We start from the raw sequence: 464106 nt of genomic DNA, 5'->3' as shown, positions 1-464106 counted from the left end.
GTGAATCAGTAGTGAGGCGGGTGTAGACAAATAGGCTGCAGACAGCTTCACAGGTCTCAGACAGCAGAGCATTCCTGATCTCTGAGAAGGTTTGGGCTGGAGGGTGAGAGGACCTGAAGGGACATCACGGTGGGAATGAAGAGGATGCAGAGTTCATGGACCATTCAGTTGGAAATCTTGGTGAATATACAGATTTCATGTCATTTTCTTCTGCTTGCCTTATTACTATCATCTTTAATAACCAAGGACCAGGTGCTCTCCCCCTGCTGCAATGACTCTGCATATGCCCAAGAACAAAGATACAGCCCCCAGGGAAAAGTGAGGGGTCCCAGAAGCTTGAAATGACTAAGATCCTGAAAAAAATGATCCTGAAAAAAAGATATTGAAAAAAATAATTTCATTCAACATGTATTTTTGAGTTTCTACAAAGGGGCAGAGATAGTTCCAAGGATTGAGGAAACAGTGATCACCACAGGAGATAACCATTTTGCTTTTAGGCATTCTCAAGGGGTAGCCTAGACAATAAAAAGATAAACAAAATGCATAGCATGTTTGACCATGTGCTATGGAAAAGATTAAATCAGGGAGATGGAATAAGTAGTGTTGAGTAGGAAGGTGATGGGCAGTGATTACGAGGGGAGATTGTAATTTTAAATAAGGTTGCCAAGAAAGTCCTCACTAAGAGAATAACATTTGAGTAAAGACCTGAAGGGGTGAAGAAATGAGCCATGTGGATAAGTGGGGAAAAAGCATTTCAGGCAGAATAAAGAGTAAGTTTACCTAAGGCTGGGGCATGCCTGATGGGCTGATAAATAGCATAGAAGCCAGTGTAGCCAGCACAGAGTGAATGGGGGAGATGGCTAGGAGAAGGACTCAGAGAGTAACAGTGGGAGAGTGTGTGTGTGTGTGTGTGTGTGTGTGTCTGTGTGTGTGTGTGTGTGTGTGTGTGTGTGTGTGTGTGTGTGTGTGTGTACTGAGATGGGACACATATAAAGAGTTTGGAGGAGAAGATACAGACCTTCCTTACAAGAGAATTCTGTTTTGTATATATTGATATTCTCCTCTTCAGGAGGTAGACCCTCTCTGCCTTGAAGGTGGGCTAGACTTAGTGACTTAATTCTAAAAAGAGACTATAGGAAGGGAGAAATGGTAATTTTCCAGTAGAGAAACCTGGAAAGTTGTTCCAGGAAATACCGGGAAACTGTCATAGACTAGAGGAGACTATAATGAGTAAATGAAGTGTGTCACCCTTAGATCCTGGAACAGAAAGAGGATATTATTAGAAAAACTGATGACATCCAAATATTTATTAATATTTAATAATCCAAATTATTATTAACTAGGAGACTAGTTAATAATAATGTATCAAGGTTTTTGTTCTGTTTTGGTTTAGCTTTGACAAATGTTTTATGGTAGTATAAGATATTAGTGATGGGTGAGAGGTATACTGAAACTCTCTGTATCTAGGAGAATGCAAGCATCTCCTCTTACTTAGAAAAAGATGTCCCAAGATTGTCTACATTACCTGGAGCCCTGAAGTTATCAAAGAGATTCATTATGGCTATGAAAATAACCCTGGACAGCACAACAATATGGAATAGGTAACCAGAGCCAATATCGGTTGCCTTGGTTACAGGAGACTTGCTGCTTACAAAGAGAAAAAGTCAAGTAGATTCAAAACCTTGCTACCTGTGAACTACAAAAAGGAAAACACCAGTCCTTCCCAGGGAATAGTACAGCATAGACCTACTGAGCCTGGGAGGCTAGGAGGGGAAGATCCACGTGGCTGGCTAAGGCTACTTACCAATTTCCGCATGTCTGGCTTGATTATGTGTTTTCCTTGATGTGGACCCATTTTTTTAGAGCTAGAATTTGAGTAATTTAAGTACTTTTTAAAGCATTTATTTTATATCTTGTACATGTGCTACCAAGATTGTTGTAGTAGTTTATACTCATTAGCTTCTCATTTATTTTACATATAAAATGTTTCCATTCGTTAAAACAACAGTTAAAAACAACAACAAAAAGACTGAACACAGTATGGAAACTTAGGGACTTATTACTAACAGGGCATAGAAACATGTTAGTGAATTCAATTTCTAACTTCAGCATTGACCATCTACATGATTGTGAATTTATTTCTTCAAAGAAGTCTTTATTCTCAGATTATTTTTGTTTTCATTATAAATGATAACTTTAGGGTATGTCATGTTCCCAGTGTATTTGCTAAATTTTATTATTAAGCACATTTTTTTAAACCTTGCTTAGATATATAAGGCACATATTCCATTCTAATCTATAATCCCCAAGGGCATGTATATGTTGGGAAAATGTATTATCTCTTGAGATAGCGATATTTCATTCTTTTAGAATTACATAAACATACTTTCATATAATTCCATTAAAAAGTATACAGTGTCTGTTGACAGTAAGGTGAAAGGCAATTATGTCACCACCGACTTTAGAATGTCTCCTTAGGCTTAGATTATCTTTGACATTTCCAGTTTGGGACTTTTCTCTTCATCTAATAAAAATCTTTTTTTTCTTTTTTTTTTTTTAACCCTTTTATGGATCACCTGTGAAGCTGGATGGACAACCAAAACCTTTTAAGTTAGCATTTTGCTAGCATCTTTCATGCCCTAGGCAAAAAAACATTGTTAATTTCCAGTCCTTTCACATTTCAATCTGTATGAATACGCACCTGATATAGGAAACTCTAGGAGTATGAGAGAGGAGCAAATATGTTGAAATTATCCCCACTTATCAATTCCCTAAAGTGAAAGCGTGACCTTAGTGACTTTGTATCTGAGTTCTAGTAAGGAATTTTGTTTTTAAAATGATACAAATCCCTCAAGATATAAATTTCTAGTGACTTTAAGGAGGTCTAAAGCGGGGGAAAATGGTCAGCTGGAATACAGACATGATTCAATGGCCAAAGGACATTTTTGAACCTTTCACTCAACGAGTTTCTAGATTTTAGGACCTGGGAATTTTAGCTCCCTCTTTCTCCTAGGCATACACATACATTTAATTCAAATGCTAAAACAAACAAACAAAAAACCAAAACACCAGAATCATTGTCCTTTCATCATATTTTTAGGAACAATTAGACAGTTTGTTTTTTATAGCAGAATGGAGATGCAGAGGTTTCCCCAGACTTCAGGGGCTGGTTTCTCAGTCATAAAGGATCTCTGCCCTTTGAAGGCTGCAGTTTGTCATGTCAGAGCATGGGGTTGGTGCCTCCAAAACCCCCCATTCTGGTCACTCACTTGTATCAAACTAGTAACACTTCTTTTTAGTATACATTCAGCCAAAGTAGGAGAATATGAAATCATTTGAATGTGGCAAGAACACTATTAGGAAATACTGCTTTGGGCAGCTTAAGATGTCTAAATTTTCTTGAGACCTCTGTTCTGTATTAGGATATATTCATTTATTTTAAAAGGTGAGTGTTTACTAACAACCTTGAGAGAGCTGAATAAGAATATCAGATTCCATTTTAAAAGATTTTTATTCAGTCATTTTGAATGGTATATTTGGAGGATTTTAATAAAATATATATTTTGAATTGTCCAGGTTGGGTAGTAAGTATTAAGCCTCCTCTTAGGATTTAAGATAATTATGAGATAATATGGAGCTAAAACTTTAAATATAACTAAGAAGGTGTATTTTTGATATTACAACTGTTCTTAAAGTTTTCAGAATTTTGACCGTCCATTTTGGTTATCCTATTTGTCTGACAGTTTTCTCCGTCTCCCTAAATGTAAAAGCGCCATGTTGTATGCACATGTATTTTAAACTAACATAGATTTGAATTAACTTTAAATTGTGTAAAGACTTTTGTTCAGAATAACTTAGGGATTACAGAATCAAGGCAGGAATTAGCAACCAATTTTGAACACTCATTGAGATTCATCTTGGAATACCAAATCCTTGGTTTTAAGTGAATAATTTTGGTAGGAGAAGAATCAGTATTCCACAAATTCATGATGAAAGACTGTTATTGCTCAAGCATAATTATCATGACTGACATAAGTACTTGAGAGTAAGTAACAAAACTCACTCTCAACGCTACCAGCCCATCCTGTATTCGAAATTCAATTTGTAGATAAGGAGAATTAAAAAGAAGATGAGTGCCTTCTAATCTGCCATCAAGGTTATTCACTAGTCAAAATCCCTTGTGTTTTTGGTATCAGCATATACTCTTATCTTTTGAAAACCTGATTATTTCACCAATATGGCCTTATTTTCTAAAATGAAAGTGTTTGTCAAGGAGGCAGTTTTCTCTCTGGAAAAACAATTAGAAAAAGCGATGGCCAAGTTATGAAAGATGAAATGATGTGACTAGCCAATTTAAATGGCGCTATGTCTAAGCTTTCATCATTTTGTTTTTTGCGGTTGAATTAACCTATTTCTTTTGCTGTGCATCCTACTGGAGAAAGTTACTAATGGTCAGAATGTCCTCACGGTCCTTAGACATGAGCTCCTTGCTATAAGGCCTGTTTTCTGGCACAGCAGCATGACTTGAGGGTTAGAGATCATGGTTATAGAGAGACCAACCACAGAAGCTGGAATTTCTACAGCTGTTATAGCCCCATGTGTTTTTCTGCTTTAAGTTTCTCTATGAGCTAAGTTTGAGAGTCACAGGGTGACCTTGGGCAAATTGCTTAACCTTTCTGGACATCATTTTACTCTAAGACTCTTCACCACGGTGCTTCCCATTTCTGAAATACAGTTGAAATTCTTTGAATACAGAGAATTTTATCAGTCAGACTGAAATATGGGATTCATTCAATCATTAATTAATAAATTATATTCTTTTTTAGAAGAGATATAATTATATTCAAGCAAAATACTCTGTACTAAGATAGGCTGTGGTCTGAAGGGATCCTTTTAGCGTTTGAACCAGGAGGGGTTCTCAAAACAGACCATATACACTTTCTAATGGAGTAGAATAGAGTATTTCTCCAAAGGCAGCTTTTCAAGAGAAGGCTCTCCTATGTCAGTTCTGTTAAAAAAAATTATTAAAAATTTGGAAATAAAGCAAAGGGATGGCTGTGTGTCTTTTCAGCACCATAATATAACATTGTCTAACAGGCCCACCCAAGAATTACTTAATTCTTTAGGAGAACTATCCTTTTGTTTGACATATTATTTTGTATTGATTAGGGCCTGTATTCTGTAATATTACATGTAAATGTATAAAGTTTTATCCGGTAGAGGTGCAAATGATTTCCATTTATAGAAAATATAACCTTGAGATGATGCTTTTACTGCTTTGTAGAATATCAACCAGTTTTGTATCTAACCCAGCAATCTATTCCAACATTCTTCCTTCAGTTTCTATAACTACTCAGTTCTCCATATCCTCTTGGAGCCAGATTTATCATCCTGCTGGTTCCCTCATGAATGAGTTATGTAAATTTTGACATACTTAATATTTATGAGTCACAATTGTAACATTAAAACATGTTTACTTTGACAGTTCATTGTTGCTTCTGCTGCCTTCCTCCTGCCACCACCTGGAGGAGCAGAGGGTTGCCCAAAGCAGAAAAATTTCTAACTCTACATAGTCCTAACTTTGGATTCCTGTCTCTTTTTCATCTGTGTGCTATCCCCTACTTTAAGGTGTTTGTTGTAATGATTCAATCCAATGACAGTACATCATTGGCACTTGAGTTTTAAAAATTTGTGCTTTTGACTATTTTCAAGCAACTTAACATGTAGCGATTTGCAGTTTTGCTGAGGAGTGAATTTTGGTTGTAAGCTTTGCAATACTGATGTGCTAGAATGACTCACAGAAATAGGGAGGCATCCACCACAGCCTCTGAATTTCAACTTGGCTGTGTTCTTTCTCATTAGCATGCACACAAACTCTCCTAAAGTGATAAAACCTTAGTTTCTTTGTGTAAAATGGGCTATAAAAGAAAATAGCGTTGGTGACGGTAGTAAAGAGAAAGAATAGAGGTCTAAGAAAGCAATCATTCTTGGCCACAAAACAGAAGTTTTGGAACTGCAAAATATACCATCAATTCAGTTAATTCAGCAAAAAACATGAAAAATATTTGCCCTAATAATCAAATGCTTAATTAAAGTAATATATTTTACTCTCATTAAGTTGTCAAAATTTAACAAATAATATTGGTATTTCAAGGGTTTGAGAAAGGCTTGTTCTTGTCTGGGATGTAGAGCAAGAGAGTGGAAAGGTCACTGAACTTGTAACAATAATGTCTGAGTTCAAGTTTTAGCTCTTCTACTAATTAGCTGTAGAAACTATACCTAAAATCTCTTGGTGGTAAATTCTAGGAGGACATTGTTTATTGATTTATTGAATAGGTTATGTGAAGTTCTAGGTTTAGGATAGATCAGTGACTATTATAAAGATCTCTGCCCTCAAAGAGGTTTCATTTTGCATTGTAGGAGGAAGAGGAAGGAAGAAGGGAAAGATAGTGAATAAAAATAAATAAATAAATAAATTACTAAATACCATAGAATATGACAAATGACAGAAATTTAAAAATTAATTTATTTATTTTTGGCTGTGTTGGGTCTTTGTGGCTGTGCGCAGGCTTCCTCTAGTTGCAGCGAACGGGGGCTACTCTTTGTTGCAGTTCGCGGGCTTCTCATTGCAGTGGCTTCTCTTGTTGCAGAACACGGGCTCTAGGCGTGCAGGCTTCAGTAGTTGTGACACGTGGGCTCCGTAGTTGTGACTCACAGGCTCTGGAGAGCAGGCTCAGTAGTTGTGGCACATGGGCTTAGTTGCTGCGAGGCATGTGGGATCTCCCCGGACCAGGGCTCAAACCCCTGTCCCCTGCACTGGCAGGTGGATTCTTAACCACTGCACCACCAGGGAAGTCCCCAGACAATTTTTAAAAAATAAGACAGGGTGAGTGGGCACTGGCAGTGTGTGTGTGTGTGTGTGTGTGTGTGTGTGCGCGCGCGCACGCGTGCACGTGCGCAGTTGTGTCATTGCAGTAATAAATGAGGTGGTAATAAATGAGGTGGTAAAGGTAAGCCTCCATGATATGGTGACATTTGAGCAAAGACATGAAAAAGTTATGGATTTAACCAAGCTGGGAATAACATCCACACAGAAGGAACAACTAAAGTGTAGCTGCTAAGGTGGGAGCTTGTCTGGCCCATGTTCTAGGAAGAAGAAGGGACTGATGCGACTGGAGCGGAGTGATCAAGGGGAAGAGCAGTTGGAGATGAGGTCAGAGAGGTAAGCAAGATGGTGTTTTCAGTCCTGTAAGGTCTAGTAAGCCATTGTCTTTTACTCTGTGCCAGGAGGAGGACAATTGGGGATTAGGAACAGAAGATGGATACAAGAGTGTTTTAAAAGAGTCACTCTAGCCGCCATGTTGAGAGTCTTATAAAGGGGCAAGGGTGGAAGTGGAAGAACTGTTAAGAGGCTACTGCCAGGTGAGAGATGATGGCATACAGCAGGTAGCAGCAGAGAAGGTGGGGAAAAGCATTCAGATTCCGAATATATTTTGAAAGTACAGCAAATAAGATTTGTGGTTGGAATGGATGTGAGCTGTGAGAGAAAGAAGTCAAAGAGGGCTCCAGCATTTTTCATTTGCTGAATAGGAAGGTGGGGTTGTTATTAACTAAGAGAAAGCTGAGGGTAGAGCAGGTTTTGGCAGTAAGATCAGTTCAAATTCGGGCATGTTGTGTTTAAGATGTTTATTTTACATCCCAGGACATACAAATCTGGAGCCTGTGAATGTGTTCTGAGTTGGAGATATACATTTGGAGGTCAGCAGCATATCACTGGTATTTAAAGCCATAATACTGCTGTTTTCACCAAGGGAATCAGTATAGTCAGAGAAAACTGAGCCCTGGGGCATCTCAACATTCAAGGGTCTGAGCAAAAGAGGAAGAACTAACCAAGGAGATTAAAAAGGCGTAGCCAGTGAGATAGGAGAAAAACCAGAGAATGTTGTGTCCTGCAAGCCAAGTGAAAAAGTGTATCAGAAAGGAGGGAGTGATCAACTGTGCCAAATCCTGCTGATAGGCAAGAGAAGGTAGGACCGGGCTGCTGGATTTGGCAACATCATGGATATTGTTCACATTTAGAGTGAACAGTTAAGAGCAGTTTCGTTGGAGGCGAAAATCTGACTAAATTGGTTTTAATGGAGAATGGCAAGAAATAAAATGCAGACAGCAGGTATAGGTGTTCTTGGAGGTGTTTTTCTTCAAAAGACAGGGAAGAAATGAGCCAATAGCCAGTGGGTTAAGTGGAATCCAAAGAAGTTATTGTTTTTTGATTTTTGGTTTTTTTTTTGCGGTACGCGGGCCTCTCACTGTTGTGGCCTCTCCCGTTGCGGAGCACAGGCTCCGGACGTGCAGGCTCAGCGGCCATGGCTCACGGGCCCAGCCGCTCCGCGGCATGTGGGATCTTCCCAGACCGGGGCCCGAACCCGTGTCCCCTGCATAGACAGGTGGACTCTCAACCACTGCGCCACCAGGGAAGCCCAGAAGTTATTGTTTTATTTTATTTTTTTTTAATGTTTTTAAAAGATAAGAATGACATCAGTATCTTACTTGCATTTAAATGAAAATGATCCAGCAGAGAGTGCTGGAGTGATGTCTTTGAGTAGGCTGTAGGGAATGCCATTTAGTGCCTAAGAAAAGGTGTTGGCTTTAGGTAGGATCATGGATAGTAACAGGCAGGGAGACAGAGATGTGATATGTGTACTGGTAGGTGTGTAAATATGGTGGTGGAAGTCTTTGGAAGTTGTCTTCTGATTGCTTTAATTTTCTCAGTGATGAAGGGTAGTGAAGATAGGAAGGAAGTTTGGGTATTTGAGAAGAGTGAAAGTGTGAAAAGGTTATCTAGCAGAGTGGGAAACGGAATGATCTTGGGAAATTAAGTTGTGATATTCCTGTTGTTGTGATATGTGTAAGTAGTATTAAGAGCATATCTGAGGATCCAGCATGAGTTTAAAGTGAGACCATTCAGCAGAACTGTATGTTTTTCTCCAGTCACAGTTAGTTGTAGGGTGGAGGTTTGGCACAGGCAGAGAGTTAGATTGTAACCAAGACTTTGGTCTTCCAAGTAAGTATGATAAATCTGAGGAAAGGCAGAAGAGTCAAGGGTATACGTAAGGGAGCAGTTATAAAACTTGATCATGGAATTTAAGCTTGGCAAGTAGGGGGATGATAACATTAAAGGGTGAGGGACAATGGAATATTGGTAGATCAATGGAGGTCCCAGTGAATTTGGAAGATGATTGAGGATGGGATAGTACAGGGAGTGATTTGGAAAGATTGGAGGTGGTGGTCAGAGGGTAGAAGGCATGAATTTAACATTAAGAAGGGTTGCATTTATTGCTAATAACATGGTCTTAGGGCTATGACCATAGGATTAGCGGCTGTTGACATGATCAATGGAGAAGAGAAAAGTTCAAGGAATTGAGAGGCCAGGGTGCAGGCATGATGATCTACTTGTGTGTCCATAGGTTCAAGAATGAAGGCAGGAGTAGCACAGGATAGTACAACTATCAGCCAGGAGCTAGAAGCTAGAGAGATGAGGGGATAGCAGAGTCATCAATCAACGTGTGATATATGATGATGTGAGATTCAAGTTGGCGTTTTTAGGGAAGAGGGAGGGAGAAGTGTCTGAAAAACATGAGGAGCAAGGATGACACCTACTCATCTCCAGGCTTGAAGATCTGAAGCCTACAAAAGGAAAAGCAGTCTCCAATTGGAAGGCTGATAGGGTATTCTCAGGGGAAAGCCAGGTTTTGATGAGAGCAAGAAGGTGAAGGTAGTGTTCAAAGAATGTTTGTGAAAATAGAGGTATGGCAGCCAGCCACCAAGATGATACCCAGTGATCCTCACCCCCTGGTATGTAAGCCATTTTTTAGTCCCCTCCCTTACTGGATCAGCTGACCTGTGTGACCAATAGAATACTGCAGAAGTGATGATGTGTAATTTCTGAGGCAAGGTCATACTGCAGCTTCTGCTTTGCTCTCTTAGATTACTGGTTCTTGGTGAATCCAGCCACCAGGCCATGAGGACACTCAAGCAGCCCTGTCAAGAGGTCCTTGTGGAGAGGAAAAGAGGCTTCCCCCCCAGTAACTACCACCAACTTGCCAGTATGTGTGAACTACATTGAAAGTAGATCCTTCCTCCCCAAACTTTCAGATGACTGCACCCTTGTGAGAGACTCCAAGCTAAAAGTGTCTAACCAAGTCATTACCTGATTTCCAATCTGAAAAAACTATGCTATATAGTAAATGATTGTTTTTATTTTAAGTCACTAATTTTTGGAGTTATTTGGTATGCAGCAAATCTATTGATAATTAATACAAGGTTATTTTGCAAACAATGGACATGAATTTCAGAAAGCACCATGGATGGGTTTTCAGGAATGGTAGAAGGGAGAGAGAAGATGAAAGAATAGGATATGTAAAGAGTTTTTAAAGGATTAGAGTGTGGGAGATAAGAGGGATTCTAGGAGGGTTTGTGGTAGCTGACATAAATTAGGATAAATGAATAAATGAGATAGTTGTCAAGATAGATAATGGTGGTGAGAACACGTGTTTGGTGGTGAAGAAGGAGGGAGTTTCTGAAAATCTGTTTTCACCTTTGATTATGGAGGTGGAAGGGCTAGGGAGGGTGGTCTTGGCCCCTGGGCGAGTTCACTCTTGGTCACTGGTCTTACATGTGTGTTCTGTGTGGATCTCTGTTAATAGTATGTGTTTATTTCTCATTTGATTTTCATATTATTATCCTTACTTCACAAGTGAGAATGTTGAGACCTAGGGAAGTTAAGTATCTGGTCTGAGGGCACATAGCCAAGTAAGACAGAGACAGAATTTGAATTTGGGTCTCCTGACTTTAAATTCTGCCCCAATTCCGTATTTTACCTGGAGACAGAAACATTTTAAAACCAAAGTACTTTAATTTTCTAAGGGTAGGATGGAAGTTAGTCATCTCAGACATGGATTTATGGAGTGTGATTGTAAATTCTCTTTAAAAAGCCCACATGATACCTCTGCATAATGACATAGAAAAGAATCCAATATGAGAGCCATTTACAGTTGATCAGAGTAATATCAAGTACCTGGAAGATGCCAGCAAATAAAAGAGATAAGAACCAGAAGTACAAAATGGATGTTAAATTCATTGTTTTATTGCCCTTCTCCCCAGTTAGAATGTAAATTCTATGAGGGCAGAACTTTGCCTTGTGCCTGGCACTCAGTAGGTGCTCAATAAATATTTTAGTGTGTGTTAAAAGAATGAAGACATGGGGTTCAGCCAAACGAAAAGTCTTTTGGATGAAAACATTCTAAGTAACATGTTCAAGATAAGGGAGTGGGTCAGGACAAGTCGAGGGCAGAGTTATGAGGTTGAAGAAATTTGTCATCAGGACTTGTTCCTTGTCTATCCTGCCTGCCTATCCAGACTCCACGGCAGGTTCACGTTCAGAGACATTTCATCACATCATTCCTGTTGCCGCTGTTCTCCTTTGGGTCCTTAGGAACACTGAGAAACCAATAGTTCTTACCTGGCAACATATTAGATCATCTGGAAACTTAACAAAATAAAAAAATGCAACAAAAAACAGTTTCTGGTTCTCCTCCCCTACATGGTCTCATTTAACTGGCTTGGGGTTGGACCCAGACATTGGCAGTTTTTTAAAAATGTCCTCTAGGTGATTTTACTGTGTAGCTAGGATTGAGAAGCAAGCAACAACTCAGTAGTATTATCTTTCTCAGAGAAATCTGAACGTTGAGAGATGTGAGGTTGATAAGAAAGGAATGCAGTTCTGACTAGCACAATTTCAGACATGAATGGGTGGGTGGAGGGGCATCCCCAGAAATCACACCACCTACATCTAGCATGGCACTTAGACAGGAGGTACTAAAATATCTGCTGAAGGGATGGATGAATTCATACCAGCTCCTTGCTCTTGCATAAAGGCTGATCTCTCTACCTGAAGAGAAGATTGAACTATGGAGACTGCTCTGACAGTGGAACAATCTGGGAAACAAAAATTCTAGATCAGTTGTGGGAGGGATGCATGGGTGGGAGGATGACTGTAAAGTCATGTGTAGATGAAACATAAATATGTCTTGCATACACATACTACTTTTTTCAAAAGTGTATTCAGAATACCATGGTGAATAAAACAACGTTTTCTTTTTAAACCTATTATTTAATTCACTGAAGCCTTTTTTATTTTGTATTTTCTTGTTCAGTAGATAACAATTACAATTAATTACAATTATTGTTTTTGAATCTAGACTTTTTTTTAACATTGAAAAGAAGTCTTTATATTTAAAAAGAATGATACCGTCTCATCTAGTCTGGAGGAAAGATGTTTTGGAGGAGTTTAGGACATGCACGAAAGTGAGAGGAACTGGTGGAGGACTATTCTGTGTATACTCAATATATTCCATTTTATTTTGCGCTGAAAGAAGCTGGAGTTAATACGAGCTCTGAGCACACAAGTTTGATGTAAAACAAAGCATTTGCATCCTGCCCTTCTCAAAGGGTGACCCAACATCATTCTTAACTGTTTTAAACAAACATAAAAGAAGACAGTCCCAGAGACCTGTTTGGGGCTTCTGGGGTGGAGAGTTTATCCATGTTCCCTCCAACATAACCATAGCTCTGATTACTGTAAAAAGCAATAACATATCCCTCTTTCATGATGACTAGCATTCAAAAGAGTCATCCATTACTTTATCAGCTCCAAAGAAGAAGGGGTAAATGATAAAGTAGCATCCTTGCCTAAAATGAATGAATATAATGGCTACATGCTTATTTTTGTAGTGACTCACTGCTTCAAGCTGACTTCTGAATCAAGTATACGCAGGCCACTTGTACATTCTCCATCAAATCATTAAGAAGGGAAATGACAATGACAAACCACTGTCTCTAACATTTATTATATATGAAAAGCATTTAGGAGATGTAAGGACCAGGCAGTTATGAAACAACTATAAAGATGTAAGACCGAAAGCATCAACAGTGACATTCAGCTGCTCAGTAATGCCAGAAAATGGTTAGCGCCCTTTCGTTTGTGACTTTAATTCTCATGTAGGCTCAAGACAGGAAAAGGCCACCAGCATATAACGGCTGAATTAACATTTGATTTGGAGTCATATGTCCTTGTTCTGAGTCACTGCTCTGACAAAACTTGTTGAAACAATTACCCGAGCAAGTCGCGTAATCTCCCAGAGTCTTAATTTCCCCATCCTAAATAGGAAATAAGAATTTCTGCTGCACTACTTTAGTAATGGAGGTTTAGTTGACATACTGAGTATTGTAGAAGTATTTTATAAAATAAAAAACATCATGCAGATATTTGCTATTATTATTGCATTAATCATCAATGACCTTATTCAGTCCAAAATAGTGCTGCCCAGATCATGGCTTCATAGTCTGCAAGTTCTGGGTTTAGAGCATCCCATATCCTCATCAGTAGTAAATATTTATTCTAGGGCCCAATAGTAGTCATGTGACTTTAGCTTAAAGGTAATTGTAAATACATTTCTGTGGATATCCATAAACTAGTAGTGGAGAGGAAAATTGTCAAAACTTATCTGGGGAGAGTCAAGTCTACTATTACTTTTTTGGGGGGTATTTTATTTTATTTTTTATTGGAGTATAATTGCTTTACAATGTTGTGTTAGTTTCTGCTGTACAATGAAGTGAATCAGCTATATGTGTACCTATATCCCCTCCCTCTTGGACCTCCCTCCCACCTCACTCCCCCCATCCCACCCATCTAGGTCATCAACAGAGCACTGCACTGAGCTTCCTGTGCTTTATAGCATGTTCCCACTAGCTATCTATTTTACACATGGTAGTGTATATATGTCATTAATGTGAAAATATTGACTTTTTGGTAAGGTCCATAACAAAGGGTTTTAAAAAGTTCTGGAACGAGGCAGGAGAGTGGGGGGGAGGGAGAGTTGGATGAAGGTAATCAAAAGGTACAAACTTCCAGTGATAAGTACTAGAGATGTAATGTACAACATGACTAATATACTTAACACTGCTGTATGTTATATACGAAAGTTAAGACAGTAAATCCTGAGTTCTCATCACAAGAAAAAAATTTTTTTTCCTTTTATTTTGTATCTATTTGAAATGATGGATGTTCACAAAACTTACTGTGGTAACCATTTCATGAAGTACGTCAGTCAAATCATTATACCTTAAACTAATGTAGTGTCGTATGTTAATTATATCGCAATAAAACTGGAAGAAAAAAAATAAGTAATTTGAATAATGTAAAAAAAGATTAAGGAAAAATGGAGATATTGGAACCTTCAGGAAGTTTGCCACTAGGAGGGGAGAACTGTTCAAACAATAGGTAAACGAGGACCTGCAGGGGCACATTGTGAGTGCCAACAGGAGCTGCCAGGTGCTGCACGTTGCCAACTGTGTGTGTGGAAGTTTTCAATGGTGTGCATGGAGGTTCCCCTTGCTTTCTAGTAGATCATGGCAGAGATGATCAAAAATCCCATGTAAGGTAGGGGAAAATTATTAGTATCTCAGAACTGAGGCTTTACCATATTAGCATCTTTAATTGCTTCCAGAATGCTCATACTAGAGGCTACTGGCACCATATAGAATTGAGGACTCACATTTCTTCTACCTGCTGTGCTCTGCTCAATACAGGAGGTCTTTGTAGTTCCATATTTATTAATATTCGCATTGAGGTTTCTGGTACTTAGATCACAGCCCCAGACAGTGAGTGCTGCCTTTGCCTGATGGCTTCCTGAGTTACAATTAAGAGCATGAAGTTTCATATCCCAGTATCAGTTCTGGCCTCCCAGACCCACAGCAGTTTCCACCAGTGGCTACTACCACACACCCTGTGCACCTGGGAAGGGAGATTATACAGAGATATTTATGGTGAGTCAACAATAAATAAATAATTATCAGCTTCTGGACAACCAAGCAAGAAGGAAACAACGGGTTATATCACATTCATCTGGCTTCAGAGCATTGTATGGTCTCTGTGGACCCAAACTTGTTCAGCTTTGAATTCCTTTTCATCTCTAACCACCTCCTCTAGCACCCTAATATACCTTGTCTAGGATTGTTTATTTAGCTAGGCCTACATTTGGCCTTTTCTTTTTTTTTTTTTTGCACAGTACGTGGGCCTCTCACTGTTGCGGCCTCTCCCGTTGCGGAGCACAGGCTCCAGACGCGCAGGCTCAGCGGCCATGGCTCACGGGCCCAGCCGCTCCGTGGCATGTGGGATCTTCCCGGACCGGGGCACAAACCCGTGTCCCCTGCCTTGGCAGGCGGACTCTCAACCACTGCGCCACCAGGGGAACTTGTTTCTAGTATTGACTCCAATCTTTTACCCAATACAATTGCTTTCCTGATGAAGGATCCTGGAAAGTGAGTGGCTGAATAGGTAAAACCTGGAGGAAGCTCTCACTTTTGTCTTTTCAAGGCTAAACAGGACACATGAAAATAAAATAAATAATACAATCATGATTTTTTCCACCTGTACTAAGTAGAATGAAAATAGGCTTACCTCATCAAATATTTTTTTCCGGTAAAGAAACACATGGCCTGACCATATTTCTCCATTTCCTAGGATTAGTAGAGGATTCAAAATTATAGTGAAAGATTGAAGGAGATGACTGTGGGAAGAATCAAAGCCCTAAAGGAGAGGTCGTTCAGCAGACATCTTCATAACGATTCAGAAGACCTTCAGCTTCCAGAAGAATAAAGCTTTACAGTGAACAGAGGGTATTATGCAGACATATCCTGCAGAAGAACTGCTGGACAGATTGGTGTCCATATGAATTCTTTTGGCAAGAGATACTGAAAGTTCTGGATTTGTGAAGTTAAAATCTGGTAACAGATGAGCTTAATGAATCAGAGAAAGGCAAAGTTCAGCTGCACGTGTATAGGTTGTGTCCTATTAACATTGGGTATTACTATTGAGTGATGATACAGCATAAGCACAGCTGAGTCAAACTCTGGTTCCTCTGATCAGGGTAAAATTAGGGTCAAGTAGAACAAAATTCTCTAGTGAGTAAAATGAGCCAAAGGATTCATGGTACCTATTTAAAAAATTATTTCTCTCTCAGTCTCTGTTTCTCTCTTGGGTTTATTTGCATTTCCATAATCCCAGAATGAATTTATTTTTTTGTAGTATGATAACATTTTTAATATAAAACATTAATTTTTAGAATTGTGGCTTATTAAAAGTTTTTTTTTCCCCCAAACAGATGATACAGAGTAGTATGTTAAACGTGATTATGTAGGAGTGTACTTAGGACAGAATGAGTGATTCACACCAGTGAAACAGAATTTCTGCTGCCCCTTTAGTTCCTAACTCCACTGAAATTAAAGAAAACAATAGAATGTGTGCTAATATTTACTCAGTCATTTAATATTTTATAATGAACATCGATAACTTTTAAAGGATGTAGGTACAGCAGCATTTCTGTTTGTTTCGTCATGGGTCTGGGATTTTTGTGCAGAATTTTCACGGTTTTCTGGTTTTTAAATAGATTAGTATGACACTGTAGAACATTTCTTGTTAGTGGGGAAAAATTGGCAGCAATAAATGTCTAGCAAATGTAGGGGTATGTGTCCCAAATAGAGTATTCTTAAAGCTCTGGAGACTCAAGGACCATATTCTGTTGGGTCTTACCTTTCTCCTTTGCCCACTCTCACTCCTCAGACCCCTCACTAACCCTGACATCGCACATGTACCAAAACCTGAATTAGACCTAGGTCTTTCTGTCAAATCTAAAAGAAACCCAAGTAAATTATAAAGTTCCTGTACGCTTTTCCTGAAGCACTTTGAAGAGACAGCAAACTGGAATTACGTTGCATGGCAAACATTCCCATTATCCACAGGCTACAGCGCTCCCCCGGCCCCAACTCTCTTCGCTCTCCTAAATGGTCAGAACCCCACCTCCTCCTAGCTTTGCCAGCTCCTCTGCCCTTCCCCTACTGCCTCCTTCAGCTTCCAGGTGGATGCCTTTCCTTGGTCTGCAGCTGTCTGCCCTCTTGGTTTTTTCTCTTCAACAAATGCCCCGTATCAGCAATAAAGAAGGCCGTGGAAGTGAAGAGCAACCAAGCCATCTCCCGGAACTGGCAGAGGAAGAAACGTGGTGAACACACTATATTTAGCTCGGTCAAACACACTCAGACACATTCTAGTATGAACTTAGAACTGAGACCCTGCTTGGGAAATACTGGTTGTTACCAACCGCTCTTCCTTCCTCATGCTTTTTCCTCCACATCTCCTCTTTTGCATGCTTTGCCACATGCAATTGCCGTGGGGAAAAATGAGAAGCGCTAGAGGCTATTTAGGAGGTAGGGTCCCGACTGACTCTTCAAAGGGAGGAGGCTTAGCTTGACTCTGGGATATGGGGCATGGGCCCAGAAGGACACTGTTGATTGCAGCTCAGTGCAGATGCCTACACTTGGGAGGGCAGCTCCAAGCCCTGTTGCAAAGGGATAAAACGGCCCGGAGGCCGGCGATACTCCGCCTGCGCCTGCGCCGAGTGGGGTGGAGCGCAGCTGCCGTCGATAATTGCCTCTTCCCGCCTCCAGGCAGCCGGTCGACTAGGCCTTTGGCCTTCAGGCCGAGCGTCGTCCCGTATTGAGTTCTGGGGAGCGCCTGGCCGACGTGAGGGCTGTAGAGACGGACTTCGAGGGCAGAGTGAGTACAAAGCCGCGGGAGACGTCTCGGGCGGCGGCCGGTTGCCGGGGTTTCCCGGGAGGAGCGCGGTCTGGAGGGCGGGGAGGCGTCGAGTCCTGCGGGGCCTGCGGGGAGCAGCCTCCGGAGCGCCCTCGCGGTGGCGTCCTCACATCCCAAGGTAGCTTCTGGGTTCCACTCTTGCCCCAAACACCACGGATGACCCCTTCTCTCCGACTCCTGGGGCCGAGCATCGCAGAGGGTCGCGCGGGGCTGTGGTCCGGGCGGGAGAAGCTGGCGTGGGGCGAGCTGAGGCCGGTGTTTCCCGGGCTCTGGTGCAGCGAGCGGCCGCGTCTCTGTGGGAGCCGGGGTTGTGTCTGTGAAGGCGGAAGCCTAGACTTTGAAGGTGAGACGAGCCTAATGAAGTGCTTACTCGACTGCGGCACCGACCCTTCAGCGGTCGGGAGAGGAGAGCCTTGTGGAGGGCCTGGGGGTGGGCTAAGCTAGGAGCCCTTTTACCTGAACTTCCCTTCTACTTTTTTTCACTTCAAAATGAAGGTGGAAATGCTATAAGGCCTTATTTTTCTAATTCCTTGATTTTTTTTTTCTTTCCTTCTCTTTATATCTCACCTTCTCATGCTTTTCTTCCTCCGACCTTTCATCTAAAAACTGACCACCCCTTTAGAGGTTTTTACGGGAAAAAAAAACAAAAAAGAGAATCTTCTCTTTTAATCTTACATAACTGAACAAGTTGCGGGGCTCAGTATTTTCACAATAGTCAGTTTATACTATTCTCTTAACTCAAAACGTTACCTGAAAATAACAGGCCCTCTCCTATTTCTCTTCTCAGCCCCTCCCCCAGCAAACAAGTCTCAAAGTTTTTCATTATTTTGGGTCGATGAATATAAACATCATGAAGATACGTTATGATCAGCTTAAATGTACTAGAACGTTTAGCAATGATTGAGTTATATTTCTGAAGTTACCCTCGTCGTAGAGGAAATTGGTGGGAGTGAGTGTAAAACCCTACAAAGAAAACAATCCCCAGGCAGTATGTTCCGGTTCTTGTGTCGGTATTCTAGTCACTAGGGGTAAAATAAAAGAGAAAAAGACAATGCATATTTATTTTGAGAAAGCTTAGACAGAAATTTCTTGAAAAAAATTTCAAGAGGGGAGAAAGCGGAACAAAACTAGAGAGGGTGTCACAATTGAGGTCAGGAGCTCGCAGAGACTGAAGGTGTAAAAGAAGAGACAGTGAAGGTATCCAGGGCGGAAGGGGTGGGCAGTGGAATCAAACACATAGGAAGAAGGTGTTAAAGTTTCCTAACACCACGGTTTTATTCTCTTTAAGGAACTTATCCTGTATTGTTTTTCTGGTTGTTGTTTGTGAACATGGCTTCTCTTTTCTTCTAAACTCCTTGAGGCTGGGATCCAGGTTTGTTTGCCCATGCTGTGGAAAAGATGGTAAACCTTGGGCACTCCCAGATGTCCAGCACACATCCAGAGGGTACTGGGTGGTCTCAAATGTTTGCGAGGAGGTGAAGGAGCCTAGGTGCTGAGTGAGCAGAGGGGGAAAGACTTAATCAGGATCTTGGAAATTCTGATGACAAATCTAACTCCAGTTTTGTGGTCTTGATATTTTGTTTATTTAAGAATTTATTTAAATACAATGAATACAATTTAATTTATTTAAATACAATTAAGTGATAATCTTGACTACCTTCTTTATCTCTTATCTCACCAGATACATATCTCACTAATATATACCATGAATAAATACGTTTAAATTACAATAGTGAGCCATGTTCATTGTGGAAACAAGCATGAAGCAACTATAATTCTTTTCAGACATATCAACAGCTGTAGCTATAGGTGTAGATTTATATGTTTTGGCACCATGTAGTATTTGATAAATTGCTATTTTATTTAATAATATAACATGAGTAACTTTCCACATCATTAGATTTCAGTGAGATGTCAACAGATGTTTGAGAGCAAGTTATGTTGGAATAAATCCATACTGTGAATCATTTATTCTGTAACTTGGAAATCAGATGTTTGGAACCAAATGGTATCATTAGTCAGGAAAAGACCAAATTCTTCCTAGGAACTTGAGTAATCATGAAATATACAGCTCTTCACTGTAGAGCCCAGTATAGGAAAAGCCATTTGGAAGACAGGACAAAGGTATGGCTTCTTTTAATAGCATTTTTGCTGTAATCTACAAAGGAATTTAGTAGTGATTAATGAATTAATATTTGTAAAGCATTTCACAATACATTTAATTTTAAAACCATACAAAACATTATCCATAAATATCAATTTAGGGCATGGTTTTGCCCTTTATTTTTTCTACAAAGAAGAAAAAATGTCATTCAGGACAGAAAAATATCTAATGTATTTTCTATTTCTTAGTTTTGAGCTCATATTCTACTGAAAAACAGATATTCTAGGAAATGATTTAATGTCAGAATTACAATACCTGATTTATTATTCACAGCACAATTTTTTATTAAATACATTTTCAATCCCATTATCATTTTTTAAACTACTTAGCTCCAGTCAAAATGAAAATGCCCATTTCTTCATCTTTATTCATGCCTTTCACATTCCAGTGCCCTAGAAAGAGGTTTTCTGCATTGGCAAATGAAAAATTCTGAGTTACTCAGTATATCTGAAAGATAGAAAGTTGTAGTGGAAATGAATGATGCAAAAGCTCTACAGCAGCAACCGTTTGCTTCATTGTGTGTTTGCTGCCCTAGGATAGTATCTGTTATTTTTGTCATCAGCAAAACCATTTGGTTCCCTTGCCAGTGTCATTTATTCTCCCTGCCTTTTTCTGGGAGTCTAGATGGCTTAGTCAGCTGAGACTTGAGAACATGCTTTTTCCCCTTATGCGTCATAATTGGGGAAAGTTTTTCTCCAAAAGTAGCACTAGGGTGAAAATAAAGTTCTTTAAAAGGCTATAGTAAGAAAACAGAAAAGATGCTTTCTTTCTAATGGATGGAAATGGAAATGTAGTATATGCAATGGGCTCTAAGAAGTCCTAGCTGATTTGTGACATGAAAATATATTTCCTCCAAAAACCATGCTTCTTGGAACTTTACTCTCAAATGACAGACGCCTTAGAGGGAAACATGAAAGGCCTACTACTATTTAAAAAGTCTGGGTTATTAAAAAAATATATATGCATTCCAGATAAGACATAAATTTCAGAAGGACTATCTTCTAACACAGATTTTGTTTTATTTTTTTACTTGGCATAACAGAATTCAACACCCTATTTCATAGATGCCATCTGTTTTTGGTTGACCTTAATTTTCTGGATGACTGCTTTTCTTCAAATATTTCCAGTTACGACTAAATTTCATTTAATAAGAAATGTTTAGGTTCGTTTGTGATCAAGAAATCAGATGTTCTAAATCCAAACATTTTAACAAACTGATTTGTAACTGTGTTAATGCCAGGACAAAGTCCTTTTTTATTTGGTTCTTTATTTAATTTATTTATTTATTTTTGCGGTACGCGGGCCTCTCACCGCTATGGCCTCTCCCGTTGTGGAGCACAGGCTCCAGACGCACAGGCCCAGCGGCCATGGCCCACAGGCCCAGCTGCTCCGCGGCATGTGGGATCCTCCCGGACCAGGGCACGAACCCCTGTCCCCTGCATCAGCAGGCGGACTCTCAACCGCTGCGCCACCAGGGAAGCCCCTATTTGGCTTTTTAAAGGCCAACAACATATAGGGCCATATTTATTTTAATTCCACTTCATTCTGACATTTCCTTAAACAGTGGTATAATATTTATTATAAAGGCAAATTCTGGCTCATTAATAATGAAAAGCTGATTACAAATTTTTAAACTTTAACTTAAAAATTAGAATTTATGATGGATTGATTCACATTTCAATTGACAAGTTTTATTTTATTTTTGACAAAAAATCAGCATTTCCCAAATTGGTCCTGTTATAAACATTACCGGAATGCTTGTTAAAATACAGACTCCCAGCCCTCTTATTCTGATATAGTCGGTCTGGGGCCTAGGTTTAATCATATCCCCATGTGATTCTTAGGACCCAGCAGAGGCAGGAAACACTGGAACAAAGCTGGTTCTCAACCCTTGCGACATACTCAGTTTTCTGGGGGAGTTTTCAAATAACGTCAATGCTCAGGCTTTCCCCCAACACCTATTAAAACAGACTCTCTGGGCACTGGAATATTAAAGTAAAAATTCCACCTCACTAGACATAGGATTCTGTACTATACACTGATGGGAAGTCGATGAAACAATTATGTGAAAGTTTCTCTGCATATGATAACTAGAATTCTGAGATAGCTAGAATGTCAGCTCCATGATCGCAGGAACCATCTGTGTCTTGTCATCTGTTCCTTTATCCTGAGCACAGTGACTTTCACATATATCATGGATGCACAATAACTATTTATTGATTAAATAGTTTATTTTGGCTAAAATTGTAACCGTCTTCAAATGTTGAGGTCTTGCTACAAATGAACTTGAACAATTGGACACGAAATACAGTTCAACAATGGTTAACATTATGGTAGATAGCTGGTGATGTGAGGGGAAGACTGATTGCAAGGTATCCGAGGTGAGCCAGAGAGGGCTTTCCCCAAGAAGCCCGGAGTGGGTACCTATCTCAGCAGCCATTACTGTCTGTTGATTGGCAGCATATGTAGTAATCACATTTGTGAACCTCTATCTCCACTCCTAGGAATGGTACAGAGTAGCAGGCAGGCTTTGGGGACTAGGAGGGCAGAATCTCCTACCTCTGCCTCCTAGCCATCCATTCTGCACCTGGTCCTTGTCAAAGCACACACTTCTATGAGTTAATTTTGGCCCAACTCCTCCTGCACACATCTCCTTCCCCTCCTGTTATCGGCCATTGCCAGTGTGAGTTTGGCACTCTGAGACTGTCATTTTGTTGTGTGACCACAGTAGCACCTAGCATGGTGCCAACCACACAGTTGTGGCCAATTCTAATACTTAGAGATGATGAATGTAATAGACAAGAGAGGATGACCAGGAATATACCACCCTGAGATAGACAGGAAAGGAAAAGGTAATGATAAAGGACAGTGAAATGGCAGGAGATTTTAATGTAGTTTTCATTTTTGCCTTTTATATAAATATGAATACTTGGCTAGAACGAGTCTCAGCTGTGAGAGGAGATTGGCCGGCCACCTAGGACTGGGAAAGAAGTAATTAAAGAGTACCTGGAATGCCTGGGTACAGTGGAACTAGCAGGACCAGATGATTGGCAGTGTAATGCAGTGGAAGGAGAATTGGATAAATATTCAGAACGCCCAGAATCTAGTCTCAGTTTAACTGCTTACTTACTGAGTGACCTTGGGAAAAGAAGGCCTCTGAATCTTGCTCTCCATACCTGTAAAATGGAGATAATATTACCTACCTCATAGAATTGTTGTACAGAGTAAGTGAAAAAAATCATGAAGTGCTATTTGAACCTAGGACACGCTTAACACTTGCAGATGTCACTGTACAGCTGTCAGCATTTGCTTTTGAGAAATCATGAAGGACAGTTTTCTGCAAGATAGCAAGCATAAATTGTATCAGTTTGCATTGATACATGGGAAATGAGTGGAAAAAAGTCATCAGGCAACTGATTCTCAACAATGTAAAAGAACCAAGAGGTTGGGAAGCAACCCATATGGCTTTAGGAAGATCAAATAGTGCCTTACCAAGTTTGGTATTTACCCTCTATAATTGAGGAAAAGCCCTCAAATATAAGGAAATGACAGTGGAATCCTGCATGACTGTCAAGATATCATTGTAAGCTGAGCTCAAAACTTTTTGATATATGTGTGATTATCATTAATTAACTTGTATTGTGTCCTATATTAAAAGATAATAAGGTAAGGAATCAGCTCAAGGATTTCACATAAAATTGAGTCAGTTTACCAGGATTTCATGAGTTGGTTTGAATATAACATAGACTCTGAAACAGGTGGTATTTCCTAAGATTATCAAGAGTAAGGGAATTCAATCTATTTGTAATCCATTTCCTAGGAGTGGTAGAACTGGAATGTCTGTGTCATTGTCTTACAAAATGCTCGAGTGTGGTAGAAAGTGAAAAAATCTTCCGTGTCTAGCGATTATCCGTTGATCCCGGTGCCCTGAGAGCAGTACTTCTCCAAAGGGTTGCCTACTAATCACCAATAGCAGAATCATCTGAAGAACTTGTTAAAAATGCAAATCTCTAAGTCCCTTGGCAGATTTACTGAATGTGAACTCTGGGTGGAGCTTAGAATGTGAATTTTATCAAACACCCTCCAGATTCTTATGCTCACTGAAGTTTTTAATCTGCAGAGAAGGGTGATATTATTCAACATCCTGTTAAACATTCTTACTATGAGTATGGCTCAGAGAATTGAGAATATCATTGAACATTCAGATGAGTCTAAATATGAAGGGATAGTTACTATTCTGGAAAATTGAAATACAAATCAGTGATTTTGAAAAATTTGGAAGCAAGTCATTCAAGCACCGAATGAATTATTTCAATGATGAAAGCAAGGAGATATAACTGGAAACCAAATCTCTATGTTGTAATAATAGCCATCCTCTTGGATTGGTACTTTTCAGGTCACCTCCTCAGAGAATCTTCACTCCTTTCTAGACTTTTTTTTTTCCCCCCTCCAGGTAGAGAATGCCGTTATCAGGTTAATGAACCAAATAGCTGTACTCCCTGGGGCTCAGTAGTTCCGATCCTAGATTACATTTTAGAATAGCCCGGAACAATTTAAAACACTACCAATTCCCAGGCCCTATTCTCAGTTTAATCAGAATTTTTATAGGTGGGGCCCAGGCACTGGTGTTTTTTAAATGCTTCCAAATGATTCTAGGTTGGAGGAGCAGGATTGAGAACCACTGTGTACATAAATGGAGGTGGGGTATAGGAGATAGGAGGAGAGAAAGATGAACACGCTTTCTAACTCAATTTTGCTTGTGTACAAAAACAGAATTTTTAAGTGTTTAAGCCAGTATATCTGAATTAGCAATGTTACTAGCCACGTTCAGTGATCACGTCAGTTTTCCCTTTGAAATCTTCTAACATCTGACTCCTTCTTTAGCTTCATTGTCCTTGCCAAATTTAAGGTTTTCATCTTGCCTGGGTACAATTTCAGAAGTCCTGAAGCTGGCCTTCCTGTTTGTTTTGATTATTTGGTCTGCCTGAAACCTAAGATGTGAGGATGTTTCCCTGGGGGTCAATTCATTCTCTGGTGACAGGCTTTGTGGATCTGTCAGGAGAGTTCTATGCATACGTACAACAGATTAGTTACCAATTTTGTCTTTTCCATTCTTTTTTTTTTTTTTTTTTTTTTTTGCGATACGCGGGCCTCTTACTGTTGTGGCCTCTCCCGTTGCGGAGCACAGGCTCCGGACGCCCAGGCTCAGAGGCCATTGCTCACGGGCCCAGGCGCTCCGCGGCATGTGGGATATTCCCGGACCGGAGCACAAACCCGTGTCCCCTGCATCGGCAGGCAGACTCTCAACCACTGTGCCACCAGGGAAGCCCGCCTTTTCCATTCTTGAGGTTGAGATCAGATGCCTGAATAAGTAGTTGGCATATTGGAAAGGTTTGTTATCCCTAGTTTGGTCATAACTGTGACTGCAGCAAAGTTAGCCTGGTTTCCTCATGATTGATTGATTGATTGTTCATTCACTAAACTTATATTAAACACCTGAAATATTCCAGGCATTTTACTGGGCACTGAGTACAGTCTATCAAGATAATATACTTAATCGTTGTCTGATAAGCAGCTCATTGTTACCTCTTTCTCTCCTGCTTTCTACCCTTCTTCCTCCCACCTCTTTCTTTCCCTCTCCTGCATAGGAGAACCTACTTCTAACATTCATGGAGCCTGGGGCAAGAGTACAAATGAAGTCTATCTACTATATGTCTTAAGTATTTAAAAATTGTGAAACAAACTTACAAGCTGTTAAAATATTTTCTGTCCTCCTACGTTGACAAATATACCCTTGTAATGAGGGAGAAGTGTTCGAATTTAGAATTCTCAGACTCTTCAGAATTTTGAGTTAGAATATGGTAGTTCTGGGAGAGTGCACTCCTGGCACCCTGCACCCAGCTGCCGTTTTTTCTTTTCCCATCTCTTGCTTCTCCAGCTCTTGGAGGGGCCTCCCATACATGCATGTTATAGAGCTTGCAGGTCCAGTCTCTGTCCAAGGCCACTCCCCCACTCCCGCCAGTCAGCTGCCCCTTGGCCACCCTGGAAGTGTGCACACCAGTTTGGTTGGCCCTTGGGAGGGCAGGCCCTGGGGGGAGGCCTAGGCAGGAACTGACTCAGGGTTATTTAGGCAGGGAATTTTAAGGTCTTCCACTCCCAGAGCATGGTCGGTGTGGGGGGTGGGTACAGACTCCCAGTAGGCATGTCCTCTTGACCCCAAGGGGAGAGATGCAGCTAAAGGACAGCCTGAGTGGGATCCCTGTTGAGTGTGGCATCCTTTAAAGTTGGGGTTCCTCTTACCTGGGCCTAAGAGTGGTTCTGCTTTTACCTGCCTGCTTATTTTGCTAATTTGACATTTATCGAACACCTCCATTAAGTGCAAGGCATAGTAGGTACTATATGTGTTGGTGCAGGAAGGGAGGAATGAGGGAAGGATGGGAAAGACTTGTTTTTCCCTCTTGGTCTCACTTGGTTTCTCTGTTGGTCTCCTTGAACACTGCACATCTCTGGGACCACCACGCCCCCCCCACCACGAGGTGTCCATGTCCTGTCTTTGTCATGAATACAGTGGAGGAAAGGAGGGACAATTACATGTCCTGTCTTGGACTCTATTGACCAAGGTCTGCTCATGTTAGGCCAGGAGCAGAAAAGGCTGAGTGAGATTTAAACTGGCACATGGCACCTACCTGTAAACAGGAGTTAGGCTTTGTACTCAAGATATGATTCCTAATTCTGGGAATCTTTGCATCCATTTCAGATTATGTTTTAATAAACACAAATAAATTCATCTGGGTAAAAATCAAATTGTATTTTACTCTTTCCTTGCTGATGACTAAAGAGAGTTCAGAGGCCGTTACAACAGTTTACTTCTGAGCCCAATAATAAATATGCAAATGCATGTTAAAGTAGAAATCCAGTTTGAAATAATTCAAGTGAAATTACATAGAGGAGGTTAGCTTAAACAGGGACTTTCTACCTGTCTCTTTCTATCTGGTGCTGTGTAGAGAGTGTTGAATCAAAGCCAAAGATTGGAACTCAGATTATACTGAGCACACACAGGCACTTTCCGAACACCTTGGGCTTTTTCGAGACTGTTGGGGCAGCTGTTAGGATTATGTTGTGCTTGTCTAGGAAGAAGGATACCTGGTAGTAAACCCCTCTAGGTAAACCTGAAATTGGGAAAGATAATTGAGGAAAAATACTAGTAAGTACTCCACGAAGAAGTGTACTTTAAGAATGAGGAAAGGCAGTTGGCAGTGAAAATCCTTGAAAAATTTGCTGTGGGCTTTTGAGAGAGAAAAAGTATGAAAGGAAGCAGAATTTCTGAAACCAAATCTTAGTGTAAATTGGGTAGGAGATCTCTGGGACTGTGTGCCCTGATTGCTTAACCTTGGTAATTATGCAGAGGGAAAACTTTCCAGGTATTTGTTGTTGAATAATTTAGTTTATCCTGCTGATTGAAAAATATCTAAACCAACACCAAATTGGCTTTAAATTGTTTCCATATTAAGACCAATGAGAAAAAATTTTAAGTTCATTGTGGTTTCCTTTAAATACATTTTAGCTCTTTCCATAAAAATAACTTATGTGGCAATTGAATTAAGTGACTTGATTAAAATGAGTAACATTCAAATAATCAATATAGTAAAAAAAAAAACAACACAACACTTCATGAGAGTCATAAAAAGCCTACTTGTACACTCCAGTCCTTGGAAATCATTAGCTAATGTTTTGATGGTCAAATAATAAATATATAAGTGGATTAAAGAAACATAAATGCAAACTCATCTAAATTTAATTTACTTTAGATAAAATCCACATATATGTTTGAATATTGAATTTTAAAGATGTAAATAGTTTAGGGAGAAGGGAGAAAGCAGGAGTTTGAGAGTAAATACAATAAATTAATTAAAGTTTTTAAGAAGTTATCCCCAGGTACCCTTTACTCTCTCTTTTTTTTTTTTTGGTGGTACGCAGGCCTCTCACCGTCGTGGCCTCTCCCGTTGCGGAGCACAGGCTCCGGACGCGCAGGCCCAGCGGCCATGGCCCATAGGCCCAGCCGCTCCGTGGCATGCGGGATCCTCCCAGACTGGGGCACGAACCCGCATCCCCTGCATCGGCAGGCGGACTCCCAACCACTGCGCCACCAGAGAAGCCCTACCCTTTATTCTTTACTCTTGGCTTTTGGTGGAGTTTGTTGCATAAAAAATAACATTGTAAATCTCTCTCTTGTTTTCTTTATACATTTTTTTCTCTGAGCGGGTAAAACCACGTTAGAAGGTGCACTTCTGCCTGTACGAATCCTCTTCTCCTGGGGCTTGTGAATGGAAGAGTTTTGATGAGTGGCCATGGATGGTTTGTGAAGAAGATACTGTCCATGTTCCCTTTTATTGTCTACCTCAAAGATTCAACTTTTCTATTTATATTTTAATTTATAATTTATATATACCTAGTGCTAAGTACAATTTAAGATTACAGTAGAGGGCACATTTACTGGAAGACCATGAACACAGAAGTAGAAAATTAGTGTATGAAGGAGAGAAAAAGCCTACTAAAACTTGGGTTAATACCATCGCAGTATTCACACTGAAGCATGGAATCTAGCCATTCTTTTTCCAGTTTGGTGAATTTGTGGATGTAGGGCTGGCTCTACATTGGGTTAACAAAATAAACATTTTAGTTAAAGTTTTTTGGGGGATGAGTAAATGAAATGTTTTGTGTTTATTTGATTTGCACTGCTTGTACTCACATAAGATCGTATTGTATCTGGAGAACAATTTATGTGCTTATTGAAAGGGATATGCTTGGCCTGGGAGTAGAAAGTCATCTTCACAGGGCACTTTCTCTCTGGTGGTAATACACACTTAAAACTTCAGTTGACTTAAGAAGTTGCTTGATGTTGAATGAAACCAGTAAGAATCTGGTAATGATCATGCAATAGTTCCCAAACTCACCTAATAGCTAGAATAGTTAAGGAAAGTGAATACCACCTCCTGCCCTCCAACTCTGATCCCAGTATCATGCAGTAGGTCTAGAAGGAGAGGCCAAATGAGCTTACAGAATTACATATATATCATTAAAATTCACTCAAAATTTATGTTCTATCTCATAATATAACTGCATTTCTTTTATGTTAATAATATGTTTTAATTTTACATCTAGTAATATTTTAGAAACACACCATGGTTTACCCTGGGGCTCCTCATATCTCCAGAATCACCCTCAATTCCCCTGAGGATATTCATGCAATGATTGGAAAATCATTGTCCTGAAGAGTAGTTCCATCAAGCTGTGATGATTTTGTAAAATGCCCTTCTTAACCCCAGGGATGGTTCTATCCTGGGAAATAATTTTCTAGAAGTACTTGGTGATGTTGGAGACACAAGGAGCCATTTATCTACAGGATCATCTTTTTCAACACTTGTCACTGCAGTTCTTCTGATTACATCATTTTTCTGCTCTTGTCTCAAAAAATTTTACAGTTACTCAACTACAAGTTTATGACTGCTTCAGGGAGAGAGAACTACAGAAACTGACCTTACTTTATACTGTCTTAATCATTTTTTCCCCCTTCAACAACAATAACAATTATTGAGTTTCTTCTATTTCTAGGGCACCCTCCTAGGGAAACAAAGAAGTACAGGCATGATTCCTCTTCTTAACCTACATAATACAGTGGAGAAGACAGATCATTTACATGGAAAGATAAATAATTATAAAAGATAGCAGAACATAAATGATATATTATTTAATTAACTGTTTAAGGCAGTGAATACATACTAAGTGCCTAGTCTTGATCAGGCATCGGGCAAAGCTGTGGGAGAGATCCAAAGGAGAGTAAAGTGTTCTCACATGTGAACATAAGCTAGTACGACATAATTAATATGGCGATTGATGTACGTGGAACTTGCTATGGAAGCACGAGAGGGAGGGACTCGCTCTTAGGCAGATCTTGTGAAGCAAGAAGGTTTTCTCCATTTTACCGAGTGCATCTTTTCTATTTTGCTCATCACTTCTTTTATTTTCCAACTCCACAGTCCATCACAGGAATTGTTGTCTCACCAGTTTCTTGGGATTTTGTCCTCTCTTTGGATCAGCTCACCTTTTTTCCTTCTTAGCTCTTAGGACTGGACTATGGAGTGCCCATGTAGATACATGAACTTCAGACTTTGTTCTCCAATCTCTTCAGTACTGCCAGAAGTCCTTTTACACATCCCATGTAAGTTCCCTCTTCTATTCTCAGTAGCAGCTAATACAAACTTTTACTATTCTTCTCAACCCAGCCTCAGCTCCTCTGTCAGTGGATAACTTTCTTTGCTTCACAAAGAAAATTTAGAAACCATTAGTATGCAACACCATCAACTTCTGGTCTTCTTTCTAAATACTAGGCATGTTCCTACCTCAGAGCCTTTAAACCAGCTGATTTCTTTCCCCGAATCACTCTTCTCCCAGATGTTTTCACGGCAAACCCACTTTTCTTTTCTATGTCTTTGCTTAGTTGTCACCTTCTCAATAAGGCTCACCCTCTTTATCCTTGAATCCCATTCCACTCCCTCTGCAGACATACTCTACTCCCCTTACATGTACATGCTCAATAAATATTTGTTGAATGAATGTTGAATTCCTATACATTTTAACATCCCTGTCTCCTACCTAATAAAAAAGAGGTCCCTCTGCCTGCTATGGATAGTTCCTCTTACTGCTGTTTCACTTCCTGTTCCCTCCAGATCTTTAGGAATCTAGAATCGGTAATTATCCAATCTCTTCTTCATCTCTCTAACTGTTCCATCAGCACTTACATATTTTTCAGTCTCTCGTAAAAAAAAAAAAAATCATCCTTTCCATTATAGATTTTTCCCTCTAGCCATCCAACATGTAAACTTCTTGAAAGAAGAGCCTTCACTTACTGTGTCTACTTCATCATTTCCTGTTCACCCCTTAATTTCAATCTGACTTCTGACCATCTGTCTGATAGAAGAAATTGTTTCCATAAAAATGAGCCATGGACCCTGTTAGATGAGGCCCTTCTCAGGGCTCTTGTATCATACTCGGCTCCCCTCCATCATACATTCTATTGCATGATAAAGGGCTTTGTTGTTACCTTGCCCACTGGACTTTTTATTTCACATATCCATTTTTTGGGTCACTTATTCCACAAATATCTATTGAACGTTAACATGTACAGACAGTGTTATAGGTCCTGAAGATTTACTGGTAAACTGGCACGAAGTTTATGCTCAATGTGGCTTATAGCCTTATGGAAGAAGCAGGCATTAAACAAAGAAGCAAATACACAATTGTAAAATTAAAACTGCCAGATGGTTTTGAAGACTTACATGGTGCTGTAAGAGTACTTAAGAAGAGAACTGGACCTTTCCAAAGGCTTGAAGAAGGTACTCCTAAGAGAAGAATGTGAGGGCTGAGAAGTAGAGCAGAGCAGGAGTCATACAGTCAAAGATGAATGCATGACAGTAGGAAATGGCGTGTGTAACGTCCTGCAGTTGGAGGGAGTGTAGAGAGTTTGAGAATATGAGAGAAAGCTGATGTGGCTGGAGCCCATGGATGTAAGGGAGGAGTGACAGATGGTGATGCTAGTGAGAGTCAGAGGCTGCATGACACGGTGATATTAAAAGAGGTTAAGGATTTGGGTTTTTTATACTAAGAATATGTGGGTGTCTTTAAAATGGAGGTTGTGTCTTCTTCATATCTTAACCCCTAGCCATTAGTTCAGAGCAGGCATCCTCATCGAAGCTCATTAAATGTTTACTGAATGAAGGAAGAAATGGAAATTTGAACTAGTCTCAAAGCAGTATGATTGGGCAGGAAGAAGGGGTGAAGGACATTTCTTTGCTAAGGAATCAGTGTTTAAAGAAACGTGGAGGTATGAAAAAGACACATTTTGCTTTGGATAGGGCAAAGGCTTCAATGTAATTGAATGGGGAGTGGGATGGGGAAAGAAAGAGGTTAGAGAGATGAGGGGACACAGGGGAAGGAGAGCAGGGTGGTGGGCTGCTGAAAGAAACGATTCAAGACTTCAAAGGAAGGTGAGAACACCAAGGGTCAGAACGGTCAGGAAAATCATCTCAGAATTGTAGCATTTTGGAGGTTGGATGAGGATCTATATTATGTTTGGAAGGACAGTTAGACAGGCAGAGAGATATGGGAAAGCATTCTCAACAAGGGAAATGAAATCCATTATGGCTTGGAGGCCAGAATATACTGGAATTCTTCCTTTTCTAGTAAAAGCTGTGTCCCTCTTTAACCTCTATGTATGTTTCATCAATTTTTTTTCCTGGTCCATTTCCCATAATGAATTGTGTGAAAAAAAAATCTTTACCAAAAATTTGCCTAAATCTTAAGAAAACATATTTTAAAGAGAGTATTTTACTTTTCCTAGGTGATTTGTTTGACTGAAAGTAACTTACAAAAAATGGGGAAAGTGATCATTGTTTTGTTCATAAATGTAGATTAGCTAATACATTTTGGGCTGCATGGTATTTTGTTTATTAAGCTCACTGTCAGCCTCTTTTGTTGCCAGCTGAAGTACAGTAATATGATTTTGTTCCAAATTTTACACTTTGCCAAAGGTCTGTTTCTCAGCTGCATTTTGGGAACAGCTGTCAGCCCCAAGCAATCTGATTGCTTTTCATGAATGATAAATCACTTCCCTGTACACTGATTTGTTTAGGTACAATAGGAAGAGACATCTTTCTGCCGAGTATGTTAGCAGAGGAACTGGTAGGCTAGGATGGTGGGAGAGAAGTGTGAAAGTTCTAGTGGGCATTTCCTTAGTGCCTAATGTTTAATTAATGATAATTTCATTTTGAGTGGATACAGGAAAGAAATTCTCTTTATTAGTGAGTCTAAAGGCAGTGGGAAAAAGCAATGGTTCTTTCTCTATTAGGAGCCATTATCAATTTACTACTGGGTCATCTGTTTGAAAATAAAAAGAAAAGATTCTTCAGGATCAAACATTCATTTGTTTAAAAAATTGCCCAAAGTTGTAAGGGTTAAATGGGTGTTAGAAGTTAGGAGGAGGGAGCTAAAGTTTCATTAAAGTATTCAATTACTGAGACTCAGCAGTCCATGAAAATATTTATCATATTCCCAGCCCAGCTGAGACCTTATCTGTTCCAATTTTCCTTGCACATAATCATAGAAACCTACATTTGCTGCTTCACATCCAGGGAAACAGGAGAAAGGCTGAAGGGGGTGGGGGCATCTCATCCTTAATATATTATATTTACTGCTTGAATTTTAGTTTTGGAAAAAAAAGTTTTGAGGTGAGAGGTCCTCGAGGGAATTCAAGTCTTTCTATTTCCTTGATGTTTGTTCATGATGGTGTTGTCCCTGTGTCTCTGGTGGGCTACAGTCAGCATCTTTCTCTGAGAGATCCCACCATTCTCTCTGCCTAGCTTCTCTTCTTGAATGTAAAAAAAGGGAATCCTAAATCACAGATTTTCACTAAGAACAGTAAGTGGCCTGCGATGGCATATTCAGTTTTTGGCCCCCAATTTGTAAAAGTGTCACCCTTAACTGTAAGCATAGATAGCCTCGCTATGTACCCCATGCCCTCATCCTGTGCCCTTTCTTTGTGCTCCAGCCTCTGTAGGGACTGTTTGGGGGCTGGCGGCTCCAGCCAAGCTGACTCATACAATCAAAGCTGAAAACCTATTGGCATCATTCCTCAGCTGGATGTCAGCAGGCAAGGCACTTACTGCAGGGATGCTCTTTTATTTTAATAAATAATTTATTTAATGAGCCAACAATGGCAAAATGTCAAATACAGAGACTTCAAGGATGAACAACATAATTACAAGGGGCAAGAAGTCTATTGGGGGCTTCCCTGGTGGCGCAGTGGTTGAGAATCTGCCTGCTAATGCAGGGGACACGGGTTCGAGCCCTGGTCTGGGAGGATCCCACATGCCGCGGAGCAACTAGGCCCGTGAGCCACAACTACTGAGCCTGCGCGTCTGGAGCCTGTGCTCCGCAACAAGAGAGGCTGCGATAGTGAGAGGCCCGTGCAACGCGATGAAGAGTGGCCCCCGCTTGCCACAACTAGAGAAAGCCCTCGCACAGAAATGAAGACCCAACATAGCAAAAATAAATAAATAAATTACTAAACTCCTACCCCCAACATCTTCTTAAAAAAAAAAAAGAAGTCTATTGGGCTTGCGGTATTCAGCATCCTGAGAAATGATGTTCCTTGAACTGATTTCAAAATCACTTGGCAACTGACTTGAAAAAGGATCTCTGCCATTAGTCTTGAGAGAAGTAATGTCACCCATATTAAGGTTTAGAGTTACTAATATGAAAATGGCAAGTCCTGGGTGTAGACAGTGTGGGGTAATATGGTGGGTGGTCATATTTTGTGAGAAGCTTTATAGCTGGCCCGATGGAACATGCCTCCACCTGCCAAGCCAACCGTGTGGCAGCATCTGATGCTTGCACTCAGTGTGGGAACGGGAGAGGAAAGAGCCCTCCACTGTGGTTCTGCTGTCAATTCGAGGTGCGTCCTTGGATGATTCACGTTAGACTTTGAGATTCTGATCTTCCCTTAAAGTAACATTCCCTCCAGTGTACAAGATGTGTTCGTTAATTCCCCAAACCTGGCTCTGGTTGGTTGTGAGTTCAAATCCTATAATATAAAAGTGAAAAACCAGTTAACCTAAATGGAGAATATAAAGATTTATAGTAATTCTCTTGATCCAACCTTAATTTAATGATTATCTGTTGAGTACCTACTAGAAGTCAGGTACTGTTTTAGGGACCGGACATATGGCAATGGACAAAACATCCTTGCCGCCATAAAGCTAACTTTCTATTAGTTTGCTGACAAAGTTATCATCAGGTACCCCTAACTCACTTTGAAATGAGTATTCCTTCTAGGAGCTTGTATCAAAATTAATTTTTTTTTGGTCAAGTGAAAACATGTTGCACTGTGAACTGTTTGATGTGTTTATCTAGCATATTCTTCAGCCATTCCAATTAGTTTCTTCTTCCTATGTTAGAGTTTAATTAAAGCTCATGTTGCTTGAGTCTTCCCTTCTCAGTCTGGAGGGCTCTGCAATGGGCCCAGAATCCCTTATAGGCCCAAAGGCAGGGATGAAAATCTGATTTTCCTCAGCGTCTGGGGCTCTGTGCTGCTCCTCTGTTGGCGAGGGTGCATGACTGTGAGATACTGATTTGCCCATTTTGCTGGCTGACTCTGCTTCTGAAAGGAATAATGTGCATGGCTAGTCTCCGGTTGATGTGTGAGAGCTGCCATTTGGGAGCATGTAACACTTTATTTTCCATCCTACTTAGAATTCTAAGGCTCAGTGTCCAACATCTGTTGTCCCTCACTTTGGAACCTTTAAATTACCTTTTTAAATGATTATAACAGTAAAGTATAATAAAGAAAATAAAAATAACTCATCATCCATTGACTCTGAGTTAACCATTATAAGCCTTCTCTTTGCATATATGTCAAAGTATATGCAGTTGTGTATTCTGTTTATTTTTTGTCAGCAGTATATTGTGAGAATATTTTTAATAGTGAGAATACTATTAAAACTCTTTGGAGATCTAAATTTAATGGCTGCATTAATAGTCAGTCATATAGCTTGATCACAATTTATTTAACCAATGCCTTAATATTGGACATAGTTTCTAATTTATTACTCTTTAAAAATTCTGTGGGTAATAGCCTTGTTATGTATTTCAAATATCTACCTAAGTAATTCATTCCTTAAGAAAAATTTCAAGAAATGAAATTATTGGACTAAATGACATGAAGGCTCCAGCCACACATCACCTAACTTTTGTCTAGAATGGTTCAGAAACTATACTCTTGCTAGAATCATGTATTACATTTTAGAAAAATTGATGTCAATTTGTTAGGCAAAAAAAGTATTTCACTATTGTTTTATTTACTAGTTGTTAGAATACTAGTGAGATTGAATATGTGTTTCACATGTATATTGGACATTTTTTTTCTTTAGAAATTTCATGTAATGTCTGAAACATTTATATTAATATATTTCCATACAAATAAACCAAGGAAAGTTTAGTATTAGTTGCTTTTTTGGTTTGTTTGTTTTTTTATACTGCAGGTTCTTATTAGTCATCAATTTTATACACATCAGTGTATACAGGTCAATCCCAATTGCCCAATTCAGCACACCACCAAGCCCACCCCACCGCAGTTTTCCCCCCTTGGTGTCCATACATTTGTTCTCTACATCTGTGTCTCAACTTCTGCCCTGCAAACGGGTTCATCTGTACCATTTTTCTAGGTTCCACATACATGTGTTAATATACAATATTTGTTTTTCTCTTCCTGACTTACTTCACTCTGTATGACAGCCTCTAGATCCATCCACGTCTCAACAGATGACTCAATTTCGTTCATTTTTATGGCTGAGTAATATTCCATTGTATATATGTACCACTTCTTCTTTATCCATCCGTCGATGGGCATTTAGGTTGCTTCCATGACCTGGCTATTGTAAATAGTGCTGCAGTGAACATTGGGGTGCATGTGTCTTTTTGAATTATGGTTTTCTCTGGGTATATGCCCAGTAGTGGGATTGCTGGATCATAGGGTAATTCTATTTTTAGTTTTTTAAGAAACCTCCACACTGTTCTCCATAGTGGCTCTATCAATTTACATTCCCACCAACAGTGCAAAAGGGTTCCCTTTTCTCCACACCCTCTCCAGCATTTGTTGTTTGTAGATCTTCTGATGATGCCCATTCTAACTGGTGTGAGGTGATACCTCATTGTAGTTTTGATTTGCATTTCTCTAGTAACTAGTGATGTTGAGCAGCTTTTCATGTGCTTCTTGGCCATCTGTATGTCTTCTTTGGAGAAATGTCTATTTAGGTCTTCTGCCCATTTTTGGATTGGGTTGTTTGTTTCTTTAATATTGAGCTGCATGAGCTGTTTATATATTTTGGAGATTAATCCTTTGTCCATCGATTCATTTGCAAATATTTTCTCTCATTTTGAGGGTTGTCTTTTCGTCTTGTTTATGGTTTCCTTTGCTGTGCAAAAGCTTTGAAGTTTCATTAGGTCCCATTTGTTTATTTTTGTTTTTATTTCCATTACTCTAGGAGGTGGATCAAAAAAGATCTTGCTGTGATTTATGTCAAAGAGTGTTCTTCCTATGTTTTCCTCTAAGAGTTGTATACTGTCCAGTGTTGCATTTAGGTCTCTAATCCATTTTGAGTTTATTTTTGTGAATGGGGTTAGGGAGTGTTCTAATTTCATTCTTTTACATGTAGCTGTCCAGTTTTCCCAGCACCACTTATTGAAGAGACTGTCTTTTCTCCATTGTATATCTTTGCCCCCTTTGTCATAGATTAGTTGACCATAGGTGCGTGGGTTTATCTCTGGGCTTTCTATCTTGTTCCATTGATCTATGTTTCTGTTTTTGTGCCGGTACCATATTGTCTTCATTACTGTAGCGCTGTAGTAGAGTCTGAAGTCAGGGAGTCTGATTCCTCCAGCTCCGTTTTTTCCCTCAAGATTGCTTTGGCTATTCGGGGTCTTTTGTGTCTCCATTCAAATTTTAAGATGATTTGTTCTAGTTCTGTAAAAAAATGCCATTGGTAATTTGATAGGGATTGCATTGAATCTGTAGATTGCTTTGGGTAGTATAGTCATTTTCACAATATTGATTCTTCCAATCCAAGAACATGGTGTATCTCTCCATCTGTTGGTATCATCTTTAATTTCTTTCATCAGTGTCTTATAGTTTTCTACATACAGGTCTTTTGTCTCCCTAGGTAGGTTTATTCCTAGGTATTTTATTCTTTTTGTTGCAATGGTAAATGGGAGTGTTTCTATAATTTCTCTTTCAGATTTTTCATCATTAGTGTATAGGAATGCAAGAGATTTCTGTGCATTAATTTTGTATCCTGCAACTTTACCAAATTCATTGATTAGCTCTAGTAGTTTTCTGGTGGCATTTTTAGGATTCTCTATGTATAGTATCATGTCATCTGCAAACAGTGACAGTTTTACTTCTTATTTTGTAATTTGAATTCCTTTTTTTTTCTTTTTCTTCTCTAATTGCCATGGCGAGGACTTCCAAAACTATGTTGAATAATAGTGGTGAGAGTGGGCATCCTTGTTTTGCTCCTGATCTTAGAGGAAATGCTTTCAGTTTTTCAACATTGAGAATGATGTTTGCTGTGGGTTTGTCATATATGGCCTTTATTATGTTGAGGTCGGTTCCCTCTATGCCCACTTTCTGGAGAGTTTTTATCATAAATGGGTATTGAATTTTGTTAAAGCTTTTTCTGCATCTGTTGAGATGATCATATGGTTTTTCTTCTTCAATTTGTTAATATGGTGCATCACATTGATTGATTTTCATATATTGAATAATCCTTGCATCCCTGGGATAAATCCCACTTGATCGTGGTGTATGATCCTTTTAATGTGTTGTTGGATTCTGCTTGCTATATTTTGTTGAGGATTTTTGCATGTATATTCATCAGTGATATTGGTCTGTAATTTTCTTTTTTTGTAGTATCTTTGTCTGGTTTTGGTATCAGGGTGATGGTGGCCTCATATAATGCGTTTGGGAGTGTTCCTTCCTCTGCAATTTTTTGGAAGAGTTTGAGAAGGATGGGTGTTAGCTCTCCTCTAAATGTTTGATGGAATTCACCTGTGAAGCCATCTGATCCTGGACTTTTGTTTGTTGGAAGATTTTTAATCACAGTTTCAATTTCATTACTTGTGATTCATCTGTTCATATTTTCTGTTTCTTCCTGGTTCAGTCGTGGAAGGTTATATCTTTCTAAGAATTTGTCCATTTCTTCCAGGTTGTCCTTTTTATTGGCACAGAGTTGCTTGTAGTAGTCTCTTAGGATGCTGTGTATTTCTGCGGTGTCTGTTGTAACTTCTCCTTTTTCATTTCTAATTTTATTGATTTGAGTCATCTCCCTCTTTTTCTTGATGAGTCTGGCTAATGGTTTATCAATTTTGTTTACCTTCTTAAATAACCAGCTTTTAGTTTATTGATCTTTGCTGTTGTTTTGTTTGTTTCTATTTCATTTATTTCTGCTCTGATCTTTATGATTTCTTTCCTTCTGCTAATTTTGGATTTTGTTTGTTCTTCTTTCTCTAGTTCCTTTAGGTGTAAGGTTAGATTGTTTATTTGAGATTTTTCTTGTTTCTTGAGATAGGCTTGTATAGCTATAAACTTTCTTCTTAGAACTGCTTTTGCTGCATTCCATAGGTTTTGGATTGTTGTGTTTTCATTGTCATTTGTCTCTAGGTATTTTTTGATTTCCTCTTTGATTTCTTCAGTGACCTCTTGGTTATTTAGTAATGTATTGTTTAGCCTCCATGTGTTTGTGTTTTTTATGTTTTTTTCCCTGTAATTCATTTCTAATCTCATAGCGTTGTGGTCAGAAAAGATGCTTGATATGATTTCACTTTTTTTAACTTCACTGAGGCTTGATTTGTGACCCAAGATGTGATCTATCCTGGAGAGTGTTCTGTGCGCACTTGAGAAGAAAGTGTAATCTGCTGTTCTGGGATGGAATGTCCTATAAATATCAATTAAATCTATCTGGTCTATTGTGTCATTTAAAGCTTCTGTTTCCTAATTTATTTTCATTTTGGTTGATTTGTCCATTGGTGTAAGTGAGGTGTTAAAATCTCCCACTATTATTGTGTTGCTGTAGATTTCCTCTTTTATAGCTGTTTGCAGTTGCCTTATGTATTGAGGTGCTCCTGTGTTGGGTGTCTATATATTTATAATTGTTATATCTTCTTCTTGGATTGATCCCTTGATCATTATGTAGTGTCCTTCCTTGTCTCTTGTAACATTCTTTATTATAAAGTCTATTTTATCTGATATGAGTATCGCTACTCCAGCTTTCTTTTGATTTCCATTTGCGTAGAATATCTTTTCCATCCCCTCACTTTCTGTCCCTAGGTCTGAAGTGGGTCTCTTGTAGACAGCATATATATGGGTCTTGTTTTTGTATCTATTCAGCACGCCTGTGTCTTTTGGTTGGAGCATTTAATCCATTCACGTTTAAGGTAATTATCGATATGTATGTTCCTATGACCATTTTCTTAATTGTTTTGGGTTTGTTTTTGTAGGTCCTTTTCTTCTCTTGTGTTTCCCACTTAGAGAAGTTCCTTTAGCATTTGTTGTAGAGCTGGTTTGGTGGTGCTGAATTCTCTTAGCTTTTGCTTGTCTGTAAAGCTTTTGATTTCTCCTTTGAATCTGAATGAGATCCTTGCTGAGTAGAGTAATCTTGGTTGTAGGTTCTTCCCTTTCATCACTTTAAGTATATCATGCCACTCCCTTCTGGCTTGTAGAGTTTCTGAGAAATCAGCTGTTAGCTTTATGGGAGTTCCCTTGTATGTTATTTGTCATTTTTCCCTTGCTGCTTTCAATAATTTTTCTTTGTTTTTAATTTTTACCAATTTCATTACTATGTGTCTCAGTGTGTTTATCCTGTATGGGACTCACTGCACTTCCTGGACTTGGGTGGCTATTTCCTTTCCCATGTTAGGGAAGTTTTCAACTATAATCTCTTCAAATATTTTCTCTGGTCCTTTCTCTCTCTCTTCTCTTTCTGTGACTCCTATAATGCGAATGTTTTGCGTTTTGCGTTTTGTGTTTAATGTTGTCCCAGAGGTCTCTTAGGCTGTCTTCATTTCTTTTCATTCTTTTTTCTTTATTCTGTTCTGCAGCAGTGAATTCCACTATTCTGTCTTCTAGGTCACTTATCCGTCCTTCTGCCTCAGTTATTCTGCTATTGATTCCTTCTAGTGTAGTTTTCATGTCAGTTATTGTATTGTTCCTCTCTGTTTGTCTGTTCTTTAATTCTTCTAGTTCTTCGTTAAACATTTCTTGCATCTTCTCGATCTTTGCCTCCATTCTTTTTCCGAGGTCCTGGATCATCTTCACTATCATTATTCTGAATTCTTTTTCTGGAAGGTTGCCTATCTCTGCTTCATTTAGTTGTTTTTCTGGGGTTTTATCTTGTTCCTTCATCTGGTATATAACCCTTTGCCTTTTCATCTTGTCTGTCTTTTTTGGAATGTGTTTTTTATTCCACAGGCTGCAGGATTGTAGTTCTTCTTGCTTCTGCTGTCTGCCCTCTGGTGGATGAGGCTATCTAAGAGGCTTGATGGGAGGGACTGGTGGTGGGTAGGGCTGACTGTTGCTCTGGTGGGCAGAGGTCAGTAAAACTTTAATCCACTTGACTGTTGATGGGTGGGGCTTGGTTCCCTCCCTGTTGGTTGTTTGGCCTGAGGCAACCCAACACTGGAGCCTACCTGGGCTCTTTGGTGGGGTTAATGACAGACTCTGGAAGGGCTCACGCCAAGGTGTACTTCCCAGAACTGCTGCCAGTGTCCTTGTCCACACGGTGAGCCACAGCCACCCCACCCCCACAGGAGACCTTCTAACACTAGCAAGTAGGTCTAGTTCAGTCTCTCCTGGGGTCACTGCTTCTTCCCCTGGGTCCCAGTGCACTCACTACTTTGTGTGTGCCCTCCAAGAGTGGAGTCTCTGTTTCCTCCAGTCCTGTGGAAGTCCTACAATCAATTCCCACTAGGCTTCAAAGTCTGATCTTCTAGGAATTCCTCCTCTCGTTGCCAGATCCCCAGGTTGGGAAGCTTGACGTGGGGCTCAGAATCTTCACTCCAGTGGGTGGACTTCTGTGGTATAAGTGTTTGCCAGTCTGTGAGTCACCCACCCACCAGTTATGGGATTTGATTTTACTGTGATTGTGCCCCTGCTACCATCTCATTGTGGCTTCTCCTTTGTCTTTGGATGTGGGGTATCTTTTTTGGTGAGTTCCAGTGTCTTCCTGTCCATGATTGTCCAGTAGCTAGTTGTGATTCTGGTGTTCTCGCAACAGGGAGTGAAAGCACGTCCTTCTACTCCGCCATCTTGGGTCTTTATTGGGCATTTATTTGTTTTTTATTCTGTATATTGTCTCTTGCTTCTTCATCTGTTTTTCAGATGTGGGGTGTACTGAATAATGGTCTCCCAATGATGTCCATAACCTAATTTCCAAAACATGTGAATATGTTGCCCTACATGGCAGAGGGATTTTGCAGATATTTTAAATTAAGGACCTTGTGTTGGGGAGATTATTTTGGGTTATACAGGTGAGGTCATTACAGGAGGAAGACTGAAGGGTTGGAGTGAAAGCAAACATGATGGTGGAAGCAGAGGTCAGAGAAGAGAGAGACCTGAAGATATTACTGTGCAGGCATTGAAAATGGAGGAAAGGGCCACGAGGCAAGGAATGCAGGTGGCCTCTTGAAGCTGGAAGAGGCAGGGAAAGGGGTTATATTCTAGGGCCCCTCGAAAGAACCAGTACTTAGGGCATCTTGACTTCAACCCAGTGAAACTGACTTGGACTTCTGACCTCCAGATATGTAAGGAAATAAATTTGGATTGTTTTAAGCTGCTAAATTTGTGGTAATCTGTTATGGCAGCAGGAAATGAATACACAGTGTGTTCTTATTTTTCTTAGTGATATGTACATTTTCTTCTGTCCAATAAGGTTATTAACTTATATATGTTACGAATATTTTTCTCAGGTTGCAGTTTGTTTTTAAACTGCAAATATTTTTATAGTGTTTTCTGATAAAGAGTTTCATTTTTAACTTTTAAAATATTATTGATATTACATTAGATAAATTTTATGTCAGTGGTATACAAATGTAAAAAATTATGCAGTCAAATCTATGTATCTTTTCCTTGGTGATATATTGGTTTTAAATCAGTTTTATATTCACCAACGTTACTTCCAGCATTTTTATGGTATGTGATTTTTTCATTTATCATTCTTCATTAAGTTTTTATATATTTCTAGTCCTATTTCAGGGCTATCTTGTCTGCCCCATGAATCTTGTCAAGTCCTGTGCTATTACCACACCATCTAAATTATTGTAGTTTCATAAAAGTTTTTATATCTAGTTAGCCAAGTCCTCATTCATTACTTGTTGTTAACATTTTTTTAAAGCTGATCTCAACATTTTATTTTTCTAGATGAATCTTAGAATAATTTAGACAAGTCAAAAAATTTCATGGGTATTTAAATTAGGAATTTGCAATAAATCTGTAAGTTAAATTGGAAAGAATGGCATCTTTTTAATATCCGCTCTTATCAGAGAAGCGCATAGTATGTTTTTCCATTTATAAAAATTAAAAAATGTATTTTATAAAGTTTTGTAGATTTATTGATGTAATCTCAGATGTTATTAAATAAGATTAGTTTTAGGCATTTTGTATGTCTTGTTACTATGGGAATTGGAATGTTTTTCCATGGTATTTACTAACTGATTTGAGCTGATGTACTGGAAAGCTCTCTATTTTTGTATATGTATCTTCTGCTTTACTGAACTTTACTAATTATGAGTTTTTCAGTTGATTCTTTTTTCATTTTTAGGTGTATAATTATATCATATGCAAATCCTGGTGATTTTATCTCCAATATCCTAAAAGTTTACCTTTTTTCATGTCTAATTTTTAAATTATTGACCAGTCCTTCTAGAACCATGTTGTATGTTAACATGATGTGTCTTCATCTTATTCATACTTTAAGTGATAATGTCTCAAGTAGTTCACATTCAGTGTGGCTCTGACTATTAGTTTAAAAACAGCCTGATTTTTCATGTTAAAGAAGTATTCTCATCCTAGGCTAAAGCATGGATTGAAAATATTTGTTATCACTTTTCTAACTGAATCGTTTTCTGAATAATAAACTCAATTTGTGTTTCTAGGATACACTCTATTTTGCTTACTGGACATTCCTTGCAATGTACTGTAGAAGTTAGTTGACTAGATTGTTTATTAGGATTATCAAATCTATATTTACAAATAAGACAAGGCTGTAGTTTTAATATTTTCCTCTATCCGAGTTGGCATTGGGGTGGCATAGAGTTTCCTAAAATATTTTTGGTGCTGTAAGTTTTTTTCTATTTCCTGAAGTATATATTGCATGGAGATTCGAAAGAACTCACCCATAAATCTAACTGCTTTGGATCATATTGGAGGTCATTTTAAAAGTGTTATTCAATTTCTTTTATGATTTCTTCTAATCAATTTCTTCTACTTAAGTCATTTTCAGTAATTTATATTTTTTCACAAAGTTTTCCTTTTATTGAAATCTCAATGATTTAGGCTTCCAAAGAATTATTTGGGTGACTATGTTTTCAGTTTTTCCAAAATGGTACATAATTACTACCATTCCATGTTTACAGGAGAGAAGTTAATTCATTATATGCAATTGATGTCTTAGGGCTTAATTCTCTCCTGGAACTGGTTGAAAGGGCTGGAATAGAGTTATATATAATATTTTAAAATAATACTTTAAAATAAAATACTTTTAAAATAAAAATTTCCTTATCTGTTTTTATATTCTCTCTCTTCGTATATTTACTTAACGTAGGGATTAAATTTCTTTTAGGTTTATATTTTTTTCCCAAAGAAGCAGCTCTTGAATCTCATTTACAATTTTAATGATTCTGTTTACTAATTTGGTTATATTTGGTTTTGTTTTTATTTTTTCCTACCTTTAGATTCTAGTAGGTTTCTTTTGTTGAGCTATTTCTAATGGTTTGATTTGAGTAGCTAATAGGAACACTCTGAGTAGAGCTAAATTGCTAAGGTAGGGAGGGGAGAGTGCAGGGGCTGGGATAGATAGAGAGCTTGGAAGGCTGGTATAGGTAGAATCAAGGAGGGCATTGAAATGCAAAAACGGATTTTATACTGAATGGCAGAATTGGGTGGTAGTGGTTGTAGAGCTGGGAAAAAGTTATTTACTCTGTGGACAGTTTTACTCAAGTGGCTGCTCAGAGCACACTCTCTTGTAAAGACAGTCTGTGCTGATTAACCCATTTCTTGGTTACAAGGTATTTTTGGAGGGTCTACCATGAGTCCTACATATGGAGCACTGTCTTAGGGGCAACACAGACTATGCAAGAGGAGTGTGACATTTTTGAGCATTTTGTTGCAAAAGCAAACTAAGTTTTTGGTACCCATTCAAAGAAGGAAGATCATAATCAGGATCTGGAATAAACAGAGAAGACTTTCTGAAAAGGCAGAATTTGAGCCGGATCTGAAAGAAGGAAACAGTGAAGGGTTCAGCAATAAACCTCACTAGTTTGGAGTGCAGTGTGGAGAGAGCCTAATGGAGATGAGAGTGTGGAGAGTGGATGAGTAGAGAATGGGTTGCTAATAGCCAGAACATACTAGGTTTATGGAGAACCCTCACAAGCCAACAGAGTTGGTGTCTTAGTGCAGTAAATGGTTGGGAGCCATTGAAGGTTCTTGAATAGGGAGTGACCCTATGAAAAGTGTCCTTTTCTTATGATTAGGTTGGCAATATTATTTAGGCTGGATCGGAGGGGAGAGACCTGACTGACAATCATGGAGGAAGTTACAGGGGTTCATGTACACAAAGTTAAGGGTGTGAATTTAGTGTCTGCTGGAATACAAATGAAAGAATGATTTTGAGTGGTGACAAATGGACACTCAGAGAAAGGCAAGGAAAGATTAATGACATCTCTCATTTTGGTTCTTAAGTATTTGAAAGTGGATGGTTGTAAAGGGATTATATTTGAGAAGGAATGTAAGGTATTGCATTTTGGACTTGTTGAGTTTGAGGTCATGGCTGGACATCCACTTGGAGGGTGGCTATAGTTGGAAATATGAAACTAGTGTGCAAAGGACAAGGGGATTAGTCCATTGATGAGTCCATCAAAAGGTTAAATGCAAACAGAGAAAAGCAGAGTACAGAGTCCTGTGGAGCTACAACATAGTTTTGGATATTGCTGGAGAATAAATTCAAGATGTGTAAGCTACAAAGGGTGTGGGAGGTATTATATGGAAATTGAAGCCAGTAGGTATAAAAATAACATGTTAGATTGGTTGGCAGCGAAAAGAGAAACATATGCTACTTGAAGGAAGGGAAACAAGGCCAAGTGAACAGTAACATTAATGATAAAAATAATAATGCTAGGAAAGATTTTATATAGTGTAAACATCAGATTATGCTTGAAGGTATGCAGGGAAATGCAGAAAGAAGTTATACAGAAAAAGAGGATTAAGTATAGGAGCAAATTTTAGTCTTTCTCTGAAATATATTAGCTACAGTGACCCAAATACATTAATCAAACTGTATAAAATATAGGTACCTTATTAGAAGTTCAGATAAACTAAACTGGATGTAGTCTAGTCTCAGAAAAGTATGTTCAAGTCAGTGATAAAGAATAAAATACTATTCAGTATTAGTTCGCATATAATATCCAAGAGCAAAGGAATTGACAATTGACAAATATGAACTAAGTTCATGCTAAGAAGTTGTAGGAGAGTTAAAATCAAGGATTAATCTATTAAAGAATAACTGGATGGTTTTATCAGTACTGCTGACTGTTTGGACCTTCAATAAATGGAATCTGTGTGTCTTTGAAGTTTATAAATCAAAGTGACTTTGATATGAGCTTCTTTGGAATAATTGGAAAAAATACTGTTTTTTTTTTTCATTTTTCTTTTCTCTTGAGTTGTTAACTTAGAATTTGCACACTTCTCTCAGAGTAATAAAATTTAATCTAAAGTTCAAGGCAGCTATTTATATTTTATTAAACTCTTAAGTTTAAGATAATATTTCTTGGAATAGTGATTTACATATGGCTAAAAACTTTACAGGGGAAGAATCAGTTATGTAGTTTTTTTTTTTTTGTGAGAGAGAAAGGTAGAAAGCCCTGAGAGTAACAAGTAGAAAATTATTTTTGTTTCTGGATAGGGAAAAGAAGATAAAAATGTATATTTCAAGACATGATTCAAAAGACCTTTCTCTTGCTTATGCTGAAGAGGAAAGAGGGAAGAATCGAGGAGCTGGAGGATTGAAGTTAGAAACAAGGAGAGGATACTTGGAAATGGGGTCACCCAGCAGGAGGCCAGTGCAAAGATCAGAGAGTGCTGGGAGGCCTAGATGAAAAGAGAGAAGGGCTGGCAAGGAAGAAAGAGATGGGTCGTAGGGAAAGTCTGCAGGAGCCCCCTGAACTGGTCTGATAGTGTTCTTTTTTGCAGAACTGCCTCTGAAGTCCTAAGGCCTTGTCCTTACCGCCAGCCCTCTATAGAGTTAATAAAGACCCACTGTGTTTAAGTTAGCATCTCTCTCTAGTTGCCAAAGAAACATTTTTTCTTCCAGTAGAAATGTTTCTCTTAAACACAGTATAATTTCTTTTCCTCTGAAAAGCTTTCTAATTAGGCTTAATTTTGCTCTCCACTCTGGAAAAAGTCTGTGCAGACAAGAATGATTTCCCAGAGAAAACTATAATTCAAAAAGATACATGCACTCCAATGTTCATAACAGCACTATTTACAATAGCCAAGACATGGAAACAACCTAAATGTCCATCGAAAGATGAATGGATAAAGAAGATGTGGTACATACATACAAGGGAATATTACTCAGCCAAAAACAGAATGAAATAATGCCATTTGCAGCAACATGGATGGATCTGGAGATTATTATACTAAGCAAAGTAAGTCAGAAAGACAAATACAAACAAACACATGAAAGGATGCTCAGCATCACTAATCATTAGAGAAACGCAAATCAAAACTACAGTGAGGTATCCCCTCTCACCAGTCAGAATGGCCATCGTCAAAGTCTAGAAACAATAAATGCTGGAGAGGGTGTGGAGAAAAGGGAACCCTCTTGTACTGTTGGTGGGAATGTAAATTGTTACAGCCACTATGGAGAACATTATGGAGGTTCCTTAAAAAGCTAAAAGTAGAATTACCATATGATCCAGCAATCCTGCTACTGGGCATATACCCTGAGAAAACCATAATTCAAAAAGAGTCATGTACCACAATGTTCATTGCAGCACTATTTACAATAGCCAGGACATGGAAGCAACCTAGGTGTCCATTGACAGATGAATGGACAAAGAAGATGTGGCACGTATATACAATGGATTATTACTCAGCCATAAAAAGAAACAAAATTGAGTTATTTTTAGTGAGGTGGGTGGACTTAGATAGAGTCCGTCATACAGAGTGAAGTAAGTCAGAAAGAGAAAAACAAATACCATATGCTAACACATATATATGGAATCTAAAAAAAAAAAAGGGTTCTGAAGAACCTAGGGGCAGGACAGGAATAAAGGCGCAGACATAGAGAATGGACTTGAGGACACGGAGAGGGGGAAGGGTAAGCTGAGACAAAGTGAGAGAGTGGCATGGACATATATACACTACCAAATGTAAAACAGATAGCTAGTGGGAAGCAGCCGCATAGTACAGGGAGATCAACTGGGAGCTTTGTGACTACCTAGAGGGGTGGGATAGGGAGGGTGGGAGGGAGACGCAAGAGGGAGGAGATATGGGGATATATGTATGCATATAGCTGATTTACTTCGTTTTGCAGCAGAAACTAACACACCATTGTAAAGCAATTATACTCCAATAAAGATGCTTAAAAAAACGACAAACACCATATGATATCACTTAAATGTGGAATCCAACATAGGACACAAATAAACCTACCTGCGAGTCAGAAACAGACTCACAGACATAGAAAGCGGACTTGTGGTTGTCAAGGAGGAAGGAGGATGGGAGAGGGAGGATTGGGAGTTTGGGATTAGCAGATGCAAACTATTATATATAGGATGGGTAAACAACAAGGTCCTGTAGTGTAGCACAGGGAATTATATTCAATACCTTGTGATAAACCATAATGGAAAAGAATATGAAAAAGAATACATATATGTATAACTGAATCACTTTGCTGTACAGCAGTAATTAACACAACATTGTAAATCAACTATACTTCAGTAAAATAAAAAAAAAATAGAATGATTTCATTGATCTCCATATATATCTAGACAGACTCTTCCTATTCTGCTGGGAAGATGGCCAGGGTAAGACTGTGCCAGAAACCTGGGACATATGTGCTCCTCCTCTGGTTCTGGGATATTCTCAAGTAAATCAGGGATCTAAGGTTCGCTGCCCTGTGTAGTTCCAATAGGGTCATGAATCAGTAGGGAAAGACATTTTCTACCGCCTGTGGAAATCTACAGAGAACTTCCTTCCATGGATTTAGCCAATCCATTATCCTGACTATGAAAAGAGTTTGGCTTGCTTTAGATGAATAGGATATTTTGGAAAAATTAAAGAACCAACTGGAGAGGAAGGGACAGTGGAATGGTTATAGGCATGGACTCTGGAGCCAGAATGATTGGATTTATATCCCAGAGCTACCACCAACCAGCTGCGTGCCCTTGGGCAAGGGCTGGGTCTTCCTGTGCCTCATTTCCTCATGCATTAAATGGAAATGATGGTAATGTGATAGTATCTATCTCATAAAGTGATATATGATGATAAACAATAATAATACCTATAGGTTGTACTGATTAAATGAGTCGGTATATGTAAAGGATTTATAACTGCACCTGGCACATATGAAGTGCTTTGTGATTTAGTTGTTATTATTTTTAAAAAATTTTTATTGGAGTATAGTTGATTTACAATATTGTGTTAGTTTCTGCTGTACAGCAAAGTGAATCAGTTATACATATACATATATCCACTCTTTTTTAGATCCTTTTCCCATATAGGTCATTACAGAGTATTGAGAAGAGTTCCCTGTGCTATACAGTAGGTCCTTATTAGTTATCTGTTTTATATATAGTAGTGTGTATGTCATTCCCAATCTCCCAATTTATACTGTTATAATTAAACAATGAATTCAGTGTCAGAGACTGATGCTATGTTTTCTATAATATGTAGGTTATGCTTTGAGGTAAAAATTGTCTTATAAAGTATCCTTTCTCCCTAATATTTCATATGTTTTTTTAGAAACCAAATCATACTTTTCCCACTGGAAAATGACAATACTGTTGTTTACTTACCAACTGGGTATTGTGTCCCATATTTTTGTTCTAGTGCCAAATTAAATGAAGATCTTTGACTATTTCAATATAGGTCAATTGACTTAGTTCAGTGAGTTGCTGTTGGCTGCAAGTTTTTCTTTTAATATTGTGATGTTTTAATGAGTCGCTATTTTTTTTTGAAAAAGAATTTCTGTATTAGAACTAGAACACAAAACTTGTTGTCTGATAAGGAACTCAAAATTATAAATAACATCAATGATAGAAAAATCTGAAAGGAATTGTTTATGTTCTGTCTTCCAAGAATATACCAAGGATTGCCCATTTTTCTAAAAAGGACCTTGAAGTTTGGATTTCTTTTTCATTTGTCAGAGTATATTTCTAGAGGTAGAAATTCACAGATGTGTTACTCATTCATTTAATTTATTTATTATAAAACTTGAGTGTCTACTTCATGTAAGGCAAACCACTGTCCTAGGTGCTAGAAGTACAAAGATAAATGAGACACAATTCTAGTTCTTTAGCCATTTTGTGGTGGGGATAAGATGATACATGGATAACCAAAATATATGATATAATTTCCTAAATGGCATATCAAAAAGATAAGGGGAATGCCATAAAGATTTAAGTAGCAAAGTTAATTTGAAGGGTTAGCAAAAGTTTCATGAATTAAATGATATTTGAGCTAGATATTGAAGAACAGGTAGAATCTGACCATAAGAGAAATTGGCAAAGGGAAATTTTGGCTAAGGGAATAGCATGAGTAAATGTGGAGAGATGGGAAAGGGTGGCAGACATTTTTGAGAGAAAACATATTATCCAGTTTGGTAATAAAGAAATAAGATAATCTAATAGTGAAAGATGCTATAAAATAAAAATAAAGTAATGAAGTGACAAGGCTGGGAGGAGAAGTTACTTTAGAGTGGGTGTGGCAGGGAAGACTTCTCTGAAGAGGTAAAATTTGATGTGAGACCAGAATAATGAGAAGGATCCAGGCTTTTGAAGGCCTAGGGAGGGGAACTGCCAAGGTTAGTGATAAAACAAGCTTGTCTGATGAACAAAAAGGCCAGTGTGGCTGGAGAGTCATGACCAGTGGGAAGAATGATACGAGATGAGGTCAGAGAGACAGGCAAGAGCTCAAAGGATTTTAAAGATTATGGCGACTATTTTGAGTTTTATTCCAAATACAATGGGACATTGCACCATTGGAGGATTTCATGCAGAGGAGTGATGTTGTCTAAATTACATTTTAGGAAGAACACTGAAGTTGCTGTGTAAAGAGTGGACTGTGGAATATGGAGGGACAATGTGGAAATTAGGGAGATCTCTTGGAGTTTATTGCAGTAAACAGGCAGCAGATGATGCTGCCTTACACTAGGGTGGTAGCAGGGAGATGAGAGCTCATTCTGGAAAGATAGAGTCATAGGGTGAAGCCTTTTGCATTCCCCCAGTCTGAAGGTTTGGAATTGATTCTGGAGGTAGAAAGGGGAGTAAAATTATTTACAGATTTAGATTTTTTGAGTATCTACACTTTCATTTATTTTTTCCTGTGAAAGATGCATATTTTTTAAAAACACTCATTAGTAATTGATTAGTACATCATATAATAATTCTATGATACCTTAGTGATTTGACAAATAAGTCTTAAAAAGTTGTCCACTTTATAACTTTTGTAGAATCAGATTTCCTTTTCCTTTGGGAACATTTTCAGGAAGACAGAATAGAGACACAGATTTGTTTTCGTTTTTGTTTTTAAGCGTAATGAGTCCCTATTATACTGTGAAAAGTGGTCAATAGTAACAAAGGTTTGCTGATCTCATTGATGCTGTAGTCTGAGGAGTCCGGAAGTTCTAAGGCAGCAATGCCCAACTCAGATGTTTAAAAGACCAGACAGGAAATGTGAATGATCTAAGTGGGGAGCTGTGTGGAATGGGGAAGACTAAAAAGCTTGTCTTCATCTAAAAGTGAGCAGTGATTCCTCAATTGTGGTGATGTGGATATTCTAATTTTTAAGGGAAGAATTTGGAAAGTCCCTCATCTTTAAAAGATAACAACTAATGGAAAGAAATTAATACACTGTGCAGGCCAAAGGAAAATGTGTTTGTGGACTTGTTTCAGCCTGGGGGGTCACGACTTTGCAAGCTCTGAAATGAAATCTTCTCCAACCACCGAGGAAGGCTCTGTTTCTGCTAATCTATAATACAGCCAGAAACAAAGCTCAGTGCCTTGAAAACCTGGGACCCAGTGGGGAGGGAATATAGGCAGAAAAGCCTGTGAGAGTTGTGGGAGAGGCTGAGCAGGAAGAGGAGGCAGAAGAATGAAATAAGAATGTTCAGCAAGGTGGATGGTGTGGTCTGATGAAGACAGGATAGAGGAAGCAAAGAAGCATTCTGCATGTGATCATCCAGACCCCATGAGTGTTTGTGATCATCTGACAATAGGAGTGTTTTCTTTCTGGTAACAGGCTGTACCTTCATGTCCTTCCAGACACTGCAGATAAATCTAAGGGATTATATAATCTTGAAGTGATATTGGCCCTTAGAATCTGTGGCTTCATTTTGGGGAATTATAGATACAAGCTTATTTTCAACTTATTTTTTAAAAAGCTTATTTTTAAAAAAATTAGTTTCCCAATTAAAATCTCTTTGGTGAAACTGGGATTCCCACTGGCCTTCTTGCCCATGTGGCTGAGTCACTCCAATTCTTAGGGATCTTCCCATCAGCAGAGTATACAGCCCTGATTACAGATAATATTTAGAAATCAGTCAGTCAGGTACTCATCTATAGCCTCTTTGCATTATTATATATTTGACAACAACAAGTTAACTTTTTTCCATATATTTATCTTCCCAGATACTGAGTAATTTTGAAGGCTGAAGATCTTAGCTTATTCTTTTAGTGTTCACCAGAGGGTTCAATATCATGCCTTTATACCCTGTAGGTACCCTCCCCCTAAAAATGTCTCCTGTTTCTAAGATAACAAAATACTGAGTTGAAGAGCAGAAAGTAAAAGTTAGCCAACTGCATTTCCATGTGAGATTAAAAAAAAAAAAAACTTTGATTCTTTTTTCCCCACTGTATTGAGACTGATTTTTTAAAAACTTAATTGACAGCTATTTTGTCATTGCACAGGCATAGCTTCTGTGTTATGGAGCCCAAGAATACCTCTATACAAAGCGGAAGATGGTAAGAGTTCATAAACCTGGAATTTACCCAAGTCATTTAATTAGCAAGCATTTACCGAGCATTTTTTTTTTTTCTTTGGCCAACCAATCTTTAGAAGTGTGGGTGCTTTGTGGCCCAGTGTCTACCATGGTTACAGTATCGCCATTTGGATCAAGGATCATCAGAGAAAGACATAGCCAAGGAAATCTGCAGTTGCAGAGCACATTAGAGAAAACGGATATTTTCTTTCTTTCCCCACACTATGGGGAAAGTGGCTGAAGGAATTTCCTTGCAGTCTGGTTAGAGAAGCTATAAAAAACTTCAGTGAGTATTTGAAACTAAATATTCATATGATATGGAAAACAATACCAGAAAATTTTAAAAAAACAGGAAATACATGAAATACCACTTTGTCAAGGTTTTTTTCTAAAGCATTTACTGCAGATTATCAAATATTCCTTGGGAGGGAGTGGAGGGAGAAAGCTTCCAGAAGAAGAAGACCAGATGAGCAATGGTGCAGAGGTAGCAGAGGGCTGGGAACCTGTAAGGATTGTGGACTGTCTTGAATGGCTGGAGGAGAGGAATTCTGCCAGGAGTGTGTTGGGGACAAAAAGTGGAATGTTTGTGGGAATTAAAAGTGGAATAGAACTAGCTGCTTCTTCAGGATTTACTTATGTGTCTGCCTCCCAGGTAGATGAGAACTTCTTCTAAGGAGAGCCATATTTGATTTTTTCCTCTCAAGACCAATACATGCTTAATATTCTTGCTACTTTTCGTAACCTCATCATTTACATAAGTGCCTAGAAAATGAAGCCCTTTATGAATGCTCAATCTGATAAGCGTGGGACTCAGCTATGTATGGTTTTGAGGAAGTTCAGATTTGGTTCTGTGCGCAATGAGGAGTCTTTGAAACTTTTTGAGAAAGGAAATCATACAGTCAAAGCCGTGCTTTCTGAAGATAACACAAGCAGTGGTATGACGGAGAACAATTAGAGAGAGAAAAAACCCAAGGCAAGGAGACCCGTCAGCAGTTGTCAGAAAAATCTAAGTAAGGGGGCCAGAGCCCGAACTGAGGGGTAGAGGCTGTGAGAGTAGAACAGAGAAATGAACTCAGATTTGGCCACATTTTGATGTAGAGAATGCAGAAAATGGAAGCAAGGGCCTGGAATTACAGTTACCTGTCAAACTCAGGTTACTTAAAAACCTTTCAAGTACATGATTCCGTAGGCTGCCTCAGTTCTCTTATTTCGCTCTTGTTGGTGAAGTCTAGCATGAAATGTTGGCCTTCAGAAACAAAAGCTGGACTAAGCCAACAGCTTGATATTATCCCCAAATTATTGTGGCTGATGAAAACTTTGAAGAGCCTTGAACGCAAGAGCCATTTATATAAAAGATGAGGGGCTCCAAAGAAAGGATTAGGGGTTAGTGAACACAGTTGCTGCTGTCAAATTTGTCAGATAAGGGATAAAAGTGTCAGTTTTGCCTCAGAGATTTTGCTTAATGATTTGGAGGTGTCTTCAATATGACAAGTTCATGCAGCTAGATTCAGTTGTTTCTTTAATGCATTTTCCTAGTTGAAGATTGTGGTGATGATGAGGAATATGCTGTCTGTCTGCTTTTGGAACATCCCGTTTTTGTTTTTTTTATTTGAAAAGTTTGTGTGAAATCAATAAAATGTTCTTCACAATAAATTTTTTTTCTAGTGAAGAAATATTTTGGCTGCTTTCTTCAGCATCTTGATATGAACTGAAAGAAAACATTCATAGCAAATGTATGCCATAGCTTGACAAATTGAGACTGGCTTCCAAAGCAATAAATATATAGAAACCCGTGACTTTACCAAGGCTTTCATGTTTGTTCATGAAATGATAAAATTTCAAGAAGGTACCTTCTGACAGGCTTTGAAGGCTGTGTGGAATTATTCAGTACCCACAGGTGAGCTACTAGTTAAAGGAATTGCCACACATGTCAACAGCCAAGGCATCAAAACAATACCAATTACCTATGGAGTGTCAGAATCCAGTGATGTCAGAACAAAGGAAGTATGCAATTTACCACTTACAAGGTGGTTTTAAAAAAAAGGATGGATGTATGAGAAGCAACATGGAGGACTTCTAAAATGAAATATACTATAGCAAAGTAGCAGGCATTATCTAGTAGATAGAGAACAGTATCTATTTCTGAGTTCTTGGTGTTTGCAACCCAAAACAAGGATGAGACCACTCTTGGACTGAATATTGAGTAGACCGTGGAGGAGGAATTGGCATAAAACTGGTGAGAATCAGTATTCATTAGATAAAAGATGTTTTATTATCAGATAAGCAACAAGAATTAATTCATTTCAAATTACGTTTATTGAACATTTGCTTTGTAAAGTATTAAAAGAATACAAAAATTTAAAAGAACGAATGAACTTACCAAGAGTCACCAGTAATAACTAAATCGTTATTGATTAGAATCGGGCCTATCCTTTGGCAAAATTGGGGTGGAATGGCTTTTAATGTCCTTTGTTTCCTGCTTTGTTCCTCTGCTTCTTTCTCCTCTTTTAGTTCCTTCCTTTTCTTGTCCTGCAGCTGCTCCTGTCTGCTTTCCCAGACCTTTCCTGTTCTAGAGGAATGTAAGGGAGAAAGCTAATTCACCCTATGGCAGTGTTCTCAACTCCTGCCCATGTGAGTAGCACAGGGGTGGGTGGGACAGTGCTCCCAGAGATTCTGACTTCATTTTTCCTAGAAGAGGTCTGGGCATTTATGGCTTTGATTCAGCATTTTTAAGTTGACATCTAAAATGTTTCAACATAAGTTTAGCTTCAATAATGTACTTTTCTACATATTACAAATGTTGTTATTTTAAAATAAAGCAAGTAAATAATTACATGCGTCCAATGAAACCAAAGACTAGGGGATCTGATACCAATCTGCCATTATCCATTTAAGAAATAGATGAATAAGCCCTCTTTTAGCCCTTGGACATTTTATATTATTCCTTTTCCTCCTTGAACTCCTACTTCCATTTGAGTTCTCTCACGGAATTTTAGGTTCTTTGATTATTTCATCACATTTCTCTGCAACAAGAACATGTTTACCGGTTGAAATTTAACATTAAAAATTTTTCCATAAAGCTCCAAGTTAAAATTACTCTCTTCCTCAGCTGCATTATCGTTAAAAGTACTGTTAGCATGGACTTGACATATATATATGACAAATTTTGATAACCAGTAAACTTAATAGGTATAATTTTATTGGAGATGAAATTTTTAGTGAGATATATAGGGCTTTAAAAAATAAGTTAATTTAGTGTTCTTTAACATATTTACCTGGTGGTAAAATAAAACATGGTTCAGCATCAGTAACACCCCATTTTTCATTTTTGTAGGTGCAAATGCTGACAGACTTCATTCACGTAAATAGATTGGCATTGGGAAGAACACTGTTACCACAATGTCACTCCGTTCTTTAAAAACTTCTTCTGAATTGTGTGCCAAAAAAATTACTTAGTGATTTCTCCTTAAAAGCATTTAAAAATATCAGTGGAAACCTGGATTTGTTTCTTCCTTCTGTTTTGTTGGAAGCAAAAAAAACTACCTGAGTAACTTGCAAAAGAATTTATCTGTTCATCAAACCACTCACTTTCTCAACACCAACACCAGATGTATCCACTATTAGATATTCCCCCAGCGCCACCCCAGGAAGTGTACCACTGTAATATTTGTATGCTTTTAATTAATTCATTCATTAAAAAAAGATGTGAGAACCCAGAACCGGGTTAACATCTCGACTGCACTTGATCTTGAGCAAATGAATTGTTTTTTAGGAAAGGGAAGAAATGGAAATTGGAGATCTTGGAAAATCTTTTCCCATTCCCAGGTTTTGTATATTTAATATGTTAGTCCTCTCATGAGTATATTTACATAATAAGTTAAGATACTTAAGGAAGATGTGGTTAATTTGAAGACATGAATTCTTGGAGGTAATGAGCTTATGCATGGGAATGTTTTCCCACCAGAGTCTCTCAAATCCTATGTCACCTGCAACCACAAATTCTACCTATTTCTTTTAGACTTGCTTGGTTGGTATTTTTAAAAGTTTTTATGAGTTTAAATGAAGTAGATTTACCACATCAAAGAGTAAACCATCAGTGCTATTTAATAGAAATATAATGAAAACCACATATGTAATTTTAAATGTTCTAGTAGCTGCACATAAAAGGAAAAAGAAAAATTAATTTTAATAATATTTTATTTAACTCAGTATATCACAGTGCTGTCATTTCAACATGTTATCAATATGAAATTTGTTAATGATATATTTTACATTCTTATTTTTGTACTAAGTCTTTGAAATCCAGTGTGTATTTCATATTTACAGCACATCTCAATTAGCACTAGTCATATGTCATGTACTCAATAGCTACATGTTCCTAGTGGCTACCATATGGGCAGCATGGTTATAGATAGTTGGAAAGTAAACTCTGTGCATTCTCTAATACTGTTTTGCAGATGTACAAAGCAGGAAGAAATGTAAACCCACTAATTAGCATTTTTCTAAGTGACATTCTTTTCCCCACATCATACTCCCTATGATATCTGACACTTTACTGAAGTTCTAATTAACTACTGTTTTTTGCTGTGTGTATCACTTCATGGCAAATGTGCATGGTATAGTACTTATCACACTCTAAATCACATTTGAAGTGGAATAATCAAGTCTATTTTTCATTAGAAAACTGATTTACTCCAGTTTTTTATTAGTTGTATTTGTTCCCTCTAAACTGCAAAAATCAATAATTTTAGATGCTTCTCAAGCACTAGGCTCAGTCTGAGTTGAGATCTACTTCTATGGGGATTGGGGCCCCTTCGCTTCTATTTTTCCTCCTCTTTTTCTCCCATTTCCACTCCTCACCTCTGCTCTCCTCTCTTCCCTTTCTGCCATCAGAAGCTCAATTTTAATACAGGCCCCCGCGTGCCCAGTTCCAATGGATGAATAATGATTGGTAAATGATCTAGTTTTCCTTTGCCAGTGATTGGGGCAGTGGATCTTAAACCTTAGCATGAATCAGAATCACCTGGAAAACTTGTTATAACCCAGAATTCTGGGCCCTAACCCTGGAGTTTCTGATTCAGTAGGCCTGGGATGGAGCCTGAGAATTTGTATTTTTCACAAGATCCCAGGTGATGCTGCTGCTGCTGCTGGTCTGAGGACCACACTTTAAGAAGCACTGGTGTACGGTATAGACGTGTGATTCATGTTGGTCAGTAAGCCGTAAGGACAACTGCGAAAGTTTGTCCTTGCTAATGAGAAACGATCCAGGCAAAAAAGCGTTATTTTTTTCTCCCCCCCCCCCCACCCGCCATCTCCTTGCTTCCTTCTTTGGATGCTGTCATGTAAGGTCAAATTTGTTGGAGCTGCTACAGCTATCCTGTAACAATGAAAGGGAACCAAGAGAATTTAGAGATGCCCTCTACATTCTGACATTAGGAAGCTCCTGAAAGACCTACTTCCATGGTCTTGTGTATAAAATAATTTTAAAAGTCTGTATCTTCAAGCCACAATCTGTCTTGTTTTCTGTCGTTTGCAGCCCAAAGCATTCACCACAGATACAGTGACTACTTATCTCAAACCACCGTGCCATCAACTGCATGGTAATGGAATGGTACTGCATGGAATAGGAACGTAGACTCAAAACGATGTCATCATAGAATTGTGGCACTAAAACCATAATGCCTTAAAATAACACCAAGTCTTTTTTTTTGATAAACATGCCACTTGTGTGTGTAGTATCTCAGGGCTAGAGTTAGAGGAAGCTATGTAGACTGTCTCTGTGTGTAGGTTGGATCCCAACAAGCTGAAATACAGTATCCAGAGTATTGTTTCATGGATAAAGTATGGGAGATATCCTAATCAAATTAGCTAGGAAGACTAGAGAAAGTGTGTGATGTCCAGGACTTTCTGGAGGGGAAGATGACTGCCTCTCATTTGATCATGATTCTTGGTTTAATGATGATATAACACCCCCACAACCTCCCGCCCCAGTAATCATGTCTATCTTGTTAACCTTTGTATGACGCCATAAATGGTAAGCTCTTCAGAAGGACAGTGACAATGCTTCTTTGTTTCCTGTTGAATTCCAGTACCTTCTAAGACAATCATAATTGGCATTCGGTGCATTTTTATTGAATAAATGGACACATGTATGTTCATTATAAATGTTCGTTGTAAATGAAATAACATCTCTTAAGTACAATCTAAATGTGATCCAGGTATACTGGAGGAAGAGGGAACTTTTCCTAACAAGTGGTATTTTGAAAATTTCAAATGTCTAAAATGATTAAAGCTAAAGGGGATTTCAAGGCTGGTATCAGGCAGTTCAATTTGAAGCAAAGCTGCTTCAAACCTTCTCCACTCCCAGCCGTAGGAAGAGGCGGACAGTTATGAAAGCTTGCAGGCTGGAAGGAAATTCTAATTCCTTGGAATGCCCTGAAGAAGGCTGTAGACTCTGACTATTTTACTGTAAGACCTGATAACCCTGGAAAAAAAAATAGAAAAAACACATAAAAGAGGCCACGAGCCCGATTAGAGGGCCAACTTGGAGCTGTGTTATCACAGGTCCTCAAGAAATCAGCAGGGCCAGAAATAAGGCAGGCTGCAGGCAATTACAGATTGTCATTAAAGTTAAAAATATGACCCACAGCACTGTTGCTGTATTGCTTTAGACTACTAAACCTCCACGCTGTCAGTTGTGACAAGAAGCATGGGAAAGGACAGTCAAAATTCTATGCTATTTCTGCATTTTATTACAAAAGTAAAAATCTGTACATTTTTATACAATTCAAATAGGTAAGCATAGACTGATTTTTATGACATAAAGGCAGAGTAGAAAGGTGGAGAAGAGATGTTCAATATACTTAAAGAAGAGCATTCAAATGGCTGCTTCCTAATTGCTTAGGTTTACGTGGTAATATAATCAGCAACAAGGATGACTGTCCCACTGGTCTTCTTCAACAGTTTTCAAAGTCAAGAATTGCAGACAGTAGACAATATAGGTATTGTGTCTGATGAATTTAAAAAAATGCATGAGGATTATGGCCAAGTAAATAACATTTCAAGTAAGTGTTTAATGTGCTGAAAAAATTCACAACAGTGAAAAGACTTAGATGAAAGAAGATTCAATTCTGAGTAAGGGCACAAGGATTAAGTGAATGTCAAGATGAACTTCCCAGTATGGATCCATTCTTTGTATAACAATTGAACCCCTACTTCACAGCGTGGTAGAGTGTAATTTAACTCAAGAGGGCTAAATGTGCTAAATAGGAATGATTTGGTAAAGAAGGAAGGATTTTTAATGTCAAGGACAAAGCAATTTGTGATTTGGTTTTTAATCTGCAGACAGTAGGTAGTATCAAGTCATCACACAGTCCAAAGAATAGGCCACTAATTGAAACAGAACATGGAAACATTAATGAAATTGATTAGAAGTCACAAAGCAGCTGGATTTGTCAGCATTTCAGCAGATGGAGTAGATCTGATTGATGAAATGACAAGGCTCTGAAACAAAACTGGAAATTAAATGTACAGCCAGATAGTCCTGGCACCAAAAACGTACAATTGCATAAAATTTGAGGAACAGGCCAGGAAAGGATCTTGAGAAATGCTCCTGAATGGCGTTAGAGAATACAATTGTTTGTCATTTGGCTCCAACCTGCCACTTCTGATGACTGCTAGGAGTCTGAGAGTTGGTATAGTGAAATACTCCATGCTATGGCTTGGGTTTAGGTGGCGATATCACAGGGAACAGGATCACTTTAGAATATCTTCTTTTCACTCTTATTTTATAACTACTGCTCCATGGGCTTTGTCACATTACACAAATGCAACGTTTTCCCAGCTATGTACCTTGAAGCACTAGGGACCCAATGAGATGCTCATAGACGTTCAGTGAAAAGATTGCTTGGTCAAATAAGTCTGAAAAAGTCTGTATGATATGATTCATTCTAGAGAGTCCCAACACATATTAGCATAGCAAAGGCAAAGTCCTATAGAAAGTGAGAGTTTGCTAAGCTTTCATGACGCTGAAATGAATTTTTAAGAAACACCTATACTCTCTCAGAGGGACTATTGCTTTGGAGCAAAGTTTGGAATGTTACCCTGGTGTCCCCAAAGCATTCATAGACCTGGGCCCTTCTAAGTACCTGTTGTCTGGGAAAATGAGGTAACTCCTGAAAAGAGTCTAGCTCACCATGAAATGTTTGCTTAACAGTTAACATCCCATATGTATTTGATTGTATTTGGAAAGATGCTTAATTTTTTGTGCTTACATTTATGTGGGTTATAGACTCAGTTCCTATAGATGATCATAGACAGGCTTCAATTCTGTTATGCTGAGAGTATTTGTCTAGTGCATCATCTTGTTTTAAGGTGTCAGTCCTGGGTAAGGAAAGCAAACCTAGTCGTCAGTGATACCAAGTTCTGTGGTACACAAGAGCATCTCTTTAGGTTTTACTTAAAATAAATCAACATCTGATTAGATCAAACATTTCTTCTTTCATTGCCTTATTTATTCTTTTAAAAAGTTTAGGCAGTTGTCTAAAGACTCCTTTGAATATTTCCTAGTTCATAGAATATACCCAATTTCAAATTATCTTAATTTAAAAATTAACAATGTATGTGCCACAATGTGTAAAAATGTATGACTTTTTTTAACATCAAAAAAACATATTAATAGACTAAAGGACAAAAACCACATGGAAAGAGGAATGATCAGGAATTGAGGAAGAAGACCAGTTGTTTTCACCAATTCTGTGCCCCAAAGAGGGGGAAAAACCCCATACAAACGGAGAATAACATTTCTCACCAGAATTGAACAAAATGAATCAGGCACACATAGTATAAATTGAAGTTATTTATATCTCCTCACATTTCTATGACCTATTTACACAGGGGAACCCTGAGAGTCATGTTTTTGTGGAATATTTAGCTAAGGGTACAACGTTTACAACTCTTGGGCATTTTAACCATGACTGTTTACAGATGTGTGGCTATAGTTCCACAGAAGATAGTTGCACCGTGTGAGTCCGTGGGGATTTCTGTGTTCTGTCTGCTTCAGTCTGATTGCAGCATATCTTCTCCTCTTTCTTAGCAAACTCACTCACTGCTCTAGTTTTAGGCATTTCAGCTACAAGTGAACATTATGTTTTTGAAGTGATTCTTTCTCCTAAGGCTTAAATCTCAACAATTAAAATTGAGATTGAAATAGAAGCAATCAGAAGTATACTCTCGAGAAAGAATATCTCCTGAATTGGATTCAGTTAGTGAAATATATTCTTTGGTTTCAATTTTCTTACAAGAAGGAGAGCGTACTTCCTAAAATTCCTATAATTAGCATGGATTCTGTTTTTTTCATACATGACTGGATATAACGTATAGAATGTCAGCAGTATTCTCACTGGTGGCTTTATGTATTGAAGACACTTACTGACAGAACCAGGAAACATATCTCATCTTAAAGAGGGCTCAGATGGACTACTTCCTGGATAGCCATTTAGAGAGGATAACAGCACTGAAATTTTGGATATTGGTACTGCCGATTTGTTTAAATTTGTGCTCATTTAAACTCTGCCTTTTGGACAGGAAAGGAACAAGCATGGTTTGATCTGTTCCTTAGTTCGTTTCCTATTTCTTCTCTCAGAAAAGAGCAAGAAAAAAAGGGAGAGGGGGGTAGGAAAATGCAGATATTTTGCTATTTAAAAAACTCATTTACATGCATTTCCAACAGGTAAATTTATAAAGCTGAGGTGTGATTTACATGTAAATCAGAGTTCAAAACATTTCTTGGCTTCAGGATGTGAAGACTGCCATTGGCTAAAATGGGAAGAGAAATGGGCTCAAGTTAGAATATAATCTGGGATGGGTGATGCTCTGGTGGGCAAGTCCTCACCAGATTTTCCCATGGGCCTAGAACGGCAGTGAATCATTGATTACTGCTTTCAGGTGCCGTGGCATGCTCCGCAGGACCCGATAATTATAGCATGACTTTGGGGAGTGCTTCCAAGGACTGGGAGATGCCCACCACAGTGTTGGTAATTGACTCTCGGGAGATGGTCAGTTGTTTTCATTTGTCTTGAGAAACCACACTTTCTGGATGTCTTCCATAAATAAGAAGATAATACAAAGATCTCCGTAGACTGTATCTCTATAAATACAGTTTTCTGAAACCCAGAACTGAGTAACTTTAAAGTTGTAGGGCATGTCAGGACAGATTCAGTATTTGATGTCCTGAGACTGCCTAAGCAGAGTCATTTCTCTTGGAAAGTGACAAGCTGTCACTAGAAAGTGAACCGCTCTCCTTTATTGGTTTCTAAGAGTTTGGCCTTTCAGAGAGTTTCTATATCTAACTGAACTTGTGGTGACATATTTTATTCTCCCACCAACTCTTCACAGGATGAAATATTAACTAGGTTAGGTGGCCCTTCCATGAGCTAACTCTTACCTTCTGAATACTTTTACCTTAGGGAATGACTGGAATCCAGGAACGTGATTCTGGACTGCTACAGAATGATGAAGAATCCTTGTGTATGCCACAGTCACTATGGGGTTAGTAAAAATAGTGGTTGTGTCCCAAGTGAAAGTTTGAGGCAAGGTGGAGTAGAATAGCATTTTGGAGCTACTTTGGAAGGACTTCGTTTCACTCCATTTCTCTACAAGTCCTCCTCACTTTCTTTAACCATAAAAACTATGTATTTTAAGATTTGGAAGATTCTTACATCAGCTTACCTGATGAACACTCATTGCCTCTTGGAAAATCCCCTCCTTCTTGCCTGATGACTGAGTCAAGAACTGTTAATAAGGAGGACAATCAAGGAATCCTCGCCCTGTTTTTTTCTCTCTTTCCTTCTTTCATTACTCCTTTGCCTGTGCAAGTCACATTAAATTCTTTTTAGAATTCAGTTCTTTAAAGAATTAGAGTTCTTTTTGGGACCATGACTATGAGAGTAGAAAACATTGTTGCTTGGTATACTTTTATCAAGAGGAATTGACAACAGTGAAGACAGATTGTAGAGAAAGGTGAAGGAAGTAGAAGAATCACAGGCATCTAGCCTCAACCTAGAAGAAAGGCAGGGTCACAGGCCATGTAGTATAGTTTGGGAGATGAGCCATCGTGGGGGAGAAGATGCTGAGTTTAGTTTTGGCCATGTTGTATTGGGGCAAACTGACGTGGAGATGCAAACAGCCTGAAGTTAAAGCCTCAGGTTCATGAAACAAATTTGAGAGGAGTATTAATTTCCTGTAACTGCTGTAAAAAATGATTCCAGAGGCTTGAAACAACACAAATTTATTGTCTTATAGCTCTTGAGATCAGAAGTCTGAGATGGATCTCACTGGTCTCCAGGTCTGCATTCCTTCTGGAGCCATTAGGGGAATAATCTGTTTCCTTGCCTTTTCCAGGTTCTAGAAGCCACCTGCATCCCTTTGTTTGTGCATCTTTCCTCCATATTCAAAGCTAGAAATGTAGCACTTCACTTATCGGGACTCTTGCGATTTCGTTGGGTCCATCCAGAAAATCCACATACCTGAAAAGTCTCTTTGGCCATGTAAAGTAATCAGGTTCCAATGATTAGGGCATGGGCCTCTTTAACAGGGGCATTATTCTGCCTATCACAGGAGGCATTTGTCTGGAGGTATAATTGGATTTACCCTTTTATGTACGAAAGGGAGTATGGGTAGAGAGAGAAGCTGAGAGAAGTGAAGAATAAGACTTTCTCCTCTTAGTTTTCTGTCATCTTCTTTTCCTATACCCTTCGCCTTTCTCTTCTCACTATCAGGAGTAATTCTCTTCCCCTACTTTGTTTTCCTCCCCACACTTTTAACTAGTCTCAGGGGTCTTCTCAAACAAGGCTTTAACTGTGTTGGCATTTCTCAGGGAAAATAGAGTGACTTTATTTCCTTGTTTATTCTCACCTGTAGCCTTGCAAAGTACTGGAATTTTTTCAAAAGCAAAAGGAGAGCTTATTTTCATTCGTTTAGTCTTAGTAGTCTTTAGTCAATATCTACTTAGAATGAATTTTATAAAATAGCATTATAGCTGTACTACTGCTAAGTGAACCACATGCAGTTCATTCTTTCCCTCCATTTAAATAATGAGGAAATAATTGTGTTTTCAATACTAGGACTAAACTGCTATGCTATTGACAAAGTCTTAATTGATTTGAAATATGAGAAAGCTCATGCCCTTTTCTGATATAATTGGTTTAAACCCTTGGGTACTCTACCGGGATTTAACTACTGAGAATGCTTACTGAATGCTGCCTTCCTGTTGGGCCCTGTGTTCGGTGCTGCCACACTGAGAGGCTGTGTGCTGCAGGCTGAGAAACCACTTAACCTACAGCAGCAGGGTGTGTGGGCTTTGGTGTCTGCATCCATTCATTTAATCACTGATTTAAAAATATATATTTTATTTATTCATTTGGCTGTGCCGGGTCTTCGTTGCAGCATGTGTGCTCTTAGTTGCGGCATGCAGGATCTAGTTCCCAGACCAGGGATCGAACCCAGGCGCCCTGCATTGGGAGCATGGAGTCGTAACCACTGGACCACCAGTGAAGTCCCAATAATTGATTTGTTAATTCTGCATTAAACACTGGAGTGCCTCTAGTGTGCAGGCACTGTGTAGACCCTGGAGATAAGTTCTGAATAAACCATAGTCCCTAGCAATTAAGATACTTACAGTCACTGGTTGGGGATGGGAGGAGAAGTCCTACAAGAAAATAGGCAACTATATTATACCATGAAAAGTGCTGTGAGCGTGGTGGGCCTACAGTCCTATGGGAACGCATACGTGTAAGAGGTATTCTAATCCAGACGTGGGGCTTCAGGGAAGGCTGCCTATAGAAACTAGTATCTATGTTGAGTCCTGAAAGACCAGTAAGAATTATCCAGGCAAATATAGAGATGGGAGGAGGGCATTATGAGCTTTCCTGGGAGAAGTGCTAGCAGGTGCAGAAGATGAGGCAGGAGAGAGCAGGATTGAAGTCCTTACTCAATTCCTTCTCTCTGAGTATCTTTGGGAAATACTTAAACTGTCGGAGTCCCTTCATCTGTAATAATGTGTCAAGGCATTGTCAAGGAAATGAAATGGAAGAGTTGAGAGATAATATGTTTCTTGTTTTTTGTTGTTGTCTTTTGTTTTTCATTAGTTACATGGTAATTAATCAGTGATCCTCCCCACTCCACAAAATAACTAGAAAACAAAATAAAATCCCAACCTGAATATGCTCTAGATTTCTTAGCCTGACAGTATCAATGTACTTTAGACATTGATTATTCTTATTCTAACAGTATCAATGTACTTTAGACTATTAAATGTATCAATGTACTTCAGACTATTAAATGATTAATAATGATTTTAATTTGTCAATCACAGTTGAAGTAGTACTCATCTCCAGCTGTCACATATATATATATACATACATACATACACACACATATATATATTTTAAACTAAAGCCTTATCCTTTACTTTTCAAAACACTTTGACAAATCAGATGAATGCATGTCCACATTGCTTAAAATAGACCAATCATGAGCCTAAATATAGCATGTGTTTTCCTTGATTTCTGTAATGCATTTTCATAGGAAGTTTTCTTCCAAGGAAACCCTGAGTTTGTTAAGCTGGAGGTGCTCTTTCAGATGTTGGCAATAGTTGGGGACAGTGGGCATGATTAAGAGGGAGTGAAAGCATTATTTTAAGTGAGGACAGTTTAATCATGCTGACTGATGAACGCATCCTGCAATTTGGAACAATTTGTCCTTTCTATGCAAGTCTACATTATCATCATTTGTCATCACTCTTGTTATAAATATATTAAGCACATAGGGATTCTGGGCAATACTTATTTTTTCAGGGCAGGATTTATAAAATTTATTTATTGATCAGTAAATAGGCATCCCAAATTCATAGAAAATTGAGAGACGACATGGCATAGTGAGTCATGGAGTATCAGTGAAGAGGTTAAGTCCAGAGGCTTTTGAATGTCAGAAAGACCTTGGTTTAAATTCAGCCCTCACTTTAAAAAAAAAAAAAATTCAGGCCTTACTACATGACCCTGAAAAACTATCATTGTCTCTATGCCTCAGTTTTCTCATCTGTAAAATGGTGGTATGAACAGTACTTTCCTCAAAGTATACTAAAAAGAATTAAATGGAATGCTCTATTAGAATTAATTATATTTCATACATATCTCTTCATGAGAGGTAAACGTTATTAAGTATCATTATTAGAGTTGTGATTTTTTTTCAAGTTTAGCTCATGTTGCAGTTGCTGAACTGAGGAGTCAAGGGATAGGAGGGAGTCGGTAACCCTGAAAACCCTTTCCAATGAGAGAATCAAAGGAAGGCAGTGAGATGTGGGCCAAGATCTCAAGTGCCAGTTTTTACAGGTTGGCGTATCATCATGCATGCATGATAGGTCCTGCATCCACTGTCTGGATGATGATACAAGTAATGCGATGTCAGTGAATCAAGTCAAGGAAGGTCCAGGATGGAGTGATACGATTGTGAAAGTTGGCCCCCAAGGATTTTGCAAGCTGTTGCCTTTCGAATATAATTTTATCCTAATAAGCTAATGAAATCTAAAAGTGTGAAAGTGAGTCTGAGCATGGACTTACCGTTGACTCTTGCCTTATTTTTTAAATAAGCACAGTACTTTCTATTCCTCTCTCTTGAGATGTATTTCCCAGCTAGAACACTTCAGAATAGATTGCTCGGCCACCTCCATTAACACTGCACCTCTTCCCACTGCAGGTGTGGGCCTGATCTCTCCAGGCCTGGATTAATGGGGCCTCACTCGCAGACACACAGGCAACTTGCTAAGTGGCCTTCATCTCTCCTTCTGCTCTGCAGAGGGCACTGCTCAATGCTTGTGAGTAGGCATGCTTAATTAAGTGGGGGGCCCTTACTTTTAATAACATTCTATTTTTAATTCTGAGATGTTCTTAATTTTAATGACAATTCCACTCTTAAAATGACCTGGACAGCAAGCCAGAAATGCTCTTTGGTGAATTTCTTAGACGTTATTTAGGCTGATAACAATCTGTTTTGTAAATCAGGAGAAATTGAACAATTACCCAGATGTCCCCTGAGCAAGGATCACATTGGATTTGAACAGATTGCTGCCCCCCTTTTCTTTTTCCCTTCAGTACTTCATATTACCTTTCTTGCCTTTAAGAGTTTGCTTGACGGTGAAAGAGGGAATATAAACATGAATCTATGTGACAATATGCTACATGACCCACATGTAACACACTCTGGCTTTCCTTGAATAAAGGCTTCATGACAAGCCATTGCAGGAAATACTTCAGGGCTTCATAAGCCTAATTAGAATTTCATTAACTGAATCATAAATTACCTCTGGCTCATGTCTGCTTGTTACCTTTTCCCTCTCAGTTTGGATTTTGACCCATGGGTTTTCCTGTTTAATGTGGCAGCTGCTTAGATCCTATGTGAAGGGTAGCCTTGAAATGCATGCAGTCAAGGGGCTATCCTCAGTCTGTTTGAAGTGCACTTGGAAATTGTAGGCTTAGCAGGAAGAGGAGCTCGAATGCTGACAGACACTGCAGCTTGAAGTGTTAAATGGGCGGCACTCTAAGGGAACGTGGAGACATGATGTCTCTGCACCAAGTGTGCTTTGGTCTTAAAAAATCCAGATCTCATTTGAAAAGACTTCATGTGGTTTCCTCCCTCGATTTGAGTTTCAAGATTCACTTAGAATTAAAATCAGGCAGTAGTAAAATATCAAAAGTTTAAAATGTCACACACAAACTCATCAGCTTATGGAAATGGAAAAATACTGAGGAAGGTACATCTGGAATGTAGTCCAGTAGCTCTGAGAGTTATGTGCTGCTTAAAGGTGTCAATCCTGTATCGCCTAAGACAATCTGCTGGCTGCTCTAAGTCTGGCAGTTCATAGCACATTGTTAATTCACCTGAATCTGATTTATGTACATGCAAACACTGTAACGAGAAGAATTACTATGACTGTTAGTGGTAGATGCTATCTGAATGGACGCCAAGGTGTTGGCTGATTGTTGGTGCAATGCCAAGTTTCTGGGTTGTTTTCCTCTGTTATGTGTGTGTATGTGTTTTAATGTGGGTAGATCATTCTGCACTTTAAATTGTTCAGGGTTTTAATTGGCAAGATGTGTGGCATCTTGTTTGGTTTGATCTGGTTTTCTGTGCATCCAGTGGTACTGGAGTTGACTCTCTGATACCAGTACAAGATTGCCTTGATATTTCTCTGTCTATACACCTTAAAAAAATTACAATAGTTATTTTTTTTAAAGTTACTGTAACTGAGACAGGCTGGGACCTGGGACCCTCTGCTGCAGTGCTGCAATGCTTGTATCTGGACACACCTCTCCTCCAGCAACAAAATACAAAGAAACTGTACGGGACTAAAAATAACTGTGTGCGTGGGGCAGTTGGGGCAAATTCTGGACCCAAAAGATACAAAGAGACCAAAAATTCCAACTCCCACTTCTGAAGAGCCTGGAGCAAAAACAGGGTGTTGGGAGCAAAAGCAGGGTACTGTGCATGCCCCCTGCACACAGCACCACCTAAGACGTGGGCAAAACACCTAAGCCACCCCTCTGGCCCGACCCCTGGACACACCCCTATCCTCACCCCATATAAGAAACAAGGGAACCTGTTGTTTGTTCTCGCTCCCCCCTGCTGCAGCAGGGGCCCCAGTAAAACCTTGCCTGAATTTCTTGTCTGGCCTCTGGTCAATATCTGTTGATTGGGGAAGGCCAAGAACCCTGGTTGGTAACATAACTAGACTCTTTTATAGATTTAAAATTTTTCCTTTAGTGTTCAAATTTTGATGACTTTAATTGGATAATTTCTGCCTCTTTACCCATCTGAAAAATAAAATATCAGGGCCTTAGACCAAGAGTCCTTAAACTATTTAATTTCTGTAGCTCCTGAAGTAAAGGTCCATCTACTTTTACAGTTCTCTGCTGAGGTTATGGGAATGGATTCTTTGAAAATGAAGATTTTTCCAGAAGAGCTTTAAACTTTTTGAAAAACATACAGCTTGTTTGAACATTGGGCGGCCTGAGGGAAATCTCGCTGAAATCTAGATGCATAACCCAGGCGAAAATGCTGGCAGTTACTTGGCTATCTCCAGACCATTTTCTTTTTTAGGGCCATAAAATTTCCCACTCAAGACAGGGGAGAGTGTCTACCATTTCTAGTCTTATGAGGCCTGAGATTGCTTCCTGTCATAATTGTACTTAACTAGCATTATACTTTAATATCAGATACTCTCTCTCTTCAATATCACCTTAGCAAGTCCCGCTACACCCAAATGTCAGAAACGTTCCTCTTCTTATAATTTAAGCATACCTAGGAAAGAAGGGCAAAGAACTAGGGATTTCATGTTAGTGGAAGAGAGTCTGGAGACCCCTCCTCCCATGGGCCTCAGTTCTCGGTAAGGATGCAAAGAAGAATCTGAGGTATTACTGGTTGCAAGAGAGTTTATTGTAGATAAGGAGAGAACAGAGAGACCACCTCAAGAGAGAGGTGGGCCAGGCCAGGTAAGGCAATGGCCCCGGAGGGGTGGGGTGTAGAGTTTTTAAGACAAGGTCGTTGATTGACAGTCTTGATTGACATATGCAGGTTATATAACAAGAGGTTCTGACGCGCATGTCCTTCCCATAATTCAGTCTGTTATAATCAGATGTATGTATCATTGAATATTTATGAACCTTTAATGAGGCTAATGGCTGCCAAAGGTTATCTTTGGACACGATAGCGTGAGGTGTGCGCATATGCCAGAGTGGGGTAAGTCCCTCCAGTCGGCCAGTGGGGGATTTTTCCGGATCCCTGACCATTTTGGAGTACTGATGGGGGCGTGTTTGGGGCAGGGTTGGCAAATAGCTTGGAGGGATTAGGCGGGTATTGGACTTTCAGCCAACGGGGCTGCCTCTCATTGCTCATGGCTAACTTCCTGCCTAACACTTAAGACAAAGAAAAAGAATAATAGGGGAACTGGCATTCTAAATGCAATTAGTACAATAAGGCCAGACCCCATCTTTCAATCAAACATTCAAACCTCAAATTTATACTGAGTGCTTACTACATACATGGTACTATGTGAGGTATTATATTGTCAGGAAAAATTGTGAAATACTGGTATGCCCCCCCCCCCCAAAAAAAAAGAATCTGAAGCGTCCTATCTAGCATGACCGACCCTCTGGGTTATCTCTGATTTTCACTGTCTTTTAGCTATTTTATAACTCTCTAAGTTGTAGAGAACCAAGAATAATGCAAATGATTCTAGTCCCTAGAAATGTAAATTAATTGTGTCTGGTGGAATTAAATTGATTATAGCCCTGTGAATAGACCTGTTTGGCATTTAGTTGTAAATTTATTTCAGAATTCCTCATCTGATTATATATGCATGGTATTTTAAATTCTCCTCTGAATAGGTTGTAACATCTTACTGGTCCCCTCTTTAATTATTGAGTTAAATAAAGTCTTGGCATGTTCATTTTATATTTGTTTAAGGGTCATGATTATGCTGTCTTTTAAACACTAATAATTTGGCAGCAAAAAATACGACTCATACTTGCTCTTAAATTGTTTGCTTTTTAATTGGGGAGATAAGACAAATAGCTACAAGTTGACATGCAATTCTGAGCTCTCTTAGTCAGTAGGGTTGGTGTTACTGTATATTTTTAGGGCAGATTTTACTAATCAATAACTCTGTACTTATTATTCTTTCAGTTCTTTTAACTAGTTGATTACTTACAAGTGAGAAAATTCATGTAAGAAAATAAAAGTTATCTTTTATAGGCTGCTGTAGCCACAGGGATTAAAAAAAGTCTTTTTTGGATGACATTTTTTCATTATCAAAATAAGAATTTTATTAATATCTAGAACATAATAAATCATGGAAAATAAGAAAACTTGGATATCATGGAAAATCAAGGAGAATAAAAACAATAACCTACAGCTCTACTAAGTAATGCAAACATTTTGGTATGTTTTCATCTCGATTTTCTAGGCCAAGTTTTGTTGTTGTTTTTGTCTTTAGTTTTGTTTGGTTGTTTGGTTTGTTTCTTTTGCATAGTATATGTAGCCTGAATAATGGTCCCCCCAAAGAGCCACATCTAATCCATGGAACCCATGAATATGTGAGGTTACATGGTAAAGGGGAAGTAGAGCTGCAGATGGAACTATGGTTGCTAATCAGCTGACCTTAAAATAGGTAGGTAATCCTGGATTATTTAGGTGGGCCCATATAACTACAGTGGTCCTTAAAAGTGGAAAAGGGAGGCAGAAAAGGGAAAGCCCGAAAGATGTCAGCTTGCTGGAGAAGAGGGCCACATGCCAAGGAATGCAGGTGGCCTCTAGAATCTGGGAAAAGCAAGGAGATGGATCTTCTCCTAAAGCATCCAGGAGCAATGCAGTCCTGCCGACACCGTGATTTTAGTCCACTGAGATGCATTTCAGACTTCTGACCTCTAGAACTATGGAATAATACATTTATATTGTTTAAGCTACTAAGTTTGTGGTAATTTTTTTACAGCAGCAATACGAAATGAATACAGTGCACGTACATAGATTTTTAAAACATATAATATATCATATGCACTTACAAGTAATTTTAAATATTTGCAAACATAATTTGTAATGGACACTTCATAGTTTACTTAATCACTCTTATTATCATCCATTTAGAATGTTTCTATTTTTCTATTAAAATATGTTTCTATTAATATAATTTGGGCATAAAGCTTTTGTATATTTTACATTGTTTCCCTAGGATAGATTCACAAAAGTAGAATTATTGCATCAAAAGGTAGAAGCATTTTTAGGGCAAAAAGCTGTGAGGAAAGGCAGAGGAAGATCATAGAATTCATATTTCTGACCAACAGGAGGGTGTATTTTCAGCTCTTAGCAAACCCACTCCAAAGAACTGAGTAAATAATTCCCCTTGCCTCCTTTTCCACCTTCCCTAGTTGCACAGAGCGACACAACCCAAAAAGAAGAACAAGGCAAATTTGAAATATCTGGGTGATAGTCTTACAGACTCAGATACAGAAAGCAGCAGAGTGACATCATTAACCCTGAAATAAGTAACTGGTGAAAGGTACAGAATTTAGCAGAGCTTCTTGAAGAAAAACAATCTCCTTCAAGTACGTTTAGAGTGACAATTCTTTGTGCAGTTAGGACTTGTATAAGATGATGATCCTTTTGGGATGGGGCCTCAGAGGGTGATCACAGTTTTCAGAGTACAAGAAGGTATTTTGAGAATGGACAAGAGATGCTTCCTTTGGTACTATGGTTCAGGTGTTTGCTAATTCCTAGTAAGGGGGAAATTAATGTTGGAACCAACTATATTATTTTAACATGTTAGTTATAATCAGCTGCGTGGTAACCCACCTGTAATTCTTACTCTATATAGCAGACTCAGTGATTTCCAATAAATCCTATAATTATTTTCCTAAATAATAACATATCTCTCCAGGTGTTCTCATAGCTAGGTATCTTGGCAAAGTTGACAAACTTGACAACTGTAGTCAGAATTCCTGTATCTTGAGTGTGCAGACCAGGTAAATAATGCCTTCTTCCTCACTCTTCCCCCAGGCTTATATGGAGCATTGCCTTTGTCTGGGTATGCTGTACAGCACACTGTCACATCCAGACTTTATACTTTCAAAGGCTATCCTTGAAGTAGATAAAATGATGCAACCAGTTGGAAAAAAGAATAATGTGGAATCTTTCAGTTAGCTATTTCTTGGATTCCCTAGGTAACTAGCAAAAGAGAGGTTTTAAGCTCTTAAGCCTATCTTAGTGAAATAAAGATTTCATGCCTAGATATGCAGGAAAAAGTGAAACTGGGGAAGAGAAATGAACTGAAAGGTCCAAGCATAATGTTAATTATTATATTTTAATTTTTCTGTTTATTAAAAATTCCTCTGCCACCGCTCTATCATCTCTGACTTATTTTACATATAATTTCATTTAACATGCCATGAGAAGGTGAATCAGGATAGGTTGTAGTGTTTATTAGGGGTGTTTGAGGGCTGGGGAGGTGACTTCCTGGGACATATCCCTGTAGGAATGATGCTCAGATTAAACAGCAAGAAGACAGCTGAGTGGAAAATGTGTCATTCCAGGATGGAGTTGGACCTTGACTCTGGTATAAACTGGTATAAAATTAGAAAAGGAGGGCATTAAGTGTTGGCCTAGAACCACAGAAGAAAGGTTATAATTTCACTAGAATAATGTTTCTTTGAACGAGGTAAGTTTTACATGGGACTGCAAGGAGGATGGGGACTACTACAGATATTTAATTAAACATTTGGGAGAACAGTCTGCCCTCCATATCAACAGCTTCTGCATCCACGGATTTGACTAACCATGGATTGAAAATATTTAGAATAAAAAAATTCCAGAAAGTTCCAAAAAGCAAAACTTGAACATACATAGAATTTACATTGTATTTACAATCATTTACATAGCATTTACATTGTATTAGGTATCATAAGTAATCTAGAGATGATTTAAAGTATATGGGAGGATGTGCATAGGTTATACGCAAATACTATGCCATTTTATATAAAGGACTTGAGCATCTGTGCATTTTGATATCTGTGCGTGGGTCCTGGAACCAGTCCCCCACGGATACAGAGGGACAACTGTAATAAGGAAAAACGCTGAAAAAAATGGCAACAGTTGCTCAGGAGCCAGCTAGCAGTTCCTCTGTTTTATTTTTCCAGGGTAGAGACATTTGCTTAGAATGTAATGGATTTCGAAATAATCACTTTCATCCTAAAAGAGTCTACCCAGGAAGAAAAAGCTATTAAGCCATCAGTGCAGTCGCCTCCCTGTTCCTTACCTAGGTTTTAAAACAAAATGCTTGCAAACCAAGGATCTCATTTTCAAGAGAGGCCTGTAAGTTGACAACATTGCTTATGGAATCTCAATTTGCAAACGTATTCCAAATATTTACCTAAGAACTTAAGTTCCTAAAATATCAATTCTTTGGAGATTAGATATTGAGGACCTATGACGCCATGTAAAGATGTATATTATAAGGCCACTTTGGAGAAGTGTATTTGCAAAAAATATTATCTGAATCTGTAGTTGTTTCAACATTCAATTGTGTGAATTAAGTATTCTGATTCCTAATTCTTGCTTTGCATATGTAAATATGGTATTTTGTACTTGTGGAATTGTTTAGATAATTAGAGAGTTGGATTCTGAGCTCAAAAATCAAATCTTTCAAAGGCACATTTGGCTGAGAAGAGTGGAGCAGTGTTTTTCATCTTTGCTCTTTTGGGTTATGAGAAAAAGAAAGTTCTCATGGTCAACTTAAGTTATGTTGCTGCCAACCTCTCAGAGTGAAATGGCAGTTTGTGGAAATCAGTGAGTCAGGAGAAAAAAAAAATGGTGAGTTTAAAAAAAGAGAGTGAGATTAATGTGGGAAGATTGCAAACGGTGCATAGGTACCAAACGCTTATGCTCCTGGGCAGTTGCAGGGGACTTTGTGTTCACATATCTATTGAGCATCCAATAGGTGGTAGGCAGTCTGTTAGGTGCTGGTGATTCAGGAGTGAACAGGCAGAAAAAACCCAGGCCCAATTGGAAAGGACCCAGAGAAAGGATCATGGAAGAGTCTTAAGGCCAGGAGAGTGCCGTTGTAGTGCTGACCATGAGGGAATCACATTTCTCAGTTTCTGCCTCATTGGCTCCCTATTAACCAGGCAAGTGTCTGAAAAAGCCTTTGCAAAATTACCTCACAGGTTCCCTAGACCTTGCAAGGCAAGGGTTGGGGCTTGAGTCCACACTCAGGGAGTTGTCCTTCTGAGTATACTTTGATGATCCAGGTCTGGGTTTTTTCAAGCAGGGTTAAACTATTCATACACATAGTGAACAGATAGTTATTTAGCTTCTCCTATGTTCCAGACACCATAAAGATACAATGGTGACAAAACATTCACAGACTCTGCCTCGTATAGTTTTGAGGCTGGTGAGAGAGACAGACATTAATCAAATAATTTTAAAAAAACAAAAATATGATTGCAAACTGAGATCAGAAGTTCAGGGCTCTGCAAGAATGCAGAATGGGGACCCCCTCAACTGTGCTGGGATTCGAAGGGTGAGTAGAGTTTAGCAGGGGAGTGGGAGTGAGAGGCTTGTTCCAGAAAGGGGCCAGCTTATTAGAATTCCTGGGGTTGGGAAGGAAAAAGGTCATTATGGCTGGACCACAGAGTGCTGGCAAAAGGGAGGTGAGACTTTTGGCAGAGTATGCAAGGAAGGTAGGTACAGAGAGAGCGAGAGAGAGAGAATCCTCCTGACGCTAGTTGGGCTGCTGGTGGTTTCTAATCAGTACAGAGAGAAGCTCTCTGCTTCTAGTCTAGAAGTTGGGGGGATGGGTGGGAGTTGGGGGTGGTTTGGGGAAGGCATTAGATACATTTTTTTCAAAGTTGGGCTAACATTAGACAGATTCACGAACTGGGGATAGTTTTTGTTATAACATTCTAGGATCAAATGGAGTAAGATACTATTATGAAATACCAATGTACCATTGGTTTATCCATATCTAGTCACTTTCTCTATTTCATAGGCATTAAGGAGTGGTTTGATAACATACTTCCTACAATCTAGACCAGTGCCTGCCTGGAATATGCACTAAAAAAATTTGCTGTTAGATTAAGTTCCGTTTAATCACAAAAATCAGTACCCTGTAGACTACAAGCTAATGAAGGCCTTAGGTATATGATGGAAATCCAAGCCACAGGAGTTGGGGGAAGAAAAATGGGGATCATAACTAAATAATTTACATATTCATCCCCCAAACTGAATAGCCCAAGTTCTGGAGAATAGATTATTTTGTTAATCGCTAGAATTTGGGGATAATTCAGAGGCATTTTCTTATGTAAAAGAATGAGACTTTATGATTGTGAGAATTTTGTCTGCATGATTTACCTTCAGAAGGTGCATCATATCGGAAAAAACTTCAACATAATTTAAAGAAGTGATCCTACATATTCTCAGGAGTATTTTGTACTATCAGCTCTGGTATCAAGGCTAGTATTCTGACAATAAATCCGTTTCTATTTTTAGTTGGATAAAAACTTGTTTATCTTGTTCGGGTTTAAAGCAGCAGTTTTCAAACAAGGATCTCCATACAAACCTGGAAGTCCACAGATTTTGCAGGAGCTACAAAGTCATGGATACCTTTAAGGGAATCAATTTCCAGATCCACAGATTCTACTTAGACTCTTTCCTAAAACTAATCTCCCAGAGAGAATGGCTGGGGAGAATCCTTCCCCACTGCCCTTTCACAGTCGCTCTCCTTTATTCTTTATATATAAGATAACCATGCATCTCACCCATCTCTAATCTCATTGTAGTGTCTAACCATAGTATTTGAGACTGTATGGCTCCTGAGGGAGAATCCTGTAAGAGCAAAGCAGAGAAAACTTTGGTAAGAATTACTGATGCATGATGCACCTTATTTCTATATCATTCCAGCAACATACTCATGTCTTTCTGTTCCAGTCCATCTCACAATGAATTTGAATTTATAGGTAATAATAAATTAAAATTTTTAGTTCCAAAGTTTTGACAAATACATGTTTGAAGCATGTATCAATGTAAAGTATGTTGGTAAATACATCCTCTGCAATAATTTATACTTACAGGAAAAGTTATAGAGGTTAACCTAAAAATATGAAAGGGGATACATAGTTTTTCAAAAGCACATGGATTTAAAATACTAGCAGTTGGGAATAAGAGAATGTGTGGCAGCCCAGTGAATGAAAAGTAGCTCTCAAACTTCTCACTAGGAAAATGATTTACCACCAATTAAATAATTTAAACTTTAAGTATACAGGTTTCCTGGGGAATGATTATATACGTGTATATGTGTATGTATATATTTCTCACAACTGTTCAGGGGGCAGATGGTGGATTTGTTGAGTTTTTCATTGACACTCTTGCTCTTATTCTAGAGGAGCATAGACTGTCTTATTCAGCAGCAAAGTTGTCTTCCAGGAGTTGAGAAACAAATGTCATTTCAATTTTTAAACACTCTGGAGCCGGGACCAAGAGAAGAGTGTTTTAACCCCAGATTTAATACTCAGAGGTCTATCTTCTCACTGTGAAAGTAGTGTTTGTTGTAAAAAAATTTGAAAATACCAAAAAGTATATTAAAAAACCCAGCAGTGCATTGCCATTTAGTTGTGTATGTATCTTCTACTCATTTTTCTATGTATAGAAATTACTTTCTTTTTAAACATCGGAATCTTACTGCTACAGTTTGCAAGTGTTTTTAAATTTTACAAATAAGTCTTGATCATTTCCCCATTTCATTAAATGTTATTCTACAATGTCATTTCTAATGATTGAATAATATTCCGTTGGAAAGAGGTACCACAATTAATTAACTCTACATTTCTCAGGCTTGAGCAAATACATGAATCCTTTTCAATGGAAAAATAAATTCTCATGCTCCCTCCTGAGTTGACTTATGTTATTTTTATTGTGTAGTTACTCTCTATGTAGAAATATAAAATTAGTATTAACTATTCATGATCTTAACCTGTCTACAACTATAAAACCAATACAAATTTAAATTTAGATATAAAATCAATATAATTAAAACGGCACCAGTCATTTAAGGTGATAGTTTATGTTTAAAAGTAGGATGATAAATCCTACTCTTTATATTTTCTTTCTTGGCATGGTTCATTTGATTTTGAGCCTGGTGGACCATCATCTGAATTATCTTGAATATCATCGTCATTATTTTTCCTTCTAATAATAAACTCATTTTAAACCTGTGATCTATTATTTTCATGGGTCAGTCAATTTAATGGTGCACTTCAAAGTACATCAACAGAAGTTTAAACAAAAATTCTTTACTACTAAACCTATATTTTGTTAGATACAAAGACAGCTACTCACTGTGAATGTGACTTTGACAGCTACTTACCAGTGGTAACTCAGTCCTCCCACAGCTCTTCTTTGAACTGCCATGTCAGCTATGTTCTTAGAGTACTCTGGGGAGTTAGCCTTCGCTTGGCACTACTAACGTGACTATAAACACAAACACAAACTTGGGCATTGAAATCATAGCATAGCTGTTAGTTATAAATTGGTCTACCAGATGGTCCAGAATATCTTTACATGAACATTTTTAAGATTATCGTTAAAATAAAAACACTGGATTAAAAAAAAACAACCTCTTTCATAACTCAGACCCTCAAGTATAAGGCTTTTGGAGCCCTAAATTGACCAAATTCCCTACTACTTGATATCTGGTATATTAGTTTTTCATTGCTGCCATAACAAATGACCACAATTTAGTGTCTTAAAACAACACAATCTGTTTAGTCTTACAGTTCTAGAAGTCAGAAATCCTAAAATTGTGGTGTTAGCGTGGCTTCATTTCTTTTGTAAGATCTAGGGGAATGTCTGTTTCCTTGCCTTATCCTACTTCTAGAGACCGCCGTGTTCTTGCCTCATGGCCCCATCCTCCATCTTCAAAGACCTCATTCTAGTTCCTGCACCATTGTCCCTTCAGCTTCTATGCCATTAACCCATTTGCCTTCCTCTTATAAGAAATTTTGTGATTACATTGAGCCCATCCAGATAAGTCTTGGGATAATCTCAAGATCCTTAACTTAATCATACCTGCAAAATCCTTTTGATCATGTAAGGTAATATATTCATGTAAGGAAATATATTCTGTAAGGTAATGTGGACATCTTTGGGGAGGCCATTATTCAGCCTACCATATCTGAATACTAAAAACTTCCCTTATTATAAACGAGGCTGTGATGTTATATGTAAGTTACAAACAAGGCTGTGACTTCATGTTGTTGTATTCATCAGCCATGATTATTCTTTTGGGATAAATTTCTAGTGCTGGAATGTATAAATCACAGGTTTGTACACTTTTTAAAAAGGATTTTTAAATAAACAATGCCAGATTACCTCCTGGAAGGGTTGTACCAAATTATACTCCTGACAGTTGTGCATAGAGTACCTTTTCCTGTTTCTTGACCACAATGGGTATTATTAGTTGTTAAAAATTCTTTGCTATTTGATAAGAAAATATATTCACTATTATTTTATTTTAGGGTAATTTTATATTAATTGTTTTGATGACATCGAACATTTAAAAATGTATTCACTGGTCATTTATACAAAATGATAATTTAAATGAAAATTTTAGTCAAGGCTACATTGCTTATAGGGGTTTGCTTTGTTATACAGAAATCACCTAACCTATAAGTGGTATCTTTCTGAAATTGCAGTATCAGGAAGAAAACGTAAAATGCCTTTGAACTAAAGTTCACATCAGAATGTTTAGGAGAGTGAGCTAATTGTTTAGATGGATGCAAGGATGATACTGTTCAGGAGGAAATTAATTCAGCCCAGTGTGGTCTGTGTATAGGGGCATTATGCCCTTCTAACTGGGATAGCCTGATCATACACAGAGGCGTGTCAGAGCTGGAGAGTGTCATTTGTTGCTGCTGCACTAGGCTGTGGTCTTCTCTCCAGGGAAAACATCTTGTGATGTATTTACATCATTGCTCAGTAAGAGCTAGATATTTTGTCTGGGACCCATCATTACCTCATTATGATTGTAAAAATATGAGCAACAGAAAAACTTTCTAAATAGATGACCATTTGAAGGAGTTTTAGAAATTGTTTTATAATACAGTTATTACATGCTCAGTGAATAAACATTTTAAATTCAGGTAAGCACAAGAAAAAAAGAAGTTTCGGTGAAGAAGGAATATTTCCTAAAGCCTTCTCTTATCCTCAGGATGATTGAGAAGTCAGAGGCCTGCGATGTGAGTCACAAGAGAGTCTACAATGGTAAGACTGAATAGGTGGCTAAATTTTATTTGTATAAAGACTCTAGCTTTTCTCCTTCCAAAGAATTCCTAACTTGTTGCCAAATTAGGAAAAACAGGCACAACACAAGGCATTTAACCCTGTGGAAGCCTTTCTAAAATATTGCTGTGGGAGTTTTGGGAGCCAAGGATATCCTCCTTTTCCTTGTTGAATCACACCAGGGCTTTGCTTTCCTTGAAGAAGACAAATGTCAGTGGTTTTCTTCCTTTAAGATCTCCAGGAGGAGGCTGTTTTTAGCCAAGAACTGCTGCTTTGCCTATCACTGCAGTGCTGTGTAGGATGCCTGGTAGAGAAGGCAGCTGGAGAGGAGGACGTCTGAAACTGAGCCCGTGTAAGGAGGGAGCTGGGCAATCAAAAGAGAATGTGCTGGGGCTTAAGCACCCAGCAAGTGCATCTTTTAGGCAGAGCAGGCCAGGGAGCCTTTGGCAGTGTCTAGCCTTCCCGGCTCTTTCATTTGCTTGGTGTTCTAGGAAGATCTGATTTATTTGTAACATTTCAATGATATTGTGAGGTTAAAAATGTTTCCTTGTGCATAGTAATTAACAACAGGCTCTGCAGAATGGAATATTCCAGGACTTGGAGGATGCTCGGTATTTTATCAGCTGCAGCCAGCAGATGGTGGTAGCGTACCGTAAAAAAGCAAATAAATTGCACTTGGTGAAGCTGGGAGGTTCAGTTTTGTTTTGCTTTGTTATTTAAGCTTGACAGTGCCCGTCTATATATTCTGTGGGCGCAGAATGTTTGAGCCCAGTCTGATCTTAAACTTGTTTTACGATGATATCATTATTTTTTACTGCTACAAATTAACTGTCGGTTTCAATCTGCCCCATGTTTCAGCTGCCTTCCGGGATCATCTTGTCATTTATGCAGCTTTCCAATTTTATGGCTGAGATCAAGAATGATTCCTTAAAGGCACATGGGAAACACAATGTGCCTTTAGAATGAAAAGTGGGCAAGTGGATGTGAACTTTGCTACATCGCATACTGTAGGTAGGCAGGAAAGATAGATAAGGGCAAATCACTAAGGCCCCTTTCAGTTTGAAATTTGAGTGTCTTGACATTTACTCAGGTGCAATCATTCATGTAAGTATCCATAGTGACCTACTATCAATGGAGTGAAATGGAGCTAGGTGAGTGCCAATGTTATCTTACAGAATCATATTCAAACATATGAAAATGTAAAGAGGAACTTGCAGGCAACACCAGTGCTTCCAGATCTGTAGGAGAGTCTTTCACTAGGATGTAAAATATCACTTGAAGTCATTCATTCATTCTTCCTTACGTCTAATGCTGATTGAGTGCCTACTAGGTGCCCGCTCTTGTTCCAAGTGCTGGAGAGCCCTTGCAAACTTATTAGGCAGAAACTTGATTGCTGCCTGATCTTTTCTGGAAGTGTAAGGGCAAAAAGAGATTAAGATCCCCTTTACAGAGATGGCATAGCACCATTGATTGATGATAAACTTGAAGGAGAAAGGGGTCACATCCCAGCTTGCCCCAGTCAAAGATTTCCATCCGCAACACACTGTCATAAATCTATCACTGAATTCTGCTGCCAGCTAGCACGCTGTCTGAGGATGTACTGAGAGACAGGGAGAAGTTCCTGCCAAATGATCCGCCGTCTACAGAATGTTTGTTACTCTAGCTTCCTAAGTAATGTGATACCTGCTCCTAGAACTTGCTGGTTTTTATCAGTATTGAATAAAAGTGGCTATTCTATAGCATGCTCAATATGGGCCAGGCGCTTTTCAGGTGTTGTTTCAGTCTTTATAACACTTATTCTAGGTAGGCATTATTATACTCTTTTTAGATATAAGATAACTGAGGCTTAAAGAGATCGATTAACTTGCTTGGTAAACAGCCAAGCCAGGAATTTCACAAAGGGTCTGTCCATGCCCCTCCCTCTATGCCATACTCCCTCCCTTTTGAAGCATTGTTTGCTACAGCACTGTTCCATTGGCTAGAACAGGTATGGAAGAGAGGTAAAGGCAGCCATCCCAAGATTTGTGCCGAGAGGATGACAGATGTAATGGAGTCAGGCAGAATGGGCCCTGAGTCAGCCCCTCATCTGGTCTGCAGAGCTTTGGAATGTCGGGAAGCAAAATCAGCAGACATGGCCTGGAGGTTTAGCCAGCGGAAACGGGGTGGCCTGTTCTGAGCAAAGTCTTCAGGGCAGCAGACCAACTGTGGAGCTAAAGGCAGAGAAACAAAGCACAGTTACAGCTGTCACACCAGGAAAATCTTTACTTGAATGCAGGTTATAGAGAGGATGGATAGCGATGCTTTGGTCTTTTCAGCTCCACTCTCAGGCAAGGCTAACAACGCGGCTGACAGAAGCATTTTGAAACTCAGACAGCCACCGATATTTACCTATAGAGAGAAAGTGTGCAGGGTGGGATAAATGCACAGAAACACTTTGAACACTAAGCGTCGTGCAAATGGGTCCACTATTGATTCTTAGCGGAAATGTTCACATCAGCCTCAGGAACAAATATTACTCCTGAGACCACCTTTAACAAAATATTTAGTCTGACCTCTCCAGACTGCATTTACAAGCTCATTTCTCTCTTTACGTTTAGGGCTTTCCACTGAGATGGAATTAGGCTCTGTACAGCAGTCCTAGAAGACTTGCACAAGAAGAATTTCAGATGACAGAAAATAATCCTAAGCTATAGTGCAGTGGGTTTCCATTGAAAGGTATCATGTCAATGCCGTAGAAAAAGAATGAGAATTATAGGAAGTTAATATAAAGAGATGTAAAGGCACATTCGGGTATAGCATCAACTGGTGTGGCAGACCTTGGAATGCCAGGAACCAAAATTGTCATTCATTGCCTTTTAGGTTTTCACCCCCAACTTGACTCCTTTTCCATATGCACATGATTGAATCCATTGTGACTGTGGACATAGCCAAGTTTGGAGAAGTACTTAGGGTAGTTTAAGAATCCATTAGAATCATTAGCTCTCCTGTGAGCTAGCCAGAATAATCAAATTTTGTCCAAGCGGAACTAGTGTAGTTGTCGATCTTACTTACTTTTCAAAAGAATTGAAAAGAAAATCTTACGCAAGATTCACTCACAAATGCCTTCTAATGGTGCTTTAAAAACATTCTACTCATCTCCAGTAAAAATGGCTTCAAATTTATGTTACTGAAGGTCATTTTTCAAAATGTATTGAGACTTCATTTTAATAGTCTCTGAACTCAGGTTACCTGGAGGATGGTTTGGAATTGAGCAGTCTGTGACTATAACGTAAGTGATGTTTTAAAAAAAAAAAAATTAAGCTGCATATTTATTTGATTGCTCGAAGTTCTCAGTGCATTATCTGGATAGCCTGTCCATTTTTGTCTGGGTTAGTGTCAGAAATTTTCAGTTTCCAGTCCCTCCTGCGCAGGACTGATGTCATCTCCATCACTTTGAGAGACCCGGGATCCTCATCCAATAAGCATTTCCTGAGTGCCCATTATAAGACAGGGATTCTTGACTGGAACACAGTGCTCCTCCGTCTAGAGATGCAGCAAAGGCATTTTCCTCCTTGCATAAATAAATGTGTGGTTAATCAAAGCTTCCCCCCCCCCCTTCTGGAAGCTTCTCTTTCCCCTCTCCTGATCCTGTAGAGGGAAGGAAGGCGTGTAATTTTTTGAATTTTGAGTGTTCAATTGAAAGCTAAGGCTGATGTAAGTACGATTTGCTCCAAGCTATGGTGCTTGATGTTGTGTGCAGATATTTGGTTGTGTTTGGTCTTTCTGTCTCATTCTCTCTCTCTGTCTCTTTCTGCTTCTGCTGTAATCTCCTCAGAGTCAGGAAATAAATACACTGCATTGTGTCAACTACCGCACCCCCTGCAGCCACTGCTCCTCTTTTATGCCTCAGGGCCTGCCACCAATAGCTTGGAGACACTTTTGGTCGTTGAGCTGTCTTGATCCTGTAAACCACGTGATGTTTGCAGCTGATGTAGGAGAACAGGAACCCAAAGATACCCATCAATAGTTTTAGATAGATCCCAAAGATCTATCCATTTTAGGAACCTCACATGTTCAGAACTCTGTCTCAGTGGAAACATTTTTGGTATGGCTATATAGACATCTGGAGTATTTGCCTTTTGATATAAATCATTTATATTTGTAGAAACTATTGTAGTTTTAGATCCTTTAATCACCTATTCTGGACAGTGTTGCCAAAGGTAGGGAATGAAGTATAGTGAAAAGCCCAGGGCATGAAGCCTATGACGCCACTCTAAAACTTTCAGATTGGAGCAAGTTACTCTTTGCAGGTCCCACTATTTCCATCAGTAAAGTGCTAGCAGTAATGCCTTCCCTGGCCTTACTTAATATAAGAAAATACAAGTCTTTTAAAATTCCAAAGTGCTTTACAAGTATATGGTTGGAAGGAAAAATAACATTTATTCAGCCTCCTCTCTGTATGACAAGCCATGTTAAGGTAATGAGCCACGCTTATACTATTGTATAAGGAGAGAGCCTTGTCGAGAATAGTCCTTACTCTCAATTCTTGTACATAAACAGAGCATCATGGCACAAGCAACAAGGCAGTGTTAGTTTCAGGGCTAAAAATTGGATTTTGGAGCCTTGCATTTTGGAACCAGGCAAATATGGATTCAAATTCTAACTTTGCCGTTTTCTGACCTTGTCATTTAACCTATTTTCTCATCCATAAAATAAAGTTAATAATTTCTATTTCACGGAGTTTTAGCAGAGATTAAATGAGATACCGTGTGATAAAATATGTGGCATGGTGTGAGTATGAAGCACGTTTGTTAGTTAGGAACTTGTGTACTTTTCCACCTGAAAAGGTAATTTCTATTTGCTTTAGGTGAAATATTGTGCCCTCACTAAAGTTATTAATTCATAAGAGTTTTACTTCATAAGCATGCTTGAATGTCACATGAGACAAATCTAGTTTTAGCCAACAGTTTTTCCTGCATTGACCTCTCCCATTGAGGAATTAACAAACGTAGCATCATCAGCTTTTGTAGTGATTAGTCACTACACTATTCTGTTCTTAAATTCATGGTCTGCCACAAGCTCTCGGCCAAAAAGAGCCCATCATCATCGTATTGCTGTACTGCTCCTGCTATGTCAGAAAGGGCTGAGTTCAAATTATACTGGATCCCAGGGAATGTGCTTCGTCAGGGAGGCGTTAAGGTTTAGCACATGGACTTTAGAGATAGGTCACCTGAATTAAATCCTGGCTTTGTTCATTATTCACTGTATGACCTTGAGAAAGTTACTGAACCTTTTAGATCTCCACATTTTCATCTTTAGTGAGTGGATAATAGTAACAGATGAGAATTATTTAAGCTCTTTCCATGTGCCAGATTCTATGCTCAGTGTTTTACATGTACTAACTCATTTAACCTCACCACAACTTTACTTTGGAAGTAAAGTGAGGATTACTTCCAACACTCATTTTGAAAACAAACAAACATAGAGAAAGAAACCCAGAAATAAATTTTCTGGAGATACACAACTAGTAAATGTTCCAGTTGGGCTTCAATCCCACCTACTAGCTTGTGTTCTGGAAATGATAACACTTCATACTAGGACTGAACTCTTAACGTTGTCTGGCGCCTGTAAACACGAAAAAAATGTCAGTTAATGATGCTATTAGCAAGAAGGCTGCTCCTCTGGTTTTAGTGCTTTTGTCCACCTAGGTTGTGCTGTCCTTGGTTGAATTTCTGAAGAGGTAAAATTCTCAGTTATGAGACTGAACTCAAGCTTATTAAAGAGATAAATTTGTGTCAGTGTTAATTCAGAAAACCAGTCTAATCTTAGATTTCTGTAAACTCCACAAAATTTTAACAAGTTTTTACTTCATCCTTTCTTCTTCTCCATGTTCCTTTCCTTGCTTTATCAATACATTTTATAAATATTCATTGATCCCCCAACTAAATGCAAATATTAGAAATAAAGTTTTACTCTCGCACCAATAATAAAACCAGAAGCTGCCATTTACACTCACAAATCAGGATTCTAATCCCCAGAGATGGTATATCAACTTGATCTGAGTATGAACAAAACTGTGCTGACCCTCAGTACTCCCTCTGGAGAAGGTCAGAACACAATTGTGGCCACAAAGAATAGCCCCTAAGCTCGGATATAAATAGCAGTGAATTGGTCATGCTGACTGCCAGCTTTTGTTGCCCCTAGGCTAAAAGATGTTTGGAGAAGGGTCAATGAAAGCTAATTATAACTTGAGGGTCTTGCCTTGATTGTATGAGGCCAGGGTTAGAAGCCCTTGCAAAGCTGGAATTTTGCTCTGCTTTTGAGAAACGATTTCTTTACAGATGTGGATGGAGCTGAGGAATAAGGGAGGATGCCAGAGTGAGCCTTGTAATAGCTTACAGCTATCCTTTAACCGGAAGTCAGTCTGCCATTTTCCTCTTATTCTCTGGTTCTTGGTTTGTAGTTTTTTTCTCTGCAGCAAGTATTCTGCCCTCTTCCCTGTCACAGAAAATGTGGCTTTCCTTATCTGTAAGGTGTCTTTAATTTAGTGGAAAATAGAATTGAGTCCACTGCCCACTCCCTGTTCCAGGAATGTTTTTCTCAAAATAGGAAATATATAATGTGTAGGCTGGGTGGCTAGAATTAGGTTGGATCAGTATGAAACAGGGAGATTTGTTTGCTTCAGAAAAAAATCTCCCACTGCCTTGGCTGCTGCAGAATCCAGGACAAATATCTGGACTCAGAGGTATAGAAACCAACTATCCTGAGTGGATTAGTATAATGATGACTCTCCCCATGGATTCCCACATGCCCTTTTAACAAAGGCTTTTGTGGCCAAACTGGCATTTCTAGTTAAGATTTTGAAACCATTATTTTTAATGCCTTCTCATATTGATTAGGTCAAAAGAGAAAGAAATGGACTTTCCTATGGAGATAGGCAATTTTTTTCCTTCTTTCTCTGTTTTTATAATGAACTCAAATATAAAGCTGGTCTGTTCTCTAGATATCCAGATGAAATTAATCACCTCAAAATGGAGAGGAGGAAAGTTCCAAGTGCAAAATGTTACGTCTGAGTTTTTTGGTGGGTTCAAAGCACCCATCTGGTTAAAGACTACCGATTTATTGCTGTCTAGCCTTTGGATTCTTATTTCCTATCTACCTGTTGGATAATAAAGGCTTACATTTGTTTTGACTGTTTCAGTACATCACAGAGCAACAATGAAAATGAGAATCACTCCATCTCCAGCACAAAGTCTGGGAGGAAAGATGGGGAAATGACTCACGGCATGTTTGGAATTTGTAGTGCCCATAATTGAGAGATGCGGAGGGTCACAAACCACAGGAGAAGTGTACATTTCTTACTGGGTGAAGGATTTCCATGTAACATGACTCACGGAATGCAAATAAAACTTGTAACTTAGGAAAGGAAACTTCTTTTTACTCCCCCAGTTCTCTCAATCGAAAACTTCACTCCTCCATTAAAAAAGAATTGTGCTTTGTGATTTATAAAGGCTATTGCTTTTTCTTTAAGTTGAATGTTAACGTTCTGCCTTGTGCCCTTAACTTAATGGGTATTCTCAAAACTGGCAGCTTTTCTTTCATGCGGGAAGAAGGAATAATTCTGAATTAAGAGCACCAAAATAGGTTAAGGATACATTATGCCAGAGGCTGTAGATTGTTAACAAGCAAAGAAAGCACAGGTCATAGGGGATAATACAATTAAAGGCAACTGGGTAAGATTGCCAGCCATTCCATCCCAATGACTTCACCTGTTGATGCCAGGGTGACCCTTTCCAGTCTGTCTGAAATTTGACAGAGTCCTAGGTGTTTTTCTAATTTCTGAGTGAATGGCAAATAGCATAGTAGATGCTTCAGGTGCCCTGCTTGAACCCCTTTACATTCCTTCTCCAGATGCTGTGAGCATTAGTTGCGAAAGACCCGCAGCGGCATGCCCCACCTCCCTCCTTTTTCTCCCTCCTCTTCCAGAAAACTGCTGATGGCAGCTGCATCTCCCACGAGCTTATGATCTCCCAACTAGGGGCAGCCAATGATTGATGGATATGGGGCTGCAAATGGTTGGCCCCTTTGCATCAAAGGAGAGGGTCCTAATTAATTCTGTGGTGTGATCCCATGGGTCAGGTCAAGACTAGTCTGTATACGGGACCACATCCTTGCTCAGCCCTTTCCTCTTCCCTCACCTGCTTATCATACCCTCCCCTGAAGAGCTTTTCCCTAAGAGCACTCCTTCAATAAACTTCATGCTCCTAAAATACTGTCTCAGGCTTTGATCCTCCAGACATACAGCAGTAAGTCTTCCCATATATTTTAACTTATTTTGTCGCGATGAATTAAACAATACAATGTCGTTGTTAAGCAGAATTCTACTGGCAGACAATAAACTATTCTCTCTGAATTGTTGAAGTCTGTTCTGTTGACCCTTAATAAGCCTTTGTAACAGAAGAAGAAAAGTTTCTTCAGTTCAGTAGTGTTCTCTGTGGAGCCTTTATCCATCAGCTTACAGAGAAGAAGCATGGTTGGCAAAGGATCAAAGCCACAAAGGTTGGAAATTTGAACTCAGTGCCTGATTTCTACTCCCTTCCAACTGTGGTAGTTTGTCTAATATTAACTCTATTTATAGTACTCCTTGTAAAAGCTTGGCTTTTCAAGTTAGAATGATGTCCTGCCACAATAGGAACAATTATTGTGGCCTTAGTATATGGTGGTCATCTGGGTGACATGATAAAACATTTTCACTTGGAATCAAACAGTCCCTCCAAGTCTGAAATGGTATGTATTTCTGAGGTCTTCTGTAATTAGAAATGTGATTGTGTAAATGTCTGAAAATCTGTACTGGTTTAAAAGATATTGGCTTAGAGCCCATTCTAATCCAGCTAAAATTTGCAGAGTTTGAAGGTCTCCTTGTACTGCTACCAGCTAGTGGTACGAGGGTGGGCTGATTCAGCAATTGGAAGAACGGTGATTCTAGCTGACAGGCACAGTACTCAAGGAAATGTCAGGTTGACCCTGCTGCTTAGAAAAACAGAGCATACATAGAATTGATTAAAAAAAGACATAGGGAACAGAAATATTTTAAAGGCAATATTTCTGTTGGGTAGGGCAAGGATTCATGATTCCACAGTGGAAGTTTGAACCCTTCATGGAACATCAAAACTGGGCTTTGAACGAAACATAATGTCCAAATATGCTGACTGATGCGCCAAATTAGATATTACTGATTCTCAATACAATATTTTGGTCTAAAGAAATTAGTTCTTTGTTTCTACCATGTTATGGCTTATTTATAATCAATATCTTCTAATTCATTCTAAAACAGTTTTTGTAAAGCAAGCAGGTGCTTGCTGTTTTCTTTTCAGCCATCTGATGTTCATTTTGGTTCAATTTTGGTCATGTTTGTAAGTGATTTTTGCTGGATTTGGAGGATGTACAGTTGTAAGCATTGAATCTTTGAATGAGATTTATCCATCTGAAAGCCAGTACTGAAAAGTCAGGTAATTGTTTTTAATATTATATAATTTATGGTTTATTTGTGAAAATCACAGAATTTTACATTCTAAGACTATTTCCCAGGGATTCTGTTTCAAAAAGGTCACTGCTTTTTTTTTTTTGAAATAGAACAGCTGTATTTATGCATGATACCAAACCATATACATGATATACAACAAAAAGTTGTCCTGATACATTTCTAAAAAGACTCTATTGCTATAATTACTGTTTACAGAACAGTAGTATATAATCATTATAAGAAGTTTCAGAATGGTAACATTTAAGCATCACAACCCTGATCTCAAGGCTCTACTTTTGTGTAGTTTAATACCTACACAAGCTGTTAGAATTACAACTCCTCTTCAATATAAACCATTAGCCTTGAGAGTTCTAGGTCATGCCACAGCATGACAAGGTCACTGCTTTTTAAGGAAATACAAACACATTTTGTTGCTGTTCTTGAATTTCCAAACAAAAAAGCTTAGAACTTGCCTTTTTTTTTTTTTTTTTTTTGCGGTACGTGGGCCTCTCACTTCTGTGGCCTCTCCCGTTGTGGAACACAGGCTCCGGACGTGCAGGCTCAGTGGCCATGGCTCACGGGCCCAGCCGCTCTGCGGCATGTGGGATCTTCCCGGACCGGGGCACGAACCCGTGTCCCCTGCATCAGCAGGCGGACTCTCAACCATTGCGCCACCAGGGAAGCCCCAGAGCTTGCCCTTTTTTACTAAGAAAGTAGAGGTAGTTATTATAGCCACTAATACTCATATTTGAAATCCTTTTCCCACTTGCCATATGATTATCATGCCACTTGAAAGGGTTAGGTAACATAAGAATCGCTGAAAGTTAGGTAATTCCTATTCTGTTTGATAGAAAACAAGACTTGGTGAGTCAAAAGACAACGGCTTCTTTCAGAAAACCTGAATTATTCCTTACTACTTTCCCTGTGGCCCTCATGCATTTTATAACCATGCCTATCTAAATGAAAAATCTGTTAAATTTTTGAAAACAAGAATTGTTTTCTGAATTTTGTTTCACTGACAAAATGTTTGTGTTTAAGTTGTATCAGACAAAAATTGGGAATATAAAAGTGAACTTCAAATTTAACATTTTAATGTACTTGTTATTAGAATGTTATATTCTCTATTATGTTTGTAAGATTTATTGAAAGGAAATTCAATGGAATTTGAAATGTTAAAATCCCATGAGAGTAAAATGTTGACTTTGATTAGCCCAAGTATCTCTAGTAGCATTTTTCTAAGTCACAACTTGGTAGGGAAAAAAATTAGTGGGTAAGAGGAAGGAGACATGCTATACAGTGATTATATCATCTCTGAGTTGGTTTAAAATATTGGTTTAATATTTAATTTAAAAATGTTCAAATTCCCTGGGGGGGAACCTTCAAGATGGTGGAGGAGTAAGACATGGAGATCACCTTCCTCCCCACAAGTACATCAAAAATACATCTATGTGTGGAACAACTCCTACAGAACACCTATTGAACACTGGCAGAAGACCTCAGACTTCCCAAAAGACAAGAAACTCCCCGCATACCTGGTCGTGTGGCTGACAGGGTCTTGGTGCTCCAGCCAGGTGTCAGGCCTGAGCCTCTGAGGTGGGAGAGCCGAGTTCAGGACATTCGTCCACCAGAGACCTCCTGGCCCCTCGTAATATCAACCAGCGAGAGCTCTCCCAGAGATCTCCAACTCAACGCTAAGACCCAGCTCCACTCATTGACCAGCAAGCTCCAGTGCTGGACACCCCATGCCAAATAACTAACAACAGAGGAACACAACCCCACCCATTAGCAGAGAGGCTGCCTAAAATCATAATAAGTTCACAGACACACAAAAACACACCACCGGACACGGTTCTACCCACCAGAAAGACAAGATCCAGCCTCATCCATCAGAACACAGGCACCAGTCCCCTCCAACAGGAAGCCTACACAACCCACTGAACCAACCTTACCCACAGGGGGCAGACACCAAAAACAATTTGAACTACGAACCTGCACCGTGTGAAAAGGAGACCTCAAACACAGTAAGTTAAGCAAAATGAGAAGACAGAGAAATGCAGCAGATGAAGGAGGAAGGAAAAAACCCACCAGACCAAACAAATGAAGAGGAAATAGGCAGTCTACATGAAAAAGAATTCAGTCATGATAGTAAAGATGATCCAAAATCTTGGAAATAGAATGGAGAAAATACAAGAAACATTTAACAAGGACCTAGAAGAACTAAAGAGCAAACAAACAATGAACAGCACAGTAAATGAAATTAAAAAGTCTCTAGAAGGAATCAATAGCAGAATAACTGAGGCAGAAGAATGGATAAGTGACCTGGAAGATAAAATAGTGGGAATAATTACCACAGAGCAGAATAAAGAAAAAAGAATGAAAAGAATTTAGGACAGTCTCAGAGACCTCTGGGACAACACTAAATGCACCAGCATTTGAATTATAGGGGTCCCAGAATAAGAAGAGAAAAAGAAAGGGTCTGAGAAAATATTTGAAGAGATTATAGTTGAAAACTTCCCAAACATGGGAAAAGAAAGAGTCAATCAAGTCCAGAAAAGCACAGAGAGTCCCATACAGGATAAATCCAGGGAGAAACATGCCAAGACATATTAATCAAACTATCAAAAATTAAATACAAAGAAAAAATATTAAAAGCAGCAAGGGAAAAGCAACAAATAACATACAAGGGAATCCCCATAAGGTTAACAGCTGATCTTTCAGCAGAAACTCTGCAAGCCAGAAGGGTGTGGCAGGACATACTTAAAGTGATGAAAGGAAAAAACCTACAACCAAGATTACTCTACCCAGCAAGCATCTCATTCAGTTTTGACGGAGAAATTAAAGTGTTTACAGACAAGGAAAAGCTAAGAGAATTCACACCACCAAACCAGCTTTACAACAATTGCTAAAGAAACTTCTCTAGGCAGGAAACACAAGAGAAGGAAAAGACCTACAATAAAAACCCCAAAGCAATTAAGAAAATGGTAATAGGAACATACATATCGATAATTACCTTAAATGTAAATGGATTTAAATGCTCCAACCAAAAGACATAGACTGGCTGAATGGATACAAGAACAAGACCGGTATATATGCTGTCCACAAGAGACCCACTTCAGACCTAGGGACACGTACAGACTGACAGTGAGGAGATGGGAAAAGATATTCCATGCAAATGGAAATGAAAAGCACGCTGGAGTAGCAACTCTCATATCAGACAGAATACACTTTAAAATAAAGACTATTACAAGAGACAAAGAAGGACACTACATAATGATCAAGGGATCAATCCAAGAAGAAAATATAACAGTTGTAAATATTTATGCACCCAGCATAGGAGTGCCATAGTACATAAGGCAAATGCTAACAGCCATAAAAGGGGAAATCGACAGTAACACAATCATAGTTGGGGACTTTTCACACCCCACTTTCACCAATGGACAGATCGTCCAAAATGAAAATAAATAAGGAAACAGAAGCTTTAAGTGACACATTAAACAACATGGACTTAATTGATATTTATAGGACATTGCATTCAAAAACAACAGAATATGCTTTCTTCTCAAGTGCTCATGGAACATTCTCCAGGATAGATCATATCTTGGGTAAAAAAATCAAGCCTTGGTAAATTTAAGAAAATTGAAATCGTGTCATGTTTCTTTTCTGACCACAACGTTATAAGACTACATATCAATTACAGGAAAATAAATGTAAAAAATACAAATACATGGAGGCCACACAATACACTACTAAATAACCAAGAGATCACTGAAGAAATCAAAGAGGAAATCAAAAAATACCTAGAAACAAATGACAATGAAAACACGATGACCCAAAACCTATGGGATGTAGCAAAAGCAGTTCTAAGAGGGAAGTTTATAGCAATACAATCCTACCTCAAGAAACAAGAAACATCTCAAATAAACAACCTAACCTTACACCTAAATCAATTAGAGAAAGAAGACCAAAAAAACCCCCAAAGTTAGCAGAAGGAAGGAAATCATAAAGATCAGATTAGAAATAATTGAAAAAGAAGTGAAGGAAACAATAGCAAAGATCAATAAAACTAAAAGATGGTTCTTTGAGAAGATAAACAAAATTGATCAACCATTAGCCAGACTCATCAAAAAAGAAAGGGAAAAGACCAAAATCAATAGAAAAAGAAATGAAAAAGAAGAAACAACTGACACTGCAGAAATACAGAGGATCATGAGAGATTACTACAAGCAACTATATGCCAATAAAATGGACAACCTGGAAGAGACGGACAAATTCTTAGAAAAGCACAGCCTTCCAAGACTGAACCAGGAAGAAATAGAAAATATAAACAGACCAATCACAAGCACTGAAATTAAAAGTGTGATCAAAAATCTTCCAACAAACAGAAGTCCAGGACCAGATGGCTTCACAGGCGAATTCTGTCAAACATTTAGAGAAGAGCTAACACCTATCCTTCTCAAACTCTTCCAAAATATAGCAGAGGGAGGAACACTCCCAAACTCATTCTATGAGGCCACCATCACCCTGATACCAAAACCAGACAAAGATGTCACAGAAAAAGAAAACTACATGCCAATATCACTGATGAACATAGATGCAAAAAAATACTAGCAAACAGAATACCACTGCACATTGAAAGGATCATACACCATGATCAAGTGGGGTTTATCCCAGGAATGCAATGATTCTTCAATATACACAAATCAATCAATGTGATACACCATATTAACAAACTGAAGAATAAAAACCATATGATCATCTCAATAGATGCAGGAAAAGCTTTTGACAAAATTCAGCATCCATTTCTGATAAAACCCCTCCAGCAAGTAGGCACAGAGGGAACTTATGTAAACATAATAAAGGCCATCTATGGCAAACCCACAGCCAACATCGTTCTCAATGGTGAAAAACGGAAACCATTTTCACTAAGATCAGGAACAAGACAAGGTTGTTCACTCTCACCACTATACAACATAGTTTTGGAAGTTTTAGCCACAGCAATCAGAGAAGAAAAGGAAATAAAAGGAATCCAAATCAGGAGAGAAGAGCTAAAACTGTCACTGTTAGCAGATGACATGATAGTATACATAGAGAATCCTAAAGATGCTACCAGAAAACTACTAGAGCTAATCAATAAATTTGGCAAAGTAGCAGAATACAAAATTAATGCACAGGAATCTCTTGCATTCCTATACACTAATGATAAAAAATCTGAAAGAGAAATTAAGGAAACAGTTCCATTTACCATTGCAACAAAAAGAATAAAATACTTAGGAATAAACCTACCTAAGGAGACAAAAGACCTGCAGAAAACTGTAAGACACTGATGAAAGAAATTAAAGATGATACAAGCAGATGGAGAGAGATACCATGTTCTTGCATTGGAAGAATCAACATTGTGAAAATGACTCTATTACCCAAAGCAATCTACAGATTCAGTGCAATCCCTATCAAATTACCAATGGCATTTTTCACAGAACTAGAACAAAAAATGTCACAATTTGTATGGAAACACAAAAGACCCCAAATAGCCAAAGCAGTCTTGAGAAAGAAAAATGGAGCTGGAGGAATCAGGCTCCCTGACTTCAGACTATACTACAGAGCTACAGTAATCAAGGCAGTAAGGGTACTACTGACATATAGATCAATGGAACAGGAGAGAAAGCCCAGAGATAAACCCACGCACATATGGTTACCTTATCTTTGATAAAGGAGGCAAGAATATACAGTGGAGAAAAGGCAGTCTCTTCAATAAGTGGTGCTGGGAAAACTGGACAGCTACTTGTAAAAGAATGAAAGTAGAACACTCCCTAACACCATACACAAAAATAAACTCAAAATGGATTAAAGACCTAAAGGTAAGGCCAGGTAGTATAAAACTCTTAGAGGAAAACATAGACAGAACACTCTTATGACATAAATCACAGCAAGATCCTTTTTGACCCACCTCCTAGAGAAAGAGAAATAAAAACATGGGTCCTAATGAAACTTAAATCTTTTGCACAGCAAAGGAAACCGTAAACTAGATGAAAAAGACAAACCTCAGAATGGGAGAAAATATTTGCAAACGAAGCAACTGACAAAGGATTAATCTCCAAAATATACAAGGAGCTCATGCAGCTCAATATCAAAGAAACAAACAACCCAATCGAAAAGTGGGCAGAAGACCTAAATAGACATTTCTCCAAAGAAGATATACAGACTGCCAACAAACACATGAAAGGATGATTGACATCACTAATCATTAGAGAAATGCAAATCAAAACTACAGTGAGGTATTATCTCACACCAGTCAGAATGGCCATCATCAAAAAGTCTACAAACAATAAATGATGGAGAGGGTATAGAGAAAAGGGAACCCTCTTGCACCGTTGGTGGGAATGTAGATTGATACAGCCACTATGGAGAACAGTATGGAGGTTCCTTAAAAAACTAAAAATAGAACTCCCATATGACCTGGCACTCCCACTACTGGGCATATACCCTGAGAAAACTGTAATTCAAAAGGAGTCATGTACCACAATGTTCGTTGCAGCTCTATTTACAATAGCTAGGACATGGAAGCAACCTAAGTGTCCATCCACAGATGAATGGATAAAGAAGACGTGGCACATATATACAATGGAATATTATTCAGCCATAAAAATAAATGAAATTGAGTTATTTGTAGTGATGTGGATGGACCTAGAGTCAGTCATACAGCGTGAAGTAAGTCAGACAGAGAAAAACAAATGCCGTATGCCAACACATATATATGGAATCTAAAAAAAAAAAAAAAATGTTCTGAAGAACCTAAGGGCAGGACAGGAATAAAGACACAGATGTAGAGAATGGACTTGAGGACACGGGGACGGGGAATGGTAAGCTGGGACGAAGTGAGAGAGTGGCATGGACATATATACACTACCAAATGTAAAAAAAGATAGCTAGTGGGAAGCAGCCACATAGCACAGGTAGATCACCTGGGTGCTTTGTGACCACCTAGAGGGATAGGAGGGTGGGAGGGAGGTGCAAGAGGGAGGGAATATGGGCATATATGTATACGTATAGCTGATTCCCTTTGTTATAAAGCAGAAAGTAACACACCATTGCAAAGCAATTATACTCCAAAAAAGATGTTAAAAAAATTTTTTTTTCCTAATTCTTTCTTTCCCATTTTTGGCAATAAGCCATGATTTCTTGAACTGGAACTAGAACTTCACTATCAACCTCTTTTGATAGTTTGGTCAAGTAATTGTTTGAATAAACTAGTGGTTTTTAAGTCATTAAGGCAGGTTAATCACCTATGAATAAGTAATTATTTTTATGGACACAAATATGGTAGCACATGGAAAACCAGATCATTGTTATAATGGAAGCCTTAAAATAGTTAAGCCTCAACTATATATGTTCATAAAAATGGCAAAGATAATCCAAGAGATAAATACTTCAGAAGTCATCTGATATGTTTACATGCATTTATTTGATTGTTAGAGCAGATTTTCTTCCATAATTAAAATGTTTAACATCAAATTAATTTGCATTCTCTGAGTTTCTACCGACTGATGACACAGTGAGGTCATCTAGAAATACTCACTGTTGGAGGTCAGACAGTCCAGAAATAAAACATTTATTTTATGCAGTTAACTTACTAAGTGAATAAACCACATTTGGTTAATTGAGAACTATCTTCAAGCAGGAAAAAAAATACAAAAGCATGGAAGCTGCACGCACAAAATGCATAAATACCCAAGCCTTTGCAACACATCGTGATAATTATTTCATTGTGTATATAAAATATTTGCTAAGTTAAGTTGTTCAGATTCTCAAACCATATAATGTGAAATCTACTGTAGCTGTACTGAGAAATGATGGAATTGTATGTTGACAAGTTACCTGCTCCCCTTCCTTAGGAGTTTTCCACAGGGCCATCCCTAGGATGTAGTGGGCCTCAGGCAAAATTTCTTTTGTAGAGTCTCTGTCTATAAAAAAATTTTGACTTAAAAAAGTGTTATAAAATTCATGGACCTATATGTATGGTAATTTTCAATCAAGCTTCAGAGTAATGGATAAAGTAGAGCTATTTACACATTTGTTTATTGTCCAGTCGTTGCCTGTAAAGAATCTTCACAGGGTCTAGTACCTAGGTGCTGTTTCTTCTTGTTCTTTATTGTCAAATGCATGGTTCCTGGCTAATTTCATATCTCCCACTATGTGAGGAAAAAGGTAGCAATACTGTTATTGTTCACAATGCATAGACCTTCTTGCCTCTGTGGTTTCTAATACCATTTATTTAAGACTGGTTACATCATTACTCATGAGTCTACATCATCCATCATGCCATGATCACTGGTTTCCCAGGACTGTCTCAAAAGTTTTGCTGTGCTTTTCTGATGATGATCACAAATGCGAGTCTTATCTATTATATGCAGGAAATGTGAATGATAAGTTGTTTTCTGGTCATGTCAAATTTAGTGTTCAGAATTTTATAGCATAAACATAGAATGACACATCCTTCAATTATGCCTTCTCTTGAACTCTTTAGGTGGTGACCACGGCATTCCTAGAACATGATCTCTTTCAATGTTGGCTATACCCCTGCCTTCTACCACTTTCACCAGTGGGAAGATAGGGACAAGAAAAGTGGTCCCATTTGTATAAGAAATGTCCATCCCTTGTCCAGCATGGCTTAAGACCAGCTTAGTGGGGAATAACATCAACACATGCTGTAAGGCAAGAGACGACATGGACTGGAAGACTCTCTGGTCGTAGGGGAACAAAGGGCTCGAAAACTCTTTGTGGTGTTTGGGGAGGGTAAGGCAACCCTGGGGAAGTAGCCTGACGCATGATGTGGAACCTGAGGAGGAAGTGGCGTGATGGCCCTGGGTGAAGGACCCCTGCTGCCACCTTGCTCCCTTGGTGCTGTAGATTGGAGGTGGCACTCTATCCTAAAAGCTTTTGTACCAGCCCACATGCCTGGCTGCAGCCCAGGGGTTGGCAGTATACCATCAGTATCCCAGAGCACTGGACTTGTCTTGTGTCCCTCAGAAATGTGGGTTTCCCCAAATCAGCATGTCAGCACTACTCCAGGGGCCCAATCTCATTCATACTCTCACGGCTTCATTAAAGAAACACTCTGCTAGCTAGGAGTGTTTTCCTCCTGAAGGCTCTTTGGGGCATCTGGTTTACCCCTTGCATGGGGGAGCGGTTTAGACAGCACTTGAAGGGGAGAAATGGAGACTGGGGCCCACAAGCGTCCTTATCTGACCTGAGTCTTCCTGTCTTATCACACCAGAGGGGAGCTTAGAATATTTCTTGGAATGTTCTTTAAGCCGTAGGACTCCCTGAGGAGCAGGCACAGGACAGGGTCTCTGCTTGTCTGGGTTTAAGGGCAGTATGGGATTTCCTCAGAGCTTCTCTGTTGAATTTCTCTCTCTAGCAGTTGCCTCATACAAGGGTTTGTTCTTAAATTGCTGGTAAGTTACTACTAAAGTGCCCTCTTCCATGTCCCAGTAGTTAACCTGTAAAGATGTGTTTTTAGGACATCTCTTTACAGTGGAGATGAAGAACTCTAAGCTTTTAAGAGCACATGACACATTCTTCAAAAGTGAATGAAAATTCTTAAGCATTCACATAAGGTTTAATAGTCCATCTACATTTCAGAGCAGTGGACCAAGCTCTGAGGAGAAACTTTTGGCTCGTAGATGCCTCACACAGAGAAAACACTCATGGAAATTGGGGCCATTATTATTGCTTACTCTGTTTTCATTTAACCTGATGAAAGCAGAACAGCTTGTCACTTCAGTAGGAAAAAAAATGGAATGTATGAATTTTGTGGATGCTTCAAGAGTTGCAAGTTAAGGATAGTAATGTAAATCTATTTTTTAATGTCTGGTCCCATTCAAAGAACAATGAAAGGTAGTGGAAGTCTCTTCGTCTTTTTGTACTTAGAAGAAACAGATATGAAAAATTGCTATTCTAAAGCCATAGATCGAACACTGTAGTTTAAGAACTTTAGAATGACAATAATTAGAAAGAAATGCATGTTTTATGGAAAAAAGAAATAAAGTGCTTTTTATTTCTTTGGTGTTGCTATGGAGAAAAGATGTGGTAATGCTCACAGGGTGGAACTTTATTCTTGTTCTGAAGCATAGAAAAATTCCTGACTTCAATTTAGTTTTAACTGATTTATTCTGCTTTTCTATTTTCTTCCTTCTGTTCCCCCTCCCCCCTTCCTCTTCTCCTTCTTCCTCCTCCTCCTCCTTTTCTTTCTTCTTCTTTTTTGGTACCCTTCCTTCACATTTGTGGACATTCTGTCAAAACACTTTTGTATCTAAATAGATCACCTCCTCCAGAAGTTATTATTTAAATTTACTTTGGAGAAAAATTACTTGATTCTCTTCCAAAATAGGGACTCCTGGGGAAACCATCTGCTCTAAGAGAAGTAGGTGTTTCAGGTAGAACAATGGGTCTGATGCAGACTCTGTCCACCATTTGAAAATCCTTGAGATAATAAATAATCTGTCTTGGTTTTAGGGACGATTCATTGTTGATCGCTTTGCTTATTCTTATGACTATTAAAAAAATAAAAAGCTACTCCTATGTAGCTGAGATAAAGAATAATGTAGATCCATATTTGCAACTAAGGAAAGAGCACCAGAGAGATTAAATGAGAAAAGTTAGGTGCAACAAGACCCTGATTATTTAAATATAAAGAGAAAATATACATATATATCTTTTATATTTTTTCCTGGAAGAATACATAAGAAAACTTTGACCATGGTTATCATCAGAGTAGTGTTTGGAGAAGTGGGAAAAGGCTAACTTCTTTAATTTCCATTTAAAACCTTTTTGCATCATTTGAATTCCCTTACTATGCTCCATTATGATAGGCAAAATTCTAACGTGGACCCAAGATTTACCACCTCCCTGGAGGACACACCATGCATAATCCCCAGATCTGTGAATATGATAGATTTTACTCTTGCGATTTTATTATGTTACATGGTGTAATTTACTTTAAGAGAGGTTATCTAGGTGGTCCTGACCTAATCACAGGAGGACCTATAAAGCCTGAGAGGCTTTTTTTGCTGCACGAAGAAGAAGCAGCAGTCAGAGATTCAAAGCACACTAAAGAATTGGATGTGCCATTGCTGGCTTGAAGTTGGAGGGGACTCCATGGTAAGGAATGTGAGTAGCCTCTAGGAGCTGAGAGCAGTCCCGGGTTGACAGTCAGCAAGGAAGTGGGGACTTCCATGCTACAACTGAATGCAGGGAACTGAATTCTGCTAAAAGGAATGTGCTTGGAAGCAGATTTTCCCCAGAGCCTCCAGATGAGATATCTTGATTTCAGCCTTGTGATACAGTACGTTGAACCCAGCCATGTACAGCAGGGATTATCTGGGCATTAGGATTATGGACCATTTCCCCTGACCTAATAATTGTTTAATTAAATAAAAAATCTTAGGAAGTATTATTTTAAAAAACCAACTCTTAGTGTAAGGAGACCATGTACTCGTTCAAAGTTGGATGTAAAGTTACTTTACCTAAAGTAAGTCAAATTTTCTCATTGATTTCTATTGTGTATTTTTAATTATTCATTCCTGTCTCATCCTAGCAAAGATACGATATAACAGAAAGTAGTGATGTGGTTCCATGAGAGAAAAATTCCCTAAAATTCAACAAACAAACCAAAGTCCCCAAACAAAATGAATTTGAAAACTTTTGGCAAGAGTGTGACTAAACAAGCAGTTTATTCCAGGGCATATTGGAATTGCAGGAGGGAAGGGCATGTCTTTTTGGTTTGCAGTGAACCAGTGAACCCAGTACCTTCACAAGTCTTGGTATACAGTATGTGCTTAATACTTACTTGCGAATTAAAACAAATGAATGTGCTTGCTGTCAGTGTTGCGTTTTTAAAGACTATAGGTTTTCTTCCACTCAGAGTCTCCCTTCCACCATTTTGTTTCACACTTTAGAACAGAGAAATCTCCACTCTTGTGTATTCTTTACACCCACACAACTGTACCTTGTACTGTTTAGATTCCTTCTATCTCCATTCTGGAAATTTATGGTATGTTACACAGCAGAGCTACAGGAACTCCATTAACTATCTTGTGTGACTGTTTCTCAAATAACAGTTTCCTTAAGGCTGAAGATTTATTTTTCTTGCAGATTATTTGTTCCCTCTTGCTTTGTTTCTGTAAATTCTAATTCGTTATGTAGGGGGCTCCCAGCACTTTCCCCTTGCTCAATAGATAGAAAGTTCCCAGATGGCAAAGACTCTTCTCTTGTCAGTCTTATCCACAGACCCAGCACAGGGCCTGGCACATATAGATGCCCAATAAATGTTAATAAAATGGATACCTTTATTGGGGAAATGTTTCTAGCAGATAAAAACACCCTGCAGTTATTGGTTAATTCAGGCCTAACTACTTCTGTTTAATCTCTGAAAAGTCTAGCTATAAGGTAGTTGGAAAATATCTTTTGGTCTCTGACAATAAAAAGAGTGATAGTAGAAAGAAAAAAGAGAACTAAAGAGATAATGGAAGTACACCCAAGGTACATCAGTCTTCCTTTCTCTGGTTAATTTTTGGGGCACTCCCATAAGCTAAGATATTCCTTTTCTCCATCCATACTGAGAGGGAAGGGGTGGGCTTCCTTTTATTATGTAGGAATTGAAAATTATTGATTTAAAGTTCCTAGGACATTTGATTTTTCAAATAAGGGCACATTCCTCAGAATACACTGCCTTTCTCTGCATGTCATTGGGGTTCTGGATACGATTAACCTGCACTGGACCTTGGAGAACACAGCTAATCCATGTGCTTCCATAGAGCTTAAAGTGGTTGCAAGCATCAAGTTTCTCCTTAACAAAGGACATCTTGCCCCTTGTGCTAAATCGGTATCAGTTTTTTTTTTCCCGAACTCTGAGCTCTGAAGTCTCCATTTAGCATCCAGAAAATTGAGCTGTGTTCTTTTCCTTTAGTACCTCATTACTAACAATAAAGAGTTGAAGAATGCGAGTGTCGGCTGGCCATTTTGCTATGAAATACGGCAGAGCAGGGTGCAGACTTGCTTTTTGTCATCTGTAGGACCTCCAGGTTATTGATAGGAGTAGGTATTTTTCTACTGGAACATAGAAATGGAATAGTCACATTATATGCTCAGTTTACCCCAACAAAATACCAATCCCGGTGGCACCCAGGGGCTCTACAGGTAACCCACAGGTAGGTAGTGCTGCTAATAACAGGAAGTGGTGCTATCCCATTAGAGAACATATAACCACCTTTCAGTGTGATTGGTGACTGTCTCCTCAGTGCATTGACTATGCAGCATTAACAGGAATCTTCACAAATGCACTAGGTGGCAAGAGAAAATTTCTTACAAGTTCCAGCAAGGGTATTTTTGCATTTTCTATTTCCCTAAGAAAAATTTTGTGCTTTTGCTCAAGGCAAATCCAATCCTGTTAGTGGCTTTCTATTCTCATGCCTGTGCCTCCAGGTGGGGAAGGAAAACCCAAGAGTGTTCACTTACAGACCAGGGGTCAGAAACTGATGGCCTGTGCCGAGGCTACATGCCAGCAGACAGTTCCACTTGGCTCAAACAGTGATTAAAATGATTTGAGCTAGTTGCCAGAAATTAAAAGCCAGGAGATTTTCATGTAAAAAAGAAATCTGAATTTTGGCTCTTCTTAAAAGAAGTTGAAGCTTTGGCAACACCGGGCCTGACTTCTCACATGGCAAATGGAGTTGGGTGGTAGATGGCAGTTTACCACAATTCAGGGTGGCTCCTAGAATGTACCGTCGCTTTCTGGGAATTAGCAAATGCGCCACCTTCAGACTGGTGAAGGACGAAGGTGTCCCCTAAGAGAGGTCACGGCCCACTTGTAACTGCCCTGCCACAGTTGCTGCCACCACCTCGAACCATGTCACTTCTATGTGAGCCCTTCAGGCATTTGAGTCTGTGACCACTGCCTAAGCCCTTGGAAGAAGCCACTGACTGCAGCATACATCCTGATGAACGAGGGCTGGCCTGGAGGGTTTTCTTTGATTGCTTGCCCACGGAAATGGAGGCACCAGCATTTGCTTGATGTACCTCCTCTTTCACCTTGAGAAGACAGCTGGACGATTTTGCAGGAATCATCTTCAAAGGCCAGGTCTCCACATCGTCACGGTTCACCTTACTTCCCAAACACCCACACGTCTCCCACCCCATGCTGATTTGCCATTTGCTCGTATTTTCAGCCTATGAGAGGATGTGTCCAGGCAGGATAAAGCAGCTTCTCCAGCATGACACAGGAATCTGACTCCTTTAACTTGGAGAGTTTGAGGCAGACTTCTTGTGCCATCTTTGAATTAGCTGATTCTAGTATCTATCTCTGTTGACAGCTAGCGCTTATTAAACTGTGCCCCACAGTGAACCCTGCAGCCACTGACAATAGACAGTGCCAAGGATCTGAGAAGCCCCTCTGTGGCCTCAGCAGACCCGAATAATAGTCTCTCTGTGGCTCCCCAAGAATCGTGAGCTGTTTTTTCTTAGCATTAGTATGACGATCATTAAAATCATTTACAAAGTGCAGCCCTATGTGATGCTGTATACGGCGCGATAAAACGAAGTTAATACCATGCCATCAGAGAGCTTATAAAGTGATTTATCGTGAAGCACAGTTGGGTGATACAATTAGGAGTCCTGCTTTGGCAGTAGCATGGATTTCAGAGTGGGGTTGAGCACTGACTCTGGCACTCAATAGTTACATGAACTTGGACAAGTCTTTTAACTCTGTGACCTTCAAGGGAAAAATAGTTAAATTGTAACATGATGAGTGAGAACTTAGAGTGGCTAAGAACTCAGGAGTTCCCTCGCTCCCCTCATCAAAACTCTCAGGTATAAAAACAATACCTTTCTAATAGGATTCATTTGATTAAACGAGATAATGTTTGTGTCTAGCATTTGGTAGGTACACAGTACTCCTGACCATTGGCGTGCCCAGCCTGGCATAAAGTAAGATATCAGAAATGTTGTTCTCTCTCCCCCATGCTTGTGTCTTCCTGCTTTGGGCGCTACGAATTTCCAGGTGGGAAGGACAGATGGTTGTACTGCTCAATAAATATTTACTGAATTGGTTTTACAGTGGAAAGTCTTTAAGAGTACGAATATCAAGCTGTCTTGCTAAAGGTGTAGCTTCGTAATTGGGGCAGTTTGTGTGGAGAGTTAAAGATAATTTTAGAGTTGCAAATACTACAGGATAGTGCAATGGTTAAAACAAAAATAAGAAGAATGTATCTTTAATAATGTGAGTTACTGCCTGTTCCCTTTAGGAATGAGGTCCTGGCTGCAGAAGTCTCTATTTCAACACCCAGATCAAGCAGAATACAAAGGTTCAGTGCCAGTTTCATCTGAAACTTGTTTTGCAGTGTCACAGTCTTGCAGTCTTAGGAAAAGATTTGTGGTTGCTATGGAACTGTTAATAATGATTGCCACCCTTACCTCAATTCCTCATACTCCTAATCTCTAACATAAAATCACTTAGACTTGGGCTGTAGGGCAGTAAACAAACTTTTGAGCAAGAATTAACTGGGTTTGGGCATTAGTGTCTTAATGTAGGAAATGACTTTCATTATAACCTTTACTTACACTAGTGGCTTGGCTATGTCAAAGGAGCTTCTAGTTTCCTGATAGTGAACTGAAACGCAGGAGGTTGAAACCTTGTTCTTCTGCATGAGCATTGCTAAAAGCAGAAACATTTTGGGCTTTCATCTTACAATAAATGTAAGAAAAAAATATTTATTTTGTGCAGAACTGGCCTTAGTGTGGGTCTTTTATTTTCACGTATAAAAAGAAATTCAACCACGTACTAGATTCGTAAATGGAAGGAGAAAGAAGAAAATATTCCTGTTGAAATATATATGTCTATATATTTTAAAAATAAAATCTCATGGAAAAATGACATCGTTGCTCTATTTCTGTGAGATCTGTGACCTGTGTAATAGACACTTCTTGTTCCTGAATTATATTTCTAAGATAACGATCTCAGTGCTTATTAATGTATAATCTTTGGGGGAAAACTAATCCAGTTCTGGAGCTCCAGGCACATAAAGTTAGGAATGGGTTATTGGGTGGGTATGAAGAAGACTGGGGACTTTGTAGCCTCACCAGTATGCAAATATTTCAACAATAAACAGAATAACTAATTTTCATTTCCACAACTGCTGCTCTCTCTAATCCCTACAGTATGTGTTTTCCAACAATTAGCTGGCTTAATTCTCTGTTCCATTGGTTAGGATTTTAATGTTTCAAATGAGGAACAGAGAATAAATGTCTGTCAGTCAAATCTAAAAAGATGCCTTTTTAGATAGTTTCTAGGAACAAATAACATAAGCATTTTTGAAAAGGAAATGTAAACCTTGCATTAGCTCTGGATGGCCCAACTCCTTGGCTGCAAAAAAGTAACAGCAACTTTGGAAAGGTTAAACAGGCATGTTCAGGGCCCTGAGTGAAATTTAGTCTTCTACCAACTGGATGGCACTGCAGAAGACAAAGGTGTATCTGTGTGAATAAACTGAACATACGGTTCAATACATTCATGTTTGCAGGGCTATTTAAGGTATTTTAAGGTCTGGTACAAAATAATAAAAATGTAGATGGAACTATCAGATTCGTCAAGCTGCTACAGTAAATTCAGATGCTCTCCAGAGCTGGTAAGGTGATGTCAAGAAAGTTAAACTTGAAGAATGAGACTTGGATTTCTAAATGAGATTGGGGAAAAAAGAAAGCAGAGTTAATAGGGGAAATCAAGAATAAAAAATCAACATTATGGCTACATTTGGAGGAGAGTTTAATAATCAGTTCTTTCTGTTGTTTTTAAAGTTTTCTGCCGAGAAACTGACATTATTATGTACTTTTTAGTTTTTGGTTTATTTATTCTTCTTTAACACAGCCATTGTTAGTTCAACAATCTAATATTTGGGGTACATTATTGCAAAATAAGGACACAGCTGTATCAGTTATGCCATCAATACATTTGTTAATCCTATCCCTTTTGTAAGGCAAAGCATAGTTTGTTAATACTGTTTTAGATTAGCTGTATTTGTAAGGTTAGTTCTAATGAGTGGTACACACTAAAGGTAGGGAATTTGCTCTCTGGTACAACTGTCTTTAAACTGTAATAGTTTTCTCAAAACATTACCATTCTGTAATTAAAAATAAAGCAATATTTTAGTATAATGTTAGGCAGTAGTAAAAATTACCCTGTCTGAGTAAATGTACACATACACATAAACACTAGCATGCTTTAAGAAACATATTAATATTCTGTGAAATTAATATATAAATAAAATATGACCTAGAATGAAATTACCGTTATGTACAAAAAAGGAAAACTTGACTCTTTCCCTTCCCAAACCTGTTGATTCTAACATGTTACAAACATACATTACATCCTTTGAAGTGTAAGGATTATTTCAAATTTGGAAAACATTAAAGAATAGTACGATCCAACTTCCTACAAAAGGCAGTATGTATTAATTAATTTTGAAGATTTATGTTCATTCCAATGTTAAAGAGACATCTTTTTGAACTTCCTTAGGGAAATATTTGTAATGTCTTTCATTAAGGAAAAAAATGCAGCTTTAACACAGTAAAATGTTTTTTGAGATTATTTGAAAATATTAGAAAATAAAAATATTGTGAAGATATAGCATATGATTCTAGGATAAATGAATTTCTTCAGCTTTGTTATATGAGTAAATACTTGAACTAATATCGTAAATATTTTACTTTTGAACACATGCTTTTTTCTCTTTGTCTTCATTCTCTTTGCCATTCTTTGTTTCCTGTTTCTTTTATTTTCCAACTTCTCCTTAGTTTTCTTTTTCTAATAGTCCCAACTTTTCTACATATCTTACTTCATTAGCTGAACATTATAGTCTTTCAATTTCTCCTTCATTTTCAATAAACAATGTTTTCTACTAAGTCAATAGCCAACTTTCTCTTCTACCTTTTAAGAAAAGTATTTTCTTCTTGAAATATAAAGTAGTTATCTCTTTAGCTTAAATACATATGTATATTATATATCACACACTTAAAGAATAAAGATTCACAGAATTCTATGGAAAATCAATATATTAGTGGTACGCTTATTCAGCAAGCTTATGGAATGACAAAAAATGAATCAGATTTCATGATTAGTATCTTACGTAGCCTCTGATGTTTCTGGCTTAGCCAAATTGATCAGTGATTTTTGACTGCTGCATTTCTTCTTCTGGGCAGTCTTGGAGAACTACAGAAATGGAACCTAAGAGTAAATTAGAAGTGTAGACCCTGACAGGTTGCCTTCATAGTAAATCTTGGGCACGTGTGTGCGCCTACTGTGTAGTAAATGATGACTACCTGGACAGTAACACGGTGTGAGTGGGGAGTGCTGGAGATGTACAGGAGTTTGTTTCTAGGCTCTGGTTACCCACTTAACTGAAAGCACAGGCTGGGCACAGAGCGCTGTGCCTTTAGGCGGTCTGGTCCACCTGGAGCACAGCTGGCTGCACCGGCTCCTTATCTGAGCGCTCTGCCTCGTGGGAGGTTAGCACGTAGCCTCCATCATAGCACACCTGCTGTGCCTGTTCCAAGGCCACCGACTCTTCTTCTTCATCTTCCACAATAGTCAAGTCGATGTTGCTGTCCATGGCCGAGTCACTCCCTCTTGAGGCCGCCCTCCCAGCATCCCCCTCCATGCTCTTCCCTTCTACCAGTACACTGGTGAGGGATGCTTCTGAAAGACGCTCCGCAAATGAGCTCTCCTCGTGGTCATTCGGCACCTCACTGCTAGGCATGTCTTCTGACTTGGTCTCATTTTCTGCAGGGCTTTCTCCCTCTCGGACTTTCTTTCGACCGAAAGTGAGGGGAGAGACCTTGAAGGGGGAGCTTTTCCCTGAGGATGTTTTCTGGTGATTGGAAGTGAGAGATTTCTTAATCTTCTCTCTCCTCTCTGCAGATACGATCTTTGTCCCCAGCTTGTTCATCTTTTTCTCGATGTTCTGGCGAGAAAATGCTTTCTTGAGGCTATCCACTTTCCGGAGACTGGATCTTTTTATTTTCTCTGCCCGGCTTTCTTCCATCTTTTCCTCTGCACTGTCTTCCAGGGCCTCCTCGTCATGGGGCAATTCATCATCGGACGAGAGGTCCACTGTGTGCAGAGTTTCCTCCAGGGACTTGTTCTCATCAGCATGCTCCTCTTCCTTCCCCTCTGCTAGGCTGGAAGCTGGCTCTTTCACAAACACACTGGCAGGGATCTCATTTTCTTCCTGAAAAGATGGACAATGTAAATTTCATGTTAATAACACATTTCACAAATAGTCCTGAACTGCTGTAATTTCTGGGTATCTGTTTTTGGCATGACAGAAACCAAAGGTCTGTGGCTTTAGTTTTCTAGAATATGAAAAGTTAATTCTAAACTGATCAAGTCATTCTGCTTAGGCTGGATAAGGCCAACGGCTGCCTGTTGGGAATATTATGAGGGCATCTGGCAAGGGCTCTATCAGTGACAGGCAGGGAGGGAAGTGGGTTGTGGGTCAGACAAGACAAGGAAGCTGCCTAGATAAAGGAGCTAAAGTAAGTTACTGTGAACCCAGAGGGCCTCTCTCTCGTAACCTCAGGCTCTATTCCTGCCAAAATCCCACTGCAAAAGGGCCTGGAGGTCAAGTTAGAAGATAAAAGATGAAGACTTCCCAGTTCTCTCCCCTGCCCCATCTTTTCCTTAAGTGTCAGGCACCAGGTAAAACCTCTATCAGGTTCCCTCCCCAAGTAGAAGTCAAAAGTAAAGGCATGGTCAACCTTGGTATCTGTTTAAAAATGCATACTAATTTTTCTAATGACCTAATTTTGGAGTAAGAGAAGCAAGGGCTAGCCTTACTGGGGACCCACTCACGAAGCCTTGTGTTTAGAATGTCCTTTGTGGGCATTATAAGGAGAGATGGTATACTACGGCCATTTCTGGAGTAGTAAGGGGGAATCTTGCTGCCAGGCGTAGCTTATCAAGCCTCTCTGTTAAATAGGGCTTCCTTGGGCAGGAGTACTTCAGCCTCCACCTAGGGTAAAGAGTGAAGAGGGAAACTCAGGAATCTGTGCCCCCTCCCCTTATTCCCAGCACACTCTTTCTCCAGCTTCTGGGTGTACAATGATCTGCCTCTCCCTCTGCCTCAGGGAGCAGAGCCTGAAAACTTGCCTCCAGAGAGTGCAAAGGGGATGGTTCTCCAGAGTAGCGAAGCAGGGAGATTTGAACTCAGACAGACTTGGGTGACACAGCATAGGAATCCCTTTGATTTTTATATTTTTCTTTAAATACAGGAAAATGAGAGCCAGCTAGCAAAGTGCCTTCACATTTTCATTGGAAGAAATGGCACAGTGGAAAGAACGTGTGACAGGAGGCCTGAGGCTCAGTTCTTTCTGTACTGCTCAATGGCTCTGAGGCCTTCAGCAAATAACTTAATCTCCTTGTGTCTCAGTGTCTTCCAAATGTGAACAAGAGGATTTGACCCAGATTAGCAGCTTTCAAACTGCACTCCCAAGGGTATTAGGAGTTCTGCAAGAATGCCAAGGTGGGCCAGGCTCCAGAGCCCACTGCCAGCCGGGCTTCAAGCAGAGCCTCAATGTTACCTGATTATATTGTGGACTGCCCAGTAAACTTTCAGTTTGAAAAATAACTGGATTTAGTGAATTTAAAAGTCTGTGTGTTAAAAAGGGCTTCCCTGGTGGTGCAGTGGTTGAGAGTCTGCCTGCCGATGCAGGGGATACGGGTTCGTGCCCCGGTCTGGGAAGATCCCACATGCCGTGGAGCGGCTAGGCCTGTGAGCCATGGCCGCTGAGCCTGCGCGGCCGGAGCCTGTGCTCCGCAACAGGAAAGGTCACGACAGTGAGAGGCCTGCGTACCGCAAAAAAAAAACAAAAGTCTATGTGTTAAAAAAAATAATAATAAATTAAATAAATAAAAGCTCAAAACAAACAAACAAAAAGTCTATTTGGGAGCTAAACTTCATGCAAAGTTTATGTTAATGGTAAGAACTTCCCCTATTGTTTTGCAATTTTGATTGACTGAAAAGTCAATAAAATTGGGGTAGTGATCAAAAATATGTTCTAAGTGTATACCTGTATACTTTCAACTTCTCACTACAAAGACTAAGTGAACAATGTTTTAATATAGAGAAACTTAAAAATCCCTCTCCTTATTAATCACCAAATAGTATAATTACAATACTCTCTGAAAAGATACAGCCCCATGTCCCCCGCTTACACACACATACTCATAACAGAGTATGAGTTCCATAAATTGGTTAGAAACAAAGTCTTGGGTAGAGTAAAAAGCAGCACGTCTGGTTAAATAGAATCCTTGGTAGAGTTAAGAAATCCCAAATTCTGTTTCCCAAAGCTTACTCCCATTTTGAATATCACAGAATGTCAGAAACACAGTATAAAAGATAAAGTAAAAACTTGAAATTTGCACGGGATTCCCACGAATAACTTATGACACGGACCTTTACAGAGAGCAACTCTGCCACGCTTCACGTCTTGACTTGCCTCTTTTTCGTTGGCATGTATTCCCTGTGAGGGTGGGAACTTGTGTCTCTTGTTCACTGTTAAGCCCCGTGACTAGAGTAGTTCCCGACAGCTCAGCAGTTATTTGTTGAATGAGTGCATGTTGAGGAGGCTTTCTAAGACAGCCCTGAGGGTGGCTAGAGTGGAGACTGCCCCTGTGTCGGGCACTGCAAAAGAATGGACTTAGCTCTGTGTCTAGAAGGACATTTGCTGACTGCTGCTGCCACTGGGAAAAGAGGAGAACCAGGCCTAAGGGGCTCAGCAGTTTCCATTTTTAAGGAAGGATTTTATTCTCAGTGGATGAGCATTACTAAAAGAGGGGCAGACTGCAGAAATAGCTAGGGCTCTGATGCTTAGTCCAGAAGCAAAATTACTTCTGGGGTTTGACAAGAGGGTTGGGAAGGTTTGACAGGAGTTGCTTGCAGGAAAGGAAGAAACCAAGAGCTCAGTAAAACGTTATTAAAAGTCCTCAGTAAAGGGCTTCCCTGGTGGTGCCGTGGTTGAGAGTCCGCCTGCCGATGCAGGGGACACGGGTTCGTGCCCTGGTCCGGGAAGATCCCACATGCCGCAGAGCGGCTGGGCCCATGAGCCATGGCCGCTGAGCCTGGATGTCCGGAGCCTGTGCTCTGCAATGGGAGAGGCCACAACAGTGAGAGGCCTGCGTACCGCAAAAAAAAAAAAAAAAAAAAAAAATCCTCAGTAAAGAAGGCAGAAAGTCAGGTGGAAAATTAAAAATAAGCCTTGGTTACTAGAGGAGAGGTACATTTTGTGTAGTATAATCTCAGGTTAATCAAAGGTTTACCTTTGATTACTGTTGATTACCCTGATAACTTCCCTTTCTTCAACCTCAACAAAAAATGTCCGTATTAACTGTACTTCTAAAAGAATTAAACCAATAATATTGCATTTTTAATGCAGTGTAAATTTTATTGTTAAAAAAGCACAGTTACTGTTGAGTCTTAGACTCTTGTCTCTCTCACTATGTGTCCTTTGAGGACAGGTTTGGGAAAAGTGCATTATCAGGTGATTCAGAAGTGATCTGTTGGTAGATCACACCGCATACATGAGGGCAGTCGAGAGATGGCGGGAAACCCAATTGAGCTCTTTCAGACAATGTCGGGGAAATTTATATAAGAACTCTTTGATGCCAACTATGAAAATAAACCCAGCAGGAACACACATAATCCAGAATGAGTTGGATGTGTCTTAATACAACTGGAAACAAGTGCGATATGCCTTTTTGGCCAACTGCTATGCTTCTGCTGTCATTTTTGTTAATCAAGCAGTATTTTGGGTTATGTCTACTGGACAGTGTTTATTTTGTGACTTCTTATAGTTCTACTCTGAGGGTAAGCAAGCCCTTTCCCTTCACATAGAAATTTGTGAATGTCCGAGTACATGTGGGACTTACATTTCCAAAATGTTTGTTTAGAAGCAGAAAAACGCTGACACTCTTCAAAATCTCTATTCTTTAGTAAAATGTAGACATGGCATTTGACTATAAAGGAACGATTATAGTGGTGGAAATTCAACTTGAACTTCAGACAGTGGCTCCTCTGTAACTGCAGTATCCCCCAGGTGTCCAGTCTTACTTGCTCATGTGTCCTCCTTCAGTCCAATTACACATACCTTATGGAAACACTTGATATTTCACCTGCATACAGGTGAGGTGATACTTCTGCCTTCAGCCTCCTGTTGTAATGTTTTTGATCTGCTTTCTCTTACAGATTCTAAGACTGATGGCTCTTTCAAGGGGGAGGATCAAATATACATCCTCAATTCCGTCACCACTTAACTATGCTAGTTACCCATGTATCCACTTGCGGTTTGTAACTCCTTAACATGGCATTAAGAATCCCTTGTGAGTTGCATTGCTTCCTTGGATAGTTGTACCCAGGAGAGGCCCCCAGCTGCAGCTGACTATTTGCCCTGTAGAGGTTTTTTTTAAGTTTTTTTAACATCTTTATTGGAGTATAATTGCTTTACAATGGTGTGTCAGTTTCTGCTTTGTAACAAAGTGAATCAGCTATACATATACATATATCCCCATATCTCTTCCCTCTTGCGTCTCCCTCCCTCCCACCCTCCCTATCCCACCCCTCTAGGTGGTCACAAAGCACCAAGCTGATCTCCCTGTGCTATGCGGCTCCTTCCCACTAGCTATCTATTTTACGTTTGGTAGTGTATATGTGTCCATGCCTCTTTCTCCAGATTTATTTTCAAAAAGGTACGTAGCCCCACTGATGCAGCTGCTCCTGGTTCTGACCTTTCACAAGGACCCTTAGGGGTTTTTAAAAGGAAGGGAGGGCTTCCCTGGTGGTGCAGTGGTTGAGAGTCCGCCTGCCGATGCAGGGGACGCGGGTTTGTGCCCCGGTCCGGGAAGATCCCACATGCCGCGGAGCGGCTGGGCCTGTGAGCCATGGCCACTGAGCCTGCGCGTCTGGAGCCTGTGCTCCGCAACGGGAGAGGCCACAACAGTGAGAGGCCCACGTACCGCAAAAAAAAAAAAAAAAAAAAAAGGAGGGGAGAATTAATCAGTACACTTCTAACATATATGAATGATATGCTTGCACCATAAAAGAGAAAAGGAATGGAAAGAACTCTTGAGAAAGTGGCATTTTTTCCTTGCACTTTCGCTTGTTTGCCGTTTATACTGATTCTTGTGACTAACAGTCTCAAGTCTTGCGTGCAGATATCAACACAGAGAAACTGGCCAACATGCTGGGTACTTCTTGGGTTGATGCTCATGGAAGCAAATCTTCTTTGCACATAGATAGATACACACACTTTAAAAGAGAAGGAGACTCTATGACTCGCATTAGAAAAGGAAGCTACAGTAAGTCATTTAAAAGCTTGAACAGGCAGTTTGCTCTCCTGTCACTAACTTATCATCCCCGTTGTTAGAAGAAAATAACAAAGGCTGTTACATTCCCACAGGGATGTGGTGGCATCGTAGAGGGATATGAGGACCATAAATTTGTGTTCATGGACTGTTTTATCCAATAATCTCTAAATACTAGTGATGAAAATGGAACTGTGCTCACCTGACATTCTGATTTATAGGTCTCTTTTACACATTGATGGTTTTCTCCAGTTTGTGTTTCTGAGGTATAGATTGCCAAGTGGATAAAGCCATTGATTAGAAATGTACCCCTAAGGCAGCTGTTGGTGGAATCAGCAAGTCATAAGAATAAAATGCATTAGTTATAATCCCTGAGCAGTCTTTCACATTCCCGAGGATTTAAAAGTTTCATTATTTTCCAGTGTTATAGAGGGTTCAGTTCTTTTTTAAGATCACACTGCTTAGGTGTTCTTTGTTGCATACACACAAAAAACACAAAACAAAACAAAAAACAAACCACACTGAATTTATTTAAAAGCTATTGTAGAAAACCCAGTAAATATGAACTTTGCCATAGTGGGATTATAGTGTTTGTTTTCACTCATTTCATCATTCAACTGTATAATTTCTATTATTAATAAAATGAAACCTTGCTAGTCACTTTGTTTCTCAGGGCCTCTGCTCCTTTGATATAAAATGAGGTTAACCTAAATGATTGTTGAGGTGCTTTCCAGCTCTAAAATACTTGATTCTGTGATATTAACCTAAATCCCATGAAAACTAGTCTAACAGATTGCAAAAGTGATCTCACAGTGTACAAACGCCAAACATGCTTTGTTTCATGCAAGAATCAAAACTATAGGACCTGAGTTGCATTGGCGAACACTTTTCATTTGTTCAATTCAAACAGATATGGATTACAAGACAACAGAAGGGGCAACATTTACCTGGAAGGGCTGCATCTGAGATAGAGTCTCGTTTTGTAATATGTGAGAGAAGTAATGATTCTTTTGAAGAAATACCGACAATAATCAGTTATTCATTTAAAGTGCCTGAGGCAGTGCTGACATTCAATAAGTGTAAATAGTAACAATAAGAACTAGTATTTTGTTTATCTCATAAACTAAAGGGCACCGGATAAGTAGCACATCAAAACCAGTATCCCATTATGGGAATATTAATCAATGTGATACAAACATCGCGAGCTGTCATGTAAAGGTGACTGTGGTTATCTATATGCCCATTTCTTCTAAGTCTGTACTAATTTAGCAATTTTCAGAGCAGTGGCTTTGGATAAATACAGTCTTTAAAAAAATTAATTTAAAAATAGTCTGAAGATGTTATACTTTTAGCACCTTTCTAAAATTCTGTTCTCATCAAAGGAACCCAAATGATGAATATTTGAACACATTTATAGGCTTGATTCTCCATGAATGTAGCCACAGCAAACATCTAACTTCTACTCTTTTCACCCAGTTTCACAATTTCATGTGGATGAAAGTGTAAACTGTCCATGAGTACTCTCATTTTGTTCCCTGGATTTGAAATCATTCTGAAACTGCTTTGTCAAGTAATCATTACTAGAACTTTAAGAGGCCTTAAGTGGGCACCACACCCTCAGTGCCAGTTACCTGTGAAATTCTAGTCTCTTCAATCAACAGAGAAAACTTCCTCTTAACTGTAAATTCACTGATTTTTGTACAAATTTTATTTTTAGTAAAAGATGCATATGCACTTACAGGCAAAGAATTAGTCTTACTGGTCTTTAGCATTTTCTTTTTGATCAGCAACCTCTCTGAGACTTATTTCATTTATACTGGCTCCTGTTACAGTATTTTGAATTCAAACATTGATCTTAAGCCATTATTTAAAAAAAATATTAAAAGGGAAGCTGCTAAGTTTAACAAGGATTTTACAATTTATTTTATTGCTCAAAAGGAGATGAATTTTCTCCAGTTTTAGATTCTACTGGTTATAATTTGAAGTAATTGCTAAGACACGAGAGGCTTAACAGCTACAACAATGTTGTAAGTTTAGCACAGACTTAAATAAATAAATGACATATTTTAAACAGGACAAATTTCAGAATTAAAAAAAATGCTAATGTGTATCTAGTGTTATTAGCATCTAGTAGATCAACCAGCCAACCAACCAACCAACCAACCAACCAAAAAGCACCTGCAGATTTTGGAAAACACAACAGGACTTTACAAACTGGAAACATAATCTTCTAAACACTATAGGAGTGAATATGATCCAGTCAGGTGACAGATTTTCGTTCTTCAATCTCCTATTTTTACATTAATTCTTTTTGTCTTAAACTAGAAAACCAGTGGATTTAGTAAGGGAAAGTCTAGCATAGGGGTCCAAGTGGACTGAAAGTGACAAACAACTTAGAGACCTGAAGTGGCACCTGGTACATTATCCGCCCTCCTCACTCTGCAGGTCTAGAAAACATCTACCCTGTGCCCCACTGTGAAGACTGTGCTGCTACTAGAAGGGTCTATTTAGAGTAGGCCCTTTGGGCAGAGTCCTGTGCTTTTAAAGGGCTTTGCTTTCCTTTGCTCTGGGAGTGATGTAATATTGATTTCAACTCGGTAGTTGTCATACAATGTATGGCAGGGAGTGGGAGTGTATGTGTGTGTGTGTGTGTGTGTGTGTGTTTAGTTTTTAATAAATCCCAACTAAAAAAGCAAAAGCATAGCTGTTTGAAGATCCTGGGCAGGGTGAGATCAGTTTTTACTAAAAAGCCATATTTCTAACCAAGCACAGGTATAGCCTCCTCTCCATGCAAATGCATTGCAGATCCACCCAGGAAGAGCTTCAGTTCTTTGAGCTTACACCACGACAGTCGCTAACCATTTAAAATATGTTATTCCATTTATTCCTCACCCTATGAGAGAGATATGAGGGAAGAAGCATTAATGTTTAAGAGCGCACACTTTGGAGTCAATTAAATATGAGTTGAAATCCCAGCTTCACCACTGCCTACTAAATAGTTTCAGACGAGATATAAGTATCTCTGAATCTCAGCATCCTCATCTGTAAATTGGTGCAGTTGAGATAAACTACAGAAAGATACTTAACAGAGTATGCAGGGCTTATTAAGAGCTCAAAATACTTTTACTCTTTCAAATATTAATAAGGTGTACAGCTGAGGAAACAAAAGCTTGGAAAAGCTACACAATGTGCACCAGATCACATAACTGGCAAGTGGTGAAACTAGGATTTGAACCAGTGTCTGTATGACAAAATTTATCTTTTCTCAACCCCTATACTGGACCACTCACTAACACAAGTTATTATTATATCCATTGGCATAATGGATATAATATAATAATTATAATGGATATAATAATTTACTACCCTAGAAACCCCTACTTTAAGAAGGATCAAGAGAAAGAGCAACTTTTCCACTGAGGGACTTCATTTGTATTTGTTTTTTCAGAATAGTCATCTTGCAACGTCTTGAGAGTTGATATTTCTGATATCCTTTAGGCTAATAAAAGATCTTACATTACATGACTTAAGAAAGGTCCAATTCCTTGCCCCTCTAATTCTCTGTCTCCTAAACTGCTCTTTCAAAAAAGTCCTTGGGGGCTGCTTGCTAAGAGGCCCTGAATGGAGCCTGAACACATTGCTTTGGATTCTTTTAGCTTCTACCTTGGTCTTGAGCCCCTGTTTCACCTTGTCCTCACTATATGGAGAATTCCTACCGTTTCTGGCTGTAATTTCACACCTGTCAATCCAATGTGACAAAACAGGAGACCATGGCAGGGCTTCAGCAGCAGCCCGTGGCTTTAAGTTCCCAACAGTTGTTTTTTTAAATGTCAGATTTACAGTTCTCTTGAAAGTTTTAGTCACGTATCTTCTCCATCCCTCTCCCCAACACCTACAGAACATCCTCCGTGGCAAAACAAAACAAAACCTGATCCCAACATACTGTGATTTTCCTCTACTACATAAATAATTTTTTGTTTTTCCTCCTTAACTGAGGGACAGGACAAGAGAGAATCTCTCTGATTCATACTGGAAGGAGGGAAATTTCCTTTGATGACTCAGATTTAAACAGGTCTGTATATATTTGGTTTTGTTTGGAGATCAGTGTTTAATTTATAAATGCCTTGAGAGTTGAGATTTATAATATCTTTTAGGCTAATAAAGTTAGGATCTTATATGGCTTAAGAAAGGCGCAGTTACCATATCTCTTTTCAGTTCGTCTGGTTCATGAAAAGCTATTCCATTTGCATTAAAAGCTAAAAAATTTCCGGTCTGCAACAGACTGCAATGTATAGAAGGACATCAGCTGCCTGAAGCTTTACAACATCAAGTGCAATGTGGGGGGACAAAAAAGCAGTGAGATGAGTCTTTCCTTTTATGGAGGAAGGAGGCTTAAGTTCTAAATTGGCAGAACAGATTCATTTAGAAAAAGAAGGCTCCCTCCGTTTAAGTTCCAATTTCTAAATCTCTTTGGGGAGATGAAGGCTCTTCTTGTGTGCCTTTCACAATCAAACATTTGGTTATAGCCTCTCCCCTCCGTGGCTCTGAAATCCACTCCTATTCACGTGGTCACAATGAGACAGCCCTGGGGCAGGGATGGCAATTGCTTCCTGGGCTCTGTGCTGGCTGGGCTCCACTGGGCGGAAGGGCTTCCAGCGTTAGGCAGGGCTGCCCTTGGATTCACAAACGCCCACCACGTGGCGGAACAACAGTCCCACGCAATCTCCCTGTCCCCAAAGAGCCTCTTGCTACATTAATTGCATCATTGATGCATTATAAAAATTAAGTGGGCTTTTCATTCCAAGGCAACCATTTGAAGGAGAAAATATCCTAGGCTAGCCTTTGTAACTGTAACTGATAACACTGCTTTTGTTTTACTTTACAGTTGTGGTCTCTCTGAGCAAGGAGAAGCATATCTAGTGTGTTTGTAGAGTAATGCTCTATAGTTTCAGTGCATTTGCTAGAAAAAAAGCTCAACAAGATTGCTTTAGCCAAAAGACTCTCAAAAGTAGAAGGCTAGTTCATCTCTAATGGAATCAATCTTCAATACTTGGTTAGTCCCCAAAACACTGGTGACCTTTGGACAAAGGGAGGCTTTAAAAAGTTACGAATTTGACTTGATTAAAAAACAAAACAGAAAACTCACATGATCACCTCATTTCCACAAAGAGTTAATAAACAGCCAGTGAATTAATTTGCCTGTCCAGCTAACAGCTGCAGTCAGAGCCCCACGTTCACAATGCAAAGAGACAAGTGAATCTGACTAGTGTGCCTGCACCTGCTCACCTTCCCAACCTGTATGGAGGTGCTCCTGACAAATGACCCCGACCTGCTAACTCCTGAGGCCCCTGCCTTGGGTTTAGGCTGCAGTGACCTGGGGAATTCCCAGCCCTGTGTGTAGATTTCACATGCACCTGCTGAAGGCGGCGGGGACAGTGCCTCGTGTGTGTGTGCGTGTGTGCACCTGGTGAAGGCGGCGGGGACAGTTCCTCGTGTGTGTGTGTGTGTGTGTGTGAGAGAGAGATCCCTGACAGGCAGGACAGATGTACAAATGGCTGTGAGAGCCAGGCGACTGAGATCATGGATGCGGAGTCCCAGCTGGGTGGGCGGAGAGTAGGGGCACTGACCTGGAATATGAGCACCTTGAAATGGTTGCGCCTGAGGAGCTGGGCGTGGTTGTTCTCTAGCCGCTTCACTTGCGCGCACTGCCTCTCCAAGCGCTCCCTGACGGCGCGCGTGTGGGCGCTGACCTTGCGGGACTTCTCCAGCAGCTTGCTCACCGTGTTGCTGGTGGAGGCCTGGTACTTGGAGAGCTTGGTGAGGTCATTCTGGATGCCCTTCACGGAGCCCTCCAGGCTTATCTGCCGCTGCTCCATCTTGTGCTGGTTCTCCTGCACGGCGTCCAGCATGTTCACCAGCTTGTCCAGGAGCGTGAGTACTGTGACGGCGTTCACCTGTGAGTTGTCCCGGATGGCCTCCTCCGTGCTCCCCGGGTTCAGGCTGGGGCTCGGCGTGGAGGAGGGCACCGGGCTGGAGCTGCCCGGCTTCTCCTGCCGCATGTCAGGACCCGGGTGTTGGAACTTTTCGGCTTGCGCAGCGTCCTCCCCCATAGCTGGACAGGTGGGAACGTTCTTCTGGCTCCGGCGAGAAAGACGGTGGACAGGGGTGCAGAGCGTGGCCCTCTGGTTTGAGCTCAGAGCACCGCTCTCTGGGACTGGCAGAGGTTCAGACAGGCAACAACTGGCTACACTGATGAGGGAAACTGCATTCCAGCTGCTCTTAAAAGACCTACTCCACCCAGTGGGAGGCGAAGGATACAGAACTGAGAACCACTCAGGGTTTAGAGGCATGCACACACTTCCTAACCGCGTACTCCTCGGCACAGGTCACTTTCCTGCAGTTTAGCTTTTCTTTCCTGTGCCTCTTCCCTTTTAAAAATAAGTTCAATGTCATATTTCACTCATGACTTCATCTAGAGGCGGAGAAGAACACGCTAATTTGGCCCAGCTCCACGGTCTCCAATTGGCTAAAGCTAGTAAACTTTTCTCTGGCTGCTATGCTGCGTATGCTACAGAGTGCCTGTTTGTTTGGTTTTTTTTTTTCCTGGATACAAGTTATTCTAACGGAAAGTATTGTTTGCCTTTGCCCTAGAACAGACTGATGGGCTGCAGAACGCCTGGTGTCCTAATGGAAGGGGCCAAGTTTAAAGGGTACTTGCAGTCAAGTTTGTAGTGTTACTTTTTAATTTCCAAAGGGATAGAAGTAACATAATGACAAGGAAAAAAACCCAGTTCTTACTCTTGCAATTGGTGATGCAAGATAAGATGAAAGAGATTGAAATTCAGGGATGTTAAGACATGCGATGCTGTTACAGTTATCACGTAATAGATGGAAATTTTTTGAATGACGACTTTAAAAATAGAGTTTCTTTTGAGAAGTAAAATTGACATAGGAAAAGCAAAAAAAAAGAAAATTATGGTTTCTTTAAGAACTTACCATGCTGATTTGTTTTAACTAATTTTGAATCAGGGCTGAGAGATTTTCTCAGATGCCCATCTCTGCAAGGCATTTATTGACACGTGCCCAGAAGTGTGACTCTTGGGCAGGTTGAGCTGGAGTTTCTGAAGTGCTTCTAATGTTTGACATTTCCAAATTCCTGCTCAGTGAAGTGGCACACCTGTTCTAAAATGTGGCCCTCCTCAGCTAAGCCCTTGGGACTTATTTCCTAAAACGACTTTACATGCTTGAATTGGTTTTAAACGTATCCAGCCTTTGAAAGTGCTTTCAGCAGGAAGTTTGTAATAGGCCTTCAACGTACAATTTTAAGAAGAACAAATACCAGCTCATTTGGGGTCAGGGTTGATAACGGAAAAAGTGCCATTCTTCAACGGCAAAATGTACTTGTGAGCCAATCAATCAGGAGGTCATTTGTTGTCACATCTATTGAATTTGTGAGTCCCCACTCTCTGTTCGGTTCTATATTTGATGAGCTATCTAGAGGATACTAATAAAGTGTGATCTAAGACCCTGCCCTCAGTGCATATGCCTGCTAGTTAGGGAGATGAATCAAAGATTTTACAGAGGCCCCCAATTTTCTTTAGATAATTGGTACCCCCCAAACCCACTTAAAGTGAATCTTTTCAAAACAGGGAGAAAAAAAGTAAAAACATTTGGTTGAGAAAATATCTTTTAAAAATGTAAGAAAATTGTTAAAATGGATTTACCTTACATTTAATAAAATTTAGTTGGTCGGTGATGTGTTAAGCATTAGAACAAAGGATGAATCAAGTGTTAATTCTGAGAAGCATAATTTTCTAACAAAATTATATGGTATCATGACACAATATCCATTTTACATTTGACTTCTATGGGCAAATAGGAGTCATTATTACAAAAATATTTGAGGGCTTCATCAGTTTTCCAAGAGCCTCTCTTAAATTTTGACATTCCAATCATTCCCTTTTGAGGCACTTATTGTGCCATCATCTGTGTGGATATTTTCTTCTTCAAATGTTAAGTATTCCAGCTGCAGATTCTCATTTCCCAGAAGAGTTGCCCACGATTCAAGGGCTTCTCTAACATTACCTTCATCAACTTCATGATTTCTTAACATATTTTGAAAGATTTGCAATTTCACACTATAATCACTTTGCCCTGATTTTGCATTGATTTGCACTGATTTTGCATTGCATTGTTGGGTATTGTATAATCAGTTAGATGAATAGAGACATTAAAGACACGGGATGAGGTGGGAAAAGGAGAGAGGCTAGTTGTTAAACAGGAAGAAAGGTTTGCATGTGGCTTATTTATTTTTTAAAATTAATTGTGAATAACACAAGTAACTTAACAGTTGCCTATTGCTGTGTAACAAACCAGTCTGAAATTCAGTGGCTGAAAACAACAGTCATGAATTTTATCTACTCATGATTCTGGGATTGGCTAGGCAGGGCTTAGGTGGAATGGGTCATCTCTGCTAGGAATGTTCATATAGGAATCTGAGATGGTCTCAATCACACGTCTGGCTCCTTAGCTGGGATGACTAGAATCCTGGGATTTCTCTGTCCTCCATCTTTAAGCCTCCAGGGACTCTCACTCTGATCTCTCTAGTAGGGGAGTCACACTTCTTTACCTGGTACCTCAGGGTTCCCAAGAAGTGGAAGCAAAAGCTGCAGGATCTCTTAAGGTTAGGCTCTGGGACTCTGTCCCCTTGTCACTTTCATCACATTCTGTTGGGCTAAGCAGGTCAGTCGGTTTCAAAGGGACAAGAAATAGACTTCACGTCTTTAGGGGAGGAGCAGCAAAGTCCCATGGTAAAGGGTGAGCAGCATGGCAGAGATTGCTGTAGCCATCTTCGGAGAAAATCTACCTCAGCATGAATATATTTTTCTTTCAAAAGACAGGGCTTCCCTGGTGGCACAGTGGTTGAGAGTCCGCCTGCCCATGCAGGGGACACGGGTTCGTGCCCCGGCCCGGGAAGATCCCACATGCCGCGGAGCGGCTGGGCCCGTGAGCCGTGGCCGCTGAGCCTGCGCATCCGGAGCCTGTGCTCCGCAACGGGAGAGGCCACAACAGTGAGAGGCCCGCGTACGGCAAAAAAAAAAAAAAAAAGACTATTACAGATAAAGCTGAAGACCCTATCAATCACCATTTTCATTCCATTCCCTTTCACCTTTTGTCAGAAGTAATCATTTTTATGGATTTGGAATACATCTTTGGAAATTATATTTATAAGCGATCAATTCATTAGTGAATAGTTTCATGTTGTGTTGTAATTTGCTTTGTTGCACACCCTTATGGGATCCGTGAGGAGCTGTATAATGGTAACCTGTCCTGTACAAGATGGCATGTAACTAAGTAATAGAGTGTGACATAAATTCTAAGGGCATTGAGAATTTATGCAAGAGAAAAGCAAAGGTAATAAAAGAAAGCACTGTTGACGAGTTAGAATTTGAGGAAACCCTGAGCAGCTACACTCACCATCTAGCTGACCTTAAGTCCTATTTCTGTCTGAAAGAGATTAGTGAAACTCAGCAATCAACTCTTACAAGAAATTTTTGAAAAATTATATCTACTTATTACATACTATGATGTTCCTTAGAAATTAGGTAATGGAGTTTAGACTTGATACAGTGGCAGATAGGAGGCTCCTAGAGGTTTTTGAACATGTAAAAGTTTGTGTTTAAGAAGGATTAGTACAGAAATAAAAGGTAGCAAGGGTCTCTTGGTTGGTAATGTTTGTTGAATGGGAAATAAGTGCTGGGCATTGGGGCTGCAAAGGTGAGTGACATATATCTGTAGCCCTTTAAAAGCTCCCGCTTTACTGGGAGAACTACGCAGGTAGACAAATACTGGGTATAGATATACAGGTGTGGTGCTGAAATGGGGTAACATGAGGGCTTTAGTCATGGCAGGGGATAGCTAGGGGTCTGAATTCTCTAACTGACCACCAGCTGCCTACTGTTACCTCAGGTCTCTAAGTCATATAAGCACAGAAGTCACTTCAAGAAAATGCTTTATTACTGGCTAGGGCATTCATCCCAATCTCCATGTGGTTTCCCATTCTGTAAGCCCCAGGTCTTGGTTAACCCTTCAGTATAATTTCTAAACCAGAGGCAGAGGCAGCTCATTGGCCGCCTTGGCTCGCCTTTTCCAGTTAAACCCATAATCCTGGGAATCCTGATATTCTTGTTCTTCCTACTGTGGCAGGGATAGGAGACCTGGAATGATGAGCCCACAGAAAAGAAAGTTTTTTTCCTCAATGGCTAAGGAAGCAGAGAAGACTAAGCTGGCCACTCCATGCATCTTTTCCTTTGAACCCTATATTGGTATTCAAAAGCCTTTCAAATGTTGGGTTCCTTCTTGAGTAGGAGGTCATATGAGTATATAAACCACCTGAAAGAGGAACAACATAACACAGTTGTTTTTTTTTTTTTTAAGAGAAAGAAAGAGAAATAGAGAAAACAAAAGGAAGGTGTCTTCCAGGAAGAAGAGAAATCTTTCCACCTTTTTTACTCTTAATGAAATATCTTTCCACCACCTACCATATAAATGTGAGGTCTCCTTTATGTCCCTAACTTCTGGCTGTTGAGAGGCAATTCTCCATGGATCTTTCATATTTCTGAATGTCTTTTGAGCGGATACACTGACAATCTTTTGTTCTGGACTGTCTTTTCAGAAATGTTTGTATAGTGAACAACTTTGGAAAATAGAGATAGTAGTAGAGGATATATAGAGGGAGCAGATGGTAGGGTTATTTGATGTCCAGTATGATAAAGATGATGTTTTCCTCTGGGGCAAAGGTTAGGCAACTTGTTTGCCACCTCTTATAAAAGCTTGAGGTTTCCTAAACTTGAGGTTCCTCAGATGTGATGCAAATCCATGACATGTGCAGGATCCACCTATACCCACCTCTGTGTCACCCCCATGTGACTTGGAGGGGAGGCAAAGGGAACTGATGTGAACGTGAAGCTTATGTTCCTGCTGTGTCATGAGCAATAAAGTCTTTGTCTCTAAGCCAGGAGTCTCTGACCTTCTGCCATGAAAACTCTAGCAGGTTTAACTTGTTTGTCTGCAAGTAGGGTAAAATGTCTGACCATTCGCAGTTCTTGACACTGGTCAGTTTTTCGGTTAACCATAATAGGTTGTATGAATGAAGTTAAGAGAATGAGGCTGAGAATATGGAAATTTGTTTAAAGGCACTGGAACCAGAAGGCTGGTTAACTCAGGAGCCTCGAATGGCATTTGCGTCTGCATTTTTTGTGGGCCGAGTATTGCCTGGAGAGATGTGTCAGGAGATGATTTCTAATCTTGTCTTGGCACAGTAGGGGTTTCTGATACCAGGGCATGCTCACAGCTCAGTGCCTTTGCATCAGGAGAGAGTGGCCCCTACACGCTAGGAAGGTCTCCAGTAGGTATAATGGAATCTTGGTGGTTACAGGTTTTATTTTAGAGGCTGGGGAAGATTCCTATCAAAAGAAGCAGAGCTTCTGTGTACATATTCTTGCTTGGTGGTTTTGGTTTTAGTGAGTGGCATGGATATTTGCTACCCAGATTTATTTATCAAGCTGCTAAGAATGCATTAATTCATATATCCATTGAATAAATATTTATTGATCACCAATCATTTGCAAGGAATTTTACCCATTTCTGAATGCATATTATTGCATAAAATACATTTGTCCTTATTCTTACAGAATTTAACTTCCTTAAATTAAGGAAGGGAGATATATAGAGTCTGTGTTTTATATTGAGGTTATGTTCCAAGAAAATGCAATATGGTAGATTAAAATTACTTGCTACTCCTCCCACTGAGAGGTGGAGTCTAATTCCCATTTCCTCATATAGTATCTGGAATAGCCTTAGAGTGTGCCAGAAGTAACATTCTGGTACTTCTGAAGCTAAGACATGTGAAGGTTTGTAATTTAATCCTGGATTTCTTGGGACACTAGCTTCATGTAAAAAGAAAATCTGACTATACTGAGCCTTCCATGCTGTGAGGGAGCCCAAGCTAGCTACATGGAGAGGATATGAGAAGAAAAAAATGCCTGACTGGCCCCGGTTGTCTCAGCTATCTTTAGCCACTTGAGTACTTCCTTTCCCCTTCCCTGCCCAGATGATGCCACAGTCATTGCAGAGCAGAGATGAGCTATGCCCTGTCCAGATTTCTAGCCTACAAAATTGTATGCCTAATAATTTTTGTTTTATGTCATTAAGTTTTGCAGTGATTATGCAATAATAGATAACTGTACACATGTAGTTTGCAATGAAAATGCAGTTCATTAAGAATGATTATTAACAGTGTAAGTTTGTTCACAGAACTCCTGTATCAAATATTTTTATGTGTCCTACTGTTCCCAGAACTTAACTCCTGAAATAATACTGTATGACAAAATAAAAGATTTTGTGTAATTATTCTTACCTTAAGAAAAACTTAACTCTGAGCTTCATACCAAAGGTGGTGGGATAAAAGCATATTACTGATAAAAGGAATTAGGCAGAAGGGAAGGAGCTGAAGGATCATTTGACCATATCCCCTTCACTCTACACTGCATCCTGAAGTAGGTACAGATGAAAGTGAGGGTGCAGTTTGGAGAAGGCCTGAAGGTCCTGCCTTTTCCTTATCCTTTTGCTGAGACAACGGAGAGGAATTGAGTGTTCACTTTCACTAGAAAGATTAATGGTGAAAAAGCACATGATCACATGACCCTAATCTTTCCCAATCAAGTCGCCATATAACCCATCAATGATGTCAGTGTGAAAAAGAGCAACATACAAGGAAATCCTATATAAATGAGTGATGGAGCATAAATAATGTATAGCGTTGCCGTAAGAGGCAGACTGTACTTCACTTCCCATGTGCTGTCATTTAGGAAATATCACATTTTTGGAAAGTCTAGAGGCGCTTACATTCTTAAGGCCTCCTCTGCCTCTTGGACTCCCATTTCCCTGCATGCCATTTCCATGCTTCTCCATTCCTGCCCCGTTGTGAACTCCAACCCCTGCTTTAAGCGTGTCAGAATCCACTCACACAAAGCACTCACAAGTGTAGTGAGTGTTAATGAAACTTCAGGGTCATAGTCAGGAAGATTTCTGACATCTTACTGGTTCCTGTCTTCCCAGTTTCATGTTTTCTGTTTTCTCCTTACTTCCACTTCCTATTTCATGAAGGGAAATTTTACTCAAATACTGGCTTTGGGTTTTATCCTCTATCTCAAGGGGATATGTTATTATCATGAAAGACAGTTTTCTCCTTTCCTAAGAATTCTGGTGCCAGTTAAGATAACTAAACCAAGGGGGGAAAGTGGTGGGTGGTGGTGGTGGTGGTGGGTTGAATTGGGAGATTGGGATTGACATGTGTACACTGATATGTATAAAATGGATAACTAATAAGAACCTGCTGTATAAAAATAAATTAAAAAAATAAAATTCAAATATTCCAAAAAAAAGATAACTAAACTCTTTCCCATCTTGTTTTATTGTCAAGATCAAAGGCAGGGAGACAAGTTAGAATATTGCTTATTCATCATTCATTCCTTCATTCCACAAATATTACTGAGCAACAAGTAGGTGCTGGGAACATAGCAGTGATCACGAGACAAAGTCCCTGTTCCTATGGAGCTTATGCTCTGAGGGGTGGTGGTGGGGACAGATGATAAAAAGTAAAATGTAATGTCAGACTGCGATGAGTACTATGAATAAAAATAAAGCAGAATAAGGGGCCGGAGAGTGACATGGGTGCTGTGTTAGATAAGGTGGTCAAGGAAGTCCTCCTTGAAACAGGGCCATTTAAGCAGAGAGATGTTGCAGGAATCCAGGTGAGAGGACAGGGCCTTCTTCTGTCATAACATAGTGTTTTTAACACAGTGATGGAGTTTTAGGAGGGCACATGTCCACCCAGCTAAAACTACACTTCCCAGCCTCTCTTTGAGCAAGGTGTGGACGTGTTACTAAGTTCTGTTCAGTGGATATAAGCAGAAGTGGTCAGGGTCACTTCCACAGGCTGCCCTTCAAAGGATTTGGTGTGTGCTCCACAGATCCCTACCCCTCTTTCCTCCATATTCTTTTCCTAGGAGATGGTAAAAGCTGACTTGGATGCAGAAATGGAAACCATTGAATTGCAGATTGAAAATGGCAGCTCTTCCTTCTCTTTCATTCTTGCTCCCTCATAACTCTCCCTCCCCCGCCCCCCTTCCCCTTTCTCTCTCTTTGTCCCTGCCCAGGTGAGTCAGCTCACAAATAATAAGAGCTGAGAGCCTGGACTCTCAAGCCAGACATCCCAGGTTCAAATACCAGCAAGATTGTATGACTTTGGAGAAATTGCTTTTCCTGTCTAAGCTCCAGATTCTTATAAAATGAGGATAATAATAGTTCTTACTGTCTTTGTTATGAGGATTAAATGAGTTAATATTTTTGAAATGCTTGGACCAGTACCTGTAACATGGTAAGCAGCATATGTATGTGTTAAATACATAAATTAAATAAATAAAAACCCTTAGTATAACTGTCTAGTTTAGCTTCTTGGCTTTGAAGATGTGATTTGATTTTTTTCAAAAATATGTTCATGTCTTGTGTTGCAGATGCCATATTCAAAATTAACACTTCTGCTGTTTGCTTCTGCCTTTGCTCATTCACAGGGCACTCCATGGCACACCCAGAGGTAATATATGGGGGTGCCTCAGCCTTCCCTACCAATAAATTAATCAACTACTTTGAGCTGCTACATGCTCAGCATAAACTGAGACTCTTAGATAACACGAAAAAAATGTAAATCAAGGTCTTCATCCTGGAGAAGTTCAGAGTCTTTGGGGAAAAGTAAGTTTTACGCACGAGAAGCAATTAGAAGACAATACAAGGCAATGCCTAATGAAGCGCTGAAGTTGTCCCTTTTCAGTCGCAGGAAACCCCTTAACCTTCTGGTAACCTTAGCTTTGCTTCTCTCATTTCAGAGCCCTAAAACAAACAGGAACTGAGGCAAAGAGATTTAAATGAGAAGAGTAACTTAGTGCTAATGCTTTTCTTAGACTACAGTGCTTTTCATGTATGTTGTCTCAAGACACTGTAAGACCTTGTAAAACAATATTTGAAGGAAGTGGGCAGGAATTCCACTGTTTTTTCATGGCGGTACTGATACTTGGGAAGGCCTAGGGCTCTGGGCAGACTGAGATGAGCAGATTAATTTGTCACTCCCTTCCTCAGTTAGATAGGCCTTCTCCAGCCTTTTCTCTCCATTTCCCCTCTCCCTTCCCCAGCACCCTGCCACTGTCATTGAATCTTAAATCTCCCTTATGAAGGACATTCTAGAGATTCCCTTGGTCACCTGTTTCAGAGTTTAATAAGCCTTACTTTTAAATAGTTAATTTTGAGGCCTATCTTGTGAATTTGTTCCTTGAAGTATCACGGTGAAGGGATATTAAGAAGTCATACAATTTTATCCTCTATTTCATACACACAAAAAAACAAAAATCAAGGACAACAAAAACTTCTTACCCTGTCTTAAAAGGAAGTTATATTAGTTTGAAACCTTTAAAGAAGGAAATTCCAAAACCATTTTGGTAACCAAGTCTGGTATTTGTCAGGAAGTCCTTCTTCACAGATAATTTAAATCCTTGTAGCAGTAAAACCATTTCCTCTCATTCTGTCCTGTTTTTTTAGAGTCAATGAACATCTACATAATGGATTTCTATAAATTACCTATTAATCATATTTCTGTAATTTCTACACATTCATGTTAAAAGCCAGGATCCCTGATTAAATGGAGGCTGTATCTATGTAGAACCCACTTATATAAATATTTTTTATCAAAACTATTTTGGCAGTGCAGCATGTCTTAGCAATAAAATATTTTTGTAGGCAAATAATGGTGATAGCAAGAAGCACTTGCCTGGTGGTTTACACTTAGAAAGCACTTGAACTATCTTGAATTATCTCTGAATGCTAAAAATGTGCGATTCCAAATTCCTCTCCCTCTGGGCTCACATTTGTTGGCCTCAAAGAACTGTTATCTTAGTTGAAGCTATGGTTCTGTTCCAACTGAAAACATAAATAAATACTGAGTGAGCCACAAATCCAGGTAACAAGCATAGTGACAAGAGCAGAGGCAGGAAGTGTGTGGCTGCTTGTCCACATGTGCAGGACTGCTTTATTAGAACATATTTGAGTCTCTCTTTCTAAAACAATTTTAGGCTCTTGCATAGACATAGCCATAATACCCGGCCTGATTAATGGCAAACATGATGGAATGTACTATAATGCAAAAGGAACTTAGTGTCTTTAGGCCTTACTTTCCTCATTTGTAAAACTTGTCTACTTGATTTCTAAGGCCTTTTTCTAGTGATAACATTTTAAAATTTAATGAACGCTTTAACATATTTTTTGCAGAGTAATTTTGTTAGTATTGTCTCAGATTCTCAACTTTAAAAATAATTCTGACAAACATACAAACTCGTGGGTCAGGGACTTCTACGAGGGGGGGCCCAGTCACTCTGCCCCACAGTCCTACACCTCCAACAATGGACTCTACTGCCCCTTCCTCTTTCTGGTGTGGGATGGGGCCTAGGCTGGGCCTGGGGTCTGACCCTGTGGCTCGGAGCCCAGGTCCTGGCCCCCCCCACTCCATCCCTTAGCCCTTGGGATGAGCTGCAATTGGAGTCCAGAAGGCTCCCTCCCTGCCCATGAGTCTTTCAGGTCCTGACCTCTCACCTCTCCCAGCACTTCCACCTGCCCTCCCCACCCAGCTTACACCTCAAGCCCAGCTCACAATGTACCTTGAACAGAGGGAGGGGAGGGCTCATGGCTCCCCCTCACAGCCTGAGGAACCATAGAGCCTCCTCTTCTGCTCTCTGTATTTAATAAGAACTAAAAACAATCAGAAACAGAAACAACCAGGAAAATAAAATATGAATAGAAATCTGAAACAGACAGACAACACAGCATCCTTTGGTTACTGGATCTCACCTCTGATCACAGCCCAGGTAGTTTGACAAAGTGTGGCATTTGAATGGATTGGGATGTCAAAAGACCTGAACTTGATTTTCAGCTCTGATACTAACTGGATGACATTGAGCATTCAACCTTGAGGGACTGGGTTTCCTTATGTGTAAGACGAAAGGTTTGACTGGATGATCTAATTCAATAAGGTAAACCTTTATTAATAGCTTCCTACATTTAAGACTCTTAAATGGGACACAAGGGTGGAGTTGGGGGAAAATACAAAGATAAAGCTGTGGAGAAGCTCTCATTGAAATACAAATCCAATGGGAAGAAAGACAGGGTTAAGGATTGTAATAGAAAAAATAAATCACGAAGTTCTAGAAGCACAAAGGGGCATGATGCAGTTTTGAGTTCTCAAGTATTATGAAAGCTGATGCTCACCTATAGCTAAAGAGGCTTTCAAGGAAAGGTGTATTTGGTCTGCATTTTAGACACTGTCACTAGTGCATACAGTTCATTGCAGCAGCTGCTTAGAACCACAAGCTACTATGGTGATTAGGCATGTCCATCTCTCCCTGCTAATTGCACTCCTCTGCAGGGTGTAAGAAATGAAAACATGGGAAGATGGAGTTTTTCCAGTTCAGGGATTGACCTTTAAAAGAATCAGGGCAGAGAGAGGGTAATGAAGCCAGTAGAGGAAACTGGTGTAAATATCCCTGACATAAGATTGAACTAATTTAGTTTAAATGGGAGGAAGTCCAAACTAAATTGGAGAAAAATATTATCTGAATTATGGGATTTTTTTTTAAAGAAATGCGGTTATATTATTTTCAAGTATGTGTGGTAAGATGAACTGATTTCTAGAAAAGCAGTTGTAAGTTTAAGTGCTATTGGAATCTTTTAATGAATAGACAAGTTCTGATTCATTAGGACTATCTTTTGAATGCCTATAATTCATGTAGTAACCTGTTTAAAATAAAATGACTAATCAAGCTCTTTAAATTTTGTTCATGCTGCTCCTTTGTTTAATGACTCCACCCTCCCCTTTTACGCAAACAGTTCAGAGATAAACTGGAGTCCAACGTACTTCTAGTTTTCAAAACTTTACAAATTAGTGGGGTCTGAGCAAATGCTGTCTCATTGGTTCTTGTCTAACGTTGCAATTTTATTACAATCAAATCTGAAACTTGTATCTCTAAAAAGCTGTCCATAAAAGAGATCTCACAGAGGGTGACCAGCTGGCTGCGTCAGGCTGTCATATGCCATGACATAGTGAAGGGAGACATGACGGGAGAGCTTCTGGAAGCGCTTCTTGAACACAGAAATATTGGCAGCCATTGGGAAGATGGAAATAAAACAAAGAAGTAAGGAGAGTTCCTCACAGAGTCTGCTCAAGCTTGGCTAGTAGTTAGGAAAGAAAGAGGTCACATTTAGACAAGAGTTAAGGAGAAGCTGAGAAGACAAAGTTAAAAAGCATCCTGAAAGGCGAAGCGGTCTGGACGCAGGAGCCGCCAGGAGCAAGAAGCTGCCGGGTGGTTTTGTTGAAGAGTATTTGAATACGTGGGCAACGCTGTGTGAACTTCTGGGGTCAGCTTTGGAAGCTATGAGAGTGCTATTAAAAAGGCAGGAATTGTCATGTACTGACCTTCCACTCTGTCCAGTTTTCTAGTTTGTAGTTCCAGAAATTTAATCTTATCTGCTCACTCTTAGATGCTAAGGTTTGGGGGAAATTGACTCATACTATTCAGACTCACAAGAGAATGATTTAAAAAGCATGTGTGTTAATTAATAGAGAGCTACCCGGCATAACAATCCACAGTGGTCATTTCCTCTGTTCTGGCTCACAGTCCTGGAGGTTGTCCCTCCTCAGGTACAAAATTACATATCAGAAGGTAGCTCAGTAAGTGGTGAAATAAGGCAGAGGAAGACAAGTATTCCTAAAAAATAATTTACTGAGGTGAGAGTGACTGTAGGTACTGCTCTTTCAGGTTTAGGGCATATTTCTATTTGTTCTCCAATTCGTAGCCATGGGGGTGTTTTCACAAATCTATAGTAAAATTTTTTAAAAAAGGGAAATACAATGGTCTTACCATAAAACCAAATATAATTAACTTAATGTGCTTTATTCTGTGATTATGTCATTGTTATTTTTGGTGTTAAAAACCTTGATTTTAGGGAATTATAGTACTATCTTTGTAAACATTTTTTTTTAACTTGGCAGAATGAAAATACTGGCAACCCTATGACAGTCTCAATTTTTCCTTTTCTTGGAGGATGATTTATATTTCCATGATATCCCAAAGTCTGAGAACCATTGGGTTAGAAAACTGAAATAATATCTGTACTATACCAGTGGCTTTTAAACTTCTGATCAAGACCCACAGAGAGAAATGCATTATCACATCAAAAAGTACATGCAACCCACACATATATAAATATGGATATACAAATATTTACAGTAGAAAGTAGTTTCACAAAACAATACTTTACCTCATGCAATGTACCCTGGTCTAGTCTATCTTACTTGTTAAAAATGTCAGTTACTAAACAACAATTTGATTTCATGACCCACTAATGGGTTACAGCCCATAATTTGAAAAACACTGCTTTAGACTCAGAGCCCTCTCATGGCAGGACACAGCTGAATAAACACTGACAGGTGTTTCCTTTTTGGATATCCTTTTCTGGATTCCATTCAAATCACATCCCTCCTGCTGCACATTTTTTTTTGCCCTAGAAAGGTTACAATACAATTGATTAAATAAGAACTGTCTTTATGCTAGTTGTATCCCTGTCCTTAGGATATTCTCTTGCCGCCTTGCTTAGACTGAGAAATATTCTCTACCTCTGTTGGTTTTAGAGATCACGTTGGTTCTTTTTACAACACAAGGAAGTCCCCTGGACTCATTAGCCCCACATTTACAAAATACATCTTACAGTAGGTCATTCTGCAGACTAGCAATTCACATCTGTTTTAATTGATTCTATTCACTTCAGTTGCAAAGCATGACATTTTAGTTACTGCTCAAATTCAAGATTTGGGGAGGGACAGAAGGGACATCTTATTCCAGCCCTCCAACACTGACGAAGCATGCAAGATAGAGTCCAGAGGAGAGAAGGCAACTCAATTAAACAAAAAGAATGGTTAAGAATAAGTTAAAATGTCCAGATATAATTAGTTTGGCTTTGTAAGCCTGCCACCAGAGTAATGAAGAACGGAAAATACTCCAGGCATGTTTTGTAGTCACTATCATTTTCTTTTGGACCCTAGGGTTGAAGCCAGTGCAGCAGTGTTATGTGATGGTTCAGAGCATGCCTGTGGTGACAAACTGTCTGCGATCAAACCCCTCCTCTGCCTTTTACCCTCATAAGTAGGTACTGTTTATGTCCCATTTTCAAATGAGGGGACTGAGCCCACCCCAGAGAGATTAAGTGACCTTGGACAAGTTTCTTAACCTCGCTAAGAGCTAGCTATAAAACGAGAAACGCTAAGAGTACCTACTTCATAGGGTGGCTGTGAGGATTCAGTGAGTTTATATATGTAATGTACTTAGCCCGGCCACATGGTAAGCATTTAATAAATTTTAGTTATTATTGTAATTATCAGCTAGTTGTTTACAGGCTGGGTTTTAGAGTCAAGTCACCTGGATTCAAGTCCTAGCTTCTACTTACTAGCGGTATAATATTGAGAAAAGTACTTAATTTTTCTAAGCCTCAATTTCTTCATTAAAAAAAATTGTGCTACTACTACCTACTATAGTGTTGTTCCACATTTCACAGATTTAATAATACCACACAGTGCCTATTACATAGAACATACACAAATACCAGCCAGCTAGCCAAAATGACCAACGTGCCCTCATTTTGCATTTATTTATTAACTACAGTCTTTCTAATATATTAATTGAGATCTTGACTTATACCTCAGAATCTTGGCCAAAGCACAGTTTAATAGCTCTTCATCTCTTTGTTTTGCTACAAGAGAACAGCATTCCTTCCCCCAAAGAATCAGATGAACATGAAACTTTAAATGAAACTGAAGAATTCACTCCAGTTCAATAACTGTCCTTTCGAATTTCCATTGTGTGCTAAGCACAATATCCTATAAGGCAAATTTATGCCTGGCAAAGGTTGAAGAAAAGCCAAGTTGAAAAGACTGCTATAATTAGAACTTTTGCTAATGGCACTTGAACTGATTAATGTCCGATAGTACCTACTCTACCGAAGCATCATTTTTAGGCAGTTATACATTTATATTAAATTAAACATTCGTTGAATAGATGAGCTTATGTAGTAGTGTTTCCATATAGCTCTTGGAGTTAATTCTGTAATGACACGGCCAGTGTAGCTGAGGGCCTTCTCCCTTACTGTTTTCTGTGCCTGGAACGTTCTTGCCATTTCTTCTCACGTGGCTGGCTTTTTTCTCATCATTCCGAGTGGTCTTCCCTGGCCATTCTACCTAATGTGGGTCTTATTCTCAGCTTCTCTCCACCACCACCACCACACTGCGTATTTTTCGTGGTACATATCACTAGTTGAAATAGTCCTGTTTATTTGTGAGCTTGTTGTTGTCTCTTCTGCTAGATCTAAACCTCCGTGAGAGCAAGGACTTGTCTATACTATTCACTATCTGTATTATTTTTTCTGTTTAAATTTAGCAGCTTAAAACAACACACATTTAACATCTTAACAGTTTCTGTGGGTCCAGAGTCCATGCCTGGATTAGCTGGGTCCTCTGCTCAGGGTTTCGCGAGGAAGAAATCAAGGTGTTGGCTAGGCTGCAGTCTCATCTGAGACTCTTCTGAGCTCATTCAGGTTGCTGGCAGAATGTCATTTCTTGTAGTTTTAGGACCTAGGTCTCCTTTTCCTTACGGGCTATCAGTTGGTGTGATATTTTCAGCTTCTAGAGGCTACCCAGGGTTCTAGCCATGAGACTTTCCCACAGCGTGGCAGTTTATTTCTTCAAGGTCAGCAGGAGAGTCTCTGACATCTAGATCTTTTTTTAAGAGATCACCCGATTAGATCAGGCCCAGCTAGGATGATTTCCTTTTGACTAAGTCAGAGTCACCTGATCTAGGGACCTTGTTTACACCCTGCAAAATCTTCTCACTTTTGCCACATAAAGTAACTTAATCAGGGAAATGATAGCTCATCATATTCACAGGTGCCCCTGCACTCAAGGGGAGGGGATTATATAGGCAGGTACACGAGGGGTGGATCTCCTGGAAGCCAGCTTATAATTCTGCCTATCACACTGTTGTGGCCCTGAGACCTAGAAGAGCATCTGACACTGAGTAGATATTTAGTACATACTTGTGAATAAATGAAAGAATAAATGCCAGTGAAACAAGAACCAAGCAATCAGTGAGAAATGAAAATAAACTGTCGGCTCTGTATTCAGATATATGTTTAGCATCCTATGTTGATTTCAAAACAGTCATGTGATTTGATTGTCCATTTAATTTACTTTCCTTCCTGAGGGGGTTTATGACTATCACATGATATAAAGGGAAATCCATCAGTATTTGTTGTATTATATGAGCAAAGTTTCTGTAGTATAATCTGGATGAATTATTCTGCCCAGCAACCCTTTGCAGATGAAATCATCAAACCTAAGGATGCTAGAAAGGCTTGCACATGGAAGCCCAGCACATCATTAGCAAATCAGGAATAACTGAGGTTAGAACTTGGACTTTTGCTGTCTGTTGTTCAACATTTAATACTGCACTGCTTCCCCAGATCAGAGAAGAAGGAGGCATTTTCATTTCTAGGAGAAATGATTTAAAATCAAGTTCAGAAAGACGTTGTCAGGGCTATATCTAAGATACAATGTTGTGAAATGACCCTCTTAAGGAAAAGTCGGCAGTCTCATTATTTGAGACCTAAACTGCAGGGATGAGGCAAGCATAGGATAGTGTATTAATCTGCTTGGGCAGCCACAACAAAATAGCACAGACTGGGTGGCTTAAACAACACACATTTATTTTCTCACAGTTCCGGTGGCTAGAAGCCCTTGATCAAGGTACCAGCAAATTCCATCTCTGGTGTGAGCTTTCTTCCTGACTTGCAGACCACCATCTTCTTGCTGTGTCTTCATATGGTTCTTCTTCCGTGCCTGCCCTCGGGGAGTGAGAGAAAGCTCTGCTCTCTCTTCCTCTTCTTATAAGGACACCAATCCTATCGAATGAGGGCCCCGCCCTTATGACCTCATTTAACCTAATCACCTCCTTAATTAAACACCCTATCTCCAAATACAAGTCACACTGGGAATTAGGGCTTCAACATGTGGATTTGGGATGCACAGTTCATGACAGACAGCCAAGGAAGTTACAGGGGAACACAGGGAGCCAGGTAAGCAGAGCAAGTAAGAGCTCAGGTTTTGAATTTGAATTCCAGCTCTCCCTCTTGCTTGCATCAGTGGCAAATCCAATTGTTGTGGGCCCTGGAAAATTTTGTATTCCCTGTCTTAAAGAGGGCTTTAAGACAGGGAATACAGAATTAAGTATGGAGTCTTGGAAGCGGCTTATGAAAACACTGGGCTCTGAAGCTTAAACGTCACTAATTTGGCAGCAAGTCTGCCTCTACTTGCTGTACAGCTAAGCAAGTTACTAAACTCTCTGAGTCTCGATTTCCTCAGATGTAAAATTATTATATTTAAATCCTAGAGGTGTTGAGAGGATTAAATTGCAACTTATAAACTCTCCTCATTAGCTATTATTATTGTTACCTTTATTATTATTGTCACTCTCATCATCATTATTCAGCTTCTTCATTTTACAGATGAAGAAATAGACAAAAAACTGTTATATCATTGTCCTACACCACACAACCAGTTAGCTAGGAGACTGGGCCAGAGTAATTCCTCCTGACTCGTGGTCTGTCTCTTTCTATGGCTCTGTAGAGATGGCCTTTTGTACTTTCTTTCCCCGGTATTCATACCTGTAAAGAAGATGTTGGTGTAATCACAGTCTTCACCCCCTTACATCTACTCTATGGCTGTTATAGAATGAAAGAAATCTAAACAGCAGCTATTACTTTGGTTGGATTTAAGCTTTATTTTCATTTTTATCTACATCTAATGGGATTGAGGTCTATGAAATAAAAAGCTATATACATTCAATCTAAATTTTTTATCATTTCTAATTGGAAGGCTAAGTTTCCATCTGCATTTGGGATGAAATGATGACTTGAAAACAAAGAAGTTCTCATCTGGGAGTGATTCCCAAGTTCCCACATGCACAGATTTTGCCAGGGACCTTAGAAGATTTTCCTGGGAAAGTTCCGAGGAGTCAGTCCCAAGGGCTCTAATGCGCCCCTTGGAAATACGTACTGGATGACAGAACTTGGCTCTTCTCCATTCCCCTCACAGCCCCACATATGTGAGAATCGTTCCATGTTATCTTGACTCCGGCAGAACTCTGTGCCTTAAGCTAGTTTTAACACTTTTCAAGTACAGATAATGTTGATTCCAATGTACCGGAACTTTTTTTTTTTACAGTGACCCACCACATATATTCTGGCTTGCTCATCAGGGCTGGGCAGTTTCAGTCTGATTGATATTGGACCCGAAGATGTTCGTCCTTAAAATTAGTACAGTGTGGAGGATAAGCAACATTTGACTCAGGGCTCTAAATCTTTGGCCTCTGCGTCTGAATGAAAAAAAAAAAAAATACAACCGAGTAGTAAATATCTTTCTCATTTCTCTCATTTCCAAATGCACAATTATAGAATCGTGAAACTATCAAAACAAACTATGTAGCAATTTAGAATCTATAAATGTATAGGACATGGTTCAGCCTGGGTTTTCCTGCTCTGCTATTGGCTGTAATAAACATAGGTAAGTTATAATAAACATAGGTAAGTTATTTAACCTGTAGTTCTTATTTATGTATAAATAATAAAATGAGGTTCTTAAAGCTCCTCGAGGAAAAAATGTCACTTATCTACAAGGAGGCTATGAATATTATTTTATTATCATTATTAATATATCTATCAGAGATAATGTTGCTAATGTTGTATGACTAGAAAACCAGTGCTGATTTTTGCTTTAGGATCTTTATGAGGACACTCCGGGTTTGTCTACTAGACCTGCTGTTCGTTAAACAGCCATGAGCATATAGTAAAACCGGACAGTTAGGAGAAGTGTAGTGACAGCCAAGCACATCTGTCAGGGGACCTCTCTCTTTCTCTTCTCCATCCTTTTAGAATTGTAGTGGAGAAGCTGGTGGACTCTTCCTCTGGGCTGTGCACCTTTCCTAACCTCCTGCCTTCAGGTTCTCTGCTCCGCTGGTTTTGGGCAACTGCACCATCATCCTTTAACTTCAGCCTTGCATCCCTGTTTACACTTCCTCCACAGCATCACAGTTCCTTCTTTCTAGTCTAAGTCTCTCTTTTTGGCCCCATCCTATTCAGTAGAGATTCTTAAAGGTAACAGGGCCTAATTTATCTGCCCTATGTTTTTGTTTTAACACCTTGTTATATCTTAAGTAGTTATTAAGGTGTTACATTCCTACAGACACAAGAGAAGTAAACACTTGATCATGAGGACTACCAGTCTTTTCTTTGTAAACTCTTTTTGTATAATATAGGAAGATGCAAAGAATGATTTCTTGGTCAGTTACACATCGAAACAATAAAAAAGAAGTCTACATGGATCCAGATACTATCTCCTACCAAGACTCCTCTTCTGCTGCCCATCAGAAGTAGTCTGTATGCTGATAGACTATATGCTGATTAGTCTATACGCTGATAGACTATATGCTGATTAGTCTATATGCTGATATTCGGCAGCATGGGACTGTTTACTTCTTAATATTTATGAGCAGAGTATTACATCCAGGAACAATATCTTCTCGCACTTGAACTTAGAATAGTCATTCTCAATCATCATTTATTCAACAAGTATGTGCCAGGCACTGTTCTAGGTGCTTGGGATAAATCAGTCAACAAAACAGAACCCCCCCCCAAAAAAAAAAAATCTCTGCCCTCATGGGGCCTGTTTTAAATTTAAAATGTTTATGTAAAAACACAGGTGAGTTTCTATACCTGCTTGCATCCTCCAGATATTCCTGCATTTTGCCGTTGGGTGCAGTAGTTTGTCTTGTATAGGAAATAGCGTTCCTCCCAGCACAGTGAAAGTTATGTCACAGGCTGACTTTTCAAACAGGATGAGATTGGCAGGCTTCTCTTGAAGCCTGTGAGAGACTTTTGCATGCTTCTCCAGAGTACCAGTGTGAAAACACTTTTCAACTGGAGTAGGGTTGTGCCACCGGTTATGAAATGCTGTAATCCCAGCTCAGGTTTGCACAAGCAATGTGTGCTCAGTGTTACCCACAACCACTATGCAGAGTTTTCATTTATTTTTTTGACAAGACAGAGTTCAAAAACAGTTAAATAAAACAAAGTTCACTGCAACATTTCCAAAAGTAGTAACTACTATTTGGCCATTTTCAGTGGTAAGAATAAAAAGTTTAAGAGTAGGCTTTAGATAAAGCATGGAGAATTGTCACTGTTTAGGAGATTTGGAAAGTAAATAATTATGCTTGGATTAAAAGAAGACTAATTCATTTTGCTGCGCAGTAGAAGCTAACAACATTGTAGAGCAACTATACTCCAATAAAAATTAAAAAAAATAGAAGACGACTATTAACACACACAGGACGTGGATCAAAATGGATTGTGTGTGTGTGTGTGTGTGTGTGTGTGTGTGTGTGTGTGTGTATCTCAGGGAATAGAAGAAATGTGATTTGTGAGTTGGGGAAATGTAAGGTACCCCCTGGCTTCAGAACCGGTAATCTCTCAAATGCTTCGTAAATGCACAAGATGCTCCCTGGGCTGGATTTGAAAACCTCTGAATTCGCTGAAACAGCTGTACAATCACTTGGAGACAGTTTACAGTTGACTGCAAATCAAAGGAGGCTCCTATATGTCATTTGTTCTAGCAGGCACGGGGAATGTATTGAACTTGTGAAATGTGCCTTTGATAACCCGTTAACAAAATCTGCCTGGATTACAACCTCCAACCTTCCAAACTCCCATTTTCCCTTTTTACCCCCATATTAGGGGGTAAAAGTTAAAATCCTCAGCCCTGGGAGCATGGAGGAGGCTGTTTTCAACACAGGCTGTGGTAATTTGTTGAGTGCACCCGGGCTGTGTTGCTTGCTAGATCCTCCACATACCCAGTCTGGACATAGAACTGATTTCTGTCAGCTCTGATGTGCCTGAAAAATTTCTTTCAAGGCAGTTTCCTCTTCCAACATATCCCAGGGGAATTTCCCCTAGGGGGTGTGAGGCAACATTAGATTGTGACTGTGATAAGATATTCCCATGTTGGAAGAGTTTTGTATGACAAGCAGCACGTTACATCTGTTGTTTTCCTTATACAGGGTGTATTTCACACGGAATGATATTGGAACACAACCCAGGACTCTGTCTTAACTCCCCTGCAGTCTTGTACTTCCCCCTCCTCAGTGATGGCAGACCCCGAAACACTTAGTGATGTATGGTACCCTATCTGTGAAGTGTGCTGAATGCAGTGCATTTACTTTCCGACTCTGGAGTATTGTGTTTCATTTTGGGCATCATATTTTTTAAAGGGATGTTGACAAACTGGAACTCAGCCACCAGAAAACTTTTTTGGAACAAGGTTGGAGAAAAAATAATTACATTCCTGTTTGCCTAACTGGTACCTGAGCAATAGAGGACTCCAAGGATGTTGAAGCGTCAGCAAAGTGCAGTGAGAAACCGTTTTAAAAGAACCGGAGGTGTTCAGCCTAGAGGGATCCATTATTTATTTATTTTTTGCAGTGGGTGGTGGCCGTGAGCCAAATGTTTGAAAGGCTGTCATGTGAAAAAGCAAATTATTTTTTCTTTCTCCATGTAGTTCCAGTCAGCAGAACTAGACTCAGTATGTGGGATTCATGGGTAAAAAGATTTTTATTCTATGTAAGGAAGATCCTTCTGCTTATTAGAGTCGTGCAGTTATGGAATGTGTCTGTGCAAATAAAAGATATAAGATCTTGTAAAGAGAATCCCTATACTGAATAAGTAGTCAGGTCAGATTTGTGAAGATTTCTTCCAATTCAGATATTCTATAATTTTCTGAATTAGGAGTTTCTTGTTCAATTTTCATTTGGACAGAGGATTGATAAAGGCTTGAAAGGCTTTTTTTTCCCCCTTCCTATGTCCCCTAATAGCATAAGACAATTGAGCCAACCAAGCTATTCCGTGGCTTTAACAAAATTGGTCTTACATCTGTTTGTTTTTGTTTTTTGAGTTATTTTCCCTTTTGAAGCATATAATCCTGTATTAAGGGAAACTTACAACATCAACTAAGTATCCATGGATCCTCATTGTAGCCTGGACAACCTCCTAAGATTTTTTTTTTTTTTTTTTTTTTTTTTTTGTGGTACGCAGGCCTCTCACTGTTGTGGCCTCTCCCATTGCGGAACACAGGCTCCGGACGCTCAGGCCCAGCGGCCATGGCTCACGGGCCCAGCTGCTCCGCGGCATGTGGGAGTCTTCCTGGACCGGGGCACAAACCCGTGTCCCCTGCATCGGCAGGCGGACTCTCAACCACTGCGCCACCAGGGAAGCCCTCTCCTAAGATTTTAAGTGAACTTTGGTATCTTGTTGCTTCCTTGCCTGTAGAGCTAACCTGTGGGTTTTGCCCACCCAGTATCCGTTCCCATTGCCTCTCGTTTTCCACGCCCCCACTGCATGCAGTCCTGGTATTTCCCTCAATCAAAGCTCCCTGCCTTTTCTAGGCCGAGGCACGGGGGACTGACTCACACTTAGCCAATCAGACTCCCTTGGGAATTTGAGTGATGAGTACTGTGACACAAGGGCTGAGAGTGGTTGGTCTCACTGCAGCTCACTGTGAAGGTCAGGTCTTTTAGTTCTGGTTTCCTGGATCTATATGCAGATGGCAGCTTGATCTCACAGTTGTTTGTTAGGTAGCCACATTGCTTGATTGTTAAACGAGGAATTGATATCAAGATTCGGAGTGTTTCCTGGTTTCCAGTGAGAAGGGAAAATGATATATACGCAGTGTGTACAATTAAGCATCTTTCGGGGAGAGGCTTGTTTAACCAGAGGCTTTAGGGTGTGAGAATTCCTGCTTCCTGAAGTGCTGGAAAGTTAAGGTCAAATGCTGGATGTGTTTCAAGTTCTGAGACAATACCAGCCAATTTCAAAGCTGGTGTTTGTGTGTGCGTGCGGATGTATGTGTACAGAACCGGAGAGGAAAAGCAGCCTCTAAAACTTTGCTTTGAAAGATGCCAAAACACTGGGAAAGATCTGTGTTTGGATGAAACCTGTCTCTTGTAAATACAAGGCTCAGGGAAGCCTGGCTCCTTTTGCCCTGCTTTTGAACTTTTGTTCACATTAAGCAATTTCCCTCACCTTGGCTGTTGAACTTCCCTTTGTAGTCAAATTCACGAGTACAGTGACCTGGCAAGAAAATGATAGAAAGAAAGGGTGTGTTGGACTAGATTGCATTTTTCCTGAACACTGAAATATCAGGATGTATGGAACATGAGTCATCACTTTCTGCTGGAAACTTTTATGACCTTTACAGAGTAGGTCAAATTCCTCCCAAGCTGTGCTTCTTCACACCCCAGTGCATGACAGTAAAAGGGCAAATCATAGGGAGGCAGAAGCATATTCATATTTTTTTCTTGCAATCTGTTACACATTATTTTTTTTTGACACACTTTGCTTCACATGATGGTACTAATGGTGGGAACTAAGGTCAAGTGTGATGGGGGATTTGCCTGGTCTGTCTTTTGTGAGTGTTCTAACTCAGGTGGGGTAACCTGGAGCCCTGCTGGACTTAGGATGGTGGTAAAGGGGAGGACGGTCTCTTTGAGGACCTGGGAAAATCATTATAGGGGAGGCCCCTGAGGGAAAAGCCACATTCCATACTGCGAATCCCAGCCTCTCAGCACACTAGAACTTGATCTGATAAACAGGAACAAACAGGCAAAAGTACTGCTACAGTGTTCTGGTTAAGGGCCATTTTGAAGAGGGCCACTTAGTTCTGCTTCTCTCTCAGCTCTGAGGGCATCACAGTTTGACCAATGACATCAATAGAGAAGAATCTGAACTCTCAACAAGAGTTTATGTTGCATATACTATACTTTTAAGAATCTGGTAATTGGGGTGTGGTGTAAGGGAGCAGGCTGGGAAAATGCCCTGAAAATTTAAGTTTGAGTAGAAGAACTTGGTCATGGAAGAGCCCCCAACTATGTCAGCCCCCATTTTTTTATTCTACAGGAATACTTCATCTTTCTAAAATCATTTAGAAATGCAGAAATCTACACAGTCGATTTTTCTTATCTAAAACATACCTTTAAGGCTTCTGACCACTTTTTACTTTAATCTTTTTAAAATGAATTACACACTTCTTTGCTTTCTTAAAAGATTTAGTTAAGATAGTATAACATTTCCATTTTTCTGTTTACTGTCAGATGCTTGGCTGTCACTTCTTATGGCTGCCATTCCTGCCTCTAATGGACTTTCTCCCCATGACTAATTTGCTGCTTTTAAATGGCAATGGCTAAAAATTCAACATGGATAAGCTTAGAAATGTTGATGATATATGTCTTTGAATGGGAGAGAAGAAACTCTCAAGTCAAGAGTATGAACTTTAACGAAATGAATTTGGTGACATGCATTGTCTCATCTTGGAGACCTTTGCAGACCTCTCCCAGAGGACCTTTTTTGTCCATCTTTGGTTCTCAGTGGTGTCTTAGACGTTTGCAGTTACCAGATAAGTCACCCTCAGATAAGTAGGGACTTTTCTTCAAAGGTTAGAAAAAGAATCAAAGATACCTATCGCCCAGTTGGGAGCTGGGGTCAGCTGCAGAGTATGTGGCAAAGTCATTTAAATTCAACAGCTTGATCGCTGTTCCCATGCTTTCTCTGAGTGAATGCAAAGGAGTCTTCCACAGTGAAGATGCTGTGCCAGCATGAGGAGAAGCAGCGGACAGCTCCTAAAGATGCTACATATTGGGGACAGGCTGGAAGGGCAGTGTTTGGAAGTAACAGACAAAATGAGGAGGCGCCTTCTGCAGAGGGTGGCTGCAGACTCTGTGACCATGACCGAGGGTAGCAGTCTGGGTTTTTAATTGAGCCATCTGTAAAGCTGAGTGACCTGTTCTTTGGGGCTGTATTTATCAAGAACTCAAATGCCCTGTCTTAGAGCATCTAGGAGCTTGGAAAAAGCACCCCCCCACACCACCAATACTTTTATTGTAGACTGAGCAACCTAAGCGGATGAGAACAAGTCTGTGCCCTAGGATGAGCTGGCCAAGAGCCCAGAGTCTGTGACTCCAGAGCCATTGATATTTTTTCTTATACCATAATGCTTTTACATGTAAAATGTGAATGCACCAAAGATCTTCCATGAGAAGCAAGCCTATTACTAGTCTCTGGATATAAAAATCCTGACGCTGAGGTTAGGTGATTTTTCACACGTAAGCAAAAGATGGCACTTGATCCTCTGTGGTAAATGGTCAAATGATTTAGAAAAGTTGTTTTTATATTTTTTATCTATCAGTAGATGGCAGGAGATACCATCAAATTAAGATTTAAAAAGGAAAGAAAATGATAGAATTCAGCCTTTGTTCCTTGTATTACCTGGAAAAACTGGTATCTAGGGTAGTCAGTGTGCTGTTATGCAGTACCTAGGGAGACAGTATTTCTGAATATGGATTTGAGTTCAGTTATTAGTTTCCTGATTAATCGGGCAAGATTACAGTTGCTTTAAAACAATAGTCAAATGCTGGAACTAAATTGACTCTCTTTTGAAGAGACACCAGGAGAAATGATTCATCACTCATGTCGCTAAGATTAATTGGGCATTATAATTGTGTTAAGTGGATTCACACACCATGTAAAAATCTAGGAGCTTTTCCTATTTTCTTTCTTCCTTTCTTCCTCTCTCCTTTCTTTCTTTCTTTTCTTTCTCTCTCTCTTTCTTTCTTTCTTTCCTTTCTTTCTTTCTTTCTTTCCTTCCTTCCTTTCTTTCTCTTTCCTTCCTTCCTTTCTTTCCTTCTCTCTTTTCTTCCTTCCTTGCAGCAGAGAAGAGAGAAAATAGAGCTAGTTACCTTCAATGTGAGTTAGGGAAATCCAGCATCCTAACTGGCTTTATCTAAGATTATGGGGATAGAGCACCAGAGTTAAAACAATAGTAACTAAGCATAAGGATGTTTTCCACATGCCTTAATGGACTCTGGTCCCTTGAGCTGATGATTTTCATGGTCATTTTCATCAAGATTAAATTTGATTTTACTTATTAGTTTTTCTGAAGTTCAGACTTCTCTTAGAAGTACTGGACCCATTTTTCCCTTATTTGGAAATTACAGAAAGTTAAAGTACTGTGGAATTTCCAAGAATTGAAATTGTCAGTCTTCACGTTGTTCCTTTTTTATCTACTTGCCACCACTTAACAATGATATGATTCTTCTCTATGATACAAGCATTTGAACCAGCTACTTTATTATTTTTCCACTCTTTCCCCATTTGAATTTCTCAGAGAATTTTTAGAAAAATCCTCAATCATTTATTGACTTTTTTTCTTTCTTTGACAAGAACTTAAAACCATCTATAGGTTAGGAAAGCCAAGTGTAAGAGCATTCATGTGGGGATCACGTCCATCACCAGTCTTTGTTAATGCGGAGCTAGAAGTCATCATGGGCGTGGCCCAACTGGCTCCCCAGGTTGGGAGCATTCAATTCTTGAAGACAGAAATGGAACTGGATTTGCTTTCAAGAGAGCCCTACTACTTTTCCTTATAAATATCTCTACTAGGAAAAATCTTTTAATCAAAGATACATTATGTCCTCCTTTAAAAAAAAAATCCAAACTGTGACCAGTACCAGAATATCTTGTCAAGGACTATAACAAATGATCTGCCCAGTCTCTGTGGTTTGTCACCTGAAATTCCCACACTTGTCAATCATTGTTACCAAGCTCAGTACTGTGCTGTTGCACTGTTGGGTCAGGGTATGGTACCTCTAGGTGGGGCATGGAGTAGCCTGAAGACCCTTTTTACAGAGATTTTTAAATTTATTATATGCTGTAAATTTGATATTCTATTCTATTTTTCAGGAACACTTCTACTCTCTAAAGTGATGATAAATTACATGTCCACACTATTTACTGGTTGCCTGCTTCTCCTCACTTCCCTTTCTGATGACTCTACCTTCCTGTTTTGTGTGTACCATTATCTCTGAGCTCAGCTGCTAAGGATGCATGTTATATATCATCATATTCTCCCCTGTATAAACTTCTTTACAACAAAGGATCTTATAACTTATTTCACGTAATAAGTTACAAATGACTAATAAACATCATATAAAGTACTAGCTCTCTTAAATGTATGCTGATTTTAATAGGAAAAAAAACCCTTTAAAGCCAAAAAAAATACACCTCTAATCAGGTAATTGTGAGGCACTGTGGAGACTCTGCGACTTTACCCTACTTGTACGCAATCAAGTTCGCCTGTCATAGTTTCATGGATGCTGGCAGAAGATATAAGACTCCTGGGTCAGAATTAAAGGACAATTTATTACTCTCAGTGATATTAGTAACCAGATATTGGCCTAATTCTCATAGGGTGGTGCGAAAAGGGCTAGGTAATGGTAGCACATGCAGTGATTTGTATTACAGGAAGGGAATCCATAAGTTAGGGAACCTGAATCTTTTATAATGGGCAGTAAGCCTGTCTGGCCTTTGCTGTGGAGGGAGATACTATCTATTCCAAGGCTTTTCACTACACAGACACACTGGAGAAGATAGTCAAGAATACAGAAATGCAGAGACATGAGAGACCCATGGAGATTTGTCTCCCAACAGTAGTTGCAGATCAGTAAAAGGACTGGGAGAAGTCATTGAGGGAATCTGTTTTTGGCAAATTTTAAGTCTTACTAGAGGCAAACATGTACCTTGCTTATGCATGGGTCTGACTTCAGTTTTCTAAATTATCCCAGAAAGCTGGTCTTCCTACTTTAAGTACAAGTATACCTCGGAGATATTGCAGGTTCAGTTCCGGACAACCACAATAAAGCGAGTCACACAAATTTTTTGTTTTCCCAGTACATATTAAAGAATTATTATTGGGCTAAAGTGTCTAATTTTTTTTTTACGTTTCTTGATTGCTTTTGCCAGATTGCTTTCAAGAAAGATTACATCAGTGTATACATACACATGACAGTCTTCGAGATTGCTTTTCTCCCTACATAGTCATCACAGTTGAGTGTTTTACTTTAAAGAATATTTTAATGAAATAGTTGAAAAAATATATTTTTCTTTTCGGTATGCGGGCCTCTCACTGTTGTGGCCTCTCCCGTTGCGGAGCACAGGCTCCAGACGCGCAGGCTCAGCGGCCATGGCTCACGGGCCTAGCTGCTCTGCGGCATGTGGGATCTTCCCGGACCGGGGCACGAACCCGCGTCTCCTGCATCGGCAGGCGGACTCTCAACCACTGTGCCACCAGGGAAGCCCGAAAAATATATTTTTTACTTAGTATGTCTGATTGTTAGTGAGGAGGAAATATTTTATTTTATGTTAATTGGTTACTTAAATTTGTTTTTATGAATCATTTATTTGTGTTCTTTGCTCATTAATTCTGTAATATTTTAGTATTTTTCTTACTAAGGAAGAAACCTTCCATGTAACATTTTGTGTACTAGAATTTTGTCAGATATTTCCCCGATATATTATTTTTTAATGTGCTAAAATTATTTTTAGACATTTGGAAATTAAAACTAATCTAATAAAATAATTAACCATTATCCATATGATTTTTTCTATTGCTTAGATATACTTATCCACTCAGGATCTTAAATATTTACTATGTTTTTTTTCAGGTATTTTATGTTTTACTTGTACATTTTATTTTTTAAATCAATACTTCTGAGTACATTTTGATATATGATATTGGCAAGGACATTTCCTTCCCTGAAATTTAAGCCAATTTCCCCAACAGTGAGTGAGCTATATTTCTTACTCAATTATTTGTGGTGCTTTCTTGACTGTGTACTAAATGTAAAATTGTAGGGTGTCTATAAAATTTAGTGCTGGAAGTATATTCTTCTCTCCCCTCACAAATGTGTTGTTGAATGACAGTCTGTTTTGGATACAGGCTACATCTTATTGTTGCTTGTCTCGTGAGGACTGGCATAGATATATTAGAAATATTTTATTTCATGTATTCATAAGAACAATTAAAATGACCTAAGACTCATTATAACTCCAATATATGCTCTAAGTTCAACAAAAATATTTTCCAAAATTTAAGAAAATATTTAAATGGTAAAATATATCATAAGTTTTTCATCAGTTTTGCATTTTGAGTTTTTTGAATTTTTGAGAAGTGAAAACAAATCGTATTCTTCTAGTATGAAGTAACCTGCTTTAAAACTCAGTTGCTTCATGACCTTTTTTTTTTTTCTTAGATTCCATATATATGTGTTAGCATGCAGTATTTGTTTTTCTCTTTCTGACTTACTTCACTCTGTATGACAGGCTCTAGGTCCATCCACCTCACTACAAATAACTCAATTTCGTTTCTTTTTATGGCTGAGTAATATTCCATTGTATATATATGAAGAAACTAGGGGTAAGACGGGAATAAAGACACAGACCTACTAGAGAATGGACTTGAGGATATGGGGAAGGGAAGGGTAAGCTGTGACAAAGTGAGAGAGTGGCATGGACATATATACACTACCAAAAGTAAGGTAGATAGCTAGTGGGAAGCAGCCGCATAGCACAGGGAGATCAGCTCTGTGCTTTGTGACCACCTAGAGGGGTGGGATAAGGAGGGTGTGGGGGAGGGAGACGCAAGAGGGAAGAGATATGGTAACATATGTATATGTATAACTGATTCACTTTGTTATAAAGCAGAAACTAACACACCATTGTAAAGCAATTATACTCCAATAAAGATGTTAAAAAACAAAACAAAGCTCAGTTGCTACCCATTTAGAGAAGAAAATTGCTCCTCAGGTGGTACAAGATTTTTTTTTTGTTTGTTTTTTCTGCTGTGGTGGAGGTCGGGAGGATTCCTTGAGAAATAGATTACATTCTTTGGTGAGGAGAAATAAAAAAGTATGAAAGATTGAACATTTTCCTTTTTTATTCTTTAGAGCCACGTAATAATAGGCAAAGCCAGGTTTTATGGAAAATCAATGGAAGTGAGTTATTCTGACAGAAACTTTTCATCCTTCACTGATTATGTGATGCTCCAGATAATAAATATTTTAAGTCAGTACATGTTGGTAACTTATTAGGCAGTATGAAATAATGAAAACAATACAGAAGTCTGGAGATGAAAATACTTAGACTGTTGAAACAGCAAGTCTATATAACTATTAGGTACTATCTAGAGTTTTAATATTATAGGTTAGTGGACCAGAAGAACATGGTTAGTAAAAGAACTGGGTATTTTCCATTTCTTTTAAAATTGCCTCCCTCTATATTTTTCTACAAGGGTTATCCTTTTGCCCAAAAAGAAAAAAAAACTCAGAAAAACATCTTTTGTTACAAGTCTGGGGATGTAGTTTTCTTTCTATTTTATTTCTGTTTTCCTCCAAATCAGACAATGCATTCACATCTCTAAGTTCAGATGTTGTTCATAAGGATCAATGTAAAAATTACGTTCTTCACAGAATATAGAAATACTAGGGTCCGTGAAACTTACTTTCAATAAATTCAAGTTATTATTTGTTTCACGCTAGTGCGTCACCAGCTATTGAAATCCATGTTGGAGAAACACAACTGCTTCAGAGATGCTTGCGGTAGAAGAGTAGTGTGTGCTCTGACCTTGTAAGAGCTTAAGGGGGCCCCAGGCAAATCAACACACATCTCAGAGAGAAGAGAGTCCAGGTAGAGTGGAGTCAAGCATGGACTCTAGACCCAGTTGCCAGTCCCATCCTGGCTCTGCTACTCAGCTTAAAACTTTGTGTAAGCCACTTAACTTCTCTCTTTTAGTTTCCACATTTGTAAGATGGATATTTTTATGAGGGTTAGATGAGCTAGTCTATGTAATGCACTTCGAACAGGGACTGGCACAGACTAAGAATTTGATGTAAATGTTTGTTAAATAAACAAAATAAACTTCTTGGGTAGGACATGAAGGCAGGAGAGAGAGAACCAGGCATATGGAGTTTCCATGAGCTTGTTTGTCTGTAATGGAGGATTCTGGGCTGGGGAAAGGGGAGAAAATGGGTCTTGAGAAGATTCTGCAGTCCACAATCAAAGTTTACATTCACTTCACAGAGTGGGCTGAAGGCTGTTATCCAAGTGAAGCGCCCATTTCTGTGTGCAGAATGTGGGTGAGAAGGAAGACGGAAAGCTGAGGGACAGCAAGAGAGAGACCATGCAAGACTTTCTCCTTTGTTTTTCCGTTTACACCTGTGACTGCTTATGTGTTTCTGTCACTTCAGATTCCTTTTGAAAATAGGTGAGCTATAAATTTACTTATTTAATAAGGTAAAAAGGAAGTACAAGTAATAAATAATTAAAAATAAGTAAGTCCTGGCAAGGAGATCATCGTCGGGCTGAAGAAGTGGATTTAGGGCTCTTGGGGTGACACTAATACGTAGGTCGTATACTGACTAAGTGGAGAAGAGGCAACATACACATTATGTTGAGTACCTGGACTCAAGGAAAGGTAGTTATGACTAATCTACAGTAATAAGTGTGAAGATTTTGATTTTACTTTTAAGTAGAGAGGTCCTCAAAATAGTGGGCAATGTGGAATTGTATTAAGCAGAGAGAAAAGGAGAGGAGAGAACACGGAGAGCTATTTTAACATTGGGGCGGCTTTGCCCTTTGCCACAGACATCCAGAGATGCGGTGACTACAGTCTGTTACCTAAAAGGAACCATTGATGGAAATACTGTCTTCAGTGATAACTCTTGGTAGCAGTGAAAGTATGGTTTTAAATTAAATTTGAAAATTTCCTCAAAGCTGCTTCTTCAAAGACAAATGACCCTCTTATGATATGTCTAGTTAAATAAAATAATGGGTGGGAACGGCTTTGGAAAACATTAACATGCTATATAAATGTAAGGTGTTATCATCACGTACCCTGTGTTAGAAAACATGCCGTAAAAAGAGATTATTTTTGTGGACTAAACAGGCAAATATGGGCTGCATGACAGCACTGTGAAGTAGAGTCATAATTGATAAACAGCTATGTCCAGAGAGGGTTGATTAATGTGTGGTTGCTAACCTTGAAGAACACTGCCGGTGTAACACTACAGGGTTTTTTTGTTTTGTTTTCCTTCTCTGGCCCTTTCTTGTATAAACTATTTTTCAGTGAGTTAAAGACGTACTTATCAAACTTAACGATAAGTCTGCTATGTGGAAGGTAGCTCATATACATCAACCATAGGAAGTATACCGCTGGATGAATAAGCCAAGCTTCAGATAGCTAATAGCTTGCCCAAGACCACTCATATAATGGTAGATAGTATTATATTATAACTTTGAGCTAGAATAATGACTTGCCAAGTAGAGTAGTAGAACTGAGATTTGAAACTAGGCAATATGGAGCCAGAGAATGTACACCTAAGCCACATTGCTTCATTATTCATTCACTTATTTAACAAAGTGTTTATACTTACACCAGGGATGGATCTGAGCCTCATACAAATGTTACTCACTTAATCCTCATAACAATCTTATGAAGTAGATTATTTTCATTTTATAGCTTAGAAACTGAGGCACAAGCAAGTTAAGTAACCTGCCCAAGGGCGCACAGCTAAGTGAGTGGATCCAAACACAGGCAACTTGGTTGAGGAATCCATGCCTCTGACCCCAGGACATGCTACCCCTGCTCTATGCTAAACTGCTTTCAACACTGTGCCCGACTTCACACAGCCAGGTCTGAGGTGAGCATGCCCGCTCCTTAAACCTGGGAACCAGAAATTCTTGGAGGTTTACAACGGAAGCGGTGAGCATTTATGATCCAGCGGATTCTCTTTTGACCTACCTTGGAGCATCCATGCCTGAAGGCATCTTTTGTGATGCCACCAATGCAATCCTAGACTCTTGAATCCTTGTCTGTGGTTTTCAGTGCCAGACAGCATTTCCTCCTGCATAAAATACATCCTTATTCTCATTACATCTCCCCATAAAACTTTCATCAATTTGAAAATTGTAAAATGCATTCCTTTTTATGCAGACATTTAATCTATGGTAAAATGACAATTGAGCAGTATATCCTCCTGCATAGTCAAATACCATCCCAACTCTGCAGTTTGAAAATAAATTGACAATCTTAAAATTGGCATGGGTTTTAAGGAAATGAAATACTCTCAACTACAGACTTTTGAGAATGTTTATCTGCAAAATGAACTACAGGACACACTTTGGCTTGATCAACAGATTCTACTTAAGAGAGGTTTCAGATAGAACTACCAGGCTAGCAAATCTGATATGAACATATCACATATCTGTGGGCCAAATGCTGAGTTTCCTTCTTATGTGCATGGATGAAGCCAGAACTTTCAACCTCTCAACCTCTCACTTTCAGAAAGAGTGAAGTTTAAAATATAAAGGTGTTGTTTTTGCTTCACACCCAAATGTCAGAGCAAGGTATTCTGATTTCTCTTGATTGGCTCCAGGTGATGTTAAGTGGCATGCAGGAAATTATTGAAATCAATCTATCTTCAAAGGCTTTCTTTGGAATTACAGGATCTGAATCAAAATTTAAAATAAAATTATTTTTATTTTAAGTTCCCTTCCATCATTTTTCATAGCTCTTACTCTACCAAGGAGCAAGTAAAATAGCATATTTTTTTTTTTTGCCCTCTAGAAAGGTTATTGTTAGAGCTTTAATATTTTCCAAAGAAATACAGTGTTTCTTAAACAATTTGACTCTTGCTTACTGGGTTTCTAAAGGGTTTAATTACTAGCTTTCTCAAGGGTTAAGAAAGAAAAAATTCCCCACATCAGCTCATCAGCATAGTGACTTACATATTAACAATAAAATGCAGAGCATGAATCATAAAGAATCCAGCTGACACTGGGAACAGTAATACATGACCAACCGTAATTGTTAAAAAGTCTAGATATTCAAATACTGTCATCAGAGAACTTCTAAGCACCCTGAAAGAGCAAGGGTCCTGATCAAAATCCAGATCTAATAGAAAGTGGCATATTCTAGAAAGCAAAATGAAATACAAAGTAATTAAAAATATAATTTTGAAAGTACTCTTTTTTTAAAAATAAATTTATTTATTTATTTAATTTTTGTCTGCGTTGGGTCTTCATTGCGGTGCGCAGGCTTCTCACTGCAGTGGCTTCCCTTGCTGTGGAGTATGGGCTCCAGGCGCGTGGGCTTCAGTAGTTGCGGCATGTGGGCTCAGTAGTTGTGGCGCACAGGCTTTGTTGCTCTGCGGCATGTGGCATCTTCCCAGACCAGGGCTCGAACCTGTGTTCCCTGCATTGGCAGGCAGATTCTTAACCACTGCACCACCAGGGAAGTCCTGGAAATACTCTTGAATGTCTTGTTACGTGTTATGTGATTGGCCGACTGACAGTATTAACTTTTACCTACAAGTTTGTTAGAAATGAAGAAGCTTAGGCCACACCCCAGATCCTCTGAACCAGAATCTCCAGGTGATTCATATGTACAGTAAAGCTTGGAAAATCATTTAACGTGTTTCTGAGGATGGAATTATATGTATAATTACTGTTTTTAAAAAACAGCATTACAGGGCTTCCCTGGTGGTGCAGTGGTTGAGAGTCCACCTGCCGATGCAGGGGACACGGGTCCGTGCCCTGGTCTGGGAGGATCCCACATGCCGCGGAGCGGCTGGGCCAGTGAGCCATGGCCTGTGCTCCGCAACGGGAGAGGCCACAACAGTGAGAGGCCCGCGTATCGCAAAAAAAAAAAAAAAAAAAAAGAAAAAGAAAAAGAGAAAAATACCCAACATAACATACGAAGAGATAATGGTCACCCTTATTTTACAGGGGGGCCACCATTTCATAATGGGAAAAATCCTCGTATTCTATTGCTCTGGAAAGATAATGACTGATACAAAATTATTTTTCCTGGAGGAGCAAAAGCAGTTCTAGGGGAAGGAATATCACTCACCACTTTCAGTAACGACAAATGCCAGCTTGACCTGCATTGTCATTTCTGACGCATCACCTTGCATTTCTCATCACATTATGCTGGTGGATTCTTTTCCTTCCTTTTTTATTTTTGGCTCAGGGAAGGAAACTGAGCTAGAGGTTGCCACAGGCGTTTGGAAACATGGTCCTCCTCGTCTATTCCGTTCGATCTGAGGTATCTGCTGCAGCAGCTTTTTCCTGGGTGATTGTAAGAGCTGATCAATCATGAGACTGTGGAGATACCTGAGCCGTCAATCCAGCACCTGTCCCATGACATGAAAACTTGTGTTAATAAGAAACTAAAGCTAGTTTATTATGATAGGAGATGTGGGAAAAATACAAATCAGAGTGGTGCCCTGAAGGGGGCAGGGAGCAAGTGAGGGAAATGGGACTAAGTGAGGAGAGCTGTATCCCTAAATCACGTGCGAGGATGAAGAGCAAACAGATCTTCCCGCAGCACTGGTTATGGGGAGCAGATAGCCACCAGTCACTCCCTGCTCCTTCTTGGCTGCCTGACAGCAGGGGTGGCACCTGCTACCACACATTTCTTGATCTATGGTCTTGGAGAAGGTTTATGCGGAATTTACTAGGAAAGGAGATGTGGCTGTGAGACACAAAGACCACATTATTACTTCTAATAGTTTACATTAGCTGGGGGATTAAAGGGGTGCTGGTGGCTTTTTAACCTAGGAACCATTTAGGCTGTGAATAGAGAGAACCGCAGTCCCAAGGCCCTGGGTGAGAAAGTCCACCGCGACAGTGTCATGGACTCGCTCACACTGCAGGCTCACTCCTCCTCCGCTTGGAGAGGTTGATGTTATAACTAGGACTTCTGAGTAATTCCAGCTAACTTTGCTATTTGTATGTTTTGAATGATATGATTTTCTGTCAGGGTCAAAATAAACTTGCAACTGTATAGCTAAACTTTTGTAAATGAGGAGGGAAAATTTTAATCTAGTTAGACTAGGAATAAGCACCTTACTAATGCTATTTTCCACTTTTTCTTGCCCTGCCAATATTCACATTCACAGGGTGCTCTTCTTGCATGTCACTGTCATGTCTTGTCTCACTGTTGCTCTGGTCTTCTAATTGGTCTCTTGGATTCCATCCTTACCACCCCTGTCTGTCCTCCCCGTAGCAGCCATTGTACTCACCCCAAAATGTAAGGTGGGTCATATGCCAGCCCTCTGTTGTAAGCCCTCCAGCGTCTTCTCATCCCACCCAGAGGAAAACCCGAAGTCCTAACTCTGGTAGCCAAGCCCTGAGGACGTGGCCGGCCACCACCCACACTCTGTGCCATCTCTCTGACATCACCTCCTGCCTCCTTCTCCATCGCCCAGCTACCCTGGCCTTTTCTGTCCTCAACAACACACTACACTGGGCATGTCTCACCTCAGGCTCTCTGCCTGGATTATAATTCCCCAAAATAGGTACTTAAACTTATCCTTCACTTTAGGTTTCTGCTCAAGAGTTACTTTATCTGAGAAATTCCCCTCAACAACTTACATAATCCCTATTTTCCAATACCTGTATACTTTAAAAACATCTGTTGCATTATATGGCTACCTTTTTCAATATATCTCTTCCCCAATTAGAAGATAACTCTGTGCAAGCAGAGATTTTGTTTTCTTCACTGTTGTCTCCCCAGTGCCCTGAAGAGTGCCATAAAAATAGTAAATATATGCTCAGTTAGTATTTGTGAATGAATGACTTTCAATGCTTGTTTGCATGTCTGGTACTTTGCTCATTTTCTCACTCTACTTGGTTCAGAAGCACTTTTCTACCTTCATGCTTTTGTGTTTCCCTGTTTCTTCCAGTCTGGGGTGTCCTCTACTCCCCTGTGTCAGCATGTTCGAGTCTTCCTTTTCTTCAAGTACCCTTTCCTCCAGGAAACCTTCCCTCAGTCTGTTGTCAGAGGTGGCAGTGTCTCTCCTCTGATCCACCAGCACTGTCTGCTTCCTTCACTGCACAACTTAGTCCTCTCTGGCCTATATTAGTATGATTCATCTTCTGGAAGCTTTGAAGAGGGGCGATGTCTGGTTTATCCTTACCCCTCTTTCCCCCCAAACTCTACTTGCTGCTTTGTACATAGAAGGCGCTAATGCACATTTGGTCAATCAGTATCACTGAATAGATTTACTTTCCTGTAGCAGTGTTGATTTAATGGTGATGCTGTGGTATCTGGATAAGAAATGGTAGCAGAGTGATCTCGTAATCCTGTGGTTTCTCTTTTTCCATAATCTGCCCTTAATGACTGGTTGGTTTGGTGTTTTGTGTGTGAGAAGGGTAGAAAGAATTTTGCTCTTGGGTCTGGTTGTTTTGCTTTATTTTAATAAGTGCTTGAAAGAGAAACATTCATACAAGAGACAAAATACTTGATAATCAGAAAATCATTTGTTTTGCTCAGCTGACTCACTCCCACGTTAGATTAGTAACTGGGGAAAAGGTTTCTATTACAGGGAACTCTGTTACCGTCTTTCACTGCCTGAAAAATCCTTTTCTCTGCCTTTCTGATGAAAGCCTTCCCTATATCTTAGTGCAGGACTAAGGGAAACTCAAGAGCAGGAAATAGCTATGCTTAGAAAGTTACCTGTTTAAAAATCTGATTTTTCTTAGCACGTATTTTTCAACTCTAAACTGTCAAGATTCTGCATTAGAAGTCCACAGTGTACTTTTTTGTGAACAACTGCTCTAATTGGGCAAGTTTTGCTGTGGCGACATTAGGGCTCATTAGGCTTCTCTTATCAGAGGTGGAAGCTGTGAGATTTCAACCAAGCAGAGGATTTAGATTCTAAATGAGAAATATAGATTAGCATTTCACATAATGAAATAATGGACTTCAGTGTTACCTTTCTAGTGACTAAAGCAGGAACTTAAATCCATTGTAGGTTTCCTTGTTTAATCAATAAATAAACAGGAGACACAGAAGATTTATTTCTTCTGTGGCAACAAACAGCATCATTTTTCTTAATTATCATTAGGTTTGCCTCTCCTGCTTTCAGATTCTTTGCAAGTAAAAAGCTTCTCTACATTAAGGAAAAGGATACGAGATATCTTTTGTGTTTCCTCTCTCATACACCCAGAGCATTTTGCCTTTTCTGTGGCAATCCCTGTATTTCTTAATTAAAATCTAATAAAGTCAAAGGTTTCGCGAGGTTGTCCAGGCTACCTTAAAGGCCAGAGGTTTCAGTGGAGGTGGACAAAAATCTAGGCAGCTGTAGGAGAGAAAACAAATAGTTCGAACTTTGGATCCACAGATGGTTATGCCTGCCAACTGTTATGAGCCAATGAATATCTGGCCTGTCATTTGTCATATTTATTGCAGTACATAATGCTGTAATTTCTCATGGCATGGTTATTTATCTTGCTGTGCTCTCTGAGCAGCTAAAATTGCAGCCATGTTGGAACGTATGTATACTTTGTGGGCTGCTCTTTGAAAAGCAGCCATGCAGACTGGCACACGCCTCCCCGTCCAAGGACTGGAGAATGTTGCAAACGCAACTGACTGGCAGATTATGGGAAATTCTGACAACAATTGAAACTATGCTTCCAGACTTGTTCCTGGGTGTTTAGCCACAGAGCCTGAAGGGAGCAGAAGCTCTCCATTTCCTTTACTCCTTCTCAGTGGTGCCCGGCTGGTTTCCTGAAGCGGTGGAGCAGTGAATACTGCCATATCTGGAAGCTTCTCTGGAGTGTGCACAGAGCCCTCTAGTTTTACAGTAGGAAAGTGGGCTCTGGGAAGGAGAAGGTCGAGGGTGGGAGAAAGAAGGCACGAGGGACTCAGTCATTGATTTCTGACAGCCGTCTGCGGGCACCATGATGTCAAAAGGAGCAGCAGGGACACCTGTCGCTACTGGCACCTCCACTGTTGGCAGTGGTGAGTCGGTGAATAGAAGCCACATGCTGCCTAGTGACAGAAGGTATGACTCACAGGTGGGCAGAGAGAGTCTTCAGGGTACCATTGCTCACCTGCCACATCTCAGCATCCATGATGAATCATTGGGTCCAAACGGGGCCTTTAGTTGCGGCAAATTTTAGCGCACATTGGAGCCTCCATGAATGGCAGATGTGAAAATGTAGGTGCCTCTCATCTGTACAGGATTAGTTGTATTCACTCCCTGAGGTGTGAAACTCACAATTTGTTATAGGTCACTCTGCAGTTTGTGATAAAGGGGCTATTGGCCACTCAGACCCTGCAGCATATCAGACCTCACTTTAGTCATTGGTTTTCCTTACAATTGTTTCAATCAGAAATGTAAACAGTAATTATTCCTAAGAGTCCGAGACCTCTCTCTTCCTTTCCCTTCAAAGCAGTGACATGGCCTTTAGGTCTTCAGCAGAAGAAAGGAGAGGCAATGATGTCATTATTATTACTATTAGGGTAAATGTTAAAAGGCCGAAGATTAAGATGCCAAAATCCTTAACCCCTGCCTAAACCCTAATAGTCTCATCTCTCACCCCCTTTCAGTTGTGGAATATGTGGCATTCCCTTCCGCCTCAGTTCTCTGCACAGCCAAGACTCTAATAGGCAAGGTAACTCAGAAGAGAAAGGAGGCTCTGAAAATCGAATTCTGAAAGATTACTTCTGAAAGATACCTTTCTTCATGAAGAAATAAAAAGAGAGGTAACTGTGGAAGCTCTAAGGCTAACTGAGGACCAACCACTTGGGTTATCTCAGGTCTAAAAGGCTGTGCTCAACAAAAGGAAGAATGAGTGAATGACCTAGTACCACCATGAGAAACACACAGGAACCCTCATGAAGAGTCAGAAACAACAGAGCCTTTTGAAAAATGCCAAAGAGGACAAGAAGCTTTTAAGGCATCATCAGCACTTAGTGTTTGGAGCGGTGGTGCACGGTCAATGAACGACTTAAAAATCTGTTCATTCACGTCCTTATTTGCCTCTGTCTCACTGGTTAGGCAGAATGCTTTTCTGAATAGGAGGATGGGAGAGGAGCTGGTAGGCCAAAATATGGGAAAATCATCAGAGAGCACGGTTTAGATGATCAGGTCTAGACACCTCTATTTCCTGTGAAGACGTGAATCACTGTCACAGCGCTTGAGGGAGCAGAGCCAATGGGGGAAGTGCTAGCAGCCCTAAACAGGGTAAATGTCTCCGTTTTCAAGAAGGAAGAGTATATTATTAAACAACCGTTCGGGTACATATAAAAAGGGAAGCACAGTTGGGAATGAGTGCCACAGTCACAGAGCTAAGAGAATCTAGAAGAGCAGCAGAGACAACACTGAATTTAGTTAAATGTGTTAATGAGAGCAACGTGGATGGTACTATGCAAAAACTTCAGGATGGGCAATCTGTGCACAAAGAACAAAAATCCTTACTGCAAAGCAACGATAGTTGTTTCAGGCCTTGGTGATAGATGGGAGGAGAGACTGTGTTTCTCCTGAAATCCCTCCATGCTGGTCTCTCCTACCGCCTGAAATACAGCCGGCTTTTAGAAGTTTTTTTTCTAGCGTATGATTCTACTCTTTGTGCTTCCTCCTTTTCATCATTTCTCACACAGTCACTTGAACTCATACATTTGGTATAAGGGTTATTTGTATTGGGAAGGCAATTGAATTGTGAAAGATCTGGTTAGCAACTATTTGTTGACAGGTAGCTGACAGAAGCTTTGGTAAATGTTTGCTTCCTGGTCACCGTGGGCAAGCTAATGGCTCTGATCCTCGGTTTTCTCATCTTGGAAATGGGAACAATAGCTGGGTGGCAGTCAGTGCTTTCTCCTCTCCAGATCCCTGCCCTCTCCTGTGTTTTCTTTGGTCTTTTCGTTGGCTTTCCATTCATCTAATTTTTGGCTCGTTACACAGCACATTTTATCAGATTCCCAGGATTTTGTTTCTTGACCATTCTAAGTTAATAACAAACTCTCTTAAATCACTCAAATGTGACAAGAAATGAAAATAAAGCAGAAATTCAATCAGAGCATGTTAGGTCTAATTGCTTTCTATGCCACTGTAAATAATCTCAAGGTGCCCTCCAGCTTGCTGCATTTCCTCTTTGCAGCTTACACCCTGCATGGCGTAATGGAAAGACACTGACTGAAAGGGGATGCAGGTTCTAGCAGGAGCTTTGCCACTAATTAGCAATGTGACTTTGGACAAATCTTTTTACATCCTGCCTCTGTTTCATCAGCACAGTAAATGGGTTGACCTATATTATCTCCCAGGTCCTTTCCAACTCCAGAATTTAAAAGGTCCATGATTTCAAGCCAAAAACTATATTATGGAATGAGGTGACAGCATGTATAAGTGCAAGTTGATTAGGGAAATGGCATAGGATTTCTCTTTTAAATTGGCTTTCACAATAATAAATTACTGAGTAAAGATACAGAAAAGAGAGATACCTTTTATGTAAGTGTTCAAGGAAGCATAGCTTATTTCAAACAATGGTTTCTGAAAATAACCTTTCCTTCTTTGCCCTTTTATTTTTCCTAATGGATGGCATAAAATGGATGCTCAGCCTGAATAGTGGCTTTCATTCAATTTTAAGTCACCCTGTCATGTTGTGTACTGCTGATTTCCACGTTAGCTGACATCGCAGGATGGAGCACAATGCAGAGTGAAGAGTTAGAAATGTGACACGGCGTGTCAGAAACAATGCATGCCTTTTGCAGATCAGTTATCATTTAAAGGCTGGTATTTAGAACCATCTTTAGATAATTCAATAGCTCTGAGTCTCTTGTAGGGAAGATGTCAACCTGAGTTAATTTTTTTGCTTATCAGATATGATGGGACAAGATGGCACTAAAACGGTTGAAAGAAACTATCCAGAATGCATTTTTTTTCTTTTTCTTTTTTTTTTTTTTTTTTGCGGTAAGCGAGCCTGGCACTGTTGTGGCCTCTCCCGTTGTGGAGCACAGGCTCTGCACGCGCAGGTTCAGCGGCCGTAGCTCATGGGCCCAGCCGCTCCGTGACACGTGGAATCTTCCCGGACCGGGGCCCGAACCCCTGTCCCCTGCATTGGCAGGCGGACTCTCAACCACTGCGCCACCAGGGAAGCCCCAGAATGCATATTAAAAACAAAATCAATTGCAGTTCTATTTACAATAGCCAGGATATGGAAGCAACCTAAGTGTCCATCATCAGATGAATGGATAAAGAAGATGTGGCACATATATACAATGGAATATTACTCAGCCATAAAAAGAAACGAAATTGAGTTATTTGTAGTGAGGTGGATGGACCTAGAGTCTGTCATACAGAGTGAAGTAAGTCAGAAAGAGAAAAACAAATACCGTATGCTAACACATATATATGGAATCTAAAAAAAAAAAAAGGTCATGAAGTACCTAGGGGCAAGATGGGACTAAAGACACAGACCTACTAGAGAATGGACTTGAGGATATGGGGAGGGGGAAGGGTAAGCTGTGACAAAGTGAGAGAGTGGCATGGACATATATACACTACCAGATGTAAAACAGATAGCTAGTGGGAAGCAGCTGCATAGCACAGGGAGATCAGCTAGGTGGTTTGTGACCACCTAGAGGGGTGGGATAGGGAGGGTGGGAGGGAGGGAGACACAAGAGGGAAGAGATATGAGAACATATGTATATGTATAACTGATTCACTTTGTTATAAAGCAGAAATTAACACACCATTGTAAAGCAATTATACTCCAATAAAGATGTTAAAAAACAAATCAAGCAAATCTTAAGGAGCTTAGGAGTTGCTTGGATTGGTACTGCAACATGGGATTCAAAGAGAAGATGATAAGGGCTTCCCTGGTGGCGCAGTGGTTGAGAGTCCGCCTGCCGATGCAGGGGACACGGGTTCGTGCCCCGGTCTGGGAAGATCCCACATACCGTGGAGCGGCTAGGCCCGTGAGCCATGGCCGCTGAGCCTGCACGTCTGGAGCCTGTGCTCCGCAACGGGAGAGGCCACAACAGTGAGAGGCCCGCGTACCGCAAAAAAATAAAAAAAAAAGAAAAGATGATAATAGAGACCATTGTCCAGTATAAACCTAGATATTTCCCACTGTTATCCTTTGTCCTGATATATCACAGTCTTCTGTGACATCACAAGACCTATTAATTTTGATTGAAGTCAAGTAATGTGAAGGGAAAAGTGTTTTAAAGTGACTAGGGTTTATTCGTTTATTTGTTCTCTGAATTGACTCAAGCTCACTAACCTGTAGGTACAATGCCATCACATTATCAATAAAGTCCCAAATTTGAGGGACTCTCACTATCACCTGATCAATACCCGTGTGGTGCTCCCTGAAACGGTAATTCCAGGGATTCCCACACATGCCTGAGAGATGCCCAGCCATCACAGGCTGCTCTGCTCTCCCTTAGGCACTGCAGCCCTGCTGAGCACACCAGGTACAGGACAGAGACCGCTCAGCACCCAGACTGAAGGACAGTCTGTGGCAAAATGAGGGATGAGACCCCTCTCCCACTTTGTGTTGGGATCTGTTGGAGTGGACGAACTTGGCAATGCTGGTGCCTCTGTCCTCTATCCGCATGAAGTTATATAAAATAGGGGGTTGGGGTTTTACCTGGAGCCTCTTCTTCTCCCGGGTGTCGGACTGGGAATGGAAAGAGGTGAGTGCCAGTGCCTGGGTCGTCTCTTCAGCCAGTCAAATCATTGATTGTTTTGGGGTCATGTTTATTCTCTTACGATGACTTTCTCTGGAAAGTTCATTCCCTGAAGGAAATAAACTTCTGTCAGGTCCTTTTCACTGGCTTGCCTGAGATATCTGGATAGAGTTTTCTGAACTGCAGTAGCGACGTTGGCTTAAGTTAGGGCCCCTGACACTGTTCATTTAACTAGCATTTCCCGAAAGTATTTTATGTGTGAAAGATTTTCTTTCTTCTTATTCATCTCCTCTCTAAAAAGTTTTTTTTTTTTTACTTTAGAAGATTGGCTTGAATTGAAGAATTGACATTCAGGACTCCTCTTAACTCCTTTTCGTGAGACCACGAAGCCATTTCCAAATAAAAGACAATTCGTAGAGAAGGGATGTACTTTTGGAATTTAGGTTTCTCCAGCCAGCGCCTTTATATATACAGAAGGCTATTATTAAACAACTTCAATTTAACCGACTGATCAGACATCTTTGTAGAGGAACAGAAATAATTAGAAAAGTGCAAAGTTTCCAAACTTTCCAGAACAAGCTAAGGATGGATAATGTATAATCTAACTTTCTCCTTAGTGTTTGAGTAGATCTATGTCTGTACAAGCAAAGTATGTTTTGGTTGTTTTAGAATTGTCCAGAATTTTAATCGATATTTATCTTAGAATCTGAACATTATTTCAGTGACTTATTTTTTATATACATTCTGGTACAAAATTATTTTAGTGCATTGTGTATAATCAAATTTGCATCAGCGGAGTGTGAAACAATATTTACTCCTGCATGTATGTTGCTATTAAAGTTACCTGCATTAAAAAAGAACTTTGTACTCACAACTTTTCATAAATTGCATGTTAACATTAATGGACTACAATGCTGATTTAGAAATGGCTAGGCACTGACATATTTTATATAACTGCTTATATAACATTCTCAGTTTCAATAAAGGATGCCTCTTGTCTGTGATCCTACTTTATATGGTAGTCCTTCATATTAATGGCAAAATATTTCTGCCCTTCATGTTCAGAAATGGTAATACTGACAAAGATATGTAGGAATGTATCTACTAGATCAATATATGATCAATAGTTCACTGCACACAGAGGCACGCAGAGTGGGAAATACTGTAACCACGACTGGCAGAGTCTCACATTGTAACTTTGTCTTAAATTGGGGGTTCCATATACAAATCAGCATATGGACTCCAGTAATCAATCAAGAATTAGTCTGATATATGTGTATGTGCAACACCTTGGTCTTTCATCTTCTCAGGCCTTTGTTCAAAAGGATGTGCTGGGCTTCCCTGGTGGCGCAGTGGTTGAGAGTCCGCCTGCCGATGCAGGGGATGCGGGTTCGTGCCCCGGTCCGGGAGGATCCCACATGCCGCGGAGCGGCTGGGCCTGTGAGCCATGGCCGCTGAGCCTGTGCGTCCGGAGCCTGTGCTCCGCAACGGGAGAGGCCACGACAATGAGAGGCCCGCGTACCAAAAAAAAAAAAAAAAAAAAAGGATGTGCTGCCTCTGACTTCTATGGAGTTATGTGGTCGACCCAAAGTGTACTTCTCTTTCTTTTCTTCTATTTATTTTGTTTCTCTTTGGTTCTTTATGGAGCTTGGGTTCATCTGTTGTCTCCCAGCACGTCTGACGTAGTCAAGTTGTGTTGGATGGCATTGCCTTTCTACATCGCAGGTCCATGCTTTTGGCAAGACCTATGGTGGCCAGTGTTAACATCCACTATGCACGTTTCACAGCCGGGCACTAAGCTGTGTTCTGTGGATACTGAAACGAGTGAGCCTCTTGCAGTTCAGTGAAGGAGGTCGGAGAAGACCTCTGCTGATTTTCCTGCCCAACATATATTCTCCAATTTTCTTCTTTTTTTGGTCCTAATTTTTTATTTCAGGGAAATAATCCTCCTCACAGATATAGCAATGCTAAGCTTGTCAGTAATGACCAAGGGAGGGGACCCAGCCCAAGTTATACCACTGAGACTTCCAGGGGAAAAGAATCTTGAGCAGAGGGACTGAAAGCTGAGAATAGTTGCAGGCCAACTATTATTATCCTTTGTCCTGGTGGTGGTGCCCTGACAAAGATATATAGGAATGTATCTACCAGATCAATATGTGATCAATAGTTCACTGCACACAGAGGCACACAGAGTGGGAACGAGTTATCACCCATTTGTTCCTGCCACCACGACATCTGATGCCACTCAGGTCTCTGCTGTTTGTCAAGCTCTGTTGTTCAGCTTTTTCTTCCACCCTATAAGCTATCCTATTCCTTCCAATGATTTCCTTTCTAGATTAAGTAAGCAACAGTTGGTTCCTGCTGTATTGCCACCAAAGAACTACAACCAAGGTAGAAATGGGTGAAATGCCATAAGGGGTCAGGTCTGCCGGTCTTTACACTAGAAGAGTTTTTGTTCTTGTTTTTGATAATAACCATCCCAATGGGTGTGTTTTTGTTCTCTTCTAATCAATTAGTTTCTCCTTCATCTCTCTGTCTCTATCTCTGTCTTCCTCTCTCTTTTTTAAAGAGACACGATGGTTCTATTTTTCCATCATCCGGGTTTTTCTGATTGCATGCCTATACTGCCATTGTAATGTAAGACTTGTAAAGACCCATTAGTCCTGAATTTGGAGCATCCTTTTTCCAAATTATGTATTTCCTAACTTTGCTCCCTGTAAAGCTTAGAACAGTGACCAACCCAAGCAGCAAATGAGCACCACCAGCTCACATTTCCCCCCTATATATAAACCATAACTTCTTGGAGAAGAGGCTGATTTCAGGTCTGGGGTAGGAAATGCACAAGATGAGCATGGAAATCTCGTCATATCTGAAGTCAAAGCCACTATCAAAGACTACTGAGATTGTTTCAAAAGGACTCTGGCTAAAGGTGGCCTAATTTGTGCATGCATAAAGATAATAGCTGCAATGGATTAAGACACATCAAACCTATTTAAAGAAATAAGTTCAGAATGACATTAAAATAAAAAGAAAGCTTCATTAGTCACCTTTGGAGGATCCTCTGGATCCAATTCATTATTTTGAAAGCTGGTAAGTAAATTGATACAGATTTTATTCTGCCTTTTCGACACTAACTATACCTACGATAATCAAATTACTGATGAGATGGTTTCTCTTTATAAAGTATTGCAGTTCATAAATGAAGAAAAAATAATATTGTAGTAACATTTTGCAACTCCTACTGGCTGGATGGAGCTGGGCATTGAGCACCAGTGTCTGCTACCATCACAAAATGGACGACGACCAGACACATGCCTTCCAGTGGAAGTTCACAGCATCATCTCTATTTTTTTTTTTTTTGCGGTACGCGGGCCCCACACTGTTGTGGCCTCTCCCGTTGCGGAGCGCAGGCTCCGGACGCGCAGGCTCAGCGGCCATGGCTCACGGGACCAGCCGCTCCGCGGCATGCGGGAACCTCCTGGACCAGGGCACGAACCTGCGTCCCCCGCATCGGCAGGCAGACTCCCAACCACTGCGTCACCAGGGAAGCCCCTAGCATTCAGTTTTTAGCAAGAATAAACTGGAAGAGAATGTTGGAAGCTTAAAGCCCTATTTCTTAAATGGCTTTGCTCTGGGGTATTCTATTTTCTCCTCAAGGAAGATCAGTCATCCAGATGTCAGATTTCTGCTGCTTGCTCTTCTATCCTTTTGCTCTGACTTTTTCATTTCTTTTTTTCTTTACCTTTTCTTTCTGAAAGAACATGTCAAATTTCTCTCCACATCCCAGCTTTAATACACTGCAAGGTCACTTTAGTTCTTTACAGCTGTGAGTGATATTTTAAATACTGTCATGACATTATTAGCGAACCTTACATGCTTTACTTTTTTTCCCTTATGTCGTCAGTCCCTTTCAAAAATACCTTCCTATATCTTATCTTTCACTTTAAATAGTATAAAAACAATGTTCTAAAATGTTTGAATGTTTGTGTCTTGGAACATATCTTTGTAAAAATATACTGTTCCAGCTTTATCATGTGTTTTTTATTTTCTTGCCAAAACTTTTCAAAGGACTTAACACTGTTTATCTTGTGTGTACTTATCTTTGATAGAAGGCAGGTCTATTCTGATCTGTTATTTGAGCAAAAATTAAGATGGTACATTCTCTTTGGGTCTGCTCACTGCTTAGCTTGATGTTTTTTACTCGCCCTTTTATATCTTATGATGAAAGAGATAATACAGATTCATATTAATAGTTTGATTATTAGGCAGATGGTTAGAAATGGAGAGGAAAATGGGGCATGGGAAGTCCCAGAAGGGAATAGCACTTTATATGCCTGTTGAAACCACCAGTCAGGTTTTGTTGTTTTTGTTTTTTTAAAATTAATTAAGTTTTGCTTGTATTGGGTCTTCGTTGTGGCGTGCGGGCTTTCTCTAGTTGCAGCGAGCAGGGGCTACTCTTCGTTGTGGTTCAGAGGCTTCTCATTGTGGTGGCTTCTCTTGTTGTGGAGCACAGGCTCTAGGCACGCGGGCTTCAGTAGTTGTGGCTCACAGGTTCAGTAGTTGTGGCTCGTGGGCTCTAGAGCGCAGGCTCAGTAGTTGCACTGCACAGGCTTAGTTGCTCCACGGCATGTGGGATCTTCCCGGACCAGGGCTCGAACCCGTCTCCCCTGCATTGGCAGGTGGATTCTTAACCACTGTGCCACCAGGGAAGCCCCAGCAGTCAGGTTTTCATATCTGATTTTCCTTTTAACCTAGTGATTGCTTTTAGGTACATGACGTCATTTGTTATCTGCCTGCCAATCTGGGTAAATGTCCTTTTGTTTCAGGAAAATGCCTCAGAGTTAGGATGAATTTGTCAGTTGGTGAGAAGCTGCCTGTCTGTGCTTTCTTTAGCGTGGCCTCATATATTTTCTCAACCCCATGCTTTTGCCTTGGAGTGTTTTCATGAAGTGCTGAAACTGACTCTAAGGCAGGAAGTTCCTGTTTTTCCTAAATTTCCTCTGTCCTTTCCCTCCCTCCCCCCCCTCCCGACCTCCCCCCACGCCCTGCTTTTTAGGAAAAGTTCCCCTTTAATTTAGAAAAGTATTCCGTCGCATTGGGGAAGGGGAAATACATAACAGGAAACTGGGGTCAGCAGAATCCCTAATTCTCCCTGCTTGACGTGGTTTGCTCCATGACACTAAGGCAGTGGTGCAAGGGGATCCAAGTGAATTTGTTCCTCTCTGTGCCTTGCCGCACTTTCTCACAACTCTGAATGGTTGGGTGAGGGCATTTGGCTGTGCAGGGGCTGAAATTCATATTCTTGCTGACCGAGCTGTGTGCCCTGGAGTAAGACTGCTTCCATCCAGAGGAAGAGGAATTATCTAAAGTTGATCATAAGTACATTGTTTACTTGCCCAGGCTGGGGGAACTGAGTCCTGCCTGGGGTGAGGGTGCTTGTTTCTAATTTGCACAGTTTAGCATGGGCTGTTAGTGGCCCTTGCAACACTAGGTGAGTTTGTGGGCTGTGCTTTCTTGGAAGGGAGATTCTTTCAGTTAGCTCTTGATAACTCACTTCAGTCTTGTTCATCTGGACCAATTCTAGAAGAAATTCCTTGACATACTTTACTCATTTTTCAGCTGATCCGGAAGAGGAATTTTGACCTACTTTTCTGTTGTCATCTTTCTGAGAAGTTACTACTTTATTTTTTTTTAATTTATTAATTTGTTGAAAAACTTGAATGAATGAATGACTATATAGTGAAATGTCTTTCTCCTAACCCTCTCCCCAATTTACTGAGTTCTCACTCCACTTCCATAGATAACCATTATTAATACTTTGTTGTGTTCCCTTCTGTAATTTGTTCATACATACACAAATACAAATATAAAATTTTATTTCCCCATTAGTCTTTAAAATAGAAAGACTACAAATATGGCCTACATTTGAATTTTCGTTTTCTCTGTTATATGAGTTGTAAATTTTATTTTATTTTTTTTATTACTGGTTTATTTTTTTGTCTTTATTTTATTTTATTTTATTTTGCTAGGTAGAAATATTTTAAAATATAACCAAATTTATCTTTTCTTTTATGGCTTCTGGATTTTGAATAATATTTTGAAATATTTTGAAAGAAATCCTTAAAACTAGGTTTATAAAGACATTCTCTCATATTTTCTTCTTTGATTTAATTATTTATATGTAAATATTTGATTTGGAATTTATTCTTGCATAATGTATAAGTTATAAATTATGGATATAATTTTTTTTCCTAGATGGGTACCCACTGTAAACAGGAATAGATATCAATTCCCACTCCTACCATTTTTATTTGCCCTTGTACAGGAGGCAATAATTCATGCAATTAACCAAAGAAGGACAATAGAATTACAAAAATTTTAAAGAAGGTTAAAAAAATTACTATTTCTAGGTGATATGATTTTATAGCTGGAAAACCCAAGAGAATGAACAGAAAAAGAAATATTAAAACAATAAAAGATTAAATAAGGTAGTGTAGTAAAAATTTTATACATATGAATCAATAGCTTTCATATGCAAATAACAAGTTTTAAGATCTAATGTAATTTAAAAAAATCGTTTATACAGTAGCAGCATAAAAATAAAATAGGTAGGAATCCACCTAATAAAGTATATGCATGGTCTATATAAAGAGAAGTTTAGAACACTGTTGGAAGGCGCCAAAAAACTGCTGAACAAATGAAAAGATATGTCTTGTTTCGGGTAGCCATAGTCAATAAAGATATTCTTACTATGTTAATTTATGCATTGGGATGCCAATTAAAAGATCAATAGTATATTTTAAAAGTATACACATTGATGCAAAAGAATATGTGGAAAAATAAATATGAATAGCTAGGAAAATTCTGAAAAAGAATATTGAAGAGAGACGAGTATTACCAGATATTAAACCTATTACAGAGCCTCAGAATTTAATGCCGTATGCTACCCGTGCATAGATAACCAGACCAGAGAAATAAATAGGAAGTTCAGAAAGAGACTCCCCAAAATAATGAAAATTTTGTACATGATAAGGGCACAATCTTCACGTAGTGGGGAAAAGATGATGTTGGAACAACGCATATATTTTAAACGGCAAGTTGTGAATCATCCTATAAACATAGTGAAAATTCTAAAATGCACTAGAACAGCCCCGCATCCTGGAAAAGCTAATGAGACTGAAGATGCACTCTGGGTTCTTAGTAAACCTACAACTTCAGCAGAGAAATAACTTGTTCCTATGCCAAAATGAAGCAAGTTGCCATATTCCATCTGTAGAGGTCAGAACAGAATTCGTATGTATCCTTTGTCCACTCCCCAGTGGATAGGTATATAGAAGGGGAGGGGAACTAGGCTTTTTGCAAAAGCAAAGCAGAATACTTATAACTTCTAGAAATCATTTGTAAAAATTGCTTTTAAACAATCTACTGCTTATTGGGGAAACAAGGTGGTATTCTTGAACGGTTTTAAAAATACCTGTTTCACTCAGCATAAAGGAAACCTTATAGGATGGTAGGATAGCTACTCTTTATTGTCTTACAAGTAATTTTTGCTTGATTTTAATGCTGTCATGGAGAAGACATGTAGGCCATTGAGAGTCCACCAGCAGGCAGGATACAGGAAGGTGGGGGGGGAGGCAAGCTGTGTACAGTGTTTATTGCTTTCATTAGCGCTCAGGAATTCTTAGGGAAGTAGTTTGGCTTAGAGACTCAGTTCCAGGTTTTTCATCATCAGGTGTTCTTATTCTAGGCTTCTTGCTTTATTGCTTTGCTTGCCTAATTTCACTTTCACCCATTTTCTAGGTTGAATTTGAATAAAATTTCTTCAGATCTTTCTGAGCTATTGGGCGAGGTAGCAGTGTTGTATAGATTAACTAATTCAGGGTCTTAAAGTCATTTGATTCAGGGTGCAGTATAAATGCAAAGCAGGATGCACCGTAAAGCAAAATGCTAATTATTGCAGGCAATGCAGATGCTACTTTTAAAGGTACCAGATGTGTATCGCCTCTCAATATCATGGGCTGGCTCCTGGAAAAGAACATGAGGCATATGAATGGTATAAACTGAGTAAAACAAATCACTCAGAAGAATAAAAACCACCGAGCAAGCAGAGCTACAATTATCCTCAGAAAAATTAGAATGCCACTTTCTGGAAGAGAGCCAGGTGAAATGGGCAACAAAATATCTGATAAAATACTGGATCCAAAATTTTTTAAAAACACTGATGAATTATACTTTTGTTTGTTTTCCTTGTACATTGTTGTGTGGTTTAATAAGAGGTTGGAATGCCACTTAGTAGATATGGACACAATAGAATCTAAGTTATGAGAAGTTTCCAACATAATTTTTTTTCTAGTGTAGCCTCAGGATGTTAGAGCAAGACTAAGTATTTGGTTTATAACAGATTTATTATGTGCTGTGAAGACCAGGTAAGCAGTGTTCATGGAGAAATTGAATTGCTTTCCACTATCCACAAGATTAAGTTGGTCCTTTAATTAATTTATTTGTATCACCTATCCCAAAAGGTTTCTCCAGTAGGGACACATCAGTTCAGGCCACAGACTAGAGGAACTAGAAAAGGAGGAACATGTTAACTCTGAGGGTAATAGAGTTGCTCCAATTAGACGTAAGAATTCCCCTCTAGCTGTGTCAAAGGAAGAGACCTAGTAAATTGCATAATTTTTGTTATCAGGAAGGAGGGAGCATATCAGTTCTTCAAAAGAGATAGTTTTACTGTTTGATTCTGAATGAAATTTAATACATAGGATCTAATAAAGGGATAGCTAAGCAACATAATGTACTGTGTTTTTGATGAAAGTTTTATAAAAAAAGAATTTGAAATATAAATTTGATTCAATTTTGAAAATTGTAATATCCTATTATAGAATATGGGAGATTAGAAGATGCTGCAACTTCACAAATATTTTGAGCCGGGCCTTTTTGTCTTATGGCAGAATTCTCTTTATAGATATTGCAGAGACCCCAAGGTCCAATATGAATATAGAAATAGACAAAAACAATGATGCTGGATGGTCCTAAAATCCATCCTATATAGAAATATTTCATCATCGCAGCTGAAAAGGAGCTTTATAATAGGATAATTTCTTGAATTTTTTTTTTCTTGACAGGCTACATTATCTCCTTCTGTAACTCCTTTCTGTCTAGCGTAATTTCATTCATGATATTTAATATTTAAACTATCCCTTCCAAAATAATAAAGCAGGATGTACGTGAAGAGCTCCTGTTAGTGACTTGGCAATTTCAGGGACAGAATTTATCTGCCCACGCAAATGGTCAGTGAAGGCGGCAAAGAAGAAGAACAATCTCTTCGGACCTTGCCCTTATTTATCCCCTCTCTCACTCTCGGCCGATAACCTTGACCCCTCTTTCAGGGGAAATAGAAGCTACTATTCAGAAATGGCCTCCGCTTCTTGCTCTGCCCCTACCAAGTGCCTGCCTTCCATCCTTGTTCCTTCTGTCCGTTAAAGATAAACTGAGGCATATTAAAAATAATAAGAGTTTATTTGAGCAAAAATCGATTTGAATCAGGCAGTGCCAAACGGGAAGTAGTTAGGAGGGCTCCACTGACAGGAGCTGGGGAGAGACTTTTATGAGGAAAAGGCAGAATTAAAGCAAGGAAATTATTGATTGGCTATAACTTAAAGACTATTGGCTATAACTTAAAGGCTGTTTTGTGATTGGTTGTCCGTAGGTTTCAATTTTGTAAGCTTGAGGCATTACAGGCTTAGATTTTTGTTTGCTTCCGTAGGCATTAGAGCCAACTCAACTGAACGTCCTCTTTGTTGAATTAATCCTTAACACCTCCTTTCATCTGGGCCAAAGGATCCCTCTCTACCTGGAATCTCAATCCTGCTTCTCTGGGATCTCTCTTCATAAACACTCTTTATTCTCTGCTCCTTTCCGTCAGTGTTTGTGTTCACATCTTCTGCTTGCTTCTCACTGCCTCTTTCTGAGCCAAATCCTATCCCTCATTTAGGTCTCAAGTTACATGAAAGTTCTTCTCAAAGGCTGTTCTTGACCTGGGATCTGAGCTGGCCCCCTGCTCACTGTCATTGCATACTGTATCCCCATAACTTGGCACCTCCCATTCTGTATCAGAACTTCGCCTTTACTGTTGTATAAATGTCTCCCATTGTAATGGTACCGCCATGAAGGCAGAGACTATGTCTACCTTGTCCACATTATTATCCCCTGCGCCAGGCATTGTATGTGCTCAGTAAATCAGTGAATAACTGAGTGTCAGGAACTTCTTTTCTTTAGGCAACATCTCACTAGAACAGAAATAATTCTGTGTAAGAGTAAATTCATCTATTTTAAAAATACAGTTTTGTTCATTTTCTTTTTTTCTTCTGACATTAAGGTGGCTCTGCCTTAAATACCACTCATAACCCAAAGAATTACTAGCTTGGTCTTTGCTGTTTTCCAATTCAAATAACAAAAAAGAGGTAACGCGTCTTCTAAGAGTGTGTGTTTGAAAACCTTTTCAAAATGTGAAGGGGTTTTCTCTGTGCTGGATGTGAGAACTGGTATGAAGGCATTGCTCTTGAATCTGTTGTCTTTTTTTAAAAATTGAGGTATAATTGACATAATATTATTGAATAGGTTGTCTTGAGTCTATCCCAAGATCCCTGATGGTGGGAATCTCAATCTTGGGCAGAATGATAGGGAAGAAACTTCTGGCTAGGAGCCTCTGAAACGAGGGTCGCGGGGCAATTACTCGTTCATGTGTACACAGAGCAGTTCCTGTGTTTCAGACTTGAAGGCCCCTGGGAAGCCCTTGATTCTCTGCTTGGTAGTTAGGTGCCGGGATTTCATCTCACTATTATAAATTATTCATCACCATTCATAAGTCCTTCCTAGGAGGTTTGTAGTAGTGCCTGTAGAGGCATGATGCGGTACGCAAAGATAAAGACACGGTCCTGCCCTGCAGAAGTACAATCCAGGTGTCACCTGCTGCTCGTAAGAATCGCTACCCGACACCTTAAGGGAAATACCAATACCTGTCCCAGGAGTTTTACATGTGTCCGGGGAGTTGGCTTCATCTCGGGCTCTGATTTCTTCGTGATGGTGGATTTTCATTATTTACTTTGTGTTTTGTGAATGTTCCTTTATCTCTGCCCTGGCATCAACCCAGACACAGGACGCTTTTCTTCTACTTCATTCTTTCCCTCACGTTCCTAAAATATCACATCTGCGAAGCAGCCGTGTGTGGTGGCATTTCACTGAAGAAATGGGTAACAGCGAGGGAAGTTATGTGGCATTCCATAGTCAGATAATCTAAAATTGAACATTGGGTTCTTTAAAAAGTCCCTCCGCCAGTCTCCCAACCTAAGTTCCGGATGCCTGCTATGTTTTTTGGCTCTCTCTCTCTCTCTTTCCTTTCTGTGCTGCCTTCCAGCCACTCCAAAAAGAAAAATAATATTTTCTCATACTTGTTTATGCTGAGCAATCCAGCTGTCTCCATTTCCTACCCATAAACCTGCTTGGGCTTCCCCTGCATGGCTGTTACTCACCAATGCACTTTGCTAAGCAAGGCACTAACTACTCCACGTCCCCCCATCTCCTTTCTCCCTGACTAGGTGACTTACGTCACTGCCACCACCTGCACCTCTCCTCAACTACACGTGCATATAGCCACATTTGGTTTAAATGTCATTTTCTCCCATTTCCCCTACAGAAGTTTGAGACCTAGGAAAAACTTGGAAGAAAAAGAGTTTGTTGATTGAATGCTTTACCTCAGCTCTTGAAGGACAAGGACCAAGCCTTGTTCACCATTGGATTCCCATCTCCCGTACACAAAGCAGGCACTCTCCACGTAGTTATCACATGAATGAGTTTACAAGCCCGGGAGAGCTACATTGGGGTTAAATGTGTTCCTCGTTGTTTTCTTTTCTGTTTTCTATTTTTTATTGACTTTGAGCATTAGTGGTGTGTTCCTCTTTTCTTTACGTAGCTCAGCACCACCTAATGTTCCTATATCTAATCTATACTGTATTCTAGTATATTCAAGGTGCTGTTCATTTGAAAACAGGTATAGTCATCTGGCTTGCATTCTTTTCCCAGAGCTCTTACTGATGTCTAAGGCCAACAGTGAGGATCTGGCAAACGTTTTGACTTTGCTGAGTGTGGCGATGTTCTCTTCAGGGGCCCTGGCTGCCGGTATCCCTGAGATGGAATTAACTTTTGACTCTGGGCACAGCACAGTGCCTCAAGCTGTTCCCTGCAGGGGGGAGGAGCGTGGATGGGGTTTAGGACTTTGGTGGCTTTTGCTAATGTTGTAAGGCAGCTTCACCTGTGTTTGCATCAACAAGAAGGTCTGTGCCTGAGAAGCATGCATGCCAGCCCAAGATCAAGGCTTGTTTTGAATATGTCATCCAGGATTCCTGGGATGCCAGCTATTGGAACCAATGTCTGACAATTATGTTTTTCTTTAAATAAACCCCAGCAGCTATGCCACCAGCAGCTGTCTCCTGTGTGTTTTTAAAGCATCCATCGTGTCCTTGAAAGGAGTTTCATCTCTTACATATCCTGTTTATTTTCCCAGGTGAAATGATCTCACGAAACCATTTTAACCTAATGAAATTACTAGCCTGGGCAGAAAAATTCTACATTTGAATAGGGCATTTCTTTACTTCCAAAGTAGCTTTTCAATGAGAAAACTGACGGTGATATAGCCGCTGACCTTAAAGATGAAATATTTGCCCTTCCGTGCCGTGTACTTTCTCAGGAGAAAGTTATGTTATTTTCCTGGTCCTTCGGTGAAATAGTCTGGTCCTTCACAGAGGCAGAATGCTGTGGGTTTTAGATCAACAATGTCACAGTTTTCTTTACTTTCATCACCCACTGCCTGCATTTTGTTTGGAAGCCTCCACAGCAGAGCTGCTGGTGCCGTGTGAGCAGATTTCTGTGTTGTGTTCTCTTCTCATTTTGAAAACCATAAGAATTGCTACTCAATAAAAAAATAGCATTTGAGCTTCATTTTAGCATTGGTGTTGTGACTCTGGCAGTGAGCACTGTGGCACGCTTTGGAAGAAGCTTTTAGGGGACCCCATAAGTTCTTCCTGACCCCAGCTGGCGATCAGTTGATGTCCTGAAGCTTGCGGATGAATAGCCCTTGTAATTCCCATCCTAGTGTGGTGCCTTCTTTCCCCTCTCTGAAAAGAAAATCTGAAAGTGACTGGCAGTGTTTTGAAATGTTACTCCTCGTTAAGCAGGTGGAGAAACACCTTCGATTAATAGCCTCTTATTTGCTAAAAAGAGAAAGCATTTTTTGTGTCTGATTAGAATGCTGTTCAATGACTGTAACCCGTTAGGGTATTTATGGTCCATTTATGGTTTTGTTCTCTTTCCTTTCCTTTAACATATTATTTTCATTCATTCAGTAACTTGATCATTCAATAATTCTTGTATTCTTTATTCATGTATTCTTTTATTCAACACACATCTATTAAGCATCTTTTACTTACAAGATACTGTATAGGATAATGGACTTGTCCTCCTAAAAAACCCAAAAAAAACAAAAATAGGTTGCTGACATCCATGGGTTTACAAGCTGATAGGACAGATAATAATTGAATGTGTACAATGTAGGGTGGTTGAAAATACCTTTACATACCATGCTTTTAAAATGTTTTATTTTTTTACAATTGCCAAATTACTTCCCACCAGGTTGCCTGGTGTTCACACCATTTGCAGAGTTGGGATTAGAATCCACATCTTCTAATTCTCTTTCCTCTTATGATTTTGACTTTACCATCCTCGTGCCAACTGTTATCTTGCTTAGCATTAAAACCACACTTAGAGGATGCATTTCCTTTTCTGAAGATTTTTGCCAAGGAATGCGTCAGGACATTTTCTTTCATCATCATAATTCTCCGTGTCATCGAAGTTGTTAATTACGGTGTTTCTTTGCATGCCTGTTTATTTCACTCATCCTGAGACCATTTGGAAAAGGGGGCATATTGTAATTAGAATGTTCGCTGAGAAGAGTGGATGCCAGACCGCATTTCTGGCAGGGACGGCAGCAAGAGACAAACAACACCTTCTAAAAGGTACCAGTAACTACCGCTTAAAGTATGTGCAAAGAGAAAAGAATTCCCTTCTTTAGAAGATATAGTTAATTTGCTTTTAAGAGGGGACACAGCAATCTGGAGCAGATTGTACTGGTCGTTTAACCCACGAAGGGGAAAAATAAAATTATATCTCCCAAATAAACTTTACTCTCAATTATAACCTCTATGGTCTCTCTCTTCTAGCTCTAAAATTCTATGATTCTAATTATGTTCTCTGTGATTGTGTATCTCAACTTCTCTGTCATAAACAACAACAACAAAAAAGACCATGAGGCTTGGGGTAAAGTGGAGATATGAAAATAACCAGTTAACATGACAGCTATAGAAAGCGAGTGAAGGCAGATAATTCTTTTATTTTCTTTTTTTCCTGGCTTATGTGACTTTGTGTTGTGTTAAGTCCAATCTGAAAGGAGATCCATATCGATGAGTCTATGTTGGCAGAGTCCAAATAAATTATCAACAACAAATTATTCCACACTGGGTGGATAGATATTTAGGTTACCTAAAACTGTCACAGAATTTGGGGGTTTTTTTTGTAATAAAATATCTTTGTATTTGTTATCATAACAACCCTGTGATATAGGTAATGTGATAATCAGCATAACCTAAATCAGAGGTTCTAAAAAAATCTTTTTTTTCTTTCTCAGGGTACCCGAGTGACACAATACTCTTGAGTCAATACTAGTGCTCGTGATAGCAGTGGTTCTCAACAGGAGGGCTTTTCCATCCTCTCCAGGATGCATATTGGAAATCTGAGGAAGGGGGTGGGTCTGCTCCACAGTGAATTTGATTTACACCTCACTATCAACCAAAAAAAAAAAAAAAAAAAAAAAAAACAACACTCCTCCCAGCATCTTTCAGCTGTAAATTTTTATTTCTAGCTGAATGACCCTCTCTGATTATCTAGGAGTCCTATAAGTGTCAGTTGATGGACATCAAGGGAGTCATCAGGATTTCTTTACAACCAGAATGGAGAGGTCAGGAGACAGGAACACTGGGGGAGTGTCACTTATCCAGCTAATCTCTGCCTCAAGGTGGTTTGGGTGGACACAGAACCATGTGATGGTACTATGGAGGGAACCCTTTTGGAGAACACTGAGGTTAATCAGCTGGGCAAATCATATCTCCCAATTATTTGAACTTGTTTGCTAACCTAATTATGTGGATACCTTTCATTTATGGCATAGGGAAGAAGAGTAACTACATGCCTATCTGTGTGTGGTATGTTTCATACATGATCTTAGACACGACCCCTCCTATCTTTCTTTCAAAGAAAGACAGTACTGGCAAAACGTATGTGTGTTAACTCATTTATTTATCAGGGTGGTTGAGTTAGCAGTTAGTTTACATGGGGGTTGGGGGAGGGAGGGGAAGAAAACTGGTAATACCTCCTGAAAGATATAGGATTTGAACAATCTGGAGGGTGGGTAGGATGTGACAAGAAGAAATTTATAGTTGGGATATTAGTGCGTTCTAAGCAAAATGAAGTGACTGTTTTGAAAGGTACATACTGTAATTTGTTCAGCAAAAGAAAGCGAAATGGAGTGACTAGGATATTAGAGTAAGTGTGGAAGGAGGGAAAATTGGAGTAACAGGCTCCTGCCACGTTACAGAGGGTCTTTAATGCCAGATTAACCATTCTTGAGATAGAAGCATTATAGAAAGTTTTTGAGTATGGGTATGTCATTATTAGATTGATGTTTTAAAAAGCTAATCTTATGGCAATGTACGCAACTAAGATCAGTTAAGAGGTTCTTGCTATGCTCCAGGTGGAAGTTTTGAGGGCAGAACTTAGGATACCAGCAGGACCTTATCTGGAGGTAACAAATATAAGAGAAATGGAGATAGAGTAACAAGATTTAAAACTGACTGGATATAAATTTGGGGTATTGTAAACAGAGTCAAGAATGAGTTGATGTTGGTTGGCTGGCAGGCATATAGACTATATTTTCGCTGAAATAATATTATAGTGGTTATATTCTCAGTTTTATCCATGAAACACTATTTAATTCATAATGTGGCTCCTAAATTAGAAAAACATGGTGGGAATGGCATTCAGGGATCAATACGAGAGACGTGACAGAGTTAATCAACAAAGTTTGCATCAAATTGGGTGTGGGAGACAAGCAAAAGAGAAGATGACTCCAAGGTTTTGAACTGGGCGAATAAAAAGATAGTGATGTTATTCACGGAAACAGCAACGTAGGAGTTTTGGACCTGTGGAATTTGAGTTGGTGGCTGTGTGTCAGAAGATATTGCTCTCCAGCTCTGTGTACATCATTAGTGCCGTCCAAAAGGCCAATGAAGATTTGGGCCTGGAGTTTATAGATAACTGGGTTTTAGAGAGAGGTTGATAATCATTTCTGTAGAGGTGATAACTGAAATTGCAAGAATGAATGAGATGCTACTGTTCAAGAATACATATAAAAAGAAGAGAGGATGGGCCAGGAGAGATATTTGGAGAAAATATGAGAGGTATAGTGGATAAACATTGGGTAGGTTTTGTTATATGCAGAAATCAAAAACTGAAAGTACACCACTGGAACATACAGCTTCCCTGGGATCAAAACATTGCGTGTGTGTGTGTGTTCAAATATTATATCTTGGTTCCCACTTTTAAGCCAAGCAGGGGAAAGGTGACAAGATTCGTACATGTTCTCAGTTGTCAATCCTGAGGTAGTGTTTACTTTCAGCTGGGGAATGTTTTCTCTGGTAAAGTTCAAAAAAAGCTAAAGCTCTAGGTCTGTGCACACAAAGTAACTCTCCTGGTTTGTAACACGCACGCTTCCCAGTTTGTTTAGCCAGTGACCTCCAATTTGATTCAGAAGGAGTAGTATTCACTGCAGAATGAGAAATGATTCATTTCTGGTTCAACTTTAGCCTTAGGCCTGTTCCTACATAAAGAATTGCCGGGCAAGCCTGATTATATGCAGTGGGTTAGAGGCTTGAACTTCCAGAAAGTGCTCTCTTAATCATTTCACTCAGGTCCTCAACCCGACAGGGCCAAGAGCCCCAAAGGGAAAATGCCAAAGGCTTATCTGTTTTCGACCGGCATCTTAAGGGGTTTTACTGCTCTTGGGGCTTCTGTGGCCTGTTGTGTCCTTTGCCTCGTCCCCTTTCCTTTCTCCCCAGAGTGGGTTGAATGTAAAGACTAATTGATTAAAGGCACGTCCGTTACCATCCTTCCTAACAGAGATTCTGAAACACCTCACTTAATCCTCGCTCCCTTGCTTGGCTCTGACAACCTCTCTATCTTGTTTCTATCTTTTTTTTCAGTTTTATTTCCTCTCCCAGACCCCTTCCCACTCTCCCCTCCCTTCTGACAGCCTGTTCAGTACCCTGCGCTCCTGAGCGGAGAGAGAGTTGCTCGGCAGAGTGTCACGCTGTAATGGAAACTGGGTCCCACGGGTGCCCACTGCCTGTCCCTGAAAGCTTTTTCATCTTGTCCCTTGTTACCCCAGAGAATAATTACCTCAAAGACCAGTCCCAGTGCCTGGCATTTCAGTTTATCTCATTACCTCCGTTTTTGGCCAAGCCCGCCAGTGGTGCCAGAAATCAAATCAGGGTTGCTGGCAGGATTGCCTGCCTCGCATGTTCAGCCTCTCCATTGCCCGACACTCTAATGTTCCTTGATTGCAAACCCTGTCATCATCTTCTTTGAATTAGCTGCGCCTCCTGAAATGGCATAATGGCTGCACAGTGCTGGAGTGCTGATGTAGAGTCCTGTTTTAACTGTCTGTCAAAGCCCAGGCTAATGAATTCTATTAGCATATTAGCTTGCCAGCTTCGGGAGCCCAGAAGGAGTTGGGCAGCCAAACGCGGTTGGCAGAGAATAACCGCAGTGCTTCAGAGAGCTCCTTAGCAATTGTGACACCGGAGACTCCAGTAATGTAAATGTACAGACATGGGAATGTATGCAAAATTAGAAAGGTTATTTGTTATAATGTACTTGAGCAGGAGAAAATGGGATGAGAGATGACATTTTTTGACTGTGGGGACTACCTCAGGCATTTTAGAGAATAGGATAGGCTTGAGAGCACCCCAAGGCACTCATAATCTAATCTTACATTTTTGGAAATTAGAATGTATGGAAGCAAGGTATTCTTTCCATGTGGCTTACAAAAAAAAAAAAAAAAAAAAGATGGCTTGAGTTACTCATCCAACATTAATTTCATTTTAACTGTGATGACCAGTGATTGGCATCATTGCTTTAGTAATTAGTCACCATTCTTAGGACTGCTCGTTGAGAGTGAGTGATCACTTAATGACCAAGACACCCCCTTCTCCACCTGTACATTGAAATTCAGCTCCCCAGGGTAGCAAAAAACAGAATCATTAATAACAGAAAAAGTGCATTTTTCTAGCAAACAGAGACTTGAAGCGGATATATAGTCATCTCTAATTTTACATTAGTGTTTAGGATAGACTTACTGTAAGTGCTGATACCAGGGTTGCTAGGTATCCAGTGGTGATCGTTATGCCCAATATTCAACTCTTAAAGGTATGCTTAATGGGTGTATTCTTCGATTTAGTTTGAGATTAATTTAAAAATGTATAACTTGAAATACATCCTGTTAATAAACTTTTAAATATTGCAACATGGTATTAACGTTAAATGTATGACAGGCACTGAATTCCAGAAAGGTTTCTTAAAACTGTATTAACTTGTGGTTACAGCTAAATTATTCCGCCCACCAAAATAACTTCTGAAAAAATTAAGAAATTAATTAGGATTATCCTCAAAGACTTGGTGAAAACCTGCATATGTCTGGGTAAAGGATGGCAGACATAGCAAATGTAATTATAAAGGCTCTAGCTGGAAGTTCAGCCTTGGGTTGTTTTTCTTTAAGTCTCTTGTCTCTTGTATTAAATATGATCACTTTTTAATCTTTACTGTCTACAGAAGAAATACATGAAGGAGCTTTGACTTACTGCATCAATGGCAGCACTGAAATTTTAGTATTTATTTTGGAAAGATAACCCATGATAGTCGAACGTAATGTTTTTTCACTCAAAGATCATAGCGCTTAAACTTCTTTATGATCTTATTTTAGTTTTCATTCATTTGCTTACTTTTTTGTTGAAGGATGATTTTTGCTTACTTTTTTGTTGAAGGATTATTCTGTTTCTTCTTTCTTAAAAGTAAATACAGTTGGGCCTCTTTTTGTGGAAAATACAGTTTACCTGTTGCTTATTTGACACTTTGGAAGTTGAGCGAGTGCAATGAAATGAAGTTAAATAGGTCATTGTCTGTAGTGAACACTACTTGTTGCTTACTTAATAGCAAATCCTGCCTGTGTCTCCCCACCCTCTTAAGTTTTTCTTCAGAACGCTGATTTTGTTCATGTTCCTGGGGGAAGATGGAACCCTCTCCAGCCCCTCAGCAAGGTGGACCTTGATTAGTCCATGGCCGAGCCAGTCACTGTAATTCCAAACCCCTTGACTGCCCTTGGTTTAGGATTGGACACATGATGCAATTCTGGCCAAAGAGATATGACGAAAATGTGAGAAAGAGATGTGCCCTCATTTCTCAGTCTGCCATTTGGATATTATGTGATCGTGTAATAGTCAAAACTACTGCACAAATTATAACTGTGAAAGAGGCAAACAGGAGTAAAAACCTAAAGATGGCAGATAAAAAAGATGTCACTGTTGAGCCACTGAATTAATCAACCCTGGAAACTTGGACTTCTTATATGAGATAATACATTTTCCTCGTTGTTGAGGCAATAAACCTTCCATTTCTTGTAGCCAAGACATCATGACTGATATTCCCTTCCATTTTATTTTTAAGTAGGATTTATACAAAGATAAGTGTATATGATTTCTCATATGTCTTATTCTCTTAGATCATTAACATTGCAGACAATGTACAATATTTTTCTTTGCTTCAGTTGACCGGCTCTATATGGCATATGCTTCCACACTTGCCTTCAATGCACCAATCAGATGAACTGAGTGATTGATTGTTCTGTTCATCAATCATTTGTAGGTAAGCCTCTCTGCCAGCCACCTAGGAACAGCTATAAATACAACACAATCCCTATAATTAAAGTGTATTCAAAAAGACAAAACTGTATTTTTGGGTATATGCTAAGAATATATCTTTGACTAGAGAGTGGAGGAGGAAGATGCATAAGGATAAGGATGGAGAAAAAGACTTAATTTGTATTTTCAGCAATAAAGCCCTATTAGTAATTACATTTCCATAAAAATGCATCAGCTCTCTCAGGGTCAATTTTCCTTTTAAGTGTTTGCAACCAAGTGGAGCAGAGGTCACAGTGGAGCACAACTAGCAGTTCAGTCATGCAACATGGTTGCTCATGACCAGAAATGGCAGCATCAGATGAATATGGAGTGATAATCAGAGCTTCAGTTTGAACTAAAACTACACAAGTAGGGGAGCCCAAACAGATTCATTTCATCTCAGTAGATAGCCCCCCAATCAGAGGAGCGATGGGTGGTTGATGTATAAGACTCAGAGGACAGAGGCTTTTATTATTGTTCACTTTTCATTCCAATCACACCAAATTATTTACAGTTGCCAAAATACTAGGCTGTTCCACACTCTGTACCTTTGCACACTCAATGACCTTTACGTGAATTGCCCTCTGTTCCTTGTTTGTTGGCTAAATTTCAATTGTTCTTCAAAGACATCTCGCCACCAAAACTCAGATAATCACCTCCTCTGAGCCCTTTCTGGATCCCTACCCCTAAAAGCATTAATAACCCTGTTTTGCTGCTTGTGTCTTATACAGTATGATGCCTTTCACACTTCGTGGCAATGATTGGTTTCTATGTCCTTCTTCCCCATCACCCCTGGAGCTTCTTTGGGAAGGGACCCATGATTTGTTCCTCGTGGTGTTTTCAGTGCCTAACTCAGTGCCCGGCACATAGTGGGCAGCCTTTACACGCTGCCATCCTGGTGTTAAGTCAGAAAGCTTTGGTGCAACGATATCATGGAGAATGAAAGAAATTAAGCTTTATTGTTATATAAATACACACACTCCCCTTTCACCCAGCGTTGGACTACATTTGCCAGTCTAGGCCTCATACCAACAAATATGTTGAACTGACTCACTTCAGTGCATATTATTGAATTGATAATTATCTGTACCTTTTGTTTCTCTCCTTTACTAAGTGCTATCTGGGACTTTTAGGCATTGATAGTGCTTTGTAGTGGAACAAAGAGGAAAGGTGAGACTCAAAAAAGTTATTGTTAGTATGTGAGGGAAAAAAATGAAGTTAAACTTAAGAGCTAATGTGAGAGGTTTTGATTGCCTGTCGGGTTTCATTTTTTCTTTCTCTTTGGCGCTACTAATTGAGGTAATAGGCAAGTGAGGTCTGGACCAATATTGGTGGATATGATTGGTTGGGTCCCAAGGAGCTTCACTTTATTTTGTTATTAGGAGTTCACAGAAGGTAACTCAGCTTAACTACTGCCTTCATTCCCATTATTCTTGGGATGACCCCAGTGGAGTCTGTCTTTAGCAGTCTGTTTGCATCTTTGATAAACAGAGCGGTTAAGACAGAAAGAGCTGTGAAATGAATAAGAGAATATTGATGCCCACTATTTAATTGCCTTTTAAATCTATGGTAAATTTTTCAGTGATTTTAAACTCTGAAAGAATAGCAGACTCATTGATTTCTATAATTCATTTATTGAGGGAATTCTATTATCAACTGAATTTGATTGATGGCTTCATGACAAATAGCTGTGTGCTCAGCATATACCAGCCCTCTGTAAGCTCACTCAGCCATAAACAATGTGTGGTATAATTCTTGGGTCCTTTTGCTGAGTCCATACTTTGCTCTTTGGGGAACAACTGATTGAGATTCCTTAAGTGAATGAGGTGAAGTGAAACTCTCACTTAGTTCACTTAGTTCATATGGACCCTGAGAATCCTCAAAGTCCTGTTTTGAGATCCTGTGGCATTTTATTCCAAAATGTCAAACTCCCTCTTGTGATCCAGAACACAGCAGAGTCACTTGGACAAAGAAATAGTGGCATCCTCTGTGTGCTGTGGTAGTTGAGTGTGTCTCCAAGACTGTTTTGCTCAGTTATAAGGGAAGGAAATTAAAATTATCAATAGAACCAGTAACCAGAGATCATCATGATTAATATTTTAGCTAATTAGCTGTTGTTACTGAATAATGTTCTTCTTGAATAGCAAGGAGGCAAAGGTTATTAGGCAAGGGTTAATATCGGTTATAACGATTTTTGCTATTTACCTGACATCTACCAAATAGCATAGAGATTGAGTCTGGAAGTTGAGTCAGGGACATTGTGGCAAGTTGGACAAGTGTGTGGCTGCACCAGATACCAGACATCCTTTCCCTCTTGTGAGGTAGCAAATGAAACCATCATCACTGTCACTTTCAGGAGAGGAACAGGAAGTTTCCCTTTAACCTTACGTTTGGCTTTATAATTTATAAATTCACAAATACAGTTTTTAGCTATCTAAAATAAGATGAACCGATGAATAAACAGAACTGAGAGATTACGAAATTATGCTATCTTCTTAGATATGAAGCTTGAAAATATTTGCTCCTGGATTGTGATTATTAGTTGATTTTTTTTAGTACAGATTATGATACGATTGGAGAGTATTGCAATGATTTTAGAGAAAGACCAAATAAACAAATATCTTGATGGACAGCATTCCTATTGTCATTTTATTTCTATTTTACACTAACTTCCCTGAGTGTAAAATAACAATTCCTGATTATCAGATGACATGAGTTAACCATTTCACACTCAGCTTCTTACTCAATAAACATGGATCATACAATATCACTCAAGCTTCTGTGATTCTATGCCAACAAGTTTTAACTGTCTGAATCTAATATGATACAATCTGCTCAGCTCTCTTACTGATTCTAGATGTTCTCCAGACTTCATTCAGTTTAGTTGTACTGTCACTGAGATGTGGTGACCAGAAAAAGCAGACAGTTTGCTGCCTTAGGCATAGCTAGTCTTGAAAATGTTTTATTTCTAAAACATTCTTTCCCGCGATTCTTTAGCATTGTATTTTCTCTTTAGCCATAGAAGTAAAATAAGCTGATTTTAGGAGGAATGTTCATAGTTCTTCCCGAACATTTTTCTAGAATTGTAGTGATTGATAAGATCTCACATCTTATACATATATTTCTATATTACTATTTTCTAAAATTAATCTTTTAATACTGGTACACATTAAAGACCATCTATCATTTTTCTTTCGACTTAGGCAGACTTGGAAGGTATTTTTCAGCATTTTTTTTTCTCCCTATAAGCTTGGACAGTTCACTACAAATAATGAGTTTCATACTACCTACAAACTTGATTTTTCCGTTTGGCCTTTTTTTTTTTTTTTCTCGTATGAGTCTATATAAAACTGGCTCATCAGGAATACCACTATTAGCACTTCATTATCCAACAAAATTCCCATTTATCTTTCCCCTTTGCCTTTGTCTCTAGGGTGATTCCCTCTCTGTGAGAAAAGGTTTCACTATAAGTGATAAACCCACTTTGTGTGTGTGTGTGTGGTGTGTGTGTGTGTGTGTGTGTGTGTGTGTGTATAAAATGTAAGTGTGAAACTTTGTCAAAGTGTTCTTGAAAGTCTAAATAAATAGTACTCCTTGGTTTCTTTTTGGATATGTGTTTATATATTCCTATGTCCTCTCCTTGACTGACTTAACTTTATTAAGGAGATTTTCAAACACAAAAGGAGAAAGAAAAGGATAATAAACCACTTTGTACCCACTTATCAATAGTCTGCTTGCTTTCTTCTTACATCGTTTTTTCTTAACTTTTTTCTTCTTGGGTGTTTTAAAGCAGACCCCCAATATTATATAATTTCATTCATAAATAGTCTGATTTCTAACAGATAAGCACTCAAAAAGAAAACTCAACAAAATTCTGAGAATTTCTTAGTATCTAGTTCAAGTATCCTAAATCATCTTTAAAAATGCCCCTTGTAGATTATTAGAGAAGACTCTTCCTCAGATAAACCATAAATCCCCCAGGTATGGCATTCTCAGTGTTTATGTAGATGCCATCACCTTATCAAATTTAGAAATCAGGCTGAGAGACTTTTGTTTCCAGAATCTCCTCTGGAGTCCTTCTTATGAACATGAGTCATGCCGGCAACCTGCCATTATTCTTCCACAGTGGCATTAATAAGAACAGGTTATACATTTTGGCCAGCACATACATATTTCACTCTTGAGTTGCTTTGGAAGTCTTGGGTGGATGTCGTCTGGTCCTGGTGATTTATTTACATTTAGTTTGTCACTTAGGTGTAGGAAAGTCCTTTATTTTCCACTGTTTGTTTTAATACCTCTGACTTGTCTGCTTTAAAGGAAAATGGAGGTGAGACTCTTTCTACGGCCTTCTCCAGTCAAGAATGAGGCAAATAATTCAATGATTCTCCCTGCCATCCCTTTGTCATCCCTGAGTGACCTTGGCGTTTTCCAGCTGGCTTCCAGACTTTGTTATACTTAAGGGGGTTTGCATTTTTCTTTGAAGTCCCTTGTGAGGTGCTCTGCTGATTTCTTCATGGACCATTTGTTTTTCGTTTGCCTCTGACCTGCTCTATATTTTTCTTCAAGAGTAGCAAGTTCTACATTGAAAAATATGTGTATGGCCCTTTTATGTTACCAGCTTGGCATGAGTCTTTTTGTTTACATGCTGTCTGTTTTGATTGGTGCTCACATTTTTCCTGGCCTTCCAACAAGGTGTTTTAACTCAGTCTTCAGGGGTACTTGTTTATTTTGAAAACTTTTCCAAATGTGTACCTTTTCTCTTTCCTTCCTTTGCAAGAATTGCAAAACCACAAGATGAAATTTCAAGCGTTCCCTCTCCAGCTTGAACATCTGGGTCATAGATGTTCTGTGTGATTGCTGTTAAAGCAGTGGTTCTCCCACAAGATACTTCTGGCTTCATTTCACAATCGACTGCTGAGAATCACATGACCTGTGTCTGGCTCTGGAAGGTACTTCCTTCTGCAGCCACAGACCTGTCTGGTAGCATCTCTCTTAGGCTGCTATTAAGACTGGCTTTTCCATTCTTTCATTTAACTGACTGGACAGTGGGGAAAGATAATTGGGAATTTATTCAGAATTTAGAGGGAGCCAATTTGAGATTTATCATTTATGTTTATTATTTAACAACGTGGATAATATCTTACAGATAATTAGGATTTGATCTTACATATTGTTTAGATGATAGAGAGCAACAGTGTTCAGTAGAAATGTGCATTACATATGGAACTTAAAGGTTTTTGGAAACCATATGTAAAAAGGTAAAAAGCAACAGGAGAAATTAATATTAATCCTATATTTTTTTAGACCAAATAGCTGAAACATAATTATTTCAACATGTAATCAATATGCACATTATTGAGATATTTTATAGATTTTATACTAAATTTTTGAGATCTAGTGTGTACGTTATAGCACATTTCAGCTTGAGCTAGCCATCTTTCAAGAGCTCAATAGCCACATGTGACCGTGGCTACCATATTGAATGCTCCTTAGAAAACTCATTTAATGCTCTACAAACCATTCAGAATTTATCCACATATATATTTAGTGTTTTTTCTTTTACTGACACCTGTGGCAGCACATCATTATAACTCCAAAGGAGCCATTTTACCTGACAAGAAGAAAGTTGATGAATATATATTTAACTGTATTAGTCTAATGTACTTGGTATAGCTCTTCTAATTAAAATAAGATTATCTTCCAACTTATGAAATGAAGATCTGGCATAATAGACTCAGAATGTGATGAAAATGTTTTCATTAAGTGCTAAGATACCCTGCAAGGCATGGCATTTTATCTCAAGTCTCTAATAACATTAATATACCCTTTTAATCTCTGAAGCATTTAAGACTTAATAGGAACTCCTTAAAGAATAACAGAATTGTAAGACTTGCAAGGTTACTTTAACTTGAAAGTACTCATAGTCTTCCATGAATTTGAGTAAGTGTGAATTTTTTCATTGGTGGAAAGTACACGTAGAGTTGTGTTTACTCTGGGACAAGACTCAAAAGCCACACAGGTGGGTTTGGTGCAGAAGGGAGGAAACTAGGGGTTAATGGTGTTTTCCAGTAATTGTCCTTGGCTTCAGTTCTAGCAGTGTGACTTGGCTGCCATTCCTACTTGGGAAGTATAATGGCTGTGTGTACACAAGTTGGGAACTCAGTACAAGTGATTTGGGGATGTTATTATCACTTTACCAAACAATTTGTGGGAAAACCACAGTTATGAATTCTCTCCCTTCTTTCACATTGTTTATTGTACATGTGTGTATTTATTTGTTGCTTTCCTTTAGTTGATGAGCTATGTACAGATAGTAAATATTAATTGTGTTTTCTATATTGCTGCAGGTCTCATTTTCCATCCAAATTACAGAAAGCAATATTGGTGGGGGTGTTCCACTGAGTGTTTTATGTAATGTCTCACACTTGATGTTGAAGAGATACAGAAATCATCTACTGAGGATGAGGAGAACTGGACTCTGTTCCTTCCTTTACTAGTGGTTAATATCCACTTTGGATGACTCTGTGTTTACTTTCTCTTGTCTTATTTTTACAGCTATACTAATGGAACAGCTTAGAGCTCATTAGGGGAAAGTTGCTACATTAGTCCAAGAGACCAGTATAGTAATGCCTTGCTACTTTGGTAAGAAAATGATATATTCTGCAAATGTGTCTTTCTAGACATTATGACACCATTGGCCTGTACTGTTTTGGTCCTGTAACTTTTGTTATGCAAGAAACAGTTACTGGGGCTTCCCTGGTGGCGCAGTGGTTGAGAGTCTGCCTGCTGATGCAGGGGACACGTGTTCGTGCTCTGGTCCGGGAAGATCCCACATGCCGCAGAGCGGCTGGGTCCGTGAGCCATGGCCGCGGAGCCTGCGCGTCCAGAGCCTGTGCTCCGCCACGGGAGAGGCCACAACAGTGAGAGGCCCGCGTACCGGGAAAAAAAAAAAAGAAACAGTTACTGAACAGTCTACATCCCCATGAGAACCTTCACTCTGCTAGATTCAATACAGCTTTTCACAGGAACCGGATGAGAGTCCTGTGATAAAGACACTGACATCTAATTGTATTGAATAAGATAGAAGGGGTGGAGGAGGGGGGTAGAATGAAGCGTGTTGCGTGAGCCACTTACTTGGTGGGTCTCTATGAACATAGAGCCAGCTGCGGGAGTTCAGCCACACCCTTAGAGAGGCAATTAGTACACCTTGGTAGAGTCACCTGACTCTGCATTTTTTTTTTTTTGCGGTACGCGGGCCTCTCACTGTTGTGGCCTCTCCCATTGCGGAGCACAGGCTCCGGACGCACAGGCTCAGCGGCCGTGGCTTACGGGCGCAGCCGCTCCGCGGTATGTGGGATCTTCCCGGACCAGGGCACGAACCCGTGTCCCCTGCATCGGCAGGCGGACTCTCAACCACCGTGCCACCAGGGAAGCCCTGACTCTGTATTTTTAACCAGTGCTCCGGATGAAGTCAGTAACACAGAGACCTCACTTTGGAAAACATTGCCATGTTCAGCAGAAAGACCCCGAGGCACTCTTCTCCTGACTCCTTGGGTCTAGCAGCTGAGTAGTGTGGAGGGTATTATTTTTTGTCATGCTACCTTTTAACTCCTCTGGTAATTGACCTTGGCTTTCTGAACTATATAGCTACTTGTTCATTTTTTGTCTCTAGTGGAACAAGAATTCACACTTCTTCCAAAGGCCTGTTTACTCAGTATGGAGCCCTTGGCCTCTGACCCTGCTCCTGGCCACATCTCTGTCTCACCTTCACCCCGGACCTGAATCCCTGAGTTTCCCTTAACCCTTGGCCATAAACGCTGGTCAGTTGAACCCGCATCTGTCATTCAATTTTACCAGCTCCACTTTAGCATTCTTTGCCAGTCCATCATCCTTGAAACCTGCACAGCCTTTGAAAGCCCGTCACCCTCAGGGTGAGCTTGGGTAAAACAGATAGGTCAGTTGTGCTAACTGCAGGCTTTTTAAAAAAGCACTTGGCATTTGAGGCTGGGGAAGAACAAAAAGAGGAAGCAATGCATGGAGATTACAGTGTCTTACATAAACACCTCTGCTGAGAACATAATGAAGGTTAAATTGTGCCTGACACACAGCAAAGGCAACAGGGCTGCAGGTCTTCAGGGAAGTTGTTTGATAACATCTTTCTAAAAGCAACCAAATCTATGGAGTTGGTACCAATAAAAGGATGCTATTAAGGGCTCATTTTCCAAACATGCTAAGCAGAAACCGTTTCTTAAAACAGAATGGTCCTTTTTTCTCATCTGCCCAGCATTTAGAACACTTTTCCTCAGCTATCGCTGAGCTTCACAAGCCGTATTATCAAGATGCTCAGAAACCCAGGCTGAGGGGTTCTCATGCTCATTCTGACCTTTTCTACTTCCTAGAGTTTTCTTTGCTTGTTTGACTTTGTGGCTGGCTGATCTTTTCACTCAGTACAAGCCTCCATGTCAGAAGTCATTCCTTTTGGACTGCGGTATGGCTTGGTGATGTGATTGGGTTCACAAGAATTAGAAGGTTTTTTTGTTTTGTTTTGGTATTTATTCAGCCAAGAACTGACTGGTTTAAATTCTGGGTTTACTTCAATTTTTATGATTATTTCAAGGCGTGGACTGGCAGATGTCCTTCCTCAGAATCACCTGGGGGCACTTACTAAGGATTTAAATTCCCAGGTCTATCCTGGGTCAGCTCAATCTGAATTTATGGGTCTGGAGGTAGCACTTTTATCAAAACAACTTCTTTAGATGATTCTCATGCACACAAAAATTGAGATCCATTACTCTTATTGCCAGATCTCCTCATTTTTATAATTTAAATACCTATAGATATTAAAAAATACCCCACACAGCGAAGGACCATACCATTTAGTGAGCATTCTTTTAGCACAAGTTCACAAGCATATTGTACACATTTAAGCAAATGTACAGTGTTCCCATTTGTGTACGTAATAACCCCTGTTAAACAAAAGCCATTCAGTGCCTGCAGAGATACGTTTAAGACTTTCTCACTACTACAACTGCTCTTGCCATTATTTGGCAAGAACATATTAGAGTCTTACAGCTTCTTTCTTATCAGGCAATCATTCACTGGCTGAACAAACATTACTGATAGTGAAAAGATGGGAATCTAATTTAAAAAGAAAATGATACTTCTCTATTTATAATGTCAGAAAGCGTCCCCAGGAAGCCTTTCTCCTTGTGGTACCCTGACCAAAGTGTGGTGACAGAGAGTATTACTGAATAAAAAGGAGACAACTGTATAACAGATTTTAAAGCTTAACTCAAGTTTGAAGTCCATAAGTAATTATAAGAAAAGGCCAATTGGGAACTGTTACGAATTATGTACACATGTAGTTTTACGGGGTTTCAAAGTGGCCTGTGCACATTAGGTGTGGATTACAGACCATTTTGATGAATTATCTGAACTTCAGATGGTAGTTTTAGACCCTGCTGAGATAAACCCTGAGTACTTGGTAGGAAGTACTTGGTAGGAGGTATCTTACCCCAGTGGGTAAGATAAGTCAGAGGAGGAAGACTGGGGGCAGAGAGACCTTTGGAAAGACATAGTGGTCTGTGGGGTACTGCCCTTGCCCTTCTCTTCTATGTGCTTTTTTAATCATGTAATACTCCCAACCCCCAGCTTATTGGTCAAGGGGAGGATAGCTGACCCACACCAGATCAATTCAATTATCTTTCAAGAGTATGAAGTCTTGGGCTGGGAGACCTGAGAAGGGAAGCTGGTAGCCCAGAGTTGGGTTTAGGGTGGAGCTGGAGAAAGAAGTTCAACAAACTCTTGCTGCTGACTATGCTGGCTCCTGACTTTCTTAGGCTTTTTGTGAAAATTTTGTTTTTGTTGTATTTGTGAAAGTCATGGTATTTGACCTTACACAACTGCAGGATCTGGTTAAGCAGTCTCCATAAGGCTGTGAACTGAGCACCCACACCTGGCCCGGGATTCAGAGAAGCTGAAGGGGAAGCTCCAGGCGAAGATGGAGCAGTGGAAGATCTGGCCACCGCCTCATGTCGATGGGCGATGGGGGAGCCAGCAGATCAGCAGTGGTGTGTGTGCTACACAGTGGCGCTGCTTCATTGCCACAGTTCAGCTTGCCCACAGGATTCACGGTTCAGATAACTTAGCCTTGAGATTCTGTTCCTTTGGAACCACTCTTGGATTCAAAATCTAAGTTATTTAGTGTTGTGTCATATAGTATCATAATACATAATACAATACAAAACTTGGTAGCTGAAAATAAGAAACATTTATATACTCATAGTTTATGTGGGTCAAGAATCGGGGAGCCACTTAACTGAGAGGTTCTGGTTCAGGGTCTCTCACAAACCTACAGTCAAGTATTGGCTGGAGCTGCAGTCATCTGAAGGGTCAGCTGGGGAGGATCCACTTCTGAGTCACTCTTGTGGCTATTGGAAGGCCTCCGTTCCTTGTTATGTGGGGCTTTCCACAGGGTAGCTGGCCTTTCCCAGAGACAGTGATCCAAGAATAGATGAGAGAGAGCAAATACCTAAGATAGACGCCACTAAAAAAAATAACGTAATCTTGTGCCATCCCATCACTTCTGCCATAGTCTGTTTATTAGAAGTTAATAAATCTAGTCGACACTCAAGGGGAGGGGATTATACAAGGGCATAAATACCAGGAGGTGGAGACCATGGGGGCTGTTCAAGGCTTCCCACCACAACTTAAATTTATTTTCTTTTTTTCTTATGCTAACTTGAATTGTTTTCTGTTCGGTAAAACCAAGTAAATATTCCCTAATGTCATATGGTTGTAAGAGTTTGTGATAGTCTAAGCAAGAATTGGGGGTTTTGCAATGATAAGTGTAAGAGACAGACTAATACAAATAAATAATATTTTATACAATAAGAAAATATTATGAAGTTGGAATCGATCATATTGCCAATACTGGGTACTGGTTTAGAGTTAGAAAACTGGGTTTGCCTTTTGGTCATTGTGTTCACCAGATACATGACCTGGAGCAAGTTCTAAAGCAATTTAAGTCATAGTTTCCCCACCTATACAAGAAAACCTACCTCTTGGGATTGTTAAGAGGATTCTATGTGTGTGCTTCAGAGGGTCCCAGCAGGGAATAGCTGGCCCACCCAAGTCAAGTGATTAAGAAGAATTTAATAATGGGAATGTTTACAAAGGTATAGGCAGGGTTAAGGAAAGGAACAAGGGATGGTGAAACAGGGCAGTCACCACCAACAGGCCTGAAGGGGCAAGGGAGGAATCTGTAGCTATAGGAGATGGTTACTGGTTAAGGTTTTCCATGGAGGAACACAGCCAATCTGCTGTGACAAGGCAGACAGGGAATAATACCCTGATCTCATTTTTCTCCCTGCCACCGATCTGCTGCCAGTGACTTGTACATGTAAGCTCAACCCGTCCAGAAGTCAAAAGGCAAGGGAGTCTAAAGATGAAGTCCAGAGTGGTCAGCCTCCCAGGGCACAGAGAAGGGCACAGAAAAGGGTGAGGACACATACAGAGTGGCTCTGAGGGGCAAACAGAAATTATTCAGCAATAAGTGCTTAACACCAATTATGTCAAAAACTAAGTGCCCAATTAATGTTAACTATAATTATCATTATTATTGCCTGCTAATGGGATACATGAATGGAGACCAGCTGGGTAGAAAGTGTGTGGGGGGAGGGTAGAGAGACTTCAAAGAAACCTCATTTTTCTACCCATGAAGATGAGGTCTGGCTATCCCAGCATCAGGAATTCAGGCACAGTGGAGTTTATTGAATTGTTTAGCATCATTGACTTAGGTCGAGCTAGGAGAAAAATCTCATTCATTACAATACTCTATCCACTGGCCCATTAAGAGGAGTTCTCCTCTTCATTTTCTAATCATTTTGGAATAACCGAAGCTTCCTACATGACATCTTCTAGCGACTCCTGAGCTAAACTCCCACCTTTGGGAGTCAGCCTTGCTAGGCGCATGGCCCCAGCAAAGCTCTGCTTGCCAGCTTTCCTCCCACCCAGCTGCCTGCCTCACTCAGTTCAAATAGCTGTGAAAGGGGCCACTCCCACGTAATTCAGCGCAGAGTATTCTGGGGTTTCCTAAGCAGCAGGTTGGCAACCAGCAACAGATGGAGAAGCTGTGTAATACTGGCTGCAAGGAGAGGTAGGCAATGAGGCAAGGAGCCAAGTGGGCAGCCTGGGAGATGGAGGGCCAAAAAGCAGAGAGAGCTCTTGTTGCCAAAACGGAATGATTCCTATGAAGTTGCAGACTTCACAGTCCCACACTCCTCTTCTTCTTCTCTGCCCCACAGCCCATCTCCAAAAGTCAGCAAACCTCACTGACCAATTTTTCTTGGGTAGTAATGTGCCATCTCTGCCCCCCACCCAAGTCTGATTTTCCCTCTAAGGCTGTATTCAACAACTCTATTGTGACTTTAAGGAAGAAATCAACATGGTGCAGATGGTAGTTCAAACATATTTGTTTCTGTGTCATCTGCTCTGAATATAAATATCAATTCAGTAACTTCACTGTTGTAAGTGATAAGTTGAAACATCATCAGTTGTTTTTTACTTAAACGACAGTAACAAAATGAAAATCACCATTAAAAAGGCTATATTTGCATATTTTTATGCTGTCAAAGAACATGGCACTAATGTAGCATGAGGAGAATTCTTAAACAGAAACATTACAGTTTTCAAAATCTAAGGAGGATCAAAAAATAAATGCTGAAACTTCATTTATAAAAAGAAACAGGGAACAGTTATTCCACTTTCAGAATAACAAAAGCACTTTCTAGTGACATTTTTAATAGTATATTAATTCAAAATTGTAATTTTGAGAAGGAGTGATCCTATCTACATAAACACTAAATGCATTTTAAATGCTTGGTATTATCATAATGACTAGAAATTAAATTAATAATGCTAGGATAGTTAAAATCTGACGTAACCTTCTTGAATCTTTTCTATTTACATGAATTATTTCTCATTCTTATTGAACTTTCGTCCTGAACTTCATTTATTGTTTTAATTTTTCAGAGATCTAAACGATTCTTCAATTTTGGGAATGTTTCACTTTTGAAAATTACCTTCAGAAGGAATTTATAGTAATTTTGAACCCACCAAGCATTTTAATAGCTGAAGGCCCTGATTGTCAAACACATATTCCATGCACGCATATAATCATGATGTTGCTGGTAATTGTCTTGCTACGCTGCTGTATTTTCCTGTATTTTCTAACCAAGATGGCTGAACTAAATAGATACCATTTCAATGCTGAATGAAGAGAGAGGGAAGGCTGTGTTTTCAATCTAAGTTATAACATCTGACCAATGTTTCATACAATTAAGACATCCATAAGTCAGGGGAAAGGTTTCTAATCCCATCCTGAAGAAGACTTTAAAAGTACTACACAAGGTTTTGGTAAAGAGATTCCTTAGGGAGAGTTCTTCGTTTCTTTTCTTCCCTTTCAAGTATTCATCAGGATGGTCAGCAAATCTAATCCTGCTGATTGTAGTGCCTTTAATGAGACATAGGGCAGCGGGCAGTCTTGGTTTCAACAGGTATGTACTATCTAGGGCTTCACAGACTCAAAGTCAAACTTCGAGTTTGGTTGTCTGATGTATGAGTATCTAGGGTAATTCACAGAGAGTGGATATTTTCCCCAGGAAGTGTAAACACGACGCAGAACCTTAAGCGGTATGCCTTGCCCTGCCCCTTCACCGTTTGGTAAGCTTTTGTTTTTATTGAACAAATTCTCAGATCTCTTTGTTTCCTAGACTATATTTTACACACCTTAAAAAGTGATTAGCACATGCGACTGATTCTGCAACAGCGTAAGACCAGGCAGATTGTGCTTCGCCCAGGATTCACCTTCCCTGCCAAAGCGTCCTGCTGCCAAAATGCCACTGTGATGTAGTCTTTGGCCACAATAGCTGAGGCCCTCACAGCACCCAGACAAGACTTTTCAAAGACTGTGCAAGATAACCACCTTCTCAAAGCTGGTATTTGTGCTCTCAGACTTGGGTTCTCATCACCCTTTCCCCCAGATCTCCCCAAACCCAAGTCTCAAGAATGGTACCAAGAATGGAAAAAACGTGGCAATGCTAAACTGTAAATTTCCACAATTAATTAGAAATCATATATTCCGAGTGTTTCATTGTTTTTCAACTGGAAAACTATAGTGATGTTTGTTTACCAAAAAAGGAACCAGTGTGCATTATTCATAGGTAGCTTGGCTTCATGGATCTCCTTGCAATTTGTTTTTAGAGCAAGTCTCTACTTAGAGATTAAAAGTACATTGCTAACATTTTGCCTTGGTTTCCATGTACTCAGTGCTGAGGTCCTCGCAGTTGGTAAATCCCTTTATAGTTCGCTAAGGCTGTCCTTGCACTGAATTTGTAGCTCCTAATATAGTTCTGTCCCCATGGTCTCTTCTTGGAATAGTTTGTTGGACCTAGGACAGATCTGAATGGACCCAGTTCAGGTAACAAATACAACACAATTAAATCTCCTTGGACCTCCAGTTTACTTTTCTTATACCAAGGAGGGAAAGAGTAATCAAATTTTAATAATAAATGTACAAACACATAATAATGATGTATGCAATTAAGAAGAGTTTAATCTCCAATAGTATCTTATAGATTTTTCTCTCTGGCACATGTTGGGTCTGATAGATTCAGTACCTTCTGCCTACTAATCATTTTTATTAACCATTAACTAAGCAGGTTCTTTTCATTTGAAATGTTAAAACAGGCAGGGATTACAATATAGATCCTTAGAATTAGGTCATTTCAAATGGTTTTTCCTCTCCTCACTCTCAGCTTTTCCATATGACAAAACTTGGCAGGTGAAATCCAAAGGTACTCGCTTTCCTCACCAGGAAGGGCTCTCTATTTGCCTTTGCTGGTGGTAATTTATTCAGAATACATCTCTTTCATTTATAGCTGACCTCATGGAAAGCAGGGTTCATTTTACAGTTTCTACCTCGGTAGCTTTGGAAGTACTGTTCTTAGGTAGCTAACATTTTTCTTTTTTAATTGCGTACCTTCACATGAATGGCTAATGATAGAATCGGGACCTGTGTCTTGAACAAATGAAATGAGACGAGGTGCCCCTTGTTCCTTTATCCCTGCCTAGATTTGTGTTTGAGTTTTATCTTATATATCAGTTCACCTTTTGACCATTTTGATCTCAGCCATGCAGAGCCACTTAAAAACTTTACCTCCTTGGAAAAAAGGTCATAAATAAGTGATATGAATAAGAAATAAGCAAGGACATGGTTCCGTGCTGACTATCCAAAGGGTATATATATGCCACCTCAAGATTCCAATTATTAGCATTTACTTATTTTCCTAAGTGAGCTTTATTATGCACCTTAATTTTGCAGTCATTGTGGCCGCAGTGTTGTCCCCCTCATGCTGCTTTGTACTAGGTATTGAGAGGACAGAATGAGAGACAGGGAAAGAGAACAGCTTTACAAATGAATCTTAGAGTGCAAGTGTCTTTCAGAAGCAACAAATCATTTTTAATCCGACAGCTCCTAATTAAATTGATTGTGAGATAAAATGCACCCAGTAAGTGTCAGACTCACATGAGTTAAAAAGCTTGGTGGGTTGTGAAAGGCATTTAATGCTCCTAAACCTTCCTGAAAATGGATGCCCTTGAAAGCTCTCCTAGCAATGAGTTAAAGATCTCAGCTGGGGGGCTGCTGACGTGTTGTAATGACTATAATTTATAGCACACCAGCTCCATTCTACCCTTTGCCCCACCAGGGTGCTGCCTGGAAGCTGATATGGCTTATGGAGGGTTAGAAGGGATAAAGGGAAAAGGAAAAAAAGATTCCAAGGCCCTTTCAGCAGCCTCTGTACCATCAACTTAGACTTTTGGGGCCTCTTTCAGAGCCTAGTAACTTTCAAACTGAACATGTCTTATGAATGCCATAGCAGCATAGTTATGTTTCTGACTTACACAGCCAGTTATTCCAGGTAGGTTGGCCGAAGCTCAGAGAAGCCTTTAATTTCATTCATTTGTTCAACAAGTATTAATTGAGCATCTACAATGTTCTAAGAACTGCACTAAGCACTGGGGTCATACGAACAAGACAGGCTTCTTGATCTCATGAAGCTCAACATTCCTTGGGGTTAGAGGGGCCAGAGATTTAAAAGAGATAGAAAACCAAGTAAACATATACATGAACACGATAATATCTGATACAATATCATTTATAAAAATATGAAATTATCTTGTTTAATTCTTTCCTGTGGCCCCTGTAACTCCAAGCAGAAAGAGCTATGTGGCTAGCTGAGGTCCCTGAATTTGGAAGAGAGAAGAGGAGAGGAGAAAGGAGAGAAAGGTAGGAACCCAAAGACAGCATCCTTATATTGCAACAGGTGTTCTGGTGTGGTTTCTAAGTTGTCTCTGAGTATAATTTTGATAGCAAAAAATCAGAATAATTGGAACAATGGCAACATTATTGAAACAGCGTTTGGCCAGCAGGTAAATTTGAATGATGCAAGACTTCTGACACGATAGTACCATAAAACAAAAAGTAATGGAAACAGCATGCTGTCACGGAGCAGAATGGATTTTGGTTTTATCTGGGTTCAAATTGTGACTGTGGCTCTTCCTGGCTCTGTGACCTTGGCCAAGATATTAACAACTTTGCAGTTGTTACTTTACAGTTACTTTGTCATAAAAATGGTGCAGTAATATTATGTTTCAGAGGCTCATTGTAATACATAAGTAAAATAGTATTCTTAAAGTGCCCAAAACAATTCCTCTCCTATAAAGTATGAGTAACACGTCAATAAAGCAGGTTTTGTTTCTATATTTAGTCATACATTGTAATTTTATGTGTGTCATACATTATCACAATCAATAAATCATAGTACCAATTCTTAAAAGGCCTCAGACATAGCTAGAAAAAAAAGTCCTTTAAGGACAGTTTCATTCCATGACTATCAGGTCAAGCAAAGGGTTTTGTCTGAACTGGAGTTTTGATTTTGTGTATTGAGGATCAAATCTGGCATAGTGTTCCTTTGAGTATGGCCACTGTTCAAGTCATAGCTTTTGAGGCTTTTTCATTCTGTGAAACAACAACTCAATGAAGGATCAGAGGATGCAGAATTCAAGGTTGATTCATGCATTTTAAAGTGAGAATGTCTTATAGCATCAGGCACAATGTGAAGTAGCCAGTGCCAGGGAGATGGTAACTCAAGAGAACAGACAGACCTTCATTTCAAAGAAGGAAGAAAAAAAAATCAACAACTTAATCTCTCTAAAGCCTCAGATCCTGACAGAAAAATTTGCACTGATGAAAAGAAGGAAACAAAACACAGATGACTGGACCAATTTTTCCCCCGAAATTACCAGTGGCTGTATACTCTCTCTAGCCTCTCCAAGGATGTCTTTGAAAATCTCCCCCACAGAAGCCCTTCTGGATTCCAGGGCTTGAAGAAGTTCTCACTGCTTTATATTTTGTTGCAGAATAAACAAGGAAGGATTATGAAGTAAAATAATTTTGTACAGTGTACCATGAGATCTCACATATTAAATGTAATTTTTGGTTAATGAGCCTCTTATACAAGTCCTTGGCATGCTACAAGGTATCTGATTTATTATGCATAGCGTTTAAAGGTATTGCTAAAGAAATTAACTCAGGCCCTGAATTAGGAATGGGTTTCTCTGTTTTTCAGTTTTCTGAAAATAAGAACCCATTTGCCTAATTTCAATTTACAGTCCTTTCCTGGCAAATGCCATCTGCTCTGACTATAAGGTCTTGCTCTTCCATGCATTTTCTTAGGAGCTCGCAGGTTATCTTGTCTCTCTTTTTCACTTCAGATCCCTTTCTTATGGTATCCGGTCCTTTGTGTACCAGGTGAAAAGAGGGTTGACAAGGTAGCAAAAGGAAATTGCCATCTTTTGTGGTCAGGCAGCGCGGTGAGCATTTGGCCTCTTGAGGTATTTTTGTGCAGCTTTTCAGAGAAGCATTGCCTGTCTTCACTGAACTGATAACGATGAAACTTCAATCCCTGTTGCCTTCAATCATTTTCTTACTGTGCCAGCTCAATGACTTGTCTTCTATTCCAGTTTTCTGGTACCGGGTCTGGCAGAGACTGGGAAAAAAAATGCTTTTGGTGTGGGTTGCACTGAACTTCACTTTTAATTCCCCGTTAATGTGCAATCTGAAGTCTTATTCAGAGAAAAATTGTGTTCATGTTTGTGGCAAAAAGGAGTGCAGGAAAGTGACAGATGTAAGATGAGAGAAGAGGCAGCCTTTAATCATTTTGTTGTCAAAGCAGCTTTGGATCGCCCTTTGAAGAAAACGTTTTCCTCGCCGCTTCTGGAAAACTAGAGACTCGTTCTCTTGCCCTTTGCAGATTCCTTACCCAGACGGTTTAAATTCCGCACTGGATACACAACTTCCAAACCCTAGCTCCTTGCTTCAGAGCACTCCAGTTTATAGGTTCACATTGTGGAAGAATTGGACCTCTGCTCTAACTGGATCGAGACTCTGGTGACTCAGTTTACACATAATCCTCGCAGACAGGAAGACAACATCTGGTAAACCCCGGTGACGGAGGGACTTGTCTTCATTTGCGATTGGGCCAGTGGTATTTCACGGAGAGGCTAAGAGTTAAAGCATCCAATGTTTACAAAGTAAAAGCCTTTTCTTCCTAATCCCTGCATGACTATAATTAAGCAGGAGAGTTAATTTTATGTAAATCATGCATTACTGTAATTGGGCACAAGTGAACATTCGTGTACATCTTATTTAAAAGAGAAATATAATGTTATTATGCGGATGCTGGTGCAGTGATGTCTCAGCCCTCTGGGGGGATGTCGACAACCTCACCGGCTGTTCACCAGACTTTGGTCTGTGAGCTTAATTACAAGTCGCCAGCTCTGCTCGTGCTGTCCAGTAAAGAACGGATCCACATGCCTTCAGAAGAGCTGAGAGGTGGGGCTTCCCTTCCAGTTTCTTCCCTAACCTCCACTTCTAGAGCAGTCATTTTTCTCTTTCTGCTCATCTTTTCACACCTAAACAATACTCTCCAATGGTTTGCTCCGCTTGGCAGTTCTGGCCCATATTTTCCCAGGCAGGCCACAGATGGATTTGTCTTCTGTAAGCAGGGGCTGGGCTGCTTCCCTTTTCAGCATGTCTTTTCTAAGGGTGCTCAGGGCTGCTTTATGACCCCAGGATTTTCTTTTGCAAGTGTAGCCAGATCAGATAGTAGCCAGCAGCCTGCCTGTGTGATGGCCACACCGCCTCCACAGCCCGACAGGGAGGGTTAGCCACTGCGTGAGCTGTTCCTTTGTTCTCTATCTAGAGAGCAGATCCAGTGCTTTGGGACAAGGTTGTCCAGCAGAATATAAAGAATCTGATCTGCATATCTTTTTTTTTGTTTTTGTTTTTTTTTTGTTTTGCGGTACGCGGGCCTCTCACTGTTGTGGCTTCTCCCGTTGCGGAGCACAGGCTCCGGACGCGCAGGCTCAGCGGCCATGGCTCACGGGCCCAGCTGCTCCGCGGCATGTGGGATCTTCCCGGACCGCGGCACAAACCCATGTCCCCTGCATCGGCAGGCGGACTCTCAACCACTGCGCCACGAGGGAAGCCCTGATCTGCATATCTTGAGGTCAAGAATTGTGAGGAAGAGAATATGCACATGACAAAACTTTTATTTTAAGCACATTGTCCTCCTCACCCGGAGGCCTGAGCAATCATCTCTGGAGCAGTGCCTTGGCCTCATCCTGCCCAGATTGCCAAGCCAGCTCCTTGCCTCCCAACCCCGTACACGCAGCAGGTTGGTCTTTTGAGACTTCAGGGCTAGAGGCCTTCCCAGGAGCACCACCTTCCTGCCCCCTGCTTACTTGCTGCCATCCCATATGCCTGCAATCCTGCTTAAATGCTTTAGAAGTGCTTCTTTCTGAAGGACTATTTGAACGAACCATCTCTTAAATTCCTCTTCCCATAATTGCCCCCCTTCTCCCAATCCAGTTGTTGGTTGTCTCCCTCCTTCTCACCTTCCCCCAGCCTTTGATTCCTCTCTCAGCTCTTTCTCGCTCCTTTTCTTCTTCCCCTTCCCCCGTATGGTTAGTTCTCACTCTGAGGGTGTCTTACTTGAAATGCCATTGGTCCAGAGGTTATGGATGTGAACAGAGGAAGTAACTTCCAGCTAAGAATTTTTTTTCAAGTAATTAGTTAGGAGGTAAGTGTGTTCCCTAGTGGCCACAGCATTTTCTCTTTGTTTTTGTTCTTGTGAAGAGACCCCTTGACATAACACATAGTAGAGCCTGTTAGAAGAATAGACTGCCTTTACTGGACTAGTTCATCCAGTAAAATTCAGTGCTCTTTTATAGTAGCTAACTTCAGCTCACTTGATGGGTGGCACCAATCTGTGCATTCCTTTCAGTGATATAATATTCTTATATTATTTTTAATTATTCACTTTTATCTTGTGCTCAAGTTTGGAAGTTGGTTCAAGTACCTTTCAGTATAATCAGGGTATCTATCTATCTATTTATTTATTTCTTTTTGCGGTACGCGGGCCTCTCACTGTTGTGGCCTCTCCCGTTGCGGAGCACAGGCTCTGGATGCGCAGGCTCGGCGGCCATGGCTCATGGGCCCAGCCGCTCCGCGGCATGTGGGATCTTCCCGGACCGGGGCACGAACCCACGTCCCCTGCATCGGCAGGTGGACTCTCAACCACTGCGCCACCAGGGAAGCCCCCAGGGTATCTATTTTTTGATAAATAAAAGTAATAATAAGTACATATCTTAATTATTGTTATTTAATGTTATACTACTTATACTAACTGCTGGTTCTGAACCAAATGTATTGCCTCAATTAATGCCAGGGAGCAGCGTTTTACTCACAACATACAAGGCAGGGAAGAACAGCCCCGTTTGGGAAACAGCTCAGCTCAGAGGTTAGCACCCTCATGAGCTGAGTTTAACTGAAATGTGAACTGTTGTAGGAATGGCAGCTTTGGCATGGGCACCTTGAAGCTAAATGAGGGTGAAATGGTCAAACCCTTCTCTGGACTAGGAATCAGAGAGAGGCTTCCACAGAGTGAAAAGAGAATCAAAACCTCCTCATGGTGAGTGGAGGGTAAAGCTTCTCTAGCCTCTCTAGATCTAAGTAGATCCAAGTTAGGCACAGGGACAATTAAGGAGAAGCTGTGTCGATGAGGCTTTATGGGTAAACTTTGGACAGTTGCAGACTACGAGACTGAGAATGGCTTGCCAGTAGTATGAGAGCACTGAGACTGGAAGGGTAAGTAGTTTGGGAGATGGTGGGAAATTAGTGTTCTGGGGGGAAAGAAAGATAAATGTGTGAACGGATGGCTTAGAGATCCTCATCTAAACTTTTCAAAGGCCTCACTGATTCTCAACTGAGAGGGGTTGAAACTTACTTAAGAACCATACCATATATATGTGTAGTTTGATAAATCGTGCTTAAATGCCTGTGAAACTCTGTAGCTTATTCTTCAGTGAGCATTCAGTTTATTAAAAAATATTTTATCCTCTTATAAAAACCTCAACCTATACTCACAGAAATTATCTGAAATGACATACATAAACACCATGGTGTTTATCTTTTGTTGGTGGGATTAATTTATGTGTTTGACTTACCTATATTTTCTAATTTTGCTAGTTAACCAAGTGTCATTCATGTTATATATTTATTAATCATTTGTTGTACTGTGGTGACAATTTGGGTCATTACTCTCTGCTTTGTTTTCATAGCCTGGCTCATAAAAAGGCCTTTGTTTTCAAGGACTAAGTCCATGGGTTGTGGCAGAGGAGGGCTTTAACAGAGGATGGAGTCTTCAAAGGGGAGGAAGCCCGACAAGCGGAGACACCCACAGGGAGGGAGGGCACAGACCCCTCTGCAAGTGTGCCCTGCAGAATGGGTTGACTGCTTGACAGGATGGGTCCTGAGAGCCGCTGCCTCCAGAGGCCACTACGGCTAAGCCTTGTATAGAGGGTGTGCCTCTGTTGGATCAGGAAGACTGGCAGGTACAGCAATGGCAATGGGACCACTAGGGATAGAGGACCAGGAATGCTCCTGTCCTCTCTCCCCCTCTCTCCCATAATCCCTGATTTTGGACTCTCATTAACTCTGAATGAGGTTCTTGTGCTGGATTGAATTTGGTTACATTCCCAAAGTAAGGGGACTAGTAAAGTCGATTTTTGTCCGGAGGGGGGCAGGAAGGAGGCCTGACTCTGACCAGGTGAGCTGCACATCATCCCTGCCTTCCTGATGTTGATTTTAAAGGGCCTTACTCACGTGCATATTCAGGCATTAGTTATAAAAACCAATACCATTACCTTATAGAATCCTTCATCCTTCATGTAATATGGATGCTCATATAAAGGTATCAGTTAATTCAATGAAAAGGTTTTTGTGATTGATATCCAGATGATCAATTATGTAAGTGAAATGTCTGCTGTAACTGAGGAACAGAGAGCTGGTGCAGGTGCTGCGTGACTTTGGAAAAGGGAAGTAGCATCTGAAGATAAACATTAGTAGAGTCTAACGTGACTTTGAGATAATCTCTGTCATATTTCAATAGGCTGTACTGACTTTTCCTCAAGGATTCATGAAAGTAAAGCGTTTGGCCTTGCAAAGTCACTGCAATATTGACTCACTCATCTCGTGCCTGGAAACACACGAGAGGTTTAACGCTGTGTGCTTTATCGGGATACACCTCTTTTAAGATGAAAGAATGATCACTCTCCTTGTTCAGACACGATGCCAGTGGACCCATTTGAAAAAAGAAATAATAGGAGCGGTATTTTTTCTTAACTTATATTGTCTTATTTTCCCGGAAACAGCTCTCTTGTCCCCGAAGAGACAGGAAACGCTCCTTCGAGTGAGCATGACTGCTTGATTCCTTCTAACTCTTACCATATGACTCCCGTTATGCTTTATTTAACTGATGACATATCGTTTCTTCTTCTTAATTACTTTTACAGTGAATATTTATTGTATTCCTAAAAAATAATTTCCACATATGAAAAGTTCACTCTGTGCGTGTCCTTGTTCTAAGCAGAACATGGATTGTCTTGCTTCTCTCTCGTAACAGTCAGATTGAGTGTGGGAAGCATTTTTCTCTTGATTTTTAAATACGAGGCATAAAGAAATTAGGCAGTTTGCCCAAGGTTAAGTAGTTTAGTCAAGTGGAGCTTAGACTGGGACCCATTTCTGTCTGGCTTCAGAGGCCAAGTTTTAAGTACTACACTCTCCTTGGAGGGACCCAGTCCCCACCAAACCCAGTCACCCTGAATCACCTCATTCTATTTTTAATTTTTTGAATAGAGCTTAAAACTTTCTAGTTTTTGTTGTTATTGTCTATTGTTTGGTTAATCCTCACCTCCACTTCTTTTGCTAGGATGTGAGCCTGAGAGTAGAGATCTCTCCACTTCATTGCTACATAACAGCACCGAGAATTGTGTCTGGTATGGCCTAGGCACCCAGTAATTGTTTATTGAATACATGGAATCAGTTAGCAAGGCACTGATTTTCTGCTTTCTTGCTCCCAGACTAAGGGAAAGACAGACTTGCATGGACAATTAAGGAATAACATGCAAAGTACCATAACAGGATTAGGAAGACAGCCAAGGGGGTCAAGGAGGCCTCACTGATAAGCTATTACTTGCTCTGTGTATTATGGAGAGAAGAAGGGCATGAAGAGAGTAGGAGAAGTAGATAAAATCTCAGAAGCAAGAGGTCAGGGTTTGTGTGGACAATGATGAAGTCATCCTGTGTGTCTCACATCCTATGAAGAAGCACGTTACTCAGCCCGGAGATTCCTCCTGGAGGGTCCCCAAGCACTCTGAACCGAACGTTACCGCAGCCTTTGTTACATTCTTTATAATTTACTATTTACTTCCCAGTCTTGCCAATGGGGCTGTGAGATTTTGATGCAAGGAACCAGGATGATCTCATCCCTTTCAGGCAGGGACTCTGCCTTATTTATCCTTGTCTTCTCATAGCTTAGTATGGTGCTGGTAGTTGGTGGCCCTCAGTACATGTATAATGTATAATAAATGGATAATGAATGAATGAGTGATGAATGAATGAATGAGTGAATGACATGACTTAATAGCAGTTTATTTAAAAAGACTTTTGAATTTAAGTTGAGCAGCAAAAATAGCTAATGTGGTCTTAGGTAGTAATAATAAAAGTATAGTGCCTGATTTCTGAATATCTAGAATCTTGGAATTACAGAGATTAGAAGTGATGAGGAAATTGAGACCTGAGATATGAGATGACTTGCTCATGGTTCCACGCCAAATTTGTGGTCAAAGTAGGACTTGAATTTAGAGATCATGGCTGTCAGTTAAATTTGCTTTCTACAAGTTCTACGATATTCTGTGCTTGTCAGACCACAACTGTAGCAGATGGTGCAATTATGAGCTCTACACTTAAAGATATATAGTGACAAAGTAGAGTCTGTCCAAGGAAGGATGATGCAGATGTTAGGGGAAAGTGGAAACCATATCACATGAATATCAGATGAAGACATTAAGGATATTTCACCTGGAGAAGAAAATACTTGCAAAGGGTGAGAAAATGCTTGCACAAGTGAGTGGGAGAACATAGTATCTGTCCTAATATTTTTAGACACGTAAGTCATTATTCCTTTGCTCCAGAGAGGAAAAATAGAAGCCATGGGTAGAAACCATAGAGAAGTAAATTTCAACTCAATATGAAAAAAAAAATGTTCTCAAAATTAGAATTGACGAAGAATAAAATTCCAAATGATAGATATATGCAAGTAGAGGGTGGATGATTATGTTAGGACAAGATTGTGAGTTCCTTTAGAGTAGAGGTCATGTTTTAGTTGTGTTTCCCTAGGACCTTGAATAGTGGCTGGCACATAGTATCTACTCACTTAGATTTGTTATGCATCTTTTTAAAAAAAATTTTTATTGGACTATAGTTGCTTTACAATGTTGTGTTAGTTTCTACTGTACAGCAAAGATTTGTTATGCATCTTTTAAAAGGGATTCTTTCATGGGTTGGGTGAGCATAGAGGTGAATAGGAACATACTGTATTATTAACTCCAAGGACTTTTCCAACACTTAGGTTTATGATCCTTTGACAAAAATTCACACAGCGTACTGTATCAATATTTAATGAAGCAAGTCATTTCCTACTCTTACAAGTAAAAGTCAGTGGAATTGTTGCTTGCTTTCTAACTCTACTAAGCCCTGCCATGTTGTATTTTTGTTCTTCCTTTAGGAGAAGGCAAGGTTTGTTTGCCACGACTCCTGTCTTACACAGAGGAGATCAGGGCTAGTTACATCTCTGCACCTGGTAACCAAACTAAAGTTCCATGTGGAAGTTTAAATAGAGTTTGTTTGTACAAGTAGCCTACGACCAATTTATGGAAACACTTGAGTGACGGTTATGCTTATAGATTCACACTTTTCAAAGTGATGACTAACCTAGGAAACCAGATTTTTCACAGAGCCCTAAATACTATTTAGATTGTCACCTTTTAAAAAGTGTCTTAACAAATATCTTAAACATCACTTCAGTAAACTTATTTTTCACTGAATATTTTATATTCAGAAAGTGTTGGTTTGACATTTGTCCTTTTTTCTTTTTGTGGACACAGAAGTGTCATTCCTTTCAGTACGTGCAGAGGACATTTGAAGGAGACAAAGAAACTTTTATTTAGATTTACTCTGTTAGCCACAGAAAGCTATGAAGGACTAAATGATAATAAGGCAATTATTTGATTTGTTACTTTCATCTTATTCTTTGAGAATTTTTACAGTTTATTTTTTTCCAAAGTGTTCATGCATATTTGTGTGTTCAGAAATCTATATCGATTTCCCACCAAGGTCTTTCATATGCTATGTGATTCATTTTCGTTCTTATCATATATATAAAGCACATTTCATGAAATATTATCACCTTGGTTCCATTTCAAATAATGGTGCTGCATTAGCCATGAAGTTATTCATGAGGTATTTGTTTGTGATTCTAATTTCTTTTTAAAGAACCATATACTGTAAATATAGCAAGGTGCTTCTGAGAATTCATGATTTGGTGTTACCCATTTAATGATGCTATTAGAATTTCTTCCTAGTTGTTAATTCCACTCACCTAAATGGAATAGATTTTGTGCTCTGTGTATTCCTAATATGTAGCTTGTTCAGGACCTTTCAGATATATGCACTTAACTGGGAGATTCTAAGATGTTTCCCAAATAAAATCCAATATCTTCTTTCCCTCTCCTTTATGAGTTATAAAGCACTTTCCCTCCCCTTCTTCTTTGATTTAATTTATATGCCAGAGATTTTTCTGCTCTGGGGATGAAAATGGAAGACCAGGGAAGAAAGCTGATAAAATAGAGATGATTCAAAGATCTGAAATATTTTTTCCTCACTCGATATAAACTATTTTTTCTCTTTTCCAATAACCATCGTTTCCCTTGATCTTGGAATCACTCAAAACCTAGCCACTGAGTCCTGTATAAACTAGTGCTCTGTCTCAGGATGTGGAGAAAGATAAAATACTGGTACTTGTACAGATTGTACTAGCTTGATTATATTTACAGTTAGGAATACCGCAAATTTAAGAACGCCAATTTTTTTCTCATCACTGAGTATTTATTATATATAACAAATACATGGGAAAGAAAAAACTATATTGTGTGATATAAATAGTTTATTTACATTACAGAAAAAACATCAAGACAATGTATACTATTTCAAATATATCCATACATAATCAAATATAGCTGTAGTACATGTTTTCATTGGTGTAGATTACCACAAATGCAAGGCAACATGTGTAGATCTCATCTTATTCTTTTGTCTATAATACTGTATTGTGTAGTCCAAGCTCTCGGTAGTCCGGCCACTGTGCAACATGCTCCCTTTAGATTAACCTCGTGGACGCTCTTGTTGTGTTGTCTGAACTGTAGTGCCCTGTATTTTGCTTCTGTCTGTGAATTCTGTTGCTTCTGGGGCATTTCCTAGAAGGTTGGAAAGTTTACAGATCTTAGTCCAGTGCTATTACCTAAAATCTGGTCCCACAATCACAGAGTGAAGTTATGGATTAAGCAAATTATTAAAATATTTCAGATGAAAGAATTTATTATTAGCAGAAGCTGGAATTATGTTGGAAGAGGTTTTGTTTTTGCTTCTGTTTGCGGTTGTCTTTAAGCATCTGTTGAGGAGAACTGAAGAACAGAGGTGGAAGTTGAAGAGGAATACATTTACCTAGTCCTCAACAGCTTACTCGTCAGGGCTCAAACAGTGACTCAGCACAATGCAATAGAGCAAGTGTGAGCTCATCTAATCTCATGTTAAAGGTCTTCAACAACTTGATACTTTAAATGTCCCAAGGATGAATGTTATATTGACATTTCAGGGCTACAAGTTTAAATCCTATCAAACCAGAGAGTGAGCCAACTGTTAATATGGGATATGTAATGAAAAGGGATATTGTTTTGGTTCAGCCTAATATCATTTTGTATATTAATGTTATAAGCTAGAGACATAAATTGGTACCAATTATTTAGCGTCTATAGAAAGCTAAGACTCAGTCAAATTATCTGGAAAGCTCTGATCTAGTAGCTTTTCTCTTATAATAAAATAATGCTTTGACAATACAAATAAAATTAACAATATAAAGTTCATATAAAATCCTATTATAATAAGCTGGGGGGTGTCGGAAAATATATATTCATATATATGTTCATATGTGAGTAAATGTATATAGTATATACATATATGGGTTTTTTGGGGGTAGATCTGTCAAAATGAACATGGAGCTGGAAGTCATATTCCCAGCAAGTGAGAGCTGGAGATGGAAGACTGAAAATACATCTTCTCAGCAGGGCAACTCTTTTCATTTCAGAACATGTCTCTAGATGTCTGTATTCTTTATGACACATGTTTATTTAGGAGAAGGACAGATATTTGACTAAAGTAGTAAAAACAAGGGGAAAGAACTAGGAAAAGAAAGTGGGGAGAGGAGAAGAGAAAGAAAAGAGGTAGAAAAGAGGAGAGACCAGGTGACAATGAGATTAAAAGAAAATTGAAGAGAATTGAGGGGATCTCTGTTTCATGTAATTTTGTAAATCTTTTAGCAACTAGATGTTTTGGAACAAGTCTTGATGGACGAGTGTGGCCAGGTCACCAGGAAGAGAGGGTTTGGGCAGGAAGGGTTAGAGGGGAGGATGGCCTAGCTGCAAAGTCTGGTTTTTGAGCAGAATGTTTTCAAGTGAATGAAATGAATCCATACTGAGAATAGTGTAGTTTATTGACTAGTATGACTCTTGGATTTTGGAAAGCTTGGATTGCCTAGGAGAGTTTTATAAAATGCATTACAATAATGCCAGTTTAGTTCATGTGCTATTTCTCCTCCTCAAAAGTAAATAGAAGATAGGTTTTGTTTTGTTTTTACATGGAAAATGAAAACAGCCGTATGTCTTAAAAAAATGGCTTGCCTAATTTGGAGCTCAGTTAGGTTGTCTTGAGCATCAGAAAATAGACATCTTGACCAGCCAAGGGGCAGTATGACTGGTGGTTAAGTGTACAGGCTCTGATACTAGGCAGCCTAGATTCCATTTTTGCCCTTATTGCTCAGCTGTGTATACTCAGCAATTTGCTGACTTCTCGTACCTCAGAGTCCCTATCTTGAAAATGGGGATAATTGTTCCTTCATAATGTTACCAAATGTATATATATATGTATTGGTGTGTGTCTGTACAGATATACATACATACATACACACACACACACACACACACACACACAGACACAATTCCTGGGGAGATAAGGACCCTATGTATTCCAGTTGTTTTTATTACATATGGGAATGAAGTTGATTAATAAGACTTCTAAACATCTGCTGAAGTATTTAAAGTTCTGCATTTTTGTCAGTACATGAAGTAGCAAATCAAATTGTTATGATTTTATATCTATTAAATATGAATTTCATTTTTCACATGCTGATATTACTTAGATATTAGTAGGCTCAAGACCCCTGGAGTAATGGGGCATAGCTTCCTGTGTTTTAGATTCTTTTTTATCTTTTCTTTTATACTTAATATTTTTGGTTTCTTGAGTTATTTTTATGCTCCCCAGAATCAATTTTAATGTAATCCACTGACTCACTTGGCATCTAAACATAAGAGTAGAGTTGATGAACTCAACTTGGTTTCGAGTAGCACAGAGCTCCCGTCGATGATGTTCCCTTAAGCCGTTAGGCCAGGGAAGGATCTATGAACCATATTTTGTCTTTTTCAAGAGCAAATGCCACACTTGTCCTCAAAGAAGATAGAACAATACAGATATAGCGATGTATTATGGCCTTTATTTTCTAAAGATATGATACTTTTATTTTCTTGTCTTAAAATAATTTTGGGGGAAACATTCTGATTTACTGTAGAGCTGCACAAATGATTGAAAGTCCAAATGCCTTGTGAATTTGACAAAAACCTTGAAAAACTTCCTGGGAACTTTTATCTCAAGCGGAGTGAAATCAGAACAAAGAATCTTCAGTAACATTTCTGGTTAGACAGGACATAAATAATATGCATTCGGTTTGCAATCTAATTCTTGGTTACCATGAATTTACACGCTAATGAAAGTAAGCCATACCTGGCCTCCCTCCTTTACTCCAAGCCCGATGCCAGACATTACTAATTATTCATGGTTTTCTTTCCTGTTGAAACTGGATGAGATCTCTGTATTTCTCTCAACCTAACTCTCCAGGAAACAATTACTGTCTGATTGTTTGGGGGTTTGATATGAAAGCTTGTTGTGAAATTTGCTGCGTGTTTCCATATATCAAAGGTTTTCATGTACTACAACATAATCATTCTCATTATAACTATTTTCTTTGAATTTTGTGATTAAAAATTATTTTGTTAACTTAAGATAAAAATGTATTTGTGGTTTATATCAAATATGTTAAAAATGATTATACCTGAGAGTTATACTTGGAAATATAAGTGCCCTAAATGAGAGCTATAATTTAATACTTTTCTAGGCCTTGTATAAAATCTATTCTATGATCTCATTTGGCATAGTAATCCGAGTAAGTCAGGAAACACTGCTCATTTAAATAGTCTGTTAGTAGTCTGAATGAAGACTGACTTTTTATAGCTAAAAGAGAAAAGCATATTTAAACAAAGATTGGTATTACACATTAGAAGGGGAAAAAAGACCTTTCCTTAGAAAATAAATAATCCTCATCATAATGCAAAATAAGGAAAAAAATTTGTACCACTCCAGCACGAAAGTCAATGTCTTTCCATTTGGCCATTCCAATGTTGTTATGATGAGGAAGTAGGACTCCAGAGAATGGATGGCTGCAGAGTCCATGAAGGGACTTGTAATTAGAGAGCTCTAAGACAAGGAGGAATGACATATCCCTTCATGTAGGTGGCCACTGAGTACAGTTACTGACCTGGTGATGCAGAGGACCACCACACAGATGACGGCAATCTGAATCGTTCCAATCACAGCTGCGATTAAGACGTACTGAAATCGGACAGGGCCGGGAACAACGTATAGTACACTGTAGTCCTTTTTTTCACAGTGTTGTCCAGTATAACCAGCATCACACCTGGAAGAAATAGTGTCCAGTTACCTGTAGTTGCTGGACTCATTTTTATAGTTGGCCTATAGCTATTTATCTTCACTGTGGAATTAGGACCTTTCGTTTCCCTTTCCTGCTCTTAAAAAAAATAGTACTTTGTAGATGTGTCTTTCAAATACTTGTTTTCAATAAGATCTCTTTGTGTTTTTTATTTCAAAGATAATGCAGTTTCTTTTTATACTTTATGATATGAGTTTGAAGATAGGAGAGTTGGTAGATAATTTGTGGTGATAATATAGAGAGACGAGAGAAGCCCAGGAATAATTATTCTTTCTATATATATTTTTTCAGGTGAGCTTTACATTTTATTTAACTTGCTCTTTAATTAACCTAAGTCAACATAACTGCTTGAGAAAAGGCTTGTTTCTGATGACATGAGTATAAAAAATAGTACTACTTATCTATTTTTGGATAAAGCATTCTCTATGCTACTGTTAGAATAAGTGTTAAAAAGTGTTAGGGCCAGAGGTACAACAAGAGTGATTTCTTTAATTTACTGGTCATAAAGTTGTCTGCTTATGTTAGAGAATTAAATTTCAGTAGGAAAAAAGTAATTATGATGTAGGCAATATGGTTGGTTCAGCAAAACAAGCCCATGCGCTATTCATCTGAGAATGAAGGCTGCCTCGCCCTCACTCAGCCCTCATCAGAAAGCTCAGGTAGACGATCTGCATGAAACGAGGAAACAGCTCACATGAAAACAATACTAGTGGGGATCAACTTGTCGTTGACTTTGTGGAACTATTTTAGTACTTCACTTTGAATTTCTCATAGTTACATCCTGGGATCTTTCCTCTCTGCATCAGAGGGCTTTAATAATGACGACCCTGCTGGGGATGACAGGGCAGCAGGTGCAACTTCTCACTGTGCCTGGCTGCTCTACTGGAAGGCAAGTGCTAGTGTATTCAATGAAGGAAAACATGAAAGGAAGGCAGCTCTTGAGAAACAGAGAAAGGGAAAGGAGGAAAGAAGAAGGAGAAGATGAAGAAAAAAGAAGAGGGGGAGAGGAAAGGAGAGGGGAGGGGAGAAGGGAGGGGAGAGAAGGAAGAGAACAAGAGAGAGAAACTCCTTTCACTGTATAGCAGCAATGTGCAACCTATTTCATCATTTGCCACTTGTATATTCCTTTAATAAAAAATACGTTGGTCTTTTTCACTTTGGCTTTATCGTCTCTGAAATAATTATGTTCTATCCATGCGTATTCAGCAGATATTTGTATTTATTAACTAAATCCAGACAGGCAATTTCTTTGTGTCTCAACTGAGTCTGAATCTGTGGAGGTATAGCTAATATCTCACTCCACAGGCCTTGTGGATAGTGGATCCTAGCAAAACCAAGATTGATGATATTTATTAGAAGACCCGGAGGACTCTGGAAAAGACAGCCTCCCAAAAGCAACCGTGTTATCTTTAGGCCTCATTTCATTTGTTTGAGAAATATTTATCAAGTACCTGATCTGTGCCAGGCACTGCTCTGTGTCCATGGGAAAGAGTGATGAATAAACCAGAGGAGGCTGTGTCTTTAAGGAACTTGTAATGCCCAAGGTACAATTTAAAATTCCACCAGAAGAGTGTATATAATGATGTGTTACATAGTACTTGGGTATGTGCACACATTTTGTAGTTTTCTAGTTTGTGCGTGTGTGTGTGTGTGCGTGCGTGCGTTCGTGCGTGTGTGTGCGTGTGCGTGTGCGTGTGTGTGTGTAGGAGAGGGAGAGAAAGGTATGGCTGCTGATCGCCCATTCAGGCAGAATGCCATCCAATTCTCTGTAAACATCCAGAATTTAGTTTCTGTATTTTTACTTTATACATTTAAAAGTTAAAGGGTGAAAACATTACCTGCAAGATGGCTCCTGCATATTGATAGAATGTTCACACTTGCCGTGCATGCAGAAGCCATTGTAATGTTCTGGGCAAGGTATGTGGTGTTCTCTGGCGCTTTCTTCTAATTTGTTAGCATTCTCTGTGAATACAGATAAAAGCAACATCCCCTGTAAATACTTTCTTAGCCTGGTAAGATCAACCAGTACATTAAGAAGCAAAGCTACAGTAGGCAAAAATATTTAAAAGGGCAAGAATTAAAAGGCCATGCTTCAGAAGAAAGAGGGAGAAAGAATTGAAAGACAGATGTCTTTACAATTGTGTTTAGAGATGAAACTGCAAAATTACCCAGTACTTTTCATGCTTTTATGTAATTTCTTACATCTTTAAGAACCAGTGATGTTTCTATGAGTTGTCAGACAGCTTTAATTTTCCTTGTGTAGACACTGTACATTGACCATAAAATAATTCAAGAAGAAAATCCTATTTTTTGAATTTCAAAGCCCAGCATAATGTCCCTAAAAGTAAATTGCTTTAATACGTTGATACTCTCTCCATGTGAGAGCTTAAAAAAAAAATATGCCCGTGTTCAATTGTTAAACAGAAGTTTTCCAAAACCAAATGCAAATTTCAACAGATGTATTCTTTCAGGCTTTATTCATCTACTGTGAACATGAATTTTCCTAGTACCCATACATTTTGTTATTGCCTAAATAATGCTACTGAAAGAGCAAATGTTATTTCAGAATCACTTATGTAGATACTAACACAGTACATACTGAATGCTATGAGTGTATTCTAATTCATAATATTTGACCTATTTAACAATGTCATGTGAAACTTAAACTTATGGTAAAGAAAAAAGCTTGTGTTCTAAAATGAACCCTTTCTTCTGTCATTAACAAGTTTTGTTTTCTCATGTTTCTGTAAAGATACTAAATTTTTTTCTGACCTCTGTTAGTCTAAATACATTTGCTTCTCATTTGTAATGCCATCTCTAAGCAGTCTTTGGATTCTTTATATGTTCATTTTATAACACAAAGTTTTGCCTTTTTTGAGTTTCTTCTATAATCTGAGACCTGATATACTTTAAAATTCTTCCCTAAACGCATGAGAAATATAACTCTCTTGACTTCAATCTAAAGATACTTTTCAAGACCACAGTAATCGGTCAGCAGTAATGCGTTCTCCCAGTGATGGAAGATTGAGAATAAATTACTATTTTTATGAAACAGATTATATCCTATCATTTCCACATAGGGGTATAGTTTTTTTTATTATAGTGCATCCTTATAATTTTTACTGGCGGTCATGGATGGTGACTATATTTATCATGAGAAAAAAAGGTACCTTTGGTATTAGTGAATTAGACAAATGTATTATTTATGTTTAAGCAAGGCTATAAAATATCTATACATTTTAAGATCTAGGCTGTCATCTGAAAAACATTAAAGTTGGAAGTAAATTGTTAAATATGTTAAGTGCTTTCTTGTGTAGGGATATTTATGCACATCGGTATGGTGGGTAATATTTCAAATGACATACCCAAATTCATAAAGGATTTATCATAAGGATGCTGAAGAGGCTGGCGATGGCATTTAAATCATTCATTTGTTTTATATCTATGTCTTTTTACCTATTTAGGTGATCTTTTGTTTGCATTATAATATTTCTACTTTGATAATTACTATTAAACTGAAAAGAACCGCTTCCATAGAAAAGACTGAGAATGTATAGAACTTTCTCTTTTGGTTTCTTCCATTCTTCCAAGCTACTACGGTGTTTTTGGTAAGAAATACTGCTTGCAGTAAGCAAACACACCAAAACTGAAATGGATAGTGTGGGGTAAAATTTCCAGTATGGGAGATGTGACCAAAAGAGAAGCAGAACGACCACAGTATTTAGATACATCTTGAGAGGGCTTGTGGTCATTCATGGATCCATGAAGACTGGGATCATTCTGTGCCCTGGCTGGGGGGCTACAAGCCAGAGTGGACAAACCACACACCTGCTATTGAAAGATGACTTTAGCTGTGGGGTTTGCCAGCCTCACTGCTGATGTAATGAACCAGCACTGATTTTCACTCTTATTTCTGGATCTTCTCCCCATAACAAACTATTCAACACTTCTATTTAGTGTTCGTTAGTAACCCTTCAGTGCTTCTGCACACCTGCATGTAGGGGAATTTTCTGTAACTTCCCTACATTTCACTTATACACTGTGATTTCAGTCATAGTATTTTTCAAACACATCTTATTAGGGTTATTCTTCTGTCAGTTGCAAAAGAAGATCAAGAATTTTCTTAACTCAAAATCCATTTTTTAAGGCTATTTTATTTTTAACTCTGTCCCTCACCCCATACTGTTTTTGTTTCTGAATCTGTACCATGTCCACAATTAGGAACTGAAGTCCAAGGGCAAAATAGGTGATTGTTTGAGTGAGACTGTTGCCTTAGTGTAGTAAGAGCTGGATATTTTCACAAAGTTCATTATCCAGACAGGATGATCCTGTGGGAGGGGAATAGTTTCCATCATGAAATCTGCTAATTAGTTTACACCATTCCTTATGAACTTGGAGTGCTCTGTTATGCTGCTCGTAGGATACTGTCAAATAAGAAAGTTAGAGAGATTGAAAATAAATGAGTAGAAGAAATGAACCCTGGGCAAGAAAATGAGGAATCGTCAATATATGTCAACAAATTTATAGTCAATCCAAACAAGTAAACCAGTTGATTGAAAACCTGAATATATAACCACTTCTAGTAATGCAATAGACACGTTTTAGAAATGAGATCTGAGTATATTAAGAAGAGTAGAAACACAGAAATATAATATACAAACCAAATATGTGTATGGACCATAATGGGTATTTGTGATCCTGATGTTTATGCATAGGTATTTAAGCAATAACAAAGCATTTAATGATTTAAAATCATAGAAAAATGGGGCTTCCCTGGTGGCGCAGCAGTTGAGAGTCCACCTGCCGATGCAGGGGACACGGGTTCGTGCCCCGGTTCGGGAAGATCCCACATGCCGCGGAGCGGCTGGGCCCGTGAGCCATGACCGCTGGGCCTGCGCGTCCGGAGCCTGTGCTCCGCAACGGGAGAAGCCACAACAGTGAGAGGCCCGCATACCGAAAAAAAAAAATCATAGAAAAATGATACTTTGGAAGTCTGTATGTTTTCTGTGGTGGTTGACGATTTAGGCATCAACTTCTCTGTTCTCCATTTAAAAAGAGATTTAATGTAAGGATTGTGCTCTTTCTTCTAAGACAGAGAGTGATCATGGTAGAAACTCTTCGTGTCTTTGTTTAAAATCCTTGTCCAGTTTCCTGTTTAAATGTTTACAAATTGTTTATTCTGAATGAAATCCTGACTTCTTTAGGAAACAACTTCTGGTATAATCTGAGTTACTTGCAGCAGAGCTAATAGGGCTGCATGCCCATTGCTAGTCGACATTCCAATCGATAGCTATAGAAGTGGGCTGCTCTAAAGCACAGCTATAGGTATTGTTTCTATCCTGGTGCTTTCAGGGAAAGAGACACAGCAAGCTGAAGAGACAGAGGAAATGGCGAATAGCAAGACTTTGCTTTAATCACAAGTCAAGTAAGATAAGTCGAATAGAAAGTGGGCAGAGCCAGGCATAGCAGTTCAGATATTTAAATCAATATAGCCCAGAGTGTGGTGTGTGTGTACACGTGTGTTTATCATTACCCCTGATTTCTTCCCAAAAAGTTGGAAACAAGATGTCGTTCAGAGAGTTAATCTATCAAAGCAACACATTATCAACTGAAGCAGAAATATGACTGTAAAATTAGACTAAAATTATCCTTATATCTGAAGAAAGGATGTTTCCCTTTGGATAAGGGTTAGAGTCTGGCAAAAGAAGCATCTGAATGTCATGCTGTGTCATCTATTCAAGTGCCCTCTGGGATGCTGTGCCCTGAGAAGCCAACTTGAACTAGCAAACCCAGAGTGCTCAGTTGCAAAGATTGCAAAGATGGTTGCACTAGATTATTAGTGTCTGATGCTATTAAATACTCAGTTAACCCATTTCTCTTGTTTTGATGCTCTGCTCTTTAGTCTTAAAATAGTTGGACTTCTGTGTAGCTGGCTTTGACAGTACCACCTAGATATCTTATCCATTTGACATTTATATATTTCATTTGAGTGAATTGATTGGTTCTGAGTTTCCATGCATTTTGGGGGCACAAGTCAGCTTTCTTCAGCCCACTGAATTCTTGGGGTTTGTAAAATCAAATTTCTGCACCTATAGGCTAAAGGACCAGATCCTACCCATGGTGTATTACAGTCTGGGAGGACATCTGGGGGCTGGTCAGATGATATTTCTCTGGAGACAGCCCTGTCTTGCTTTAATCAGGCCTTTCTTTAGAATATATATACAAATCCTTTAGGCCTCTGAGTCCCCATGAGGAGTCTGATTCTGTGTAAGGATTTTAGAGTAAGTTGGAAAGATCCTAAACTAGAGGTATCATCAGGATTTAGAGGATGCTTTAGGGAGGCAGATTTCCGCTGCACATTTTTAAGCAACCAGAACTGTTCAATAGGGGAATGAGTTATATAGTGAAGTGATGAGTTTGTGGTGGTGTGAAAACTTCTCATATGTGTTACTATTTCTCAGATGTTGTAGAGTGTTACTGTGTGGTAGATTGGATTATCTTAGATCTCTAGGTTCTTTGAATTTTAAGAGTAATATTTATTTCTATTCTTAATATTTACTTATATTAAATTACGAATAAGTATTTATTGCGAAATATTATTGTTGATATCCTAGGAAAAACAAGTGGAGAAGTAAGGACATTATTTAGGTAAGGAAATCACTTTGCCTTAATTATGGGGACATCTTACTTTTTAAAGAGTGTAAAATATCCTAAATATTTACTGGGTCTGTAATTCAGACATTCTAGCTTAAAGTGCTCTTTACTACATGTTGTCTTCCTTGTGGGGAACAATATGCTTGTGGGTCTTACTTTAATTTTTAACATTATGCTTTAGCATCATGAATTATCTTGACAAGTACATGCATGTGAGTTGTACAGTGTGGTTTATTATCTTTTCAACTCTCTTTTCCTGTGGGCACACAAAATGTGACACATTTTTTCTGCAAAATGAAATTTCCATTTTTGATGTATTTATGTAATACTTCTATTTGTCATGTTTATAACAGTACAAGGAAACTCCAGCACTGAGATATTCCTCTACTGATGATTACTTGATTTTACTGTAATTTCTCCTGCTTACTATCCTATTGCTAAAGCAGTTTGAAAATAATTTTATTTAACCAACTAGAAAAACTATCTTTCTTTCCATTATATTTATATTGTGCCTGGGACAGAAACAAATTATGAATTTAGAAGTAAAGTCATGATGGTCCCATTGTTGATTAGAGTTGGTTTCAAAGAAAATATAGAATTCTTATGATTTCCTGTCCTTATCAGGTATAAACATATGAGGTGGCAGTAAAACCTCCTATCTAGCTTGAATTGCAATCGAAGTTTTTTAAAGACCAGAAAAGCATTCCTATTGAATGGGTCCTGAATGTAATGCAATATGAGTTCTTGCAACTTAACAAATTCTATAATAGCCTCACCTGCTGTCATAGTTTCCTCAAGGCACAGATGAGTAGATGAGAAGAGTCTCTCTTTTTTTAAGCCTCTAGGACAGAGACTCAAATGAGAATGCTAGCTGAAAGTGACAGCTTAGCACAACGGATGGGGAAGCATTTAAGGACAAGATCAATTCTAAAGTTCTGTAGAGAGCAGAGGCCCAGTCACAATATTCCTAGTTATCTGTTAAAGATTTTAAAAGAAAACCCTTCAAAATAGAGATCAAGTCCTTCAAGTGCTACATTTCTTCTGCAAGTTGAACATTATCCTATTTTTTCAGAAGAGTAATTGAAACTATTTGGATCCAGAACTTTGCTAATTAGGCAGAGGTATGGGTTGGGAGCAGGATGCGTGGGGATGCAGAGAAATTCTTTTTTTTTTTTTTTGTGGTACGCGGGCCTCTCACTGTTGTGGCCTTTCCCGTTGTGGAGCACAGGCTCCGGATGCGCAGGCTCAGCGGCCATGGCTCACGGGCCCAGCCGCTCCGCGGCATGTGGGATCTTCCCGGACCGGGGCACGAACCCGTGTCCCCTGCATCGGCAGGCAGACTCTCAACCACTGAGCCACCAGGGAAGCCCGAGAAATTCTTTCTTATTGTACTATTGATCAGGCACTAATATAAAATGTGAAATGTGATTATCCACATCACCACTTGCATATATAAATATTCTTATTGGACATAAAATTAAATACAGTGGAAGAAAACTAATTTTTGTGTTACTGAATTCTCAGGCAAGACCTTAATGGCATTATTCAAGAATTGCCTGAATTTAAATTGGAAAAAGTAACAGCATCTGAAATAGACATAGTAATTTGGGGACTGGAGTGACTGAAATGCAACAATACTGGATGATTACTTGCATGGGCTTTTATTATCTCAGTTTCTACTGGTAATATATTTACATGGATAAAAGCTGAGAAATCTGTAAAACCTTGGAAGAGAAACTTGTATGTACCATTTTAACTTACGACATCCAAAAACAATTTTAATAAATTGAAGAATTTGACATCACAAGTTTCATATAGATGTAGCCAGAAATTCTAGACCTCCAAGATAAAAAGAAGAAGAAGTTGTTTATTATTAGGAGGAAAACAAGCAGATCTTTAGCCATTTTCTCTGTCCCCTGCCTTAGGAATGCCCTGGCTGGCTTCTGATGGTGGGGCCCTCCAAATAGTGAAGAGAACAGGCAACTGGGGGAAACTGCACTCTGCCTATAATGGTCCTTTTCAAACTTCACCATTCAGTCAAGAGCCTATTAACTCTCAGCAAGTGGGTAACTCCTATAGGTTTAGAGGATTATGCTTGAAGACCTTTTAGAAATATAGTATTTTATGGAAGTTTAGTTGTCTTTGACAACACTGTGTAAACATCAGGCCTTGGGAAGAGGCAGGGATCCATGGTTCATTAGCCTCTCAGGAGTCCAGAGGTGGAGTTGCCTTAAGCTTATCTGGGGCAATTTGCTACAGCTCTCCCCACTGAGCTTTATGCTGCAGCAACCCTGCTCTCTTCCAAGCTGCTCTTCATAGACAAAGTTTACTGTAAACCTTAGAGAAAGAAAAAATTATGGGAAGCCATTTTATGCCAGGTATACTCCCCTCCCCTTTTTTCTTTTGTCTTGAACTAAACCTATGCATTTCTGGCCAAACTTATTTGCTTAGTGGCTAATCTGGGTGTCCTTTCTTAGTGAACTTCTTGGGTAACAGTGCTGAAAATGACAACATAAGTGACAGAGGGTTCAGATCCTGTCCACTTTTGCCTTCGGGGCTATGTGAGTCAAGCTATTTTCTCCTTTATAGGCTACGTATGCAGCAATGGATAAATAGTTAAGATAAACCTCTCAGGTGACACATTTGTTTTCCTCTGTGACTTTGAAATTATTAGCCAACAGAGAATGAGGAGGATTTAGGCTGGAGCATTCACTGAAACACAGCAGAAATTTTTAAAGATTTTAATAACGTAGATAAGACCAAAAAATTGGTAATATATTATATGAACATTTCTTGAGTACCTACTACGTGTCTGGCCCTGTGCTATGTACTATACATAATGTACTGTATCTATGGGTTGTTTCCACATGATTTGGTGTTGTCTTCTAAACACAGCCAAGAAAACAGATTCTCAAGACAGGATGATAAATCTACAATTCCTGGAGAATCTACAACATGCCTAACATCGTGTTGATATTTAACATAACAAAAATGTATACCTTAATATAGCCCTTCAAAGTAGATTTATAAAAATCTCATTTTATATAGATGAGGAAACTGAAGCTCAAATAGGTTTAATTACTTGTCTTAGAAATTTACACAATCGATAAGCAGAACTGGGGTCAAAACTAGGGCTCTTGGGCTTCCCTGGTGGCGCAGTGGTTGAGAGTCCGCCTGCCGATGCAGGGGACACGGGTTCGTGCCCCGGTCCGGGAAGATCCCACATGCCGCGGAGCGGCTGGGCCCGTGAGCCATGGCCGCTGAGCCTGCGCATCCGGAGCCTGTGCTCCGCAACGGGAGAGGCCACAACAGTGAGAGGCCCGCGTAACGCAAAAAAACCCCCCAAACTAAAAAAAAAAACTAGGGCTCTTTCCAGTGTAACATGCAGACCATGCAGCTAAGAACTTTTTAAACCACAAGACAAGCCCTGGTCCGGGAAGATGCCACATACCGCGGAGCAGCTAAGCCCGTGCGCCACAACTACAGAGCCTGCACTCTAGAGCCCACGAGCCACACCTGCTGAACCCCATGTGCCTAGAGCCTGTACTCCGCAACAGGAGAGGCCCCCACAGTGAGCAGCCCGCGCACCGCAATGAAGAGGAGCCCCCGCTCTCTGCAACTGGAGAAAAGCCCGGGTGCAGCAATGAAGACCCAACACAGCCAAAAATTTAAAAAATAAATAATAAATAAATAAATTAAAAAAAATTTTTAATGAGTGGGTTAGTATCCTCAAATTCCTCCTTTAAGGGTAATGTTGCTTGTTCTAGCGCAGATACACCTTAAGTGCTTGTCAAAAATAGATTTCCAGGGTTTGGTTGGTCCTGATCACCTGAATCAGAATCACCAGCTGATACACCTGAAGTTTGTCTTTTAAAAAAGTACCCCAGGGCTTCCCTGGTGGTGCAGTGGTTGAGAGTCTGCCTGCCGATGCAGGGGACACGGGTTCGTGCCCCAGTCCAGGAAGATCCCACATGCCACGGAGCGGCTGGGCCCGTGAGCCATGGCCGCTGAGCCTGCGCGTCCGGAGCCTGTGCTCCGCGATGGGAGAGGCCACGACAGTGAGAGGCCCGCGTACCGCAAAAAAAAAAAAAAAAAAAAAAAAGTACCCCAGGCAATTCTGACATTCAGATGATTTGGATCACAATACTTTTGACACCACCTTAGCCGTTTCTCATCTCTCTGTCTCTAGCCATCTAATGCTAGGTTTTCCTGTTCCCTGGATCCTGCTTCCTTCCCTTGATTACTACGCTGGCGCTGCTCCATCTTCGTGGTCCCAAGTCTATCTTGGCTCCTTCTCTTAAAGGACTGATCTCAGCCAGCTGTTCCGTGTCCAGGAGTGTGTGAGCACTGGGTTGCCCAGCGCTGCTCTTCCCACACCCACCTTGATTGTGATGAGAAGTCATCAGGGGCCTTCAGCTATCAAGCCTTCCTTGATCTTGGTAGTCAGCCTGAACACTTCATTTTATTTTAGAATACACTTCATTTTTTTCTTTATAAATTTATTTATTTTATTTATTTATTTTTGGCTGTGTTGGGTCTTCGTTGCTGCATGCCGGCTTTCTCTAGTTGCGGCGAGCGGGGGGCTACCCTTCATTGTGGTGCATGGGCTTCTCGTTGTGGTGGCTTCTCTTGTTGCAGAGCACGGGTTCTCGGAGCACGTGCTTCAGTAGTTGTGGCTCGCAGGCTCTAGAGCGCAGGCTCAGCTGTGGTGGCACACAGGCTTAGTTGCTCCACGGTATGTGGGATCTTCCGGGACCAGGGCTCGAACCTGTGTCCCCTGCATTGGCGGATTCTTAACCACTGTGCCACCAGGGAAGCCCACACTTCATTTTTATTGTTTTATTTTATTTTAGGCCCCTTTTGAGAACACAACACTCAAAGAATAGGCTGCCTGCAACAAATGCCAGCATCTGCGAGAGACTTCTAAATGTTGTCAGAATCCAGGCATCCTGAGACCAGCTCTCACAAATCTCTAGGCTTCTTTAATGGCTCTGTTAGACAACTAACCAGAATAGCAACAAGAATTCTCTGTGTGAAAGTAAATGAAGCTTTCTCTTGGATATAGAAACAAATAACACCGCTGAGGAAAGGTGCAGATTATATCAAGGATTATGATTAGTTCAATTTCCAGATGGGGGTAAAGGAGCATTGGTCCATTGGTGGTATCTTTAGACATTCAGCTAGTCCGTAGAAAAGAGAAAGTTATAAGAGAAGCAGTGGGAGCAGGAAAGAGGACAAATAGAGGGAATAAATGGAAGCCTAGTCAGCATTTGTGGCAGTGTGACAACTGGGAGAGATGGTGCTACAACAAACAGCAGGTGTCGACGGCACAAGAGTAGGGCAGCTGGGGAGGGACATCTCTTTACTTCCTTGAGCAGGACAAGACAGCCACCCTTTCTTTTAAATTGCGGGCCTTAAGGACAATGGACATACTCTCCAGACCAGGGTTTCCCAAGGGGAGCTCTGTCAATGCAGTGCTACTTCTGGAGCAGGCTTCATGGAAAAAGGGATTCTATAGTCAAATAAGTTTGGGAAAGAGCGGATTAAACACAGCTATATGCATTTCTTTACTGCTTGTTTTCAGAGTCTTTAAAAGGCTAACCTGCATTGTGAGATGCCTAGAAAGGACACACATTATGGAGTGTTCCTAAACTCATTTGTCTAGGAAACTTCCCTCTCCCTTTTAGGAACATTTTGTGGGACTATTCCACTAGACTCCTTTCTGGGAAACATTGCATCAGACCATAGCATCTCCAAATTTTTCACATTACCACACACATAGAAAAGGATAAGATTTGGTTTTAGGCAAACAGAGGAGACAATCGGCCTGGGGGCTCTAGCCACTCAAGCCACCTGACTGCTAAAGTAGATTAATGAGTTTATACACCTGTTACCCATTCAGAGCACACAAGAAAACGTTGCAATAGATTATACTTTCTCCTAGGGCAGAGACTGTATTATTTACTGTAACATTTCTAGGGTGTAGAACAAGAAGTAGCAATAAGTGGGTGTTCAGTAAGTAGCATGAATAAATGAGTATGACAGGCATAGGCAATATATTTGGAAACTGCCTGTACCTTGGTGTGGTGGCTTTCAAAAGATTAGTCCCTCTTAGTTGTTGCATCAAAGAGCCAGCTGCACTTCAGTAATGTGTCCTTAGAGAGACAGACAATCCCTACCTTAACCGACAAGGTAAGGTGCAATACAGTGGAGAACTGTAGTCGACTCAGTAGAGTGTATATATTCAGCATGACAGAATTAGATGCAGAGGTAAAAGCTATATTTGCTATGCACTTCAGCTTATTCAGTGAAAGGCAAAAGGCTGGAGGGCAAAAATGTGTTGCTAACCATAAAAAAAAGATATCTATAAATGACTTGAAAGAGCAAGTATAGGCAATTGATGGGTTGATGGGTTTGCACATTCCTCCTGTATGATGTCATGGCCCAAAAAGGACAGTTAGAAAATTACAGCGTAGATTTAGATTCATTTACAAATTTGGAGTACTGCCATATGTTGGTACCTGACCAAATTAATGTAGTTGATTCTCATTGAGAACGTTAGAAGGTATACCATCTCTTCTAATATTCAGGGATAAGATGAAACAATTTTAAGAAACAAATGCAGCTGATTATGCTATGAGTATTTCTGAAAGTTGGTTTGACATTTTAAATAAGCATTCTAGATAAAATTGATATTGAAAAAGTCACAGAGTCAACCTCTAAGACAGAATTTTGTAGTTTTTCCTAAGAAGTAATTTCTGAACATAACATAACCTCGGAACAGTTTCATGGTGTTGAAAGTTATTCTGTTTTGATGATATTTAGTACATGTCTATGAATCAAGTATCTTTGTATTTAAGCAGAATAAGACTGTTATTAAAGGTGGTACTGCTTTCTAAGATAAAACTTTTGATGATGTGATAATCCGTCATAGATTTCCGTGTGGTCTCTCTGTTTAACCTGTTATAGAGACATGAGAATACCAATGAACAAGTCTTTTTCATGTTCAGTATTATACGTTTTTTTATCGTCAGTAAAATCTTTATCTAATGATTATTTGTAAAACATTAACCAAATATTTTATTGGTTACCGCGTTGGGTTGAATAATGTCCTCCAAAAACTCCCATCTGTCTGGAACCTCAGAGTGCAAGCTTACTGGAAAATAATTAGTTCAGATGCTTTCATACGGGATTAGAGAGGGCCCTAAATCCAATGACTAGTATTCTTATAAGGTCATATGAAGACACACAGTGAAGGTCAGATGAAGGTAGAGGCAGAAATTGGAACTACGCTGCTATAAACCAAGGAATGTAGGAGCCACCAGAGCTGGAAAAGGCAAGGGAGGATTCTCTCTTTGAGAATGTGGAGGGACTGTGGTCCTGCCAGCACCTTAATTTCAGACTTTTACCCTCCAAAACTGTGAGATAATAAATTTCTGTTGTTTTAAGTCACCCAGTTTGTGGTGATGTTTTATGGCAGCCTTAGCAAACTAATATAATGACTATTTAGCAACCAAACACTCACATTGATAAAATATACTTTTTAACAGTCCATATGGAATTAATGAAAATGAGCTGAAAGATTGGCTTCAGCTAGTATGTGACCTGTACAATCTTGGTTTATGTTTATTTTCCCAGCATAATGATTCATAGTGCCTCCTTTCACTCTCAAAAGTTTCCTAGTTAAGGTGGTAAATTATATGATCACCTTAGTTTAAGCATAGATTGAAAGATCTATGATTCATTGCATTTGCAACGCAGAAATTATGTTTTCAAAGTGCTGATGTGTCAAAAGATGCTAATAACCACAGTAAAGAAGAATTTTTGAGAAGCTAGGGAAACTTTATAAAAGGGGCTACATTCATTTTTGATTTATTAATTCATCTTATAAGAAAGGCAGTTATCTTACATTGTTTATTTTGTCATACAACAAATGATGCTGCATTTTACCTTTATTAGAAAGAAGCAAATGACCAAGCAGCAAACTGACATCAGTGACCTTTCAACAAAATTCCAGGTCACATCTGGAGTATAATCTCCCACATTATCTCTATCTGCATTTTTAGAATTCTTGAATAACTGATGCCATTATAGAATTCTGACTCATTAAGAAAACGCTGGAGTTTGTTTAGCATCTTTTGTTTAAGAAGGATGGGAATTTAGAGTACTCCATTAAGAAAATTTGGACATTAAATGTTCTCATCGTTAAAGCATTATCCCTTGGTTAAGTACAAATCTTTTAAATCTAGGACAACTCATTCCTCAAGTATTCTAAATAGCTATGAATATTCTCTCTCTCCCTCCCTCCCCGCCCCCTTTCTTCCCAGTTTTGAATAATTGATTTCTTCTGGCACTTCCTTCATTTCTAGTCAGTGATAACTTTGTGTGCAAGAACTGCTCTAGAAATAGTTAAGGATGAGGCGTAGTTCTTAACAGTTTCTTTCCACTTGGACAGCATTTACGACTTGAAATTAGTTATTAACTAAGTGGTACTTTGTGGTCTCATAGTGTTAGTTTACCTTTTAACAGGTCTAACACACTCCCAGTGTATAATTTACACTCCCCAAGTACACGGTTGGTTAACCACTCAAGAAATCAATAGGGGTTGTAAAATGTGTACGAATTTGAATTTGGAGAGCGTCAAACACCTAGTTTATCCAGCTGGCACTGGATAACAGCTGGCACTTAGAATTGAGGCTTATAGGGAACTATTTATTTTGAAACAGAAAAACCACAAAATGGCTATATCCAGAGATGCGAGTTGAGTGCGACATAGGTGATTCAAACAAGCCCCTCACTTTTGCTGCAGTGAATGCTGTCAGTATCAACCCACAACTTCTGGCTCTTGGTATGTGACCATGTAGCCCTTTGGATCCAGAGAAGGTAAGAAACACATTTTTTCTTATAAGGTCTTAAAATTTACTAGTCCTTGCTCCTACCTGTACTGTACCTAATTAGCTCATCAATTTATTCATTCACTTAAAAAATATTGACTGATCTCCTCCTGTGTGCCAAATACTGCAGGTACAGAGTGCACAGTGGTGGGTCAAAGTTTCTCTCATAAAGGTCATTCACATCATAATACAATATACAAAAGTAAAAACAAACAAAAACCTAGCATCTAAATGAGAAATGTTACAGAGAAAAAAGGATGTTAAGATATAGCAGACTAGGGTGGGCAGCCTGTTTCAAAGAGGTGAGGGAAGGGTATTGAAGAAGGAAGGATGAGAAAAAGTTGGCCAGGTGAAGAGCCCTCTGAGTGAGTGTTATATACAGAAAAAGACTCTAAAGTAAAAAAATGACATTCCAGGAGCCAACATTGTACCTAGAGAAGAGGGTTCCCAGGAAAGTAAAGAGAGAGCTAAAACGGAGTGGAGAGAACAGCGAGGTCCTTATTACTATGTAGAACTTTGTACGCCACACTAAGGAGTATTGATTTAATTTAAAGCGCAATGAGAACCCATTGGGATAGTTTCAAGTATATCTGACTGGTGTGGAAAATAGATCATTGAGGGAAAACAGAGGAAGCAGGGAGAACAAATAGGAGACCAATACAGTAGTGTAGGTGAAAGACAGTGTCCAGGTTTTGGACTATAGTGGCAGTGGAGAGAGAAAAAAATACTTGTATTCCACGTATATCTTAGAGGTGGACTAAATATGACTTGTTCGTGTATTGCAAAATGAGAGGAATGGATCAAAGATGACTAGGTTTTTGGCTTGAACATGGTAGTGCCATTTTGTATAATGAGGAAGACTGCAGGAAAAACAATTAAGCTCTGATGTATAAACATGACAGATCTCTGATTTTGATTTTTGAGACTGCATTGAAAACTCTGTTTATGTTTGGGTATTTCTACAACAGAATTGATATTAACTGAAAGAAATCAATAGTTTAGTAGGAAAATGGTCGGGGTGAAATGTCTATATTAAGCAAATTTATGATTATTAAAAGGAAGTCTTCTACATGATATCTAAAGTAGGAAGGACATTTATAATGGTCTACAAGGGATGTGCAGAGGTCAGTTTAAAGGCAAGATTAGAAATATCATGAAATGAAAGGGAAAAATTAGACTATGAAGAAACATCAGTGAGGAATGCTTTTAAGTAAAATATTTTTCTCTCTTTTTGAAAAAGTTATCATGAGAAAATAAGAGTTATTAAAGATAAGAAGTATGTAGATTTGCTCTCTTCAATTTCCATTATGTAACATAAATTCTATTTAGGCCAAAGGATTACTAAATTACATTATTATTTTAATTCGTTTAATGATTTACATTTTAAAAAGTTTTTTTGTAGCTATTATTTTACTTGAGACTGCAACATCCCTAAATGTTAGGTAAGTTAAACATATAAGTGTGTGTGTGTGTGTATGTGTGTGTGTGTTTGTGTGTGTATGTGTGTGTGGTGTGGTGTGTATTTTTTTCCTTGATATATTAGAGTGTGGAGGCCAGAAATATTCAATTATTCCCTAATGTCATACAGTGGGTCAAGGGCAGAAAGATAGCTCCAGAAACCATGTGTTCTCATTTTAAAGTAATTTTTTAAATGTTAGAATAGTTTATAGAAAAGCTACAAAGAGAATACAGAGAATTCTCATATACACACAACCAGTTTTTCTGTGTGTTCTCCTTTTTAATCTGGTGTTTTCTTCACAATTTTTCAATGGTAAAGCATTCTCTTAGACTTCTGCATATAGAGTTAAGGGGACAAATGAAAGAGGCAGTCATCTGGATAATTCCAGACCAGAAAACAATTTTGTCTGAAAGATATAGATAATTGAGACAGAAATGTTTTTTGCCTGGAGAGATCCCTATGATTACCTTCCTCCTTCACTTGAATTTGTAGGTATAGTCATGACCATAGGTGTTTCACTTACTAATAGGAAACTGTATCATTCAATGTGAAGAATGTGTATTTTTTGAGAGGGCTAAATTGCTTAGTTCTATACTTTTTTTCCTTAAAAATAAAGTATATTGGGTATTTTCATTATAAAAGCAATTTCACATTGATTTAAGAATAGTAGAAAATATAGAAAGTAGAAGCAGCATAGAAAGACCTCCTTGTTTACACCCTCAACAAAACTACTATCAACATTTAATTTATTTACTTCTAGGCTTTTTACTACATGTATTGTTTGGGTCTGTGTACTTAGATTGGACCATGTATAGGGCATTCATTTTGTAAGCTTCATATCAGGTCATGTCTAAAAGCTGATCTCAAATAGCAGGACAGTTAAATTGTTCAGCATGGTACCCTATAAGGAGGCCAGTTAGTCTATCTGAAGAGAAGCTATAATCATTGGAAATCTACATCTTATGTTAGATTGGGCCAGGGATAGATGGTACAGAGACAAGAATTTGAATTATCATCAGTGGGAGAGAAAATGATACAAACATTGAAAAACTAACATATTAAGAGCCTCAGAAGCAGACAAAGACTCATCAATAAATCAATTGCAACATCCTTTATAAAAGTGAAAACTGAGAGACTACCTAAATTTTCAGCAGCAGTATAATATAGTTAAGTAAATTGTGGTGTAATTAGATGATAAAATATTATTCAACTAGAAAAAATTATGAAGAGTTTTGATGACATAGAAAAATGAGTACGATACTAAAATACATAATGTGTGGAAAATATAAAAACCTGGAATGAGATTCACCCCAATTTTGACAGTGATAATGACATTGATTATTTCTAGGTAGTAGAGAGAATTTTCTATAATAAATATGTTTTATTTTTACCAGAAAAAATACACTAATTGAAAAATAAAGGTCATCAAGTGATTTTTTTTTTTTTGGATGGGGAGAAGCTTACAAAAGGAATGGTTAGGTCTTTGAATTTAAGATTTTATTCTTGTTCAGTGTAGATTGTGTACATTCAAAGCTGTTTATCACTTATTAACAATCTCTCATAGTAAAACTGTGAAATCTTACTTCCCTCAGCCTATTGAAGCTCTTTTAAATATTCACCATCATCTTTATGTCGTCATATGGTTTTTAAGAAACAGATTCTCCAGTTCTGAGAGAGTCGATTTGACTTGACTGAGAAAGTCAAAGAAATCCACTTGACTGAGTGGATTTCCATGACTTTGGAACGCCACAATCTTTTCTATCATAGTTGGCAGTAACAGGAATGGGCTAATTGTTTTTGAGGGCCAGACCTCCTTTCATATTTCTATTTTTTAATTGGTCTTGGGTCACTGGAAGCAACTACTACCATGTCCTGTTTGTGGCTAGAGGTGACAAGCCTGTCCTTTCAGAACTGTGCCAGGCTTAAGCTCATATGATGTAGGAATCTTCATCTGAGACTTGGAACAATGAGTCTTCCATACGAATTAATGGAGATCAGTTTATATAGAGAAGATGAAGTATGCCTAGCAGAGGAATAGCTTTGCCAAGTCTCAAGACCCCATCTGTCTTTCTGCTAACAAAAGTTGGCCCCATCCAAGCCCTTTATCATCTTTTTGAGCTCAGTCATTCCAGAGGAATTAGGAGCAAAATATGAGCATAAAGCGCTTTAGGCCCAACCATTTCTCTCTCATTCTCTAAGTATTTCTCAGTACTCTCTGAGGGGTAGTGAACGTAAGGCATGTTTTCTGTTAGTCTCGTAATACACAATTTATATGTTATATGAGTCGAATCATTGTGGTAATCGACAGTGAATTTTTGGTAACACTGAAAAGAATCTCGTTTCTCCTACCCATGTGTCAAGTTGAGTTCCAAATCTAGCTCCTCCACCTACCAGCTGTGGGATTTAGAGCAACTCATATAACCCTTCTGTGCATCAGTTTCCTCATCTGTAAAATGGGGATGATTGAGTATTTGCATCATGGGGTTATAGTGAGGAATAAATGAAAATATCCATATAAAATCCTCTGAACAATAGCTAGCAAATGAGCACTTAATAAATGCTTTAGTTTTAATTAGATATTATCATCACATGTCCTCATAGTCATGCTTGCAAACAAATCTAAAGGAACTAAACAAGAATGGAACAATAGACCTAGAAATAAATAATCTCTGCGTCCTTTTGAGTCAGTTTGCTTTCGTTTTCATGGAAATGCCTGTCCGCCGAGAAATACTCTGGCTCACGTTTATAAGAGATCGTTCGGCAGAGGGAAAAAAGCAGACTTTGGAAGAGAGAGCCAAGCTCAATCTCAGCCCAGCCATTTAGTATTATTAACTTTTTCTGGCAAATTACTTAACTCTTCAAGGCTTCTGTTTCCTCACTGAAAAAGAAGGAAACAGAAAAGCAAACAGGCTAACACAAAGCGATGTGATAACTGGGTAAAGATAGGGGCCGAAGAGAACACAGAAATGTCTGGACTCCAGGGTGAAAGTGGGGAGGGAATGGGCTCCATCTCCCCAATTTTAAAATGGTTGAAATAACGGTACTACCTGTTAACACTTGTGAGGCAATAAGATCACAGGCTTGGGAGCTTGGCTGTCTGGGTTCAATTCTGTTTTTTTCCACCCTCCAACTCTGTAACCACAGCCAAGTTATTTAACATTTATGCATGTCGGTAAAACATTTATAACAATGTCTGGCGCACAGTAAGTACCCAATAAATTATAGCTGTTTTAAACTAATATGTGTAATAAGTAAATGAGATTTTAAGTGTAAAGAAGCATTTATTTAGCACAGTGCCTGGCACATAGTAAATGCTTAATAAATGAAAGTGACGGTTACGATCATCGTAACAAGAATTAGACAAATGAAAGAAGAATGAGTATCCCGTGTTGGAATAATATATACAAAAATATATACAAAATATATACAAAAATAATATATACAAAAAGTCAGATGAGAGCTAGAGCATGGCTTGTAGGGGAGCTGTCAGTTTCTGGAGCATTGAGAGTGAGGGAAATGAGGGTAGAGGGTATAGACTAAGGAGCGTAGTACATGCAATAAAAGCTGTTGTACCAAGTTGGCACACACTCACTGGCACATGCAAATATGTGGAGTGCCCCCACTCATGGGGAGGCTCCCTCTCCAACAGGACCAGCAGATCCATGCCATGCTTGCCTTATCTAGCCTTTTGCCTTATCTAGCCTTTGAGTATATATCATTTCTGGCATCTTATGGAAGAGATTCCGTTATATTCAGTAGTGAATTCTTGCAAGAATCCTGGGTGGCTGAAGAGCCCTCAAAAAAAGCCAGAGGGAAGGATTATAGGGTCCGTAAAGATACACTTTGTTTTGACAATCTACCAAGGGGACAGAAACCATGGTGTCTCTATCTCTAATAAAAGAATCTCTCTTCCATGACCTCTTGTAAAAGAATGGAATTCTCTCTTGGCAAAGCAAATATATATCAGGTTTAGTTTATTTCTCAAACTTAAGGCAATGTTAAAGTGTAATTTAAGTCACTTATTAATAACAACAAATCTTATGACTTAAAATGTATTCTTATCTCGTAGATACAACAGTTGCTGACTCAGTCTATTCTGATGGAAACAATTTGTTTGTTACAATAGGATAACATCCATATTCCTCTTTTTAAAAATAACTTTATGTTTTTATGTTTGAAGGAATAATGACATTCTGTAATACACTGGAAAAAAAATGCATGATATTCATTCATTGTGGCAGTATATCATAATTACTCAGCTTCCCTTTATCATTAATAACAGAAGATTGTGAATAAAAACATACTAATATCCACCAGATGTTCAGAAAAACATAAATATCTCCACATCAGCATATTTTAGCAAAAAGTCAACAAAATTTTCTCAACTTCTTTTTCCTTTTTTAGTTTTCTGAACATGTTCTTTGATACGATATTTTTAATCCTCATTAGGGATTTGCTTCTGTTTCCTTTAATATCCTCCACAAGACACTGATGTATAGTTTCAAATGTAACCAAAATTCATCCTGCTACCTTTTCCCCTATTATTATATGTATCAAGAGGCAGGCTGGTATAATGGAAAGAGATCAGGCAGCCTTGTGGTCAAAGAGATATCAGTTTACACATATTCTCATCTTCTTTTTTTTTATTCTCGTCTTCTTAATAGCTGTGTGACCTTGGGAGAATTGCTTAAACTTTCTTAGCCTAAATTTGTTTACAATGGTGAAAATAATTCTTTTACTGAAGGGTCATTTCACACAAAAGCACTGATAAAGTGCCAAGCATTCAGTTATATTCAATAAGAGGTAGCAATTGTATTATCCATCTGAAGACCATTCCCATTTCTTGGTTTCCTTTGACTATTGGATTTTCCATTTTTTCTTCCCCATTGATACCTTAAGCTTATTATAATTTCTTTTTTTTCTAAAATTCAAGTTTTTCTCTTCAGTTATCATTCTAGAAGCTTATCCTCTTAGCCCCAGCTTCTTTATAAACATGCTGTGCTAGGATGAGGGCTTTGTTGTGCTTTTTAATACCCAAGACAAAACTGTGGTGCAGGTGCTACCTGACAGATTGCAGATAGTTCCTCCTGCTAGGGAAACACAACTCCCACACCAGCTCCACGAAATGACCAGTAAAAGTGGCATAAAATAATTGATTAATTTTTTCCTGTGGTGAATTCCACGGTCTCAACTTGGAAAGGAGCAAATGGCTTATTGTAAAAATAATACTTAGGAAACCTGGTGCCCAGGAATGGGCTGCTATTCAGGTGAGGCTAATTAACTCCTCCAGAAGCTAAGAGCACCAAACCAGTGTAGGAAAAATGTAATTTGTAGAATAGTACCCTGGTGTTCTGCAAGGATAGTTCATTTAATATAGAGCAGTGATTCATCCCCATCTGATAATTTACATACTATAGTTTACCAGAAGAGTTTTCCCAAGGTGACCATCCTGTACCAAGGCAAAAGAACAAATATGAAAAAGGAAAGAGGTAAAAATTAAGTCTTTTCTTTTTTAGTCCAACCTTCAGAACCTCACATAAAAAATAATCCTGATATAGAGGTTAAGTATAGAAGACATTATGAGATCCTTGATTACATGTCCACATTTAGAAGGAAGCAAACACTTGACAGGAAGTTGTCATCTTTTTGATCTGTGAATCCCTTTTCTTCTACTGGTTCATATCCATTACCATTCAAGTACTGTGGGATCTGATTTCATTTTGACCAGGTGGTCTTTAACCTGGAGTGCCACAGCTGTATTAAGAGGTAGTAAAGATGTGTTCTTACATGTCTTGACTCACTGCTACTCTATCAGTTTATTTTGATTTAGAAATTGGCTAATGCTACACGAAGTCTCCCTTCCCTGGAATTCAGAGAGCAGCTTATTTATATGTAGATATAGCTATATGACATTTTCAAATGCCATACATTTGCATATGAAGGTCTCTTTCTTCCCCTTTCAGTAAACAGTCTCTGCTGTTACTTCCAAAGCAATGTTTAGAATTATATTTTCTATACAGGTCTTTCCTTAAAATGTTTTTTAAATGCCCAATAGAGATAAAAAATGAAACCCTCAAGCTGGAATCTATTTTTTAGGGGTGAAAAAATATATATACATACACATACACATACACACACATAAGGAAAGAGAGAGACAGAGAGAGAGACAGAGAGACAGAGAGAGATTGATTCACCTTCTGTTTCTGTGGCTTTGTGCTAAAACTTTTACAAAATGATAAAAAATATTATTATGGTCAAAATTTCTTAAGAGGAAAACAAAAGTGGTATTAATTTGACATGGAGCATCCTTTAAAAATTCATATAGTTTGGTTTCTAGAGAGGTGACTATTAGCCTAATTCATTTATTCAACAAATAATTGTCTACTATATACCAGGCATTTTTTCCAGGTGCTGCGTTTATAATGGGGAACAAGACAAACTCCCTGCCCTCGTGAAGTACAAAAGAAGATAGAGAATAAAAAGGTAAAAACAAGAGTATATTAAAAAAATTCTGTTCTCATTCAATACTGTGAGGAAAATCAAACACTATTGGTGGAGAGAGTGCATGGGCTGCAAGTGGACATTAAGTAGAGTGGTCAGGAGGGCTTTCTCTTGAAAGATATGAAGGGTCCTACCAGAGGAAGAGAACAGGGACACACATGTTTGTTTTTTTTTTTGCGGTATGCGGGCCTCTCACTGTCGTGGCCTCTTCCGTTGCGGAGCACAGGCTCCGGACGCGCAGGCTTAGCGGTCATGGCTCACGGGCCCAGCCGCTCTGCGGCATGTGGGATCCTCCCGGACCGGGGCACAAACCCGCGTCCCCTGCATCGTCAGGCGGACTCTCAACCACTGTGCCACCAGGGAAGCCCAGGGACACACATCTTTAAGAGCATAGGAAAAGCTAAGGCTAAATAGTAAGCTTTAAACATAATTATACAGAAAAATAAGTTTGCAACAGGAAGGGCATTTTAAAATACAACTCTGAGAGTGAAATGACCCTTTCTTTGACCTTAGTTTTAAGAAACATGAAGAAGGAAGGAAGGAAGGAATGGAGGAAGGGAGCAAAGGAGAGAAGCTACTGAGTGTTTCCATACTTTCCATTTGCTTCCAGGGCTCCTTGTTATGGGCCCCACTGTTCCCCAGGGATTTATTCTTGGTTGTCTTTGCTTTTCCCTCACCTGAGTTCCCTGACACCCCAAAGCTCAGCTTCTGTTTGAGGATGAGCACATCATTATTTTCATTCCACTTCTCTCCAGACCTCTAGCCCCATGTGTTCATCTCTATGTAATGCCCTCGAATAAAACAGGTGAAAAATGACTCCATATTTTGCCCCCAAATCTATTCTTCTTCATACTGTTTTCCCTCTCTTAGAGAATGGAACTATCATTCATCTAGGCAGCCAAGCAAAAAAACTTCACATTTTTCTTGATTCTCCCCTTTTCTTGACACTCATATCCAGTCAGTTGGCAAGTCTGATAACCTTTTAGTTCCTAAATCCACCCCTAATCTCTTTCTCCCTTTCTGCTGCCAACACCGTCAATGGCATTCAGGCTTCATTGTTCTCTGGTTAACCCCATGTTCTCCTAACTCATTTTGCCTAATGTTCCTTCCCTCTCTAGCCTATTCTTTACTTTGCTGCCAGGTTTGTTTTTTTTTTTTTAATAAAACAATATGACATCAATCATTTAAGATACCTCAATGGCTCCCTACTGAGCAGAGGGTAAATTTCAACTTTCCTTACAAACAAGAGAAGACTCCTCATTGAAGCTCCACATCGCCATTCCGATTTTAGCACCTTTGTTTCCCTGCCTCACCCTATGCTTCAGCCATTCCAGACTATTGGCCATTCCCTACAAAATGCCTGTTTACCAAAGCCTTTTTGCCTTTTCAAATGCTGTTCGTTATGTTTATAATGCTCTTTTCTCTGCCCACCAATGTAAGCACCAACTTGTCTGTAACACCTCTGACTTCCCTTATTGCCAGTCATAGTCACTCCATCAGCTTGAGTCTCTACTCTATTACATCAGCATCTCTGAGCTATACATGCTTCATTTCTAGAAAGAACTCATGATACCTCTCTCCCCAGGCAGGTTGTGTGGAGATATGACAACACGTGGTATACAGGTATATAATGCATGACACAAAGTAATGAAAAATAAATCTATTTTTCTACTATTTTCTATTATTTTATCTCTACTTCAGCACTCTTAATCCTTTATTTTCTATTTACTGTAAAAAGTTATTTGAATAATCGTCATTTAGTATAAGAGTGCTTGTTAGAGTAACATGGCTCTCAGAATTTCAAGTGAGAGAGAGGCTTAGGTGTAGTTTGCCTCTGAATTCTCTTATTTATAAAAAGTCAAAACAAATATTACCAAGATCAGTAAGAAATTGATCAATTTTCATAAAAAGTTCACTAGTTAAAATTCTGCACTGCACCTTCCAGGTGAATAGATTTTTGGGGTCTTGGGTTGTTCTGTCACATCTGTGACTTTGAAGTCCTGGATTCCACAGCCCGAGAACCTTTCACAGATGTCACAGTTAAATTTATATCACTTGATAGTGTCTGAAAATAACTGACACTTTTCTAGGCTTAGAACTTACCATTTTGATGAGTTTGGACAACAATGCTGACCATAGTAAGAATGGTTCTGAAGAGGCACTCTGCTAATTTCCTAATCGTTTTCAGGATTTTAACATATTTAGGCAGATTCTGGGGAAATTCATTGGACTCACAGACTGAGCTCTTTAGTCTGTGGCTTTATATGTCATCATGTCTAAAGTAATCGAAGAGATGATTATCTGGAACAGACTTTGAGATCATCTATTCAAGGCCTATGATTTACAGATAAGCAAACTAATGCTCAAGGAGGTTATGGTCAAATCCAGGACCTAACACAGGTCTCCCTGGGGATTAATGCACATTGCACATCAGTGCAATGACTAGAAAATCACAGGTGCCTTAAATCCCATTTCCGGGATTTTCCCACCTACATGGAAATACCTCTGTTATTTAAAGATACTGTGACCCATTTCACAGGTGTTAGCAGAAGACAATGGAAACAGGGAAAAGGAAAAAAAGTCAAAGAGAGTGGAGAAAGAGTTATACTAGGTTTAAAATTGTGTTAGATGTAAAATAGAAATGTTAAAATGATTTGAGATCAGTGAAAAATTTGACTTAGCTAGTTTTTAGGGATTATGGCTTTTATACTAAGAATAATAGATGAGATGTACCATCATATTGTTTGTTTCTGGTGCTGGATCATATTTTCCTACCCAAATTTCTATTTAATTTTAAATTTTGTATAGAACACAATATTCCTAGGCATTTGAGTGTTGACAGTTTTATCAGAACAGCTTTTCTTTAACCCCTTAATTTTAAAAGGTTTCTTTCCTTTGTAAGATGTGTTTTAACCTCTTGGAATCATTTCCCAAGAGAGAAATAACTGTGGAGTTTATAATGAAAGTCATTAGAAACCAGAATTCATTTACTGGAAATTAGATTGAAGTGGAACTTGAAGTAGACACAGGAACCCCAAACATCTTCATTTTCCATTAAGCATGAGGGGACATTGAGCAAAGAAATTTCTTGGTGAGAACTCTGGCCTAACTGTAGGATTCCACTGCCTCTTATATATTTGACAGTTTCAAAAACATCCTACACCCTAATGCTCTAGTAGAAGGGGAATGACCAATAATAGACATTGGTACATCGGGATAATATGACAAATTGGAGGAACTGACAGGCAGGTGATGAATAATTTTAACATGACCCTAAAAATAGTGAAGGGAAGTGTGCACATTGACACTTCTCTAAAGGCAGATGGATATGCATGATCTGAGTTTTTAGACAGGTGTCAGGAATATTGATGGTTGGTATAGGAATGATCATTTTCTTGGCACTGTTGCAGTAGACAGTTTGCATGATTAATGATGCATCTTAGTCTTTTTTTCTCCTCAGGGCAGAAAGGGATATGAACCTTTGTCACCTCAAGGAATGTAAGAATTCTGCCTGCAGGGTAAGGCAGGAGAGCTTTATTCACCTAAAAGCACCATTTTCTTTTGGGGCAGTGAAGAAATAGTAGTAACATATATAAATGATCTTGACATATGAGATGACAGTGTCTGGTAGGATGATTATAGCACACTTCTTGTTAACAGGGTTCTACCCCAGGGCGGAGGAGTCTTGCATAGATCTGAACCGTGGAGTGCAGTAAGCCTGGGCTCTAACAAAACCAAAGCAAACTGAGGCTTTGGGACGGATCGGATCATATACAGGGCTTGAGTGAATATTTAAGGACCACTTTCAAAAGAAATAGTACAAGAACAACGGCAGGAAATAAGAGGTGAGATCATCTTCCTAATGTTTATATTCATTGCGGGTTTTCAGAGACAATTTTCTGATTCAAATCGATTCAATATTGTTTCTAAATGCTAAATCTATTGAGAAAGGGCTTTTCTTTTCCAAGAATAATACTGTTTGCTCGGGTTTTTAAAATGTCACATAGAGCAGTGAATGAACTCAAGGCTCAAAATTAAATACAAAGTCTAATAATAGTTTGTAGATGTATTCTGCTAAGCTCTGAGCATCCCATCTACTAAAAAATATTATGGTAAATAAAGGTAAATACAAGCTATGGAGGTAAACTACAGAAGTTTTATTTCTTTCCTTTTTCTTTATCAAGGAATAAAGGGCAACCATGGAATTCGAGTTCCAATGAAAAACCTTTGGGGATAAAGGGAAAAAAAAAAAAAAAAAAAAAACCAGCAATCTATTTCTCCAAAGAAATTTAAATATAGAATAGAGGCTCATTTGTATGAGGGAAGGGGTAAGAATTTAATCTTCATGTACACAAATGATTAGATTATCTATTTCTTTATTTTCTGTTTACTTGGAGAGAGGACAAGAGTTACAACTTAAAATCTCTCCTTTACTGGTACTACAAATGCTTACATATGTATTTATTGATTAAATTCTCAATGGGTAAAACTCATATCCAAAATGGGAATGATGGAGTGTGCCTTGTCTGGAATTGGCCTTTAACAATTTTCTTTTTGAATTTTTGTTATTTTTTTTAAACAGCTTAATTGGCGTATAATTGCTTTACATTGTTATGTTAGTTTCTGCTGTCTAACAAAGTGAATCAGCTATATGTATACATATATCCCCATATCCCCTCTCTCTTGCGTCTCCCTCCCTGTCCCATGCACTGAGCTGATCTCCCTGTGCCATGAGGCTGCTTCCCACTAGCTATTTTATTTACATTTGGTAGTCTATATATGTCAGTGCTGCTCTCTCCCTTCATCCAGTCTTACCCTTCCCCATCCCCATGTCCTCAAGTCCATTCTCTACATCTGCATCATTATTCCTATCCTGCCCTTAGGTTCTTCAGAACCGTTTTGTTTTTTAGATTCCATCTATATGTGTTACCATACGGTATTTGTTTTTCTCTTTCTGACTTACTTCACTCTGTATGGCAGACTCTAGGTCCACCCCCCCCAACAAATAACTCAATTTCGTTTCTTTTTATGGCTGAGTAATATACCATTGTATATATGTGCCACATCTTCTTTATCCATTCATCTGTCGTTGGACACTTAGGATGCTTCCATGTCCTGGCTATTGTAAATTAGTGTTGCAATGAACATCGTGGTACATGTCTCTTTTTGAATTATGGTTTTCTCAGGGTATATGCCCAGTAGTGGGATTGCTGGGTCATATGGTAGTTCTATGTTTAGTTTTGGAAGGAACCTCCATGCTGTTCTCCACAGTTGCTGTATCAATTTACATTCCCACCAACAGTGCAAGAGGGTTCCCTTTTCTCCACACCCTCTCCAGCATTTATTGTCTGTAGACTTTTTGATGATGGCCATTCTGACTGGTGTGAGATGATACCTCATTGTAGTTCTGATCTGCATTTCTCTAATGATTAGTGATGTTGAGCATCCTTTCATGTGTTTGTTGGCAACCTGTATATCTTCCTTGGAGATATGTCTATTTAGGTCTTCTGCCCATTTTTGGATTGGGTTGTTTGTGTTTTGTTTTGTTTTTTTTTTTGCAGTACATGGGCCTCTCACTGTTGTGGCCTCTCCTGTTGCGGAGCACAGACTCCGGACGCGCAGGCCCAGGGGAAATGGCTCATGGGCCCAGCTGCTCCGCGGCATGTGGGATCTTCCCGGACCCAGGCACGAACCCGTGTCCCCTGCGTCGGCAGGCGGACTCTCAACCACTACGCCACCAGGGAAGCCCTTGTTCGTGTTTTTGATACTGAGCTGCATGAGCTGCTTGTACATTTTGGAGATTAATCCTTTGTCAGTTTCTTCATTTGCAAATATGTTTCCGATTCTGAGGGTTGTCTTTTCATCTTGTTTGTGGTTTCCTTTGCTGTGCCAAAGCTTTGAAGTTTCATTAGGTCCCATTTGTTTATTTTTGTTTTTATTTCCCTTTCTCTAGGAGGAGGGTCAAAAAGGATCTTGCTGTGATTTATGTCATAGAGTGTTCTGTCTATATTGTCCTCTAAGAGTTTTATAGTGTCTGGCCTTACATTTAGGCCTTTAATCCATTTTGAGTTTATTTTTGTGTATGGTGTTAGGGAGTGTTCTAATTTCATTCTTTTACATGTAGCTATCCAGTTTTCCCAGCACCACTTATTGAAGAGGCTGTCTTTCCTCCATTGTATGTTCTTGCCTCCTTTATCAAAGGTAAGGTGACCATATGTGCATGGGTTTATCTCTGGGCTTTCTCTCCTGTTCCATTGATCTATATGTCTGTTTTTGTGCCAGTGCCATACTGTATTTATTACTGTAGCTTTGTAATATAGTCTGAAGTCAGGGAGCCTGATTCCTCCAGCTCTGTTTTTCTTTATTAAGATTGCTTTAGCTATTTGGGGTCTTTTGTGTTTCCATACAAATTGTGAAATATTTTGTTCTAGTTCTGTGAAAAATGCCACTGGTAGTTTGATAGGGGTTGCATTGTATCTGTAGATTACTTTGGACAGTATAGTCATTTTCACAATGTTGATTCTTCCAATCCAAGAACGTGGCATATCTTTCCATCTGTTTATATTGTCTTTAATTTCTTTCATCAGTGTCTTATAGATTTCTGCATACAGGTCTTTTGTCTCCTTAGGTAGGTTTATACCTGGGTATTTTATTCTTTTTGTTGCAGTGGTAAATGGGAGTGTTTCCTTAATTTCTCTTTCAGATTTTTCATCATTAGTGTATAGTAATGCAAGAGATTTCTGTGCATTAATTTTGTATCCTACTACTTTACCAAATTCATTGATTAGCTCTAGCAGTTTTCTGGTGGCATCTTTAGGATTCTCTATGTATAGTATCACGTCATCTGCAAACAGTGACAGTTTTACTTCTTCTTTTCTGATCTGGATTCCTTTTATTTCTTTTTCTTCTCTGATTGCTGTGGCTAAAACTTCCAAAACTATGTTAAATAATAGTGGTGAGAGTGGGCAACCTTATCTTGTTCCTGATCTTAGAGGAAATGGTTTCCATTTTTCACCATTGAGGATGATGTTGGCTGTGGGTTTGTCACATATGGCCTTTATTATGTTGAGGTAAGTTCCCTCTATGCCTACTTTCTGGAGAGTTTTTATCATAAATGGGTGTTGAATTTTGTCAAAAGCTTTTTCTGCATCTATTGAGATGATCATATGGTTTTTCTCCTTCAATTTGTTAAGATGGTGTATCACATTGATTGATTTGCATGTATTGAAGAATCCTTGTGTTCCTGGGATAAACTCCAGTTGATCATGGTGTATGATCCTTTTAATATGCTGTTGGATTCTGTTTGCTCGTATTTTGTTGAGAATTTTTGCATCTACGTTCATCAGTGATACTGTCCTGTAGTTTTCTTTTTCTGTGACATCTTTGTCTACTTTTGGTGTCAGGGTGATGGTGGCCTCGTAGAATGAGTTTGAGAGTATTCCTCCGTCGCTATACTTTGGAAGAGTTTGAGAAGGATAGGTGTTAGCTCTTCTCTAAATGTTTGATAGAATTCGCCTATGAAGCCATCTGGTCCTGGGCTTTTGTTTGTTGGAAGGTTTTTAATCACAGTTTCAATTTCAGTGCTTGTGATTGGTCTGTTTATATTTTCTCTTTTTTCCTTTTTCAGTCTTGGAAGGTTGTGCTTTATAAGAATTTGTCAATTTCTTCCAGGTTGTCCATTTTATTGGCATATAGTTGCTTGTAGTAATCTCTCATGATCCTTTGTATCTCTGCAGTGTCAGTTGTTACTCCTCCTTTTTCATTTCCTATTCTGTTGATATAAGTCTTCTCCCTTTTTTTCTTGATGAGTCTGGCTAATGGTTTATCAATTTTGTTTATCTTCTCAAAGAACCAGCTTTTAGTTTTATTGATCTTTGCTATTGTTTCCTTCATTTCTTTTTCATTTATTTCTTATCTGATCTTTGTGATTTCTTTACTTCCGCTACCTTTGGGGTTTTTTTGTTCTTCTTTCTCTAATTGCTTTAGGTGTAAGGTTAGGTTGTTTATTTGAGATGTTTCTTTTTTCTTGAGGTAGGATTGTATTGCTATAAGCTTCCCTCTTAGAACTGCTTTTGCTGCATCCCATAGGTTTTGGTTTGTCATGTTTTCATTGTCATTTGTTTCTAGGTATTTTTTGATTTCCTCTTTGATTTCTTCAGTGATCTCTTTTTTATTTAGTAGTATAATATTTAGCCTCCTTGTGTTTGTATTTTTTACAATTTTTTTCCTGTAATTGATATCTAGTCTCATAGTGTTGTGGTAGGAAGAGATACTTGATACGATTTCAATTTTCTTAAATTTACCAAGGCTTGACTTGTGACCCAAGATATGGTCTATCCTGGAGAATGTTCCATGAGCACTTGAGAAGAAAATGTATACTGTTGTTTTTGGATGGAATGTCCTATAAATATCAGTTAAGTCCATCTTGTCTAATGTGTCATTTAAAGCTCGTGTTTCCTTATTTAATTTCATTTTGGATGATGTGTCCATTGGTGAAAGTGGGGTGTTAAAGTCCCCTACTATGATTGTGTTACTGCTGATTTCCCCCTTTATGGCTGTTAGCATTTGCCTTATGTATTGAGATGCTCCTATGTTGGGTGCATAAGTATTTACAATTGTTATATCTTCTTCTTGGATTGATCCCTTGATCATTATGTAGTGTCCTTCTTTGTCTCTTGTAATAGTCTTTATTTTAAAGTCTACTTGTCTGATACGAGAATTGCTATTCCAGCTTTCTTTTGATTTCCATTTGCATGGAATATCTTTTTCCTTCCCCTCACTTTCAGTCTGTGTGTGTCCCTAGGTCTGAACTGGGTCTCTTTTAGACAGCCTATATATGGGTCTTCTTTTTGCATCCATTCAGCAAGTCTATGTCTTTTGGTTGGAGCATTTAATCCATTTACATTTAAGGTAATTATCAATATGTATGTTACTATTACCATTTTCTTAATTGTTCTGGCTTTATTTTTGTAGACCTTTTCCTTCACTTGTGTTTCCTGCATAGACAAGTTCCTTTAGCATTTGTTGTAAAGCTGGTTTGGTCGTGCTCAATTCTCTTAACTTTTGCTTGTCTGTAAAGGTTTTGATTTCTCCGTTGAATCTGAATAAGATCCTTGCTGGGTAGAGTAATCTTGGTTGTAGTTTTTTCCCTTTCATCACTTTAAATATGTCCTGCCACTCCCTTCTAGCTTGCAGAGTTTTTGCTGAAAGATCAGCTGTTAACCTTATGGGGATTCCCTTGTATGCTATTTGTTGCTTTTCCCTTGCTGTTTTTAATATTGTTTTTTGTATTTAATTTTTGATAGTTTGATTAATATGTCTTGGGTGTTTCTGCTTGGTATCCTGTATGGGACTCTCTGCACTTCCTGGACTTGATTATTTCCTTTCCCATGTTAGGGAAGTTTTTGACTATTATCTCTTCAAATATTTTCTCAGACCCTTTCTTTTTCTCTTCTTATTCTGGGACCCCTATACTTCGAATGTTGGTGCATTTAATGTTTTGCCTGATGTCTCTGAGACTGTCCTCAATTCTTTTCATTCTTTTTTCTTTATTCTGCTCTGTGATAGTTATTTCCACTATTTTATCTTCCAGGTCACTTATCCGTTCTTCTGCCTCAGTTATTCTGCTATTGATTCCTTTTAGAGGATTTTAAATTTCATTTATTGTGCTGTTCATCATTGTCTGTTTGCTCTTTAGTTCTTCTAGGTCCTTGTTAATCATTTCTTATATTTATTCTATTTCCAAGATTTTGGATCATCTTTATTACTCTGAATTCTTTTTCAGGTAGACTGACTATTTCCTCTTCATTTGTTTGGTCTGGTGGGTTTTTACCTTCCTCCCTCATCTGTAGCATGTTTCTCTGTCTTCTTATTTTGTTTAATTTACTGTCTTTGGGGTCTCCTTTTTGCAGGCTGCAGGTTTGTAGTTACCATTGTTTTTGGTGTCTTCCCCCAGTGAGTGAGGTTGGTTCAGTGGCTTGTCTAGGCTTCCTCATTGAGGGGACTGGTGCCTGTGTTCTGGTGCGTGGGGCTGGATCTTGTCTTTCTGGTGGGCAGACCCGCGTCCGGTTGTGTTTTGGGGTGTCTTTGAATTTAGTATGATTTTAGGCAGCCTCTCTGCTAATGGGTGGGGTTGTGTTCCTGCTTACTAGTTGTTTGGCATGGGCCGTCCAACACTGGATATTGCTGGCCTTTGGGTGGAGCTGGGGCTTAGCATTGAGACGGAGATCTCTGGGAGAGCTCTCACCGATTGATATTACGTGGGCCTGGGAGGTCTCTGGTGGTCCAATGTTGAACTTCGCTCTCCCACGTCAGAGGCTCAGGCCTGACACCGGGCCACAGCACTAAGACCCTGTCAGCCACATGGCTGGGTACGTGGGGATTTTCTTCCCTTTTGGGAAGTCTGAGGTCTTCTGCCAGGGTTCAGTAGTTGTTCTGTAGGAGTTGTTTCAGTTGTAGATGTATTTTTGATGTATTTGTGGGGAGGAAGTTGATCTCCACATCTTACTCCTCTGCCATCTTGAAGGTCCCCCCTTTACCAATTTTAACTCATAATTTTAATTGGTACCCTGCTACATTCAAATTCTGTAAGAGAATTCTCTTAACAGGGCTAAACCATATTACTTTACACTAATACAATTTTTACTCAAATTCTGAAACATTCTATACTTGTTGAGTACAGTGAACTCTTACATTACTTAGGAACACATTGAGAGAAAAAAAGTCATTGTAAAAATATGAATGGTTGCTCCAAATAGCCCTTGTGCTTTTAGGAACTAGAGCTTGAGCAAGATTTAAGCCAATCTGTGGGGAACAGATCTACCTGGGGCATAAATTCAAAGCTTTATATAGTCAAGGGAAGACTGAGTCTAACACAGCCTTGCCTTCTTTTTAAAAATTTTTAAATAACCCAATTAGTATGCTTATACACAGAAACAGGAAAATAGAAATCTAGAATATAAAAATCTTCAGTTTGAATTTTTTAAAAATTAGATATAATTATGCTATCCAAATTAAAGAATTATTTCTGTCTTGAAAATAATTAAAACTTTGATAACAACATAACAAGCATGTTAGAATAAGAAATATCCATGTCCTAAATTTGTTCTAATAATTCCTTATAACTACATAGTGAGTCTCATCTCATAAAAGGCTTTCATTTTTCAAAACATGTGAAAAAAGCAGAAAAGATATAACCTTCATTTAAAGATTCTCAGAAAGTTTAGGAGACTTCCCCAGATCATATAACATTTATAAGTTGAGCAGGTAGGTTTAGAATTTAGGTCTTTTGACAACCTGTCCACAAAGTCAAAACATTTCAGTAGGGAAATAACAAACCACATGCACAATAACATTCACTAAATGGATTATAGATACTTGTATGTGATTTCATTTGTCTATACCAGAAAGATTTACTTCATTTTTTTTTCTTTAACATCTTTATTGGAGCATAATTGCTTTACAGTGGTGTGTTAATTTCTGCTTTATAACAAAGTGAATCAGCTATACATATACATGTATCCCCATATCTCTTCCCTCTTGTGTCTCTCTCCCACCCTCCCCATTCCACCCCTCTAGGTGGTCACAAAGCACCGAGCTGATCTCCCTGTGCTATGCGGCTGCTTCCCCCTAGCTATCGGTTTTACATTTGGTAGTGTATATATGTACATGCCACTCTCTCACTTTGCCAAAAGTTAAATGACTAACTTTTGGCATAAAACTAGTGTAGATGAAAAAAACATTCCCATCTTTTAGAGATACTCTCCTTCCAGAAAGGACAGCATAAGTTTTTCAAAACATTAACACATATATCTCAGGCAATTTATTTACCAACTCTTCCTTCTTAGATAGATAGAAAGATAGATATTTTTTGTTCCAGCATAAAGGCCAATGGTACACATACTATATGAATAGGTGGTAGTATAACGTAAGACAGAAAATAGCATTGCTGTGAAAGTTATTCATTTGTTTCAATACTAAAGTAATTACTGTAGCAAAGACTTGCTCATTTATCATTTCCTGTTGTCTTTGCTATTTTTCCAAGTTGTCTTTTTAAACAAATATCCTCATTGTCCTTGTTGCAAAACCAATAACTTTATTTCACTAAGTAAGACAGCAAACCAATGCAGCCAGGTTTATTCCCCATCCCAAAGAGGATCTGTGCCTGGGAACTGTTAAACAGTAATGCACATTGGTGTCCTGCCCTGAGGGAAAAGGCACAGTCTAGCTCAGCGCTAAGTTGCCATTTAAGAGACATCTTCAGCCTCCCCTTCATTTTCAACTATGAAAGTTTTCGTGAATACCTGAAATCTAAAGCCATATCAAGCATTTTGTTCTGTGAACAACACAACAATTTCAGCCTTAAGAATTGCTGTTGGACACTTAAATAGAATTTAGCCAGTTGGTTTTAAATATATTCCTATGAATCAAGGTTTACAAAGATTTCTACTGTGGAAGTGCCAGATAATAAAAAGAAGCTTTAAAATGGTTTCCTCCTCAAAGAATATCATTAAAGATCTTTCAGACAGGCAATGTTTGGTTCAGCAATTTAGTCAAAATGTGTAAGGAGTAGCTAATATGAACACAAAGATGACACAGCTTTGAACAGAAGCAAAGCAGGGACCTGGGTTATTAGACTACTAGTTAGGAATACTGAATAAGATAACAGATCCAGTTATGACTAGGTGACTTTCCTCAGTAACTTATGATAACTAAGAGTATAACCTCCTTTTTAGCTAGATGCATTTTCATCTTTCTGATAAGCCTTTTCAGAAACAGATATTCCCTCTATTTGTAAAACTTTAAAGGGCATTTCTATTTATGGGACAACCATCATTTAAAAAAATGAGTGTCTATGTTTCAAACAGTGAAATGAAAAGAAACTTGGACTAAACCAATGATCCTTGGTTTAGGATTGTGTCTCCTCTTGGGGCACAAGAGAATTGAGAAATGATTAGAGAGCCCAGATCTGGACTTCATAGTGCCACTTAATTTCTAGAACCTATGTGCTATATACTTATCTATAATTTCTAATGCCATAAAGCAGGGTTTCCAAACCTTGACACTATTAGCATTTTAGCTGGATAATTCTTTGTTGTGGGGACCTGTTCTCTGCATTGTAAGATGTTTAATTTAGCAGCATTCCTGGCCCCCACCCACTACATGTAACTAACACCCCGTCTTCCCCAGACAATCAAAAACGTCTCTAGAAATTGTTAAATGTTGCCTCAGTTGAGAAACAGTAACATAAGTTAATGGTCAACAACTTTCCCTCAAGTTCATGATTTTTGAACTAAAGCTGTATACTTGATGATAGAATCCTAAATCTAGAAAGACATCATTATAATCTAATCTTATTTTCAAACTTTACTGATGAGAGAACTTAGGTTCTGAGAGGCTAAATACCTATCTAAGTTTCGATGAGGTAGAATAGAGATGACACTAAGTCGAAAGTTTCTGCATTCCTATTTCTGGCTCTTTCCCCTACAAAATGCTCTCTGTAAGTTGTTTACTCTGAAATTAAAATGAAATTAAGAAATAAATACGGCTACCCATATCATTGGATAATAGCCTTGTAGAGAATCCAAAACAATAGTCAACACACATATAAGTTCTAGTTGATTTTGGAAAGAGCCAAGTGATCCTATTCCAGCAGTATTATTTTCCTGATATGATGATGATGTCGACGATAGTGATGATTATAATGAAGATGACAGTGGTTTTCTTAAAATAACATTACAATTATCTGTGTTTCCTAAGCACATAACAATTCATGGCTAATGTGAACAGCTAAGAAGCACATTAAATTGTAGAAAGGAGTCAGCTTGAATGTTAGAATATAGTCCTGACGATGTGCTTAGATAAGTGAGAGTTAATGGCTGTCTATCATTGTTGATGGGCGCTCTGCTTACTATTAATTATTCTACATATAGAAGACCACGTGGACACTTTCTTAAAATTACCTTACAGATAAGTTTCCCTGGCCTGCCTGGTGGTTCTGTCTCATGTTTCCATTGCTACATTTCATTAAAAATCAGAAACAAAGGCATATGTGCCAAATCTGGGGAAGGGTGAGTGGCTGGGCTTTGGGGATAGGAGTGAGATTTGCTCAGAGATCATTTCAAACAACCAGAAACCTTCAACTTCCCTAGGGCTCTTTAAATAATGGAAAAATAAATAGGAAAAAACCTCAGTGGTGCAAGAGTTGTAGAATAATTGTGACAGTACGTGAACAGTCAACCCGCAGAAGTGAATTTGGATGTGTACTGCCTGACAAAACACTAATTGCCTGTTGGTTTAAACTCTGTAGACTAATAACATGATCCTTCTGGAATACTTAATTTCTGGAGAACAAATGGAGCTTGTTTATAGGCTTCATTTTCTGAATGATTTTTTAAATTTATTCAAAAATTTTTTTATTTAAATAGACATTTATTTCCGTTATTAAATGAAATGCTCTTGGGAAGAGGTTTTCTGATGTGTGGCTGACACACACAGCTTTGAATCATAGAAAATGTGAAAGATTAAAAGCAATAGATTTTTCTTTTTAATCAGCTTGGAATATATATTACAGGAATATTATATAACACTACCAAACATTGATGATGCATTCACAACTCTCTGTAGAATCTTCCATCTCATTCTGTTTGGGGTAATTAATAAACTTGTTGTGTTTGTGTTTTATGAAATGAAACATTAACAGTGTCACCGTAAAGGACATTTATTAACACAAATGCTAAGAATTATTTTAGGACATACCCAAAGATATTAAACTTGCTTTCCAAGATTTACTCATTTTTCTCAGTTATTGGTCAAACCTCTTTGGATTATATGTTAAGGAAGGGCTTTCAAAGGTAACTTTGTGTAAAAACTTTTGCAGCTTTCACAATGCAGAAGGACCTATCAATCCAATATGGTTAATATTGATATTCATACCCATATTGTCATTTCTTGGGGGCTATTGGGAGAGATCCCAGAGGAACTCAGAAGTAGGGAGAACAGGATTGCCCTGTCCTTTTCCAGAGCACTAGAATGCCTCAGAGTCATGAACTGGCTTCTGGGAGAGCAGGTCTCAACTTTACTGTATCTAGGAAAATAGGTAGATTGATCAAGAACACTGAGAAATGGAAACTCAACAAAGGAGAGTTACATAGGCCAATAGTGTTTCTGTAAGCTCTAACCATGGAAGAGGAAGTCCTGGCCAAAGTCATTTATTATCTATATAAATTTGAGAACAGGAGTATCTCTATTGTATAGCCTTTTTCATCAAGCTGTCTTAGCTTGATGTCTTAAACATCCAAAGAATATATGCTCTATTCATGTTCACTAAGTGACCTCATTATAACTGGGCTTCTCAGAGAATTCGACTCTAAGAAGAGAATGTATTGGGCAGAGAACCAAATCCTCTAGGTAACTCTTTCTCATTGCAAATCCACATACAGACATTGAATTTGGTTAATCTCAGTTCACTGGGGAGCAACAGCTTACTCTTAGTGTGGTAAAAATGTAGATTTCTGAGTCCATAAGTCCAAGAGATTTGTCATGAATTTACTCAATATCCAATTCTTGCCCTGTCTCGTCCCAGTTCTCCATCTCCACCGAATCATCATCTCTATGATGTGCTGCCCTTGTTGGTTCTCTGCCCTTGACTAAACATCTCTGTGCCCCCAACTTCCAACCACTTCCCAAAGCTCACGTGTAACTGTGCTCCATGATTGGCAAATTCCCCTCTATCCTCAGATGCTTCACTGAAATTCTCATCTCTCTTCTTGCATACTGAAGCACTAGCTTTCCCTGAGAATACCAAGTCCCTTCAGCTTTCTCACAAGGTGGCCATATTCTCTACCCTTCTCCTCCACTCCCCCATCTCAGGACTCAGAGGTGAGGATGGGGTTCTGTCCTCTTTGGTCCTCATTACTATTTTCAGTTTACTGGACCACCTCTTCCCTCAAGCCTTATCACTGATTTTCATACACCTTTATGCCTGGAGCTTGTCTCATAAGTTAGATTTCTCTTGATTACATTTGAGTTCAAACTAAAAGTCTGAGTGTTTTCCAAATGAACAACTAGAGGGAATAAGCTATGACCCATGAAACAAGTAGCAGTGTTTAGAAATGCAATTTCTCTGAGAGATTTTAGTTTCACGGATATTTAAAAATATTTTTAGTTATGTTTGTACATAGTCTCAAATTGTCAAGATGTGAGAACTGAATTTTTAATGTGCGTGATAATGTGGGTTCATATATTGGGGGCATGTCAAACTCATTAACAAAAGCAGCAAATCAAAGCACTCTGGATATTTTGGGGTTTTTTGGAAACTGCTTGAATTCTATATGTTAGTTTTATGGAGAACTATGTGTCTTGAAATTATACAGAGCACTTGGACATATCCTACACTTCTTTCAGTTTCACACCTTCTACCCATAATCATACTACTGTTCCTTAGGAACAGAAATAATATGTTTGAGGTAAAAAGGTAAACCATGGTGGAGATTTATGTCACTTTCACCAGTGATATCTAGATGTTTGCCTCTTATGCCAAGAAGACTTGTTCTTCCTTGATGATCAGTTTTTGTTGAAAATATTTGTTCTGACTTTAACGCTTTCCCTAAATGTTTTGCACAAACAGAAATAAATTCTTAATACCACATTCCTGTTATTTTTGCTTGATACCTCTCCATCACTATGGTCACCCATTACACAGGTTTTCTTTTAAATAATGAATGTCTAGGTCCTTCAGACATACACTGTGGGGTATAAATGACTAATTTAAAGCTCAACTGGAAAAGAAATATAAGTGATATCATGATCTTGCAGTTCTTTCAAATGTTATGTCCTCATTAAATTCCTATGTGAATCTCATGTTGTAATAATCTGGTGACCCTGTTGTTTTAAAATGATCAAAATATACCATACATAACATTATGTTGACTGGAGGAAAACTGAAAAAAAAAAAATGGCCACGTGAAAAATTTGACATACTGAGGTGTCGAAGACACAAATGGTAGACGGTCAATAAATATTTCTTTATAGGTGAACTAAAAACTCAGCCAAAGTATCTCGCAAAAAGTTGTTATATGACTTGGGTAGGAAAAAGATAAACCTTTTGTAATTTTATGACCTCATAAGTGACAATATATGTATAAAAACTCTGAACAACATTACATGAACAGACCATATCCCATACAATGTGTTACACTTCCCGTAAAAATAAATTCTTTTCAGTTGTCAGACCCAAAGAAAAAGAACAGCAATAGCTAGCTCACTTGTTGCTTGCTAATGCCTTATGTAACATCTTTTAATTCAAACTTCAACTCTGTAGAAGTAGGCTTATTAGTTTCATTGAACAGATGAAGAAACTGAGGCTCAGAATGGTCAACTAATTGGTTCAAGGTAAAATAATCAGTAATAGCATGACCAGCGTTTCAACTCAGCGCTGTCTGATTTTTAATGGCTTTAACCACTAAACTGGCTGCCACACCTTTATGGAAGAGAAAAGTAGGTAAGTAACACCTCCTGGTGAACAGTTTGTTCCAGAAAGGAGCGTTTCAAATAGGAAAAAGTGCACATAAATGATGCAGGATTCACTTATGAACTGGGGCATAAACACAAAGTTTTCCAGAGTGTCTAGCAGGGCCCAAGGCAACTCTTCAGTAGAAAACCTTCATCTGTATTGCAAATACTATTTCTGTGTTTATCTATAACCATGAACATAACATCATATTACAGATGACTGGCTACATGATTTTATGGGGAAAACAATGAAAGCACAGAAGTTCAAGAGAGCAGGAAAAATTGTGAGTTAGAGTTCATAGAAAGCTTTATGAATTTTGCAGCACTCTGAAGTAAATCCCAGAGGGGAAAATACTCGAATTGAGACACTTTCCCCCAGAAATCTTGAGAAAATCTTGACATCTTAATTCACTTCCTGAGCTTAAATATTCTAGGCCAGTCTGGTGGCACTGTAATAGCCTGGGAAAACGTTTTTATTTATTTCACTGTTGATACCAATATTTGTGCTACAAGCTGCTGCCTGCATTTGCTGCTATTTATTTATTTCCTACAGATCAAATTATTGGCGTAGACATAACATGCTTTCCGGTGAAGTGCTCCTTGTGTCCACGAGCAAATGGAAAAGCTTCCATTTTAAATGCAGATTTTTGCCACAAGACTGAATTAATTCGTATTGTAAATATGATATGTGACCACTTGCTATTCGTGTCTGTATATGTATAGTGGAAGAGCAATCGAGGCAAACAGTAAATAAATCAAGCAAGTGCCCTATTTGCATGGGTGGCTGGTCAATATGTCAAAATACTGTGACCAGCTCCAGGTCAGCCACTTAGCTTCTTTGAGCCTCAATTTTATTCCCCCTAGTATTTGTAACCCTGTTTTATTGAATTGACGCTAGAGCGGATAAGGTAATGTGAATGGATCTTTGTAAAACTACAAAGTATCACACACACATTTTCTATTTATGTAGGATTACTTGGTAACAAATCCTGTTCTCTTTGGCTTCTCTTGTGTGTATGGATAAATAGGACACAGAAGAGGAGAATTTTAAAACCAAACAATACAGTGCTTATAATATATAGACATAAATTCAAAGAGAAGAGTAACTCTGGAGCATCTCACAGCAATGGGGTTATCATGGTGAAACATTTTTGACTCTGGAACTCACAAGGGGTTAACCTTTAAGGTGCAGAGTGCATCCCCAAACCTCTAAGAATGTTAGGTAGTGACACTTCTCCCCTGATCCCTGACCGTTGACATTTTGCTGGTTTCTGAAATTAGCGATGATGGTTTGAACCTTAGCTCTATCACGTAATCTTTTTACTTACTCTTCCTGAACCTCCATTTCTCACCTGTCAAACACATATAATATCTGCCTCACATTTCAGTTGTTAAGACTGAAGGAGACAATACATGTGAAAAGCCTTTGTAAATTGCAATGGCTTCTACAGAGAACAAGTTATTATGACAATTTGCTTAGGCTATCTAGATACCCTTTCAAGATGTCAGTTTCCTCTCAGTGTGGAGAAATGGGCTGATGGAATAATAATAGGATGGATGGAATTTGGTTTAGATGTGTATTTCTGGTTACTTTCTTCCATATTTCAGACCTGAGCTTAATATCTAAATTATTGCTTAAACATAAGGAAAAGGTTTCTAAAGAGAACATTTCCTAAAAATTAATCCTGCCTAAATATTATAAAAAATGGTGAATAGCCACACTGTAATGTACACCAAGTAAACACATGGACTCCATGCGTGTCTGTATCTAGACTCAGAGGTAGGGAGACCCTGGCTCCCTCCCAAGAGTGGGAATGACTCAGGGCTTACTTTTCTCATTAACAACTAATAAAAACGGGAAGTTTCTCTTCCCATATTCGGGCTATAATCTAACATATTCTGTATCTTTACTCAAGCTTTCTGACTGTTCTATTATCCAGTTCCCGTTGAACCTGTAGATACACGAGGAAGACAGACTGAGCGTGCTTTCTCTCGCAACCATTTTCCTCAGTATTCTGGGTTATCTTTTTCCAATTTGAAAATATACATAAATGTAACTCGTAACTTTAGTCTGCCATAGAACTCTATCATTGAGTTATACATATTTTAATGCTATGCTCTAGAATGTTATCAAAAATTGATTTTAAAAAATCCCCAGCTATATGAAGAGCCTTTTGGCATATTTTGTAAAAATCACTGTTGAAGATCTTATCCATTCTATATTTTCCAGTGATGCCTTATAAAGAGATCTATGCTAAATATTTCCTTTAGAATTTAGTTCTGGAGAAACTTTGTCTTTGGTCTCTGAACTGATTATTTATTTTTATCAGACAATAAAAGACCTAAGTTCCATTTTAACAGAGATCTCGGTTGATATATTCACCTTTGTAAAGCCCAGGACAGCAGAGTGTGTATGGCAAGGACTCTGAAAATATTTGTTGAATGAATTGATTCAATCATAATTTCTCTTTTTATATTGGTTGCAAGAACACTTAGGGCTAAATGCAGTAACGATAATAGTCTATGTTGCTAATATGTTTATTTTCCTCAACAGTTCTGCTTTTATGTTTTCAATTTCTCTTTAAAAAATTTTGTTGAATATATTTTAATTATAAGTCTCTGCAAATACTTTCGGAAACTGGTACAGAATGGCATTTAAAAATACATTTTATTTTCTAGATGATAAAACACAGACTAGTTTAACTACATGACTGTTTTGCTTGTTTGGTTTTTTCTTACATCTAATAACTTATAAAATTAAGTATATTTTTATCAGAAAAAAATACAGCCACTTTTATGAAGCATGACCAGACTTTTAGACAGAAAAGCAACCCAATCAGAAAATACACATACCAGATGAAGAAAAACAAAAGAGTTGCACTTCATTTTTTTTTCATTATAAGACATGAGGGAATATATGTGTGTGTGTGTGTATATATATATATATATATTTTTTTTTTTTTTTAAAGAAAATGTTGCAAATTTCAAGAGGTATAAAACATTTTCTATTTAAAAACTTCCAGAAGGAAAGTTTAATATTAGCATTTTGAAACAATGGAAATCCCTGAAAGCCTTAGCTTTGTGGTTATAAAATTGTGTTCTCTGAACCTTTCTGTGAGTGAAGAGAAAGACCTAAATCTAAGCCCGTCTTAGACTGATGAAGGGAGAATAGCATTAAGTGGCTTGTTTAGCTTATCAGACAGGGATCCTTGTCTGCCTTGAAACAAAGAGGTCCAAAGCTCTTGATTCAGGACTCACTAATGCCTTGGGTCTCATTAAAGGAGAGAGGGCAAAATAGAGACCAAAGTCAGACACAATTGGAAAGTAATGCTGGCAGGGATGATTTGGCAAATTCTTTGGTTTCCTAGCATCCACTTCAGTTATGTGCCTATGAGGTTCATGGAATTCACAGCGCTGCATAAGTTCAGTCAAGCCCTAATCATGTTAGGGGCGTGGCTCTCTTAGTTTGCATTTATTTTTTTGTAAATTAGCCCCTGCTTGTCCTTACTTGGAGTCTCTCTTTCTAAAGTGATATAAAAAATGAGACACAGCATATTTATTTTTAGATTTAAGCTTTCTTTAAAGTATGTTTCCATTTTTGTAATCAGAAATACATGTTCTTGTATTAATAGCTGCAAGGTAGGCTCAAAGGAAAAAAAGGGCGGGGGGGAAGCTAAAAGTTTAAAAACTATAGTATTAAGGACATGTTAGGGGAAAAATGAGAGTGCTTTAAGATCTGTACCTCCCTGTGGTGGGAGAGCGCATGAATGTTTGTTCAACGAGGGAAGTGACTGACATTAAATTAGCTGTGAGCACATAGCAAACTTCTGGAAACCATGAAGTTCTAGTTCCTGTTTTCCCTCCTGGGGAGTTTTGAGCATGTGGAACAGAAATTAAGAGGACAATGACATACTGAGTCTCCATTTGGTTCTTTTTACTTTTTTCCAAAGTTTGAGTCCCAAAATTCGGGAAATGCAAATACTACTAGAAGCCTGGAAATGCTGAGGGACCTGACTGTTATTTAAATAATGTCTAAAAAAGGGTATATATTGCATTTTAATAAGATCATCGATGAAGACAGACATATAAATTAAATCCAGGGGAATTTTAAAGTGTGCAATCAATGTTTAATTAGAAATTGCAAGCTTCAATTGACATTATCTTTGTTCCTGTCTTAAATTTGGATTTCAACAAACATGTATTTTTAAACTTTACTTTTATCTCAGAGGTTTTTCTTTGGGATCTACTAGATAAATCTGATGTCAAATTAGAACATCTTGGACAACACTGAGTGTCTAGATAGTTTTCATTTGCATGTATTTAAAAACACATTCTCACGTTCAATAAAGACCTAAGATAGGAAACAATGTCAATTAAAAGCATCGACACTGAAGATCAGAGATGATCTGTTTGAAACCAAACTCAAATATAAAATATTTTTTGGAATAAAAGTTCAACTCCCCAAACTCTTTGAAAATGGACAAACCGTTAATATGCAGTATGCATAATATAGAGAGAATAGGAAACTCCATTGTATTTATTGGTGCAATTTTATAAATGCAAATATATTTGCACATTGATGCTAATCAACTTGAAGAGTTCTTTGTTTCAGGGACAGAATTCTCAGGGAGATGTTTGATTCTGCTGTGAGCTCAATGGAGAAGATATTCACAATATGTTACATTTTTGAAGATTTTTTTCAAAATGAATTACTTTGCAAAACAGGTATAAATGTATTTTAAGTGCAGTGTGTTAAGTTACTCCTTGTATAAAAGTGAGATCATTGTAAAATTTCCAAATATTTTAGGCTACAGTAAAATTAAGTATGTCAGGTAGTGACTTAAAATGCCAATATATAGTTACTATTTTTAATAAAATATAGAATTTAACTTTTATATCATTTAAAATTTAAAATATATGCTATTAGCTTCAGACCTCAATTTTTCATTATTATCTTTTATCACTTTTAATATTTTCCTGTAGATCAGCATATTCCAAAGTGCATTCTTGGTGACACTAGTAATGAAAAATGTGCCACAAAAAATGTGCTATTCATCGAATAAGTTTGATAAAAGCTATGTGTTATTAGGAATTATTCATAATTATTTTAGGTGTGATAATGACAGTTTTATTTAAAAAGGATTAATCTTTTAGAGATGCAAGTTGAAGTATTTATGAATAAAATAACATAATTTCTGGAATTATTTCCACATATTTTGAAAGTGGAGAAAGATGGGTGTGGGGATGGGGCTAGGTTAGCCATGGGTTGATGTTACTCAGTTTGAGTGATGAGTACATGGGGGTTCATTTTACTATACAGCCTACATTTGTGTGTATTTTGTATGTATTAGAAATTCTGCACAATAAAACATAAAAAACATTAAATAAATAAAAGATGCACATCTCTTAAAAATTTTACAGTGCATATAAGAGCCATGAAGAGTTTTGGGTAAAAAATTCATTTGTTTATCTGGACTCTTCCCAAACCTACTGACCATGGACTCTTCCTTTCAAGGAACACCTATTAATATCTCTCCTGGACCCTTTGGGAACAGCTATACAATATCTACGTAGAACTAATGTGTTTTCATGTATCATCGTCCATGATAATTCTAGACTTCTAGCACATGAAAATTTTATTTACATTGTTGAAAATCATTAAGATAAAAATGGAAAATTAAAAAAAAGAATCCTTTTGTTATTTCCAAATTCTGAAATGTTTGAGGTATCTATGAGTAAAACATCTGATTGACTAACTTTAAAAAGTTTCATCAAGATTTATCATGTGTATAAATATAATGGCAGAAATAGTGTTAAAGGAAGTGTAATTTCAAAAAGAGTGAATAGTAATCCATATTTCAAAAGATAAGCATTTTTTGATTGAATATTAGCCATAAATCTAGTTATAAATGTTTAATAGCTAAATGGAAAACTGCTTTTTTTAAAAAAAACTGCTTATCATTATCAACCTCAATAATTTTATTTTTATTATATTATATTTTTTATCCTAAATTTCTATGAAATTTAAGAATCTGTTAAAATCTTATTTGAATACCCATAAGTTATTTCTCACTCAGGAAAACTATATTAGGTAAAAATATTCCTCAAAATAATATTCTGTAATTGCTAAATAAGATTTACATGTCTACATTAAATGCTTTATAATTTTGCATGTGTCAGAGTATAATTTTACTCTGTATAATTTTTCATTTTAGTTTCTAAATAAAGAATTTTATTATTTTTTAAAATAAATTACCTATACCTTTTTAACTTTGCATCAAAATAGACAGCCTGTATTACTATTTATAGATGTCCTTTCTTTCTAAACTTTTTTATTGTTGACTTTTATAAAAATTCAAACAAGAACATTTGCATTAATTATAATATACTGCCAAAAATTGCATTAATTTCCATTGATGCCCATTAATTTGATAAATGTTTTGTCGTTTGTACCGTTTGCACTGTCAAAACAAGTTAATTATATCTTACTGACATTTTTGACAATTGCTTTAACTGTGGCAAAAAAAAAAAGTGTCTTATTTGCTTCGACAAAAATTCAGTCTTGTCTATTGAAAATTTGAACTAAGCAAGAGAAGACTAGCACATGTCAGAAGTCTTGCAAGATCATCTTAGGATCAATGGTAAACAGTGGTTCCCCAGAACTCTTTAATAGCAGTGCTCATATTTTGTAGTAGAAAATATTACGTACCTGTATAATCTGTTCTTGCATAATGCCCATCTTCAGATTTAGTAGCTGTAGTTGTGTTATCTGTGTTAAAAAATTAACAATAAAGATTACCTGTTTCCTAGATATCCTTCTAACAGTATCTTCACTACAATTAAGGAATTTTCAACTATATTTCTAAGCAATCTTTATACAAAGCAGATTTACAAGGTCAATTTCTGTTCAAGAGTGAATAATAGAAGGATATAGGCTTTCTAAGGTTTAGGGCAAGGAGAAGGTTCACAGTTATAACTGAGATAAGTTGGGTAAAAGAATAACCAATCAAAAACAAAAAAGATGTTTGTTTCTCAACAAGAAACAAAATAGAACGTTCCAGTACATACTGCTTATAAAAATGTACTTGAAATATTTCTGTTGAGTTAATACCTAAAAGTGGTATGATTTGCTTTTGATTTCAAGGTTGTCTAATAATCTTTAGATTCTTTGCTAAAAATGATTTTCACTTTCTTTTTTCCCTGTGCAAGGAGTATATCTGCTATCTTCTGAATATTGGCCTCTGGGTTGATGGCACTGTGAAGATACAGTCCCATTATATAGAAAAAAATATGGACTGTTGCCAATAGGCCCTCAAACTCCTATAATCACCACAATTGCTGCAGTAAAATTTACTGCCCATTGTAGGTCAGAATTGTCTTTCAAAAATGAAGCTGCTGCCTAATAAGGAGTTATCTCCACTTTTCATTTCTACACAAAGACTAAAGACATTGTTTAAAATTAATTTTGGTGTGAACATTACCTTGACATCGACCCAACGACATGACTTCGATTTTCTCCTGTTTCTGACATGATGCTTCTTTGATTTGACATGCATTATCATAAGATTTCCCATCAGAAGCACAGAGGGGATTGAAGTTGGTTTGAGAACAGTCAATGTTGCACACACACCTAAAGGAAGAGAGAAATAAAAATGTGTGACATCAATAGTGTTGTTACCACATTATAAATAAAACACAAAGTGGAAGAATTGCTAGGTTGGCAAAATGCAAGTTGGCAAAATTGAATTTTATCCTTCCAGGGGAAGTTCCTTCACTCTTCTACCTGAGGTGAAAAGAAACAGAACAAATCAAAAATAATTCAAAAGACTGAGCAATGGATAAAAAATAAAAAGGGAAAACTCAGAAAATAATCATCAGTTAATCTCTGCCACTGGAACTTTTAAAACATGTACATAAACTTCCGTGCTGATGCCTGCAGAATTTGAATAAGCTGAAGTAGCCATGAAACTCTGCTTTACAATTTCCTTAAATGAAATCTTGCTGTGTTACTTCTTTTCTCAGGATATTTGAATGGTGAAAGCTTGAGGAAAATGATTCAGAGAACATTTAAGAGAAAGTACACACGGAGATTATTTGGAATACAATCAGGAGTTAAATTTCTTCAGCATATAGGAGGATACACATAAGATGTGCTAAACAGGAATCTTCAGTGGTCCTTAACGTTTTGAGGAGATAACCAAACCCTTTGAGAATCAAGTAAAAGGTATGGATCTCTCCTCAGAAATACCTATATTCATATAAACAACTCTGCATAATATTTTAGGGGTTTCATGGGCCCCTTGAAGTCTATCCCATGGAGCCCTTTCCCAGATACATACTACTCTTTCTATTTTCAGTTTTAAATAATTATAAGTTGATTATCGCTCATGATTTTAATATTTTTACTAATAGAAATAAAAATTTGGTGAATTAATGAAAATTAGGTCACCTGAATTAAGAGAATTAGACATTTAAAGCAAGCTTCTTATGATTTTTCCTATGTCCTTATAATTCTCTGTATTTTACAATCTACTTTGTCACTCAGAATATCGTGTTTATGTGTGCAAATATGTTAGTGCCTTAGAATATAAACCCATTTAAAATTTTTATTAATATTTCTATTACTTTTCTAAATAGATGATATGCTTCTTGAAGTGATGAATCGCACATTTTAGTTTTGTATATCTACTTGGAGCTGAGCATAGGATATAGTGATAACAAAAACAAGCAGCTGACTACATGCTGGGTTCTAAACATGCATTGCTTCCTTTAATCTTCAAAACAGCCATTTTTCAGTCCAGTGATATTACATAATGTCAGAGAGCTAGTAAATTGTGGAACAAGGACCCCCACAGATGTGTTAAAGTAAAGTACAACCCCTTTCCTCTTACTGCAGGCTGTGTATGTTTCCCGGAAAAATTTAAACACAGCTATTTATAAGCAGACTTCTGGGCCTCTGTAAGTCTAGGGGAAAAGCCTAGGATTCTGTATTCTTAAGCAGTCAGCCTGGCACCAGACTCACTTCCTAGGAATCACTGCTTGATCGCTTTGTTGGCTGAGTGCGAGAGGGTTTGTCTACACATCAGTGCTTCTCAGAGCGTAGTCTTTAAACCATCTGTATCAGAATTACCTAGATCTCTGTTAAAAGTGTTGGCAGATACTGTACTCATTCATTTAATATTTTTTTGGTAAGAGAATTGCTTTAGGAACACTTGGTTATTTTTAATATTTCACTTATTTAGATACAAACAAGACAGATGGTAAGCATCCCTACATGCTTAAGTCATTGAGAGTGGTGTTCCTACCTTGGCCGTGATGGCGCTACATGATGACAGCTACTGGGATCGTGACATTGCTTCCTTGGCTGACTCTTGGCATCTGAAAAATCTGAGATCAGGAGCTCCTACATGTTCAAAGAGCTTTGGGTCCTTTTCATAAAGGATTTGGTGAAGTGACTTGTAGCTCAGGCTTGTTCTCCTTAACCATTTGTAGTAAATAAAGAGGGGAAGAGGCTGACTTTTTTTGTACTTTTAAAAAGACAGCTTCATTTATGTTGAAGACAGTTTAGGTTTTGACTGTTGTTGTGTTAGACTCTAGAGACTATCTCCTTGAAAGACACTGAAATAATTATCTGTTAGCAGCAGCAAAACAGAGAGGAAGGTATGTGAGAACCTCTGTCCATCTGGAGTAAACTGTGTAAGATATCGAGGGCTTTTCAGGTTTCTCCAAATTGAACACAAAGAAATTCAGGGATGTACGCCATATATAATCTTGACAAAAAATGACTGGCAATTCAGAAGTCCATTTGATAATCATAACAAAATAGTGAAATGAGAATAGAGATGGAAAGAGAAAATTTGATTGAATTGAACTGGCCAGATTCAACATTTCAGTGAAGAATTCACTTAATTAAGCTACAGCACCAAATTAAACAATTGTTCAGGATATCTTACAAGATCTTCCTTTTCCAGTTGGCTTTTTTTTTTTTTTTAGTTTGACTGATCTGATCTTAGTCCCACAGACTTTTTGATGCCGACATCTTCTTCCCTTTCCTTTTCTAGCATTGCTCATTCAGGTATCTCCTTTCAAGGTTTGTTTCCCCTTTGGCAATTCCTCATTCTTACTGCCTCAAATAAAGCCTTTCAGGAAATGCCTAAGATAAAAGTGTAGACATTTGGCATTTCTATTCTCATCTCAAAAGGAGGACCTAGATTCTTTGAGGTGAAAGTAAGATGGAGTTTTGCTGGGCTATAAGCTTTAGGAAAGCATGGGTTATAATTATCTTTTTCTCTACTGTATAGTGTTATCATACCTTCTCCTTCCTCCCTCCTCTTTGGGCCTTGCATATATTAAATAAGTGCATGAGTATAATAAATTTGCTCATGAATTTCAGCAACAGTTGGAAATTGGAAGTCTGTGAAGAATGTTTTTCTTTCTTTGAATAAGTGGAAAAAGCTTCATTGATTGCTGAAATGGCTTTAAAACTGTGTAGCTTAGGGAAAGGGGAATGTTGGGACTGGCTTACAAAGACCTACCATTTCTACGTTTATGAAAGACCAATGAACTCTGATTATATGATCGTTACTTACTATATATTTTTTGTACCTAAGTTTATTAGGCTTAATTCATTAGAAAACCATGCAAGATTTCAGGACCGTGGTCTCAAACTGTTAAGTCTGTCTTGATTTTTATCAGTAGTGGCTCAATCATCTTTGTGTTCCCTGTCCTGCCCAATACCTTTCACACACTAAACTTTCAGTAACTGTGGTTTCAATACATACATAAATGAAACGAATGAATACAGAAACATGATTTTATATTTTCAAAGAAAGGATAAAATTAATATAAATTCTCATCACTCTACTGCCTTAGAAATAGACATAGGGTAGCTAAATAATTTTCTTGGCAAATATTAAATGTCCTCACTGAGATCAAATGAATATTCAATTGAATTTGAGGATAATTATACTAGCTTATTTAATGATAGTGCTTGTCCTAGTGTTATGTGCTTTATATGTTATTACTCCTTTCATCCTTCTATCTCTATGAGGTAGTTACTTTTACTCTCTCCATCTTACAGATAAGAATATGTAGACTTGGAGAAGTCACACAGCTTGTATGCGGAAGAACCCAATTTCGAATATAGGCAGTCTGATGCCAAAGCCGGCACTGTTCTACATACTGTTCAGTACAATGAAAAACAAGAAAGATCCAAATGCCTACTATTAACTAATTAAACGAATGCTTTGGGTGAATAGGGCTTGAAAAAACAAGGCTGTGTCTACTTTTGGAATATTTATCATGATTTTATGAATTTAAATAACATTGACTCAGTCTCTGTCTTCCCAAACAAGTGATCCAGGCTTTTTAGTATCATAGGGTCATGAGGATATATCAGAGAATATTAGTTTTAAAAAATTCTGAACTAACACTTGGTATTAGAATGCGTAACTGATACATGTTAAATTAATCTGTTTATGTAAGGCATCAGTTGTTCAGAACATTTTATCCTTAATGAAACTCTATATAAAGTTGGCTCCACATAAAAACACACACAGACAGACACACATACAAACACACTCCAGCTGACTCTACTGAAATTACAAACTTGTTACGTTTTAGCACAAAACCAAAGTCTCTGCTTCAAAACTTTTAAAATATTTTGGAAGTTCATATTCATCGGGCAGCAGGGTTTTGTGTCTTTATATCAGTGGATGAATTTGTGTATGTGTGTGTGGAGAGGGGGCTCCCTGGTGGCATTTACTCCATTGTTAATGTGCCTGCTCTCTAGTTCATATTTTTACTTTTCTGCAACCTTCTCAAGGGCGATGTGTCTTTTTTTACCTTTGAATTCCTGGTACCTAGTACGGTGCATCATAGCAAGGCTTTAATAAATGCTTGCTGAATGAATTACTGAAATTGTGACAGGATGGAGTTGGAAAAATTTAAAGAAAACAGTCATTGTCTAGATATTAACACATAGGCGAGAGAACCAGTGATATATTCAGATAAACTCTCACCTAACTTTGTGTTACTTGGCACATGGCATCTGTAAGGAAGGAGAAGGACCTTGAAGAACTAAGGTTCACCTTCCTCCTTTTATTTGTGTCTGCACAGACAAAGGAAACAGAGCCCTCGCTAGCCCTTAGCCTCCTCAATGGCATAGCAGTCCAAATACAAAAATGTTTTCACCAGCCAGGTTACTACTTACATTCTGTGGTATTTGGGTGCTGTTTTTAAGAACCAATACAATTTGAATGTGGTCCTGACTTGTCAGTTTAGTACTGTTTCAAACCATTGAAAAGTATAAGGCTCTGATAAAAAGGTGACAGAATTATCATATAGTGTAATAGTGAGAATGCAGGTTACTCTGTGCTTTCACAGCCTGTGTAAACTAATCCAGGGTTTTGCTTTCTACAGAAATGAAAGGCGAACATTTTTAAAAACAGAAACTATCCCTTCTTCCCTGCTTTTGGCAAATAATTGCATTATTATTCATTCTGAGAGGAGTAACTAGTTAATTACAGCATGTCACAAGTATTTTATGTGAGCCAAGGATTTGTAAGGCTGAGAACTGCATGGATGCCTTGAAGGTTTTTTGTGTTTTCTTTTCTTTTCTTCTTTTTTTCAACCTATCTCAGTCTTTTGACACTTTGACACTGCGATTACATAGATCTCTTTTCTTCTAGGCTACAAAGAGAAAGAATCAGCCCTACTTGAAAATAATAATTTCAGGGGTCTCTATGTGGAAATACTCCCCTCTGAAAATCCTTCAGAGAAAATTAGCATTGACTGAAAACCTTAACTCTCTGAATTGTAAGAAAGAAGAGAAATATCCAATAAGCTTAAAAGACCGCTTGATGGAGCGAAGAATCTAAATTATAGGAAGTAAAACTCACATACATTTATAATTATTTCATGAATATTTTGGAGGATTTGACATTAATTCAATTCCCTGCCTCTCTTGAAATGCCTCTTCCAAGAATGTTCTGAAATGAGTTAAATAAGCCTTTCCCGTGTATTTAAGAATGTCTTGTCATCCACCAGAGTGTGAGGATGCAGACGCTTCTAGGTAGCAAATTACTTATTCATGTGTCTGGTTTGTGGCTGCCCTCTAATTTCACTAGATTTTGTTTCATCTATCAAACATGCCTGTCACTTATTCCTCTCCCAAGGTTCTTGATCTGATGTCCATTCAGAATTTTGACCATACAACATTCCTAATCAGTTTTAAAGCACTCAGTTGCATGGCAGTGACGGTGGTTCCGGGGTTGTTTTGGACCTTGGCTGGTTTGTTTCCCTGGAGCTTGTCTGTCTCTGAGGTTACGATGCAGACCCCTTCTGGCCTGGCCAGTAAATGAGGTCAGAGCTGCTGTCAGTGTTCTCCGTCAGAACTGTCATGGGTGAGCTGCATTATAGTAGTAACAGTAAAAACAGTGTGTACCTTTCACTCAAGACTCCTGTGATACTTTAAATCCATTTACTCATTAATTTTCATGTCACTCCTTTTGATGGAATTTGATTATAAATATTTTACCTGTAAAGAAGCTACAATTCAGGAACGACTGAGTTGTGGGGAAAAAAATAAGGTAAGAGATGTGAAAATTCATTGAAAAGTTAAACCCTCTATACAAAGGGTGGAAGAGTGTTGACTGAGAGGTAAGGTGAGGAAGTCTACCATATTGTTACTCAGGTGACATATGTAAGCTTGGGCCAATAATTTTTTTTTTTTTTTAATTTGAGAACGGCAGTCCTTTTTGTTTCAAAACCTAAGAGGAAGGAGCAATGCCCTTCTCCAGACATGTAACCTAGGATTACAGTGAGGGGGACCAGGCTTCTCTTGTACATGGAAAAAGTTCAGTTGCTATTAATACCTATCTTTTTATAAGGATTAAAGCATAGAAATTGGCTTGTTAGATGGAAAGGATTGAGAAAATGTCTAGAACTACAGATAGCCAGTCAATGGGTGTGTGAACGAAGGGAAACTAAGCTGAGGAACCCTTCCCCTAGGTGATGTCAGAACTTTCAAAACCAGAATCACATATTTAGCAGGAGGAACGATTCCAGGGAAAGAGACCGACGGCCATGTATTAAAATAATGTCTCAAATAATAAAGGTAGATGGGAGTGAGATTAGAGTTCGGAGTTTTGTATCAAATAGACCTGTGTTTAACTGAGGCTTGATCACTTACTAGTTGTATGGCACTGGACTAGTTATTTCACTTCTCCAAACCTATGGAAATCATTTATAAATGTACATAAACTGCTTAACACTATTTCTCGAAGTTGTAATTACCTAATAAATATTGGTCATCATTAACTTTTGGCTTAGTGGTTTCCAATCCTGGATGCAGAGCAAAACCTCTTGTGGGATATTTTGACCTTGGGTGCCAACACAAGGATTCTCACTTAGGAGGTCTGGTATGAGGCCAAGGTAACTGCAGTTGTCAAAATGCTACAAAATGTGATTCTGATGTGCAGCTGTGATGAGTTGTGACCATAGTAAATACTCTTTCTTACCCTCTAAGACTAAGAGATTTTCCAAATTTAGTGTGTGTAAGATTCGCCATGAGAAATTCGGACGCGATACTTCTGGGATGGGACTCAGAATCAACATTTTAAGCAAGTTCCTTAGCTCTTTCTAAGGCAGATAGCTTGCACAGCCTACTGACAAATCTCAGCGACACCCTTTTTCTCTTTCTCTTTTATTCCACTATAAGGAGTTTAATATTCTTGTTTAATGTACATGCTTCAGTGACACGTATTCCTCCACATGCTTCAGGTGGTATGTGTGTGGTTTCAGGTGACAGGAACAGGTGATTAAATGCACTGATTGAAAAACATCAGTAGTGGAGAAGTCAGAAGGACTGATTCATCAAGCAAAACCAAGATGGAGTGGTGAGAAAGGAGATGAAAGTCTGGAGGGGCCCCCAGTGCCAGGCACTTAGCTCCAACTTCCACATGACTCCCAGGTTTAATGCTCACAAGGTAGGGAGGAAACCATGGAAACTGAACTATCTCAAAAGATGGGTAGGATTTAACAGAATTGTGATGGAAGAAACGACATGGGGAAATGTGTGGAGGCAGACAGTGCACCGGGTGCTGGGGAACAGGAATAAATCAGTCTGATTGAAATGAACTCTTCCCAATAAAAGTGGCCGAGTCCAGCAGTCTATAGACAGATTATAAAGGGCCTCAATTCCAGTCCAAAGAGTGGCCTTTATCTTCTAGTCAGTGGGGAGTCCAGAAAGCTTTCTGAGCACAGGGTGATGAGAAGGTCAACGTGATGAAAGGGGTGCTTTAGGAAGATTAGCTGGTAGTGGAGTGTGGGCAGGGGGACTAGTCACCAGGCTATCACCATCAGCTAGAGGGACTAGCAAAGGAAAGCGCAAGAGTGAGGCAGTCACTCGAAGGAAGAATCAATAGGGCTTAGTGGCTTGATACTTAAGGCATATTGTAGCGAAGCACTAAGGTAAAAAATGTCACCCCTATGCATTTCCTGCTCTACCCTTTCCTCCTTTTTTTTTCCTGACCTGCGTTCTGTTCCAAATCGGAAACTTTAGAGAAGAGCAGCCAGGCTCAGGGTGGCAGCTGCATGTGGGATTCAGGAAGGCATCTTTTCCTCTCCCGGTATGGAGAATTTTCTTTCTTCGCTACTGGGACAGAGGCAAACAGGGTTCTGTCATGATGTAGATATCATGTAAGCACCCTTAATTGTGGTTTAGAGAATTATTCCTTGGATTTTTAACATACACCTGGCCTGATTCCAGGACTGATTGATGAGGACTGTGGCAGCAGCTACGATTAGTGCCACTGCTTTGGAGAGCAAACAAGGCTCCCTCCGAGGCCTCAAGTGCTCCCACACCCCTCTTCAGTATATAGGATGTAGTTGAAGCAGGATCGAGCTCGTGATCCATTTTCATGTATCACAGTTGCATTTTTCTCAGGATTATTTTTTCCTTTTTGAAGCAGCTGCATTTACATCTTAAAATAATCTGAGTAAACAATTCTTCTTACTCATATACATTTTTAAAAGTATCTTGAAGCAAAAATCCCTCATTAGCATCATGTGTATGCTCTTGGTCATTAAGCTGGAAAACATATTCAATAACCAAGGGTGACTCTGATTACTAAGAAGCATGGTTGCTCTGACTAGATGGGTCTTAGTACACAACAGAGTCAGAAAGCATGAAAACCCCAGAATAAAAAATTGGAAGGAAAAACAATATAATGAAAAAATCGCATTTGAATAACGTGATAGACTGAATTCCCACTCACTCCTTTCTGTCACAATCCATGTTGACTGTTTTAGCACCTTCCTTTAGGACCAGCTGTGGGATTCCCACACCCACTGCAGCCAGTGGGGTGGCTTCATGTTGATATTTTACAAACTGGCCCTCTGGTATGCTTTCCTTTGCCAAAGGACTTTCAGGAGTAAATATGCATGAACATCATTACAGTTTAGATTTTCCAGAAAGCTGCAATTTCATATCATGCCCTAGGATTTTATCCATGAGATATAAGAAACAGTAGATGAAAAATAACTCTGCATTGTGGTAAAATTGCTAGTTTGAAAACACTGTCCATTACATCGTTCAGGTGGTTTTCATTTGTCTGTTTAATTTTTATTTAGTTTCCTATAAGGACACTCATGATAATTCTTTTCAAAGAAAAAAGGTCGTGTTACTTGATGGTATGGCATATCTCCTTTTATTAGGTAATGTCACCTTAAGACCTGATGTGTTTTCCTTTACTCCTTGGCTCTCAGGGAGCTAAGAACAGTAAGTGAGTAAGAGTGTGTGTGTGTGTGTGTGTGTGTGTGTGTGTGCGCGCGCGCGCGCGCACATGCGCGTGTGCGTGTGTGTATATAAATGATGGGTGATAAATGGGAACAATAAAATACCTATCCAACAAGTTTCAGTCAGTTTTATTGATCTTATGATATAAAGGTAGGAAAATAAGGTGACCTTTGTATACTTGCAGCGTTTCCTCATGAAATTAATTCTCGGTGCTTTTATAACATGTTTTTTTTCCAGACTGATGTCCACAAAAGTTTATGCTGTTATAATTGAGTATAAAAATAAAGTGTTGATTAAGTTATGCTGGCATGAACTAAATACATTCATAATTAAAACTTGTATCAAATAATCTCCCTTTATGATTATATCATCCTTTATCTTTCACTTATTAATTTTAGTGTCAATTTAATTTAAATTTGTTTTTAAAATAATATTTAATACATATTATAACATGCTATCATAAATTTCATTATTTGAATAATGAAAAATATGATTAAAATATTCATAAGGATGTTATATACCAATCCTGGAAAGAGAAGTTAGGAAATATGATTAAGGAAGGAAGATGCCTTTAACTTTATCCATAATGTTGTATCTCTTAAGAAAAGATCAAAAATAAATATGGTAAAATGTTTGTTAAAACTAGGTGGTGGATACACATATGTTATATTTTTGATAGTTTCAAAATATAATTAAATATAAAAATATTAGATTTGACATTTTGCTTAAATGTCAAGCTTAGTAAATATTTCTTGCATCGATTTAGATCTAGATAATCTATTTCTAAATTGTTTAAACCACATTTGAAAAAAATAATATGAGCATGGAGAAATTCCAGTAGACTAAAATGTGTCTTTGTAAATAACAACTGTTTATGTCTATATAAAAGTGACTTTCAAGTAGAGTTTGTTATATGAAGGGAGTCATTTCCGTCCTTCTCTCTCTCTCTCTCCTCATCTTAACTTGTTCATCCACTGAAATGTTAAACTTGCAAACACATGGTGGCATTTTAGTTTACAGGCCAAGCCAGCGTTCTTCATTGACTTCCTGCAGTGTTGCCAGTGAGTTCTGATGCTCTGAAACAGGGCTGTATGGCAGTGTTGGCAGCCAGAAATAGTCGTGAGCTATTCCGAAACCCTTGAGATGAAGGACTTTAAGTAGAAGTGTTTGAACATTTTGCCTTGAAATAAGAATACTTTAGAGTTTCTCAAACATATTAAGCTTTAAAAGGTAAAAAGTTACAGGATGTGTGAATACCTCCCTGCTGCGAACTCCCAATAAGTTCCTCTTGTTAAAGGTGTTTGGGGGTCTGCAACTATTACTGCCACACTATTTTTGTGTTTTTGTTTGTCTTTCATTCCTAGGCACATGCATTTTCATTTATCAGGGATCTCACTGAATTCAGTCTAACCCCTTTCGTGTAGTTGACCATCTACTTGGTGCTAGGTACTGGGCTAAATATCACAGACACCAAGATGGCCCATGTGATCCCAGCTGGCAACAGAGATCACAGTGAAATGAGAAAAAATAGTATCCACAAAACTGTCATCAAAGTTGGCATAAACAATGTGTTTTGAGAGCACTGAGGAGAAACAATGACTTCTACCTGGAGGATCTTGAAAGGTTTCAGGGAGAATATGATGCTTGAACTAGAACTTGAAGGAGGAGTAGAATTTTAACAGGTGGTTTCCATGGTGACTTGTAGCAAGAGAACTTCTAAATCCTTTACTGCACTGAAGTTACCTCCATAACAATATCATTTCTTATTCTCTTCCCTCTGTTGACTCTCTCCTCGGTGTGCATGATAAAACATCTTTCTTCTTCCCTAAAACTCATGTCTCCCTGTTTCATGTTAGAAATGACAACATACGCCTCCTGTTTGGAACCCAGAGCCCTAGAGGCTTCTGCAAATCAGATCAGGTCATTGAAGGGAACTTACACCAGGAGTCAGGACTCTGGTTTGGGCATTCTTCCTCTCTAGCTGCTGGGTATCTGGCCGCAGGTTACTGGAGGACAAGCTGACCAAATAAGATGATGTCTAGGGTGGTCAGTTCTAAAATTCTGATACTTTATTTCCTTACATTCATATTACCTATTACTTCTGTTTATCCAGCACATCCTCATTTTCCTACCATCTTCCCCGTTTTTGTAGCTTCTTCTCTGTTAAAGCCTCTACTAAATGAACTTGGCATTCTCCCCTGCCCTCCCTGGCCCCTAGCTCAGTGATTTGCACATAATAGACATTCCACATATAATTGTTGAATGAATGAATGAGGATTCCTGTCTGATTTTTCAATGTTTTCTTAATGTCCTTCTAATCGGTGAGTTACTCAGTGATTCCTAACTCTCCAGGGCTCCAGCCATGCTGTGTGTCATCTGAGAGTGCTTCCTTCCTGGGACTGCTGCTTCTACTAGGTTGCTGGCTATTTCATCATCTATAGCCTTACTCACTTGCTCTCCATCCTGTCCTCTGTCACATGTCCCCACAGTTTAGTGGAAAGAACATGGACCTTTGGATATTATTAGGGTCTTAGCCGGTTAGCTGTACCTAATAAATGCTTGTTGAATGAACAGCAGACCTGAGTTAAAATCTTTTTTAAAAAATTTATTTTATTGAAGTATAGTTGAAGTATAGTTGTGTTAATTTCTGTTGTATAGCAAATGATTCAGTTATACATATATATACATTCTTTTTCATATTCTTTTCCATTATGGTTTATCATAGGATACTGAATATAGTTCCTTGTGCTATACAGTAGGACCTTATATAATAGTTTGTATCTTCTAATCCCAAACTCCCAATCCATCCCTTCCTTCCCCTGCTTGGCAACCACAAGTCTGTTCTCTGTCTGTGAGTCTGTTTCTGTTTTGTAGATAAGTTCATTTGTGTCATAGTTTAGATTCTATATACAAGTGATATCATATGGTATTTGTCTTTCTCTTTCTGACTTACTTCACTTACTATGATAATCTTTAGGTCCATCCATGTTGCTGCAAGTGGCATTATTTCATTCTTTTTTTATGGCTAATATTCCATTGTATATATGTACCACATCTTCTTTATCCATTCTTCTGTCAATGGACATTTAAGTTGCTTCCATGTCTTGGCTATTATAAACAGTGCTGCAATGAACATTGGAGCGCATGTATCTTTTTGAATTATAGTTTTCTCTGGATATATGCCCAGGAGTGGGATTGCAGGATCATATGCCATTGAGTTAAAAATCTTAATTTTGCAAGTTAGTTGACTGATTCATAAAATGTGGAAAATAACTCTTAGCTCATCATAATACCTACCTCTAAAGGTTGTCTGAGGGTATGAGTGGAGAACAAATGAAAATAACTTCATATGATATTTGGTGCATAGCAGGTTCTGTTGCTTCCCATGCTCATGAAGAGTTCATTCTTCATCTTGTATTAAATTGGTCTAGTGTCCATTCCAGGCTGGCCATCACTATATTACCTTTCCACCTACACCTGATTAATCAACTGCAAATAAGCTTTGATCAGTTGGATAAAAAGACTATTTGCCATGCATATTTATCTAAAATCTATAAATTGAGTTTTTTTCTGCCGTGTTTGGAAGTACAAGACTAACGTTTCTTTCTTTTTCTTTCTTCCTTTTTTTTTTTGCTTAAAACAGAAACTGTTAACAGATAACATCTCCAGTATATTCTATTTTAAAGATGAGATATTTGGCATTGTCCTATAGATTTTAATAATTTTTAACTTTATATAATTTTCAAAATACAGAAACCATTAGCTTATTTATCTGATTTTCCAGAAATATTACACATTCTTGGAAATTCTAAGAATATCATCGTACTGAGTAATGCTAAAAATAAGTTCATTCACTCCTACTGCCATTTTTTCTAGTCCTTGTTATCTCTGTCCTTCACTTCTTCCTTACTGTTCTCTATTTTTTTATTGCTTTCTCTCTCTTCAAATATTTAAGCCAAGTATACAATCTAAGTACTGTGGACAAAAAATATTACCTGCCATTTCAGTAAACAAAGAATGTTGCCTGCCATTCCGATAAACAACTAATGTTGCCCACCATCAAGCTATCAGCCACGGCAGCCGCCCCTACTGGTGCTCCCTGAGTGGAATTCAGGGTGGAGAAAAATAACATACTGGCCCTAGATAGTTAAGACGCATATCAAAAGAATCATTTCAATGATACCAGACTCTTGCATCTTCCCATACATAAAAAGGCACTAAAATCATTAACTTGAGATGGCTGGGTTTTTTTGTGTGTGTGATTAGCCATAATCTTTTGATGTTCAACATGTGTTTTTGTTTGTTTTTTCAGCAAAAGCTCCTGTATTTCCTGGCTCCTCCCTTACCTCTCTGGAACAGTTCCTCAGAGCTATCTGAGACGCTTATTCTGGGCTACAGTCCTCGGTAAGGCCACCGAATAACATAATTCTCAACTTTCAGGTTGTGTATTTTTTTTCAGTCAACAGTACTTAGGAAAAAGTCCCCTGCCATTCATGGAGCTCTTACTATCTAGCAGAGAAGCTTGCTATTTAGAACATGGGAAGGTTCAAAATTCTTGATAAAAATGTAGAAAAGCATGTTTTTAATATAGTGTCTATAAGATGTATTTATATGCAGAGACAATATACATGAAATGAGAAATGAATCTACTTATACTCTCAAACATAGTAGAAGCAAACTCAATTTATAGATTTTAGATAAATGTACGTGTAGCAACATGCATAAAGCCACATTGAATTCTTTTGCTCTCATTTATTTTTTCATGCTAGAGTTATTCGCTAACAGTGCTATTCTTTTTATTCTAATTAAGATATCAGCATTTCTATTCTTAAGCATAGCCGTGCAAAATGGTCCTGCTCTTGGCTTCATCTCAGAAGGCTTTTGAGGCTGCATAATCAAATGTGGACTTTTCTTTCAGTAATAGTAATAGTATGTGGCCACTACAGGAATACATTATGTTTTGTAAAAAAAACTATTTTGAACTTTTCTAAGAGGAAAAGTCAACAAGCTATTGACTATAACAAATACTGGGGCTATCATAAGTTATTATCTGAAACTTGGCAATATTTTTAACTTTATGGTGACTATATATTACATACAGTCTATATTAGGGATTTAATTTATCCTTACCCATTCTACCCATCCATTTCATAAGTTGCCAGTCTTCTATCTTAAGCAACCTAAATTATAATTTCTTTGAATTCAAAACAATATTTCTTATTATCACATTTTATTTTTTTCAAAATAAGTACATTTATGTTCCACACTATGAATGAGCATATAAAAAACATAAATTCTATTTAAATAAATCAGCCTATAGTTGATTACAATTTAAAGTCATTGGATGATAACTTCTGTTTATGCCACTGAATAGCATGTATTCTGTACCTTTCTAGCTCCCAAATGATCTACCAAGATTTGACATCTGTCAGCCAGGCAGACTTGGGGCTTGCTGAGATCATTATCAGACTCATATCAAGGCACCAAAGAGACCAGTGCCAACAAACCATACAGGATGCTTTCATTACTCATCCAGATGTTGTATCAGTCAGGGGGCCCCTGAACAAGAATTGGAGTTTAAGCTCTATTTTCCCTGATAACATGCTAGCCCTAAATAAGTGAACTGGTCTGTTCTTAAATTTGGGGTTTTTCTAATATGAAAAATACTTTTTAAATGTAAAGTTCTAATCAAAAGTAACAATATAATTAAAAATATATTTATATCTGGAAAGAACTGGGGTGACTTTAGCTTTGTATTCATACTCATATAGATCAAAGAGTAATTTGGATCATAAGAGATTTAAAATATTGTACTGAGAAAAATTATCAGTATATAAATTGGAATGACAAAGTATAGAAAAATTAGTAAAAGTGCATGCAAATTAAAAATTCTCTCCTCTGACAGAGAAAAGAAATAGAGGCTAATCCAGAGTTAGGACACTAAGATGCTAGGAATTAAAAAACAGCTAAAGATTAGTGTGCATCTACTCCAGATCACCAGGGAAATGAACGAGCCTCTGAACTGCTCTCTGTGTTTCTACTCTGCCTCTCTAGAGTCAGTTCACAGAATAGCCAGGGTGATGCTTTCAAAACGGTAAGCTGGGACAAAGTGAGCTTATGTGGGAAGCAGTCGCATAGCACAGGGAGATCAGCTCGGTGGTGCTTTGTGACCACCTAGAGAGGTGGGATAGGGAGGGTGGGAGGGAGACACAAGAAGGAGGGGATATGGGGATATATGTATACGTATAACTGATTCACTTTGTTATAAAGCAGGAACTAACACACCATTGTAAAGCAATTATACTCCAATAAAGATGTTAAATAAATAAAAACATAAACGAGATCAAATCATTTCCTTGCTCAAAACCCAGCAAAGTCTTCCCATGGGCCATAGGATAAATTCGATGGTTCCTACCATGGTTTATGAGGCCCTACATGATCTGGCCCTTGGCTACCTATTCAATTTCATTTCCTATCAGTCTTGTCCGCCCTTTCCATGCTCCAACCACACTGGACTTTTTACTGTTCTGAGGACACACCAAATATGCTTGTGGCACCAGGATTTTTCACTTACTGTTCCCTCTGTCTGGAGTGCTCTTAAATCAGATATTTGCGTGACTCAAATATGACCTTTTCAGAGAAGCCTTCCCTGACTACCCTATCAAAATCAGCACTTCTATTTCTGAATCCTGACATTATATCACATACTTGAGTTTTTTAAATTGTCTGTTTCCTCCAGTTCAATATATGCTACATGTGGAAAGCGGCTTAGTCTGTTCTGTTCATTGTTATATTCTTCAGGCCTAGAACAATATCTGGTACCTAATAAACACTAAATAAATGTTGAATAAATGAGTAAATAAATGAATAAATTTCTGACTTAAAATATGTTTATATTTTAGTAGTTTAGACAAAGTGTTTTTTAAATCTTTTTTATCAGTTATCTATTTTATACATATTAGTGTATACCTGTCAATCCCAATCTCCCAATTCATCCCACCACCACCCCCCATGACAAAAGTTTTGATTTGAATTATATAGGTAATTGATGGATTCATATTATTTTGCTTCAATTTTCAAGAAAAGCATTTCTTCATTCTTATGTAAAATTAATATTTATTAATTTTTGTTAAATGCTTAGCTCGTAGTGGATGTGCAACAAATATTTGCTGAATAAATGGAGTGCTTACCATGTACAAGTTATTAGACATTTTGGTATTTAATTACCAAAAAGAAAATAGACCACATCTCCCTGTTACGTGGACTAGGTTATTTTAAACATGATGATGAATTTCGTGTCCCAAGGATCAGTGTTCAATAATCAGTAGCAATGGTAAAGGCCCCCACAGTTTGACAGTCCCTGGCTACATGCAGTGCATACAATTTGCCTTTTCATTATCTATGTACATTTTGGGCACTGAAATCCATATTATACCACTTCTATCTTCTTTTTTTTTTTCCTTGGGATGCTCAAAATGATTTAGACTTCCTGTCTGTCAGAATCTTCTTATTCTGAACAAAAACTCCATCAGTGTTGTTTCTTTTAATGATTATTTAATTTGTACCAACCTTTGATATTACTATCCTTTATATCACCTTTCCTTCAAACTATGAGTCAGTGTTTACTGCAGAGGTAGGAAATGATTGAAGGTTACTGTCTGCTGTAAGCCTTTGCCAATCAAGCAGTTTCTTCATCTTTAGGCAATTCATTATGTGTCTAATTTAAGTCATTTGATCATTTGATCATTCTGATCTAACTTCCAATTATACTTGTATCAACAGATCTATTTCATTTCAAAGATGCAGCAGCAGCTACTGAAAACTGAATAAATGGGCCTGTACCAGTTGAAAGCGCTTTCTGTAGATTCAGATATTTACATAGAACGAGGAGGAAATGTATATCAATTTATGGCTTATATGCAGCTATTACTAACTCATGAATTGGAATCAGTAGACATGTTAAATATTGCATATACATTTTGAAGTGAAAGGTTTTGCCTTTTCCCAGGCATTGTTTTCATTTTGACTATGGTTTCTGGAGACTACTAGTCAGAGGGTATGCTCTGCAGTATGTGTGGGTAATAAGGAAAGCAAGTGCAAAGCAGACAGTACCTCTCTTTGCTTAGCAAGATTTCGTAGGCAGCAATGCTCTTTTGCTTTCTTAATACATATGCTGTGCCTGGGCAGACAGCATGCTGTTAGGGTGGTGGTTAGTTAATATTAGGGATTGGACTATATGTCGCTCTATACAGTTTTATCTACAAAAATAATTTATAAAAAATCTAAAATTTATAGCTGTGACTTGTCATTAGAATATTTTTGTTGACAGAGGGACATTAAAATGGTCGCATGGCATTCTCGAGGCTGTCATTGATGCTTTCTTTGCCAGGCTGGTAAGGACTAAAACAGTTACAGGGTTTTAGATGCTAATTCTGAACTTGTTCCACCTGGCTACATATTCTTCAATATGTGTGCCCTTTGAAAGAATTTATGATTAAAGACCAAAGCTGTGGCTAAATCGCACAATTTGTAGTCTATTTTTTAAAGGCTAAAAAAATGATCATCCTTTGGTAATGTTTTTAAATAGCAGGAAACACAAGCCTGTTAAATATAATACACTTTGAAGGAATCTTATTCAAACCATCAACACTAAATAAAAGGACTACTATATCTTTAAAAGAATAATGTATATGCAGAAAACAATGGTGTTCACTTAAGTAACTCAAGCCTTTTGAACAATAAATGTGACATTTAGAAGATGTCTCCTTTCTATGAGAAGGTACACACCCTTTTACTTGGTATCACATACAGGAAAGTGGAACCAGAGCTGTCAGCTTGAGAGACTCGGGTCCATTCTCTTTTCCTTGAAGCATAATGCCAGTGTCACAAAATGTTGGTGTTGTCTCACTATACCATAACACAGTGCCATAGTTCAAGCAATCACTATGTCAGCCTAACCTAACTGCAGTGTATGCTTGCGGTCAGAGATAATAAAAAGTTTCACAGGACATGACACTGAAAATGAATGTTCGCTAAATATAAGGACTGTACAGAAATGAGCCAATATATCTATACCAGACCTTAAGTCACACTGGTAAATACTCACTTTTAACTTATAAATTCTAAAGACTACTTTAAATGGATAATGATGATGCTACCAATTTTTGGAGGGGTGGCCACATCGTAAGAAAGAACTTGTGCATGGACCAAACATGACAGAATCCCATGAATTGAGATATGATTAAATTAACTCTGTTAAAAAAAAATTACTAGAAATATACAGAGGTATCAGGCTACAAGGAACTGAATGGGATGACTCATTTCAATTCAACATAGTCTAATTACCTAGTGATTACATATCTACCTTTGTTTATTAACAATTCATAATTAGATTATATTGGTCAAGGTTCATTTATTCTTGGAATCACTTTGAACACTACAGTTTGACCACGGTAACCCCAAATTCTTAGGAAACTATCTGCATATGGCACTCAGTCAAATAACTAATATCATTTTAATCCCGTGACTCATCAGCTGAGACATGAACTGTGAAACACTGATACTCACTCCTAGCCTGAGACCCTGCTCTCAATCAGTGAAATATACCTAGGATCCTGTGAGTCCATCTCAGAGCCTTTCATACTTTCCCCTATGTTCTTTTATAAGCTAGTTATTAGAAGTTCAGTGAAATTGGACATTCCTCTATTTCAGCCAATGAATGGGGTTCAGAGTCCAAAAGGTGCTTTCCTCAACTGGAGGGAGAAAGAAAGAAACTAAGTTATATTTTCTTTAGCATTTCTAAATATTACATCTTCCAAATAAGTAACAATAAAGCAGCATGGCCAAAAGCTCTGAAGAAATTACAAAAGGCAGAATTTTGGTGTACTCATTCGTTCAGTCATTTATTCAGTAGATTTGTGCTGAACATCTAACGTGTGGAAGCACTGGTTTAGGGGATACAAAGGTGAACAGGACGCTACCTAGAGTGAAGAGCAAGGGACAAAAATTAATCACAACTGATTTAGAGGCAGAAACAGGGCTGAGATTAACTGAGCTTGGGCATGGTGGAGTGTCCAGGTTTCACAGAGAAGGAATGAAGGTTGAGTAGGACATGGTTGGGCACAGGTGTGGGAGACAAATAAATCTTCCAGCAAGAGGGAAGAGTTTGTGCCCAAGCACAGAGACATGAAGGCTTGGTCAAGGAGCTGCAGGTGGCTTAGTAGACCTGGAGGTCCCAGTGTGCCAGGGAAGTAGTAGAGTGAGGCTGAAGAGGTGGGGCCAGATCCTGAGGCAGATCTGGGACCTGCTAAGGACATTGAACTTTACTGTGAAGGCTTAGAGAGCTTTGAAGAATGGAAGCAGAAGAGGACATTGAACTTTACTGTGAAGGCTCAGAGAGCTTTGAAGAATGGAAGCAGAAGTGTGACAGGAGTAATGGGAATGGTCTGGAGAGACTGGGACTGGAAGCAGGGAGATCAGTTCAAAGGCTATGTATCAATACAGAGGAGAAATGATGAGGCCTGAGTGACCTGATTACAGCTGTTAGAGCATTCACTCTGTTGACTGTTCTTTGCTTCTTTTCACTTCTGGTTTCTCTTGGACTTCTCTGGCTCCCCCTTCTCAGCCTATTTAATGTCTCTTTCTCTCTCACACTCTACAAGTTGGTGCTCTTCAAAGCTCAGTCCTAATTTCCCCATTCTTCTCTCTTTATAGTCTTTCTCTAGGCAATCTCTTCTATTCAGTCTGACAAGCTCAAATTGGTTTCTCTAGCCTAGCATCCACTAGAATTCAACCGCTAGAATCCAACTGCCTACTTGACACACCCACTTGGGTGCCTCCTAGGCACCGACAACTAACCTTAAAAATTAAACTCTTGCTCTTTTCCAAGAAATTTACTTCTATTTCGGTTTTCCCACCTCAGTAATTCGCACCTACATTAACCAAGTGGGAAAGCCAGAAGCCTAGGGGTCAGGATTGATACTCTCTCTCACCTCTTACCCTAATCTTTCACCAAACCTACTCCTCTCTTCACTTCCCTGCTGCCTAAGATGACAAGCTCATCTGAGAGAGTAAGCCTCTGGCTGGTTGACAGATGAGAGCAAGGGACTAGAGGGGGACACTGGTTGGGAGAATTTGTACTATTTGATTCTATGAGGACGATAAGTTTTATCGGAGCCTGTAAAAATGCAAGCTCTGTTAGAGGCAGTTCTAGTTTCTCTGAGCCTTAGGTTTCTATTCTCTGTCAATAAACAGATATTCTTTCTAACTGGTAAAGTCATTTGAGATAGCCAGGAAAATAATTCTATGTAACTGTGTTGGACTTTTTACTCAGCAAAAAGTTAAAGTGGTTCAACATTTTCCCTTTGATTTAGCTTATCCTTAGTATACTTAATTTCTTTTTACCCTTACACATTAAGATACCATAAATATCCACTTCCTGGTTCTCCTTCCTTCTCAGTTTTGCAAGCATTTTTCATTTATTTGCACTTATTTTTGAGCATTTAATCTAGTGTACTTGTCTTTCTTCCTCTCATTTTATTTTCTTCAATCGCTATTTAAAAGGGGATTTGATTGACTCTGTCCTATTGAATTGGCATCCTGCAGCTTGGCAGCGCCAGATGCGGGGAGGTGGGCGTGGTGCTAGATCTTCTCTTTCCTTTCTCCCCTCTTGCCCTTCCCCATTCAAGCCCTCTGATGATTTCTGTGTGAAACTTTGATCCAATATATTTTCATGCAGCAGAAGTATAATTAAGTATTTAAACATTTCAAAGTTATGAATTTGAAAAACTCATAACTAGCAAAATTACAGTTTTTTTGTGAATTTAGACAAATTATGTTTTTGGTTTATTTGCAGTCTTTTAAGGTAGCAAAATTAACTTTGCTGCACTTAGGAAGTAGCCAGGATATGCTAAGATCTTATTACTTAATTCACTGTATCTATGTGATCAAACCAATTCCTTTTAAGGGCAATAATAGTAATATTATTACATGATATTGTGATTCTCCCTTACACATATTCCCACAACATCACTATAATGCTTGGTATTTATTTTAAGGCAAAATATTCTTGGAAATAATTCTTCTGGAAGGAAAACACTGGTGAAATTGTCATGCTAATACTTATTTACTTTTGTTTTATTTATAAAAATAAATTATATTATAAACAAAAGTAAATAAATATCTAGAAGATTGATGTTTCACTGCTTGTCACTATGGAGATGGTTACTATTACTATCCCAAAATATTATGTTTAATGAGTTCTTTTTTACATTAACGATCATCTGGCAACTATTTGATTTCAGTATAAGAGAGTCACCCAAAGTGGATGATACCTTTTTTTTAAACTTTTATTGTTAGAACTCTTAAAGCATAAAAAGTATTAATAAATTACTGAACACACTTCATCAGAAGCATTGTTGGAAGTACTGGGAGGATCTTCACATGGAAATGTTATACAGAATTTGCCTTTTCAGCTCACAATGCCTTCAAATGTATAAATAAATGGGCACTCTAATCTAACTTTAGCTAAACCATTTAAATAACAAAAAATAAAGGCACACTGCATACCAGGAAATTAACTTTGACAATTCTGAACTTAAGGAAGGAAAAGATAACTCTACCATAATGGGTGTACATTTAGAAAAAAATAATGTTAGTGTAAAAATAGCTTTGAAAATTTGTTTTCAGAATTGCTTCCTTCCTCTGAAATGATGATTATAACATGCACAAGATATTGCATTTATAAATATTGTCTTTGTTTCTTTTTTTCTCGTCAGGGTCCTTGTATTTTGCATTGGCTTTTCATGATAGCATATCTGTATTAAAGTTTGCACATTTTTCTTTACTAAGAATAAAGGGCATTGAGAAGTCGTTAGATGGTGATTCAATAGGACAGACAAGGTTAGTCAAATAATTAGAATAATATATAAACTGTGTTCAAAATGATCAGAATATTACATGGGGAATTGGTTTTACATGATGAAAATTATTTTAAAGGCCTTCACTTTTCATAATGTGAAGAAACTTGGTGTAATTATGCTATTTTTGCTTGCTCATATAAAGTGTTCTCTTTTGGAAATGTGTCTGAACAAATACAGACTAAAATAGTAGGTTTCATACTCTGCTTCTAGGAAACAATTCTGTTGGGAGCTCAATCAAGATGTTCTGCCACTAAAATAAAATAATAACAGCTTCTTTTCCAATTCCTTAAGAAAAACAGAAAAGATTTTTTTCTGATTTTTAAATTTTTCTCCTACACCCCTCCCTTTTTTTGTTTCATTGCTTCTTCAATTTGTCTAGTGACATGTGCTGCTGTAAGTTGACAAAGTGAATGAGCCAAGAACACATACGCAATGACACAAAACCTTGTATGTGTTAATTCTCAAGTATATGTTATGAATCATTACTTTTTACATGTAGAGACTTGCATACATATACAAACTGTCATATTTCTGCAGGTGAATTTCTTCCTTATTCCTTCAACTCAATCAAAATATCATTACTTCATGGAAATCTGCAAAGAATGTCATAAATTTTCAGGTGTTTGAACATTTAAGCATGACTGAGAACCACTGAATTAAAATGCTAAATTTATTTACTAGTTTTTATTTTTTGAGTGTAAATTGTAATCCGGAGATTTTCAGCTATATTTCAGAATCAGGATTGATTATGATGATCATACTTTATATTGTTTGGGCTCAAAACTTTCTCTGTAATAGCGAAGAAAATACAAAGAAGATAGAAAGCATGTTAGCCCATGTCTGTGTTGGCAAAGTTATTTTCAAAAAGCTTTATATTAAGCGATACTATTAATGGCTGCACATCTAACCTAACTTGAGACCTTGAAGATGGTCTCTAGTTTGCATTCCATTAAGTTTTTAATAAGATTTCCACAAAAGAAATAATAAAAAGCATTCTATTTCACCTTTGCTTCTCCTTAACAATTCAGAGTATCAATTATAACATAACCTTCATTTGACTTGCAACCATCCCTGTGCTTTCAACAGCATATTGAATTGTATGCTAACACTTAAAGGGCAAAATATATGTCTTGTTTTATTTTTTAACTTTTGTTCCATTTTAAAGTGACCTCTCAAATGTGTAATACTCCTGTCCTTTATCTATTAAATAGTATTTTTAGGCATTTGTCTTCTTATCTTCTGATCATCTCAAGTTGTTGTAAAAGCATTTTTAAAAGCTCAAGAATAAATATTCCTTATTCGTATCTTAAAGAGAGGCTATATCTTTCCAAACACAGGTGCTGTCTTTCTTTCTATATTATTGCACTAATCCTATTCTGGGATTGGAAGGGTTGCTTACTCAACTTCCTTTTATTTTACCAGTCACTTTCCAGGAGGACTGATCACAGGACTCTTAGAAGAAATAGGGTGAAGCAGGATGTCAAGGGAAGAAAGAGAAATTTTGATTATTGAAGCTTCCAGAGTTCTCTACTTCTTTAAAGAAGTGTAGAAATTAAGAAAAAAATTTTGAAGAGAAAGAAAAATGAGAGTATATGGTAAAAGCTGAAGGACAAAATAGATTAAACATTTTGGGTGCCCAGAGAACTATCATTTTTCAAAACAGACTCAGCAGTCCTTATCCTTTGTTGATCAGCCAGAAAATATACAATAAATCGTCTTTCACAATAGTGTTTCTCAAAGTCTGGTCTGAAAGAAGGATTAAATGAGGGCGTCCTGGGAATCTGCTCCAGGTCGGCAGGGTCATGGAGAGTGAGTCCTTTCCTGGTGGTGGAGTTAGCCCCAGTGGGAGCAACAGATAAGGCATGGGGACTGCAGGCTGACTACCTAGGGTACTTTGCCTGGAGGATATAAATATTTTAGGAATATTTTTGTTAATTTAACTTCCTAAGTAGAAAATGAAACTGAATTTGTCAGTTGTTTGTTACCAGCAGGCAGTCAGAACTATTTGAACGTTGGTGAGAAAAGCTTCCATACAGCTCCCAAGTGACACCAAAGAAAGAGCTAAGCCTTAGTATTATACAAATCAAAGTTCATATTACAAACAAAAATCATACAAAATTGATTTATACTCTATTTTCTTGCTGTTGTTGTTGTTAGTTTAAAAGGGGGAGATTTAATTAATGGTATCTTGCTGATGCATCTCATTGATTGTAATTCGGAGCGAATGAATCTGCTAGTTTTTTTCCTCCTAAAATTCAGTATTTAACTTCTACATTAAGTTAACTGATTTAAGGAGGATAAAAATAAAAACAAACATACATTATAGATATCTATAATTTGTGGGGTAAATATGGTGTCAAACTGGGAAACAAAGTTTAAGAATCACATGAAGAAAAGCAGGGCAGGAATTGGGATCAAAAAGGCAATTACTCAAGAGGACCTGGGATTTTGTTAATGAACAAAGCTTGGATGACCTAAAGACTGATTTTGTGGTAAACCTGGGCCCCTGACTGAAAGAACCGTAGTATACCAGAAGCTGATTTAAAGGATGACTGTGGCTGAACATGAAATGGAGAGAAAAGATAGAAAGATAAATTTTATTAGTAAGATTCAGTACTCCATGTACCATAACTAAGAGTGATAAGACACAAGTAGAAGTGTGAAGTTTGGAGAACTGCCCCAGGAGCATCATCATATATGGTAACACTGAGCTATTGGAAAAGGATTTCAAACAGAGAAAGAACAATGGCAGATGAAGGTGTGGGAAGCCTGAGAACATTCTGAAAATCTGAGTGAGCTGAAGATGACAGATGTCTTCAAACAGGAAAAAAATAACTAATACAGGAACTAAATCCTTAGCTCATAGCTTATTTCTCTCCTAATTCAGTTGTTACTGTTCCACTGGCTTCTGGAATTTAAATTTGCAGAGGAGAAGTCTGAGGTTATTCTCATTTTGTTCTTTTGCAGGCACATAAACTGGAATTACATGAAATTTACTGGAATAAAAATGGAATTACATTTCCCAGAATTTGCTTTCCTACATTGGTTCTGGGCCACAGGAGAATCAGCTGGAAGTAAAGCAGCAGCTATTTTACGGTGAAGGTTCATAAAAGGTACCAGAAGCAGCTTCAGGCCGCAATGATTGTTGCTGATCTGCTGGTACCTCACTTCATTATTGTGAGGCAGCAGTGGAGGCTGCAGCATCTCAAGCTCCCACTAGATTTCCTCCATCGGTTTCTCTGAGTCCTGAGCCAGTGGGTAGGCAGCTCCATAATAAAAGGTAACAACTTCTTCTGCAAGTTACCCACATCACTGATGTTGGAGGCTGTGAGCGGCAGAGATGCATTCCAGTTGGTCCTTGCTGTCTTCCCTATCTCATACCCAGCTTCTCTTCCTGACCAGTGCCCTTGCTGACCCATAGCACTATCAGGACCAACACCAGATACAGTAGCAGCAGACTTCTTACTTCTTCAGCAGCTCCCACAAATGCATAAGGTCTTATTCCTATAAAAAAATTCCTAATTCTGTAACATTCATAGTAACACTGTTTTGTTTTTTTTTTATTGAACCCTTTTGAGGGAGTAGGTAACTTGTCTCTACCTGGATGTTTTCAGGGTTTTTTTTTTTCTTCTTCTATTTTTATGATTAAAAACATTTTCCGGGATATGTCTGGAGTGGGCATGTATTCACTAATTCATTGATTCTGCCTGGGAATTTGTCTTTTTTTCTTAAATTAATTAATTAATTTATTTTTGGCTGCATTGGGTCTTCATTGCTGCGCGTGGGCTTTCTCTAGTTGTGGCGAGCAGGGGCTACTCTTACTGTTTGTTGTGGTATGCAGGCTTCTCATTGTGGCGGCTTCTCTTGTTGAGGAGCACGGGCTCTAGGTATGCAGGCTTCAGTAGTTGCAGCTTGTGGGCTCTAGAGCGCAGGCTCAATAGTTGTGGTGCACGGGCTTAGTTGCTCTGTGGCATGTGGGATATTCCCATTGTGGTGGCTTCTCTTGTTGTGGAGTGGGAATTTTTCTTTTAATCTGTACTCAGTTGTTTTGGGAATTGTTCATTTACACTCAAGGAAGTAGTTTTTGATTATCTGTTTTATTATTATTATCAATAATAATACTGTTTATCAGATTTACTACTTGCCAGGAGCCAAATGCTTTAGATGCATTATATTCTTGATCTCATTACAATAAAAATGATGTAGATATCTCCCAATGAGCAAATTAAATATTATGTTGGATTTCCCTATGTTATAGAGTATGAAAAATGAGAAGATGTTGGGAATTTTTTTGGTTGGTTTGTTGGCTTGCTTATTCATCTTTAGAACATGTCTTGATTTACCTAAAACTAGTTTGCCAATATGCAAAGTGTGTGGATTGTGATTTATCCTATTCCCTGTCCTTTTTCACGTCTACATACTCCTTTTTCATGTCTACATACTGCTTTTTCGTGTCTACATCTGAGTGGTGGGTTGATGGCCACATCTCCTAGTCCAATGTCCAGTACCTAGGCTTTTATCTAAAAGAGACAGCCTTCCCACCTTTTCTCTAAGACACTTTGAATAGATTCAGACACAAAAATCGACAATCATGGATATGCCCAGCATCCATGACTCTCTCTGTATGCCACAGGCAGGGTCATCCATGACCCTTCTGTGCCTGTGGCATTTTTTTTTTTGTGGGAACTACACCAACTGCTGGTATACCCACTTCTTGCCTACTTATATTCTAGGAATTGTGGTTTCTGCCTGCACATTGAGAGGGAAAGAGGTGGTCATGGGAAAGAAGAGGGGCATAGCAGCACTTTGGCTTTCTACGAAAGCATCACTGATCTACATGGAGAAGGCCACCCAGTTCTCTGACTGGTTTGTCCTTATGTTTTTCAAAACAGCCTGGATGTAGGGGTGGGTAGTCTTTGTTTCTTCAGGCAAAGAATTGGTAGATGTTGATCTCATTTTAAAATTCCATTTTATTGGTCTTTTAGTTAGTAAAATATCTGCAGCTTTTGATAGTTAAAAAAATAGCTGTCTATCTACCTATCTATCTAACATCCATCTATATTTCCAGTTGTTTTATTAGTGAGGAAAAGTTTCATTAGCTTTGCTAGCTGGACACAATATTAAACTGGGAGATCTTTCCCCTCACCACATCTATAATCTCCTTTTTAGTGATGTTTCTATTATCCTTAGATTACATGAATTTGGGACAGACTATACTTGTTGGAGGAAGGCCTAGAAACTCTCATTGATTAAAGATAATCACACATTTCAAAGTAATTAAGAAGGATGTTAAAGAAAGATTAACAAAATGAGTCTTTCCTCTGAAATTCTGTGAAAGAACACTGCAGAGGGGAAGAATTTGGGATCAAAGCATGACCAGCTTACAGATATACTTTGTGACAGTCAAATATCTCTTATACATGTATTTATTGTAAAAGCAGAATATTCCCATATTTCTTTATTCATGGGATAATTTTGAATATATCTCCCATACATAAAGGTTATCCGTAGTTGATTTATCATATACACTAAAATGGAATTCTATTTTATGTATACTTCCTGCTCTTCATTTTGCTACAATTTGCATTAAGTCAACACAGACTAAGTCAACACATTATTTCAATTTAAATATAGCATAGGGTTGCAGTCTGTAAAAAAATCATGAGTGCCCTTCAGTGTTTTGTTATATATTTATTTATTAATAAATATGGTAGGCTCTTGTCTTTTCAAGAGTAGAATCAAAGAGAAGCTGTGAAATGTATCAAATTAAGTGGAATGTTTTCTCAATGTTAGTGTCATACTCCATAGAGCTGTGTCAGGCATGTGAACACTGGCAGTTCTTGAACAGAACTTTAAAACAGTTATCCTACAGTAAAACTTCAAAATTTGAGTTAGAATTTACCTATTGTAAATTGTGTGTAGCAGATTGTAAATTTTGTTTAATATTTTCTAATATTAAAGACACAAGTTTTAAAATATATCATCTCAGAGTATATGGTCAATGTTTTATACGAGTCTTTCCACATTAAGGATAAGGAAGATGGATGCTAGAGTTTTGCTTTTTTAAGCACTTAATTTAGACTCTATCCTCAGATTTCTTTATTAGTTGTCCAGTGGCTTCTGCAAAAAGATTCTAAATCCAATATCTATTTCTTTGTCAGTGACCACTGAGAAGCTTCAGCATGAAAGTAAACATAGATGGGACTCTGAGAAGAATAATGTTGCCGCTTCTTTATGCAGCTGAGTTTTCTAAATTAGGTTCATTGCATGGATAATTTCCTATAACCACAGGGGGCAGAGCTGGCTGGTTGACTGCGAGAAAATTAATGAGCAGCAGAGAAGCCTGAAAAAAGAGGGAAGGAATGAGGTATACTATTGCCTAATGTAAAGGAAATACACTAATGTCCAGATGAAGGGAAGTGATCAGAAGTTTACTCAGTCAGGACTAAATAATTGATCTGGAGAAAATGCAGTGGTAGTCAGTGAGAAATCCAGACTTCCAGCTATGTCGGGCGTTGAGTTGGTGACTAAGAGGGTGCTGATGGTTGTTTTGCTTGAATGATGCCCACTTTTCTAGGACTGTTAATGGTGGTTCAATTTCAATTTAAAGCATTTCTATTGAGCTTTTGAATTATTGAGCAGGGATGATAAGGGATGTGCCTATGATCAAGTATGAGGTTACTAGTTAAGTTGGTGCTGGGTAAGGTCTTATCTGAGGAAGAAATTCACAGGCACAGGAAGGGCTTTCATTATGATACAGGGTTTTTGTTGGAGAAAGAAAAAAACTGCTGGATGGGGAAGACATGGAAAACAGCACAGTTCAAATCTAAGAAGTTGGTGAAAATTACTCAGGCACAGTTATAAAGGGTAGAAATGTTTTTCTGTGTAATGAAAAGCAAAATTTCTGCTTGAGCATATTATCATGGGGTATAGAATTCAGTACTTGCATTTTCCCTGGGAAGAGATCTGAAGTTGTGCCACAGTAATAGAAAAATCTGTCTGGAAGCAGTACACTGATTTTGGCATATATCTTTTTAAACTGGGAGATTTAGAAATGCATAAACAGATTCCTAGTGTTTCCTTCCTATCTAGGGGTGGTGCTAGTCTTAAACGAAACAGGATATGGGATGGGTGCCTGCTCGAGGGGGTGTGATACACAGTAGGGAGGAGGAACGTCTGAATGCAGCAAATGGCTGCAGCACAACTGCTTTTGTAGCTTTGTACAAAGAGAAAAATACATACTCGATTGAACTATTTAACTAACACTTATTTCCAAACTACAGAGTTGAATTGTTGCTTGGTTATTCATACATTCTTACATGAACCATGATAAAACTGCAATGCATTTATCGCTAAAATGCTGGTGAGAAGTTGCTAAAGAAATAAATATACATTGCTTGTGAACTTCTGCCCCTCTCTCCCAATCCCTTGCGTGGCTCTCACTTTTGCTCAGTTCTCAGTATCATAAATCCGAAACAATAAGTACCATTCCTCTCTTGATCACACATTAGTTGATAGGTGTTCTATTGTACGTAAATAGGCCAACATGAGGACACCAGTTACTGTGCTGCCAGCACTTCCTTGGAGTTGCTGGTAAGGGTACAGAGTGTTTTGCTTTGACATAGGAGAGGAGGGAAGGCTGAAGTGTGAAGACAAAGGTGAAAGGAGGCATAGCCCTACTCATAACCCGGCTCAGTATGGGCACTTTGCTGCTGTAATAGATGACTGTGTGTCAATGCATATTAATATTTGATGTGCATCATCATATTATCCTTTATGTGCACGTTCACAATATTGGAAAGCGGTAAGGCTGTTCTAGACAAGGATTTCTATGGCCAAGTGCCGTGGCTTTTACTTGGTGAAATTAGCACACACCCTGTCCTTACAACGTCAAAAGGGATGCTTCTGTTTATACTGAATAAACAGGCAGAGGCTGGGTCCAGCTTTTTTTAAAAACACTGTATTATCTTGAGTGCATAAATAAGATTGACAAAATAGTTCTTCTTAAATGGCACACTGATGCATTTTGTATTCTGATCCTTGGAAACAAAGACTTAGCTTCTGTCATTATAAAAGACCCTTGAAACAGATCTGGAAGTGAAAGCTTATGCATTGTGGGATAGACCGATGAAGAAAACTGAAGAAAATGCTTAGATCTACAAAGGCTTCTGCCCATTTTTATTTTCTTTTTCTGAAAATTGAATACAAGCTCTGGGAAGCATTATTTGCTCACACAATGCCTGACCACATGTGCGAACCATTAAAAGGGCGTAGCTCCCCTGCCATTTTGATGCGGCCCAAAATAAAAATGTAAATGCTAATGGAACAGTTTCTCCAGATATGCTCCAGCTGTCTTTTGTATCATTAATTCTCTTCTCAAATACAATAATTCACCCATGACAATAACCTAAATAAGATTTTTTAGAGGTCAGAAAGAGCCTATGCTTGGAGAGAGGACTGTTCACAACAAAGGGGTAAAAAGAGAAATTAGAATATGTGGTTTGTGGAAAGATAAAAATCTGAAATCATAAAGGCAGTCAGTCATAAGATCTGACAACACCTGAGGAAAATATGAAGGTCAGGTTCTCATACTGATTGTTTTTAACAAAGACCACTCATCAGAATATTAATCAAACTTCCATTGCATCATTTATTCATTCATCCATTCACTCATTCCATAAGCATGTTTTCAGGGCTTGCTAAGTGTTGCATATTATATAAGACAAAGGAGTGCCAGGATATATATCAGAGAGGGACCTTGTCCTTTAGGAGGTTACCATCAGGTACAGTACCTAAGATAATACGCACGAAAGTAACTATAGCGTACAAGGAAGAAAGGAACAAATCAAGAGAGAAAAATGATATTGGATGATGTAGGAAGCATCTAACATGGCCCTTAATGACCCCTGCCTCCTGGTATTCATGCCCTTGTGTAATTCCCTCCACCTGAGTATGGGCTGGGCCCAGCAACTCTCCTCTAATACAGCAAAAGTGGTGGGCAGGGCTGACTTCATGGGCATGTGGACTGCCCACACAGGGACCTGCATTTGGTTTAATGTTCTGCTGTCATCAACTTGAAATTTTATCTTCGAATTTCATAGCAGAGTCCAGTGACGCAGTGGAGTGTGCACATGAACAGAAGAGGTAGATTCAATATGTGTGTCTGCCTGCCTTCTCGGCCACCCCATTCCTATATAGGTGTTCTCAATATACATAGGCACAGGAGTCTGTGATTCACAGGAGCTCATGAGACTCAAAGCAAGTACGCAGTAAATGGCCTACTTCTACAACTGAGTAAGTGGAGGCCCCGACAGCCCGACAAGATGTCCTTTCCTTTCAACCCAGAACTTTTTTTAGCAAATACGAAGAAGGCAATGAATGACCAAGGAACTCTACCATATTTTTTTTTCATGTTACTCTTCTGGGTTAGCCAGCCACTCGTGCTAAAAATTATGACTTGATAAGAAAGAGAAAAGACAACCCATAATTCCTGTTCTTTTCAGTCCTTTCTTACTCATCAGTACACTGAAGGTAGAGAGGGTTGGTACAATGTGTAAATATCAAGCAATGAATTAAAAACATTTGAGTTAGTTTTATGCAATAGTTTCTACTGTTCTTGAAGGAACAAAATGTATGTGCCTGTATGAGCTACAAAGTATGATCCTGTAGAGATTCTGTATACAAATTTAATGTTCTTACACTTGCATTTAATCCTGGCTTTGTACAATATAAAAATTAACAGTAAAAGTCATGCTAATAATTAAAAAATTTAACCTTTCTCTATTCAGAATGGCAGAGCAAATAAAAATCACCATGACAACTGAAGAAAGAGACTAACAAAAGAAAGGAAAAAAGCTTTTGATAGAACTTTTTTCCTGCTCTTTGAACTATGGGCTTTACATTTTCCTTTTGCCTTGGGTCCCACAAACAGCAGGCCCTGGCTTCAATCTTTCTTTCTCTCGTTCTTTCTCTCTGTCTCTCTCTGTCTCTCTCTCTCTTTCCCCTTCTATGTGAAATCTTTCTCTGGGGGTTGAGGTAGAGAGCAAGCTACCATTTTGTGAGGAGACTTAGCCAAGAGCGCAGAAGGACCCGTGTCTTGTCAGCAGCCATGGGAGTGAGCGTGGACCTCATCTTCCCCCAGTTGAGCCTTGAGACGACTGCAACCCCAGCTGACATCCTGACTGCAGGCTTGGGAGGGACCCTGAGTCAGAAGCACATGGCTAAGCCACACTCAGATTCCCGACCAACACAAGCTATGAGGTAAATATTGTTGTTTCAAGCTGATGAATTTTGGGGTAATTTCTTTTGCAGCAATAGAAAATGAATGCACTGGGATTCAGTGGAATAAGAGCTTACTTCTAAGGACTGAGGAAGATCATTTGACATGTCTTTTTTTTGTTTTGTTTTGTTTTAGTTTTTGTTTTTTTTTGCGGTACGCGGGCCTCTCACTGCTGTGGCCTCTCCCGCTGAGGAGCACAGGCTCCGGATGTGCAGGCCCAGCGGCCACGGCCCACGGGCCCAGCCGCTCCGCGGCATGTGGGATCCTCCTGGACCGGCGCATGAACCCATGTCCCCTGCATCGGCAGGCGGACTCTCAACCAGTGCACCACCAGGGAAGCCCTGACATGTCTTTTGTGATAAGCATTTAGTGATGGAGGACACAGCTTTGAGGTAGAGGAGGCTGTGTAATTTGGGCTAGGGCAACACTTCTCAAGCCTGTGGTTCTCAAGAGCCCTTTGTAATGTTAAAAAATATTGAGAACCTCAAAGAGCTCTTATTTATGAAAATTATATCTATTGATATTTATCATACTGGAAAGTAAAACAGGCATTAAAATTTTTGTATTTATTTCATTTAAAAGCAATAATATATGCATTGCATATTGACATTAACATATTTTTGTAAAAATAAGTATATTTTCTAAAAATATAATGAGAAGAATGGCAATGTGTACATTTTTGAAAATCCCTTCACTGTTTGGCTTAATAGAAGAATGCTAGATTCTAATGCCTGCTTCTGCATTGAAACTGTTGGATAACACATATCAAGTAGCCTCTGGAAAACTCCACTGTGCATTTGCGTAAGAATGAGAATGAAAAAGGCAAATAATATCCTAGTCCCTGGACCACACATTGAGAACAACTGATCTCAGGCATGGAGATGGGAGAGTTCAGAGCACACATTGGCTGGAGTATGCTATAGAAAGAAAATCTCAGGAAGGTAGATCTCAGAAGGCTTGAATATCATACTCAATAGCTTATGCAATAAAGGGTTTGGCAGAAATTATTTGATGTCAATCCAAAAGCCGTTCTTGCTCTCCTTCCTTGCTAAAGAATCCTTGATTCTATTCAGATATTGGAAGTGTGAGTATTGAGGGGATGCATGTTAATTGGGCTTCCTTTTTCCCATGATTGCTATAAGTGCAAACATGTGACACAGCCATGGCAATAAAAAAAGTCTGCTGTTGCATGTGTTCATGGCAATGTGTAAGTTTTCGTTGAGACAGAGCTTGCTCCTTTCTGACCTTGGACACTGTGCTGAAAGAATAGGATGTTGTAACCACCGTTTCAATGATGAGGAGGCCCAGGAAATCTGAGTGAGCTGACCCAGAGCGTGGGTACTGCGGAGCCACTGAGTTGTTGAAGATTTTGGAACTGTGAACTGACAAGCCCGTCGACATATGTGGAGATTGAACTGACTGCCATCGACTTGGCTTTGAGGCACCAGCTAGGTGGTTATTAAAATAGTCCAGGTAAAGGTAATATGGGTCTGAAATACACTGGTTATCAACAGAAACAGAAAAGAATAGAATAGACATGAAAGAATAGTAGAGGTAAATTTTGTAGGACTTGGCTGCTGAATAGATGGATATTGGTGTGTGTGGACGGGGGATGGAAAGGAAGCGTCAGCCATGACACAGTTAATTGCCTGCCTGGGTAATTAGAAGAACAGTGGTGCCAGAAACACTGCACATGTAATAGGTTTGGGAGGGAAGATGATGGATTAAATTTGGACATATGGAGTGAAGGAGATAACCTAAAATACATGGTGCATGGTTGGTACTCAATAAATGTCTGTTGTGATATAGGACAAAATTAATCTGATATCCTTAGGGCTTGCTTCCTTCACACTTTCACTAAAATGTTGCCTTCTTATGGAAGCCTTTTTTGATCACTCTATCTAAAATTATAATATTCATGCTTCACTTCTTAACATTCGTCCGAAATGTCTTAATAAGTCCTATGTCATTTGTACGCTCTTTTTTTTTCTTACCTGAGCACTTATCTAATGAACTATATATATGTTTACTTACTTATCATGTTTTCCTAATAGAAAGTAAGCTCAATAATGGAACTTTTTATCTGTTTCGTTCACTGCTGTAACTCCAGCACCCAGACCAACACCTGACACTTAGTTGATAATAAATACGTATTAAAGGAGTGAATAAATACTCAGAGCATGAGAGTCAGGCCTGCAAAAATATTTGTCCATCATATGCCTAAAGGTAGCAATTGAAGCCTCAGGACTAGATGAATGTATGGTAATTGAACACTGAACTCACAAAGATAACACCAGATATTTATTGAGTAACAGGATCGTCTTAAACATTTTATTATATACAGCTGAGCAGTTAACCCTTATAAAAATTTTATGGGTAGACAGTTATCTCTCCCACTTTATAGGTAGAGAAGCTGAGGTTCAGAGAGGTCAGTAACTCAACTAAGGTTAAAAAATTAGTGAAGGAACTAGTCCTTTAAGTAAAAGACCAAGATAAGCTCTTATGCAGAACTTTTAACAAATTTTATCTAATGGATGGCATTTTAAATTATGTTCAGTCATGGTGTGTAGTTTTCAAGGAAAATGATCCAGAGTTGTTCTTGCTTTCTGGCTTTGTATAAAGCAGAAGTCACTCCTTTCTTAAACTTTCAAGAAAAATAATCCCAGACTTTAAAATCAGAAGCTCATTCAGATAACTATACATCCTTGTAAACATCTCTTCTAGTGTCTGAATAAAACAAGAGTAAAAATTGATCAAATGAAAAAAATTTAAAGTTAAAAACAAAATCAATTTGCCTATTGAAAAGGCAAAGCATTTTTAGCCCCATTGGTTTTCTGGCTGGAACTATAGCGAAGTGATATTGGGGGACCTTATAAAATGCATAACACTAGCTGTGTAGGAGAGATTGTACTTTTCTTAAAGTCAATGTGTTGGCTGTAAGTTAAAGTTACATGATGTTGAAGGCGAGTCAGCATATCTTTTTCCTTAATGCTTCAGAGATGTTCTTCACAAGAAAATGACCACACACTTATTTCATTTAAAACAGACTCAGCCTAAGGATGGTTTTCCTCCTTCTATGAAAAAGCAGGCTATCAGTGAAGATAAGGACTGTTGGCTTTGCAATACAGTTTTACATTTCGTTCATGGGCATGAGATGGAAAAACAAGATGAAATGATTCTTTTATTGGTATTCAATTAAAAAATACCATGACTATGCCATTAGTTTGTATAAATCCTAGAAATGTGTTTCAAACGAGAGTGTATTATGTTGAGGAAAAGACAGAAGTATATAACCTTGGGCAGATCGTTTAACTTCTCTCTACTTTTACATTTACAAGCAGTAATACAAAGAGACAGGATTATATGATCTCCAAGGTCCCGTCCAGATGGATTTAACACACTATGATTATTTGAGAGGCAATTTAGTGTAGTAGTAAGCAGCCTGGGCTCTGGAACCAGCCTGCCTATGTTTAGATCCTGCTTCACTTCACTTTCTAGTCATATGACATGATGTGGGTACGCTGTAACCCTTTAAACCTCAGGCTCCTTTTTGTCAAGATGAGGATAGCAACCCTTGTACGATCTTTTTGAGCATTAAACATAATCATCATTGTAAACTATTTAGCATTGGATTCAGTAAGGAATCAATAAACAGTATTGTGAACAACTGCTATTTATAACTTAAACTTTTTTTTACCCTCTAACAACAACAAAAATTTTTCTTTTTAATTTATTTATTTTAATTTATTTATTTTTGACTGCGTTGGGTCTTTGTTGCTGTGCACAGGCTTTCTCTAGTTGTGGAGAGTGGGGGCCACTCTTCGTTGTGATGCGTGGGCTTCTCATTGCGGTGGCTTCTCTTGTTACGGAGCACAGGCACTAGGGTGCGTGAGCTTCAGTAGTTGTGGCGCACAGGCTTAGTTGCTCTGCAGCATGTGGGATCTTCCCAGACTAGGGCTGGAACTCATGGCCCCTGCACAGTGGGCAGATCCTTAACCACTGAGCCACCAGGGAAGCTCCAACAAAAACTTTCTTAAGAATACAGGATGGTATGATCTTTCTTGGTCAAACTCTAACATATTTACACTGTTTAAAAAATCTATTTAGGGTTTCCCTGGTGGCGCAGTGGTTGAGAGTCCGCCTGCTGATGCAGGGGACGTGGGTTCGTGCCCCGTCCGGGAAGATCCCACATGCTGCAGAGCAGCTGGGTCCGTGAGCCATGGCCGCTGAGCCTGCGCATCCGGAGCCTGTGCTCCGCAACGGGAGAAGCCACAACAGTGAGAGACCTGCGTACCGCAAAAAAAATAAAAATCTATTTAACTATTACACTAATATTGGAAGTATAAAAAAAAAGGCAAAACATTAATTTCATTTATACAGTCCCGAACAATTGGCTTGATTGCTTTCACTTCCTCCACCATCCCCACCTCAGGAGAATAGTTGTTAAGATTCGAGGCTTATTTATTTTTATTTTATTTTATTTTTTTATTTTATTTTATTTTTTTATACAGCAGGTTCTTATTAGTCATCAGTTTTATACACATTGGTGTATACATATCAATCCCAATCGCCCAATTCAGCACATCACCATCCCCACCCACCCGCGGCTTTCCCCCCTTGGTGTCCATACGTTTGTTCTCTACATCTGTGTTTCAACTTCTGCCCTGCAAACTGGCTCATCTGTACCATTTTTCTATGTTACACATAAGTGCATTAATATATGATATTTGTTTTTCTGACTTACATCACTCTGTATGACAGTCTCTAGATCCATCCACATCTCAACAAATGACCCAATTTTGTTCCTTCTTATGGCTGAGTAATATTCCATTGTATATATGTACCACAACTTCTTTATCCATTCGTCTGTCCATGGGCATTTAGGTTGCTTCCATGACCTGGCTATTGTAAATAGTGCTTCAATGAACATTGGGGTGCATGTGTCTTTTTGAATTATGGTTTTCTCAGGGTATATGTCCAGTAGTGGGATTGGTTGATCATATGGTAATTCTATTTTTAGTTTTTTAAGGAACCTCCATACTGTTCTCCATAGTGGCCGTATCAATTTACATTCCCACCAACAGTGTATGAGGGTTGCCTTTTCTCCACACCCTCTCCAGCATTTATTGTTTCTAGATTTTTTGATGATGGCCATTCTGACTGGTGTGAGATGATATCGCATTGTAGTTTTGATATGCATTTCTCTGATGATAAATGATGTTGAGCATTCTTTCAAGTGTTTGTCGGCAATCTGTATATGTTCTTTGGAGAAATGTCTATTTAGGTCTTCTGCCCATTTTTGGATTGGGTTGTTTGTTTTTTTGGCATTGAGCTGCATGAGCTGCTAGTAAATTTTGGACATTAATCCTTTGTTAGTAGCTTCATTTGCAAATATTTTCTCCCATTCTGAGGGTTGTCTTTTTGTCTTGTTTATGGTTTCCTTTGCTGTGCAAAAGCTTTTAAGTTTCCTTAGGTCCCATTTGTTTATTTTTGTTTTTATTTCCATTACTCTAGGAGGTGGATCAAAAAAGATCTTGCTGTGATTTATGTCCAAGTGTGTTCTTCCTATGATTTCCTCTAAGAGTTTTTTAGTGTCTGGTCTTACATTTAGGTCTCTAACCCATTTTGAGTTTATTTTTGTGTATGGTGTTAGGGCATGTTCTAATTTCATTCTTTTACATGTAGCTGTCCAGTTTTCCCAGCACCACTTATTGAAGAGACTGTCTTTTCTCCATTGTATATCCTTGCTTCCTTTGTCATAGATTATAGGTGCGTGGGTTTATCTCTAGGCTTTCTATCTTGTTCCATTGATCTATGTTTCTGTTTTTGTGCCACCATATTGTCTTGATTACTGTAGCTTTGTAGTATAGTCAGAAGTCAGGGAGCCTGATTCCTCCAGCTCCATTTTTCTTTCTCAAGATTGCTTTGGCTATTCGGGGTCTTTTGTGTCTCCATACACATTTTAAGATTTTTTGTTCTAGTTCCATAAAAAATGCCATTGGTAATTTGACAGGGATTGCATTGAATCTGTAGATTGCTTTGGATAGTATAATCATTTTCACAATATTGATTCTTCCAATCCAAGAACATGGTATACCTCTCCATCTGTTGGTATCATCTTTAATTTCTTTCAACAGTGTCATATAGTTTTCTGCATGCAGGTCTTTTGTCTTCCTAGGTAGGTTTATTCCTAGGTATTTTATTCTTTTTGTTGCAGTGGTAAATGGGAATATTTTCTTAATTTCTCTTTCATATTTTTCATCATTAGTGTATAGGAATGCAAGAGATTTCTGTGCATTAATTTTGTATTCTGCAACTTTACCAAATTCATTGATTAGCTCTAGTAGTTTCCTGGTGGCATCTTTAGGATTCTCTAATTATAGTATCATGTCATCTGCAAACAGTGACAGTTTTAGTTCTTCTTTTCTGATTTGTATTCCTTTTATTTCTTTTTCTTCTCTGATTTCTGTGGCTAGGACTTCCAAAACTATGTTGAATAATAGTGGTGAGAGTGGATATCCTTGTCTTGTTCCTGATCTTAGTGGGAATGCTTTCAGTTTTTCACCATTGAGAACGATGTTTGCTGTGGGTTTGTCATATATGGCATTTATTTTGTTGAAGTAGGTTCCCTCTATGCCCACTTTCTGCAGAGTTTTTATCATAAATGGGTGTTGAATTTTGTCAAAAGCTTTTTCTGCATCTATTGAGATGATCATATGTTTTTTCTTCTTCAGTTTGTTAATATGGTGTATCACATTGATTGATTTGCGTATATTGAAGAATCTTCGCATCTCTGGGATAAATCCCACTTGGTCATGGTGTATGATCCTTTTAATATGTTGTTTCATTCTGTTTGCTGGTATTTTGTTGAGGACTTTTGCATCTATATTCATCAGTGATATTGGTCTGTAATTTTCTTTTTTTGTAGTATCTTTGTCTGGTTTTGGTATCAGGGTGATGGTGGCCTCATAGAATGAGTTTGGGAGTGTTCCTTCCTCTGCAATTTTTTGGAAGAGTTTGAGAAGGATGGGTGTTAGCTCTTCTCTAAATGTGTGATAGAATTTACCTGTGAAGCCTCTGGTCCCGGACTTTTGTTTGCTGGAAGACTTTAATTACAGTTTCAATTTCATTACTTGTGATTGGTCTGTTCATATTTTCTATTTCTTCCTGGTTCAGTCTTGGAAGGTTATACCTTTCTAAGAATTTGTCCACTTCTTCCAGGTTGTCCATTTTTATTGGCATAGAGTTGCTTGTAGTAGTCTCTTAGGATGCTGTGTATTTTTGCGGTGTCTGCTTTAACTTCTCATTTTTCATTTCTAATTTTATTGATTTGAGTCCTCTCCCTCTTTTTCTTGATGAGTCTGGCTAATGGTTTATCAATTTTGTTTATCTTCTCAAAGAACCAGCTTTTAGTTTTATTGATCTTTGCTATTGTTTTCTTTGTTTCTATTTCATTTATTTCTGCTCTGGTCTTTATGATTTCTTTCCTTCTGCTAACTTTGGGTTTTGTTTGTTCTTCTTTCTCTAGTTCCTTTAGGTGTAAGGTTAGATTGTTTATTTGAGATTTTTCTTGTTTCTTGAGATAGGCTTGTATAGCTATAAACTTCCCTCTTACAACTGCTTTTGCTGCATCCCATAGGTTTTGGATTGTCGTGTTTTCATTGTCATTTGTCTCTAGGTATTTTTTGATTTCCTCTTTGATTTCTTCAGTGATCCCTTGGTTATTTAATAACATATTTTTTAACCTCCATGTGTTTGTGTTTTTTACGTTTTTTTCCCTGTAATTCATTTCTAATCTCATAGCGTTGTGGTCAGAAAAGATGCTTGATATGATTTCAATTTTTTTAAATTTACTGAGTCTTGATTTGTGACCCAAGATGTGATCTATCCTGGAGAATGTTCCGTGTACACTTGAGAAGAAAGTGTAACCTGCTGTTTTGGGATGGAATGTCCTATAAATATCAATTAAATCTATCTGGTCTATTGTGTCATTTAAAGCTTCTGTTTCCTTATTTATTTTCATTTTGGGTGATCTGTCTATTGGTGTAAGTGGGGTGGTAAAGTCCTCCACTATTACTGTGTTACTGTCAATTTTCTCTTTTATATCTGTTAGCAGTTGCCTTATGTATTGAGGTGCTCCTGTGTTGGGTGCATATATATTTATAATTGTTATACCTTCTTGGATTGATCCCTTGATCATTATGTAGTGTCGTTCCTTGTCTCTTGTAACATCCTTTATTTTAAAGTGAATTTTATCTGATATGAGTATTGTTACTCCACCTTTCTTTTGATTTCCTTTTGCATGGAATATCTTTTTCCATCCCCTTAATTTCAGTCTGTATGTGTCCCTAGGTCTGAAGTGGGTCTCTTGTAGACAGCATATATGGGTCTTGTTTTTGTATCCATTCAGCAAGTCTGTGTCTTTTGGTTTTAGTATTTAATCCATTCATGTTTAAGGTAATTATCAATATGTATGTTCCTATGACCATTTTCTTAATTGTTTTGGGTTCATTTTTGTAGGTCCTTTTCTTCTCTTGTGTTTCCCACTTAGAGAAGTTCCTTTAGCATTTTTTATAGAGCTGGTTTGGTGGTGCTGAATACTCTTAGCTTTTGCTTGCCTTTAAAGCTTTTGATTTCTCCATCGAATCTGAATGAGATCCTTGCCGGGTAGAGTAATCTTGGTTGTAGGATCTTCCCTTCCATCATTTTAAGTATATCATGCCACTCCCTTCTGCCTTGAAGAGTTTCTGCTGAGAAATCAGCTGTTAACCTTATGGGAGTTCTCTTGTATGTTATTTGTCATTTTTCCCTTGCTGCTTTCAATAATTTTTCTTTGTCTTTAGTTTTTGCCAATTTGATTACTATGTATCTCGGTGTGTTTCTCCTTGGGTTTATCCTGTATGGGAGTCACTGCACTTCCTAGACTTGGGTGGCTATTTCCTTTCCCATGTTAGGGAAATTTTTGACTATAATCTCTTCAGATATTTTCTCTGGTCTTTTCTCTCTCTCTTCTCCTTCTTGGACCCCTATAATGTGAATGTTGTTGTGTTTAATGTTGTCCCAGAGGTCTCTTAGGCTGTCTTTATTTCTTTTCATTCTTTTTTCTTTATTCTGTTCCACAGCAGTGAATTCCACCATTCTGTCTTCCAGGTCACTTATCCGTTCTTCTGCTTCAGTTATTCTGCTATTGATTCCTTCTAGTGTAGTTTTCATTTCAGTTATGGTTCATCTCTCTTTGTTTGTTCTTTAATTCTTCTAGGTCTTTGTTGAACATTTCTTGCATCTTCTCAATCTTTGCCTCCCTTCTTTTTCCGAGGTCCTGGATCATCTTCACCATCATTATTCTGAATTCTTTTTCTGGAAGGTTGCCTATCTCCACTTCATTTAGTTGTTTTTCTGGGGTTTTATCTTGTTCCTTCATCTGGTACATAGCCCTCTGCCTTTTCATCTTGTCTATCTTTCTGTGAATGTGGGTTTTGTTCCAGAGGCTGCAGGATTGTATTTCTTCTTGCTTCTGCTGTCTGCCCTCTGGTGGATGAGACTATCTTAGAGGCTTGTGTAAGTTTCCTGATGGGAGGGACTGGTGGTGGGTAGAGCTGACTGTTGCTCTTGTGGGGTAGAGCTCAATAAAACTTTAATTCTCTTGACTGCTGATGGGTGGGGCTGGGTTCCCTCCCTGTTGGTTGTTTGTCATCAGGCAACCCAACTCTGCAGCCTACCTGGGCTGTTTGGTGGGGCTAATGACAGACTCTGGTAGGGCTCACACCAAGGAGTGCTTCCCAGAACTTCTGCTTCCAGTGTCCTTGTCCCCATGGTGAGCCATAGCCACTCCCTGCCTCTGCAGGAGACCCTCCAACACTAGCAGGTAGGTCTGGTTCAGTCTCCTATGGAGTCACTGCTCCTTCCCTCTGGGTCCTGATGCGCACACTACTTTGTGTGTGCCCTCCAAGCATGAAGTCTCTGTTTCCCCCAGTCCTGTCAAAGTCCTGCAATCAAATCCCACTAGGCTTCAAAGTTTGATTCTCTAGGAATTCCTCCTCCCGTCGCCGGACCCCCAGGTTGGGAAGTTGAGGCTTATTTAAACAGATGCTTTGGAGACGTAAGAAGAATTTCTGAGATAAGCTAGGACACATCTTACAGGTCACCAACAATGAGAGAACGAGTGACATTCCTCCAAATCACAGTATCAGCAATAAATTATAATATAGGCAAGAGAAACACTTTTGAGATACAAGTTTTTAAATAAGAAATTCAAAGAAAACTGAGGTTAATGACAATAGTTATTATATATCTTCCACACACCCTCATATAATAGATGTTCAAATTCTCCTTATATGGACGAGAACGTGGAGACTCAGATAGGTTAAGGAACTTGCTGAGGGCCACACAGGAGTAAATGGCAGCACCAAAATTTAAGGCAGTCTGACTTCAGCATCTGCTTTGAGCTCTTAATTAGATGGCTTTTAAGCACAAGAGACCCTCGTTCAGGTTTGTTTTACACAGTCTATGCTGTTTCAAGACATGAAGCTGCCTCATTATATAAATCTGTCCATATACTTGTCCATCCATCCATCCATCTATCAAAGCATGTCTTTGTCTATTAAAATATGATCAGCAGGATTTGAATTCTTTGTTCAAGGCTGATGAGTAAAGTGAGAATGATGTGTTAGACTCTGACTGATACAGTGTGATCAACACACATGTGATTTAGGTACAATTCAATGGCAAATTGAGCATCTGCCCTGGTGGGCCTTTTTGTTAGGCAGTGAGAATTCTCTTCTTGTGAAAGGAATTTGCTAACAGAATGAGTTTTACTAGTTTGTTCCACTTTCCTCTTTTAAAAAGAAGAAAAAAGTTTTCTTTTTTAAAAACATGATTTTGAGATTTAAAAATAAGAACTGATAAATGTTTCTTATTTAAAGTCTACAATGAATCTTAGAATTCCATCTAAAATATGAAAAACACTATCTCAAATACAGTTTTAAGTATAATTCCTCAAATCTAAAATTAGGTCACTACAAGTAGTCAAAGATTGAGCTAAAAAAGACATTCATTTCCTTGCCCTTTCACCCTCCTCCTCATCCCTCCATGTTGCACATTGCACATCTCTTTTCCTTTTACTAGTCCCTATATTTGTAGGCATCATATGGAAAATCAACTCCTGCTTTATTCTTGTAAGCTTGGTTTTATCTTCCTAAATATATCCTTCTTGTCAGAAGCCAATCAAGCATTTTGTTCTCCCTGTTTATAAATTGTTCTACTTTATACTTTTGGTTCTGATTATCTCTGTTTCCTTTCTCGCCTTTGTCGTAGGCACTGTGGAACTGGAGATCTGGAAGCCCCACTAGCTGTCCTCTCAACTTTTTGATCCTCAGGTAAGTCAACCTAACTCATGTTAGCTGTGAAGAGGAGGCAAGGAAAATGACACAGCCAGCACTCAGAGAGCTGACCAGAGGCCCTGAAGGAGATGGCTTATCCTACTTTTCACTGGGTGAAGCATGGATGAGTGGGTGAGCTCACCTGCAGCTGCGTTTCCAGGGCCACGCTGTTGCAAGGCCTTTGAGGATAAGCAGGTTAGAAGCTTGGTCAATGTCTTAGTCATGGGTTTAGTCAATGGGCTGCTTTAACAAGAATACCATAAACTGGGTGGCTTATAACAACAGAAATTTATTTCTCATAGCTCTGGAGGCTGGGAAGTCCCACATCGTGGCCGCAGCAGATTTGGTATCTGGTGAGAGCCACTTTCTCATGGACGGCCGTCTTTTTGCTATAATGTCATATAGCAGAAGGGGTGCACTAGCTCTCTATGGTCTCTGATTAGGACACCAATCCCATTCTTGAGGGCTTCACCCTTATGATCTAATCATTTCCAAAGACCTCTTAACACCATCATCACCTTGGGGTTTCAACATATGAATTTTGCAGGGGGATGCAAACATTCAGACTATAGCAGTCAGTTATCATTTGCCAACCTGTGTCTCTGCCTTAACAACTCAGTTTCTCCACTACTTGTGATCAAGAGTCTTTCTCACTCCAAATCTATCTTTTCTCACTGATGTTGGATTCATCAGTTATGGTACGATGTTATGCTGCAGCAACAAACAACCTTTACATCTCAGTGCCTTAAAACAACAGAGATCTATTTCTTATTCATGCTACCTGTCACCCAAGGACCCAGGATGACGAAGAAGGCGCCTACTTGAACAGTGCCAGTTACTGTGCCAGAAAGAGGAAAGAACACTGCAGAGTCGTGTATTGGCAATCAAATATTCAGCCCCAGGTCAGGGTCTTGAACTAGTTACATGAGCTTCCCCAACTTCAAGGGAGCCAAAAGTACAATCTGTAATGTAGACCTATTTCCCTTACTCTGGAGGTGGGAAATCAGAAATGTTCAGTGAGCAGCAGGGCAGTAATTTTATCTTTTAATTAAACAAGTAGAGGATAGCAGTTCTTCAGGGTTTTTTTTCCCCCCTTTGGTCTCTTTCTAATTTATTGTCTCTTAATTAAAATATCCTAATATCTTTCTATTTTCCATTACTTAGTTTGCCCTTTCTTTCCAGTCTCATGTTATTTTCAGTAAATATTTTGTGTCCTTTTGCCCAGTAATCTAACTTTTTGCTGCCCAGTGTCTATTCTCATTCCTCAGCCCCAAATCCATTTTCTTTATTAGATTCCTCTGAACTCCTGCAGCTCTTTTTGTCTGTACCACACAACTTAACCTTTAATTATTTGCCTACTGGGCATTGCAATTGGTTCTGCCTTTTGTCAGCTGAAGCAGAACATAACTTTCTCTCACCACCTCCCTCCCCTACTCCAAATTGACTCTACCTCCCAACCCCTATTTCCAAAGTTGTTCCATTATTCTTCCCAGCACTCAGCCTCAAAATCTTCATTTCTCTCTGACTCTTTTTCTAATGTCTTGCTTCTCATAATTGTGCAGTTGCCAAATGCTTCCCCATGCACCCATTGTGCTCGTGTGGATCAAATGACATAGTGAAAGTGAGAAGCATGTTGCAGGCTCTACGTCAAGGGGATAGTGCTCTCTCTTCCTTTAACTACTTTTCATTCCCTCCTTCATTTATTTATTCATCATTCATTTATGCATGCACTTATACTGGACCTAAGTGCTTCCTTGGAACTGTGCTTGTTACCGAGGGAGCCACAAATTAAATATAAGTCTCTGCTCTCCAGGAGGCTACTTTCTGGTTGAAGAAATCTCGTATCCATATTTCTGGGGTAACTAGGTACTGATAGGATTGAAACGAGGGAAAATGCTCTGAGATCTGGAGAAGGGGGCAATGGTGATGTTCTGGAAGGGTCTAGTAAGCCTCCAGCAGATGGCAGATGACTAAATCAATTACTCGCAGATGAAAACATCTGGAGGCCTCTCAGCATACTTAGAATAAAAACAGCTCACTCCATTAAAGGTTACTAGAATCTTCATGATCAAGGACCTTTTCAATTTCATCTAAGGCTTTCTTATTTTTTGGGCTCTAGCCACACTAATCTTCTGCCAGTTCCTTCAGCACACCAAGCTTGTCAGCATTATTGTGTCTTTGGACCAGAGGTTCTCTGCTCAGAATTCCTTTTCTACAGATCTTTGTATGGCTGGTCCTTGCTTGCTGTTTGACTCCAATGGCAATCCTCAGAGAGGCATTTCCTAAATACCCGATCTTAAATAGCATCCCCCTTTCCCAGGACGTTGTTGTTCAGAACTCTTGTATTTTTTTTAAAAAAACTTATCTGGAAGCATCTTACTTGCTCACTTGTTTATTTCTATATCACCTATCTCCCCCTCCTCTTCTCAGGATGTCTATGTCACCATCGTGAACCAGAACCTCCCCAGGATGTAAGCTCTTTGCAGGTGTGGACCTGGTCTGTGTTATACACTGTATCACCAAGGCTGAGACAGAGCGTGACACATCACATGTACTAACTAAATATACACTGCTACTGTACAGCTTCCTTGGCTCCAATCTTTCTCTCTTTTAATGACAATTACCAAACTTCATTACTGGGTTCTTTCTCCTTAATGCTCCTTTGACTGTGTAACGTGTTCTGGCCAGAAGGACCTATGTAGAAGGGAGGAATGCCACTTCCAAGACTGGCCGATAAAAACTCCCATGTATGATCATTCCTTCTCTTTTGTTTTCTATTAAGTAAATGAATAGGACCTTAATGATTTAGGGAATGTCAGGCCCATGATATGGAAAGAGATATGGTTCCTAACAAACCATGTGTAAGATTACCTGATTAGGAACACTTGCCTTGAACTGTGATGAGAACAAGAAATAAATATGTGTGTGTGTGTGTGTGTGTGTGTGTGTGTGTGCGCACGCGCATGTGTTATACCTCTGAAAATTTAGCATTTATCTGTTTTAACATTTAGTGTTACTTATCCTAATGTACTTGACAACTAAGTCTTCAATCATTTGGTTACAGGTACCTTTCTAGCTCTTCAGGTACTACACACATTCTCAGTCATAAGCTATTCCTTTCTTTAACTACCTTAATTCTACCTTAATATCTTCCCTCTAGTGTTAAACAAAGAAAGTGCATGGACCTTGGAATTATCTTAGAAAAATCTGAGGTTGAATTCAAGAATTGCCCCTACCTAGCAACATACACTTGTCATGTTATTAACCTCCCCAAAACCAGTTCCATCCTGTGTATAAATGGAGGAAAATAATACCTAGCTCACCACACTGTTGTGAAGAATGAAATAAGATGGTGTACTTGACTTCCATGCTAATTAAACATGCCTTTCTTTATCTGTTTCCCCTTCTCTATACCTGTAAAACTCCTCTGAGTCTTGTAAGTTCTCCACTGTTCCCCAAGTTGGCCTCTGGGTTCAAAGCTTGACTTTGACCCTTGCTAGACAAGTAAACTTAGACAAGTTACTTAACACCTTTGTGCCTAAGTTCCATCCTATTTAAACCTGGAATCATCCTAGTACCTAACTTTTAGTGTTCCAGTTAATGTTAAATGAATTAATGAATGCAAAACCCTTGGAGGAGAGCAGGGCACAAAGTAAGTGTTCACTAGTGCTTAGTGGTTATTTTTAAATTATTCTTCCAAAACTTTCGAACCTAATTATCCCAGCTCATGCTGACACTGCTCTTCTCTATAGTTAAGATACTTGTGTCCATTGTATTACTTCCCATTAAAAAGAAAATCTTCTTGACTAGTAACTTTGCAGGCTATAGTTTTCAGTATCCATAGTTCTCTACAATGACCCTAACAGCCAACGTTAGGCAGCACAAATAAAATTAAACTAAATTCCATTTTAAAAAATGCATGCTGCAACCGAAAGACATAGGCTGGCTGAATGGATACAAAAACAAGACCTGTATATATGCTGGCTAAAAGAGACCCACTTCAGACCTAGGGACACATACAGACTGAAAGTGAGGGGATGGAAAAAGATATTCCATGCAAATGGAAATCAAAAGGAAGCTGGAGTAGCAATTCTCATATCAGACAAAATAGACTTTAAAACAAAGACTACTACAAGAGACAAAGAAGGACACTACATAATGATCAAGGGATCAATCCAAGAAAATATAACAATTGTAAATATTTATGCACCCAACATAGGAGCACCTCAACACACAAGGCAAATACTAACAGCCATAAAAGGGGAAATCGAGGGTAACACAATCATAGTAGCGGACTTTAACACCCCACTTTCACCCATGGACAGATCATCCAAAATGAAAATAAATAAGGAAACACAAGCTTTAAATGATACATTAAACAAGATGGACTTAATTGATATTTATAGGACAGTCCATCCAAAAACAACAGAATACACTTTCTTCTCAAGTGTTCATGGAACATTCTCCAGGATAGATCATATCTTGGGTTGCAAGTCAAGCCTTGGTAAACTTAAGAAAATTGAAATCGTACCAAGTATCTTTTCTGAGCACAATGCTATGAGACTAGATATCAATTACAGGAAAAAATCTGTAAAAATACAAACGCATGGAGGCTAAACAATACACTACTTAATAATGAAGGGATCACTGAAAAAATCGAAGAGGAAATCAAAAAATACCTAGAAACAAATGACAATGAAAACACGACGACCCAAAACCTACGGGATGCAGCAAAAGTGGTTCTAAGAGGGACGTTCATAGCAATACAATCCTACCTCAAGAAACAAGAAACATCTCAAATAAACAACCTAACCTTACACCTAAAGCAATTAGAGAAAGAAGAACAAAAAAACCCCAAATTTAGCAGAAGGAAAGAAATTGTAAAAATCAGATCAGAAATAAATGAAAAAGAAATGAAGTAAATGATAGCAAAATTAATAAAACTAAAAGCTGGTTCTTTGAGAAGATAAACAAAATTGATAAACCATTAGCCAGACTCATCAAGAAAAAAAGGGAGAAGACTCAAATCAATAGAATTAGAAATGAAAAAGGGGAAGTAACAACTGACACTGCAGAAATACAAAGGATCATGTGAGATTACTACAAGCGACTATTTGCCAATAAAATGGACAACCTGGAAGAAATGGACAAATTATGAGAAATACACAACCTTCTGAGACTGAACCAGGGAGAAATAGAAAATATGAACCAATCACAAGCACTGAAATTGAAACTGTGATTAAAAATTTTCCAGCAAACAAAAGCCAAGGACCAGATGGCTTCATAGGCAAATTATATCAAACATTTAGAGAAGAGCTAACACCTATCATTCTCAAACTCTTCCAAAATATAGCAGAGGGAGGAACACTCCCAAACTCACTGTACGAGGCCACCATCACCCTGATACCAAAACCAGACAAAGATGTCACAAAAAAAGAAAACTACAGGCCAATGTCACTGATGAACATAGATGCAAAAATCCTCAACAAAATACTAGCAAACACAATCCAGCAGCACATTAAAAGGATCAGACACCATGATCAAATGGGGTTCATCCCAGGAATGCAAGGATTCTTCAATACATGCAAATCAATCAAAGTGATACACCATATTAACAAATAGAAGGAGAAATGCATATGATCATCTCAATAGATGCAGAGAAAGCTTTTGAAAAAATTCAACACCCATTTATGATAAAAACCCTCCAGAAAGTAGACACAGAGGGAACTTTCCTCAACATAATAAAGGCCATATATGACATACCCACAGCCAACATCATCCTCAATGGTGAAAAACTGAAAGCATTTCCACTAAGATCAGGAAAAAGACAAGGTTGCCCACTCTCACCTGTATTATTCAACATAATTTTGGAACTTTTAGCCACAGCAATCAGAGAAGAAAAAGAAATAAAAGGAATCCATATTGGAAAAGAAGTAAAACTGTCAATGTTTGCAGATGACATGATTCTATACATAGAGAATCCTAAAGATGCTACCAGAAAACTACTAGAGCTAATCAATGAATTTGGTAAAGTAGCAGGATACAAAATTAATGCACAGAAATCTCTTCCATTCCTATATACTAATGATGAAAAATCTGAAAGTGAAATTAAGAAAACACTCCCATTTACCATTGCAACAAAAAAAATAAAATACCTATGAATAAACCTACCTAAGGAGACAAAAAACCTGTATGCAGAAAATTATAAGACACTGATGAAAGAAATTAAAGATGATACAAATAGATGGAGAGATATACCATGTTCTTGCATTGGAAGAATCAACATTGTGAAAATGACTATACTACGCAAAGCAATCTACAGATTCAATGCAATCCTATCAAACTACCACTGGCAGTTTTCACAGAACTAGAACAAAAAGTTTCACAATTTGTATGGAAACACAAAAGACCCCGAATAGACAAAGCAACCTTGAGAAAGAAAAACGGAGCTGGAGGAATCAGGCTCCCTGACTTTGGGCTATACTACAAAGCTACAGTAATCAAGACAGTAGGGTACTGGCACAAAAACAGAAATATAGATCAATGGAACAGGAGAGAAAGCCCAGAGATAAACCGACGCACATATGGTCACCTTACCTTTGATAAAGGAGGCAAGAATATACAATGGAGAAAAGACAGCCTCTTCAATAAGTAGTGCCGGAAAAACTGGACAGCTACATGTAAAAGAATGAAATTAGAACACTCCCTAACACCAAACACAAAAATAAACTCAAAATGGATTAAAGACATAAATGTAAGGCCAGACACTATCAAACTCTTAGAGGAAAACATAGGCAGAACACTCTATGACATAAATCACAGCAAGATCCTTTTTGACCCACCTCCTAGAGAAATGGAAATAAAAACAAAAATAAACACATGGGACCTAATGAAACTTAAAAACTTTTGCACAGCAAAGGAAACCATAAATAAGACGAAAATACAACCCTCAGAATAGGAGAAAATATTTGCAAATGAAGCAACTGACAAAGGATTAATCTCCAAAATTTACATGCAGCTCAGTATCAAAAAAAAACAAACAACCCAATCCAAAAATGGGCGGAAGACCCAAATAGACATTTCTCCAAGGAACATACACAGATTTCCAAGAAACACATGAAAGAATGCTCAACATCATTAATCATCAGAGAAATGCATATCAAAGCTACAATGTGATATCATCTCACACTGGTCAGAATGGCCATCATCAAAAAATCTACAAACAATAAATGCTGGAGAGGGTGTGGAGAAAAGGGAACCCTCATACACTGTTGGTGGGAATGTAAATTGATACAGCCACTATGGAGAACAGTATGGAGGTTCCTTAAAAAACTACAAATAGAACTAACATATGACCCAGCAATCCCACTACTGGGCATATACCCTGAGAAAACCATAATTCAAAAACAGTTATGTACCACAATGTTCATTGCAGCTCTATTTACAATAGCCAGGACATGGAAGCAACCTAAGTGTCCATTGACAGATGAATGGATAAAGAAGATGTGGCACATATGTACAATGGAATATTGCTCAGCCATAAAAAGAAACGAAAGTGAGTTATTTGTAGTGAGGTGGATTGACCTAGAGTCTGTCGTACAGAGTGAAGTAAGTCAGAAAGAGAAAAACAAATACTGTATGCTAACACATAGATATGGAATCTAAAAAAAAGAAAATATGGTCATGAAGAACCTAGGGGCAAGACGGGAATAAAGACACAGACCTACTAGAGAATGGACTTGAGGATATGGGGAGGGGGAAGCGTAAGCTGGGACAAAGTGAGAGAGTGGTAGTGTATATATGGACATATATACACTACCAAATGTAAAATAGATAGCTAGTGGGAAGCGTTCGCATAGCACAGGGAGATCAGCTTGATGCTTTGTGACCAGCTAGAAGGGTGGGATAGGGAGGGTGCGAGGGAGGGAGACGCAAGAGGGAAGAGATATGGGGATATATGTATATGTGTAACTGATTCACCTTGTTATAAAGCAGAAACTAACACACCATTGTAAAGCAATTATACTCCAATAAAAACGTTAAAAAAAGAAGAAAAGAAAATGCGAGCCTACTGACCTTGTGCACTGTACTTTATTACAATGTGTTGTTTCATCCTTAGTGCAAAGATTTTTTTCTCTTTTAACACTGCAGTACAAGATATTAATTTGAAACTATACTTTGATTTGGGACAAACAAAATTTGGGGAAAAAGGTGCAATCAATGAATAAGTGGGTTAAAAGTCCCAGAAGCTTGATTATACTAATAAAGGGCTACAAATCCCATTATGAAGATTTAAAAAATATATAGTCAAATATATCTAGCAAATTATTGGTTTTATATTGGTTATCTGAGGAAAAATAGAAAAAGCAGAATTGATAGTAGGAAGTCTTATAAGCAACTGTATATCTTAAGTCACATTTCGTATTCTAAACCCATAATCATAATTGTTAGGCTCTATATTATGATATATTGCTATTGTTTTGCATATTTTTATCTTTGCTTCTCATTTCTACTTATAATCTTTTAACTAAATATGATCAAAGGTAGGATATTTGTCATAAAAATCTGATCAATGTTTTCCCACTTGGCATGAACTTGTGTAACAACCACATCTTTTACTCTTAATTAATAGTAAAATAAAGTATTTACAGAAAACAATGATATAAGGAAATGACACTTTATTGTCACAAACCAAGTCATCTGATTTCCAATTTTTTCATAAATGGCTTATAGTAAATCAGAGAATTGTTCAAGAAACACTCTTCTAGGACCATCTGAAGACCTGGCACTCTTCCTTTCTCTGCTGCTTGAACAAATGATTTTTCTCTCAACAACTGCTTAGTTTTGATATCTGTACTTGGGAACTATAATCCTAGAAACTCATATGAAATATTTTAGGAGTTCTGCCTAATCTCTGCCTGAGATAACAATAATTAAGAGAAAAAGACTAACAGACACATTGGCCATCGATCTTGTTTTAACCCTGCACCGAATCAGATACCATAACAATAACATATCTGGATATCATTATTCAGGTCTTACAGAGAATCACGTCTACAGATATAATCTTACAACTTTAGAATTTTATCATTAATATATTACATTAGGATCCAATATAAGTAATTTTGTATAATTTATAAGGGAGTTGTCAAGGATGTTGTATTTTATTTTGTTCAAAATGTTATTAAAGTCATAGAGTATAAATCCTTGTGGAGTTCAGAACTTCTTAAAGTATCTTTTGATGAACTAGTGTCTTTTCTAATTACATCATGAGAATTATTCTTTTTCTTCCTTACCTTGAATCAGGGATACTCAGAAATACAGTTTTAGCATATTCTCTTAGTTTGATTTTTCTTTAAAATTACTTTTTCTATCCTACTTTTCTCCTTTCTTCTCAACATTGTTTTATTATTAAATTCTTGAATTTTTTCTCTTATTTAAATAACTTCATTGTATTTCTACCTTTTGCTACCACTGATTCATATCCTTTGAAGAGCCTCCTGTTTTCTGAGCTTTCTAAAGAGATGATTAGCCAGTATGAAAATCTTATTTCTGCATGAGGGTTAAAATACAGAGTTGTAAATGCTACCTTCTGGACACAATAGACCATCTTTTCTAATTTAAAACTGACAGTGAAAATTTTAGGTTGAAAAGGAAAGAGGAACAATGCCACTGGGGCCACTGGGGATGCTTGTGAAGTAGGTCTATATAGCTCACAGTAATTCTGTTCCTATCTTAGGTGATGTTTGGATTCAAAAGAACCACGGACATTATCTAGACCAACACCCTTATTTCCTATATTTTACCTATGAGAAAATGGAGTTTATTCTGGCATAAGGATATACATATACATCAATGGAATAAAATGAGAACTCAAAAATAAACCCGCACATACAGGGTCAGTTGATTTTCTACAAGGGTGCCAAGAAAATTCAGTGGAGAAAGGATAGTTTTTTCAATAAATGGTGTTGAAATAACTGATTATCTACAAGTAAAAAAATGATTCTTGACCCTTTCCTCCCTCCATATAAAAAATTAACTCAAAATGAATCAGAGACCTAAATATAAGAGCCAAAGCTATAAATCCCTTAGGAGAAAATATAGGAGTAAATCTTTGTGACCTTGGGTTAAGCAAAACCTTCCTAATTGTGACACCAAAAACACAAATGACGAAAGACAGACAAATTGAAATTCATCAATATTAAAAACTTTTGTGTTTTGAAAGGTATCGCCACAAAAATGAAAAGACAACTCCACAGAATGGAGAAACTCTTTTCATATCATATATATTTGGTAAGAGGCTTATACCTACAATTAAAAAAAAACTCCTACAACTTAGTGATAAATACCTCAATTAAAAAATGGGTAAAAATATGAAGAGATGTTTATCCAAAGACATACAAATGATCAGTAAGCACACTGAAAAGAGACTCAACACAATTAGCCATCTGGAAAACGTTAATCAAAACCACTATCAGAGACCACTTTATACCCACTTGGATTGTATTATTCAAAAAGATGGTAATAATAAGTGTTGGCAAGGATGTGGAGAAATTTGGATCCTCATACATTGCTGCTAGAAATATAAATGGTGCAGCCACTTTGGAAAACTGTCTGGCAGTGCCTCAAAAAGTTAATCATGAGGTTACCATTTAATCTAACAATTCTACTCCTAGGTATATACCAAGAGAAATAAAAACATATGTCCAAAATAAACTTGTACTTACACACATATACAAACACACAAATTTGTATACAAATGTTCATAACAGCATTATTTATCAGAACCCAAAATTGGAAACAACCCAAATGTTCATCAACTAACTGATAAATGCATAAACAAAATGTGGTATATCTACACAATTAAATACTTTTCATCAATCAAAAAATGAAATACTGATACATGATACAATGAACCTTGAAAATATTCTAAGTGAAAGAAGCCCAGTCACAAAGGACAACCTGTTGAATGATTCCATTTATATGAAATATTGGAATAAGGAAATCTATAGAGACATAAAGTAGATTAGTTGTTGCCTAAGGATGGAGGAGGGAAACTTGGGGAGGAAATGGGGAGGGGCTGCTAAAGTGTACAAGTTTCTTTTTGAAGTGATAAAAATATTATGAAATTGATTGTGTTGATGGGCGCACAACTTGGTGACTATACTAAAAACAATTGAATTGTATACTTTAAATGAATGAGTTTTATGTGAATTGTACTACAAAATGACTATAAATCTATCTATCATCTAATTATCTATGTAATCTAATTCGTCTATAGGAAGAAAAAAAAAAAAAAAACAGAGACCAAGGGAAATGATGTGATTTTATCCAAGATGAGGCCTCACTTCTCTGAACCCAGTGGCCTTTCCACTATGTCATACCAACTCTTTTCTCTCTCTCTTTTTAAAATCTCTCTTGGGTAGCTTTGATGAGATAGTGGCATAAATCACTTGAGCCGTTCTCTTTACTACATGTTGATTACCCTTAACCTTTCAGGGGTTTCATGTATTTTTTTTTTGGCCACGCTGCGCAGCTTGTGGAATCTTAGTTCCCCAACCAAGGATCAAACACATGCCCCATGCAGTGGAAGCATGGAGTCCTAACCACTGGACCGCCAGGGAATTCCCAGGGGCTTCGTGTATTTACCTGTCAAATGAAGATAACATTACCTGCCCTAACTACATCCTAGAGATATCAGAGGATCAAAGGAGAGGAGAAAGTAGGCTGAAAAGAATTAGGTTTTAATATGTTAGAAGGTTTCCCTTTTCATCTGGCTGTCCCTTAAAAGCCATGTGCATCTCAAAAGGGAAATATTTTCTCCAACAAAAGACAATTGTTAAAAGACTTATGAATTCAGTGTAAAACATACCATAACATATCTCCTAAGCATGTAATAATACACAAAAATGTCAGGTACAGATATACTGATCAATACAGGGCTTCTTTTAATGTATTTCCCCTCCCAAGTCTGACCATCCGATGTCACTGTAATGCAAGCATCTCTGTTGTATTCTCTTTTTCCCAAATCAACAAATCTTTTAGAGGAGGAAAAACATATTCAATTAAAATTAAACTGCATACTTCATTCAAATATAATATTTTTATTTCTTTGTCATAATTGATAATTTGATGTTATATTTGAATGTCTTAAAGTATCACATTTATGTACATATCAATGTTTAAACAGAAATACATCACTAATTTCTGCTAAAGTGAAGATAATATTTTACTTCATTTCTTGCTTTTTCCTCAGTTGTTGCACACTTCTCCCTGATATACATCTTTTAATATCTGCTGATTATAGGCACTTATGACTACTTGGAACTGAGCATTGCTTTTATTACCCTGAATAATACAATTTTGATTATAGAAAGCTCATTTTAGGATGAGTTCAGAGAACAGAGTAAACTATTATGTAAAGACTTCGAAAAGACTGCAATGAATAAAAAAGAGCTGTGGTAAACAAACTTCAGAAGATCACTCGTCCCAAGTGCATAGTCCTGAGTTCTTATGTTTCACTCAGAGCTTAGTAGTGAAGGGATGAATGGACCCACTCCTGATTAATTTTACTTTGCATTGGGGGGAAGCTAGAAAAAACAGATATTTGTTTCCTTTATTTATTTTTTTCTTTATACTATAATAAGCATTTAGTTCTTCAGCAGTATTGATTTTTTTCAATTGGATGTTGCATATAATTTTACAATTTGTTCAATCACTTATTAGATATTACACATACTGCTTATAGGGGCATATTTCTGGAACAAACTGATGTGGGCTGCCGAGGACTGCTTGCTGATTTGTTGTTTAGATGAACCAACATATACAGTATATTACTATTTGGGAGTAAACCACCGAAGGCCAGGAGCGGTTTCTACCCAATTTAAAACACCTGTGGGAGGACAGTTTCTCAGTAAATAATGCTTATACCTTAGAAAGCTATTTATTATGAACACTCTGGATACAGACAAAGGAAGTGTTTTCAGTACACATACTGTCTAACCTCTTGGAGTTAACCAAGAAAAATGTCTAAGGTAGACTTAGAGGGGATTTAGGTTTTGGTAAATTCTTTAGATCGCAAATGTTAGGACACTGCCCTCAACTCCATGTGTCTTGAGAAAGGCAAAAATTTTGAAAGAATAATTAGAATTTGGGCCCACAGAAATTATGTTCAAATCTAAATATATTACTCATAAATTTGTTTAGCATTTGTAATAATCTCCAAGCACAACCTCAAGGTTAAGTAAAATTTTCAAGAGAGAGGCTTTGTTGATATATAAAATATGATTCGACTCATCAAAAATACATACACACACATGTGCATGTACACACACACATAGGAGGAAAACACACCTCAAAATTTTATGGTAATTATCTTGGAATGGTGGGATGACATTGTAATATTTCTAGGCTTTTGAAATTTCTATGATAAACATGTGCAACTTTTATAATCAGAAAAAGCCACAGCAAATTCCATTTTAATGTAACCATTAAAACATACATTAGATTGGGAAATAAGAGGCTTGGCATTATATTTTTAAGTGTTAAATAAAAAGATATAGCAGAGCATTGTACTGAGATAGGGATTAAAATCCACTGGCATATGGGCCATATTTATTTGCCATTTAATTTGCTGATTCTTCCCTATTTCTTTATATCTCATAATTTCTATTCTTGCAGCAAGAATATGCATTTGTAATAAACCTTCCTCTACCACTTGGAAAGGAGCATGTAGTCCATCAGCTATTCTCAAAGATACTAAGGAATGAAGTCCCACCTTTCTTAACAAATGGCTTACTGAGCAGTGCCCGTGCTCTTCTGGGTTCCCCAATGCTCCTCTGCCTTTTGCACAGCCCTTTGAAATATTGCTAGTAGTGGCACCAGCATTAAAGGAAGGGGGAGTATTATAATGGCCACTCTCCATGTTATGTGCCTCTTTTCTGGATAAAAATCTAAAGCCTATCACTAGTTATAAATAATGTTCATCCTGGTTCATAATCAGAGTTGCTATTGCCTTACTCAAAACAAGCAAATTGAAGTTGAAACGGCTCAAAGAACCAGGTTTTGGTGAAGATATGTCTCTTCTCTGCAACCTCATGGTTAATAACCTTCTCAACCTAATTGGGCACACATATAGTCATAAGGATATGCTCTATAGATAATAATTCGATACCTCTACAAAAAAACACATAAAACCCACACAGTCTGCCAAAAATAAGGTGTATATATCTAATGGGAAAAAAATATTTCAAAGGACATCATAGGTGATGTGAACCTGTTAGTGGTAGACTTTATCACAAAGAGGTTGTATTTTCTATTTCAACAACAGAAAAGTGTGAAATTCTGTACTGAATATATCCAACATGTTATACGTGTATGATATACACCTAATGCACGCTACACACACACACACACACACACATGCAGACACATAATTTATGTTATTAAACATATGAGAAGATACTGAGTGGTGGTTAAGAGCATGGTGTCTGGAGTCAGCCTGGCAGGGTTCAAATCCTAGCTCTTCCACTTACTCTTTGGCTTTGGGTGGTTTGCTTAACCTCTCTGTGTCTCCTTCCATGTAAAATGAGAATTATTAGTGTATCTAACTTCATAAGATTAGCAGGAGGATTAAATGGCTCCATGAATGTAAACAATACCATGGTACCTGCTGCATAGGAAACACATGCTTGTGAAAATTCTGTCATCTTTTGATGATCACAATGAGATTCATGTTTTTATCTCTGAGACTGGGATGTTATGTTGTGATGTTGGAACATGGAGCGTGTATTTCCTGGTTTTAAGGCACAGGAGTCTCTGACTCGGAATATACTAGAAACTGAGACTTAGAAAACTCAACACAAAATTGTGGGTGAGAGTTTGGTGAGTGAGCACCAGAAGTAAGGCAGGAGTAACAGGGTATAGTCTACACAAACAGGTAAAAGAGAAACAAGTAATGAAAACAGTTAAGTTAGTGGGAGAAATACAATCTATGCTTTGGAGTTTTGTTTCCTTTGTTCTGCCTTCAGGTAGTATTTCATTATTTTTATATAAAATCGAAGTTACCTGATTTCTAATGTCTGAGCTAAATAAAAATTGCAAAAACATATAAAACGTATTAAAGTTTTCAATACTTTATTCCTGTATTTTTCGATACTCTACACCAGATCCACATCTGCACCCATCACATCCTAATTAAGTTTCATTAATCATTGTGCGATAACTAGCACAGTTGAGGCATACATAATTACTGAGAAAAATTCAAAAGACTCTTCAGAACTTATGTGAAAATCCAATTCCTTTCTAAGTAAAGTAGCCCAGTACATAGAAGACCTGAGGTATGTCTTTGTTTGAAAGACCATGATTTATTTTCAAATTTCAGTTTTATTTAAAAAAATCGTACTTTTCACAAAGCTCAACCCAAATTTGGAGGGTGGGTTAGTTGTATATTTTTTTGTTTGTCTCTTTTTGGAATGGCCTGCTGTGCATTTGAAGTGGCATCATTATTTATTCATCTTTCTAAGTAACACTTAAAGTGTTTAGATTCAATTTGCAGACTTGGCTATTGGCAGCTATCGGCAGAGGGAAGTCTGGGTCACAGACATGGCGTTTGTAGGCACAGACCATTGTACAGACCATGTTACAAATACTAGTATTATTTATAATTGCACTTCTAAATTGTGTGAAATTTTTTAAAAGTACAAATTATTTTTTCTTGTTTAAGATAGGTGGATAAATATATAAAAGAAGGAAATAAAATCAAACTCAAATTTTTACATTAAGCCATAGATTTGCTAAAAATGTCAACATTTTTCTCTTGAAATTATGGGAGTGGGAAGAGGTGTGTTTCCCCAAATATACAGCAGAAGCTGTATATTGCCCTCTTCTCTGGAAAAAGTTTCTGGGCAAATGGAAGTATTAAAGGAAAGGGAGATGTCTTTACTCTTCAGACCCCATCTATACAAACAGACAATACTATGGCAGTTTTCACAGGCGACAACACTCTTCATGGTGAAGGAAAGGCAATTTGAGGGAGGCAGCATCCTAACTACGGGAGTCTTAGAACTAAGAAGGTTTTATCATAAAGCCTACAACCCACCCAAACCTTAGATTTTCTGGACTAGACAGACCTATTTTCTGTTTGTGTGTGTGTGTGTGTGTGTGTGTGTGTTTTATTCTCTCCATGAGTAAACTCACATTAGAAGTCAGTCCTAATTATGGTAACCGCTTTTACAGTTCTAAGGCAAGAGAGTAAAGGAAATCAATATAAAGAAAACACCATAGGGGAAGACTGAATGAACTCGTAGTTCAGTAAAATTCTGTGACTAATCAGCATCTTCTTCTTTAGAGCCCACATACAACCCCAAATGATATTCTTTTTACTTAGTAGAAAACAGTTGGAAACTTTCCAGTTGCAACACAATCTTTTTTGTTCAATTGTCGACCAGTAGTAGTTTTAAAAAGAAATCATTTCTAAATCTTAAGACTCAGAGGTGTCTTATTTTTCCCTATCAAACTCATAACCCAATACTGAAGTCAGCAGGACCTAATGCCTAATTTGCTTATATGTATGGTGAAATCTAGTGCCAAGGATCATCCTTGACCATTGCCCCACTTCAAATATTCATGATTCTCTACAGTCCAAAAAGCATTAAAGGTGGGAATGATGCCAGCAACACACAGTCTTCCTAGTGACAAGGAGCCTTCTTAGATCAAAGGAGCAAGATGTTAAAAGACTTCAAACTAAACTGTCTTTGTAAGAGAGGCTCAAAAAGTAATGCCAAATCTCACACCCTGTTTCAGTTATGAACATCAATGAAATAAAGGAAAAAATAGATGCTCATTCATTTTCTCTTCTGAACTCTTTTTACTGAACTACTTTGCTTTTCTCCTTTCTTACCATTGCAGTCAAACACTAGGATGTGATGCACTAAAACTGGAAAACATTATTAATGCTTTCAAAGACAAAATGAATGACTACTGAGGAATTAATAGCATTTAAGCCAATATGATTTCGCTAATGGGGCCTAAGTGGCATGTTGAGAATAATACAAGAGCAAAGTTAAAATGGGCACAGGAGCTATAAAGCCTACATATGAAGCAAATACACATAATGATTTAAGTTGTCCCTTTATGTCATTTGTCACCCAGCTGCATCTGCTCTTACACCTGTGCTCCCTTCCTTGATCTATCTTGATACCCTGGAAATGTTAGGCCTGCAGCCAATTTCATACCCAGTCATTTCTATGGTCAGACCCAGCTATCAGCTTGCTCTTTTCTTATATTAAATCAAGTATCAACCCCAGGGCTCTGAACTACTTCTGACTGACAGGACCAACAGAAAGTTCTAGGATAATTACTTCTTAGGACTAGTTCCCAGTGCAAAGAGTTACTACTGACCTACTTTGGACTTACTGAAATAATTTATCAGGTAAGATAATTAAGGGAATATAAAGCTGTTTCTAAAACCAAGCAAGTATCAGAAATATATGTTGAAATCATAAGTTAGTATTCCCAGTACTATCAGATGGGGCTTTATTACTTTGCTATGAGTCAAATTTATTATGTTTGGCTTAGAAGCCCTTCTTTTTCTTTATAAATTATACTTGGCAGGAGGTATCTGAGAGTCTCTTTGATGTATAAATATATTAGTTTTGACCTTTTTTCAGTCTAGATATAAAGAGAAACTGTCTTTTAAGCCCTTCTTTTCTTTGCCTTTTAACCCTTTCCCCATAAATAGGCATGCATATCCCTTTGCACTGGTGTTCCAATTATTTTCGAGGTCCATCCTAAATAAAGAGATGCCTTGATATGAGAGTGGATATATCTGTGGTGTGGACCACTCACCATGTGGACTTTTAACCCTCTTTTGAAAGCATGATCCTTTCCTACACATAGGTAGATATCTATAACTGAAGAATCTTTTGTAGCAATGGTCTTTCTTTCCTTTTGAGAAAATCTGACCAGTTTCTTATTTCTACAGCCTTGATGTTCTCCATAAGAAGAAGAAAAATGCACGAGAAAAACCTTGAAAGGAAATCATAGCACATAAGGGAGGAGCTTGTATAAGCTTATAAACCATCTGTTTTTCTCAAAATAAAGGCATTAAATTTTACATTATTAGTATCATGGTTTATCAATGTCATCCTCTATTATTTTTTCTCCTTTTCCTCTACTCTCCTTACCCTTCTCCCTTTTATTGTTTTTTCTTTCCCGTGTCCAATGTACCTTGCTTCTTGACTCAAAAACTCATCTAACTATGGAAACAAGATCAGCTGATTGTGTACTGGCTTTTTAATTCTAACAGAGGTTTACCTTCATCTAGAAAATACCTGAACATCTTTGAATAGCTAGATTTACCCCTTGTGGTAAAATGTAAAGTATTAATTTCTTAGGCTAGGGTTAAAGAAAAATCAGGAATCAATCTTTTACATTTGTTTCAATATTGCAGTTACAATAGTAACATTATTTCTCAGTACTACTTATCCACATCTTGTTATTATTTCATAATGTATGGTTGAGGAACTTGTATGCATAAAATTGTAGTTTAGTTAATGTCAAGGGAAAAAAATAAAACTAAACACTGACTTATACTCTTTGTTCCCACATAGCAAATGCAGTATTTTATGTTTGTGAGAGGACCTGGCCATGGTTTCATCTGGAATCAATAGCACATCAAGCTCCCCTGATTCAGTTGACTAGTACTAGAGTCAGATCCCTCCCCTATTGCTTCTTATCTTACTTTATAGCCTCTTTCATTCCATGACTATTTAATTTCATTTATTGCTTTATTCTTGTGTCCTTCAGCTGTTTCCAGTCTGCCCTTCATGGCCATAACTAAATACAGTGTGTAAACATGCAAAGGTATTTATGTAAATGAAAATCAATATGCTTATCATTTCAGCACCATTCCTTCTTGCTTACATTGGACATTTTAAGTACATTTTATTTGAACGCTAACAACTTTTCATTCTTGCCTGGGAAGTATAATGATCTTCTTGGCTCCCTGCCCCCTGCATCCCTCTAATCTTCACAGCTATGGCCACTTAGCCTCATCTGGAGGCTCAGCCTTATTCTGCATTTTGGAACTAATCTTGTCTCTAGGCTGGGGGCATACAAGATGTCCTAGCCAAAAGCTAACGGATTCAGCAACCAGTCATCCTTGCTGCTGGCTTCATTCTGACCTTGTAATTTATTTCTGAGATCTAGGGGCTTGTCCCAGCCTTCTGTAGCCAAGGCTTGGCTTTGTACACCAGTTCTGGTAGGTGGGTATCTATCCAGTATCTGCCCCTGATTAGCTTTCCAATTCCTTGATGACTGAGGTTCTGCCTTATCCTTCTCCTTGCTCCCTTTGTAACCAAATTTCTTTTCCTAACTCCAGTACCCACGTCTGTTGAACCTTTCTGATGCCACTTACCTTGCCCAAGTCTCCTTATCCTGTATACCAGAGATCTGAACTTTTGCTAGAATACCAGGAGTGACACTGCTTGCCCGAACATTTTCCCATTGCCTGCTGCAAGCTTCTCTCTTGTCACCAGCTCTAACCCTGCAGGTCTTCAGTCACTGGATCTAAGCTGCCTGCAATCTGGCCATCTCATTTTTCCAGACATGACAGGAAAGAAATACTTTAATTGCATCTTTGGTTGAATTGTTATGCTAACATCCTCTAGTTACTTTCACCTCATATCTTCATCTTGGCCCTGCCACTTAAACATTTTAAAACTCAGTTTCCTCCTTGTAAAGTGATCATAATAGAATCTACTCTAGGGTATTTTGAAGATAACTGAGGGAAAAAAAAGAATGCATACAAATAGACTAAGCTCATAGTAAGAAATCAGTCATTTTTATCTGCTATTATTGTCTCATTCCTTAAATCTTTGCAGTTGTAAAGTGAAACCATGTCACTTAAAGGTGATCATTAAAGAGTGGGGAATGGAAAATTCTTAAGAAAAAATTAGGGACCCATGTGAATTTTTAAAAAGTAAAATAGCTGACAGCAAGAAAATTTACAGCATTAAAAATAAAGTTGAGCTACAGATGTAGTCATCAGCAAACATTAAAACAAGATATTTTAAGGATACATTTCTTATCAATGTGTCTTAATATATAATGACTATGACTATACAGAGCCTTAAAGCATTTAGGGAGGAGAAAGATTCTCTGAGTCAGTCATTTATCTTAGAGCAGTATTTATACAACCATCTGGGGGAGTTTTAGACAAGTAAAGTTTTAAGCCCCACTTCTCTGAAATTCTGATTCATTAATTTTGACATGGAACTAAAGAATCGATGTGTTTTAAAAATTCCCAGCCAGGTTTGGGAACCATAAAGTTCATCAGCCATTAAGAGTCCAGGAGGTTCCTAAGAAAACATATGTCTGTTTACCTCAAGATGGTCAAACCAGTGCATACACTCCCTGACTTGACTCCTAGCTGACCATTGGTTAGAAATGTTTAACAGGTATGGAAATCCTACTGATATCTGCTTTTATTAATGGGTGGCTAGTTCACGTGGCTAGTCAATAGCAGTGTTTATTGTAAGTACTTAGTTAATTTACCCTAAGAATCTCAGTTTGCTCAGTTGGAATCCTCAATTTAATCTACATTCAAAAATATTCTAAAATGTTTTAAGTGCAGACTGTTTCATTCTTGCCAAAATTATCTTGCCTTAATTTTTTCTTTCTGTTTCTTAGATGAATTGCCCCCTCCACCCACAAAAGTTTGATGAAAATGATTGTGTTTTTCCTTCAACTTTACTGAGATATAATTGGCATATAACTTTGCATAAGTTTAAGGTGTACAACATGTTTGATACACTTATATATTGCAATGTGGTCACCACCATAGTGTTAGCTAACACCTCCATCGCCTCACGTAATTACGAATATTTTGTGTGTGTGGTGAGAACATTTAAGATTTACTCCCTTACCCACTTTGATCAAAATGATTGTTAACTGCTCTAGGCAAACACAGTCTGCATATTGAAAAAAAAAAAGAAAGGACACCTGGTTGTTTTTCTGAAGTTATGTGTGTAAAAGAAAAAGAGAAAGAAAGAGAGTCTGCCTCTTTCCACTGTCATGCCATACAAAGACCTTTGGGTTGCTCACTTTACGTATGAGATCAGGGTAGGACCAATACACGTGGCCGCCCTAGAAGACTAACATTTTGGGACCCATTCAAAATAATGAATATTATACATAATCTGTTCAGCATATCTTTACAGGAGAAGCTGAGTATTGCTTGGGTGAAGGGAGAAGTTGATCCTATGGGGTGGCTCAAAGATTATTCCTTGCCCTACCATCTCCCTAATTCAGCTATGAGAGTGCCTATGCATACCCTTTAAGTAAAATCTGTGCAGTTGCCCAGATCCACCATTTTAGGAGCAACTATCCATTGTTTCTTGACCATGCTTTTTGAGAGATGTTCTGATACGTACAGTTTTTCTCTCCATCTCTTAACATGACAGTATTTGGGGGTCTTGGTGATATCTTATTGTAACCTTATCAAGTAATGCCCTGGGCAGTTGCTTGGCTGACCCAACTTTTAGTTCAGCTTCAGAAAGTCCTTTCTGTTATTGTAGCCCTCATTTTTTACCCCCATGAGAACTGGATTAAAAAAAAAAACATAAAAAAAAACTGCTGAAAATGTCTTCTTTTAGGAAATAATTGATCAAGTAAAAAGAAATTAATTATTGTCATTATTTTCTTTAAAAGAATAAAATAGCACATTACCAGACATCCTCAGCGTCTTCATCACATTCTGCACCAAACTGGCAAATATCACAGGTGGATGTCTCCTTTTGACTGGTTTCTCCTGAGCCTTCATGGACTATAGGACAGAAGAAAGGGAACAAAAAGAATTCAGATAAGTGTGCACAATACCAACAACTTCAAGACTATTCTGTATGAAACCTGCTACTTTTCCAATGGAGCTATTGGAGCTCCATTAAGATCGTCATATTCGGCTCCCTTCTTCCCTAAATTTGAAGAAAATTAACAATAATATGCTAGCCATTGGTATGTGGTGAATAATTCTTTTTACAAGAAAAATAAACGAGAATACTGGATTTATCAAAATTGTTTGGCTAATAGACCATATGAAAGTTACTTAATTAAAAGGGATTTAGATTGTTACTTGCCTAGAGGAAAAACCTAGTGTCTATAAAAAAATACTTGACATTTTCTCATTCTTAAATTATAGATATTTTTTCATTCAAAGGCTTTAATACATAATTTAAAAATTTAGATGGGCAGCCTTGACTTTTTAGATACGTCTTTTCCCCGCCTCAAGGTGCTAAGTACTTATACGGAAAAATATATTAATTATGTTTTCAGAAAACATCTTTTAATTGGTTTTTACAGTAATTTCTTGAATTGTACATAAATGTTGCACAGAGCTCATCATAGTGATTTCTTCTATGAGGGTTATGAACATATATTTCATTTAAAAAATATATACTGTCGCTGATGATGATTATTGATATTGGTCCTTTTTATACACATAAATTACAAGTGTAAAAATATACTATATACAACCTAACTATAAAATTAAGCTTTCAAATCAGGAAAGAATAGTGTAAGTCAAGAAAAAAATTTTAGTATGTGAGTTCAAGAAATAAAAATCTGAGCAACACTTTTGAGATGATGGATTACTGTTTACCCAATTAAAAAAATATGTAGTTGAAAGCAAAAATAGTTTTGCTTATAGATGAAAAATTGCAACAACCTAAGTACTGCATAGATAACCTTATTGCATGGACATCTTATATACTAAAAACATGTGTTTAAATCAAGAGATCCTTAAAACGTACACTCTGCAAAAGGTTATACATTTTCAGTAGAAAAAGAACAGAGGCAATTAAGTATGGCATTGGCTCCTAGCATTATGAAGCCTAATAAGATAACGTTTTTAACAAAACATCATTGATTAACATGCACCCTAAACCTAAGAAATTTAACCTTACTTATTTTATTTTAATATGATATTTTTCATAATTTGTTCTTTGTCTATTAACATGAGAATTATTAATATTTACAAAAGCAAAGGTCTTTATTCCTTGATTTTCCAATTTACTGCTGTGCAAATGAGTGATCTGATTTACCAGAGAAAACAAAAAGAACAAGAAGACATCTCTAAGAGAGTTCTCTATTTTATAGTTTTTCCAGGAAAGACAGAGAGATTTATTTTTTCCAAAGCAACATTTTTTCCCCTGTACTTGATTTGCCCTGCACTTTTAAAAAGTTATGAATTAAACAGATCAACTTCAATTGCAAAAGTATTGATGGTATAGTTTTAAAATTGGAAGTCTAAAAAAATGGTGTTCCTCCCCAGAAAGAAGAAGGAATTTTAGACTCTGCTAAAATAGACAGCACTTCTTATCCACTCTATTATTTTAATACAGGCAAGACCATTAGAGTGGACTATGGGATAAGAAGGAAGCTGGGGACCTAACCTCAGGGGGTACTGAACAGCTGAGGTCCATCTCTTTATCACTTTCTTACTATTAATGCAACACAGAAGCTGTTAATGGGAGAGAGAGCCTTTTAGTGTTAGCAAGATTAGCAGCTTCTAGACTAAAGTTTCCCATCACTCAGGAAACATACTAACACAACGGGAAGGTCCTTAATGAACAGTTATAGCCATTTATGGGTAGCCCTATCTTCTTTCGCAGCAGGGATCCTTGGTTAGGGATCTACTGGAAGTAATCCAGGGGATGAATCGTGCTACCTCAGCAAAACTAACAATAATAATTCTACTGGAAGTCACATTACATTTCTATAAAAGGGCAGTTATTGGTAGACTCGAGATGTTTGGAAATTCTCCCACATGGAGAAGTAAACCCAGAAGTAGCAGTAGCAAAACCTCTATCAATAAACGTTCTGGGAATAAAATGTGAAGCAATCACAGTGAAAAATAAAGTAAAATCTTTCCATATTTCCTGAAGCACAGATCTGCACCTTTGTAATAAACAAACAGATTAGTACACTGCTTCATTTAACACTATAGACCAAGATTCTTAAATAGGAGTGGGCTCGGAAGCTCTGGTAGATTTGGTTCGTTCATTTATGTATTGTTTTTTAGATAAATGCCCTGAGATATCCTAGGAGGTACTGAATTTGTAGGCTCGAGGCTTGGATATGTATACTTTAAAAAACACATCCCTAAGAATATCTGCCCTAAACAATACTGAAAAGACTTCCTCTGGCCCAAACGTCTTCCTCATGCAGTGAATGTCTAGCACAGGACTTCTGTCACTTTAAAGTGCACAGGAAGCACCTGGAGGTTTTGTTAAAATGAAGATTCTGATTCAGTAAGTGTGAGGTGTAACTGATGCTGCTGGTCCACAGACCACATTTTGACTAGCAAGGTTAGCACTGCATTTTTCCCATCACAATTCACAATTTATTAGTGGGTAGTGCAATGGAGTCAGTGGGTCACTATCAGCATTTTTGTAAACATTTTTGTGTACATGAAGCAGAATATACTGGAATAGAAAACACAGAGTGCATCTTATTTAGCAAGCATAGGTTTTATTTTATAACACTGTTTTAGTTATACATATGTACATCCATCCAGCACTGCAATGTAAATTTCATTTCTTACTAAAGGTCACAGTCACAAAAGCTTGAACACTATTGATTTAGCACATGCTAGATGCTCAGAAAGTATGTGTTGAACAGGAGTGTTCCTTTTTCCTGTTCTTTTTACAGTATCAGAAACAGGAAGGATCGGTGCTTATTTGCATTCATCCGCTGATTATGCAGGAATGAAATTCATTTATCCTAAAGTATTATTTTAACCATGCACTTGCATTTTAAGCCTTTTATTTTGAGTTGTAAAGTAAAAAAGAATTATTTCCCTCTATTCTAAAACAACAGGTTTCAGCGTGTGACTAAGGGAAATTTGAGGAGCAAGGGAGGCAGAGCTCCTGAAAGCATATTATACCTAATATGCTACCCTACAGTTAAAACTGATTTAATTAATTCCTTTAAGAAGATTCTGGATTGGAGCATTATAAGAGATGATCAAATTGCCTCTCTCTCAAACTCTCCCTTCCCTCGTGGCTTCATCCGGAAAATTGTTACGAAAATTCCCTTATCATGACCTTGTTCTGGCCCAAATCAGTGGGTGTGCCCACCCACTGGGCCCAGTTCTCTTCCTAACTCACTATAATGCCTCCTGGGCCTCTTATAATATTCCTAACCTATGTTATACTATTTCTGAAAACATGATGAAATAATATAATGTTCAAACACACAGTTATTCAATGTCATTTATTTGGTTCAAAATTTCACTAAAATTTACATTCAGTGAAATGCTCATATCTTTCAGTCAATTTTGAGGAACGCATGCCAAGACAAAGAACAACTCCATCATTCCAGAAAGTTTGCTTCTGCCTTTCTCAGCCGTTTCCCTACCACTACTATGTCTCTACATATAGGCTGGTCAGTAATCCGATCTGTCACCACAGATGGACTATTTTAGAATATTACATCAATGGAATCATACAATATGTAATTATTGTGTTCAACTCCTTCCACTTAGCATCATAGTTTTTAAGATGAATTCAGGTAGTTGCCTGTGTCAGTAGTTTATTTCTTTTTATTGCTTGGTATTCAATTGAGTGAATATACCACAGCTTATTTTTCCATTATCTTGTTGAAGTACATCTTGTTGTTTCCAGTTACTGTCTGGAAACAATAACTGAATATTTATGAATAAAGCTGTTGTAAATAGTCTTGTAAAAGACTTTTTGGGCACACAAGTTATTTCTCTTCGACAAATACCTCACAGTGGGATTATGGTATTCAGATAGCCACACCAGCTTTATTTGCTTATTGTTTCTGTCTTTTTTACTTTCAACCTGCTTCTTAACTTATGTCTAAAGTGTGTTTCTTGTAAACAATATATAGTGGAATGTCACTTTTTTTATCTAGTCTGAATCTGTCTGCATTTAATCAGGGTATTTAGTCCATTTACTTTAATGTAATTATTGATATGTTTGCTTTTTAAGTCTCCCAACTTGGTGTTTGATTCATTTTTTAAAAAAATTCTTGAGTTACAGAAATTTTTAATATATTTTAGGTACAAATTTTTGTCAGATACATGTATTGGGATATATTTTCTCAGTCTATTTTCTTGAACTTTTTTTTTTTTTTGTAGATGTGCAGAAATTTTTATTTTGATGAAATCAATTTTTTTCTTTTATGATTTGTCATTTCTAAGAAGTCTTCTACTTGAAGCTCATGAAGATATTCTTCTGTGCTTTATTCTATTCCCCATTTTTATTAATTTTTAAAATTTTACTTTAATTTAAGTTTATGGTCTATCTAAAATTGGATTTTGTGCATAATGTGAAGTAGAGGTTGGGCTTCTTTGTTTTTACCACGTGGACATGATTTCTCTCTCTTGACCTGTCAGTGTGGTGAGATATGTTGATTGATTTCCATATGTTAAGCCAACCTCACATTTTGGGGATAAGTCAAACTTGATCACGGTATATAACCTTTTTTATATATAGCTGGATTTCTTTTGCTAGTATTTTGGTAAGTATTTTTGTGTCTATGGTTCACAAGATATGCTGGCTGTAATTTTCTTGTATTGTTCTTATTTTGTTTTATTATTATGGTTAAAATGGCCTCATGATATGAGTTGAGAAGTGTTCCTACTTCCTCTATTTTATGAAAGAGTTTGTGGAGGATTGGTACTATTATTTCATTTCTTTATACAAGGCTATTTAAATTTTCTATTTTATTGCTTCCTACTCTTACTATTTCCTTTATGTTATATACTTAGAGTTTATTTTCTAGTTTCTTAAAATGGAAGAAGTGCTTGATTTTATACCTTTCTTATTTTCTAATATAGGTATTTAAATCTGTACATTTTCTCCTAAAGACTGCTTTAGCTGCATCCCACAAATATTAATATGTTGTGTTTTCATGTATTTTTGTGAAAATATATATTGTAATATCCTTCAGGATTTCTTCTTTGACCCAAGGATTATTTAGTAGTGTATTTTTTTTTTTTTTTTGGTACGCGGGCCTCTCACTGCTGTGGCCTCTCCTGTTGCAGAGCACAGGCTCCGGACGCGCAGGCTCAGCGGCCATGGCTCATGGGCCCAGCCGCTCCGTGGCATGTGGGATCTTCCCAGACCGGGGCACGAACCCGTGTCCCCTGCATCGGCAGGCGGACTCTCAACCACTGCGCCACCAGGGAAGCCCTAGTAGTGGATTTTTTTAACCTCCAAATATTTGAGGGTTTTCAAAAGTACACTATTTTTATTTATCTTTAATGTAAATATCCAAAATTCATTGGGAATCATTTTAAATATACAAAAGAGTTGTGTGGCCTTAAGGACACAGAGAAATGCAGGCTTCCAAGAGCCACTCAAGGTCTTAACATTAAAAGGAAAGTAATAAATATATAGCATAAGGTTCCATTAAATTCAAAGGACTTTAGAGTTAGGTAGGAAGACTTTTATATCTTTTTACTCCACCCCCCACCAGAGCAAAATTCAATCAAATGATCAACCTGGATGAGAGTTGAAATAAAAAATAGATTGTGTGAGCTGCAAGAGTAAATTGTATTGAAGTCCTGAAAAGTCTGAAGTATTGAAAAGAGCTCAGCCTGATTGTCCAGGCTTTGAAACAAATCTCTCTGGAGTTTGACAGCTCTATGTCTCCTGTTCAAGATGTTATAAAAAAAAATCCATCCATGGTGATCTATCCATCATGGTTAAAGTAAATATTCTGTTTAATTTAAGTCCTTTGAAATTTATTAAAACTTGTGTTTTATGGGCCAGAATATGATCTATCTTCTTGACTATCCCATATGCATCTTAGAAGTTGTAACCTCTTGTGGGGAGTGATTTTCTGTAAATATTAATAGCTTAAGTTGATGGTCCAAATCACCCATAACTGTACTGATTTTTTGTTTAATTGTTCTATCTATTACTGAAAAAGGTGTGCTAAAATCTCTACTGGTGACAGTAAAACCGTTTCTAGTTCTCTTTTGTTTTGTTCTTTTGTTTCATCTTGTATTTGGGAGCTCTGATATTGGGTTTATAAACATTTAGTAGTCTTATGTCTTCTTTAATAAGTGACCATTTAGCATTACGAAATGCACCCCTTTACTCTCTGGTCACACTATTCATCTTGAAGTCTACTTTGTTCTGATATTCAGATAACCACACCAGCTTTCTTTTGCTTATTGTTTCTATCTTTTTACTTTCAACCTGTTCATTAAGTTATGTTTAAAGAGTGTTCCTTGTAAACAATATATAGTTGGATTTTGCTTTTTTATCTAGTCTGAATATGTCTACATTTAATCAGGGTATTTAATCCATTTACTTTAATGTAATTATTGATATGTTTGTTTTTAAGTCTACCAACTTGGTGTCTAATTCATATTTAGCTAATCTTTTTGTTTTCCTCTGTTTCCTTTTCTGACATTTTTTTAGGAAAATCAAATATTCTATGGTATTTATTTTGTCTTATCTCTTCTAATAATTATTTTGTTATATTTTGGGGTTATTATTTTGATGGCTACTTTAAGGATTATAATATACAACTTCAAATTATCCTAATCTATTACTTCATGAACAATTTAAAAACTTTATTAAAATACTATATTTTTAATTACCATAGTCCACCCTTTGCATTCTTATTGTCATATATCATACTTCTACCTGTTCTATAAAACTCGTGTTCCTTTTGAAAATTAGTTTTACTTTAAACATACACCCTACTCTAATTTCAAAGGAAAAAAGCCAGAGATGTCAGTGCTAATGGAGACTCCTTCCTGTCATCATTAAATAATTATTTAGCTGCTGACCTGTATTTGCTCTAACTTTTCAAGACTTATGTATAGTCTCACATTCTCCATGGAAGACACTGTTGGCATATGACACTTATAGTAGATTGAATTATTTTCCCAATAAAAGGATTATACGTTCCTCTCCATAGCCATATGACTTGAAGTTCCATGATATCACTGATAGGCTTATGACTTGTTTTTGCCATTGAAATGTCAGTGGAAGTGAGAAGATATATAAAAGCCAACATGTAGATTTCTACTTTCTTGCTTGTTCCCTTTGCATAAAAGAAAACACATCCAGAATAGGAGCTGTTTCTTCAACCAATCCCAGAATGAGAAGATATATAGAGCAGGGCCATAGTTGACCACAGCCATGGGAGCAAGAATTATGTCACTTACTGATGCTGTAAGCCTTTGAGGTTTTGAGGTCGTTTGTAACTATAGCTTTACCTAGTGAAAGACGGCTAATAACACATGAATTAATGTTATTAATGAATTCTAAGGAAATGTTTTCACATCATTTTCCACACTTCATATTTTGGTAGCATTACTATACAACCCTAGATCTGCTTTTAATTGTCTCCAGATCTCCCTTTGAATTTCTATTTCTTTTCTATATTAGCATATATTCTGCAATAGTTAAGCCGTGTTTATTCTATTATATTTTCATTTTTTCCCAACATAGCACTATCTTTCCCAGTCTATTCACGGTTCCCATTTTATTCTCCATGTAGCTCTAGCACATCACTTTGACAGATACATAAGTTGTCCCATTTAAATTAGGCATAGTATACACATTAAACATAGTATATGCAGCAAAGGAAGCCATAAACAAAACAAAAAAGCAACCTACAGAATGAGAGAAAATATTTGCAAAGAATGTAACTGACAAGGGTTTAATTTCCAAAATATACAACAAATTATACAGTTCAATATCAAAAAACACACAACCCAATCAAAAAATGGGCAGAAGACCTACATAGACATTTCTCCAAGGAAGACATACAAATGGCCAACAGGCAAGTGTAAAGATACTCAACATCGCTGATTATTAGAGAAATGCCAATAAAAACTACAATGAGGTTTTACTGCACACAGGTCAGAATGGTCATCATCAAAAAGTCTACAAATAAAAAATGCTGGAGAGGGTGTGGAGAAAACAGAAATAGACTCATAGACATAGAAAACAAACTAATGGTTATTAACGGGGGAGGTGGGGAGGGGTAAGCTAGAAATTTGGGACTAAGAGATACACACTACTATATATAAAGTAGATAAACAACAAGGACCTATTGTATAGCACAGGAAACTATATTCAATGTCTTGTAATAATGTATACTCGAAAAAAATCTGAAAAACAATATATATATGACAGAATCACTTTGCTGTACACCTGAAACATTGTAAATCATCTATACTTCAATTAAAAAACCCACAAAAAACACAGTATAAATATGCATAAATATAAGCCCAGGACCAGATGGCTTCATAGGCGAATTCTGTCAGTCATTTAGAGAAGAACTAACACCTATTCTTCTCAAACTTTTCCAAAATATAGCAGAGGGAGGAACACTCCCAAACTCATTCTACAAGGCTGCCATCACCATGATACCAAAACCAGACAAAGATGTCACAAAAAAAGAAAACTATAGGCCAATATCACTGATGAACATAGATGCAAAAATCCTCAACAAAATACTAGCAAATAGAATCCAACAGCACACTGAAAGGATCATACACCATGATCAGTGGGGTTTATCCCAGGAATGCAAGGATTCTTCAATACATGCAAATCAATCAATGTGATGCACCATCTTAACAAATTGAAGGAGAAAAACCACATGATCATCTCAATAGACGCAGGAAAAGCTTTTGACAAAATCCAACACCCATTTATGATAAAAACTCTCCAGAAAGTAGGCATAGAGGGAACTTGCCTCAACATAATAAAGGCCATATGTGACAAACCCACAGCCAACATCATTCTCAATGGTGAAAAACTGAGACCATTTCCACCAAGATCAGGAAGAAGATAAGGTTGCCCACTCTCACCACTATTATTCAACATAGTTTTGGAAGTCCTAGCCACAGCAATCAGAGATGAAAAAGAAATAAAAGGAATCCAAATCAGAAAAGAAGAAGTAAAACTGTCACTGTTTGCAGATGACATGATACTATACATAGAGAATCCTAAAGATGCTACCAGAAAACTACTAGAGCTAATCAATGAATTTGGTAAAGTAGCAGGATACAAAATTAATGCACAGAAATCCCTTGTATTCCTATACACTAATGATGAACAATATGAAAGAGAAATTAAGGAAACACTCCCATTTACCATTGCAACAAAAAGAATAAAATACTTAGGAATAAACATACCTAGGGAGACGAAAGACCTGTATGCAGAAAACTGTAAGACACTGATGAAAGAAATTAAAGATGATACAAGCAGATGGAGAGATATACCATGTGCTTGCACTGGAAGAATCAACGTTGTGAAAATGACTTTACTACCCAAAGCAATCTACAGATTCAGTGCAATCCCTATCAAACTACCAATGGCATTTTTCACAGAACTAGAACAAAAAATGTCACAATTTGTATGGAAACACAAAAGACCCCAAATAGCCAAAGCAACCTTGAGAAAGAAAAATGGAGCTTGAGGAATCAGGCTCCCTGACTTTGGGCTATACTACAAAGCTACAGTAATCAAGACAGTAGGGTACTGGCACAAAAACAGACATATAGATCAATGGAACAGGAGAGAAAGCCCAGAGATAAACCCATGCACATATGGTCACCTTATCTTTGATAAAGGAGGCAAGAATATAAAATGGAGGAAAGACAGCCTCTTCAATAAGTGGTGCTGGGAAATCTGGGCAGCTACATGTAAAAGAATAAAATTAGAACACTCCCTAACACCACCCACAAAAATAAACTCAAAATGGATTAAAGACATAAATGTAAGGCCAGACACTATAAAACCCTTAGAGGAAAACATAAACAGAGCACTCTATGACATAAATCACAGCAAGATCCTTTTTGACCCTCCTCCTAGAGACATGGCAATAAAAGCAAAAATAAACAAATGGGACCTAATGAAACTTAAAAGCTTTTGCACAGCAAAGGAAACCATAAACAAGACGAAAAGACAACCCTCAGAATGGGAGAAAATATTTGCAAATGAAGCGACTGACAAAGGATTAATCTACAAAATATACAAGCAGGTTATGCAGCTCAATATCAAAAAACAAACAACCCTGTCTAAAAATGGGCAGAAGACCTAAATAGACATTTCTCCAAAGAAGAAATACAGATTGCCAACAAACACATGAAAGGATGGTCAATATCACTAATCATTAGAGAAATGCAAATCAAAACTACAATGAGGTATCACCTCACACAGGTCAGAGTGGCCATCATCAAAAAATCTACAAACAATAAATGCTGGAGAGGGTGTGGAGAAAAGGGAACCTTCCTGCACTGTTGCTGGGAATGTAAATTTATACAGCCACTATGGAGAACAATATGGAGGTTCTTTAAGAAACTACAAATAGAACTACCATATGACCCAGCAATCCCACTACTGGGCATGTATCCTGAGAAAACCATAATTCAAAAAGAGTCATGTACCATAATGTTCATTGCAGCTCTATTTACAATAGCCAGGACATGGAAGCAACCTAAGTGTCCATCGACAGATGAATGGATAAAGAAGATGTGGCACATATATACAATGGTATATTACTGTGCCATAAAAAGAAATGAAATTATTTGTAGTGAGGGGGATGGGCCTAGAGTTTGTCATACAGCATGAAGTAAGCCAGAGAGAGAAAAACAAATACCGTATGCTAACACATACATATGGAATCTAAAAAAAAAAAAAAAAGTGGTTCTGAAGAACCTAGGGGCAGGACAGGAATAAAGATGCAGATGTAGAGAATGTACTTGAGGACATGGGGAGGGGGAGAAGTAAGCTGGGAAGAAGTGAGAGAGTGGCATTGACATATATACATTACCAAATGTATAATAGATAGCTAGTGGGAAGCAGCCGCATAACACAGGGAGATCAGCTTTGTGCTTTTTGACCACCTAGAGGGGTGGGATATGGAGGGTGGGAGGGAGACGCAAGAGGGAGGAGAAATGGAGATATACGCATATGTATAGCTGATTCACTTTGTTATACAGCAGAAACTAACACACCATTATAACACAGTTTTACTCAAATAAAGATGTTAAAAAATATGCATAAATAGAAACCTCCCTGTGCACCAAGTCTGAAATAAAGTAGGTGGTCCCCGAAACAATCAGATTGCATCAACAGAAAGAATGAGATTTCTAAGCTTAAATATGATTCATAGAGACTGGTTCTACACTCATTTAAATTATTGCAAAGTTTAAAAATAAATTTACACAAATTTTATATAGACCTTAATCTGAAGTTTTCAAAATTTAGAATGCGTTTTTTCTTTTTTGTATTTTAGAGTCAATATCAATCCAGTAGTCAGTGTTTTTTGTTTTTTAAATAGGTAAGATGACAAAGTAATCATGCCTTGGTAGGCATGTAATTTTTTCCACTTTATTTACATAGATAAAGGATTCAATATATCTGTTGTAACTAAAATTACTTTGATTATAAAATTATAAACAGCAATTTTTCTTTCTGAATAACTTACATACATTACTGTCTCATTATCACCAAAAAGTTGAACTTTTGAGTTTATCCTCTGATGAAGGAAAAATTCCACTTAAAGAATAGAAAGAAAATTTTAAATCAAAACCCTCCATTCCATTTTTTAATTTGTATAACTTGTCTATTTTGCCTTTTGTATGCCAGTTTTACCTCTCACATGCCTCTCCCACATGTAAGTTGAATTTAAATGATGGAAGCTGCTGACAGTTCCTAGAGCTCAGACAATTCTAAGCTGTTGTTTTTGAGCTACAGTCATGTTCTCTTTTACATTTTCCAACATTTTCCTAGAAACCTCAATGACTTTAAAGAAAAATAAGAATAAGTACTTTCTTTTTATTCATATTAAAATGTGATGATATTTGTCATGTGAATAACAAGTACACTGTTACATCATATTATTGAAATGCTAAAACAAAAAGAAGTAGCATTTTGATCTGCTATTTACAAAACTAACACAGATTAATTTTTTATGTGTATCAGTGCCATATGCAGTAAGATGTGTTCAGGTTTGGGGAAAGAAATTCATTATCTTTGCTTCTTTTTAATTAAAAGAAGTACAAACCCACTAATAATTTTTAAGTGGTTTAAATGCCAAAAAACTAAAGGAAGGCTGAAATTACACTTACACAAAATGGTTTAAAACAACCAAGTGCATGACTGAGCAAATGTGATTCTATATTAAACACTCAAAAGAAGAGATCATTACAGAAAATTTAATTTTTCATAATTAAGCTAGTTTGCTAGAGCTTGACACAGATTCTTTAGAAATCACATATAGTTTATCTTCTGCACAGCTTAAAAAATTTAAGAGATTAATACAATGTTACTATGTTGAAGCAAAATTCTATTGTCATCATTTAAGTCTGACTGATTTCACTCAGTCCTATCTAAGTTAGAACTGAAGATACTCAATTGATTAGAAAAAAGAAGAAAGACAATGAAGTAAAGAAAGAAGAAATGAGAAAAGGATGGAAGGAAAGAAAGAAGAAAGGACAAAAAAGCTTGTTCAGCTTGATATCAGGCATGGCAGAATTCATCCGAGAACATTACCATGCCAAGACTTCATGAAACTCTTATTGTATCAATCATATGATAATTATATGCAAAAATATTTTATTATTCTCAGTGTAATTAATTTATATCATTTTATGTAAATTCATAAAAATAATTAAATTTTTTCCATATTAAATGCCTAAAAGGTAAGAAATGTGTTTTTTATTGGTAAGTGATGAAAACTGACTTGGGCTGAATGAGCTACTGTAAAGCATAGAGGGTACCAAATTCCAATTAGAGGATATTGAGAAAAGACTAAGAGTTAGTAAGTGGAAACAGTAAATGTACTTGATACTTTTGCACAGATTTGTGATGAGGAAAACAGAGAATGAGGCATTAGTTGGAAAATGATGTACGGTCAAGAAAGGGGTTTTTTATGGAAGGACAGAGTCGAAGCATCATTGTCATGCTGAGAGAAATGGTGCATAAAAGAACAAATTTATGCAGAAGAGAAAGGGGATAATCACAGAAGCGATGTCCTTGAGAAGGGATGGGTTTACAAACAGGTGCAGTGGTTGGTCTTAGAGGTACAAACGTCTTCTGCTCGAGGAGGGGTGGCAGAGTATGTGGGTACAGATGTAGGAAGGAGGTGACACTGGAAAGAGGAGGATGAAATAGATCTCTTTTGGTTGCATTTATTGCCTGTATTGTATTTGTACTCAAAAGCATGGTTATCAGTTGAGAGCATGTGATGGGAAGAGAATGTGAAATATAAGGGAGTGAACGTGAATGAAGAAAGACCAAAGTCTTTCTAAGTCTTTTCAACACTAATTTGTTGCTTTCCAACTTTGTGTTTAATTCTTCTAATTAGTAAATCTCTGATAACAAAGATATAGCTTTATTAACTTGCACTTCTGTATGTCATTAGTACATGACCTTTGGTATTGATAACTTCAAGGCATTTTCTGATATAAGAAGTTTTATTTGAATCATCAAATGAAGACTAAATTGCCAATACAGTCAACTCTAACCTACTTAATGTTTGTTTTGGTAGAGGGGCTTTGCAATCTGGTAACAACTTACATGTCATGTTTCTTTCCTATTTTCCCATTCCATCATCACAGTACTAGTTCAGATCTTCATCATACTTGCCTAAACTTCTAACTACCTGATCTCTGCACTTGCAAACTTGCCTCTCTTAAATATATGTCCCATGTATCTTATTAAAATGCAAATCTGATCATATCATTTAAAATTGAAAATGACATGAAGTAATCTAAAGGCAGTTACATGATAGGCAAAGTTCAGGGGTAATGCTAGGAGAGCTGGATTTGGGTTGCCCAGAGTCTTTTCTTGATCCCCAGATTTCTTATTTGTAAAATGAGATGCCTGCCCTGCTTGCTCACAGGCTGTGGTGAAGATTAAACAGGAGGACATGTGAAAGTGCTTTGCACCCTCTAAACTGCTCTGCCACCCTAAGGTGTTAACATTAAGAAAGTGTTAAAGTTGAAGTAAACTCATTATCTTATTCCAAGTAAGAAAGTTCTTTGAAGGAAGTCCAAGCCTGGGCATCACAAACGTGAATTTTTGGCCCTTGTGAGTGGCCTTATAGTGATACTGAAGTAGGAGTCTTTGAGGGAGCAGGGAAATAAGAATCACAGAACAACATAATGAAATAGAGAAATAAAAATATTGAGAAACTTGTAGAAGAGGTCTTGCACCAAAACATCGTCATTTGGTTTCTTATAGGAAGGGCTAAAAGGATTGAGGGAGGAGCAGGTAAGAAGTGGATGAGAAGTCTCAGATAGGTCACTTCAGGAATTTCCCAAAGAGCTCTAGGCTGTTTGTTCTAGTACACTGGGTCTTGGAACAAAAAAAGCACTAAAGTGATCATTTTGTTCTTATTGATGAAGATAAGAATAAAATAAGAGCTTTACATTTTCTTTTTCTACTTGCCTGTTATGGGCATTGGATTTCACTGTAAAGCCTGAAAAACATACTCATCTAAGTCTAATTTCCAAGTCTAAATGAGACTTAAAAATAAAACTTATAAAGGTCAAGGCTTGTTTAAATATATAACTTATTGCTATAAATAGGCCAACATAATAAAAGAGCAGCAGTAATAATGAAGTCAATTTTAAGAGGTCAAGGCATTTCATAGAATTGGTAGCTGTAGCAATAATTTTTCTGAATTGTCTATAATATCTCTAGCCTATTTTTGCTATTAAAGATCCAGTCGCTAATTTTTGGAATCACAGTAGCCAAAATAATGGGAAGAATGTCAGGGCTGGACTTCAGTGTTTGTGATTAGTTTCAGTCTTGAGTTAGATATAGCTTCACTCTTTTCTCCACCCCTACTTGTTCTATATTGAGAGACCCTGTTTTATTTCTACAAGTTCCCTCTGCCTATTGGCTCTGGTTGGTGGAATTTGGCTACTCTTGTTATTCCTTTTTCCAGTCTACAGCTGTCTCTCAAACTCTGGTTTAAAATCTGTAACTTATGACCTATTCCCTAGCACTCTTGAAAACCTTTCTTGTGATGCCCCATCTTGGAATCGGCCCCCACTAGCAGCCACTCAAGGCTGGCTCCACTATGCTCAGTTTCACTCCCCGCTCCTAGAAAAGTGCTTTCAACTATTTTATTTCGAAGCAACATAAACAATAGAAAGCAATGAAAACATATACAGTCAAAAGTAAGGATAGGTCTTCCCTGGTGGCGCAGTGGTTGAGAGTCCGCCTGCCGATGCAGGGGACACGGGTTCGTACCCCGGTCCGGGAAGATCCCACATGCCGTGGAGCGGCTGGGCCCGTGAGCCATGGCCGCTGAGCCTGCGCGTTCGGAGCCTGTGCTCTGCAACGGGAGAGGCCACAACAGTGAGAGGCCCACGTACCGCAAAAAAAAAAAAAGTAAGGATAAAAAGGTCTGAATTATCCAATCTGAAATGTGAAAGAAGACATGAACATCTTCCACAAAGTGGGGAAAAAAGAAAATACAAAACCAAACCAAACCCACAAAATGGTCTAAGGAAGCTGGAGTGCTGGAAATAAGTTAGAAATTGACTTCAAGCTAATCAATATGACTTCTGTACAGAACCATTACCTCAGTCTAAAACTGTAAAGTGGAGGGAATGAATAATTGTGGAAAAGACATCTAGATTTTTAAAAATTGCATGGGATTTTAGAGAAGATTTTATCACCATTAGATTGCCAGGGATTTCCAGAAATAAATGGAAAGAGATAAATTTTTAAAAATTAACAATGCTCTATTTAGAATTTCATAATGAGACTGATTTTCTAAACTTTAAGTTTTTAAACTCAAACCACTTTCATTTATAGTATCATCAAGATTCATGGACCTTTCATTTTTACATGCCTTACACCTGAATTGTATGATAATTGGAACTAAAATAATTTCCTTGTTTTTGCAGATTTGGAAAAAAAAATTCTTCAAGTTTTGGGGAAATTTGCTGGTGAGCCTAAACCATAAAGATTTAGGTTTAACAGGGACTGTAGCTTATTACTACTGTTTAATGTTTGTTTTAAAAATTATAATATTGAAGGACATATATGCTAAAATTCTCAGGCATAAAAATATGATTTAATTTGATGAATAAGTAAAAACATAAGGATTAATGTAATAAATCCAAGAAAGAAACATTTTAAAAGATCAAAACATTTGTATTATTATAACATTGTGGGTTTCATTTATGGAATTAATAACAAAATAAAAAAACATATTTTTGTAAAGCTTTGCTATTGTTCATTTAATTTGGTCAGTGAAGTATGTCTAATGACTATGAAATATTGGTCAATAAGCAAACTTGAATGATACTTTAAAAACACAAATCTTGATAATGATACAACCCTGTTTAGTTCAAAGTTTCCCTATACCTTCAGGATAAAAATCCACAGCCTTTATCATTGTATTCAAAGTCTTTCATGATTTGCCCCCAACCTATCACTCTACCTTCATCTCTAGCACCCCTGGCATGCTCTTTATGCTGATAGCTACTTGTCACTTTGCTGGGCATTTACACATGCTGTTTCCACTGTCTATAGTGGCATGTCTGTGGCTAATTCTGATTTTAACTTGAAGATTCAGCAGTAGTATCACACCACTCAGGAAAGACGTCCTCATCTTTCACCCTCTTCCTTCATCCTTGGTCTGTGTTGGGCTCTTGGTTTGTACACCCGCCCATTCTCAGAATGTCTCACATTGTAGAGGTTTCCTGACTCTTCCATGGTCCTGAGAATTTTTCAAGGTCAACTCGTATGTCTCATTTGCTTTTATATCTATTCTTCGCACAGGGCTTGGGAAATGACAGAAAGTAGTGGTCAGAGAGGGGAGTTTCAGAATTCCAGATCTTTCTATTGTTGTACTTCTAGGTAATAACAAGGTGTGGCCACATTTCTAGACAGCTAAACTGAATTTGAGGAGACTGAGGAACCATGAGGCCAATGTTGAGAAGGAATATCAGATACACCCTTGATAGTTATTAATGTTGTGCATTAAAATGTCCAGGCACAGGGCAAGACTGCATATCTTGGATGCCCTGTGGTTGAGCAGTCCATGTAACTAGTTCTGGCTAATGAGTTGTTGAGTGGAAGTGACACGAGTCAATTCAGGCTAGAGGATTTAATTGCTAGTTGGAGACCTTCCCTACTACTGAAGGGTGCCTAGGATGGGCAGGAAAGGGAGCCAGAAAAGGAGGCTATCACAGGGGGATAATAAATAGCAGTCAGATGTGGCACATAATTTGGAGAGAGAATTGACAATATTTACTGATGGATTGGGTGCAGGTAGAAAGTCAATGCTCAAGATAGCTGTCCATTCTGTCTGGGTCCCTGAGTGACTGCAATGGGCAGAGCCAGCTGCCCCTAAATAGTATCTCGCCCAGCCAACCTGCGGTGAACATGGAGTGAGAATAAGAAATGAACCTTGACTCATTGAAGCCACTAAGTTTAGGGGAATGTTTGTTACTACCACATAACCTTGCATAACCTAGCACAACCAGAGTATGTCAGGGAATGAGGTTAAGAGGCATGGATGCCATCTGTTCCATTGTGCTGATGGAACTCACCAGCAACTCCCAAGTACCCAACTACTGCTGGTTACCCTGGAATAGAATATGTGAAAATAAACCAAGTGCCGAATTATTGAGAAAAATGGCAGTAATGGGAAGTTCAGCAGGTTATACCAAAAGTGTGGGGAAAAGGTGGTATCAGCAAATAGCATGAGTTTTGAATAAGAAGTGGTTTATTGAGTGACAGTGCCAGACTGCATTGATGGTAGTCTGAAAATGACAGTAGGAAGCCAGAAATGTATGGCCTGAGATGGGAAAGTAGAGCAGCAATAGATAAGGTTTGGAGGGGAGTTATGCTGCCACTGGGCAGAAGACAAGAGAAAATTGTTGAAACATTTAAGACAATTTAATCTTACTCTTTCACTAGAGCTAATATTGATAATAACTATCAAAAAGTGCAAGAATATACTAAATTCTTGTATCCTTAAATAGGCCTAATTATACTTTTTCAGAGCATACAGGAACTATTTCCTGGTAATTATTGGTATTTTAAAAGCTATGTTCACATGCATGCTTTTAATGCCTTAAAGTCCTTTGACATGAAGGTTGGACTGTGACTGATTCGGGGTATCCCCAAATGGAAAAACATTTTTTTCCTATCTCAAAACACATTTTGCTTCCTGCCCAATTTCATACCCACACAACATTCTGTACTGTTGCTTTCATTTTCCCCCAATGCCACTTAGATTTCTTCATGCATATTTGTATTTTTAGATCAGATAAAATGAATAGAAGTTTCTTCCCTTGAAAAATGTGTAGTGTGATTCAAAGAAAATGTTAATGAAAAGAAATACTAAGTCTTGTGAAACATCGATATATAGCAACTAATTGGAAAAGCAACTCAATTGCTTTTTCTTTGTGTTGTTTCTGAAGCACCGTTCTTATGGAATTATGCAGCTGTACAAGCACTGGTATCGACAGATTTTTTAAATGGAAGAGATAGGGGGTGGTGAAACAATGTACTAAACACCATTTCTTTCAAAATACTCCTAAATATGGAGGTAGTATGTAGGGACTCATACTTTCTTTACTGCATCATATTCATTTTTAAGAAAACCACCTCCATATAGAAATACTTTCCACCAACACACATACAGGTATCAAAATGAAGACGACTTTTCCTGGGTTGTTAAATTCCTTCAGAAACATGGGCTGTCTTTCATGACAACAGTTTCCTTCCTCCTCTGCTCCCACACAGCTTGACAAGCAGGTCACAGAGAAAGGTTGTTAACTACATTCCTTTGCCTAAAAAGGGATTTCAAGAAAACAAGTACCTTAACTTCACTCTTAAGAGAGGGTCAGACGGCTGAGGCGGTGATTTGTTTGTGTACATATGGGCTAGTGCAAAGGAATGGAAAAAATATTCGGGTGAAGAATTTCTAAATGGGAAGATGTGTTTTAAAGACAGCTTCTATTATATGTCAGCTACACCTGGCAGAGTCACAGGGCAAGGTGAATAAACTATAAACAATGAAGTCTCCTTAGTGAAAACCTCTGCATAGTGAGAGAGATCTGTGGGTGGGATAGAACAGCCAAGAGTGTCACTCGCATAGTATATGTTTTTTAAAGCGGGTTTCACATCACTTTTACTGTAACTGGGAAGGATTTCAAATTTTTTAAGATAAATTACTTGGACTTAGCTTCTACTAAAAAAACCCAAGACGATATATGATCGGTAGACACATTAGATTAAAAATAAAATTCAGTTCAAGAACTTCAATAAAATTAAGAAGCCAGTTGCATTCTTGGTGCATAGAAATGTACGTTAAAAAACGTACTAGTTTAGTGCATCTGTTAAATGATACAATATACTTATCTATAATTACTCCAGAGATCAAATTAAGTACATTCCTCATTTGTTCGTTTGTCTCTAAGGAAAATACAGGAACACAAATGCTAATCAAAAGATTAATGGACTTCTAAATGTATAATACATTAGCCGCTCCTTCAATCTTTGGGAAACAAAATATAAAAAACAAATAAAAATAAGGCGTTGTCTCACATATTCTTGGTAAATTTCATGAAGTTTTAAGGTTCTTGTCAGTATGAATTTGGTTTAAAGCTGTAAATCTTTTCTGAATATTTCTATGGCTATCCAGATAGAAACATCATACATAAAAATGTTCTTTATTCCAGAAAAGATAAAACTCCCAGTGGTAAAAGAAGATTTAGGTATCTCTGAAGGTTTCTTATCTCCTGGCAACATAACTCTCTGATGGTTCAGTGCCTGAGAGGGTTGTCTGAGATCACTCATCAAATAAATCAAATAGTTGGCTGGTGAAAAGAGGGGGAGCCTATAGTAATCGCATGTCTTTGCTTCCAGACATCAAATCTTTCTTCTAATAAGCCAGTAGAGAAGTTAATGTCACTTGATGTGGCATATGAAAACCTGAGTCTCAACCTGCCTTAAGTTTCTGCTACTAGTTCTGAGAATGTTTGACTTGCCCAAGCAATGATTATATTTAGTTTTAACATTTTAAACCGCTAATTCCAAAATCCTGATGTGCTGAGGAAGATGTGGTGGCAGGAAGGCTGGAAACGTACTGAGTTTTGTCTCTAAACTTCTTGGAGGAATTTTATGGCAACATAGAAAATCCACTTTGGTGGGGTGATCTTTAAATATTCTATAAATATTTGTTGATATGATGAAGCTAGATTTATTTTATATATTTTTGGTTAATATTTTACTGAAAGCTCTATTTTACATTTCGACTGTAAAAAACAAGTCTTTTTTTTTGCGGTACGCGGGCCTCTCACTGTTGTGGCCTCTCCCGTTGCGGAGCACAGGCTCCGGACGCGCAGGCTCAGCGGCCATGGCTCACGGGCCTAGACGCTCCGCGGCACGTGGGATCTTCCCGGACCGGGGCATGAACCCGTGTCCCCTGAATCGGCAGGCGGACTCTCAACCACTGCGCCACCAGGGAAGCCCCAAAAACAAGTCTTTTAAAAATTAGAAATCAAATACTTTAGAACTGTGTGGTCCAATATAGTAGCCAGTAGCTACTTGTAGCTATTTAAATTTACATTAATTAAAACTAGATAAAATTTTAAAATCCAGTTTCTCAGTCGCACTAGTTACATTTCAAGAAATTCATAGCAGCATGTGGCTAGTGGTTACTGTATTGGACAGCGTGGATATGGGACATTTTCCTCAGCATGGAACGTTTAGAGCACTTCTCTAGAAAGATGCATAATTCAACTATGGCATATAATAGTATTCACAAATCGATCTTCCCAATCCAGTGTTTTTGTTTTAGAGTCTTTCAACTTATATAGAGTAAGAGATGGCATGACTCTCATTCTCATCTTCCAATGAAATGGAGAGAATATCTTACCATGATACCTGCCTGTGTGGTTTGACTATGTGTGTCACTTTTGTATATAATGTCCCTTGATTATAAATAAGCATAACAGAAATTCTTAATTACTAAAACCTCTCAAGTGCCCAAAACATAGCTGTCTTCTAATTTAGTCTCTGAACATCCTGATAAGAACCAGTATTACTGTGGCTTGAAGCTCACAGATTAGATGAACAGAAGTAGGCATAATGGAGTAAATGTGCTTTTAATGAACATTTTTTGTTCCTCTGTCCAAAGCTCTGGCTACCAATTATATTTATAGTTTGGGTTAGCATGCCTACCTCATACACTGAGATTAGTTATTGTGCCTAGAAAACAGCACTAATATATACATACTACTTAGCATATATCCTTGCAAAAATGTTTCCTTTTCATGGGGACCTAATTGTTCCATACATAAACTTAGCCATGTGAATGTAAACCAAGACAACATAGGAGCCTTGAGCAGTATATTATTGATTTGATTTTTGGTGGCTAAAAATTTCCTACTGAAGAATTATCTTCCCAACTGACAGCAGCAGACCTCTCATTAGTACTAACAGGTTGAGGAGGGAGATTAAAGCAAACTGAAGGCATAGAGAGATTTAATTCCGTGTTCACACCTAGAAGTGGTGATAAGCTGGGGATCTGCCATTACCTTGATATTTTGGAGATAAATGGGTATCTGAATAAATAGAAGCCTTCAGTCTCTGCAGCCGTCACTAACATATTTCACCCTAATTGCAAAATGTTTATTTCAAACACTAAAATACACATTGAGGAAGCTAACCGCGGCTGGTGAAAAGGAGATTTCAACTGATAACTTTTCCAGATTAATTCAAATAGCGTGGGAGATATTGAGGATGTCATTTTATCCTTTATAGTTTGACTTTGTATTCTGTACATGAGGAAGGAAGGAAAGAAGGAAAGAAAGATGGAAGGAGCTACCTCTATGGTTTCTCTGTGGCTAAGAACTTTTTGGGTCAATGGCTGGTTTTTTATTTTGCTCTGTGCCCTAGCACCCACATATTAATTGGCACATGGTATGGCAGTTAGGAAATATCTGTTGAATAAAAAACACTTAATAGATCTTGCAGAGACAAAAAAAAAAAAAAGGTAATTTTTAAAGTTAATGTTTATGGGTATATTATAACATTTCTTTATTAAAATATACATATTGCTTTGTTATATTTGAGAAACTAATATGTAGTGTGTACTGAACACATTGTATCTAGTAGTAATAGGGATAAAGCAGTGAGCTCAGTCAAGTCCCTGTCATCATGGAGATCAGAGTACAGGCATATCTTGTTTTACTGTGCTTCTCTTCATTGCACTTCACAGATATTGCATATTTTTTTTAAACAAATTGAAGGTTTGTAGCAACTTTGCATTGTCAGATGTTGGTTAGCATTTTAGGCAATACAGTATTTTTTAGTTAAGGTATGTACATTGTTTTTTCCACTTAATGCTATTGCACACTTAATAGACTGCATAACTTTTTATGCACTGGAAAACCAAATAATTCGTGTGACTTGCTTTATTGCAGTGATCTGGAACCGAACCTGCAATATTTCTGAAGTATTCCTGTATTGTGAGAAAATATCTTTAAACATTTGTGGATACTTTAAGACCACATGTTGTCTCATTCGAAAATCAGCAGGTTCATTTACTCATTTAGTCCAGTTTATTCTCTCTACCCGACGACCACCACCTTATTAGGAAGTGATGGGGAGAATGAAATTGAAGGAACAAATTTTGTGTAACTGGATGTTGATATTGAGGAATCTGGGTTCTGAGGAGTCCCACCACAGATGGTGATGTAGCATACGGGTGAGCAGGGAGCAGCCAGTGAGCCAAAAAGTCTACACAGGAAGTACCTAGGTGTGTAATTAGGGTGCGAGTGAGGATATAGCTCAAGGCTGAGACTTCTGACCACAGGCCACCTCTCCCAATTCTCCACATGGGCCAATCTGAGCTTCAGTTTGACCCTTTGCCCACTCTTTGCATTTTGTTTTCTTTTTCAAAGAAATCTGGCTTCAGAAAATGATATCTAAATGATAATGTGTCATCGTGCTGATAAGTAGGGTTACAATGCTTGAGACAGATAGATAAAAGCAAGAAAGGCAGCTAGATGGCAGATCAAAGGCATTTCCTGAACAGAAGGTAGAAATTAGCAGTTGGGAATTTTAGCAAATGCACTTAAGAATGTAGAGGAGCTTCTCAGGCATTTATTAGAAGCTAATTCAAACCCTTCAAGTTATGGAGGATTCTGTAAAAAGCACCTCTTAACTGACCAACTGTCAATTAGCAAAGGAGAAAATGACTCAAGTACTCCATTATGATGATGATCAAATAAATGAGCTTTGATTACTATAATAATGGTAGTATAAGTTATAAAAAATCTCTGGTTTTAGATATGAAAAGAATTCATAACTGGTGATCATCTGTAAAATCTACTGTAGAAAACTACAAGTATAATTGCTCAATGATGCCAATTTATTTTTTCTTCCTCAAACTTTACAGGTGATCTAATATAATGAGAAATAATAATCGTTAAGGTTTGATCATGCCAATCTAATTTTCTGGATGGCTTATTAACCTTGCAAAGATGTCTTTCCTTTACTTCTTGATCATTAGATCAGGCAATAATTAGAGCAAGAATGAGGAATGTCAATTACATAATGATGTGTGAGAGGATACAGAACGGTATCATGGATATTTAGGCTTACGTGTCCAAGTCTGGCTACATTCACGTACACCCACGTAAGCACACTTTTCAGTTTCTTCTAAGAAAGAGATTTAACAAAACGTTGTATTTCAAAATAGGATTTAGATGTTTTTTCCTAAACTGAATTTGGTTCCAGTGTATGAGCTCCAGAAAATAAACAGCAAAAAGTTCAGAGTCTACATTAAACAGCTTCTCTCACCACACTGTCTGAAAACTATATTCCATGTACTACCAGATTATAAATAAAAAATAAATCACACATTTGACAATAAAGTAGACCCTATTATCAACTACACGAATTTTGGTCTGAAAAAAGGAAAAAAAAATATAAATGTTGCTCAAACTCAGAGGAGGTATGATACTACCCCTTCTTTTTTTTTTAACACCTTTATTGGAGTATAATGGCTTTACATTGTTGTGTTAGTTTCTGCTGTATAACAAAGTGAATCAGCTATACATATACATATATCCGCATATCCCCTCCCTCTTGCGTCTCCCTCCCACCCCTCTAGGTGGTCACAAAGCTGATCTCCCTGTGCTATGCCGCTGCTTCCCACTAGCCACCTATTTTACATTTGGTAATGTATATATGTCAGTGCCACTCTCTCACTTCGACCCAGCTTACCCTTCCCCCTCCCCGTGTCCTCAAGTCCATTCTCTACGGCTGCATCTTTATTCCTGTCCTGCTCCTAGGTTCATCAGAACCCTTTTTTTTTTTTAGATTCCGTATATATGTGTTAGCATACGGTATTTGTTTTTCTCTTTCTGACTTACTTCACGCTGTATGACAGACTCTAGGTCAATCCACCTCACTACAAATAACTCAATTTCATTTCTTTTTATGGCTCAGTAATATTCCATTGTATATATGTGCCACATCTTCTTTATCCATTCATCTGTCAATGGACACTTAGGTTGCTTCCATGTCCTGGCTACCATAAATAGTGCTGCAGTGAACATTGTGGTGCATGACTTATTTTGAATTAGGGTTTTCTCAGGGTATATGCCCAGTAGTGGGATTTCTGGGTCATATGGTAGTTCTATGTTTAGTTTTTGAAGGAACCTCCATATTGCTCTCCATGGTGGCTGTATCAATTTACATTCCCGCCAACAGTGCAAGAGGCTTCCCTTTTTTCCACACTCTCTCCAGCATTTATTGTTTGTAGATTTTTTGATGATGGCCATTCTGACCTGTGTGAGGTTATACCTCATGGTGTATGATCCTTTCAATGTGCCGCTGGATTCTATTTGCTAGTATTTTGATGAAGATTTTTGCATCTATGTTCATCAGTGATATTGGCCTGTAGTTTTCTTTTTTTGTGACATCCTTGTCTGGTTTTGGTATCAGAGTGATGGTGGCCTCGTAGAATGAGTTTGGGAGTGTTCCTCCCTGTGCTATATTTTGGAAGAGTTTGAGAAGGATAGCTGTTAGCTCTTCTCTAAATGTTTGATAGAATTTGCCTGTGAAGCCATCTGGTCCTGGGCTTTTGTTTGTTGGAAGATTTTTAATCACAGTTTCAATTTCGGTGCTTGTGATTGGTCTGTTTATATTGTCTATTTCTTCTTGGTTCAGTCTTGGAAGGTTGTGCTTTTCTAAGAATTTGTCCATCTCTTCCAGGTTGTCCATTTTATTGGCATATAGTTGCTGTGGTAATGTCTCATGATCCTTTGTATTTCCGCAGACACTACCCCTTCTTGATAGATTTAGCAGTTAAATCTATACTTCTTTCTTCTTTCTACTAATGAGTAACATATACTGTGTCAACTACTAGTGCTCCCTAAATCCACTCTCCCTTTTTACACAATAAGGCAGCTATGGAGGTACCCAACTCAGATTTCAAGAAAGAACTTGCCATTTAGCTGCAAGATATGCAGTTAGTTGGGAGCCCCCAGCTGTCAGTGACTTCAAGATTCACCTCAGCTTTCAAGCCCAGGCGACTTACTTATTTTGCAGCCACAGCAAAATACTGAGCAAAATACTAGGGTCTGGCCATTCCTGCTCAAGATAAGACTCCCCTAATGTGCAATATTGACTCTGGAGATGCACATAGGGTTGACCTATTTTTTGCCACGTTTGTCTCTTGGTTGGAGGTTTGCTCTGCCCATCCTGCTTCTCTTCCTCTCTACTTTCACAACTATCAGCTCTGCATCACAGTTTGTGGACTTTCCCCGCCCAATTCTGCTTTCTCTGCATTTTATCTTTCACTTCCCCAATAAACCTTTTTCACTCCTAAATTTGTCTTGGCATCCACTTCCCAGAGGACCAAACTGACACGTATAGTGATAGAATCTTAGCAGGGTATGTGGGAATCTGCTTAGAGACTTCATTTGCCAGCCTATTTTATGCCTAGATGGCCATATGGCTAAGTTCTTGGCACCAGAATATGACTGAAAGTGACATGTATAACTACTGCTTCACTTCCTTAAGTGGAAATTGCTTGCCTTCTATTTCAGTTGTTTTCCTCCTCCTGAAAGCTGGCACATCGAGGTGGCATTGATTGAACTTCTAAAATGCAGGAAATTCCCTTGAAGAAGAAGTCAGCAAACTATAGCCAATAGGCAAAAGCTGACCTGTGGCCTATTTGTATGGTCTGTAAGCTACGAATGGTATTTACATTTTAAAAGCATTGTTAAAAGAATAAAAATAGGCAAAATGTGTGGCAGAAACCGTATATGGCCCACCAAGCCTAAAATATTTATCATCTGACACTTTATGGAAAAAGTTTGCCGATCCTGCTTCAGAGGACTGCAGATCAACAAGTTAGCAAAAACCTGGGTCTCTGAATGATCATGTGGAGCAGAACTATTCATCTGTCCTGCAGGGATGTACTGTAATGTGAGAGCAAAGTAAACTTCTGTATCCTTGGAGCTACTGTATTATTGTGTCTTGCTGTTATGGGGACAGGCCCTAGCTAATATACATACGAGTAAATAAAAGATCAAGATTAAAATGATTTTCCCTTCCTTCCCAAATGTTACACAACTCAGTCATTTCTTCATCTAAGCTTTGAGCAGATTACTAAAACTAAGTTCATCATTTGTTTATTAACTTTTAAAGACCTAAAGCATTTTCATTACTTGGTACTTGTATATCACATTGCACAAACACTGCCTAGGAAGATAGAAAAATATGTGAACTTGAGATACAATGGTAAGTATAAAGTCTACTTTGTTAACTTTCCTTAATCTGAAACACATATCTTAACATTATTTTTAGAACTGGCCTCTACCTTACACAAAACCATGATGATGGTAGTGATGGAGTTGAGGTTGGGGGAAAAAAGATAATTTTACAAATGGCTAAACAATGATGGCATATGCTAGAGAGTAATTTATTATAAAATAGAGCTATTAACTCACATCAACTAGACCATATTATGACAAAATCATTTACCATCACATAGGTGTTCTACAGTTAACTCAGTTACTTATTATATCAGTTACTTAAATTAATTCAGGAACTTATGTAGCACATATTTCTTGAACACTTTTGTGAGCCCTGTGTTGAAGTAGAGAAAGTAAGTCAATTTGGTATTTCTGGATACACAGCAACTGCACAGATTATATACATATCAATTTAAATGACCAGTTTTGCTGCTCCATGGGTTTCTTTTTTGCCAGCAATAAAGACTTGACTTATATAAAATAATCTTTTTGCTGAACCTAAAGCCAAAGCCTGTGCTCATTTAGACAATGTTTTATACACTCCAAAGCTTACTTGTTTGCCAAATTCTCATCTGCTTTTCATTACACATAATGCTTTGCAAAGTATTTGATCAAACAGATGTCATATTTACAAGCAAGTCTTAAAAACCCCTACCTTTTGTAATTTTATTTGTGCTACCTGAATATACTATTTTTTAAAATTAGGAATGTTGTAAGAGCAGAATTTTTTGTTATGACACACAGTGAAGAATGAAAAGAAGAACTTCTTGTGATAGGTATTTTCAGCCCAATACTAGGGCTTATCCAAAACATATTTAAATAACTGGAAGGGTAAAGTGATGCTCTTTGTTTTTCTAGCAGCACCTTGGTACACAGCTTATTGGTTTACCACAAAGCTGTAGGAAATTCAGTATATTTTGTAATTTAGTCTTGAAGCTTGTTCTGAAAAATTTCTTTGCAAAAATCGTTGTCTGCTTTAATGCTGAGCCAAGAAATGCAAAGCATGAAAATACGTTTCGCTCTTAAGTAGTTTGAGGTTTTGTTTAATAAGCAAATTTCGCTATAAAGAGGCATAAGATGGAAGTCATTTCTTTCTAGTCATATTAGTTCTAATTTAAGAAAGATTAAACAATCGGCCTGATGACCTGACAATTTGTTAAATTCATATACCTGAAACTTAATTTCTACACAATTAACTGTGATAAAATATCCGGCTTTCCTTTCAAAAGAATCAGGGCATCGTAACTATAACGAAAAATGCCATGCGGGAGGGAGATGATACAAAACTGATTTCAGTGGCAGAAGAGTCCTAGTTATGGGCATATTATATGGAGAAAGTATTAAAGTCTTCTATGTGATCTTTAAAACTATACTTTTTAATACATTAAAAATCAATGATGAGACATCATAATTTATTAACCCGTTTTACTTGCTTTTGAAGTTGCCCTTTTTTTTTTTGGCCATTACATAATGTTAATTCTGTGATGAATAACTTCATAAATACATCATTTCTTTCTTGTGTTGAAACATGTGCTTAGGAGTGGAGTCTTTTTAATCAAAGAATTTGAAAATCTTTTATCTTTACTTCTTACTGCTGTGCCCTTACCCACGGCAGATGTTTCGATTCAAGTCTAGTGCTCTTTCCTGCTAAGACCCCATGTGGTTTAGAATTCTTAGAGCACAGTGCTCCCAGCAGCCACTATAGTTAAACAGAAAGTCAGAGTTAGCACGCTAAATATGACCCTCTCTGTCATCTTCCGCCTATGATTTTCTAAAACAATCATCCAAATTCCAATGCTACTAAAAACAAATGAATTTAGTAACATCACTGAAACTTTGCTAACATTTTATCACTTTTTATCATTTTTTAACATTTTTTATCATAAAGTTATTGCATTTGTGTTCCTTGTACCATGTGTGAGGATAAACTTTCTCCTATATGTATGTTTGCTAATTATCATTACTCAAGAATGAGTTTTTATTAAAACTACTTTGCATGTTAACTGGGTTTCTATAGACAAATGACCTTCCTCAATAGTCAGATCTGGGTCATCATTACTCCATCTGGTATTTATTTTGGTGCATTTTCCCAACTGTTATCCCTGAAAAACGCTTTTTATCACTTTGCGTAATGGTTTATTTTTAACCTTAAAATATGTTTTAAATGAAATAAAAATAGAAGACAGTAAAAGATATCAAAATGCTGGACAGAACATTGTATTTTATCAGTTGTTTCCTGCATTTTGGAACGTGTCTACCCTAGCAGGATTTTTAGAGAGCTTTAACAGAAATGTTGTTTCAAAATCAAAAAGCAGTAGGAAAAAAATCCTCTACGTAGTCGTTACCACATGTAGTGTTTAGATAGCGTACCAGCTTTCAAAAGCCATATGCAAAAACTTCAAAAAAAAAAAAAAATCCAGTATATTTTTTCTTGAATGCCCTAATTGTATTTTCAGCTTCCTGACTTTGTTCATTCTTTATCCACATCTGAAATGTCTGTCTCCATTTCTGAACTTCTACGATCTATTTTGATTCAGGTCTAACTCAAGCAATTAGAGAATTATATAGTATTGTAGGTAAAGGGAGGGCTTAGAAAAGGGAACTAAATTTCATTCAGGGCCTTTTCTACGCCAGGCTCTGGTCCCAGGAGTTTCAAAATTGCTCTTAATACTATCACCACTAGAACCATTGTTACCACTGATTTGCTTCTACTAAGAGACAAACCCTGGAGTAGGTAGTTATATACACTTTCTAATTTAGTACTCAAAATGACTCTATGGGCTAGGTATTATCATGCCTACTCATACATGTGGAATCAGAGAAGTTAAAAGTCCTGCTTAAAGGCATACAACTACTAGTGGTAGAGATGGGATTTGCAGTCAGGTCCATTGGAATCCTGTAGTCGAGCTCTTTTCACTGTCCCTCACTGTCTCTTGTGCCTCTGCTGTGATCGGGCTCATTTTTTTTTTTTTTTTTTGCTCTACCATTATTTATTTCTCATCTTATTTACTGTGTGTGCCACTTATTTGGCATTCTCTTCCTTGCATCAGTGATGCAAGCTTGTATCATTAAATGTATCCTCTGTTCTACAATCAGATTATAACTTCCTTGAGAGAGGAGATGATATTTATTACCCAAATAGTGTCAAATCTGATGCTTTGCACATAGCGGGTGCTTAATAAATGATTTTTGCTGAAGATAATTGTAAATGATTTTTGCTGAGATAATGAAATTGTATGTGAAAGAAAAGTGAATGTTCTTTATATATACATATATATATATAAAGAATGGATTCAGAGTAGGACTCTTACTGAAAGAGAAGAAAAATCACAATTTATAATTTCTCCACTTTTATTTTCACCTTTCTACCTCTTGACTGTAATCTTAAACACACTTTTATGTTGAGTTTTTAATTCTTGTGGTATTATTTTGTACTGGGATATATTTATAAGTGGTTACTTTATTGTCATTTTAATTCTCTATTTAAACAGAAATTGAGATCCCACCAAAAAAGGGAATCAATGCTATGTAGTTTATGATGACAGAAACTATTTTAAAATGTATGAGTGGGTGTCTAGCACAAGTTGATTTTTTTATTTAGTTTTACATTAACTTTTAATCTGGAGGAGATTCATTAGTTCTCTGCCACTGAATTACAGGCACTTTTAAATTGCCTTGCTTTACCTACTGCTAAAACGTGCAATTGTAGCTATGCTTCACCTTAATACTGCTTGGTTTTCCTTTAAATATTTTAAACCAAAAACTGGAATAAAAGCCCTTTTAAGTTGAGCCAGCCTCTGATACAAGTAAAGGTTTAACTTCTTTTCTTGTCTCTTCTCAGAAATGAAATCTGTATTCAGGATGTAACGCTTCTTCTGAAGTGCTTGAAGAATCAGAGAAAATGGTCCATTTTCATTTTAATGAATCATGCTGGAGAATAAATTTACATGATGTTAATACTGAGACCTGGAAGATGGTATGGTATAATGCTCATAATAAAGGATTTAGGAACCATGACAGTTCTGGGGTATGAATTCTGGTAAGCCACTCATGTGTGACTTTGGATAAGTTACTTGAGCTCACGGTTCCTCAGTAAATTGAGATGGAGTGGTAGAAAGAGGCAGCCTGTAGCTGAAAACCAACTCTGTGAGGCCAAAAGGAGATAAACAAGGCATCAGGGCTATATGTTCCTTGTGCACCCTGGGATTTTCTGCACATAAAACAGCACCACATAGTCAGGCATCACTCATTGTGGGTTCTTTAAATAAAAACTGACAGCAGCTGAAAGGTCTGTTCAGAGAGACGGCAAGGCGGAATCCCATCTTAGGCAGCCATATGAGAAGTAAACTGGGAGAATGCTGACCTCCAAACAGTACGCTTGGCTCTATCTCCATCTCAACTCTGGAACTGTGAGCAGTTATATCTAATAACCATATTAAAGAGGTATATGAAGGGAAAATCCATATCTATAGAGGTAGGGAGAAGGTGAACTCATGGAAGCAGGAAAAAAAAACACTAAGAAGGTTAATTTCAGGATTCAGTAAACAAAGTTGGGTCAGAGAAATCTAGGGTGCAGATGTATGAATCTGATCACAAAGCTCTTAAGGGATGACTTTTACCATCATCTCACAGCATTCACTCATCATGCAGTTAGCACTCCAGAGAGTTCTGCATTTCAAAGGATTTATTCCTATGGACAGGATCCATTTCCCAAATGTGCCGCAGAGCCATTGAAAATGGCCGCTGTGATCTTTAAGAGATTGTTTCATCTTCCTGTGTGTCAGTTCCCTCATTAGGAAAACGAACCCTATCAAATTCCACAGGCCAATGTAAAGATCAAAGGAGTTAACATATGACAAATTAAATGTATTATTATTTTGGTTAAATCTGCACCTTTGGCCAATATAAATCATCAATGATATCAGAAAATTAAAGGAATTATTTAACAAGTTGTTGGTTATAGAATTCATTGGTATCTATCCATAACTAAGAACATTTAAGTTTTTGGTACATTCAGTTATGTGTTGGTTTGTTTTTGCCTTCATAATTGTTATGCAGTATCAGTGAGACATCATGAAAGCTGTATGAAAGTACATCTAGAGTTTTGTTGTTGTTGTTCAAAAATCATACACGAGTAAAGGTAACTTCAATTATACTGCAATTTATCCTGGTTTCTTTTGCCAAAAAAACAAACAAACAGCTTTCTAACAAGGTTTTGTCCTGAGTCAAGGTTTATGTAGATTTATTTCAAATTACTGATTATGGACACTGCTTACAACCTGGATGCCCATGAAATATTCCTATTGCAATTCTTGTCTTTTTAGTAGTACATCCTCTGTAGTATGTGTCACCTTGGTAACACTCCCAAAAGGGGAAAGGACTGTTAGCTGAGAGATAAGGTGGTATTCATGGGTTATAAGTTTGGGTTGTAAAAAATGTTCATAGTAATGATCAAACCTTATGATCCATCTACATTGCGGTAGGTGCCAAGCTAATGCAGAATTGGACACACCTCCTAGCAAAGGACAAGCAACCTTAAGTTCACATGTCTTTTATTCCTCTGGACTATATCTCCTATTGTATTTGGTCTGTATGCAACCTCTAAAGACACTTGCCTTGAAATAGTTTTACTCTGTTAGCATATATGCTGCAATTTATTACCTAGGTGTTATACATGACAGAAAAATATATTAAAAAGCAATTTTTCTTTTAATGTAACATACGTATAATAAAAATTGAGGTATCATTTGCTAGATTGGAGTTGGGAAGAAACAAAATTGAAATATACATCTTTTCGACCCAAAAAATTCCACCTTATACATAAAATTAAGTTCCCAATCTGAGAGCTCATAGATAGATAGTTATACTCTACTCTGGACAGGAACTCAAGGAAAAAAAATCCAGCTAATCAGTGAATGAGGAAGACTTTGTTCATTGGGAAGAACTATACAATAATTCATTCATTTCCTAACTCTGCAAAATATTTAATACCCAATCATGTTCTAAGGCTCTAAGGAAGTATATGCAACACTCTGAGAAAAAACAGCTTATAATTCTATCCAATAAAATGCAGGGTTGTGAAGTAGTTAGGTAGAGAAAAGACAATATCCAGCTTAAAAAGAGGAGAGAAATCTAAGGAATAAACATTGGTCCCAAAGTGTATGGATTCTCCTTTCACAGTGTCCTGAGTCCCAGCACCAGCAGAGTGAAAAGTCACCTTAGGAGCAATACTACAGCTGCAGGAATTACCTGAGAGGCTAGAGTTTAGAGACAGCCCATCAAATCTTTGTTTGTTTAATAAACCTAAGGCATAGTGCCAAATTGGTTAAATGAACCATGTCTGTGTTCACTCAAGCATGTTACCGCAGTGAAATTAAAGAAGAAACGAAAAGGGAGCTGATCCGTTATAACTAGCTGCAATGAAAGAGACTGAAGATTATATTAGAAACTTGTCTATGTTTAACGTACGGTAAGTGTGATACTGACAAATAATATTTCTGAGTAAGTTCTTTATATCATCTCTGATAGACTCAATCCCTGTATGATGTCTGTTGACTTCCTCTGTTAATATCTCTATTAATAAAACCATATTTTTAATCATTCATTATTTTCCACATCGGATATTTCACATGTGCGTTTGAACCCAAAATAGAAATAGCTTATTTATTAAACCCCACAAAATTTATTTATAAAGAAGTAAATGCTGGGAGGCAATAGTTCATACAATTAGTTCCTGTGCCTCACTTTGAGCCGAACATTGATTTAGAAAAGACAAACTCATTCCAGCATGGTTCCAATGCCTATAGCCACCTGATTCACTAAGGAACAGCAGTGTTTCTGTGGTGGATTTTTCTGTCTGTGGCTCAACAATGAGTAAACAGATCCTTGTAGAGGTTCTGCCAGGCAATATAGGTGTTGGGACTTCAATTCCTTCCATCACCTCCAGAAACTTGCTATCAGTTCAAAGCAAATAAGATTTTTTTTCCTAACAAGGAGGCTAACTTTTCCCCACAGGTAAGAAGGGACTGAGTTCGTGAAGGGACATGAAAGATGGAAGGGGTAGTGGGAGAACAGAGGCTCTCATTTTATTAACGCTATTTCCAGGACCTATCTGTACTCCAGCCATAGCGATACATGGTTCATGGATTTTTAGCTGATGGAGTGCCTGCATTTTTCCAGACCACATCTGGCTGCAGAATTTACAAAGAGAGGGGGTCTCATTCCACCTCATTGGCAGAAACAGTGAGTGACATTTGGGTCAGGGCAAGCTGACCCTGATAACATTACTGGTGGTGTCAGCGTCAGCTGCTTTGAATGAAACAACAGCTATGCAGAATAGAGCACAAAACTGAATCAATTGTCCTGATATTTTCTGAAATGTTCATGTCCCCAGTGCTCTCTAGGCAAACTCAAGGACTGTTTCTTACTCATACGTCACACTTTCCCACTTTTCAGTCTTTTAACTCACGCTATTGCTTTGGCCAAAAACTGGTTTTCTGTCTTCTACCATTTCTTCTGCCCAAAGCCTATCACATACATTTCAAATACCACCTCCAAAATATTTCTTATGCTTAGCCTTCCACCTACCCTTGCCCCTTCTTCCTGAAGTAAGTCTTCTTCTACTGAACTCTGAAGCACTTTGCCCCTAACTTGGGCTTTCAATCACGTTCACCTTGGCTGAAAGGTTAATTATGAGTTTGTGGTCTCATAATTCTCAATGAACACTTGGAGGGTAGGATCTATGTCTGATTTATATTTGTATCCCTTTAGCCGCTTACCATAGTAGGCCCTCAGTAGATTTTAGTTTAAAAAACATACATATTGGGCTTCCCTAGTGACACAGTGGTTGAGAGTCCGCCTGCCGATGCAGGGGACACGGATTTGTGCCCCGGTCCGGGAAGATCCCACATGCCGTGGAGCGGCTGGGCCCGTGAGCCATGGCCACTGAGCCTGCGTGTCCGGAGCCTGTGCTCCGCAATAGGAGAGGCCACAACGGTGAGAGGCCCGCGTAACAAACAAAAAAACAAAAAAACACATATTGAAAAACCAAGGCAAAAGTGAGATTTGGAGATTGAATTATCGAATTGCTCCAATTCTTCACTGAATTTAGGGTATCTAGACAAAACTCCTGCTCCCTGGGCTCCAGCACAGTCTTTCCTAACCTCCTTTCCTTTTCTTTTGAAATCCCTGTAGGCTCAGGTATGGCCTTTCTCCCCACCTCCTGACCTAGTTACTTTGATGGAAGAACTAGGTGAGCAGTCTAGGGACCAACAACCTCAGCCTTTTTTGTTCCCAAAGGTGAGGATGACTGATTATTGGACTCTAAGTGGCAAAGAATCCTGCTCTTGAAGTTCCTTGAAAACTCTGAAGAACATAGGATCTAAGAGAAGAGACGCCCCCCTCTCCTTCTGAGCGAGTCTCAGAGTCAGCACTCAACTTCCAGGTCGAAACCATGCCATAGAGTCTTGGACAATCCCCTTGCCTCTCTCCACATCCAGATAACCCTGAACATTTTCTCCTCGAGAACAGCATCTGTGATCTGGGTCCATCTCCGGGTTCCCAAGGCCACCAACCCAGACTGAGCCTGCATGTGCCCGCCATGTGCCCTGTGCTCATCTCAGGCCACATGCCACCTGGCCCTGCCCAAGCTGGGTCTGATTCCAATTTATTCTGCTTCCAAGCTATGTGACTTCGTAGAATCTAAGTTTTTGTTTCCCACTCTGTGAAATGGGGATGATGATGTCTACCTTACTGAGAGGATTAAACAAGAAAAGGCATATAAAACAGATGGAACAATGCCTAGAACATGGTAACCTTTAAGCTTAAGAACTGGCCTCACCTGTTCCGTGCATAACCACATTCTTCCTCCATGCATTGATCTCCCTATCTAAGTTGCCTTCTTTTCTCCTTTGTCTTAACAAAATTCTATTCATCCACTAGTTGACTATCAAATTGTTCTATATAATTTTATTGCTACTGATCTGCTTCTCTTTTCTGTAAATAACATTTATTTTTTGTAGCAAGCAAATTAGAACTAGTATGTATTATCTTGTATTGTTTTTATGTTGCCTTATATAAACTTGACTAGCAGATCTTTAAGGATGGGATCATGTTTCTGGTGAAGTGTTGTACATGGGCCTAGCCCAGTGCTAGCACATAAAGAGTAAACGGTAAACATTTATTGGCTCAACAATTAAAGGAAATGCTGAGAGACAAAAATTGTGCATTCTTTAGTGGAGTGACTCTGAAGTTTCCCAGAATTGTTTATTTCTGCTCTGGCTTGCTAATTTTAAGAGTGACAAAAATGCACTAGCCCATTCATAAAGTTCCCTGGCATCATGACATGTCTTTAATCTTCTGTAGTTAAATATCATCACAGCCAAATGCAGTGATATAATAGAAAGCAATCTACTATCACAGTAAGTTGCCAGGAGTACAATCAGTCAAAATGGCAGTTCTCTGACACCTTGCCATCCCGAGACTCTCCCTCCACAATGTGTGACATAAGCTAATTTACGTGTTTTCTGTATAAAGAAGAGTCAGGGAAGTCTGATAATTGACGTAGAAATACCAGGAATAGCTTAAAAATGGTAACATCAAATTTGCCCATCATATCCAGGAGGCAACTCAGATGTGAGCATTTGTATGTTGAATTTGTTACAGTGTTAATCAATTCTGAAAATACCTATCTCCATAGTCCAAGTACTACAGGTAGTTGAACAGCCAAACTAGTGTAAGAAATTGAACAGAGCAGGTATGATGGCCCAGGGGTCTCATTAGTTATACAGGGATTCTTTTTATAGGATAAGAAAGACTTCATCGCTTTGACAAGAAGTTATTCATCTACATTTTAAAACTGGCAAGACATTACCAATATCATGGTTCTATTCCTGTCACTAAGCATGCCACGAACTCTAATGCTCTGTTAATGTGTTAGAAATATTACACGTGGGAGCTGGTGAATGCAGCAAGAAAGCAGCATTTGTCTCACACGCTCAAGCTGTGTGTTCTTTCGCCTCTAGTCCTTTGGACATTGTTGTCAACTCCCAGCTCCCAAGGCTCCTTCTGTAAGTACTATCACACCTCCTGCAAGGCTTAGGGATTCTCTGCAACCAGCTCGTGGCAGTACTTGTGGTCGGTTTTTGCGTGTGTAGCTGTTTAATGCTTTGATGGTTGTTTAATGGCTCTTCTCAAACACCTCTTCCTGAATGACAGAGTTATAAATCCCAGCCTAAGCAAAAGTCACATAGGAGCAGAAACGTCAGGGAAACCACCGAGGTGATTGGGACAGAGGCATAGTTACTGAGCAGGTACGGTCAACACCCTCCTCCTCTGCCCTACCTGCCACCTTCACACCCCCACGTCACCAGTAAAGTTGTAATTGCATGAAAGAGAGAAAAGGATAGAATATCAGCTAGCTCTCTAAATGAGAGAAAAAAGTATTTACTTCCTTTGCTTGTCTGCAATCTAGTAAGAAGCTTATTCATGCATTTTAAATTAAACCCTTATTTTAATAGCTAAACACCAAGAGCAAACACTTGGAAAGTGGATGGTCTCTGTAACATTTGCTGGGAGAGTTTTCCACGCTATAGTTGGCATTCTGGTTTTATTATGTCACTTTATGGGCAATAAGATTAGATTTTTTTCCGTTGTAATTTATCCGAAGGAAAATATTAATTTGGAGGTTATTATCACAGTACTGAATTTCAGTGTAATTCTCCAACTCATTAAAAACCATGAACTGCTATGTGCACTTCATGCTAAAGTATCAAAACACTGGAGAAAAAAGTGGGGAAAAAATTCCTAAAGTCCAGTGACATCTATGTCCTGAAATCTTGCTCTCTTTCCAGCAAGTGTGCATTACTACCTCTTCAGAATAATTTGTTTTTTTATGATAGTGTGACTACTTTCTCTTAAAAGTTAGTCTTAAAAACATATGGCTTGCTTTCTTCATCAGAAACTTAAACAACATCTGAAGTCCACGTACTTGCCCAGGATTTGAAGCTTCAATTTTCAGTTCCTTCTCTCTTATTAAAGCTCAGTTACAAGAAATGATATTCCTGGATGGTGGGCTAGATATTTATTGGTAATGACAATTCCTGTTGTATTCTGTGTGGTGCTGTCTCCTATTTCTGATTGAAAATAAAGTGGAATCAAGATCAAGTTTGACTTTGCTACTCAGGAATCCTCTTGAATATTCTCCTTCATTTATTTTCAAATATGCAGGGTTCTGTATATTTATTTTCAAATATATAAGATTCTTGTATATGAACATGTGGTAATTTACATTTACCAAATGTGTGATATTTAAAGATAATTGATAGATTATCTGGAATTTTAAGAAGAATTTTGGGACTATATAAATGGTCAAGAAAAGAACGTTCCATATGTTTTACAAGTCTTCAACGTTCCCAAAGACCAACATTTTTATCGTTGATTGAAGTTTGGCTGGGAAAGTGGTTTGTGGTACTTTGTTACAGCAGCAATAGGGAATCCATACAAACCCCAAAATAGAGGGTTTTACCTTGGAAAGCTTCTCTTGATATTTTCTCCAGCTGCCCCTTTCTTGAGCAGATGCACACTGCTGCTGTTTGTTGAGCTGTTCTTCCTTTTCCCAATTTGTTCACAGACTAAAAATCACTTTAAAGGCATGTGCTCTCCCTGCACTGTGTCTGTTCTCACGGAGCTCACATTTTACTAGGAAGGAATAGATGCTAACAAATGGAGTAATAGATATAAGATACAGTAGGTGTTAAGAAAAAAAAAATCAAGACAAGGAGATGGAGAGTGATATTTTGGTGCTATTTATTTATTTTGGAGGGAGCATTTGACCTAGTTTAATAACTTTTTTCTAGAATAAGTCTCAAATTCTGTTCCTATATTATTATCAATTCTCTGTCCATAAAAAAAGTATTCATTTGGTACTTCCAGACAGACTCTCGCCTGTTCCCAAATAACATCTCACCTCTCTTCAGATATTAGAAGGCTAGGTGTTCCTCATCTCTAAGAACTAGCCATCATTGAACATGCGGAAAATAGAATAAGAAATCATTTGGATATAAGTTCCAAATCTGAATTCCAAGACCTCAACCACAAGAGCACAAAAAACACTTTTATTCTCTTCCTTAGCATTGGCTAGATGAGACTCAGACAAGAGCTTGTGCCAGAAATCTCCAAGTAAATTTTACCATTTGATGACATGTAGACCCAGCCAATTAGACCTTACTCATCATTTCTAGATCAACTGCAGTAATTTTAAGAGTTTAAACCCAGAGTGGAAGTCTTTCAGATCACATTTAAACCCCGAGAACTCTAAGTTAGGAGGAATAAACAGAAATAAAAAGAATAAAGAAATAGAACAAAAAGAAAAAGGGAAAGAAAAGTATATGATAAAGAAGGGATGGAAAGTTCTGGGTTTTCATATATGTTGGGGCTGGTCTTAGGGACACAAGCATTAAACCTAAGACTAGATTTTTGTTGTGTTTTGTTTTTCCAAGCCCCTGGATTGTTTCTAGACTCATGGTATTAGCAGTATATCATGGTAATTCTCTACATGGAACATTCAAGTGTCTTGACCTTTGATCTTCCAAGCAGTTACTTTTGAATGTACTTATTATTAATTTGGCTTGAAAGAAGCTTATCTGCTTAATTTACATAATCTTTTGAAAAGGAGGAATGTTGATAAACTGTATTCTGGTTGAGGTTTATGAGGTCTGCTTAGACTGAGAGGATGAGGTAGAACTGGGGCTCAGGACACAGATAAAAGTTTCATATTATATGACTTTTATTATACCGCTTTTCACATTACTTTGCTTCTGTTCTTATTTTAATGTGTAATTCAGCGTCTCAGCTTTCCTGTGTTTCTTTAATGTAACGTAAGTCCAGTTCCAAAGACACCGACCCAAACACATTTCAAGTGGCGTTTGAACATCCACCATTTGAAATAAAATTCTACAGCACAACCAGGGGCAAACATTCTTAGTATTGATAATTGTGTGTGTGTGTGTGTGTGTGTGTGTGTGTGTGTGTGTGTGTGGTTGATATGTCCATTTCAAATCTTATCTTGACTTTATTTGTAGCTGATGAAGATGCCACTCTAATAGAAACAAGAAACAATTTTCAACTTGAAAAGAGAAGTCTCCTCTTAAATCAGTATATATTTGATTAGAGATCATGTTCTAAAATTTAGCCAGATTTTATTTATACTCAGTTGAAGCCCTTTAAATGTATCCTGAGATTTTAATATGCAATTAGAAAGTATTTGGAAATATCCTTCCTCCCCTCTAGTAAGTGTTAAATTCATCCTTAAGAATTATTATACTTTCTATTTCTGTCTTGATTTGCAAAGGGCATGGTAATCAATAATAACTGTAAAATAATGTGGAACAATTAGTTTTTCTTGCATGCTCATAATTTGTGTTGACATCAGTTGGCATTAGTTAACGCATATACTGGGGGGGGGAATTAAGCTGCCATAATCAAGTTTCATACTCACTGCTATTAATAGCATTTTTGCTTTAAATAAATAATTTTTGAAAATCTGTATTCTAGCATCCCACTAGCAACAGAAATGGATGCATTTTCTTCTAGAACCCAGTGATTTTCCAAACATAATGACTCAAAAAATGAGTCAACATATTTCTCTGAGTTTTACCAGATTAACCACTTATGCCTATTTCAAAACTGAGTCTCTGCTGTCCTTCATATTCCTAGAAGCTCATGGTAAATTCACTTGAGTAAGGCTGACTTTAAACATTCATGCAAGCACAACATTTGATCACAAAAGCTGAATTTAAACATCAGGGTTGAACTTTCCTTAAATATACTTGGTTCTCTACAACCAGTGATGGTCTGCCATGTTCAATTATCTGCCTCATCATCCCTTTCTTGCCTTTATTATGTCCTGAGTAGGTTTGCTATTGTTTTCTTACTCTCCCTTCATCTAATTTTTTCCCCCATGTGATTCTGAGTCACCCATAGACAGCTTTCCTTTCCCTATACACAGGACAGTCCTCTCAAGCTTCTCCCTTCAGATTCTATATAGGCAGGAGTTATGGAAAGTAACTTGAATAAGGGGACACAGCTGAAGCCATAAAGAGGGCCTTGCTTTGAGGCTTAGTGTCTGGCCTGATGATATTTTACAACTAAAACCCTAGAGATCAGCAGAGTTGATTATATATAGTTTATTATTTTGGCTCAGAACTTGCTGCTTATTTTGCTACTGAGCTAAAACCCTCAATGATCAATTACAATTTTTAATTATATTAAAGAGGGATATAATTCAGTTACTTTCAGTACCATATTTATTGGAGAAGGTGAAATATTTTGTAAATATAAAGGAAATAAAAATTGATTCCAATGAAGGACAGAAATGGATGGAAATATACCTTTCCAGCAAGATAGAGGCTTTCTTCTACATGCACCCATGTATCATTTTATGTATATGGCATGGTAGTAAGGCCTTAAGGAAGTTTTGAAATAGCAACGTCATGGAATTCAGTGAGAGAAATATACAGTCATCCTTCCTGCCTTGAAAATAAATTCTAAATGTGCTTTTTACTGACAAATAAGGTCACACACTTATTCTAATTTTATTTTCAAGCATGTTTATGGAAAAATTAACATCATGAAGTTATGGGGCCACCCAATAAACCCAACACTTTTCCTGCAGCAAAAGAAATATAGAAAACAATTATTTAAAACAAAAAGACAAGGAACAACAATAACAACACAAATCCTCATGATATAGAGAATCTTATCACTAATTTGCTTTAGAGGTGGAGACCAAAACACTTTCCATAATAATACTGGGGATAAGCTAATGGCAAAGTCAGGTATTATCAGAGTATTCAATTTAGGATTTCGAATTCAAGCATAGTGCTTCCTGCATTCTGGGAATAAAAGTCTTCCGTAACTTACTTTAAACATAAAATAAATAAATAATCAACTGTCAAAATATTTAGAAACCACAACCAACAAATGAAATGTATGTAAGATAAATATGCTTCATAGTTTTTGACATAATCCATAATTTGAGGTTAAGGTATGTTCATAGTTCATATGCTAACTTGAAAAGCTGCTTTGGGCATTTGTCATGGTTTAGTCTTCTGTTCTTAGCATGTAAACTGTGAAGAGGTTTTCATAATGAGGAGAAGTGGTATTATGGGATTTGGAGACACTGCTCCATAGAACACAGAAAATGGAATTTGGATGAGTGTTCTACTGCTCTGAAAGAGGAAGCAGTTGATATTTAACTTTCTCTTCTGCTCAGGCTGTGACTTGGTCGTCCATTAACAATGAAATCAGTGGAATATTAATTGAGTGTTATTCATTCATTCAGTTGGGACTTTTTACATGAAGAGATTTTCAACTGAAGTTAAAAATTTTATAGACATAAATGTAGATGAAGCATTAATAAAAAACAACAGAAATGTGACTGTATTTATTAGGTTAATTTTTTTAATGGTTTAAGAACCATTTTAGAAGCTTATTTTTTAGGCCATTTAGAAATTAGATACTCATTCTGCATATCATAAAATATTCCATGCATGACTGATTTCTTTCAAATTAATCCTCTATACCTATTAACTTGACTTCAGTTTATAAATGTACTCATTATTTTGAAAATTATAAAAAGAAAAATATCTTTTAAAATGTGGATATATCTTCAAATTTGAGGTCTTTAAGTGTTCTAAAAAACACAAGTATATTTTGCATTGATTTTTAATTTTATTATTTTTTTGTATTAGCATATACAAATATAATAGTTAATAAAGAATTTTTGGATTTGTATATACACTAAATTTTGTAGACAGAATAGTTTTAGGCACATACATTTTTAAACAATTTAAGGAAATCATGTTGACTTCACCTTGGGTATTTATTGAGATGCTCTTTTAAACAATTGCCTGCGCATTTCTCCATGTAAGAAGCTCCCTGATTGTTCATTACAAGCACACTTACCACACTGTGCACAGCATGCTTTGCAAAGGATTGCAAGTAAGGACACCTCACAATGGAATTATGTGGATTTAGTTATAAGTCCAGTGTATTCGTTTCCTAATTCATGTATTATATCATCTTGTGTACTCAGCCCGAGCCTAGGAAGAGCATATATTCTTTAAAGTAGTCGCTCTTGGGCTATGATAACAGAAATATATTGTTAGCTTGGATAGGAATCACCTGTCAATTTAGACAATAATTCACTCAAACGTTTCAAATAGATTTTAAGATACAACAGATACCTTCAACTGACCTACCTTACCCTCTTCTCTTGGAGAAAAAAGCATTTGACTGCACATTTTTAATCTAACCAAAATGGAATAAATCTTCATTGCAATTTTAAGTACTGTTTTTTCTCCTTGTGGAGGGGCAGGAGTAACTACAATTGCAGGTCATCATGTCTTAACTGCACTTCACTGTATGTTCTTTGACCTCCATTGTTAATATCTCTTAAAGTTCTCATGTTTTTATTTTTAATTGGATTATGCAAAAATACATTCACATTCAGAGCTCATGTTAGCCTAAAAGTTGTCTAAATGAAGTGAAGAAAGTGCAAGGCTAGGATTCTAGGTCCATTACATATGCTATCACACTTAGACTTCACCAAAGTGGTAATGATAGTCTCCATTTAAACAGCAGCTTAGAGGAAAGGGAAGATAAAGAAAGGTCACAAGCATTTGGCAAATGACAACTACATTTGACTCAATTAACCAAATACAAGTGTGCAATGTATATCATTCTGTGCTTGCTATTTAGTACCATATATCACCATTTGTTAATGCTTTAAGATAGGAAATGGTCCCCCCAAAATAATAATCTCTAACTTTGATTTTAACCACACCAGCAGAATAAGGTAAAACACTAACATACAGTCTTTAAAAAACAAAGTGACTTTCTACCCAGTGAATAGTATCAAATGCAAGGTCATATTCTACTGAGCAAAAACACTCTCAATCTAAATCTTATTTGACCGGAACTCTGACTTCCCTGTGTAGAAAAAAAATATGTTTTTCTCTTTTATTTATGTTAATTTTTGAACTATTTGGTCAATATAAAATCAATGTTTTTAAAGTACTTAATTTGCCTGTCATTTAGAATTAAAACAATTTGCTCCAAAAAATTCTCTTCATTATCTGATAAGTCAAGTGTTAAAATGAGACTAGGCAAAATGCTAAGAAATCAAGTCTTTAAGCAAACACTTTGGTTTCCCTGTAGATAATTCCTGACTATACAGGAGAATTTTAAGCATAAGGTAGAACCAAGGTTCTACCCCGTTATCCAGTTTGGATTATAGCAGGGCAGTTGAGCTAGAGGCAGAGGCAGTCTGCTGCTCTTCTCTCAACTGGGTGATAAAGGTAAAATTTGAAAAATAAAGACAAATTAGCTAGGTTGGCAGTTCCATAAAATTTCAAATTCTGAAGATTTTTTCTTCTGGGTATATGGCAACTCTATGAAGAGTAGCAGAATGGAATTCTCTAAAAGCCTGTCTTTGGCCAGCTGATCCTCATTGTATGTATCTGAGTGAATAATACAAAATTTGTTTAGAGTAAGTATTGAGAAAAACTTTGGCAAAATATTATTTAGTTTAGTTATTGAAAAGGAATTGATTTGAATTTTTCAGAGTATTTCAGTTATAGAAACCAGGCATGAAACTGTGTTTAAGTATGAGTTGGTTTTTAAAAACAGAGGTATTATATTTTTGAAATTCTCAATAATGTCAAGTTTCTAAAACTACATTAGCACTCATTTAATATTCTTAAAAGACAGCAGGTAAGAGCTACAGGGCTTCTACACTAAGAACTGAGCAAAAATCAATACAGGCTTCCTTCCTTATTTTTCCTTCCCTTCTTTCAATTTTTCCAGTTGTTTCTATAGAGCAAACACATGCTATTTTTTCTTCTCACTAGAAATGAGGACAGAAAGCCTTGAGTAATGTTCATAGTTAAATTGCATTTTTCAGTAGTCAACAAGCCTGTTTTACTTGTTTCTTTTTTAGGGTCAGATAATATCTAGTTAAGCGTCATTTCTTGAAGATAAGTCCATGAACTAATTCTTTGGGAAGCCTAGGACATTAGGAATACAGCTTTCAGATCTATTTTAAAAAAAAACTCGAACCAGATGTGTTTGCATCTGGTTTGCATATCTCTCGTTACTGCTGTGTTTCAAACTTTCTTGGATTGGTTATGCTCTGTTTTCCTAAACCCTTGAACTCAGACCAAAATGAATTTTCTTATTCACAATTATGTAAGCATAACTTAAATTGTCCTGATTATCTGCTAGTTCCAGATGGCTCACATACAGAGCCCCACAACTTAGAGAGATTGGCTTCAGTTTTTTAAGAACTATATCAAATTAATTACTGGCAGCTTCAAAGGCTGTTTAAGGGAAAATGGGTTTTCCACCCAATTTTCTCAGTTTGGTATGTAGAATTGCATCATATGCCTCAGACTGTGCTGCTGCCCAACAGATTCGCGTCCTAAAAGCACAAAGACATGTATGTTCATTTCAAGATTTATTTTCCCCAACTCCTTTAGGAAGACCTAAAACCACTGGCTCCTTCAGTGTCTAAGGAATCTGTATCACAAAAGTATTTAGTGAATTTCTCCAGATCACACTGGCAATACAAATCAAGCTTGGATAAGAAGTTAGGGTAGTACCTCCATGCCTCTGCATTCCCTCATCAAGTGATAACAATTTTATCACTTTTTTCCACCTTAAGAGTGACAGTATATTTTGTTTCAATAGTGCTTTTCAATAGGCATAGTTTGATTAGTGGAAAAAATTTAGACAACTATTAGTTTTTGAACTGTTTTTATAGGTATTACTCAAGTATATTACAAATATATACACCACTCTATGTCATGGCCAAAAGGTACTGACAAATACTCACAGAAAGAAGAAATGTTAGCCTAATAATGAATTATGGTTCTGTTCACACTTTTATTGTCAAAGTTAGTAACTGCCTTAAAATAGCCAAAAAATAAGTTTTACATTCAACAAACATCTTCATATTTTATACCAAGGAACCAGCCTTACCCAATTTAATTCAAATTTAATTCAATTAAGCAAACATATAGAGAGTGCCTACAGCAGAGTGGTTTTGCTTAAAACAAGTATGTATGTCGTGCACACTTCAAGGTAATTTCTTGATTGACTTGGAGGCTGAAAACCTGATCTTGTGTGTGATGTTGCATTGGAACAGTGGCCCACTGGAAACCTTTGTCCAGAAAGACATGACTCATCCCTGGGCTTCCGGGAGAGTCTGACTCTAGCTATTTTCCAACAATCCTTACTTGTGTCACTTTGACTGTTAGGCATAAAACAAGAATATTGCTGGTTTTTTTTTCTGGAGTTTATAATATTTGAGGTATTTGTCAGCTATCTTAAATTTGTATTTTGCTATGTTTTCTTTTCTCCTCTAAATAAATATTCAATTTTTGTACCTAATTTTGTATGCATTGTCTTAGAATGTGACCTCAAAATCTTATTGGTTTGGATGCTCCTTTAGGTACTATTCTTTGTTTTGTTTTGCTGTACGCGGGCCTCTCACTGTTGTGGCCTCTCCCATTGCGGAGCACAGACTCCAGACGCGCAGGCTCAGCGTCCATGGCTCACGGGCCTAGCCGCTCCGCGGCATGTGGGATCCTCCCAGACCGGGGCAGGAACCCGTGTCCCCTGCATCCGCAGGCGGACTCTCAACCACTGCGCCACCAGGGAAGCCCTAGGTACTATTCTTTTACAGAAGAACCGCAACTAGACACTGGGAAATCCTGCAGAGCTGGGAAACGGATGAGCTAGGATAGGGACCCCTGTGTTCTGATTCAAATGCACATATGCTGAGTCACTAGACTATACTGTGTCTCAGGCAGTATCTTAGGCTGTAATAAACGTCTGAGGATACAAATGGTGTCTTCTCACTTAGAAATCTAGTTCCACATGGAGAATGCACTCTCTTCTAACTAAATATTAGTCAACCTAAAGAATATATCTGAAGAGGGAACTTGGGTCCATGAAAACAAGTATTATGTCAACCATAGGCAAGGCAAAGTTCTCTGAATTACAGTTTCTCTCTCAATAAAATTGAGATAATGATTATTCTAAATTCTTGGAAGAATAAATGAAATTCTGCATATAAAGCAGAGAGCACGGTACCTGGCACATGCAAAAGCTCAATAAATGTAATTTAATTTAGTTGTAGGGCAGCCGATCTAAAAACATTAGAAGGAATTACAATGTTAAATAATACCAGCATGTCAGTGAAATGTGTACAAAACAGCACACACACAGTCTTGAAGCTCATGTAGTAAAAGACTATTACCACATAAAAGACAAAAAACAAAATTAAAGCCTCCATTTGCTTCTTAAAAAGATGACATTAAAGCAAAAATTTAAAGAGATGAGGGAGAGAGAGCCATGGAGGTACCTGGGGGGCAGAGCATTCTAAATCCCGTTTGAAGGATTGCAAGAAAGTTAGTGTAGCAGGAGCAGAGGGAAGATGGAGAAAAACGTGGAAAATGAGGTTGAGGTCAGTGCACATTCTGTAGGGCCTTAGATGCCATCATGCCACGTGGAGATTATGCCATTTACTGTGAGTGAGATGGAATGCCACTAAATGGTTTTTAACAGAAGAGTAGGGGATCTGTGCACTGGTTAAATGTGGCCTTTATTCTTGCACTAACCATTGCAGAATAGCTAACTAAAAGCTAAAAGGCGTGATTATTAGATTCCCCCCAAATCCTGTCCCGCCTATGCTTGGCTCTTGGCCAGCATATGGACTTTTGGTTTTGGATTCACCTTCAGACTTGTGTCGTCATGTGTTGTCTTTAGAATAATTGGTCTTTGTCTTATTTCCATTTCAGAACTGCAGCAATCTTCTTCCAGTTCCCTGAGGAGTCAGATCTAACCTTTGTATTTTGTCTGGATTTCTTGCCGATTATATATTAACAAAACCTCAGTTGTGACCCCGTATCTAATTCTTAACGGTACAGAAGCTTCATTAAGGAGGTAATCTTGCTTTCAACTCTGCAAGTAAAACTCCTAGCAGAGTGCTGTATGAATCATCAATTATTATATGTATTGAGTCAGACAGTCAGTCCGTTAGCATTTAGAGCCGGGTTCCAGGGTTCTGTTGGTGAGAATCAAAGCAATGGTGGGGTCATTAGCAGAAGGAGAAAGAGACTGAGAAATTCTGTGTCTTTATTTTATATGCAGAGCTGTTGTAGCTTTGAGATGAGAGCACAGGTGGGGTGTTTGAGGAAAGAGCTGAGGAAAAAAGAGAGTGGTAGGAGATAGAATCAGAGATGTAGCATGGATTAATTAGCTCATTATACTGCTGTGAAGTTCATTTATAAGACCTGTGGTTTTTACTCTGAGTGAGATGGAAAGACATTGGGAGTTTTGAGTAGAAGAGTGACACATTCTGACTTCCATTTATAAAGGATCATTCTGCCTGCTCTATCAGAAGGAGACTGTAGGAAAGCAACTGCCAAAGCAGGGAGGAGCAGTAAGAGACTACTAGGATAATCAGAGGGAGAGAGAGACTATGAATACGGGAGAATGATGGTGGTTTGGGTAAGGGTGGCAGCAGTAGGCGTTTGTGAGAAGTATACTGGATATGTTTTGTAGGTAGCTTCTGACAAGATTTACTGATGGTTAAGATATGGGGTTTGACAGAAAAGAAGTTAAGGGTTTTTGGCAAGACTCCAAAGGTTTTGGTATGAACAACTGGAGAATGCTTTGGGACAGAAATGGGGAGAATAGGGTGAGCCAAATTTGGGGGAGATAATCAGAAGAATTTCCAGTTAAGTTAGTTTTCTTTGAGCGAACACATGACCTACCTATACACGAGATTTTATTTTAATGTCTGAAGATGTAGGTCAAATATTTAGATCGCTGCAAACACATTATATTATGTACTTTATCTTAGTCTTCTAACTTGTACTGCAATCTATAAAACCATTAAAATAGTAAAAAAAAAAACCCCAGAAAGTGGTTATCGGCAAACATTTTAATGCAAAAACCTGACAATTTTAAACCTCTTTTATTCATATTGTATTCATCTTGGATAATTTAACTGGATGAATTAAAGATAACATAAATTATTCAACTGTAAATGATTTAAAAGCAAACAGCACATTCATTTCATCATTTTTTTTTTCTTAGAGCCTTTCATTAAAATTCAGTCATTCTGCAATTAATTGTCACAATTTTCTGGCCAATACCTTCATTTCCTATCAAATTCAAAGAAGATTATTTGAATTAAAAAAATCTTACTCTACATGTAGTTATTGAACATTTCAAGTCTTGACAGTTTAATTCTATATTTGTGTTATGAAAGGCAGTTCTTTTCTTTTTGCCTGTCTTATTTCTTTAAGTTAGTTATAGGTAAAATTGTAACCCTGACTATTATCTCATGTTAAGTCAAGACAAAAAATTATCTATGAATATCGTGAAGAGATTTGACCTGTAAACTTTTCATTTATTGAAAAGACTGCTTTTGGATTTTATCACATGAATTATTACCAGAATTCTTTAAATATTCATATGAAGTTTAATTGATGTAATGTTGAGCAACACACTCTTTTCATTTGACGTATTCCAAAATGACACAATTTTTTTTAACCAAATTATTTTAATGTTCATGAGATAGATTGATTATATATGTATTTCATGATGGGTTACTGAAGTGAACATAAAGTTTAATATTGTTTTTGCATGTTTCCTTCCCTGAAGTAATGTATCATTCTATAATAAACAAAACCATTCACTGAACATATCTATCAAGTAATGAACCTGTATTTTAGGCAACTATTTTCCAAACACTGTAGGTAAAAGTAATAATAGCTACTATTTTTGTGAAGATTTTCTAGGTGGCAAGCCCTGGGCAATACGCTTTCTATGCATTATCTAATCTAGCCCTCACAACCACCCTGCAGAGAAGGTACCTTCATTATTTCTATGTTGTGGGTACAGAAACAGTAGATAAGACCTGTTAGGCATTTGGCCCAATATCACACCGTGATAAGCGGCAGGTGACAGTTTAACTAGGCAATATAACCCCAGAACTGGAATACTAAAAGCCAATGGCATGCTTCTTTAATTCAATTGGCATTACTGAATTTGCAAAATTGAGTTACTATTTACTACCTGCCATTAGCAGGTTAAAATACAACTAACTATAAAACATGTATCTTCAGATACGTAGAAAATATAGGATAAAGGAGAACCTAAGTTATTATTAATCCAATGGCTTTTTCTTTAGCTGGGACTTCGTCGCATGTCTTCCAAGCAGACAAGAATTATGACATATCCCAATTTTTAAAAAATTTTTCTTTCAGATTTTAGTGGGGTTTTTTTGGTTTTTTTGGATTTTTTTCCTTCTTTTTTTTACATCTCTACTGGAGTACAATTGCCCCACAATGGTGTGTCAGTCTCTGCCTCACAGCAAAGTAAATCAGTTATACATATACATATGCTCCCATATCTCCTCCCTCCTGCGTCTCCCTCCCCATCCCACCCCTCCAGGCGGTCACAAAGCACCGAGCTGATCTCCCTGTGCTATGCAGCTGCCTCCCACTAGCTATCCACCTTACGTCTGGTAGTATATATATGTCCATGCCCCTCTCTTGCTTTGTCACAGCTTACCCTTCCCGCTCCCCATATCCTCAAGTCCATTCTCTAGTAGGTCTGTGTCTTTATTCCTGTCTTACCCCTAGGTTCTTCCTGACATTTTTTTTTCTTAAATTCCATATATATGTGTTAGCATACGGTATTTGTCTTTCTCTTTCTGACTTACTTCACTCTGTATGACAGACTCTAGGTCTATCCACCTCATTACAAATAGTTCAATTTTGTTTCTTTTTATGGCTGAGTAATATTCCATTATATAGACATATCCCAATTTTGAGGAATACTTTAGAGAATGCAGCTTGAGTCAGCAAAAAGATGGTTAAGGAAGTCACTATTGGGCACTCTAAAATACTACTGTTGCCAATAGAAATTTGCAAAAGAAAAAAAAAGTTTGAAGGGAAAGTTTTTAATGCATATGGATAGTTTTAACACTATACACGTACGTCTTGGGTGAGACAATTCTGTCTCTAGGAAATAGAAACTAAGAAGAGCATAACATTTAAATCACATGAATGAAAGTTAGTGATTTAGCTGTAGTAAAAAAAAACCCTAGGACGCAAAATGTTCAAGTATGGGGGTTACATAGACAAGAAAGCAATTAAAAATAAAAGCATATTTATTGATACAGAAATAACTGGCACACAATGACATATAGAGTGTTATTAGGAAAATACAAACTACAGAAAAATATATAAACTATGCTCCCCTTTGGGGTGTTAAAAATGTAACTTGGTATATCTGGGGCTATCTTCGGTATTGCACGTAAAACTATTTTATTCTTATGTATTTTTTTGCTTCTCATTATTTTTTACGATTATCAATAAACTTGATAATAAAACCAAAAAGTTATTTTAAGAAATCCACCATCCATGTTTCTTCCTTTCCTGAAGCGCTGCCACTACTTAGCTTATATCATTTTCAAAAGAGGTCCATGAGTTACTAATTTCTTTGTTAATTATTTTACTTAATGAATAATAAACTTTACCCTTCTTAAAATGATCTTTTATAATCTACACTTGAGGATGTGAATTCCATTCAATTCAAAATAATAAGTACTTCCTGTCTGCATGACACTTTTCTTAGTGCTTTGGGAAATTCCAAGATGAAGAATCTATGGCCCCAGCCCACATGGAGCTCACAAATAGAAGAAGAAATAAGGCACAAAAATGTAAGACAAAATGTAGAATTATGTCAATAGTGATATATAATCTCACAGTAGCAGGGAAGTGGAAATTATTTCCCATCTAGTGAACCAAGAGAAGTTTAATAGAGATGATGGCATTTGACCTTGAAGTTGGACTTGAAGAATGGGTTGGACTTTTATGGATGATTCCTGAGTTAGGCATTGCCACTGGGTGGGAATTAGATGAGAAACACTTTGGAGGGAATAAAGCAGAGAGAATCGTATGGTTTGTCTCACATATTGAATATTTAATAAGTAACAGTGAAATATAAGGCTGAAAAGGGAGTTGAAAAAAGTTCCAAACTTCAGAAAAAAAAGGCTAAGGTGTTTGGACTTTATTATCTATTGATTAGGGAGCTAATAAGAGCCTTTGAGTAAAGAAATGACATTATCTATGTTAATTATAAATAATACTAAGGTTAAGTACACTTAGGATCAAGGGACTGTTAGCTCATGTACAGATCAACTAAGCTCAAGATTCTGAGTGCTTCAGCATCACATGAGAATAAAAAATCTTGATATCTCGATAGATTAATACAAAAGTAAAAGGGAAAAATATCTTCAGCACTTCCTCCTTTATTTCAAATAAAGTACCTAGGAAATTCTTTGTTCTCTTACTACAGATTTTTTTTTAAAGATTCTTAAATTTACTTTAATGTTCTAAATCTTACCATGAAAGTGCAAATACTTATGCTAGATATAATCATTTGTGGAAAATTAAGAACCGTAATTAGTAAAAATAGCCTTTCTAAAGCAGAACTGCCCAATTTATATGATAGTATGTGCTGAAAAAACAGTCTGTCAGAACAAAGATCAAGATTTTTTGTGGACTTGGAAAGTGTTCACACATTCACAAAATATTCATTCTATGTTTACAAGACACTGAGGTCTTTGTTAATTTCCCAAATACAATAATTCAAGTGACTTCTCCACATATGTCAGTATGAGTGCATATGCTTCAATAGACTTTACATTTCTGTATTCCAAATAAAATTGTGTCAATACATTAGTAGTGTTGGATAGTCAAGGAATCACCAGGCAACAAGGGAAATTAAGAGATCACTTGTTCATCTTCTATTTGCCTTATAAAACTCTCTCTCTCTGATTCTGCACCAAAGATAGAAACCATATGACTTCTTTCGTAGAAAATAATTAAAACAGATAACTTGTTTAATAATGTCATTATGACTATCTGTTATAAACTAAGTTTCTTTTTTTGTTGTCATTCTGGAATTGAAGGGAAAAAAAAGCAAATAGATAGCCAGTCATCCATTATATGTGATCAATTACCTCAGCTAGTTCAAACAGGTCAACCTTTTAAATTGATTTTCCTAGCAGATGATTGCTCATCTCCACAAACAGGTTACTATTCCAGCCAGCAAGCTCAAAATGGGTACCTTTGGTCATATGGAGCTTGGACACCCAAAAAGTATTTAAATCAGAAATATTTTTTGATTACCCTATCAACAATTTGAATTGCATACCATAATCACATGGGTTGTTATTATAATCCATTTCTATGAAGGACAGGACTTTACTAAAATATAAATCTTTTTGTAATAAAAATGAACGTTAGATAATTCCATAGCCCTCTCTAGACTAAAAGATTTTTCCAGGTCATTGTGCTATGCCTTTTAACTTTCACTTTTAAATTCTTTAGTAATCTTTGTTAATCAATTGCAACAAAATATCTACAGCAATCCTAAATTATTAAGCATTAAACTCATACCATCATTGAAAATGTATCAATGAGAGGAACACTTGTACACTGCAAGCACAAATACAACATGGTACAGATGCTGTGGAAAATAGTTTGGTGATTCCTCAAAAAGTTAAACAAAATTATTATATGACCCAGTAATTCCACTCTTTGGTGTATACCTGAAAGAACTGAAAGCACTAATTTAAACAGACACCTGTATGCCAGTGTTCATTGCAGCATTGTTCTCAAAAGTCAAAAGGTAGAAACAATCCAAGTGGCCCTCAACTGCTAAATGAATAAACACAGTATGATATACACATACGGATGGAATATTATTCAGCTATACAAAAACAATGAAGGTCTAATACATGCTGCAACATGGATGAACCTTTGAAAACATTATGCCAAGTGAAATAAGCCAGACATAAAAGGACAAATATTATATGATTTCACTTATATGAAATATCTAGGATAGGCAAATTTATAGAGACACAAAGTAGATTAGAGTTTACCAATGGGAAGTTATCGTTAATGGGTAGATTTCCTGTTTAGTGTGATGAAAAAGAAGTGGCGATGGTTGCACAATATTCTGATTATAACTAATGCTACTGAATTGTATACTTAAAAATGGTTAAAATGGCAAATTTTATGTTATATATAGCTTACATTTATATATAAGTGCAGCAGTGAGTGTTATGTATAATAAATAATTAGTATGAGAGTCCATGTACTGTATTTTTATTTATGAATCCTATATTCTGCTTTTAAAAAATCAATAGAGCCATATATTCGATCCACATGCAGTCTACTGCAGGCTGAATCTCTGCAAATCCCTTTCTGCTATATTGATGCATTGCTGGTTGCCATTTCTTATCAATTTCCCATCCCCTCAAGGTATTTTTTTCTTTAGTACATTGATCCCCATTGCATTTATTTCTAACCACTTCTACTTGAACTACACATGTTAAATTGTTAACCAAGTAAATGGTTAATTATTGAAGATGTCTCTGGACTCAATGAACATTTTTCTTATACTATTACCTTTCTTACAGATGATGAAGAAGGCAAGAAGCAGACAGCTTCAAGACAGACTTTGAGTGCCAGGTCTATGTTACCTGATGCTAGATAGCATATGGTTGGGAGGTTTGAGGGAGGGACAAATATCATAATGACTTCTAAGTTTCTGGATTACAGAATTAAACTCAGGAAAACCAGATTTTGATATGTGCATGCCTGTGTATGGGAAGATAACTAGTTTGGTTTTGGGCATACTAGGTTGTAGGTGCTTTTAGAGCACTTTTGAGACATACTTAATGGTCATGTTGTGTAGGCAGTTACATTTCCAAGTCTGAACCTCAGGGAATTGTGTACTAGAGACATAAATTAGGAAGCCATTAGCATATACAATAGATCACAATTAAAATCATAGGTATAGGTGATATGGCTTAGGGGGAAATTTTAGAATAAGAAATGGAGATGAAAGGAAAAGACAGAAAAGGAGAGAAGAGAATCTGTGACTGTCCATTGAGGAACTCTAATATTTAATGCCTAGATGATGAGGATGAGCCAGCAAAAGAGACGGAGAAGTTGCTGTCAGAGCCATAAGAGGAAATTAGACTAGACAAGTCATGGAAACGGAAGAAACAGGGTTTTCAAAGACTAAGAGGTCAATGGAGTCACCTCCTTCTAAACAGTCAAACTGACGACTAAAAAATGTCCATTGGATTTCATGACCCAGAGGTCACTGATAACTTTATAGAGAGCTGTGTATGTGGCAAGATGAGGCAGAAAACCAAACTGAAGCGGGTTGAGTGGTGAGTAAGAAGTGAATTAGTAAAGTTGGAGAGTATAGACAATTTTAAACAAGAGAAGAAAAGGAAGTTGGTACCTAGAGGTAGAGGGAGATTTCTTGTTTTCGTTTTTAGCTTATATCCTTCATCTTTAGAATAAAAATCCAGCTGTACTTTTATTCTTCTTTTCTGTCTAAACTTATCTCTCTTACCTTTCAAGACTAAACTCTTGCTCATCTCTTCCTGCCTCCTCTAGGGTATATAGAACTTATTAAGTATTTACTATATGCTAACTTGTTATAAAAGGAATTTTAAGATTTGTTGCAATTCTTGCACATCCCTGTGTATTAATTTCTCATTCATTGCTACTTGTTTCTTTTGAACATAGCTGAATCAGTTCTTTTTAAGATGCTTTGTCTCTTACTCTGCATATATGTAGCTTTTTTGGATAATAACCAGAAGTATACATTCCACAAATTTCGTGTGCTTCCATTAATGCTGAAGGTCATATAAAAGCATTTAAAGTTAATATTACCATTTATTAAAGGTAGTTGTTCATTTCAAATGTTTAAGCTTATGTACTACTGAAAAAAATACTGTTAATGTAGCAAATGTCAGAATTATTATTTCAGTTCTATTATTCTTATTTTTACCAGTGATTGCTAATAATGAAAAGATGAATAATTGGGCAGTTTGCATAGACAAAGTTCTCATCTTGATATTTTTCAGGTACATTACAATGTTCTATAGAAAAAATTAATCATTTTCATATATTTTTGAATGTCTTAGTTATCATATATGTTAACACTAAACAAGAAAACTAATTTACATAAATTAATACCAGTCTTATGTTATGAAAAGTAAATGGATGCACAAATAATAGAACATAGTTTTGTTTTGGATATTTCTTTATTAAGAAATTTCTTTTCTCTTAATAGAAATGGTATGAAATAAATAAAGCATTTAATCACATTAAATCAATTCTAATAAGCTGTTTAGATTGTTTTATTTATTATTTATTTTTTTATTTTTTACATCTTTATTGGAGTATAATTGCTTTACAATGGTGTGTTAGTTTCTGCTTCATAACAAAGTGAATCAGTTATACATATACATATGTTCCCATATCTCTTCCCTCTTGCGTCTCCCTCCCTCCCACCCTCCCTATCCCACCCCTCCAGGCGGTCACAAAGCTCCGACCTGATCTCCCTGTGCTATGCGGCTGCTTCCCACTAGCTATCTACCTTACGTCTGGTAGTGTATATATGTCCATGCCTCTCTCTTGCTTTGTCACATCTTACCCTTCCCACTCCCCATATCCTCAAGTCCATTCTCTAGTAGGTCTGTGTCTTTATTCCTGTCTTACCCCTAGGTTCTTCATGACATTTTTTTTTCTTAAATTCCACATATATGTGTTAGCATATGGTATTTGTCTTTCTCTTTCTGACTTACTTCACTCTGTATGACAGACTCTAGGTCTATCCACCTCATTACAAATAGCTCAATTTCGTTTCTTTTTATGGCTGAGTAATATTCCATTGTATATATGTGCCACATCTTCTTTATCCATTCATCCGATGATGGATACTTAGGTTGTTTCCATCTCCGGGCTATTGTAAATAGAGCTGCAATGAACATTTTGGTACATGACTCTTTTTGAATTATGGTTTTCTCAGGGTATATGCCCAGTAGTGGGATTGCTGGGTCATATGGTAGTTCTATTTGTAGTTTTTTAAGGAACCTCCATACTGTTCTCCATAGTGGCTGTACCAATTCACATTCCCACCAGCAGTGCAAGAGTGTTCCCTTTTCTCCACACCCTCTCCAGCATTTATTGTTTCTAGATTTTTTGATGATGGCCATTCTGACTGGTGTGAAATGATATCTCATTGTAGTTTTGATTTGCATTTCTCTAATGATTAATGATGTTGAGCATTCTTTCATGTGTTCGTTGGCAGTCCGTACATCTTCTTTGGAGAAATGTCTATTTAGGTCTTCTGCCCATTTTTGGATTGGATTGTTTGTTTTTTTGTTATTGAGCTGCATGAGCTGCTTATAAATTTTGGAGATTAATCCTTTGTCAGTTGCTTCATTTGCAAATATTTTCTCCCATTCTGAGGGTTGTCTTTTGGTTTTGTTTATGGTTTCCTTTGCTGTGCAAAAGGTTTTAAGTTTCATTAGGTCCAATTTGTTTATTTTTGTTTTTATTTCCATTTCTCTAGGATGTGGGTCAAAAAGGATCTTGCTGTGATTTATGTCATAGAGTGTTCTGCCTATGTTTTCCTCTAAGAGTTTCATAGTTTCTGGCCTTACATTAGGTCTTTAATCCATTTTGAGCTTATTTTTGTATATGGTGTTAGGGAGTGATCTAATCTCATATTTAGTTTGTTTTAAATACATATGATAGTAAATAAAATTAGCATCCGTAAAAATAGTAGAAGAAAATGAAAGGTATTTTTCAATAAATAGTGAACTTATGAAATGAACATAATACAAGTTCTGAAATAGTGATTTTAATATGGGCAGTTGCTTAAAAGTAGGTGACATTAATAGTAGCTAACAGTTGCTGAGTACTTAATATTCCCCAGACACTTCATTTTATTGTTTGTCTATAACGTCCTAATGAGGTTAGTATCAATATTATTATCATCATCCTCATTACACTGACAGCAATTGAAGCTCAGAATAGGGCACATCACTGATAAGCTGTAGAACAAGGATTGGAACTTGGCTCTGCCCAACTTAAAGTTTGGCTCTTAACCTCTACAATCAATCTGTTTATGATTTATTTATTTATTTAAAAAATAAATTTATTTATTTGGGTTTGGCTACATTGGGTCTTCATTGCTGTGCGTGGGCTTTCTCTAGTTGCGGCGAGCGGGGGCTACTCTTTGCTGTGGTGCGTGGGCTTCTCATTGTGGTGGCTTCTCTTGTTGCGGAGGATGAGCTCTAGGCGCATGGGCTTCAGTAGTTGTGGTATGCGGGCTCAGTAGTTGTGGCTCACAGTCTCTAGAGCACAAGCTCAGTAGTTGTGGCGCAAGGGCTTAGTTGCTCTGCGGCATGTGGGATCTTCCTGAACCAGGGCTCAAACCCATGTCCTCTGTACTGGCAGGCGGATTCTCAAACACTGCACCACCAGGGAAGTCCCAATAAATCTGTTTAGAATTACTCTTTTACCTGAGAACAATATTGGGTCAAGCCTGGAATATGTGTGTGTGTGTGTGTGTGTGTGTGTGTGTGTGTGTGTGTGTGTTATAGCCCTTAACCAATATAGTCATCCCTCAGTTACCATGGGGATTGGTTCTAGGACACTCACCCCTGCCTCCCCCACCCCTGGCACACACACACACTGCAGATACCAAAATCCATGGATGCTCAAGTCCCTTATATAAAATGGCGTAATACAGTCGCCCCTCCACACCTGTGGCTTCCACATTCACAGATATGGAGGGCTGACTGTACTAAGTTTGGGGTATTTTACATTAAAAAACAAAAAATAAAAAACCCCAAAGCAAATATCAAACAAACAGCTCAGATTGTGGAGAATATGAATATAGTCCTTAATCCAAAAGTTATTTTAAGTTATGTGAAAATAAAATTCACATAATATTACCTATTTTTGTAGAAGATAATTCTACTTTATCAGTATAATATTTAATCTTGAATTCTGAGAATACATTTGGATTAAATAAAAATTTAAAATATAATGTAAGCTTAATTTAATAAATACATTTAATAAAGTAAAAGTAAATCATAAGACTTGCTTGATAGAATTCTGAATGTTATTCTGTAAGCAAAATGAAGATAAATGAATCAATCAATTTAATGAATATTCAGTTAAGTTACTATATTTTACTAAAATTGTATTATATGTTGATATTAGTCATTGGGTATGACCATAAAGGAAATATTTTTTTACTTTTTGTTGTTGTTGATATGAACAGATTGACAAAACAGCTACATGATTTTATTCAAAATACTTCTTTCTAAGAAAGTATTCCCTGAAAGCTGGTCTGAATCTGTGTGAGACTTTTAGAAATATTTTGATATAAATTAGATTACTGCCTATGATGTAAGAAATGAAGGAATCAATTCTTACTTGAAGATTGGAATTATTAAAAATGCTAAATCTCAGTACAGCATATTATTTATGATTGCTAATAAGAATTTGTAAACCTTTTATGTCAGAGATCAAACATCTAAGTCTCAACAGCATTCAAAACACTGACATTTTATTTTTGTAGTCATTTTTTTTGAAAAAATAAGTGTTTTTCTTACTTTCATCATTATGTAACAGCTCCATTTTAATAAGTGCTACTACATATATTCCCAGTTAAGTGTTTTGTGGTTTTAAAAAAGTCATTCTTTTTCTTAGCTCTGATATTTGTGATTTTTAAAAACCAACTACTTTTTAACAAATAAGACTTTATGATTTCCAACTGATGGGAGTTATCAGAGAATGGCTGTTATCTGAGGTGGTAAAAAAAATTACGTGTTTCAGAAATCTTACAAAAGTGTAGTGCTCTCTCAAAGTACATTTAAAGAGATAATTTTCATAAACTATACATGGTATAGGATTTATTTCTGAGACCTATATTCAACTCAATGCTAAGTTTACTTAAAAAGTATTTAATATCAAGTTGGTATATACTCACATAATCTTGTCATAAGAAAATTAAAAATGCTGGTAATAGGTTAGAACCTATTAGAATAAGTAGAACTGAAAGATTCTTGAAGTGGAGGGAAATGGCAATTTACTTAAAGAAAACCAGGGATCCAAATAGAATATTAGGAAAGGAAAAACAATGAATTAAAAAGAGTTGAAGTAAACGGAAGTTCTTGGTCTCTATTGATAAAGTATAGAATTGGAATAAAACTAATCTACTAGAGAGTAGTTTGGTTTTATTCCTTTATGACTTACACCTTAAAGATTATGAACATTTTCAGTCTCAGTTTTGTCAACTCAACAGTTCTAATCAAAATAGAGGGTTTTGTACCCAAAAGTTTAGAGTACAGCTCATTTCATAACAGATGTATGTGCCAACAGATTCCTTTGATCCTCTTGAATTGACTACCTAGAGTGACGGCTAGTTTTTGAACAAGTTCTCTGAGATTGGGTTTCTAATAGGCAACCGCTTTGTGGTGAAAAGTTCAGGAATGACATAACTACTCCATTGTAATTGCTCTAAGAGAATCAGAGTTTCAACGCAGAAAATTGCTTTGTCTTTAAGGGCTGTATACAAGTCATGGTGAAGTAAAACGCCTCTCCACTTTTTCCAGCTCTGAAGAGCCATTGACACGCGTTCAGAAATGCTTCTATATGATGAGACGAACAGTAAACAGTGAAGAGATACTGCTGAGTTTAATTAGTTGTTTCAGGAACTGAGAGCTTATTCAGCACACCTAAATATGAAGGCTGTTTTCAGCTTCTAAAAAATTATAACAATTTACTGCCTGAAAGAGATAAATTCCCTGAAGACTAGGTTTCTTTATACAGTAGATCTAAAATGTTTATAAAGTAAATTTGATCTAAACCTGGTGACTATTCTCAGAAAATAATTCAAATACACCTTTAAAAACATATTTTTGTTATATATTTTACCAAGATTATTTAGGAAATATGTAAACATACTATGTGATAACATAACTTCTAAATTGGTGAAACTGTCTACACTTTATTCCCTGACTTATTAAATATTGATTTGTTACCCATTTTTTTATCAAAGCATAAGTTGACTTAGAATATTATATTAGTTTCAGGTGTACAGCATAGTAATTCAATATTTTTATAGATACACACCATACAAAGTTATTATAATTTTGTTGACTATAGCCCCATTCTGTACATTACATCCCTGTGACATCCATTTTTTGACTAGAAGTTTGTACCTCTTAATCCCCTTCACTTATTTTGCCCATCCCCCTACCGCCTCCCCTCTGACAACCACTAGTTTGTTCTCAGTATCTGTGAGTCTCTTTCTGTTTTGTTATATTTGTTGGTTTGCTTTTTAGATTTCCCATATAAGTGAAAACATGTTTATTCTTTCTGTCTTTGGTTCTAGAACAGAGGTCAGCAAACTTTTCCTGTAAGGTGCCAGATAGTAAATATTTTAGGATCACAGGCCAAGAGGCAAAATCAAGGACATTATACGGGTACTTATATGACAAGAGAGAAACTAAATTTTCACAAGTTTTATATCGATGAAATTCAAAATATAATAATAAAAATTGTGTATGGTTTTGTGTAATACAGATTACTGAGAAAATATAATTTTGGGGGAGAGGGAGATAGTATTTTGCTTAACTGAGGTCCAAAGTTCTCTATCATCAAAATGAATTGCAAATGTTTTTCTGTAATGTGATTTTATATATCACTTCTTTGAATATGTCTTTTCACCCACATAGGTAGTGCCAAATACTGATGTAAATGCATGAACACACGGTTTCAATTGAGCATATTTATTGCTTGGAAGGAATTTATAGAATTGTATTAGATCATCTTGGTATTTGCCTTTTAGCTTGTCTTTAAATTGTTAAGTTAATGACTTCCAGTTGAAGGTTAGGTGGAAGCTCCTCAGTTGCACAGTTAAATGCATTTTGAAATATGCACATTTCCTTGGCACTTGCATCAAGGCCTGAAAAGTGCTTTGGGAATGTAGTCTGAGCTCATAAAATATATCCACTGCAGATATGTGTGGGAATGAAGATCATACTTCTTACTTTAACTTTGCACCAGGATTGTCTAAAGCAGCTTGACATTACTTGTGATTCAAACAATATTTGTTGTTCTCGAAATTACTTTATAGCAGTGTAAGCTGCACACATAGATGCTCTTTGCCTTATAATTTTAGGTTGAATTTATTAAGAAACATTATCAAGTTTGCAGCAAAAGCTAATTCCTAAAACCAACTTGGCTTAAATCACAGTGGCTGAGGGCTGGACTTCGCCCTCGAATTGTAGATTTGGGACTGTGGTTTCCCTGTTCTAAAGGATACCAAAGGTAATTGTTTAAATTGTCCTACAGTAAATCTTTATTGTTTCTATTTGCTTTGAGCAAGATGTAGAGAACCTCATAGTGTCCATTCTTTCATGAATTTCTTGAACAATCATTTGTCAAGGGCCTACCATGTTATCTGAATTCTAATGGGTATCAGGGAAATAAAAACACAGTATAGTGAGGGGAAAAGACATGTCAGCATATGATAAGTGTTAGAAATATGTAAAGGTACTATAGGAGCAAAGAGGAGAAAACCAACTGATTGTGATTTATCAGATGCCATAGTTTGAAAAGAAATGCCAGATGAGAAGATACTTGGTCATAAAGCATTTGTAATAGTTTCTTAGGCAGAGAAATCAGGAAAGGAAATTCTAGATAAAGAGACCACTTTTGTATACAGGACTGGAGGCATGAAAAAAATCATTCTGTGTCCAGAGAAAATGAGAGCCAGTGGAAGTAATGTGGAAGGAGGGAACGGCAGTGGTGGGAGGATGTGCCTGGAGAGGCAAGATGGGGCTAGACTGACGTGGCCTTTGGATTGAGGGCTTCACAAGCTTTCCTGTGCAAACAAATCACCTGGATAATTTGGTCAAAATGAAACTTCTGATTCAGTTGGTGGGGCCTCCATTCTGCATTTCTAACATGAGCCCAGGGGGTGGTGATGCTACTGGCTGGAGGACCACACTTGAATAGCAAGCTTCTACACAACACTAAGGGTTTTAGTCTTCCTCCCTCTTCCTATTATCATTCCCATGATAATGATGATAAAAGTTTTAAAAACATCCAACAGGTAAATAGGCAAATTATGTGGAATGGATGGATAAGGAGAATGAAGTGGCAACAGCTATGTTCCCTGAAAAATATTCACCATGCAGCTTTGATAAAATCTGGCCCCAGTCCACGCCAACCCCTCTATTCTCCAGGGAAAAAGCATAAACAGAATTTGATTTCCTTAGGGCTAAAAGAAGGTACTTAGCAACAGGACTCATTTGAACGGAAATATACAAGAGAAATATTTTGGCATATAACAGCTAACCTCCACTCTGCTAAAACTGATGTCAGAGGAATTTGGACTCTGCCAATATAAGACGTTTATTTTAAATTCCAGAAAAAAAAATCAGATGGTAAATTATGCAGCTTTTCTTAAGAATAGGATAGGCATTTCTCCTTTTGGAGTGGCTAAGTCCTGCCAAAGAATTGTGTGATTTTTTATAGTCCTTTTAAAATCCAGTGCACGGTGCTGCACTGTATGGCTTCTGTTGTGGTCAATAGGTGATGAAATTGAGTTTGTTCATGAAATTAACTGTATATATCTGCTTGGTCCAAAGACTAATTAAGTGTAGAAAAATGAGATCAGAAGATTACCTTTACAGAATGAATATACACATAAACACTGCATAGAAATGAAAGTATCCTTTTTTTATATATCCTTTAAAAGAACGCTATCAGATTTTAATAGGTTGATAGAACTATAGGCTTGCCCTATTCAATGTGATTTAATCATTTGTAAATAAAAAAACAAAAACCCCATAACAGAATGGCAAAAATGCAAGGTGAAGGTATAAAAGTCAGATTGGAATCCAGAAATAAAATTAGGGAATGTATATTATTTTAAGATGTACATGTAATAACAAGGCATACAAATTGAGCTCTGAGCTTTATAGCAGCCAGGCAATAGATAAAGCTATTTATCTGTTTTTCCATGTGACTGTTAAAACAACTCCCTCATACCAAATGGGAGAAAACTGAATAAGCCACCACATAAAATTATACTAAGAAGAAAATTACTTTCCAACCTTTGGCAAGTTACTTGCTCATTCTTGATGTGCTAATAGCTCCTGTTTTATAGTTTCTCTGAAGTAAAGATTTGTTGTTTAGTGTATTTACTGAGGTGATATTTGTGATAGTTGGCAGCATCTTTACTTCACATTTAGTTATCCTGTGCTGAATTCCTGATGTGATGCGCTAATTTGATTTTCTCTCATTTGTTTTGATAAATAAACTTACATTTTCTTCTGCAGTCAAAAACTGATGTACTTCCTCTGAGTTATAAAAACACTTATAATTGAGTGAATCATGGGAAGTCAACAACACTTATTAAATCTTCGAAGTTTAAAACACGACTTATAACATGTATACAGAATTGGTTTTCCTTGTGCAGTTGTAGCGAAAGGCAAGGATTATATAGTAAATCCACATGATCATCATTAGAAGGACAACTAGGAGATACATTATTAGCATTATTATTATTTGCTGTTAGAAAACAGAAACTAACACAGTATTGTGAAGCAATTATACTCCAATAAAGATGTATTTAAAAAAAAAGAAAAAAGGGGCTTCCCTGGTGGCGCAGCGGTTGAGAGTCCACCTGCCGATGCAGGGGACGTGGGTTCGTGCCCCGGTCCGGGAAGATCCCACATGCCACGGAGCGGCTGGGCCCGTGAGCCATGGCCGCTAAGCCTGCGTGTCTGGAGCCTGTGCTCCGCAACGGGAGGCCACAACAGTGAGAGGTCCACGTACCGCAAAAAAAAAAAAAAAAAAAAAGAAGAAAATAATAGTTTAAAATTGACCTTGTTACCTTGGTACTGATTTTCTGCTATACCACTACAAGGGATTCCTTAATGTAAGGTTTCAACGTCTGTATCAATTGCTATTCTCAACTAAAACATATTGTCTTAAAATCAATATTCTTGTTTACAAACTAGTTCTCTGAGTTATTACAAATCATCATGATGCTTTGAACAAGCTAATGGTTACAAGAATGTTAATCGATTTTCCTACTTGGAAAAAAATCATGCAGATAGCTGCCTTTTATTCAATATCGAGTTGGTTCATTTGTAGACTGATTTAATTTTGAATCAGTAGGATTATGAGAAATAAGAAAATGTTTGAATTTTCAACTCACTCTTTTCTGTTGTGACATTTTGTTCTTTCATTCCATCATCTCCATTAGTTTGCCAACTGGCACTGACAGGAGTGTAAAACTACTGCAAATTGTTACTTCAGCAGTACTCCACCTGCCAAGAACTGATCAGCTGCTCCTCTAAATGCACCTTTCACTCTTTCCTAACTGAAGGAGTCTGAGCTTACAGTGCTGCTGGGTAATACGTCTCATCCAGCAGCATTTGAATTTACTCACCTGACCCCTACCACTTTAAGATAAACATGTGTGAATGCAATCGTTATGAAAATGAATGTCTAGTCTGCAAATTGGAGGACATGTGGGGTACAGGACCACAGGGGTGAGCGCTCACACTCTTTTCTATTTATGGCTTCATTTGAACTGAGTTATCCATCCCTTTCTCATCTCCCCTGTCTTAGCTGTTATAAACTGCATCAGGTTTTCTTAACCTAAGGAGGCAGTCAAGCTTTTCCCTATTGAAGACATTCTAATGGGGCTCTGTGGGTCACCTGACAAAAGGCTGGCGGGAGTGATGGATGTTGCATTCTCTCTTCTGTGGATCTGAATGCTCTGCACCTTCTCTGGGTCAAATTAGTACTCCTGAGAATAATAATTGGATTCCCTACACAGTTGTGAAACTGCCAGGATCTTCTGGATGGATAAGATCAGCAAGTATTTCAAATTTATGTAGCCAACCTCAGAGATGCAGACTGAACGCTTATAAAAAATTTTCAGATGACAGAAAACAAGAATAAGCAAGTAGAAAATGGGTTTCTTGGCTGACACCTGGCAAATGGAGTTTAAACATGTAAGGACAGAAGAGTAATTCATATTGACCATAAAACTAAGAGGAAACACAGACATATTCTTCCAGTATTTCAAACTTTGTCACAGTCATGGCTGCCTCCTTATTTCCCGTAATCCATCCTCATTGCCCAACAAGCCATTCCTTTTGAAGACTAGATATTAGTCACTCTAGGACTGTTTTGCCTCTTGCATAGTAGTGCCCCTTTTATTTCTTACCTATACTATACTCAGAATTAACTCTTCCTCATTAGCTAGTCTTATATCCTCTGAAAAGATGTTATGACCAAACTTCTCATAAAAGAGTCATTGATTAACTGGAGAAGCATACTATGAAAGTGTCATTACCATTCCTCGTCCCAAACAGCATCATGTATGTGAAATCATATAGTACAAAATTATTATTTTTTTTCAGTTTTCTCATTTGGAAGGGGAAACATTTGGAAACTGGCATGTCTTAAAGACTTGAGAAATTTCCCTCCTTGTCTTTGGTCGAACTAAATATTATTTTAAACTAGAAGTCAGGTCTTAAAATATATGTAGCCAAGAAGAGATAGGCAAATAAGTAAAATAAATAAAATTATTCTCAAGCTATTATATAAGGAAAATCCATCTATGAGTTAAAAAAATTCACCACAGCTCTAATTTTAATAAGTATCCTTCATAATTTTTAAAACAAATATTAATTTTATTTAAAGTTCAGACAGAAGTAAAGTACTTTAGAGAAAGTGAGTTTAATAAAAACTTTGTTTTAAAAAATACCAATAAATATGGACGTATCTACCAAAAATCCAGATAGAAATGGAAAAATTTGGTTGATTATTCAGATATTTGAAAAAGAATCAATATTCTCCCTCCACCCTGCAAACAAACAAAAAATAAGGTATTTATAAGCTACTTCCTGAAACATTTTTAATCTCTGTTCATTATGTCTAGTTGAATATTACTTTATACATAAAATGAGTCCCTAATATGCTGTGCTAATTAATTAGGTGATGGAGAAAAAGTACAATCTGAATAACTTACTATTCCTTTTCCATGGAAATGTTCCCAGTTGTGAATACATTTGCCAAGTCTATATGACAGCTTGGGTAACAGAGAAAATCTTATAAATTAGTCACGTATCTCAAATACATTCAATTATTTGTATGAAGATACTGTATGATATATTTCAGAGAAAAAATGCATCAGGATTTGTATGAGGACAATAAAAGGTGACAGCTAAAACTGCTAGTCATGGACTGAAGACATGGACTGCACTTTTCAGGTTTCATGTCACAGCTTGATATACTCTAGATATTGCCATACTCATCACACTTGAGAGAAAGGAAAAGACACATTTGCAACTAGAAGGAGGGAAAAACAACTAACACCCAAATTATTTGGTGTTTTATACTCAGGACGTTGGTGCCTTCACCTTACAGTTGTGTTAGGGAAACTGAGTCTCAGAAGGCTGGGTGACTTACAGCTTGGTGAGACTCCAAAACCTGTCCTCCTTCTCTATGTGGAGCTACCTTCCAGCTACAAAGAAACACTTCAGCTGTTCCCTCTTCCCACTTTGGGCAATTCACTTCTCCACTGTATTTATTTATTTTTATAAATATCAAAGTAATTCTCACTTTGGGTTTTTGAAGTTTGTTATTTTGCTAAGTAACTTAGAACTACCATATTTAGTTACGTGTTGTGTCAGCGAAGCATTCTTAACCTGACAACTGTAATACTAAGTACACGAATGAAATTGTTAGCGACAAGTGACCCTTCTCTCCACCAGACTTTCTGACAGAGTCTGCAGCTCCTCCCTCAGTCTTGGGAGGATCTAGTGCACTAATGGAATTGCCATTGCCTCATACGACTTCCAAATGATTCTCTATCAGCAAGGAGAAAGAAAAATTTACTGGACCTTATTGTTCACCAAGGTATAATTCTGTAAATGCTTACAGAAAGCCACATATTGACTAACAATACAGCAAATTATACAAGGTTCATTAAGTATCACAAGCCACCTAATTCACAGCTGTTATTGGCATGAATTCTTAATGGCATTAAAATATTTTCCCTTCTGTCTTTAAGTGCTACCCCTCCTCCCTTCTCTCCTACTTTCTTTCCTAAATCCAAGATGTAAAGATTTTACATTTGGGGAACATTTGAGAATCAACAATGCAGTTTTCTGTTTATTTGTTTAAAATAGATTAGAAGTCCTTCTATTTGTTTTGGAGAAATCAGTGACTTGCCAGCATGGAACAATTATTTGGAGCAAACGTTGAAGCACTGTGCTAAGGGATGACAAGAGCAGTGTGGGCCATGTCTAAAGTAAAAAATGGGGCAACAGTATAATTTTGTAATTTTAACTTTGGTTTACATTAATTGAAAAGCCCAATCCTTTTAAGTCTTAAGTATGCTAGTTCAAGAAATCCTGGGCATTTTAAGTTAAAATCTTTATATTTGTATGTTATTCTTCCTTGTAATAGTTGACTCTCAGCTTAGCAAAAATTCTTAAAACTACTAGAAACATTTTCTACCCAACACAACTTACACTTTTACATCCTTCTAATCTTAATTTTTTTTTAATTTATTTTATTGAAGTATAGTTGATTTACAATGTTGTGTTAATTTCTACTGTACAGCAAAGTGATTCAGTTATGCGTATATATTCATTCTTTTTCATATTCTTTTCCATTATGGTTTATTACAGGATATTGAATATAGTTCTCTGTGCTATACAGTAGGAACTTGTTGATTGTATTCTAACCTTAATTTAATTTTAAAGGTGATGCCATATGTATGTACTCTTTGGCAACTCTTTAAAGTTTTAAGATACAGAGGTCTGGGCTGTTTGGTAGTATTTCCTAACGCAAAGTTACACAATTCTCCTGCATGGAATTGTGTAAGGATATGATTCATATTTCCAACCTTGATTCTCCACTGTTACTTTAGATTTCAGATCATTTCAGTTTTCAGGCTTTTATATAAATTTAACTTTTCACTGATTAAACTTAAGTCCAAATAAATTGTATCTGTCACAAACTTTTTTTAATTTGCCATTTCTGATAATGCCTATTTTCAGCAAGCTAAAAGTACTATTTTTACTCAATGTCTATACATTTTTTAAAATTTTTTCTAATTCAACTTTAAAAATATTAGAGAACTGACATATGAAGTAGCAATTCAGCATTAGCATAATATAATAATATTCTTAGTTTTTACTTAGATTACTGACAAATATTCTAATCAATCACTTTAACCTTCAAATTTACGTTTAATATTATCTACTATAAACATGTCCAAATTGGTTTTCCTTTATAAATTATTGCACAGATATATTTTAACAAAAGAAAAGATATGCTAAAAATACTTGAATTTACAGATAGAAAATTAACTTCAGAACAAGTTAACTATTGCTGCCTTATCTCAAGAAAAAAGTAGACAAACAGCATATATTTTAATTCTGTGCAACTCACTTTTAATAAGAAAGAAAGTGCTGGGGTAGTCAGCATTAGTAAGGCTGCAAGATTTTGAATATGCTAGAAGCTTATCAGGTATAATACGTTAATTTTTTCTAATAGTGTAATGAAGTCTGAAGCTTTCAGAGTGATGCAACTCTGATAATGGGTCTGTTTAAAACAACATTAAGAAAATCTTGATTATGGGTTGCACAGCAGCTTCCAAATGCTTAAGGAGAAACTAATTTCTTCATAGGAGGTTGTTACTCACAGAAAATGCATTTCCATTCCAAGTGATGCAGCAGCACATTTCGGCACCCCCAGGAGGGAATGGAACTCTCCAGCATACAGCACAGACGGTGCATTCTGGGGGATTGCTGTATCTGCTACATAATTGCCATAGTACTTCTTTCAAGAGCCACATATTTCCCCTGGGACATTCCTGGGTGTCCCATATATGTGTGTTGAGCACAGAGTAATCTTAACCTGTTCTGGTCTGAGGCACCCAAATTAGGTATTTTACCTCTGGTGCCAGTTTATATATGTCTACCTGGATGGCCCAAGAATGAATAAAATACTAGGAGTCTTGGAATCTTCATGCAGGCCTCAGAAGTGCTCCTTGAGTTCTCCAATTGTATATTCTAGATCTTATTTATTTATTTTTTTAATGTCTACCAATTCTCTGATTTGGGTACCTCTAGTCATCTTGAAAATAAAACCCAGTGGCAAGTTTATAAAAGGAGGGAGTAAAATAGCCTGACACTTTTTACCAGCTTGTTAAAAAAAAAAAAGGCATTATCCTCAGAGCAATGCATTCTGGCCATGAAGTAGGTAGTTCTTGGGCTACCCAAGGAATAAGAACACTTTTAGAGGAAAACATTTTAATATTATACTTTAGCTCATATCACCCTGAAAAATCCCCCATGCAGTGGAACAAGAGTTTGAAAACCTCATAGTTGTTCTTACATTTCAATTTTAAGATGCATCCTGATTTTAAAAATGTTAAAGTATGAAAATACTATAACACAGAATTAAGAACATATGACATTTATTATTAGGGATTTGCCTATATTGCTCCACAATTTCCCAGTCTGAGGACTTGATCTTAATGTGCACATCTATTGGAATGAAGCCCTTTTTAATATGTTTGTAGGAATAGCTGGAAAGATGAAGGCACACCACACTGTATAATCTATTTCATGCACATCATAAAACGGTCCTTTAATTTTAGTTGTGTAATTATTTGCCATACCAATAGTCATTAATTTTTAAAAAAGGTCTCCTTTATTCACATTTGTTTACATAGCTCTTCTACAAAAAATAAACTACATAACCTTAAAATATTACATTTGATGCCAACATAGGTCACCTACCCTAATTTAACTGCAACTACACTATCTTCCCTAAATATGCAGCAAATACATACAAAATGTCTATATGTGACTTAGTTGTGTTACACTGTATCTATAATCTGGAAAAAGTAAAACTGTATTTAATACTATTATTATTATTGTACCATTTTTATTATTTCAGTAGATATATTAATAATATTAAGTTTTATGGGGAAAGAAGAACTTAAAAATTACTAATATTTTCTTTCAAGATTAAGAGTTTAAAATAATTTAAATATAAAATTGGAACTCAAAATTTCATACTATTCCATTATTTTTTGTGTTTCTTCTATTTTAAGATTTTTTTTTTTACATAATGGGACTTCCACAATTTTAAGTTTAGACTAAAATTTTAAAGAGTTTTCACATAATATTTTTAGAAATTCTTTTTCATTTTTTTCAAAATAAATAGAGTCTACTAATTAAACTCAGTATTTCATGATCTATTAATTCAGCAGTTATTATAATCCATCTTTAATTGGATTAGCTATAATTACAACTAACTGGCTCTCTGAGTCATAAAAGGTTAAATACAAGTCATTTTCCATTAAAATACTTAAATATGAGTTGATCATGGTAAGGAAGGAAAGATACTTCATCTTAAGGTTAATTGCTAAGACTTTTCCCCTATTTTCATGAAGTCAGCTTCCTCATATCTTGCTTTTTTATGATTCATAAAACCTCTCGATTCTACAACATACTGTCCAAATACATGGTATATTTTTAATCATTTTTTATCATTTATAATTTTTATAATATAACCACCACTTACCTATACATGTGTAGAATAAAAGAATTATTTTCCTGTATTTTTAGCTCACATTTCCTCTTAAATTGAGTGTTTGTTAGTGGTATTACTGACAGAAGGGGAAAGAAAGATTGAAGACCCATATGGCCAACTCATTCTTTGTGAATTCTTTCTTTTTTCTTCTCTTTCTCTTCCCCCCCCTTTCTCTCTCCTCCACCTCCTTCTCTCTCAATCTCTCTCTCTCATACACACAGACACACACACATTTATTATGTCATTTTTGTAACATCAAGTTTTTTTAATTAACATTTTCTACCATTTCCATTTGGAAACAAGTCATTCAAAGGTGAACAATTAACTTTAGACTTATCAAAAGAACATTATACTCAGGGGCCAGTCATCAAAAAGGTAATACATTACTGTATTGAATCACTAAGTTCAAATAATTTTGAATTTCAAATCAAGCAAAACCCTTGATTTCCTGTTTAGGCACTTTGAAATTACCTATATCCTTTGAGAAAATTTTAGGAGGGGAATAAAAGGGAAAGAAAAAAAATGCCTAGAAGAAAGAATTGCTACAGCATGACATTTATTTCAATTCCACAAATATTGTTTAGGGTGAAAGATGCATCAGACGTCCCTTCTTAATAGAGGTGTATGATAAATCCCCAATCATATATTGTCCAAAGTTGTATGAAATCAGGAACATAAAATACAACATTTTATGTTCCATTGGTGTTCAGCAGAGGAAGAGGAGGAGAGATGATATGAGGTGAGGATTATAACAAGAAAATGAAGGAAAATGGCATGTGAAGAGGAAGCAAGAGCATGAACAAAGGCCTGGGGGCAGGTAAGTCCCAGGAACAAAACTTAGTTCCATTGAATTGGAATGTGGGCTATGAAGAAGGGGTTCATGAAATGAAATTCTGCAGAGGATGGTTGAAGTGGTATTATAGAGAGCCTCAAATGCCAGTTTGAGGTATTCAAAATCAACAAAGAATTTCCAACAAGGAACTGATATAATTAGGGCTGTGTTTCAGGTTGATTCGTAGAGGAAGAGATCAGAGTGAGGGGAGTCTGGGAGTAGAGGGAGCAGTTATAAGGTGGTGATAATGGTCTGAGCAAGACCAGTAGAGGAGACAGTGCCAAGAAGTTCTCAGGAGTAAGTAATCCTGAATGAGTCAGACTACATGAAAGGCCTCAGATATTTACGTACTTATACACTGAGCCTGACGGGTAACATATTTTTGGAAACACTGGCAATTTAATATTACAAGTTGAATTATCTTACCGGTATCAGAATACTTGTTGGAATTCAACTATGTCTGTGATATAGAAGACTGCTTGTTCAAAAGGAATAAATCAATAGAAAAGGCAGATTCCATTTGTCTATTTTGGTAAAAATCGTATATTAACGCATATATGAGGAATCTAGAAAAATAGTACAGATGAACCTATCTGCAGGGCAGGAATAGAGACACAGACATAGAGAACAGACCTGTGGACACAGTGGGGGAAGGGGAGGGTGGGACGAATTGGGAGATTAGGGTTGACATAAATACACTGCTATGTGTAAAACAGATAGCTAGTGGGAACCTGCTGTATAGCACAGGGAGCTCAGCTCAGTGCTCTGTGATGACCTAGATGGGTGGGATGAGGGGGTGGGAGGGAGGTCCAAGAGGGAGGGGGTATAGGTACACATAGAGTTGATTCACTTCATTGTACAGCGGAAACTAACACAACATTGTAAAGCAATTTTACTCCAAAAAAATTGTTTTTAAATAAGAAAAACAAAGCTAATAATTAATTTTTAAAAAAGGGCAGGAACATTCTACCATGTGGTAAGAAGATGTACATCTCTGCTTGTAAACATGTGACATTAGTAGACAATATCTGAATCAACATAAGTGACTAAGGGATAATGTTCTGCATTGCTTCATAGTCAGAAGATGTGGATGATGCTTTACAACAGTGCTTCTCATACTTTAGTGGGCAGGAGAATGATCTCAAGGGCTTGTTGAAACACAGACTGCTAAGACCCACCTTTAGAGTTTCTGATACTGTAGGTCTGGGCTGAGAATCAGAATTCACACATGATGCTGATTTTGTATTACACAAATCACACAGATGTTAAAAGAGACAACTTGTGGGAAATTCAACCACTTGGACATTTACTAGAAAGCCCTTTCTCCAATAAAGGGCAGCAGAAAATTGTGCCGTCTTACTGAAACAACATTCCTCAGGTTGAAGACAAAACAATGAAGGGAATTTTTATTCCTGATTTAATTTTACCAGCAAAGAGGAGCTTATTCTTGAAGCTGAAATAATGGAAACTTTTAGAGAAAGCATCCATGACATTTTAGTAATCAAGAAAAGGCTACTAAAGCATACCCTAGTTTTTAGGAAATTATATTGAAGAACAATTTAAGAAGCAATAGCTATCATAGTTCCCCTGGGGGTTCTGTGGCCAGAAAATTTAAAGGAGGTGGAAAGTAAAAACTGAAGATCTGATAATACAATCACAAATAATACTGATGAGGAAAATAAAGAATCGGTATCCTAGGAAACCAGCGTGGTTGCTTAAGGCTCTCTTTCTTCTGATGAGCTCAGATTTAAATGAAACGTGTACAAAATATGAAGGGAAGAACATATAACCAAAGATGAATACAAAAGAGAAGCAACAATCTTCAAGAATAGGACCAAGAGGCTGAAATATCTGATATTTCTTACCTATACTAAGGACACTAAAGAGTTTTCTTTTAAATGTGCATGAAATACATGTACATACGATATGAATACTATATCAGAGTAAAAAAGATTTTTTAAATGATGGATACGATCACTGCTTGGGAAGAATGATATACCGTTAACTGTGGTAAAATGGTGTTTGCTTCCACTTCTCTCCACTGGGAGAATTATCTTCACGTTAGGCAGGATAGCGTTGTAAAGAAGTAATTAAAGCACAAAATAAAAGCAACGATTATGAGAGCTTTTAGCCTTTTAAAATGAATGCTCAAGTCCAGACACAGATGAATTACATTTGAAAGGTTGTGAAACAAATCATTCTGTGTAATCACTGGGAAATGATGGTGAATAGAGGAATCCCATAAGACTAGAGATGAGCAAATGATCCCATTTTCAAAAATGGATAAAATCAAAGTGTGGAATCCACAGACTTGCTAAGGATAACTTTGAAAACAATCTATAAAAGGATGGTCAGACTATCAGTTTGGACCCTCTAGTAAGTGGTGAATGTGGAAACCAAATAAACAAATAAATGAATAAATAAACAAACATTTAACACCAAGTGTGCACTCAGATAAATTCACACCACGCCAATCTCATATTTCATGGGCTTTCTATCATATTCTAATTTAGACACTTAAAGAAAGTTCATGATGCCCTCGTAGCTATGACAGAGAATGTGCAACAAGTGCTAGAACATTTAGGTGAATTTGGAGGTATATCGAAGAGCCCTACCTTAGGGATTCTAATTATGAATCAGTAATGGACTCTAGAGAGGTAGCTTCCCTCCTTGGCTTTGTTCCATCAATTAACATTTTTTTCTATCAGCATCTTAGTTGAAGACTAAATCATGTCCTTATCAAATATGTAGTTGACTCGAAGCTGGGAAAACTGACTACTATCTTTGACACCAGAAACAGGATATAAATTGATCTTGACAGGCTAAAGGGATGAGGCAAACCCAACATAATGAAATTCAACTTGGATAAGAAATGAGACAATGCCAAAATAATGAAATTTAACTGGGATAAATGAAAAATCCTAGATTTGTGTTCGGATGGCAATTACACATGTTGAAGACAGATCTTTTCTTGACAGCAATTTGTGTGACAATGACTTGGGAGCTTTAATCAGCTACACATTTACTGAGATAACATATGTGGAAGGGCCTTATTGTGCCTGGCAGATAGCAGGCACTAAGTGGTTGTTTTTTTGTTGAAGCTATGAGCCAACCACATGATTTGGCTGCTAATGCTGTAGGCTAAAACTGCAGGATTGTGGTTCACACTTAGGGAGATAATATTTCCAGTGCATCCTGGACTGGTCAGATCATTCACAGAGCAGTTTGCCCTTTTCTAGGTTCCTCATTAAAAGAAGTAAAATGATAAAATAAGTAACATTTAAAAAGAGGGTGACCAAAATGGTGTCATATTAGGAAAACAGAACGTGGGAGTCGGGGGTAAGTGAGGTTTAACAGGGGAAGAGAATGACTAGGGTAAGCACTATATTAATATTTAAAACATTGCCATGTGGAAGAGGGAAATGAGAAATTTTTAATATTTAAATTCCACAGGAAGAGCTGACAGCAAGGTAAAAAGAAGAGGAAAACATTTCAGGTCAAAACAAGAAAGAACTTTCTAATCATTTCAATTTTCCCACAAGGGAAAAGACTATATCAGGAAGTAATGAGATTCCACATATTTCTACCAGAAGCCAGGCAGTGGGGAAGGTATAGAGGGGTTTTCTGAATTGGGTAGGAAGCTCATCATGATGGCTCCTATGGTTTCTACCAAGTCAATTCAATAAATATTTATTGAATGTTTACTATGTGGAAGGCAACCTCCCCCTTTTGGGGGTACACCAAAGTGAATGGGCTAAAGACATTATCCTAAACATGCCTGTGGTCTTATAATAGAGCTGAGGTGTGTACTTCATTAATTTTAGGGCTGTAACACTTATAAATAAGTGATTTGAGCCACTCAGTGCTCTGCTAGTAAGGAAGGGGAAATACTTTGCTGAACTGGGCCCCAAGGATGAGTAAGATTTTTATCAGATATAAATGGTGAGGAAAAGAAGTAGGAAAATAATTCCAAGTAGATGGGAAATTGGGGCAAAGATACTGACCTGAGAGAGAAGCTAAATAGACAGCTGTTCAGTTTGGATAAAACATGATGGTAAAGAGGAAGCAATGGAGAAGAGGCTCAGAAAGGGTCTCCGAAGCTATGCCCTGTCTTTTGGAGGCAGGAAGAACCCATAGCACATGTTGGAGTGTACAATTACCACGATCGGAATTTTGCTTCAGGAACTGGCATACGGGTATGTTTGACAAAATAAGTGCATTTGGAAAGAAGGTGGCCAAAACAGAGGCAGCTAAGGATATTTGTATTTACTGAGTATCATCTATATTCTAGGGCACTATGTGAGGTCCTTTACGTAACACATTTCTGTTAATCCTCACAGGTTTATAGAGCACATGTAACTGAAAAAATGGTATGGAATCCAGTACATATGATCACACTGTGATAATATAAGCCAGAAACACAGCCCTAACTTTCAGGCAATGAAGTCTTCCCAGGAAACATAAGAGAGTAATCCATTAGGATACATTTGAAAGACCCTCTCTGGAGAGTCAGAGAGAAAGGAAGAGTTTCACATGTGTTTTCATTATATCTAGGATCAAATTATTATATCTGGATCTTGTAAGAGAATGTAATTTGTAAAGTTGAAGCATTAAATAAATGTTAGGTATCATGTGTTTGTTACCTGTAGATTGAAAATTTGGGCTGTCCTAGACACGAACTTACTCTGGCATCTACAGATAACTCTGGTGAATGAATCACTTTTCAGTGGGTCAAATGTGGTGACTTTTGGTTTGAAAATCATATATATTTTATAAAACTGAAGATACCACCTCTATTTTTCTTATTCTAAAACCATGAAGGAACGAGCGTACATTAATTTGTATCACAAAGACAGTGGTTCCTTTCTGTTATTGGATTGAAAATTCTGTCTAAAGATTGACAAATGATGAAAGTAGCAAATAGTAAATTCTCTGATTGGAACCTATTTAAACGTCCATTGTGAACCATAATTTTTTTTTAGTTATTGTTAACAACAACAAAAAAATCAATGGTATGGAATGCAAGAACTGATGGGATTTATTGTGTGCACTTGAGATCTAGTGGCCTCATGAAAGGAAGACTTACACCTACAGACTGAAGGAGTTATCATTTATTAAAAGTCACCACCGATAAAACACAGTAGGCCATTTCATATTCATAAATCAGAACTGAGAAAATGCAGTGAGTCAAACCAACTAATTCCCTAATTGGTCAGATTTTAGCCTACTTATTAAAGACAACTCTACATGAAAACCTCTAAGGTCACAAACTAGTTATTGACAGTAGTTCTTCTGTGGCCCACTAGATGATTTCACCTGGCCACATTTAAAAATTAGGACTTATTGCATAAAAATCTAGATATCCAGATTTCCATGAAAATCAAATCTAGCATGTGTGGATACAAACATGCAGGACAAGTATTAGAGAAATTAACTTGCTCATTTAGACAAAGCATGAACTCTTTAGTTTACCATGGGCCTTACGAATTCCTATTACTCCTTCAATTAAAAAAAAAATACCCATGTTGTTCACTTATTTGCCTGATCTGTTTCTCTAATCTAATCCAGATCTGTTATTTCTCTGAGAGTTAGTAGCAAAGCTGGGCATTTGAAAACTGCTCAAATTCCTGAAGATGTGATGTATTGTTCAGTATTACAGCAATTTTTTACACATCAGATAACTTTTGGTGTATGTAGGCTATTAAATTTACTTTGATTTATTTTTTTCCTATTAAAAAATGCCAAAAGTAACAAAAATCAGCCTTCTATTTTTATAAACATATTTATTTATGTAAAAACATGTGAAAAAATTAAAGTCATCAGTGAGTAACTCTATCTTGTATTTTCTGTGATCTTCAATGACAAAATTTGTCTAATTTACATATACTGCAAAATTGGTATTCATTTTTTTAATATCACGGGTGGCTAGACATTCACATAATAAATATCCTTTTACCTTGCATCAGCTGAACTTCAAGAAAAATTAATTACATTCATTATTTTCTGATTTATTTCTTTCTGTAATTTAAGTATCCCCATGACAACCACAAATTTTCACTAATTTCTGAACAGTAGAAGCACCTTCCTGTAGCATTCTCCGCATTTATCAAGTGGCTTCTTTGAAGGATAGAAAACCTAAAGGCTTTTCTTGGTGATATTCTTTAATAGTCACCTTTAATTTAGAATGAAAACTCATATGTACATCACAGCTGTTTATTTCACTTGACTTTTTTACTTCATTATGTCCTGTTCTTAGGCAGGTCTATATTCCATTTAACCATTACTAGGTGTTTACCCAAGCAGTTATATTAAAAAATAACTCTACACGTATGTTGGATTCTTTTGAAACCATGGTTGATATCAAAACACTTACAAAATTCTAAGTCTTGAGTTATCTGGTAGGAAAAACATATAATTCCTATTTTTAAAAAATATTCTGTTCACGTATGCTAAGGAGAACAAGGAAAACTCTCATTCATAAAGGCTTATAGTCCTCCCCAAATTGTCACTACCATCATCACTCTCCTCTTTTTCTGATTTCCCTTGTTAAATATCATTTGGGAAATTTTTTCCTCCTTTTTCTGTGTTTTAAGAAATATTAGAGGGCTCCCCTGGTGGCGCAGTGGTTGAGAGTCCGCCTGCCGATGCAGGGGACACGGGTTCTGTGCCCCGGTCCGGGAGGATCCCACATGCCGCGGAGCGGCTGGGCCCGTGAGCCATGGCCGCTGAGCCTGCGCGTCCGGAGCCTGTGCTCCGCAACGGGAGACGCCACAACAGTGAGAGGCCCGCGTATTGAAAAAAAAAAAAAAAAAAAAAAGAAATATTAGAATGAAAAGTTAATTTTTGCTAATTATCAAGGGCATGATATCAGAGAATCAGTAAGTGGATTTATCTGATGTTTTAAAAAATTTGCTTTTACACTTTTCCATCCCTCTATTCCCATTTCATCTTCTATTTTCTCTGAGTACCACATTCTCTTTGTCCAACAATGATGGAATAGAGATAGAAGCCCCTTTTAGTCTTAGCTCTTTTAGTTAACCTGTCATCCTTCCTGAAGTATTTTTACTGAATTGTTTCCCATACTTCTTTTAACTTGATTCAACCCTTTGTTTTGTAAACATTCATAAAGTTGACTGAATTAATATATGTGTGCACACACATATATATGTGTGCATGTGTGTGTGTGTGTATATTTCAAGGTTGATCTGATAATACCCTGAATTTTGTTCAAGTGAGAAACAGTGAATGACAAAAGGTTAAGTAAATTATTTAAATGTAATAAGGATAAATGCAGAATTGTTTTGCTTTCATTTAGTTTTTAAGGTCACCTTATTCAGAGAAAATAATGCTCATATACATGTGCCAATTTTTAAGATAATTTTTCTTTCAAATAAGATATTCATTTTTATATGAACTTGATAGTGGCATTTTTTCTTTTTTTGATAGTAGCATTTTTTGAAGTCTATATTATGCTTAGAATCAGAGTGATTCCAATTAATGACTTTAACATTTTTAAAGTAGCATGTCCACCATCTGATAAAAAAGGAAAAACACTCATCTTACATAACCTTATGGGAATATCTCTTCTGTGCCTCAGTTCTCTTCTATGTATATATTTTGTGTTTGTCACAATGATTAAATGTTTGATTTCACCTATAGAACTTAGAATAGAGAGCAGGATAGAAACAAGTACCATATAAATTCTGCTCTTATTTTGTCAGTGTGGCACTTCTAGAAGTGGGAGTCCTTTTGAAGAGAGAAGAAAAAATGGAAAAGCTACTTAGCAGTTGCTTAAGTGAACTGATTAACTGAAAAGGCCCTACATCCAAATGGTAGCAGGTACATGAAACAAAGCATGTTTACTTCTCTATTTATTATCAGGACACATTTGGAAGAATGAGCTCATGAAAGCAGGATATAAAAATAAGACCATAAAGAATCTTTGCAAAAATGTAAATATCACACAAGACAAAATAACCGAAATCCTGCCAGCATGCAAGGTGTCATCCCTATAGCAACAATAAGAAATTTTAAAATCTTTATAGTCAGAAAAATATAGATATTCTCAGAAGAAGATAGGCCACTGGCCAATAAAAATATTGTGGAAAAATAATAACAAACTCCAGATTTGGTTTTTAAAGCATTCCTCTGATACTTGATGTTTTTGATATTGGGCTAGATACAACATGACAGAGGATGGGTATGGAAGGAGGAAGGGATCTAAGAACTAGAAAATTAATGGCCTAAAAAGTATTTTAATTAATTTTCCACACTGACTTTCTTTAAGTGATAATTATGTTAGATTTTTAGAGTCTGATGACAGCATTTTCCCTGCAGCCCAATTTGCAAGCTCTTCTGAGTGTCTGCTTAGTCATGTGGCCTGCTACATTTCTGATTCATTGAGAGAATGTGAATATCCTATTTTCTGAATTTGTAAGCTTTATAGAGTCCCATAGCAACAGCCTGTAATTTGTGTGTGTGTCTGTATGTGTAAATTATTTTCCAATTGCACATTTTCTAGCAACTCTTTCAAATCTAAAAAAAAACTCTTCCAACAAACTGTTGGAAAATACTGGCTAGAGGAACTTGCGTAAGAGCACCCAACGCCAAATTAATGGTTTGGTGATTATCCTTGAACTACTTTCTACATTTATGGGCTAGTGAAGGCTAAGCAATGTTGGTTTCTTTTGAAGCTGCATGGGAATATTTTATTTGGGAAATTCAAAGGAGGAACTGCAATTAGAACAAAGAAAACATAAGTATTTTAATTTTTAAGATCTCATATGCAGTTTTAATTTTTAGCCAGAGTAACATATTAATAAATATCATTAAGGTACTATGGGTATATAAAGAGATCACAATTGGACTGCGCTCTAGGTTGCTAATCTTGGGGGTCATCCTTCACCTTTAAAAAAGCTTAGGGCTTCCCATTCCAGTATTGTTGGTATCAGCAGCCACAAAAACAAGCAGGAACTCTTGTAAATGTATTAAAAATACGGACTGTTATCTAACAGTTATGGCAAAGTCTAAATCACTGAAGGTATACATATATTCACTATACATTGTAGGCTAGAACTAGCATACAATAGTTTTAAAGGCTTATAATGACAAATAATGCACTTTGGTCATCTTCCCTCACGTTTTATTTTCAACTAACATTAAATAGAATTAATATCCAATTGTGCTACATCTTCATTCAATTTCAACTTACCCTTCCGTCTCATTACAACCAATCCCAGTAAGCATTTTCCTTTCTTCCAACACCACACCATTAGTTATTGGACGGCTATGATTTTTCAAGCAGTAAGCAGTTTGCTTTTTTTTGCCTTACATCCCCAAGGTACAAGTAAATAGATACACCACCGTATTAATGCCTGTTTTACAAAACTGCTTCAGTTGTGATGTATATTTTAATATACTAAACTGACTGCATTGTGAAGAAAAATTTCAGAATGAATAACTCATACAAATTCATTGGTAATGCCTGTTCAATTAGGGAAAGCCTGTCTATCGAGCTTAGAATTGCTTGTTATGAGAGGAAACTTTATCATGCTTCCCACAATCACTGAAGCTAATGCTTACCTTCAGGTTGCCTAGTTATTCATTTGGGCTATATTTCAAGGTCAAGTTCCATCATCAGAACAAGAAGAAAAAAGCCTGATTTTTAAGGTCCTGTTACTATTCCATTTGGGAAAGCAGCAATGTTATTTGTCCAGATATAACATTCATTCTGAGGAGAAGGTACTAGATCTGAAAGGTTTCATAGTTTCCACTATTACATGAATGTCATAGAAGGGGAAGACAAGATTATCAGAAATTATAATCATATACTTGAGCGACAGTCCATGGAGAAAGTTGAGATTTCTGCTCCCCTAGGTTTCTGTTTCCTTTCATTGTCCTTCTTCCCACACCTGACATGTTACAGAATTTTGACAATTGAAGAACATCTCTGGAGTACTGATTACTCTGCCTTTGATCTCCTTGCCTATGAGGAGCTGTGTGCTAAGTCACTGATTATCAGAAGAGCCTTTAAAAAGACAGTTTACTGTTTATTATTACTGAAGAATTTTACCTTGAGTGATCTGAGGAAGTCCAAGTGGCCAAAAGACACATTTTAAATTTGTTTTGTTCCAAAGCATTACAGAGTAAAAGCATGGTGCAAAATTAATCTGGTCAGCAAGAGAAAGCAGGGCACACAAAGCATCTGCCGGCTGCCTCTGGAATAAAAACACTGCACTTATCTAGACATTATTTATGATCTGTTTCTGGCATAACTAGTCGTTACTGCCAAAAGCCAAATTATAGCAGCCTTGTGTAACAGATTACCTCAAAAGAAGACAAATTCTAGAGTGGATGGCTTTTTAAAGTTTCAAAAAAATGTATTTTTAGACTATCTTCTGTGTCCAGGAGGCCCCTAAGTCCTGCAGCATCTCCAGTTTTTTTAGAGTGGCAAGAAAACCACAAAAAGAAGAGAGAAGGAACAGAAGAACGGCTTATTTCTTCCCTATTTCCCAGGATCACAACCCACTACTTTGTGACTACCATGTTCAGGACTTTAATTTGTCCTCCAAATCCTGTTCACTGTCTAACAAGCTTTGAAGGGATAGAAGGTCCTGTGCCTCATGTGTGTGGCCCTGAGAGGAAGGGAGCTGAGTTCCACAGGATGACGTCCAGTGAAAGCTTTTCCAGAAGCACTTGTTAGTCTGATGAGTGTATTTCAGCTTCACATCAACATTTTTTTCTTTTTGCAATTTAATTTGCACAGAAAGCAAGCAGTGCTCTTCTGCCTCCAAAAATATGTATGAGTGGGTGTGTATACAAGAGTGAGAGAGACAAGCATGGTGAGGGGAGAGGAAGGAGGAATTCAAGAAAAAGCTCAAATTATGCTTGTTTCATCCTTCAAGCTTCATTTGGGCTTTTCTTTGTTAAGAGAGTAGGGCTTATTAGAGACTATTCTGGGAGATTTTTAGTATTTGAAGAAATGGAGCTTTGGACAAAGAAGATGGAGAGGAAATATTAGAGCACACTGAATCTAAAAATTGCCTTAGATATGAATTTCAGAGTAAGAGATTAGTTGGTGAAGTTCTTTCTGTATGTGCACCATGTAATTGGACTCAAAATTAGTGCTTGTGGTAATGACAGTGATGGTTATAGTCTTAACCCCTGAAGAACAGTACATAACCTGTAATGAAATGTGTTGCAGTCACATGTTCCAATGAGAGAAGGGCGTCATAATAAGTATATCTTATACTTAACGTTATATGCTTCTATACAATTTCTCGGTAAAGGAGGTGACTACACACATGGTCCAATTAAAGCAAAATATTATATAACTTCATGGCTAACTTTCAAGTACAATAAATTAATATTCTGGTGCCTTATTAGGTAGAACTTACACCTGGTATTGACTGGTTCAGAAAGGTCCACCATAGAACAATCCCATCTTAAGCTCTGGAAACCAATGTTTCATCGCCATATACTATTTATAGCTGACATTAATAAACTGTGATTTTTGAGACGTATCTTATTCTTCCATATACATATGGCTGAAAAATTAATTTAAAAATTAATTACTGAGCAAATGAATGAACTACACTATCTTTTTGATTTTTTAAAATCTGTGTTTTTTCCTTAATGGAAACTCAGTTACCAAATTGTGTCTAAAAATATACATAAACAAGGATGGTGACACGTAGGAATTGTCATTACTGACAATAAAACATAGGCCTACATTGACCAAAGGATAAATGGAGTAGCCAGGTGCCAGCCATCCCCTGAAAATAAGAACCACTGTGGAAGTTTCATTTGTCTTACTTAAGCTTTGATTCAACATCTTGGAAATATCCTCATTTGCTCAGCCCAACACTGTCCAGTTGAAGGCTCATTACAATGTTAACGAAACAAATCTAAGTAACAGAAACTAAAGCCATCACTCACAGGGTGATTTTGGTGTAACCCACAGTGCACGATTCCACAGCGATACACACAACAGGTATAGCCACCTTTACATTGCATCATAAGGTCTTTGCTTCACTCTTAGTTCTCTTCTAATTTGGGTCATTTTTCCTAATGTGTTTCACCCGCAAGCCATTGGAAATGCTCCCTGGGCACACACTCTGTGGTCCAAGCAGCACGTACCTCATAATTTCCTTTGACATTCAGTTCTATTACAACTTCCTAGGGAACAAGGGGCAGAGGGGGAAGAACCTCCCACCTGGCATGCTTCTTTTCAACCTCTCTCTGTCTTCGGTACAAGTCCTTGTCACTATTCCAAAGCTTTGTAGAATAGGCTGAATTTAAGATATTGAGTTTATATTTTCATTCTCTTTAGAAAATTCAGGATGAGGTGGGTCTTCCAGCATTATTTCCTTTGAGCTTTTCTCCCCTAGAGATGACTTATTACCTAGGTTAAGAACATATGCATCAGGTATTTTTTAAAAGCTCTCCAGGTGATTCCTGGCTTTCTGAGTGATATGACCAAAGAGAGTTGGGCCCAAGAGGATGAAAATGGTAAACGTTCCACGTTGGCTGAGGGTAATTGTTCAGGAATCTTTTTTTTTTTTTTTTTTTAAGGAAAACACCTTTTTTTTTTTACACCTTTATTGGAGTATTATTGCTTTACAATGGTGTGTTAGTTTCTGCTTCATAACAAAGTGAATCAGTTATACATATACATATGTTCCCATATCTCTTCCCTCTTGCGTCTCCCTCCCTCCCACCCTCCCTATCCCACCCATCTAGGTGGTCACAAAGCACCGAGTTGATCTCCCTGTGCTATGTGGCTGCTTCCCACTAGCTATCTATTTTACGTTTGGTAGTGTACATATGTCCATGCCTCTCTCTTGCTTTGTCACAGCTTACCCTTCCCCCTCCCCATATCCTCAAGTCCATGCTCTAGTAGGTCTGTGTCTTTATTTCCATCTTACCCCTAGGTTCGTCATGACATTTTTTTTTTCTTAGATTCCATATATATGTGTTAGCATACGGTATTTGTCTTTCTCTTTCTGACTTACTTCACTCTGTATGACAGACTCTAGGTCCATCCTAGAGTCTCACTACAAATAACTCAATTTCGTTTCTTTTTATGGCTGAGTAATATTCCATTGTATATATGTGCCACATCTTCTTTATCCATTCATCTGATGATGGACACTTAGGTTTCTTCCATCTCCTGGCTATTGTAAATAGAGCTGCAATGAACATTTTGGTACATGACTCTTTTTGAATTATGGTTTTCTCAGGGTATATGCCCAGTAGTGGGATTGCTGGGTCATATGGTAGTTCTATTTGTAGTTTTTTAAGGAACCTCCTTGTGAGTCAGGTCCTTAGGGGCTTTTAGAGTAGCTGGGAAAGATTTGTTCAGGGAGAAAGAGGACTGGAGGTCCCATAATAGCAATTAGGGGGTGGTAACCTGGAGAAAAGTATTACCTGCAGAAGAATAATACACTCATACATAATCAAGAACTGAGTGCACTAGGATGGCTGCCAGTTTTTATCTCATGCATAACTCAGTGACCCATACTGTCCAGCTCAGGACAACACTGGGGTGACTATGAGTGACTGTGAAGAACTGTCTTTTGTGCTGTTAAATACTAAATGCAAGGCTTGCATCAAGATAGAACAATTGGCCATAGGATCTCTTCACCTTCCTATCTTTACCATTTTCAAAGGACTAAAATACGCACTAGAATCAGAGATTTCTCTCCACTTGTATAGGCACTAATTATTTGGTAACACTGCTGTTGGAATTATTTCTAACCTCATGGAAGGTAAGTGAAGCAAGAGAGAGACCAAGACATCATATAATTCAACAGAGTCATGCAAAAAGGATTTGATGCTGCTGTAAAAGTAATGAGTGGCCTCAGGGAGCAGAGTCACACTTATCAATTGCAAAACTTCTAACTGGGAGTTGTAAAGATTGCCAAAGATAGCATCTATGAAGGTAGCTAGTATGGTGCTTGCACGTAGCAGACAGTCACTAAATACTTATTTTAGTAGAAATGAGCATAGATTATAGATTAGTAAATGGAAAAATATTTAATAAAATCAGAGTCATCTGATTCATTAATGATATCTGATTTTTTTAATAAACTTATTTATTTTTGGCTGCATTGGGTCTTCATTGCTGCGCGCAACCTTTCTCTAGTTGTGGCGAGCAGGGGCTACTCTTCGTTGCGATGCGCGGGCTTCTCATTGCGGTGGCTTCTCTTGTTGCGGAGCATGGGCTCTAGGCATGTGGGCTTCAGTAGTTGTGGCTTGCGGGCTCTAGAGCACAGGTTCAGTAGTTGTGGCGCATGGGTTTAGTTGCTCCATGGCATGTGGGATCTTCCCGGACCAGGGCTCGAACCCGTGTCCCCTGCACTGGCAGGTGGATTCTTAACCACTGCACCACCAAGGAAGCCCATGATATCTGATTTATTAACTAACAATTGCATTTGTCTAATATGTTCAAAAGAACTATGTTGGAATAACCTACAGATTACTAATATTAAAAAGTTGAGAAATGCTGAAAACTGTTTTTAACTTTTATTATAAGCAGAGACAACTATATTTAGAATACAGTTAATGAAAACCTTGTATGAGTGAATTAATTAGCATGCACAGTAGGAATGAACTAGTCATGTCAGTCTCCATTAGAGCCCTACAGTTTAGAAACTTATGCATAATATAAATTTGATATCTCATTTAAACTGCATCATAATGTTAAGTTTAAGAAAATTCTTCAGTAGTCAGTGGAGAGTCTACATTTAAATATTTGAATTATTACTTTTGATAAAATTGTAAGTCTAAGAATTAGTTTTTGCTCAAGAGACCTTTATAAAAGAAATATATTTTAGATATGAGCAAAAGGTAGAGACTAAACCAAATTATATGTTCATATAATTTTTAATGCTAACACTTGCAAATAATTTGAATGCATTTTATACAGTAGGATATACCTAAATAAGGGTATTATTTTTGAGAAATCATGGTTTTTCATAGATGATTGTGCATCCTACCTTCCACTGAATTTTTTCCTGGTATATATATTCGTTTCATATCTGCCAATGTATTGATGCATAGCTAATTCTTAGTGCATATTTGCTGAGGCATCACCACTTCTGTGCAGACTCACTGATGCTGGCCAATGATCAGGTGCCAGTGTCAACTGTACTCTGCCCATGAGAGACCAACAACTATTTAGCAGGCTGACCATCATGTATTTTGCCAATCACGGGACATTTTAATGAGACTATTTTAAATCGTCATTCAGAAGACAGATCCTAACTCATGATGGCTAATATCTGTTGATTTGCCATTCTTATATTTCCTGGGGGAGAAACAACACCTGTGATATGAAAAATGCATACTATAGACTGTCTGCAGTGTTTGTTTTCTGTTTAGAAAGATGCTGATCTGCCACAGATGCCGACGTACATTCTAATGTTTGAAATACTGTATACTTGAATAGGGCGAAAGTGCTGATGCTACTCAAATATGCATGAGATGGCTGATGCCTACTCGGGAATGCACCAGAACTGCTGGCACAGGTTCCATCAGTAAATAAACATAAAATAGCATTTTCATTTTTAGATACAATTTTATCAAAACCAGCTTATGTTCTTTCATGGTAGAGGAGAGGGTGAAAATAAAACTGTACTTGTATCTTAAATTTGAAGGCAGAGGAAATTAAATGCAATGCTAACTCCATTAACAGTTTTTGATTAGAGACATGGCTGCTCTAAAAAATGGGGAAGATTTTCTGTGTGTTCCCAGTGGCTCTCTTGGGTTTCTTTGATTAGAGGAGTCAAAGGCTGTAAGGAAAAGGGACCTGACTTGGCAGTGTTAACACTTCAGTATTTAGAATCTGGGCTTGTGACTCGTCTTGCCCAGAAATGGTAGGTGTGCATGGAGGGTAGGGTGGTGTGGGGTACTAAATATTACATAACGTTGTATCAACTGTCTCTAATGGATAGAGCAGAGCTCGTTAGAGCTTCCTGTAAGAGAGAGATGGTTCTGACTGAGGGTATGGCTTGAGTACGTTAGGACATAATAACATGAACACTTTACTTCCCACATTAGTGTAATAAGCATGCTAATTTAAATTTCTGATTTAGACATAACTGATACTCATTCCTCGAATCACACAGATCAAGAATAGCTGAGAGTTTCTATTTAGAAACTAAATACTTCAATGATGCCTGTGTTTCCTATGACCACAGAGAACTTTATATCAACTTTAACAAATTTTATCATTTTATCTTGTGTTTCATTTGTTTGGGGGCAATTAGTAAAGTAGAATCTCCTTTTAATAATCCATCTAAATTTTTTGTGCCTTCATATTGCTGATAGCATTCATATTCTTTTCTCTATTTTATCTGGAGACTTTTCAGGCAGTCTCCAGAAGGTCGGGTCTGCTTGGATTCCACCTCCACAGTCTACTAAAACACAGGAGTATCCTCATGAGGCTGGGGACAGTGCAGCCACCACCTGCATGCAGCTGATTTTGAAAACTTCCCTGCTCTTCCCACCCCTGCCTTTGGAAAGCACCTTCCTCCATTCTGACAGGTTTCTGTAAACTTGCATCTTGGGGAGAAAGGCTTTAGAGGAGCTTTTTGTCTTTTTCCTGCCAGAAAGCCCATGAACTCTTTATGCAAAAATTTCCATACCCTTCCCAGAAACTTTAAATTGTATATCCATAATTCTTCCTGCAACAAAAAGTGAATTTTCTCTCATGGGCCAATGCACCTCACCGGATGACACTCATCAGATGTTGGTACTGCACCTATCTCTTTCTTTTCAAAGCTTCTGCTTCCAACAAAGTCATTGAGACAATAATAAAATATTTAAAATAGTATAAAGTTGGAAGTCACCTTAAATATCGGCATGTTTTTGACCTAGAGCCTACTGGGAGGAATAATTTAGTTTCATTAACTAAAGTGGCTGTCCTTGTCACTCTGGCAAGTCAACAGTGACTTGGGAACAGTGTCTGTACAGGAAAGAATAAAGAAGAAAGCATGGGTTTTTAATAAAATAAGATAAAGACTGTGAAAATCCTATAAATACTCGGTTTACATAACTGTAATTCTGAAGTATTATTATTAAAACTAAGACTGCACGTAAGATTTTATCAAAGTTAGACTATTCAAAACAAGCATGAATTCATATCCAGAGGGTAGGGTCCTGAATTTGGAATCTATGGTTCTAGGTTATAGCTTCTAATTGGACAAGGGAAAAGAGAGGTGGATCAGTATGTCTGGAATTTCTGGATTGCTCTTCTATCTGAAAGCAGTTTAAAACCATCCAGAGTAGTTGGCAGTGCTGCCCAGCAGCTGCCCAAGTAGCCACTGCAACAGCTGGACCAATACAGCTACTGCACAAAGAGGACTGCAAAGGCCCAGGAAATGGCTAAATAACTAGAGGTCGGATTTTTTCTTACTTGTCAAAAAAATAAAAAATAAAAAAGATGAAACTTAAAATTGTTTCCATGATATCTTAGATTTCCAGATATTTCTTCTTACAATATCACAAGAAACTGAAACAGGAGCCAATCTAGAGACTAAAGCTGTTAGTTATCATTCATTATGTTATACGATTTATAGCATATGGTATAATGCTTTTGAACATAAGAAACATTAAAACACAGGGGAAAGTTTGGAATAAACAGGATAACATAACCTTCAACACTGTCTAGAACTGACCTATTCTTTCATTCAACAAATATCTACGAAACACCTAATCTGAGCCAGGCACTTAGGTTGCACTGAGGATATAGCTGTGAAAGAAAGATATAAAAACCCCTGGTTTCTTGGAGTTTACCTTCAATATTTGTATTTCATCCATTAATTGTATAGTTTCTCTAATTCAAATAAATGATCTCTTATCCAAAAATGCTAACAAGAAACATTTCCTGAATGTTCCTGTGGACCAGGTATTGTTCTAGCTACTATATATACATTGGCACATTTAATTCTCACAGCAACCCTATGAGGCAGAACTGTTTTACAGATGACAAAATGAAGGCACAGACCATGGAATTCACTTGCTGAAAGGTCCACAGTTGGGAAGTGACAGCACCAGGACTTATACCCACAGAGTGCGGCCACAGAGCCTGCAGCCTTCACCCCTCCAACCTACTGCCTCCCCAGAGTAACTGGCGCTCTGCAATGCCACGTACTCCTGATTATTTTGTTTCCATTGATTTAAAAATTAAACACAGGCACTTTGTTTTTAAAGAACAATTTTCTGTTTATAAACCAGGTATATCACCAGTAACACATCCTACAGATGCCAGAAATATGCAGGCCATGAGAGTACTTAAAAATAAACACAAAGATCACAGTTCTCAAATCTGATTCTGAATTTGGCAGTTATAAATAATCACAGCTACAGTGTTCTCTTACCTCTGAGACAGCATATACTGTATCTATAGAATTAAATGCTATTTATTTTGGACTCTGTGCAGAAACCTGAGGCCACGCAAAGGGACTCTTGAGGTTGTTAGTCCAAACCCTTCATTTTGGAGACGAGGAACTGAGATCAAGAGACGTTTCCTAAGGTCATACTCGAGAGCTTCCTCTTACTTAGAGACTTTGTAATATTCCCATTTGTTCTTTACCCTAATTTGAGGATTAATGGGCCAAGATACAGTTTGTATAGAAAGCTGAAGATCAGATAGCTATGAAATTCTCTCCCTGGCAACCTCCAGAATGTTTAATGTAAATATTGTGATTTAGGGAAATCGACATTAACATTTCCTGACACATGGAACAGTTTAGGATTTAAATTTCCTTCAGAACAGAGTGTGTTCACATCCAAATATGATATAAAGGAAGCCTGACTAAGGAAAAAGTGTCAGCGCAGTATAAACCATTAACCTTGGTGATGGGCAGATCTACGTTTGAATCTTGATTTTGTCTCTTAGAACCTGGAAATCTTGGGCATTTTTTCCCTTGTCTCAGTTTTCCCATCCGTAAAATGGGGAGATGAATGTCTATTATGAGGTTGTTGTAGAAATTAAATAGAACAAGGCATTTTAAGTATCAAAACAATAAAAACACATAAAAGTGAGTTTCAGTACCCTCTGTGGTCTTCTTAATTATTTGAACTGAACAGGGAAATAACTAGCTCACAAGAAGACATCACTTTGATACCACATATTGTACTTCTACGCTCAACTATACCATTTGTTCCTCCTGTACTGAATCTTTCAAATTTTAGTAAAAGTAAAGCAGCTTTCCAGACTATGGCAAAAGGGACAGATAAAATCTTTGATAATACAGTCTTTTTAAACTTAAGAAAATCTTTCATTGTCTGGCTTAAAATAACATTTTTAGCATCATGTGCACCCTTCCTCTCCCTGCATCTTACTTTCTAGTCATGCCAAACCATCTGTTGTTCCCTGAAAATGCCATGCTGTTCCACACTTCCATGTATTTACATGCCATTTCCTCTGTCTCTGACAGCCCTTGGCTTCTTAATCACTTGCCACACTCTTGCCTGTCCTCTTACACTGGTGCTGAGTTCCTCAGGGGCAGGATCTGTGCCTCCGTGGCACAGGGCCTGGAACACTGAGGGTAGGAAGACCATGCAAATGTTTGTCATATGAACGAATGAGGCAGGTGACCAAGAAGGGCAATGCCATTTTTCCTTAAATTAGATTTCACAATAAAGTAAGGAAATGTGTGCAGTTGTATACTGGCTCTCTAAGAAAGTCTAAAACACAGACACAGAAAATCTATTGACTGATAGCATTATTATTCAAGTGTGATTATAGTTCCATGAAGGATCAAACTGAAGAACAGCCCTTCTTTGGGTATATGTTTTAGAGATGATACATCTAATATACCACGTATCAAGAAGTTTGTAAATCTAGATGTATCATTTTTGATGTGAAAACTAGCCACCTCTGATACGAGCCCGCATTTTAGCCATCAGGAAAGTAAGTTACATGGCACAGAGTTGGAGCTTATCATCAAATCTTCAAAATAATACTATATGATACTCAGTAGAAAATTATATATTCAAAATCTACCTTAACGCATTTATATCAGAATATCACAAGTCATAAAAATTACCTATGGTTATAGTGATGAGACTGAAAATCGCTAACTTTCCCTATCTTTTTTTTTTTAACATCTTTATTGGAGTATAATTGCTTTACAATGGTGTGTTATTTATAACAAAGTGAATCAGCTATACATATACATATATCCCCATATCTCCTTCCTCTTACGTCTCCCTCCCACCCTCCATATCCCACCCCTCTAGGTGGTAACAAAGCTCCGAGCTAATCTCCCTGTGCTATGTGACTGCTTCCCACTAGCTATCTATTTTACATTTGGTAGTATATATAAGTCCATGCCACTCTCTCACTTCGTCCCAGCTTACCCTTACCCCTCCCTATGTCCTCAAGTCCATTCTCTACATCTGCGTCTGTATTCCTGTCCTGCCCCTAGGTTCTTCAGAACCATTTTTTTTTTTTAGATTCCATATCTATGTGTTAGCATACGGTATTTGTTTTTCTCTTTCTGACTTAATTCATGTTGTATGACAGACTCTAGGTCCGTCCACCTCACTACAAATAACTCAATTTTGTTTCTTTTTATGGCTGAGTAATATTCCATTGTATATATGTGCCACATCTTTAGCCATTCATCTGTCAATGGACACTTAGGTTGCTTCCATGTCCTGGTTATTGTAAATAGAGCTTCAATGAACATTGTGGTACATGACTCTTTTTGAATTACGGTTTTCTCAGGGTATATGCCCAGTAGTGGGATTGCTGGGTCATATGGTAGTTCTACGTTTAGTTTTTGAAGGAACCTCCATACTGTTCTCCATAGTGGCTGTATCAATTTACATTCCCACCAACAGTGCAAGAGGGTTCCCTTTTCTCCATACCCTCTCCAGCATTTATTGTTTGTAGGTTTTTTGTTGATGGCCATTCTGACTGGTGTGAGGTGATACCACATTGTAGTTTTGATTTGCATTTCTTTAATGATTAGTTATGTTAAGCATTCTTCCATGTGTTTGTTGGCAATCTGTATATCTTCTTTGGAGAAATGTCTGTTTAGGTCTTCTGCCCATTTTTGGATTGGGTTGTTTGTTTTTTTGATATTGAGCTGCATAAGCTGCTTGTAAATTTTGGAGATTAAACCTTTGTCAGTCGCTTCATTTGCAAATATTTTCTCCCATTCTGAGGGTTGTCTTTTTGTCTTGTTTATGGTTCCCTTTGCTGTGCAAAAGCTTTTAAGTTTCATTAGGTCCAATTTGTTTATTTTTGCTTTTATTTCCATTTCTCTAGGAGGAGGGTCAAAAAGGATCTTGCTGTGATTTATGTCATAGAGTGTTCTGTCTATGTTTTCCTCTAAGAGTTTTATAGTGTCTGGCCTTACGTTTAGGTCTTTAATCCATTTTGAGTTTATTTTTGTGCATGGTGTTAGGAGAGAGTGTTCTAATTTCATTCTTCTACATGTAGCTGTCCAGTTTTCCCAGCACCACTTATTGAAGAGGCTGTCTTTTCTCTACTGTATTCCCCTATCTTTTTGTCTCCACTATAGTTCCCTGCAGCAGAAGGTATTACTCTACACTTCAGTACCTCTAGAATCAGTAAGAGACTCAAAACTAAGCATTCAAAGTATGAATCCTCTCCTAGAGCTAGAAAAATAACTAAAACCACTCATAAAATGATCAGCTGAAACCAGGAATAAAAAATAATTGTGCACTATCCATGTGTCAGGAGGAAATGTTTAGTGTGTGAATTTAAAAAGAAAGCAAATTGGAAAATGACAAAAATGCTAAATTTTTGAAAACCTAAACAACTTTAAAGTTTAACTCATGTCCTATCTTGTTTTTGAGGTTCTCCCTGCTGACTACCTACCATCTTACCATCTGATCAATCATTCCTTTCTGAATGACTATACGTCACGCTTGTTGGTCTGATTGTTTCGTATATGTATGTTTTCACTCCCTTAAAGGACTATGAGTTCCTCTTCAAAGAGAAGGGATTATCTTATAAGATTCTTTCCTAACCCCACTGTGCTGTAAACATAGTATATGCATAATAAATATTTGGTTCTTATTTGTTAACAAATGCAAAATGGGGAATTGCAACCACAGTAATCAAGATTGTTTCTGCTACTATTATTTGTAGTTAAGGAAAACCCTCAAGGCAAGAGTGTATTCAAGAAGGAACAGAGCAGATAGTGTTGAGAAGGGAGTCAAGACAGAAGGATGGCATCGGGGACTAATTCTTCATTTGAAAAATAGATTGTCTCCTGTTCCCTAGGCAGTCTGCTGCTGAGCAAAGATGAGCTACAGTAACCAGATTGGTTCATTAAAATGTGGTCCCTTTCATTCACCATGACTCATCTTTATGAGAAGCCGTGATTCAGGGAACTGAATGTGCTAGTTTTTCTACTCTCATGACACCCAAAAGAATAAGATAAAACTGAATTTTTAATGACTTCATATTCAGTTTACTGTCTTGTATAGCTTAACCTCTGTATGGACCCAACATCTAATAAAATTTGGTAATGCAAAGAACTGTCATAGCAGTCCCTTTGAGCAATGGGCTACTCTAACTGCTTAGTATTGAAAGTTTGTAGATCTGCCTCAAGGAAATACTCCAGATAATTAAAACGTCTTTCCCCATCCTTCAACCTCTCTCACCTCACTGCCCTGCTCCACTAAACTTCACTACCACGTGAATATTATTGCCTGTTTTATTCACTTCTATATCCCCAAAACAAGTGCCTGATACATAAAATGTTGAATTAATGAATGAAAGTCATTTGCCATAGCAGTGTTTTTGAGACCTAGAAGTCGAAACCAAGGACTTGAACTCCAGTTTTGTCTGAGACCAGGGTTGATGACAAAAAGTAATAGGGCCAGTGAGAAGTACTGGGTCACCATTTCCTTTAGCAATGCCTTAGACAGACTTTATGATTGCCAGAGGCTTGGTGTTCTGAGGATGTTTTCCACTGTGACATTACTGCCTGAGAAAGGGGCACCCTGTTGGAACTGACTTCTAAAATTTTGAGAGCCTTAGACCCCTGAGGAGGAAGCAAATATGTGTGTATATGTGGGAAGGAGGTCAAGGTGAGTGGAATTGAGAAAATACCCCGTAGATTTTGCAAGGAGCCTAGTTTCAAAGTCACTATTGAGCCTGAAATATGAGTCTCTGACTGAGTCATCTTAATGGTGTATATCACCATTTGGTTTGGCTCAAATGCCGTGCAATTTGTTGAATACGTTCATGCGATATCTATATCATAATTCCTAGTGATAGAGATTTAAGATACCATATTTTATCAGGATTGTTGAAAAGTCCATTAAACTCTATTAGAAAACCTTCTGACACAACTCTGGACTAAGAAGCTGCTTGGGAAAACAAAAAACGAAATTAAAAATATTCATTAAGGGCTTCCCTGGTGGTGCAGTGGTTGAGAGTACGCCTGCCGATGCAGGGGATGCGGGTTCGTGCCCCCGTCCGGGAAGATCTCACATGCTGCGGAGCGGCTAGGCCCGTGAGCCATGGCCGCTGAGCCTGCGCGTCTGGAGCCTGTGCTCCGCAACGGGAGATCTACTTACAGAACCACAAAACAACACCAACAGCAAACAACAAAATATCGGGTTGGCCAAGAAGTTCATTCGAGTTTTTCCATAAGATCTTACAGAAAAACCCGAACAAACCTTTTGGCCAACCCAATAATTGAAAAGTAAGCCAAAGATCTGATTACTAAAACTCATGGGCAGAGACAGACCCAAGTTTCTGTAGAGCCTGAGCTTATACAATTTTGTGGCACTTCTGTGGAAAAAACTAAAACAATGTCGCAAATGCTCAACTATGTATAGAGGCCTGGAAGGGGCCTGTGCAAAGTGAGGGGCCCTGAAGTTGAAGTTACATGCATTCCACAATATAATAGCCTCCACACAAGGCCATGGTCAGTCTGCCCATGCAGGACTGCCAATGCTTATAGAACAGCTTCTCCGGGTAGGTCCAAGTCAGGAAGAATAAGATACATGGAAAAAGAAATGTGAAAGGAACAGGGAAAGAGGCCACTGCTGCAGCACTGATACCATAATAATTAAGCACTGAAGTGGGACCAATAAGCAGCAGCAATGCTGACAGCAGAAGAAAGTCTATTTTGAAGAGAGAGGAGAAAAGAGCTTTGCCTTGTGGGAACCAAAAAGCTATTTAAGCTTGAGAATCCAGTCCAGGGTCATCACTCTGTCATGCTAAAGCCTTATCAACCATAGGACAGTTATTTTCTTGCTAGAAAATTGCTAGACGATTGTGGAGCTCACCCCGAGGAAGCAGAGTAAATGCCCAGGAACATTTCACCATCTTCCAGTTTCCTTTTCCCATCCCCCTCACATTCCTCCCGGCTCCTCCCTCCCACTCTGCCACTTCCACACCAGTGTTTCCACAGCAGATTCAACCTGTGAAATCGCACATTCATTTGGATGAAAATTGTATGACAGAAGTGGCTACATAAGTAAAGTCCATCCAAATGCAGCATTGTGTACTTTCAAATTCAAAGACTTTCAAATTTGTGATGCAGAATGTAAGCAATTAGTCAACTGGCTTGAGTCAGGAATGGTTTGAAAGTCAAACATTCGGACCAGTTTGGAGACAACTGTGCCCCTTTCTTCTGATGAGCAAAACAGCTTTTTGGAGCCATCCTCTTCCAAACACACCAAGTGGAGAAATGCCTAGATCATGAGTTTGTTGTGGGTAGAGACCTGTCTTGTTCATCTTTGATATTTAATCTCCTGTCTCTTGCTCGGTGCCTGGCTTTAAATAGGTGCTCAATAAAGTGTAAGGAACAAGCATTTCCTGTGAACACGTTAAATACGGGGGAAATGTAAAAGTACATTCAGTGCAATGAGGGGCTTGATGTTCACATATTAGAGATTCCAGAATTACAGAGAGTATTTTGAAGGGTGCTGACAACTCCAAGGACAGTCCAAACAACCTTACAGAAGAAAAAGGAGTGGGAGAAGGGTGCTTCAGGCCCTGCTTCCTTATTGAGTTGGGTGAAAGTTAGCTAATCATCATCCTGGTGCCCATCAGACGATGTTTAACACCAGTTTAGTGAGAAAGGCAAATGGCCCCCAAGCAAACTTGCTTAAGAGATATTTATGAGAAAAACAAGTTTAAGAGTGCAAGCATTATCCATTCAACCCCATCTCCACTGCCACTCACACCTGCACCTGCCATGTTTATATTGACCTATAGTCATAAACGAACAAACAAAAATCCTTAAAATCAGGGGTTGTGCCTGTTATTTATGGAGGGAAGTAATACATACTAAGATGTATGTATTACTTTCTTGATAATACATACCAAGAAAGAAATCTTTCAACATGTTATAAAGCCTCCATATTTCAGCTTTCTGAAAAATTCAACCACAGCATGCAGATTCATTAACCAAAGCCACCTAAACTCTCACTGTAATTGAGATTTACAACTTTAGCAAATTTTCACTTTTCAACTGGAGGAAATAACTTTTATTCCAACCCAAAATCTTTGTTGCTTTTAGAGTTAAAATAGCTCCACCCTAACGACACAAACCTACAAAGTAACTTATCTACAACCCACAAAATAGGCATGATATGAGCTCCCCCTACTGGTACAACACTGTTCCCACTTCATGAATCCAGTAAGGAATCCCTTCTGTGAGTTGTAGAGCAAAACAGAGTTGCAGTTTAGGGTTGAAGAGGAGGAAAAGCTAAACACGTTTTTTTTTAAAAAAAACAACTCCAAGCAAAACAAAACAGGAAAACAACTCTACTCACTCTCAAATAATCTCTCTGAAAGAAATATGCAAACGACATGCTTACAAATATTTGACAGTACCTTTTAAGCTCCCATCCAAGTGGACAGGTGACTGAACTAGATGGCTGTCACTATCAGTATGCTCTGGTGTCCTCACTTGTATTCAGATGTAGTAACAAGCAGAACTTAACTGTAGTGATGCTGTATACAAATAGTAGAATTTTTCCCTCTAACAGCACATGTGAAGGGCTTTGGAGAAATAAAATGGAGTAGCACCATGGAGGTTGAACAAAGTCTATCTGAGGGCCTTGGGTTTTCTGCATTTGAAAATGACTTCACTATATTGCTAACGTGAAATGGGAAACTAAAGGTGGAATCATAAGTTTTATATTTCAAGCCACTCAAATTGGTTGTCTGCAGAGGAGAAAATCCAATGCAATAATTGATGGCAACTATAGGTAAAGTGCTATTGTGGGGACATTCACACTGACAAAGCAGCAGAATTGCTATAAAGGTGCTGCAAGTGATAAGCTGTTACAGAAAAAAATATAATGAAAGAAGTGGGACTCCCACTCTTTGAGTCAGCAGAAGGGAGCTGTTTCATGATATTTGCTATATTTGTAAGGCTGCAATTTTATTATACCTGATTCTGTTATCACAATCTGTTACATATCCTACATAGAATATAAATATGTAAAGCCATTTAAAAGCCAAATTATAGAGCTGTCTATTTTTATATTTTACTTTTTACTGCCATACCAGTGATGATGCTTAAGTGGTATAAACTTAAAATGGTAAACGAAAAACAAAAACATCAATAGAGGCAGGCTTTATTGAAAAGCCACTGGTTGAAAATCCCCAAAGTACATCAATCTGCTTCCCTCTTGAAGTCTGAGAAAATTGCCTTAGATGAATACAGTAGGCTTAATGCATAGGCTTTGGATTTTTAAAATGATGCTTTTTATGAAACATTTTTGTGTCTTAAAAGTAAACCTATATATTCATTCATGCTGAATATGTACAGAGAATTTCAAGAGCACAAAATGAGGTATAGTATTGTTATCTTTTTTCCTTCTCCTTTCCAGATCCTTCTTTGTATTGGCATATAACATTTTTGTTCACACCAATGCCAATATGGAAAGAAATGAAAGGTAATTTGAGTAGACTTGGGACACCAGAATATCTGTCACCATCTCACCATCTTTCTTGCCACCACCCTAGTTAGATCAGGGCCATCTTTACCTATTCTAGGACAATAATCCTTTTTGCTGATTTCTTTGCTTCCCCTCTTTTTTCATCCATAATTCATTTTCCGCACAGCAGCCAGAGCAGTCTTTTAAAAATATAAGCCAGATTATATTACTCTCCTTCAAACGCTTCCCATGACACTATAAATAAAACCCAAATTCTTTATCACTTCTCCACTCTCTTCTTCTACCATCTTCCTGCTCAATCCCTGTGCTCAAACTACACTTACCTTCTTTCTGTTTCCAGGTTTAACTAAGGTCTCCCTCAGGGCACTGGCATTTGCTTTTCTCTTTGCTCTGAGTACCCTGCCTCGGGTTCTTGGTGCACATTTCTTATAATTCGGGGGTTCATTGCAAATCTCACTCTCCCCATAAAACCCAGTCACTCAGAATTATGTCATCCTGTTTTCCTTTATTAAAAGAAATTATTACTCTCTGAAATGTTCTTGTTTATTTATAAGAAACAGCTTATGCCTGTTTCTTTCCTTTAGAAATAAGCTTCACAAACAGGGACTTTTTCTCTGTATCTCAAGCATCTAAAACACGACTGTCACAAAGTATAATATTGTGTCATGGTGTCAAATAAAGAGACTCTTTAGTGCAACACAGAGGCAAGTACTGTATTATCAATAAATGCTAGTGGAATAAATGCTCTCAATTAAAAAACAAAACTGTGTATGTGTGTGCGTGTGCGTGTGCAAAGGACTACTAAGCCAAAGTCACATCACACAAAACAAAAAGCGTAGATGTTTCTCTGATTAGTGCAAAATTCCTACTAAACAGCAGCGGACTCCTTTTAATCAAATTAATAAATGTTTAATATATTTTAATATGAAAGGTTATATATTTTCATTTTAAATCTCTGACTTTTGAATATATGGCAGACTACACAGGAAACAGTGGAGAAAAGAGTAACCATGGAGTTTCAGGGGCCTGGGTTTAAAGCCTGGCTGTGCCACTAACTACATGGTTGTGGGTAAGTAAATTAACCTTTGTGTCTTTATTTTCTTCATTGGAAAATGGAGATGATATGTCTTTCTTGAAGAGTTATAACAAGTATTTATTATGTGGCTATAAAATACCTGACACAGAGTAGGTGATCATTATAAGTATCTTAATAAAAGACAGTATAAATCAGTCTTTAGAGTGTTATACTGGGCTTATCAATTATTGGAACAGATAAGCTATATGAACTTCAGTGATTCATGTGATTATATGTATATGTAAATTAGCACTGATGTGTCTCTATCAGTGTTTCTATAATTGCCCAGTTTGAAAGCAGCACAGCTAAAAGCAATACACTATTTGAAGTACTTTTCCAGCTATTCCTTTTCATTCTCAGTAACCTCAGGGAGTAGTATCCAGCGAAAGCATTTTTCTTTTGCTTGGCCTTGTCCCAGAGGTACAAAAATTAGAAATTTTGTCAGAAGGAATGCTCGCTCAGCATTATCAGTAAATACAGTGTGCTAGAAATGTCAGAAATAGTACTTTTTAATTCTTAGATATTTAGAGCTGAAAACTACTTAGAAAAAGTTAGGAAAAAAATCTCTGAATTTAGAAAAATTTAAGTCTTTGTTGAAACAAATATATTATTCAGTGTAACGGAGTCCATTTCATGAATCCACTCAGCCAATCCTTTGTAGTTCATTAAAATGGGCTTTGCCCTCTATGACCAAATTTGCAGGTGCAGGAAGAGGCACCTGTACTAGTTTGTGATGCGGTGGCAAGTATAGGTTGTGCTCGGCCATATCAAGCCTTGAACTGTTGGCTAAAAAAAGAAAATGGTTGAATGGAACTAAGCGGCTCTAGATCTGAATTCTTCTCCCTTCCCAAACATTGAAAAGGTTTATATTCCATTCTAGGCATTTTTATCTCCCTGTCCTCCCCCTCAGGTATGGTTATTCCTACAGAGAGAGGGATCAGAGGAGAGTTCCATGAATGCTTATATTGTCATAGAATGGCAGCCCCCAAACTCTCTACTAATATATATATTTTTAATGTATGCATACTGCCCAACATATATTCAAGACTCATCCAGAATTACATAATAGCAAATAAGAAAAGAACTTGGAATATAGATCTTTTAAAGATTTTCCTTACCTTCCTGTAGAAATTCCTAAAAGATCTGCATTAAGACAGGTAAATATTTGTGAAAGAGACTGAGAAAAGAAAGTGATTTCGAAGTGATGAAATACTTTCTATATGGAAATTCTTTTAAGTTTCCAGCTTAAGGCTTAAGTAGTCTAAGGTTCAGAAGGAGACTCAAGCAATTACAATCAGTAGATCGTTCCTGAAGGTTTCCATATGCCCTGCAAGACAGGGCAATAAAGAGAATACTGCTAATGAGATTGCAGGGGCAAAGAGACAAATGGATGGGGTTGAAGCAGAGTTTCCCAAAGTGTGTAACGCAGATTACTAATTCCTTTGATTTTTAATATATCTGTTTAAGAAAAATGTTTCATGGTCAGGTGTTCTTTTAAAATATTGTTCAAACAAAATTTAGCAAGCTTCTTTACTGTAAGATTTCTTAGCCTTGCCTATGTGATTAAGGTGACCAATCATCCTTGTTTTTGCAAGACTGTGGAATTTCCTGGGATGAAGGATTTTCCATGTGAAATCTGGAAAAGTCTTGGGCAGATTGGAGCAAGTTAGTCGCCCTATCTGTGATTCTTCAGAATGGGTCAAAATATGCTCCATTTCTCCATCTCACTTAACTGGATACCCTCTGGTATAATAGCATCCTGAGGCATTCAAGTTCTACCGAACACATTTCAAAAGTAAGGGAAAGTTGTCAGATCTCCTACTTAGCAGTATGAAGCATTGATTTCAGCCTTTGTCTTGTCTGGCAAGAGCAAAATCTATTTTTCCTAATGAAATATCCTCTGGCAGCCTTAAATGGTACATAGGTGAGAAAAATCTGTGTGGAGTAAAGTTAGGAAGAAACTCTATGCCTGAAACAACTTTTTCTTGATTTTCTTCTCAAACATGTATGTGTTGGGGTATAGAAACTATTGAGGGAGAAATACACTAAATGAGTAAATATTTGCTGTGTTAATATGGAAAGAAATGTTGAGTTGGAACATATAAAAAAACATTAGCACAGCCTACCCAAGTCTGAAGCTATTTAATATTCCACATTTTTGTTCCTTACACGGACACTAAAAAAATCTCTTTCCACAAAACGTTGAAAATCACCGCTTTCTCTCTTTTTCTGACATTTTACATTGAAAAGTCCTTTTCTCTCTTACCAGATTGCTCTCTTATCTTGTTTCTCCAAACTCTCCTTTTTATCACCTATAAATATCTTCTTTTATATCTGAGCACAACATTACCATATTGTTCCAGTTTCATTCATGGGGGAAATAGATGGGATAAAAAAGAGCATGGGGATGTGGGGAAGAGCTGTGACTCAGAGTTAGTGGAAGAAATAGAATCACTCTGTGGATTTCTTGAGGAATGACATCTCATGGTATTTCTGATGCCTACTCTAAGTGAGTCGAGGGCCGGGAGATGGGAGAGTGGCCTCCTTGTTCACACATGCATCAATGAATTGCTATTGTAGGAGCTGACGTTGTTCTGCCAGTTCATTCAACCATGTATTAATTTCACAAATATTTATCAAGCACCTACTACATGCCAGGCACAGTTCTATGAAATTCTGCTGGTTGCATCTTTACTTTCAGTCTGATGACAGCGCAGTGACTTACTTTAAAATCATTTCCTCTAGAATCTCCATGGCATCATATGGAGACTCCCCTTTTCCCCCTCCACATACTGTTGCATATTTCATAAGCTGAAAGCTGAAGCTCACAGGGTTCTACTTTCGTATTTCGTTAAATTAAGAAACTTTCTACTTCTAAAGAACTAATACCCAGTGTTTTATTTTCCAAGTAATATTATTCTATGGTTAAAGTACATAAGTACATTTTATGCGGGGTAATCATTATAATTCCTTGAAAACTCAGAAAAGACAGGCTTTTTTTTTTTTTTTTTGGTTCAATGTCAAATTAAATGAAGGTACCAAATGGACTTCCAGACAATTCTATTTTCTGGCCAAAGTCATTTGGTATTTTAATAAGTAATTTGGATGTGGGATAAAGCATTCACATAGGCAATTCACATTAGGTAGGTAATTCACAATAGGTAGGTAATTCACATTCAATTACCTACAAACTAACTAGAATCTTAAAATAACTTTTTTTTCTCTGCACACTACTTTTAGGAGAATGAGGTAAATCACAAACACAAATGAACAAATTGATATTACTAGTATCAGATGCCATGTACTGATAGAAAATCCAAAGGAAATGCAAAGCCTTTTAGCTTAAACTTGCAGCCTATATTTTTGCTAGGCTCCTCTTGGATTCCCTGGATTTTCTTTAGGTCCTGATAAGCGGGTGCTTATTTCTGAAGTTGTTTTAAGCTTGTGAATATCATCTTCTTGCCTTATTATTGGTGGAATGGATCATTCTCTTACTTTTTGTTTTGTTTTTTCTAGACCTTTTCTATTAAGTTAAAATAATTCTACAGTTATTTTAGCACATGAAACTCTTCACATTTAACTTTTACTTCAGAATTTCAAATAATTTAAACTGTAGTAGAGAAATGTGAAGAGAAACATTTCAAAATTTAAGCACACTTTGTTTTGGTTGGTTTTAGTTCAGCAGAGCAAATATTTAATGAGATCCTACTAAGTACGTGGCCTTGTGGTCTGTATTTAGGGGTATTAATAATTGGCTCTAGGCACATATACAAGCAGGCTATTTCAATGAATCAGATGGGTGATACAAAGTAGAATTGTATTTAGTCCAATAAGCAGATTGAAGGAAATCTTGCTGGATTATATTATCCCTGATTTAGTCTTGGAAGATGAATAATATTTAGGCAAAAGCATGGGATGGGTTTCAGGAAGAGGGAAGAGCATTAGCTAAGCAAAGAGGCATGAAATCTATTGACGTTGTATCCCAATGAACTACTCTCAGTGAAAAGGCATACTGGAGTTGTCAACTCTGAGGTGAAGAAGATTAATGATGAGGATGGAGAGGCAGGTACTGGAGCAATTCTGGAGGTCTTTGTACCTCCTACTGTGAAGACTGACTTTTATTTTAAGGATGATGGACACCCATTGTTGGGTTGTAAGCAGGGGAATGATATGCTCAGATAAGTATTTTCTATAAATCATTCTGACTGTGCAAGTAAGAAAACTTTTAGGACACAAAACTGGAAGAAGGGAGATGTGTTAGGAAGCTTTTTTTAATGTTACAGATAAGAGATGACTAGAGACTGAAATAGGGGATTGGTGAAGGGTCTGGACATAGCGATCTGAGAACTATTCACAATAGAAAATTCGCACAGTTCGCTGATTTATAGGGTTGGACTGGCTTTATAACTCTGCCACATTCTATTTCAAAGCAGAGTTTGGTGTGAGGAAGCTCTCTCTCCATGAAAGGTCAAAGGTGTTTCCTGAATCCATGCCTGAACGTGGTTGGGCAGCATGGACCTCAAAAGCAGTGAGAACATGAGCTTCCAGAATATAACCGTTTAATATCATCCCACTATTTAAGAGGCAGTATAATAACTCTACTACTAATTCCCTTTTTTTCTCTAAACTGTCAGCTATTTCTCTTTAATTATATTTAAAAATAACACTTACTTTCAAAGATAAGCACATTCAAGCTACTATTATGGTTGTCTTTTGAGTAACTGAATAAAATCTTCAACATTGTAAACTCTCCAACCCTTAAGGATTAGATCTCAAACTGCATCAGAAAGCTTGAAGTTTTCAGGAAAGATGATACTATACGGCTCAATGTGTCTCTTCATCAAGTTTCCACTACTACCACTTAAATCAATGTGTCAGAAATTCTGCTTGCCAAAGGTCATGGTTTTCTGTTAGTGCTACAGTCTCTGGAGAGGATGGTCAGTGTGTCCAAAATGACTCTCACCCTAATTCAATGCTTCCAAGATGATGCAAAATTTCTCAATTTAACCAGGATCAAATATGTGCAGAGTACCTGAGTTTTGTGTAGAGGCCATACTAGAAATGGTTTCCCTCTTTAGCTGATCCCACTAATACTGATTTTTCTGTTTGTGGCCTTTACCATCAGAACGTAATGTCAGAATAGCCATCCAATCAGCCAAACTATGGAATTAAGGGGTTAGAAAAGCAGCTGGAAAATGCAAGAAAGTGGGGGAGAAGGTTAAGTTTGTAAGAAATATATTTATTTATTTTTTTATATTAAATAAATATTTAATTAGGAATAGATCCAGTTTTAATGATCCATCTCTAAACAAGTTCTTGGAAGCATCGGTCCAGCTTTATTTAAAATCCAATTAGTTCTCCTTTTATTCTTCTCAGAGAGAGATCAGAAAAGAATGCAAAACTAAAATATCTTCAGAATCAGTTTACTAACTGAAAGTCACAGGAATAATTCTTCTGGTTTGATTCATTGAGCCAGAATACTGACATTATTTAAAGGTATAGTTTTCCATTTATTCCTGGATTTTTTTTAAATCCCAAAGCTATAACAAGTATGTAATTTACCAGAGAAAATGAAATTGCTCTTTGTTAAGTACACATTGAAAATCATATGCTACAGTATGTATTGTACATCTAGTACAGTAAAACAAAAAGCTATATTTTCAAATCCAAATTTGAAACAAAAGTCAAATGCAATTTGGCATGCACTGCAGCATGCAGAGAAATTCCTATGTATTAAATACTGTCCGGTAATACCTGAAATGTTCTGCTTGCTTACAAATACCAAAACAAGAGAAGGACATCTTAAATAAAACCCTAAATACAAAAATACCTTAAGAGAAAAAAATGTATTCGACTACCGCACAACCTAAGATATCTATTTGTAAAGGACCATAGACAGCAGTCAGATGGGTAGCAGACTGGTACATCGGAGATAGACAAGGGATACTCTGGACAATACACCACAGACTCCTGAACAGCAATGAAAACCAGACAAAAAAAAGTTATCTTTTTTCTTTTAATTACAGAAGTCTTCCCCACTTCCTTCAACACAGTGCGCTCTCAACCCAGATCTTATAAAATCACCAGTCAGATCACAACATTCTCTATGCTCCAGACGTTCAATGGCTCCCAGCTCACTCACAGGAAGAGCCCAACCCCATAGGAGCGTCTGCAGGGCCAGCCCCATGTCTCTTCCTCATCTCCAAGCACCCTCTCACTCACTTCAGTCCAACTAACATCCGTGATCTTCTTGGAACACCCCAGTTATGCACCTGCTTCAGAGCTTTTGCCTGGCAGTTCTCCTGGAAGACCCTTCCCTCGCTTATTTGCAAGCCTTGTTCCTTCATTTCCTCCTCATCTTTGTCCAGGCCTTCCTGATCATCCCCAATATATTAGCAACCCTCCATCTTCCCACTTTTCCCCACTTACATGGCACTCAGCGTCTAACAATCTATATTTTTTCTTGTTTATTTGTTTACTATTTGGCTCTTTTCACAAGAAATAAACTCTACAAGGGCAGGAATTTTGTCTGTTTTGTTCCTTGTTTTAAATTTTACAGACTGTAGAGGATGCCATGGTGCAATGTGCACATTTCCCCCTTCTCAGCTTCTGGGAATATTGTACACAGACAGCTCACAGCAGAGTCCCTCTCCAGGTCTAGTCTGTAGCTGAAGAGCGCCACCTGGCCAGACGTAACGCTCTCTTTTTGAGGTCACCCACATCAGTGGTGATCAGTGGTGGGGTGGGAAGGCCCAGCCCCATCATCCTGATTAAACATACTTTACAGGGGCCATCCCATATCAAGGGCTCCTTATGGGCCCTCCTGTGGCTTTTTAAAACTGCACCAGTCCTACTGTATCTGCCCAATCCTACATTCTTCCCTCCCACAGATGCTGATCCTGACAGCACTACTCAGTGAACTTCGAATGTACAAATCTCAACCTCAGAGTTTACTTCCTGGGAAACACTGCAAGGATCACAGATGAAGAAACCAAAACAGATTGTGTAAGTAACATCCATGGTTGCATAGCTAGTAAGTGGTGGAGCTGGGACGAAACCCAGAGTCTACTTCCAAAGCCTGTGTTTTTAACTACCAGTTCCTGCTGCTACTCACACAATCATATTTCTCCAAGAAGTTAAAGTATATGAAATACCCGGGCTTCCCTGGTGGCGCAGTGGTTAAGAATCCAGCTGCCAATGCAGGGGACACGGGTTTGAGCCCTGGTCCGGGAAGATCCCACATGCCGTGGAGCAACTAAGCCCGTGCGCCACAACTACTGAGCCTGTGCTCTAGAGCCTGCGAGCCACAACTACTGAGCCTATATGCCACAACTACTGAAGCCTGCACTCCTAGAGCCTGTGCTCTGCAACAAGAGAAGCCACTGCAATGAGAAGCCCACGTACCGCAATGAAGAGTAGTAGTCCCCAGTCACCGCAACTAGAGAAAGCCTGTGTGCAGCAACAAAGACCCAATGCAGCCAAAAACAAAATAAATTAAATAAATAAATTTTAAAAAAGAAAAAGTTATCAACACAAGAAGAAAAACAATGTGTAACTATGTGAAGTAATGTATGCTAACTAAGCTTTAAAAAAATTAAGTATATGAAATAACTTACAGTGAATACTTATCAAAGAAAAGAAATGGGATTAGGGAAGGGAGATGAAGGGGAAAATTAATAGAAGAGAATTGATGACAAACTATTATAGACTGATGAGTATGATTAACTTAGATAACAGACCACCAAAAAAACCCACAGGGGTTTGAGTACTACACTGAATAGAATAGATGGTTTCAGAAATAAAAATGAGAGTGGGAAGGGGGTAAGAAGATGGCATAATGAATCTCATATGATTGTTGATAGGATTTATGATTTATATAAACCACAGACTATGGGATCTGTCTGATATAGACATTGCAAACAGCTACTGCAAGAGGTAGGGTAATCTTGTAGACTATAGTCTCCTTCCTTCTTAAAATTCAAGGACTGGCTTAGTTAACATATGTACTGTTGTTGGCATTGTGGGTAAAATGCTATTTTTTTTCTGATTATCATCCACACAGCCAAAGATTGCTGTTGTGATTAAATAAGTTAATGTTATGATAGTGCTTTTTATAAACCATAGAGCATTTTACAAACAATTATACCTGAGTTAGGCATTCTTATGGATTTATCTAATTCATGCTCTGACATCAAGCAGAACGATAATAAAATCTTTCCATCTATTTTAAAAGAATTTTTCTAAAGAGTTCAAATTCCCTTAGAAGAGCTCTGCAATGCTTAGCATCCTGATGAAAAGTCTTCCTTGTAAGTATACTGAATCCCTCAAATTGTGAATCCCTCCCATTTCTTCTTTTTTAGATTTCTATGGAAGCAATATGCCTGCCATTGTAGTTTTAAGAATTATTTACTGTTTTGAATTTTAAAACGTTATCCCTTATTTCTTATTTATCTTATAGAACTGCAGTTCCTTTCATATCAACACTATGATTTCAGTCCCCTTCAAGGTGCAGAGCTAGCTATCTCCTCTAAATACTGTGGTTGGATTCGTAGAGTTCTTATTATCTCAGCATCAGTACTTTAGACCATGAACTTAAAAATCACTAATTTAAAGATCCAAATTTCTAATTAAACCCTTCAGAGAAATTATATTCTTAGAGTAAATGGGAAAAAAGAGCAAAGGTAACAAATTCTTTTAATTTCATTTTTTGGATTCCAAAGTTCTTTGTTTATTATAAGTTTTAGTTTATTATAACCATCTTTACTATAAGCAGATATTATTCTCCTTTACCAATAAAGTAAATGAATCTCTAAGGAGCTTGAGAGTAAAATCAAATAGGTATCCTTCAAGCCAATTAAAAATCTAGAATACAAATTACCTGATTCTTAACCCAAAGCCATGTCTACCACACTGCACACAATGATTACATCTATTTTCCTAGATATGGTCTTTAAAAACCCAAATGGGTGATTCAGAAAAAAATGTTTGTGGCATCCATTTCACATTCCCAAGCAATCTTCCCTGGAAATTCAATCAATTATTACCGTTCTACTGGGAAAAAAATGTTACTTTTAAGATGGTAGTTATGTGTGAAGACAAAGTACAGCCATGTTGGTAACAAAGGCTTCTTCTCCTCCCTTTTCAGTTTCCATCATTCTCACTTCGTTTCCCTCCTTCTTTTATATTTTTCCAATTTCATGTTCTATTATCTTCATTCATCCTACCTTTATATTTTTCCAATTTCATTTTCCATTATCTTCATTCATCCTACCTCTATTTCATTACTACATCACAATATTGTTTCTCTTTGAGGTATAGAGAAAGCAAAATGGATTCTACTCCATGAAAACCTGAAATAAATTTCAATTGTGGTTCAGGTATCTATAAACTCATCTCCAGGCAGAAGAGTAGCTCTAAGGTGTAGGACAGCAAACGCAAGGATAGTTTCTGCTTCCTCCCCGTATGTATTGCCCTGAAAAAATCTCAAACCTTTCATACGTGGTAGAATTTTTTAGTTGAATCAGTATTTCAGATGAAGTTGCTTACAACTGACACCTGTCAGACTTTGGCTGTAATGTGTACCCAATGGAGAAAATACATGGTGAGGCACATTGTGCTTGCCAGAACTTGACCATGACAGTAAGGTGGAGAAGGTACGGATTGAGGTCAGGAAAGGGGATGGGTATAGCAACATGGAAGAAAACATTACTTAGCCTGATATAAGAATATTTTATGGAATGAATATTCAATTCCTTGTTATTTATAGTATACTTAACAATTTATTTCTACAGGGGATTATTTCTCTTTTGATAATTAGAATCATAATTTTCCCATTGTGTGATAAGAAAAGAATTTACATGTAAATCTCCTTGAATGTAAAGAACTGTGTCATATTCAGCTTTACAGCTCCAGAAACCTTACCATGGTCCTCAGGTTATAGGAGGCTTGTTCAATTTGACTTAATTTCTGAATAGCATCAAATCCACATTAGAAACAATGCACATTAGAAAATTAGAAAGAATTTTTAAAAAATAATTTAAGTTCTCAAACTTGTTACAATACTGTTTTCTAGTTTTTAGCAATCTACCTATCAGAAACAGCCTAGGGTTGACAGTTTGTTGCAATGTAAATATTTCTTGTTCTATCCAAAGTATATATGAAATAAATGTCTTAATTGTGTACATCCAAGTAATATTATACAAAGATAATTTGCACAGGACAATTTTGCATTAAATAGAAACATACTATAACCGATTCTGTGCGTTAAAGTCATCATAATAACAATTATCTGGATTATTAAAATAAAAATCAGACTTTATACAAATAATGAATGTAAATTTAATTTGATTTGTTGCTGTACATATCTGACATTAATCTCTTAGTTAAGAGATTAATTATTAAAGAATTCTCTTAAAACTATATAATTGTATAAGTTGTATAAGTAGGCCCAGTGCTTCATTTTACCTCATGAATTAAAAATATACCCACTGTATCTATGCTGTATCTCTTAGAGACATTTTATTTATACAGACATTATCATACAACTCCCCATAAGATGTTACTAAAATTTAATCGTGAATTCTTCCAGACTTCTAGCAGGATAATATATTTATAATTATTTTAATAGTTAAAATATAGTTGTTATTTTACTGGACTTATTTTTTGTTTTTAGGGGTCTATCAAAAGTCTAGTTATTCCAGAAATAATTGTTAAGAGTAACGGAAAATATTAATGGTCTTATCTTTATAAAATGACTGAAAGACTATGAAAGAAAAGCAGGTGTTAAAAACTATCCCTTGATCACCCACACACCCTTAGATTTTGAAAGGAGGCTCCTTTAATACTTCTTTCTTACTGCAGTGTTTGTTGCTTAAGGAAGTCTGTGGGTGGAGAAGATGTTATTAACACACACCTGTTTTCTTATTTACAGCATTCAATCTCCACACATATAAGTCCTTGAAACACCAACCCCTTTCTTTCTACTACTTTCTGAAATTCTTTGGAATTTGGTCCACATATGACCACATATTACCTTCCTATCGGACGCATATATAATTAGTTATAATTTATCCTGAATTGATTTTTAGAGTATGAGGCTATCCAAAAGATTCTTTGATGTAGATGCCTTTCCAACTAAATATTTTTGTTTAAAAACAAAGAATTCCATAAATAGCTGGTCTTATGTTCAAAACTAATAATGCAAAAGTATTCTTTGTATTAATGAGTTTTCTTAAACACTAAAAGAAGAGGATACAGTCACTGAAATGGGAAAAGCCAACCTTTAAGATTTGTATGCAGTATTTGTTTCTTATTACTCTACAAATTACCTTGATGAATGAATGCACATTTTGCAGACCATGTTGAAGACACGGTAAACATGTTTTACTAAGTAAAGTAATAAGCCCTTTGAATTGTTTCATCTGAATAAACAAATCGATGGTTAAAGATTTTTAAACCCTCTATAAAATGTATACAAACAAGTTAACGTAAATTTTATGAAACATTTAGATCCCTTTTATATTGTAGTAAAAATGTTCCCTCAAGTGCAGTAAATGACAGATATGCCCTTGTGCAAATAAGCTAAATTTAAATTATTTTTAAAATAATCAGGTCTAATCTTCAATGCTAATGTAATGTTTATTTGTTTAAGAATATAGGACAATCTAAAAAGTAAAAATTGACGTTTTTAAAGTGATTTTGGATTTGGAGGTTTAATGATATCATTTATGATAGTCATACATATAAGTGTTTTCCAAATAAAATTGTTCACTTCATTATTCAGATCAGTGCACTCCATTTGGGAATTATATTAACTTTTGTTAAAAGAAATTAGAAAAATAACCATTAACCATCCAAAGTGCTTGCAAAGATGCCCCAATTATTAACCAAATACACGTTATTGAGAATATATCCTACAGAGACCAGTTAGAACGATCACTAGCTAGAATTGTTGGATTAACCAAACAATCACAGGTAATTCAATCACTTCTGGTTAATTCAAAGGAAACTGATTCTGGCTCCTCTGATATTTTGGTAATAGGAACTCGGTCAGAATACAGAGCAAGTCCATCCTCTGTATAGCAGAGGTAGCAAGTCAAACGCACTTGATGTACAATCCGAAGGATATGTGAAATGGAATTGTGCAGGTCACTCTATGTTTTGGGGTTCTAGTTATTAAGGTTTTTGTCATTTTGTATTAGAGTAAAAAAATTACAGAAAATTAAAACCATTAGTATTTCAGAGCAAAGTAACACATAGACTAGAAAAAATTAATTCAGTAAAAACAAAACAAAAACACTGTTGTGTCTCTGATTAAAAATGAAAAAGGATTATGCAGTTAGGAGTAAATACTCGTTTGCCGCAACTTCCAGAACAACAACTCTTTAAAAAGAATACAACTCAGAATTAAATGGGTTATATGCTTTTTTTCTTCTCAGAGCAAGGGTTATATGCTTTTTTTTCTTCTCAAAGCAATTATCTCTTAAGAAGTTGCTTTGTTTTTTTTGTTTTTCTCCAAGTTACTATAAAAAGCTATAATTGAAAGGAAGAGTAAAAATAAAAAAGGAGAAAAAAATAAATGCAAGTAGTTTCTAACTAATATATGAAATTTAAGTTATAAATGTCATATTCATGAAATTAAAATGATTTCCTAAAAAATCACCTTATTCAGATCACAAGATAAAATAATGAACCTAAGATTTCAATATAAAATGCAACAAGGAAGAGTGAGGTTTTCACTGTCAATTGCCTGTGCTAATTACAGTGAACAAAAAACTGGAAACTAGGGTCTGAAAATCCACTACACCTTATTATTAAGAAAATTAAGAAATGATGTATGATATGAGGAGAAGACTCAGAAAAACGTATACCATGATGCTTTAACAAAAGGAGCAACGAAGACACTCTGTTTTGTTTTTAAAGATGCTAAAAAATTAACGAGACACTGTGTGAACAGTGGAACAGTTGAAACAACACAGTACCTGCCAAATTAAGTAGTCTATACATAAAACTAAACAGCTGGGAAATATATAGAATTTTGCATAGAACTGCTTCCTTCTAAAATCAACATTTAAAAAAATTGATTAATTTCTTAATATTCCAATAGTGAAATATCTACTCAAGGAACTATCTTTTTTCCTTTCTTTTTCTCTTTAAAATTTAATTTGCCTAGAGCTCTTCTTTTCAAAACTTCTAGGGAAGTTTTTTTAGGAATACTATATTAATCAGCTAGTGAAAAAAAATTATTAGAAATAGTAAAAGACTGTCTTAACATTAAATGACAGCCTAATGTCATATGCCTAATAACATGGAAATAAATTCATACTCTCATGGTACTGAATCTTGACTCCTATTCAGTTTTAATCTTTATGAAAAAAAATTGTGCTCCAATATGCTGCTCTAATTTTATTCTCTGGGTGTTGCTTATTTGAACTAGTTAAGCCTTTCATTCATTATATAGGGTGACTTAATAAATTTTTAAAGTGTTGCCCAAACCAGATAAAGTGAGCAGTAGAGATCTGACTTTCCTGACTCCAAGGTCTTCTTTTCCTCATCTTTTATCAAATTCTTCATTTAAAAACTAAAATTTACTTGAAACATACATTTAATCATTTTATACAAGGCCTTGAGAGAATGTTTATGTTTTACTCATTCTATTTTCATTATTATTGTTGAAATTATATTTAGTTGTTTCTATTTTTTCTTGTTGTGTATAAAGGTAGAATCTTGTTTGGATTTCATTTGGAAAAGCAGTTTGGGAAATTTACAATGAAGGTTCAATCCATAAATAAAATCTTATTTGACAGTAAGCATGTCAGATCAAATTTTAAAAGTTTCTGCCTGTCTCTTATCTTACATACTTCTTTAAATGCACAACTAAATCATTAAAACATATGTCTTGTTTTAGTAAAAATAACTATAGATTAATTTAATCAGAGAAGTAAAGACACTATCTTATTTTCACTGGCTTAAAGTTTATCTTTTTTACTTTTATGAACTAAAGCTCCTTCAGTTTCAAACTATTAATTTGATAATTATGTTCTTATATACATGATAGTTATGTATGTGTTAATATCAGCACCTTGTAATTATATATTTTAAAAACCCAATATTTAAATTATTTTCTCATGAGTTTTCTGTCCTGCCAAATATGCTTGGAGGCTTCTGTTAGGAAGTTTGACATGCAAATTTATCTCAAAGTTAACTCAAACACAAACACATAAATGAATGTGATATATTCATAAATATATCAAATAATTTACATGGTATATACATTTACTTAGTATGGAGAATGATTTTTTTTGTCTTCCCTTTCCTAGAATGCAAAATGTGAATTCATCTCAGATATTTGTTATGGCAAACACATAAGTAAATATCCATGAATAATATCCACATGTAAATCTTCAAATATATAAAAAGGCAAATCCTACCTCCATCTCCAGATCCTGATCCTGCATCTGCGGGGAAAAAAGGAAATAATTTGTTTTTGCTCGAAAAACATCTTCAAAAAATGTGTATGACTTTATTTAAAAAAATTCATGTTTATTTTCTCCATTAATATGGTACTATAATTTTAAAAATTACTAATATTTAATTTGAAAAACATATTCACATCAATCTAATTTCTATACTGTAACTTATAAAATAAATTCCTTATTATTTTCATTCTTAAACTTCATGAACAAAGTATTATCTAGCTTTGGAATAATTCCTAAACTTGACTATGTTAAAACTTCTCATTTTTATTTTAATCAAGATGAATTTGGTGCCTTTAACACAAAAAATTAAAAATGAGATACTTATAGCAATCAGTGAGACTTAGAATTAAACAGTCTAAGACTTGTGGCAAATAAACACATAATTAAGGCTTATATTCTTGTACATTGCATTACAAAGGGAAAAACAGTTTAAAATGAACATCTTTTTATATAGAGATAATATGTTTTCCAAATTCCACAATTGTGGATGAGTCTATATGCACCCAAAAGCATCTTTCAGTTTTGAAATCAGTGGAAGAGTGAGCTTAACTTTTGCCTTTGTGATTAAAAGTGGCTATACCCTAGGTGATGCTGGCAGAAAAGACAATAACCTCCCTCTGTCTTTCTCTTTGTCCGTGTCTCTCCCCTCCCTCCCACACAATTACAACTCCTGAAAATTGTCAATTTCTGAGAACTCATTTCCCAGAAACACTCAATTTCCTAGTTTAGAGTCAAGACCATGGAGTTTCCATTTGCTTCCACCTGTTAAGTGGAGACATCATCTTCCTTTTGTCTCCCCACTTCCTTCCATTCTAAATACATTTGGCTATGTATTTTTAATGTTAATACTGGGAAATAAGACTAATACTAGTATTCTTTGTCTGATATGTCCTCAGTTTACATTGAAATCTCAACCAGCGTTCAAGACCTATATCAAATGTCATTTCTACGAATTAGTGTTTGCTGTTGTAGACCAATTAAAATAAACTACTACTTTTACTTGTTTGCCTCCATGACACTTTGTTGAGAGGCACTCATAGAAAGAGGCATGATGTATGAAAATCTACAGAAGGCTGACACAGGGAAGAATGGATGCCTCCCCAGTAGTTTTCTTTGTCATTATGTTAGACATTAGCACTGTCATGAAGGAGCAGCAGTTTGAATTGTCAGCCTTGGTGGAGACCCAGACTAACTTAATTCACAAGGTTTAACCCTTTATTAAATCAGAACATCAAGTCATTAACTGCTTACATGACTAAGAAGCAAGTCACTGGGCCAGGCTATCCTTTCTTTAAAGGCAAGCTAATTGGTAAAACAATTTATAATAAAAACCCTTCTTAGTAAATGTAGACTCAAATAAGGATTCTAATAATATGATTTGATTGTTTTAAGGTAACAGATAAAGAAAGGCTGATACATTCATCTCTATAATAGGAAAATAGTCCTGTCAACTGAACTGAGTCCTAAGTCACAGCACAATCACTTTGGACAGGACAGTGCTTGAATGGTCAATATTTGTCAAGTCTCCTTTTTGTATCTTTTTACAGCTAGAATTTTAACTGACTTTATTTGAATTAATTTGAAAGCTTAATTCAGTATTACTTATCAGATCATCAGAGGCTAATAACAGGTTGTACTATTACAGCATTAATACATTCTACCTGTGTTTTAGTTGACTGTGTATAGTTTCTTATTCCTTTCCCACTAAGAGTAAATGTCTTTAAATCAAGAACCATGTCTTGTTTAGCTCTCTATACTTCCACACACATAAGAGAAAATGCATAAAGGCTTATGTATTCCAAGCTCCAAACATACTCATTGGATAACATAAGGAACATTATTCAACCTTCTTAAGCTTATTGGTCCTCTAGTCAATGGGTATAGTAATGTCTATCTCATTGGACTATTTTGAGGATAACTGCACAACAGCACATTTTAAATGCTTATCACTATGTCTAGAACATAATAGTTAAAATTTTGAGTGAACATCTTGCCTATTCATCTATACGTTTTCTGCTAAGTACAAATGGCTGGAGAAAATCAAGAAAAATGGCAGTAGTATTTTGGCTTGTATTCCCCATGTATGTTTCTAAAAATTCAAGGACCATGATCCTTAAGACAATTTGTGTTTGATTTGACCCAAATTAAGTAGCTAGTGAAGAAAGGAGGAATAGGCTGAAAAAAAATGGTCACTTAAGTCCATGGCATCATTATAAAATAGTGATGGGGGGCTTCCCTGGTGGCGCAGTGGTTGAGAGTCCGCCTGCCGATGCAGGGGACACGGGTTCATACCCCGGTCCAGGAAGATCCCACATGCCATGGAGCGGCTGGGCCCGTGAGCCATGGTCGCTGAGCCTGCGCATCCGGAGCCTGTGCTCCGCAATGGGAGAGGCTACAACAGTGAGAAGCCCGTGTACCACAAAAAAAATAATAAATAAATAAAATAATATAGTGATGGGAAGTTTTAATGGTTTCTTCACTATAAAATGAATCATCTTTGCAAACCAGAGACAAGTAGCCTACTAAAGCCTTATTAGTGAGACAGAAACACCTAAGAAAAGAAGTCATGCTGTTGCACCTGAATCTGGGCTCCTAGTCAATACATTTCTTATAAGGCAAAAAAGTGAAATTGACAGTGAGGCTATTGAGCAGACTGCCCAATAGGAAGCCATTTTCCAGACAAAAAATGATTTGTAAGTTCAATGAAATGTAATAAATATAAAGTTTTATCTTCTACTGCCTTTTATTCCTAGAGATCACAACTTGTCACCTCCATTCAGTGTCAAATAGCATTAAAAAAAAAAAAAAAAAGGAGGGCTTCCCTGGTGGCTCAGTGGTTGAGAGTCTGCCTGCCGGTGCAGGGGACACGGGTTCGTGCCCTGGTCTGGGAAGATCCCACATGCCACAGAGTGGCTGGGCCCGTGAGCCATGGCCGCTGAGCCTGCGTGGCTGGAGCCTGTGCTCCTCAATGGGAGAGGCCACAACAGTGAGAGGCCCACGTACCGCAAAAAAAAAAAAAAAAAGGAAAATCTATGAAGAAAAGAATAAGAATCTCTTTTAGAACAAAAGTCAGAACTCCAATTTATTTACAGTCAGACCTGGTTAATCAAAATTACTTTGGTCCCGCCATCATTATTCAGATCAAAACTTTTAGATTTACAAGTCAATGGAAGATGCATTCAGCAAGACCAACTTACTAATTAAATCCTGCAAAATATAAGTCTGTGAATAAGCTAGGGATGGATTACTCAGTTGTGATTAAATTTTCTACTTAGTCAAGTGTTTATTTTCATAGTACAACCAACACATTAGGGACTAGAATGGAAAGACTGAATGAATCAGAAGAATGTGACTGCATGTGCTGACAAGAACTTGGAGGCTGGAAAGTAAGAAAGAGAGATTTTGCTACCATTGTTAGCCAACCTATAACTTCATGACTGCTTATTGTGACTACTGCCCACTGATCCTCATTGGCTATTGTCAGAGACACACAGATATCCTACGTGATCTTGAATAAGCAAATCCATTCCTCAGTACTCTCTAGTATTTGCCTACATCACTCCTGGTCTAATAACCCTCACATGTTGCTCTTACTTCATGCATTACTCCTCACTCATAGATTGAATGGCAAGGATCTGTTAGCTCTAGCAAATAAGCAAGTGATGCACCAGTCCAACTTGCCTCCCAGTCACCTTTGCAGGAAGGACATCCACATTGTGAGGCAAAGAATCAAATAGGAGAAAAGACTACTTAAAAACCAAAACCAAAACGAAAAAGCGTACATCATTGTTCATGAGGAATGATACCTTTCTCTTCTGCTAATTCTTAGAAACTTCGGTAGTCACCAGTACAACCTGGAACATTGTCAACTGCTAACAATCAATAGGCCTAAGATAATCTTTTAAAGCAGAAGTCTCCAACCTTTTCGGCACCAGGAACTGGTTTTGTGGAAGACAATTTTTCCACGGATGGGGGTGGGGGGGATGTTCAGGCGGTAATGCGAGCGATGGCGAGCAACGGGGAGCGGCAGATGAAGCTTCGCTGGCTCCCCCTGGTCTGTGGCCCAGGGGCTGGGGACCCCTGTTTTAAAGAATATGAGACTTTCTCTTGCTCATTTACCCCTCTGCCCCAGCCATCATACACATAATTTTAAATATAATTCCCTAGAATAGAAATACCTGTTATCTGAGAGAGACTTTCAATAAAATAGATCTTTCTTGATACTATTCTATATTTCCATTTTTGAAGAAAGTCCTTATATCAATATTATTTTTCTTGAATATGCTTATACCATCTAATTCCTCAGAAATTATGACTTTCCAGGAAGATGTTTATTTGCCATTAAGAACAGCTATCAAGGGACACTAAAGTTTCTTTAATATATGTGATTTTAGTGTTTCAAGCCTAACCTGAAAACTCAGCTTCATTTTACAGCATGGCTTTAAAAAGTTGAGCTGTATTCCTCTTTTTTTTTTCCTTCCTGTAATGCTATTCAGCTCTAATAACCATTGTACTCAAAAGGAAAACCTGAAAAACCAAAGAGCCTATGAAGTCACTCTTCTTCCTTACTTTCTTTAGAGCATTCTTGGTACAATATAACTAAAAAGCTTTGTGGGAGCCCAGGCTGACTGTGTCAGAAAGGACAGATGTCATTAGAAGTCATGTCTATCACCAACACATTCTTCAATATAATCAGCTCACTGTTAAGAGGAGTATTTTGTAGGGCTGCTAAGGTTAGACACATCTTAACTTCCAAACCCAAATCTGCAAACTGCCTTCCACCAGACGATCCTATTGTTACAAACAAACAATCAATCAAACAAACAAACAAACTTTATTCATGCATAGATAAGTTTCTTATGTTTGGAAGCTAAGCAGTCAATCTAGATTTCTAATTATGTTATTCAGCTGTCTGTACTTCATTAAATAACATACATATTAAAATCTACCAATGTTCTTATGGTACATTTATCTTTCTTCCAGAAGTGACTTGAAATGTAAAAAGACATAGAATAAGAATAATGCATACTTTGTATGAAAGAATAAGAGGCTTGTCTAGCTAATAATATATAGTCTGGATTGTTTATTTGGATAACGATAAACAGGCCATAACGTGAAAAGCAAGACATGGTTTTTGGATTCAGAATCCATTCCGAAGGTTTTCGGGAGTCTTCAGGATCACATACATACCTGTGGCACATGATCCTTCAGACACCACCAGTATCTCACTCTGCTGTTTGCACGCAGCCTGCCGCAGGTAACACTCATTCTGGTAGCTCTCCCCATTGGAGCCACACACAGGCACATAGTCACTGTTGCACTGGGGAGCACACAGATGTAAGCCTATGGTTAGTACTGGAGTCTGCATGCCTCTGACATCTTGAACAGAAATCATCATTTACAAAAGAAAGTACTTGTCTTCATTTTCAGTGATCCCCCTTGTATCCAGCAAGTCTTTGACCTTGTACGGACACCATTCAAAGATACACAAAAGCAATGTCAAGTCATCTGATTCAGATAGGGGGAAAAAGAGCTTCTAAACTGATCGGGCAATTCCAACAAAGTGATAGCACAAGCAATAATAAAAAGATATAACAACAAATGCATCAATATTATTTAATTTTTTTTCTAATATGTGGCCCATATGGTTTGGTGGAAAAAAATCAGAACATGTTATAGTATTCAAGCTATTCAAAAATAGTGTCTATCTGTGTTTGGAGCAGAAGTATATAGCTGAAATGCCAAAGAATTCAGTTACTCCTTAGTATGTTTTTCCTCTGTTGAATTTGAATCTTTACAAATTTCTAAATATTTGGATAAGACATTTGAATTATTAATTTTTCATATATTTTTAGACCATTGGATATTGATGTAGATACAGTGTAGAAAGAAACAACAGACCATGGGATACAGAAAAAAAAATCAACAACTACTGAACCATATGTAAACTTGATTGACTCTTCAAAAATATGACTTAACCTATATTTCATAAAACAAAAAGTTCATTTTTAAACAACCTCATTACAAAAATGTACACATTTTACAATGGAAATTAGGCAACCTACAGGGTATACTCATGATAATGTGATCACACTCTAAGGCATTAGAGATACTTGGCTGTGTCCTATACCTGCTAATTACGCCACTGATGTGATCATCTACTGATGTGCTACATTGTTTAATTATAACAGATGTAATGATCAAGACAATTATTTATAAATACTCACCCATGCCAGAAACTAAGTAAAACAAATCATACATATACATGTATGTGAAAACACTTTTCTGTTTTCTACTTCTTATTAAAATATTTGGATTTTTGATGTGCTAATTCATAACACATATAAAATAAACCAATAATTTAGTGAGATGGCTAGGGTTTTAATATATATGATAATAAACCTAAAACTCTATCAAAAGTTAAATTCAACTCAAGGATTTATGCAAAAAAGCAAATTCTCAATATGGTTATAATCTGATGATAAAAACCTGAGATTCATTTTCTTACTCTATTTTCTTACGATATCTGTACTTCCTTATCAATCAACCGGTTAGCTCTTGTTCGTTGCCTTTTTGTAATAGCTTAACCATCCTAACCATTTTTTAAATGGTATAAGACAGTGTTCTCTGAAATGACAGTTTTTTGAATCTGACTCTACAGCTATTATTGAAAAACTTAAATATAATTTTTAACTAATAGTTATGTACTATTCTCCTAATAGTAAATTCAAATTGTACGACACTCATAATCACCATAATTGCTAACAAGATAATTTAGATACTAAATCATACCTATTTAGAAATTATTTAAATATGATTAAAATGATTGAAATATTTTAAATATGCCATATTTTTAAAATATTTCTACAGTTTATAATCTAGACATTCTGGAAGGTTCTGTATAATAATTCCTTTCCACAGTTACACTATACGGCTGCCAGACTCAGTCTATCTACATTATTATATTTTAAAAACACTATTTTGATAGGAACTTTTCACTCATGAGGATCTTTAATTCAGTAGGCAATTCACTTCTGACCAGGTGATACCTGTGTAAGGGCTGTCTTTCACAAGCTTTCCAAATATATACATATACCTAAAAACTGACCTACCATAAAACTGAACATCTTTATCACTACTGAAAAATAAAAGGCAATAAGAAAATGTCAGTAAATAGTTGAGTTTTCCAATAAGCAATACTGAAGAGACACCAAATAAATAGAGGTGGTGCTCATGCCAGAACCATGGCCAGGGAGGCAGGTGGATGGACAGGTGCTTGATAAATGGGCTGTGTTCAGTATCAGGGACAGGAGAATGTAGGGAGGATTTATGAGGACCCACTACCACTACAATGGTATCTGAGGACATGGAAGAGGGACAAGAAAGAAGTGACCAGCTGGTAACATATTATAGTCGGTAGACTTGCTGACCTTTTCAGTAGGCAGATGAGAGTCATAATTAGTGTGAACGGCTGGGCTAGTTAGCTTCTCATGCTTGGTTCCTAGCTTCTTGTCCCAGGTTACCTTTTAATCTCCATCTCCAGCCCTGGTTACAATACTTTGCGTGTAGATTACTTGGGCCCATGTTTTCTTCTCTCTAATACCTAGAATTTCTCTATTTATCCTTCTCATCTACTTCTGTAGATTATTCAGATGTAGTCAGAAGATGAGGAGTGAGGGGTGGGAAGTATTTATTATCTCTGTCAAGTGCTAGTACACAATGCTGATATGCATCTTAAAATATCGAATAAACTGATAAAGCGCTCATATGCCACTTCTGAAGGATGTAGTAAGCCAAATGTGAACAGTGCTAAAAACAGAGCTGCCAAGTTCTATGCACAAGCCAAAAGGAAGATTTGTATGGAGTTGAAAAGAGCTTAACTGTAGATAATCAGCACGATGTTTTTGGCCCTTACTACCATGACTTGCACTCATTAAAATGAATAACACATGGAGGAAGCACACTCTAAATCATTAAGGCTCAGGAGTGGAAGTCTGGTCCCAGGTTCTCCCATTTCTCTCACTGCCTTAGTGTAGGACCTTGTGTATATCACTCAAAAATGAAATATTTAACAAGCTTATAGCTTAGTTCCCCCATTCGAAATGGTTAACTGGGGCATTTGGGAGGATTAAGAGTCATGTTTCAAAATGCTTTGGAATACTCTTTTATAAAAAGAAATGTAAATTATGTGCCTTTCATGATATATATTTTAACTAGCAGAGTTACCAGCTAACATCGACACTGAAGCATGCATGTCTAAAATTAGAAAAATAAAGGAACACAGGCTAACCCTAAGTACAAAAAAATAAGCTAACTACTACATTAAAATATGCCAAATTATTGGAAATAATTTTCAGTGGTAATTATGAATACTGCTCAGTTTCAGAGGAAGGGACAGATTCAGATGTTAGGTGACTTGCTAAAGGCCACATAGTTGGCTGGTAAAGAAAAAACAAGACTCAGGGCCAGATGGTTAAGCTCATAAATGTATGTGTTGTCCAAACTTCCTCTCAGGGGAAAAGTGATTCTGCTTCCTTCAGATGTTTTAAATATCTTAAGTTTATTTTCCAAATATGTGTTTTTTCAGTGAATGATTTTGTTCCAAAATGTCCACATTGCTTAAGAAAGCAGCAACACGTCACACCCGTGGATTCAATGAATATATGGAATTTGTTTTGCTACAAATGAACAAAAAATTTATGTGAGAAATTTTTCATACGATGTATTGCTTGTTTGGTTAATAAGAATTTCTTTTAACTGAGATTTCAGCAACTAGAAGCTATGTATAACTTACATTTTATATATTGTCAGCACCTTCCATAGAGTCTGGCATATAGAAGGCGCTCCACAGATGTTAAGTGAATTCTGTTATATTCCCGGTTGTCAAAGGCTTAGGAATAATGGCTTAGGATATGGCATGTTTCTCTTCCAAAAAAGAAAGCGATAAAAAACCCACATATGTCCCAACGCTTTGATCATTCCATAGGTAACTTTTACTTCTCTGTGACTACAATTTTTCATATGGAAATTTTTTTTTGATTTTAAGTGAGTGGGCAGGCCTTTGACTATGGTGAAAGTGACTCTGTGTGACTTCTGAGGCTAGGTCGTTAAAGGATACAGCCTCTACCTGGCTCTTTCTCACTCTCTGGATGCTTGCCATTGAAACCCAGCCACTGTGCTATGAGGAAGCCCCAACTAGTCCAAATGGAGAGATCCACATGGAGAAGGACCAAGGTCCCCAGCTGACAGTCCAGTATATGAGTGAGAGTCCTGAGAAGAGTACAGAAACAAGTCTTTGAGTTCCCTCCCCGGCTCAGCTAACACCAAGGGGAGCAGAGATGAGCTGCTTCCATTAAGCCCTGTCCAATTGCAGATTCATGAGCAAAATAAATGTTCATTGTTTTGAGCCACTAAGTTCTGGGCAATTTGTTATACAGTCCTAGTTACTGGAACAATTGCAGATCTAAAGTGTGGCTTATTAAATGAAAACATTTCACATTTGAATTAAATGATACCTAAAAAACATAAGGCTTCATCATATTTTTAAATTATAAAGTGATCATTGATCATTACATACTAATTGATATGACCAGTGCTATTAATAGCTGCATATGTGTCTTCTTTTCGTCCCCCTTCCTTCTTTTATTCATCCATCCATCCATCCATCCATTCATCCATCCACTGTCTCTAAATTTTCAAACCACAGCTGATTTACCAGAATGACCAGGATATCATTTGGTATATAGAGAGGAAGGTAGGATGCATGAGGTTGCAGGCCATTTCTGGAACTTATATCATCATCCAAGAATTAGTTGTACTACTTTTGATATCGAGTTGTCTACAATAAACTGGTACTTTTGTTGTTGTTATAGTGTTTTTATTTGCATGTATAATGTCCTAGAAAAAATTAGATTGGTGTCAAAGGACCTAGGTTCTGGCTTTAGGATCACCACTTAACGGTAAGTTATTTATATTTATGGGTCTTAATTTCCTTATCTGTAAAAGGAGGAGAAAATAATTACCTCACTCAATTGTGAGAAACAAATGAGATAACATGTTTGAAGGGTAGAATATGCTTATCATAAATCATCTAAGAGAAGTGAAGATAAATATTTGTTCACCTTAGTGCTCCAATTTTAATCCAAACTGCAAAACATAGATTATACACTCATATACCCACTTCTCTTTGAAATTTATCTCTCAGCCAGAAAGACCACATTTGGCACCCATTTTGAATAGAAGAATCTGGACCTGTTTCTGAAAGCAGGAGAAACAGAGTAGATGACCTAAGCTAGTTTAGAACAGTATATAGAAAAATAGATTTTTCAGGACATCTGCCTTTTCATCAGACTGGGAAACAAAAATTTCTCAAATACATTTGAAAGTATTGGAAAGTACTGAGTCAAGATACTCTTAGCTTAAAATACCTATTATTCTTTCACAATTTGTGATCTTGAACTTAATTCTGCCACTCTCTATTCCTGGTATGTACAGAGTCTAAATTTTCCACTAGGGAAATGTTTATTTTCTCCTGACAACTTTGCAACACACAAACTAATAGCAGCAGTAATCTAGTAGTAAATTTAAAATGCAACAGGCATTAGGAAAAGGAAATTTACATTTTAGTTTCTTATTCAAACTTGCATTCACTCCCCCTACCCCCTGCAATCTATACCACTCAACGATTATTTAAATTAATGACAAATGTAACTGGCTGACCGAATGCGTAAAAAACATAAATATCTTTGCTGATAAAAGTTATACCAAAACCCTCTGTGCAACCTGAAAACTGAACACAATTTCTTTAATAAGAAAATTATAAATTTTCTTTTAGTAGCATGCATCCATTTAGAATTTTGTGAACTCCTCTTTTTTTTTTTTCTCTTGGTGAATCTTGTTTTAATTATGGCTTTCCATTTGAGGAACATTCTTCTTGGTTCATTTTATACTGTATATGAGTTCACTTCTTATGTCTACCCATGGTTACAAAAATAAGAAAAATTTCTGGGAATTACAAACTTAAAAGGGAAAAATCCACAAAATCCTGTGGGCCTTTAACTACTGATTTATCCAACTATATTTTCCCCTTAGTTAATGTTTGTATGAAGTATGACTTGCAGAGTTCTTATGCTCCATCTCTCTCAAGTAGTTCACTGAAAGAACATAATTACATTGTTCAGTATGGCTAGAGACCTTAGAAATTGGTGTTGCATGAATATTAAATATGCATTAATATTTCCAACACTATCGTATGGTCTAATGACTGTAACCTGGGCACAGCAATACTTACCCACCAGGTGGTGGTGCACTTTACAAATATCAGATGTTTATTACTTTTCTTAGGAAGAAAAAAATGTCCAAGAAGTTTCTAGCTTAACTATAAACCATTCAAAACCATATTTAAATGTGAATTCCCTTCTTTTTCTCACTGGGAGGTTGAACTTAACCTAAAATATTTAAATTTCATCAGCAATTCTAAATATTACATACAGTTGGTCCTCCAAATTTGGGGGTTCCAAATCCGCAGATTCAAACAACTTCAGATAGAAAATATTCGAGAAAAAAAAATTCCAGAGAATTCCAAAAAGCAAAACTTGAATTTTCCACTTACATAGCATTTACATTGTATTTACAATGTTTACATTGCATATACATTGTATTATAAGTAATCTAGAGATGACAAAGTATACAGGAGGATATGCATATGTTATATATAAATTCTACATAATTTTATATAAGAGACTTGAGCATCCTTGGATTTTGGTATTTGTGGTGGTCCTGAAACCAATCCCCATGGATACTGAGAGACAATTGTACTATAACAAATTTTAGACCAGAATTTAAGTTCTAATATTTTATTTGTTTTATAGCCTTTTTAATTTTTTTTTTAAAGTTTTGCTTACAATCTTGGAAAAATTTTCCCTTATCCCCCGTATATACTTTCATTAATGGGAATATTTTCTAGTTGAACCGTTTGTTAGATTTGATGTGTATTTTAAAAAGTAATTCAACAACACTCGAAGGTGAACGTAAGATATCAGTACAGCATCTCTGATACTTGAATTATAAAAGCATATTGAGAGAAAAAAAGGCTTATACTTCACATGGTAGAAAGCATTTGTTAGATGATGACTATAATAATGACACTGAGTTCTATCTTTAATAAATACTAATAACCTAGTTTTGATAATACCACAACTGCAATCGCTCTCTCTTTTAATTTTTATTTATTTTTTTTAACATGAGACAAAAGAACATCTTCCTCATGTTTATGAAATAACTTTTGTCTATTTGCACTCTTTTGGATTCCTGGGAGATTCAGTTGTAACTGAATGTGGTATCCATGAAAAGTTGACAAATATTAATAAGTGCTGTGATTTCCAAACTAGCATAGTAGTTTTAAAGTCACATTGATAAGGAGTTCATTTAAAAACTTAACCAGATTGCCAGGATAATAAAACCCAAGACCATTAAAACAGAGAAATATGACCGAAAGAAGATAGCCCCAATCAAAAAAAACCAAAAGTATAAATCCACACTTCTAATCCAGCAATGATTTTGACTATTATCCCCAGTAGTTGACTTATAGCATGCATGTTAGAAGGGGCACAGAAACATAATTTTCCTTTGACACACCAAAAGAACAACCTGAAGCTTTCTACCTCCAGTGGCATTTATAACTGTGGCACATACATTTCTCCAAAAAGCTGTGCCTTTTTGACATCAGTTGGCTCTCTTGCCAGTACTTTTGTTTGGTGCCAGCTTTCCTCTTAGCTTGCATAGCTATAAATTGCCAAGTGATGGGCTGTAAAAGATCTCTGCTTTGTCGTCTCATTAATGAATTAGAAGATGCAAATACCAGACTTCTTACCTTGAACTGACAGACGCATGTCACAGTGTCTCCAATTCTTAAACATTCCCCATCAAATTTACAGGTGTTGGTGTCACAGAGGAAGAGATCATTTTCTCTGTCATCATAACCTCAAATTTAAAGAGAACACGCCAGTCATTAAATGTTATAGACTTGAACAAAAAAAGAAATATCTTGAAGCTTTAAAAGAACTGCCCTAAATTTTAATTCCAACAACCACAGCTGTACTGCAAGGTCATTTTTACTGACAAACTAAAAAAATTCTAGTTAAGTGATTAATGTTAGTTTCTTTTTTTCACTATTCTTTTCTAGTCAGTTGTCTTTTAATATGCTTTTTTGATAATGCTCTTTTATTTTAGCTTGGGTTAATACTGGCAGTGGTGGATGAATATTTAACACTTGCTTCTTAGCTTCCTTATTATTTTCTCATTAAGTAGACTATAGTTTATGACCCCCAAACTTCACAGTTTAGAAAAGAGCTGGTGATGGTCTCAGAATGCCTTTTACCATTTCTTTATCTTTAATCATTCTTTTGCTTTAAGGTCTGCAACAACCCCTTATTTGGAATTTTTCCAGACAAAGAGGAAACAAAGCCCCAATAATAAAGATAAACAGGCACAGTGTTTTCTCTGATGGTCTGTCTGGCTCAAATGAAGATTGATCACCTCCAAGTTAACAGGGGTAAAAAGGGGTGCCAGGTTCTTGACAATCTGCCTGGAAAACCAGTTTATTTTCTTTAGTTTCTGCAGATCCTTATAAGATATCTGGTAATAATGAATTTCTTGATTGTCAACCCCAATTTCATATTTAAGTTAGTTAGTTCCTAAAACAGTACCATAGTTAGGGATGAAACAAACTAGTCATGTTGGGCTACAAAGCTATCAACATTCCAAACAATTGATTTTGCAGGTTACTTAATATTCCTATGATAAAGCACCTAAAAAAGTGATTAGGTACCTGCAAAGTGGAACTTAGTCTATCCAAAATAACATATATGCATGCATGAGCCACGAATAAGTTAAAGAAAACATGCTGAGTTTTATAAAAATGCCAAATTTAGAAATTGCAATTTAGAAAGGGCAATATATTGACCCAAATCTAACAAGGTTGCAAATCTCAACTTGTCTTTAAAAAGTGCAAACTACAATAATGTATAATAATTTTCCTTGTGGAATTTACATCAGTAACTACCCAGGACGACATATTCTTTTATCCTATAAGTTACAGTTGGTCATTCCCTCTTCTCCAAAGTTACATACACTTCAGCTCACACACATCCCCGAAAGCCACTTTATTCAGAGCTAGATTCAACTTCCGTGGAATTATATATACAGAAGATGAAAAATTACATACACACTTGCTAAAACTAGAACAGACCAGACCTTGGGGACAATACCCAGGCACGTTAATGCAGTTTAAAATGCCAGTGAAATCACACCACAATTCCGCCGGTAGACTATGGGCTGTCATACTGAAATGCGAAGCTACTCGGACAGTGCAGCAACTCCCATCCTCGGGCCCTATTTAATTAGGAGGCTTCAGCACAGCAAAGCTTGCCAAGCTCTCGCGTTCAGACTCGGAAGGGACCCGAGCAAGCAAGAAGAGCGCCTGACGCACTCCAAGGAAGCTTGCCCAAAAATGGAGGAGTCAGCGCCCAGTGGGGTCAGTTTTGCCCTCCGCCCGCCTACGCGTGAGCCTGCCCGGCCTTGGTCATGCACAGTCCGGCCTGGTAGACGGGCGAATGGTTCTTGTCTCAACTTCCTTCGACCATCTAGGAGCTTGGGGAGGGAGGCAAGAGAGAGGCAATTCGGGGATGCAAAAACAACGTCTTTTGCAGCCAGCTAGAGAAGGAGGATGTGTATGCATGTTTGTGTGTGTGTGTGGAGAGAGACAGAGAGAGACACACACAGAGACAGAGAGAGAGAGGCAGAGAGAGGGTAACTGAATCTCTTGAAACACAAGCTCCTTTAGAATTTCTGTGACCTGGTCTTGAATGCCAGACAAGTGCACCCTCATGGCACTTTTGCCAGTAATCAGTGTTTCCCCTGCAGTCACCATTTGATTTATTGCTTTCTCGCTCGTTCTTTCTCATAAACTTATTTCTCTCTCTTTTTTGCTAGACTTTTTTCTTTAGTGACAGAAAAGGTTCTGTTTTAATGTTTGCCCAAGGATTGGTGCTCTTTTCAGTGAATCCACAAAACCATCCCGTTTAATATTTCTTAAAATCTCCGCAGCTCCGGTTTAAGTGCAAGGATGCAAAGATTCCTACACCTGCACTTTCTGTCCTCCCCAGGACCCCCGCCCCCTTCCTTAGCGGCCTGCAACAGTTCTCTGTGCTCCTCTGGGTGGAGGTCGGTGGTCTCAAGGGTTTGGAGCGGTTGGAGTCGAGGGGCTTGGGGAGACGCACTTGGGGAGGTTGGTCTGTACTGGAAACGCGCGTTTCCTCTGAGGGGTTAAGGGGTCGGGGGCTGGGGTTCTGGACTTACCAGAGCAGTTCCAGCCGGTGGGCGTTTGGCAGTCACTTAAGGAGGTAGGGAAAGCTGCGAGCTTCACTGGGCGGGCTACGATAAGTAGCATTACAGGCAGCAGCAGCAGCCAGCAAAAGCCCTCGCAAAGTGTCCAGCTGCTGCACTGCCGCGGGGACTCCCACAGCACCATGACTAGTTCGCGCAACTCTGCAGCAGCAAACGGCTTCCGAAGAACACAGGATCGCGGGGGTCAGGCAGCGGGCTACTGAGCATCCCGCGGACAGCGGCAGCAGAGGCGGCGGCGGCGGCAGTGGCACCTGACGGGGAAGCAGCAGCCAAACCCGCGCATGATCTCCAGAGTTTCAGCAACATCCAGTGACCCGGCTCAGCCCCGGGAGCGAGAGGGTCGTGCACCGAAAAGCCGCACCGGAGACGAGGTAAGCTGCTGCCATAAGCAGAGGGCTCTGGCAAGCCGGGGCAGCAGGAGGAGACCGGAGTCCAGAGGGAAGAGGAGAGGAGCCCAAGGGGGCTGGGTGGAGGGAGAGTCAAAGCGCCCAGCAGCCTAGCAGCCGCCTCTCGCGCTCTGCCGCCCGCATCCCTCTGGCGTTTGGGAAGCAGCAGGTCCTTAGCCCGCCCGGGATCACGTGGGAAGAGGCAGTCGGGCGTTGATTGGCGGAGCGGGATGCAGGTCCCGGAGGGAGGGGTCGGCGAGGAGGTGCTAGGAGGAGACGACGGCCGACGCCACAGATGGGCTAGCTCACCAGGCGCTGGCCCGAGTGGGGCTAGGCGGGGATGGCTCAAGTGAGAATCGCGGGCTTCAGAGCGGGCGACTCCCACACCTTTAAATACCACCTGCCCTTTCACTCTCCGCCGCAGGACGCCCCCTACCGAGCGCTGGGTCAGATCTCGCGCCCCTCTTCCGTGCGTGACCCCGGGCGGCGAGCGCCCGCCGCGGCTGGGTGGCGTCTCTCTGAGCTGGAGCTGGTGAGGGTGGAGGTGGCTGAGGAGCGGTCGCAGCAGGGAGGAGAGGGGAAAGAGGGCACAGAGGAGAGGGCGTCCTGCTGGCGCCCGGCGCTCTAGCGTGCGGGAGCGCGCCGCCTGGCTCTAACGGCATGCAGCTGGGAATATCGCCGCGGAGAGCCCACGGACGTTTCTCTAGGGAGCAGCAGGAAGCAGGAGAGGGTGAGAGGCGGTGGTGTGAGTACAGCTCTGGCTGGCCTGGAAGAAGCAGCAGTTCCCACAGGAGCCTGCGAACCTCAGGCTGCTCAACGAGCGGGCTCAACCAGCCAGCCAGGCTCTCTCTCCGCGCTCTCTCTCTCTCCCCTCCCCTCCCTGGCCCCTCACAACCCAGAATCAGACCGAGGAGTGGGAGGTTTGAAGCCCTCTCCCCACCAAACATTCGTCTCCAGCCGGGAGCCTATTTGTGCGGCTGGCTGCCTGGGAGGTGCGGGCAAATGTGTTTCGAAGGTCAGATGTGGTCTGGACAGGTGGTCAGAGAGTGGCAGGAAGGGTGTTCTGCATCAGCCACGGCGGGTTGCCGGGCGCATCCGCCGAGAAGCGCCGTCTGAGAAGAGCGGCTCTCTTTGGCGGCGCGGGTTGTGGCCCTGGGAGCTTTACGCGGGTCTCTGCCGGATCGCCAGAGACGTGGGCGAGGCAAGAAGGTCTCACTCGGCAAGTCTCTTGTTCTGCGCCTTTTCTTCTTTGGCCCCAGCCAGCGCCTGGCAAACGGCGTAATAGGACCCGCCTTCCGTCTGCTGCATTCTTCACGCAGTTAGACAACACTCTTTAGCCTTATGGTATTTTAGTCTCTAGTAACGAACGGGACCCAATGCTTCCCGGGACACGGATGGAGAGGAGCATCTTTCTCTCGTGACCCGGGTCGTTGTTGCACAGTGTTTTGGATGAGTTTTCTATGTGATTATTCAGTGTCTTCTATGCTGTGTGATTGTTCTGTGATTCAGGATTTTTTTTTCCTTCTCTTCCCGTACCCTCCTTTCTCTATCCCCCCTCTCTCCCTTCCTCCTCTCCTTCCTTCCCTTCCCTCCCTCCCTCCCTCCCTCTCTCCCTTCCTCCCTCCCTCCCTCCCTTCCTTCCTCTTTCTTCTTTCTGTTTTTCTTTCTTTCCTTTATTTCAAGAGCCCTCATCTCCTCCTTATTTTTCTTTTTAAATCTTGCCTTTCTCCCTCTCCTGTGTCCCTTGAAATTAGAAGAACATTGCGTGATAGCATCTCACAGGCAATTAGCGTCCATTCCCAATCACTTAACAGAGGAACCAATACCCTTTGAAAACAGGGACTATCTATCCTTTGCAGGCTCCACCAGAAACACAAACTATACCCAAGCTATCTTTTTAAGTACTTTAACCTCCAAACTGCTCCCACTTCCTTGCTTTTTAACTTCTCCTTTGAGAGATGTGATCGTGCAGCACCTCAGTGCCTCAAAGAAATTTTTTTTTTTTTTTTCCTGTGTGAAACCCATCTCTTTATCTTATATCTCCGCCTCCGCCCGGAGGTTCCCCCCCCATCCCCCCGCCCACCTCCAAAGATTTCTGAATCTCTGTGTCTCTAGCTCCTGGCAATTAAGCAGCAGATCCCAGCATTCTAGTCGGTGGCATCGCGCTCCTCACCGACGAAGACTCCATTAAAACAGATCAATTTGACCAGACGTTGGAGGCATCAGAAAATCGGCTTCTAGACAGTGCAGCTAAATTCTTCAAGGAAACGGAATGCCCATTAGATAGAGCTGACAGCCGATACGGCAAAAACAAGGAATCAGAGATGTCTTTTCGCTGCACTCTTTCAGCAGAGAGGGCAACATAAATACACGCCTAATGTAGATCAAGATTTAACAACTCCCCGGTTCAAAGTGAGGACATGTCATTTTCCATAGCAAGGCTGGTGTGGTAACTAATCAGGCTTATGAAAATAAGTCATGCTTGAAACTGAAGGCAAAGTCCTTAAAAGTGTTTATGCAGGAATTATGATAATGAAACAGGACCTGCTAGGGTATCAGTGCTTGGCTATAGCAGTAGAATTTTACGGAACCTCTTAGCTGAGTAAAACTGTTATTGAATTCTCTGCTAAGTAAGTTTTTGGCATGCTTTCTAATAATATGTACTCTTCCTAAGACATTTTGCCCAAAGTAACTTAAAACTCCAGAGGAGTTAATTACGGGTTGTGACTAGTTAACAAAAGCAGTTGCTTCCACAGAGGTTCTTTAAATTATTAAACAGTTTGAAGCAAAGCCTTTCCAATAGGAATGCTGTGATTTTGTTCAGCTTACTTTGTACTTAGCGTTACAGTGCCACCAAGAAACAAATTCCGAAACTGGCAAGCACCACCAAGTGGCAGAATAACATCATTCACTGAACAGAGCATCGTATTATTGAATACGTAAATAAAAATATATACACTATTTAGCCTCATCATTAGTACCAAGGAAGTAGACGGGCCTTAATTTTTATGGCAATGAAGATCGGATTAGTGATTGGATTAGTGCTTCCACTTTCCCCCCAACAGGATCAAATCCGTTTACTTATTAGAATCGAATTTAAAACTAGGTCTATGAATTGTACTTTGCATGGTGCCTTATATGATTACTAGTGGTACAATCCAATCATATCATGCATCTGTAAAAATTTTTATTTTAAAATACTACACCATATTTGCTTTCAATATTCCTGAGCTAAATCAGTTTATTTGCAGTATACACACTCTAGAATTAGCTCTGAGGGGGTCAAATTGTCATATTTTTAGATAGAAATAGCACAGAAAAATTTTTTTAAAGTTTTTTCCCCCACATGGAAAGGACATCATTAAGAAGTATGAGATTACTCAGAGCTTTAATGGGAGAGGGGGAGGTTATCCTAGAACAATAATAATTTAAGATAAATAAACGAACCTGGGAAAATAAGACACACTGACAGTCAGAGCTCTGACTCCTTTCTGCTCTCTAATACTTTCTGATGCTTCAATAATGGTAAGAGATGTAGTATGCTTTTTAGGTATCAGACCTTGTGTCATACAGTAAGGAATATATTGTTTTTATTTAATTCCCACAACACCCCAGCACCTACCATGAGACAAGGAATGTCATTATTCTTATTCTACAGAAAAGGCATATGACTTTTAAAGCATCAAGCAACTTGCCCCACTTAACAAACTAGCAGTGGCACAGCTAAAATTCAACAGTTCTGTCTGGTATCAGAGCCTGAGACCTAAGTCACCATATTCTGTTGTATGGCTGCCTCTTAGCCTCTGAGAAAGGAAACAGTAACTGGGAACACACCTGCTCTGTCCATGCAGCCTCTTTGTCTGCCCTTTTTATGGAGCACCAGGAAGACCCACACTCATTAAATCACAAACATGAGGAATGAGATCCAGTAGTTTCTATACTTGGAATTCATACTTGAAATTCATATGAATTACTTAAGAAGCTTTTTAAAAGATAGACAAATTCTAGGCCTCACTAGCATGGATTCTAATTCAGAAAGCCTGGGGTTTGACTGTGGAATCTATATTTTAGTATTCATTTTTGAAAA

The 464106-nt window shown here is 37.9% G+C and overlaps 2 protein-coding genes across 2 annotated transcripts; both read right to left on the bottom strand.

The window, feature by feature from the left end:
* Nucleotides 1–107187: 107187 nt before the first annotated feature.
* On the bottom strand, nt 107188–121093 carry CAVIN2 (caveolae associated protein 2). The gene is made up of 2 exons (XM_027125413.1): nt 120357–121093; nt 107188–109600 (listed from the first exon to the last, which is right to left on the bottom strand). The coding sequence occupies exons 1-2, from the start codon at nt 121077–121079 to the stop codon at nt 108806–108808; spliced, it is 1518 nt and encodes a 505-aa protein (XP_026981214.1). The 5' UTR covers nt 121080–121093; the 3' UTR covers nt 107188–108805.
* Nucleotides 121094–210123: 89030 nt separating this feature from the next.
* Nucleotides 210124–460943, bottom strand: TMEFF2 (transmembrane protein with EGF like and two follistatin like domains 2). The gene is made up of 10 exons (XM_027125399.1): nt 459586–460943; nt 457100–457209; nt 449419–449548; nt 444181–444207; nt 329220–329316; nt 263597–263745; nt 262825–262884; nt 216935–217058; nt 214905–215063; nt 210124–211458 (listed from the first exon to the last, which is right to left on the bottom strand). Exons 1-10 carry the CDS (start codon nt 459755–459757, stop codon nt 211362–211364), a joined length of 1125 nt encoding a protein of 374 aa, XP_026981200.1. The 5' UTR covers nt 459758–460943; the 3' UTR covers nt 210124–211361.
* Nucleotides 460944–464106: the final 3163 nt, after the last annotated feature.

The sequence above is a fragment of the Aethalodelphis obliquidens genome, unplaced genomic scaffold (genome assembly GCF_003676395.1).
Source record: "Aethalodelphis obliquidens isolate GAN/ISIS:26980383/991018 unplaced genomic scaffold, ASM367639v1 scaffold2, whole genome shotgun sequence".
Taxonomy (NCBI): Eukaryota; Metazoa; Chordata; class Mammalia; order Artiodactyla; family Delphinidae; genus Aethalodelphis; species Aethalodelphis obliquidens.
Note: the sequence above shows the minus strand (reverse complement) of the source record. Positions and strands in the feature narration are given on the sequence as shown.

Excerpts from the sequence above, each read along its gene's own strand:
- CAVIN2 (XM_027125413.1), bottom strand. The coding sequence starts at position 121,079 with ATGCCTCTAAACCCTGAGTGGTTCTCAGTTCTGTATCCTTCGCCTCCC. Across the intron at positions 109,601-120,356 it reads TCAAGGTGCTCATATTCCAG|GAAGAAAATGAGATCCCTGC; the intron begins GTCAGTGCCCCT and ends CCATCTTTTCAG.
- TMEFF2 (XM_027125399.1), bottom strand. The coding sequence starts at position 459,757 with ATGGTGCTGTGGGAGTCCCCGCGGCAGTGCAGCAGCTGGACACTTTGC. Across the intron at positions 457,210-459,585 it reads CACCGGCTGGAACTGCTCTG|GTTATGATGACAGAGAAAAT; the intron begins GTAAGTCCAGAA and ends TTTAAATTTGAG. Across the intron at positions 444,208-449,418 it reads TGAAGGATCATGTGCCACAG|ATGCAGGATCAGGATCTGGA; the intron begins GTATGTATGTGA and ends TTTTCCCCGCAG.